Source organism: Pyrgilauda ruficollis, unplaced genomic scaffold, assembly GCF_017590135.1.
Source record: "Pyrgilauda ruficollis isolate IOZ18807 unplaced genomic scaffold, ASM1759013v1 scaffold29, whole genome shotgun sequence".
Lineage (NCBI taxonomy): Eukaryota > Metazoa > Chordata > Aves > Passeriformes > Passeridae > Pyrgilauda > Pyrgilauda ruficollis.
Genome location: NW_024524266.1, coordinates 6,768,354 through 7,345,069, shown reverse-complemented (window position 1 = coordinate 7,345,069; position 576,716 = coordinate 6,768,354). Strand labels below are relative to the sequence as shown.

Below are 576,716 nucleotides of genomic sequence, written 5' to 3'. Positions count from 1 at the left end.
CATTGTGGTTACTAATTATGCCTTATACAGAACAGATGTGAAATTGGGGATGGCAACAAACGTTCCAAAGCGAGCACATCTCAAGTCACAGCCTCGTGGTATTCGGACGATTGTCTCCCTTACTTTTAATTTAAGTTTTATTTCACAGCAGTGGTCTCCGTGAAACGCACATTCTGGGGTAAGAAAGAGAAGCGTCCCTGTAGACTGAAGCAGATGTGAGTTGGCTGTCTCTGCCCACAAATGACGTGTTTGCGTGCAGACCCCGAGCTGCCCGAGCAGCGTTTGTCCACTCCTGACGAGCTGCTGCCACCAGTGGGCTGTGGTTTGTATCGACACACGCTGTTAATGTTACACGGCCGCAATGCTTGTCATAATAGCCGAAATATTCCAAGAATCCAGGTCTAAAATCAAGCCATGCCTGAACAGGACAGCTGGAGGGAGACGTGTACTAGATGGAAGGTTTAATTTCTCTCTCAGCAATACACACTCAGCATAGATGTTAATTTAGACACACCCTCAAGTTCCTTAAGGGATCACTTTCCCACAATAAACTTTTCACTGCGTCTGCTACTGTTAGTCCTGCCATTGCTTAGTCCTAACGTTGGCTGTTTGGAGGGAATGCAATTATATATGTATAAACTGTAGAGTTCAAATTTTACTGGGGATTGCTGTGGGTTTGCACATAAGATTGAACATCAGTATTCAAGAAAACACAGACTTTAGACACTGAAGGTCAGCTTAAGCAGAAATGATCCATACGTGTCCTGGAGCAGGCACATAAGCTGCTTTGAGAACCCAGTGCTTTGCTCTTGACTAAGTTTATCCAAGATCTAGAAATTACATCACTCCAGAATTCCTTAGTGTTTGACCAGACCATGACTAACTTACACCAGAGCTCTGACTCCTCAAAAATACGTTTGTTTCTACCATTTCTGTGAGAATGTGGCCAGAGATTGTGGAAATAATAATCCTTATATATATATATCTACATATATGTCCTTATATATATGTACCTACAGCATGTATATGTGTGTGTGTGTGTGTGTGTATAGGTATCATATATGTATAGTACAAAATACAATATATCATACATATTATATATATATATATATATACTGTAATACAAAACATAGAATATGGAATAAGTAATACATATACAACATAAAATGCAGCATAATATAGAGTACATTTAAAATAAAATATGATAATGTAGTATACCTACAATATTATATTACATTATGCTATATTGACTCAATGTTTTAGTTATATTTCTTAGCCTGAGGGCCATTCACATTAACATTTTTACCTTGCTGGAAAGGTTTACCCTACCCAGGCAGTAAGGGTTAATGTTGCACGTCCAGTTCACACACCACAAAACAAAGCAGCAAAGGTAATGGAGAATCCTTCCTATTTGGATGTGTTACTGGCATGGGCAAAATTATTTAAGAGGAAATAATTCAGGGTCCTCAGCCAAAATGGATTTGCTGAAAAGCTTCATCATCGTGGAGCATCCCACTTCTCCTTACTGCACTGGGGGTAGCAGTATGCACGGCACAGCCCACAGTTTGCTCAGCTCTCCCATCTGGATCCCAGGAGCATCCACTGAGGCACACATTTTCACCCATTAAAAGAAGATACTGAATTGAAACACAGCCCTGCAGTGGGTTCATGCACAAAATTGTTGTTCACATGCAGCTTACAGCTATCACCATCTTTGCTATGAAGTTGAAAGATCTCAAATTTGCTTCAAATTCTTCAAAGGAATGAGGGACTAGGACTCTGTAAGTGTGGGCTGATTTCATTACTCAGTGAGTAATGAATTGCAGTGGTCTAATGAGACTGTCTCCTGCTGATCCTGGGGCAGAGTTACAGCAAGAATTTCATTTATCACTTGTTGGTGAGCAAAACAACAGTTCCAGTTCTGCAGTGAGTCTAAACCTATATTTTTGTCCTGTGTTTGCAAGTCCAACACACTGCCATGAGGAAGGCTCTGACCATTAAGGGAATACTAATAATTAGGTAGTATGCTTTTTTTTTTCTGAAATTCATTAATATGAGGAATATACTAAAATTATATCTCCTCTCTCAGAGAAGTATGAGGTAAATACTATATTAGAATATTGAAAAATACTATATTAGAATATTAGTATATTAGAAAAATGGGAATGCCACTCTTTGATAGCAGGAGGTACTTAGTTGTCTATCTCAATTAATTCATAGAATACTTCAACAAGAAATGAAAGTCTGTTGGCTTTTTTTCAAACACCTTTCTTGAGCCCATACCACTGGGCACAATTGCTTCAGCATCCCCATCCATCTACAGCATATGGGATTCCAACTCCATGGTTATGTGCTCCATAAATAACCTGCTTTGGATTTGCTGACTTTGCCAATAGCTGCTGCTTACACTGTATTTGAAAAATAAGACAATTTATTTTGAAGATGAAACAAAGATTTTGAAGACTTGTTTTGTCCATTTTTAAAAGCTAAAATCAACAGAGGCAAAGATGAAACCCTACAATTTATGGTGTTTTTCCTTCATTAGGGAAGAGAGGAAGAGCAAGAAGTATGAAGGGAGTTAGTCAAGAGGAAGTGCTGAGGATTTTTAGTTTCCTGTTCTTGGTAAGAATGAGGGACCTAGTGATGAACAACCTGCAGTCAGAGAGATGAGCACTCACTTGTTTTTAATTTAATTTTCAATACTCTAAGTCAGTAAGTCACCCCAAAAGCTTTGAAGAAGCAGAACTGATAGGAATCCACATAATCTCATTACAGTCAGCTGCTGAGCAAGTACTTTGGTGGGTAGACTGCATTGCATATGTTTTATCTAATTGGACATTTGTATGGCTTTCATTAGCTGAAGTGTAATTGGAGTTCTAACATATGCTCAGAAAATATTCTATTATGTGTTAAAATTGCTTCTGGCAAATATTAAGATGATGCTCCCTAACACATTAGAATGCAAGGCCTAGTAGAACAGAGATTAAACAAGAATAGGTAGCTGCTTTATTAAAAAAAAAAAAAAAAAAACCAAAACAAACAAACAAACAAACAAACAAACAAACAAACAAACAAACAAACAAACAAACAAACAAAAACAACAAAACACAAAACAACTTATGGGAAACATGTTTTATGGGGACTCTGAACTCAGATAGTGAGGAAAAAATAGTGCCATAGATTAGAAACAGCAGGAAAAAGAGGCTGGAGGTAAATATGGAGGTCTGAGTACAGTAAGTGATCAATATGGCAGAGTTGCAAGGCCCCATGCAAAGACTGAGATATGGATGCTTCTGCATTATTGATGTGAGAAGCCCACTGTGAATTGGAGTGAGGCATGAGGCTTTATACTCCTTCAGAAGAACAGACCACAACTGGGCTATTTGTTTCATAGCACTTTTCATGAGCTTTACCAAACTCTTCTCCTTGATACCTAGCAGGAATTCACTTAGTTAATTTTTAGTTGTATGAGAAATCTTTTTACCAACAGCAGATGCATGTTCCACTCTCACTGGAGATCTGCTTTTGATACAAGGGCACATGATAAACAGCTATCTCCAGTTTAGATTCTCTATGTGTCATTCATTACCTTTATTAAATTTCGTCAGGATGCTTTTTGTTGTCTTCTTTTGAGAGTAACCAGTGCAGCCCATCCAGGTTCCATTGAGATGGATATTTGTCATGGCTTTTGAGACTGCCTCTCTGTTTTCCAGGCAGAGAACAGAGCAAAGCATGGTGACCAGGGTTCCATCACACCAACGGTGCCACCTTGCTTGTCTAGCCAGAGTGATATTATTGCTATTATTACTACTGAATGCAAGTTGTCCCAGATGAGAGCAAACTGGTTATTCATTTGATGGCTTGATGAAGTTTTTCAGACTTATTGATTACTTTTGTATTACTCATTGGCTCCCGTGTATTGTTTCCCTTTCTAGAGCTTCTGAATGAGATGGAAAATGGCAGCAAGTGGTCTTTATTGCATTTCAAACCAGTCCTCCTTCCTTCTGAGCATCTGCATCTGCTTTTCACCAGCTCTACAATCATGCTTTTAATAGTAATGCCTAGGAAACAAAACACTATTAGGGAGAAAATAAATAATACCATGAAACAGAGAGTTGGTGTTTTGCTGAGGTAAGGCCAAGTGGAGCTGGGCATGAGTTATATTAATAAACTTATTAATGGATTGCTCAAAATGAGCTATCCTATGTCATTACGCTTTGGGCAATTTTTTGGAGCTCAGCGGTTAGATTTTCTTTTGCTTTTAATAATTGAAACTAGACACAGACAAAGAAGTTACATATGGGACTGATCTTTTTATTTCAGCCATTGTATCTTTCGAATATTCAAAGTCTCTTTTCATTCAGGGAAGATAACACAGAAAGTCAGCCAGCATAAAAAGTCATATATGCTTATTAATCTGGGTATTTGCCTATCTGCCCCCAGCATCCACAGTAACTCACCTTGAATTTAAAACCTTAAAAGAGTCAATTATTTTTTTTGCATCAGCTAAGATATGCTATGGATATTATCTAAATTAGTATGCCATTAGCATTTGTCTTTGTCCTGTGGTTTGGTGCCAAAATAGGTCAATTTGGTGGCCATGTCCTAAAATCCCCAGACTATAAGGAGGGCTGAGGGTGTGCAATATCAGCTGAGATGGGGACATCAGAGGTTTACTTTTGATGCTTCTAGTCAAAACTGTCCAGGGAGAGAAACTACTGTTTTCAATTAATGGGCAAAGGAAAAGAATGAAAGATTAAGGAGTGATTTGGTAATGAAGAAAGAATGAAGTAAAGAGTGAGACTGATCAGTCTACCTCAGAGAACTGATTAATTATTTTCTAACACAAAGTCTTGACCTGTCGAGGACTCTCCGTGTGTGGAGACACGAGGCTTGACTCCATTTCAGAAGGCTGATTTATTATGTTAAATATTATATTAAAATACTATATTAAAACTATACTAAAAGAACAGAGAGAACAGAGAGATCAGAAGGCTCAACAAGAATAGAACAGAATAGAATAACAAAATCCTGTGACTGCTCACAGCCTTGGCACAGGTGGCTGTGATTGGTCATCAATGGAAAACAATCCACATGGACCAATCACAGATGCACCTGTTGCATTCCACAGCAGCAGATAGTTATTGTTTACATTTCTCTCCTGAAGCTCCTCAGCTTCTCAGGAGAGGAAAAATCCCAGCAGAGGATTTTTCGTAATATCATTGCTACATTGACCTAAGCTTTTTTTTTTGGGCAAGATTTCAAGAGATTTCAAGAGATTTCAAGAGACAAAAGTGATTTTGTGTATATAAATGGGTATTTGGGATAATTTTTCTTTCAGCATCTTAAATACTTTAGATAAATCTGCCACTTTTCACATGATGTATTAAAGTACTTGTGTGGTTGCATAATATCAGTGCTCCTCTGAGATTTTACAAATACATCATCAGCATCAGATGGATGAAATCCAGCCTGCCATAATCCAGATGCCAGACATAGGCAATGCTTCACTGAACATTTCAGTATGCAGCCTGGGGAGCAGGGAGAGAGCCAAATTTGCCTTAATGTTGCTACCATACTTGTCCTGAGGTCTAAAATGGGAGCTCAGGAAGCTGCAGGGGAAGATGCAGTCTGCTTGTACTTGTGTTTCCTGAATTAGACTAGGAAGGGACCAGAGGCATCTCCCACAGGTGGTGCCTTCCATGGGTACTCAGGGGGACACCAAACCCCTCTGTCCTCTTGTGATGTCACCTGGCCCTTTGCAGAGCAGAAGTGCAGCACGTGCTAGTGCCTGCTCTTTGTCCTCTGGCACCCAAGATGGAGCAATCTCCAGGTAGATGGAGCTACTCAGACCCTATGGGGTTAAAATTTCAACATATTAGGAGAGCCTCTTGAACCTCGTCTCTCTTTCAGACCATGATGGGCTGAAAACATTGCACAAGCATGAGTGCAAGGGGCATGGCTTGAAACCACTTGGCATGGGACAAGGAACAAGAAAGGGCATGGCTTGAAATCACAGATCTTCCATTCCCCAGACAATTGCTGTACCTCCTAGGAATTGTCTCAGAAGGTCTTATTTCCTACCACTTCCTCATCTAGTTGGTGATGTCCATCTGCCTTAATATGGGGTGAGACATAAATGGTAATAAGTAAGTGGATACTAAGTATCCACAATCATGAAATAAAAATTTCTGAGCAAATGAGTGGCTAAAACTTAAACCTCCCTATGAAATTTTAAGGAAAATGAGAAAACATCTTATGCCTTTGGGTGCCAAAAGTTAAACTCTGTGAGGACTTAATCACACTAGTTTAGACAGATGAACACAGGAGTGGCATTCAAGCTAAGGGAAGACTAAGTTAGGCAGTGAGGTTGAGATAAATGTATTCAAGCCGAATCATTCTGATGAAATTTGACAAGATATTTATGGAGAAAATAAAAGTAATAACTTAGTGCGTTCTTCAAAGAATGTAGAAGAGACAAGAGAGATCTCTGAAAAGCTGTAAGGTCAAAGGCCACACTCATTTTTAAATGGTGGGATACAGAAACAAAGCACCATAATATACTTAACAGTCTAACTTCAAGACTCAGAAAAAAGATTAAATACCCAGAAGATAACATCATTATAAAGAACTGCCAACAAGGATCAAGCCAATCCCATTTCTTTCTTTGGATAATGGGAAAGCAATAAGTGTAAAATATCCTGATTCCCTTAGGGCCCATGAGACCATTCCTGTTCTTGTAACCAAACTGAGGAAATACAGCCAGGATGGGAAACCCCTACAAAACGTGTTCACTAAAAGTAAGAATCAGCAACCAGTCCTCTATCAAGGTAAGAGGTGTTTTGTGAAGGGGGACTTTTATTAGCAGCCTGGGAGACAGACTTTTTCAAAAAAATGGAAGTGACTCGGAAAAATTAGTCTCACTTACAGAAAAAATGGACACTCCCTGATTCCCCCTGAAAGCATCGCAGAGGATGCGAGTCATCCCACCTAAAGTCTGTCTGCAGCTGTAGCCCAGACTCTTCCCACAACCAGGGCAACAGTCTTAGGTGATTCAGCCAATCCAAGGATAGAGGTTGAGGAAATTAATCACTCTTGACTCTTGACCTTAATTTAAAGAAACCTTGGATAAAAGTGCTTCTCTATGTTTTATACTTGGCCATTTGCAGACATTCTGGAGGGATAGTGGCTTCCAAAATATTGTAATTCTGCTATTGAAGAATTATAAGGATGATTCTCCTTTTGGCATGATAAAAGGTGGATGAACAGCAGAACATTATGCATTGAGAGCCGGGAGAGACACCTCTGCTACCCCACAAGGTTTTCCATGCAGCCTTCCAATGCTATGTTACATTTTGAAAGTCTTCTTAAAAAAAAAAAAAAAGAAAAAATCTGTCACATCTCATCTCTGAGCTCAATGAAGCCTAAACCCACATCACACACAGAAGTGGAGTCTGGGTTGCTGATGTTTGGAATTAATCAAGCCTTTTGGCCTTTCACTACTAGACATTGAGGTACCAAAGCATGTCCAGAGAAGGGCAACAGAGCTGGTGAAGGGTTTGGAGCACAGGTCTTATGAAGAGCAGCTGAGGGAGCTGGTCTTGTCTAGCCTGGAGAAAAAGGTAGCAGAGGAGGTACCTTATCACCCTCTACAACCACCTGAAAGGAGGTAGCAGCCACATGGGAGTTGGTTTCTTCTCCCAAGTCACACACAACAAGTCATGCCATAGGAGGTTTAGATTGTATAATAAGAAAAAATTTCTTACCAAATGGGTGAGGAAATCAAGCATTGTAATGGGCTGCCCAGGGAAGTGGTTGTGTCATCATTCCTGGAGATAATGAAAGGATGTGGAGATGTGGCCCTTAAGGAATATGGTTTAGTGGTGGGATTGGCTGCACTGGGTTAATGGTTGGACTGGATGATCCTAGAAATTTTCTGCAGTGTGAATCTTTGACTTCACGATTCCTGCTGGTTGGCAGCACATCTGAGCCCAGTGCACAGCCATGCCCACCCCCCGCTCTGTGAGCCCTTACAGCTTCCTGACCACAGCCCCTGGTGGCTTCTCACTCCACTCACAGCAGCAGTTGCACCAAGGTGCTTGTGTCCCACTGCACCATCACCCTGACACCACCAAGATCTTCAGTGAAAGCAGAGGACAAGTCAGTGCTGGTGCAATGACCATGATTTTAGGCACAAGCAGCTTTCTGAATTGGATTAAAGGACTGGCTTCTCCTCTCTGTTTGGTTGGAGACTGAAATCGCAGCATGGGCAAGGATCACTGAGACCAGGAGTGACATTGCACACCTGAGGTCCAAAGGTCATCCCTCTGAGGTCCCTTGGTCATCCCCAAGTTCCATCCCTCTTTTTATGAGGGAAGGCTTTTTGTGGTGTCTGTCCTGGCTCAAAATGCTCCAGTACGTAAACCTGTTTGCTTCACAATATAATTATCACATAATTTTCATACAGTTAAAGGAATGAGCAGAAACTTACGTCTTATTAACAGATGCCAATAATTAATCAAGGAAGATGCTTACGTGTTTTATTCCCTAATCCACATTTTAAAGCTTTGTCACAGCCTCTCATAGGACAATGCACTTTCTCCTGTGTATTTGGCAGCAGTCTTTGAAACAATGAGGAAATGTGTTGTTCCATTACAAAATACCTAAACCCTATGTCCTGATAGAATATGAAAGCAAATGTCTAAACATATTCCTGTATTTTTTTCAATCCAGCTGTAAGGGGAAATTGCTCTCAGAGAGAGAGAGCTCCTTGAAAGGCTCCACATCCTGAGGAAAGTTGCATTTAAAATTAGCACACCTGCCTCATGTGTCATCCAGGCAGATCCTGTTGCAGGAAAAAAATTAGATTAATAGGCTGGAAAACAGTAGTTAAATCTTTAATTTTGTCTTGACAGAAGGTGATTCCCGGGGCAGGATATGGAGTGTATAATTTTGACACAGTCCACTCACACCAGTTTGAATATTGGCTGATGCTTTATAAGGTGCTGTGAACTTTAGAAGTCTTTATTTTTTTTTCTAAAGCATGTTGCTTTGTTCTTTAACATTTTGTATAAATATTGCAGGATCAATGGATATCTACTTCTATTGAAAGGAGTTTCTTTATATCTTGCAGTTCCATGAGGAAAAAAAAAAAAAAAAAAGAAAAGCCAAAAGTTTCAATACAATAAACCACTGTCATACCATGCAGTTTTATGAATGGATATATGCACATTCATGTGCATACACTTGTGTGTTTTAGTGCAAAATAGCACAAAACAAAGCACAGCTTATCTTTTCTCATGGATGCCACTCTTTGCTTGATTCCTGTTCTTCTCCAAGTCTTCTCACACATTCCTAACTGTTCTGTTTTCTTTTTCTTTGCATACCTGCCAGATTCTTCCTCTGCCCACAGAAAAATTTCTAGCATGTCTGTCACTGTTTATATAGTTTCCAGCACAACTGTTCTTGCTTGCTTAGTTTTCTAACAATAATAATAGATCAGATTTGAAAGTACAGTGATGCTTAAAAATAATGATAAACTAAAAAATACCAAGGTATGACATACAAAGCACATATACTTTTATTTTTTTCCATTTCTGTGCAAAAATTCTTGCTTCTCTTTATTTTCCCTGCTTGCATGACCCTTCAGAATTGCAGCAGCCAGCAGTACTCTGCTGAATTCATTGTACATTCATTTGCCACCTCTGCATGACCTTGTCACACTTTGAGCTTTGAGCCACGCTGGCTGAGCTGATATTTAATGGCTCCCCGTATCCGTTTTGAGAAAGAAACTGAAAGGGAAGTAGAGAGTGCAAAAGACCATTTTTTTCTTTCTTTCTCTTCTCTCCTTGGCCTCCCCTCCTTTCCTGCCCCTTCCCCTTTTAGGAATGTAATGCATACTAAGTCACGTAGTTCCTGGCGGGGATGGGGGAGGTGGGGAGAAGTGCCCTTAAAGATATGGTTGAGGTTTATTTTCTTAAGCCAGCTGTTTAAATAGTTAGTCATCCAAAGTTAGTCACTCCAGGCTCTCTCTGCAGCCACAGGGGGAAATGTGCACCTCCAAAGGCCAAAGACCCTAAGACTAAGGTAAGCGTCTACAGCACTCAGATAAATCCTCAGTGGAAGTATCTGTTTCTCATTGTTGGCTGTAACCTGAGCCAAATTTACTCATTTAAATGAGGAGAAGTGCACCCCCCACTCAATACACCAGGGAGAAATGCAGTCCTGCTCTGAAATGAGTGAGGGGCTGCCAGAAATAAGATGGTTGATCCTTTGGTGGGTGCAGCTGATATTATTCATGTCTTAACATGGGGTGGTTCTATTTGCTTTAGCAAGGTGCAAAAGTAGACATTTGGTCCAAGCAGTATTCTTACAAAGTTACAGCATGACAGGTTAAGTGGATGTGGAATGCATTGCCATAGCTAAGGACAACTGTGGTTTTCTTCCATTTCCTTGACTGTATTTACTCATTCCACTTGCCTGAAGGATTGCTCCAGAGGTTTTGGCAGCATATTTGAACTATATATTATGTTTGTTGGACAGACATTGTAATTAATGGGTAATATATGTTTTCAAAAGAAAATCTTATATATTTTCCTTCCTCTAATGTTTCTTTAAAAAAGGAAAAGGATTAATATTGACACAATTTTTCTGGAAAAGCTAGAGTGGCAATATGATGATGCTCTGGATAAACAAGGGGAAACAAACTCCTCCAGGGAAGTAGGTATGTGTTTCAAAATAGTTAGAATTTAAAAAAAAAAATTAAAAAGGGAAGTCAACCTGGCAGTAATTTGCATATTAAGTATGATGTGATCTACAAAAGAACTTAGTAATTTACTCGACTTTAAACACATGGTTAGTCTCACTGTCTATTCAGATGTTAAATGTAATACTTATGCACTTCATTAAACATAGACTTGCTGCCAGAAATTGTCACTGGAATTAGATTGTTACAGCTGTGCATATCTGAATCTTACAGCACAATTTCCCTGATTAGCATAATAATTATTAAGGGCACCTTCTTTCAGTAAATGCAACTGTTTTTTTCAAGTTTTTTTTTTAGTAAAAAACAGCTTTTGCACAGTCTGGGAGAGTACCTTTTACGATGTTGAGAAGTCATGCTGCCATATTTTTAGGGAAACACCGCACTCTGCTGGTGAAAACTCTTCTCTCTTGCGGCACTCTGGAAAGGCCTTGGGAAAGAAACAGATTTTGGTGGGCTGTTAATACTCTTTAACCAAGGATGTGCATTGTCTGCAGCATCCTTATTAGTGGATAAATGGGAACAGATCTTTTTTCCCTCTTACTTCTTACTCTCTAAAGAATAGCCAAAAGTATATAGATATTCTGCAATATTTCCTGCAGTAAAGAACATGTGACTATATTATAAGCACAGCTTGGCTGTCCAAGCTATTTGCAGGCCTCAATAGAAAGTTCAGTGTCAGAGCTAAACACCTTTTGCCATTCCCTGATGTGAATCCCACAGATTGTATTTCTGGTTAGAAATAGGAGCAGTCAGTAGGGCTCAGCCCTAAACCTCCACTCCTAAAGTGAGTCCCTTCCCAAGCTCTTCATTACTCGTATCATCTCTCCCTCATCTCTGTTTTCTGACTCCTGGCCATTAGATGGCGAGCGTGACTATCATCTGCTTCCCGCGTTCATGTCCTCTGGCGGCCAAACTGCTTGTGTGCCCTCGCTCCTAAGAACCCTTTTCTTGTCCCTCTCTGCCTTTCTCATCTATAGCAGCAGTACTTTTGCAGGGTCTGGTTGTTAAGCCTGGCAGTGGTTTACAGGGAAGAAGGGAATTGTTTGTGTTTAGAGGGACATCGTTGTCTTGGCACAGGAAATGTGCCCTCCAGCTGGAAGCAGCAGCATTCCATTGACACTACTAGGAGCTCTCCTCTGTACAGTTTTCTTTCCATTTTCCCACAATTGCTCCAAGTGTCAGGGCTCTGGCTGGCATTTTAGAGGCACTGGGTTCAGCTTTGTGACTGTGAGCATAAAGTCGCAGGTAAATCTATTTATAGCCAAGATTCCAGTTAAAGCTGATATATGATGCAAAGTCTTTTAGTTGAGAATCTCTGTCACCACTCTCCCTTTTGGCAGGGATTTGAAGTTTGTCAGATGAATTACTCTGAGGCCAGTTGTTGACTTTCTCCATATTATAGTCCTTAAAGAAGTGTCCTGATCCAGCAGAGATGGGTTTGTCCTTAGCCACAGCCTTTTCTGCCCCTTCCTGGCTGCAGAGCTGCCATGAGACCACAGAGGTTCTCAGGAGGTGTCCAGCAGCATCGCCACCGAGATGTGGTCACACCTGGTCAGCTGCAGGAGCCCATGCCCACAAACATCCTGCTCAGGATCAGTAACTGGGTGCAAAGCTGCAGGCTTTGAGCAGCTCCTGGATCCACGCTGGAGGCGTTTGTGCTTACCTGCCTCTCCAAAACGTGCCTTTTCTCCTTCTCATGAAAGAAGGCCAGAGCTGCAGACCTGCCCACCAAAAGGACGAGAGATGCAGGTCAGGTGAGGCTGGAGGTGAGAAAGGACCCTGCACCCAGGGGATGTGCTGGAGTTTGGTGAAAGCGGTGGTTGAGCCTGGGAGGTGAGGAAGGGGAACATCACCCTGTGGCTCAGAAGAGAAGCTGCCTGATACAATGAGAAAAAACGGAAACTGTAAAGCCATTTCTAATTTTGGCATTTTCAAAATCTTGAAAATGGCTGAACCTCCACCTTGTAATTTGGTTCCCTTATACTATCTCTGTTTGTACTTCTATGTCCACGCTGTGAGGAAATTAGTCAGCTGTTATGCCATTTTTAGGGGGAATTTCCCCTGACTGACTTTATGATTTGTTCTGATGGGTGTTTGCCACATTAACACATAAGTAATGCTATCAGCTGCTAATATATTTAAGAGAAATTATTTTTATAAGGTTTTGATTTATTTTACACACTTTTGCCATTGATGAAGGGTTTATGTTGTGATCTTAAACCCTGGAAGTCTATGCAGTTGTGGAGTATTTCTGGTCTTTGATGCCCTTAAATATAACACCTTCTTGTTCTTCTGAGTGGCTGAGGGAGTGATAAGGAATTCACAAAGCAGATAGGTAATGAAAATAATCTTTCAGATAGGGTGAAACTCTGCTTCTGGGGCAAGTAAAACACAAGGAAGGCAAGTCAGAAGTAGTTATATTTGCTAAATTGGTACTCTGAGGGTTTTTTACATGTGAAAATTATAAGTTGTCTGGGCCAAAAATAACGTCCTTGTAAATCTCACTCTCTTTAATAGTATGGTAATTGCAACACAGGAAGAGGGCCTTTACTCGAAAATAGAAATATATTATCACTGTGGATCAGAAATCACAAACACACAGTTCTGTACATGAAAACACCTTCTGCAGGTTTAAAATCTTAACTTTTCCCAAGCTGCTGTTCATAAAAAGGCTGTTAAAAAGAAAATGCAAAAGACTTTTTGGCTTTTTAGCAGAAAAGGTTGTAAGAAAACTGCAAGTTATGGCAGGGTACCAGTAGAATATGCAGCTCAGTTCTGGTTTTTGAGGCTGACATGACAGTATAGGTGTGTCCAGAAAATGGCTTTATCTGCCTAGATCTTTCTATTACCTGTGTCATTTCTTGGTAGCTATCAGCCATGGTTATAGAAATAGATTTTACATTTTTTAGTGCCACAAGATGACATTAGGTAACATGCATTATTGAACTGCCCTATAACCATAATTAAAAATAAGAAATGAGAAGAATCAATCACGAAAAGAACTTTCTGTCAATCACAGGAGCATGGATTTTGCAAAAACTCTTGCTCCAGAAAATCTGTCAAAAGGACAACATCCCCACTGGAAAAGGGACAAAATACTTTGAGAGAAACATATTAGTGATGGCTAACCAAATGACATCATGGAACAAATCCCGTTCAAGGACCCCCAATCCAGTCCACTTTGATTAACAGATACACAATCATGTTAGTTTCAACTCACTTTACCCTAAACATCAACACTGACAAAAACTGAACATGAGATTTCTTTGCAGATTGCAAATGCACCTGTAACTGCTGGGGAATTTTCTCTTTCTCCCAGCTGCCAGTAGTGACACCTCCCAGCAAACATTAGTCAGAAAGTTTCTGATTTCTCAGAATCATTTCATTGAGTGTCGCCAGAATTAAATATAGAAAGAGTATGCAAATAGTAATACTTGGCCTATTTTTGCCACCTCTTTACTAGCAAGGAAATGAAAATAAAATATGAAACTACTTGTAGAAACTTCCCAAATCTGGAAGAGTTAATTTCTTTCTTGAAATAGGCTTTTTGTTAAAATTTAAATGGACAGTGAAAATAGATAGTGAAAATGCTGCAGTTTTTATAAGTCCTTTTACTGGCAATATTTATAAAAGAACCTTGATGTTGTATATGTGATACATCCGAAATTTTCAAAACTAGATCATTTCACATTCTGGTATTAAACAGAAAATTTATTTAAAAATCATTCATCTTTTTTTTTTTTTTTTTTTTTTTTTTACGAGAAGGTTTGTAAAATCTGTATTTAAATTAAGTTAGTTACTTTTTTATATCAGATTCAGGATTTTACAGTTCTCCATTTTTGGGGGAATAATTATTTAATATTTCAGTTTTCTTGGTTTTTGCAAGGTAGAAGGCTGATTCTGCACTGCTTAAACTACAAGAAACAAAATAGCAGGGAAAACACTTTATTATTCTCTAAATATTTTTTAAGGGTTTTATAAATTCTTCAGTTCCAATTGCTTTCTACATATGTGAAAAATATTGAAAAAGTGGAATTAGTGCCTTATTTAATCACTTAGAGATCATTCAAAATTCCTTTCCCATCTTAATTTAATTTTTTTCTGTGTGGGCTGGTTTCTTTATGCCTAGTTTGGGAATGAACCACGGATGATGGAGACGAAAGGACAACACCACAGAAAATTCAAGGATCTGAAGGAGGCAGTGAGGTGGCAGCAGGAATATTCACTCCTTGGTTTTAAAGCAAGGGTAGCTGGCCAGATTCTCAGGCTCCCCTTATACTCAGTGGAGATGGTCACGCTCCCTAACAAGGTTTGGGGCTTTTAGAAAACTTCTCTCTGACTGCAGAGGAGCCAACATAGCCAACATAAGCCTTTAGAATACCACAAGAGAACATTTTCTGCTTCTGAAAAAGAGATTGATGAGCTAATTATTCTAATTAGCACAAAACTAAAGCCCTCCTGGAAGTTTAGCAGTTTAGTAGCAGCTTATGTTGTATGCATTATTTAATTTAAATCGTCTCCAAAAGCACATACCCATAAATGTGTCCCAGCTAATCTACTTCTGCAATTGCAATTGCAGGCAGATTTTCCACTAGGTTCAAGGAAAAAAAGCACAAAAAAGCTGATTTCAGATGCAAAATATTTTTTTATTTCTTAAATTAGTCTTTGAAGTCCATAAGACTCCCATTAAGAAAGGGGAAAAAAAAAAAGAGAAAGATTATTTTTATGAATACTAATATCTTTGGGGAAGACAGAATGTCTCCCTTATGAGAAAATTTGTATTTCTCTAACACAATTAATATTCTATTGAGCAAACCCATATCTGTTGAGGAAGCCCCTAAGTGCCTCCTTGTGTGCTTCCTTTCTTTTCTATTATTAAATAGCTAAATTTCAATCACTTTAAATAAATTATATTTAGCTGGTGATATGAGCCATGAAAACTCTGGACTTCCACCACTGCTTTTCTGCCTTTGGGGAATTAAATAAGAGAAAGTATAAATCCAGTTTCCATAAGACAGGAGTATGTACTGAAAGATGAGCAGGTGGTTGAGTGCTTTGGGGGACAATGAATGATTTGAACTGTAAATTATTTTAAAATGAACAATGAAAGAGTAAGAATAAATTAATTGAAAGCTAGCAAAGACAGAAAGCACTTAGCAATTCCCCTGGCAAGTGAGATCATAACTATTTAAGTTGTTTAAATCCATAACGGTTTTTTTTTTTTTCCAAAAAATCATCAGTATAACATTTATGAATGGAAACTCCAAGTTATATAATACTATCCCACTTCTCATAAAATCAGGCCAAAGCTTTATAGACTCTGACTCTTCCAAACTTCTGTAGTCTTTGCAGAACAATTTTCCAGGGAAATTACAGCCACCTTCACTATTCAGGTGATTTCTCCACTCTGATAAAACAGTTTCTAAGGCAAAGGTGATTTTTCTGTCCCATCATTCAGTGAAGTCCATATAAAATCTGTATAAAATCTCTACTAGCTTTGGTTTTCTGTACACTCTGCTGTTTTTAGACTGCCAGAGAAGACCTTTAGCCTTTCCCACTTCCTAGGTTCTTCCTTCCAGGCATAGCTGGACCCACTTTCCCCCAGGCCAAATTGAAGCTTGGTGCTTTCCCAGTAAATCAGTCTTGGCTCTTGGATGTCCTACACAATCTGTGTCTTGTAGGGAGAGGGTTTTATGGCCATGGATGCAGAGCCAGAGAATTTGTCAGGCAGGGATATTGCAGCAGTCAACATAATAAAAAAGAAGAACAAACAAAGTGCTGAAACCTCATTTGGGCACACAGGTCTGTGTTCAATGTGTTCTAAGCTGCCTAATGTTCTGGAATTGCATAGATGAGATTAGTTTCCAGACACGGGATGTTTACATTAACATTTTCATACATCCCTACAGAGAACTCAGGAATTACACAGTAACAAGGATTCCCTTTATAGCCCAGTTGCATTAAGCAATTTTACCTATTAGACAGCAAGGTTGTTTGCTTTATGTGATGAAAGTGGTTGCAAAAACAGAAATTAGTCATGCCTCACAAAAAAAGTCTATCAGAAAGCTGGGATAACTTCTCACATTGACGTAAAAATACCTGAAAGATAGAAACGCTGTTGTCAAGATGGTTACACATATTTTAGTAGCAGAAATGATGTATACTATCATTATATGACATTTGTTTTTTATTGTACCAAAAATTTTGCTTTTCATCTTAGATGGCTTATTTGGGGGTTTAAAGTCTGTGTTTTTCAATCAAAAAGCACAGTAGTTTATTTTTTATAAATAGTTTGGATAAATGCTGTGGACAATCAAGAAATTTCTGGTGGGTAATATTATGAAGTTATTTGTGGCATATATCAAAATACACCAAAATGCAAAGATCTCTTAATTGCTCTACACAACTTTCATCTCCACTTTTCCATAAATAGCTGAGGTGGTTTCCATCAAACTCCGGCTTTTGTAGGGAGCTGTTGACTATAATAGTCTCTGTGAGTGTAAAATACCAGGGAATCTGATGAGTAGCTGAAGCTGAAAGGAACCACTGAGGTCATAGAGTAAATCCCCTTTGCTCAAAACAGTATCAGTTAAGGCAGGTTGCTCAGGATTGTGTCCAGTTAGGTTTTGAATATCTCCAAGGATGCAGACTCTTGGCAAACCATTTCACCCTTGGATTTTTTCTTTTGAAGACAAGGCTTGCAGCCCTGCTTTTTGCAGGATACTCCACACAGGATCCTGATCTTCACATCTCATGGTCAAGGAAACCAAGGCTGCCCCTGATCTTCATATCCTTGAGCAGTTCTTCCTTTTTTGTAGGTGCCAGGGACATTACTGTATAGCACTTCAGAGACATCCACTCTTGATTTCTAAGAAGAGTGTGAGAGCTTCCACCATCATTTTGGCCTTTTGGCACCTCCTTATTCATGTGCATACAGTTGAGGCAGACCTTCCTAAATCTTAAATTCTGTTTTGTTTTTTCCAAGGTCTTAAATAAAGAGAGATATAGAAAACTCAACTTATGTATCTCCCTGTCACAATAAAGTCCTGCTTTTTTTTTCACTAAGATCAAATTCCCCTAAAGTAGGTGATTCATGAAAAACATAATGAAACTAAGTCCACTATATGACTGTAGAAATAGTTCAGATTAGGTTGGAAGATAAAACTGATATTATTCAGAGCCTAGTTAAAGCTATCAAAGACAAATTCAAACACAATATCCTTTAAACACCTTCAAATCTCTGTCAGTGAAAAAAAAAAAAAAGCGCCCTGTTTGAAGGGTTTATCAAAGATGTTGCAGTAAATTTTTAGCAAATATATATCATTGCTTGATTTATCTTCTGGCAAGGGCATATTATTTACTCCAGGCCTGTGCCAGGTTTTGACTGATTCCCTACTCATAGGATTGTTGTCACTACTCTGTAATAAAGGTGATATTCTGCTGCCAGACAAAGAAATTGTGCTTAATTTAGTGAAAGACTGAGATTAACTTGTGTGATAAATAAGACTCCAAAACTGCAGTTAGGAAGATTTTTCAGATTTCTGAAAGGCTTAAGGTGTTCATCATAAAGTCCTTGAACATCAAACCTCTTCGCTACAGTTCCTGAAGGGAAGCAGGTTGCAGGATGAGTTACACATGTTTATGCTCCCGAGTGTGCATTTCTCTTCTGTGATTAAAAGATGAGTCAAGAAGCTATAAATAAGACAGAAGCTCACCCCAGGCCATTATCTTTTACTGAGTAGCTGAATTCCAGAACAGCAGGTTTTAGACATAAAGGTAGGTATAGTTAAAAGGAGGTTTCCATGTCAGCTGTGTCCTGGCTATCAGCAAGGTTTGGGCAGCAGCATCCTCACCCCAACCCCCACACCAAGCCCTGCACTGCCAGGGGGTGGCTGGTCCTGTGGCTGTAAGGTGTGCAAGGAGCAATGCTTGGGGACATTGAAATATTTGGTTCCTTTTCTTCAGGGATTATTGTAAAGCTGATTCTCCTTCAAATGCTTCTGCCATTGTGTACGTACTGAAAGAAATGTTGCTGATGGAAAATGTGCAATTATTTCTCAAATACAAAGTAGTTGAAGGAAATGGAAGCCCATCTGGTACTTTACATAAATTGTTTTCATCAGCCAGCAATTTCCTAGGATTTGCAAAGCTAGCAAAAGATTCATCTTCGGTTTCCACCATTTTCTTGCATAAATCATGAGGCATTTCAATTGCTTTTGTTTACTGATTCCTGTGTAGATTCATTTTCATCAGCTTGCTCAGGCCCTGAAAACTATCTTCTGTTCTTGCAGTCTTCTGAGAGTTTCAGTTCAATTGCCTCTCCATGTGTTCTCCTTTCAGGTGATGTATACTACAGCCAAGAATTGTTCATTACAATGGTAAGTGGCAGCATTTGGATACTTGGATTCAGTTGGAATTTTGGAAATATCAAAGTGCAATTAATAAAAGCTTGTGACTGAGGCATTCAGGTTTTCTAGAAGAACAATGATTTTCCAGTCAGCACCTGTGAGATTGATTCCAATGACACATACACAAAGCTATCCTGAATAGTAATCTGAGTTAAGAAAGAGCAAACTCAGCCTCTAATTTCTGAAATCCTTGGCAGCATTTTTGTGTATTTAAATGAAAATACTCACTCTCTTTACCTCTCTGACATAAAAAATAATCTGTGTATAGTAATGGCAAAACTGAAAGCTGTCATCTACTGATAAACTCACACAGGGGGACCAGTGTGTAAATAGGAGTGATCTGTGTTTTTCTAGCATCCTCTCTGGACTAACTGGAAGTCACAATGATTTTAATAATTTCTATACTTATCTGGGGTAGGAATATAAGTTCTAATGACAAAAGATGACCAAGAGGGACACAGCCACACAATGAGTTGTTGTGCCAGAACAGATCACAAAGCTGGTGACCTATTCAGGAGGAAAAGTAAAAAGGAGAGGAAATTATCTGAGCATGGTGCCCACACAACTCCATGCTTTCTGCATAGTAGCTTAAATATTTATGTACATATATTTGGCACAATAAACTCCAGTCCCAAGCTTTTATCATGTATGGGAACTTTTATGTCTATGGCTGTCATAGGTCTTAAAAATAGAGTTCACAATGGACAACTCTAGAAACTTCACTGATGGTTTAAAGTATTATTCTCTATGGCAATGCTGACAATAAAATAATAAATAAGATACGCATGACTTTGAAATAAATAAATTTTATTTATTTTATGTACAATTGTTATAGATTTGTTAATAATTACTGCTGCATAATTTATTCCTTCTAGCCTCAGAGAGGCTTACCAGCTCCTTTTCTTTCTCTTCCCCTGGACAAGCCATTTAGAGAAAGAAAGTACTCAGATGCTTAGATAGCTGAAATTTGTTCCAGTTTCAATTTTGGTAGCATTTGGGAAATTATATTGCTTATGATGGTGTTAGATGTTATGTCATAGCACTCACTCTGAGAATGGCTGTATCATTAGTGAGTCCAACAGCGAGGATGCATCTCACTGATGTTTGTAAAACATCTTTTAAAAGATACGGAGATACAACTGTCCAGCCTCCAGATGTTTAAATATCTCACATCCAAAAACTGTAAGAAATACACTGGGACCACCCTGACAGTAGGGCGTGTGCAAGGTTTTTCTGCTGTGCATGTTTGTTTCCTTCCCTCCCTGATAATCAGAGCAATAATTTGTTCCTCTGTGAGGAAAGCTGCACTTAGATTTCGGCCTGAATTTGAATAAAAACTCTGAGTGTCTATTCCACTCTGCTAGACACAACTGGTAACTTAAGGACACATCTACAAGTCATAGGATTTGCAACAGGTTCATAGTAGAGAGACCAAGAACTAAATACGGAAAACAAAAAAAAAAAAAAAAAAAAATCCCAAAAAAATCCAAAACCCAAACCAACAAAAAACCAAACCTCTGAAGTGACTAACTGCAATTCAATAACCACAATCCAACCCTCTAATCAGAAAAGAAGAAAAAGAAAATTTTCATTGCTTTTTGCCAGTGACATTTAGGAGAAGGATCAATCCTGTCATATTCAGCTCAGTGGACATAAACACCCCAACCTCTACTCGGATTAGATGCATTAATGGCAGGAGGTGGACAGGATTGCAGCTTGCCTGTCTCACAAGCTACATCTCCTACTGCTTGGCATGAGGATGCCTCCTCTCAGTGTGCTGCCTGAGTTGAACTCCACCTTAAGTTGCCATTCTCTGTCCTATGCCCAGTAAGAGAAACCTGGATGAAGACTGTGTTATCTCCCATAGGTAGATATTTATGTAAATGTACGTATTTACAAAATAAGGCTGTAGCCTTAGAGATCATTGTATTTTGGGGCTTAAATGCCCAGGTGCCTTGGAGGATTCCCCTCAGGTGGGATGGAAGTAATTATCTACTTTTGTGCCTGGGTATCAGTAAGCCAACATCTATGACAGTTTCACTAGGGGAAGAGAGACAAACAAAAACTGATCTGGCTGAATACCAAAGACTGCAGGGAGAGAAAATCTGGGAAAATGTTCCCAATAATTGCTTGCAGACACTGTGAGAAAGCTGTAATCACCTGAAATGTTCAATAGCAATACCTCACTTGCTTGAATATCAGCTGGGCACTGTTCTGGGAGATCCTGACAGATCTCCTCTTTGCAAGATGAGGCTCCCTGTGTCTTTCATCTCATTATCTCAAAGCACTTTACAGATGCAAAATGATTTGCAAAGCAATTTGCATTATCTACATTGCCCAAATGATTAAGGCAAAGCAGAGAGAGACCTCACACGTACTCCTGGGTCACTTGGAATGAGCCAAAAAATGTCCTGCACATAAGCAGTAAACACTCTTAAAAGCAGAAATCTCTTTGAAGCTTAAGGGTATGCCCTTCTCTGCATATCTTGTATGCAGCATCTGTCTGTGCTGTCCCAAACATGCAGGCAAGGATTGTTTTAATTTTGCCTGGACATGCTGTACCCACAGCTGCCGTCCAGGACGTGGGCCTCAGGACCTTCCCTCTGGGCACAGCAGGACTCACTTCTCCCCCTGCCCTCCTGGCCACAAAAAATCCCAAAAAAAAAAAAAAAAAAAAAATCCCAAAAAAACCCAAAACCCAAACCAACAAAAAACCAAACCTCTGAAGTGACTAACTGCAATTCAATAACCACAATCCAACCCTCTAATCAGAAAAGAAGAAAAAGAAAATTTTCATTGCTTTTTGCCAGTGACATTTAGGAGAAGGATCAATCCTGTCATATTCAGCTCAGTGGACATAAACACCCCAACCTCTACTCGGATTAGATGCATTAATGGCAGGAGGTGGACAGGATTGCAGCTTGCCTGTCTCACAAGCTACATCTCCTACTGCTTGGCATGAGGATGCCTCCTCTCAGTGTGCTGCCTGAGTTGAACTCCACCTTAAGTTGCCATTCTCTGTCCTATGCCCAGTAAGAGAAACCTGGATGAAGACTGTGTTATCTCCCATAGGTAGATATTTATGTAAATGTACGTATTTACAAAATAAGGCTGTAGCCTTAGAGATCATTGTATTTTGGGGCTTAAATGCCCAGGTGCCTTGGAGGATTCCCCTCAGGTGGGATGGAAGTAATTATCTACTTTTGTGCCTGGGTATCAGTAAGCCAACATCTATGACAGTTTCACTAGGGGAAGAGAGACAAACAAAAACTGATCTGGCTGAATACCAAAGACTGCAGGGAGAGAAAATCTGGGAAAATGTTCCCAATAATTGCTTGCAGACACTGTGAGAAAGCTGTAATCACCTGAAATGTTCAATAGCAATACCTCACTTGCTTGAATATCAGCTGGGCACTGTTCTGGGAGATCCTGACAGATCTCCTCTTTGCAAGATGAGGCTCCCTGTGTCTTTCATCTCATTATCTCAAAGCACTTTACAGATGCAAAATGATTTGCAAAGCAATTTGCATTATCTACATTGCCCAAATGATTAAGGCAAAGCAGAGAGAGACCTCACACGTACTCCTGGGTCACTTGGAATGAGCCAAAAAATGTCCTGCACATAAGCAGTAAACACTCTTAAAAGCAGAAATCTCTTTGAAGCTTAAGGGTATGCCCTTCTCTGCATATCTTGTATGCAGCATCTGTCTGTGCTGTCCCAAACATGCAGGCAAGGATTGTTTTAATTTTGCCTGGACATGCTGTACCCACAGCTGCCGTCCAGGACGTGGGCCTCAGGACCTTCCCTCTGGGCACAGCAGGACTCACTTCTCCCCCTGCCCTCCTGGCCAGATTGCACATGGCTGAAGCTTGGTGCCTTCTGGTCAGTCAGTGCTGCCTCTGGGGTGTCCTGCACAATACTTGTGTCATCAGGAATATTTTCTGTGGCCATGGCCACAGACATACACACAGCCAGGCCCTTTGCTGGGCAGGAGCAGTAGATATAGAGGGCATCCCAGAAAATGGTTTGTGATTTCTGTCAAAATAATGCTAATAATAGTAAGTAGGAAATCCTATGAATCTGTGTAGACCAGATCAGATAGTTTCTGTTTGGTATCAGGAGCTGCTGGTTGTTTTTTGATCCTAGAAAGAAAGGCAAAAGTGCTATTAGGAAAGTTAACCACGTTATTAATATCACACAAAAGAAATAGCAATTTATCTTATCTTATGCTCCCTCTGATGCTGGGAACCCCCAATGATGCAATGTAAGATAGACCTCTGGCCGTGCCATAGCACCCTACTCCTCAGACTTCCCATCTGTGGTGAGCTCCACCAGCAGTCATTCATGCTCAGAATTTTTATAGGATTTTCTTAGAAGCAAAGCAACTCTATTTGTCATATTTACCATGGGGGGAAAAAAAAAAAAAAAAAGAAGGAAAAAAAAAAGGAAAAAAAATAAAGAAAAAGAGAATGTTTGTAGAAAACATGCTGCTTCACTTCAAGATAAAGTCAGGCGCATTATTTCAGCATCATGGCTGGTAACCAGCAGGTGATTCCTATAGACTCTTTGGTTTGACAAAGAGTCAATTGGCTGCATTTATTGTATGGAAAGCATGAGGCACAGCCCCAAAGCCAAGTCATGTGTAGTACAGCAGGGCTCAGCACAGGCCTGCACTGCTCTGCTCAACTGCACGTGGATCGTGTTCTGCAAGTGCAAGAGCCTGCCCTGTAGGACCCCCAGGGCTGTTGTTCAGGTGGTTGTTGTTGCCTGTGGTATAAAGGGGGTAGCAGGCTGTGTACATCTGATGAAGTCATCATTTTGTCCATGTGCCTTTCCACTACATGTTTCTTCAAGCCTGCAGGCTGACTGGCTCTCTTAGCATGCCGAAATTCAGCTCAAGGTACAATGGACATCTTATTTCAACAGCACATCCTGCATCAGACTGTGAAATCCTGCCAAGCCTTATCTGTGAACTGAGTCAAGAATCTCCAGAAGCATTAGCAGCCATGATAAGGCCAAAATTCTGCTCATTTGGCTTCACACAAGTTAGTGCACTGAAGGGTGTTAAGGCAAATGCTTTCACTTGGTTGGTGCTCACACCTAGCATAATAAGTATGCTTCACTGGGGGATTGTTACGTGTTTAATGTGGGATATACCAAGATGTGTTGGGTTGTGAATATTCTTTAAAAATGCATGTATTTCCCATATTTATCTGTTGACCCATAAAACTTTAAAGAAGTTTCCTTAGAACACTGATACCTTGGGAGGGTTATTGCTTAGATGGTTGTCTCCAAATGTACAAAATGCATTCCAACACAAGCTAGAAATCTTCAAGAAAGGGATCTTTTCAGTAAATGGCAACTGAGATGTGAGTTCTCCTTATTGTAACTCACTTGAGTAGTTGTAGATTTTAAATTTTTTTGTACTGCAAAACTAAAAGTAAAATCCAATATACTGTTTGATAGACAGATTTAAATATTTGAAATCACACAGATGGAATTTGTTGCCATTCACAACCTGACTGCTGTAATTCATAGATAAATTCAATCAGGTATTTTCCCCAAAGCTTATTAATTGATCTGAGTTAATGAATGTGAGCTTTTGAAGTGTTTTTCTAGGTCAGGGTCTGAGTGCACTTAAAATAAATAGTTCATTATTTGTCCTAGCTGAAAGGGTACCTGAAGGGGTACCTGAAAGGATCAAAAGTCATGTTTTTGCCAAGGTAGTCTAACAGACCAGTCTTATCTTGTCCTCAAGGTGACACCTTGCAAATTAATTTCTGTGAGATTATTAACATTTTGAAAAATAATGAAGTTAAGGTTGTTTTATAAAATTTATGCCAGGGAAAAAAAAAAAAAAAAAAAGCTGACGATTTTAGGGAAACAGCTTATGAGAGATTTTCAGATAGGTCTTCAAACATACCACGGGAGACTTAGTAATTTTGAAATCCCAGAAAAGAAAAAGACTGTGTGAGGTTTAGATACCATCAGCCTAATTTTTTTACTCAAAATTTAAAGATAACTTTATGCAGAAAGGTCAAACTCTGCAAGAATTTTTCAAAAGCCATTTCTTTCCTGAAATAATTAAATGTAAATTTTAAAACAGGTCACTGGGGCAAGCTGTGAATCCAGATTGCAGAAACAAGAGTTTGGGAAGGGCTGGTAAAATTCAAGTGTTTAATTTGTTAAAGCTTTTGCAAATCTACCAAATGGTTGTATGGAGGTGTTACCCATACAGGGCTCACATACAAAATGAGCATTATACCACCTCAGATAATGCCTGCTTGAAGGAAGAGATTCCATATTAAAAAGTATATTCAAATGCCATCTATGACTGGCCTTTATACAGTTAAGCAAAAGTAGCATTCGGTTCCTGAGGAGAGCAGGTGGAGAGATGCTCTGGTAAAGCTGCTGAAGAAGAAAGAGTGGTTCAGTCAGTGAGACCTGAAAAAGCCCCATCTCCTGAATCAAATTTCTTTCCATAAGGGTTGCTTTAGTAGCAGTTCTTGCTCATACAGTTCTGTAAGAGCAATAAATAGAATATAAATGTTCTGTAAATAGAATTGTCAGAGCAAATTCCTGGTCGTGGGAACAGCACTGTTAACATTTAGTCCTAGTGCTGCAATGAAAGATGAAAACCCCTGATACTCTGTGGAGCTTGTTATTGAGATATAATTTCCCTAATCCTGTTAAGATGAAGAAAAAAAACCACAAATGAATGAGATAGGAATGACTTGAATCATTATATTCTTCAGGATTTGTGAACTTCTGAAGATGTCATCAGAAACTGCTTTGGTATGAATATAGGCAAACATCAAAGTGACTGCATTATCATTTATTTCCACGTATTGTTAAAACCTTCAAGCTTCATTGAAAGACTATGACAAAACTGATGATTTCTGCTTCTGAAGTACATGATAGTTTTCTTGGGCAATAAAAGATTTCTGGCCCATAAGGATCATGAAGGGCAAGCAGAACAGATAGGCTTGGATGCAGACATTTTATTTCAAGGGAAAAACAGATTTTTTCAAGAGAGAACAGCTGGATGAATGGTCCATTAATAAAACCTGTAATATGATAATTTTGTTCTATAGGGCTAATAATCACATTCTAGATAATTTTTAATTATACAAAGCATGCATTTATGAAAAGGTCACAAGAAAAATGTAGATACTTTATAAATATCATGGATTCTAGTTGTTTATGGGTTTAATAAGTTTTTCTCTCCCAAAGTTCAAGACATGGCATTAAAGGAACAAATATTATTCTGGGCCGGTTTTGAGAGCTGTATTTAACATTGCTTATACTGACTGATCAGTGACATTGGCACAGTCTGATACAAGAAAAATTATGTGCTTTTCAGAGTAATTTACTTTAGAGAGATGTCACAGTCTGGTCCTTAGATTAAATGAATGGGCATTAGCTGTGCTTCTGCATATTGTCTTCCAGCTTTGTTTCAGCTAAGAGGAAACCAGAGGATGTGTTTAAGACCACTCCACATGACGAACCAAAGCACAGCCAGTCAGAGGAGGGGGAGAGTTGCTTTCAATTTTAGTTGCTCTATATCTAAAGAAATATGCTGTTGCAGATATAACCCGTGACAAGAAATAGGTTAGGGGCTTTTTGCTCTAAAAATGTTCAGGTGCACATAGCATGACAAATCTGAGGAATGATGTCTATCTGCTGGACATAAATTGCTGAAGCAGAGCAGCAATTAAGGTATTGTCTCTGGTGGAATATTTTAAGCTTTACCTTATTCCTTTGTTTTCAAGGACATGGCATTTTATTTAGCTGAGCTGGACATCAGTCACTAATAGCTTGTTAGGACTTGCTCCAAATGTTTAAGAAAGTGCAAAGCCTTCTGGAACTGTAGCTACCAAGGGACTTCCACATCATGTTACCTGCTTTGATGAAAACAGAGTGAAATTATTCTGTGATAGTTGTTCACACCATGATTAGAAACACCTGAAATGCTGGCATACATTCTGAGTCCTTGGGTTTGTCCAGATTGAAACTAGAAGTTTAAAAAGTCTGAGTGATTGACTCCATCAGATCACACCCCATATTCAATATAATAAACATAAAAAATTCAAATATTTAAATTTTGTTAAAGAGATGGAGAATGCAACCTTGTGTAGAAAGTTTTGTAACATAAAGTGTAGCTCTCTCTATTGCCAGATAGAAGTGAGTAGTATTTCAAATAATATTAATATTTCTAATCTTTTGGTAGATCAGAGGAACCTGAGACGATTTAAAGGATCACTCTTTGGACTTGAATACTTGCAACTATTTTCAAGGTATGTAAATTTACTTTTCAGAGGGAGCACCATAATGGGTGAGTATTTATACTGCAGGTGTAATGTTAGCACCAAATTCAGCAAAGAGATCCAAAATAATCTCTCCCCACTCTGAAATGCACCTCTGGCATCTCAGATTTTGAAGGAAAGACATCTTGTGCAGGGATACACATTTCCTCAGCTGACAGACCATCTCTGTGATGAACTCCTCTTCAATCTGGGAGCAAGAATCTCTGTAGTGTCATGTTTTTGTCTCTTTACTTCTATGCACTTGCTGCACTTTGACTGCATTTTAGAAAAGCAGTGTGGTGGTTTTCTTTTCTTTTCTTTTCTTTTCTTTTCTTTTCTTTTCTTTTCTTTTCTTTTCTTTTCTTTTCTTTTCTTTTCTTTTCTTTTCTTTTCTTTTCTTTTCTTTTCTTTTCTTTTCTTTTCTTTTCTTTTCTTTTCTTTTCTTTTCTTTTCTTTTCTTTTCTTTTCTTTTCTTTTCTTTTCTTTTCTTTTCTTTTCTTTTCTTTTCTTTTCTTTTCTTTTCTTTTCTTTTCTTTTCTTTTCTTTTCTTTTCTTTTCTTTTCTTTTCTTTTCTTTTCTTTTCTTTTCTTTTCTTTTCTTTTCTTTTCTTTTCTTTTCTTTTCTTTTCTTTTCTTTTCTTTTCTTTTCTTTTCTTTTCTTTTCTTTTCTTTTCTTTTCTTTTCTTTTCTTTTCTTTTCTTTTCTTTTCTTTTCTTTTCTTTTCTTTTCTTTTCTTTTCTTTTCTTTTCTTTTCTTTTCTTTTCTTTTCTTTTCTTTTCTTTTCTTTTCTTTTCTTTTCTTTTCTTTTCTTTTCTTTTCTTTTCTTTTCTTTTCTTTTCTTTTCTTTTCTTTTCTTTTCTTTTCTTTTCTTTTCTTTTCTTTTCTTTTCTTTTCTTTTCTTTTCTTTTCTTTTCTTTTCTTTTCTTTTCTTTTCTTTTCTTTTCTTTTCTTTTCTTTTCTTTTCTTTTCTTTTCTTTTCTTTTCTTTTCTTTTCTTTTCTTTTCTTTTCTTTTCTTTTCTTTTCTTTTCTTTTCTTTTCTTTTCTTTTCTTTTCTTTTCTTTTCTTTTCTTTTCTTTTCTTTTCTTTTCTTTTCTTTTCTTTTCTTTTCTTTTCTTTTCTTTTCTTTTCTTTTCTTTTCTTTTCTTTTCTTTTCTTTTCTTTTCTTTTCTTTTCTTTTCTTTTCTTTTCTTTTCTTTTCTTTTCTTTTCTTTTCTTTTCTTTTCTTTTCTTTTCTTTTCTTTTCTTTTCTTTTCTTTTCTTTTCTTTTCTTTTCTTTTCTTTTCTTTTCTTTTCTTTTCTTTTCTTTTCTTTTCTTTTCTTTTCTTTTCTTTTCTTTTCTTTTCTTTTCTTTTCTTTTCTTTTCTTTTCTTTTCTTTTCTTTTCTTTTCTTTTCTTTTCTTTTCTTTTCTTTTCTTTTCTTTTCTTTTCTTTTCTTTTCTTTTCTTTTCTTTTCTTTTCTTTTCTTTTCTTTTCTTTTCTTTTCTTTTCTTTTCTTTTCTTTTCTTTTCTTTTCTTTTCTTTTCTTTTCTTTTCTTTTCTTTTCTTTTCTTTTCTTTTCTTTTCTTTTCTTTTCTTTTCTTTTCTTTTCTTTTCTTTTCTTTTCTTTTCTTTTCTTTTCTTTTCTTTTCTTTTCTTTTCTTTTCTTTTCTTTTCTTTTCTTTTCTTTTCTTTTCTTTTCTTTTCTTTTCTTTTCTTTTCTTTTCTTTTCTTTTCTTTTCTCCCTGGCTACAGCATCCTTCCCATCTGACAGTCACAGAGCTGTCTTAAGGAGGAAGAATTGTTCTGTGGAAATCCCTCCTGGGTGCTTTGTCACACTCGGTGACTCAAGCTCTGTGTGGATCGCGAAGAGGGAGTTGTGCTGTTCTTTGTGGGATGGTACACTCTTATTTTTCCTAAAAGAATTACAGCTGCCTAAAAGAAATCATTAACGTACATGAAGTTATTCAAATTTTCATGTAGAAGGGCAGACTTAACTATTTGAGCAGTTGGGTTTTTTTCACCAAAAAAAACCTGATTCAAACTTGTTACTTAACAGAGGTAGGAAAAGATGCCCTTCCCCTTATTTCAGTCCAGGCTGAGCATTTGAAGTCAGTAGCAGAGCTGATGAGATAGTTGAGTTGTGGGGACAGGAATGTAGTTCCCGCCTCTGCACATGGTTATGACAACACTCAGCTCTCAGAAGCCAAGGGTACAGAATATTCTGAATTTTTCCTGAGCAGCTACTTCTTCTTCCCTTTGTACTGAGTAATTTAATATGACATATTTACTGGCTCAGTAACAGCAGTGGGAGTTGTTTACTTTCCCATTCCGTACAAACATTTTCAAGATGAAAAATTAAAATGTTTAATTTCAAAATTGCCACAACAAAATGTTTCCACTCATTCAAATTTTTATCTTCAACATCTTTTAGCTTACTGAACAAGGTTCATTAACCTGATATGCTGTTAAAAATTCTGAATACTTTACCAAATACTCGGCTGCTACAGTAACCAGGCTCACTCCCATACATTTTCAGTTCAGAACACATTAGGGAAGTCACACTGAAACAGAATCTGAAAGCAGTTCCACTGTATTTGCACTCTGAGGGAGGAGTCTTTGTGCTTATCTGTTTTCCATGTGCACAGGACAGTATTTTCATGCTATTAAAAATATTATGTATTGCTGATGTAATCAGACAGGTTTGAACATGACCTACAGTTGGATGAAAATGGGTTTAAGAATTGCTTTGTGTGAGGGGCAGGTTTATGGCAACAGGAGTGTCACAGCAGAATTGCTTTAAGCAGAAAATAAAAAGGAATGTAGGAGATTTTTATCTTGAGCTGACTTCTGCATTTTTTTCTGGGTTTGAGGTTAGTATTGCAAATTCTGCTACAAAATAAGATGTCATGAAGTAATATTTCTGAGCTTGTCTTCTCTTCCCTATTTTGATAAGTACTCATCATTTGGATTGGGAACAGTATATGCCAGGCTAAAGCAGGAAGTGCCTCATGTGACCCATACATCTGCAATTTACAGGTGATCCTGGGTTTCATGGACATGAGCTATGAGATGAAACTAGAAATGATAGCCCAGACAGTGCAGACATTGCATGCCCTTAAATGTGACAGGTTTTAAATAAAGAAAAAATCTGACAGCAGATTTAAAACCCAGAAATTGTGGAGCTTAGTTCAATTAGAGGCAGATTTCAAACAGTATTTAGAGCCTTAAATTTATCTGGGCTTATGGAAGCATTTGACAGATGCCAGTGCAATTCACTTTGGAACATCTTGAAGGTCTATTGCATGCCAGCAAAAATCATGAACCTCATCAAAGTTTTATGCCAAGGTTCTGCTTGAACAGTTAAAGTAAATGGGAACTTGCATAAATGGGCTAATGAAACTCTCCTGTCAACCATACACTCATGCAAAATCCCACTGTAAGAAACTGACTTTATTACAATAAAAAAGAGCAGTTAATATTATATTAAACAAGTATGGAAAACCAGAAAACACTGTACCAGAATACTAAAAGGATACTGTCAGCTCTAGCCTTCCAAATTACTAGACAAAAGCTTTGAGGACTGTCCCTCCCTACAAAAAAAAAGACAAAGATACCGCCAATATAATATCCTCCAAAAATGGACCTACTGAGCAACTGCTCCCGCTGTATCACAGTAGGAGATAATGACATCCAGACAATGGCATCTCACTAACTCACAGGAGGATGCCAAGCAAGGGCAGACACCTGAAGCAAAGAATGTCATCAAGTACCAACGCAGTACCTGGCCTTCAGCATCTTAAACAAATTTTCATCACCAATAGCCTAGACCTTAAGTGTCCTAGGTTGTCCCTACATCCAGGAAGAGTGTGCTTCATAATGTATCATGTACTTTTCTCTCCCATCTCTGGGGACCTGCTGGAGGGCACCAATCATCCCTATCTGTTGGCAGTTCCAGAGTTCCTCACAGTGGGAACTCAGCGGTGTGCAGATGTAGTGGCACCCAAATCTTTACTCCTCCAAATGCATTCAGGATATGACCATGGAGTTGCCATGAAGAGAAGACCATACTACAGACCAAAGTGTGGCTCTCAGAACATGCCTCCAAGTCCTCTGTTCAAATGCAGGTGTTGGGAACACACTGATGGCAGAAGCACGTGTCTAAATGACCTTGAAAGCAAATGCTTCAGTAAAGATCTAGGAACTGGACAGATTAACTGTACAAAGAACACCGAGACTAAAAGGAAATAGCAATAAGTGACTCAGAAAAAAAGTAAAGAAGTGTACTGTAACTGTATCACAGATAAAGACACAGCAGCTGCTAGAAAAGGAATGGATGGGACAAATAGACACTACATTGGCACACAGCATGCAATTCTTAATCCAAACAGCCAGCCAGAGACTAAAGTTTTGTAGATTACTCCAGATAACTGGAGAACCTAAGGTTTGTGTCCAGCATTTTTCTTGCTCTGATTGTTCTGCAAGCTTTAGTTCATAAGAATGGACAAGTTATTCTTTTCTTGTCCACACCAAAGGTTGTCTCAGCCACAGTAAATATTTTTATTTTCTCAGTACAAGGAGAAAAGGAGTTCCTGGCCAAGGAGTTCTCTTGGCCAGAAGCTGCAAAGACTCTTGCTGACTCTTTTTCCCATCCAACAATGCTGCCCTTGCATTGTTGCATTGCCCTACAAGTTTTCTCAAACCACCCAGCTCTCCCTCCCCCCACCATCTCCCACTCACACGCAGAGACACCTGCCTGTGTAGGACCATGCTCAGCAAAATTTGTATCTCCAAGTGCTTTGAAATTCCTGACTTGCCTTTGCCTTTCATGCAAAAATAGTGATTGGTGGTTAAAGAGTACTATTTGCCTTCTGACTTTCACGGAAGAATTTAATGGCTTCTCATAATCACTTTATATAAAGTAGTGGTGCCCAACAGCTTCAGAAAGTTGTAACACAGACTGCAATAGCAGATAGAGTTGACCTTGTCTGAGATGTAAGGATATCTGATAGTGCAGAATTTCACTACTATTCATCTGTCTAAACATGCAGATAGGTATCAGGTGGGATCTACAAAAATGCTGGCACCTATATTACTTTACAAAGCTACCCCTGAGGACCTGATTCAAAGCCATTGTAGTCACAGAGAAAGTACTATTGACTTTATTAGGATTCAGTTGAGATTAATGTTGCACACTTCTTTGCTGCCCTTTGCCGTCTCCGTTCCTGTGATTTGAATTGTTCCCTCAAGGCATTGCAAAAAAAGGGATGGAAATGTTAACAGCAATGCATGGGAAGTTGAATACTTGTCCTTCTCCTTTTGACAGTATCTGTTTAATACAAAAAGAAAAATACTGTTTTAAAACTTAGAATTGTTCTATTCATACCATTTAAGTGCTGTTACATCTTTTAAAAATATCTAAACCAATAGTGAAATATTTCAACTTGTTGGAAAAGGAATAAACATGTATACCGCTTACTTGCAACCTCAATAACTGGAGTGGGGTGACTGAAAATCTTTCCCATGTTCCTGCAGCAAACATCATGTCCGTGGAAATCATGTGCAAGTATTTGATTTCCTCAACACTGCAGAATATATAAAACCTGCCTTCAGTAATTATTTCCCAATATATCAAAATGCCTGATGTCAAGAAGTTTATGTCAAAATCTCCTTTTCTAGCTGTCCTAGGCACCAAACCAAATACATTAATTAAAACCTAACTGTTTTAATTAATTCCCCCTGAATAAATAAGGGGACAAGTTTTTTGTTGGGTTGGCTTTTGGTTTTGTGTTGTAGTGTGCTTTTATACTTTGTAATAGTTTTGATTTTGTATCCCCTTATTCTCCTCAGATGATGTACCCCCTTTTTGTACCCCCTTCCTCTACCTGTGTAACCATTCTCCTGTGTTGAGATCATCCCCCAAATCCCCGCCCTGGCTCTCTGTCAGTCACTCAGCATCCCATCCCCTCTATCTAGAGCTTTTGGTCAAAGCCGTCGAGTGATTTGCCCGAAGCCAGGGGTCAGCCCCCCAAGGATGATGTTATACGCTATCCCATATTCTGGCCGGGGTTCACTGGGAGGCACCCAGAGAGACGGAGACAGCTTTGCTTTGTAATTTTTTTTAATTGATTTTTTGATTGGATTTTTTTAAGGGTATGTGACTGGAAAATGTCTGAATTGGGCAGAGAAAAAAAGATTAAAAGGAAGACAGTATGAAAAACTAAGAAACAGGAGCCAGTTACTTTATAATTTTGTAGTGTTGGAGAGAGAAGGATGATAAATTGAAAGCAAGTGTAGAGGCGCATGACTGGTCTGCAAAGGAGAAGACATGATGTTGGACTTAAAAAGCTTAAACGGGTTGGTTAAAGAGGAATACTGTGTACAGAACTGCTCGGTATCAGACATAATGTCTGCCCCAAGCTCATTGCTATGAAATCTTACCCACAATGTCACTAATGTGATTGAAGACTTATTTCCAGCATCATCTCTGCAGAAACTCTAATCAGAACATGCTAGTGATGTTGTGATACTTGGTTTTCTACTTTCAGCTGGAAAGGTAATCTGCCTTTTCCTCATATATTTAAGAAAAAAATAGAGTTTCCATTGTGGAAATATCTAATTTTCTTTCAGTGATAGATCTACGAGGTTATTAAATTACTCAAAAATAGATATGTCAGCTTTTCTAAAGCTTTCACCATTATCAAGATCATTTAGCAGTCACCCCTAAGAGTGAATAGAAGTTTTTACATTTTTTGGTTTGCTCTTTGACATATGTTATGACAAAATGATGACTTCCTCTATATACAATGATTGTAGGGATTTTAAGTGTTGAGAATGGTTTCAATACCATGACTGGATTTGCCTCTGGTAATTGAAAAATAAATCCTGCTCTTCCAGAGCAGATGAACTCTGTACAACCTCTCCAGAAGCTATGATCTGCCTGAGGAAATCAGATGCAGAAGGGATTCACTCACAGCTCTGGCAGTTTTGGAAAGCATACAGCAGGTATTCTGTGGAGTCAGAATTAAAGTCTTCTTTTTTAAGGAAGTATTTGAACACAAGATTTTCCAGAGCAAAGTTCAAGTGGAGAAGTGCAATTGAGGCACTCAGATCAAGGTGCTGCAGAGATACAGGTAGGGAGGCTCACACCCAGGCCAGGTTACTGGGAGACAGAAACAACATGGTCAGGCTGGTGAGAGCAGGACAGCCCTAAGTTCTGCAGGAAGGTATTTTCCATAGAGTTCACTAAAGTCCCAGTTCTAACCCCCACTAATTTCCTTCAAGGCTGAGAAGGTGTTGTAAAGGAAAAGATGCTGACGGGCATGAGACCTAATCAGGCAGTAGGTGGAGGGCCTCTAGGTACTGTCTCCATTAGGATGTAAATCCTTCAACTTTTTTAAATGTGAGAAAATTGCATTTAATCAATACATAGGCTGAAGACCTTTCCTGGTGACATTCTTTGCACTTAATGTGCCAATTTCAGTCCAGTATCAAAATCTAAAGTTTCTCAAAACTGCTAAAATCCTCTTTAAAAGTCATGATTTTAGGATCATTCTTTCTTTAGCTGTCCCATGGCCTGACTTGAAGTCAAAGTTTGTTGATTCTACTTTTTACATACTAAAATAAGGTATTAATCCTGTAGTACAGATCAAGCAGTGTGCTCATAGTCTGTATTAAAGTGACCAAGGTGAAATTTGATTGCACTCTGATCATTTACTTCAGGGCAAACACCTTCACGTGAATAGAACATGTAGAAAGTGTTGGCATTAGCTGTTAAAAACCTTCAAATCCTCTCCAGTAGGTTAAAAATTGGCCTGAAGGAGAAGCTTAAATGATGAAAATGTTTTGAATTTCTCTACACTGATAATTCAATATTTATTCACACTAACAGCTGGATCACATGCAGCAACAGATCTGAAACATAATGCAATTCTCTAGCACAGGTATTCCACTGTGACACATAACCATGAAAATGAAAAATTACTCAAACCACTTATATAATTAAGAAAAAAATTGTAAATATGAATTTGTGCTGAAGGAGATAACTGTTTATTTGTTGAAATGAGAAAGAAATGCTGGCAGCTAATACAGTGATTTTATTTGAGTTAGATGAAGAAATGTGTCTGGATATGCAATACAGGTGTGTGTCATCACCCTCACTGTAGACTGACATGAAGTGTTTCCTGGATGTGCTTTTATTTAATGCATATTCACACAAAATATCTCATACTGGATAGCTAGCACGAGTTATTTTGTCATCTAATAATGAGAATATTGACATTTGAGATCAATGTTGAGTCAGCTTGTTTGCTCTGCAGTTCCCTCATAATATACAAAGTGAAAGTGAAATAAGGGAGGAGAAAAACAAAATGTGTTATGAAAAATAACAAGTAAAATCGTTATGTCCAAGTGATGGGTGGGCAGGTATGTGGTGATGGGCAGACCAGAATGTGAGGATTCAGGAAGAACTAACTGTCTCAAAAATACTCTTCCTCAAGAATTTAATACATCAATCTCAGATTCCAATCTTCCGAACATAGAATAGAATGGCTTATGTTGGAAGAAGCCTTGTAGATAAAATAGCTCCAACCCCTGCCATGGACAGGGACACCTTCCACTAGACCAAGTTCCTCAGGGTCTCATCCAATCTGGCCTTGAACACTTCCAGGGATGAGGCAACCACAACTTCTCTGGGCAGCCTGTTCCCATGTCTCAGCACCCTCACAGAAAGGATTTCTTCCTATCATCTAACCTAAACCTACCCTCTTTCACTTTGAAGACACTGTCCCTTGTCCTCCTTGAAGAGGAACTTGTAAGAAGTTTCTCTTCATCTTTCTTGTAGGCTCCCTTCAGGGCCTCAAAGGTCACAATTAGGTCATCCCAAAGCCTTCTCTTCTCCAGGCTGAAAAATACCAGTTATTTCAGCATTTCCTCATAGGAGAGGCACTCCATCCCTCTGATTGTCTTGGTGGCCTCCTCTGGACTTGCTCTAACAGGTCCACATCCTTACTGTGCTGGGGATCCCAGAGCTGGATGCAGTGCTCTGGGTGGGGTCTCACCAGAGTGGAGCAGAGGGGCAGAATCCCTGCCCTCACCCTGCTGGCCACGCTGCTTTGGATACAGCACAGGGGGTGTTTGGTTTTCTGGGCTGAAAGTCTGTAACATCAGCATGGGGGGTAGTGGGTTAGAGAGAGAGACCACTCACCCCAGTGTTCACGTGGCAACAGGGAGAGTTTATCCTCAAGCCCTTCCTTAAAAAGGGCATTGGAAAAGCCTGGTCTGGATATTTCCATTGGTCTGATATCTATGCCCCTTCAGGTTCTGGCCAGTGAAATATCCGCAGCCTTGGGAGAGATGTGATTGGGCAAAGCCCCTGTCAGTCAGCCCAGGGGCTGGTTAGTTTGCCAAGTGATGTGTGACAACACGAGTCTGCATGGCCAGGTCATGTCAAGGCTGGCTCATCCACCAGCACCCCCAAGTCCTTCTTGGCAGGGCTGCTCTTCATCTGTTTATTCCCCATCCTGTGTTGGTACTGGGAGTTGCCCTGACCCAGGTGCAGCATCTTGCACTTGGTCTTACTAAACACAAGATATTTCCATGGGCCCATTTCTTGAGCCTGCCCAGGTCCTTCTGGATGAATTGTGTTTTCAGGAGCATCAACTGCACTACTCAACTGCTGCTGACATCTGAAAATTTGCCAAGGGTGCACCCAATCCCTTCATCTCATTCTCCAGTTTGTAGTGTTTCATTCAGCCAACATGCATTTGCCGTTCATTTACACTACAAGAAAGTTTCATATTCTGAAAAACAGTTGCATTGTACTACAGTGCAACAGCTACTGTGCTCTGCTGTAGGAATGACAACTTATTGCCATGGAGAAACAAGACACAGAGGGAGAGGGAGAGAAGGAGAGAGAAGTTATAAATTATTTTAGTTATCAGGAATTTATTATCAGGAATTTATAAATTAATACAATTTTAGACTAATTTTCCCCTGAACAATATTCAGTATATAACAAATCACAAAAGATCAGAGTTAAGAATACTTAGAGGAAGACTCAGAAATTAGAGGGAAAAAACCCTAAAAATTCACAAGGCAATGAGGTATTAAGTTCTCTTTGTGTGCTATCCTGATTAGTTTATCTTTCATTTGAGTGGTCTTTGCTTCTGGAGAATTTCCCTTGTCCTTCAGTCACTGTCTTTGGTCATCCTTCTCAAGCTTACACTTAGTGAAATGTCAACTCTACCTCCAGACCAAGAGGACTAGTTAGGAGGATTGCCAATGAGGCTTAGGCTCTCTTATGCCAAGTTTGCCTTTAAAGTCCTGTCTGAGCCCTCTGCCCTGTAGCAGAATCAGAAAAAAAAATGTGTAAGTAGGTATGAGAACATGACTGAGCTTTTATTTTTCTTTTTGAAAAGAAGAACTGCCCTATCCAAGAGAATGAAACATTTTTTCATTATACATTGGTAATCACTCATTGTGTGTAAAATTACTAATGCAAAAATTTTTAAGAACATTGCCAGACTGGAATTGTCAATTAATTCTTTTTGTTCCTAACAATGGAATACAGCTTTGAGAAATTATGTTTATTTTGTGCTCTTAGGTTCCTCTTTCTTTGGATCTAATTGCCAACCTTTACAAAACTTTGAGTTATCCTTCAAAGTTCAGTGTGTCCCTCTCCCAGAGATCACTGGGCTGAGTCAACATGCAAAATACCAAATCTAGCCATGGCCTGTTACAATTTCTTTAAGGAAGTAGCAATTGATGCAGAACATTCTTTTGTCATCACAATGGGTGTTTTTACTACATCAGATGCTTTGATGTCCATGTGACATGGTTATTTAAGACCAACTTGTTGCACATGTAATCCTGGAGCAGCAGTCACCTTGCCTTACTGAAAGTATTCTCAATGCAAACACCTACAGAGTTAATGGAGAAAAATCCTAAATTTGGATTGCAATTAAAATAATTGCACCTTGCATCCCTCTTAAACTCCTGCATTAAGGTGAGATATTCATAAAATGTCTCGGTGATCTCACCTCTGAAGGGAGAATGACACATAGACTTGTTAATGCAGCTGTAGAAGTCCACTTTTAAATTGGCCAAAAATCCATAGTTCCTCCTCCTAACTGCCCTCACACCAGATCACAAGCTATACCATCACAAAACCCTGATATACAGAAACCTCAGAACTCTTCAGTAGTTTGTAATTTGGACACAGCTATACCAACCAGGTAAGCAAGATCCAAGCTCTGCCAGAGAGAAGTGCCCAAGTGAGGGGGCACAGCTGTGGCAGCTGACCTGAACTGCCCATAGTGATATCTTGTGCCATAGAATTTCAAGCCTAGTATATAAACTGGTGGCATAACACAGAAGATGGGTTGTGCATCAGTAAGCAGGTGGTGAGCTATTAATTGTGCTTCACTTGTCATTCATGGGTTTTCTTTCTCCCCCTCTGTCTCTCTCTTCCTTTTTTCTTACTATTTTTTGTTGTTGCAATATTGTATTTTACTTCATTTCAACTACTGAACTGTCCTTATCTCAACCAGAAAGTGCTAGATTTCTTTTCTGATTCATCTTCCCCATCCCACCAGGGTGGAGGGAAAAGTGGGTGAGTGATTGTGTGGTGCTTAGTTGCCAGTTGGGGTTAAACCACAACATCCTCCCAAGTCACCCAGCCTTGCTTTCACTGGCCATACTCTTTCTTTTATCTGCTTTAGCTCCAGAGAAAAATCCCTGGTCAGCCAAGCCAGCCTTCTGCCTCACCAGTTTGACTTCCAGCATTTTGGAATTATGGAATTATTTGGAATGCTCCCCTGCTCTGAGAAGGGGGTGTCTAAATTTTGACCACAATGGTAGATCCCAGCATCTTCAAAACCATTTTCTCAAGGGGCCTTACAAACTACTTCCCTAAGCAGTCTGAAGTCTACTCTTCTCACATTCAGAATTTTCCTGGCTATTTTTCTCCTGTAACTAGGTATTTTAAATTCAACTGCTTCATGATCCGAAATGTCCACCAATCACCAATTCACACATGAGACCTTCTTGTTAGCAAGCAACAAATCAAGGAGGATACCTTTCCCAGTCACCTCCCTTAATTTTTACTTATTGCTACTCATCTCATATCCATCCTCTGCATGCTTCTCAATGGAAGAGGAAAAAATACCTCTCCTCTCAACTTCAGAAAGGCTAAGTGACCTGGAGTTCCTGGCCTTGTCAGTCAGGCTGAGAAAGAGGATCTGCTCCAAATAGATGTTTTGTGGGGAAGCAGGGGGAGATGGTGTGGGAGTAACTGTGGGATAGAGGTTCCTGTTTCAAGTATTACCTTATGGACAGAGACACATTACAGTTCATGTTATATTTAGACATACAGATTGTTTTGGCTTACAAACAAAACCACCAGAAATACACATTATTAAAATATAACTCTAAAACTCTATAATAAAACTCTAAAATAAAACTCTAAAACTCCCTTTTTAACGAGGCCCACATCTTTTTCCTACTTTTGTATTTAATCAATAAAAATGTTGTGAAAAATTGAGAAAAACCCTTCTTATCTGTTATATTATTAAATAAAGTTTCTTTTCTTGTGTTTCTTTGTTTTTCTGTCTTGTTGCCAAAAGAAAAGATCAGCCAGAACACTTAGGTAAGGAAATGGAAGTGGCATCTGAAATAAAGAAGTTTAAAGCACTTAACAATGACAACATCAGCCAGAGATGTCAACGAGACTAGTTGCCAGAAAAGAACTTTGATCAAGAGGGGAGAAGCTGCCCAGACTGCTGCAGACAGAAGCACTCAGCAAGGTGAAAATGTGCTGCTTCTCGAAAAACAGACATAATCACATCAAGCAGAGAACCTGCCTGTGTCATACTCAGAGGTTTAGGCTGCCATTACAAAAGGTTTCACTTGAAATACTCTCATGTGTTCAATGAGTCTGTACTGTGAAACAGAGTGGGGAACAAGCACAAGTGTTTATTTTTCTTCACTTCTTCAGGATGTCCCTAAAGCCAGACCCATTCCTATCTCAAGTGTTTAGTAGTGTCCCATCAGCTGCTGTGGAAGAGGGACCTGCCTGGGGAACAAGGAGATGAAGAAGAGCTTAAGGCTTCTCTGGAGAACCACAGTTAAAGAAACAGTGGGAATAATGCTTTCCTTGCGTGACTTCATCTTACATGCTTTTCACTTGCAAATTCTGTTTAGATTTTCTTCTGGGGACAAGTGGTATTCTTCAGGCTCCAGGCCTGGCTAGAGCAGCTAACACCCAAGATACAGAAAGGGTGGTCACTCCAGGATTGGGTGGAAAAGGTCCTCAAACTGATACTACAACATTAGAGAGGAGCCCTAAAGTCTTCAGGGAGGAGCCAGCTCAGCCAAAAGCCCAGGAGGCAGATGAAAGGCAAAGTGAGAAATCTATTTGGAGATTAGCAGTAAATGCATCTGAACCGGCTATGCATTAGTGTAGCCACATTTTCCTCTTTTCTTAGCACCTTTTCCAATTTCTCTCTTTTTCTTTTCCCTTCCTTTCTTTGTATAGTCTCTGGATTTTCCCCATCTGCCTTGTGCCTATTCCTCTGCCTCTCTGCTGCCCTGCTCCCCCTCCTTGCTTTCACAAAGCAGCCTGCAAGCTCTACAGAACCTGATCTCACATACCTTCCCATTTTAGAACCTGCCCTTCCAGTGCAGAGATCAGTGCAAAGCAAAGTACATGACAACTAAATATTTGTTCTGGCAACATTTTCTATTCAATTTTGTATTACTGGATTTCAAAGTAATAGTGCCTTTCATCTTGGGGTATATACGTCAAAGAGGTATAACTTCCAGGCTTTGACAGTTTCTGCAGATGAAGTTCAGGATCTTTTATTTGGGGTCATTTGATCTTGTGCTTCATAACAATATTGACAGGGAGAGTAGAGCTAAACAGTTTCTTGGAGAAGCTTGTTGTAAGCCAGAGAATTGCTCGTAGCTATGGCATTTTTCAGGCACTGCCAGAAGTAGGGCTGAGACTGAGGATTAGTTGGCCATTCCAGGACTGAACTTCTGCACAGCCTCTTCCTCAGACGGACATAGCGGGACTTCTGCAAAACCTTCTCAAGAAATATCAAGATAATGACATCCATTTTTTCATCCAGAAGCCGCTGATGAGCCATATAAAATGTTGTCTTGAAGCGGCCACTTTTAATGTACCTGTTGGTCAGCACAAATATGGTCTTTTTGCTCAGCTGAATGCTCTGGGAAAGGTTGTCAAAGACTGGCTGTCCTGGGAGCCAGTCCCTTCCTTCCAGGCATAAATTGAACTGCCTGGCTTTTTGGTTTTCCAGCCTTTCAACCAGCTCTTGCAGCACCCACTCGTTCACAGCTGGGTCTTCACTGTCGTAGGCAATAAAGGCATCGTAGCAAGCAGCAGGCGAAGGCAAGCGCCGATAGCCCTTCAGCCGGGCAGTGCAGTAATGGTAGCTGTACCACACATCCCAGAAGTAGAGGTGGCTCATCACTGTGAACACCATTAAGGCAAGGATGGCTGAAGATGACAGAGCATACAGAATAAAATATGATGTGTTCAGCTCACAGGTGTAGAGATCCAAGAAAACCACGCTCCTTCCCTTATGTGCCCCTGGGCCAGCACAGGTGACATCAGTGGCCAGAAGAGGAATGGTCACCTGCGTCTGATTGATCCACCAGACAAACCACACAGCCTCACAGTTACACTTAAAAGGATTGCCATGCAAAAGCAGCATCTTCAGGTTGTTAATGACATTTTCAGGGAAGCTAGATTTCTTAATTATCTCAATCTTGTTTGAGCTGAGGTCCAAGTATCTCAGTTTAAAAGCACCTCTGAGAAAATATTTAGTCAACCTATGAATGCGATTGTTTCGGAGGATCAGTTCTTGGAGAGATGAAGTGCAATTGGACAGTTCTCGGGGAACATTAGTCAGAAGGTTATTGCTCAGGTCCAGAGTCACTAGGTTCTTCAGAGAGGGGAGGTTTCCCCAGATAAAACTCTTCAGTCGATTATTGGTTAAGTTGAGGATCTTGAGACTGGGAGGCATTTCTTCAAAAACATCAGGAGGCAAAAAAGTGAGTGAGTTGAAGGAAATATCCAGTTCTTCCAGGCTGGTCAGATTCTTGAAGAAGGACAAGTATCTAGCATTGCCATCCATCCATAAAGCATCTAAACGATTTCCTCTGAATTCTAAAATTCGAAGAGATTGACTTTCCATTCCCGTATCAATAGTGGTAGAAATGTCATTGTCATTCATCATCAGCTTCCTCAAATGGACTAGGTTTTTCAGAAAACTAAGCACATGAGTAACACCTTCTGCCAGAAAATAATGCTGGTTATTGCTCAGATCTAGAATTTCTAAAAGTTTTAGTTCTTTGAAAGCAGTTTGGTATAGCAAATCAACCCTGTTGTTAGAAAAATCCAGATATTTCAATTCAGACAAGTAAGAGAATTCACTTCCATTTAAAGTTTGACTTATTGCATTATCTGACAAGTTGAGACATTTGAGGGAGCGAAGTCCTTGGAAGTCTGAGGGGTTAACAAAAAATACATTGTTTCTGCTTAAATCCAGAGTTTTTCCGTAGGCCAACTTTACAGCTAAATTCTGTTTTTTGTCTCACACTGACCAAGAATGGATGTGCAGGTAGGATTAGAAGTTTGAAGAGGCATACACTGGTATTTCCTTTCTTTTTTGTTTCCCCCTGAGGACACAGCATTTTATGCATGTAAAGAACGTCATGAGACTAATGAGTGTCTAGCCTAGCCAAATGGCCCATGATATCCCAGCATTTTCCTGTGTCCATCTTTTATTCCAAAGCAATGTACCCCAGGGTCAAGAACATTAACCAAGGCAAGTGCCCATGGAGCATAGCAGAGATCTGATAGGGAAGCCATAGAGACTCCTTGCAGTGCAAGACATTTTGCTCCATCACATGGGTACCCTTTACTGTACATCTGACGATACACACCACCATAGACCATGAAGTGCTGGTGGTCACCAGCCATGGACACAGAACCTGCAGTCAGAGAGGGCAAGTCAGAGAGGGCAGCCACTGCACACCAAAGTCCACCTTTAAAACAAGGAAGTTGTAGGAATGAGGCCTACAGTCATGAGATATGCTGTTATATATGTGGTAAAGGGATTTCCATGAGATCTGAGGGTGAGGGATTACACTGGGCATGATGGTGTGCTGAAGTGTGATATGTTATCAGGCAGAAATGGGTAACCCTTTTACCCTCAGTGAGCCAGGTAGAAGAGGAAGTGATGCTAAAGTTTCACAATTCTGTACTTTCCTTGTGGAAGACCTAAAGTCTTTGCAATTGCTTTGTTGCTCTTGATATCCCTCATTTACATATAAGTGGCTTCTCTCTGTCCCCCATTAAAGACGGCAGTAACAGAACATTTGATCACAGTCTTGCTTCCGCTTCTCCCAAAAGTATAAACTGGCATTTGAAATCTTTATTGGCAGAGTTTGAGAATACAGCCATTTCACGGACTAGTCAATGGAGTTATTTCTCTCTCTTCACAAAACTTAAGGGATGCTTATTTTGGTAAGATTTACACTGGGAGCACTTACATAGCACTGTACATTTGTATGTTGCAAGTCTAGTGTATTTATCAATTATCCAATAAATTGCATTGTTGGTGAATCTGTGTTCTTGGAAGTTCTTATTGAACTAAACCAGACTTGCAGTGACAAATCAGTAATACTCACAAAACTGGTGAGTCTGTTCAGGAATGAGATGAGGCTTGTAGTGTAAATCAGACTATTGCATCTGGCAACCTGACCAGACTTAGTAGTACTTAGTTGGCTCAAATCAGAAATTAAGCCCAAACACACCCAGCCCCTCTGATTTCTGTGGACTAGCTGGAAGGCAATGGAGGTTATTTTATGCCAAATTGCTGCATACTTAATGCAACAGGAGGAAAAGCTAATTAGATTCAACCTTTAAAGTTGTGATAAACCAAAATAAACACTGTCCAAGCATTAGAGGATGACATGGGCAAGGCATGATTGCAGTCTAGATTGAAGACACAAACTTTCTACATGAACTTGAATGCAGCCATCGCACGCAGACCCTTAATTTTAGGTGCTTACCCAAGTTTCTCACTTTATTGTCATTCACCTAGGCTGCTTGGCACTGAAGATGGAGAGAGCTCTGGCTTACTACACACCAATCAGAGAGTAACACTGCACATTTAGGTGCCTGGAACCAGGTGCAAAGAATCTGGGGTTTGAAAGTCTTCATGAATATGTTTGTATGTTTCTCATGTAGTTCAGGTTTTTTTAGGGACCTAAGTGTGGTTGCAGAGCCAACCTAGCTCTTTGTGCTTCACTTCTTTGTATATTCTTCCCTTTCCTGATTATCTTTTTAATGCATTTGCTATTTGAACTGTAAAGAGTTACATTCTGGTGCTGTATCTGGCTATTTACATGTGTGAAACCTCACATCCATTATAGCACCAGAACAAACAAAAAGTCTTCTAAATAAGAGGAAAAAGCAATGCTGTCTTGTGCAATGTCTTTGCAATGAGAGGCTTGCTTAATAGTACAGCTAGAGCATGGGAGCTGTTCTTTTCTCTGTGATCTATGCTTGGCTGTATAAGAAGTTGGAAAAGAACTAATATACTGGTCTTAACTGGCATGTGCATAAACTCATAATGATTTAGGGTGTTCTTCAAATATTCAGCAACAGTACAGCTATATGTTTCTGAAGGAAGGTTTTCTGCTGGGGTTCCATATATTTGTTCATGGGGGAAAGGCTAGAGGAACACCTCAGAAGTTACAGCAAGTAGAAAATATATTACACTCATTCTGAAGTACAGGAATACAGATAAATCCTTTACTTTCATAATTTTCTGCAGCTTCTAACCATAACAGTAAACTGAACCATTTGGAAAACAGAGAAGAAGAATATTTTCTTGAAAATCTTCCACAACAGTTCCAGTCAAAAAGGTCTAAGAGCAAATTTAAAATAAAAGTTTAAACATACCATATTCTTTGCGCTTCCAGGTGTGACTGATTAGATTCTGGAAGAAATCACAAACTGGAGCAGAAGAGAACAGCATCAAAGTGGTTTCCAGTGGTTCAGCTGAGGTGTAGGGGAGAATGTAACATGACATAACCCACTCAAGACAACATTAATCTACACTGTATCTTCTTTCTTTTCATCTGAGCACCAAAGGAACACAACTTCAAAATCCTCAATGAGAGAGTATGAGATTAATCAGCTAGAAGACAAAGGCATTAGGAAAGGGTAATACTCATGTGATCAACAAAGATTGCAGAAGCTCAAGTTCCTTTTTTTTTTTTTCCTTTTTCAAATGTAAGCTGCATGAAGGGAGACAAAAATTGTTAATTGACAAGGAAGTTTAGTAATTTTTATAATTATTGTTAATATAATTAATTATTATATTTATTTCTGCAGTTACTAGCTTCAAGGATTCAGATATTTCTAAGAATCACTTGTGCGCTAATATGAGCAGACAAATCTCTTAAGCGGAAAACTTCATGTAGAAGTCTGGAAAAAATGTCTGTTAAGTGAAGGGAACTTGGGGAAGGGAACCAAAACCAAGACAAAAAGGATAAGAGCATAGGTAACTGAACACAAAGAAGTGAGAACTGTGTGGAAGAGTGTGCACAAGTTGGATTGTGAATTATTTCTTCGAGTAACCGGGCACATACCTGGTACATGTCACTGGAATAGGAGATGCTTAGTGTCCACTTTGCTTGCATGAAGGTTTTCTAAAACACAACGTCCAGGCCCCCAACCCTGTAATTTTTGACAGGTGCTCCCTCACAGTCTATAACTACAAACTGTGGAAATTTTAATAGATCTACCAACACTTAGCAGTTTCTTTTGCTCTCAGGTTGATATTTTTGTTCGTTTGTTTTAATATTAGGAACTTGTTGTCAGCCAGCTAAGAGCTCAAGGAGTTTCCATTCTATGTATAATGAAACTGCAGCTTTAGCTGAGTACTAGTAAAATGCAGACCTCTTCTTATCTTTATTTAGTTTTTACCTATGAAATGTGGAAAGAAAAATACAGCAGTAATTCACTTCAGAGATCAAGGCAGGGTAAAGGGAGGGGAGCTTTCAGAAATCCAGGACTTCTGAACTGTAACTTGAGTTTTAGAGGCACAGGGAGTTACTAGTTTACTGATTTTAAAAGTTCCGTTTCCCTCAGAAGTTGCACAAAATCCCTTGCCTCCTCTGAAAGACAAAGTAACTGAAAGAAAAGTGCTTCCTACAACATCACGTGTTGGGAGGGCCTACTGGTAACAGCAGATATATATATTATCGCTGCTGTGAGTGAGGAAAATAATTTAAAATAAAGCAGGAGTCCTTAATTGTTTTAATCCTACATCTATAAATTTGGTTGACAGTGGACTTGTAATTAGATTTCCTTTTTTTTTTTTCCTTTTCTCTACAGGAGTTTGCTTTATCACATTTATTAAAATCAAGATTCCACTGTGTTTATTTTAAATCTTGATAAGCTTACTTACAGGCCTAAAGTCTTGCTGCAATGTCTTCTCTCTAAAATGCTGAGCCTGATTTCAAGAATTCTACAACTCCATCTATTCATAGCTAATATGCTATGAATAGCGTTCAGTTACATGGCATAATTTGCCCACAAAATTATTCAAGAAAGCCAGTTATCTTGCTCAGTTTTTGAAATACATAAGTTGAATTTTCAAATGGAAGTTGCTGATAGGTGTTGCAGAAATGTGTTTGTGGTCACTAAAAATAACCAAAAAAATAAATAGAAGACAGCATGGGAGGAGACTGGCCAACAAGAAGGGCAGAGGAAGCACTTAGGGAAGGCCTGGTGAGGGAGGACACACTGACAGATCTGCATTAAGAGCCTACCCCAACTGCCCAGGGTGCTGAGATATGGCCTAATACCACAGAAACAGACACTGCCTTTTCTGAAAACTCAGGCTGCCCCAGTCTACCTCAGTACCAGGACTGACTGGTTTACAACAGGTTAAAATTGTTTGCTCAAAGCAAAGGTGCCCAGCACTCTTGTTTTTGAAAGTGAGTTACCTTCAAGGGAGACAGAAAGCATCCTGAAATGGCTGAAATAAGATGGAGCTATTTTCCAAGTTCTCCAGGGTCAGCACTGCAACTGTGTCCCTTCTGCTTGCCCCTTCCTCATGGGCAGATAAGACAGAGTAACCACAGACATTATTCCTTCTGTTCTCTGAGGGATGATGAGGAGAAGTGCCAAGGCAGTAATGCTGGAAGTGATGGAGCACAGCAATGGAGAAAGTGGTGGCAAATCATAAAACTGGGAGGTTCAGAAGAAGTTTGGCACCTGTAAGTGGTATATCCTCAAATCCTGCTTCTTGGTGATGACATTGCCAGCCTTTTTTCATATTTCATGTAGGCAATCCTGCCATGGTTTATGAAGTCCTCTTCAGGCAAGAGCACTGAGGGAGCACTGGAACAGCCCCTGCAGGACAACACGAAACTCTGACACTGCTGGACCCAAACAAATCACATAGCAGGAAATCAGCTCCATATGAAATAAAGGCTAAAGATTATGGCAGGCAAGCTACTGTAACATAGCTCACATTAGAAATGCATGCATGTCAATTTATGGAGTTTTAAAGACCATAAGACATATTTTTTCATTTATTTTGGACCTTGATACTGCCTTTTTGACAACTGTGCATGACATATCTATCTGTGAGGGCTACTATTCAATAGAAATTATTTTGATTCTAATGTCATGAACTGCACTTGAAAAGGATTGATTTCTTGTCTCCCTCTATGTATGTATATTTATACATGCAAAACACCTATATGCAATAGGAATGTATTTTGTATAGTGTATATATATTGTATATTGTCTATATAGTTGCAGACACATCATAGCACAAATGTTTTTACTTGTTTAACCAAGTCCAGAGCCCTGCCATTTACAGTGGTGCAGGCTTCCACTCCCAGCCTTGTGACCTTTCTCCCTGGTTGATCTGGAGCCTGTCCTGGAGCCAGATTTTCCCTTTGCTTTCACACCACTGTTCTCTGAACCTTACTCCTGCAAGCCTTGGTGGGATCAGGGGTCTCTTCAGAGCTGAGCAACACTGGCACATGCCTCATTCTTGCCTTCCCTGAAAAGTCACTCTAGAAGTGAAGTGTTGATGTGTGCCACTGCCACCAGTACACCCTGTTTCAACACCTGCTCATGGATTTCGTTAATGCCAGTTCATGAGGCAAGCAGCCATCACCTGTCATTGAGTGGATCACATCTTCATTACCCATCACCTTGTTCTCAGGCCCTAAAGGTTGTGTGAACCCAGAAGAAAACCCAGACAAACCATTTTTTCTCCTCCCTCCCATCCTCAAGGTTCCTGGGCACAAGGTGACTGCTCCCCTCCTTACTGTCCTGGAGGGTCCCAGGCCCCTGGCCCACCAGGCCCCCATGGAAGAGGGAGGTGAAGTGCAGAAGCCCACGGTCTAGAGATCCAACCAGTTATGAGGCATAAGGGGGGGACCTGAACCAGAGCTGCTGCTGGACAGACAGTGAAACCCATCAACTTCCAGCAGCAGGGATGCTCCACCATTGTTTGCATCCTCTGAGGATGGAGGGAGTGACTTATTCTTTTATATGTTTTGAGAGTCTAATTATAGTTGCTATATTGATAGAGCAAAGCATGGACTAAGATTTGACTTGACATCTACACAGGGTTCAAGTCACTAAATTTATTACAAATTCTGTATTACACTACTTACAGCTTGCACAATGTTAATTTGTTTTGTAGAAATCCTGTGACATTTTAATAATAATAATTGATGTGCTATACTAATCATAATATCCTACCAAAAATACTTTCATTGTAACCCCAATATAGCACCAGCATCATTTTGCCAAAGACTAGCTCTGATGAAAGCTATCCACTATGAATCCTGCTAATAAGAGTAGATATTTATGTGTATGCACATGCATGGGGGCACAACACCTAATCTGAGCAGGGAATTCAGCAAGTCACTATGATTTGTCCATTCTGTACAATTTATTTTAATTTTTGTCCTCTTTTACATTTTCTTACAAGTATAGCTCAACACAGGCCTGGAAAAGTCAGACATGAGTATCCACAATCACACTTCATTTGTCACCACAACCATACGGTCTGGGTCTGGCTGGGATGGGCCCTGTTTTTCCACAGCAGCCCTGTGGTACCCTGGTACAGATTGGTGACCAAAGCAGTATGGATTACACACCAGCATGATGCCTGTGGGGGAACTTGCAGAGCCTCGAGGCCTTCTCCACTCCTCACACTGGTGAGCAGGCTGTGGGTCTGCCAGAGTCTGGGAGGGGGCACAGCCACAATTATGGAGCTCAGCTGACTAAAGGCATAACTCATGTCATTAAAGTTCTATGCGTGGCAATAAAACTGGGGAGGAGTGGCGGGATGTGGATTTAGTTAAAGCAGCCATCACTCAGAGGCTAGCTGGGCACTGGTCTGCTGCCAGGAGGTGGTGAGTGATCACTTCTGCATCATTTGCCTTTTTCTTTTTCCCTTAACTTATTAACCTGGCTTTATCTCTGCCCAGGAGCTTTATCTGCAACCAAGAGCTGCTCTGAACCTGCCTTCTCGATCCTCCCCCCAGCCCGGATGGGTGGGCCTTGGCTGCCAGACAGGAACAGCCGCCACTCAGCACAGGAGAGACCACAGAGCACCAGCACTGACAACAGACACCTGACAAAGGACTGCGAGAGGGACCTCTACAGTGAAACACACTCAGGTTTCACTCCCCATAGTCACTGCCTCAGAAACAGCCTCTGAATGTTTGACATTTAAAACCCCTGGGAGTCTATGACAAAAGCTTCCAGCAAAGCTGCAAACATCAAATACTCTTACAAAAAAATCCAAAAATGTGTACTTGCACTAGGGCAGTGGAATGATTAAAATAAGGCTTACAGACTAAATGAGCTAAATCTTCCAATTTCTGCAAAGCAATGGGGTATATTTTCAGTTATCTCAAAAGAATGCTGCAGAGACAGGAATGTTTCCCACCAGGCTGAACTGACAGATCTTCAGACAAGAATCCAGGTATGGACCAGGGAGCATAGAGAATTAAACACCAAAGCCCTCACCATTTTCTGTTCCCATGGCTTTAAATTCTGTCAAAATGGAGGCAATTTTCACAGAGCTGTTGGAAGTCACCTGTAACTCTTCATTAGCATTTTGGTTACACATACAGTAAGATTAGTTCTGCAATTTTACTTCTGCTCTTTCCCCTATCTCATCAAATGCAGTTGAGTGGGTTTGCTTCCAACAATCTGAGAAGTGCCAATTTCAACTGCTCATGAAACGTAACTCAGACTCCCAAGGAAATTTAAACATTGTGTCCCTTCTGTCAGACCACAAAAAAAAGAGAAGGATGATCTTATTATGAAGATGTTTACCAATCTGGTGTGATTAACAGTTCATCCTTATGTTCAAGACAGCTGGAGCATGATTTACAAACAAGGTTTGTATGACAGTCAGTGTTCTATTTGACTTGTTTTGATATTTCTCTATTTGACTTGTGCAGGCCACAATCTGCATAAGAAGAGTTTCAAAAGAATAGAAGCCCAAGCAACCTCTTGGCACAAGTAATTTTGAAGTTTTATTTACAGTACTTGTGCACAGGGAAGGCAAATAATTCAGCACTTTATTTGAAACAAAGATCTGATATATAAAGCAACTGAACTGATACAGTGTATTAAATGCCTTTAGTGTAGTGCTCATGTGTAAACTTTGGCATAATTATGTGGCCACAGACTTCAGGGTTATTAACAACTTAACTGCAAAGTAATGTGGGTTAAATCTTGCTTTTAAGAAATATCTTTACCAAATAAAACAATACTGTTGATTCATTGTGTTATTGTGTTATAACATAGTTATAGGCTCATCAGGAAGAATAGGCAGTGCAGGGAAGTCAGGGGATGGCTCTTTATATGAGGGAGGGGTTGGTGATGTTGTGGTTGAGAGTCTCTGGAAAGGATGAAGATGTGTGTTGTTGTGGGAGTATGCTATCAACCACCCATCTGGGACCATGACACTAAGGATTTATTCCAAAAGGAATTAAGAAAATATCTCTAGGTCAGCTGTCCTTGTCCTTATGGGTGATCTTAACTTCCTACACCTCAATTAAGAACATTATACAATGGACACAAGCAGTCTTGTACCATGTTGAAGGTGATTTCTTGGTGGAGATTTTAAGGGAACTGACTAGGGAATGTGCCCACCTAGATTTGTTGTTTGGAAGCAGAGAGGGATTCATGGGCAAAGTGGTGACTGGTGGCTGTCTCAGTCACAATGAGCACAAAGTAGTTGAACTTCAAATCATTGGTTTAAAAACACAACCATAAGAAATCACAGCATCATAAAATAATTAAGGTTGGAAAGACTTCAAGATTGTCAAGTCTAATCATCAACCAAGCACCATGACCATATTCAACATTAAAACATATCAAGTGCCATATCCATATGTTTTTTAAACAGTTGTGGGGATGTTGACTTTACCACTTCCCTGGATAGTCTGTTCCATTGCTTGACAACCCTTTCCATGATTTTTTTTTCCTAATATCTAATGTAAACCTCCTCTGGTGCAACTCCAATCCATTTCCTTTCATCCTGTCACTTTCTACATGAGAGAGAAGACTGAATCTCTACTGAGTACAGCCTCCTTTCAGATGGTGGTAGAGAGTGATAAGGTGTCCCTGAGCTGCCTTTTCTCCTGGCTAAACAATGCTATGGAGAATTATGTAAAAGGCTTCACTAAACTCTAGATAGACAACATTCACAGCCTTTCCCTCATCCACAAAGCAGGTCATTTTGTCACAGAAGGAGACCAGGCAGATCAAGGAACACCTGCCTTTCATAAACCCATGCCAGGTGGACTTTATACCTTGGTTTTCCTGTACTTCTTATGTGATGGCATTCAAGATGATCGGCTCCATGACCTTCACTGGCACTGATGTCAGGCTGACAAGCCTTCAGTTCCCCAGATGTTCCTATATTAAAATAAAATCAAAACATCCACTCTTCTAAACAGGCCCTGATCTTTCTCCTGCTTCTGTTGTAAATCAATAACACCACTATGATAATTTGGAGGAAAAAAATCCTTATTGCCTGTAATATTATATGAGCATTTGTTTTCTTGTTTGTTTTTGTGTTCTTGTCTGCCTGTCTACCAAACTAAATCAAAAAGGGACTATTTAAAGAAAGGACCAGACGAAGACCTAGGCAAGGAACTGCCAGAGGCAGCTGAGATCACAGAATCATAGAATGGTGTGGGTTGGAAGGGATCTGGAATATATCTAGTTCTTTGTCTCTTTGGTTTAACTGAATTTCTCCATCTGCCTTGTGCCTCTCCCTCTACTGCTCATCTACTGTCCTCTCCTTCTTGTACCCATGCACAAGGAATCCCTTTATCTTATAACTCCTTTTCACCTACAGCCTACAAGATCTTCTGAACTCATATCTCCATTTCAGTCCACACAGATACTTCCAAGTCTCTTCAGATTTGTGAACTTTTTGACTGCGCAACAATGGGAGAGAGTTCCTGTACCAGACCCAAGCCCTGACATTAGTCCCACAGAATTTGCTTTCCCCAGTTTCCCCACTCAGACAGAAGTGGTAGACTCAGAAGCTATAAGCCTAAGACGAAAAGATAACAAATCTTTTATTTTCCCAACTCCTAAGATCAAAGAATGACCTTTACTAAAGCTATTTCTGGACACAAATGCGTCAGTGATTTATTTTCTTGATTTTCATAAATACAGCATATAAACTATACATTTTTATTAAAATTCCATTTATTCCAACAGTGTCTGAACAGCAGCAACCTTAGGCATGGTACAACAACTCCATCACTCTGCGTACTTAGCATGTTGACCAAGTGTCTAACTCACACTTGACCCAACCATAGGAGATGCTGGAGGCCTATAGTGAACTAAAAGCTGGAAGTGGTGATTTCCTGTAACAGTGACTTCCAGGGCGTAGTGCATCATTTCTTGCTGCACACTAAAAAGTGCCAAGCAAGGTGCATGTGTATCATAACAATATTTAAGGAAAAGGGTAGAACTAAACAGTTTCTTGGAGAAGCTTGTTGTAAGCCAGAGAATTGCTCATAGCTATGGCATTTTTCAGGCACTGCCAGAAGTAGGGCTGAGACTGAGGATTAGTTGGCCATTCCAGGACTGAACTTCTGCACAGCCTCTTCCTCAGACGGACATAGCGGGACTTCTGCAAAACCTTCTCAAGAAATATCAAGATAATGACATCCATTTTTTCATCCAGAAGCCGCTGATGAGCCATATAAAATGTTGTCTTGAAGCGGCCACTTTTAATGTACCTGTTGGTCAGCACAAATATGGTCTTTTTGCTCAGCTGAATGCTCTGGGAAAGGTTGTCAAAGACTGGCTGTCCTGGGAGCCAGTCCCTTCCTTCCAGGCATAAATTGAACTGCCTGGCTTTTTGGTTTTCCAGCCTTTCAACCAGCTCTTGCAGCACCCACTCGTTCACAGCTGGGTCTTCACTGTCGTAGGCAATAAAGGCATCGTAGCAAGCAGCAGGCGAAGGCAAGCGCCGATAGCCCTTCAGCCGGGCAGTGCAGTAATGGTAGCTGTACCACACATCCCAGAAGTAGAGGTGGCTCATCACTGTGAACACCATTAAGGCAAGGATGGCTGAAGATGACAGAGCATACAGAATAAAATATGATGTGTTCAGCTCACAGGTGTAGAGATCCAAGAAAACCACGCTCCTTCCCTTATGTGCCCCTGGGCCAGCACAGGTGACATCAGTGGCCAGAAGAGGAATGGTCACCTGCGTCTGATTGATCCACCAGACAAACCACACAGCCTCACAGTTACACTTAAAAGGATTGCCATGCAAAAGCAGCATCTTCAGGTTGTTAATGACATTTTCAGGGAAGCTAGATCTCTTAATTATTTGAATCTTGTTTGAGCTGAGGTCCAAGTATCTCAGTTTAAAAGCACCTCTGAGAAAATATTTAGTCAACCTATGAATGCGATTGTTTCGGAGGATCAGTTCTTGGAGAGATGAAGTGCAATTGGACAGTTCTTGGGGAACATTAGTCAGAAGGTTATTGCTCAGGTCCAGAGTCACTAGGTTCTTCAGAGAGGGGAGGTTTCCCCAGATAAAACTCTTCAGTCGATTATTGGTTAAGTTGAGGATCTTGAGACTGGGAGGCATTTCTTCAAAAACATCAGGAGGCAAAAAAGTGAGTGAGTTGAAGGAAATATCCAGTTCTTCCAGGCTGGTCAGATTCTTGAAGAAGGACAAGTATCTAGCATTGCCATCCATCCATAAAGCATCTAAACGATTTCCTCTGAATTCTAAAATTCGAAGAGATTGACTTTCCATTCCCGTATCAATAGTGGTAGAAATGTCATTGTCATTCATCATCAGCTTCCTCAAATGGACTAGGTTTTTCAGAAAACTAAGCACATGAGTAACACCTTCTGCCAGAAAATAATGCTGGTTATTGCTCAGATCTAGAATTTCTAAAAGTTTTAGTTCTTTGAAAGCAGTTTGGTATAGCAAATCAACCCTGTTGTTAGAAAAATCCAGATATTTCAATTCAGACAAGTAAGAGAATTCACTTCCATTTAAAGTTTGACTTATTGCATTATCTGACAAGTTGAGACATTTGAGGGAGCGAAGTCCTTGGAAGTCTGAGGGGTTAACAAAAAATACATTGTTTCTGCTTAAATCCAGAGTTTTTCCGTAGTTAAGGCAATCTTCCTTAACTAAAGATTGGTAGGAAGAAGCCTCTATGTCTTTTGAACGACAACTTCTCTCATACTCATCATACCTGAAATAATGCATTTCTTGTTGTACTTGCCTGCTGTACTGCTCGACTGAAATACCAGCATTAGAGCAAAATCCACAGAAGTTGCTTTCCCCTGAAGAAGGAGAAATTTTATTCACAGAGAGGTCAATGAACTTAAGAGCTGGGAATTCTTCAAACACTGTCATGTCTGCAACTTTAATAAAATTAGTCCCGAGGTCCAACATGGTTAGATTCCGAAGACTGAGCAGTGGATGTAGATCTTGTGCCCTCAGTTCTTTAAAGACATACCCCTTGAGCCTCAGGGTTTCCAGGTTAGAGAGGCAAGAAAATGTCGTAGAAAGATGCAAGAAAGGAGAATACACCTTCAGCTCAAAGTTAAAGGACAGATCAAGCTGCACAAGGCTGGGGAGAAATGTCAAGAACTGAGCATCTCCAATCTCTCTCACAAGGAAATTTTGGGAGAGGTCAAGTTCTTTGAGATTCTTGATGTTTTTAAACCAGCTGCTGGGTATGCTCTGAAGAGAGTTACTGTGAAGCCGCAAAATCCTTAAATTTTCCAAGGAGTCAAAAGCCTTTGAATGTATGTGAATCGAGCTCTTGGGACAGGGAATGCAAGGATATGGGGCATTATAGCAACGTGGACAATTGCCACTTAGGTCGAGAATTTCTAGGTTGGGAAGGCCACTTAAATCCTGTTCTTGAATCTCTTGAATCCTGTTGTTGTAAATATACAATTCCTTTAAAGTAGATGACAAATTGGGTGGGACTTGTGTTAAGTTGTTGGACTTCAGGGATAGTATTGTTAACTTTTTCAGTCCCAGGAAGGCTGTTTCCTCAATTTCAAATGAAACATTACATGGGTTGCGGTAGTAACAGTTCTGTCCAAGATACAATACCTCTATGTTTCCTAGCTCTGAGAAGCTGGCTTTTTGGATAGAAAAGATATGGTTTGCTTCAAGGCTCAGCAAGGTTAAAGTAGCAGGAAGACCTTGAGGTATTCCTGCCAGCTGGTTTGCATCCAAATACAATGACTTCAATCTTGTCAGGGCCGCAAAACTGCCATTCTCAATTTTCAGTGGGCTGGCGCACACATGATTTTTGGGCCCCAGTTTCACAGGCACACAGTTGCACCTGAAGTCAATCTCCTGGAGGTTTTCAAGATGATCAAAGGATGTTGGGTAGATGTGGGGAATATGGTTAATGCTCAGGGTAAGGTTGGTAGCGTTTCCCGGGATCCCTCTGGGGATTTCTGTAAGGCGCCGGTCGGTGCAGTCCACTGTCACAGTATCTTCTGAAGGTTTGACATCACAGGGTAAAGTTTTGGGAAACCAAGCCCCTGACAGCAGCATTGGGAATATGAAGAGCAAGATAAATGGCAATGCCTTTGACATCTTTGCACAAGGTACCTAAAACCAAGGAGAAATGGAGGTATTAGTTTCATGCAATCAGAATATTTCATCTATACACTGGGTCAGGCCAACTTTACAGCTAAATTCTGTTTTTTGTCTCACACTGACCAAGAATTAAAACTAAGCACATGAGTAACACCTTCCGCAAGAAAATAATATTTGTTATTGCTCAGATCTAGAATTTCTAAAAGTTTTAGTTCTTTGAAAGCAGTTTGGTATAGCAAATCAACCCTGTTGTTAGAAAAATCCAGATATTTCAATTCAGACAAGTAAGAGAATTCACTTCCATTTAAAGTTTGACTTATTGCATTACCTGACAAGTTGAGACATTTGAGGGAGCGAAGTCCTTGGAAGTCTGAGGGGTTAACAAAAAATACATTGTTTCTGCTTAAATCCAGAGTTTTTCCGTAGTTAAGGCAATCTTCCTTAACTAAAGACTGGTAGGAAGAAACCTCTACGTCTTTGGAACGGCAACTTCGCCCATACACATCATACCTGAAATAATGCATTTCTTGTTGTACTTGCCTGCTGTACTGCTCGACTGAAATACCAGCATTAGAGCAAAATCCACAGAAGTTGCTTTCCCCTGAAGAAGGAGAAATTTTATTCACAGAGAGGTCAATGAACTTAAGAGCTGGGAATTCTTCAAACACTGTCATGTCTGCAACTTTAATAAAATTAGTCCCGAGGTCCAACATGGTTAGATTCCGAAGACTGAGCAGTGGATGTAGATCTTGTGCCCTCAGTTCTTTAAAGACATACCCCTTGAGCCTCAGGGTTTCCAGGTTAGAGAGGCAAGAAAATGTCGTAGAAAGATGCAAGAAAGGAGAATACACCTTCAGCTCAAAGTTAAAGGACAGATCAAGCTGCACGAGGCTGGGGAGAAATGTCAAGAACTGAGCATCTCCAATCTCTCTCACAAGGAAATTTTGGGAGAGGTCAAGTTCTTTGAGATTCTTGATGTTTTTAAACCAGCTGCTGGGTATGCTCTGAAGAGAGTTACTGTGAAGCCGCAAAATCCTTAAATTTTCCAAGGAGTCAAAAGCCTTTGAATGTATGTGAATCGAGCTCTTGGGACAGGGAATGCAAGGATATGGGGCATTATAGCAACGTGGACAATTGCCACTTAGGTCGAGAATTTCTAGGTTGGGAAGGCCACTTAAATCCTGTTCTTGAATCTCTTGAATCCTGTTGTTGTAAATATACAATTCCTTTAAAGTAGATGACAAATTGGGTGGGACTTGTGTTAAGTTGTTGGACTTCAGGGATAGTATTGTTAACTTTTTCAGTCCCAGGAAGGCTGTTTCCTCAATTTCAAATGAAACATTACATGGGTTGCGGTAGTAACAGTTCTGTCCAAGATACAATACCTCTATGTTTCCTAGCTCTGAGAAGCTGGCTTTTTGGATAGAAAAGATATGGTTTGCTTCAAGGCTCAGCAAGGTTAAAGTAGCAGGAAGACCTTGAGGTATTCCTGCCAGCTGGTTTGCATCCAAATACAATGACTTCAATCTTGTCAGGGCCGCAAAACTGCCATTCTCAATTTTCAGTGGGCTGGCGCACACATGATCTTTGGGCCCCATTTTGACAGGCACACAGTTGCACCTGAAGTCAATCTCCTGGAGGTTTTCAAGATGATCAAAGGATGTTGGGTAGATGTGGGGAATATGGTTAATGCTCAGGGTAAGGTTGGTAGCGTTTCCCGGGATCCCTCTGGGGATTTCTGTAAGGCGCCGGTCGGTGCAGTCCACTGTCACAGTATCTTCTGAAGGTTTGACATCACAGGGTAAAGTTTTGGGAAACCAAGCCCCTGACAGCAGCATTGGGAATATGAAGAGCAAGATAAATGGCAATGCCTTTGACATCTTTGCACAAGGTACCTAAAACCAAGGAGAAATGGAGGTATTAGTTTCATGCAATCAGAATATTTCATCTATACACTGGGTCAGGCCAACTTTACAGCTAAATTCTGTTTTTTGTCTCACACTGACCAAGAATAGATGTGCAAGTAGGATTATAAGTTTCCGAAGGCATATGTTGGTTTTTCTGCTCAAATGCTTTTTTATTATCTCCAAGAATTCTTGTATTAATTTAAATACCACTCTCTAAAAAATGAGTTATTAAAAAAATATCTCCTGAAAAAGTGAAAAGGGGTGAATAAAGTCTATATCTCTGTGAACATTGTCTTTTACAGGAAAATAAGAGGTATTAAACATCCTGCAGATTGCCATTGTATAATAGCAGAGATGAGCACAGGTACATTTTCAAATCATATGCAAGATAGATAAAATATATATTCACTTAAAAGCTTGTGTAAACTTTCAAAACTTCACTAACAATTGACTGAGTTCCTAATTCAAATTTAACATTATCATAAGTACTCTTCCTCTAGTAAGTGTCAGAATGGATGTAGAGTTGACTTAAGCCAGTCAATGTCTTTATTTCCATAAAGTTTAATACCAGTTTGCATTTTCACTGCCCAATAAGGGAAGAAGGATAGAAAAACCATGTATCCGTGTGAGGTGGGCACATGAAAATCAAAGGCAAGTTTAACAGTGGGCCTGTTCCATAAAAGACAAATAATCAGACTTCATAACCAGAGCCAAAATCCCACAGGCATGTTAAGAATCTTCTCTGTTTGTCAAGTCTTTGCTGACTTTATAGATTTGTGTGTATTATGGAAAAAGTTTTTAATATTTCACAACTTACTAGTTACTTCCTCAGCAGCAATCAGTGTCAAGGAAACTCTGGCTGGCAGGTTGCCAGTCTTGGCTTGTGTGGCACAGGCAGAGGGGCCCGGACCAATCTTGCTGCCTTGCCGAGCATCTTAACTGCTTGTGTCTAGTACTGGTCAAGAGTTTTGAAGACAAGACACCCCAAGAAAATCAACAGCCTCATTTCTCCCTTGAAAACTCAGTGGTGGAGGCTTGCATGGCACATCGAGGGCTCTTAAACAATGAGGATTGGTTACATGTGGCATAATATTGATTAAATGTCAAAACCTAGTTAAGCAGTGAAAATTAGATGATTAGGTAAAATGTTCAAGATACATGGAAATGTTTTTAATTCTTTAGCTGGGACACAAGAACATACAGAGACCTGCCAAGCACTCTGTGTGAACCCTGTTGAGTGCTGCCAAAGCTGTACCTTGCAGGTGATGCAAACTTGGAGGTGAAGTGAGGCTTCCTGTTGTTCACCCTGTTTACTTTAAGCACTCTGTCCCCTGTACAAATTTGTGGTTTTTTGTTACCTTAGAGGACTACGCTGATCTACCTCTGCATCTGTGTATCTGTCTGGAAGAGCACTCTGGTTACTTGCAGGGCAGCAAATGTGAGAGAAGTTAGATCAGGTCTCACACAGCACTGCACTTCTGCTACCTTGACTCAACATCCAAATGGCATCACTTTGGTAATTCCTTCAGTCATCTTTGGAATTACAGAGCTCCAGTATAGAAGGAAAAATGTAAAAAGTCCACTGCAGACCTTGACTTCAGTGTAACCTGATATAGTGACACTGCTACAGTGCTACCAGTTTCTTTGCCCATTCCCTGGCAGTGCTGCAGTGCTTTCTTCTTTTCCACAGATCCTCTGGGAAAAGACAAGGTAGCTAAATACCATGGCTGGCAGCCACGGCTGTCATTTATACAACTATTCAGGGAAGGCTCATATGGACTAACCGGGCCATGCCTGTGTATTCATATTTTATTATCTCCAACTCTTGTGTTTTCATTTGCTAGGTATCAAATCAACCATCATTTGGCTTATTGGAGTTCACTTGGGAAACCCACCCAGAGTTCACTGGGTAAGAAAGTTCACCAGTGTTTTCAGTACAGTCTAGCCAATCCGTTTTAGAGCAGGATTAAGTTTTTTGATCACCTGATGTAGAAAAGCACTTGGATAAAAATGATAAATGAGACTAATCAGAGTAAGTGGGAAATGAATTTGGAAAAGATAAAAGGCATTAATTTCCTCTCACCACCCAAGCTTTTCAGTAGAATCATTTTTTCTCCAGTAATGTGGTCAGGGATGTGGGAAGGAGAAGGAAGGACTCTGCCACTGTTATTAAATCACATGGAAAATTGAAGGTCTTTCTTAGAGTGACAAGAGACACTGCCAAAGAAAAATCTGGATATATTATTGAAAAAAATTGCCTTCCTTAATTCTTTCCCAGGGGACACAACATATTATACATGTAAAGGATGTTAGGAGACTAATGGAATACCAAAGAATGCCTATGCTACCATGGTCTGTAATGTCAGTGCAGCTGCCTGCCTCCATTTCCTGCATTAGCAGACTGATGAACCCCAGAATTAGTCTGGTTACCCAAGGCAAGTGCCCATGGAGCACAGCACCACTAAAATTGGAGTGGGAGAGAGAGAGAGGCCTCTGCAGGAACTGCTGGGTTTGAAGATTGAGGGAGAGCTGCCTGAGTACACATCAAGCAGAGATTAATGCTGCACATTTAGGTGCCTGAAATTAGGTGCTCTGAATCTGGGGTTTGAAAGTCTTCATTGAATATTTTTTTGAATATACTTCTTAAGAAAAGATTCTTGAGTCTTTTAAAATGCTCAGGTTTTCAACTCTCACATATTTCAGTATTTTTAGGAGCCTAAGAGTTGTTGCAGAGCCAGCCTAGCTACTACCATCTTTGTGCTTCATTTCTTTATATGTTCTTCCCTTTACTTTTTAATCTTTTTAAAGCATTAGCTATTTGAACTGTAAAGAGTTACATTCTGGTGCAGTGTCTGGCTATTTGCGTGTGTGAAACTTCACGCCCATTATAGCACCAGAACAAACAAAAAGTCTTCTAAATAAGAGGAAAAAGCAATGCTGTCTTGTGCAATGTCTTTGCAATGAGAGGCCTGCTTAAAAGTATGGGAGCTGTTCTTTTCTTTGCGATCTACGCTTGGCTTTATAAGAAGTTTGAAATGAATTAATCTACTGGTCTTAACTGGCATGTGCATAAACTCTTAATGATTTAGGGTATTCTTCAAATATTGAGCAAAAGTACAGCTATATGTTTCTGAAGGAAGGTTTTCTGTAGATGTTCCACACACATTTTATGGTATGACAGGAGGAAAGGGTAAAGAAAAATAAACACCAAAGAACTTAGAGCATTTCGATAAGACATTAATTGCTCATTCTGTAGCACTGCTGTACAATGAGTTTTAATGCAAATTAATACTTTCCTTTCTGGTCATGATGCATTGCAATTTCTAACCATAACAGTAAACCATACCATTTACAAAACAGAAAAGCAGAATACGTTCATAAAAGTCTTCTACAACAGTTCCAGTCAAAGATACCTAAGAGCAATTTAAAATGAAAGTTTAACATACCATTGTCTGTGTGCTTCCAGGTCTAGCAGATTTGGTGCTGGAAGAAACTATAAAACAGAGAAGAAAACAGCATCAAAGTGGTTTCCAGTGGTTCAGCTGAGGTGCAGAAGAGAATGCAACGTGACATAACTCACTCACGACAACAGCAGAAATCACTACTCTATCACTATTTTTCACCTTAATTGCAGCTTGAGAAATAATTGAATGTGAAACAACTGCTGCAACCTACTTCCTCAAACATTTGTACTTTAAACAACAGCACCTCATCTGCTGCTCCACCCCCACAGAAATAACTGAGTACTCTTATTTTCCCCCTTTTAAACAAATTCTTACATTACTCATACATCCATGTGCTTTTATTCTCATATCCTGCAATTTGCATAGAAGACTATGCTACTTTTGAACAGAGTTTTAATTTCAAACTGTGTTTTACCTAGAAACAGTGCCACACCATAAAAAACTGTAAAAAGTTTAACATCCAAGCTATGGGGAATTCCAAAAGACAACTGTGAAATATTTGGCCATGAAGTTTAAGATCAATCAGCAAGGAGAAAAATGTGTTACATAACCATAAGTCAGTCACTTCAGGCTAAACTAAGATTTGAAGAAGCTCAAGTTCCTCCTTTCCCCCTCCCCCTCTTTTTAGCGTAAGCTGCATGAAAAGAGAGACAGAAGTTGGTTATTGATGTTAACAATAATTCAGTTTTAAAAGTTTAGTCATTCTTATTATTATTTGGCGTCCACTACTGACGAAAATAGTTTCAAGAACAGGGAAGGTTCTAAGTTGAATACGGAAGAAATGCCTATTAAGTGAATGGGACTGTGGGGAAGGAAACAAACCCAATAAGGATAAAAAAGATAGCGGCAAGGGCACAGGAGATGGCATAGAACAAGGTCAAAACTGTGTGGGAGAGTGCAGAAGGGCCAAAGCTTAAAACTACATGCATAGACACATGCTGATGACAATCCAGCATTTCACATGACATGGTTTCTTTCAGACAGTTTCATACTTACAAGCCTCCATGCTCACCAGAACAGACTGCTTTGATTTTTAGGATATTAGCAGGAATTTGTGGGGTTTTTTCATGCCTTCCTTCTCCACATATTTTTCTTTACATTTGCAATTGCAATTTATAATTTTTCTGACTATGGTGGAGCTGAGAAATTAATTTCAGGTAATAGGAACTTGAAGAATAAAGAGGGAAAGAATTTGTAACCATACTTTCAAATTACCTGTGTTTAGTGATTGAGTCATATAGACATAAACAGGGAAGTTGTACAGCATCATTGCCATTTCAATCAAGGCCTAGAAAAGGACGTATTAATCCCCAAATATACTAATTCAGGACTATATTTCTCACCTTTGTGCCTGAATATTAGAAGTAATGCAATGCAAAATGATTCTTCTTCTCTTTACTGATAACTGGATTTTGCTTTTCAAAAAACACTGAAGTTTTCATTGGGTACTCCATAACTAATGCAAAAATCTTACTAAAATCCTGCTGTGTGTTGAAAGACCATTCAAGACATTTCTGGTAGGAGGAAAACCTTGGCTCTACGCTAGCAAACACTACACTAGCTATTCTGCTCTGGATATTTCACTGTGTATGTCACAACAAAGGAAAGTTAGCTTCCACTCATATTATTGACCCTATGGCAAAGATAATGTGCTTAGCTAATTATGAAAGAAGAGAGTAATTTGACACAAGCTGGACTGTGTTGATTTCTCCAGGTACCCAGCCATATCCCTGCTATGCGACAACAGAACATGAGATGCTTAATATCTACTTGTTTTGGTTGCAGGTGGGTTTCTTAATCCATGTCCAATGACCCAAACCAGTAATTTTTTGCAAGTGCACAGGGTCTTTGGAAATCTTCCTTGCAGTCTAAACCCACAAACTTCAGATATTTTAATACCTAGGCAGGCACTCATCATTTTATTTTGAAATAAGGCTGATCCTTCTTTATATTAGAAACTTGCTGTTACCCATCTAAGAGCACAGGAGTTTCAATTCTGTATAGAGTGAAACTGCAGGTTTAGCTAAACATTAATAGAAGCACAGAGCGTGCTTTTGCTGCTTTTTTATCCTTAAACCTATGAAATGTGGAAAGCAAAATACAGCAACATTTCCCTTCAAAAGTGGTGAAAGCAAATGCACTGCAGTTCAGAACTCTTGAATATAGTTTGATTTTTGGAGGCACAGGGAGTTACTGGTTTACTGATTTTAAAAGTTCTGTTTCCCTCAGAAGTTGCACATAATCTCTTGCCTCCTCTGAAACACAAAGTAACCAAAAACCAAAAAAGTACTTCCTACTACATCACATGTTAGGGGAGGACCCACTGGTAAGAGGAAATGTATATTGCTGCTGCTGTGAGTGAAGAATGTAATTTAAAATAAAGCAGGAACCTGTAATTGCTTTAGTCCTTCATCTGTGAGTTTTGTCATCAGTTTGCTTGTAATCAGATTGGTGAATTCACACTTCCTTTTTTCCCCCCTTTGTCTTCTAAAAGGAAACTTAAAGCAACTTGCTTTAACTTATTTATCAAAATCAGGATTCCACTGTGTTCATCTTAAATCTGGGTAGCTTATTTGCAGCCCTAAGGTCTTGCAGCAATGCCGTCTTTCTAAAGTGCTGACCCTCATTTCAAGAATGAGTATACAACCCCATCCACTCATACAACATTCAGTGTAACATTGCGTAATTTACCCATGAAATTATTCAAGAAAAGCAGTTGTCTTGCTCAGTTTTTCAAATACATAAGTTGATTCTGCTAACTGATGTAGACAGATGTACAAAAAGAACCAAAAAGAGAAATGGGCAGCAAAATTGAGGAAATGATAACAAAATCACTTGCAGATGCCTTAAAGCTTCTGTATGTATGATCTGTGTATATAGTGTAAGACCCTTGCTGATAGCTGTTGCAAAAATGTATTTGCAGGCACTAAAACTAACCAAATCAATAAACAGAAGACAGCATTGGAGGAGACTGGCCTATAACAAGAGCAGAGGAAGCACTCAGGGCCTTGGCGAGCATGGAGAAAATGACAGGGTCTAAAGACCAAAGAGAAATTAAGCTGGCTACTACAGAAAAAGAGAACAAAGTATTCCTATAAAAGCATTAATAACCAAAGAAGGGATAAGGAGAATCTTTATCTCAGTTCAGTTTTGGACTCTTCATACAAGAAAGACATTGAGGTTTCACTCCCCACAGTCCAATCCCTCAGCACCAGACTCTTAGCATTTGACATTTAAAACCCCTGGGAGTCTATGACAAGAGCTTCCAGCAAAGCTGCAAACATCAGATACACTTACCAAGAAATCAAAAAATGTGTATGTGCACTAGGGCAGTGGAACAAGTCAATATAAAGTTTATGTACAAATATGAGCTAAATCCTCCAACTTCTGCAATGCGGTAATTTTTTTGTTATCTAAAAAGAATGCTGCAGGGACAGGAATGTTTCCCACCAGGCTGAACTGACAGATCTTCAGACAAGAATCCAGGTATGGACCAGGGAGCATAGAGAATTAAACACCAAAGCCCTCACCATTTTCTGTTCCCATGGCTTTAAATTCTGTCAAAATGGAGGCAATTTTCACAGAGCTGTTGGAAGTCACCTGTAACTCTTCAGAAGTATTTTGGGTGCACAAGCTGCAGCACATACAGTAAGATTAGTTCTGCAATTTTACTTCTGCTCTTTCCCCCATCTCATCGTGTTAAATGTAGTTGAGTGGGTTTGCTTCCAACAATCTGCTGCATAAAGCAAGTGAATTGATACAGTGCATTAATTGTATTGCATGCCTTTTGTGTAGTATTTGGGTGTAAACTTGGTATAATTACATAGCCCCAGACTTGGGGTCTAACAACATAATTGCAAAATAATGTGATTATCTGATATTACATTTAATAAATTTCTTTACCAAATATTGTAAATTCATTTCCACTGTTGTAACATAATTCTGAAAATTCAACTCTAATGAGGAACTTCTCTGAGAATAAGCAGCTGAACTGAATTCTCGCCACAAGAGTTTATATAATCTATTTTTGTATTCATCACTGAAAGCACTACAGGTGAAATTCTACTTTATAGAATTGCTTCACAGAAGCAATACAAAGTTACTGGGTAAAAAAAAAAAATAAAGACCAATTAGATTTATTCTCAGAGGAAAAAAAAATTCCTTTCTGAAGACTGTCTTAACTGGAATGAAAAAAAATCACTTTATAATACATCATTGTATTATTATAAATATATCCCCAAATAAGCAAGATTGGATGAAATAAGGGGTTTTTTATGCAGCACTACAGCAAGGAAGCACCTCTCAAGTATGACAATGCTTTTGTAATTAAAAACTGCAATTTCAGGTAAGAGATTTGAGTTCCTGTGATCTAGGTTCAGGGATAGCATTTTAATACACATTACTCTTGTAATAGAAAGACTGAAACCAGTTCATAATAGGATTCAAAGACAATTACAAAATTATAATTTTGAGTCCTGACCCCCCCACCCTAATACATTACTGACTGCATTACCCATATTTAACCATAAACTGACCCATATTACAACAGCAAAAATTGTTTTCATAACGATTTTAATTTTTTAATGTTAAAAGAAATGTTTCTCATGTTTTCTAATGTAAATTCAAGATTAGTTACTGTACCCCAGTTCACTCACTGCACAGTCAAGTAATGTGGTATTTTGTAACAGAAATTTGGAGAAGATCCATTGACTGTGCAGTTTGAAAAAACCCTGTATTTTCAGATACTTTTCAACCATGGTACAGACCAATCTGTGTGTTTAATTTTCTGTTCGGACTTGGCACAATAAATCTTTACAACATTAACAGGAAAGCTTTTATAAAATTTTTCCTATCATCACAATCAGGGAATATATAAAACTACAGAGAAAAAAAAGAAATTTACACCAAACTGCTCATGATTAAAGCTTAGTCATTGTTTAGACAAGTGATATTAATAATACTGGGAATACTGAAACATCAATCTTACCAGACAGCAACTTTACAGAATAGATGTTAAGCAAACAATTTAATATTAAGAGAGTTTTACAAAAGAAAACAGCAGCCCCAAATATCTTGTGGGGAAAAAAGTGAACACTAAGTGTATCAAACAGGTCATGCTATGTGTATGTCAACAGTTCCTCAAAATTAACATGACCTTTACATATGGTTAGGGCTTACAAAATACTGTTCATGGTACTTAAACAAAAAACCCCAGTTGTTTGCCCAACAGATTAATAGATACAAGAAACTCAGGTCTGTAGCATTTAGCTTAACACAGAGAATGACCTTACACTTATACATCCTGTTAACTTTTGTGAACAGTTTGTAGTTCTGTATAGAAAAATGGATCTGACACAGCAGTCAGCCAAATGTGAGAACAGGCACATAGAAAAACTTGCACAACACACAAGACTTCCAGACTCTCAAGAGAATTCTTAGGGTTTCTGCAAGATGGAGATTTATTGCCCATTTACAAAGAACAAATGGTAATTACAAGACAAATATGATAATTAAACATACAAGCTCTCGAATTGTACAAAGATAATAATTTCTCATGGTTGATGTGCATAGTTAAAAACAGTGCTAGCTTAAGAGACCTTTGCAAAGATGCAGTGTAATCCCCTGCAGTTACAAGGGGACGTGACTGAACAGGTAAGACACTGATTCACCATTGTGTGTTCTTCGAATTGCCTCTGCCAGAATCATGGAAATGTCAATAAACTGAAAGAAAAATTAAGAAGAAAAATGTGATGGCATGCCAAGAGCAATAAACTACACAGTTTAGAACCATATAAACATTCCATCTACCTTGGTAGCTTTTATTTCTAGAAAGTAATAAAACACTAAAGCTTAGACATTTAATATACACATAAGAACTGCAATAATACCAAATCAAAATTCAAAAATGGAGTAAGAAAGCATTGACTAGGATCACTGAACAGTCATATTCTTGAGTACTTCTGACAAGGCATGTTGTCAAAAAGCCCCACTATTCTTGCCATCAGATGGCAGTGTCTGCTTGACATAAATACAATTTAAAGGAAGCACATCTTTTTAAGTGCTTGCCCTGTTTCAATAAATACCAAATGTTAAGCTTTTTAAAAATCCAGTAACGCATTTAAAACCTCAATCTTTTATGCTTTGCTCCACTGTGTACTAAGGAAAACCTCCAAAAGGGACACATGACTTTTCAGAACAATTCCATTTGTGTTTTTCAAGAAAAAATAATGTCACCCAAGATTTTTGTGACCTCCTCAACAGAATAACTAAGGTCCTACATGCAAATATTGTATGAATAATATTGAAAAGATAATATTAAAAAAAAAGAAAAACCCAGTCAATTTTACATTTGTCACTCTTTCACAATCAAGCATACTCAAGGTGTGGTAAATACCAAATATTTTGAAGTGCCCTATTATATTACCAGAATACCCTTAAAGCAGTTCTTCTGCATGTTTGCAAAACATTTTGCTAAGACAATGTATTTAAGAGTATTAATTTTGTCTCAAGGCACAAATTCTAGCACCAGTGAGCAGGAAAATACAAACACTGAGATTAAAGGAATGACATAAAAACACCACTGTACCTGTATTTTTGGGCAATGTTTCATTTTCTCCTCTTGGGGGATTGTGTTGGTTACCACAACAGCCTCAAATGATGCATTATTAATCCGAGAGAGGGCAGGACCAGAAAAGATGCCATGAGTCAGAATGGCATAAACTTTAGTAGCTCCAGCAGACATTAACCTGTAGAACACACAAAAATAGCATGCTATCATGCATGTATACATGCATGGCTATAGATGAAGCTGGATACAAATCTCTAAAATACATTTTACTTACAAAGTCCCACATATAAAATATCTACAAAATAATTCCGATATTTGTATAACCTGAAGAAGTTTGAATTGACTCAGAAAAATTCCCAACAAAAATTATAATTAAATTAAAAAGTTCTTATTTGCAGCAGTGATACTAATCTACAATGCTGCACTTTTGACCATACCAGCACAACATAAAAATGAACTCCAGTACAAGCTTTCTATCTTAACCAGGCAAAAAATTAAGTCGGTTGGATTGTAGAATTCACAACTCTGTTGTGCCTCCATTATAGTCCACGTTTATTTTCATTTGCAATTCAAACAGTTCTGCTTGGAAGGAGTTTCTGAGGAAGAAGAAATGTTAATGATTAAAAGCCTAGCTTACTACAAGGTTGTGGGAAAACATGCTGCTGATCCAAGCACTCAGTGAAGTGATGCATGAGGAGGAAAAAAAGTATAAATCAAAGAACTAGAACACCTTGTGAATGAGTCAAAATATCCTAATTTAGTTTCTAATGGCCTCAATGCCTCTAGATGCTCAGCTATGTCCTACCTGCTTCTCTAGCCTTAGAAACAGAGGCCCTGAGGGATGGCATTTTATCAGATCATCACAAAGGCACAAGAGGAAGCATAAAAGAGAAAAAAAAAAAGACAAAACCACAGAAACATCATCTCATTTTGAATGATTTAATAGAATTTAAGTTTTCTGGTCATTTTCAGCACTACATTTAGTACCTGCAGCCTACAAGGTGTATCCATTACAACAGGGTGAGTGTGTATCAAGTGTGTGTACTTGAGTTTGTACTTAAGTAAGCTGATTTGTTGTATCTGAAAATATGTTCCTTAGTTCATTTCCTTGATATGCATCTAGGTTACTGAGACAAAAATACTTCTAGGGAGTATTTTGATGCACGAATCTTATTATACACAAAGTACATCCCACCTGGATTTGACATAAATGAAAAGCACTTGTTCATGCCAAGAACACGACACAAGGCAGCATCACTGAAGCAAAAGTATCTTAGTGAACGCTGCAGATACATTGAAGGTGATTGACAATTTTAGAATTTGGTTTATTTCGTCTCTAGAAATGTACTGCAGGCAAATGAAGAGTGCTTCTTTCAAAACAGGAAAAAAAATCAATGTTTTTGACAGGAAATAACTTCCTCTATGCACAAGAGTACTAAAAAAATGTTAGCTAGGCAATTTCTGATTTTGATCTGCAAGGGGCACAGCCTAAAGAATACTTTGAGGTATGATGCAGATAGCAAACAACTACACAACATCTCTGCAAAATTTCATCAAATTTCCATGAAAATTGTAAGAAACACAAGGCTATATGTCAGTTTTGACATCCTTTATGTAGGTGCAAGCAGCAAGTCTGCAACTAAAGACTGTAAACTTGTGAGATTAACTTTACTTCAAACCACCGAGAACAATGTCTAACTCACTTGTTGCTTTCATACCATTTCCCACAGCAGTCCCCTGTGGAAATTTGCATCACGTAGCTTGTACAGGTATACTTTTCACTGGGTAAAAAACAGGTTGGATGGCTGGACCCAGAAAGTGGTAGTGAATGGAGTTATATCCAGCTGGCAGCCAGTCACTAGTGGGGTTCCCCTTGGGCCAAACCCATTTGACATCTTCACCAGGGATCTGGACAAGCAGACTGGGGGCTCCCTCAGTTAGGTTTGCAGGTGACACCAAGCTGGGTGGGAGTGTCAATCTGCCTGAGGGCAGGAAGGCTCTGCAGAGGGATCTGGACAGGCTGGATCAATGGGCTGAGGCCGTTTGTATGAGGTTCAATAAGGCCAAGTCCTAGGTCCTGCACTTTGGTCACAACAACCTCATGAAGTGCTACAGGCTCAGGGAAGAGAAGCTGAAAAGTTGTCTGGTAGAAAAGGACCTGGGGGTGCTGGTTGAGAACCAGATGAACACTAGCCAGCCTTACTACCAACCTGAAAAGAACAGGCATAAAGGCACCTGGAAAACCATAAATAATCCTTTCTACTTAGCACCGCTAGAGCCTTAGTTAGGATAGTGGGTCTACATTCACAAGCTCCTCTTCAAGAAGTAGAACAGCTGGAAGGAATCCAGAAGGCATCACAATTGAGCAGAAGTCTACAAACCTTGTGGAAAGACTGAACAAACTGAAGTTACTCAAGTCAAGAGGGAAATGAGTTCAACCAGCTTTCAGACAGACGACAGGAAAACTTATGCTCACCTCCCCAGATGAAAAGGACAAGCTGTTTTATGCTTGAGATGTACAGTGAAAAGTAATATTACATTTGCATTGGACACTATGGTGAAAATACTTTACAGTGTTAAATCCAGTAAAGCTTTGTTAAAGATTGCCTAAGGAGAGTGGAAAGGCTCCATGATGAGGTTCAAGAAGGGAATGATTTTTGAGCTGTTGCTTCTGCCTTGGAACTGTAAAGTGCACTAGATGGCCCAAGCCCTTTTCCAGTTATGACATTTTATTTATTCTGTGCTCTTCCTAGGTACAGATCATATATTTCTGTAAATATTTTCTCAATTTCATGTTCTCAAGAAGGACACAGCTGAATCACAGAACTGTGACCTGTCAATTCAAGGGTCAGAATGACTTCATACTACAGAGGTCAGGTTGGGTTATAGGCTTTGAGGACAACTGTATTCATCAGCTGTGCAGTGAGTGAGAACACTACAGTGAGACAGATCATAATAACACTTACTTGTCTGCTGCATGACATATTGTGCCACACGTGTCAGCCATATCATCGACAAGAATTGCTACTCTGTCTTTCACATCACCAACCAAGACCATTCTGTCCACTTCATTTGCCTTCTTTCTTTCCTTATGAATGAGAGCAAATTCCACATTCAGTCTGTCAGCAATTGAAGTAACCCTAAGTTACAGGAAGAAATACACCATGTTTAGAGAACCATTTTAAAAGGAAAAACAGTCATATAAATGCTTTTGTCACAAAACACAGTTTTTGTCTTCTGGCTTTCAAATCACCACAGCAAAAACTTTTGCAAGGAATGAGACAGGTAGAAGCAATCTTAATTCATTGCTAATTATGAACCAGAATGTCTTAAGCTATACCCCAAAAATTGTTTTTTTAATTGAGTTGACTTTGTTTTTTTGTCATTAAATGCCTGGCTTTGAAAACATTTCAGCTATTCACAAGCTTTTATTAAGCTGCTACAATACCAGTCACACTAGGTAATTTAAAGTAGGGGGAAGTCAATTCTAAGCCTACGGGAATGTGCACTTTTACACTCTAACTGGAAAATACTATTGCAGGGTTTGAAACCAAGCCAAAGGGAGAAAAAACCCAAACAAGTTAACAGTGATTAATAATTCTTTTCACAGTACTTGACTAGTAATCAAGTAGCTTACTTCATTAATAATTCCCTTAGCATACATCTGCTTAACAAAGAACTTTTAAAACTCTTCAGGGTGACCTCTGGTGGCCAAACTTCTAATAATAAACTTGTTACAGACTTCTGATTGCTTTCTCCCAGTTTGTTTAAAATAGTAGAGCTCTTAGGTATAAAGAGACAGGAAAAAACAATTCCATGTTTTTTTCTAAATGCTAATGCAACCTTTTAGCCTGCCTTTTTAGACTATGTCTAGAATGTTGTTTACAAGATTATTAGCATGCATGGTTAATAGAGAATACAGTTTTGTTTCTTTACCACTTAAATATGGAAGTTTTAGTTACTGTATTTCAACAAATGGATGATAAACAAATCCAAAATTTTTGGCATATTTTATGGATAGTGTAATTTCATAGCAAGTCTCAATACTTCAGAGGCATTAAGATATCAATAGAATTTCCATGCCTTATTTCAGTTGCAACATCTAATAAGCTAGGGAAAAACCAAGTGAGTGGTAAGAAACAAAAGAGAATTCAAGTTTTTTAAATGAGTACAAGAAAATGGATTTATTTTAAATTAATACTTAACAGATTTAAATTTTAAGACCATTCATGTTCAATTTTCACGTTCCATTAATTTTTTATTAGGTTTCATTTTGAAGTTCTACACAGAACTTCATTTTAAATGGAAAGGCCAAACAATATTATTTACATTTTATTACTGGAGGTGAAGGAGAAGCTATGCATTTATTGAGAACAACTTCTACCTCTACTTCACTAGAAACTGGTTGGTTGCACTACAACAGAATGATACTAAAGATAGACTGTACTATCTATATTAAATAAAGTAAGAGTGATCTTTGAAAAATAAACTTGTATGATTCATTTGATAATGCAAAAATATTTGGTAGGGGAAAAATGCTGTCTTCTGAATTGAATTCTAAGCAAAGATTGTATTTTGTGTTAAAAACAAAACCAACAAAAAAAATCAAATGCAAAAATAAAAGTATTCTGATAGGAACAAACAAAGAAATTTAATTGACTAAGTGATTTTTTAGAATGGTTTCTATGTTCTTCACATCCTTAACTTGATTAATTAAAAAAAAAATCCAAACAACTAGGAGTTCCACTCAATCTTATTTCCCTAAAAATCATTACAACATGAACACTCACAACAGACTCAAGGACTTCAATTGAAATCAAATTATGGCAGTCTTTCACACTTCTCCCCATACTACATTTCAGACATTTAAATTGCTGTGGGCTTATAGGAGCCTTACTTCATTTGTCTTTGTTCCCTCTGCAGCAGCAGGATGAGCAATAAAACCTGAGAATAAGCATTTTGCCTCAATGGCATGCTTTATGACCTCACCAGCCAGTCTGCTTCTGAGCTTTGGCATTGGTTTATGCTCAATCAATACCAAATAAAACAGAGTCTGCTAAATGAATAACACATGCTGTGAATGAAGAAAGCCTCCAATGAACTAAGTTTTCTATTTGTACCCTTTGCCACTCAAACTTTCATTCCCTTTTTCTAGTATTTATAGAGCAAAACTTGGGGTCAGCAGGTTTACATCTGGAACACAATAATGTAGAGAAAAAAGAAATGAGTCCAGCAAGCTCTTACCTAAATGCCAGCAGGTACAGTGGGAATAGGCCATATGCTTTGACAGAGAAGGGAAGCTTAGGCAATTCCAGAGCGAAGCAGGAAGAGGTGCAGCAACTTGACTAAAGAAGCAAGCAGCAGGAAAAATCTCTTCCCTCTGGTGGAGGGATTCAGCTAATGAGGCCATATCCAGGGAGAGAGAAAAACAGCTTCTTTAGAGTATAGAAAGCTCCTGAATGTTTTCAAGCATGAACAGCATTGGAAGAACTAGTTGTTCTCTTTTTACAATACAGTTGGATCCATCAGTGATGTTCCCTATATCTTGCACAATTCATAGAGGAATATAGAAGACTAGACAAATTAGATCATTAACAACTAACTACATGTACTTCTAATTGGTTTAGGCTTGTATAGTACCTTTTTGCACCACCTGCATCAGGTGAGACTATGATACAGTTTCTCCACTCTGGAATGTTCTCTTTAATCCACTGCAGGACTGCAGGTTCTGCATACAGGTTATCTACTGGAATGTCAAAGAAACCCTAGTCCAAAAGAGAAAGAGTTTCATGAATATGTGTTTGTATCTTACCTGGAACGAAGACAAAGGGAAAGAATCAAGCCTTTGCCTTTCATGAATGGCAGAGCTTCATTAGTATTTTACACTGGTCTAATTCTGCTTTTGATACTGCTGTAAAATGTTGCTGAAGTCAAATAAACATTAAGGTCTTGAAAAATATCACCCAAGAATAGTGAAAAAGGAAACAGGTGTTCTCAATTGATGTAAAAATCAGAAAAGATGATCACCTTCAGGCACTCAAGTAAATTCATGCTAGTGAGAAGCTCTCAAAACATCCAGGGAATAATACTCAACTTCCATAAATTTCAACTGCTTGACATTAACAGCAATATTTCAACATGGGGAGGACTCAAACTAAAATGGAATCCTTGTACAAGTTGTAAAACCAAGCAATCTGGTTCAGACCTTTTTATTTATGTGACAGCCATCTAGCATAATAAGAAATTCTGATTAAATGGAGCGCCAGAACTGAAAGATATGGCATTTTCTGTAAAAAATAAGTTCTCTTAAAACAAGGTACACATGAGAATGACAAATTATGTCTGCCTCTGTGTCTGAGGCAAAGGTTTTGTGATTTGTTGGATTCAGCAGTAAGCCAGATAAGGGTTGCCAGGCTCCATCTCCACTTGTTTTAAGAAAATATTACACCCTTGGCTGTAACAACAAAACTCTACCTAGGGCAGCACTGCAATCTCTGACAAGGCTAAGATTAAGAGAACTTGCCCCAAGCCAGTATATTTTATATTCTGGAAGCTCTTACATTAGACTTGGCAAATTCTACCAAAGACTCCAATGCACAAATATTTGAAGTAACTGCAAAATCACCCCATAAAATCGAGACTGATCTCTTTCTAAAATTGAGTTTCATTAGAAACTGGTAGCAAGACTTTCTCTGAACCCTCACAGTTCTGTACATAGCCTTTCAAAATTATGACCAAAGCCACAGAGAATTACTATCAGCTTATCACATTAATTCAGTAGAGCTTCTAGGACAGCAGGCAAGAACCAACAGTTACCTGGATCTGAGAAGCATGCAAGTCCATGGTGATGATGTGGTCAGCCCCTGCAACTGACAGCATGTTGGCAACAAGTTTTGCAGAGATTGGTGCACGGCTCTGAGAAATAAAGCACAAACATTTACATTTAAAAAATATTTTGACAGATGCAAAGAATCAGAAGATTAGCTATTTTTTCTTGGTTTTTTCCTTCACAATATTTGGAATCTAGACATGAAAATCTTCAGAATTTCAGTCAAACTCGCCTGTCAATCTTGTTACTGGGGTTTTGAAACTCAGTAAAGCATTTAGAAAGATCTAAATCAGTTTGCACAGTCTGCCTAATAATGCTTTATATTAAAGAGATAAAATTTGGGATATAGTTTTTCAATACTTCTACTTAAAAGTTTGAGCTAACTTCACTTCTCTACTCCACAGAAACACTCAATTCTATCTTGTTCTAAGAAACATTGCAAAACCCAAAGATCAAAGGCAAAATGAACCCAACTTTTGAGAACACTGCTTTAAAACAATGTTAGTATCAAGCATTTCTTCATAACACAGTAAAGCCTGTAGCAGATCCTTGTTGGCAGGGGTCTTTTACCCTGACCTTTTTTATTTAGAATCTATGTTTAATTCCTGGATGCAATTAGGAGTCTAGAACTCCCAAAAGGTACAGGGGAGGATGAAGAAACCTAAGTAGAAAGAGTGAAATAAAAATCTTATTAGCAAAGTTAATGCCAATGTCAAGAGGTTTTTAAAAGCATCAAGGATGCAGAACAAACAAGCAAAAAAAAGGAAACTATAACTGAAGGATACCTCACTTTTTTTTTAGTTACTCCAAAACTTTTCATTTTTTTAAGCTCTGTAAAAACCTGTGTTTCCCTAGACAGCTTTCTCTACACTAGACAAAAGCTCCTGCTTTCTTTTGCTAATCTTTAAATAAGGCTAATAGCTGGCAATAACATTAGCATGAAGACAGAACTGCAAGTCAGAGTTTCCATCTCAATATCAGACTGCTTTCTGCTGGCACAATATTCTCTCCTGCTACGTCTCTTTATCAAACAGCCTCATTTCATCTCCCAGGTACTTCCTCTCCTTCCAGCCCATACACACAATTACAGAGTACCTCTGCTTTCCTTCCATTGGTGCTCAAGGGCATAAGTGACAATGAGCTGAATCACTGACAATTTAGCCTGGATGCTTTTCCATCTGTGTCCTATCAAGAAGCCAATATTTCCATCAAAACTCTTCCTAGTCTAGGTGGACACTGGGCATTTCTCTGTTTTAACCTGCAGATTGATAACACAATTCCAGAATAGAAACTGAGATACTGCAGCCTCATTTTATGGCCAGATCAAGTTTATCACCATCATTACTGAAATTCTTCATTTTGGAAGCCATCCCTTTTGGGTGCTGTGTTTCAGAGAACATCACCACCATTTTGTCTGTGTAAGACACACAGAAAGCAGATGCAACAGCCAGCACTTCCCTAGATCTCTGCAATTCAGATTCATGTTGCTTCCAGAAGAGTTCATCATCATTACTGCTTCAGCACATTTGACTTTCCACTTACTGAGAACAACACTGCTCTTCATTTAAGTTCTGTTCTGCAAGTTGTCCTTTCTGGATATGTCTATTATTAGTGGCAAATTTTTGTTCATGGCATTTGAATTCCTCTTCAGCTCATTTTAGCATCTGACAATTTTAAGCTAGAATTCAAAGTACTCTCAAATCTCTGTCAACATCTAACAAAAAAAAATATTAGTATCTACTCTTTTCATTCTGTGGCAGTGTTCTCTTACCAGCTCTTTGCAAAGCTCTAGTTTAAAGCTGGACTAACAGGGAAATCTGAAATGAGAGGTTTGCTCTCCTGTTTGTGCTATCCTATCTTTCCAGGCTGGACACATCCCTTCATGGGAACCTCATTTAACCTGACCTCATTATTCAGAAACTTGGATTGCAAAGGTAAATGAGAACTCGTGATTTTCCTCATAATGTCGTTTGTAAGGTTCCCTTCTGAAGAGAGAGGTAAGAGCGCAGATTCACAGTATTCATTGTTCAATTCCTTGACGCCATTTTAGATTATTTTCAGAATTATTAGTGTGAAATGCAGCATTAGATTATGTATAGAAACTAAATTGTTAAAAAAAATCACTTGAATTACCAGTGGCAGGGGGAACCCACAAAGCTAATATAAACAACATCACAAGAGTAACTGTGCGAAGGACACATAGCTGAAAGTAAAAGTTGTCCATTAAGATCAAAGCTCTGTTGCCTTAAAGCATCTTAGTATATTGTCTTGCTCAATATTCATCACATGCACACTGAACAGAAAAAAAAAAAAAAGAAAAGAAAAGAAAAAGAAAGGAAATCAAAGAAAGCCCAAAGATTTATAACTGGAACTTTCACTTCCAAGAAAGCCAGTTGTGAAGTGTATGGATACTGAATGCTCACTAATGTATTACCCAAATTTATAATTTCAAAAATGAGATTTGCTTTGAAGCCTCAGAAATTGACAGCCATTATCTTGAATATCCAAATAATTTTTAAACTAGAATCTAGGGGTTTTCTTGTAGCAATTATTCCACAGGATTACTGTCATGGCCTAGGTGAAACACAACTGAAATCAAGAAGTGAAACTGAAAATGTTCCTAGTTATACATAATGTAACCCAGGAAGTTTCACCCTCTAAGGCCATATTAATGGAAATGCGTAGTGTTAGATTAAAAAAAAAAAAAAGATACCTACCCAACGCTCCACGGACCCCTTCTACAAATCAAAAAAACAAAGTTACATGAGCTGTAGAACACCAAACTCATCTGTCACTGTACTTCTAACTTATCTCTGCAGGACCCTACATAAATGTTTCCTGCCCACAGCTTGGAAGGTTGGCATAATTAGAGGATGCAAAAGTGCAGTTATAGTCAAAGCACAGAAACATCAGAGCTATTTTTAAGTTTAGCTAGCTTGTGCATCAGAAATATTCTACTTTAGGGCAGCACTTGACTGAATCTCAATTAATTTACTGACTTTTTTTATCATTCGCAGTAAGCTTTTGTTGTCTTTTTTTTTTAAATCTGTTTCACATTTAAAGATAGTCTAGGTTTAGTGCTAAAATTTTTAGCGCTAAAATTTTCAGAGTAGATTAGATTGTTCAGACAGATTTTTACTACAAGGCCCTTTCCTTACATGACTAAATGAAGAGCACTTTCATTGTTCACAGAAATCATAACTGCACCAGAAGTATGACAAATACATGGTTATTTTAAGTAGCAAGGACTCAGTCTATTTATCTCATAATGAATTAAAGTCACTAACTTAAATTCAAACTAGAAAACAACATCCATGTACTGAAGATTATACTGCTTCAGTTCATAGTCAAGCAAACTACAGCAACGTCTTCCACCACAGAAGAAAATCTGTGTGTGATCATGGGAAGAAAATGGCTGGCACTTTACTGACACTTCAGGCAGCACACAAAGCTTGTGCACTCATGATGGGTCAAAGACCAAGTGATCTGATGCAAGCAGGAGGGAAGATGTCCCTGTCAATAAGCTGCCCAATGTTGACAGCTGTATTATAGCTTATTTTGCAACGTGGAGGTCAACTACCAAGGTTAATTTCCAAAGATGGCAAACATTTTCTCAATTGCAAAACAGAGGGGGAAAAAAACCCCACAAACAACAGCAACAAAAAATATATGCCTACAACTGTGGAACTCAGTGACAAACAGAGAAGAGTCTCGAAAAAAAAATCTCAAAATCTCCATTAATCAAAATCTCTATTAATCAAAATCGCTTTCCTAGGCTATTCATTTTCAGATGGCATTTCTGAAATACAAAATGCTCCTGCATGGCATGCACTATGCTACCACACTGGGGGGTTAAAATGTCTCTGGAAGTCTGCCACATGAAATTTGGGTACCCTTGACAAGACAATTTAGATGCGTGGAAATTTCAGAATATACTCATCCTTTTCCCACACCAAGAACTTAGAGGATGGTACAGCAGAACTTCCCAACATGAAGCAGGAAATCAAAACACAGTGAGATGCTTTCCCTTCCTATCAACAAAATGCTTATTGGTACCCTTTCAAAGTCTTTTGATATAAAGTATTTCAGCCCTTCTGATCAAGGGAAAGCATCATCCACTACAAAACACAGTAAAAGTTAAGTACCAAGAGACATAGGCAAAGAATAGGGTCTTACTTTTTAATTCCTGAATTCCATTTTTGGAAGTATAACAAGTAGACTTTCATTGTAGTATTATGGTATTACAGAGCCTGCACTTAAAGAACTAATATACCAGAAAATACGGTTTTATTTTCTTATTAGATATCATAGGCTGACTATTATATATTTTGTAATAACTGCTATTATTTTTAGCTTCTCCATTACTTCATTCCTGTTAGGTTTTTTATTTGAAAGAATATAAAGACCAACAGAAGGCTTGCAGAATGGTTTGCTTGATGCCCAAAGTGAAAGGGCAGTCCATTTACAAGAAGTAGAGAGACAATTTTCCAAAAATACAACCATTGCAATCCAGTCTTTAAAACCAAATTCACATTTCTTATTACTTCTTTTCAAATGAGCTTAGGTAAAAGTACCATCCCTATAACCTCTCAATGGGTTTTTTTTTTTTGTTTTTTTGGGTTTTTTTTTGGTATATATAGTAAAGTCCAGTTTTCTCTTTTTTAAAATCAGTCTCATTTCTCACAGAGAGTTTGTTACTGTGTTACCAACTTGGTTGAACAGATATATTCATCAGTTATGACAGATAAAACTCAGGAAAAGGGCAATAATATCAGTAGAGCATTTATGGGGTTTCCATACAATTTCTTGTCTTCATAAATCAAAATAATTACTACAGATAGAATTTTTTTTTAATCTGGCTGGCAGCATAAAATAATGTTTTTGTTAATTTTTGTTCTGTATTGTGGATTTTATCAGTTCCTTCCATTTTGCTCTGTTTAATCATCTAGGATAAAACCTACCTACATAATTGTTACAGCATTTTGAATTTAGTATTTAATTCCTTGCAATTAAAATGTTTAAAAAGGTGTTCTCTCCACATGAATAGGGATTTAAAAACCAAAAAAACTTTGAAAAAGCAAGATAAACAATCCCATAAAATGCAGTTTGCTAGCAAAGTACTCTGCAATAGACCACACACATAGAATATATCTACTCTTGCAAAATGAAGGCATGTCATTTATCAAAACACATGCAAAAAAATAACTTCTTGTCTCACTTCATTCCTAGAGGATAAAATAATTGAACATTTTAGCAAGAGAAAAGGATGGGGGGTGGATAAAATCTTTTAAATCACTTAATTGTTTATGAAAATTGTTAATCTCCAAAAATTTAAGTGAGCAAGCTGAACAGAAGCCTTCCAAAATGACACAATTCTTACCTACCTTGTCTTTCTTATCTTGCCTGGCATATGGAAAACATGGAATTACAGCAGTCACTCTGGAGGATGATGCAATCTTGCAAGCATTGATCATGATGAGCAGTTCCATTAAGTTGTCATTTATTTCTCCACAGCCACTCTGGATAATATACACATCTTCCCCTCTCACACTTTCACCAATCTCTACACTGAAAGAGCAGGAGATGATAATTTCAACACTTAAATTACTGGAAAGGCATTACTAATTTTTTTTTTTAAAATCCCGTTGTGTTTTAACAAACTACCACGGGTCTTCTGTAAATTTCCCATTTAGAGTAGGATTATTTTTACAGTGATTTCTCTAACAGCCTCCTTGACAATTTTAATATAAGTCAGTATGGTCTTCTTCAGGTCAGCACCAACCAACAGCTATAAAATCTACACCATGATGTCCAAGTAAAGTGTTTTTAAAAGACAAAAATCTTGCAGAAAAGCTAAGAAGGCTGCTAATCAACAGCTTACCATGGCTCAACTCTCATGTTGTGTCAGTTGTTCTATTTCCTCTGATTGAGCTTACATGCTTTGGTTCCTTATGTCAGTATCTAAGTTTTTTTGTTCTTCCACAGATTTCAAGACAAATTTTGAGTTCAATCACTGCTCACACCACAGAATTCAAAAATTAAATTGAACTTAAAAACAAACAGAAAAAATAAATCTGCTGAATGCATAGTTCTTTCTCAATTCTAGATCTAAGCAAAAGACATCTACTGCTGAACTGCACTAAATTTTCACACCTGTTACTCCAAAAATGGCATAATATAACAGAAAACCTTAGTTTTGCCCTAAATTCATGTACAATGTACACAAAACATACAGACTTCCTAAATAATTAAGTGCTCAGACCTTACAAATCCATGCTCTACTATGCTAGTCTCAGTTATTAAATGCTAGAACATATTGAACCCTTATTTAAAAGGTTGTATCTTTACCCAAGACACAAATAAGCAGAAGTTTGACTGGAAACCACCCAAATAGCCCAAATGTGGGTAGAATAATTTCTCTAATTCAATGCCTTCAATGCTTTGGCTTGCTCTAGTCAAACACAGTCCTAACAAGTTTTGTTTATCAGCTCTCAGGGTGCTATGCAAGACTCATGAGCTTTCTACAGAAAGGAATTTACTGCTTTTGAACATCTTAATGATAAGCACACATTTGATTAATCACTATCAAGATAGTTGAGTACATGCTCTCAGCTGCCCTATTTGAGTTCTCTGCAGCCCCAAACAAACTATATAAAGATCCTGTATTAATTTTTCTCCTGAAATGAATAAATTTTTTTGCCTAAGTACGCTACTAGCAGGATTTCTTAAAGTCAAAAGAAAGCAAATCATCAAACATCAGGTCTCTGGAAGGACAGAGGTGGTCAGGGACAGCATCATCTGCAGATATGTCAGGAAACCTTTGGGACGCTTTCATCATTCCACAAAGACACAATTTTTTAGTCACAGAATTGTTATTTCCCTCTCTAAGTTTTTGATCAATGAAATAAAACTATTCAGAGAATTCTGTTTTGATTGAAATATTTTCTTAGTTTGTTTCCCTCTTTGAAGCTGGACAAGTTTTGGTCAACATAACATTTTTTCAGCAAGATACTAAGTGGGGTACATGATTGGAAAAAATTAGCCAGGCTTAAGTAGGAGCCCTCCTGAACACAAACCCAGCTCCATGTGAAGAATCTACTCACAAGCTTACAGATGTGGCTGCAATCATTATTACAGCTTTGTGGTTATCGTGAGGGCTTAAAAAAAAATTCTAATTGCACTCTGACTCAGCAGTTACACAGACCTGCTTTATAATGAGTGTTGTCTCACACCACACCTTTGGAATATGCCCAAAGAAAAATTATTTTATTACTTAGGGGGAAAAAAAAAAAGGAACAGCTAATTTAAACATTACATACTAGGAAAAAAATTGGCTGAGTGACAAAAGTATATGATCTTAATGTTCACTATATACTGAAAGAACACTTGGAGTTGTTTTACTCTTTTAAAAAACTGTCTCTTCTATGCACATCATTAAAAAAATAACAGTTTTCACAGGGTCAAGGAATATACTTTCAGATAAATATAGGTCTGGTTAACACTGTGTACCTGAAGCGATGATTTTTCCATTGTCATTAATTATATTTTTTTCTTATGATCTTGGGCTACCAATCAACTTGTAAACAACTTAGAAATCAAACATGTTACTTCTTTCTCTCTTAGTGCATTTGAAAAAGAAGCGTAGCTATGTTTTTAAGGCTAGAATGACATACTTACTTGTCACACAGAAATGTGAGCAGTCACATTTCCCAGTCAACAAGACAAAGCTGTGCAACAGATCAGTATCTCTTACTATCTACCTTCCCAAAGACTGGTGTTGAGGTATTGTGTGAACTCAACCAACAGATACACACAGAGATGCCTATTTCTCCTTCTCCAAGCCCGAGAGTGAAAGATAACCAGTCATTGTGTTGCAAGTGTTCCATCAGATACAGCCTGGACTAACCACACTGGTGGGCTGGTGGGGGTTTGGGTGGGTCATGGCTTTTTTTTTTTTTTTTTTCCTGGAGGGAGGATGGGGAATTGTCAGTTAGGGTTTGTTTTGTTTGTGTTTTTTTGCCCCATCCCTTTCTCCTTTTTTTCATATTCAGGCAACCAATAAAAGACTATACACTATAGAATCAGGTATTTGAATGTTGTATTTCAAATATCTATTAGACAACACTAAGCTAACTGCAGTCACACTCTGTGACAGTTATCTTATTAACATTGCTACTAAATTCCCCCATTTATATCATGACCTTATTAACTGTTTACAAGGTTATTTAAACAATTTTACATAGTCAGGACACAGAGGAAGGACACAAAAACAAGCTCTTGCCTCAAGATTACAAGCTCTGTTTGTTTTATGCAATTTAATCAAATTCAGCTATTTGGTAACAGTTTAAATAAATTTCTGCTCAAGAAGAGTCAACAGAACCTGTACATTAAAAGCCCTGACACCACATAATTTTGTTTAAAAGGGAAATTTACAAAAATCAATACCAAACAAAAGTAATTAACTCTGAGCCAGTTGCTTGGCATCCAGAAGCACAAGGCTCTAGCTGGGAAAGATACACATAAGACAGGACATGATGAATACCAAGTTTAAGTGTTGGTATCTGCCTTCAACTTGCACAGGCTGATTTGAGTGTTCCAATTAATAAGTAGAAACTTGGACAGACTAACAACCATGAATTAAGGATACAGCATAAAACCCACTTAGGTTACAAACATATTTCAGTGGCTGAAGCATCCATTAAGAAAAAATCAGAATCAGGAGTAATAGCAGATTGAGATCTTTTTGAGCTAGATTTATAGTGCAGTCCCAGCTGAACTTAGTGATGGGAATTACGAATTTGTATGTCCTAACTAAAAAACAAGCAGCTGTGGGGAAACAGGGAATTAAGTATGTAGAGCCAGACTACAAAGGTAAATAGTAAATAATGTAAGTACATAACTAGGATGTACAAATTATACACTTAAAAGGGCTCAATGTATTTTTAAAAATAATTACAGCAGTTTAAATTTCTAGCCATGCTTATAAAAAGTAAGGTCCCTCAAGCAAATTAGATGCAAATAAAGTAGATATGTACTTCAGGCCAGTCCAACACCCAGAGAAGAGGCCAAAAATGAAGGTCTAGAGTCCTCATACAGTGTGCAAATGAATCGATAACTCAAAAGTGATCAAACAAATCCACATGCTGAGTTTGCAACTCATTGAAACTCAGCCAATGGCAAGCACTGAGCAGCAGGGTGTGTTTGACCTCTTACCTTTGGGAACACATTTCCCAGAGTAAAGTCTTTCAACCCAAGAGTTTCAACTTACTGGGCAAATATTTCAGCTGATGTGATGTAACATAATAAAGTGGGTACCAGCAAAGCCCAAAGCAACAAAAAAAAACACTAAAAATGCCAGAGTTGGTTTTAAGGCTACAGGGATCCCATATCTCCTGGCACCCATGGTGTCCCCTCAGCTCTAGGCTTTTCCACTCTGACTAATAGTTCCAAGACAACCCCCCACAATATCTCCATTGACAATTGCCCAGCTCTAATGCAGAACACTGGTATGACAAACAGCAGAAGATAGGAAATATCTTGTTACCCTCCACCCTGGCACACAGCCTGCCACAGCAAGAGGAAAACACCTTTTCTTGAGCAAGTTTGGGTTCAACAACATGTCACCCAAAAACCACCCCCAAAAAATTGGAAACAAATGTCTAACAAGCCTGAACATGTGCAAAAACTCTTCAAAGGCTGAGTACCAAACTCTGCACCTCAGGACACCTGGGACTGTCAGCCATTATCTACATGTATCACGGGTTTTGTTTGGCTTGCCTTTTTTTTTCTTTGGAGGAGGGGTTGGTGGTGTTGTGGTTTTTATGGTTTTGTTTGAGTTTTTTGAGGGTGGGGGCTGTTTTTTAATTTCAAGTATTTATCATCTACACAAAGATAAAAGTGCACCTTATATGGGAAGGTCAAATAAGTGGAAGTCTCAAACCAAAAGCTTTAAAGGATTTGGGTCCTTTTCCAATTCAGAGAAATGAACAGTGCAATACATGGCCATATTTGCTGTGTCTTCAATTTCCTATACAAACAAAACACTGTTGTGGCTTTAACACACAGTATGCAGTCCAAAAACAATTTTCACCTTCTCCAGCCAAGCTGGTAAAATCTGTTTCTCCAACCACCTCTAGCTCATGACAGTGTAAGCAAGCTGGGAGAGAGGGAAACTGCTGCACCCCCTGAGAGGCAGACCACAACCAGCCCAGCTGGGAATCACCTGCTCAGCAGTATGAAGAAACACTTCACATCATCGTGTGTCCCTGGTCCCTACTGTCTTCAGCTGCTCTAACACCAGTTTGTGACCTGAGCTTGCTCATTCCATGGTTAGGGATCTGCAAACAGCAAAACATCTACTCAGTGAGGGTGATACAGCTCATGGCTCCACACCAGCTGAACCCAAAGGAGCCAGGTTACATGAGATGCAGTGGAATTATGTCCCATCTGAGACAACTGCAGTACAAGGATGCTGATGGGGAGGTAAGAAGGAAGTCTTAAAGCCAGGTACAAATTGTAAATCCCCAAGGACATAAATTTCCAGGTTTGCTCTTCATTTTTTCAGTTACTTTCTTCATGGAACAAACTGGGTTCATTTTGCCACTTTTTGTGAAATACAGACTCAAACCCATCCTGGATTCTCCAGGGAAACATCAGATACTTTTTCCTAACTTCCAAGATCAAATATCAGCCAGTTTAATTTACTCAGAAAAAAAGTGGCTCTCATATCAACAGCACAGCTTTTCCCATACAGCCGACAATGTCCCTTTGTAGTCATTCCATATTTCCTTCTGCAAAAGCTAAATGACATTCACTTTAATTTGATGCTTCTGAAACAGTCCAACTTCAGCAGTTGAATAAGGCTGTGGGGGTAGGAAGCTTCAAACTCACATGTGCCAGGCAGGACTTCAATTCCTTTCCTCTTGCTTTAAGAAAATCTTCAAGACTCACTTCAGCCAGTGAATCTGACAGCAAGAAGCCAGGAACCTCACAGGAATGGGTGGCAGCACTAATCATCTTTCACTAGGAAAAATGTGTGCAAAAGAATCCCATCTATGAGTAGTTTCTCCATTTTGAGAATAACAAGTATATCAAGGGCAGAGTTAAAATAAATAGTCTTTAGAGAAGGAAGAATACCCTATCTTGTAAGAAAATAAAATTATTTACAAAGTGAAAATTTTAATAATATCTTTCAATTGACTCACCAAAAATATCTGCACTGGGGTTTAATTGTACAGCAACTCTAATTAAATGCCACCTCAGTGTATTTGAAGACAATTTTGCAAAAAGCTTCAGAGTGTTTAATATCTGTATGCATCATGTTGACTGACATACCAGTCAGTTTCATGATGCTGAGGCTACAACAGCCATTCCTGTTCAAGGACTTCCATTCCTTTCTTTTTCTTTCAGCCTCAAAACTGCTAATGACAGTTGGTTTGTGGGGTTTGAAGAAGATAAACTGACTAGGTCCCCACTGCAGTCCTTATCCTTTTGCCAGATAAGTAAGTTGGTGCCACCCAAGCTCCTACCATGCCACTGTGGCTGGCACTTAACTGACACACAGGCTATGCACACTAACAGAGTTATCATCCACAACCAGAGTTTATTGAGGAGCTCTGGTGCTGCATTTGGTAGGGTTGCCTGACTTTAGTAGCCAGTTGAAGGAAAGCATTTCCATACAGTTTAAAGGGAAGGAGGGAAAAAATGGAGCAGTGATTGAGTCTGGCAGCAATTTCCCCCACTTTCTCAGCACCGGCTTTACATTACCAGCTACAGAACCTGAAAGAATATTGATTGCCTAAATCAGAAGAGGACTGTGAAACTGTTGCTAGATACACCAGTCTCTCTACAGATAAAAATGAGAACATTTTAACTGTTCTGGAGCTGTAAACATACAGGCACTGGCTGTTTAGCCACAGCACTTGTCAGTGGTGGTCCTATCCATGGCTAACCTCAGCATCAGTTTCTCAAACCCACTTACAATTGCTGAGAACTGGGAATGAAACCTAAAGGCTGTTTGACTTGAAATATAATGCAAAATATTTAATAACTCTTCCCTCCACTCTATTCTGCAAGCCAGACTAATTACAACTCTCAAGTGAAAGTCTTCCAGCTAGGACTTTTTGCAGGGATTTAAGCCCAGGGCTGCACACAGTTGTCAATTTACCCATCATTTATATTTAAGAGAATGCAGAAAATAGCAAAACAGAGTTTTGAACAAAAGGTAAATCTTCTCTGCAACTTGCTAACTTAACAGATCTGACAAAACAAGAGTTTGACCCTCAGGCCCAGGCTTATCTGTTTGCATGAGGGGATTGCTGGAGTGCCACTGGAAGGTTTAAGGTTCTTTGAGCTTTTTAGCTATCAGGTTTTAGTATTCTGCAATACTGCAAGTGTATTTCATAATGCCAATACACTTGTTTATAAATTTAAAAATGGAAGAAAAAATTTTATAAAGCACTGTGCTGGAGTCACTGCATATAGGAAGAAGTCATTTTTTGCTTACATACACACACAATTTAAGAGTATAGAAAGACTGAAAATCCAGATCCTCAAGAAAAAAACCCTCTGCATAAGTATCAACTTTACTGGTAGATTAATTTCCAAAATATTGTTGAGGAATTCTCTTAATATGCTTGCTGGGGATTTCTTTATTAAGAACATTAGTCTAGAAAACTGCAAAGTCAACATCCTTAAGTAAGTTGCTAATAATATTGAAAAAATGACTTGAAATATTATATAGTGGATACAACTTGCTGAAGGGGAAACAAGGAATTCAGATTAGACTCTCAAAAGAAGGAAGTTGTAAAACAAAACAAAACAAAACAAAAAAAAAAACAAATAAAATCCAAACACTTAAAAGTTTAAAATATTAAGCCATATTAGTTCAGGGAATAAAATAAAAAAGATAATGTCAGCCTTGCCATGTTGCAACAGAAGCAACCAGAAATAATGTTTCTAATAAATACGTTTTGCATATGTGTACATCGCTACGTGCCTAAAAAAATAAACTGGCACTACTAGATTAGCCAAACCACTGATATACTCAGTCACCACTGCTTTCTTTTTAATGGTAGAGTGAATATCCCATACCTGGAAAAATAGGTGCATCCTGAGGCCCAGAATTTAATTAACTTATAAAACAAATATGCAAATTGTGGAGATAAATTTCTACCTTGAACAAAATCTAAATCAATTTAGTTCTGCTGTTTGCTGTGTTTCAAGCACAGATTAAGATAAGTGTCTCTGGAGAAGAAACATTAAAAAAAATTAAACAAGTTAGCAAGGAAGTCATGCAACCAAATACACAAGTTAAGTTTTATCATGCAGAAAGGAGATCAAAGAGCAATAAAGTGAGTATGGGGCTGGAAAGAATTGAGAGAAGATTTGATCAGGAATGAATAGAAGAGTTAGAGTGTGCAAACATTAGATTGCATAAACACCAATGGAAGAGGGTTTATAGTAATGCCAGTGAGCATAACTAGAACAAGAGCAACCGCACTGAGAATGCAAAAATGTAGACAGAAAAGGACAAGCTTTGTGGGAGCAATTTTAGAACACATCATGTTAATCTTTCAAAGGAAGCAAAGAAAACATGCTTTTTCAGGAGATTCAGAAAAAGAACAGATAAAAATAAACACACAAGAACCTCAGAGACTAGCCAGCTATTTAACAGCAGGAACTTGTGTTTCAGAATCAGTTGGCAGCCTAGACTCACATACCTATACAGAGAAGAAGTTGCAGTCTTACCATCTCATGGGGTGAACATACCACTGTCACCTCAATTTAAAATTCTTCATTAAAACTGAACAAATTAAATAGGTGGGTCAGAAAGCTAAGATGACACGCTAGTAAAGAGAGGCAATATTGCTAGAAAAAGCACTGGCAAGCACATTCCCAGACTCCAGGTGAGCACGCTGTCCTCATGGTTTCACACAGGATTTTTTGCACTGTACCAGTTACTTTCAGTGTTTGGCTGGCTAGGAATCTGGTATGACTGCACTTTCAGGAGCAAGCCAAGGCCATCGCAACAACCTGTATCACACTCATGCATGACCATCAGTCTTGGACTAGGGAGTGGAGCCCTACAGGAGCTGCAACAGGTCCACCACACACACACACCTGGCTGCTAATGCAAAATAAAGGCCAGTTGCAACAAATTCTGCAAGTGTAATTTGACTTAGATGCTTTTTTAAATCTAATTCAGCATCCTGTTTTTATATCTGCCCGTATGCAGACCTACTTACAAAACTGCATGGCATACTGTAGTTTATAAGACTATTTTTTTATCTTTAGGTAGATAAAGCTGATCAGCTGTGCAGTTACTTATCTGCGAGCGGCGGGATGCACCTGACGCCGCACACACTGGGCTGCCTGTGCAAACACCATTCCCACTGCACAGGAGGGAGGATGCTCTTCACCTGGCCAGGGCCGTGCCAGCCTTCCTCCGGCCAAGGAGCTCCCGAGCTGGGCGGGCACAAGCCAGCCGGGACACCTGCGGTGCGGTGCCCGTGCTCCGCAGGTAGGGGAAGGGAGGGGGCACAACCAGGAACGAGTGCCGGGCAGGACACACCGCGCCAGGCGGGGCTCCCGCGGCTGCATCTGCACCGAGCCATCCCTTCGCGGGTCGCTCGGGATGCGAGCCGCCCTGGCAGGACCCGCCGCCAGCCCGGGCGACAGCGGGGCGGGTGACACCAGAGCGGGACCCGCCGCCAGCCCCGGGTGACACCGGAGCGGGACCGGCCGCCAGCCCGGGTGACAGCGGAGCGGGACCGGCCGCCAGCCCCGGGTGACACCGGAGCGGCCCGCCGCTGCAGCCGCCGGGCGCGGGGGTGTGTCCGGGGTGCGCCCGTGACGCCAGCGGGGCGTGGGAACGGGACAGGCGGCGAGGGCCGGGGCAGAGGCACGCACCTGGTCTCCTGGTTGCTGAACTTCTTGGTGACCACCTTGCCCAGCTCCAGCCCGAGCCGGTCCGCCACCCGCTGGGACAGGTCGTGGTGGGAGCTGCCGCTGAACAGCACAATGTTCGGCATGGCGGGGGCGAGCGCGGCGGGCGGGCGGGCGAGGTCGGGGCTGCGGTGAGAGCGGCAGAGGAGCGCGGGGAGCGCGGTGCGCGGTCAAATAGCGCGGAGCGGGCCCGCCCCGCCGCCGGGAGCGGGAGGGACCGGGGCGGGGCCAGCCGGGGGCGCCGCGGGGCACAGGTGGGGCCGGGCGCCCTTCTCGGCCACGGGGGGGTGGCTGCCACCGCCTCCTCCTCCTCCGCCTCTGCCTTCTCCTCCCCGTGCCGAGCCCGGCGCGGCCCGTGCCGCCGAGCCCGGCGCGGCCCGTGCCCCCCAGCCGCCTCTGGAGCAGCGCTCGGGCCGCTCCTCAGGCGGGCAGGGCTCCCGCACCTGGAGAGAGGCACGAACGGGAGATCCTCACGGGGGCTCGGCTGCCTATGGGATATGTGGTTCAGGTGACACCGGCACTTAAAAAAAGCCGAATACAGCGAGGTTGATGTGGGGTTAGAGATCTTACTAGTTTTACTTGGCAAAGCTGTCCTTAAATAACCCGCCACCGATTCTGTGTAAACTCTACACATTTTCCATTAGCTTGGTTTTGTCGATTGTTGCTTAGAAATATGCTCATAAGCAAAGTGCTATCTGAAAACCGATTAAGATAAAAAGGTCTTAGCTTTCAGGTAGAGCTGTTTTAACTTGTATGTATACAAATAAATAGATTGCACTGGATAGGTGACTTCAGAACCACCTCAGTTCTCCTGTCTTAAGCATTTCTTCAAAGAGCAGGGTCTTGAACACATGGTTATTTGTGTTCTGTCCATAGGATAATTCATGACTAAATAAACTCCATTGTTGATTAGAAATTTTTCAACTGAACCTGAAGTCTGGTAAGGAACTTCCTCAAAAAAACCCCAAACAAACAAACCAAACTAAATTGAATGTTTTAGTCAACAACTCAGTAATAAATGTTTTGGGTTGGAGAGTGGGGGTTAATAGGTTGGGTTGCTGTCATTCTCATTCTTTTGTGATCCAGATGCTTGCACAAATTATAGACGCTTCTTGCTAAGTATCTCATCATTGTAGAGGGAATATAAATAAGGGGTTCACCTTATGGACAAGAATGGAAAATATAAGTATTTTGACTTACCACAGCATAACTCTAGAATCTGTTCCAGTATTTGATGCATTGCCAATACCTCAGCATACAAAGACTGTTTTTTGGCCCACTCACCCACTTGCCCTCTTTGTATTTTCTTTTTATACAATGAAAAATAAATATGTTTAACTGTCAGCACCATAGGCTCATAAAGCATCTCAAAGTCAAATTTGTCATTCTTCCAGTTCATTCATCTTCTTTAAAGACTAATTTTGTAGGATACATTTTATTCTGAGTTTCTTTGAATTCCAATTTTTGCCCACTGTCCTGATTTTGTTGTGATTTTTAGTACTGATTAGTCTAAAATCTTTAGACTCTGTGACAGGACATCACAGCTGCCAATAAGACTGCAAGTTTCAAATCTGTGAAAAAGGAAATTTGTTAATATGACCTCAGGTTTATCAGAACTAAAAACATTGCTAGACAGAAAAAGGCAATTTAACTTCAAAATAACATAATAAAGGAAAACCATACTTCATTGTCCACTCAGCAACACCAGAACTTTTAAAATGGTCTGCAGGACCAGAAAAAAGACAAAAACCCAACTTGGACTGCCCACAGTTTTTTAAATATATATTTGCCAGTACTGAACCTTACAATGAAATTGGTGATTGTCTTGATCCACTCTTTTTTCCCTAATGCATCCAGTTAAAACTCTTGTCCTCATAATAATTATATATTCTTTTATTTGCTGGCTTAGCAGGATATCCAGACATTTCTTTTTGGCCCATTAAGACTTTTGTGCCCAAGAGCTAATTAGTGTTTATCCAGTAGCTACATATAGAAACTGCATATTAAAAGTAGTCATGGAGGCCGTCATGCAAAAGAAATAATGGTGACTGACATGCTAAGTGTGATTGTCTTTCCCTTGGTGGTCATAGACTATAGCAGACCAGAACTGAAAAGTTGAGTGCCATCCCCACTTGTACTTTGCTAAAGAAAATAAAAAAAACCACTCTTTCGATAAATGAAAATAATAAGGGAGGTACCTGCCAAACAAGAGAAATTAAAACTTTCAGCCAGAAATTGCTTTCTTCCTTTTATCATCTCATTGTCATTAGAAACAGTTTTGCCTGTTGTGTAGGCTGTAATAATCAGCCAAGAACAAGAAGATGCTCTTTTCTGGTAACTAGTTGTATCAAAGTGTTGGTCAGTTTAGCCAGGAAAAAGACTGAAACAGCTACGAATCAGCTGGACCTGAGGAAACATATGTGAATCAGCTTCTGCAACAGGAAGCACTTCCAGCAAAGGTGTGAGAGACAAGGAACAATAAGAGACTTCTAAATATCAGAAGCAGAAATCAGAAATTCTCTGATTTACATACAACTGAAAAATTTTTGCCCATCTTGATTTCTTTGCACTGCAGTTGTGCAAATCTTAGCATACAGCTCGCTTTATGATTCTCCTTGCAGTTCCCATTCTAAAAAATGTTACACCATGAAAAAAGTCAAAGTAACTCAGGGCTTTAGTAGTTTTTGTATCACAATGCCTTCTGACATTTTTGGGGTTTTTGTTTGTTTGATTTTTTCCCTTCCAATTATAAAATATCTATGTGGGAAAACATCTGTTTGGAAAAAATCAAACCACAGACTTAAAAGAACTGACAAAAATCCCTGTTGGATCTCTAGAAATACAATCTGAATATCAAGATATTTAGTTTCTTCATTTTACTGTCATAATTTGCAAGAGTCCATTGACCAATTTCTGCCCTCAGTTACATCATTTAGTTATCAAATGTTAGCAAATCATGGTTCTGGTCTTGAAACAGTCGTGAAAAATCTGAGATTTTAAAAAAAATAGTTGCTGGCTATTTTTGTTGTGTGTATTTTTAACTGTTAGTGTATTTTTTTGTCATGATTTCAAGATCTCTGAATCTCCCTTAAAAATCAAAAAAGCAGCTAATACTTGCTTCTAATCACTTGTCTTCACAGGGTTTGGCTTGAAGAATAAAAAGCAAATATTAAAGGCCTTGATATGGAATAGCAGCAGCTGACAACATTACAGTCACATCTGTCCAAACCTATTATATCTGCATTTTGAGACCTGTGATTCTATTGTTTTCAAATGCTGATCTGGTTCTTCCAAAGCTTATTCTATCCTGCAAGTATAAAAACATAAAAAATTGTTAAATTAATTACCCTACTGAGAAAGCATAAACTTTTGTCATAAAACCCCTTGAGTTGTTCCTACTACTCCATAGCTTAGGATTTTTTTCATAATCTTGGCCACCCACAGCTTCCAAATTCCCCTCAATGTTCCTAATTTCCACATAGTTCCAGTAATCTCATTCCCAGCTTCCAAATTCCCAATGCTTCCCGGCTCTGCTCTATGGCTTCCCATGACCATTTCTAATGTTACCTCTGGGTATTTTCTGAATATTTCAGTTGCTGCTTCTATTTCAGATCCACAGCTCTGTGATGTCCTATTCAGCTGCTATTGAAAGCTCTTTGATCACTTAGCTCCACTCTTTTGTCAGCAGATACGACTCCTACTGTGTCACCGATTTTATTCTGGAAAGCAGCTCATTGCCCTTCGTACATTTATTCTGAAGGAAGATGCTAAGCCAAACTCTCTTCATAAATTTCTCCTAATGTGCATCATAACACATCTTTCTTGACTCTAATCCTCATCTAACAAGTGCATCTTGTATAATGGAGTGCATCACGATCAATGGAGAGAAAAAAAAAAACCATTTTCAAACTGCAGGTTGCATAAATTTAACTGCTCACTTCATGCTTTGCTATCTGGACATTTTCACATCAATGTTCCAGACTGTTCTTAGCCCCCTACCTATCTACACAGGGATGCTTTCTGCTTCTCTACCCAATTTTCTGTTCACCTGCCTTTATTTGAGCAACAGAAAATTGTCTTTTGGTGATGAGAAACCCAGAAAACTCATCATTATTTTTCCAGTCTGATCTTTGGTGGGTGTGTTTCAACTGCAGGAAGCAATCACTCATTATTCTTGTAGCTAGGACAAGTTACAAAACTTATGCATATATGTCACCTCATAATGCTGCAGTTTTCCTAGACAGCATACAATGTACATTTCAGGCTTCTTATATCTAAAGAAATACTATCTGGAATCTGTAGTTTGTCCTGAGAAAAACTTCTTTGCCAAAAAACCATAACTAAAATGGTCAGCTGTAGGTGGTGTGGGTATTGTTATTGTTTTGTCCTAGCAGTTTAGACCAGGATCCTTCCATTAGGGTTTCCTGGTGAATCATGAAACATTTTAATTTTTTCAGATTTAGTTCCTACTACTAGATCATTTCTCAACTTTTTCTATGCTGGGTTTTTTTTTTCCCCAAGAGTTTACTTCCAGTTTCTGTAATACCTCTTTCTTAGATCCCTTTTCACTGGGATTTTTTTGTTTTCCTTTCTTCCATGATTTTGCCTGCTGAAACTACAAAGTAGCTCATAATCTTCATCCTTGAATGACGCATCTCTAACCTAGCATCAGGATTTTTACCTCTGTTTGCCCCAGTGAGTCAACCACCAGTCTTCAACATCTTTGTTACCACATGCCTGAGTAAATAAAGGCAAGACAGCAGACTGATCTTGGAATTAAACATTTCTTTGTAAGTCTGTATATAAACAGATTGGAGTTGATTTGTAGAACACAAGCTCTAGGGATCTGTTACTGGAGAAGGTATCATCTCAGTGCCAAGGTAAGGTGGAAGGATGGAGAAAATTGTAAATATCATCCATTCAGGTATCAGAGGCAAAAGACCAAGACTCTTCAGAAGACTTTTCTGCCCCTTAAAAATTAGCCTTGTTCAAGATAAAGGATCAAAGATTTCAATTTATTTTATAAGGCTGAATCTTGTGCATTCTGCTTCAGGCTAATTTAGAAAATTTTAGCATGTCTTTTATGCATCTTGATTCTATGTCTAGACAGCCATAGGACTCCAGCTCAGCCTGCAAGCCTGTTTTTTGCTTTCTCTTTAATCTTCTACTAAATGAACACATCACCATGCTGTGTCTCTGTGCTGTCAAATCACATTTTCCAAAGGAAAACCATTCTGCAGGGACATTTTTGACTGGAAAAAGATAAGGAAAGAAAAGCAAACAAGAGAAGCAAGGAGATCACAATCTGAGACTGCACTCTTTCAAATCATTCTTGCACAACCACAAGCACCTGTTTTTGACTCCAGTCAGAAGTGGAATGTCAGGTATCTCTCTCAGATATATTCTGAGCTGGTGTGGCCTTTCTGATGTTTTATACCTGTGTTCTAACAGCATAAAGCGCCAAGCCAAAATAAGAAAAGTCTCCATGAAAGTAGACAGCCCTTAGTCTATTTTTTAAGTCACAAGGTAAACTTCTGTGATGTCTGTGATGCTCATTCTCCAGTTTTGAGCAAAACTTGCCTTGCAAAGTTTGTAGGAATTGTCTTGTGGTTTCTTTGGCTGTGGTTGTGCAGTGAGACCCAAGAAGTCTTCCTTGCTTCCACATCTGAGAGAATATCCCAGAGGATATTCAGGATACTCAGTCAGGATAAGATATGCAAGTGGTCAATTATTTACCAACTACCTCTTGATTACAAAAACCAAGCACACTGAAAGGAAGAGATCTGAAGTACCACTATAGAAACAAAATAGAACTGAAAAAGAGCCCATGTATTACTGAGTCAAAACTTCCCTTCCCCTTCATGTTCCTATACTAAAATTCCCATTAAGTCCTGCTAGTTCCTTTAGAAATTGGCATAGAACCTTCATTTAACAATAGACAAAAATACATGAACAAAATAAATACATTAACAATGTAAAACTGAATTTCCTGAATCTGAAATTAGGTATCCCTACAACATTGCGACAAACACAAAGATAATAGATACACCAAACTCAAAAGAAGCAAATTCTTTGATATTTATAAAAGTCCTCCATTGAAGATTCTTTAAAACTCTAAAAACTATTTATGGTGAAAGAACACCCCAGAAAATACTTTTTGTTTATATATGTCTATTTTTCTAATTGATAAGTATTTGGAGTTATTTTTTAATTGAACAAAGGATTTGGCAAAGAGTGGAGAAATATTTTCCCATAAATATTCTGAAGAAGGTTTAATCAACTCCACTGTAGTGTTATTATATGAGACAGCTTTATAAGTTGTGTGTTTTATTCAAATCTGGTATGAGAAATATTTTCTTCACTAAAAAGAATGCAAATCAAATTTCACTAACACCAGCATAACAAATACCAAGACATAAAAATTTGATGAATATAACATGAAATATAACAAGACTCGATACCTCTAGTTCATCATAAGTCACTCCATCTTCAAAATGCTTCTTCATATTTGCTGCCTTTGTATATAAATCAGACCAAATGCCTTACAGACAAAAGCAATTCTCAATCACCAAGGTCATGCAAAGATTTTAGATAATTTAGCATATTAAAAAATCGGCACCTTTACCAGAAAAAAAAGAAAAAAAAAGAAGAAAATAAAGGTAACAAATGGGTGAAAAAAGTATGTGTGCACAAGCCTGCTTCAAACTAGCCACATATTAATGTTCACTTCTATTATGAAGCTAAGAAGAGAGGAATAAATATTAAAGAAATATAATAAGACAGTGACTTCTTCCTTCTGAAATAGTTTTAAAATAGTCCTCAGTAATTTTGTTTCAACATAATAGTATAATAATAAGAGACCCTAAAAATATTACATGGGTTTGATTTCTGATCTTATCTTGTATCCTGACTTTAAATTACTCAAGAAGTTTTGCCCTAATATTGTGTGTAGCATATCAGTGACTAAAATTACTCATAAAAAAATACATAATAATGCATCCATTGAGGAACTTAATGATTTGGATGAAGATATCTTTGTATGTGTGTATACTTGTTCCCTTGAGGTCAAGAACCATTTTCATCAAATAATTCTCCAGGATCCTTGTATTATTTATATCAAAGCAGGACTCTGCATTTTAAAATCTTCTCTGAAATATTTAAATCCTTAAAAATCTTTATATATTTTAATTTTTCCTTCTTCAAGTCCTATAAGCTTTTTCCTGTTTTCTGCTCATTTTTCTGGAGCTATCTTACAAAGGAAAAGGAAAATAAGGTGCATATGTTTTTAAAAAGAAACATATGAAAAACCTCAAGCCAATTCTTGCCTTTGAGACAATCACAATGAAAAAAATCTCACTTGCTGTGAAAGACACTGGGAGTCAGCTCTCCACTAATGGTTATGGCTAAAAGGTCCTTTTGCCTGGGAAAAACGTAGATGCATCCTATTGACTAAGCAGCAAAAATGCTAGTCAGTGGAAATAGTGTTAAGGTTCATGCCAAGAAGGTATATAGTCTTTGTGAAGCTCAAGAGATGAGATCCAGGCTTGTTTAGCCACAAAAATCTGTGAAGTATTAACCAGGAGGAGGAGGGGTTTTTTTCTTTCAGATTGACAGCTGAAGCCTACAAAAGACAGAATCTAATGATAGACAGAGTAATCAAATTTTTTGGAAAAGCAAATGTACACAGTACAGCAATCTTACATACCATTAAATAAAACATGTTTAAGAATTTTTCTTTGCACTGAGGCAAAGTAGTATATTGTTAGATAAAATCTCTTAGCTCCAAATCAGTGTCTGTGTGCAAGCTACCTACTGGCAATGACCCCCAGAATGATGATGAGCTGAACTGCCCCCAAGAAGTATTTGGGGAAAGCTCTAGCTAGGAAGGGCCAAGCTCACACCAGGGCACAGTTTAATGGTTTGTTAGCATAAAGGATTATCCTCTAAAGGTCAGCAGTACCCTCAGACATGCTGAAATCTCCTAGTAAAGGCACAGTTATTCCAGGAAATTTTTCTGGTAATGATTTCTCCCTTGCCCTATCCCCCTTCCAACCCTCTGTTTTCCCAGCCATGCAAATTAGTTGCTGGTGAAGTGGCTGTTCTCAGTTTGATTGGCACTAGAACATGTCTGCAAACATAAAGGTGGGAAGCAAGCCTGGTGAAATTGAATGAGAAGAATTCATTATCATAAGGAGAGGAAGGAGTCAAGGGATTAGAAGAAATAACAAACTGTAACACACTCAAGGACCTGGCAGATGGAGTCTTCTGGAAACTTAATTTAAATGACAGAAGACTGCCAGGAAGATAGCATTAACTGAAGAGGTTTATAAATGGAGAGAGAACAGCAAACATCTCTGATGTTAGACAGAAAGCAAAGACAAGAAATTACTGTGGCTGTATCAAGAGTTTTAAAACAATGTGAGAATTAAGGAAAAATCAGGCAAGGAACAATGACATCTCTCCGTATGTATGAAGAAAACAATACTAGAGATTAGCAAGGGGATAAAAATAAAAGAGCTAACAGACATAACAGGGATTTAAATTAAATAATTTCTTACCAGCAAATAATTCTTGGAGTTAATTCTGCTCTTGGCAAACTGATTTACCTCTGGAAGTGCCTATATCCACTAACACACAAGGAAACCAAAGGCAAAAAGGCATATATGTTCAATGTCAGGGCTGATAGTTCATTTTCATGGTTAAAACCTATTGCTCTACACAGAAAGAGTAGACTAGAGTGTAAAGTAGGAAATTCAAATAAACATTCCTAGAAAGTGAAATGCTTTTGACAGTCTGCTACAGTATCCTATAACCAAGATGTGCTACAGAGGTGGATGATAAGGTGAGTGAAATATTGGCTTGCTTATCAGACTCAAAGGGTTGTGATCAACTGTACAAAGTTCAGCTGGCAGCTGATTACCTGCTGCATGCCTGAGGCTTGATACTGGAGCTAATACTGTTTATTTTATTTATTAACAACCTCAGCAATGGGGCAGAGGTGCACACTCAGGAAGTTTGAACTGGGGAGAGTAGTTTGTAGGCTGGAGGACAGGGGTGGTATTCAGACAAACTTCAACAGGCTGTGTAAATGCCATCAGGAACCTCATGAAAACCTCTACAGAGGTAAATGGACGGGACTGAGAGAGCAAAAAGCCCAGGAACTGGAACGTGCTGGAGGCAGACCAGCTACAGCACAGCTTTACAGAAGAGGACCTGGGCTCCTGGTGAACAACACATTGAGCATAAACCAGGAATGTGCCTGTGGCAAAGGCAGCCTGGGGCAACCTGGGCTAAGCAAGCTAAGACAAGGGTTTCCCTTTTGCTCTGCTCACCTGTTCTGGGGTGCCATGCAGAGCTTTGAGCTCCACTGTACAAGAAAGACACTGGTGGGCTGGAGTCCTGCTGGAGTGATCCACCAGGATGGTCTGAGGGACAGCATCATGAAGGAAGAGGAGGGGCAAGAGAACTGGGCTGGCTCAGCCTGAAGAGAAGAGAGGGATATTGCTGCTGTCTCCAAACACCTCTCAGGGGTTATAGAGATAGTGGAGCCAGACTCTTTTCAAAGGGACACAGTGGTAGGAGAAGAAGCAATGGATGCAGGCAGGTACAAGGGAATTCTGATTAGAAACAGAAAATCCTATTTATCCTGGGGTGGTCTGACACTGAAACAGGTTGCCCAGAGAGGCTATGAAATATTCATCCCTGGAGACATTCAAAACTCAACAAGGCCCTGCTGAAAACTGTTGAAACTCAGTCTAATTCAATCTACTTTGAAAAGTCTTTAAAAGTCCCTTAAAGTGTCCCTTAAAATGTGTATGATTCCATAATTACAAAAAGGTGCTGATTGATTTTGAAGGCAATCAAGAGTTGGAACTGCTACATATCTGAAAGGAGCCATCCCTTTCCTTCCTCAGAAAATGTTTCCTCACACAACTATTAACTTGCCTGCAGTAGAAAACTGTATTTTTTCCCCAGGTTTGAAATAGATGTCACATCAAATCATAACACAAAAATAGATGCTTCAAGTTAGTAAAATCTTGATATTCCTGTCCTGACTCTTCCATACCTGTCAAAACATAATGGAAACAAGAGTGAAGCCGTGAAAAGCCTAACATGTCAAAGGAGGCAAAATGCTTTTCCAGCAGCCTGAAAATTAGAGGTCTTCACTGTGACCACTTGACATAAATCTTAGTCTAAAACCAACCAGAGGAGTTTCTCTGCTTAAAAGAGAAACCTTTGTGCTGCTGTTTTACCCTTCATTAGAAACCTTTTACCCATTTCCAATAGCTCCAATCACCTATACAATATGGAAAGGTCTCTGTGCTTAGAATTGGACAATTAATTTAGATTTTCTACTTAAAGAATTAATGTTCTGCATATAAGTACTTTGTCAGTGACTGGTGCCTCAGAATTACATTATTAAGGGCAGAACAAAACTGCTCCTGTTTTCTGTGAGTAAAAAAATTCTGAATTTCACCCAATGTTCACAATCTCACAGTAAAGCTATAGATAAAACGACTTTTTTCTCTCTTGATCTCAGTATAAATATTTGTGTGCAACAGAATTTCAACTTTTGCTATCAGGTCTTACACAGTTTCCAAACATAGTTCTAAGTTGTCATTCTTTGTCTTGTTTTTAATGATCAGAACAAAAATAAACTATATGTGGTTTTCTTCAGTGTAATCTTTATGATTTTCAGCCCTAGTACTCTTATTGTTTGGCTCAAGCATTCCTGTAAAAGAGAAAACTTGACCTCTACATGGAATTTAAGAGAAAGCATATTGTTATTCTATGAACACCCCTGAGTAGGTTGGAAATAGGCAAAAGTAAAACTGAGCAACAGCAGACTCAGGCTTTCATTACCTTAGAAAGGTGGAGACATTCTAATGGTTGCCCTAAAGGTTTTACATGTCCTTATATTCCCAAATATATTTCACTTTCACACTCTGTGTGGATTTTCCTCCATTTTTTTTATTTCTCCTTCACGTGCTCTTTATTCTCCTCTAGGTCTGATCTCAGCTGCATGCATATCCCATTTTGGTACCACTCCATAAGAGTGACAGACAAGCAAGGCAATATGTAATATGTGATATTTTTTCTATTAAATAAATTACCACCTCATGCACTGGTAACATGCCATTTTTCACTGTTTCAGAGCTAAATTTTTGACTGCAAGTCCTATGGGGAGAAGCTACTGTTTCCCCTTTATTTATAATGCACAAGTTTTATATTATGGACATATAAGACACAGCTATCATGACCTGAATGTCATTATTCTCTTCTAGAGCAGCTATGGGCTTTCATACAAAAGGTTATCATAGTTGGGCTTCTCATAGTCCCCATTCTCCTGGAAAGAAAAATCACATGGATTTTTCTTTGTGGAAGTGAAAAAACACTTCCACAAATGGATATGGACAGAATAATGATCTCATTGGGGAGAGGCCACTGTGTTCTCAGGAGGAGGAAACATGCCTGTTTTCTTAGAGTGTTTCATCTGAGCTTGGTATGTGCCTTGCCTCTCCATAGGAAGAATTGGCCCCAGCTTTTTGTACATCCTGAAGGAGTGGAAGATGACTACTATTACTTAGCTTTGTACACCTGCTAGCTTTTATTTAATTTTATTTCCTTGAAATAGGTAGAATAATCCTTAGGGTGCTGAAGCAGAATAAAATACTACATTGCTTTTCCAAGTCACCTTAAAAGAAGGGGAAGATGATGCATCCCTTCCCTCCCTACTTCTGTACAACCTGATGATTTTGCCTGCAGTCACCAGACCCACTCAGCAAAAGGGCACTGGGCAAAAAGTTTGTAGAGATATTGCCACTTGTCTCACTTTGTAGAAATGAAGCATACAGAGGACTGTGAGATGTGAGAGAGAATCTATCAAAAAAGGAAGATAACTTATACTTTTACCCTTTGCAAAACATGTTCTAGTATTAATAAATGAATTAGGCATTCAAAATCCTCTGGAAGACATAAAAAATACTATTTTTTTAATTTTTATTTTGCAGGTAGGCCTTGTACTTGAAAGATTAAGATATAAAAATATCAATCAAATTTTATTGCAGGAAGTAGCTTAATCTAATTTGTTGTGGACATGGAGAAGTTCCTCAGCGGTTTTCCAAAGGCAGTTTCAGGTGCTGTATTGTTTCACCTATATGTTAGTCTATGCTAATATTTTTATTTATATAATTATATTGCAGCCAGATTAGAATGGCCCATTGTCATTCTAGGATGGTCTGGCACTGTAGTTTGTGATACTATAAAATAAGCAGTATTTAGGATTCAGAAGACAAAATTCTGGATCATCACCAAGAGAATCCTTTAAGGCCCATTTCAAACCTACTGACTTGTTATTCCTCAAAGGTCATTTCAGATTCAAGTAGTACCCAGTTCATCACATTTAACAAAATAAAAGAAATATTCAAGTAAATCTGTTAGCCATGAAAACTGGTGCAGAGGCTGAGAAAGGACTGAAAAGAAAAAGGAAAGGAGAAGACACTCTTAAAATATATGAAGAGAAAAAGGGAAGAAAAAACAGAAAGAGAAATGCTGCTGAAACCTCCATGCCTAGGTATCAAGAAAAAAAGGTTGTCTATAATTCTCAAAAATGACTTGCAGACCACTTTCTTGGATCACAGTATAGCAGAATGACTACATAAATAAGCCTTTCAAACTTGCCTGTATAATTTATCTTCTCCAGTCACTGAGAACCTAAAAGTTTCTGAGAGCTTAAAGGGATCTTTAAAAGCAAAATTAGTCAGCAAGCATATTTATTGTAGCGAGTTAAAAATTAGCTACTTCAGGGCTCAAACTGCAAGATAAGCAGGAAAAAAGGAATGCAAATTTTACCTGTCATCCCTAATTTTTGAATGGATTCAGGGAGGCACCAATGGACAATGCCCAGTGCTCTGCTGTGGGACCCAGGTTTCTCCTTGGAGGTAACTACGTGCTGATAAAAGTCTAGCTTGCTTCTCTCACGGGTTTGCACGTTTATTAATTTCATATCCAGCCACTTGCAACCAAGCTCTGAAAACTAAGTTAGGTTATCCCCATATCTGTAATACTGCTTCTGAAGCCCTCATTGTGCCCTTAGCTACACCCAAAATGCTTTCAGATGATTGAATGAACTGTATGAACCCTGGTAAAGGGAGAGTACAGATATTCCAGAGTGCTAATTATTTAGCATATTTTGCCCCAGGGACATACCCTGTGGGACAGAATGGGCGAATATTATATACAAACAGAACAAATTTATTTTGTAAATGAAAGTATTACATGTGATTGAAGGTGATAAAATAGCTCATCCTTTATCCTAGCAATATCCAGTGTTAAATAAGTATCAGTGTTAAATAACTACTGTGACAAGACTACTGGTGGGACACATATTGTGGTTATACCCAAAGTGGGTTCAAAATCATCAAAACCACAGGGAACAATGAATCTGAATTCCACTTCATGATGTCTCTGACCACCGAATTACAAAATCCAAAGAAAAGTCTGTTTACTTCACAGTCAGTGCTGCTTGGTTGTTGCTAAACCTGAACAGTTTTCTTAGTAAAATTATTTAGAGAATTTGACCCTTATTTACAAATGGTTTTAAGATGGTGCTGGCAATTTACTACTTTTTGCAAATACTGAGTGTTATACATACTGATGCATGCTTTTGCTTGTTTTTGCTGCTGAAGCCAAAAAAAAGGGCAATGTACACTTGTTGGATTTTCAAAATAAGGAAACAAACCTTCACATCTCCATTGAGAAATGTAATTCTGATTTCCTTTAAGGAAAAATGTATGAGGACTGGGGATGGATGGGGGGAAGATGTGCCTATTTTTTTCTTTCTGTGCTGTGGTTTGGTGGGGGAGTTTTTTGGTTGGTTGGTTGGTTGGATTTTTCATGTGTTGTTTTTTGGTTTTGGTTTTTTTGTTTGGTTTTTTTTTTGTTTGTTTGTTTGTTTTTGTTTTTTTTTTTTTGGGTGTTTATATTTTTTTTTAAATGTAATTATGGTCATAAATACAGCAAAGGAAAAAAAACGAAAAAGACCAGAATCTCACAAAGGAGAGGATGTGTACTTTCAAAGGTCAGAATTAAACAATTTCCACAACATCTTATTTTTAAGAGTGACATTTTAGCAGCAAAAAAATTCATTATAAGGAACTGCCAGCTCTAAAAGATGAACCAGGGAATAACATGGATATGCTCCTATGTACCTTGCCCAGCTGTGGGGCCAGTTACTGAATTGTCTGCACTTCCCAGACTCAGATCACAGCACAGTCACTCAGGGAATGCATGCTAAGATGGTTTTACAGCATAATTCCCTATCTTAGATGCTCTTCTGGTGTATTAAATGATCACCCACTGCTTTTATGCTGTACAGATTTTGCAGTAGATTGAGAACTTGCAGGAAAAAAAACCCCAAAAACATGAATCACACAAAGCAATTTCAAACTAATTTTCCTCTAAGTTACAGGCAGCAATTCTTAGTGATCTCTATTAAAAAAAATATTACATTAACAGCATTAATAAAATATTAGTCATTGATGTTTTCCCATAATTCTGCAGAGAATAACTAGCAATTCACCAATGCTACAGGCTTTTGTGATTTGACTCAGTCTTGCAAGCTTAATGGATGTTATTAAATTATTTTATGCAGAGTAAACATTTGCAGTGCTTCTCTTCTTGCTCCTGTCCCAACCTAAGCAAATAAACTCACTGCCAGCATCAGTCTCATGCTTCTCATGTGAAACCTATTGTGAACTTTCAAAGCCCAGTACTGTAAGAGAGAACCTGATGTACTTCTAAATAAATTCACAGATTAATTTGCTTAACAATTTTGAACAAGTAAAGTTATGGCCCCTATCATTTGTCTACAAAGTATTCTGTGGGAAATTAAATGCAGTTAGGGAAGAAAATAATTGTTCCCTATTTTCTGTTGCTTAAAATGTCTCTCCAGAATAAAATATTTCCCCCATATCCATCCTTCCCTACACAAATAGTTTTTATTTCTCTGAATTTGAAAAGAATGCACAGGAAATAAAATTAAATCATATAGGTTGTACTTCTGTAATAAAAAGTTGACTTCCTAGAACAAGGAAATCATCTAGTAAAACTGAATGTGGATTAGTTGCTTTCTTTCACATGCATCTCCTCTAGCATTGCTAAATCCCTGCTGAGGCTTCTGTTTGGATGTGCATGCACTGACTGAAAATTTCCTTCAAAGGATTATTTAAAGCATTTACCTATCAATCCTTAAAATCCTTAAATCCTTAAAAGCCTTCTGATTTGTTTACATGAGTTATTCAAGATCATACAATCTGCCAGTGAAAAAATCAGGACTGGACACCAATAGAATTCAAGGGTTTGGCCTCCTCTCCCAATAATATCCCAGTTTTCTCTTGCCATGTGCACACTTGCTCTCATCCCTTGTATCCCATTGCACTGCTTTAAAATAATTAATATTTGACCTGTTTGGAGAAAGATGGACTTCACATTGTTAAAAAACCCATTCCAAAATGCCTCTAGGTTGTAAGAGATGCACTTTTAGAGTTTGGTATCTGCTCACATCTAATTTTTACAGAGAATATTTTGAAAAAATCTTATTAACTGCTTTCAGGTCAGGTGGTGGTAAAAGACACACTTTCCCTGTAACAAAATATATGCACTTCCTCAGAGTTCTCAAGCAAAAATGTTTACATTTTGTACCTCGAAATTTGTCACACAATTATTGCCACACAACGCACTGCGGAATAACACATTTTTTTCTAAATCAGTTACTCAATTGATATTTGAATTTTAAATGAGTCTATGAAAACAACATATCCAGATCCTCTGCAGCTTTTCAAACCTTGGCTATGACACAGCACACTCATTGCTTAAAAGCAGAGTTAGGTTAAAGACGAAGTCCTGCACTTCTGCAGCCAATAACAGAGTTTTGAAAGGACCTGGGTGATGCTGTAAAAATAACATTGGTGAGGTGGCAGTAACTTCCCGGGAGCTGCAGTGGAAGGATACACTGGGAGTCAAATTTTTTCTTGTTGAACGTTTCCAGAAGACAGTTCTTTCTTACTCTCAGATCAAAGACCTTATGAGAGAAAAGAGAAGGCTGGAGCCTGGTGCTAATGATCCCTGCTCAGAACCTCATTTCTTACAGTGACTTCCTGTACATGGTCTCTTCTATTAGGATTTGAAAAAACTAAGATAGACCTGTCTTGTCTACTCAGGCTAACAACCAGAGGATATGAGAAGAATAAGATCTTCCTTTCAGCAGGGTTATTCGTTTGAGGATTTGGGTTTTTTCTTGTTAATTCAGTTCCCACTTGGTGACCTTCGGTGCTTACGAAATAGAGATGGGAGCAAAAGCAGCCAGGATAATTGCTTCTGCCAGCCAGGGGTTTCAACACTTCTGTGTACAAACAGTCTCTAGACTGTTCTCATTCCAGGTAGCCCTCAAAATCATGGGTCAAGAGAGCTGAAGCAAATTGTGGGGTTCTCCTAATTAGGGGAGAACCAGGATGCCTTTGTTTTCCTTGGCTGACTGGTAGTTTACAAACATAATTTAGGATGCTGCTCTTGACCTAGAAAAGCATTTAGAGACAGTTTTTATGAACACCTTTTACAATGCTAGTCAATATTAGGAAAAGGTGTTTATCTTCTGCATGTTAAAAAAGTTTCTCTCTCTGGAATTCACTCCCAAATGTCATTTTAAAATGGCTACTCTCAATTATTTTGAATTTTAAGACATACCTAAAGATGTTTCTCTGTGCTTTTATTTAGGTGGGAATTCATTAAATTCTTTAGTTGATTAGGGTTTTTTGCTTTCCTTGGGGATAAGAACATACTACCACTTTTATTCTTGGCTGGGTTCCCAATTTTCCCACCTGTCAGAGAGTACAGATCGGGGCAGAATAGAGTACAGCACAGGGCTCTGAATAGTAGCCCCAGAATGGAGGGGATGGAAATATTTTTCAGTGTTAGATGCATCTAAAGAATTTAATTAACCAGAGCAGCAAGGCTCCTCCACTTGAAAAGTCTGGGCTTAGACAAACATCCTCCACCTCAGTGAGACAATGCAGCTGAAGAGGAACATTCCGGAAATATTCAGGGAAAGCAAGTGTGGCAGAGCTGGGCTTGGTGGAGGCAAATGGTTGCGTCATGAAGCTGATGGTGTTTCCACTGAATCAGGTTTAGTGAGCAAGTAATTACCAAGGCTGAGAAGAAATGTTTCCATGAGCACACCAGCAGTGAGTGGCGCAAGACAATGTCAGACTCTGTCTCAGAGAGAAGAAAACTTTTGGTAGGGAATTGCTGGGAAGTCAAGGGGGTTTTTTGGTTGGTTTTCTGGTTGTTGTTGTTGTTGTTGTTGTTGTTGTTGTTGTTGTTGTTGTTGTTGTTTTGGTCACAGCTTTCACTTACAAAGACCTGTGAAGAAGTGTTTAGCACAGCTAATGAGAAATGCCACTTCTGACTAAAACACTCAAGAATGGATTGTAGAGTACTCAGTTATTTTCTACTGAATTTGGCCTCATGTACTTATGCCTGGGCACATAAAAATAGAAACTGAAATAAAGCTAGAAAAATGAACACTGCAAGACATAAGGCACTGAAATCAGAGGATTACATTGAGTTCTTGAAATCAGTAGAAGTATTCAAGGATTGTGTCTAACTATATTTAAATCTGCACAGCTTCAGGAATTAACCTCAGATGTGTAATAGATGCCTGAAACAGGGAGTGACATCTGTATAATGGCCTATAACAATATAAAAAAAAAAATTTACACATGAACCCTGCTTTTCTGTTTTCCTTTGTTTTTTATGTTTTCTCACATTTTAAAGGCTTTCAGTTTCTGCTGTTACCTGTAAGATTTTTTTTCCTGGCCTCCTTGATCTGAAAACTCTGTAAAAGGTGAGCTGCAGCCAAAGATTTCAAAATCTGTCCATTCAAATAAAACTGGGCTATAATGCAGTGTAATTCCTAGAAATGAGAAGCAAACTCTGTTACTGGCAGGATTCATCCCATCAATATCTACACCTTTACAGACTAGACTTCCATAATTTCACTGGCATTCCAGTCTCCCTACACAGTTCCCATTGAGAGGGGGTGGAGAAAAAATCCCAGCATTTCTTGAGCACAAATAAACTGCCTTCTTTACGATATTTTCTGTAAGATGAGAGAAATTCTGTTGCAGAATTGCTCATTGTTTATCTGTTGCCTATAAAGTGAAGGTGGAATGATTAGTATTTGGTCTGAGAAAGGCCACACTGAGTGTTAACAGAAAAAAAAACCTTAGTTGGAGTTCTCTTTAAAAATAAACAGATACAGCAACCAAATTTCCTTGCCTTGCACTGTGACAAGATGCATCCATAAATTTAGAATGAAGCTTTTTTGGTCCATAAGTGGCAGTAGAATAAGTGGCAAAATGAATAAGCAAAGTCAGTTTATCCCACATTTTTACAGGTATATTCATTTAAATTATCTGTAGCAAATGTTTATATTTTATTGTGAGATTCAGACAGTCATATTAAATATTTGCTTTTCACTTCATCTTCATTTAGGCTGATACAAAACAGATGCTAAAATCTGTTTGTGAACAGATTAAGAGTTTTGAATCTTCAAAGTTAGGAGCTTTGGAAATCTTCACATCTTCCCATCACTCCCACAAGTTGCATGCACTTTATTATTTCTGGGATTTTCATTAGGTGATTTATGTGTTTTTTCTCTTCATTGTTCTTGCTCTTGGAACAAAAATAAATATGCCCCCTCTGATTTGCTTGTTTAACCTAACAAGGAACTAAGATTAATTTTTTTTTCATTCACTTGCTAATAAGGAGACATTAGCAATCAGAAGATAGTTTCATTAAGGATTTGATTCACACTGTCTGGGGATGTAGCAGAATTTCTCTAGCAGCATCGGCCTTGTTCAACAGATGTTAATGAAGGATTGATTTTTATGCCATCTTTAATGAAGACATGAACTAAAAGATTAGGTCTTTCAGTCAAGCTTATCTGAGATTCTGAAAATAATTGAAAAGCTTAAAGTGACAGACTGGGACAAGACTACTCTAATGTAAACAAACCACTAAAAAAAAAAAAACAGGCTATCAAATATTCATTGAGTGCTTGAACAGAAAAAACAAAGAGAATATTAATTTAAAAATTCATTAGGATATATTCCAGAATGATTAATTGTTCTCACCCCACACTTTGTATATAATCAGGAGATGCCAATAAAGTCACCAAATACATTCAACAAGACATGATAAACTGTTTAAACTGGAGCAGCATCTACTTTTCCTGGGTAGCTTTAGATAATGTGGAATGAGAAAAGATAATTGAAAGTGGCACCACAATTTAACTTTAGATTTTCGTATCTTTTAAGAAGCTAATATCTATTTTGTAATCTTCTTTCACCAGAGATTTATTTTTTACATAACTAGACCCAAAATAATTTAAAAAAATTCTTACTTCCTGTGTGCTTTTTGTTAAAATCATGTAATGATTTAAGTATCAAATCTAAATATGTCAAAGTATCAAATGTTAAAATAATGTAATGATTTAAGTATCAAATCTAAATATGTCAGAGATAAGATGCATTTGCTACTTTGAGTGAATTTTTCCTGTTAAAAAAAAAAGTCTTGACAAAACTAAATTTGCAAATTTTGTTATCTATAATTATTTCTTTGTCTTGCACTATGACTTATAAAGTCCTTCTCCAGACCTGATGGAGTTCTATCTTTTGAGGGGAGTGATATTGCAGCAATCCATTAGTGTGAGCTGTATACTCAGAAAATAACAACAGAGCTTAAGTATTTTCCCTTGTTGTGAACCAGGTAGGTCAAACTTCAGATGGCAGCAGTGAAACAAATATTTAAGTAAAGAATAAACTTTAATTTTTACTTCCCTATTGAAGTGTTTGATGGATCTTATGGACCTACACAATTTATGAAACTGTAGAGTAGCACACCTTTGAAATCAGTGTCTTGGAAAAACTTATTTTTAGCTAGAGGCATAAACATGCACTTTGGAAATCCATAGAAATATCTATTCACTTTTACAACAAAGAGCATAGAATATTTCAAGGTGGATACACGACATCTTTTTCTTACTTACATCTTTCATCTCTTTCTTTTTCTGTTAGTCATTTTATACTTTGTATAATCTTTCATTCTTTGTTTCCATTTCCATTTAATTTCTTCTCATAATCTAAATAAAGGCCAGAAAAGAGTCTGTACTCAAATATTTGATTTCATTTTGATGTTGGAAGACCTGGAATGACATTAGAAATATTTCTAAACAACTGCACTGTTTCTTTTTTCTCCCCCCAACTGAAATTTAAAGATAGTAGACTAACTGTAATAAGAAGCTGTCTGGCTTTAATATTACCTGATTTAGCAGACAGCAAAACCCCGTATTTTTCATTTAATGCTTCAACATACCTTGATTAAATGCATGACTGTTAAAAGAATTTTATTTTTCTTCTGAAGAATTGTCCACACAGTCTCTTTCCAATTCTGCTTGCAGGATATGTATCTATAACAGAACTAAAACTGAGAGTTTGGCTAGGCAAATGAAATAAAAGTCTCAATATTGCTGTAAAATACCATGTTATCTTCTGGTGACCTTTTAATGAAAAAAAAAATGGAAATAGCTCTCTTCAAAGCTTTTTTTTTTTTTTTTTTTTGCGAGTCATCATCCAGTTGAAGTACCCTAGACCTTTCTATCTGAACACAGTGGCTGTCCCTGCCTCAACCTACACTCTAGTCTTAGTTCACACTTTTCAATGAAAAGAGGCATGTGGTTTTATACAACACTGGAATAATTTCTAGTAACTTTCTTTCTCATCCTGCTTGGAAAATTTGGATATTCTACTTGGATGGGCCACATAATTCAATGATGTAAAGAGATTCCAATGGTACTGAGTTCCCACCCCCATGTCTGAAATTCTCATCCCACTTCTTAGTTTTGTCTGCTTTTCCCACCTTCAAGGTTTGCCAGTGCTTCATCTGCTTGAAAAAAATCTCCAGCTTTGTATTCAATACTTTTGCTTTGCTGGGACTGGCAAGGCTCCTGGTCTGTGCTGGTTTTAAGGACAAGAAGTAACAACTTGCCTTGCTACTACGATGCTTGTGTTCTTTTTCTGTTTCCTCTGGGTACTCTCTCTTTGGGATTTCAGGAATCTTCTCATCTGTGTTACCATTCCTCCCCATCTCTGCTTGCTTGACTGGGCTTTGACACGTTGTAGGGAAAGTCCAATTCTTTGAGAAGTGTCTAAACTCTAGAACTCTGTTTTCCTTTGAAACACTGAAATAGCTTGAAAGCTATTCCTGTGTCTGATGGGTTTTTGGTTTATGGGCTTCATTTTTCTGTTTCTTTGCCATTTGTGAAGCATAAATGCCCCAGCTTAAAAGCACAATCCATGTTATTCTCATGACAAGTTTCATCTATGGCTAAGTGACTTTCTCACTTGGCCTAGCACAGCTGTTTGGCATTCCTGATGTTTGGTCTCAAGTATAAGTAAACTCGAACTCAGTTGTAACATGGAATTATAACTCTTCTAAACTATTCATTAAAAGAAATTTTCACTGTTCACTTCTTTACTCTAAGTGAACTTCTCATTTCATAACATTTTTACAGCACTGTTATTCTGTCAGTGTTTTTTATGTTGTTTTGTTTGGTTTGGTGAGGATAATATTTAGGAAGAACCAGATACCCTTCAGGACTATAAGTGATAGCCATGGGATAAATGTGTAGTGTCAACAGGTAATGGTAACAACCTCAACCACTGGCAGTAATCAGGGCCAGAATGATCAAGAGCTACTGATGTACTGAAAAATGTACATGTGATGGTAGTATGTACATATGAGGTACTGTCAGTAGAGACAGATGATTATCAAAGGCCTGATTAAGCAGATTCTAAAGAATCTCCTGGATTAAAATGGTAGAAGAGTTTGCTGATTAGCTAAAGAAAACCAGAGGGAATGTGAAGTGGTAAGATGCTATCATAGATTGAAAGAGAACTGTTTAAAAGGCCCAAAGTTTGCAACAAAGATTAATGTTGTTTTCACCTGGAAATAAAGAAGAAATTTCTAGCTCTGCAAGGAATGAGGTTGCAGAACATCTCTCCAGGAGAAACAGGTACAAAACCTGTGTGAATATCATTGTAGCATGCAAAGAGATTTGTTTGGGGTTTCTAACTCCAGAAAATTGCTTAAAAATATCAGGGAAGGTCATAAGTCAAACACTCAAAAGTTGTGACATTTCAAAATTAAACTTTCTTACCTCTGCAAAATTTATGTTGCTGTTTCCCATATGCATGATTTCTACAGCACTCCTACTCAAAGGGCAGGCACTAGGATGTCAGTGGTATGTGAAACAGGAATGTGGAAAGCTAAGATATGTGAAGAAGGCAGTACCCAGATATGGCTGTACAGAATGGGATTCTACTCTTTGTCAGAGAAGCTTGACATGCTGTGGTTTCTAGGATGGCTCACAGCATTCTCTATAGACTCTGCCTGAAGAGCACAAGAGCAAAAAGTCTCTGTTTTTACCTGATGTAAAACAAATCTCAGCGTCAACACTTTTCACTAAGTCAAATGAGTAAATGGGGATATCTGAAGAGGCAAGTGCTGGCTATTGTTTTAAATGAAAGGAACAATTATCCACACACAAAGCCTTAATAATTTAAGAATATTGAAATAATTTTGATTTTTCAATGTTTATTCCATGCAGGCTTTTTCTAACCTTGAAAAGAGTAATAGGAAGAACTAAGGTTTGGGTGATTTTTGGTCTGTTTTACTTTCTGATCTTCATATAAGAGCCACTATTATGCTCTGATTGTTTATTTTCAGGACAGCTCATAAAACAAATTCAATTTAATTTAATTTTAGGTTTGCAGCCTTTTTTTCTGTTTTCAAAGGTATATTCAAGAGGACACTGTTACTCTTAAGTTGCCAACCAAACCTGAACTCATGCTGGGTCAAGAAGTGTTTGCAGGAGCAAGTATTACAATAACTCGTGTATCCTAATGATCAGGATGGGGCAAGATTGATGGGGTCCAGTCCTAGGAATGTCATCATAGCTTGGGAGAATTTGACAACATTTCATGATAAATTATTAATAAAGAACCAAACAAACAAATGTTTGCTCTTCAGGTTGCTCCTACAACATTTTGTGCTTTTATTCTGCAGCACCATGAGAAGGGACATAAGTTAATTAACAACTGTTTTACTAGAGCTCCACTGACATCACTGATGATGCACATTCAAAGCAAAGAGTGAAGAAGCTGGATTGCTTTTGATGTAGTTCTTTTCTGAAGTGTTGGCAGAATATTTTAAAATCATCAAAATGTACTTTGCTCTGTCAATAAATTCACTGCTTTTAAACCAGTTTAACCTTCAGAGAAGGACCATACTTGGCCAATTGGAACTGAGTAAGGGATATAATGAAAGCTGTGGATGTGTAATGTGAGTAGTCTCATGGAAATTGACGTGCATCCTAAACAATAAATGTAAACAAACAGCTGCTACAATCCCCTAAAATGGCCCATCTGAGATGGTGAGATTCATTTGTAGAAAACCTTGGCCTTTTGAATTGAAATGTAAGAACTACACAAGGATTTTGTGCACCTCTGAGGAAATAACAACATATGCTCAAAGTAAAAACATGGCATTTTCCTAAGAAAAGAGAAACAGTCTTTTGACTTTAAATTCATAACTATGGCATTATTCCTGAAATTGTTTCACATTCTCCATCTGCCTTTTTTCTGCTGTTTATTATACTGACCTGCAATTTACTTGAAATGGGATTTAGAAATAAAGGAAAAGTATAGTTGGGAATTCTGCCCCCTCTGATCTTGAAAAATACAATTTATGTAATTTCTATACCAATACTAATAAGTACTCAGAAAGATCTGTTGTTAAACTGTGAACAATTACAAAGGGCTGTTAATCATTCCTTTTAAAGTTTGATGCAAAATAAAATATTAAGATTTATATAGAACATAGACACTCCTTTTCAGGCTGTCAAAGCTCATTGCTTTATCTCCAGCACTGGTGGTCCAAAGGGCTTAGGGAGGCCAGTGCATGTGTTCAAGGAGCTCTGGCAGACAGTGCTGGTCCCTGAGCACTCAGAGAGACTGGGAAGGCTGGTACATCCCAAACCAAACAAGTACAGACATGGTGGTGCCAAAATCAACACCAGGTTGTGTAGTATTATCAAAGTTATTCTTCCATGTTGCCCTCTGCTGGCTTAAATATGCTTTTCAAAAGGGCTAACAGGATAGCATGACATAAAAGTAGGAAGAGAAAATGCTATAATAGTAAATGTAAACAAATGAACAAAACACCACACCGAAACAAAAAACCCCACAACAAATAAAGGAAAATGCAGAAAGCTTCATAGACCTTCTGAACTGATGAAATTCAATACCCTTATAATTTCTCAGCTGGGTTCTTTCATTTGCTGGCTTTAAAAGCAAAGAACTTGAAGCATCTACAAGGTAAGCATGAACATTTGAGCTGGTCAGCTTAGACTTCCTTAATAATTTATCACAGAGAAATGGGCATTTCCTAGATGTGAATTCACTTACCTATTTTTGATCTTTACTTCCCAATGATATGAGTAGCATCTAGTAGTGCCTATTTCTCTCCAGTTCAAAGGGAGCCCAACATGACTAGCTCACATTTGAAGACTTCTGATAAATACATCTCCAGTCATTTAAATTAATCCCATTTTTTTGTTTTTCAGTAGCCATATTCTGCTAATGAACCAGTAAAAGAAATGTTGATTCAAGAACTTGAAATGCATTTAAGCACCAGAATTCAGCTCTAGCAACTCAAAGAAAATCTTTAACATTACTAGTTCTGGAACTGTTTCTTACTGTTCACTGCTAAAGTGAGCTGTAGCTTCAGTTTTAAGCACCTTTGGTGGAATTAATACACTGTTCTAAATCAGCAGGATGATCAAAAAAAAAGAAACCAGTTTCATATTAACTTTGCATGAAAAATTTGATAAGTAATCACACAAATGTCTCCAGTAGTTTTGCAGAAACCTTCTCCTAAATTTTCACAGTGCATTAAAACTTTGCAAGCAAAAATTTAAAAATGCAAGTATGACTAGGGCAAACAAGGAAAAAGGTCTGAAAAGCTGGGAGATGTGTTCTAACTGCCTAAACAATATCTTCAAAGATACTGGAAAAAGCTGCACATCCCTTGATTTAAATGCATTTTTTTGTGGAGTGCTTTGTACCTTTCAAAGCACTTTGTTGACTCAAAGATAGGATTCATCATCAATTCAGTGATGATCAGATGTCACTCGAAGAAGTGAAGAGTAGATGACCTTGACAAATGCTAATTGATGTGAGTTAAAATTTAAAACAGTGTGAAGAGAAAGGAAGGGTGGAGGGGGGCAGAAATCTTTGTCTCCCTATTTTCAACACTGAGACAAGCTGCTTGTCTAGGCTCTCTACATTGCCAATGGAAAGAGAATAAAAAAACACATCCAGGAGGTGATTTATCCCAGACATCTTTGAATGTGCCTCTGGAGATGTCTCTTCCACTCCATGCATTTACTGCAGAGAGTGTTTATGTGATTTATACCCAATACCCAGCATTTAGACAACTAGAGTCAAGCAAGATGAATTCTGCCCTGGGGAAAGAAAAAAAGTCCATGGTAACTTAGGAGTTCATCAGTTTTAATTGATTAAGGAGAAGGAACTGAGCATACCAGTAATTCACAGAATGACTCTAAGCCACCAGTGTGCTTCAGGCATGAAGGGTAAAAGGCATCCTGCGGTAAGCCAGACAAGAAATTTTCCACAGACAGAGAAGAAATATTACCATTATATAAAAATGGGTCAGATCTCATCTGGAATTTGATGCACAAGCACCAGTAACAGAAGAGGACTATTTAAATAAAAAATGTATTAGAACTAGTTTTTATTCAAGGCTTTGGAAAGAAAGTGATGCAGTGATGTCCTGGAACAGCTGTCTACAAAGAAAGACCCAAGACCCAAAGAAAACCCCAAGTGCTTTTAAGATGGGTCTTGAGCCTGCCTCTCTGCACTGAGAAAACACAAATAGACTCAGCTAGAAGAAGGTACCTCTCAATGCAAAGGTCCTATTGACATAAGAGATATAAACAGTGCACATTTTTCTGCAAGGAAAAAGACTCCCAATCTATTAATGTGTAACTTGTGAAGTGCAAATAAGGACATTCAGGAAGACTAACGCAATTTTAAATTAGATTCCTTTTCAAGCTTTCCAAAGAAAACTGCATTTTCCTGAATTTTGGAATAAGTAGGGAAGGAAAAATAAAGCTTAAAAAGCAGGAATTAAAAAAAGCTAGACTCCAGTATCTTCCAATGTAATTTAAATAAGTTGCCAGTGGGTAACTCAGTTACACAAAATGAAATTTATTTTAAAAAATTTTACTGACATTACTGCAATTACAGCAATACTGCAATTGTTGTAGAAGACCTTAAATCTATACTGACTGTACTGATTATTTTTTTATTTGATAAATTTTTTTTGCAACACAAGCCTTTGTGTAGAATCAGGGTTTTTTTCATAACCTAGTGATTAATTTACTCATTTATGTGGTCTTTCATACAGCAAGAGAAGAGAGAAAAAACATTGAAAACTATTTTTTTAAATCAGTAAGACTGGCAAGAGAAATCCAGTCAGAAAAAGGAACAGGAGCTTTGAAACTGACTTTATAAAAAGTGAAAAAAGAATTTAAATTGCAATCTTACCTTCATGACATAAGCAGAGCCATGTGAGCTGAACAGGCTGCCTCCACAGAGACACAAGCGTTGTCCAAGGATCTTCACGACATTCTTCCAGTTTTAGTGCAGGATCTTGAACCTTTCTGCCAGATGCATCTTTGTCTTTTTATGGAGGACATGCTGGCAGGAAGCTCCACAAAAGCATCTCCAAGGCAAAGGTTCTCTGCTTGTTTTTGTTTTTTTTTTCCCTGGACATAATATTTTACCCTATCAGTGTACAAATGAAGCAGTTGAAAGGCACGTCCTCACTTGTTCTGGTGAATACTTACCCTTCCTGACTCCTCAAGCAATGTACTGCTGCCTTGCTCTCATAGTTCTTCCATATAGTTGAAGAAGATAGTTTTTAATATTCTGTTTCATTGATTTAAAGAGAAGATGCGGCAGTAAATATTTTTCTCTTTAGAAGGTAGGAACTGCTTTTAAAAGTAAAACACCTAACAAGAAGAAAAAATCATTCTTAATGAGAAACATGCTTAATGCATTGTTTCTTGAGACCTGGTTTTCGAGTGCAAAATATAAGTATCTGAAATGTATGAAGGAAAACTGAGATCACTGTTACAAAAAGCCAAATTTCAGTATGATAAATAGCTTGTATTGAAGTGTCTGATCCAAGTAGTGTCATGCATAGGTAGTAATGTTTCAGAGGCATTCCACTTGTTGAAACTTGACCAAGTTAGAAGGTACATCTGCCTGCTTTAGGCAGGAGTAGCTCAGCTGTACAATTAGCTGTACTGCATTTGTGCCCATTATTTGCTCATAGAAATGACCTGAATAGAAGCCCTAAAAAACGTATTCAGTGAGGCTGGAAAACATTAAAAATTTCCACCAAAACATGCTGACTTTGGACTAGAACTAAGAGAGGGAGCACAAGCAGTTTTCTCCTCTTACTGCAGAAAGCAGTTGAAGATAAGCTGGAGAAATAAGCTTGGGTTTGTGCCCTTGGAGAAGTTTTATCTTGGGGTTCTGTTTTCTCAAGGTTGTCAGTTCTTTGAGCAATTCATGAAGATTTCATATCAGAAATTGTGGTGAGGATGACAGGATGCTCCATTTCAGCAAAATGACAGATTGGGAAATTCTTCAGGCATCCACAGCGTCTGCATGGCCTGCCCAGGGACAAACTAGATCCTCAGCTGCATCTGCGGCCATTTCATTGGCAATAAAGGTTTAAAGTAAAACTGGATCCTAGCCATTATGAAAATGGGATTCTCATAAAGTGCTAAGAACACCTCCTTGCATGGATACTGAAAGACTTACTTATATTAAGGAACTCAGCACTTCTACTGAAACCAAACCCTGGAACACAGACTAAAGCCTTCAGGTTGTTACCAATAATACTTAGATACACCATTTTCAAACCTGCCCTATATACAATCTTGGAGTTTAGCACATGAAAAAGAAGACTTACAAGGATAAAGCTGTTGACGACATTTACTGTCACCCCATGCTGTCATTTGAAAGGCATGAGCAACATGGGAGAATCTTGCAATGCACTGACAAAAATGGATTTAAAAAACATATCTTCTCTCTGAACAGCAACTCAAAAAACATTGTAAAAACAATTACAACTGTGTAACATCTCAGTGTTGCCCATTATCAAATAATTACATAAAAATGGGAGGGTAGCGCTTGTTGTTAGTATTTATAGGCACATCTGTGTTAGAGACAACTATCTTATTTTGATCTTCTGTTTATGGTATGAAACAACAGCAATCTGTTTTATTTTCATAAGTAAAATTTCATCTTTGTTGATACAGACTGCTGCCCCATTATCCTTTATGGCAATCCATGGGTAGAATAGAGGATAGAGATTGGTCTTCAAGAAAGAAACATCTTTAGGATGCACAGACTACAAATAAAGCTGTTCTGAGGGTACACCTACACCTTATCCCTCCAGACTGCAGAGATTTTTCCTTTGCAGTAACCATGGATGATGTATTCACACTCTTGTCATCACCTTGGACACAACAGCATAAAACTCCCCATATCATGCCATAAATTGTTTAAATGATCAGCCACACAGACATGGTCTAAAACATTGAAGCAAGCCCTGATAATAGAGCTCATAGAGCTAATAAAACTTCTTTCCTTTTCAACTTTCAAATTAATATCCACATTTGCTCACACTGTGAGACTTCATAAAATTAACTGACACAAATTATCTCCCAGAGGTTCTTGACTTTACCAAGTCAAGTGCTGTGGCAGTTCTCAAGGCAGCTCACCAGAGATGGCACAGTGCCTGGGGAAAGAGTGGTGGATATACTGCAGGTCAGTAACTCAGCAGTCACACAGAAGCTGCACACTCAGTTGGAAGTATCGATTCTTAAGTTTTATAGCAAATACTGAGACACCTACCATCCATCTAGATAACTGCTGGATCTGTCAGAGCTATACACAGTCTGTATATTCTGAGATAGCCTGGACTACAAATATAAAGGGAGCTTTTTTGCTATTAAAGGTACAAAATAAAGCATGTTTCTCAAAAGCCCAAGGGAAGGTGAAGGAAAGCATAAACAAATAAGTGATGTTAAAGACACTACCTTCAGCAAAAACGATGGCAGCATCTTAAGAGCTGGCCTATCTTTGAAGGGTAAGGTCAAAAAAGGAATCAGAGGGGTATGGATTTCTCTGGTTTTTCTAACAGAGAAGATAACAACAAAGAATGCCACTTTTTTTTTTTTTTTTTTTTTTTTTGAGGAGGAGGAGGAGGAGAATCCATGAGAACATGAAACACCAAATTTAAATTCCTGCAAGTGACTTGCCTGGCAGAGGGAAAAATCTTGATAAGCACAGCTCAAGGTTGTGACAGATGGTAAACAGTCTTCATTAAGGGTAAGAAACATGCAACAAAAGACCAGACTGCTTCAGTTTGAGCAGGTAACTTGGAACAGACTGGTCTGATGGGAATGCCAACAAAAACATCAACCCAAAAATCTAATCTGGTTAATAATTTGTATTCCATTCCATTACTTAAAAGGCACAAGAGAAATAGGAGTGCTGAAAGAGTGAGCCTTTCTCCATCAGCAGAATGGAGAAAAGCATTTCTAGACTCAGATGAATCAAATAGCCCACATTCCACAGGTAGCCCACATACCTAACAGGTAGATGAGTAGCAGCAGAAGTCTCTTTGAGAAAGGGAGAAAGTGTTGATATTAAAATTCTCCATCCTTCATCCCACCTTACCCTCAACTGGGGAAACTGAAACTGGGGACACAGGGCCTGGAGGATATGTTTCATCTGCATTACCAGGGGACTGTCCAACAAACAGCCTGATAGTTCAACCACTCTCATGAAAATGTTGAAAACACATGAATGAACATTCAAAATAGAGGAAAACTTGCATTGTGGGACACAAACTGATACATCAATCTGCTTGTGATAGATTCACTGGTAGAGCTCAGACTTTTCTGGGGAGGACCTGGTAGATAAAATACTAATAAATTAATATAGTTCTCTATGACATTCTGCCAAGGCCTAATTAAATACTGGAAGAGAGAAAGGAAACCTACTCACACCCTTTCCAGGTTATCAAGTTTAAAAATGGGTAGTTTAGTGGTGAACATTTGAGTAAACAACTTTAGATATGATAGAAAGCCATTCCTGCAGTTCAGATAATGTGGAACTCCATGATACAGATGTGAAGCTTCCAGTCCTTTGGTCAGTCCCTGTTTAATCCTGTTGCCCAAATGGACAGTCAAACTGCAGGGAACACATCTAATGCCACTTCCTAGAAAGGTGCAAAAATGTAGGCATGATCCCGCAGTGGAAACTTGATGCTGCCACCACAAGAGAAAGTTCTCCCACTTCAAGGAACAGCAATGATGATGTAGGGACTTTGTCTATGCTGTAATCCCTGCCACTTGGATTGAAAAATCCTGCTTCATTTTAGCATAATGGAAAGGGGGAAGCATCACCTGGAGGATAAGTCTTAGGACAACCATTTCTGGCTGTGTCAAAATGGAAGCCATTCCCTATGAGAAGGTGACAAGCATTTCAGCTTGGCCAATATTCCCAATATATTTTTTGTGTCTGTGAGGCAGTTTTGGCCTCACAGATGAGAAGAAGCTTCTTAGGCTACTAGATAAATTCTCAGATGCCCTCTCATTTCACTTTTAAAAGTATGGTGAAAGGATCACATAGGTGTCTTATTTTGATGCAGTAGAGGCACCTCTTAAACAGGTGGCAAGATATAATTCAAATCTCTCTGATCAAAAAGGTAATCCTGAAAGAAGGCATGGTTGAAGAACAAATGACAGTAACTTAGTTGGCCATTAGAAAAACTGAAATAGTTCAAGGTAACATCTGTCAAATGTTTTAAGAGAAGACTGTTGTAAGTGCAGGTATCATAAGGAGTAAACACCCCAGAAATCTGAGCAATAAGGTCCACATAAACCCAGTGCAGCAGGACAACCACTTGAAAAAAGGAATTCAGAATATTTTCCTAGAGGACCAGGAGACATAATGGATTCCTTTTGCTCTCTCTGAGCTTTGCAGGCTCAGAGTAAATTGCTTTTTTTTCAGAATGACAAAATGAGCTTTAAAATGCAATTAAGTATATCCTATTGCATAAAAATGTGCCACAGTCTGTCTTCGTAAAAGAAATGTACCCCAAAATCAATACTGAAATATTTATATTTGCTATAGTACAACAGGGTGTTAGGCTAGTTTGCCTTCCCTCCCACCCTTATGAAATCAAAGATTTTCTCCCAGATCTCATGGGCCAGAATTTTCTTTCCCCAGAATCCATTAATTTACAGGCACTAAAGGAAGAGTTTTGATTGAGTCTCATGAATTTCCATCCATCAGCATCTTCCAAATTCCATCAGTACTGACAGAAAATTTCAGATTTTACCTTGTGAACACCTATAGGAAAACGTATTTAGTATTTTATTTTAACTTATTTATTTTAGTTTAGACTTTAATGATTTGTGCCTCAAGCTTTCTACGGCTTTGGCTATATCTAGGTCTGAAAACATATTAGGGCTGTTCCATGGATAGTACAGTGGATTGTGATCACCTTCTTTTTGTGCAGAACAGCTACTGCTTAATTTTGAGTGGCAAATTAAAAATACTGGTTAATGTTAGTGCCACATGTTCATCACTAAACTATTTGTGACATGAACCAAGTTTTCAATTTGTAACAGTTTAGTGCTTAGTGCAAAGAGGCTCTGGCCTCACCATAGTGAGGAAAATTAATCCCTGATAAAATACTACTAAATTTAACTGGATTTCAGTGCAGTAATCAGGTCTCTCTTTGATATAAATTGTGTTGAAACAAAGTTACTCAGGAATTAATTTCTCAGCTTTGAGTAATGTGCTAGTGTGATTATTTCACATGCCTGGTGAGCAGTGAGGACATCAGGAAGCATTCTGGATTTTCCAGTGATCATGAATTGAAGGAGTTTTAATGAAATAGAAGGAAAAAATTGTAGGTGTGCAGCTTTGTTTCTTAATGTCAAAATGGCAAACTTTGCCCAATTATTTTTTAAAACAGCCTGAACTCAAGGACTCAGACATGAAGATGCCTGTCATTTTGCCAAGTTAAAAATCACTGAACATATAGTGTATACACAAAAGTTTACAAAAATATTGTATTATATTGTATACAGATGACATGATATCACATAGCATTTCTTTAGTGCCTTAGTTCAAGTAAGTCATACTGATGACATTCCCTCATGTCATGAAGTTAAAATGTGCAATTAATGCAGGAATCAATTAGGATGCCACACAGGAAGACAAGGTTGCCTTAATGCTTAAAATTAATAGAAATGGGCTATAATTCAGCAGCAATTGTGCAATTGATATGCCCCAGAATAAATAAAAGTTATGTCTATTATCATTCAATACTCTCAACTGGACAGGACAAGCTCAATCATACAACCTTAGAATCACAGCACAGTTTAGGTTGGACAGGACCTTTCAAGGTCATCCTGTCCAACCCCCTGTGATGGGCAGGGATATCTTCAAATAGATGAGGTTGCTCAGAGCCCCATCCAGCCTGACCTTGAATGTTTCCAGGAATGGGACACTTACCTCCACACTGAGCAATCTGTTCCATGTCTCACCACTCTCAATAAAAAAAATTCTTTCTGTAGTTCCAACCCATTATCTCTTTTTGTACTGCAACAGACCCTGCTAAAAGGCTTGGCCTCATCCTTCTTATAAGGCCTTCTTTCAGTATTGAAAGTTGCAATAAGGACTCCCAAAAGCCCAGTAGAAATATGAGAATACTTTCTGACAAAGGATGATTGTGAGACACTAACCTAATATGCCTGTGAATACATGTGATTCTAGGAGACTGCAGACAAATCATTTCCAGCAGCTGTGCCATTGTACAAAGCTCTCACAAGGCAGCATTTAAAAGCCTGAATATAAATCTGTATGGAAACATTATGAAAAAGACATTCACATGGTACCACATGGGGATATCTAAAGTCCTGGGGGAAGAAGAAACTGCCTTCTAAGAGATGCCTCAGAGAGCTTGGCTAGATGATCCTATTTATCAAAACTGACACAAGAGCATGGTGGTGGTTTATGAAATCACACCATGGAGCCCAGTCAAGGGTGACCATGCTGTTCAGGGGCTGCAGCACATGATATATGAGGAAAGACTGAGGAAACTGGTTTTACTCAGTCTGGAGGAAGAAAGGCTTAGGGGAGACTTTATTTCAGCCTACAGCTGCCTGATGAAAGCATAGAGAGAGGACAGAGCCTGACTCTTCTAAAGGATGCACAGCGATATGATCAAAGACAATGGATATTGTTGGAACATGGAAAATTCTGATTAGACCTAAAGAATTTTGCAATTTTTAGCCATAAATACTGTCAAATATTGGAACTGGTGCCCAGAGAAATTGTGGGACATCTGTCCTTGGAGGGTGTCCAATAGACCCTTTAAACAGCCCTGAGCAACCCGATCAGATTAGACCTGAGCAGGGGTTGAACTAGGTGAACTACAGAAAACCACTCAGATTTACAACCCAAATTATTCTATGATTCTATGAAAATGCATTAAAAAGCAGAAGATACACCACTTTCCCCACCCCCCACCACCACTTGTTAAACACAAAAAAAAACCCCAAACCCAAAACCAAACAAACAGGAAAAAACCAAACCAAACCAAACCAAACCAAACCAAAAAAAAAAAAAAAAAAAAAAAAAGAAAAAGAAAAAGAAAAAGAAAAAGAAAAAGAAAAAGAAAAAGAAAAAGAAAAAGAAAAAGAAAAAGAAAAAATAAGAGAGAGAGACCAGATACCACAGTTAACATAAAGGAGCAAAATTAACATGTTTACAATCAGAAAAGTTCTTGAACAGTAAGAAGAACAAAAATCTACTTACCTTTGAAATACAATTAGGTCAATTGAAAAGAAGTGAAAAGAAAAGAATTGGACTAAAAGTGCTTAAAGTGACACATTCTTATCTATGTCAATGCTTAGTTGCAACAACCTAAATTTATTTTTGAAACTTAGCATTTCTAAATCACTGTTGACATTTTTATAAACTCAGAAAACCATCAAGGAATGGATACCAACGCAACAGTTCAGCTTGGTTTTTTCCCTCAGTATGAAATGCTCAAATCCCATAGTATTTGCAGCACAAGAGCAGCACTCACAGCCCCATTCTCTGGCTGCCAGAACGAGAGCACCAAGTGTGAGCATCACGAGGACAAGCTGTTGTCACCCTCCAACAGTGTAAGTCAGCCTGCAGCCTACCTCTGAGCTGCCCTCCAAAGGGGGTCCATACACTAAGTGAATTGGGCTCAGAAATCAGATTTTTCTACTACAGACAACAGATTAAGCTTCTGGTACTGTGTTTCTGAAGATGTTTCTCTGCAGTCAGAGGGAAAGGCATGTCTTTGTTTTATGAAGTGAAGTGCAAGAAAGTTTTTGTTGGTTTAGTCATTCTAGTTCAGCGCAGAAAGCTTCACGTGTGCTTCAAGTGAAAGGCTAAGTTTTCAAAACAAGAGCAGTAATACCCTTTGCATATGGTGTTACGAGATACAGGTGAAAATTACCTACATCAGTTTGGAGAATGGAGGCTGCTGCTCCTTGGTCACTGACAGGTTCAGCAGATGCTCTTGTGAAAGCCTATTTGCCAGCCAGAACTGAGAGCTGTTGCTTTGGCTGCCTCTCAAACACAAGGCTACAAAATGCTTTCCAGAAAGGTTCAGATGGAAGAGATTATTCACAAATTGCCTTTGTCATCACTCAAGAGAAGAACTGTCTAGCTGGAAATATTTCAGAGATATTTATTGTATTCTGAAAATTTCATTTTATTTCTAACTTATTTACAGTTAAACATTCAGAATCATAAAATATGAAGTATAAAATATTTAACAAAATAGATGCAGTCCATGTTGTTCAGGTGCACCATAAATATATGATGAAACAGTAAACAGCATAGGAATTTTCTGATGGTCCTCTCTGTCATTTACCAGGAAAAAGGGTATGTAGACCTGCCTCATACATTCTGGTCTGACCATTATGGCATCAATCTTTAATTTCAGAGAGAACACCACTACCACTCTGGTTTCTGTGTCCTCAGTCCTCCAGAGTTACCTTCACTAAAGGTCTAAAAGGCCAACACTATAAGTTCAATACATCAAATCCCCTCTGAAGTTGGTATAGTCATATATTCAATACATTTTTTTTAAATACAGAATGTCCTAGAAAAGAAGAATCAGGTAATTCAGTCCATATGAACAAAAGAGTCATTTATTATATATATATTCTCTAGTAAGTTATAATAGTCTCTTGGATTTTAAATGTCTTTTTGCTATTTTCAATGCTTAAAAATTATAATTTTAAAACATTAAATATTGTGTTATATACATTATGATTTAATTAATCCTTCTAAACATGGAGCATTCTCCAAGTGAAAACTTGGATGAAACAGAAAACAATTTCATTGACATAACAGGCTTTAGAAGTTCACTTCATACAACCATAAATTTGACTATATGAAAAATAGCCAAACATCAATTTGCTCCTATATGGGACTTTTTTCTGTTTGTTTTTCTGATCTTGGGGAAAGGGTTTTTTGGCTGTTGTTTTTGTATAAACTGAAGGACAAATCTAGTCATTACTTTTGTCAATGTTCAGTATTTTAACTTTTTTTAATCTCATACCTATTTTATATAAAATAACAAAATATACAGAGAAAGCTGAGTTTGTTACATTAGTTCATACACATACAGTAAATAAAATTTTTTAATGTATGGCTTTGCAAAGGTAGATTATGAAGTGACGTTTGTATTTTATTTGTTTAAAAGCATTTTAAGAGAACGTGTTAGTGTGCTTACAATAGCGGCCATGGTATTCGGATGTCGAGCCAAGAGTTTAATGCTAGGATCACCAGAGGTCTTGCCTGACACTGCTTCTGCAGCCCTCAGAAGACAAATGTAGTTTATTACAACCTCGTCCACCTTAGCTATAATTTCCTGCTGCTGTGTTTCAGAGTTCATGACTTTAACTAAACGCATGCAGGCTTCTGTTAAGCAACAGAGTACTTGAAAGCTGGAAGTCATAGCTAAAAGCATTTCCTCAGGGCTTTTATCAGCCATGGCCATTTTCCTGCAGGCACTTCCCAACTGTCTTGATTCCAAAGATAACAGTTGTTTGTACTTAGAAAGTTTAAGGTCATATGTTTCTGGATGTAAATCTTCTCTCTTGCCCATACTTGCTCGGACCAGTGAGAGTAGCTCATTGGCATCCTTTTGTGCTGCAATAAATCCATCAGGCATTGCATATGTCTTCTCTTTCATCACATTTATTCGTGTGATTCGTGCATCGAAGGCTACATCGTTGAGATTCACATCAATTTGGCCACCTTGGGTGTCAGCACTGCTCTTCTCATGCTCTTTGACTGCATCACATGGGGGCTCAGCAACTTTCGGGGACTCCAAGACTTTCTGCACATTGTCACCGGATGACTGAACAACTGGTTCTGTGAGCTCACACAGGGTCTGTGGTTCAAAGAGGTGTGAGAGCTGATGGCTGTCTCGGTCATCTTCCTCCTCATTGTCATCATTTCCTCTGCTGAGGAAGCAATAGCTAAAGGGGCCCCGGCACCTCCAGGTGCTGCTGGTCAGCTTTAGCAAGGGCAGTGTTCGACACTGCTTGGAGTCCTTCTGACTGGTGCCTGTGCCTGAACACTTCTTACTGTCCTTCCTATCAGTGCTGACATACACACAACTCTGAGAGTAACTTTTTGACAGCTTTTTGCCCAGGGAAAATTCCACCCTTCTCTCCGATTTGGATTCATCCTTTTGGGTGGTGTCCAGGCATTTCAAGCTGGCCGCGGCTGCCTTCTTCTCAAACAGCATCTCAGTGCCTGCAGATTCTCCAATGCTGCTGCTGCTGCTGCTGCGTCTCAGCATTTTCTTGCTCTGCGGCATCCTGAGGCTTCCTCCTATCATGTCATATGGCCATAAACTAACTGTTGCCCCACAAGCCTGATTTTCTTTGGGAATGTCACAAGAGTCTTCATTTTGACTTGGCACCTTTGATTCTGATAGCATGGATGATAGCATGATGGAGTCAGCTAGAGGCTGTCTAGGAAAAGCTGTAGGCATGCCTCCTTGTCTTCCCTTTTCAGGCTCTGTGAAAGCTACACTAGGGGTAGTAGAAGAGCAGACAGAATAATTAAGCATCACTGATAATATTCATAGGCTGAACTTTTAAATATCTTTTAACAGTCAGTACAAATGGTTTCCTGGTATTTCCCAATCGTCCCCATTCCTCAAAATATTCCATCAAAAATTCATTACAAGTCTTTCGTATTTCACTAAAATGCCTTTTACAGCCAGTGAACAAATTGTAATTTATGAACAAGTAATTGTTCATTTCACTACAGCAGACTTACTCAAGAAAAGGAATTGCAAATTATATACAAAACATCCCAAATCTCCCCTAATATATGGATTGCAAGTTTTCTATTAACTAATTAGATGAATAATTTCAGATTAAAATGCCTTCTTTAACTACACCTGAAAGAGCGTGGAAAGATGTGCTCATGGTAATTTTGGTTTGGTTTTGTGGCAGTTTTTGGCAGAGAAAGATTATTTCTCATTCTAAATCTTAGTCTGTGCCACTTTTGGATTTTCATACATTCACACACTACTGCTACATGTGGGCTGCAATCCAAGAAGAGGGAAACATTTAAAATCCAACTGAAAGAATTTCAATGCTGCCTCTGAAAACTGCATTTTTTATAACTTTAAAGAAACGCCTACTGTCAGATTGTGAAGTAAATTCATGCTTAATAAGGTAGTGACATTTTCTTATTCTTAATATCTAGAGCTTTTTATTCATATTGGCATGTTTTTGACAACCTGCTAAAATAGCATATAAGATACCTAAGAAATGAATCAAAGGTTTTGCTACCCTACATTAATATAACTTCTGAAGTAATTATACAATCTAACAAATACCTGCTACTCAAGTGACTATGGATTTTGGAGACGCTTCCAAAGAGAGACCTCTCCATCAGTGTCCCTCCAAATATTATAACTGCAATGAGAGGTTTTTTTAAAAAGCTGATCTTTGTATGCAGCTCATCAGAATATCTCAACAAATAAAATGAACAAATAAACTAAAGGTGTAATCTTACTGTCTGCTACAGCTTGATGATGTAGTTCCAGATAAAGATAATAGAAATGTCTTACCTAGACCTCAACATGAACTTGTAGCTTTAAGAATAAACAGAAGAAACACTCTATTACTGCTGTACCTGTAGTTTCTTTTATCTTGGGGATCCGATGACATCCTTCCCTCAAAGTGCCAAAAAGTGGTTCAGCATTGATTGCTGAATGCACAACAGGCACCGTCATTCTGTGACACACGGCTTCAGGCTGCTGGTGCAGGTCCTTGAATGTCGTTCCATGGTTTGGAAGAATGGCAGCTCTTTCATCTGCTGGAACATAGGCAATGCCCTTCATTGATGGATCAGAGATGATGTGTTTACCATCAGAGGTACAAAGAGGGGATTCAACGGGGGTAGCACATGTGCTGCTGCCTGTGCTGCATCCTGCATCCACTGAAGAGCACTGAGAGCTCTGCAGCGAGAAATGGCCTTCACTTTGCAGAGACGACATGCGCTTAGCCAAGTGATACTCACAAAGTCTAGCCACACTCTGCTCAGCTTCTGGAAGCTTTGAAGGATGATCATCTGCAGATAAATCAGTATCTTCTGCATCGTTTAGGTCTTTGGCTGAAGACACGGGAGTCATATCAGACAGGAAGTTTTCACCATGGCTAAGCCCTGAGGTGTCATCCTGATCCACCTCAGGATCCACTTCATCCTTACAGTCAGTTTCTGTTTTACCAAGGACAGGAACTCTTGGAAAAGTCTTCCCATTAACTGTTTCTGGGCTTGGCTTATCTGCTGCCCCATCATCAGCAGCATACCATCTTTGGCGAAAGGCAGTTCTCTCCACATTAAAAGTGCTTAGGCGCTGGCTGTCTCTTGCTGAAAGAGTTCCAAATTTAGCTTTTAGATCTTCATCAGACTCTGCTTTTTTATTTCCCTGTTGCTTTTTCACAGTAGCATTGCCATCAGAGGATGCTTTTACTTCGCTATCTGTCATCTTATTTTTCCTTTTACTAGTGCAAGAATATACCAAGGATCCCATGTGCAATTTGCTAAAATAATCAGTGACAGATTTTGTTTCCATGGTCTCTGGCTCCATTTCCATGTTATCAGAATGAAGAATCTGCTTTGAAGGCACAACTTTTGACTGTAGCTCTGCAGCCTGACCACCAGCCAAAGGCTGTGAGGGCTTCATACCTGGCCCTCCAGCCTGATTCTTAGCAATGGTAAACTCAGTCTGCTCTTCCACAAGCGGTTGGTAGCCTTCACTTGTGGTCAAAAACATACGTGCAGTGTTTTCCGACTGTTTCTGTGCTGTGGCTAGTTCAGAGCTTTCAGTCATTTCAGAGGAATTTGTTTCATTGCCAGAATCTGAAGATGACTCAGGGCTATATGCTCGCAGGATAGCTACACCTGCAAGCCACAAAAAATAAGAGTCAATTAAATGACAGCAGCTGAGGCACCTGGATAAGTGACAAGCAAAAGGGGGTGTATTAGAGACAAAAATATTCTTTGTAAGAATACTCTGACTTTATTGCACAGTTCCCGAGACAGGTAGTTTAATAACAGTGGTGGCTCCATTAAATATGAAATAGGATGTATGCAAAATGATGGCAAAAAAAGAAAAGGAAAACTAAAAAAAACACAAACCAACCCTCATGAAATGGAGTATTTCCAAAGCTAAATGGATGAGATGAAATGATTCTCAATGAATAAATGTAACTATGGTGAAAGAACCTGAATTGTCATTCGTCTGCTGTTCCTCTGAAGCAGCCAAAGCTTCTAGTGCTTGAAGAGTAGAGACTACAGCATCATCTAGCCCCTTCTCACACTTCCCCTCTGTATTAGTAGGGACAGCATCGATAAGCGACACTGGAATGTCATCATTGCCTAGATTACTGTCTTGCTCCTTGTTGTCTCTAGGCTGTGTCGCTTGATTCTGAGAGTCTTCCTCATCAGAACTGTCCCTGAAACCAGGTGGAGGAGCAGCAATGGCCATGTTTAAGGTATGCAAAAGGAAATCATCTTCATTGTCATCACCTTCTGGAGGTGGAAGTGAAGTCAAATCAATAATGTCATCACTAGAACCAGAAAGGCTGAGAAGAGCAGGCCTATTGATTTCTCCTACCATAATATCTTCTTCACAGCTTACTTCATCTTCATCTTCAGCATCATCTGTGTTTTCTGCATAACAGATATCATGCAGCAAAGGCTCTTCTATCCCTTCTGCAGCTCCAAATATTTTACCATCGCTTATAGTTGCGTAAACAGAATTTGTAGCAAACTGAATGCTTTCTGCATCTGGTGACAACTCCAGGCCTTTAATATCATTGGCATTACTAAGATAAATGGCTCTTTGTTTTTCTAATACTTCTGGACTTTCATCCAAAAGCCTTTCATAGCCAAGAGTCTGGGGACTGATACCATCCAAGTTGGGATCTCCAAATATAAAGGAAACTTTTGCTCCTCTGGGAGATTCCTGTGCTTTCTTGCTAGATTCCAAACCTGAGAGTGACAACAGTGAAGGCTGGTTAAAATTTCTGCTTTCTTCTGTTTCAGCAGGGTCACTTTGCTTGGCCAGATGTTGATCAAATCCACCTGAATTATAAGTATTTTCTATGTACAGATGTCTGTGTTCTTTTTGACATAACAGACTTTCAGAAACATCTATAGTCTTCTGCTTTGGATCAGCAAAGGACATTTGAGCCTCCTGATCTCCTTCGGCCAGGAAAGTAGTAGTTTTTGGTAAACAATTCCACTCAGAAGCAAGGATATTATGCTTCCCTCTACTTTCAGGTCCTATAGCATGGCAAAATAAAATCAACATTGTAAAATCAAAGAACAAAGTCAAGTAATTTGTAAACAATAATTTGTTGATGCTAAGTACTAAACACAGTGAATAGGATAGCTCAGCCATCAAATACTTCAGAAACGTATTTTCAAATTCACCTCTGTTCTAAGTTAAATACCTGTTGACCTAATGACCTAAATTTTAACTGGTACTTCTGTACTCTAAAACAAATCTAAACCTCAGCTAGGTACAAATGCTATTCCAGGCATAGTAACACAAAAGCAACTGGTTTCTACAACACCATATGTATTCTGACAAAAGATATATGCATATAAAATAATAACACTCACAGGAAGCATGCATCTGTCTACTAGACTATGAAGGAAATTCGACACATGGTTTATTTTACCATGGAGATGCTATCATAGGCTGGGTATTGGAACACTATAAAGCTGCAGTGCTCGGTCTGAGTCGGCAATCAGATGTCATTTGACACAGCCTTCTATTTATCTGGAGGTGCTCTGGCTTAAGTGGACTTCTGCTTTACACACTGGACCATGGGTAACATACTGTGAGATAAATACCTGCTTCTCGGCTCCCTGCATTTTTCTTGTTGGCCATGTTAAATATTGAACGCCTTGAGTCAACCAGCAGTCTGTAGTATCCAGCTGTTAGGCAAGCAAGATTCATTGCATCTGATGACTCCATCAGAAGAGTAATGGGCTAAGAAGAATAGAATCAAGTTAAGGCTGTTCCTCCTCAATTTGTTTGTCTGTTGACAATACTACTACATCGGACGAAAAGTAATTACATCACAAACACCACATTGGAAAATACACATGAGAATTTATTTTCCTCACTACCAATACCAAACAATATAAAATGTTTAGTCAAGATTGGAGTTGCAGTAAGATAGAAGTCCAACATCTTAGTCCAGTCCATCTTAACAACTGATTGCTCTTTCTGAAAAAAGCTATTGTAACACTGTTGCTTCATCTTTTTCTTGCATAAATATCTTAGTGTGGCAAAACCACTATTTAATATTACTCTGAATCTGGCAGAGGTGAAGAACCTGGTACTCCAGGTGCTGGAGTCTTGCAGTTGTGTGGGAATCTGCTGCTTCCCAGAAAATGTGGTGCACTAAGTATATGCAAACAAGCATGACAGGGGAAGCAACAGACAGGGAAAGTTGAGGTATATAAAATATAGCAGTCAGGTTAAAGCTATCATTGCACTGCAAGACAGGGACAGGTTAAAAGATTTCAGTGTTTGTGGCCTGGTGTTACTGAAAAGACAAGTGGTGAAAAATTAAGCAGATAAGCAGAGACAAAGAAATTGGGGAAAGATCAATAGAAGTGTGATCAGCAAAGAAAACAAACATAAAACACCAAAAAAAATAGGACAGTCCTAACAAAAAGTGAGACTTCAGAGCTTTGAAAAACTGTGGCTGCCAGGATAGCAAGCATCAAACCCAAGTCATCCATGTGAAACTTACTTTAATTCATTTTTCTCTAATTCATTTTCTTTTAATTCAATTTTAATTTTCTTTCACTTTTCTTTATGTAAACATTTTCCTGCCTAAACATTTTTTTCATCTCTATAGCTTTTAATACTAAAAGCTGTTCTCCTCAAATGTAATTTATTAAAGTGGTTAGCCTCTACAACTCCTAGACAGGAAATAAAAATGAAGCCCTTACCATGATGCATAGAAAGAGATTAGACCACAGACAACCCATCTTATCACTCACAGTTTGTAGTGACTCATAGTACGTGGACATTTGTGACAATTTATCATAATTTAGCATGCAGAGCCCACTGTCACAAGACAGATGCAAGGATCTATGTCATTCATTCCAGGAGGAATGTCACATGCAACAAGAATGGTTCTCCAACCTACTCAACCCCTTACTAGTAAAAACACAACTGATTCTGATGGAAGCTGTGGCCAAAACATAACTGATCACAGCTTACTACCAAACCCACAATAGGTCCAATGAGTTTTTAAGTCTGTGCTATAGCATCTCAGGCCACAATGTTCTAGGTACCCTGAATGTTGTACAAACTGTTTTCCACAACTTGGAAAAATATATGAAGATTTTTTTTTAACCTATTTTTGCTACAGCCTGAGCTTCTGTTCAATACATGCTTCTTTCAAGGTATTCAACTATAGCTATTGTAGTTACTATAAATTATTAAACCTAGAGTGGATTAATTAATCTCTTCTTTTGAGCAACTACTAAAAACTGACATTTGAAATGCTACATTCATCTCAAATTTTCTGCAGTGATTGGCAGAAATTGATGAACACTGCAGAACTCTCAGATTGCTGAAAACAATTCTGTGAAGTACTGCTAATCTGCTGAAAAGTCCTGTGACAGCTAAACTTTTATTGCCTGCTTCTGCCAAGTGAAACGTGCTTGAGAACATATTAAAAGAAACAAAAATAAAACAAAAATCTGCACTGTTTGTTAAGAAAATAATATCATATATATTGATACATTCAGAAGCTGCATACATGAATCTGCTGTTTGAGGGTAAGTGAAAGGATGAAAACATCATTGAGAATACCTACCAGTGTGTGCCTGCATCTCCTTCACAGGACATGATCACAAACCCTAATTGTGCCCCACAGAGAGGCAACTTTTTGTCAAATTCCACCCAGAGCCTCATAGATTTTTATTTTTTAGTCAGTCTCTCTGGGTTTAAGATCACATGTGTTGAAGTGCAAGGAGATGGGGATATGCACAATTTGCAATAAGACAGTAACTGTATTATAACAACATAATACCATGGTAATACATAATACTATGGCTGCATATTACATATGGGCAGATGGGAAGGATTTAATTTCTATATTACTTTCCCCATCTGTAGAAAGGTGATAATAGCTTTCTTACAAGAGAGCTACAAGTTTAGCACAGTAATGCAGGCAAAGAAGCCTGATATCCTCAGATGTTACCCAGTAAGGTGAAAGAGATCCTGTGTTCACCAACCTGTAAATTTCTCTTAAATTGCTGTCAAAGAGCATCTAGATTACTTTACAACAATGTAATATTTCCATTACCTTAGATACAGAGAAACTGTTCCAGGTCAGTACATCTAAAGCATTCATAGCAAAAGCCTAGTAAAATATTTCTCATGTGTGTTCTTTGTATAGCCAAATAGAAACCACACTAAAAACAATCAGGATAGTATAACATACAAAACTCCACTCATTTTGCCCCTAGATGACACACAGATGCAGAGTGCTAAGTGATACTTAAAAGAAGTTAAATGATTATAGGTAGATGATACGCATCTGTGAATCCTGAAGTGTAATTATAAAGGTTAAAAAAAACCCCCATTCATTCTTACAGTTTTTTCAATTGACAATTGCTATGTGGTTACTTGCAGTAAACTTTGTGGGTATAACACTGGATTACAGCGGACACTGGTCCAGTGCAGCTGGCGACTCTTTACTGGTAATGACACTGTATATTACGCTAGAAGGAACCTCAAGAGAAGATCAGTTTTATCATCACCTCTTCTTACCATGGAAATCCATGAAGACAATAACAAAGCAAGTTCCTGGGGGTCAGCTGAGACAAAAATCAAAGTAGAATGTAGGTGCTGGAAAACACCAGCCTAGTCACTATAGGCCCAACCTCTAGTACAAATGTACCATGACCAAAAAAAGAGCTGAAAATGTACTGTCAGACCATAGTTTAATCTAATACTCAAAGAGAAAAGCATTATTAAAAGATGCTATATCAACACAAATCAATAACAAACTTACTTTTACATCTAAGACATGCAGCTCAACTCTAACAGTGCTTTCATCTTCTGTAAACATCTCAATTCTGTTCACGTGGCTGAAGTCTGCCAGGAGAGCCACAAGATTTGTTTTGGTGTTTATCACATGGCTGATTCCGTACCGTGGCCCTACTAACAGAGTCACTTCTGAATGTTTTTCTCCCTGCTTTAGCAGAAGAAGAAAGAAAACACAAGTAAAAAAACTGATAGCTACTGCATAGTGACAGAAATCATCACTCCCTTCTTTCAGTTACACAGTTACATTGCATGGCATTTCTACATTAAAGATTACTATGTTTTTACTAGATAGATATGATACACAAGAGCATACTTGATTCATAATTTTAAAAAAAGTAAAGGAATTTCTTGCTGTATGTTGATTGCACTCTAGATTTTAGGTGGATAGTTAGATGGACAGACGATGGATGGACTCTGCTTCTGTTAAAAGAAAAACTTGGTCATTAAGATTTTTCCAGATTAACAATTTTAGCATTCAATAGATAATTGGATGGTGCTATTTGCTAAGAAAGTGCTATCTATCTCCAAATTCCCAATACAATTTTTATTATGACAGATATGTTATTTTCAAGATTAAAAGAAACAAAAAGTGATTTCGTTCAATTAAAAATTCTTTTTAAGCATATTAATAGAACCTAAACTTCTAAAGAAAATGATATGAAAAAAAGGCATTAGCTTAAAAAAAAAAATCAAGAGAAGAAACTATTTTAAAGAGAAATGTTACCACTAGTGTTGCCTTGAAGACACGCCCTCCATATAATCGTAAATCACTGAGGAACTTTAGATAATGCACCTTGGCTTGCAGAGCAGAGAGCTGCGAAAGGAGAAACAGGGGTAAGAGGTAGTTGTGGAAATCATCACATTATAAAATTCCAAAAGAAAATGTATTTGTGTAATATAAAGAGAATGGTCTGCAATAACAGGTCTTTGGAGCCTGAAACTAAATCTTGAGATGCCTGAGCTTCAGATGAGGTGAAACAGTTTCATTCCTAAAATTAATATCTTGCTTGTTTAGTTAAAATGCACTGAGGACTTGGGAATGGGCAGATCAGAGCACTTCAAGAACATCCTAACTGTTTTAATGAAGGGAAAATGTTAAAGTACTCAGATTAAACATCTGTTCACTGAGGGATTTCAAGGCTAAGACAGCAGCTTTCCATTCATAAACTCCATCAGTTCTTAAACGTTTATGTACCTATACAGAGAAAGAGAACAGAGAATTTGCATTTGTCAGCTACATATTTTACATTTTGCTAGGTACTTGTGGTGTTGGGCATATTATTCCACCTGGTTATTGCATTTCCTACTTTCTAAAGTAACACTCTTCCACTATATTTAGTAGCTAATAAATCAGAAAGCTAAATACAGCACATGAATACATATGATCATGTTATATAATAGATGTTAGAAATTGTCTCCTCTTTTTTTCCTCTGAGCTTAAACTACTTACTTAAAAAAGAAAACTTGGAAATATTTTATGAGACAGAAGGGAAACACGAAACAGTTCATTTCAGCAGTCTGAATCCAAACCTTACACTTCCCTCGTGTAAATCCTTGCATCTGGATGTTTAGAAGATAATATAAAACATTCTCATATTATTTGCTAGTTTCATTCCAGTCACTGGATTTCAATTTCTAATTCAAAATCTTATTTAATCTTGAACAGCATTTTAAGGGCCCCTATCCTAAATTTTTCCTAGACAACAAGGAGGGTATGGATCCAAAGCAGAGCAAGTAGTGGTAATGCTTTGCCCTTTGCTGCACTAGGTGTTCACTTGGTGCAGAAATACACAAGGATTGCAAAAATCCAGGAGAATCCTGAGAAGGAAAAGCTTCCCTTCATGTGAAGGAAGAGAAGACCCCCAGAAAGAAATCAATTAGTTCCTCTGGTGGCACCTACAAGTGAGACAGGAGGTGCTGAAGAGCTTTCTTTCTCAGACCTATCTACTAAGAAAAACAGGTTGGCAAACACGCACTTCCAAAGCTCAAATCAAAAAGAATTAAGCAAACGCAACAAAGTCTGCTTGCTGCAGGAGGGGACTGTTGGAAGACCTCTTCTAACCAAGAACTGATACTGGTATGCCACTGTAAGGCATATCTCACACCAGTAAGGCCTGCAGCAGTGACGGCTTCCAAAATAAATCCAAATTTATACTACCAAGATAAATAATAAGCAATGGCATAATTTAGCTTTAGTTTCAGAAGTATAGGAGACATGCACTGCTTCAGCCCTTCTTCCTGAGGTCAGACACACAGAGCTATGTTCACACTCAGATGTGTTCTGAAACCTCCAAGCAGGATTTCTGCTGATGACAAATAAGCCTTAGCTCAGGCACCAGCTGTTTTGAGGTTTTTTGGTTCAGAAGCAAAGTGTCATGAAGCAAGATTCAGCTCATTTTATGTCTCAACTAGTCACTCTCAGGGTCTTTTTATAGTCCATGAAGAAACATAAGCATTTCTAGGACACAAGCAACCTGACCTATTTCTGGTCCCGAATGTGGGATGGGATGTATTGCTTCCCTGGAAGTGCCTATTTCTCTCCATTGACTATGCATGAGAAGATGACCTGCACTAAGAAACCACATTATGGCGTCTAAAAGCAGTCTCAGCTCCATCCATGTAATAAAGGCATTTCTCAGAGACATTGTCTTATCTGTGTTTTTTCCAGCTGAAGTGAAAGCTTAGTGCTAAGAAAAGTATTTTACAACAGCAATGAGGGGTAATTTACTGCAAGGACCATCCAGTTAGATCTTGGCCAGCGAAAAGTCTTTCTCTACAGTGTAACAGAAAACAATCTGAAAAACAGCATTGATGTCAGATGAGAGCATCAGAGAGAGAACAAAAACTTTCCTAGCAAATCTGCCATTCATAGAAAGTGCAAAGTTAATTTAAAATTTATATATATATGGTTATCATACATGAGGTATTAATGTTCTCTGTCATTCTCAAGATAAGAAGATAGTTTAGCTGAGACATAATTAATTATTTTTAATAGTTCTTGGCTATGTTGCACCAGCACCAAAAGTTAAATCTGAAAATAAAGTGGCTAGGTGTTTCTCCAAAAGATTAGCTTTAAATGTGTCCCATGCATACCATACTTTTGTTCTTTAAAACATGTTTTACATTAAGATGCAAATGTAATACCTTTTTGCCTGGAGGAACTAGGTTTTGATTTGCTTTGACAAGGTGGGAAAGTGCTTTCTTTATGTTCTTTTCTTTCATGCTTTGCAGCACAGCAGATGGAAGAAAAGTCTCTAATCCCCATTCTTTTCTGCAATAAAAGGCATATATTTAATTTCACATTCCTGTGATGATTATTTATCTAAAGACTGGTGACTACGATGCCAAGTGAATGATTACCTGAAAACAGAAGGAGAGTTGATCAAGTCCAGCATTTTGCAATAACATGTTATTTCTTAAATTTAAACATTTTATTTCTGATGAGAAAAGTATTTTAAATGATAAATAATCTCTCTTCTACCCCTTCCATCTCTTCATTCATGCCATTCAGCAAAGAATATTTAAGTTTGATATCAAAAGTCTATGTTAGACACCACTTAATTACAATGACAAGTATGATTACAGAATTAAAGTAGCAGATAATTTAACAAAGCAATGTCAGATTTAATTTTATTTTATTGGTTTCTTTTAGAACATGGAAACAGAGTCATTTTCTTGTCACCTTTATGTTTGGGGGGTTGGGGGGTGAGGGCTGGTTCCCCCTCAAATGCAACCAGTTTGCCTCCATTTACCAAATTCTTTTTCTTTTTGAAGCACCCCTTTTGATAGAAGACTTACTCTTCACTTGTCACTATTTTTCCAGATTCATTAATAGGATAGAATATAACATTGCCTTCAATATGATGGATAAACTCTTTAAGACTGAGTGTGTAACAGTTATTATTTCCATTCTGCAAGCAAACTAAGCAACAGCAACAAAAGTTTTAGGGCTTGGGGTTTTTATTTTGTTTTGGGTTTTTGGTTATTTTTTTCAATCCAAACTGACATGCACACATTTGCACTTTCCAATGTTTATTTTTCATTGTTGTTATATATATGTATATATGTATATGTACTACACAGTTTTATATATATATATATATATATATATATATGGTGTCTAACATAAGACAGGTGCCTACTGGAATACATCTGCATTTAACAAAATATTACAAACCCAATCTATGACCTACTGTCCTCTGAATTAACCAATAATCTGAATCTTACTATAATAATCTTCACTAAAACTGTAGGATTCAGACCATATAAATTTAGATCTTAAATGACTGAAAGCAAATGAGCTAATCATATTTACATTTATAGTCTATTTCACATGCCCAAACAGATGATCAAAAGGTAAACAGACCAAAAGGACAAAATGTACCACTCCTAACACACCTGAATTAATTTCCGTGACAAAGATTAAACCTAAACTGGTGCACGCATACAGACATACTAAAGAAACAACCTTAAGTAATCTGCAAGCTACTCCTAACATTTAACTTTTAAAGAACACACAGCATTCTCAACTTACTCTATGTACTTGAGGGAGATTTTCTGAGTTTGCTTGGTGGTCACAGTTGCAATATACATTTGTAATGCAGCCAGCCGCAAGGCAATGTCATATTTCAGTTCTGGTCCAAATCTTTCCTGGACCACATCGTTACAGCTCTGCCAAAGAACCAGTAGAGGGAGCATCACGTTAAAAAATCTTGCACTAAAAATAAATTACTATTATTTTCTTTTATTTCACCCTCCCTTTTAAAATTTTTTTATTTTTTCTAATTAACACTTCATGAAAAGTAACCCCTAATTCAGAAGCAGGACTCTGTTTTTGCTTTCAGAGGTGTCAGATATTCAGGATATGGACACTAATGAAGAAACCCAGTACTTCTGTCAAAGAGCAAAAGGCATGATTACTTTCACCTAAGCTCTCTTCCTGGAGAGAAGACTAATCCTCCATCACAAAGAGTGCTTGGAGGGTATCAGTATATCTGGATTCAGGATAGCAGGATTCCACCTGGTGAGATACTCAGGAGAACCACCTTGCTTGTACATCAGTTTTCCCATCCCCTTTACTGGAAGCACCTTTTCAGACATCATTTCTGTCTGATATTACAGTACCATAAATAAGTCTTAACATTTAATTCAGCTTCACTCTTCTCTAAAGCCAAATATATTTTGGAAAGATATCAAAGCATTAATACTTGGAGAGACTTATGAAGAAAGAAGACTTTGCAGATGATAGAGATTTGCACATTCCCCAAGTGCATTCATTGGCTTTATGCAGCGGTAATAAAAGCCAGAATTCACTGCAACCCTGCTTTTCTATGTGAAGATATAAATTTATATATAGAGTAAGTGTATTTTTTTTTTATTCTCCTTTACACTAGCCGTGCTTTCACTTACCTGTACATAGAGATATTCAAAAGCAACTGGATCTCTTCTTAAAAGATCAATGGGATCCTTTGGGACAAAGCTAATCCTGAAAAGACATCTCATCTTATGCGAGCTTGGCCTTTGGGTCACCTAGAACAGTGCAATAATAGTATTAGAGCTTGGCAACCCTGGTAGAGCAACAGAGTCTATAGCCTTGGGCAATGTCACCCTGCTCCAGAGCCCTGTGGTAGCAGGAAAAATAATTCTGCCCAAAAAAGAGCTTTGCCATGGGCTACTTATTAAGTTCTTCACCAAAGAACATCGTATATATAATCTTGTGGAAGGACTCTTAGACTCATACAGGCATGACTGCCTGATACAACTCATCCTCAAAGCAACAGAATTCACTCAAAACCAGGGTGAAATGAGATAAAACAGATCTTAACAAAAACCATCCAAGTGAAATACAAATTGAATTGAGCTTCAGCAGGACTCAAATACATAAAAGAGAAGAGTTAGGTGTTTGGGGAAAGGTCACATTTTATTTCTTAGGCTGTCTGAGAACACAAATGAGGCCCAACTTGGCAGCAATTACTCTCACTTTCTCTTGTTTGTTTTACTCCTTTAGGCAAATTGAGAGAAATTAGGTTTTTTTCCTGGATTGTTCTGGATTGAGAGACCTACTCCATAACTTCTGACTGAGATGCAATACATTAAGAAATTAAAACGTCTGCTTTGTGTGTTGATCAGCAAAACTTTTTTAAGCCTCTAACTCTGTAAGCTGGGTATATTCAAAGGAGACCACTGGCTAGCAAAGGAGTAATTGGATAACAATCCAAATCCAACACTGTAAGTCATGGTCAGCAGCAACATTATAATGGCAAATTAAAATATTGCTGATTTTACAGGAACTTCAAAGAAGACACCCTCAGAATTAATGTAGTCAGAATTAATGCTGTTTATGTAATTAATTCATTAGGCTAATGCAGTTAGAGAGTTAGGGTACTTTAAAATCAATGCATTTACTTGATAAAACTGTGCTTTTAAAAATCTCCAATAGAAGTCTGTCTTGCTCAAACAATTTTCAAAAGTTCTATTTATTGCACATTGTCTCACCTCTTTCCTAAGTATATAGACATACTCTGTACATATTAACAAAAGCTCCAGATGGGATTTTTGAAAGCTCACTAACTTGGTTTATTCTGATCTTTCTGATTTCAGTCAGAATTTTACCAATAACTTCAAGGAGATGGCTGGGCTAGGAGGACAGGTATTGAGTATTTCTGGATATTGTTCAATCACTGGGTAGCTTATACCCACAAGAAAAGAATGTTAACATGGCAAAAGCAAGTGCTTAAAGGTTAGAAAATGCTAGAAAGACTGCTATCTGGTAAGCCAAGCTCCTTCACACCATTACATAGACTCTAGCTATTATTACAGGAATTCTGTAATTTAAATTAAGTATTTTTCCACATCTCAGAATCCATTTCTCCTTTTTCCTTCTTTTTCCAATTTAAATGACATTTAAAAAAAATAGTAATGTTCTCCTGAAACACAGAAATATAATAGAAAATTTCAGGCTAAACAATTTGGCAAAATTATAAGCAGATAAAATCAGGGTACCCTGCTGGTAACTGTGAAGAAGCTTTAACTTTAGTCACACTTCCCTGATCTAAGGAAGAAAGTCACACCAACATTTTCTGTGTCACATTTCATCATCAATGAAGTGACATAATGTACCCCTGTGTAAACAAGCCAAACTTGACCTCATCAGAAATAGGACTATTCCCTGTCACACAGATACAGATCTGTATAATCAAATCGGAACAAAATATCAAAATAAGGCTTTTAAAGAAATTTGGGCAGACGGTGCTTCTCAGAATTGTTGCCATGAATTTGCCAGCTGTTGAGTGTGTTTAGTAGCTGGGCCTCATGTGATATGAAAAGGTTAGGTAAGTATTTTTCAGATTTCAGTCTGATTTTTTAATTCTTTATATTTTTGAAAGGCCCAATAAAGCAATGAAATATGTTTTTATATATTTATAACAGAAAATTCCTGTTTTTATAACAGAAAATTCCTGTAAGAACCTTATTCTTACAATCACATCTAAATATCCTAGCTATTTGAGAGTATCAAACTAAAAAGCTTGCAGCTAACTCATCTGAGTAATGAAAAAGATGGAAAATTTACCGATTAAGGCATCTCATTAAGATCTGTTTTCATATACCATTACACAAACCTGAGTTAGAGTCTCTTGTTCATGTAGCAAAAGGAGTTTCGTTCCAGATCCTTCAACTCTCTGCTCCAGCATTAGGGAAAAGTGTTCAATACACTTGATGGAAAGCTTTTCTTGGAGTGTTAAGATGACATCCTAATTAACAAAGGATTTATAAAAAGTGCTTAAATTAATGAAATGCTTGGGACCCAGTTCTTCACTGCCACACACCCTGCATGTACCCAGCACAGGGCAGAAGCCCAGGCTTTGTTCCTGTTTTGCACAAGTTTCCAGGACACCACAACTATTCCTCAAACATCCCCAAGATGGTTACAGATATTAATGTGTGAAATACATAAATGGGATTGCCAGGAATGGACAACATTCTGTTGTGATTTAACACATAAATCATATTGGTGTGGCCCTTAAATCATATCTGTCACCCTGGAAATAAAACCCATCAGCAAAGGAGAGATGGTCTTATCACTATTCTCTTCTCTTTGTTGGGGCCATGCCATCAAGCAGGCAAACCAAATTTATAAGTTCAACAAAAAATTAGATGAATGGCCTTTATTTGTTCTTATGGCAAAGGGTTTTTTTTAAAGTTCACTTCTTGAGTCTTAAATGCTGACAGAAAAGTCAATGATGACAATACCTGTGCAAAACAATAGCTCTAAACTGATGGACCGTATCAGGTTTTAGAGACTCCTGATTAGCTTTTTCACACTGAATTATGACTAAGGATTGTTAATTTGGTAATGACTGTATCTTAAATAACAGCTAAACAAACCTCTTCACAAAACTACCCAACTAATCCCTACCTTACTTTCATATAATGCTTTGTAAATGTATGCAGATTATTAATATCATTTGTCAAGGTATCTTTTACTTTAGTGAATACTGTAGAAAAAAGAAATACATAATAACCTATCATTTAGAAATAGTTTCACAGTATGTTGGTGACAAGATTAAAACATTTCCTTCTATCTGAAAGATTTTCAGACATACATAAGTATCCAGATGGATAGGAATTACTAAGGAGATCATGACGAATCATAATCCAAGTGTTTTAACATAATTTAGGAAGATTAATTGATCAATTACAGGGTGTTTATGGAAAATCAAGACCAAACTGGTAGAAGGATGAAAAAAATGTACGTGGGAAGATGGGGACAGCTGTCTACAATGTAGAGAATATAAGATAGCATTAATGAATTGCTAGCTATCACTCTAAATAATGAAGGCTAATGTTATACTATTCTGACCAATGGGGAATTTATTAGTTACATATTAAATCTACTTTTATTTATACTTCTAAACTATGCTAAAATACTATGGGCATAATAATAACATGAAGCAGCATAATATTAAATATAAGCTTTTAAGAGAGGGTAGTAATGGCACTGCTTTTCACCACTAGCTCTTCCGGGCCTTTGAACATATGAGGCACACAGACTCTGAATTACTGCACCAAAGTTTTTGTTTTTCCTCTCATCTGATAATTTCAGAGTCAGCCCAGGTGCCATGATCCAACAATATGGAAAGTGAGGACTGCAAGTTCGGTGCTGCTTGTATCCTCCTTTTTAAGTGGTGAAATACTGGACTGCTAGAGGTGAAAAATCCTGTATTTACCTTAACTCACCTGGGTCATGTCACCCCCGTTAAGCAAAGAAGTGACAATCCACACCCACCCATCCACACTGAGAATTATACACGCACATGCAAGAACGTGTCATTTATAGCTGTGAAGGCCTCAGAATATATAGTTGCCTGAATTAGATGCAAAGGAAATTATTCCCTACCAATAGTCAAAATTACTAAGTTCAAAGCAGGCTTAAAACATCAATCCAGCTAGGTGACTGAGTCCACATGGGTATCTGTACCAACGACTTCAGATTTGACATTTGGTCTGATAGTACCTGACACATCCATGACAGAACTACTGAAAACTAATGTAATGTGATGGCCAAAGACTGGTCTTCAGCAGCAAAACATCCTGGAATAGGTTGGTTGTTTATATGCTCATAATAAAAAATACTAGAAAGTGGACTTGTGCACATTAGAAGGGTACGGAGACCTCACTAGCTACATGAGTAATGTATTTCTTCACCAGCCAAATTTTCAAATTAACTCAAGGAATTCAGTATCCCATGGATGGAATACTTGCATCCATACCTGCATTCAACTTATGCCAAAGGCATATATGCTACATTTATTAACAAATGTTGCATGCCATTTTTAAGTGTGACTCTAGCAGCTGTTTTGCCATCAGACTGGAGTAAATTTCTTGTCTACCTTAGTAAATAACTCTCTTTGCTGCTCTAACTGATTGAGCATGCTGCTGTATCGCAGTGAGCACAAAGGCAGCCTTTCTTCAAACATGCCTGCTTTCACAATCCCTTAAAACGAGCTAAAGCTGGCATTCCCAACCTTCATCGATCATCCCACCCATGCCCCTCTCATGTCTTGGTGTAGATTTGATAACCAAACTTTAGATTTGGTAACCAGTCTGTGTTGAAACAAGCTTCCCCAAACAGCAATGCTAGCCCTGCTGCTTATCATGCTAGTCCAAGGCTCTCACAGACACTGATGATGCCTCTGATTTAGGAACCCACATGGAACAGTGTCACAGACATTCCCTGGCACACTCAGTTTTGTGCCAGGGCTTTACCTTTTCATTTCTGCATATGAAATGTGCTATGGAAAGTATAAAGGGCACTGCACTGAGGCAAGTAATTTATCACCTACATAATCCTACAATATTCCATTCTAAATTCACTGAATGATAAGCTGGATGATATTCAATCAGTAACCAACATCTTAATCTTCTTAGCTCCTGACTTTTGCTGACAAATCATGCTAGTGTTTGGCAGCATATCAAAATGATACAAGCACACAATTTTGATTGTGCTCCAAGCACATTAAAGTCATTGCTTCTTCTTCACTGTCAATAAAATACATTTTTAGGAGCAGAAAAATGGACCAAATCCTCATTATTTGTGAACTAAGAGTCCAACTCAAACTGAACACACCAGTAATTTTGTTTTCAAAGCATTCCAAGTAAATGATAATTATCAAAGGTCTCACACCAAGGAATAGCTAGCTTACCTTTATTGAAGTGCTGCAGTCAAAGCGGAAAGATTTGGTTTGTCCATTTTCAAGATACACCTTTAGAACATTTGGCATGAAAAGAAGCGAGTTGTCCTTAACTGTTTCCTGTTAAGCAAATTAGTCAGATTACAACATGCAACAAGAGAAATATAAACATTGTTCTATTAAGAAGTACATCATTCTGATAGAAAAGCAAAAACGGAGAAGGAAGGTGTTGGCCCAAAGTGAAAGCAGAAATATCTGTGCCCTGCAAGGGTCTAGCCAGGCTCATTACAGCTGTCCTCTATAGGTTTCTGTCCTCGAAAAATAAAACCGTTCATATACATTTTTTGTCTGGCTTGGAGTACACTCTTTCCCTAAATACTATCTGTCTGACAATAAATATTGCCTCTGAAGTTGAAACATTTTCACTAAAATAGCAAAATGGATTACTGTTTCTCTGAATATAGTGAGCTATTTCAGTGCTATCAATCTAAAAAATTGAAACTACAGTTTTTTAGCAAGGATTACAATCAAGGTAATTAACATGTTCTTTACAGGGGGATATTAAATGCTGCTATTTCTTTAATCATTTAAGAGAAACAACATATAACATTGCTACCTAATTTGATGATTCATAAGCAGTATAGAAAAATAAAGAGGGAGAAGGAAAGGAAACAAATCTTTGGAGATTTTGTTTGTTTCTTTTTATTTTAAAAAGCAGAAATTGCTTTAGAAAAAAATGCAGTATCAATTTAGGTTTGGAATAGAATTGGCTAAAGACATTAGTGTGGAATGATGCTTTGGAAAATTATGAAAATGAGCTGGGAGCTCAGTGCCTCTCAAAGGGAGGCTGACGTTGCCTGAGGTCTGGAAACAATAAGTTCAAGGAGATAAAACAAATTTTGAAGTGGTCTGTGAGGTTAATCAGTTTTTAAATTAAAATCTTAATCAGTTTTTCTGACATGGTACCTCTCTTGAGCTTATGGGTTTTATGAAAACAAAGTTGATCCAAAGAAACCAACAGACAAACACTATCAAGTCTGTAAAGACAAACATGTTATCACCACAAAATTCATTCATTAGCATCTTAATTTTATTTTAAGTGACAATTTTTTCATAAAATTATGGGCCTGATGGACTTGAAAAAAGATCTTTGGAAAACTGCAGAAACAGAAAAACCCCTCTCTTTGCAAGCCTGTCACTGCTTTTCTTGCCATGTAATTACCTCCCTTTCCAGGTTTGAGCTGTACCTTTAGATGAAATGCACAATCCTTTCTGAGGTTAAATAACTGAATACTCACCGACACCTGCCCATTGATAATTACTTCCTCAGAGAAACGCACTTTGACAGGATTGGACTTCAATCTTGCCTTTTTTGCAGCACTAATAAAAGCTGATTTAGGAGACTGGAAGAAAAGATGATGACAAGATATATCACATAACTTAAAATTAAAACCTTTATTTTCTTTTTTCAGATATTCCCCCTGTTTCTTATATACTGGGAACTCCATGCACACAGCAACATTTTGCATACAGAAGAATGGAAATATAGTCAAACCATTATGCATCCTAAGGTAATCTCTATGTACATACATATAAGGAAACACCAGTACATACTGAACATACTGGAAATTATCCCACTGTTAGACTGGATTGATGAGAAGGGCTTTCAGTGCACACACAAATTCCCGTAGTGTTCCCACAATGACTACTGTCCCCAGCCTTGTCTGCATGAAGGGACACTGACCAGAGACCTACCAGTGACACTTTCTTTACAGATTGAATGGAAAATCTTTGCATAATCTGTGATCTACTGGACAGACATACAAGCAACTTTTGCAATAAAAGTGTCTGTGAGGTCTCCAAATGCAGTGGCATCTCATTGCATTTGTCCACTTCCGAACACGGGTGAAAACCACCAAGAGGCACCTGCAGGCCATCAGGCTTCCCCTGAAGGCATCCCCTAAACACACTTGTGCAGGGCACACCATCAATACTGACATGTTGTAGGGCTTCATGGATTAGAAGTGTAGAAGCATTCCAAACTTTCTTCTAGGACCTACTTGAATTTTACCTACTACATGATGCTATGGGTTCACCTGTTTTCAGCCCCAGGAAAAAAAAAATCTCCTCACTTGAGAAATTTGGCTAATAGCTACTTTTTAGTAAGAACTTAAATGTTCACAGTCAATGGGATTTCCATTTGCAGCAGCAGAAGTGAGGTTGGTTTATTCTCAGGTCAGTTACAAACACAGTGCTTCTGGCATTGCCTTACTTCATGACTGTGATAATGGGCAATGGAAGACTTTCTCACTTTCGCTGAAAGTCACTGAGCTGTTTTGGGCCAGGTTTTGATCCATTTATTTCATGAAAATATGAATTTAGACTTTCAGAATCTTACTCTAAGTCCTGAGAAGTGACCTTACTAGTTTTGAATAAAGACTTATGTCATGTTGGTTTTCCTGTGAGAAATAAGTGGAGGCACAAGTGGTAGTGATCAATGTGGCATGAGAGCTGTCCTTGTAAATTTGGGAAGTCTTGTTACTATTACTCAAATTCTGACTGAACTAACAATCTGCAGGAGTAATGGAGTAGTCCAAGGCAGAAACAACGTGTTCCTCTGTGTCTGTCTCTGATCTCTGCTGAAACTGCTTAAAAATTTATTTTCTTATGATGCAGAAGCCTTGTTTCTAGTAACTAGCAGGAAGAAGTCTAGTTTACTTCTGCATGCCTCAAATCTATCATCACATTGAAAACATGGTAACTATTACCATAGGTTCAGTATCAACCAGGGAACAAAGAATGAACACTGCCACATTCTCCCAGGAAATATCAGAGACATCCAGTAATTCCTGAGACACAAAATAGAATCAAGAAATAAAAATAAATGCTTCTTTGCTTTCACAGTTCATTCTTTCTTACCTCTCTAGCACATATGACTACACAATAATCAACAACTGTAAATAACAGAAAATTCAACCGCATGAACAAACCAAGCCCAGCATCCAGAGTCAGCGCTGAAAAAAATGGAAGGTCCCCAGAAGTTTTGAAACAACCACCAAAAAAAAAGGAATAGTGCAAAAAAAAAGAAAAAAAACCAAGGCACCTTAGGGTGGGGGACCTTGTTGACTTCTTCAGCAAGAGGGGACAACATGGAAATGCTGAAGCAGTTTAAATACTGCTTGGAGATTAACTCCTAGAAAGACCCAGTATAAAACAGTACCATGATTAATATAACAACTCTAGAAATGCCTTCTCTAATTTCCTTCTTCTCCATGTAGTCCCCCTCTGCAATGTGTAAGGGGAATAGTCTATTTGGCACCCAAGTAATAGACTGCAAACTGTTGATTCCACTGCTACAGGGCAGCACAGCAGCAGGATTAGGCTACTGGCTTTCCCTTGCAAGAACATGGGGAAAACAGTGGCTTTCTCTTACTATTCTTGCTGAAAAAAAAAATCTCTGTGCTGTTGCTTCCTCTTATTATGAGATGAGTCACTAGTCTGGCCTCTCTTAACAGGCAGACTGCCAAATTTTTTCTGGATTCTGGCAAGGTTATTCCCATACAGCACATCTGGAAAACCACTATGTGTCCCTATTGCTCTCTACAACTTCTTTCTTTTTCTCTCTATAGCCTCAAAAGTCACTTGCAGGAGGCATAAACACTTATATTTTTGCAAAAATGCAATTGGACAACTAAAGGTTTGAACATACATGGGCTCCCAAGAACCCCTCTGGGATGTGGGGTTTAATGTACCCATTGCACAGCCAGGGGAGCACACCATGGTCTACCATAAAACGTGGTGCTTCCTTTCATTTCCACTTTTGCTGTGGCGACATGGGAAGGACTCTGGCCCTTTGCCAGACACTCTGGGTGAGCCTGGAGCAGACTGTTTTCCAAAAAGCTCCAAACTATAAACTAGGGGTGTAAGAAAATGAAACAGCTGTGCCAGGCATTTGGGAGAACACTTTCTGCTGGTTAAAGGTTTGAGTAATAGCACAGCTTTTGCATTTAATTGCACAATGTCATTGTTTCTACCTCTGCATCAACTTGACACTTGACATTTTCTCATTGGGAATAGAACTGTTTCCAAAGGATGTGCAAATACCTGCAAAACCAGTTGGGTTTGATTACTGGAACTTGCCCATCTAACAAAGCCTCAGCAAGATGATGTGCAGCTCTATTGTATTTTAATGTCTTTAGGTTTGTAGAAGAATGCTATCACTTAATGATTCTCATAGTGCCAGATAATAATACATTTATTTCTGATGCTCTGTGTTTTAGCCAAATGGATGCCATTATTCTCAGTTAATGACCTTAAGCAAGAGGTGTTTACACTAATGCAGGGCATCTATCACTGCAAGTAAAGTATTTGCACTGTCACAGATAAAAACAGCTTAATTAGAGTGACTTTTGCAAAATGAGGGCACACATTTTAACAAGGAGTCAAAATAACTCAAACACCCCCAAACTTTACTCTGTGTGACCTAAGCCCTGTTTCCTATTAAAAGTTCAAATTTATCAGGATTTTAAATAATTTTTACTTGTTTACATATAATTCAAAGGAAAATATCAGCTGATCATTTCAACACTACCTAGAGAAACTGCTAACAAGAAAAATGAAGCATTGCGCAGAGATATACTTGGAGGAAATAATAGCAAAGATCTAGACCATACTTTGAACCCTGCTTATAGTGGCTGCAATCAAAGGGCTTCCCATCAGCAAGGTCAAAACACAAAAGACTGCAGACCAGACTTTCAGGAAAAGGTTACTTTCTCATTTTCTAGACTTCTCAAAATTAGATCCTATATTTGTCAGCAGCATTAAAGCGGGTCATTTATTGATAGATTTTAGAAGCAATAGCCTATATTATGAGGGAAACTTTTTTGATGAAAGTATAAATGCCTAGTGCTTCAGGCACTTTTGCAGGTAAACTATAATTTGGGGGAGATTGTGAAGGAAGTGGGTTTTATTTGCTGAAAAAGCCCCTTTGAGTGCTCTTGCCAGTAGAGGTGCTGCAACAGCAAAACTTTTACTCATGCTCAAGAAAAAAAAAGGATTTAGTAGCTAGAAGAGCACAGTGTAATAATGAGATATCATAAAGAAATAGAATGACAGCAGTATAGGACAATGACAAGGTGAAAAGAAAACTTGCTCTGTGACAGTAAGCGTCAAAATTAGAAATAGTACAGAAATACTATAGTTTTTAAATAGACACAGAGTGTATATATGCAATACATTTTAAGCTTGTTATTTAAAAACAGTAATTCGTTTAATATAAAATGTTAAGTTTCCTAGAAAATAAGGAAAAAATTGCATAAGTGCAAAAAATGTGTTGACTTTTTGGTTCACCGCTAACAGCAATTACAAGCACCAGTATTTAACAAGCAAATAAAAGGTGAGTAAGAGGAAGAATTACATTTATTAAGTGGAACAGGACATAATGCCCAAAGGCAAACTAAATATGGTAATTCATAGCTCTGAACAAGGCTGAAAAGACTACACTGGCTCACAAGAGCATTGTAGAAGAGCAAGTAGGGACATGGAAGAAATAATGTGGAGAAGTTTTACCACACAGTAATTTGTGATAACCACATGACACTGACAGAGGATCATCAGGATTATTTCTTTGTTAAACTCTTGGCACAAATTTAATTGCTGGAACAGTAGTCACAGCTGGGCTCTCTCTTAAAAAGTTAGCAATTTATCATAGACATTGTATTTAATTATTTGCATTATTTATATTTTACCAGTTTTAGATGGTAGTCACAGTCTGATCATTAGTCCCACAAACTCTCAGTAAGATTTTTGCCTCGACCATTATCATCAATAAATGTAATTTATTGCAGTTTTTCTGCAACTGTTGTGTCTCAGAAGTATAACCATGTTAAAACAAGAAGCATCTCTTTCAAAACAGAAGATCCTATCTTTTTCCCACTGCAAAACTTAATGCACAGCAAAATTGCCATAGATCTCAGTCAGGCCTGGACTTCATCCAAGGAGCTTAAGAGATTAATCATGAAAGCAACCTATCAAATGATCTCTGCACATAAAATCTGAAAGGGTATCAAACAGGCAAGCTATTTGATTTAAGTAATGCTTAAAACTTAATAAGGCAACAATCAGAGTGACAGTTCATTTACAGAATAAAACAGTCAGAAATTATAATCAAATGCCATATTTCCAGAAATCAAAACTCTGAACTGCTTTAACTGCTTGAGCTGCTCAGTGACCTCCTTAGGAGCACTGGTGATAAGAACCTAACAGAGATTTGTAGATTGATGGAAAGAAAAAGATAGCCTAATGCTTTGGCTTGATCATAATTAAAATGAAATTTTAATGTGTTTTAATGTGTTTAAGCATTAAACAAAACTGAATGCATTTAAGCAAAAATTATCTGCAAAAGCTTTCAAAGAATACTAAGTGAACTACAGAGTACTATAAATCTAGATTACATCTACTTTCACCTGCAATCATAAAGGATGGTTACTTAAATGCAAAATCAAACCACACTCTAAATAGCAAAAATAAAACCAATTAAGAAATAGCACTTTTGTAATCCATCTTGGCAGATATTTTTCATGCAATGTAGAAAGAAAATCACCATCAAGAAGAGAGATCGATTAAATGTTTGTAGAGATGTATTTCTGTCAAGAACAGGGAAGAAATTCAGTCTTTATTTAAAAGCTCTTATTTTCATTTGTCTGGTTTCTACTTCATCATCCCAGTTTTATTAGCAAAATAGTAAAAGGAAACATGGAGGAGGCAAAATTAAACAAAGGGTGAATATACATGTGCATCATAATTTTTGAAGGTATAAATATTATTTCCAAACCATAAGGCAAATCGTATTTGTCAGAGGATCCCCTGCACAGAAGACCAGGATAAGTACACATCTGGAGACAGGTTCAGGCAACAGGTTCAGGCACTACTGACAGCAATGGTGTGGCAGTACGAGGGCCAGCATGGACCTGGTGTTCAAAGTGACTCAGGAGTACCCAGGTGACCTTGCAGTCCAAGGTTTGAATAAACTGAGGGGTCTTGCACTGCTTCAGGGCCAAAACTTGGCTGCACAAACTGGCATCATGCCAACTGCTCCACATCCCTACATACACCCTTGCTTTCACTGCAGAAAAAATTGAAGCTGAAAGCAGTAAGGGGAGGATGCTGTGTGCCCATTTTGTACATGAATTTGCATTGCCCCACTCTGGTATGTCTGTCAGAGTCCTGTGGTATTCAGACATACCAGAGTGGGGCGATGCAAATTCATGTTAAAAATGGGCACATAAGTCCAAATGGCTGACAGAAAAGTGTTTCAGTCGCGTCCTTAGCTCAGTGACATCTAGAGGTATTTCAGCTATTGATTAGATTTTTCTGCTGCTTAATGAGAGGAGCAGATTCTGCCCTGTCAGGCCTCACAAAGAGCTTGAACAAATAGCTGTGAATCACATACTGACAAAATTAAAGAATGGAAGGTACCTCAAAGATCATCTAGTTCCAAGCCCGCTGCTACGGACAGGGATACCTTTTAATAGACAAGGGTGCTCAGAGCTCCATCTAACATGGCCTTGAACACTTACTTCCAGGGACTGGGCATCTGCAACTTCTCTGGGCACCTTGTTCCAGTGCCTCAGCACCTTCAGAGTAAAGAATTTCCTCCTAATGTCTAGTCTAAACCTACTCTCTTTCAGTTCAAAGCTACTACCCCTTGTCCTGTCACTATATGCAACACCTCACACTTGGTCATGTTAAACCTCAGGAGATTCCCATGGGCTCATTTCTTGAGCCTGTCCAAGTCCCTCTGGTCCTTCAGGTGTGTCAACCATCCCACTTGACTTGATGTCACTTACCAATCTGCTGAGGAGGCACCTAATCCCTTTGTCTATGTCATTGACAAAGATATTAAATAACACTGGTCCCATTACAGACCCTGAGGGACACCATTTGTCACTGATGTTCAGCTGATGATGGGGATTCTGAGATGTTGACCACAACCCTCTGGATGTGAGCATCCAACAAATTCTTCATCCACCTAACAGTACCCCTAGCAAATCCATCTCTCTCCAATTTAGAGAGCAGGATGTTGTGGAGGACTGTGTCAAAGGCTTTACAGAAGACCTGATAAAAAGTATCTGTAGCTCATCCCTTGTCCACTGATGCAGTCACTCCATAGAAAGCCACTACATTGGTCAGGCAAGACTTGCCCTTGGTAAAGATACCAGGTCATGACTTTCCTTCTTTTCGAGGTTAAAGGCTGGAGAAGCACCTGTGCTGTAAGGTCTCCCATTGAACATGGAGTGCAGAATTTATTTGGGTTTCAGCTTCCCTTACATTCAGTACATACAGAGCTTGCTCTCAGACCAGCAGCATAATGATAAGAGGCTACAGCACCTCACAGACGTAGTACTACACTTTGCTGTCCACTTTCAAGGACTATACATAGGTGCACTAAAGTACATGCTTTTTCTTCACCTGACATTTATAGACAAGAATTAAGTCTGTCAATGGATGAAACCTGCATAAAAAAGTGAGTGAGGATTTCTTTTCCTCCGTTAAATATATTCACTGTGACCATAACCATTGGCTGTAAACCAGCAAGCTTTAAAGGCAGATAGGTTCTTTATTTAGTTAGATCAGGCCTCATTTTCATTTAAGGCGACTGATATTGGCCTGCTCCCAGATCACCTTCCTGACAGAGGTCTTACTGCAGGGTGGCAGCCCTTGCCCATTTTTGCTGTGGAATGCATGCTTTTCCCCCACAGATTAGGGCAGTGCAGGCTGGCTTCTAGAAAGGTGCAGGACAAGTAAAGTGCATGGCCACCTGAAAATTAACCAGAAAGGCTAATGACCAGTACAAAGACACACAGTTGCATTTTCAAGATGTACATTTTGGCAGCTTCATCAGATAAACTTGTTTTCAAGTCTTTGTGTCAAATCCACCTCATCTCTTATTCTTGCATGAAAAGGATACAATTATCCCTTGTTAATGAAAACCACTAGGTATCAGGCTAAAAATCAGGGAGTCAAATGGACCTGCTGACTCAGAATTACTCCTGATGCACAGCTGAGGCCCCTCAGCAGCCTGCAATGTCCGCATGGCTGTGCACGGACAGATGAGTTTCCTCCCCTGACTTGGCTTCTCCCCTTTTTTCATGGGAGATGGGTTTGAGCTGACAGATCATGAACCCACTCCCATAAACCACTGAGTGAGTTGCAAAGGCACATCACATCAACCAGCTTTGAATGGGCTGCAGTTTCTCCCAGTCCATTCAAGGCAGCCTCACATGGTTGCCTGTCTGTCTCTGCTCTCCCTTCACCTCCACGAGCTTGAGATACAGACAAAGCCCTCCTTTAGATGAGTTACAGCTGCTTTGCTGCAGCAGTGTAACTTTGTGGGAGCAGGGAAGAATCAAGAAAAACCCAGGAGCCGCAACAAACAAGAAATTGAAGCAGAACTCACAATTCTGATCTATCACTGTGAGTTTAAAGACTGTTATTTTTAAATGTAATAATGTAGCCTTTGAGTACAGGACACAGTAATGCCATCTTAACCACCACCTTTAATTGACACAGCCCTTGTTGCACTTACTCCTTTTATTGCACAGATAATGTAGGCACAGAAGCAGAATATGGGCAGAAAATGAAGCTGCTATGTTGCTAGGAAACTAATTCAGAAAACATTGACAATACTTACAGGGTAAGGTTGAACAACAGTAAGGAGGATCGATTCTTTGCAGCTTCTATAAAAAGAAAAAACAAAGTAAAATCAAGTAAAGAGTCATATTTTTATTCACTATTGATAACCAGCTTTCCTTTTTAATGGAGAAAATTTCAGTAATATGGAAGAATGCTTATTACAATGCCATAGGAGAGAAGTACAGAGATTAACAATATGCCAAAATAATGATAGGTATTAAGAAATAAGTTTTTTTCCAATCTAATAAATTGAATTGGCCTAACTTTGCACTTTGTGCTAGAAACTTTTTGCTTCATCAGAGAAAACCTGCATGCTGCAATAATGGTTATCTCAAGCAAGACTGAAATAACCTTTGATTAATTGTATTAGTTCAGCACCTGTAGTCCATTAATTTCTTTTACCTACTTTACAAATGCAAGTCACTTTTATACCATCTAGCTCGTATACACTCCAAGCCAAATCTGTTTGAAACAGCAGCATTCTTTTTCAAAACAAAAATGAGGACAAAATATAATCCCCATTCCTTCTCTAGCTCACCTTTTTAAATGGGTGGGAAAAGATTAATATTTGGTGAATTCTCCCATTAGAATTTATAAGTTTTTACAGGATTATTAAGGAAAGGTTTTTCTTTCAATTTAAATAAGTCTTCTTTACGATGAAACTAGTAAATGCAAACATATGAAAATCTCTAAAAATCCACAACTGATTTATAGGATAAAGAGAAGAAATTATTACGAATCTTGATTTGACCAAGTGGCCTAGACAAATAATATATATATTTTAACACTTGGTGGGTAGGTGGGGGTGGTGGATAACTGTGGAAAAGTAAAGTCGAAGAAGAAGGAAGACAAGACAATCACAGTCGATATCTCTTGTATTACCTTTTGATCAGGCGGTTACAGTGGGTGATATTAGTTAAGAAAAGGTCAGTTGCCATTTTGTTGAAATAGGATTATATTTCTCTTGGTTTTTCTACTTTCAAACATAAATTGTTTATTTATGTGGCTTACCACCTGGCTAAATTGAAATGGAATTGTTTTTGCACACCTGACGTCTTGAGCAGAACTAACTAAAAACATCATACTGTACTGGTTGTATATAGGGTCACCTTATAGGCAAAATAACACCTCTGATATGCAACTTAAAAAGCCAAAAGGCAAAAAAAAAAGGAGGAGAGAATGAAGGCCTAGTCAGAAAACTGTTCTGGAAAGCCAATCTATACTTGATGAAGCAAACACATTACCAAATGCCAGCAGGGATAACAAATTCTACTTTTGCCAAAGCCATCAGTCATGTAAGGAGCAAAGTCTAATCTAATATCATGTAACTAAAAAAAAATTAGTTAGAGCTTCAATTTTTTACTTCTTTTATTAGATATTTGTATCATTACCACATTTTTTTTTTTGAATCAACAAATTCATGTTAAGAAAGGCAATTTATTTCAAGAATCTCATCATCTCAGTGCTATCCACATCTATGCAATTATGATTGCTATATTAACCTAGGCAGGTAAGTAGACTGGAAGGCTCACAGTTGTTAGTTTGGGATAAACTGCAGCCCTGGGATAACTGCACCATGACCAACTGATCTTTTCAATTACTTTGAACTCACTACTTTATGTTTCTCATGCTGTGTATGATTACCCCACCACCATTGCCTCCTGCAGTCCAGCTACATTAGAGAATTGTCTTTAAAAATTAAAATCAGCTTCTCCTGACAATGTTTTTCAGCTAATCATTATTCTTGGATTAAACCTGTCCAGGTGTCAGGCTACACAAGATTCATCCTAGATTAGCAAGTGTTTTTTTTTTTTTTTTTAACTAAAAGATCAAAAGATATATTTGGTGGACAAGACTTTCTTGCAGGATAAACACTTGCATTGGAAGGATGCTAGACTCTGCGCCATACATTCAGCACTTGAGGCTATAATAAGACCCTTTGGAGTATCTGGACACAATTATGTCACACATTCAAAAAGTTGGTGTCAAGCACTACACACACAAATCCCTCATCACCAGAGTAAACATTTCCAATAAAACTTGTGCTACACACAAAACACAGCACAGTTACAAAGAAGTAAGTATTTAATCATCAGCTTTTTTGATCAGCAGTACTCAGTCATGACTCCATTGCTCATTTGAAAACTCCCTCAACTAATGATGACAAAACTCTGCAGGACAGCTCATCTTTTTCACTTCTGGTATGGCTAGCATATCCTATGGATCTACATGATAAACCGTGCACAGGACTGAGACTGCCAATTGTACCATCTACTGTATGTGTCACAAGAATGAGAAACAATGGAATCACTGACTGTGACATCTCTGCGTTTTGTAGCTTAAATGTATGTGGACAAACGTCCCAGTGTGAGATAGAACATACAGGGAGTTAAGTTTACAGAAACAAGGTACATCATCACACTGAAATGTGAGCTATGTCTTTTAAACAACACCTGAAACACAGTGGCAAATGCTAAAAAAACCCCAATTGCAGTCTTAATTTCGTCCTGAAATGTATTTCCTCATTTAAAATGTGCCTCAATTAAAAAAAAAAAGCCTATATTACAGTTGTTTTATTACCTTTCATACTCACTTAACAACTACGTAATTATTTCTGTGCTCTTTTAGAGTCACTCAAGACCAAACATCTGCAATACCAGCTAAGAAAACAAGCTGCTGTCTTTTTGAGTGCTCTGCCACCTGACTGGTTAACACCAACATCACAACAAAATATCTTCATGTTTCTTTCATTTCCTGACATTAGACTCAAATAGTGATAACAAGGCTAAAATCTGAAAACTCTGATGGGAATTTGTGATTCATCTCTGTCCTTTTCCGTGTCCTGTGTGGTGATTATATTTGTCCCTTCTCACTACTCCTCACAGCTACTTAGGCTGCAACAAGGAGAGAATATAGATGGTTTGAGAATCAAATTATGTTTATTATAAAGGTTAAAGTTGCATTACTAAGTATCAGGCATCTCGAGCTGCATGAGGCATTAACATTCAGCTACAATGCCAGCCTCTGTGAACTTGAGGCTGGAAATCACTGCCTCTCTTCTGCTTCCTGCTAGCTGGAAGGGAGGAAGGGACAAGGTAGGTGAGGCACATGGGGGAATCCCAGTATCTGAGCCAAACAGAGTAAGTTGGTCTGTTACTTGGATGCATCCTACAGCAAATATAGCATATAAATAGAAAATATATATATATTGCTCTTAAGAAGGAAGAATGAAAAATTGCTTATGCTAATTTTAAAGCTTTTAGCAGTTTTACATACTAGAGGAATACTTGGTTTCTTTCACACTGAGGATGAACAAATAATTAATTAAAGCTATAATAAATAACATAATTTTCAGGGAGTACAATTCAGAAAAATCTTCTAACCATAACTTAGCTGTTTTATTCAAAATGAATAGTAAATTCTGAAACTCTTGTTCTGAAACACTTTGTCTCTGCTATTTTAAAACCATTTGTTTAAATTTGGGTCTCACTATTGATGAGAATGGTCTGAATTCCACAACTGTGGATTTTGATGCCATGATCTGCAGCATGTTTACACTGCATTTTTGAAGTAAGGAAATGGAAATCAATGGGTCAAAAGCTAACTAAAAAAATGTATTAGGTTACCTCAAATGCCCTATTCAAAGCTAAGGAAAGTGGAAATTATCTTTCAATATTATGAATATTAACACAGTATTAATGGACAACGAGTTTGCAAAGTCACTCTATTGTGGTATATTTTAAATTATTTCATAGAATGAATCACAGGGTTGGAAGGGACATTAAAATAATTTAGTTACAACTAAGGATCATTTTTATTTAAGCCATATATACATTTTTAGATAAAACCTCTTTTACAGTATTTATATTCACCTAGGGAAATGACAAATTTCACTTCCCCAGGTTTTCCCCAGCAACAGCTCCTGTGGAAGAGTTTTCCCCAGAGATCCAGGGATCTTTACTTCCAGGGATAGAGACATCTTCTGGAAGGACCTTGGTGGGACAGAGTAGACCCTATCTAAGGCCGTTTCCTCATTCTGTTTTTATTACACAGTACAGACAGACAGAGTGAGCCTTGAGGTCCTCTGATGATGCCAATCTGCCTGAGCTGACCTGGGGCATCTTGATAAACTATCAGACAAGCTCAGTATTCATGGACACATGTGAAACAACGTGGAGGGATCCAGGGAGAAAGGCTTTAAGAAGGGTGTGCTGGGATGTTTTTGTCACAGGAGAAGCAGCACTGTGACAACAAAAACACCCAAGCTAAAAGCCCTCGGCACCAGACAATCCTCCAGCAAGGGCCATGGCATGTAGGGCTCTTCCCTTTCCATTTCCAAAGGAGCCCCACAGAACACAAACTACAGGCAATATTTCCATGACTCTAATTGACAAGTACAACAGATTACACCAAGCTGGAAGCCATGCTACTGTGGGCAGATACCTTTTGGTCTTGTAATTACATCTACCCATAGATAATCACTATTTTAGCAGCAGGTGAAGAATTAGACTCTCCAAGCCTAGGAAGATGTTTCCCAGAATTTTTTTTAGGTGAACACAGAAAATTATACTTTCTCTAGAGGTTGCCAATACCTGGCAGAACCAACTGCTGGAAAAGTGGTAATGGGATTTCAGTCTCTGCCTGTTCAGCTGACCCCTGGGAGCTCTCTCTGAAGATCCTGTACACAATGAAAGATGGGCATTCCTGCCATCACACCATGCAGGCAAGGCAGGGTACACCACACATGGCATTACATCCCCAACTCCATTTCAGAAGACAGCTGCAGGAAGCACAGCAGGAGGCTCATGATATAAGGTACCTCACCACAGAGGTGAGGTCTGGGGTCCCAATTTAGGGAGGACAGGTAATACTGTATGAAATACAGTCACAGAAGAAGTCATATGAGACAGTCACAGAGAAATCACATGAGAAGTCTCATTTGAAGCCAAGGTTCAGACACAGAGAGGAGCATCAGCTTGGATACTGTTTTCTGGAGATGAGAGAGCACAGAACACAAAGATCATAGTGTCCAGGTCTTATTTTTGGAGATCAGAATGGTGCATTGTAATCCCTGGTATCAGAAGGCAGAGACATCACAATCACATTTGGAAAGCTGTGGCTGCCCTGTCTGCTGATGTTAATGATATTATCTGTCCTTAGCTTTGCTGTCAATGGAGTGAAATACTCCTGACATCCAAGCAACTTCAACTTGTGAACTCCTGAACCCTACAGTTTAATTTGCATAGCCTGCTGCTTCACAAAGTCATTAAAATTTAAGTGTGCCATCAAATATCTGAGGGCTTGCAACAGCAGAAGTAATCTGAACAAGAACTTGGGAATTTTGCAAGAATCCTGTTTGAATGCCTGAGCCCTAAAAACTATGTAATGGATGCTTGAAACAACCACTGACACATGAAGTATAAAACACATAAGGATGGGATTATTACAACACTGCAGGATCAAACAGCAGCAGAAACACAGCTGAGTGAAAAGATGCTCTGATTCAAACATAAATAACTTCAATAATAGCATACTGAAAATTACTGTCAAAGCAAATTGTGTTCTGTATAAATGTTCTTTATTTTAAAGGCCTGGCATGGTGTGAAAGTCAATCTTTAAAATTGTCACAGTCTGCTGCTGGCACTAATTGGAACCCTTGTTGGCAATCTCTGTAAGGGGTCAAGGAGTGAATGTGTCTGCAGGCTGAATTACCCTGGCTTCCTCTGACAGAAGTGGTCCCTTCAGATCAGGACTGTGGCACACTGGTGGGCTTTCATACAGCAGATGCCATCTCAGATACCTCTGCAATAAAGGTTTTGAGAATAAAGAAGCCTCCTCTTCTTTAAAGCTGTTCATCTGTCAAGCTTTCACATGTACCAAATTCACACTGTTTCCTTCTGTACTGTGGCACTGTGGCAAGGTAAGCCCTATAAAGTTGTTGAATTTTAGTGCTGTGTGACAACTATATTTACCTCTTGTCAAAATAGACCTTCCTCTCACAAATACTCAAAGTTTTCCATTTGTTCATATTTTCAACTTTAAGGCTGTTAAAACTTTGTAACCGAGTTACCAACATGTCGGTCCAACAGTAAATACCTGTGTATGCTGTAAATAAATACCTGTGTATGCTGTAAATACCTGCGTATGCTGTAGAGGAGTGCTTTGGCCAGGCTGCTTGAACACCAGCAGCACTGTTACACTGCTGTCTGACTCCTAAGCAATGTTACCTGCTTCTTACTACAGTGGCCATCAACTAATTCTTGAGTGCACCTCTAAGTACTGGCAATAGGCAGAAAACTTGACATTGACTGAGGTGCCTTCCTTAGACAATCACTTTCCTACTTACACAGATTTATGATGGCCTCCCTCAACCCCTGAGAGCACTTCAAGGGGTTAAACTTCAAGATGGAACCGACAACATATTAGGAGTTACCACAGTGGAGTTCTCTGATCCAATAGAAGCAGTATGTCCTTATTTTGGTCAGTGTATCAAAAAACAACCAAGAGCCAGACGAGCATGTGTGTGTATCTGATGGACTGAGACTGTCACCAAGTCCAGCTGTTGGCATACCACTGCCAACACCATCACCACGTCAATTAATTCATGCTGCATGAAGATGCAATACAGCCAAGGAGAAAAATGCAGTGCTTATTCCCCTATTAATTAATTGTTCAGCTGTCCTCTTCTAATTAGACTTTCTACACATTAGTTTTAAAGGATCAGAGGCAGACAAAATGAGATAATATTGGTCTCTCAGGTCACTCATCCAGGCCAACATTCCAGTGCTAGTTTTTCTATCATTAACTGCCAAAGTCTCAAAAGCTCTGAGGAAGTGTTAATTTTCGAAGTGTAATGAAGAAAATGAATATGAGGCAGCCCCAAGATGTCTATTGATGACGTATCTTGAGAAATAGTTCTATGGAGCTTTAATATAATACTAGCAAAGTAAAATATTTACAGAAGAGGTTGGTCTCACCGTGGAAAGGTCAGTTCTAGTCTCCTGAAAATTTCTCATCTTTATTTGTCAGACTCTGCTGTTTCCAACAGTCTGCAATTACTTTTAAATGGCATTTCTGTGAGCATTTTGTGGAGGGCCTTTCAGACAGTTTCTAAGTCAGCTAAGTGCAATTCTGCTTTCCCATTCAGCAGCTGTCCATGCACGGATCCAGCAGACACACAACACCTGCCCACTGCTCACAATGTTCAGGGATGTCAAACCCATGCAGTCAGTTTGGGTTCACTCATCCTTTGCACTGGCATTCTCATTGAGGATGTCCAGGAACTTGGGATGTAACAAAACACCAAAGCTGCTGAATAAAATGCACAACATGGTAAATTCTAACCATTCCAGAAAATCCACCCCAATGCTGATATGACAGACTAGGCTTTGAAAGAGTGGTATGAACAATTCACCTGAGGAAGCCACCAGAGACTTTGATAACCAGCAATGGTTATTAAACACATTCCAATTACTTCGTCATTTCTTATGTTCAGCTTTCAAAAATGGAGCCATCGTCATATTTCTATAGTAGCATACATTTTCACATAAAGTTTAATTTAAAAAATACTAAATGTAATAACAACATCCTTCTGTTTTATAAAATAACTTCTAAATATCTGTAAATATATATATGGATGGTCAAACTGAGTTCAGAGTTCACTTACTTGGGAGAGAGAAAGAAAAGAAATACAACATCTTGAGAACACCTCTGTAGAGGTCTCTTATGTTCCTCTACATTATCTGAATTAAAATAAAAGAAACTTTCTTATGCTCTCCTGAATTTCCAGCACTTGTTTAGACACCTTGATGCAGTCACATAGTCTCTTGAATTCTTATTTCATTTTTGTTTCAATAGTGGAAACAGATAAAATAATGAAGGTTAAAGCTGAAGGGTATTATAAGACAACTTTTCAAACCATGGAAATTGGTGTTACTCCATTCACTTATCTCAGATATAACAGAGATTATCAATATGATCTAGCAATTGAAAAGGATGCTTCAGGGAGTAAACATAATTCTAACATTCACATAATGAAGACTTGTTGATTTCCTCTTCTTTCTTTCAAAGAGATGCTATGTAAATTTTCATTTAGAAAAGAATTTCTGTCTTCTGATGGCATATTTTTAATGCCTGTTTTTGCTGACACTATGTTAGAAGGCAACAATCATCACTTTACTCAATCATTTTTTTTCTCTAGTCTGGATGCAGCAGATATCTCATGCTCCATGAGAAGGGAAAGTTTTGAGATAATTTGCGCTGGGCTATTTCTCTTCACTTTAGGTGGTAAAGCAGCTTAAACTTAGCCTAGAAGTCAACAAAAACTTCATGGCACAGCTAGTGACTATTTTTGCAGAAATGTAACTCTGTGCCCAGGTTAAAACTACACTGATTCAACAAGCAACGTGCAGCTCTGCTGTCACAAACCATCAATCCAAAGCTGGACTGAAGAGTGACTGCCTATGGATCGGAAGGAAAGTCCCCTTGCTGGGATGGCCACAGCATCTTCTGGAGCAGGAAAAGCAATGTTGCTGTCTTCCACAATGAACACTGCCTCTAGCAGAGCTCGTTTGCCTGCCTGATCTTCACAAAACTTAAGCAATTGATATACTGATACTAATGTAATGCAAATATTGCTTCAGTAGCACTTGTATTCTCCCAACAGTTTCTCCCCTACTCTGATTTTTGGCATAGATGGACATACTTTGGACAGAGAAGATCTACCATATATGCTGCTGTAGTATTTTGTATAGTTTTGTAGATATACTAGATACTATGGATGTTAAGAGATCAATAAAAGCAATTATTTAATAAAATGCATTATCTAATGCCAAACACCTTGAATAAATAATTACATCAATGAATTAAAATAAACACTAGTATGACTTTTTGTTCGTTGCTGAGAAACAAGGAAATCACACACTTTAGAATTATACTTTAAATTGGAAATAAGAAACTAAAAGAAAAGATAGTTGAAGATGTCAGAAACTGTAGAGGAGCAATGCTGGTATCTGTACAATTGCAAAAGAGATTTATGGGAGTTACATGTTAAAGACGACGAAAGATCACTAAAGATGAGAAAATCTTACAGATATTTTTACTATGTGACAAATTAACCATAATCTTTTACGATCAGAGCTTCATTTTCATTTGTACTGAAGCATTAGAAACCATTACAGCTGCTATTCATAATCTGTGCGGCACTGGCATTTTCATTTTCACATTTGGGCGTTGTGTATGTAGTAATGAAAGGTCAGGCATTCACACACATCCTTCATCCCCGCAGCTATTAAATTTTTTCTTTCTTTTAATGCTTTTCAAAAAGCAGAACATGAGATAAATTTTGCTGATTAAATGTTAAATGCTTTAGGATCATCTTGTTTTAGAGAATTATCTGAGTTTTTATAATAATGCATAACATTCAGTTAGGGCTATTTTGTGTCGGAATTTCTTCATAGCATTATCTTAGCTCAAAGTAATTCAGCCAATAAAGAAAAAGAAATTAGGAAGAGGAAGATGCAATTGGAAATGAGATAAACCTCTTGAATTCTGAAGAATAATGTATTTTCAAGCACTATATTATATACTGTTCTCAGTTCAATATTATTGGCTTTATCATTGTTTCTTAAAAAAAAAACCCCATATTCATTCAAAGAGTGATGATATTTTTCTTTCAGATGTCTGAACACTGTTACTTTTGCTTTTCAATCTTATCTGCTTTTTTGGGACCAAATCATCTGATCCAATCTAAGAGCATCTCAATCCTTTGTTATGGAACACAATGCTAGAATAATGTTTTAAATAATTACAGATTGCTAGAAATGGTTTTAAGAAGTAAATGTTCGAACGAAACAAGATCATTCAATTCCTCATTAAGAAAAGTTCCAGCAGTGTCCTGAGCATTGTGGGTTTTATTATTAGTATTACTGTAATTATCATTATATCTGCAAGGTTAGACAGTTGATGGATACTGAGCTGCAGAGACTAATGCAGAATGATTTTTGCTTACTGCGTCTGGAATAGAAAATTGATTGGTCAGATGCCAAAGACATATCCATGTGCCACTGGAACAGCACAAGTGATATCAAACCTGATTTTATAATGATTTGGAGGAGCAGCCAAAGGGGCTACCTTCTCAAGCTACCATTCACACAGCACAGTAATTCAGACAGCAGTCTCAAAGTGCAAACTCTTTGGTTATATTTATACCCTACACATTATTTAATCTATTTAAGAAGTAGACTGAAAGGAGAAGAAACTGAGACACAAATTCTGCCAGACAATTAACCACCTGTTCCTGTTAAATTGCATTAGTTATTAAAAAGCCCTGCCATGAATATAAACCATATATCTGGAATGTTTCAAATTCAAAGGTTCATCCTCTTTTTTAAAAATTTATTTAAAGGAAAAATTTATTTACTGTGCTAAAATCAATTAGATGTCACTTTAAAAATATATCCTCTTTAAAGCTTTGTCCAATCTTTCAAAATCATATTATTATTTGTAATTTAATAAATCTTATTATTTATGCTGGTTAACCTAAAAATGCATTTATGCTGCTACATGCTTTATTTTTTTCCCCTTTTTATGTATCACTAGAACAATATATACATTTTTTTTACATTTTTCTTGGGACAAAGTATCACTAGGATGAGTCTCTCTGAAAACTTTCAAAGCAAATGTATGCTGCTTATAAATGCAGTCCTTAAGATAAAACTTAAATTATACTTAAGCAGAAATTCTTCCCTGATAAATGCAAATATATTGTAAATTATAGAGGGAGAACGAAAGTTTGAAAAGGGGAGAAGAAAATTGCCCTGCAGACTCAAACCAAGCATAAAATGCTGAATGGTAGCATTCTTCTATCCACATAGAAAGTGAAGACATAATTGCAGTGCAGTCGGACACAGAGATGTGAGCTCTAGTCTAGATGGGTAACACCAGCAGAAAAAATACGATGCCAGTCTCTTCAGTATCGGTTCTAAACCCGCCCACGCTTGCCGAGCCAAGCCGATGTTTCGGTACCCGCAGCCGGGGATTAAAGTTCGCTCGGGGACACGATGCACACAGGGGCCGGCCCGGCCCGGCCCAGCCCACCGCCTTCGCTGCGCCGCCACGCTCTGCGCCGCAGCGACAAAAAAAAAAAAAAAAAAAAAAAAAAAAAAAAAAAAAAAAAAAAAGGTGAAAATTAACCAGTTTCTCCCTGTCCTCTCCCGCCTCTTAGGAGCTGCGGGTAACAATCAGGCCTGAAGAGAAGGACAGGAAAACAGCTCTGCTCTTCAGGAAAACAGGGGGAGGAGGGAAGCTGTTCACGGGGGAGGTGAATACATAATTCACCACATAGCTGCAGCCAGAAGGTGGTAGGAGGGAAGCTGCGTACTGGTGTAGGGGAAAAAGAAGAAGGGACAGACTCGATGTGACTTGCTAAATTGATTTCATAGGTATTTCGTACATAATTTATTTGGCACTAGTATTTGCTCAGCGTGCGGCTGACAGGGCGCTGCTGCTGCGGCCCGCAGGAGTGCCCGAGCCGCCGCCCTGCTACGGGCGCTGAGAGCGGCGGCGCTGGGACAGAGCCTGTCCTGGCACAGCCCCTGCTCCCGGCACGGCTGCTCTGCCGGGGCAAGCAATTACTCAACACAAAACAGTGAAACGAGTCGTCTTATGCAAACCCCCTCTAAGCAGAAGCCATGGTAGCGAAGGGGCGCGGGCCATCGCCGCTGCTGCCTCTGGCTGGCGCTCTGAAGCAGCCTGTCCATGACCATGGCCCTGGGCACAGGCCGGCACTCGCTGTGCCAGGTCTCTGGGATGGAGCACGCACTCACTGGGAGCTGCAGCTGAGCCGAGGGGAGAGATGGCAACAGAAGGGCGCTGCTGGTCCAGCCAGCACGACCAGCCACCCCCCCGCCCATCCAAACAGGAGAATCACCTCGAGCTGTGTCAGGGCATCAGGTACCACAGCTCAAAGCACTTCTCTAGGTGCTTTCTGAAACCAGAGAAACAGTTGCAAATAGCTTCTCAATCCTCAGCAAGGTTATAGGCAGCTAGTTTGGGCCAAAGGCCTGGTTTTAAAAAGTTTGAGCTCATAGAGATGAATTTTCAATCAGGTGTGAGAGAAGTTTTATTCAGAAATTACCCTGGCCTGTCAGACACAAACAGAACAGGCTCTGTGGGCTGCACGCAGGGTTTTAGGCACCTTGAGTCAGCTACCTGGCCTTTGGATTCTGCAGGGCTTGCTCTTGTAGTCTGAGCCAGCTCATGGTATGCTGCATAAAAATGTATCCTGTATCAGCCATGTAAACAACTTCACCAAGTTTGAGTTTATGAAGGTGCCCTTCCTACAGAATAACTCCTATGAAGAACAATCTTTGGGGTCTGCAGATTTCTTCTCTTGGATGAACATCCCATTTTCCTTTTGAACAGCTTGTACTTCTGTTTCATTCATAGTATGTTGAGGACTTTCATTTAAAGCTAGTTCATGAACTTAGGGCCTCACTTCAGCTGCAATCACGAGATAAGCACAACAAAAACGCTTCAAAAATCTGCTTCACTTATACACAATGACAACAATCTATCTGTGCAAGAATAAATTCCTTGTTCCAAGGACGCGCATTAAAATTCAGTTCTCAAAGGGGACATAGCAGTGGATTTAGCATGGAAGGATATATGTTTGTTAAGGGCTATAGGTCAAAACTCAAGATTAAAAATAGACTTGTCAAAATGGAGTCTGACAGAAATCACTGTATCTATGTTTCAATGAACATAATATTCTTCATTATGTAGTCACAAAGTAATTTTTTTGGAGTCTAATTAGACTGCAAATGTGATTTTTAAAAAGCAAATTGAATCATTATTTCAAAATTACATTTACTGCTAATGCCACAGTGCCAAATTATGAGTGTTGGCTGGCAGATTCTTTACATCTACAAATCAGTAGTTTTTTGCACACATGTAAGTGAGGAAAACAGTTATGAGTCCATTTTCAGGCATGATTTTGGCCTTTAAGTCAGCAAAAAGAGGATGAAATCAAGATCTAAACAGAGAGGTCACAGGAAATTGATGATGCTTTTTTATCACCTGCAGCCCTGACTAGACACCAAACTGCCCACATGCATGTCACTAATTCCTTGTGGCACACATGGCAAGAGAATACAAATAATGAAAAATAGTTCAGACTTACTAATCTGTTATTCTACAAAAAATAATCCAAGTACTAGAAATCTTTTAAACCTTGCAAATCCTTTTTTAATTTTTTTGTTTGGTTATCTTTTTTTTTATTTTCAATATACTTTTCATTCCCTATCTCTGTCCTGTCCTAACTAAAAGATAACCTCAGGGCAAAAGCTCTTTATCTAAAGGATCAACAGCCACAAAGGCATATAAGGAAAAGAGGCAGGGGAGAGAAGCATGTTTATAGAATCACACTCTCAAAGCTAATCATTAAAACAAAAAGTGGAGGAGGGAGATCAGAGAGGTTTGAGAGGGTTTATTTTGTTTATTTTTCTCCCTCTACCCTCTCCCCAGCTGCAGCTTCCCAAGAATTGTACAAAGGTCATACCTTCCCCATGGCTTTTCTAAAGATCTCAACTCCAAAAGGAAAGTTTCAGGAAGGTCACCTGTGAAAGGGATCTTTGCTCTTCAAAATCTGTAAATTCACCATTTGAATGACATACTATTCACATTTTTAAAGGCAATTATAAACAATCCACAATCCACTCTCCTAGTTCTTTGATTCATCCATTCATTGAGACCAAATATTCAACTTTTGCTGTTTTGCATGCTGCTGCTGCCAGTATCATTAACCTATTCAGTCAACCTGACACACCTCAGAGTTCTGGAACATGTCGTGGTGACTTTGTACTTCCCTCACAGTGCTGCTGCTGCCACCTTATACATCAGAGCAGTGCCTTCCATGAGCAGAGGCCTAAAGACCTCTTTCTGTTCTGTCCACAGGCAAAGAATTCCAGGTGTCCCAAAGGCTCTATGCATTGCAAAAGTCTGCACAACAAAGTCGTTGGTTACTCAAAGCCAGCCACTGGAGATGCTTATGCATCCCTGCAGTTGTGTGACACGACCTTAGACCTGCCACTCCTTTTATCTTGCTCCCAAAGGGCTGGCTCTTGGAGAGGCAGTGAGAGCAAAGTCACCCTCCCTGAGCTCGCTATGGGGAGCACGGGAAGAAGGAATGACTCCTCTCCAAGCTGCAGCCTTTTCTTCCTGTGTCCTAGGCTGAAAAAGACTCCAGCTGCTTCCGATGCCATTTACTGCCTGTCCATGTACCCATTATTAAGAAGTAATTTGGAAAATTATACTACTCTGGAAATGTAAGAGTCCTTTCCCTTTGCAGAGTAAGGGTGAGATCCACACAGAGTCATTCCCGTTCCAAGGGAAATGGAAAGACAATGATCACTCTATACTTTCCACTTGAAAATCCACATTATATATAGTCATTAAGGAGGTCTTTCATTATGTGTGCAGCCAGTGGTGATTGAAGGGAAGAGCCTACAGAACCTCTAGGTTCTTATTGTGCTGCTTTTTAAGGAAAATTTCAGGACTGTTACAGAAACTGCAGTAAGGGAGGGAAAAAAAGTTTTTATGTTTTTTCTAATTAAATGGGTTGTAGAAACAGATCTTCCCCAAGAAAGAATATTCCATACACAAGTCATTGTGTGGTCTTTCTGACCTTTCTCTGAAACAACTGGAGCCAGGTCTATCAAATACAACATGTAGCAATAAAGGAACTCGGATCTGTTTTGGCTTGGTGATTCCTAAATGGTTGTTTTCCTCTTCCAAGTGATTAACTTTTTCATAAAGCTTGTGATAATGATCACATTCAGAGGTTACCCAGTACAGACAGTATTGACATTTTTTGTTGACATTTGCTACTCATCAAAGTTCTCCTGATCTTCAGCAGTCATCACAAATGTATTTGTTATATGGAATTATATAACTGTAAGTTCTGAATAGAATTAACTTTCTCTGCACAAAATGCTTAGATCAGGAAAGAAAATTAGTTCACTGCAAACCACATGACAATATGTGCTGTAAAGAAGGGTATTATCAATTAACAACATACTTTGTTTTACTTATTGAAGTTTTAATTTAATAGGTCAGAATTTGAAACTGAGGCATTTCTGATGCAGCCTGCTTTGTATTTTCATCTTTAGCACTGTATTGATACCTGGAAAATTAAACCAACTAACTTAAGGAAAGTAAAAGCAGAAACATGAAAAGCAATGAAATTTGATTGCAAAAACTTTCCCATTATTACAGAGAAGGTAGTAGTGATAATGCAGATAAAGGTACTTATTACAATCCATCAGATAAATGGTCAAACTGCACATAATATTTGTGAGAAAGAGGATCAAGACAAAATTAGGAGGGATGTGGCAAAGGTACAGTCACCCTTTTCTCCCCCTCTAACCTCTTTTCATAGTAAAACAGCCTCAGGGAAAAGAAGATGCACTGATTTGTATCAGACTCTTTATCTCAGTGCTGTCAAACTCATGCATTGAATAATGGTGTATCAAAGCCTACTGTGACTTCAAAGCCATGATGCAAACTATGATAAACTTCTATCTTCTGTTTTTGCATTCTTGGTCTTTCTAAGCTCATGATTTTATGCTTTCTGCGGTCAAGAGGACCATGGTCTTCCACTGAAGTAACACTGGGAATTTCGTCCATTCACCTGAATACCATAACTCATTACGAAGTACCTAAGAGTTTAATTTAGACTCATGAAAGAAACAGAGTAAGGACTTCAAAATGCCTGCTATTTTTCAGCTCCTACATTAAAAATTCTACTATTTCTTTTTCTTTTGTAGCTAGCAAGTGATGTTGAAGGATGTTATTGCAAACTATGCAGCCCATTAGCCCCTGCACCCTGCCCCAGAGATGCTGATGTGAAATTGCTTCAAACACAAAGTGATGCAGTGAAAAAATGGTAGGAAAGTCAGTACACAGACCATTGTACTGAGGCACAGAACAAACTCAAACATTTTAAACCTCTGTGTGTTTTTATTTACAGGTTAGGGAATGAACAGATCAAGGGCAGCCCTGCTGAGAAGGACTTGGAGGGGCTGTAGATGAGAGGCTGGATTTGATCTGGTAACACAGACTTGTAGCCCAGAAAGCCAAATGTGTCCTGGGCTGCATCAAAAGCAGCATGGCCAGCAGGGTGAGCGAGGGGATTCTGCCCCTCTGTTCTCATGGACAGCTGCATCCAGCTCTGGGATCCCAAGCACTGAAAGGACATGGACCCGTTAAAGCAAGTCCAGAGGAGGCCACCAAGATGATCAGAGGGATGGAGCACCTCTCCTGTGGGGAAAGGCTGAAAGAATTGGGATTGTCCAGGCTGGAGGAGAGAAGGCTTTGGGGTGACCTGATTATGGCCTTCCAAGACCTGAAGGGAGCCTACAAAAAAGATGGAGAGAGGCATGTAGTGCCAGGACAAGGGGCAGTGGCTTTGAACTGAAAGAGAGCAGGTTTAGACTAGATATTAGGAAGAAATTCTTTACCCTGAGTTGGTGAGGTACTGAATGGGTTGCACAGGAAAGCTGTAGATGTCCCATCCCTGGAAGTGTTCAAGGCCAGGTTGGAAAGATGTGCCTGTCCGTGGCAGCAGGGCTGGAACTGGATGATCTTTGAGGTCCCTTCCAAGCCAGGCCATTCTACAATTCTGTGATTTATTTACAATTTGTTGTCATTTCTACTGTCATAAAACCTCATGCTCTAAAAACTCTTCCAGGGTCTCTCTCCTCTATGGTTTTGTTTTGCAACATATAGCATTACCTCAAGAATGGGTCTGGTCTACTTGAAATATCTAATTTTCATGTGTTTTCTAAAAAAAAAAACAACCCACAAACAGTGCCTTACTAAGCACAGAGTTTCAGAGAAGGGATACATACAAAATTACTATAATTATTCTAAAGCAGCAGCTGAAAGAAAAAATCTCATGGAGATATTGGCAATCTGTCATGAGGAGAGTACTATGAAGACAGCAGACAATTAAAAATCCAAATATTACTTTCTTGAAATAATTTAACTGTTCAAAAGCATCTATCAAATACTTACACAAGGAAATATTAGAATATTTTCCTCAAGTTTAGTATTTAGTCAATAGACTATAATTTCTGTGGAATATATTGAAGAGTAAGATAGGAAAATATTTTTAAAATGTACAGTACAGTACTATTCAAAGAAGTTAAAATAAGTTTTAGATCAGTAAATCCTATCAGATTAAGGCAGTCATGCCATATTCTTGACCACAATAAAACCAAACCAAATTATCACTTTTTCCTACTGTTTCTGACATTCAGAGGTATAATTGCCAAAACAGAATTTCAGTGCAGAAAAAAGAAATAGTACTGAAATACACTGTAAACTGTGTATGTTCAGTATTGTGTACCAGAAAAGTAACTCCGTATCATCCTGTATTTGACTTCCACTGAAAAACCAGGTCATGAGCCCCAGTGAAATAAGATACACCTCAAAAAACCAAAAACCAAACAAAACACCAATCAAATAAAAGAAAGAAGGTGAAAAATAATTTTAAAAAACCCCAAAAAACATCATGGCCTGCGTAGCATCAGTATCTGGTGAGGCTGCAAGTCAGAAGACATCCAGCTGTGGAGAAGCCTTTGAAAGACTATGCAGCACTAAGTGCAGATAGACAGAACACAGGCAGGGTGACAGTGAACAAGAGCCCAAGAGCAGAAATTCACTGCTGTAAGAGAGAGCTACTCATTTTTCCTCCTTCCTGGAAAACTCACATCTTGCCAGAAAGGGCTGATAGTCCCAAAGGAGTAAGTACAGCTTATTCAACCCTTCAAAGTCCAGATTTAGGTATGAGATAGAGCAGTTTTACTATTCTCATGCACTCACAGATCCAAGACCAACACACAACTTATATCTGACTTCGTCCAAACTTCCTGGCTAAGCATTGTTGGTAGATGTTTTGTAAAGGCTTTATGTTATGCTTGAGCTATAGCACATCTTTCCAAACAGATACCAGTTTATAATTTCTCTGTCTCTTATCTCTCACAGTGTTATTAGCTGTGGTTTCTTAGGACTACACTGGACTTTTTTATCAAGCTGAAAAATACCTGCTGTCCCAGTTTGTCCTTGTTCAGGTAAACCTGTCTTGATCTGTCCTGCAGCAACCTAACTAGGCTGAATTTCTTATGAATCTCATAAAAGGGGAAACCTGTGGTTAATTTTTGCTGCTCTTCCCAATCTACATCCAATTACCAGCACACTTTCAGGAATGGACAGCACTGCAGACCTTCTAGGGTTATATATAAAATTTATATTGCCTTCCTACTCCCACTTGATATTCTTATTCTTTTTATATCCATTTTATATTCATTCTATTAGCTACAATGTACTGCTCTTAAAGGTCAGATTCAATGAATTATTTAATGCCATGGCAAGCTGAGGCACGAACTGCTGTATCTTAACAGTCTCTGGTTGTTTCACCCTAGGCTGAGCTTCATTATGTGAGCCAAGGGGATCTAGAGAGGAATGGTCTCGATAGCAGCTTTAATCCACTTGCTCTGAGCAACAGGCACAGTCACTGTGCACTTCACCTTGGCCAGCCTTCTTCTGAAACAAAGTTTTTGCCACCAGAGGCCATATTCAACACACTACACTGGGAAACAGCACCTCCCTTGTAATGCCGGCACACAACTTTCAAAGCTCCTTCCCTAAATTTCTGAACTTCTGGAATTTCACCAGCTATTGCCATATGACAGTGGTTCCATCAGATAGAGCTGCAAAGGCCCAGGTCCAGAGAGAGTCGCAAAAATGATCAGAGTGCTGAAGCACCTCTACTATTAAGACAGAATGAGAGAATTGGGATTCTTCAGCATGGAAAAGAGAAGGGTCTTGGAAGACCCTATATCACCTTCCAGGAAATTAAAGAAGGCCTCTGAGAAAGATGGGGACAAACTATTTAGCTGGGCCTGCTGCAATAGGGCAAGAGATTTTAAACTAAGACAAGTATGTTTAGAATATAAGGAAGAGATTCTTTACTTCAGGGTGGTAAGGCACTAGAACAAGTTGCCCAGAGAAGCTATGGATGCCCCATCCCTGCCAGTGTTCAAGTTTAGATTGGAAGGGGCTCTGAGCAACCTGATCTAGTGGAAGATGTCCCTGGCCATTGCAGAGAGGTTGGAACTAGATGATCTTTAAGGTCCCTTCCAATACAAACTGCTCTATGACGTGCTTATTTTGTCATCCTTAAGTACCAGCTTTGCCATGACCTCCAGCTCTGCCCTCTTGAACTCCTCAGCATCCCACAGGAAATGGAGTTCCAGTTGCTGCCTTACTTACAAAAGCCTCATGATAAGAGCCTCTTCTGTAGGTGAGACAATCTCCAAAGGAATCAAATTAAGTATATTGTGTATCTTTGGCAAAATGTACTCTCTCTCTCTCTTTCCCCCCACAAGTAACCTGTATATCATATGAACCCCATAAAACTAGTAATACTCATAAAATTATAGTTGTTATAAAAATCCCCTCTGTCCACATCTTTCCCCATTTTAACATGTATTTTTCTTGTAAAAAAGAAATGAAACATGATTTTATTTCTACTAGAGAGAATCACAATGGCATGGTAGAATTTGCACCTTTTATTTATCACTTTTAGGTTGAGATAAAGGAAATGTTTCAAAGAAATATTTAAAACTGTCTAAGCAACGCTCCTTATAACAGCTTGGCTGTACAAACCATGTAAAATGGTCATGACAAACCATGTGAAATGTCAAGACAAGATTTTGGGTAACATGAGCTGCAGAACCTCATGATCTTGTTTCTAAGTGACTCATAAATCCCAAATCCATTATAACAGAGCTTTATGAATCATATTCCTCTCTCTCCACACATACATACAAACATGTGCAAATGCCTGCATACAAATGTAGAATATATACTGAATGCTTATGGCATGTTATTTGTCCAATAAAAAATGCTAAGTCTTACATTACTAAACTGCATCCTCAGTCTATATATCTGGGGGCATAAATTATGCAATTTCCTCTTTGTCCAAAAAACCATGGTTGCTAAAGTATGTGCTGAATTTTCTTCCTGTCTCATATGTCAATGTGGTACAGTTCCTTCCTTATAGCCATGGCAGTTTGAATGAATTATTGATGAACTCAAGCCATCTGCTGGACACTGCAACATGACTGTAATTGGTGTAGAACACTAAGAAATTGATTCAATACTTTTTAAGGGGAAAAAGAAGCAGTATCTTTACTAATGCAGTTGTCCTAATATTTAATTAAAGACTTTGAACACAAATAGAATGTCAGATGAAATGCAGAACAAAAGGGTATTTCTGGTCACAAAAGTATAATTTCCATGTAAAATTGAGCAGTAAGGAGAATGACACAAGATAAAAAAATTTAAAAGAATATGGATTACAAATTCAATCCATTGTTTTAATTTTTTGCTCTCTTCCATCATGGAGAGTTTTTGCTATTTCTCTTGATAAACTCAGGCAGATGATATTTTCCTTTTAAGTCTCTGGCACACTTTAATGACACACAGAAAATAACACTGAGCAGAAAAGATGAAGTATGGAATGAAGATTTCAGTGGAATGACTAAACCTCATGTTTCCTATGTTTTTTTATGTAATACAGATGACCTAAAGGATTTTCGACGGCTGCAGCAACCAATTTCTTCTACAAAAGAACTGCCTTTTTCTCATAGTGCTTTCTGAGTAACAGTTCTGCTGAAAAGCTGAAGTGATCATAAAATGGGTAAGTTCGATGATACAAGATGACAAGACCTTTGCCTCTCCAAGAGTCTTGTTTGATTCATAAGCTGAACAAGTGTGGTTTGAACTAAACCTCCAATCAAACTGAATCACTTTATTTAACAATATAGACAGTGGACTTCAGGGATTTTCCCTTGTGCAGTAAGTAAAATATATGAACCTTTAGTCTGCATGAGGAGGAATAGGAGCTAAAAGAACAATTAACATTTCAGCACATAATATGTAAGAAATATGCCTTTGGGGAAACGTAGGCTGATGACAATCTGGTTTTATCTCTGCAATCTCTCCTTTGGTATTTGCAGTCTCTAGTTCAATATTCTGTCTTCTTGGTTTCTCAGAACCAGCTTCTTTGTTTCTCAAACAAAGCCAAAGCAAGACTAATACCAACATAATTTGGAAGTCACCTGCTTTGAAATACACCATTTCTCTTTCCTCTCTTTCTGTTGCTGCTTTTAGGATGTTTTTGAAGACTTGGTTGTTAAAAGTCAAGCAAAAAGTCAAACAGAAAATTATGTCTATGGGAAAAAAAAAAAAGACTAAAAAAGCTAAAGTAGTAGCTAAAATACTTTTCTTACACTTCTTGTCCTGTGTTGCCTGTGATAAATTACAGATGATCAACTGTCACACCAGAAATCAAGGAAAAGCTGACTAATAAATCCCAGAGAAATCTATCACATTAAGCTGCCTTTTGAAGCATTCAGTGTTTTTAAAATCAATTTATTTTTAGCTATATTTATTTTTTACTAGCTTCTACTGGTTTTTGTCTCAGATTAATGAGAAACTTTTTCTCCTTTGACATCCCACTGTGACCCAGTCATCCCAATCAGTGGTAATATTTAACTGAAGTTTCTCACTTTGGGGACTAATGAGTCAGAATATGTAAGACTGTTCTCTTCCCCTTTTAACTAACCTCCTTATTGGGCATATCAGGTAGAGTTAGAAGTAGATACTCAATCTCTTGGCAATTTTGGCAGTCCTTGTTGGCTGCATTACTGTTAAAATAAAAATATGATCTAAATCTTTGTTCAAACTTTTGTAGTCCATCAACCAAGACAGAAGTCCCCACAACATTTCTATTCCAACTACATTAATCCATCAACAACTAAGAGAGACTGTGAATCACAAAATTATTCTTATTGGAGGGAAACGGGAAAGAGACAGGACTCGCTGGTGACAGTCTTAAGTCTTTTGATCAGATTTTTTAAAAAGCTTCAAAGAACCCCAAAAATCAGGCCTTGCAAACACACAAAAAAAAAGAGAAGTCAGAAAAAAAAATCAAGTCAATTGCACTGAGAGCGAGATCCAATTATTTTACAAAACAATTAAATCTAGACATCTCTCAATCAAAAAGAAGTCACAGAGAGTTTTACCAGACTAGGATTCAGAGAACCATTTAAACGTAGAATTGCCTGAGTTGGAAGTGATCCACAAGGACCACTGAAGTCCAGCTCCTGGCCCCGCACAGGGCCACCTCAAGAATCAGACCACGTGCTTGAAAGCGTACCTGAACTCTGTCAGGGTCAGTGCTGTGGCCCTTTCCCTGGGGAGCCTGTTCCAGTGCCCAGACACTATTTGGGTGAAGAACTTTATTCTTATATTGAATCTCCACCTCCCCCAGCACAATGTCAAACCTGTTTTTGCCTCTTTACCCCTTCCAATCTAGTTTAACTAGTAAGTATTCACTTAGAACTTTCTCATTTCTACTATTTTTGTGCTTTTCCAACTCCTTACACAAACTACAGGTTATAGTTTTCAAGAACTGACATCCCTAAGATGTTTTTGGCAGACTGAAAGGTAACATTGCCATGAGAGAAAGAATATGAAATGGAAGTGTAGAGGTATCCACTGAAAGTGGACCCTCATGTTCTGAGGGACAGCCACTTTGCAGATACACACAGTTCAGGAAGCACCATTCTTCATTTTATTTTCCTTTATAGACTAAATGTCATCTGGAAAATAAATAGAATTGTGAAAGTAAAAACTAACTCTGAGAATCAGGAAGACACAGAAAAATCTTGTCATCTTCAGGGACTCCTGAGTCAGCTTCCATTATGCAATTCATTAGAATTACACTGTTACAGCAGTGGATCATGGAGTACCAACACCTCTCCATGACATTTTTCTCTGAGTAGGGTTTTACTCATTTACACTCACTCTCCTTATGTCCTTCCCACCCCAGGGAGTGCCGCTTCCACCTTGACAGGGGAAAAAGCCTGAAAACTAAAGACACTTCACATTAGTGGAAATATACAAGACATTGCAAATTGGTCACAGTCCTTTCACCTTTCTCTCTCAGCAGTTTAAATTGCCTTTTACCTCCTATGAACACTGCTGCATGTGAAACTGCCACCTTCAAAACAGCATTCCTTTTAAGGAGGCAATGCAAATATCTTTCCCTATGCACCTGTAGCTGACAGAAGTCTCCAAGGGTCAACTTACAAAACCGTAAAAATACCATGTTTGCCTTTCAGCTCTTGACATCACCTTTGCCATCATTCTGTCAAAATACAGCATTTTGGTATAATTCAGAGAAACTACAAGACACTTTATTGACAATGCAATATACATTTCAGTGTTTTAAAGAACTACTTCTCTGCCATCCTGAAGTTATTTAGGGAGCAGATAAAAGCCCGTTAATTCCTGTGATTCGTACAGCCAGCACTGGCTCAGGATAAAAGGGAATGCTGATGCCACCACTGGGAAAAGTCACACTGTGAAAGCCTTCCCAAAGAATCACAGGTCCACAACCATCATGTCTTCTCAGAAATGGCTGTTTTGCCCTTAAATAGCTTCATTAGCTGATGTGTATATGCTGAATTAGTCAGCAACTGACTGGCAGGATAATGGAGCTGTAAACTTCCTGGTGAGGGCAGACAGACACTTCTGGAAGGACAGAGTTACTTTGTGAGTTCTGTGCATGCAGTGGTGAAGGCATCTCTGTCATCTTCCTACTTTACAGCCACGCCATGCTGGCAGCCCCTGGGGCATGGCACAATCCTCTCCTGTCAGCCTATACTGCTTCCCCAGTCCAGAAACTGTTCTGCAGAGTCTGGCGTTTCCCAAACTGCTCCTGAAACTGTCTCTGGCTTGTGTTTCTCCCTGACTTCTACTTTCTGCAGATTAAATTTCATAGTGAATACACCTGTGTAAGTGTAGCTGTCCTGTTGTAATGTCTTCAAGGCATCCACAGAACATTCAAATACAAACAGCACAATGTAAAGGGCTGGCTTGCCCAACATTGTCTTTGAGGATTTGGAAATGTCACTTCAAAAGAGACATATAGTGCAGCTGGGAAGGAGAAACCTTGCAATTGCAGTAGTTTGACACCTAGTCTCCAACCCTCCCTACCACAAACACAGGACAGGAGATTCTTAGCTACCTCCTGCTACATATTCCAACCAGATGTAATCCTTTGATGCATGAGGCTTCCACAAACAGTACAAAGAAGGATAAACATCTATTGCAGAGCATGCAATATAAAGGTAATTCATCACATGGAGGCATTAATTCATAATAAACTCAAATCTGGGTGTTCATTTGAATGGCTTTACATGGAAACAATTACTCTGAAACATTCACATCAGTGCATCTGGCTTTAGAGCAAATCTTCCCTTTGGACAAGCCAACGCTTTTGTTTAGTTGGATGAGAAGCAGTAAGCTTGTCAGAACAAGCTAATGAGAGCAACATTTGCTGGTTCACATCTGAAGAACCAATCAGTACAGTTACTTGTGTTTTGGGCACAGCTGTTCCACATCTCCATTCATACCCTCGCATTCCATAAAGCAACTTGTTAAGGAACAGCTGACCTGAAATTCCTCACGGCTGACTCCTTTTTCTAGAGAACAGAGTGAGATGATGACACAACATTTCAAACAGATGACACATCAAGCCTTGAAATTTCAAAAAAGGGCCTACCCTTGCTGACTCTGAGAGCCATTCAGCATGGTTAACACAAAAAGAAAATTAAGTTTACACAACAAATAAGGATCTCAGCACTCAGAACATTTGAATTATCAAGGTCAAACCTTTCTAAACCATGTCAGTCAACTTTCTGCTAAGAATAAGCAAGGATATGACACTGCAAGCTTTGAGAGATATGATGGATTTAAAAGAGAACAACGCCCATAGTTGGCATTGATTTTAACAATAGCAAGTAATATCTCTGTACAGCTTTCAGCTCTTACAGGCCTTTGAAAAGGTGGGCAGGCATTTCTGAAATGTTATTGAAGATTGGTTATTAAAATCTGGAGAAACGTGAATTAGCCTTCAATATATTAGCTCAAGAACAGGAAGCTCCACAACAGCCCAGAAAAGAAGATAAATGAGATAATACTAAATGTGTGCTCTCACAGATTTAGAGCTAATTTGAAGTATGATCCAGTTATCTCTGTACTACATTGCAGAAACACCTCAAAAGATAGAAGATACATATCTAACAACACCCCTCAAGACAGAGAGGAACTGACTCCTAATATCCTTACTTTGAGCTCCCTGCATGGGCTAGCTGACCAAGTGTAGCTAATTAAATGCCCTGGCAGGAAGCTTATCTCCAGTGATGGCATTTGTAAAACTCTTACAGATCACTTGGTCCAACATTTTGTCCCTTTGTTCACCATATTAGTATTTAAAACCTAGAACAGTAGCAATTCATCAATCAGGGCCTGACACAAAGTGGGTACAGCCTCTGGATTCATATACTGAACTGGGAGTGTAATGGAGTACCTTCAAATTAAAATGTCTGCATGACTGGTTTTTTAAAAAAAGCAGTTTTCAAGGTTCATGGTTGCTAAGCAGTATCATAGTTAATAGCTTAATATGCTTGATTTTTTCTCTCTGATGCTGATGAAGAAAGAATAATAGTAAGTCCACCAAAATCACTTTATCCAGTATAATAAACAGTCTAAACTACATCCAGAAACATTTGAAAAGCAGCATTTTCAGCTGCTGTGAGATGATGATGATGACAGGCACTGTCACTGAGCTCCCTTTTACACTTGCATTTAGCTCTGAGGATGCAGAGTAGGAAAAGTGGTTCCCTGACATACACAGAGTCAAATGGGAGTGACAGAATCCTCATTCATTTCGCAGTGATGGTGAGGAGGGTCAATATTGATTAAATTCATGTTAGCACTTAAAATGCAACATGCTGCCTAAAATCCTGGAGGGTTCCTTCTCTCCAGTCTTATGGTAATACACAATTAAACCATAAATTCTACTGCAGAATTGAAAGAATCCTCTAGATCCTCTTGATGAAAACTTGCTGTGACATTAACTTGCCAGAGCTATTTCAGAAATGTTTTTGAGTAATTTCTCTTAAATAGAAAATAGAGCCAACAAGAAATAAAAGCCCTTAATGAATGTCACCTTTCTCATTTCTCACTTTGCAATTTAAGTATTTTAGTGGAATTCCAGAGGTTATAAAATACTGATTTACTGCTGTTACAGTTGCAAGGAATGGACTAATCTAGCCTAATTTAGCAACGTAGAAGTCAGGTTTCTACTTAAAAATACTCTTCTGTTCTTCTTCTTTAGTCAATAAAGCTTTCTGCAACAGGCTAGTTTTTCCAAAACAAGTGTTTCAGATGGATTACCCTCTTCAGATGCCAGTTTCTCCTGGATGGCTGCCTGGATAACTATTTTAATTAAAGTGTGAACAAAGTACCACTACCATGCCACTACTCACTTTTTGATTTATGGAGTAAGCAGTACACTTGTGTGTCACTTAAAATTTCAGTAAAATACCTTGCTAAATAAAAAGACAGTTTACTTAAGTTGGGATCCTTGTAGACTAATGCCTACTCGGTGCAATCTAAGAAAAGCAAGTCATAATTCATGTCATAATTGCCTATGAACATCTAATAAGGCAAATTACTTGTTAGATGTTTTTCTTAGTTTCAAAAAAAGGGTTGGTTAAGCTGATTCTTAAACAGATGAAGATGTAACGTTAACCGATGATAACGAGATACATGAACTTCTGAGCAACCAATTAGTTATACCTTACATTAATATACCTTCTAATACGTCAGTGTTGCATTGCTGCTCACCTTCATATAAGGAAAAAAATTGTTCCATTGTGCCATGACTTTAATTTTATCTCAAAATACTTATTGTTAAGTATGTGTGAAAAGCTATAATTCACAGAATCTGTATCAGCAGCAAAATAAACCCAACATAAATAGCTCCTGATAAATTTTGAACTGACTGCACTTCAAATACATCCTTTGTATTCTGTTCGCTTGCTACTTGCCTTGACTTGAAGCTTACATTTAGAAAAGCGATCGTGTTTCTTCCTCTTTTTTGAAGTTCTGTAACTGTCTGTCTTGAATGGAATTCATTTTGACCACAGCTTCAAGTGACTTTCATAAAACTGACCACTCTTTGCAAGGGAAACCATAAACATGACTTCTGAGTTTGTGCTGGAAATAGCTCAGGAGAACAAAATATAGTGCAAAAGCCATTGAACAGCAACCAGAAATAATGAATCCAAATGGATTTTGTCTGCAAACCACACTTGATTCATATTTCTGCAATGCTGGCTTTCAAAGGACAACCTGAACACTAATTAAGTGTTGCTGGTAAAGCAGAGCCGAAAGAATTCAATGGATCAGACTGACCTACAGAGGATATTTATAATGAATATCCCTGATAATCCCCAGACCTAAGACTTCCTAGGATACAAGAGTGTCCCTCATTTTTAAAAAACAAACCAAAATCTCTCACCAGGTTCCTGCTCAGTATCCCCTGGAGTCAGCTGTAGGAGTTTTCTATTTAAGGAAGATTATTTTCAGTAATGAATGTTTAAAAAGCCCACACATAATTAAAATATTACAATGTATTAAAAAGCCAATAGGAAAATTTCTGTATTATGCATTTAACTTATTGAATTTTCCTGTAGTAAAACCATTATTAAAAAGGGACTTTCTTGAAAAACCAGTCTATCTGTTTCTTATCCTGTAGGAGTAACAGTTAGACAATAAATTTGGAGCTGATAGGAAAAGGGCTGAAGAAAAAAAATTATTTAAAAGAAATTACTCTGATTTATTTTGTGGGAAATTTAGAAATAAAGCTAATTTATTGGTTAGGGATATGCTTTTTCCTAACCAAAAAAAAAAATATTTAATTGACATTTTTCAATTACCCTTTTTGGTGGATGTTTGATTTTTTTTAAAGATACATAGACTTTTTTTTTAAGAAAGAAGAAATTGCCTCATCCATTTTCTTTTCCTTCAAGCTCATAACTCTTTTCATAAGTTAATTTTCTGACAATGTTTTATTGGAAAACAATTAAATATTGTGTTTCATTAAAAACTGTTTAACATTCAAGGCTGACTTAACATCTAACATTTATGTGCATTTTGCTTGGCAGTTTTGGGCTTCCCTATTCCTGGTGAAGTTTGATGCTCATCTGGTTGTGAAATCTGACTTTTTCTTTTCTTACGCAATTTAGTTTTTTTCTATTTGACATGCTATGATCTTTATATCAGTATTTTAAAAGTAGATTAATTTTTCCCACACTCTCTACAGTTATAATGACAAATTGTTTGTTGACTTTACAAAAAGCTTTGAGGGAAAGTTGCATAAAACAGCCACTGAATTTCACATGAATATAAAATATACCTTGTTATACCCAATCAGCAAAAGACCATGGGAAAAAAAATAGTGTTGGAATATCAATTTCTCATTAATGTGCTGCAGTGACCACAAGATAGTACAGTTTAAGATCCTGAAGAAAAAGAGGAAGAGGAGTCCAGTCTAAAATCAGGGTGCAGCTTGTGCAGCCAGGGCACTGGCAAGCAGGGCCCTTTGGGATGCAGCTCTGAAAGGCCAGAGCCCAGCAGAGCTGGGTGATTTCACAGAGAGCCTCCTCCAGGTGCCAGAATGGTCTATTCCAACCTGCAAGGAAGCAGGCAGGCAGAGCAGGACCCCAGCATGGCTCCACAACCTGAACAAGACCCAGTGCAAAATCGAAAGAGATCAGAGATGGAAATGGAGACAGGTTACCCAGGAGAAACCGAGAAGCTGTTCCTGGCCAGGCAGGGATGGGGTTTGCAAAGGTCAGTTGGCACTGAAACTTATCCAGGATGGAAGAAGGATAACAAGAAGGGTCTCTACAACCACAATAGCAGTGAAAGCCAAGGGAAATACAAACTTACTGCTAAATTGAGTGGGTAATCTGATGAAGGATACTGAACAAACTCAGATGCTTGATGCTTTCTTGGCTTTGGCCTTTAGTGGCAAGGTCTGCCACTCTGATCCCTGAGCTCAGTGACAGAATTTAGGGAACGGAGGCAGACAAAGGCTGAATTAGGGATTGCTAAGGTAAGAGTGACACACACAAGTCATGGGCCTAGATGGGATGCATCTAAAGCTCATAAAGAAGTTGGCTCATGTCTTTTTGAAAGGCCACTGCTTAAGAACTGAAACACCTACCCAGTGTGGTTCTGAAATCGCTGTATTTGGAGATATTAAAGACTTGATTAGGCAAGTGCTGAGCTGCCACATCTAACTTTGACACTACATGGCCTGGAGCAAGAGGTTAGACTGGATGACCTCCAGAAGTCTCCTCTCAGTTCTTCTATGCTTCTATGCTTTTGTGATTATGCCCATTGTGTAACCCATGCATTTGAAACACCCTCACTGCTGACCACTGAGATGCTGCTACCTGCAGGAAAACAAGATTTCAAAACTTCTCCCATGTACATTGAAAAATGCAGATGCATTGAAAAGTTGCAGATGTGTCTAATCCATATGAAACCCTTCAATTATACAGAAGAGATTCACTATTTCATTGATGTAAAGAATTGCTTATGCTGTGGTGTCAGGTGACATTTTCTAGTCATTCCAGGCATGCCCACTGGCATGAAAAGAAAGCTCTTCTTTTCAAATGCTGTAACATACAGCCTTAATATATTTCACTCCAAATTTCATCAAAGAATGAGTCTCTGTCAAAATCCCAACAGCAGACAGGTTTTGAGAGCAGAGGTAGAATTACAGTGTAAGAAAAGCATCACCTAAAGCTTTCTCTGGAATGAAACAACACTTAATTTGACATTACTTATGTAGTCAATGTAATTTGGAAGGGTGACATTCTAATTGAGTTTCTCATTTGAAGGCAAACAGAGAATCAACTATACAATAAATTCAGTTTGTCTCAGGTCTAATCAGTCTATTTTCCTTGCGGTTATTACTACATATTGCTAGAAGCAGAAAATGAGATAGAGAACTTAACTTTGTTTAATATCAAAGAGTCAGGGAAAGAATGAAGAAGACAATATTACTGCTTTATTGAGAAACAAAGACCTCAGAAATAAGACCCATTTTTTGAGACTTATACCAGTAGTCAACACAGAGCACAAGACAGAACTTTATTAGGAGTAGGACAGTTCTTTCAGTTTAAGGAATCTACTCATCACAAGAAGCTCTTATCAAGTTTTGTTTTTTAGTTGCCTTGCAGGTTGACCTTTTTTAAGAAAATCTCAAAATATATTTTGTTTAATCCCACCTAACACAGATGAAGGCCATCACCATTGTTGGCATTTTTATACCATTTCTGCACCAACTTTCTGCAGGAAGTTTTCTTTCAGCTAAATCCCCAGCAAATCACCAGCCATTTGCAGGAGGAGTACAACTGCTGTGGCACTTCCTGGCCAAATTTCTGTAAATAAATGTGACTTCTCAAAATTACACAGGTAACAGTGAAAACACTGATAGCTCTAAGTTTTGAGGAGAGGTACCTGTACCATTGAAACCTGAGCACCTCTCAGGAATCAACAAGACCCACCAATTCAGAGTTTACATCAATGGGAAGGAGAATACAGAAACAAAACTGGTGTACAGCAACCAGGCTGCTAGAATTTAAATTACTAATCTTAAGTTTATTTTTTTAATTACTTGCCATTTTTCTGTGCAATGCACTAACATTTCTTGTTACTCCAAAAGCAAAATTTATTATATGAATCGCAATACATCTTTTTCTATATCCTTAGCATTTGTCAGTCATTGTTCTTTCTTTCCTTCTCTATCCCACTATAAATAGACATTTCTCCTTTCCTGTACTATCCCCAGCCACTTTTTTTATCTAGTTTTCTGACTTCTTCTGTCTTTCCTTCCTGCTTCTTTCACAAAAACTTACCTACCTGCATTCACCAAAACACTTTTTGAGTTTCTCTACATATTTTCATGCATTCATTTACTCTCAAAAATCACTCCATCACATTTTATTTATTCTTCACATAAGACAAACCTGACTTAACTTTCTTCATATGAAAAATGAACAGTAATGCAACAGTGAGTGGAGCTTCCATGCTTCAGGAATCATCTTTTCAACAATCCATACCAAAAATAAATATCAGGAGAATACAATTTCTCTTTTGATACCCAAGTACTTGGGAGCTGTTCCTGGAGGTTTTTATACTTTTTTAGCTACCCAGATGATATTTTAAGAGGACACTTCATTTCAATACTAAGATAATTCATCATTCTTCATAACTAAATTCATCATTCTTTATAACTAAAGCAAAATTATTTTCTCTTTTCTCAGCCATGAGAAGGCAAGACTTGCTGTACTACTGAATGACTGCACAGGGCAATAAGTCACTGGGTTTGTAGTTTAAGTGACAGGACATCAACTACCTGACAAGGTCGATGACTCTCTCCCTTGGAGCAGTGCTGACTGGCTCATCATTAATCATTATGATCTGATCCCCCGGTATAAGCTTTCCTTCAGAGGGGCCGCCTGCAGACAAATAAAAAAATAAAAAAAATAAATTAAAAAAAAAAAATAAAAAAAAAAAGCACAGGTTAACACTACATTGTAAACACACAGACACACTGTCGCTCATACACTACAAGTGTGTTTTTTCTTCAGCTAATGCCATTTTTACACTAACACTATTTCTGACATTACCAGTACTCCCTCACCAGGAAGATCTTGCAAGCTAGTGGTTTAGTTGCTTCTGCTGAAGTTCCTCAAGTTCTAAACCTGTATCTAACCACCTAAAGTAAGGGCTCAGTTTTCTGAAGGGCCAAAAGGACCCATAAGCTGTGGACTAACACCCTACGGTGTGAACAACTGTATTTCAATCATCCTTGATCAATGTTTGTCTGATATTTCGTAAGACCACCCTGAGAAGGATTTCTTTTCTTGTGAACAAATGATCCTATTTATCTGCTGTTAAGAACAGGAAGTATTTTCCCATGGTAAATATACCAGATCTTCCTGGTTGCAACACATTGTTTCCTGTCCCAGGCAAAGTAACACCAGAGAACAAGTTATTCCTCTTTCCTATGAAACATCACTTGCATATTTGAATGTTATTCACAGGTCTCTCCTATGCTTTTCTGTTCTAGGGAAAACAAACCTGTTTTCTTCAATTGGAGACAGAAAGTTTTTATACCCCAGCTGCTTGAATCTCTTTTCTGCTGGATTCCTACCACTTGATGGAACATGAGTACATCCAAAAGCATTGTCACTTTCAGTTAGACGTGAATATTTAGCATCAGTCTGAATAGGCAATCAGTCATGTATATGTCTATGTGGTTTGGATTCTGGCACTGCTGAAATGCACATTGAGTGCATTGTATTTTATAAAATGCACATATTACTTTGTTTCTCAGCACAATTACATGCCCAAAAGACGATGTGACATCACAGCTCCTAGTGTAAAGATGTATCTTCTGTAGTCTTTGTCTTTACACTCTGCAATGATGATACATAAAAAACCTAGTAATATTACCACTATGAAGATCAAGTCTTAAAAGAAAATGTTTCAGCATCAAAACCAATTCATTCAACAAGTGAGCTAATGCTGATCCTTTCCTCTGTTTGCTTTGAAAACTTTACTTCACTTCCATATCCTGGATAAATGGATACAAATCCATGTAGGAGAATGTTTTCCTGAGCTCCTATTTCTTCCTAGTCACTTGAAACAGAACATGGTAAACACATTTTACAAATTTTAACATAAAACTACATTAATAATGCCAAGTTGAGAGAAATGAGCTGTCTGGATCTGGTTCAAATATTAGTTACACTGCTCAATTCATGTGAAAGCAATACAAATGTAATCAATGCACACACGTTGGTAAATTACATCAGAACTTCACAGAGTCGATTTTGCCTCTCCTCTGCTCTCTGTGGGGGTTCTGGAGAACATATCGAACAGGAGCAAAGTCAAATCCCTGCCCTTGGCTGCAGTTTTACGTAACAACTGAACTTTTAAGCATAGAGAGCAGGAGCCTGCTGTTTGGGAAATGGGTTATCCCAGGTCTGCTCACTTATAACTTCAAAAAGATCACAAACCTCACTAATTTTCACTACAGGTAAGATGTTTAGGGATATCTTTTGACCCAGCTTTTAACCATATAGTTGTACAGATGCGTTCATTAAAGAAAACAAAAGCCAGCAATAGCATCCAGAAGGTGATGGTGAGAATGAAAAATATGCAAGTTTTAATCTCAGAACTCAACGTACCTCTTGAAAATGCTGATTCAATGGTAATGAAGGTGACAGCAAACCAATATAAGGATACCAGGGAGAAGACCTTTCCTTGAATGAAATGGGTTAACTTTCAGGCAAACAATAGTAATGGCTCTGAGCAATAACTCCAAACTAGCTTTTTGCCAATACATTTATGTAATGTTCAAAAATGACTGTGAGGAAGGAAACCACAAGGCTAAAAATCATGTCTAGTATTTGTGATTACTTTGCCTGCCTGAATATTTCAACAGTTCTCCAATTTGTAGCTGCATTTCGTCTTAGTAGGCTAAATCAAAGTTTTCTTCTGGGGTCAGGTGGGGAAAACATACCTGGTGTTACTGAGCGTACAACAACTGGCTTTTCACTACCAGCCACAAACCCAAATCCTAGCACAGGATCCCTCCTCATTTCCACTTTCCGAGGGGTTGGAGGGGTTATTTGGCAGCTCTCTATTCGAGGGTCTTCAAATGTGGCTGATTGTGTCATGTGACTGTGAAAACAAAATAAAAGATGGAAAAAGGAAAAAAATCATTAAAACATGATTTTGTGGTATCTACTTGAGCCAAGCAATTTGTGCAACGATATGAGATGAATAACTGAAACGTTCTCACTGGAGGAACTAAAGCACCAACTTAATAATTTTCCATTAGATTTTCTTATGCATTAAGTAATAATGCTGCTGGCAGGTCTCAAATAGTAATCAATAGTATCAGGCTTTAAAGAGGCCTCTTTTTGACAGCACACATTTAATCATATCCCATATATGAAAGAAAAACAACATGATAATAAAGCCTTTGTCATCTGTGTTTGAATTCTTCTTCATTCAGTTTTTGGAAGGGAAAATAATAGTAGTGACCTACTCATAATATAAAACACAAAAATTAGAGTCTGTCAGCCTTTTTAAAAAGAGAACACACATTTTAATTTAGGGATCTAACATGTTAAGCAAGTTTCTGAGCTGAATCCTCTCCCTTCCTAAGACCCCCATAACAACTCAAAATTTGCTTTTTGGATAAATTATCTGAAATCACTTCAAAACGTTCCAGGGCACAAACAAACAAAAAAGATATCAAAAAATATATTTATGTGGAATTACTAAAATACTTTTCTTTCTTCTACATGTTATGACAAAGCCTATTTATTGTACCTAGAAGAAAAAATTCTCATGGCTGGAGGGAAAGATCTTGAGTTTTTAAAGAAAAAAACAGAAAGGATGAAAGTTATCCAACTTCACATATCCATGAAATATGTAAGAGTTTAAAAGCATAAAAATTTTAAATTAACATTAATAAACACTGAAACATGTCTGATGCTGTACACAGTCAGAGCCAAAACATACTTTGCATTTTCCACCCAATGCTTGGAGTCCACATTGAATCACAGCTACCAATTCCCAGTGCCAATCAGACAGAGAAACAGACCATTCCAGTGTCATACCCCAAACACCATCCACTGAGCTCATGTGCTTCAGGAAAACAAACTACCACTGCAGGCAACAAGCAATATCTGGTCAGCACAGTACAAAGACAGATTTCAGCTCATGGCATGGACTTATTGCAGTCCTGAGAGACCTCAGATAATATTTGTTTTAAGTTGCCTGACCAAGAGTTAACTCTTTTTTTACTTTCAAGACACTTTAAGTCTGTAAGTGCTGAACTGACTCTAGCTCATGTTAAATAAATGCAGTAGACAAATGGAGGAAACCAAGTTGTAACCCCACCCGCAGAGAGGGCACAGGCTCTGAGAAAGGTAACAACCTGAGCCCAGCCTGAGAACTCTGAAATGCACATCAGAGAGGCAGATATCCCTACAACACTAGGCAGTATCATCCATTGGTGTCCTCATAAGTAATTAACAATATGAAAGTCAAGTATTTGATAATTTTACATGTAACATGTGGTAACATGAGGGTTAAGGGACATACTGTGCAACCAACATTGTTGCTCTCACCACCTGTCCTTTTCCATCTGCGACTACAACTCCCTGAAGAACTCCAAACTGACAGTCCATAAGGAGAAAGGTGTCATTCAGAGATCTATTTTCATCATCAATGACACGCAAAAACTTCTCTGATCTTTCCCCAATACATACACCTTGAGCATGACATCAGTTCACTTTCCATGGTCTCCTTCATTACTGATACACAGAAGAGCAGCAAAATCTCAGTAAACTCTCAGTGGGAGTCTATTTCTGTTACAGGATTTTTCTAGGGCTTTTCTTCAAAGAAGCTTTCTATCCCTATGACTAGATTCAGACTGCCTAAGAGTAACATGCTGTCTTTTTATGTTTATGATCAGAGGCAGCAGAAGCCACTTCCTTACAAAAATAAGGGAGCAAGAGAATACCTCTGTGCTCTCTTAATATATACATAAGGTGAGGTCAGCGAAGAAAGTACTTGTCTTTTACTAGCTAGAGCATCACATCTGATACTTCATTCTCTTCCTCCTCCTCCTGTTCCTCCAGCTTTTGTCAGTTTATTTTAGATAACTTTCTATTTTGTTTTTCCAATGAACTGTTAGAAAACCCAGATAATTATATGCAGAACCTTTAAGAAATCTGTCTTCAAGAACTCCCAGGCACCTCCTCTCCATAAATTCCTATTTATGGTTTGTGCTTCTAGATATTCAAACATTTTTCTTTCTAATGAGACAATTTCTGAGGTGTCACTGGTATCTGAAAAACTATCTATTTCAACTTGAGAATTTTTTTTTGTAGAGAAGACAAAACTTTGTACTGTGCTGACCAGAGGCATTTTTCATCTCTTAGATGACAGCCCCAAAAGGTTAACTTTCCACAAAGTTAAGATAATATATTTAATAATTTCCTAATAGCTGATTTTTTTTTGTAACTGAGGCACTACAAGCCCAAACAGAAAGCACCTTTTGTCCCAAAGAGAAAATACCATATTTATAAGCAATGTGAATATACTGCTTGAGCCTTTGAAAACTACTTTCCTGTCATTGTACTTACTCTGTCTTCTAGCATTTTTGTGTTTAGAATGTTTTAAAAAGGAAAAACCTCAAAACAGCCCCCAAAACCCGCAACAAACAGCAGCACTTCACATAATAAATTCTAAGAGCAGACAGAGATTTGCTTAAAAGAGCAGCCCTGCTCCTGGATGCTCCAGCCCTTGCCTTGGCTGGTGCTGAGGATCTGCAGCAGCACAGCATCAGTTACTCAAAGCCTAAGCAAGAGGATCAGCAAGGAGCAGTCCGTCATGATTCTGAGTGGCGCAGCAGACGCTATTGATTTTTAAGGTTATCCACCTTGAAATACATCAACTAAAAAGACTTTAGCTCACGCTTCCACAGCTTGCTGCATCGGATATTCTTGTGCCATTCAGTATGTTGAGGGTGTATTTCAAGAGAGTAGCAGGATGTATAAATATGATCCCAGAAGAGATCAGATGAATGCTCAAAGCTTTCTGTGATGGTACATTGACAAACCCGCTTCCTCCTGTGGTTAGTTCATTATTGAGATGCCAGTTGTGATACCACAGTTCAAGACTAATTTGAATTTTGCATTAATTGGAGGTATTTGATCTCCATCTCAGCTATGAAAAATATTAACTTCTGCAGAATAACTATGCTATGAGTTCTAAACCAGAATCTAATAAGCTTGGACTCAAAAAAAGCCACTTTGGGGAACATCCCTTACACTCTGCAAGATATTCGAAGAAAAACTGCAACACTACAAACTTGCTATTTGCTTCAAACACCCTAAAAAAGTATGTAGACACGTTTAGATGCAGTTCTTACATCATACCTAAAGATTTACTTCTCAAGGAAAAATGGGGGAAAAAGAAAAAGCCTGAGATTTTAAATATTAACTGTTCTTTCCATGCACACAAACTCAAGCTGCCCTTAGATTGCCTTTTCAAAGAAAGACACTTATTTCCTCCCATTTTCAACAGCTGAGATTAGTCCCTGCTTTACAAAAGTTCATCTTCTCTGATGCACTCATGTTGTCAGCAGTGGGAGACTGCTGCCATATGAAGGAGAATGATTCTTAGAGAATTTCTTGAACAGAGATTTTATATACCAGACTCTTCTGAGAGATAAACTACCAGCTATGGAAAATCATAGCAGAAGTGCAATCACAAGCACTTAGTCTCAAAAACTCTCTGTGGCAACTGCTCTAGTCAATATAGAAGGTAACAGGAGAAATGCGAGAGAAGGCATCTGAGCGTACATGCACCATCACACAGAGCAGAATACAGACACTGCAGGGTGCCATAACATTCAAGTGCACACTTACCAACAAAAGGGCCTACAGTGAGCAAAGGAGGAAGAAAATTAGGAAAGAAAAATACTCTGGGGAGCACTGATCAGCTGCATCACAGCAGCTAGCACCTGCAAACAGCAAACACAAGGCAGAAGCCCAGGACATTATGAGGAGCCTAACTTAACATTTGCATATCCAAATTCATGCTTGGCTTAGTCAGAGGTGTGGTTTAAGACTGACACTTTAAATCTTCAATTATTAACTTGGTAATTTTTTCCATGGAAACCTTCCTAGCATTGCCCTTGTTTAAATGAGAGGCTGAATAACCCAAGAAATACATAAAAAAAGACTGCAATCAAGAGCTTGATTTAATAATGCTTCATAGTAATTAAAAGCAAAGTATCTGAGTACAATGCTTTTTTAGCCTTTGCATTTTGATATATCATTCCCTGACACATCAGTAGTTTTTTTTGACAAAAAAATTGAGTTTTCGGTTTCACAGAAAAATGATTAGAGCTTTAAGTCTTCTAAGAAACTGAAAACTGTGTATGAACCCAGCAATCCTTGTATGATAAACATTATTTTAGAAATAAGTAACAAAGTCACCGGAACAACTTTAGCTCCATTCTGCAAAAACTTCAAAAAAAAGCAGAAAAAGTGATACCTCAATTTGAGTTGAATACAGCTGCACACCCACAAACTCTAAAACTACTGTAATCAATCAGCTGTTGCATCATATTTGGACAGGGTGGAGACATGCTGCTTTCGGGTGTCTCATTTCATATTCCCATATTACAGTTTGTTTCAATTACTTCACAGGTTAACACTAGCTTGCAATTTCGGGGTGTTTAATCCTTCACTTTTAAACAGCTACAGTATTTCTGCTATACAGATTGATTTACCTACAAAATAGGCTCTTTTTCACTTGAGACACAGCAGGTGTAAACTTGGTCGATAACAGAGAAGAGTCTGTGGAAATGTCAAATCACTCACAGACTGATGAGTGGAAGTGGGCAAGGAGGATGGAGATAAGGACGTTTTACCAAAGGTTTAATTCAGAAATAACAAAACCACTTCAAATTGTTGAGCACTGTTAAAATCCTGTCTCATTAATTTGGAGGAGGTGGAGGATCTGCTTTGTTGATTGCAGTTGTGATTTTTCAACAAGATCTGTGCAAGTTAAGGACACTGAACAAACTTTCATTTACAATTAGCTGAGTCCCTGCCATGAGTCTCTGCCCATCCTGCCCCAAAAAAACCTCTTCATATTCTATGAACTATATGATATTCAGAGTCTTGGGCTCTGCACTCAAAATTTCCTGGGATTGGGAAAAGCTATTGTAGCAACACAAGGAAGTAGATTTAAGTCTCATTCAATCACTATTCTTCAGGAATTAGCACTAAGTAAAATGGCTTGAGAATTGAGACAGATTTATGGAAACTGATAACAACATAAGGATATTCTATATTTTCCTGCTTGATAATCTGGAAAGACTATCAAAATAACAATGACAGTTAAAAGAGAACTGTCATAGAGATGAAGAAATATGCAAACCCTCCAGAAAATGAAAAACTTATATTCGTTAATTTAGCTTAACTAGTAGCTAAATGTGAAAAATAATTTCCTTCCTTCCTTTCTTCCTGGAACCTCTCAGTATATCCCAAGTTAATTTATGTTCTCTAAGAAATCCCCCAAGAATTATTAAGAACTAGGACACAAGAGTCAAAACTATGCATCAACTGCCTTTTACTTGAAAATTATATTTCAAGAAGAAAATGGACAAGTAGTGATTACATTTCTCAGTAAAACTGCTGCTCCTACAGAGAATCTGGTGCCTTGACAAACTCTTTTTTGCTCCATTTTGCAGGAAACCAGAGAATCGCTCAAAGCTCTAGAATTTTTTTAGACATATTCAACAGACAAAAATTTTATTTTCAGTGGTTAAAAAGGAGTCAAATTTCAACACTTCAAGAAAACATTCCCCATATTTTCACTGGGTTTTGTGCAGGTTTATATACCGAGAATTCAGTAGCACAGCCACAAAATGCAACAGGGGCTATTTACCAGATGCTTTTGTTTCTTTCTTTCTAGGACTACTTTTTTTTTTGCCCCCCCCCCCAAATTTTTTTTTTAAAGCTTCTTCAACAGTTAAATCCTCCAAAGTCAGGTCATTTTATAACACCCCAGAAAATGTTTGGCATATGCCATCTGGATGAACATATGGTAAAAATGTAATTAGAAAGAAAAAGGTTTGCTGGTTTCAGAAGAAGCTGGTGACAGCTTTTTTGATAAAATTGGATACAGGGAAATCTGACACGTAAAAAAATTTCAAAATCCACTCTTTCACTGTTGGGCATGATCTGCAATCTAGAGCAAGGCAAAGCAAACCACAATTGTACTGAATAAAACTGACATGAATACAAATTCAGAGGGCTAAAAAGATTTATGCTCAACTTTAGTCAGGCACTGGGAAAACACACACAAAATATAATTCATAATGACAATTAGGACTCATATTATTACACGTGTAAAATGCGAATACTTCTGCATTCTGCCTTATTCTATATAGGAATGTCATATATTGGAGAAGAAAAAAAATAAACTTCTACAGCTGAATCCCACAAAGACATGGAAATAAGCCTCAAGCCCCAACTGCCAACTAGCAGTTGCTTGCTTTGAGTATTGTATCTACAGATTGCTAGAGAAATTCTCTTTTAAATTAATTCTTCTTTCAGAATAGCCACAAACATTTCAAAAGCTCTGTTCATGATGAACATTGGATTTCCTGCCTTTTGTATTGGGACGGGACTTGACAGGCACGTGCCAATAGCAGAAATTGCACAGAAACATCTCAGTGAAAATTGGTGGAGAAAGGGCCACCTGAATGCTGGAATTGCCTCCCCTGGAAGTTGAGCATGATGCCAGCCTTTGTCTGACTCACTGCCCAAAATGCACAGCCAACATGGGTGTGCCAATGACAAGTCTGAATTGCAGCCATGCACATGTGGCATGTAATGCACATGGGCAGCCCAGCCCCCCAACTCACAGTTATGCTCCTACACACGAGTAAGTCTGAATTGTAGCCATGCACATGTGGCATGTAATTCACATGGGCAGCCCAGCCCCCCAACTCACAGTTATGCTCCTACACACTGCTGAATGGCACTTCTGCACTCAGTTTCTGTCCCAGCAAACTTTTCCCCCTGGGTGACACCAGGTTCAGCAGAAATACTCCTGGTTTCAAAGCCTGTCATTGAATGGAGATTCAGGGGCCCATTCTTGAGCAGGTATTCACAGCTAAAGGAAGCTCACAAAATACTCATATATACAAGACTGCATGGATGAAACTATGGATGACCTGCCTCCCACAAGAAATTCCAGGGCAAGCCCTGGGCTGGAGCTGTACAGACAGAGGGTAATCCAAAATGTGGGAGAGAGCAAGCCAGCAGAAATGGCAAATGGCTAACATTGGCTGGTTTGACCACCAATTGGTCCTTGCCTTTTCCTGGAAAAGAGATTAATGATGCCACAAAGTCACTGGTATTTCCTTCCTAAAAGGAACCTTTTCACAGATCAGCTCTTTCATATGCAGCATGGGCAGGTAGTACAGCACAGGGAGGCAGGGTGTTTGGCCACCTGCATGGCCCAGCTCATTCAAGATGAAAACTGTGCAAGATGCTTCTGCTAGAAATCAGAATTACTGGCTTTCCTCCACAGCAGGAATTTCTTACAAAGTTAGGATTTGAAGTACACCTAGGTTTTATCGCAACATAAAGAATTTTTCTTAAAGTGATCTGAGGTACTCTGTTTAGGACAGTGAACTACTTTAAGGCCTTTAAGGATGATCTGAAATGTAGCTTTTCATTATCCTCTGCACATGCATCAATAAACCCTGTTGCAACTAAAAACATAGAAAAGAGAAAAAAAACCCCAACCTGCAAATACACAAAAAATCCATTTGGGCTGAAAGAGTCCCCTGGAAAACAGAACAAACAACTCCTATTCATCCTGCTCTAGAGATTTCACACTAACCCCATCAAGAGCAATCTGTCAGCCCTGGCCCAAGTCTGCAACAAACAGGACAGACCTGTGCTAAGGGCTGCCAGCATTCCCCATTCAGCAAGTAAAAGGAGCTGCCATCTCCAACTCAACATGGACAGTTTGGCCAGCTGAAATGTTATAAAGAGAACAAGGGAGGAGAAGCAGCATGGAAATTGCTTTTAAGGTGCTGATTAGATTGGGAAAGCTACTAATTAAAAAAATATCCTCTGGTGCAATGCTGGAAGCTTGCTCCAACAATCACATGTCACTCAGTGTAAACACTAAGTATGGGTAACCTGAAGACAGGGTAAGACGACAGAATGCAGATTTAATGTGCCCACTGTAACCCCCTGGTAGAGCTGGGCTTGGCATGAATAGCTGAAACACTGAAGCCCCTGCTTTAACAGTTCTGTACCTGCCTAACTCTTGGGAACTCAGTGTTGTTATGAGCATATGGAGATAAGCAATTACAGCAGAAGCAAAACCCATTTGTTAATCCTTTGAACTTAATCTTCCTCATTCCTTCAGCAACTGAATGGATGAGCAGGTCACAGAAAGGGCTCCAAATTATCTACTCATTTCCTTCCTTTCCAGCTACACTGGAGGTCTCCTGAACCAAAACTAGCCCTTCTGATGGCACCATATCAACCCAGCATTCCACCAACTGCCTCTCGGGCAAAGTGCAACTTTTTCTCAGGGGAAACTGGACATCAGCTGGCAGTGTGAAAACAGGTGAAATACCAGCATATGGGTTAGTTGATAAACAGTAGGTACTCAATACTGCATCTGCTTAGTTTATCTAAAACCAAGTATTTAAATACTCAGGGATCTAAACCCTGAGTTTGTATCACTCTGGCCAGTACAGCTCTCTGCACTCAGAAGCAGACTGTACCTGCTTGTGTATGTTCGCTTCAGGAAAGGGCAACACAACAACCCAGTTAGAAACGTTGAGGTTGTCCAAGTTCAGGGTAACACAGAGGAGCAGTCAGTACATCAGTACAGCAAGCCGTCTCCAGTTTCCCATGCTGGGTATGAATTCTCTTCACTGGAAATTCCAGCACAGGAAAGATTAGAAAGCTGTTTTTATAAAGACGTCCAACTCCAGAACTGATACAATGACTGCAAGGAAAACCTTTAATTCTCCAGCTACCAGACAGAAAGGGATCTGCAAGCAACCAAGGGGAATAGAATGAATTTAAAAGATTTTCATAATAACTCACAAAAGTCCCAAAATCAAGCCTTCATGATCTATAACAAAGTGTTCACAGTTAGTCTTCAAAGCAAATCTTCTAGTTCTGTAATTCTGTGGAAGGCCTTCAGGACAGAGAGGAAACAAAGAAACCATCTCTTCCTTTCTTTCTATTTTAACAAATACACATGGAGAGGATTACTCTTGACTGCTGATTTGGGAGCACGCCATTATGACTCTTCAGCAAATGCAAAATGAAAAAGAGAACTTAATTGAAATAAGCTAGAATGACAGATTGCACTGATGGGATATGAGGCTGCCAGATAGAGCTGTCATGCAAAAATTAAGCATAGGATATTGAAAGGAGAAAAAAATCAGATGTGTTTGATCTCTGGTTTTTTCCTGATACATTATTCTCTATACTTCAGCACAAATGGCTGAATTATTTTTCTGGGCTTACTTTTTCATTCCAAAGTAAGCAGCTAACCTCTCTAAATGAGAGCACTTCTAGTAACCACAGGATACTTTCTATATCTTAGAAATAGGGCTGCTGCAGATCATATTGCAGCTTCATTATATCAAAGAAGCTTTTGCTAAAGCCTGCAGGTAATTTCTATTTACCTACTTACCTATGTGAGAAGCTGCCCAATTGCCAATCATTGTGTTTGACAGTATCTATATAAATATTATTAAAGACACTATGCATGGTAATAACGTACAAGAATCATTACCTCCTTCAATTTGCAACTGCCAGCAAGCTTCCTCAAGAGGTGAAGGAGAAAAAAGGTAATATATAACATTTCAAAACAGATACTTTGGAGTTAAACTGGAGTGACAGCTGCTCTAGGGAAGCCTATTCAGATAGAAACCCTCTACTTACAGGTGAAAAAAAAGGTCAAGCAGAAGTGTCATGTACAGAGGCCTTAACACAAAAAAATAAATGATGATGGAAGTTGCAGCCAGGCTGATCAGCACATCAAATCGCCCTGTTTATCTCAAGAAGTCCCAATTTTCTGTAAACAGTGAAAGCTCTTAGTAAGGCAAGCAGTTAATCCCAAAGTATGACAATCCTCACTTTGGAGTTCAGAACAATTCTACAGATGGTTTGCTTTCTGTTTAAGCCACAGGCATGTCACTCTCTTCTGAAATCTAAAGCTGATAAATTCTGCAAAGCCCCATCTCATGAAAAACATAATTAAAGGCCTTCAAGGTTGCATAACTGAAAAAAGTACATAAAGCATTGTGGAATGTTGATTCTTTTTAAAGGAAAAACAACACTAGTGCAATTCTGACATTAAATACAATGACTTTAAAGACCTAGACTTTCAAAAAAACCAAATACAACTAAGCAAAATCTTGATCACTGATGCTGCACACCCGTAGTACACATTTTCAGCCTGGAAACTGTCATGTCTCTTTTTGTGCATAGACAGGTCAGACTGACAGAACAGGCCAAACTTGAAGAAAATAAGCTATAACTAATATTCTGAAATACATTAATTTCTTACCTATCTTCTGAAACTTCTAGAACAAGGATGGATCTGAGCCACTGGCAGTAAATGTAAATTACTTTATCTTGTAAGTGTAGGTCTGCTTAGGATCAGGCTGATCTGGGGTTCAGGACTACATGGAAAGAGTGATAGTTGGCAGCCATACAAAACCAAGGTTTTTGGGTTTTTTTTTTTTTTTTGACACTTATTTAAACATTATTCTTGACATCATCTGATTATCTAACTGTAGCTAAATTTAGACCAATACTATCTCCCATTAAGCTGTAGTCCATACCATGAGGATAAATCAATTTCATAGAAACATTCCAGTGATGAAGTTCCCAATTTACTACATAAGTTACTTTCACTACGTAGGACATTCTATAAAAGAGTGTTTTTCTAGTTAGATAACACTTCCTGGCCCAAAGCCCCTTAATTTTCACAGAGCATCACTGGACCATAGTGGCCTGTAAAACACAGCATAGAATTTAAGCTGCATGGCACATCACATGGGAAGAAAAAAAAAAAAAAGGGAAACATCTGCTTAATTATACCAGTAAAACATCAACTCTTCAGAAAATATACTGTGGCCTCATTTTAGTGTCCATACAAAGCATACTGAACTTTAGTTTTAAATATCTGCCATAAAAGTAAAGAGCATTTCCACCAAGGAATGTGAAGCCAAGCCAAATCCAACTTAGAGAAGGTTAGTGGAGCTCATCAAGGGTGTGAAGTACAAGCCTTATGAGGAGTGGCTGAGTGACCTGAGGGTGTTTAGTCTAGAGAAGACTCAGAGGAGACCTTGTCACTCCCTACAACCACCTGGGAGGAGGTTTTAGTGACTTGGGGAAAGCAATAGAACAAGAGGAAACAGCATCAAGGTGTGTCAGAGGAAGTTCAGATTGGATATTTGAAAAATTTCTTAAACCAAAGGTTTGTCAAGGATTGGAACAGACTGCCCAGGGAACCAACTCCGCAGGTATTTTAAAGATGTGTAAAAACACATGGGGACATGGTTTAGTGGTGAGCTTGGCAGTGCTGGGCTAATGGTTGGACTTGATCTTAGAGATCTTTTCCAAACTTAATGATTCTATGATTCTCTTCTACAAACAATATCTTTGCTGACAGATCCAGAAATTATGCACAACTTGGTCATGTCACAGCCTACAAGTGAAACTAGGAAATAAATTTCTGGACATTTAGTAGACCAATTTTTAATAGAATAAGAAGCCAGTCTATGTAGGAAACACTAATTACTCAAAAGCAAAACAACCCTTCTGATCATTAATTACTCTACAGACCAACATTTATATTTTCAAATCACAGAGAGTCTAGTCTATAAATGGAACACATTTTCATAATGTAATAATATAGCATTTTTATTTTAAAACATATGCAAATCAAATTGTTATTTCACAAATCAAGAATTCAGAAAGATTATTTAGAGAAGTTTTACTCATTTATGACAAGCAGTTTAACTTCAAAAACTACACAATTCATAATTCAGATTCTGGGACAAAAAAATCTGTCATATCAGGAAATTAAATTACACTGAATTCTGTTTTGAAACCTGAGTCATACATTCTCACAATTGATATAAAACAACTGGAATGAAAACAAAGCAAAGCTCTACTATTTTCTAAAATTAATTAAAACATCTGGCAAAAGAAAACAGCAAGTCTTCTTCAGCCATGGATAATTAACCTACTCACTGTTCTGTCAAACTCAGCTACTCTACTACATATGTTCATAAACATAAGGAATAGATTTGGAAAAGTTTTAACATTTTAAATCAAATTCATATCCTTGTAGAATACAGTTACTTATTTTCTTTGTGTAAAGAATGAGATCAACTAAAGCATGAGCAATTCAGGGGATCTTATGTCTGTCCATTATAGTTTTGCTACAAATGAAATAGTAGGAAAAAAATAATATGTTTAGAAGTCTCATTTAAGCTTCTGCATCCATATTCTGTAGAATTATGGAAATTGCTCTTTTTTGCCAGTTGTAGGTCCTGTATTTCTACCTCCCAGTTATGGCCTGATACAAGTACAAAAAGCTTTTTTAAAAAAAAACAAACCCCAAAACAAACCAGAAAAAAACCAAAAGATACAGAACAAATAGAAAATGTTTTGCAATAAATCTTTCTGTTACACCACTTCAGTGAAACTTCTCTTCTGTTCTCCTAAGACAACAGAATAGGAAAATTAAACTTTTAAAATAAACCTGAAGGTTTTTTTCTTTAGAAAATAGATAGATGCATGGCAACAATTTAGAATACCCAAGTATAAAAAAGAATCCCATCTTCACTAGCATCATCTTGGGGGAAAAAAAACCCAGCAGCCAAAATCCAGCTAAATGCCAGGCCACATATACATGCTTTAAAGAGTGAAGATGGGAGAGGAAAAAAAGCCCAAGGAACATGAGCGCACCAAGTCCAGGGTGACTTGTTTCATAGTTAAACTGTGAAACAGAAGGAGAAATGGGAAGGAGGGTTGGTAGGGATGACATCAGAGGAGAAGCCACTCATCGGCAACTTCTCTATTCCTCTTAATTGTATGTAGTGTGGGAAAAGAGTCACTACGGCAAACACAAAATTCACAGTCAAACTTCTGGACTGCTGGGAACACTCGATATTATACCTGTGACATTATCAGTGCAGGAAAAATTACAAGAAAAACTGTCTAGAAACCTCCATAACTTCCATATCTTACTTCCAGCTTCCTCCCAGAGACTGAAAAAGAAGTCCAAATTGTTTTTTTCCTACGAGAATGCTTTCTTACAGATTAGCTCAAACATCAATCAGTATTTCATTACTTCCTGAATCCACAGGCAGCCTGACTTATACTAACATCCAGGTAAAACTCAGCCCAGACAAAAGCAGTCTTTATGGGAAATAGAAAAACATTGGAAAGCCTTGGCAACATTATCATCTCACCATCCGTCAAACTCTGCACTGCCATCCTCAGTCTACTCCATCAGCCTGCATTCCCTGTTCTTCTGGCCATACTGAAAGGACATTTCCCTGAAAATCTACGTGAGGCACTGTTAATTCACAGTAATGAGACTAAAGCAACTTCTACTTTAAAGAGGTATAATTACTCCAGCACACACAAGCCCAGTTAAAGCCACTTTGTAGGGATCACAGGGTATGGCCACCAGTATCTTCTTTTCTCACAGCTTCAGTGACTGTGCTGCTTGGGAAATCTTCTATAGTGGAGCTTAGCTCCTTGGAGAAAAAGCCATCACTGATCCAACCCTGAAGCTGTGTACATATTGCCAGATGAAATAAAACATGAGCATGAACTGAATGTTTTCTACCTGTCTCTTCCTCTTAGATCTCCTTGTAGCTGTAACTAAGGGCAAACAGAAGACTGGATTTTCATCTGAGTTTTGCATAGCTCTTGTAAACTTGAGGCTGCAATGCAGCTTCCATATCAAACAGCTGGGAATAAACCTGCATTTATGTGCTGTTAGGGTCGAATCAATCCCTTAGACTGAAACAATATGGCACAATCTGGCTGGAAAAAAATCTCCGGAAAATATCCAGATCCTCTGCTGTAGTGTGTCTTCTTTTGCCTTTATATGTGCTTTCCTTTATGGATCTTCAGTCAAGACTACACTTGCAGTGTAATCCTTAGGAGAAATTTAAATCAGTCATACTGGAAGTATTTAATTTGCTCTCTAAATAATGATTCAGATTCTCTTTCAGTGAAAGTTGCAGGGGCAGGGAGAGGAAAAAAAAAAACAAAAGAAGCTTGGAATAATTATTCCCTTCCACCAGTTGGAAGACTGCTACAATAGTTTGACCAAGCTCCTGGAGTTATAAAATATGGAGCATTTGGGATTCAAAGCAGACAACTCTCTGCAGCAAAATTAGCTATTCATCTCCATTCTTCTGTATATAAATGAGCAAACAAGTTACAGCCAAAGTGTCTGCCTGCATAGTCTGCTTAGTAATTCTGAATGCAGGACTTTCCATTGCACAGACACCCGGAATTAATGTTGAAAATACCCTGGCAGTCAGTTATTACTACTGATAAATATTAAATTGGATGGGAGACTGTACTATAAAAACTGAAACTAGAGAAATGAAATGGCTGTGGTTTTAGCCAGAAAGACATGTCATCTAAAAGATAAAAAAGAGAATTCTTCAGTAGGTATATATATGCTAATGATTGATCAGAAGAAACTTCAAAGCAGATGAGCCTACAAAGCAGGGAGATCTATCATATAATCTTAATTCATTAATAAAGCTTATCTTGTATAATTGTGTCCAATGAATGATGCTGCTGGCACAAAGCAACATGGACATTGTTTACTAAATATGGCAAAGTGCTGTCCTACATTCAATAGAACTCTTTAAAAAAAGTAGTATTTGGGGGGTTTTGCATGCTAATACTCTTCTGTAAGTACATTATGTGCTTGGGTCAGAAGGCAACGAGGCTGGATGCAGTACTTTGTCCTTCCTAATTTTGGACTAGCCTCTGAAAGCTCAGCTTTGGTACAAGTATGCTAAGCAGTGCAGTATATGTTTCTGTGCCAAAAAAGTGAAATCATGAACAAATGACCTGATTTCAGGAAAGAAAATTACCTCCATCCCAAGCTATTTATAGAGAGGACTTACTTCATGCTATCAACAAAGGCCATAAACAGCAAATAAAGACCCAACATGCTGCTCTCATCATCACCTGCTCCATTCAAACTTTCACACCCCTCCCTTGTGCCATGATCAGAGGGACAGTGGTGCTGCAGGAAGGAATGAAGTCATGCTGATGAGCTCAGAGCACCACTCCAGTGTTTGAATTCAGCTGTGCAGGGGATGACGAGGCAGGCAGCTGCCTTTACCAGTCTGAAGGACTAGGTAAGGCACCCATTGTATTCAGACTCAAGTCTCAGTTCACATTGCACAATGTTTTCCAAACCTGAGCAGCAAGTCTTATATGCCAGAGATTTGGTGTCCTTAGCTCTAGCAGCAAGCTCTAAGAGTCTTTTCAAATTGGGGCTGAGATCTTACTGACTGGGAGCTAGGAACCCAAGTTGTGGGGAGGCACATACACTAAGGAGACACTGTAAGTCAAGCATTTTTGATTAGCCCGTGTCTTCTACTAGTGGAAACTTCTGGAATTATTTCTGTGTCTATCTGGATATAGTCCAGCAAATTAGGTTCCTAGTCCAGCCAGCTGCAGAAGCAAAGCTCAGCTCAGCATCAATGGTAACACCAGAAACACACTCCCCAGCATGTGCCTGACCCCTGAGCAGCTACATGGGAAACCAGACCCCAGGTCCAACAGCAGCTGCCTGGGGAACATTTCGGGGGAGGGCTCAGATCCTTATGATCTTAACAGGTGCTGTATGAAGGATGATATAACAGGTTCATACATACTGGAATGCATGCTGCTTTTCAGCAAGGCTGGATGGGTAATGCCTATTTAATTAGGCAGCAATTGTATTTTTGTAAGAACGGCAGTAAAGGAAAGCTTATAGAAATAAAAAAATAACTTTGAGTCCCAGTTTGCCTAATAGCAAGTTATTAGAGCAGCTTATGTAGCTAAGGAAACGAGTAAGCTTTTAACCAGAAGATCTTGTTGCCCAAAAGCATGGGTTTGGTTTTTATTGGTTTGTTTTTTTTCCCCAAACTATCTTTGTCATATCAGTAGAAGGTACTATCTCTGCTAACAAGCACTGCCTCAGTTCTATTTGTAGATCTATCACACTTACAAAAACACTACCAGCACAAATTTATTCACTGTTCTCAGGGAGGGTTTTTCTGACTCTGTTTTTAATGTACTTCACTGTGGATAATATACTGGGTATAGGCTTATTTACTGTACCTTATCTTAGATCAGATTAAATTCAACCATATATATCAGAAAATATCAGTTTGAAAATACTGTTTAGCTGCTCTACTCAGTAAGTCAGCTACAGATCACGATAAATCACACATGGAAAGTAGATGAAGTTTCCCTCTGAAGCTTCCTGACAGATGAAGTTTCTGCACCTTTTTGCTTTGCAGCCTGGGGTGCTATCAATGCTTTGGTGACTTCATGTATAAAAAGCCTAAAATTGCTCAAGGTTGCTTGCAACCTTGCTTACAACAATCAGAACCAGACAGACACATTTTGGATCTCCTTAAAAAAACTGAGAAGTAACCAGAAAGCATTTTCTGCTTCAATGACAAGGATTAACTTCCATGGAAAAGTCCTGCTATTTTGCTTGTTTATCAAAAATATGGTATAACTAACTAATAGTGAGGCTAAATGCAAGTCAACATGTGCTTGCATATCTCAAAGGAATTTCTAGGAGCTTCCATAAAGGAATAATTCATTATAACAATAAGGTGCCAAATAAGATACAGTGGCACATAAATCAAGCTTGGGAACAAACCCATCCGCTGACTCTCTCTGGCAGTCAGATGATCAGTCTCTCCTTAAAGCATACCTGCTCCTGTCAGCACTGCAGCTCTTACCTGCCAAAGCTGCCATTGACTGGCATTGCCTTTGCTGATGGCCACAGTGGCTGCCGTGAAATTTTTAACCACTGCAAAGCCTAAGGCTGCTTGGTAATAATATAACAATACATTTGTAAGATTCAATGACAACATAGTGCACCTTTTCAAGTTTACACAGCATGCCTTTAAAGTATCTTTTACCAAGCCTCAAAGAGAAATAATTCCTTTAACAGTGGTTCTCTAGGAAAAAGAAATACTCCTTTGGCAAAAAAATAACTTCTGCCAGCTGGATAACTGACAAAAATGGATATTCATGTACAGTGAAAAATAAACATGGAGCTTTTCTAAGATAGAAGTGTTCTCCAAGCACATCCTCATTTATCATTTCCCAGGTACTTCTCAACAGATAACTGATTTTGTTCTGCAAATGGACTAGAAGAGTCCCAGCATCCCCAACCTCCCTATTATGTATTTCCCAGTAATATGCAAGCACTATTGGCCTAGAACATTTCTATCTTCCTAGTAGTACCAATAAATTAATTATGCCAGGAGCTGTTCACTGGCTCTGAGAGCAAATGGCACAGAGCAGCCTGTGCCAACACTATTACTGCACTGTACTTCTCACTATAGTTATTCTCTTAAACTGCAGAACAGAAGGTATGATGTCCAAAAAGTCTTGTGGGGATTACAAGACCCCTACAGCCTATGCTAAATCCCAACCTATCATCACAGTTTATTTCAGTGTTTTCAGTGTTTTATTTCAGTGTTTCTTTCAGTTTTCAATGTTTTCAGTGTTTTATTTCAGTGTTTTCAGTGGCACATGCATAAGCATGTCAGGAACGATTGTAATAATTCAGCTGATGGCCCCATCAAATTCTTGTCCCTGAAAAAAAATCATACAGTACTGCTTAATTTACAAAGGCTTCTATCTCAATGATGCCTAAAACAATATGATCTTTCTGAGAAAGTCTCTAGCTGCTTTAGTGGAAATTAAATGATAACAGCAATAAAAGCTGTGATAATAGAAGTTTTGGGGTGTTAATTGTATCAGTGTCTTGTGTCTCATTCTACTCACATTAATAGAAGTATCATGTCTAGAAAGATTCATAAACATGGCCCTTTAAATACACCTAACAACAATCAACCAGCTTCTAGTCAAAAGGCAGACATTCTTTAAGCACAACTTCTGCAGGGGAAGCACCAAGAATCTACTAACAGATTGCTGAAAGATGAGAAGGTGTATCAGGGGAGCTATGGAGTCACAGAGCAATTGAAGCCAGAAATGACCTTTTAAGATTGTCTGGTCCAGACCCTTCTCAAGCAGGGACACTTAGAGATGATGGATTTTGAGCACCTCTGACAATTAAGGCTCCACAGCCTCTCTGGGGAACTGGATTCCAGATGCAGCCACACCAGTGCTGAGCAGGGTAGAAAATCACCTTCCCTGACCTGCTAGCAATGGACTTCCTAATGTAGCCCAGAAAGCTGTTGGCTGCCACTGTCCCAAGAGTGCATTCCTAGTTTATGGTCAGCTTGGAGTACAGCAGAAACAATCTTCTGCTAAGCAGTTCTCCAGCTGGTCAGGCCCAAGCCTGTACTCATGCATGGTGTTCCTCCACCAATGCAGGACCTTGCATCTCCCCCTCTTGAACTTCATCAGGCCTGCCCATTTCTCCAGCCTGTCAGGGTCTCTCTAAATGGTGTCACACCCAGTCAGTATAATAACATTCCTCCCAGGTTTTTTGACCACCTGCAGCCTTGCTGAGAGTGCACCCTATCTCATCCTTCAGGTCTTTAATGCAGATGTTACTCAGTACTGAGCTCAGTATCAACCTCTGACTTCCAACTGGACTTTGCACCACTGATCCCTGTTGAGGACTCTCCGCGTGTGGCGACACAGGGCTTGACTCCATTTCAGAAGGCTGATTTATTATGTTAAATATTATATTAAAATACTACATTAAAACTATACTAAAGAACAGAGAGAACAGAGAGATCAGAAGGCTCAACAAGAACAGAACAGAATAGAATAACAAAATCCTGTGACTGCTCACAGCCTTGGCACAGGTGGCCGTGATTGGTCATCAATGGAAAACAATCCACATGGACCAATCATGGATGCATCTGTTGCATTCCACAGCAGCAGATAGTAATTGTCTACATTTCTCTCCTGAGGCTCCTCAGCTTCTCAGGAGAGGAAAAATCCCAGCAAAGGATTTTTCATAATATCATGGCTACAGATCACATCCCTTTTGACTCAGCCATTCAGCCACTTTTTCATCCACCTCACTTGTTTCACCCTTATTTCATCTGCTTGTCTTTGAGGATCTTACGGGAGATTGTTGAACATCACTAAAGGCAAAGCTATCATCATCCACTCTTTTCCCTCCAAATCAGTCACATCATTTTAGAAGACTGTCAGATTTCATAAGCATGATTTACTCTTTCTAAATCCACGATGAGTATTCTGGATCCCCTTCTTGTCCTTCCTGTGTATGAAAATCCTTTCTAGGATAAGTTGCTCCACCATCTTCCCAGGGATCAAGGTGAGGCTGACCAGCCTGGAGTTCCCCAAATCCCACTCCTTGCCCTTCTGGAAGAGAGACATGGTATTTTTTTTTTTCCCCACTCTCAGGAACCTTCCAAAGATAGCTGAATTGCCTCACAGTGAAATAAACCAGTTCCCTCAACACTCGTGTGCAATCTATCAGGCCTTAAGGACTTGTTTACATCCCTTTTAAGCGTTCCTTAATCCGATCACCCTCCACAAAGACAGATAAGTCTTTGCTCCAGATTCATAAAGGCAAGGAAAGACTGAAGCAAAGAAAGCACTGAGTACCTCAGCATTTCTTTGTCTGCTATCAGCAGTATCCCTGAACCATTCAGCAGTGGCCTCACACTTTCTCTAGTCTTTCTTTTGCTTCTGATATACTTCTAAAATCCTTTCTTGTTGCCCTTCACATCTCTTGCAAGATTCAAGCCACATGAGCTTTGCCTTTCCTGATACCACTCCTGTACGACTGGACAGTATCTCTATTCCTCCTGGGCCACCTGTCCCTGCTTCCATGCTGACTGCTTGTTGGGATGGACCAAATTAAATCCTGCAGAAGATCACAGCATCATAGAATAGCCTGAGTCTGAAGGGACTCACAAGGATCATCAAAATTCAGCTCCTGGCCTGTACTGGACAGCCCCAAGACTCACATGATGTGCACGAGAGCATTGCCCAAATGCCTTCTGAACTCTGTCAGGCTTGGTGCTGTGAACACTTCCCAGGGGAGCCTGTTCCAGGGCTCAGCCATCCTTTGGGTGAAGAACCTTTTCCTGACATCTAACCCTATTCTTCCCAACACAGCTTCTCTCATTCCCTTGGGTCCTGTCCCTGGTCACCAGAGAGAAGTCATCAGTGCCTGCTCCTTTGTGTCCCCTCACAAGGAAGCTACAGACTTCTATGAGGTCTTCTCTCAGTCTCCTTTTCTCCAGGCTGAATGACCTAGTAATCCCATCCAGTCCTCCTATGGCTTCCCCTCTAGATCCTTCACCATCTTTGTAACTTTGAGATTCTCTAATAGTTTTATATCTTTCTTATTGTGGTGCCCAAAACTGCAAAAACTGCACACAGGACTTGACATGAGAGTGCCCCAGCACAGAGTGGAGCAGGACAGTGAACTCCATCAACCAGCTCAAGCTGCTTCTTGAAGATCAATCTTGATCTCTTCTTTTCAGGGCCACAGGATACCATAAGATACTATGTGATTCTTCCAAGCAGATACTGAAACAGGCCAAAGCCTGCTTTCCTGAAGTCTAAGGCTGCGGTCCTGTTTTTTGTCCTGCTCCCTCTTCTTATGCTCCTGAACTCCACCATACCATGGCCATTACAGCCAAGGTTCCTCCCAACCTTCATCTCCCCAGCTGGCCTTTGCTTTTAGGTATGACATCCAGCAAAGCATCTCCTCTCGTTGGCCCCTCCGTCACCTATGCGACAAAGCTGTTGATTTGTGTTGCACACCAGCAAGTTATGAGGCTGGTTGACATCACCCCTGATGACCTTTGTGTGTAAATGTGAGGCTACTTCCCTTTGTCCTATGGTCTCATCTACTTCTTCCTGATCAGGTGGCTGTGCTGGTTTCAGCTGGAGTAGAGATAATTTCCTTCACAGTGGCTGGTATGGGGCTATGTTTTGGATTTATGCTGAGCACAGAGTTGATAATATTGAAATGTTTTTGTATTGCGGAGCAGGACTTACACAGAACCAATGCCTTTTCTCCCTTTTTTACTGTGATGCTGTGGAGGAAATTGGGGTACAAGGGAGATTGGGAGGACAAACAGATGGGATAGGTGACCCCAAATGACCAAGGGATGTTCCAGACCATGTGACACCATGCTCAGTACATAAAATGGGGGGAAGAAAGAGAAAGGGGGGGACATTTGGAGTGATGGTGTTTGTCTTCCTAAGTCACTGTTATACATGCTATGGCCCTGCTCTCCTGGAGATGGCTGAACACCTGCCTGCCCACAGGAAGCACTGAATTAATTCCTTGTTTTACTTTGCTTGTGTGTGTTGCTTTTGCTTTCCCTATTAAACTGTGTTGATCTCAACTCACAAGTCTTCTATCTTTTACCCTTCCAATTCTCTCCCTGATCCTGATGCTGGGGCAGCAAGCAAGCGTTTGCCTGGGTCTTGGCTGCTGGCTGGGGTTAAACCACAACAGTGGCCTAGAGCAGACTTCCTACAGCATCACCCATGTTGGTTTACCTGCCAGTCCTCACCTGTACACACTGATCTGGTCATCTCCCATCCCCACAGCAGAGTTTTTGCTTCCCAGCTGCTGTTTCACATAAAAGATGATGCCTCTTCCATGCCTTCCAGCATGGGCTTCCCAAAGAGCCAGTAACCCGCAATTTCTAAATACAACCTTTCTGCAAATGCAAAACGTTATAGTATCTAATAACATTTTCATTTCTAATCTTAGATAAACATTTTGAAAATCGCTTCCATTACTCTGTAATCACCAAATAACGCAGGCAAAAGTAGTTTTACAAAATAAACCAAACTGAATGGAACAAATTACATAGTACAGGTAAAATACACAGCAGTGTAAGCGTAAAGCACTACTGCTTGTTATAGACCAAACAAGGAATTGTAGCAAATTAATTTTATAGTTAACTACCTCAAAGAAAGGCTATGCTTTCTGTATACATACCAGTATGTCTATGAACATAAATTACAGAGGGGATGTATGACTTATTTCCCAAACATTACATCTCCTAAGGAAAGACACGATAATGACAACCAAAAGTAATGATGTGTGTTAGCCATTAGCTATATAAATAAAAATAAAAACAAAGCAAAACAAAGCAAAACAAAAACAAACAAAAAACCAACCAAACAAAAAACCAACAACTATTACTACTATTCATGTTCACAATTTAAGCTATGCTTGACCCTAGATCAAGATTTTTCAAAGTCTAGGAATGAATGCTTCTTTTCTAAGGATAAATGCTATACACTTCACATTTTCACAGCCTCTGAACCACCTTTCTAAGGCTTACAGCACACATGCAAAATTAGTGTCTACTTTAAAAAAAATACTTTTTCAAATGTGGAAAAGAAAGAAATAATAGAGTGGGGTAAAAAAGAATCCTATTACATTAATTTTGAAAAAAATGTTTTGAGAATATATGTAGAATAAATCATGAAATTTTAAGCAATTTTGCAAAATCAATTAAAAATGAAATATTTTAATGTAACTTAGTTGAAGGTTTATTAAAATAAAGTAAGATCTGTTGCAAGGCAGTTAATTTTTCCAACTTTGTTAGCTATTTCAGACTCCTTTCTTTCCTTAAGTCTGTGGAGGTGGGGTGAATGTGGGAGGTTGTTCCACTCCGCTGAATGCAAAAAGAATTATTTTAATCTCCAAAGGCAGCTTTCAAAGAAATATGTTGAAGATCATCTGATTATTTTGTAGCAGAGCAGGTTTCTGTAGAGGTTAGAACAGATCACATGAGCTACATATGCACAACACCAATTTTTCCCGATTTGTTAGTATCCATAAAGCTGCACAGCTGCTCTCTGCCTTCTAACATTCCCAGTGAGACACTATAAAAGAGAGGGCAACTGGGATGCAATCCCTCAGATCCCCCATAAAGCCAAAGTCCTGGAAAGCAGTGAGCCAGTCCTGCTTTAACTACTGTATGGTTCGGTACAGTTTTTTTTCCTTGTTGAAGTAAAAATCTCAAAATCATCAGAGGAGTGAAGTATCTGGGACTCAAACTGGGCTCACTCCTTCTTGGGAGAAGCAGTCTCTGGGACTGGAAAAAACTCCAGCTTTGTTCCTCAGTTTCCCAGGGTCTGGGCATCAAGCAAGCTCCCACGGCACTGGAGAATGACTGTTACCCACCCAGCATAAGGCTGCATTGTAAAGTCCATCAGTTAAATCTCATCAAAACATTACCCACAGGCAAGCTGAAGCAAGGCCAAATGAGTCATCTGACAAGTGTCATACTTGGTCCCTGCTCTGCTTCAGTGAGCATTTAATTCACATTTATGCAACATGAAGCTGTACCATTGTGGCCAGGAATGCTGACTGCTGGATAATCTTGTGCAGGGAACAGGAATCGTCAGCTTATCTCATGGTAGATGACAAAACTGATGAACGCAAAGTCATGAATCATTTTGAAAAGCAAATGTAGTTTCTAATATTCAGGCAGTTTTGTGAATCTAGCTAATAATGGGACTTTTTTTGTAGAAAAACTGTATTATGTATTACTGAAGAAGTGGAATACTTTTTGTTCTAGTCAGAGAACAACCCGGAAGACGAGAAACAGTCACACACATTACATTTGATCTAATCTGAAATAGCAACCAAGCTGAATAAACCAATTATTCACAGAATAAAGCTGCAAGTTCTCATAGAATCACAAAATCATTTAGGTTGGAAAAGGCCTTTAAAATCACTGAGCCAAATCATTAACAAAGTATTGCCAAGTCCAACACTAAACCATGTCCCTAAGTGCCACATCTACATGTCTTTTGAATACTTCCGGACTTGGTTATGAAATCACTTCCCTGGGCAGCCTGTTTCAGATCTTGACAATGTTTTCCATGAAGGAAGTTTTCCTAAAAGGCAATCTAAGCTTTCCCTGGCACAACTTTGAGGCTGCTTCCTCCCACCCTGTCACCTGGCAGAAGTGACTGACCCCCACCTGGGGTCAGCCTCCTTTCAGGTGGTTGTAAAGGGCAATAAGGTCCCACCTCAGCCTCCTCTTTTCCAGGCTAAACAACCCCAGCTCCCTCAGCTGGTCTTCATGAGGTTTGTGTTCTAGACCTTTCAGCACCTCCATTGCCCTTCTCTGGACTTGCTTTGGCACCTCAAAGTCTTTCTTCTAGGGAAGGACCCATCTGAGCACAAGATTCAAGTTGTGGCCTCACCAGTGCCGAGTACAATGGGATGATCGCTGCCCTATCCTGCTGGCCATGCTATTACTGATACAAACCAGGAGTGCAAGACAGAGGCTGCTAACTGCAACAAAATATAAGAGATTCTCCCATTCAGAAAAGACTACTACATCCCTAGAGTATTTCCATTAGAAGATAAGTCAGGCTGAAAATCCAAGTCCATCACTAAGGACAACTATCTATAAAAGTAAATTCTTGAGTAGTGAGCTGTGAGAAGTCTGAAATCTACACAGCTTTCAGCCAGAGTGCTTGGGTGCCGTGGGAAGCCCAGCTGCTGCACTGCAGAGCGCAGCACAAGTTTAACCTGCTCCACTTCACACCAGGCAACACTTGAGGCTGCCGTAGCAAGAGCTGCACTGGCACCCGTGCCAGCGCAGTTAGGGCTGACTGGGGCGCACCGATCACAGGAGGCACAGCAACTATCACTGTGACTGCAGTGCAGGGAGAACCCTGGGTTTTCACCAGGCCTGCTTTCTTCCTCAGTCACAACTGAGACCCTGATCCAGAAAAATGACCCCATAATGCACTTATCTAAGAGAAATGCATCAAGGTCCCCATAATGAACTCAGTAGGCCTAATTAAACTCAATCATTTGCAATTTGGGTCTACTATGGGGCTGACAGGACATCCATTCACATCCATAAACATTTATGCGTGGATGATGATTGCAGAGCAACGCCAGAAAAGCTACAGGCAGCCAGCTTCCCGTTCACAAAAGCCCAAAGCACACTTTGACTAATATCTCTAATGAAAAAGTAAAAATTGAAATGCCTCCATGACAGCTATGTACAATTATCACAATACTAAACCTTTTTCTACACTTCTCTACACTTATTCAAACTAGGTAAGGATATTTTTGAGCTCAACTGGCTGAAAAAACAATGAAAACACAGAGAGAAAAAGATGGGGAAAAAAAGAAAAAGAGCTGTTATTCTAGGACTCATGAAACACTGCAATAGAGCAACTCATGGAAGAAGCAGTAAAATATAAAAAGTGCTTTTGTGTCATTTCTGTTGGTGTAAATCAGTGGGGCTCTGCTGACATTAATGAAGCCAACCTGACTTATGGTAGAGACTGTCTCTTTATTTCCTGTGATGACAACTAATGTCTAAATTCAACAGCAGATTTTGTAGAAATGTATTATTAAAGATCTACAATAACACAGAACACAAATGTAGTCTGTGCAGGAGAGCCATATTGTATTCATCTTGTGGTCTCCTACTGACAGTGGCAATGATACACATAATTAAAATACTAATAACACCTCTGTGAAAGGCAGCACCACAGCATGAAATGAATACTTCAGAACTACTAGCAGTCACATATCAGGACAACTAAATATTATAATTTTGTAAGACAAATTTTGATTCAGTTAGCAAGAACTGCAATACTTAATTCATGCCACTCCTAAGCGCTAAAATGTTTTAACACTTAACTCATGTCACTCCTGAACTCTAAAAATGTTTTAATAATGTAAATGTGAATATAACACATGGCTAAGTGTTTTGGGCATTTGACAAAACAAAATATTGACATTCATGTTGCAGACTTAATGCTCCTATCCATTTGACAGGCACAAATACAGAGAATTCATATGCAAAAAATTTATAATAAAACAGGCAGAGCAATAGCAAAGCGTATTACAGGTCATAACCAGATCATGAGTCAGTGCCACTGTGTTGCAAAAAAATTACAGATGTCATTTTTTACTTCCCCTGTCCTTCATCTTTCCTGCTCCCATCTCCTTCAGAGAACAATTCTTCTCCACCTAATCCTTCTCCTCTCATGGTTCCTAATGACTATCCTATTAAACTCAGCTAAACCAAGTCCTGCAACTCACAGTAGTTCCTCCTCGAATTGTGCTGTCCATATTTTTACCTAACTTCCCCCTCAGCTCTCCCTTCTGATGCCCAGCAGTCACTATCAGCATACTTCTTTTTAGCTGTGTGATTTTTGGACACATTGCAGGGGCGCTACTGCTCCTCTATGTTTCTGGCAATTTCCAAAATTTTAAGAAGGCTCTTAAAATGGGAGAGCTTCACAGTAACAACAGAAAGTACATCCCTGGTTGCAAGGGGATGCATGGGTCATGTTTCAAACATGTCTCAAACACTGGGAACGAAGCTTTGCAATGCACTTTGGCAAAACATTTTCTGCTTCTCCAGGAAAGGGAAGATATTTTTCAAAATACCAATTAGGTCTCAGAAAAGAGATGGGAACAAAACTTTTCGCCTAAGTCAAGGAAAGCATATAAGGTTACAAATAGCTGGAAAGGGTCTGCTGATGAAAGGTATTCAGCAGCCCTTGTAAAAAAATGAGATCATGAAGAACTTGATAACTTCATTCAAGTTTTCCAAGATTTTGTAACACCCATAGAGCAGTATAGCTTTTCATAAATCTACAATATCTGGCTTAGACAACCATCCTCATTTACTGAAGAGAAAGCACATAGAAATAAAAATGTTAAGTTCCTGAAGTACTATTAGAAAGAATTAAAATACAATAGTTGTAATGCTAAATTAGAATCCAAACATCACTGAAAAATGGAGAGTGAAACCTTGTTCTAACTTGTGATATATTGTGCCTCCTTTTCATTCCCAGAGATTGACTGACAGAATTTGGAATTGACCACTCTTGGCACTATGTAGTGAACACACACATTATTCTGTTTTCATAAAGGATCTTTTTTTTTTTTTTTTTTAATACATACAGAGATTGAGGTGCAGCTGATCAACCAAGAAAAACTAGGAAGCACATTGAGAGAAACAGCTGGCTGTAACACACAGCAGAGTGAGGAGTGCCACAAGTGACAGGGAGGGCTGGCTGGGTGTCATGGGCAGGTGAGGGGGAACCATGTGGAAGATCACCACGTTTGACAGGACCCCAACCAATCCTTGGGGAGCTGAACTTCCAAGGCCAACAGTGCCAAGGGGACTGTATTGGTCTTGCATTAGCCTTAGTGCAAGGCTAATGGCATCTAGGTGATGATTCACAAACACCAAGTTTAGGTGCAAATGTTATGGAAGTGAAACCAATGAGGAAAAGTAATCTGGAGCATGGCAATGGATGTCTGCTGTGGGGAAGACCACAGGTGTGGATCAGCGACTGGTGACACAAATTCTGAATTCTGCACAAATATGGGGAGGTTGTGTGTGCATGGATATACGTGACCCAACAGCAAGCACCCGATATGCAAGATCCAATTGCTGATGGGTAAGAGCAGGATCAGGCTGTTTGTACTGGTCTTGTTCATGGGTGGGATGTTTGTGCTGATGTGGTGGCTGCAGAGGCACTGGTTGCCTGTATGCATGATCTGGTGGTCATCTGTGCCAGTCAGTCTGGAGTGTGTTTGCATGCAGTCATGGGGACCGCATGCTCAGCCTAATGGGGAGCTGGACCACGAGACAGGGGAATGCAGCAGCCTGGGGCCATCAGACCAGCATGGGAGGAATCCCTTCTGATCTAGATGGTCACCAATCTGTCCTCTCTTAAAACATTTTCCACATTTGACTAGCATTACTTTAGTTGTTCTGCTTTAATTGAAACATATATGTACGTCTGAGAACTCATAAGGAGCATTACATTCTATACATTAGGATAAGAAGGGAAAGAGACATTGGGCCAGTCAGAAAGGAGGTCTGATGAAGCATGTGAAATATCCACCAGAACATTCTGGACATATGTAGCCAGTTGCTTTGCTCCAGTGCCAACACTTGTTTGACACTATTTTGTATCTGTATTTCCTTGTTTTGGGTAGTTACTGTAGGGTGTAGTGGTAGGTGCTGTAGGTTCTGTGCTGCAACACTGCAAATTGTTGATAATCTGTTCAAGGAAACTGTTGTCTCTACATGCTGGGAAAAGTGTGCTATTGATAGTGAACAGTGAAAATAAAAGCCAGTCTAGAATAAACTAATAAAACCATCAAAGCCCAAAACTAACACCCTGTGTGAAGGTAACTTGCAGCATTAGACTAAGGAAGCTGATTATTACACAGGTTGCCTGAACTATGGAGGCTTTGGCAACTTGTATCATATGCATGCCAAATGAATTAAAATTGTTGGGTTTTGTTTCTCTGAAGAGCTGTCTAACCAGCACACTTCTAAAGCACCACCACTGGCAGCAGAAGTCTTCTCATTCAAAAATACCACATATATTACCACAATTATGCAGAAGTTCACATAAGCAAAAGTTCACAAAAGCAAAAACAACATTCCCTACATGTTGTTTCAAAAAATTATATCAGATACTAGCAATTGCTTTTTTAGATAGGTGTGCAAAAGAGGACAACCAGCATATCCTGATGAAATTAATAACTGATCCTGCTTTTTATCAGAAAAGAGTATAAAAATCAAAACTTCCGGAAAGAAATAGTGTTTTAACTTGTCATTTTATTTGCAGACTATTTCTATGTTTTATCCTTTAATAAGATTGATGATAATGTCCATTTTCCAGAGAAAGGAAAACATTTTGCTGATACTACATATAAACAGTTCAGGAAGAAAATATTTCCTCTCCTATCTTTCAACGAAAGCATTTTTTAAAATAGGCTTATTCATCATTCTCTGACAGCATTTAGAAAAGAGCATTTATCCAGTTTTCCAAAAGCCTGGTCAAATGATATCATCGCCTTGAATATCATCCCATTTAAATATTTTTATTACCCATATAGTAACGAAAACCACCAATTTTATTCCACTTTTATATGGCAATCTAAATTGCCTCAAGTAATCTGTCTAACAGAGATAATTAGATATGTTTCATTAATATTTGCAAAAGGTTCTAAGGGCGTATAGTGGATTAAGTCTGTTTTGCAAATGTCTTGCTTAGACTTCATGTTCTACATGCTAAACAAAGAGGTAATATGTAACTCGACTTACAGAAAAACAGGAATGGGAATGATCTGGTTTGCCACCATCTCCAATCCCTTGCTGTTCTACATTCTGTCATATAAACTGTGTCTGATATCCTCCTTTAAATATTTAGCAATAATCATTCTTGTAAATACATTTTGGATTACTCAATCCAGTGCTCTGGCTGCAAACTTGGAAATTAACTCCATTTCTCTAATCTTTAAGGGTCTTCTCTCTTGCAATTTGAATGTATAGTGCCTTTAGGTTTTTTGCCAAACTATTGTTTTAAATATTTCTTGCTTCTTCCTGGTGTTTATTCCCTCTTTATCTTACTTTTGCTGTATTAGACCAATCTATGTGTTCTTGTCGCCCCTAATTTTTTCCCTCTCCAAAACCATTCTAACAGTGGTTTCTGCATTTGTTACAGTTTGAATCCCCCTTCTCAAACATGTCTAGCTGCAATGAATAATACTTTCCTATCTCTACAACAGCATTTTCCAGTGACATACTCAAATGATGATATTTGGATTTCTCTCAGCAAATCAGCTAATAAATCAAGATTCTTCTCCTCAGTTGTTTGAACATTTACTTTTAGTTCATTGGGAAGATTTTGTTATTAAACCTTAATCATGTCTTTGTGTAAAGAACACAGACAAACACAGTAAAATTCAGAGGTCTCCCATTCCTTTTTTTGTATGGATAAAGAGCCACTATAAGAATTAATTCATGCTACACTTCTGCAAACCTCACTACAGCCCTCTAGTTTCTGCTTTTTATGAAGTTCTCAATGTTGGTCAGTCCTTTTAACTTTTCCTTACACATCTGTTGCTTTTTTTGCAATGTATTTACAGAAGTGATTATTCAGCTAATTATGCCTATCTTATAACAGTTTTCAGGTGCATGCATATCACTGAAAGATTTGAGACTTAATAAACTAGACTATAAATTCAGATGATTAAAAATGTCTTCCTTAAATATGTATTTTTACAATTCTTAGCATCAGCACTGTACAAGTGCAGGAGATGTATCTATGTGTGTATATACACACATACATGTCTCTCATTCTCACACACTACTCTATGCCATCATGCTGAATCTTGAAACTGGAACTGGAATAAACCACTCCTGGCTTCTGCTGCCTCTCTCTCCTCTACCTTCAAGTTTTTACCCTGAGAATCCCACTAATTCTCATATATATCCACATTTAGCTCTCCAGTAAAAACAGTGCTTTTCAGGTTTATTGAAAGCAGTAGTCTTTCCATAAAGCAGTGAATAGACCACTTGCAAATACTGTCTTGCAAAGCTATCCCAAAATAATTTTAGAGTAGCAAAGTCAGGTGCCAGTAGCAGCTTAGCTGCTGTAGCAGAAAGATCAGGCTGAGCTTTGGGAAGCCAATTAAAATCTGCTTGGGAAGCCAATTAAATTTTCAGATAGTCCCTGCTAACCTTTATGGTAGCCTAGGAATGGCAGACAATCCAAGGAACTTAAAAGCTCATTAGGGAATAAGACACTGATTGGTTACTGCAAACACGTTTTACTCTTCCATGTAGCAGAGTCATTCAGCATTTGTGCTGTATTCTATGAAAATTTAGCCAAACACTTGACATAAAATCACTTTTCTATCATTAATATTTACATTAAAACATCATTATGACTTAAAAATATGGCACAATACTTAGTCTGGCAACATGTGGATAACTTAGCTTTTTAATCTGTCACTGAATGGTACTTATGAAAAAATTCACATTCAGTCCTTAAGCTTTAACAGAGATTTGAGGAGGAGTGGGTGACAGTAAATCCCTCCTTAAAAAATTCACTTAATCTTTTCATGCTTTAGATTTGCAACCCATAATGAGAATAAAGTCAATGTCTGTCTAGCATCTGCTAATTAAAATGTAACCACTTGGTACATGAGGATCCCAATTTTATGTGGCAGACTTCCCATGCTCCTGTAGTATAAACAAACAAACAAAAAAACCCACAAAACCAAACCAAACCAACCAAATAAAAAACCCCAAAACAAAACAAAAACAAACAAACAAAAATCAGAAACCCCTATCAAACAAACAAACAAAAAAAACCCCAACAAAACATAACAAAAAAAAGAACTCCAGTGACCAAAACCCACAATTTGTTGAGCAAATTTCTCTGGAGGTTCTGCTGATCAATTCTTTAAATGTGAGTTCAATGTCAAACAACAGCACCATTAAGCTAACTGCTACCTGGCTGTTTCACATTGACAAATCTCGAGCATGGGCAGTCATGACATCCTTTTTTTCTAAGGCTGGCTGGGATATGCCAGCTCACTCTGAGTACAGCATGCTGGAAAAGAAGCTTATGGAAAAAAATCAAGCCATCCAACCAAACTTCCCCCTCCAAGCAGCTCTGCATGAATCCCTGTCCTGTCACTCTCCCTAACAGCGCCCAGGCTTTCAGCACAGGGCTCAATTGCCTATGCAAGTCACAGAGGCAAGGCTGGGAAACCAGCTGTGCATCTATTACACATTATGTTCAGGTGATAGGGTTCCTCCTTCAGGAACAGTGTTCCTGAAGGCTCATGCCATGAAAGCAGCTGTTTCTATGATCTGCCCATTAGCTTGCACTTGCATTAATTAATTCTAGTCAGGGAAACTAACAGGACTGTCTCAAATGGAGCTTGAGTGTACTGAAGTTGGGATTTCTTTTACCAGTCACTGTTCAAAGCCTTTTGGAAACTTCTGGCTAGTCATAGTGTGACATTCTGGGGAACCAAATATTTTTCAAGACATAGCCACAATTTTTGCCTGTGTTTGAAGGCATTGAAACCCTTATTTTTTATATGTATATTTTAACTAAAAAGGTTCCTGATTGGAAAGTTAGAGCTTCTCAGTGTGCAACACCATTGGTATGCTCTTACAGTTTCCTTCTCAGAGTTAGATCATTAGCTCATATGTCCATAGGACACTGCTAAAAGGGTGGAACTGCATCTTCATTGGATGCTGGCAACAGGAATCATGCAACAACACCTCTCAATGTCATTACTATGAGCTGCCAAAATCAGCACCTTGTGGTTCAACCCAAAATGCCTTTTATCAGTATGGCTTTTTTGCCAAGTCTCTTCTGTCCAGCTCAAGGCACTGACTGGGTTAAACTAAATCAATAAACACAGCAGCAAGAAGAAAACACTGCACAAAAGGGATAATAAGCAGGAACAGAAATATGAAGCATCTTTTTAGACCCCAAGTAAAACTGTTGTTCCCACCTGGTCGAGCCCAGGAACTGCATTATCTAAAACAGTACTCCTCCAAAAATCTATCTTTATCTTTGAAGTTGTTTCTTAAGACACCTCCTCCATATACCCCTGACTTTCTGGTTTACCTTAAGTTTCGTCAATGTTTCAGTACTTCTTCCTTCTACATTTGCTGGATGTTTATGCCAGGAGCTAACTTTAACATGGGCTTCTGCTTTTTTTGAATGGTTAAAGAGTGCAGCCGTAAACAGACACGCTACACTTATTCTTACCAAATGTGCTTGGTATTCATCTCTTCCTTTAGGAATGTACCAGTTACAATGACTTTTAGACATATCTGCCATATTTATTATGAATTTTTAACAAACGTTTTTCATCCCAAGATGCAAAGAAAAAAAATTGCATCTCTATATGCAAGGAAAGACATTCTAACATAAAGCTGAGTGTCAGACAACTAGGACAATTGAAGCAATGTCTTTTTATAAGAGCACAGCTAAAAATCCTGTCTCTTTATGCATAGAGACCTAAGCTTAAGCTTGAAATGAACAGGGAGCCGACGACATCCAAGACTGTATTGACTCCCATAATCAAAAGCAGACAACAAAATGTAGACTGACAAAGTAGGTAAATTCTAATTCCAGCTGAAGAGGGTCAGTTGTGGGTCCATCTACAATTTCAAACCTCAAACTAGTAAGCACTAGTGGTGGGAAGCATACACCTTTCATCTCAACACATCAACACGTGAGCTCAAAATACTGAAAGGACATTTGGAATGCAGAAGCACTGAAGAGTTTACATGTGTCTAATACAGGATGAAGAGCTACAGCGCACTTCCGCTTCCCACAGTTTGGCAGAAAAGCAACTCTCCTATCAAGACAGGCTGGGAGAAATGGGATTGTTCAGTCTGGAGAAGAAAAGGCTCCAGGGAGAGTTTAGAGCAGCCTTCCAGTACCTTAAGGGGCCCTACAGGAGAGCTGCAGAAAGACGTTTTACAAGGGCTTTCAATGACAGGACAAGGAGCAATGGTTTTAATATGAAAGAGGCTAGATTTAGATTAGATACTAGGAAGAAATTCTTTACTCTTAGGGTGGTGAGGAACTGGAAGACACATACAAAGAAGCTTTGGATGCTCCATTGCTGGAAGTTTTCAAGGCCAGGCTGGAGGCAGCATTGAGCAATATGGTCTAGTGAAAAGCGTTCCTCTGCACAGTAGGTGGTTGGAACTTTAAGGTCCCTTCCAAGTCTTTCTATATCCCTAGGAACCAAACCAAAAGCCAATCTGAGAAAAGAAAAACAAACTAGTCCTAAGCCACATAACTGAAAGTTGAAAATGCCACATGCCAGTAGATGTACATTTCCAGTAGTTTTAATAAATACACATGAAAAAGCTAGGAATAGAGTCAGAGAGAATCAGAAAGATGTTAGGATTGATTGAAGCATCACCCTATGTCTTCACTGAATATGAGTATGTCTATCTGCACTATAACTTTAGAAGTACATTTCTCATTAAAAATATTACCTGATAACAGAGCTGCAAATAACCTTCTCTCCTAAGTGAACCTAAGATCACTTAAAAATTAAAATTAAAATGGTGTTATTATGATGGTAATTTTTTTTAATTATGGCAAGATTTCTCCATGCCATTTGTATCCTAAATAATAAGCCTATCCAGGTTTTAATGATGAAGAGCTAAATAAATCCCATGAGCAAATGCTTATTTGTATCTGTCTACTAAGTTCCTTCTTGTAATTCCAGCTAATTACTTCCCCTGTCAAGAAAATACTGTCTGAAGTCCCAAGATGTCACAGAAGTAGCTCAATCGCTTTCATTTTATGTCTCTCAATGTTTGATACAGAAAATGTAAATTCATTTGTCTACTGCTGGAAAAGCCAGAAATTTGAAATAATCTCTGCACTGTCAGCAGGTCTTTACCTTATGTGCTTAATCCCTGTTACCATGGAGATATTTAATTGCTCAGCAACACAGTTTGATTGGTTTATTTTAAACTGAAGTTCTTCTGTGGAATGGTCCAGGATTCCAACGAACTTGAGATAAACAGCTTTCAAAATACTGCAGTGAGTCATAATGTTGTCAGTGACTAGATTAATTTGAGTTCAGTTGAACCACTTCTTTACCTGAGTCTTATACATATATGACAACATACAAAATATGAGGATTCTTAGCATTATATTTGGGAGCTGAGAAATTTGAGTATAATTAGGCAGTGTTTTATTATAAGAAGGGCAATTTAAAACCAAATCAGAAGTAAAATTCAGTAAACTTTTGGTAGTATCATCTTGTCTTTCTAAAACAAATTATCTTCCTGTTCTACAATATCAGTCCAGTCAAGAACTTTTCACAGGAGGTTTATACTTGATTTTCTTTACAGAAAATTGTAAATATATTAATATCAGAGAAATTAATCCAACAGAACTAAAGCCACGTTTAGTACATGACTAGCCATTCATGTACTAAAGAACTTCATGGTGATGTATATGAAAGCCACTTTCTGGCTTTCATATACATCAGCATGAAGTTCTTTAGTACATGAATGTCTGCTGGAAATATAGTATTTCCTGGTACGGCATAACACACTAGGTAACTCATTTTAAATTCTGTACATACACAATGATGAACTGGTAAACTTCAACTGTGCTATTTAAACAGCAGCAATAGAGTGTGCTAACTCTCATACCTTTTTTTTTTTTTCAGCCCTATCACCCAGCTCCAGCACATTTTTCTCTCAATGTTGTAACTGCAGCTCTAGGGAAAATTTTCACCTAGCCTTTGCTGTGAAAGGTCTCAGTTCCATCATCAAGTATCAGACAGTTTTGCTTTATTTAATTTTTCAAGCTCATGGCCACTAAGGCCCCATGTGCAAGCTGCAGAAAACACCTTTTAGGTGTTTCTAGGGCTGTATTCCCCTCTTTATTTTTACATAGCCTGGTTTTCTTTCATATGCAGAGTCTCTGTGTTTGCATCAATTGGGATACCAGCATGTGACCCAAAATAAGACTTAGCTTCTTACAAACCTCTACCACTCTTCCAATCACTTCCATGGCTTGCAGAACCAGAACTTGACACCTTTAATCTCAGATCTGCAGGGACCACACTGTTTTAGGAGAGAGATGCTTGAGAAAACAGACTCCAGTGGGGACTATCATTCTCACACAAACTGTTTACAATAATTAATTTGCTTTACACTCCCAGGAAGGGTATCTTGGTGTACCAAAACAATGCTTCTACAAAAGCATTTACATGCTGCAATTCACAGGTGTGCTATTGTTATTACATATGAAACACCTACCTAAAACACTGTGTACTCCAACAATACTGAGGATTTAATCTTTGCACCTCTGTGTTAATGTACTCTCTGATCCTGGATTAGGGTACTCTGATTTTATTTTTTTTTTTTTTTAATACAGGTTCTGCTTCAGAAGTGTTATTCCTTCCTAATCCACCTTCAAACACACAAGAGTAACAGTGCTCAGGATGCAATACTTCTCTGATTTTCATGGTGTCCCCATCCAGTTTGTGTTTGGAGAAAACACAGAGGACTAGCCCAGAAACATTGAATTTGCCGTAGCAGAGGCCCATAGTATGATTCCCTGTACTCCACTTAGGTATAATTACATCCAGGCAACCCAAGGCAAATGACTGAGCAAAAGCTTCTTCTATTCTGAGGAGTCTCACTTGCATTCACACCTTCTTGTATAACCCCCCTCACCTTTCTAGTGTGAGAAATACTCTTGGTTCAGTCAGTGAGGGTTCTATGTGTGTGCAGAGGGGACTCAAAAACTGCAAGCCAGTAGAGAGGGAGGGAGCCACACTGCTGTGACTAGCTCCTGAGTTACAGCACACTAACCAGGTTAGGTACAGCTGCCTTACAATGAAATGAACTCTCCATTTTTCCATGCTCTAGTTAAAATAAAACAACCCCACAAATCGTCATCTCCTTGCTATCATACCCTCCATTATAACAACGATTTATCCCAGACAGTATTAACATCACTTTGTCTGTCATATTTATGACTGCTGTATTTACAGCTAGAGCAACATCTCTTTGTGAAGGAAGGACAATTGTTAAATCATCCTCTCTTTTCAGGAGGTTGAGCTGATTTAACAATACTTTCTTTTTCACCATACCCAAGTAGTCTCTAGGCAAACCACTGACATAAACAAGTTGCTATACAATTTTCCTTCTTCTCCTTTCTAATTATTCAGGTTTGCTGTAAACAGTCCCTTCCATTTGTTTATCCCTGCTGCTGCTCATCTCTTCTAGACCCACTCCCCCTTTCACCATATGATCCTGTCCTTGAGTAGGTCAAATCCTTAGCAACAGAAAGCAAATTTGTATTCAGTCTGAAAGAAGCAGAGTATCACTCTTTCTCTAATAGCACACTATTCATATCAACCATCCGTATTAGTGACAAGGGAATTAAAAAAAAACCCAACATAATAGAGATAGAAAAAACCAAGAATCACCATACCAATCAGACCTGTTGTCCGCCTGGTCCAGTATTCTTTCTCTGACAGCACTCAGTACCCGCTTCAGAGGAAGGTGCAAGAAACCTTGTAATTATAGAATAACCTGATTAATACAGGAAGTTTCGTCCTAGCCCTAGGCAGTCAGCAGCTGACTCACCCGCTTGTCTGAAACATAAGATTTTATATCTGCTCTAATTTTTTTAATCCTATGTAATTTAATAGTGAAAGTCTTATTACAAATGTACTTTGCAAATGTACATTTCAATCCTATGAAGCATTTTAGGCTTTACTGTAACCTGTAGCTGAGAGTTCGATTTGCTAATTATATAGGTTGTACTATTTTTATCACTGTTAAACTGCCTGCCATACAATCTCATTGGATGTCCCTTTTAGGGACTCGGGAATAAGTGGGCCAGAATGTGATTCCACTGCCTTTTTTCCCCTTGGCATCTCACCTGGGAGTGGAGATGCCCGAAGAGGCGCACGGCAGTCAGCCTTTGGCTGGAGGCGCCCAGGCTGCCTCTGCTCACAGCCCTCACCCCAAGGAAAGGTGCCCTGCACAAGTGATGAGTGCCCTCATGAACCAAGCAGCAGCAGCTGTGCTGCTCATATTTTTGTGAATATCACATAAATCCCCGGTGAGTCCAGTCAACATTGTTTCTGTACTTAGAGATGAAAGAATGCAATGTGCTCAATTAAGTGCTATGTAATATCATACCTACAGGGCAGAAGGTGGCTCCTGTGACTTCAAACTTTCATTATAGCCTTATGTACTATGGTAGTTTTAAGGTAAAATAACAACAGCCTTTTCTAAACCCAGGAAGATGAACAACACAGTAACAACAATCAAGGCCTTCACTATATTTTACTTATATCCACTGATGGTTTTCAGAACTATCCAACAATGAAAACACCTACAGAACACATGTATAAGAAGGTAGCCTAGACATAAAAAAAGAAAATAATAATTTTTAAAAATTGCTGAATGGTCTGATCATCTTCTGTGCTTATTTATTTTGAAGTAAACTGATTTGCAGGCTGTGAGCCTCAGTTTTGCATCTGGTATAAATTAGTGGTCCTTAATAAGCAGGATGCTTGATTGATAGGCCATTAATATCATCAATGATTATGTTGTGTCATTCCACATTGCTGGCCAGCTATGAGAACTGGGTGTACAAGCAGGAGCACACAGGCCAGACAGGATATGTCAACAGGCACAGAGGTGAACTTTCAGAAAACACAACTGAGTTCCTCTTCTAAGCACAGCATGCACTAAAAGAATAATATGAAGACAACTAAAGAAAATTTAGGTAAGTATTTGAGTATAGAAGAATATAATAACATTGTTTTATTGCAAAGAAATATAGTACCTTGTATGCTTTGAGAATTTAGGATGTTGTGAGCTACAACAGTTATCAAAGAACACAAACATGTTACCTCTATTTTCTGTGCAGGGCAAAAGCTGACATTTCAGAATTTCATCTTTCAGGAATAGCACAGCTACTATGCCAAACAAGGACAACCTAAATGTAATGATTTCACAAGCTGAATATCACAGAGATTAAATATGCAGGATAACATACCTTAGAGAAAAGAATTAAGCTTGCCAGATGCACCTGGAACAAGTCTAGAATTATTTTTTGATCCTAAATACAAAAACACTGGTGAACAACAAGGCACCGAGGATATCAAAATATGATGTGCACACAGAATCATTTTGTTTGGAAAAGACCTCCAAGCCCAACCTTTGACCAATTATCACCTTGTCAACTAGACCATAGCACTAAGTGCCACATAGAGTCATTTCTTGAACACCTCCAGGGATGGTGACTCCATCTGGGCAGTCTGTTCCGATATTTAACAACCCTTCCCATGAAGAAATTCTTCCTGATGTCCAAGCTGAACCTCCCCTAGTGCAGCTGAACCTCCCCTAGTTCAGCTTGAGGCTATGTCCTCTCTTTCTGTCAGTTGCTCAGGAGAAGAGGCTGACCCTGATCTTGCTGTAACTTTTTTTCAGGCAGTTGAGAAGGGCAGTAAGTCTCCCCACAGCCTCCTTTTCTCCAGGCTAAACACCCCAGCTCCCTCAGCAGCTGCTCATGTGATTCAGTTCTCTAGACCCTTCACCAGCTCTGTTGTCCTTCTCTGCACATGCTCCAGCACCTCAATGTCTTTCTTGAAGTGAGGAGCCCAGAACTGACCACAGGATTTGAGGTGTGGCCTCACCAGTGGCCAGTAAAGGGGAACAATTACTTCCCCAGCCCTGTTGGTCCCACTATTTTTGATGCAATCCAGGATGCTGTTGGCCGGCTCAGCCATCTGGGGACACACCATCTCATGTTCAGCCTGCTGTCAACCAACACCCTCAGGTCCTTTTCCACTGGCCTGCTTTCCAACCACTCTCCCTAAGCTTGAGTGCTGCAGGGAGTGTTGTGACTGAAGTGTAGGAGCCAGCAAATTGGACTTGTTCAATTGTTCCTGTCTGACCATCCAGGAGTCACTCTATCACATTCACACCACCTAAGCTGGCACCAAGGCCCCTTGACAGCTACACACACCACACTCATCATCAGACCAGGTTTCCTTACCAGCACGACCCCAAGTTTCCCACAGCAGAATCTTACAGGTCTTGATGGTTAGAATAATTTAATCACGGTGTAAAAACAAAATAACAGCTTGAGCTGAATGCCTCTGAGGAGGGACTCTGAAAAAAGGAAGCCTGGGCTTTTATATCCTTACAGTTTTAACACAGGGAAGTCTGGGATCCTTGGCTCCTGCTGTGTCTCTGAGTGTCAGGTCACCTGGCTGGGCCATAGGGCCCCGTGCCCTTTGTTATCCAAAAAGTTGGCAGTTCCCAGCCTGTAGTGCCAGCTCCCACCCCACAGAGCTCAACCTGTAGCTCCCATTGCAGCTGCACACCGAGCTACCTGCACTGAGTGTATTACTCAAAAGAACCTCACACCACGTGTAGGGCCTCACCCATTGATCCAGCCTGTCCAGATCTCTCTGCAGAGTCTTCCAGCCCTCCAGGAGATCAACACTCCCATCCCACTTAGTGTTGTCTGTGAACATACTGAGGGTGCCCTTGGTCCCCTCATCCCGATCATCAATCAAGGTATAAAAGGACTGGTCCAGTACTGAGCTCTGAGGAACCCCCGCAGTGACTGGCCCCCAGCTGGATGTGATACCATTCACTTCTATTCTCTGGGCTCAGCCATACAGCCAGTTTTTAGTCCAGTCAAGAGAGCACCTGTCCAAGATGTGGGCTGCCAGCTTTTCTATGAGAATGCCATGGGAGACAATATCAAAGACTCTGCTGAAGTCCAAGTAGCCCACATCCTCAGAGTTTCCCTCATCTGCTAGGTGGGTCACTTAGTCATTTCAACTGCCCTAGCAACCACGCCATATTAACATAAATAAAATTCAGAAAGACTTTTGACAGGTAGTACTCTCCCAGTTCTGCTGTGCACTCGGGAGACTGACCCATGGATTCAAACCAAGCAGTAATAATGCTGCAGGCTTTGACCTCTGGGTGTGCTTCCTTTAATTTCTTGTCTGGGATCCCAGCTTGCTCAGTTTTTTCCAGACTGGAGTACAGAAGCAAGCTAATATGCACAAAGTGCAGATAGTCAGGATCCTTGGAGTCAAATAGGGAGCAAACCAAAGTGGAAACACAGACAGACCCCATCATCCTCTCCCAAGCAATAGCAATCAATAAAAATAATAAAGCAAAATAAACACAACCAATAGCACCTCTTGCAAACAAGGATATGGCAATAAACTGACCTAATAGACCCCTCTATCTTGAGAATCTAGTAACTAACTACACCTTAGTGGAACCTGTGTTACTTTAAGTTCACATGAGAAGGGCTACACTTCCTTTCAGCTAAGTTTATTTCACATTCTCCGGTCTTTATTTGAATGACAGAAACCAGATCCATCAAATACCAAAGTATCTCATTCCTTGGGAATTAAACAGCAATAGGAATCAAAAATGTATGACTTCTGAAGGTGGTGAATGTTGCTTCAACTTGCACCTTAAAGTGCAGGTGCAGAGCAGCTTAAGACAATACAACTCTGTTGCAACCCTGTTCTCAAACCATTCAGATATTTCATGTGGCAGCAATGCTCATCACCTGGTAATATCCATGGTCCGAGCAGGAGGCTGGACAGGCTGACCTTCAGAGGATTCTTCCTTGCTAAACCATTCTACAGCTTCATCAGACCATGGAAAGGACTGGCTTAGAGCAAAACTGACATAAAATTTATTGCTTTCTCCATAAGATTGACTTTTTATTAGCTTTTGCCTGTTTACTTCCCTCTATCAACTTCCCTCTAGATCTGACAAGCAGCAAAAGGGAAAGGACAAAGATATACAGGTCCAAAAATCAGTAAGATCACAGCAGTGGCAAAAATAAGGACCTAAACTTGCCATGAGTCTTAACCTTTTGTATACAAAATCAGCCAAAACCTTCTGCTCCTTCTGCTCTCTGGAATACTATATTCACACAAAACCATTTTTAATAAGTGTCATGCTTTTATTCACATTAACATTACAGAATTTCTCATAATCATATACTACACTGCATATATAATAGATGCAAATACAACCCTTAGGACTTTAAAGTGGTTAAATATACCATATTCAAATTATTTCATATTAACAGTTTAATTCTGCTGTGGAGTACAGAAATATGCTGGGAGAATACTAGATGATTGCCATCCTCCCATACTGAAATGCATTACTTATATCAAACACTATTTCAAGTAGAAGGGGCAAGTTAAAAGGGAATGGGTGAAGTTCTGAAACTTTTATGTACTATGGCCTAAACTTAAGAAAAAATATTTTTGAGGTTTGCAAAATGACCCTGGTTGTGCCATCTGTACAGAAGAGATAATGAATTGATAGCAATATCTGAAAATATTTTGATAAAAGATTCTTCTCACACTTTTACAAAAGCACTGCCTGGTGATGGAAGCTGCCCCTGATTAGCTCATGTCATAAGGGTTTTCAGAGATTTGAAAGAAATCAAATTTGCCTCAGCAGAAAGAATAAACATCTCTTCCCATTCATGCTTTAAAGCATTTGCACCAACACTATATAATTACATTTCATTTCACCAGAAGATTCTCCTGGATTCTCTATTCCTCCCACAATTTCAAAATTACAATATGTCTGCTTACAGTTGAATGGATATGTACATATGGCACAAAGTAAATTATTTAATTAAAAAGCAGTTAATGTCGCTATGAATGATGTTACTTCCTTTTACAGAACTCACACATACATTTTGTTGTGATGATACCTGGTTTATAGATCTTTGATCAAAACCAAGCAAAGTATTTGAATTGCTTTTTCTCCTTCAGTGTGATGCAATTTGTTAATCTGCATGGTTATAAAAAGCCTTAGAGACGATAAAAATGCTATCTCGCTGATCTCTCTGTCTTTATTGGCATAACAGTCAACAATCATCTCACTATATCGTTCCCAAAATCTAGGTGTGAAAATGAAGGAAAGAAAATTAAATTCTGTTTTAATTTATATAGTCTCATGTAGTATTTGCAAAAAATAGTTGTTTTGAAAGCCAGAGAGAGGTTCTCTGCCAAATAACAGTCGCTGTAAGGACAAATACTATGTACACCTCCACAGAGGAATCACTGGCAAGTCACTGGCTCTACTTAGTCTTTAGTCATTCTTCTAAAACCAAGATATATCTAATGGAACTACCCAGTCACATTGTAGTAGCCACCTGGGCTAATGTTCCCTAGTAGTGGTGGATGGCTGGTGCCTCGCTGCAGCAGTACATGGCTCCAGATGGTTTCCTGATCTCATTCTGCTTCCAAAAGTACTGGCTTTTAATGCATTCCTTACATCATTTCATGTACGATGCATTACTACTCTGGAAGCACATCTGTGCACATGCTACAGACAATGCTGTTGCTGTAAAACATTTAATGCTGTATGAATATGTACTGTAGGAATATGTACTGTAAACCATGCAATGTGCAGGTAGGTATGTAGCAGTGTTCACCTTGCACCTGAAACTGCTCAGAGATTCTGGTGGGTTGGAAAGTCTGGCACAAAACATCAAAGGCTTCCACAGATCAGTTTCTACAGCGGCCTCATGCCCTTTACCTCTCAGAGCAGACTATTTTTCTCCACGTAGTCTGCTGTCCACACGCAGAGGAAAATGGAAGGAAGACCAGAGTCCAAAAGAGAATGAAAAACAAGCACCTTGTAAGAGCGTGAGAAAAAAACCTGAAACAATGACCCCAACTACAAAACAACCACAGGCCTTATATTACTTAAGGCAGTCCCTGTTACGGATTTTTTTCCTAGATGCAGTTTTCTCAATTTAAGAGAGGGATGTGGCAATTTAAGGTACTAAAAGCCATTAAAAAAAATAAACAAAATAATCATTTGCTACAGAAGATTAGTAAACATTCCCAAATTACAAAATTAATGAGTACTAAGGCATTGCTTTTTGTAAGCTAAAGCTGTTGACAGCTGCACAACAAGTGCAGCATCCCATTATGTGACCAGTGAGAAAAGAGGAGCAATCAAATGTAGCACGTCTCCTCATAATCAGGATATTAATGCTTCAAATGAATCTCATTACACAGACAAAAGCATGCCAACAGTCTGCAGAAAGTAAGAATGAGATGTGCAGGTATCTTCAGCAGCTTGAGTAACAGAAACAACAGTCTCACATCTGCACAGTACTTTGGAGGCTCACCTATACTTCTTGCAAAGCCTAATTAACTTAGGAAGAAAACCTGTGCTAATACAGTTATATTGTGCCTGGCATTCAGCTTCATGCTGCCCATCTTTCAGACATCCAAAGCATGACAAATACTTGTTGAAGCAAGAAAACAACATTTCAAAGTCAGCTTCTGAGCCCTCATTAACCCAGAAAATTTGTTCCAATTTGGACAGGTCTGAAATTGCTCTAAATCTTGAAAGCCTTCAGGTCACCAGGCTGCTACAAATCTTGCTTTGGCTCCGAAAGCAAATGCCTCCTAGGAAGCCAAGGCATACCCTGTGGGCAGAAGGGCTAGGGAAGCGAAGCACAGTTACAGGGATCTTCAGCCTTATGCTTTACAATTATTTTTTGCAGTTGAAGGATCTTGAGAGAATTAAAGACTTTTAACAGTCAATTAAAAATATGTTTGATCCTTCTCCTCTGTGTTAAAAGAATTCTAATTCTCGTCCACGACTTTTTCAAGTATCTGCAAGTTTCTAAATAGGTTGATAAAAGACAAAAATTAAAAATATTAAATTGTTATTAAATTGTTATTAAAAATAACAATTTAAAAATCCAGAACTTCACAAGAACAGAATCAAAATGCTAACCTTAAAAATTAAATGTAAGCTAAAGAAAATAATACCAAGCAGCCAATGGTTCTGCTAACCCTAGTATCACCCCTTTTTAGTGAAGAAGTTCTAAAGTCACCTAAGAGTACATTTGCTAGAACAGCAAAATGTGTTTTATCCAAGGCAACTCAGTGATTAAAAAAAAAAAATTATGCACAGCTTACAATGGGAAAAGAAAAGCCAATTATGTTAACAATTATATCATACACACTGATACTTATTTTTTTAACCAGCGCTAAAAACTATGGGAAAGCTAAGAATTAGTATATTTACTATACAGGATCCAAACACACACTTTCTTATTACCAGTATAATGAATATATTAGACAAACCAAAAGACCTCATATTGATGCCTTGGAGTGGCTACCTAAAACAGAGGCTAGACAAAATTAGGAGTATAAAAGTGGTCTTCATTAAAGGCCTTCAACAGGTGCACCTTGGGCAGTCAAAAGCCTCCGGGGGGCTTTACCTGAGATGGACAATGGTCATAAGTTAAAAGTTTGGTCTGTTTCCATATAAGGGGTTAATCCTCCAATTACAGTTTCAGGTAATGAAGTCATTTACTCCAAGTTTGCCACCCCTCTTCACTGTTGTTTACATCTCTCTGGACCCGAGACAATAAGGCGTCCTTGAGTTTCAGGCCTAGAGAGGAATTGCTTTGTCTGGATAAAACAGGTGAACAGTAGCTGACAGGCTGTGGAGTTTTAGAGCTATTCACTAAAGCAGTGCAGGATCTGAAAAATATAAAAGCTAAATCCTAAGGCATCAACGTGGAGGAGAGTTGGAAGTCTCAGTCAGAACTGACCTTCTGTCTCATTCTTTAAACATGTCATTTTTATTTTTTATTCATCTTTTGTTAATGACCTTACTTGTAATTCTCAAAGAATTACAGGTCCTTATATTATCAACATTCTCTTGAGCAAATGAAGCAACCAAGTACCAAAACAAAGAGCAGAAAGCACAGCCTGAGTGATTCCTGTGCCATAAATCAAAGCAGTGAACATTAACTGTGTCGGGCTGAAGCAGGAATTAGGATTCCAAGGGGATACAGTCAAGAGCAGGGCTGCAGTGCTGTGCCCCACACTGCACAGCTCATGCTGCCCTCTTACCTGATGAAGTAGTCTCTTCCATCTCTGTTTGCCGTCATCTCCCATCCATAAGGTGTCCCCTGGTTCAAGCTCCAGGTCCCTGAAGGGTGAGGCCAGCCTGAAGACTTATTCCTGTGGCTGCAATTTTGGAAAATGTGGAGGGGAAAAGACAGGGAAAAAAAAAAAAAGAAGTTATTTCTCTCTTGTACTTCATATGATTCACTTGACATCTGAGTACTTTTACAGTTGTGAAATACAGAGTCAAAACCCAGGCAAGGGAGCAGAGGTTAGCAGATCTATTTACATTTATGCTATTCTTTCAGTCAGTAGAAAGATACGCTGTCATTTCTAACAGTTTGAGTTCAACCCTTTGGTTAGTGAATTTGTCGTTCTCCATCATTCCCACACACACAGTGCTAATTTTCAGTAGTTTTTAATAAACGGAACAGGAAGCATTTTCATTCATCATCATTCCTGGTTCAAATGCCAGTTCTCAGCACAGTTTTAGGGAAAAATAAAACAAAATCAAATCAAACCACCCACTACATCACTGCAGATCACACACACAGTGCAACACCTGGCACAAGAAGGAGCATCAACCTTCCCTCTGTAAGGAAACCAATTTTTTTCTTCTTGTGCTGGAATGAAGGAAGGAAATGACACTGATGCATAACACGCTAAATTGGCTGAATATGTGAATCTTGTTGCACTTGATCATTATCCATTAAGCCCTCCCACCAAATAACCTTTAAAAGGCTGCAGCATCTCTGAGCCCACACACTGTTATATCCCACTGCTCCAGCACTCTCTGCTAGTATTCCCACTCCCAAAGAAGGGCCCAGCAGCACTTCCAGGTGTCAGTAATCTGAAATATTACTGTTTTCCCAGTAATCTGAAATATTTTGTGAGGTACTGACTCCACACAAAAAAAAGATTCAGCTAGCAAGGATCCACCACAGTTTCCCACAGGAATACTCAACCTTTGCACACATGCTTTTCCCCTCACTTGCAGGGATTAAGCTAGATATTACTGCACATTCCCACTTTGTCCTGTAGGACTAAGAGGTTCAGAATACAACAAACAAATCTTTTAGCAAAACTAGTCAAGCCATTAATATCTGTGTACAATCTGAGAAGGGGAAAGAGCAGGAAGAAGAGGCAGAGCAACCAAAAAAACTACAGGCCTCCTAAGGGCATGTGACAGACAAGCAAATAGGAATGAGCATCCAACACTGAACACAAGCTGAAATTTTGACATGAAAACCAAAACTACACAAAATAAGAGCATGTTTTGAATAAGTTGTCTTCCTCTTTTCAGTCTTTTCTCCGCCCATCAAATATACTACAGCCTAGTTTTATGTGCTAGATTTATTAAAGTTCAAATCATAGCAAGGAATTTACTACCTCTTGCCACAGATAGAGACAAAAGAACTTGTTTTCTTTAGAGAAACAGAGCACAATGTAACCTGACAAACTCTCCTGAAGGAACAGAATTGGTCTCCATGGACAACTCAACAACTGATTGTAAATTGCTAAATTCAATGAAGTTGTGCATAGTTAATCTTTCCCAAAGGAGGAATGTATCATTAAAAACAAACTAGCTGCTCAACCCTCCCCCTTCATTTCAAGGATTAATCACAATTGAGAAAAAATATGGTGCTTCAAAATACAATTTACATGTAAAGTAGAGCATTACAATGGAATGCTAGGTATCATTTGGTTTATCAACTACATTAAGTACCCTGTCTTCAAGGAGTAGAAAAACATTTCTGTTACCATATTCAAACACTGGTATTTGCCATAAGGCATGGCATAAATCTAATATTGAAAATGCTAGAATTCTTTTAAAAATTACTTCTTCAAGGCTAACCAAACACATAAATGTCAGATATGCTACACTACCCCAGATAAATACAACTAATCCATTTCTGATCCAAGGAATTTATTAGAAAACAGTCATACAAGGAACAAATCCAAAATACTTTCAACAACACTCTCTCATGCAGTTTCTTGTTAAGCTGAGCATAAACATTTCTTTTTCTCCATATGCTTGAGAGACAAAGACAGGATCCCTTCTTTTAGACAGGAGCCATTCTACAATGTGAGAATGTCAGTTTAACTACATGTACAGGCTTCAAATAACACTTTAGAGTATTTGGAATCCTAACCACTGCAGTTAACTAAATACACTAGAATGTAACCTTTTTTAGCAAGACTGTATAAATGGATACTCATCCATTTAACAGTTTTCCTTTTAATTAGATGTGTTTCACAAACCCTGTGCTATAGTTTCACCATCTGTTAAATGGATACAGTGACATTTAAATTCCCAAGTAAAGTACATCAGACTATCAGATAATTTGTAGGAGCATAGGCCAGTGGTGATGATCAGTATTGTAACTCTCTACATACAAATTAAGGGTTCATCTTTGTATGGATTATAGCATTAGTGGATTTTAAGGTAAATCTAATTCCATTGAAAGCTTTCTTTGAGCCCTTAAAACATTAATGGTGTCAGAACCATATCATATATGACAGGTAATAACTGTCCTACTTAACTATAAATATGTCTACATCTGATCTACTCCTCCAGACTTTCTTACAATCAGTGGGATACAAATTAGCACTTGAGATACTGTACGCACCTACATTAGATGTGTGCAAATTCACAGTGGCTCCACAAGGAAAAAAGACATAATTTTTCCTATAGCTATGGTAGAATTCAATAATAAACACTCAAGTCATAACAATAAAGCAAGGTCTTTACTCTCAGAGGTGACTAGGATTCCTAGCTGCCTGTACAGTCTGAAAAAAGGAGGAAGTGAACTGCATTTTTTTCTACACCTCCCTTCACTTGTTGAATATAATTCTGCTTGTCTGCAAGAATTCTCTTCAGTGGCCACTATGAAGGGCAAAAGATGGCAAAGAGGCAATAAATGCCAGAAATGATAAGCAAGTCAGGCATTTCACTTGGGGGAAGAACAAAGATTACATCTTGGTAATCTTTAAGTCAAGAGGATGCCTTAGTGGAGAGGAAGATCATCAGGCCCTGGGAGATCCCTGTCCAAATCCTACCTCCATGCTGGTGATCCTGGATAAATCCTTCAGCTCACTGATCACCATTTGCCATTTCCTTCCTGCACAGGCAAAGGTGGAGCACACCAAGAGTGCCTAGATTTATGGCACTTACAAAGACCAAAAATTCAAAGAAAATGCACCTTCTACTTCAGCAAGCCTGGCTGCAGAGGCAGCGCTGGCACTGCTGTTGCTTACTGCCTGCTGTCCACCACCCTCCCTGCAGAATCACGGCAATGGGAGAGCCTGGCTGCTGGAGAGCCTTTAGGAGCACAGCTCTTGGCTGTCAAACTTCACTGTGAGAGCTAGGCCAGCACCATGCCAGCAGAGGTCTGAAAACAAGGCAGATTAGCTAAAATATCCCCTCAACCTGCTTTTGCCATTCCTGCTGCAGAAATATAAAACCTGATCCCTCCGAATTGCTTGACATTAAACAATCAGTTCATTAAATCACCAAAGTGGTGATTACTGAAGGGGTGTGTAAGGAATCAGTGTGTCCTGTGGAGGGACATTCTGATTGATAATGCAATAGCTCTGCCACAGCAAACATCCCAGGTCAGCCTTTTTTCTGTCCTGTGCTTGAGTAATGACCTGAAACATGAGATCATATGTAAAGTCTCCTGCACTGTATCAGTAATATGCTCTTTATGTCATATGCAGAACATACTCAGCATAAACCATGCCTTAAGAAGAAGTGCAAATCTGTAGCATTACCCACTTTTTAAAGATCAAAACTAGAACAGTTTGAATTTTTAAAGCGTACTATTAATGCCTAATGTCCAGAGCAGTACAGATAGTGTTAATAATGAACACAGAAAGCAACACCATTTCTTCTTTCAAATGTGGGGGGGAAAAAATGGTCTAAATAGGTTAAAAAATTCAATTTAAAAAATAGTATCTACAGACAATAAGTATGCAATAGTGCCCCAAACTGCTGGTTGTTGTTTTGTTTGTTTTTTTTTTTTTAAACCAACAATTGGAAATTCCTCTCAATAGGTCTTTGCTACAAAAATATTGACAGACTTTTTAACTGTGCCACCTCTATAGCCCAAGACTGTAAATTCTGTTATAAATGTAGTTCTTCTCTGAACTAGTGGAAATTAAGCTCTCAGACTGTAATTTTAAAACAGCATAAACTGGCACTGATACAAAAGTATTCCCATTTTCCCAGCATCTCCTGCTTCACATCACAGTTGCTCCCATGCCAATAAAAGTAAACTGGTTCACCTGAAAATTAGCAGCTATTTTTTTCCATTCAGATTCATCTCTGTTTACTTCATGGCCTCACAGATGGTCATATGGCAGCAAAAATGAATGGTAAAACTGCATTCTTCAGAGAGTTCTTAGGTAAAGCACTCAGTTAAATGGAATATCCCAATTGTATTTATCATATTTAATGTGTAATGGGGCACAACACTCAGTACACAGTTGGGCCATGTCTTCCAAAATGTTCCCATCAAAGCAGCTCCCCTTGAAAACTCTCACTCAACACAACTACAAAAAAAACACCCTTAGCTTTTTTTTTCCTCTGCCTTATTTTCTCCCAGTGTTGCTTTTAGTTAATATGTGTTAGTGCACAGCACACGCTATCAAAGCTGAAATTATCCAAAGAGTTTCTGACAAAAATCTTCATAATACAGAGTTTAAAATCTCTGTATGTGGAACCATATAGAGCCCTATGATTTTCCTAAGTATAAATACTTTGAAATATTAATATTCTATGCATACTTTCTCTTTAGGTATTAGTAATTTTTTAAGCATCTACCTTGGATTTCCTCAGTTGGATTAAAATAGTGGAAGGATTATATTCTAATGTTGTTTTATAGCAAGCCCTTGAACTGCTGCAACTGTGGTGGATGGCTGAAATTACAGAATGTTTATTATGGGGATTCACCTTATAATGTCGTGTTTACCATTTGGATATTCAATGTCCTGGAATCATCTTGTTCATCGTACTTCCTCATATACAGGCATTATTTTTTTCCTGAAAGCACTGTCTGCAGAGGCAACAGTGACTCACACGAGGCTGACCATGTAACACAATAAACTCAGCGTTGGGAATGGAGTAACAGAGTCAATAACAGTAACAGTTGCTTCCTTTACATATATTAATATTTACATGAAGAAAAAACCTTCCAAGTTTCAAGTCTTGCCATGTAGCCTGACTTCATTTCAACTCTCCATTGGTATAAAAGCCAATTTTCTCTTTTCAAGCAGCTCTCTGCATCCCACATGCCAATACATAGGTCCCTCTCCCACCCATCGTAAAAGAAAGAATCCTGAACAAAAGCCACATTGCACTCCCAGAGCTGCTTGTTCAGGACACACAGCTCCACAGCACAGAGGCAATTCTAGCCACAATAATCCCAAGGAGGTTCCAAGAGGAACACCAGAGATAAAACATTTTGTATTATTTGTTTTTAAAAGTAAGAACACCACACCTGAAGTATCTGCAGGGCATGTCTATCTGCAAATAGGAAACATTATTGTGACACAAGTGGAGTTCAGTAACCGTCTCTCTATGATATTTAATCTTCCACTGCCTCAGGAATGAAACCCTTCTTTCTCAATCCAGTGCTCATCCTCTCCTGTCCCAGAAGACTACTGCAATACTTTTACCTCCATCGTTACCACTTTAACTTGAAAAAATGAGAAATGAAAGTTTTAAAGAATCTGTAGGGATACTATCAAAATCAATCACCATACCCTGCTATTGAAACTCTCCTGAGGGGCACAAAGACATGATGGACAATAGTTTCTGGATACAGGATCAAGGACACTGAAAGACTTCTTGTCTTTGTAGAGATGAGTCCTATAAACCCCCAGAGAAGCAGTCCTGCCAGAAACTCAAAAGAAGAAAATTAACTGCCCCAGACACCTTCTGCTGTAGTAAAAAACTTAATTCATACTGAGTCTCTTATTACTAAATCATTTCAGTACAGAAGGGAACCCTAATGACTTCAGATATACTTCATCTTCTACAACCCACATGCTTTCAAATCTTTTGATGGGTAAGAAAGCAGAAGGGTTTTAGTCCTCATCTAAATGTGTTCTATTTTTGAAGCTGTGTGTGTCAGTTAACAGAAATTTGATGAGTATCATCCCACAAATGAGTTTAGAGTTTCAAGCTTGTAATTAACCAATCACCAAACGTAGAATGGTTGTCCAAGACTGCTTTTCTTATTTGATCATAAGAACAAAATGCTAGAAAAATATTTTTGCCATTTGACACCTGTCATTCTCAATAATTTTGCAATACAGCCATGCTCTGGTCAAAGGTAGAATAAGGCTACTGTATTCTTCACGCTTTCCTGAAATTTTCTCCCTGCATCATGCATCATCAGGAAAAATGCAAATGCTATTCAGAAAATAAAGGCATTCACCATTCTTCTACCTTGTGTTAGTTTTTTCTATTTTCCTAGTAAGGTCTATGAATAAAGCCAGGTTGCCTTGCACCAGTTGATCAGAAATTGTCTCCAGCTCAAAGTTGTTCTTTCTTATGCGTTAACTACTCCTTAAACTCTGGCTGAAGCCACAAAATCCCAATCTTCCTTTTCTCCTGTCCCTATTTTCCACCACAGATGCTCTGAATTATTCACAGTTTCACCAAGTACCACTCATTCTTACTCCAAACAGACAACAATGCTAAGGGCTTCACTCGACCTTTAAATCCTTTGGGGGACCAGAGAAAACCTCAAGTACAACTCAAAAATTCATACTGAACTCCTCTATGGCAATTCACAATTGTAGAGAAGCTACATTTCTAGAAAACCCTATCCGACTATTTTGTCATAGATTTCATTATTAGCTTCCATCTCCTCAGTGCCTAAAACTGATTTTTTCTAAATGCAGCCTATGCCTGGATTGAGAACAGAAGACACTCCAATGAATTATGAATTCCTCCTCCAGAAGTCACTGCTCCTGCTGCCAGTCATGAGACAACAAGGACCCATGCTGTGTAGCTGATCTGAAAGGTAAGGGATCCCTTTTACCAGGGATTCCATGGCTGCCATGGGGAATGCTCCATGTCAGCTATCCTGCCACACAAGCAGGAAGTATAACAGCAGGTTCCCATCACTTCATCAGGGAAAAAAGAGGACAGTTCCACGTGGCCAGAAAAGTCTATTTGTGGACTCTGTGAGCCACTCATGGGCTCCAAAAACTTCAGCATCAATTTCAGACTCCTGTCTGTTTCACAGGCAGTACAGAACGACGAAGAACAAAACCAGTGGCTTTTCAAAATGTGCACTGTACCCATTACACACCTCATTGTACAAGGAATGGTTCCTCTCAGTCTGAAACAACGTGATGTTACCTCCAAACAAACTTTGTTCTAAGGATCTACATGTAGAACATTTTTCACCATGTATCTTCCAAAATTTCATTTTTGTTTTCCTCTCTCTTCTGTAACTGATGTGTGCAAAGACAAAAGTAGCCAAACAGCACAGTGAAGTACCGACGGAACGTGTTTGTTTCAGTTACATAGAAAGCTCCTCAGAACTGAGTGTTGGCAGCTCAAAGAGCCACTGTTGTCCTCTGTGGACCCATAACTGTCAAAGCTACAGGCAGGACACTGGGACAAGGTATGAAACAAACCTTGTGAGGCAATGCTGGACTGTTCCAGGCACTAACAATCTCCACATGCCTTGGAAAAGGGACAAGGCAAAGGTCTTGTCATTCCTTGAGGTACGTTGCCTGCCACAGAATGCTTCCTTTCTAGTCTCTGATTCCACAAAAAGTTATAAACTCTTTATCACTGACATAGCTGTTTCTTGCACTGTCCTGTTCCCTGCAAGCCAAGTCTTCCCTTTTAGCAAAAAATGTGCACTTACTCTGATTCCCTACAGTCATTGCTGCCCAGTTAATGCACTTATGAAAGTCCATTGTTTGTTTTGTTCTGGGGTTGATTTCTGGGGTTGGTTTCATGGGCTTTTTAAAATATCTGATACAGGTCACATTTTTCTTTTGCCTGTCTCTTCTCACTCTATGTTTTACATACATTATTATTAAAGATGTGCCCCCATTTCATAGAAAACAAAAGTCTCCATCATATTTTCTTTTAAACTGCCAGGACTTTTCATTTAAAGCGCACTGACCCCATTGGAGATCCAAGTCCTGAAGGAATTCCTTTCACCTCCAGAATTTTGTATTGCTAAAGCCAGAAATTACCCAAAGCAGCAAGTAGTGGTTGGGACTTGGATGCCTGTGAAAGGCTCTTTGACGTTCTGTTCTGCAGGATGCTTTAGCTTCATGCTGATGTGCACTAGAAAGTGAAAGTCTCTAAAAGCTGATGTGTGAGAGATGTTTTTCTCTGTTTTAATGGGGATTTTGACCTTAGGCTTTCTCAGGCCTACTTAGTATTTCAGGAGAAAAAAAAATTCAACAAAACAAACTAATGAAAACATATGAAGCATATTTGTCTCTTTCTCATTTAGTAAATGGAGCATTGATATTTATTTCTAAATCTTCTGAAAACCATTTTTTATTTTTTTCTCTCCCAACCTAGTACATGCAGGAAATCTTACCATATGATATGCAGCATACCCCTAGACCAGGCACCAAATTAATTTTTCATAAAATGTGATCCCTGACAAAATCACAATTATTATCAGATACTGAATTTTATCTCACATATGACTTTTAGGGGTTTCTTTCTTGCCTTAAAGTGTTGTTACTTCTGGTCTCAATGAACATTTGTCCTCTCACCAGTTTTGCAGCCATGACTCACCGCTGTGTTTCAGGTAGAAGTGCAGGAATTTTGCCATTTCTGCCTTATGAAAAAAATTTCTCATAAAGCCTCTGATAGAAATGCAGTCTAGCTCATTGACTGCATTGCAACTAATAATGAGAGTTTATGGTAGTAGAGAGTAAAGCACTGCAAACACAATGCTGTAAAGTGGCATCATATTTTAAATAAAAATAACAGTATAGCATATAATTTCTTACCACCTCTTACACAACTGTCCATTTTATGTCATAAAAATTTGAGTTGTATGTAGTTATTAAAATTCAATTATGCACACAACATTTGGAAAAGCTAAAGGAAATCTCATTTTTCTGCATAGTAAATTTTGAATTTTTTTCAATACCTTTATACCTAATACAATCTGCCTGCTGTGAGCAAAATGGAAAATCATACACTAGAAAAAGCAGCTCAGAAAAATTTTAAGCACTTCTTGGTAAATTATTTCTTATATTCTGTAAAGATGTCTCTCATGTTTCAGGCCTGTGGTCATCTGGAAATTCTTCATGGCATGCTGTTGCCGGAAGGTGACATTTTAGTCTGTAGGAGAGTGACCTTGCATTAGAAGGATGAAGTGAATTGCCAAAAAGGAAACAAAATTGCTTTTGTAAACCTGGATTAAAGCCTAACTTCCTACTGCTTGGTTTTGGTAGGAGCTCTTTCTACATCTCAAGATGATCTCCATCAGCAAAACAGTAGAACAAAAGATCTGGCTGGACCTTAATTAAGAGAAGAGTACTGCAGAGAAAAGAGAAGAGTGAGAACACACTCATATTTACCAATTCTTCAGCTCTCTTCTATGATTTAATCCCCCATTCAATTTCTTGGGAAATAAAATGAAATGGCCAACAAATTACACAAAGGAAGCCTATCTTAAACATCTTTTGTAAATGAAATGAAACCAATACTATCCTCTTCGTTTTGGAGGTGAAAGAAAAGTATGTTTTAAATATTTTCCCTACACAGAAATCCAGCATCACTGAGCAGTGAAGCCTCACTGCACAGTGATTACAGAAGCTCTGAGAGCTAAAGGGTCATCTCCTTACAAAACATATTTCATGACCTTGAAATGAAATGCAGCCACTTACCACTGGCTGAGTTTGCTTTCCATAAGCAGAATTTCCCATTCAAAAATCTTAATTACAAAACTAATCAGTCTGCTAGGCTTATATCTAATTTCAAATACTATATACGAGAACATGGTTGTAGTTCAAGGTATTTTTTTCTAATTTGTAGATTAAAAATAACCCAAAAGCTCAATATTCCACTTCCCTTTATGCCAAAATTCTCAAAACTGGGAATATATGATAAAATAGTCATCCTGCTATTAAAAGGGTACACTATGCATTTTTCTATACTTCACTCGCCAGCAAAAGTTACAAAGAACTTCAGAAAAGTACCAGATAAAACGTGTGCTGAGCAATCTGCTCACATTCTCAAAATATATGCAGAAAAGCCTGTGTTTCTACTGCTATCATGCTAAAGGTTGGGATTTTTTATTCTTTTCTTTGAGTTCCTTTGTATTTTTCCATGGAGAAAATTATGGTTTATATGGCAACATACTGAGAAATATTGTAAGTAAAGGACATGTTATGTAGTAGTCAGACGTTTTCACCAGTGGTAAGAAGCCTGCATCCAGACAGGAGGTTATTTAAAGCACTCTAAACAACATAAAAATCTGAAGCAATTTCATTCTTAGGAAATTACCAACACTTGGCACGTTCTGCTGCAGAATTATGTCACAAACCAAGGCATGTGTAAAATCTTAACAAATGAGAAAGAATAATTCAGGAGTGGGGTGTTAAAACTTTTTCCTTAGCTTTAGTGACTTCATGAAGTGTGAGCCAATAAAGTGGAACCAAAGTCTCACGTTTCAAATTTATTTTAGAGCTTACATACTTGAGGCCAAGTGCACTACTTAACTATATGCATCAACAGAATATGAGGTGCCTTGAATTGAAGATCTGAACAGAAGCTGTGCAGATCCAATACAAAACTAGAGACAAATTATCTCAGAGCATTCGTCGCTTCAACACATCCCAGGCCAAACCACAGGCAAGTTTAGAACAAGGTGGGCAAAACATCCATCCCTAAGTGACAGAGCCAGATTCCCATGACAACTGATCTAGACATTTGCTCAGGAATTATTTTCAAAATCTTTTTTCCTGCATTCTCTACTGGTTAACATACATATCTTCCTGAAATTCTAAGGAAATTACTGCTTTCCACACAAGAAGATACAAATGTGTAAAGCTGCAAAAGGACAGGAGACAAAGGAAAAAATATCTTGGTTGCAAATGAATAAAAAGAAAACCAGAACCAAGGCAAACTTAAATCTCCGACAAGAGCCCCCTCTAGAAAACCACAATAAGGAGCACCAGTAACACTTTTCTGTCAACTTAGAATCACATTTTGCCCATTACTCAGTTTACAATACACTTGGTGAAGTCAATGACTGCACCGTTGCCTTTTGTCTGCCTTTAAGATTAGCAGCAAGGCTTAGAGTTTGCCTTGAATGATGTTTCTAGTACCAGCTGCCCCAAACCATGCAGCTGTCTGCCATTTTCATGTTACACAAAAAGCAGCAAAAGCTCTTGCTGAGCTCTGAGGCAGCAGTGTTCATGCTCCAACAGCAGCCTACCAACTTACACATGTCACAGAACCATAGGACAGCTCCGTTTGGGAGGGACCTCACAAGGCCAGCTCCTCCAGTTTCCCACTCAAAAAACTTCAGCATAAAAAAACATGAAAAATAGGTATTACACCAAAAACTAAGTTGCCTGGAGTTATATACTTTAACTCTATATGCCTGTCCTGTTAATCATTAAGCAAAAGACAGAAAAGCAAAATTTGCTGATTCTATTCTTTCCTGTTTTTTAGTCTATAGCCTGTTCTTTCCCCATCACTGTTTTCTAACCCAGTGATTTTTAAACATAAAGTCTGGAAACAAAAACCTGCACACAAAATGCATGTTTTTTCTTTAATTTGATTTATGACCTGAAAAACATTCTGAAGGCAGCATTACTTTTACAACCAAAAGAGAAAATATGATTGTGAAGTACTGCTGCATAAAAAGCTCCTGAAATACCAAGGCTCCAGCTATCTAAATCCCTAATAACTTATGATGTTAAGCCATCTAGGTAAACGGACTTATAAATTTCTTCTAATAGCAGGCTCTTAGAAATGAAATTACACATACACAGAGGAAAAAAAAAAACCACAAAAAACAAAAACAAAACAAACCCAAAACCATAACCTAAATCTTTCCTTCTCCAATTTTCACCAGTCCTTGGTTGTATGCCGTGGTAGGAGTTTGGGTACATATGCTTGCAAATATTCTGGCAAGCTACAACTGCATTGCTACTGTGACAGCTACTAGAAAGTCCCAAAAAATCTCTCTCAGCTCTCTGCAAGTGATAGATAAGGAAAATTATACAGACAGAGGTACAGCTAGATGAGCTAACCTAGTTACAGCCACTGACAAGCAGCTTCCTTAAAGATCTTGCAGGAGAAAATGGAATTTTCCCTGCAGAAAGAAAACTAGAGGGACTTTACAGCTTACACAGGTTTAAGAAGCACTACAAGGCTGTAGTGCTTCTGGCTGTTTTCCTACAGTAATGTAGATGAATCTGTTTGCAGGTTGTAGCTGCATGTTACTCCAATCAAGGACTGCACCTACACACACATTTAGATGGAGTCCAGCTCTTTGATACTATGCACTCTCTAAATTTGCAGTTCTGTTCCCAGAGCTTGCTATTAATTGCATTGCTAAGAGGAATTAAATCAGGCACAGTATCAATGCAGGAAAATCTGAGTGAGAGGATAGAGAAACAGTAAAGTTTAGCAGCTGATGCAATTCTGAAATGAACTTCTGTATTTTCAGTGCAGAAACTGCTTGGAGTCACCCAGCCACATGTGGGTTTAATCCATTTAAGGGGTGATATATGCATTGTTCCACCTACTATTGCTTCCCAATAACTTCACTACATAGTCCATAAATTAGGTCCCCTCATACAAACAGGGAATGAAAGAGATATGTTCAATTGAACTGGCCCCAACATCAGCACAGCTGTATCATGTCAGGCTTTCATGAGGTAGTCTCAGCACAACAGATATTCTGGAACTAGTGAGCTAAAGGTTTAAAAATTATTCAATGAGTATATGTAATTTTCACAATAAAAAAATGTGTCATCTTCCTGAGTTGCAAGAAAGAAGACAAAAAAAGAAGAAAAAATGGTAATTTGTGCATTTCCCTTCATTTTAAGGAATATGATGAATACAAAATGTGAGAAGATTTGGGAAGAGGGAGTAAACAAAATTGCTCTTCTCTTGCTGCCCTGTATGATACAGCAAAAGGTGAAGCCCTGACAGAAGAAGGATCAGAAGACCTATGTCAAGCTATAAGAAGCGTTGAGTGCCCATGGGAGGTTGCAGGAGTCCATTTTATCCAGGGAAGACAGAAAAACAATATTAAAAATAGACACTGATGGTCAGACCCAAAATGGCTTGAGCCCATCTTCCTTGTCACATCCCTTACAGCAGGAAGCAGCAGAATTCAGGGAAGAAGTAACTAGCATTTAAAGTGAATTCTTTCCCCAGCTGTGATTATTAAATTACTTAATCCCTTCTTTTACAAAAGTCTTCAGATAACAGATGATTCTTGTAATCCGTGCAATTTTCCCTTGCACAAACATATCTTACTTGAGACAGTGACTGCAGACAGGAGTTACTGAGAAAACTCTTACCAAGTTTGGTTTGAGAGTCACACATCAACTTTCACCCTTTTGCACCCCCTTCTCCAGCACTGCAAATTCATTTAGAAATAGTTTCTTTCCTTGACAGGATAAAGTAAACCAATTCTAAAGTCTTGGCTGTGGTAAGATTAATGTAAAGGGACCTAGCATATGCTGAGCTCTCTGCTGCTTTAGCCACGGGAAAGCACTACCAGCACAGTAGCCAGCCTCCAGGTTTCCAGTCATCCAGCCACTTGCAGAGTTTCACACCCCAAGAAACAGTCTTGGAGGATGCCAGAGCCTATTTGGAATGAGTACTGAGTGCTGCTGTGTCACTGCCTTTGCTAGCAAGCTTTACCCCAAGCAACAGGTCAGCAGGCTGATTTTATCACCCACCACTCCATTATACTTCACAGGGCTATTTTTATTTCCTAAATGTATTAACCCTCCCACCATTTTCTGAAGCACAGAGCCAGAACTTGACAGCTTAATTTCTGTAAAGACATTCGGAAATGCTACATGTGTTCATAAGAGCCTAGTTATTTATAAAACTGGCAAAAAAAAAAGAAAGTGACCAGTAACAGGACTTATTTACTGTGACATTTTCTGTGATTCTACTGAAGCCCACCTGAACCTTTAGATGCTTCAATATCCTTGAAAACCAGACTGCAATGACTTACAAAGATAAAATAAGTTCAACCTAGGTTCAGGTTTTATAAACATGTTATCAAGTTTAAGTTAACTTGAGACTGTCTTAGGCATTATTGAAATAAAGTAGTATGTCAACAAATACAGTATTGGTGAAATTAGTTTAATTTATTTTAAAACTAAAATTAATATCTTAACACATTTTAATCTTCTATTTATCACCAACAAAAGAATAAATTTAAATATGCCTAGGTTTTTAACATTAAAGTTTTTATTCTCATTTTTAATTTAAATAAGAGGATTATACTTTGTTCCCAAACAACAATATGCTGGGTTTAAAAATTCACTTTGGAAGACAGTACTTACACAGAAATCCTAATCCTACTTAAGGTGCTGGAACTCTTACTTCTAACTTTAGTAGGGTCAGGTTTTCATTTCTGCAGTATGATCAACAGCAAACACTACTACGTAACTCTGGGGCTGCTGAACTCCACAGCACATCTGGTGGGCTTGTTTTCCCCAGCAGGCAGGTTCCTGCAGCTCCGGACAGCTGTGTGCTCAGACAGCAGGCACTGGAGTGCAGCACATGCCAGAAACCTTCCTGTCCACATCAGCATCTCACCAACTCACAATTAGCTCCACAGAACTGACAGCACAAAGAAACACAGGGTGGTTTGGATGGTAAATATTTACTGAATGTCATCTTAGATTCTAGCAGCCTTAACTCTGCTGCTGGGTTAAATGCAGTTGATTCAGAGTCCTGAAGACATATATCTGCGAAGATACACTTTTGTACCCCCCCATACTGTTCCCTAGGAGTAAACATTTAGGAGAGAGTTCAGAAAATAAACTTGTTTTCTTAAGTCACAACAAGGCATTCTTTCCTTTCACCAGCTCTGTCAGAGCAGGCAGACATGTAGGCATATTTAAAATCCAAGTAGGCAGCAAACAATGTTTTTTAAACTGGTCTTTGTGATCTACTGTGTCATTAATACAGACATTTTGAAGACTACAAGTTTACAGGACTTATCCTGACAAAATATGTAAACATGATTTATTTACCTATTTTTCTACCAAATGGTACATTTGCAAAATTATTTTAAATTCTTTACTCATTTTATGATCAAATGAGGAACAGCATATCTGCCTGTAAGTAAAAAGGAGTACACAAATATGTATACATATATACACACACACACATGTAATGTATGCATGAAGTATTATAAATACACATCATACAAAGTAATTTTGTTTCCCACCAAGCTTCATTTTACCTGTGTGCTTGTAGCATTTCTCCCCGCANGAGCTAGGACCTCTGATTTCATTACAAGTTTTATTATTTTGTCTTCTAATTAAGCATCCTGGAATGTTGCTATTTTATGGTAACTTCCATTCAGATATAAAAAGAAGTTTTCTGGACTCAAAGTGGAGAAAGAAAACTTTTACCTATGAAATGTTGAGGCAGAAGAGGAATTGCATAAAAGCTTTTATATAGGTCCTGCTGTCCTAGATTTGTCCGGGAAAGAGTTAATTTTATTCTTAGATACCTGTTCCTGAGAGATCTGACAGATACTTGTCTTTTCATATTTATTCTTAATCACATTTTTTAAAAAATCTACTTCTACTGCCCCAAATCACAAACTTAAAAACAAAAAGTCCTACATTTTGTTTATAGAGGGACAGCAAATGAAAGATGCTGCTGCTTTTCCTAAAATCTGTAAGAGGTCTAGCATAAATCTTACAGAAGACATACAATTTCAAGTATACAATAGGAAGGCATCAGGCTGTAGTTAGACCTAGCATGGCCTGTTACAGCTTGTGCATGGGAACTGCCCTAAATCAATCACAAAAATGTCACCAGCAAAAAGATCAAACTTTAATATTGCTTTTTACAGCACATTCCCTTTCATCTGTTAAGAAGAGGATGCTGCTCAGTTCCCTTCAGCCTCGTCTCCCAGTTCTTCAGGAGTTATGATTTTCTTTTGTTGTTGCTGCCATTGCATTTTCCTCCAACTTCCTCCCACCAAAAACCTCTGGGAAGGCAGCCATCAAACTCTTCCAGAGCTTGCTTTTTATAACTGCTCTACTTCCTCTTGTATTTTCTTCTGTGTGCGCATCACCTGTATCTTCATTAATATTTACTGTCTTTTAAGGAGGAAAGTGCTCCTCAATTTACTGGCATATTTACTGCATGTGCCTTGCTGCATGCAGAGTCATAAAACATAAAACATTATCTCCATTTGAACAAAGCAAACTCAGTCTGACACCAAATCTCCCTTGTCACCCCTCTACGTCTTTCGTTACTCGCTCAGTGCACAAGACAATTTGCAGTTGCACAGATGCGTAACACAATGATCCTTGAATACATTTTTTGCCTCTTGAATCCATCCACTTTTCTTCTCCCTTCTTCACCCTGCAGCTTGACTACCATGTGCTCTGAAGAGCTGGCGAGCTCAGGGCTCCTTCCCTTTCCTTCCTGCCAGCCAGCTTTGGAAGCTGGGAAGTGGTGAGCAGAAGAATCAAGCCAGGGAGCAAAGTCTGCACCATTCCTCTCTCTGTGGGGAAGCACAGCCCCTTCCCTCACGATGCAAAGGGTCACAAGCAGGGAAGAAACAGATTAGTTCCAAGGCACAACTTTTCCCCTAGCACTGCCCAAGGCACTGGAGCTAAACAGTTCCACTAAATACAAGCACACGCCTGGAGGCACAGTCTTGCTCTGTTTATATGCCTTATGAAGCTTGTTTTCCCCTACTGCAATCTTGGCTTCTTTCATAATGTTCTCAGTTGGTTTTATCTAAACCAATTTCTCCCTTTTTGCCACACTAATCATATTTGACTCAATCTCTCCTACTGACTCCTCACACAGCTATAACCATTCTCATATAGCAGGAACCAGGCCTGCATTCATTTCATAATGCTCTGCTTCCTTGGGGAGTATCCCATGGATACCTTTCATCATCGTTCTCCACCACTCCGCCACACTCCTCTCACCTCTCAGGTCATGTTCAGCTGGAAAAGGCTACTGCTTGTTTAGTCCCACTGCTTGTCTAGGAAGCACAAATAGGACACCAGTTTAATCTGTATTTGACAAACAAGCAAACCAGGGGAAAAATGATTGCAAGGTAGGCAGATAACAAGGATAATTGTCCTCATTTTTTATTATAACATATAGAGTAGCTTTTCTTTACCTTATAAGTAAACGTATGAGATGCATAAGCAAAGAAAATGCCAGGAATGGAAATATACTGCTTTGGGAACATAACAACCAGCTTGACTGCTAAAATGGTCAGTGGAGTGAAATCCCCATGCCCATTCTAAGTATGCCATTGGTTGTATCACTGGGCTACATTTCACCCCATATAAGAAAGAAATTTAATATTACCAGCTGTTGAGATACCTGGCAGAACACATATTGCTCCTACGAAGGCTAACCCAGTTAAAATGTTTTTAACTCATTTACCTGGAAGCACTGGGCAGAGGAGAGAAATTAAATCCCCTATGAGCATACAAAAAAGCAGGGAAACAGCTTCTGCCAGAAAAATATCCAATTTGTACCTTCACTGAATCCAACACATTAGAAACTTATTCCTGCTTCCTAGCACCAACTTGGATGATCTAATTAGTTTAAAATCATTGGACCAAAGTTAATTAGAAGAAAGAAAGAGGTTGGGGAATACACAAGTGTATCATATATTCCTCAATTTGTATAGGAAGGGATGTAAAGCAAAACCCAATTAAACTATTCCAAAATCTGGAAAACCCAAGGTCAGTAAGAGGCCCTGTTATGAAAATGCATGTTAGTAGCTTGCATTCTCATGACTATGAGACACCCAGATTCATTTTTCACTACATTATCATAAGGGTTATAATTTCACTTCCAAACACGACAAAATCCTGGGACCAGGGGCTGATTGACCAAGTCAACTGAGCTGTCAGTTGAGAACCTGACCAGTGAAGCAATCTCCTGACATGAGGTACCACTGACCATCTCTGGAGCATGGAGGCAGGCAAACCCCATGCCATGGGATCAAGAGTCACTGCTTGGGTCAGAAAATGTTCAAGAAAATGCCCAAAACTACTGATTTTAAAAGTATCAGGAAGGATTATTTTATAATTTATTTCCATTGTTACTAAGTGCCATTCTTTCAGGGTTAATATTCTTAATACCCTGAATTTATGTACTCTGTTAGAAAAAATTAATTAAACCGTTTTTAATCTGCTTGGCAATAAAATATGCATCAGGATCATGGAATCCAACTTGTGGCCTGCTGCGGCCCCAGATTCACACAATGTGCCTGAGAATGTTATCCAAATGCTTCTTGAACTCAATCATATTTTTGAGATTTCTACTCATGTGGTTTTAAAAGGATTCTGAAGAACACACTTTTTTTCCATTTAGCAAGAAAGGCTTTTTTCCATTTAGCATGAAAGGCTTTTTTCCATTTAGCAAGAAAGGTGGTCTCATGGTGGTCTCTGGCAAGCCATGAGAGGTGTAGGGATCACAGCAGGGATGGGGCATGGCCTGGACAAGAACTGTCTAAGGGTGGAAGGAAAATAACTGGCTGTCAAGTTTTGATGCTGCATTAAAACAAAGGTGAGCACATGTACAAATAAAACAAAAGCACCCCAAACCCTTCCCAGGGAGCACAGACCTGTTCTTCCCTGACTGCCCACAGAGATGTTTCCACAAATATAAGGGCACTGAAGTACAGTGTTGCATTTGTAATTTTCTCTCAGATAGTCCGCCTTAAGATAAGGATTATTTGTGTCATACTGGATGAAACATTGTTACTCTTAGATATGTCATTTGATGTTTTCATCCTTCAGTTTGCTGGGTAGAAGATCAGAAGTCCACTTTCAACAGTACCTCACCATATCAAATACAGTAACATCATTGTATTGCTTTCAAAAAAGATACACAACTGAAACCCTTGAGTCAATTCTCTTTTGATTACGTAGAAAAGGCAGGCTGCTTTAATATAAAAGCACTTTGAAGGATCTTTATTTTTCTGTAAACAGATACATATTTTTCTAATTGAGATTTTTAAAACCTTCTCTTCCAAAGCTCTTCTTTCATCTGAAAATTATACCTAAAGCACACCTGAATTACATCAACCCCCCTGCCACCAGTCTGCAGCCCCATATGTAGCTGCTGCCCTGAGCTGCATGAGCTCATGCAGAGGTGCTGCGCAGCAAAAAAAAACAAAACAAAAAAAACCCCAAAAAAAGCAGTGCAAGCATGAAAATGAAATGCCATCAACAAATTTTTCATTCCTAAGTTAAGGGAAACAGTTGAATGATGCACCAGAAGAGATATTAATCTTGGGCATTCTGTAATCTTCTCTGTCCTCAGAGTAGTAGTAAAGCAAGGAGACATTTTTCCTTGGAAAGGAATGACAAGCTGAAATATTCCTTCAGGCACCACATTCCTCATTTCACTTTTTATCAGACAGCAGGATTTATTTGGTTTAGGGCCTAAACTTGTTATAGTGGCATCAGTGTTAGAAATGAGAGGTGGACAGTGAAAGAGAAATTACAAACCCCCTCCACATTATAATGTAATTTGATTTAAAATGAATCCCCAACACCCTCCATAGGAGTTTAGGGTGGCAGGTGTTGTGACCTTCAGCAGATAGATGCATCTCTGATAAAATAAATAAATTATAATTAAATAATCACTTACAAGAACTGCAAAAGTTCTAAAGCACCTAATTATTTTGGATCTGACCAGATACCTTCTCATGTTTAAAATGAAGACCCAAAGGAGATAGATTTAAGCAGGGATAAAGAAGAACCAGGGCCCATATCTTCCCCCGCACCCCTTCTTTTTTAACTTAAAGTAAAAATGCATTCCTGAAGAAACATCTTATGTCAGATCAGTATCTGCTGAGAAAACAGTGCAATGAGGGTCAATGGCTGGATGGGATCCCTAGATGAATTAAAATGAAAAATGAGGGACACATTTAATCATTATAAAACAGGTAATTAGGGAATCAATTCGAGACATAAAATCAAACCTGGAGGTCATTAAAAAAACACATAGGTAAAACAGAAAATACAGGCCCAGTGAAGAAATCAATGAGTGCAATTTTTTAAACTGGATAAGATGTCAAATTAAAAGATCGAAGTAGCTCACAAACTTTACCAGGTGATTCATGACAGCTTAAACAAAAAGAAGATAAGATGATTTAGGACATTCTTAAGGTAGGTCAGCATGGATCTATGGAAAATAGGCCAGTCTTTGTTAGATGTAATCTGAGTAAAAATTTAACAACTGCACATCTGAAAAATTGTGCAGCTCCCAGAATTAGTAGTTGGCTCGAGGGGAAGTTTAAAAAAACAGTGAATAGTAGGAAGAACGATTACTTCCCAATTGGAATATGGACCAGTCAAAAGGGAATAAAGGAGAAAAATGGAAGAAAAATTGAAGTTCCGCTATGCTGCCAAAAAGAAATAGGCTTGACTAATCTTTGCTAAGCAAAACCCTTAGACAGGGAACATATAGAGAGGATATGATGGCAGAAGAGGAAGAAAATCCTCATTCAGTGAACTTTCAAATCTCAAACTTATATATCATGAATCTTGATAAGCAATGCTGCAACATTTCTGTACAGATTCTTCCTCTTTCTAGGCACAGAGTTATAGAATGGCTTCAAATATAAGCACCATACTCATGGAATATGGATTTTTATCTCCATAAAACCAAATAATAAAGTTTTAGAGGCTGCATGGAAGAATCCCAGGATTGCTTGTTCCCACATTGCCAAACTTCATCCAAGGGCTACCAACAGTCTGCTTTTTTGAAGGACAGAACAGACCTTGCCCATGCCCTTCTCTTGCCACCAGAAAATTATCATCCAAAACATTCATGTCAGACTTCTTCCAAACTCTTAAGATCTGCCATGCAAGCCCAATTTTTTCTAAATTACTTTCTGCCTAGAAATCAGACAAACCCAGAGGATTAAACTCTACTCTGTATAAAGCAGAACAGTTGGAAGCCAAGTGACTTTGAATTTTATTATACAGCATAATGAAGCCCTTAATATCAACACACAAATACTGCCCATTACACAGAAATACATAGCTTGTGGATCCACAAGCTTGTGAATTTCCAGTCACTTTTTATAATGTTTTATATTCTAAGCACAGTAAATATTTTCAAGGATGATATTGACAACACAAGCACATCTGGATAAAAAGCGTAAGTTTATTCTTATAATTTTGCAAAAGCATCATTTGTCAGCTCATTGGAAAGCTTTCATAATGTTCTTGCACTAGTTATTTCTTCCTGCTCTAAAATTACAGTTAAAATTCAGATTATCATGTAATAGACCTTATGCCTCATTCTGCACTTATTCTTCACTACTTTTCACTAAATTTGAACAAAGCAATATAATGGCCATGAAAATAAACCAAGCAATGTGTCAAGACAATGCAACATTCTTTAGCTGAGTCTCAAGCATTTTTACACTTTTTCTTAATCAAAAATATTCCTTGTTCAAATATGCCCTACATTATCTTTTGCCCTGAAATCGGTCAAAAAAAATTCCAAGCAAAATAATACAATTTCATGCTAAATATTTTAACTTAAAAAAAGAAAAATGAAATACAAAGCCCAAATAAAAGAGCAGTCTCATGTCTCAAGACTGCCTATTGAATGAACCATTGCACCGATCAAGAGCAGCACAGACAAACCCACCATGCTTCATTTTCATCTTTGACTCTGACATCAGAAGAAAAACAACAGCAAGATCCCCAAACATCAAGACATGTGGCATCTCTGAGTTTGAAAGCTGGCACATTGAATGAAATTTGGGTACTTATTGCTAGGCATTTATTCCTGACGTATTTGGTAATTATGCAGATGAAGAATAACTTGTTCATTATCCAGTTCAGAGCAGCAGAGAGGAGACAGGTCAGGTACACACTACACAAGACCCACAGCTTAGTCCCCAGTTGAAGTAACAGCCTAAATTGTAACTCGTTAGATTTTGTGGAAAGGGAAAAAATAAAATACTTTTTCAGCTTCTGTCCACCATCTTACAAAAATATTAAAATTAAGTTCTTACAGAGAACACTTTTTTCACAATATTGTATTCAGTTCTCCATTGTCTGTAGGACAAAAAAATTGAGATAATGGGATTACAGTGAGACAAGAGAAAAATATCAGCCCGAAACCAACTGACCTATACAGTGCAAGTTCATATGTCTCTTCATCAATGGCATTCACAATCCAGAAGAAACTTACTCATGCAAATTAATAAACTTCTCCACTATATACACATCACTATTTTAATGATAAAATATAAAAAAATCCAATCTTGTCAACTGTTTAACAAGGATTTTGATTACATTTCTATACTGTCAATTAACTCATCATGGCAAGACTATTTCAAGAAGTTCAGGCCTTTCAAACACCTACAATTAAAAGAATATGAGTGAAAGTATTTTTCCCTAGGAAGCTTTCACTTCACATACTTGTTTCTTGTCTTGTATGATATTGTTGTCTTGTATCAAAAAGATCTAATTTATTTTGGGACAGCTTAACTTTTTTCTGGTTCTAATGTAAGTTCTAGTAAAGGCAACAACTTCCTAATTTCTAGAGTTATGAAACTTTCTTTATGATTTCCAGGTGCATTGCCACTGAGGAATGCAATTATGCCAAATTAATGCAATGTGCCATTACATACTCTTTTCTTATTAAAGAAATGCTATATAAAACTCCCTTGTAATACACAGAAATCTCAGTTTCTTTTTCGCTTCAGGTGCAGAACCTGGAATACACTGGCAATGATACAGGATTTTAAATAGGACAGCAACTTAAGGAAATAATAATAATATGGAAAATACAGCTCTGGGCTGCAAAGACACTGCTTTTTTATAAAAAAATAAACCAACAGTAATTATCAAAATGGTATGGTGAAAAGCCAACAGTATTCATTGTTTAATATGTCTACATGAATAATTCAACTCATCTTAAAATATCATACTGATTTTTTCTTTCTAATAAAGAGCAAGAAGGCATCACAAATTTTTCCAGTACAGATTCCCACATTCTTCTGGTAATACACTAGCTTTGACTATAAATTCCTCAGGTGACAACTGTTTAATCTATTACAAAGATATTTTAGAGAACCAAAAAAAAATTACCACTTTTATTTTTGCTTTTGATGAATCCTATTCCACAGTGATAACTGTAGTTTAATCTTATCTGAAGCCTGTGTAAGAAAAGGAGGCTGGCTGTTCATGTCTTATATTTTTCTAAGTTGCAGTAATGTGGCTGTTTAATACAAGCAATTTCTTTTGAATGAAGTATGTTGCATTTACAATACAAAAATCAACATGCAGGTACACATTCAGCCTACTGATTTGGCATTGACCTATTAAAAGTATCCTCTTACATCTGTTTTAACTATTAAGAAATTCTTTGGGAAACTAGCCTTAAAAAAGCAGCCTTAGGACCGTAATCTTATGAGATTTCCTCTACTCTCAATGAACAGGCTGAAGTTTCTTCCAGGGGCAACTCAGCAGAGGAAGTTGGAACATTTTTGGTTTTGCTAGAGGAGCTGCCACACCCTCTCTACTCCTTATAGAGGGCCTCTACAAAGACCACACTCCCAGGGTTAAAATTTATCACACTTATGTGGGTCTTTGCTTTGTTTTGCATTAGCAACTCTCGAACCTTGTAGGTCAAATATGAAAGTTAGTGCTACCTCATACAAAGCAAACAGGAATCAAAACTATTGCTGAGAGTTTTCAGACAAAGTGCCCTTAAACCTTCCTGCTCAGAAAGCAGAATAAAGTATATTCATGAAGAGAAGCTCACCAGTGCGATGAACTGAGGCTGCAGAGTGCTATTTTTGTGGTCTGAAATTAAAGAGCAGCAAATTCTGCAGGTCTCATCTGAAAATATATTCAGTTTTGACTGAATACAAGAATGTAGAAGGGAATAATACACCAGCATCTGCAATTAGTATTACCTTCTCAGAATGACAAAGAAGGTTTTTTCTCTAGGCCAAATAAAGTCAAGTCTTGTCAATGTCATAAGAAAACAGTCCTCTATATTATTTTCGTCATAGAGGCAGAAAGAGGATTACACTGAAAGCTGAAGTAACAAAAGAAAAGAACATCCTCCAGGAATACTTCTCTTGCAATAAAGCAATTATGAGCACATTATCTAAGATCCTTATCTGGTTAGGAAAACAGTTAAAATTCAAAGAAGGTCTTGAGTCATTAGACAGTTTTGAAGGATCATGTGCATTGAGCTTTCAGCTAAATGAATTATTAGTTTTTTTTCACGGATAATGTGAATCCATTTTCAAGCAATTAGTCTGCAAGCATTATCAGCTCTCCCTATATGCTGATAGTTACCTGTGTACTCTGCAAAATTGTTGTTAAATATGTAGCAGGGCTATACAAATCTCCTTTATGCTTCAAAAGGATGCCATTGTGAGAATGAAAGCCTTAACATTTACACTCGAACTGACATGTTTTGAAAAGGAAAGCCATAGGAGTTGAATGGGACAAGAACCTTTTGACACAGACATTTTTCAAACCTCTGGAAGTTTTCAGGCATTGACTCTGATCCACACTTGAATAGTCTTTCTCGTCAAACACTGCCACCCCAGCACCTTGGGGAATGCGTATAACTCACCAAATGCACACTGCTTTCTTACAGCCCCTTTCTTGAAAAACAGGAATGAATGTGCTCCCAAACCACAAGACAGAGTGTTCACAGAAGCTGGATGCTTCACAAGTTTCAGCTGTGTCACTCAACCAAAGCAATCCTATCTTCAATTGTAGTAGCTTCGCTGGACTTGAAAAAACTGTTTCATGATGTTTAATTAGCTTTGGGAATTAATCTGCAACACAGAGATGGGCCCTCTCCACAGAGGTTGAGATGCAAAACTAACACTGATGTTCTGACTGTGATCACCATGAAGCATTGCTACAGTAAAAGCTCTGTCAGAGGAAAAAACAACCCTAAAACCCTCCTACAGGTACAGCATCTCTTTCATCTGCAGGGAATACATGGGAGAGGGCAACAAGCAATAGCCCTGAGAGGCTACAATACTTGAGAATACTCTACTCAAGTAATGTATGATAGAAATGACAGAACTAATTCAAAGAGAGCTGGTAGCAGTCAGAGGCTATAAAATCCAGACAGCTTTTTGTACAATCACATAATAATAATGATGGAGAAATAGCAAATGCATTTGTCTAGCACTAAGATATAATGTGCAAATATTCAGAAGAGCAGAGGCTGTTTTAAGCTCGTCTGCAGTGAGAGACTAACATTTATTTTCTTGACATGTGCACCACCTAATTTCTACTTGGAACTATCCATTTAGTGTTTAAATTATATAATCATATAGCATTCAATACTACCCCTACTCAATAAGCAATCAGTAAAACCTCACTGACTCCTGGCATTTTCCTTCTCTTTTGCAGATATAGCCATCTGTATGAAAATTCCTGTTAAGCAGTACCATAAAATGACATCTCCAGTAATATCATCAGATAGAGATTCTGTGCACAGCAGCCAGTTCTTGCAGGTTCTACACATTTTTTCCCCATGAATATTGACATGCTGATATCAATAACACCTTGCTTCTCATTCTTGCACAGACAGAAAAGAATATATATGGTAGCCTGCATCTGACTGCTATCCTTACTAGCAACTTGTACCAGAAATTTGTATTTACTCATGTTGCAACTGAAAAAAAAAAACAAACAACAATCTGTTAATGAACCCCTGAAAGCTGCTACATTCCTCTGAGACAGCACAACCAGCTTTCCTCCAGCATTGAAAAAGAAGCAGGGCACACACTGCGGCTTAGAAGCTGACTGAAAAACAATGACCATGCACAGAGCACCAGAGGATAGTTCCTCATGCTCTGCTGCATAGCTTTTTTTTTTCCATCTGAAATGAAATTGGAGACTTAATCACCTGTCTCAATCAGGCTAATCTTATATATTGATACTCAAATTAAAAGCTCAGTGGGAAATTTCATATTGCCAGGAAAAGATGGCTCCTTAGCTTCTACTGGAATAATTTTGCAAAAAAATTCACTTTGTAAAAATGGCAATAATTTTATTCTTTGCACTTTCTTTATTAATTTACTCAGCATATTTTATTTTCTACTGTAGCCAACCCCATCAAAACATTCAGTCAATAAACACCTTCTTATCACTGAGGCAATATATGATTAATAATTTGGTGCTTACCACTCAAAGAATCCTCAAAAAAGCCAAACTTCTCATAGGGGAAATAATTTTAATATGCATGACTAGTAAATCTGTATTTTTATTTTATTTTAAAATTAATTCATATGAATATGAGAGAATAAACACCTCACACTAGAATTTTTACTCAATTTCATCTTGCTGTATTCTAGGCATTGATACATTGATACATGATACATTTTCATCATGTTCTGAGGTACTAGTTATTTTCCTGTAAAGGAATGTAAATCATGCAAAGATATTCTTTGGTAAAAATATTACTTTTTAACATCAATTTTGTAAATGTTCGTATTTTTAAAGAGGTAATTACAAATGTGGCAATATTTTGCCGTTACTTCATACTAATTCAGTTAATCACAGTTTGGCTTAATAACCTGCTTAGCTTTCTGTCATCTTTTATTTCCTAATGACATGTCGGCTTTGAAGTTTCCTTAGCTTAGAACTAAGTTGTCTTGAAAAATGAAGTGGCCATATTATAATTATTTATTTGCCCTTTATACTATAATTTCACTTTGAGTATCCCAAAAAAGCTGAGCAACCTCAAGACATTCAACCTCACAAAACACTTGCTAATGCAAATGTGTCTACACCTGCTTCACAGGTGGGAGATTGCAGCATGGAGAAATTAGGTGGCAATATGCCCCAAAAGTTTCCTGCCAGTCAGGAGCAGCATCTTGTGACAGCTCCTCATCTCTCCACTTCAAGAAGACAAAACAACCCTGTGTACCACACCAAGGCATCTTCATCTGCATTTTCTCCTGAGGGCCTTAAGCTAAGTAAACTCAAGTAATTCTCCAACTTCTCTCTATGGCCTAAGACCACAAACCTGGCAAGGATGAGGAGAGAAAGGAAGAGAAAGGAAGAATTTACTTTGGAAGCTTTCCAAGTCTGTGGCCTGTATTCTCAGCAGTCAACACAAAGAGGAGCTACCAGTGGTGTGGAACCCTGTGGGTAAGAGCAGAGCTATTCAAGGGCTGTCCCAAGCCCATGTCTAGCTCCTGGAATGGCATCCATGGGCCACATCTACATAGGTCAGGGATGGACACTGACCTTTGACAGGAAACTTCCTGAGAGAGGGGTCTAGGGACAGGAGTAGAATAATACAGTCCCAGAGATGGGGACAGAGCTGCATGTCCTTTACACTGCTTATTCACCTCCCTCACAGCCTCCCCCACAGTCTGTCATCATTTCCCACCCAACAAACCTCCTGACACAGCCACAAAACACAGTTCAGCAGCTTCTGCTCAGTCAGTCTTCATGTCTTCTATGTACAACATATCATGGCAGCCTTACAACAGACCAAATTTGGGATTTACTGCAAATATCAAAGAAAACATTTACTGCAGGATGCAGTAAATGATGATGCATTAGATGCACCCCAAGTACTTCATTAATACTGAAATACACTAAAAGGCCAAATTAGATTTCATTCACATGGAGATATGATGGAGTCTGCATCTTTGGAGATACTCAAAACCCAACTGGACACAGTCCTGGGCCATCAGTTCCAGGTGTCCCTGCCTGAGAAATTGATTAGACAAGGTGACCTCCAGAGGTCCCTTCCAGCCTCAATCGTTCCTGTGATTCTGAAGTTCAATCCTATGAAATATAAATAACAGATAGGTGTTTGGTACATGTTTAGAGTAGACATCTTGGGTACAAAAGTAGTATTAGACAAATTTGTGCCTGTGTATGAAACTACTCTATGATACAGTTGCAATTCAGGGACTCACAGAAAGTGCATTGAAGACAGAAGCAGAAGAGGAATTACTACCAAACAGGACAAGAGGGAAGATGCATCTCCTGAGAGCCCCTCAAAAGGAAGGAAGCCTTGATGAGAGAAAGCAAGATTGCAAATCTCTTATACTATCATAGTATAATTCAGTTTTTGGAGGTAACACTAATTTCCCACTTGGCTCCAATAGCTTCCAAGCTTCAAAGAGGCTCCACTCTCCAAAAGCATTCCAGAAGCACATGGCTGAGGAAGCTCCTTACTTTAATCAATGTTGAGAAGCATCTCAAGAGAACCTCTAATAAGAAAGTCAGGAGACTGGTCACAGTATTTTTATGTGCATGAGAGTTTTTAATTTTTTAACAAGTGTCTGTATTTTGTCATGTTAGAACCAAAAAAAAGCTGAAAGAGTGAAAATGTTCTACAAGCAAACATGGTAACAGCAGGGCACACATCTCCAGCAGAAACAACGCAGCCAAGTAAATTGGTGTTAGCAGAAATCCTTTCTTAAATCAGGAGTTGATGCAGTTTCCAGTCAAGTGCAAGAATAGTTTTCAGGCCTGGTATTATCTAATGTCATTCAGCATGTATCATCTAGTAAGTTTTTCACAGGAGGCATAGTTGAGAGGGGCCACACAACTTGCAAAATTCACGCTGTGATTTTGTAAAAACATAAACATCTGAAACACAGTGCAGGACTAAGCAAGTGAAAGGAACCTTACTGTAATGGCTTTTTGAAACAAACAAATTTGTGCCCTTTGCATTAGTCATATGCTTCACATACCTCTGAACTGCAGGACTAAACTTCCATCAGCAGTGGAAAATGAATGGCACAAGGCCACAAACCATCCCCTAGCACATCCTAGTCCTTGCTGTCTCTTTTATTTGCAATCTTTGGCTTCTGGCCCTGTATGTGTGTGTATTTCACGGTCCATGCCTCAGATGCCGCAGAAGTGGAGCAAACTTCTATCAGACACAGCTCTTCCTGCTGCTCCTCTGGACCACCTCAGCTGGCAGAGACCTAACAGCATCTCCTCAAAGGCAATGGGAGCAAAGCACTCCTTCTCAAAGAACTCCCAGCAGGGAACTACTGGTAAAGTAACTCCTCTGCTACCAGCTGCGTAAATTCTCATTGAAATTCATCTGAATGCAAAGACTAACTATCTAAATAACCCCACCTATACTTTATTTAAGATACTTTTTGAAGTACCTTATCTGACGTGACATTAAATACCTAGGTTTTCCTGCATCTGTAGGAAACAATATAATGTTCATGGGAAGTTACAATATTTATCTGTTTTCAAATGACAAGAACCTAAAGCATTTTCTTTCATTTAACTCTTTGTTTGGTCTGTTCACTCTTTTTTCAGGTTTCAGTGCTCCCCTGGGAAACGTTTTTCACAGCTGAAAGTGTGCTGTGTCATCTGTTATTCCTCATTTCAAAATCTTAGACTCTAGTGCAGGAGCAGACATTAATCATTTATACTGTAAAAAGACATGAAAAATTAATAGCCCAGCTAGGATTCCAAGGCATCTATTTAATGAGCTAGGACTCAAACCTAGGAGCATTATGTCATTACCCTTACCTGTGTATAAACAGTTCTCAGAAAACTTCATCAAATCAGACCTATTACTACAAATTCAGCACATTAGACCTCTGAATTAAGCATTCAAAAACCAAATCAAGCATTAGCTTTCTGGAACAGGGGAAAAATAATCTTTCTTCTTCACTACAAACCTGTTGCAGAATACTGCAAATTCAACCTTTGGTATTGAAAGAGAAAAATTAAAAAAGAAAAAAAAGGCATGAGATATTTAGTAAACTTGCTCTAAGTTTTACTTAGTTTAAAAATAAAACTCAGTGACTGTAAAGGAGAGAATGCTTGGCAATTTTCAAAATATTTGGATACACTTTGAGAACATCAATTAAAGCCATGCTTACTGCTGCAAGAACAATTAATGTGACAAATCCAAACAACACAAACACAAAAAACCTGAAGAAATAATAAAAAGCAAGCATTGAATGATGTAATTATTTTGTTCCAGTGCTGTGAATTGTGATTCCCCTTCATAGTCAGAAGTATATATAATTGCATTTACACAGGCTAAATAGGGCAATACAACCATGCCTATTTCCATGACAACTGCCTATTTCCTATGGTATCTGCTTTAGCTTGACCAGAAAGTCTATGCCAATGCCAACTGTACCTGAATGCACTTTGAAGCACCTACAGGAAGGCCACAAAGTAGTTCCTTCTTGGAATCCATAATTCTCCTTCTTATGAACAGTAATTTAAAAGTTTTTTTTTTTTTTTTTTTAATGCTATACCACGTCCCATCAGGAAAAATGGAAAAGCTCGAAATTAATAACAAAAGCAGGCAGGCTGATTGCCTTTGAAAAGGGGAGGGCAGACAGGCAAGAAGAAACTGGTGGAGGATGAAGTATCATCAAGCCACTAGGCAAGACAACTGTTATAAAAAAATTTGCTACAAAGCAATAATGTCTAGAGAAAGAATTAACATATTTTCAGAAAAAAAGCTAAGTTGTAAGATGTGGAGTTGGAATATATCAATAATCAAACAAACTGTAATTCTCCCTCTTGAAATGTTTTTAAAATGAAGTTCCTTATTACTTAGAGAATAATGAGCCATTTGTATCTATATTGTGCAAGAACACCTGATGATCAGGAGCAAGCTCTTCTGTGACCTGCAAATGCCTTACAATTATGGGTTATGTTTCTATATTTCCTTAAGCCAGAATGATAGTTCTAATCGATTCAAAACTCATTTGTATTTTCCTCAGAGCAATTCACAATTCACATAGCTACCAAAAGAGAAAAAAAAAAAATTAAAAATGTGAACCAGCTGCTGGCAGTCTTTTAACTAAAAAAAAACACAGTGTAAGCTTTTACACAGTTCAAAGGAAATGTGTCTGCCCATAAGCCAAACGAAACTCTACATCCTAGTAAAAATCAAAAGTGCAGCATGAAGATGTCACCATGACCTTAACCAGATTGCAAAGATCTGATTCCCCATTTTGAAATGCTTCACATTACGGGAAAGATAAAATCTCTCAGGTTAAATCTCAGTTTAAAGTACTCTGGTGTTGTGAGAGCACATGCATTTGCAAACCTATGTATTTCACTAGTCACTGCCTGCACATTCAGCCCCCTGCCAAAAAAAATGTGCTGCTGGTCAGCTGTGACCTGCCAAACCACAGTCTGTCCTGCCCTCCTTGCCTTAGAAAATGTCAGTCTTGTCACGGGTCAGATCCCAGCACTGCTCAGTTCAGGGGGTATTTAAAAATCAGTGGGGCAAAAATGTTGCTTGCAAAGAGTTAGAATGAGAACACAGACTGATAGCAATGCAAACAGTGCAACCCTAATTCAGTCCAAAGCTTTCAGTAAACTGTCCTCACCAAAGGAGGGTTAACTCTGGGTCCTAATTATGGAATTCCCCAAACTCATATTTTTCCACCACTCTGACTCTTCCTATATATAAACCTCCAGCTCTGCAAGATAAAAAACAATTGTTTCAAGGATACAAATTTTAAAAACATGAAAGTACAGGATCCTTCCCTCAAATCAAGACAGAAGTACCATAATTCACTAATCATGTGCACTAATTGGGTATGTTCTGCTTCATATCTTAGAGGCGTATAATTTTGGGATAAAATTATCAGGTATCACTGATGCAAAAGAATATTTCCTTTCAGAATATGAACCAAAACACGTATCAAAACAAAACAGTTATAAAGAAGTGGCTCACAGTATGAAAATCTGATGCAAACAAAAAAAGCTGAGGCCTGTCTCATGGCAGTGGAAGAATATATTAACAATAGCAATAATGACAAAAGATCCATGATAACTTTACAATGAAAGTCCTGAGAATTACAAATTTCACAGACAATGATGGTATCTAGGGTTTGTTTTGTCTTTTCAACAAATTCTTTGTTTTGAATGATGATTAACTTAGCTAAATAACTTGCTACCATCACATCTCTAGACGCTGGGAAACGTAACAAAAGGGGGGAAATTATGCTGAAAGACTGGCAGGAGCAAGGGAGCACAAAGCTGTACTTAAAATTAACAATGAAGGAAGCCTGGGAAAGTGAAAATGTAGCCCATGACATGGTTAATATGAAGTAAGAGATGCACTGTGTGTAAAATCCATGAAACAAAAGCATACAGAATGAATTCTAAACTTACAACTGATACCACCTGAGAATCAAACAAACTGCTGCAGCATTCAACATTAAATTATCTCTTGTAATAATGACTAATGGTTTTGCTATAGATGAAAAAAAAAAAAAAAAAAACAACAAAAAACTATGGAGCAACTGGTCTTTTCAAAAGGCATAAACTGCAGAATTCACCCAGGCCAAATGGCCATGCAATTTAAAGCCAGGCCCCCATGAATCTTGCATAAAGACCCTTATTTTAGAGAGTAATTCAGGTTTTAAGGGATATATGGATGTCTTTAGTTCAACCTGCTGGCCAAGGTAAGGTCAAACCAGGTTTCCCCTCAGGGCTTTATTGCATTTAGTCTTGAACACATCAAAGGATGGAAACTGCACAGACTCTGGGCAACCTGCTTCACTGCTTAATTATCCTTATGATAAAGCTTTCTTTCCTCATATCCAGTCTGAACCTCCCATTTTTCAATTTATTACTATAATCTGTCATTCTTCAGGTAAATGCCTCTGTAAAAGGCTCAGTTCTGCCTTTTTCATAATTTGCTGGCAGGCTGCTGGTTGGTCCTCCTGAACTGAGCAGTACGTCTATCCTTATAGCTAATGTGTTGACAAAATAATTTAACCTTGTATAAATCTAACCCTTATTCAACATTTACCATGGTGCAAAATTTAGGCTTTCTTTCTCTTGGTTTTCATAATAAAATTTTTCTGACTTCTACAGTTGAGCAAATTATTGCCATTTCTTCTTGTAATGGAACCAGACTGTTTTTATATTCAGTCATTTCCGTAAGAAATGAGCAAAATCATTAAATGAGACCACTTATATTTTTTTAATACCAATGCAACAACCATAACAGGTATTAAAGAGAGAAACAGGACCAAATCCATCCTTTCCTCACCTATTCTAAGGCAGTGTATCAGTAGCATGCAGATCATACTGCAGTCTGTACTCAGTGAAAACAGAAATTACAGCATTTCTCTCAAGCTGATGGGTAAGTTCATTTTATCTTAGATCCTTTCATGGCTTCCTCCATCTCCTCAGCACAAAACAGAGGTATCCAACAGCAGATAACCAAAGAAAAGGAAAGCCAAGTACCAATTCAGTAAAGCCTCTCCTGCTTGAAAGAACACACTGTGGAGACAAAAGCTGTTAAACTTCATTATAGCTCCAGAAGTTCAACTGTGCAATGCAGGATCTTAGTTACCTGTCCTCCCAGAAAGAACCTAATTATCCTACTTACTCTATGGCAACTAATGATTCATGTTTTGAGGAAGACAAACATGGGAGCCCCAGTACAGAAAACCCTCTTGAGTAAATCTTAGGTTACTGTGTCACTCCCCTCTGTCTTGCAATGTACAGGGTCTTTTTTTTTCTTTTTTTTTTTTTTGTGGAAAGAGAAAAGGGGGTGAGGGAGGAAAAGCAGCACGATTTTAATTGCTATTAACAATTTACACAGTATTCAGAGAGATGGCCAAGAAAGAGAAAAGACTGGAACTCAACTAGACCAGACAGGTAAGATGCTGGTTGTACACCCAGGCTGAGTGAGCTGTAGCCCACTCAGAGACCAGCACCAAGTGGAGGGAGAACTGCAGGGGTTTGTCCTGAGACCTCTAACATCCTTATCAATGACCTGGAATCCCAATGGTGTGCACTGTGCCTTGGTTACTAAGGCACCCTGCAGCCCCTGGGATGTACAAACAGGGGCACAGCCCAGAGATCAAGCTAAAGGATTGTCCCCCTCTGCATAGCACACATCAGACCACATTCCAGCAGGTCAAGGAATCTGTTTCCCGGTGATGATAGCGAGGCAGCTGAGCGAGTAACCCCAAGAGGCTGTGCCATCTCCATTCCTGAATTTTCAACTTCCAACTGGTCCAAACCCTGAGAAGCCTGGTCCAGAGCCAGTGCTGCTTTGGGGGGAGATAAGCCCACTTCCCATTCCACCAGGGAGGGACATTAGGGAGATGAGAGAAATTAAGAAGCTGTGCTGGCCAAACTGTCACTGCTTGGACAGGGTAACATGAATCAAGCTCCTGCCTCTCTCTTGGTTTTGGAGAAAAAACTTCTCATGTGTCAGATGCCAAGAGATGCAAGTGAAGAGAGAAAGTACTGAACAGTGAACTGAAAAGCTTTAAGTGACAAAATGCATATTTTCTATATACTCTACAAGTTCTGGAAGAAAAAAAAATACAAACAAAACCAAAATAAAGACTCACTAACAATTATTTTAAGCCAGAAAAGACAAAGCAGTAAGACTCAAAATATAAATGTATTTTACAGAGAAATACTTACAAGGAATTAAAATTTTCACCTATGGAAAAGGAAATGAAGACACAGAATAGACAAATACATGAGTTGAGACACTTAAGTGCACTTAAGAGAACACTGACCAGGTAAGTATGATTTTAATACCCAGGAGTAACTGGAAATAACCACTTTTTTTGAATAAAGCCAAATTACTAAGGTCTGTGAAATTTATTTTATTAGACATTATGTAATTAACATACTGATAACTCTGTAATTTATATTAGTATAATGAACACTGCAGTTTGGTATATGTAGTCTTATATACATTCATCAAGCTGACATTTTGATTGGTGAAAATTAAATTTTACTTCCTTTGGGAAGTGACAATATTCTAGCTAGATTTTTGTCATTGATTTTCTGTAAATATATAGTAGCAGTTTGGTGCTGCTCATATATAAAAAGCCTACTCTTCTTTACACAGCAGAACAATTAATTAGAGTGTTGTTGACATTTTCTACATAGAGAAACATGGAAGTATTTAAAAGAAATATAGAAAACTAAAAATATACCGTGTTGAACCAATAAAAAAAGAATAGACTCATCTATTTTTAATTGTATTGTTCCCATTATATAAGCCTGGAAATAGTTTTCATTTTCACAAGCCTTCCAGACAAAATGTTGAGTTGTTTTGGAAAACCCTAATTTATATGATAACAAGGTTTTTTTGTTTACCAAAAAATTAAAATGTCAAAACTTTGAAAATTCTGTCTAAAAATTACCATTGGAATCTGTACAAAACTTTAATTGTGCATGTGTAGGTGTGTGCATATAAGAAGAAAATTAAATTTTAGGAGAAAAATAACCAGTTCTTTACCAAAGGTAGTGATCTCCAGATTGGTTTCACTTAAGAATTCACTATAAAAAATAAAGCCAAATCAATCACTGAACTCTTGTCTCTCTCCCTTAGCATTGAATGGGATCAATAGAAATAAAACAATAAAATAACATTTTAAATTCCTGGTTTATATCAAAACATGTTTCAAGCACAGGTACCTTGCAGGTCTAAGAGTACAAAGGTCTGATGCAAATTTTGGATGAGAAAGCAAATGGATGAAGTAGTTAAAAAGAGAAGGTCAAGGCAGAAGAAATGCAGCTATTTTGGCCATTTAAAGCAAGCTTTTCATACGATCATAGAATAACAGAATGGTCTGGGTTGGAAGGGAACCTACAGATCACCTAGTTCCAACCCCCCTGCCATGGGCAGGGACACCTTCCACTAGACCAGATTGTTGAAAGCCCCATCCAACCTGGCCTCAAACACTTTCAGGGATAGGGAGTCCCCAGGTTCTCTGAACAGCCTGTTCAGTGCCTCACCACACTCATTGTAAAGAATTCCTTCCTTTTATCTACTCTAAATCTATCCACAAATAGTTTCAGCTCAAAACCATTCCCCCTTGTCCTGTCACTACAGCTCTTTTGTAGGTCCCTTCAGGAACGGGAAGGCTGCTGTCAACTTAGTGCCTTCCCTTCCCTAGGCTGAACAACCCCAACCCTCTCAAACTGTTCTCCTGAGGGAGGTGCTCCAGCCCTCTGATCATCTTTGTGGTCCTTCTATGGACTTGCTCCAACAGATCCATGTCTTTCCTGTGCTGAGGATGGCAGAGCTGGACACACAGCTCCAGGTGAGGTCTCATGAGAGCAGAGTAGAGGGGCAGAATCACTTTCCTCACCCTGCTGGCTACAGCTGTTAAACAGTTGGCTGAAATCTTAAATTAAGTACACAAGATAATACATCTGGGGATGGTGAATTAAAGTCTGACACACACAAGAGAGCATTGGAAAAAGACCTTCTGTGGGCAACAGCAGCACAGGAGCTCCACATGAACCTCCCCACAAAACAAGCTCATGAGTATGACTGCAAGGCTCAGGTGTACCTATAGGGAAGAGTGACCCACAGTTAGAGAAGGAAGAGCTGACATCAGTGCCGAAATGCGGCGTCTAGCTTGAGTCTCCATATTCCAAGAGATACAGCAGAGAGCCATAAACTGTATCCAGAAAAGAGAGAAGCAGCTGTCTGTGGGACTCTGACACTGTGACTGGATTCACAAACAAAGGGCAGAAGCATGTGACTCAAATGCAAAGTAACAGCAGGTCTGGAAAAGGCACTTCAATCTCACAGTGCAAGAGAACAAGAGACAAAAGTTGACACTGAAGTCAGACAAATTCGTATAAAAGGAGAGAAGGTGTTCACATTCATCTATAATACAAGAGTGAAAGCAGTACAAGAGCCATGGCACCTCTCAAGAATGCAAAGAACAAACACGCTTCTGAAACAGGCAGGTCTCAGTTACACATTAGGGGACACAGTCAGGGAACAGCCTATTTAAACAGCCCACAGCAAGAGATAAAAGTACAAGGTCTAGAGGTCCCTTTGGGCTTCATAAAATGAAATACAGCCTTCAGGGGAGCAAGGAAGAGTGCTCAACATGCTTCATTCCAAAACAGGGGTAATTGTGCCTGCTGTGCACGTCACTGCAATCAGAGTGCTGGGACACCACGGCTACCCAGGTACAACAGACTGCACAGACGGCACGAGGATGGCTTGGCACATCTGGGACTTCCCATGTTCTGCCACACCAGGGCTAGCAAGCTCCCTCAGACAAGTCCACCCAGCAGTGTACTTCTTGCGACACACCACTTGCCTCCCTCCAACACTGTTTTTTTTTTTGTTGTTGTTATTATTTTGAAAATTACTAGTTAGCCAGTTTTCAGTTCATTGTGTTCCACACTGTTAATGGAATTATTTCAAACAGTGGTAGTTCAAAGTAAAGGTTTTACAGAAAGAATTTAATAAATGGAGTCAAATTAGTACTTACAAATATAATTGTTCTTAAGGTGCAGAAAACTAAAATACAAAAAAATTGTAAGTTTTTTGTATTTCCACTATTAATAATCAGGTTTTACAGAACAGCCTAAACAGCCTCAAAATTTCTCCAGTCAAATTTAAAAATAATTTACTATTTTATTATTGCATTACTTAAGTGATTTTAAAACAAGCAATCTGTAATCCACATAGTGCAATACAGTGTTATTATCTTACTGACAATATGGAACAATTTTCTCAAAACAGTCAAATACCTGAATACCTTGTCCTCAGGCTGTTTGTTATTACACAGCTTTGAATATTTATTGCAAGCAGCAAGTCCCGCCAGGCTGTGATTCCTACCTTAGCTATTGCAGATTAACACAGTGCTCTTCTTGCAGCTGCTGTACTTATTTTCTTCCACAGTTTAGAGACATCAAGAGAAAAATTATTTTCAATTAAAACATTTTATTTTCCTAAAAGTGATCATATTTCACCATCAGGTAACTCATGCATTAGCTCGCAGTAGTACAGACTACTAAATTATCTTTGCTGAGTTGTTGCAATATGGAGCAGTGGCATAGTAAGGCAACATTTCAAAGTTCCAGCCCCACTGATGGTCCTCACCAGTCAACGCCAAACACTGTATATTGCCACAGGGATCAGGACATCACACAGTAACTTCACAGAAGTCTCCCCACCTAGGCTGGGCTCCTGCACCATGTTGAGTTCCCCACTCATGGACTCCGGAGTTTTTCCTGGTTCCTTCCACAGTTGGCTCCAGCTTCTTTAGCTCTTTGCAGAAAAAGGCTCCCATGTTCAACACAAGAAAACCATAAAACCTACTTTTTGAGGGGTAAAGATTTCTTCTAAAAACTTCATTTTGCAGCCACGTCTTTTTCAATTAATCTCTCCACATACATGTTTGCATGAAAGCACTTCAGACAGACTGCACATGTACTTGCAACTGTGACCCTTCATACTGGAGAGAATCAGATGCATACAGGTGCACTTAAAAAAGCCAAAACAACAGATCATTCACACAGTCCAGCCTTCCCTCTTTTCAAATGAGTCATGTTTGAATGTGACTAAGTTACATCTAAATTGGGGATTAACCCACAGAGCTGCAGCAGTTTCCCACTCTCCACTCCATATTTAACCCCCCAACACCACACTTCCCTTCAATCCCAAATAAACAAAAAAACACCAAAATTACTTTTTAAAGTATCAGTCACTTTCTATCAAAAATGAGAGCAAATCAAGGGTCCAAACAACGTAAATTAACCTTAAAAACTCTCCAATATGTAAGCTGCACACAACCTGCATGTAAGAAATCCTGGTGCTAACAAGGCTGTGCCAAAGCAAATAGTCCTTACTTTCTTACAGCTTTTGCAGGACTCTGTCTGCCTACAGATGGAACAGAAGAGGCATCATTTCTGTAGCTCACAGCATTCTGCTCAACATTAATCATCATTACCCACTTAGATATTGCAATATGCAAGACTGATTACTGCTCCACAACTGCTCCCCAGCTCTCTCAAGCATGCCAGTGCTCAATGCTACTCCTCTCCACTTTCTCACAGAGACGTTAAAGGAAAACAATGAATTTTCATGCCCCAAAAGGAAAGACAATTTAAATGTCAAAAAGAAAGATTAGTGGCACAAAATTTTAGAATTATCACTGCTCCCCAGAAATTGAGACAACAGGTCATTTTGGGATTCCTTATTATGTTTCTTGCATTTGTTCTTTAACCTAAATCTATTTCAAAAACTCAACTAATTGGAAAAGCACTATTCATTTATACTCTATAGGGGATCTTGCATTCTGTTAGGTTTCTACTTAGGACTTTCTTCTTGTTCTTTACATTTTTGTCTTCTTTTTAAGATAAAAAACTGCTTTTCCAATGATACGGGAGAATTTTTTATTTGATTGTTTGCTATTAGCTTGCAATACCAAAAACTTCTAGCAGGAAGTTTTGAAAGTAGGAAAACCTTTAAGACAATCTCGAATACAAGCTCTTTACCTTTTTTTTTTATACTCGCATGCATATTGAACATCACTAAACAAAAACAGCAATCAAGCATGTCTAAATGTGTTAACTTTTCCTTGTTTACACCTACAGCAGCACCTCTTAAGCAGGAAGTGACAGGGTTCATGAGATAGTGCAATGAGATAGTTCATGAGATATCATGCAATGTCCAGCATTTCTTCTTCAATTAATCAGTTTTGAAAAATGACACTAAAAAGTACTAATTGCAAATGGAGCACTCTTAATACTGCAGTCTGTTGATGAAAGAAAACGTGGTTTTACTTTTTATGTAGTTTAGTAATAACATGTTGTTTCACTGCTTTCATTTAAAACTAAAAATCTCAGTATTTATGTTTAATACATATTCAATAAGATGTGGGAATCTACAGCCCATGCCTGCACTACTATGGGTATACAATACACATCTGCACACGGGGTATCTGCACTAATATGCAAGTTAATGATGGAACTTGGTTTAGTGGTGGACTTGGTAGTGTTGAGTTTGTTGTTCTACTAAATGATTCCATGATTCCATAGTATGATCATGTGAACTTACATACTCTTAGTACCAAGGGGTGGCTTCATTGTGGTCGTCAACATCCTCACAAGGACGGGGAGGGGCAGGTACTGATCCCTTCACTCTTGTGTCAGGACTTGAGGAAATGGCATGAAGCTGACACAGGAGAGGTTTAGGTTGGCTATTGGGAAAAGGTTTTTGACTCCGAGAGTGAAACAGGTTCCCCAAGAAAGAGGTCACAGCACCAATCCTGACAGAGTTCAAGGAACATTTGGACAATGTTCTCAGGCACATGGTGGGGATTCTTGTGTTGTCTTGTACAGGGTTAGGAGCTGGACTTGATCATCCTGATAGGTTCCTTCCAACTTCCAATTCTGTGATTCTATCTTTAACAGAATATCTGAAGTCCTGTTGGGCCCTCAGTTAGGGGCTGGGGAACATTTTTCTACGAAATGTAAAAACAGAGGATAAATGCATGGAAAATAAAATCTTGTTCATCTTACATAATTTCTAGTTCCACATGAATATGAACATATTTGCTTTCTTTACATACTGCTTTATTCTAATCTGAATACTTTCATGATGGATTCAGATTAGAAAAAATAGAATCTTTTATCTGCATCTGTGAACTTGTCTTGTTTTATTCCCTAGCCCCAGAGAGTTTAAAAATATCTCAGTGGGTGTTTCTTAAGATGTTTCTTGAGTTTGCAGTCAGCAATTCTGCTAAATACTTGGGTATGGGTGACAGCAGGAACATTTTTCAGAAGAGACCAAGAAAGAACTCAAACATTAATCTCATGTGCACTTTTTCACTGCTCTCTCCCTCTTCAAAGAAAATACCTTCCTGAAGCTTTCCCTGAACCCTTTCCCAAGAAGCTGAAGCTTACATTAGAGGGAAGGGGCATTCTTCAGCCACTTTGCTGACAGTTATGGCTGTGTTCAAAATCCTTTCTTCAACAAAGAAACCAACCTCCTCAGGCAACTCTCCTGTGGCAGAGCAGACATCTTGGTCATCATTGAGAGCCCTACTAAAAATGGACATTAATGCATACCACAGAAATCTGCAATAAAATGGAGATCTGCAATAAAAGGGGCTAGCAGCTGATTGGTGAAGCAGCAACTACTCCATTGAGCAGTGCATGTACAAGGCTCCCCACCACCACACAGGCTGGGCTGCAGGCTGACAACTGCCCTCTAAAGCAGCTCCTGAGCTACCTGCAGCCGTGGAGAGGCAGCAAATTTCTAACACAAGAGCAATGTCAAAGGTGATACATGCCATTAAAAAACCAGAAAGACCTAGTCCAAACTGAACTGTTAACCACTCAAAAGGAGTTCATTCTTAATGAAGGCATGGGAAAAGAATAAATGCAGTTTTGATAACACACAATTTAGGTGTTAATAGGCAACTGTAGTATCTTATTTCTCAAAAAAAATTGAAACTACAAAATTTGTAGAACATAAGTATGGCTAAAATGAAAAAACAGATGTTTTTTGATAATTCCACTACTCCATTAAGTTTTTTTCTATACTGACATACCCTGACTCCTTAATAAAGGTATTTGGTTAAATAATTCTTCTGCATACATTCAAAACATGGGAACAGACTAATAAGTAATACAGACACTTGAGTATTTAGATGTTAAGATTAATGACACTCGTTGACAGCTAGTAAGAAAACTTTCTTTAAATTAGTATTAATAAAATTATTTTGCTATATTAATATACCTATTGCAATAACCTTGGTAGTTGAATATTTGAATAGAAGCAATAGAGTAGGCTTATCGGTCAAGTACAGTGAAGAGATTTCTTAATTTTTGATTTCTTAATTTTTGTTTATCAGTGGTAAAATGTACCTTCATGGTGGCATTGGGAACACTCTCTCTATCGATATGACTTGCATACAGGAAGTTATCCTCCCAAAAATATTACTAACTCAGAAAAGTTCATCTGTTCTTTGGGGTTTTTTTAGAAGGGACTTAACTGAAGCAAACAGAAAAACTTCTTAGTAATATAAAACCTACAAATGCATAATCAAAAATTTAGATGAAGGCACAAAATCTCAGGCTGGAAGATTCTCTTTCAATCTTCTGTCTCATTCTATCATCCTAATTTTTTGGAAGTTTTAGGAAAAAGGTAGATCCTACACACACAACTTTCAGAAACACTTCTAGCTAACCACTGAATAGTTGAAAGCTGTATTTTTCCTTTGGTCACATTAAGCAAAGAAAGGTTTCCCTCTTTTTCTGCTCCACAATTTTCCTGGCTTTTTCTCTGTTTTTGGGCCACAGATGCCAAAAACTTAGAATATCGGTAAAATGAAAAACACAAAAAAAAAAAAAAAAAAGGAAAAGAAAGTTAATCGTGTTCCCATTCCCATTTTATTTTCAGGATAGAGGGAACACAAACAAAGAGCAAAAACAATTTTCAGAAAAATGTTTCTCTCCAAGCAGTATTTTGCAAAACTGCTCATGAAGCATAGAGAAAAAACTGTTTCTTCCTTAGCATTTAAAGAGCATGGTAATACAGTGCATTTAACCAATCTATCAGGGTTGCAGATTTTTTAAATTACCAATTTTTTAATACAAATCTATAGGCATCTGAAGAGAGCTATTCTTATCTCCCTTCCTGCCCTCAGATCTCTGCGTCTGAAATGCACACAATCAATTTCAGCATTTCTTCTCATGACACCTTCAGAACATGGATATCAAAGAAGTTCATAAATTCATTCATCAAAAGTCCTATGGTGTTGATGGCACTTTGGGTGCTGAGCTAGTGCTGAGCATGAAAGGTCCAAACCAGCTCCACCTGCACCTGCTGAACGTGGATCAGCAATTCTCAGCACCTTGTCAAAGCACACCCTTAGGCCATTTCAGGCACAGAATAAAACAAGTTCTTATTCCCACTGTGTAAACTATAACATGCTATCCAAAGTGTAATAACACAAAATTAAATCAGAAGCAAAGGATCGGGAGAGTGTTATAAAAATGCATGGGGAAGGTTGCACTCATTCTTGCTCTCATTTCTTCCCTAGCCCTTTCCTAGCTTGTACTTCTTACTGGAATGGGAGAAAAGATTAGGCTTTTTTTTTTTCCCCTTATTCAAAATAAAATCTTGCAGAACTCAGTTCTTGATAGATGTGAATGTTTATTTTATGATTGTACTTGGAGAGATGTGGAGAGAGCAACATACTTGATGGCTGAAAAGCATCTACCTTTGAGTGTCTCATTTAGTCCCTTTCTAGCTGTAGAATCACTTATATTAACAGTATACTTAAGTAATAGATTTAAATAGATACAGGGTGAATAGCCAGCAAGTATGCTCACCTCCTCCTGTAGGCCAGAAGTGTGGGCTTCAGATACTGACCTAAAATTTTCGAAGTGACAAGATCAAGGATATCACACCATCTGAAAGTCAGATGCTGTATCAGACATACCTCGTAACCAAAATTCTCTGACCTGCATTGCTGCTTCCAGTCCTTTCATTTAGGGGTTAAAAGATGATGGAACCAATCCCTGACAGCCTTTGCAGCCCTTTGTTCCTCAAGGTCTGCTTCAAGGCACTAAACTGCTTTGGAGGTTCCATCACCCAGCAAAAGGGACTCTGGGATCATTGTCCTTACTGACTCTAGCCTCACACTGAGAGCTCAAAGGGACCAGCCAATGTTCCTAAAGCTGTCCCAAATGTAGCCCTACTTGTGAAAGTTAGGACATCTTTCAGTCCAGCCAGGACTTGCCTTGAACCCATTAAATGTCGAGCAGAAGCTGTAACTGGGAGACAAAGAGGCAACTGCCTCTTACAGCTTAAAGTCTTAAAGTCATCCTGCAGCAACCCAGCTCCTCTTGCGTGCTTAAAACCCACTGGTTTTGTCTCTGCATTCTTACCCTCCAGATCTTGTTTGTATTGTTTTCAGACTGTTACTTCTTACAGGTTTGCTCTTCATTCAGCAAAAATTGGGAAAATAAAGGCACAAGGCACCCAAATGACTATCCCAGGATAACAATCGGCCTATTCTCAGTAAAATTAGACAAAGTCCAGTTTCAAACACAGGAAAGTCTTAAAGCAAGACATTGCATTGCAGTTGGTAATCCTCTTGTTAAGTGGGCAAAATGGATGTCATCATTACCTGGTTATATCTATTTCCTTTGGGACACATTTGTTTAGTCAAAATTATACAGGTTCTAAATGTGTGTGCTCACTGAGTAGGAAGGGTGTCGTACCACACGGACAAATGCAATTCCCTTTCTGTAATCTATTTGGAAAATATTTAACTTCATTTCAACATACAATTAGATTAGGTTCTTATTGGACTACTAAAATCTTCAGAATAATCATCCATCTAAAGCTATTCCACAGTCTGAATTACTGGTGTTTTCTATTTTTATAAAATGTATTTGATAAGAACCCAAATAGCTTTTAATTTTTTTATGTAACTGCCAAATCATAATACAGTAGGTCAGAAAGTGCCTGAAGCAAAATATAATCCATGATATATATGCTCTTTTTTTTTCCCCTTTTCTCTTGCAGGCCTGAGTAATAGAAGGGCACAAGCAGTTTCACATGCTGTTCTGCATAGCAGGATTTAGTCAGAATTAGCTCACTGAAATAATTAGTTTTTTTCCATACTCATAAGAATTAATGAAGGAAAGAAAGGTAAAATATCTAAATAAGACTGGCAAAGACAAAAGAAGAAAGGTTTTTTTACGCTTTTTGTAGAATGAAAAAAAAACCTATTTTCCAAATGGTTTAAAATGTGCTTTAATATTTTACAGACTTTCAAGCTATATCAACATATGAATTCCTGCATACATGACTCAGTATTATGTCTGTAAATTAGGGGGCATTAGTAACAACTGCTAGCTCAGGCAAAGCTGCTGTGTGTAACCCAAGGAAGAGACAGGGGAGTATGAACACATGTTTTTCTATTGCTGTCTTGGAGAAGTCATCATGCAGCAACCCAGCTCCTCTTGTGTGCTTAACACCCACTGGTTTTGTCTCTGCATTCTTACCCTCCAGATCTTGTTTGTATTGTTTTCAAAGACTGTTACCTCTTACAGCTTTGCTCTTCATTCAGCAAAAATTGAGAAAATAAAGCCACAAGGCACCCAAGTGACTACCTCAGGATAACAATCGACCTCTACTCAGTAAAATTAGACAAAGTCCAGTTTCAAACACAGGAACACATATGAAAAAGGACATGAACTGAAGAAAATAACAGAATCATAAAATGGTTTGGGTTGGAAGGGACCTTAAAAAACTTTTAGTTTCAAACCCTTGCTGTGGGCAGGAATAAAATCAGAAAGCAACTCTCTATTTGCTGAAATTCATTATTCCTTTTGTAGACAACAGGCGGGTCTACTCCACTGTTTAGGACAGAAATGCCTGAACTTCACAAATTTTATTGCATGCAGTGATGATCTTCTATACAGGTATCCTATTTCCAAATTTTAAATGACAAAAATATTAACCAAAATAAAAAAGTCATTGTAGGAGTCAGAAGAGGTTCAAATTCAGTTGCTTCTATGCACTTCCCTACAGCTGATTTTCCTGGGCAAGCACTTAGGTACAATGCCAGGCAGACAACAAGCACAAGTGAAAACAAAATGATACTCTGTGCACTCCAGCTGTACAGTGCTGCCAATCCTCTGAACTTTCTGAGACTTGCAACAAAACATGAGGATCATAAACCAGGATAACTGTAAAAGATGATGTTATACATAACAATCTTACCAAGTAAAGATTTAATTATTAATACTATGTAGCTTTAATCCATGTTCATAAGATGTTAACATCAAATAACTACCCAAGAAAAGTGCTGAAACTGGTGCATCACTTCAAAAACACAAAATACAACCCAGAAGATGAAACCAAGATGGACTACATCATTCCAGATTATTCAGCTGAAAATTTGGATGTTTGAAACCCTTAACTCAAATTCAGAGTAATTCCATTATTTTAATTTTTGAATATTGAAACCAGCCACATACATTTGAAGTTAAAGCATTGAGCCTAAGTTCATAGAAATAACACAAATTTGTTACACAACTAAAATCATTATACTCTAACAGACAAACACCTTAATGTAGCAGAAAATCACACATTAAATTTCTTTCGAACTCTTAAGATCTTTAGTAATTTAGACATTTACAACATTACCAAGTCTTATTTATGGTTTAAAATAGGATGCTTAAATTGAAAAGGAAAAGCAGGAAACCAACCTGTCTCTCAGAAGCATTTGTACATGAAAACCTAAGCTTAAAATCAAGTTACATCTTTCTTTCCTCAATATAGATAGTCATCAAGCATACTGTGCCTTGCAACTTCCTTGCAAGTTGTCGTAGCAACCACTGCTATGTGTGGACCAGTTTTACTAATAGTTCATGCAACTGTATTCAACAGATAATTGTTAAGATAGTGAATGTTGGTTTGGTACTGGAACACATAATATTTTAGTTTTGATTTACATCTAAAATATGAGCAACTGAAAAAGAAAACCACCTTTTCAGAAAGGGCTTCTACAGAAGATTGATAACCCTAATTTTCAATCTTGACAATTCTCTCCTTCAGCTTCCCACACAAACAAGCACAACAATTAAAAATAAAGCCATTACAAATCAGAACCACTGTTATCTGACAATTTTAAGCTTTGCAAAATAAGTTGATTCATAAAGACATTACAGCAAAATTAAACAAATCATCACTGAAATAGGTATGAGCTGTCATCCTTCTCAGTTGCAGAAGCAGAGTAATTAAGAATATTAGCAACATGCAGTCTGAGCTGCCATGTCAGCATTACAAATTCTTCCATTATGCATACAGCTCAAAAAATAAACAGAGATAATTTAAAACATCAAATTTTGCAGCTGTTTGGGACCTCAGACATCATGCACTAATAATACATCTAAACACATACATTTATAGTTTCCAGTTACATTTCAGGTCAGATCCTGAGTCTATTTCAGGACTTTCAATACTGCTTTCAGAAGGGTAATTATGCTTCATGCAGATACACCCAAGATAGAAACACTTCCCAGACAGGCACAGCTTTGGTCTCATGGTGCAAGGATGAATGGTGCAGCAAAACCAACCGTGAATGGGGTATGCCTGCATTTCACATTTCTCTTCAGCATTCCAGCAGCAAAGACCAAGAGAAAAAACTTTCCCCAAGTCCCCAGGTTCATTATGGAGATACACAGTGCATCTGGTCAGTGCATGCACATCACACCTCCCAGAGCAGGTCACAAACTGCATGTGCAGAGCTCATAAAACCTGCACACCACATGCTGCACATTCGGCTTCTTGCTACAGCACCTGAGTATTCCTTGAGGCTCATTCCTTGAGTAATGCCATTCCTGTAACAATAACCACAGGAATGGTGGCAGCATATGATTTTTGAACCAACTGTCTTATTACTGTCAATCAGGCTAACTATTTCAGTGGTATTTCAAAAGGTGTGACTACAGTTTAGGCATACCTTAAAATGAGTATTTCAGATATTCCTCAGCATCAAAAAATCCAAGCAATATAACTTCCTAGCTAAGAAGATCTTGATTATTACTGATGGGATTTAACAAAAAATTTGCATAACCTCTAATAAAAGCTACCACAGTAAACAGATCGTGATTAGATTAAACAAGAAGTCTGATAAACTGATAGGAAGTTCTGCAGTTTGCTTAATCTTTTAAAGGGAAAATCTCTATTTACTGGGCTCATGCTTTACTGGCATACACCCAACCATTTCTTGTGCACAAAGAATGCTTTTCATTAAGGTATGAAGAGTTAGAAAGAAAAATAAGCAGGGCAGTAAAAATTTGATTACAAGCGTGCAACCCCACAGAGACAGCACTCAGTGCAGACTGATGCAAAACATGAACAAGGACAAAAAGACAGCAATACATTTACTTTCATACTACCTCCTCAGTCTCCCAAATACAAAGTATATAAAAATACTAATATTGACCATCGTTCAGTTGAACCCAAAAGCTCTCTTTGCAGCAGACTATGAGACTAAGAAGTTGCACAGTGAGGCAGTCAACCTTGGAATTACATACGCTTCCATTAGGTTCCCTGAATCCAGAGAGTACTCACCAAATGGGGCACTTTCAGGACATTAGACCCTTATCTGATCTATGTTGACAGAAAAGCTGAACTCAGAATACATGAGGAACACTCAGTCTTTCAAACTACCTGTGTTAAAAGAATCCATGTCTCCAATGAAAAAGTGAATGTAAACTTTTCAAATTAAAGCTCAGATGTAAAAATACTATGCTGCTTTAATTAAGTTTAAGTGGTAACAGTGACTAGAGATGCACTCTGTATGGTGTGTATATTGGTACTGGAGTAATTATCCTTTTGTACATAATCTTACAGCATTTTAAGAAACCCAGAGTGAAGTTCTTTTTCCAGTGCTCTGTGAAATCTGGGATGATGGCACCACACAAAATACCCCAACAAACCACCAACTGGTCCATCAAAGCATCCTGCTGAAAGAAATTGGTTTCTTACGTCTTTATGAACCATACTTGAACCAAACTATCTCCACATCCTCTGTGTCTCAGATTTCACAGAATCAAAGAAATGCTGGCTGGGAAGTCTTCTGTCCAAGTGGAAACCATTGCTAACAGCAGATGAAGTCAGTCACAGTTTTGTCCAAAGGAGTTACAAATTCCTCTGAAGACAGAGATTAAACCACTTCCATGTGCAACCTTTTCCAGGGCTGCTTTGTCCCTGCAGATAAAACTTTCTCCCTACTGTTCAAACCCAAATTACAATTTGTGCCATTACATCTGTCTTTTTGCAATCTGTCACTACTGAACAGAAATCAGCTTTAAGACCTTTGTAAATGCCCTTCAAGAAGTTTTAGGATGCTACTGGACTGTTCTTCAGATTCCTCTTTTCTAGACTATGCAAGCTCAACTCTGTCAGCCCCTCTCTCACACCCACAACCTCTCACCATTTGCTAGCCCTCCAAATGGTCCTTCTTCCACTTTTTTGTCTACATCTTGAAGTGCAGTGCCTCCAAAACTGAATGGAATATTCCAGACAGCCTTATAGACCCTAAATACAGGAGATAAAAACAGTCCGTGAGGTACTGTTTTACTGGTAGTGCAGCCCAGTGCCTTTTGTACCCTATTTGAGACGATGGCACGTTTAAGGCTCTTGTTCAATTCAGTATAATACACGGGTTAATTTGCACCAAGTGCTCTATCTGGATTGAAGATCTACCAATGTGATTGACTAAATCTGAAAATATGCACAAAGTGCCTCTTGCTTCATGACCCAGGATGTTGATGAAAACCCTAACATTGTCAGCCTCTGCAGCATTCCCTGGAGTACTCTGCTTGTCAAGGACCAGTCGTAAAGCACCATTAACCTTTCAGCAGCTAGTCTTCAACCCATCTAAAATTCCACTTGCCTAGACCACAACACTTCAGCTTCCAAATGAAACCTCTGTGGGAAACAGTGACAAAAGCACTAGTGAATTCAAGAAATCTACTGCTTGCCCTCACCCCTGCAACAAGTCATTAAAGCCAAAGCAGCAATAAGGCAAGCCAAGCACAATTTGCCCTTGCTAAATCCATGCAGGCAAATTTCCGGTTATCTTCTTGTTCTTTATGTGTTTGGAAATAAGAGTATACTCCACGATCATGCCAGTCAAAGAGATGAAGCTATGCAGCCTACAGTTACCTAGATGCTCCTCTTGTCTTTCTTAAAGAAGGATAACACATCAGGCTTTTCTCTTTCACTGAGGACCTTCCCCAGGTGCACCCCTTTCGTAGTGGTCTCACACCTTCAACCTCTTTCAGAACTCTCAGCAGCTCCCATCTGATCCCACTTTTCTGGATATATCCAGCTCCTTTAAGTGCCCACTAACTTGTTGCTTTCCAGATACTGGCTGTTCAAAAAAATGCTGGCAAATACCCAGGCAAGGGAACAGGCTTTTCCCTGAGGCAAATAAAGCATTTAGTGCTTCTGTACCATTATATACTAGCTGGTTTCTTCTAGTCAGTGAACTTACACCTTTCCCAAACTTCCTTTTGCTATCGATCGACTTTAAGAATCCCTCCTTTTTACTTTATCTGGTTTTGATTCCCCTTTTTGCATTATGCCTTTATGAATTTTAGTTCCCAAAGCAGTTTCTTGTCAAGGGGGTCTTATTTTAAGGACCCTAATCTTCTTGCACAAGAGGATTATTTTTTTCTGAGCTCTCAGCACTTTTTCATATCTTACATGGGAGCACTGAGGAGCCTGCACTCAGACACTTGTCCTTCTTCCCTCTGCCCCCAGAGCCCTGCAGTCGCCTTCAAACTGCTGCAAGCTTTTCCTGGCCACTTCACTGATGAGCTTCACTAGATGAGCTGCCAAGGAAGCAGTCAGAAAGCCAGGTAAGCTGTGACAGCCTCTGTAACACCATGGATCCAGGCTCCAGGCAAGCAGCAACCCTCCCCAGATGACTGATCTGCCTGGCAAGCACCTTGCCCTGTCCCACAGTGGCTGAAGTCACAAACCACTAGCACTTGTCATGGCATCTTCATAGGATGGATGGATCTGAATCAGTGAGGAGGGGTGTCCAGCCTGCTGTCCTCCCAGCAGCAGAGATATCCACGCTCCTCTGCCTATGAAGCCCAGGCAAACAGCCACGAACAGCGCTGGAGCCTTCTGTGTGCATCTGCCAGCCTCCCCCCAGTCCAATTCTTAGAAACTGGTAGGGGTCACCTACCAAGGTTAATTTGATCTGATAACTGGGGGAGAGAGAGAGAGAGAGTGTGATCACTGCAACCTGGGGCTAATCCAGCCCCGCATGGGCACCAGCTGCTCAGCCACATGGCAGCTGCCTGGGGCCACAGGCAAGTGCCTTCTTCCCCTCTGATTCCCGAGCGGGTCAGAGACAAGTGCTGGGGAAGGGATCATAGGTCCTCCTGGCTAAAGGCTGTGCTAGACTATTTTAGGACCACTTAGATCACCACCCATCTGGCCAGCTTGAAAGACATTCAACAATGAGTTAAAATGTGTGACAGGCACAGAAACAGGAAGCAAAGTTATATAAGCTTTTTTTTTTCCCTTTTGAAACCAGGCTAAGTCACCCCTACATATGCATACGTTCTCCATATCAGCAAACTAGTTTAACAAAATCTCAGTTTCCAGTCCATGAATTTATTTCATTCCCCAACATGAATATCATCCTGAATTCCTTCTCTATTACTGCTGGGCACTATTGAGACCATATAGTCAAAACATGCTCTTTTTGTTTCCACGTGATGGAGGAAAGATACCAGGTATCACAGCACAATATTTACTCTAACCCCCTTCTTCCAAAATGCTGCTATAAAAAGAATCAGAATTTGTTTCATGCCTAAAAACAGATGATGAAGCAGGTGCTAAAATTCTTAGCCTTTCTGTTGGGACAGTTTTATCTAAGTTCCATCAAGAGATAATATAAATCACTTAGCAGCATTAAAAAGTTAGCAGATCTGCTATGATAAAGTTGAAAATGTAGCCTTGCAGAATGTAGCGTACTTTCCCCACATTAGAAATATGACAAAAATTCATTTAATACAACTCACTACCAAGCCTAAATGGTTTGACAGCCCATTGTTTGGAAAATTAACACCTGCCACATCAGTTAAAATGGATTTAATCCAAGATATAACTTAAAGTAAAATGAAGAACAAAAATTAAAAAGAAAAAAACTATATTCAAATCTACTGATTTACATTTTAGCTATAATGTAATAGAAACAAATCTAATACAGACATTAGTGGGATTTAGTCATCTGATGCAATACAAGCAAATTATATTGATTTTCCCCCCCTCCATCAGCTGTGATTGAGATAATGTAAAGAAAACACCAAAAAATATTAATAGAAACAAAAATGAAAGACTGCAGGTTGAAGTCAGGTTGCTCCATGCAGTCCTTCTCATAAATAAAATTCAAGAACTCCTAATTACTTTTTCCTTCAGTACTCATTATCACGTCATATTTGCTGAAGTCCTAGCTGAAGGTTCAGAGTCATAATTTCTGACATGTTGGTTATTGCGAGTCAATGACTGAAACTCAGTTTTAATAGATATCACAAAGCTAACTAACTTCAATCAGGTACTTCTTTACAAGCCACCACAAAAGGCCTTTCTTGTTGCTGAATCCAGAAAATAATCTCATGAGGGATGGAAGGCGATAGTACAGCTTTATTTAATGCACTATGGGGTAAGGGGGGAGAACACAAACCAACCTGTTATTTCCTGAGAACTGGACATAAAACATGCTATCCTTGACAAGTCCAATTGTCAAACTGCAGCTCAACATTCAGTTTCAGAAAATGTCAAATTGCCTGTCCTAAAGCATTGGTAACTAACTTGAAGCTGCAAGTCCAGCACCAGCTCACTCAAGCCATAGTTGAGATGTAAGCATTAAACTTCATTGTCCGGAATGCAGAAGACAGGCATTTAAAGAAGGGATGGGCAAATCTATCTTTCAGGCCCACTTTACTGGAGTGGAGGTTAGCTAAAATTGAAACTACTGTAAAAATAATGAAATAAATGATTGCTGTCTTCTTTAAAAAGGGAATTGACTTCTACAGATTAATAGGCAGAAATTTACTAAACAATCAGGCTTTATCACTAACATTCCCCCTAACTGCTAGAGAAGAAAGCCTCCAACCGGAACATTTTTGGCAGGTGAACTGAAGCAAATTAGGCTATATTCTTTCCAACTCTATCCTAAAACACAAAAAAAAAAAAAAAAAAACAAAAAAACCCAAACAAACATAAAACTAAAACACAAAACAAAATTTCAAAAAACACCAAAAAAACCCCACACAAACCAACAGATGCAAACTCCATAAGGAAACATGAAAAATGTTATGCCTTTATTCTGGAAGTACACAAGCAGTTTTGGAAGTCAAGATAACCACGACTGCTTGTTGTGAGACAGGACCTGTGGAAGTATTTCTTCAAACTACAACTCAATCTAAGGAATATTGCAGTGATTATGCAGAAATTCAGTCCTTTCCCATCAAGAAGAATGTCCTCCTTCTATCTTTCTCAGACTACTCCCACAGAGATGTAATTTGGAGAAAAGCGAGCAGCACTGGAGTCTTAGTGATTGCATACCTGGATCTGTAACATCACAACACACCAACAGAAAATACTGCAAATAATAATTTAAAAAAATGAAACCCTTTGCTCTTTAAAGGTGCTTTAAAGTTGCACTGCTGACACTACTAAACTCACACTGGCTGCCATCTAATATTTTAGTATTACACTAAGAACAGGTGATCCAAACTCTTCCATCCTCCAGCACTTCAGGTTTTCACCACCAGCCATAGAAATGCAATAACACTCTGTCCCTGTGGATGCCCTAAGGACTCCTCCACTCACTGGCATTTCGGATTTCCACATAACGAGAACTACTAATGTGAATATAAAGGAATAACTAAATACTTTACACAAAGAGTGCTGCCTCAGTATGAATGTTGGAGACCGGCTTACAGGAAGAGTGCCACTCCTTGTATTTTAAGCAATGGTGATGTATTTTAAGCATCACCATTCCTATTTCATTAATCATTGTATTGCTTCTATTCTACTATAAGTTCACAGTAGAATGAATCTTATAATCCAAAAGTGGTTGCTAGGATTCTTAAGACTGCTTTTTGTCACAAGGTCTTTAGAAGATTTTTAGAGATGAGGAGATGTCAAGACTTTTTTCCCCCAGATAACAGAAATATTAATTAAATCAATTTTACAGGAAAAGGAAATAACTGCCACTTTGCTATGTAAATATCACTGTGTTCAAATTCCACTGTTCCCTTGAATAAGGATAAAGGTTTTATGGAAAAAGTAAAAAAAAAAAAAAAAAAACAAAAAAAACCAAACAAAAAAACCAACCAGAACTGGTTCTAAAGTTTAGATTTCTAAGACTTATTTATTTTACAAAATGTATTAATTTTTGTAACTGTTATATTTTTTTTCCACTTCTGGAGTTTGCTTTTATAACATTAATTTCTATAGCATAAAAGTTCTTTTATAATCAATTCTTGTCTATCATTTAAGATGCGAACCACAGACTCCAGGTTTGTAAAGTCCTCTCCATGTGCAACACTATGGTCATGATAGACTCCAAGCTGCTTTCCCTCACTAAGCTTCAAAGCTTTAGACATGAAGTAACCATGGTAAAATCTGCCTGGCAAGGAGCCAGAGAAGATGGAGATGACAGCAGCAAACATCTGAACAGCAAAGGTATATTAAGGTACTAAAGGATGAGGATATCCAGCTTTAAACAATCCAACGAGCAAGAGACAATCAGACTTTCAACACCATTTATGGAACCATTTTGGTTTTGCACAGTACAGTAGTTTAGAATTTGACCTTCTGAAATATTGAGGATTTTGATTCCTCTGTGCTCTTTGCTAGAACCCAGGCTAAACTGAAGGGAAATAAAACAATGGTTATCTAGACTTTTTCATTTGTTATTCCTCCCAAATTCCTTTATGCCCTGCAGATGCCTTCCCTTTCCCCAGAACTTTCCTCTTTAGGATTCTTCTACTCAAGCTTCATTCTGCATCAACTTTTGGTGCGTCTCCAGCCCCCAGAGATGACAGAAACAGCAAACCCTGAGCTCCCTTCCTCCCACACACAAAGACCTAAGGCATCACATGAATCCTGTGGCTTGTCCCTCCTAGCTATTTTTTCCTCTGCCAGTGTCACAGCTGTGGCTCCAACACCTGGTTTGTGTGCGTGTCTCACCACAGGCAGCTAAGCCGGCACCGAAAGATGCCATTTCACCAGGAGAAAGGAGCAGGCAGAGACTCCAAGGCTGCAACTAACTCCATCGCACACTCCTCCCTGAAAGCCTCCCACTCGCACCCAAAACCTGGCGCTCTGCTGACCTGTTTCCCCATCTGAGGGGGCTGCTTTTACAACCAAACCACAACAACACTGCCCACAATGTGCAGAGAACAAACACCACATGGGCCTACGTGTGTCTCTAGTAAGCTCCTCCTAGGCTGCTGAGAGCTAGCAAGTAGAACTCTGAGTCATGCTTTTTGGGTCAGAGCTCAATAAGTTTTGGCTGTTTGACACAACAGGGCTACAATGTACTGCTGGGAGTCCCTGCAAAAACAAGGCACAGGTGTGCTCACTGCTGCTCTGCACTACAACTCCTCTGGGGCAGAGCCAGCACAGCAAAGGATAGTTCTTGATCTGAAGCCAGTGACAGGCCTGCTTTAGATACAGCAAAAAGTCCTCCATGTTAAAGAAACCTCAAACAAGCAAAGCAACAACGAAGCCCAAAGCAATTCAAGCTCCTCAAAAAACTCTCCATTCAACAATCAAAAAAAAACTCAAACCTCTTAATGTTTCCAAAACAATGATACTGAACATCATCTTCTTAAAGAGGAATCCAATTAGTGAACTGGAGCATAAAGTCAAAATGTAAGCCAATGTTTGCAGCATTGAAGAATGAGAAATACATAATTAGTGGCTATCCTCACAGTCTGAAGCCAAAGATCTGTTATTCTGAAATGGCTCCACTGTCAGTAGTTTCCAACGAAACAGGCAGAGCTGCAACAGCAGCCTTCAAACTGAGTAGATCTGACTGCAGATTCAGGGTATGCACTCAGAAAGGTGATGCAATCTAGACTTGCACGTCGACATCTCTGAACGCTCGGAGCAAGACGTGCTGTACAAATACAGAAATGTAGCTGTGGATGTAAACGTTAAGACAGACATTCCTAGGCAAAGTTAAATTAAGCCCCACAAAGAATACAAAGCATACACCCATAGAACCGAAGCCCTATTAGGCTAAACATTTCATCAGATATTTGTTTTTGAACTACATTTATGACAAGAAATAAATGACAAAGTATGTAAATTACTTCAGCCACCTGGCAGGCAGGGAAATTTGCTGCAGGGAACAAATAGGGAGTAAATAAATAAATTAAGAATATGTTACCAGGCTTTGAGAGGAAGGGCTACAAGGAAATGGACTCTTTTCCCTCCAGCAGAGGTCACAGCAGTCAGTAGGAATTATTAGCATCATTCTCATAACACACGAACAAGCCAAGCTGCCAAATAGCTACACTGCAATAGTATTGCAAATCCTGAAGAAAATTTCTCTTCAGAAAAGGAAATTGAGCTCCTTCAAGAAAATACACTAGTCATTTCATCTCTCATTATATCTTTTCCTTGTTGGCACATCTAGTCTCAAAAGACTTCTGACAACTCTGCAGTTTGATGCAGGGCTTTTCATTGTAGTGAAAGACACCAGCATAACAAAATAGCTTCCTAGAAATTGTAGCTCTTTTTTTTTTCCTTCTGGCAAATTGAAATTCTGTAATCATGGCAAATTCATTAATAGAGAAGTTACAAATGGAGTGCACAGATGCCTGAAGGTTTAACATCTGTGAGTATCTTTTCCAACTGATCAAATGCCTGAGCTCACAACTCACGAAGAGACTGCTGGTTCCTGCTCTCATTTCTGACCACAGAAATTCCCACAAAGTAAAATAAGGCACATTTTTCTTTTGTTTATCCATATAAAAAAGACTTACACTGATGAATTGTGTCATTATAATCTGTTTTAAAATGGATGGTAGTTGAAAAAACTGATCTTTGAAGGGTATGCTGTGCATGCAAAATGCTGATTTACTAAGGAGAAACTTCTGTGTCTGTTACTCTCAAACAGCTTTATTCAATCTATGAAACACTACAATTTACTATGGAGAACACCTATCCCCAGACACCTCGTTTAAGTTGTTCATGTGTTTTTTGACAAAGAAAAAGAAACCAACCCAACTAAATCCACCAGGTAAACCAGATTATACAAAACCTGGTTTCCTCCTCTTGCTGGAGGAACTATTTGCACACCTGAATGTGGAACACACTAAATATCTGCCTGCTTCAGCTAGGAAACACTACAGAGCATAACCCCCAAATAAACAGGTGAGCTAAATGGTCCCCCCACTATGTATTTCATATCTATTGTTTCAACATATTTAGTTGTAGCACCAAGGTTTTTCAGAAGGCAAATTTAGGATATACATTTTGGGAGGAAGTGGGAAGAAACAGCACCTAGTCACTCGCATTGGCATAGGTTGTAAATCTGGCACTGGATAGCATGTGATGGAAGAAAAATACATCTGAAACACTGAAATACTACTGCTGATATGAAGGCTGCAGAAAAGGAACAGCTCCTTGGACTGGAACGATGACAAACATAAATTCTTCTAAGTATAATTTCCTCATGCATACACCTTGTAGTGACAGAGAAGTAACATCTATCAGCAATATCAAAATTTTATTTTACTTTTCCTTTGTTTTCCAGGTTTTGTTTTTTTTTAGTTTTTTTTTTTTTTTTGGTTTTTACAGCAAGAAGGCCATTTGGTCCATTAATATATTTGGACTTGTAGACTATAATATTTCTCTTTCCTAAGCATCTATGTGATCAGCTAGTTTCTGCTTTCCAGTTTTCCAATTTCTGCTGAGAAATTATTAAATAAGCAGGTTACTTCATCTGTCCTCACCACCAAAGGCATCATGGCCACCCAAATGCATCAGCTGCAAAGTAGCACAAGAGTTTGCATCAAAGACCATCTCCATCTATTCTTTTGTCCAGGAGACATTCAGTGACATACCTGTTCAGGTCACACCCTGCACATTACCTTCACCTCTGAATATCTCCCCTGTCAAGGCACCAGCTGGCAGAGGCTTGTGAGCAAACTGGTAATTAAAAGGACAGTCCAGATGTCAGAGGGAGCAACTGCTTAGTGACAGCACCACTGTGGCTGCAAGAGCCATTTCACAGAAATCTAAATTTCAACAACACATGGCCTGAGCTCCAGGCATGTTGCATGAAGCGGGGAATAAAATCTCTAGCTATGCTGAAAGATCAAGAGGTAGAGGGCTATGTACTATGTGACAGTACACCTACTTTTCTCTTTTAATAGTATTTGGGATGTTTCTCCCTTCAAGTCTGGATGTTCACAGTTCTGGCAGCACAGGAAGCACATCCCAGTGTGTAGCATCTTCCCCACAGTCTGTTCTCCCCCCAGGAACCAGGGATCTCATCTTTGCCTTCACACCTGGCTCTCCATGTCCCTGGGGACCAAGGGGCAACACTTCTCACCTTCCTTGCCCTCTACTTACTCTGCAGGTCCCACTGACAGCTGTAGCTGCCAAATCCATGTCAAACGGTGCTTAAAGGGTTGACATTTGATTTTTGGCCAGGAGGTTCACTGCTTAAGCAGCTGTTCCCATCTTTTGGGAAAACGCAGGCACTGGATAGAAACCATTTGCATTTCTGATTCTGATGTACAATCAGACAGGACACACTGGTAAGGCACAGAGCAGTTTCAAGAACATGCTCAATGCTCTGTAACTGAAGAGAATTATAAAACAGAAAAAAATAGCTGTGTCATAAAAATGTTTCACAAGATATGAGTTATCACTAAAGAACAGATTGCAGAGATGTTATATTCTTAGGAAATCCAGTGTGATTCTCAAGGGCTTCATTGTTTTGGAACCTCTTTGAAACTGAAAACCAAATCAATTTATACAAAAACATTACCCAATTACACTTGCTGCTGCTGTCTCCAACTATTTGGGAAATGTGAACACATGTAAGTGTGAAGTGATCTAGTCTCAGAAAGAAAACTATGGAAACTTATTTATTTGAACTAAGAGGGCCACAAAGATGCACCTCATTTACTGAAGAGGCAACCAATGATCACAAGCAAAGTTAAGAAGTTTATGTGAAAACAGAGGGAACAAAGTCATCCTGAAGCTATGATCCAGCCCAGTTAATGCACCACCACCCCTTGCTATACCATTTCTCTTAGCAAACGCCCTCTAAACCAACCACAAATCACCTCAGCTGAGGTTCCTCTTCAGAAGCCTGACACAGATATGACCTTTCTGCAGCCTACTTCCAGCATCCACATACATTCACCACTCCCTCTCTTTCCTTCCCTATGCTTGTGCTGTTAAACAGACAATGAATTTTAAACTGCTTAAGGATTTTTTTTTTAAATAACCCAGGTTTTCAGTGCTGTCAAACACTCTCATACACATTGGCAATATGGAAAATAATGTTACAGACAGCCTCAGAAAAAAAGGAATAAATTTTTTTATGCCATTTTTTCCCCACTTGATCTCGTATCTGCACACTTCCACTGCACTGTTTCCTATATCTTCTGAAGTCCATGCAAACCCAAAGAGAGCAGACAGCTCTTAGAAATCTGAAATGCTTCTTAATATTTCACTTGAACGTTGCCCTCAGAGGCCTTGTGGGAGGTATTCAGAAAAGCAATCTTCGGTTTAGTGATGCTTGTCCCCTTTAGCTTGATCTATTGCTGACACAGAGAAAGCGACTCTTCCAAGGAGTGGGATGCAGAAACTGGAATCTCTCTTGGGCAGTGAACTCCCTTTTGGAAGAGCCATTTTCTCTCCCCTGATCGTGAGAAGAGCAGGGAGAATGTTCTCTGGAGGATTTTATGTGCATCATCATCACTCAAGACCCTTCTTAGCTGCTGCTACAAATGACTTCTCACTTAAATTTCCAGCCATATTCTCCTACACCTCCCTACCTAAATCCATCACTCAGCTGTTGCTCTCTAAATATAGCATGCTAACAACTATGAAAGGTGTCTCTAAATATATTTCGTTTACCTAAATGATACTTACTCATCAGTGCCACGTGCAAGTCTGCTATTACTGGATAGCTTGCTACTAACAGAAAAATAAGGAACTTTTTCATAATGCAGTTAAGTTACAGAGGAAACAGGTATACATAAATATAATTAAGATTACTTTGTGACTGCATCTGTCACTGAGCAAGTTAAATGGAGACTCTTCACTGGAGCTTAGCAGCTCTTGTAAGCAAGATGCCCACGTTGCAGAGTACTACAGAGTGCTTTTAAAATTATATAATGAACTCACTAGCCTGTAAGAGAAAGTATATCTAAATCTACTATCAAAATCTATTCTGTCTATTAAGTCATTAGCACCCTTTCCCATAGTGCAGAGTTTCACTACAGAAATTACTCCAAAAGAAGTCCAGGTTCATAGAACACGGCGGCATCGGGTCTAAGCCCCTGGACAAAGTGGATGAATTCCCACTGTATTCATTCCCTGTAGAATAACACATTTTCAAGCTGGATCTGAGAGCTCTTTCACAGTCATGTGTCAGTGCCAGAAAGAAGCACATTAAAGGACTGTAAAGCTAAAAATAAAAGTCCTTTAAATAAGACAGAGCTAATGAATTGCTGCAAGTGTCATAAACGAGAAAGCCCAGTCAGCCACTGATTTACATGAGAGCACCACAAGGACTGAGAGCAGTAAGAACACAGCATGCAGACCTGAAAAAGAAGTGCTGTTTAGAAGATTCTTCATTTAGCTGTATTATACACTTTGAAAACTATGACAAACCCCACTTATAAACAGGAAGACCTGTATGTTCTGACACTGCCTTTCTCACACATCACTCAGAAAAAAGTTCCTTTACTACCCTTGATGTAAAGGTGAAATTTCATTGCTGAAAACAGCATAAGGTGGAAGTTTACTGAGTGCTTTGAGAAAAACAATGAAATGCATCACTTATTCTTATCTTTCTTCTGAAATATCCTAAGAAGTCTGTGGATCCTCTCTCTTCCTCCTCCATTGACAACCTTCCCATGAGAACTACTCACCAGAAATGGGGTTTTTACAATCGCTGTGCAGACACCCATAGTTTAGATTAAAACAGCCAACTATAGGAAGAAAACCCTATAGAATTTGTAGAAACATGAATGGCTTACTAGTTGTTACCATGTAACAAGCAGGTCCTAAAACAAATTGAAAAAGATGAGAAAGAAATTCTTCTATTTTTTGAGATTCTTAGTTGACTTTTGACAGAACTTCATTCACCAAAAAAAAAAAAAAATACAAACAAAACAAACAAACAAACAACAACCAAAAAAAATTAAGACAAAAAATGGTTTCTCATCTACTTCTCACAGGCAGGAAGGCATCTCTTTTTGTTTGCAAGCACAAACAAAAACAGAAGAGAAAACCAAAACACTCTTCTGGAAATCAGAAAGCTTAGTAAAGGAATTCAGTGCTCAGATTTCAATCACCAATTAAAAAAAACTGCACATCATAGAAGACAACTGCTCCTTCCAAACCACAGATATGGTGCTCTCCTGTACTTCTCACCCAAATTCTTGTCACATATCCCATGCTCTGCACTTTGAAAATGTAACAGGCATGAGTCCAAGTTGAGACTTGTTCAGAGCTGAGTTGCCTTCCAATGCACTTTCATGTAGTCTCAGTTAAGAAAAAGTTCCAGGATACAGTACTAAAATTGTTATTCAAATTAAAGTTCTGGAAATTGCTGTGGAAATTTTTTTTTTCTCCTCTCACATTCCATAATATTTTGCAATATTTCTTCTTCAACAATAATTACAACAAACAGATTAATAATTATAACAGACAAATTATTATAACAAATTATAATAATTCTCTCAAAGTTTAAAAACAAAACTCACATAAACTGTGAAACCAAGCTGGAAAGTTGTAAAACCAGCTTTAGTGTCTTCATACACATTTTTTGAGTGTTTCAAGCAAGCTGACTACTCAGTCTGCTTCAGCCATCTATGTTTTCTGCAAGTTCTCCCTTTCAGTTTTCATGTTTCAGTACAAAATACCTAAGAATAGATGCAAAATGTTTACAGAAAGAGGTTATAACCAGCATAAATATCACTACAGTTCTAAACTTTCAATCAAAAATAATGAAAAAAACCATAATGGAAAGGTGTTATCCTACTCACAGGCAAAGCTATAGACGAGCAAGCTTCACTCCCATATTTCATCAAGTTTTTTTGGTGGCACTGTGGAAAAGGGACCCCTGGGACACTCCAGCTGCTGACAGGAATTTTTTTTATTCTTTTCTAAAAAGACATTAATGTGCATGGGTGGACAAGAACAAGCCATGTCAGACTCTGTACACTGAAAGACAATCTAGTTAAAAAAGCTGGAAGCAATGTTTTGCCATATTACACACTATGGCCTTATTTTCACTTCACAAATGGATTCTGCCCTTCTTCAGAGGATACAACAGTAACAGAAAAATGCATTTTTCTTTCTCTCACTTCCATCAAATTCTCCCCATCTAAAAAGATCTTTTGCCTTGTGTTTTTAAGTACCACTCACCATTATTAATGGCCCAGAGCTAACCAAAGAGATGCATCAGCAAATATTGCTGTTCCCTCTACTGGGAAAGTCCATCCTCCATCACATTCTGCGGAGTCTATCAAAAAATCACTTTTCCATCAGCAAGTAGTTTATAAAAGAAAAAAATTACAATTATAATTCTCCTGTCATGTCAAAGGAATTGACCTTCAGCCCTACATCACTGCTGCTGCAAAGGACCCTACTTCCTTACAATACCGGACAGCTGCTTTCTCACATCTCTCAGTGAAGCCTCCAGAGGCTAATTATCTCAACTACATGTTTGTCAATACAGCTTTTAAAACTCTACACAACGCATCAGGTTCCCAGAAGGAGAACTGTAACTGTTGGTGGTCACTGCAGAGCACAGCAGAAGCCTGTTGAGGCTTTAATACACTCAGCCTTTTTTCTAGGAAAAGTTCATGCTCCTGAATTTGAGAGCTGGAACCCTACTCTGTGTAGTCTGGAAACCATCCAGCAGTGGGATAGGAATAGAGATGATGAATTTTATTTTTTTTTTCTTCTCAGCACTTTGTTAAATGAACTCTATTCCAGTTTGTAAAATTACTGTGCTCAGTCTTTATAAAGAAATGTTCTGTATTGTAGATTTGTTATGGTTCAGCACTTTGGCTCAGATCTGAAATAAAATAAAAGCACAGTAAACAACTGCACTTTAGCTCTGCCAGACAGTTATGAGCTATAGCTAATCGCTACAAAATAAAATAAAATTTAAAAAACAAAAATAAAAAAAAACCAAAAAAACTACAAAAAAACAAACAAAAAAACCAAAAAACAAAATAAAAACCCCAACAAAACAAAAAAAAACCCTGCCCAGCTCTAGAGAAGACTTTTGTTCACAGATTAAGTATTTAAAACTTGAGGGATAAAAATAATTCCCAGACCCAACAATAACATACATCTGTGTTTGTGCATATGCACATAAATATATAAAAGCAATCCTGAGATACTTATTCATCTCTGAAAAACCTGTGTTTTCCTCCCAAGAACCCACGTAAAAGTTAGAACCTATTTCTTCATCTGAAGTAGAAATGCACCAGAAGTCAGACAAAACACAACTTACAAACAATACACAAGTTTCAATCACAAATGCATATTGGCTTCCTCTGGTAATGCCACCAGCCTTTGCAGAGAAACCGTTCTTTGGATTCATTATTTTTTTTTCTCATTTAGCATTTTCTGTCTCTACATCTCTCTGCTTTAATAGATTAAGAAGCTCCCTAACTCATTTTCCTTGAATCCATTATCCTTCTCACATGCAATTTTATTTCACATGAAGTCCATGGAAAATAGGAGCAGAACAGCTGGCTGTTGTTTCTACATCAAAGTCAACACCGTGGCTTTAGTCCATCCCTTGAAGGAGGCAATAAGCACCAACCTCACCTTGTATATAGCAGCTGCCCAGATGAAAGAAAAGCTTAAGAGAGTAATTCAGAAATCAGCTGGAAATCTGTAACCTTGTACAAACTCCTAGTAGTTTTGCAGATGTCCTCTGCAAACCTCAAATAAGTAGTTTCAATAAATTTTCAGGAAAAAAAGAAAACACCTTGAAGATTTCACAAATTCAGCTTTGTGGAACTGTGATTTCTTTGGCGTAATAGCTACTTACTTCGAACAGGAATGGCTACAGGACTAAGAAATGTCAGTTTCCACTTCATCATTTTCATGTATTGCCTATTACTGCTTTCTAGTATCCCAGTAAAGGGGTTTCAGTCCAAAACATTGATATATGTACTCTACAAGGCTCAGAAGCATATCAGTAATGATATACACACTAGTATGGTGCCATTTTACATCAAAACAGAATTATGTACAGCATTTGTTTTCTGAGCACAGCATCCACTCAGCATTAATTTCTCAGTTACCAAGATGGAGGGAAAAAAAACAAAACAAACAAACAAGCCCACCACTATGTCATCCTCAGACTACAATTATATAATTTTTTTTTCTCTAATTATTAAATTAGGAGCAAGGTAACAACTTCCACGTACTACTATCAAACTATGAAACCACTGAAAGAGCCTCCACCAGGAAACAACAGATGATAAAGGTCTGAAAAAAACATGAGATGTCTGATAACAAAGATATGTCAAATTTTCACTCCTTAGCCTCATATTATACATTTGAAATATAGCTAATCTACTGTGCATCATATACAAAACACTTTGCAAAACCTTGTGGATTATCAACCCACAACAACCTAGAGCATTTTGTTTGACAAAGCACTTTCACATGAACTGTTTCCCCACGTCACCTCTGCATTGCCCACACCTTCATCAAGTTGGAAATACCATCTCCAAGTGGCACCAAGCCACTGAAGCCCAGTGAGAGGCTCTAGTGACCACACAGAGCTGTAAGTTTTACAGCTCAAATCACTGCAGACAAGGGACTGGAGAAGGTGATGCAAGATGATTTTACTGACACTCCACCATGGCTGGACCCTCTCTGCACCCACCTCAGTGGAAGTGCCAGCAGCTCCCATTATCTGTGTGGATGTCCCCATTGCCCCAGTCAGAAGGGGATTCTCTGCTTCTGGCCAGATGCTAACCACTGGCTTTTGAAGCAGAAGGGCTACACAGCATTGCTGTCCACCAGTGCCACAGAGGCAGAGATTACAGAGCTCTCGTGCCGTTCACAGCCCCAAGATCACTTGTTAGCATTCCTGAAACAATTTAACTGTAATAGGCACTTGAAGAAGTTTTTATTTTTAATTAATAGAAAAAAAAATGCTAAAAACTCTTGGAAACCTTTCTAAAATGGAAGATGGGTCTTAATTATCATGCACCAAAGATTATATTATTATATTAACCTTCAGATTCATATTATCGAATCACAGAATAATAAATCCAGTATTGCTGAGACCACCATTAAAAAAAGATTCCTAAGCACCACACCTACAGGTCTTTGAAATACCTCCAGGAGTGGTGACAGACATTTTTCATTATATAGTTTCATTAAAGCTGAGAAATCAAACTTGTCTGGCACCATAAACACACACAATTTTTTCATGAAATGTAGTTTCTTTTCCAATAAACAATTTTTTAAAATCTCTTTCTTTTAATTAAGTACTTGATATCAGGTGTTAAAATTATTTCTTTCTATTTAGGGTATATGGCATCTCCTTTTTGTTTCTGAAACAATGCAGACAGCTCCTGAAATTCAGAAACAGTTTTCTCAGCTAACTGAGAACTAGAGAATCCTACAGACTGCAGCTAAGACGGTCAACAGGCAGAAGTTTATCCAGATCATCTTTAGAAACCAAAGATTTATTTTTCTACAAAGAGATTTTTAAAAGTATGTGCATAAACACACATGAGAAATGCACTGATTTATTTATGACCTTCCAATTAACTTTATGCCTTTTCCTCCAAGCCCAAAGCTAATCCTTAATATGGAAGTGACATTTACATTTTCTGCATCTTAAATTTTGAGTGGGCAAAAGGCTAGCAAAAAACCTCACAAAAAAAAAAAATTACTGCAAAAGGATTTTCAAAGACTATGAAAAATTTGATTGAGACCACTTGATCTGCAGCAAGGACTTTATTGTCCTGTTGCTACTTTCTGCAATGCCTATAGCCTCATCATCCCTTTTCATATCCATAAAACATTAACTTCAATGAACTGTTTTCATTGGCAAATGACTATTCAGTTTCTAAGAAACTCTATGCAAAAAATACTGAGTCATAATTACCCTTTAATTTCACTCACAGCATTTTCCCCAACAGCTGCAGCTTCCCCTTCAATGAAATCTGACTGATATTTGTTGCATATACTCAACCAAACACAAAATCCAGTAGTTTAGTACAACTGCATTCATTCAAGGACCTTATACTTTCTTCACAGACTAATAGCAACACTCTAAATCCAAAGGATTTATAATTCAAATTTTTTTCTTCAGTATCTGAAAGGAAGAATTTTTCACCAAACACCAAAGTTCTTGCACAGAAGTAGCTGTCTGCAGACATTAAGCTACCTCTGTTTCCCTAAAAAATCCTGGAGAGTGACTGTATCTATGTGAACACCTGTGCAGAAAGGTAGATCATGTCCACTTTCAAGCTGACCAGTCACCAGGAAGGGCAGAGCTCAGTTCTTTTAGAGCAGGAGCACAACTTTGAGTCTTTTCCCTCTCTGTAGCTCTTAGATGGGTGTGAAAATGGCCAAAACCTTCCTAAATTACTACAGCTTGAACTTTAAAAGTAGCTTAAAATACAAAATCTATTAATAATTGCAATTTTTAATAGCTACCTTCTTGAACCAAATTTTAACTACGAAAAAAGTGTACATCAGTAATATTCTGTAAGTTGCCATTTCTTTTTATTTTCCAGAGATATTTGCATTTTTCCTGAACTAGAGCTTCTGAAAAACCTCCGAGTTGCTAGGTATCCTCAACATCCCAGTAAGATTTTTCCCCAGCTGCAAAATGAGTAGGCAACTAACTAAATTTAGCAGAAGAGTACTTTTTATCTCAAAGTCTGCCTTTGCATCATTCAGTGGACATCCATCAGAAGCAGACACAACACTTGTATTTACAATGTAAACGTAACAAAGACCAACACTTTCACTTCCTCAGAAAGCACAATAATACAAAATGGACAGTTTCCTAGGCATCAGCAGGGAAGTTACACTTTCGCAGAAAATGTTAGCTCCGATTTTCTTTTCACCTCTTCTAATGTACCAGTTTGCATCTTCCCTGGAACAGTTCAGCCATATCCGCCAAGAAACGGCTCATTCTTCTACTGCCATCCTGAAACAAAACAGGGATAACCACACAGCCCCTTTGGTATTTCTCTACCATCGAGTGAAAGGCTGCACTCACTATCAGGTGTAGATGTAGACTATAACACACCAGAGAGATTCTTTATGTTCTCTGACAAATATGAATACTATAATTATTAATTGAGAACTGCCTGACAGCTCTCCTATAAACAAATGCTTAAAATGTTTAGAAGTGAAAGATGGACATGCAGAGCTGCCAAATGACTGGTCAGTTTTGTAGAACTAGAACCCTCTGAGCTTATCAGCAGAATCAACTATGTAATGATATTGAAACCATCCTACTTACACACAGGAAAATGTCATCACCTTCATCTTTTTTATAGGTAATCAGAAAAAAAGGATTAACACTAACTTACTTCCCAGAGCAGTTATGGACTCACCACTGCTGGAGGTGTTCAAGGCCAGGCTGTGTGGAGCTCTGAGTAAGCTGCTCTAGTGCAAGTTTTCTCTACCCATGGCAGGGGGGTTGGAAATACATGATCATTAAGACCTCTTCCAACACAAACCATTATATGATCCTGTAAAACTTGATGTTAAGACTTTATTGCAAAATATTGCTCTAAGGTTAATTAAAATTTTAAATTCCATTCACTATTTGGATTCTGGACAAGCAGCTAAGGCAGTTCTGCAAGAAAAATAAAACATTTGCCCATGCAAAGCCAAGAACAACAATTTTAGAAAAGGAGCAGGGCTTCAGTGGTGACATGACAACGTATCACTTAGAAGTAAACAAAAGCATTAATCATCAGTTTCAGAAAAGCAAGAAACTATGTTCTGGTACTGGAAGTTAATTAACATTTAAGATAGCATTGGGATTTAACTCCACTTTTCAAAAAAAGAGTTCAAAATTAGTTAATTTAAAAATAAAATAATTTTTTAAAAAATTGCAACACACAATTCCCAAACACTGACACAATAGCATAACATTCGGTGCAATCAAAACTGGCCATGTATATGGGATAGGAAGAGGCTGTTGTAATGATTTTACCCTGGCTGGGTGCCAGACACCCACCAAAGCCGCCCTATCGCTCCTCTCCGCAGCAGGACAGGGGAGAAAAAACATAACAAAGGGTTCATGGATTGAGATAAGGACAGAGAGACATCATTCACCAAATGCCATCACAGGCAAAACAGACTCCAATTGCAAATAACTGCATTTGTTACTAACAAACCAGAACAGGATAATGAGAAGTAAAATAAATCTTAAAAAAAACACCTTACCCCCACCCTTCCCTCCTTCCCAGCTTTACCTTTGCCTCCCGCCATGGTGCAGGGAGAAATGGAATGGGGGTTATGGTCAGTTCATCACAAGTTGTTCCTGATGCTACTCAGGGAAAAGAGTTCTTCCCCTTCTCCAGCGTGAGGTTCCTCCCACAGGAAACAGTTCTCCATTAACTGCTCCAGTGTGGGTAACACTTCCATACCGTGAAGTCCTTCAGACACAACCTGCTGCAGCATGGGTCCCCCATGGACTCAAAAGTCCTGCCAGGAAACCTGCTCCAGTGTGGGTTCCTCTCTCCATGGGTCCCCTACAGGGTCCCTCTTAGGCATCCACCTGCTCCAGTGTGGGTCTCCTCCACAGGCTGCAGGTGGATCTCTGCATCCCTATGGTCCTCCATGGGCTGCCAGGGCACAGTTGCTTCACCACAGTCTTCACATTGGGCTACAGGGGAATTTCAGTTTTGGTGCCTGGAGCAGCTCCTGCCCCTCCTTCACTGGCTATAATTGTTCCTCTCACATATTCTCACTCTTTTCTGGCCACAATTACATCCATGCAATAACTTTTTTTTTCCTTTTGAATATGTTAACACAGAGGCATTACTATCATTCCTGACTAGCTCATCCTTGGCCAGCGTTGTGTCCGTCTTGGAGCCGCCAGGAATTGGCTCTGCCAGACACGGGGAAGCTTCTGGCAGCTTCTCACAGACTCCACCCATGTATCTCCCCTGCTACCAAGACCTGGCCACCCAAAGTGAATGCAGCTGTCCCAGCCAGGAAGGATTAGTGTCTTTCAGCCTTTTAACCAGTATTGAAGGTGGTGCAAGTCTTAACATGCGTCACTTTTTTTCCTCTCTCAAATACCAGCACATGACATAGCTGCCTGTCATTTCACAATGTACCAAGCAATAAATACAGTCAAATCCAGAGAATCTGACAACCATGGGGGCAGCAAAGCAATGCCATGGACCACAATAATTCTCTAGGCTTCATGTCATGCCTTTTTCCTTCATAGGCCCTTTCACTCAAAATTGATCACATCCACAGTTTCAAAAATTAGCTACTGTAAAAGAGATGGTAGGGGTGAGTATTTAAACAAATCCTTGTGGAACTGAGCTATGTTCTGCTCACATAATACTTTCATTCAAACACAAAATCAAACCATGTCATCTGGAAACCTATTAACAGATACATGGGAAACTCACAGGAAGCATTTACCTGGCTCTGGAGCACACCTTACAGTCTTAGGACTCCAGATTTACTCTGATTTCAAGTGTCACTGCAGTAAATACGTACACAGAGCCCACTGCAAGATTGTTTGTCCTAGTACAAAAAACAACAACAACAAATCTAAAACCCTAAAGCCAACCAACCAAAGCCAACCAACCAAACAAAAACCAACCTCAACAAAAGCAATACAAACAAACAAAATAAAAGGAAAACACATTCCAGTACTGAAATGCTTTAGAGGCTTATTGACCTTGCTTACTCCCAGTAATGACAGCAGGGCCACCTGGTTTCTACCATTCACCTGAGACCACTAATGCAATCAAATTGTCCAAGGAAGTATGTACAGAGCATGTGACTGCTTACAGCCTCTCTACCCTAAATCATCCCAACAGAGCCAGTCAACCCCAAGATGAGCTGCATGTAAGTTTGTGTTATTCTTTTAAGAACCTTCAATCCAGAATGACCATGGAAGAATGTCTAAGCAATCTGAAGGCAGTGCCACTAATACAAACACCATACATTTCTGTTTTGCATAGACAATTCAATACCAGCTCTAGACACATATAGCATATATTTATATACATAAATGACATGCATACACACACACATTTTTAAAGCAAAACACTGCTATGTTGAGTATTTTCCTAGTGCAGCTCTCCTGAGGAAATATTGATGACTATTTTCACTATGTAAGCAAGACCTCACAACCAGGAACACAAACATTCATTGTAGCAGCTAATTTACAAGACTTTTTATCCTATCTCTGAGAAAGACAGGAAAAAGTAAATAAATTAAATAATAAAAAACAATAAATCACCATAAAAGTCCTGGAAATAGTGCCTTCAAAATAAAAAAAAATTGTAAACAGAGAGCATGTGCACGCAGAGGAAGAGAAGCAAATAACAGCTCAAATGCATTTTTTAACACAAGACTTCCCCTAATGTTTCAGGCACCACTAAAGAAGAGCCCTGCTGAAACAGTGAATGAATTTATTTCTGACATTCAGCTATATAGAGAGGTGGTGCCTGTATGTGTATCTATTGCAAGGTCGGAGAGTTAAACCAGTGTAAAATTAGAATACCTCAAAAATTCCTTGGTTCTTCTAAATCTGCTAACTTTCTGGCTATTTAAACTATTTTGGCTTCTAAAAAGATTAAGGGCTTGAATTTTCAAATGTGCCTAAAGGTAAGTATTTTATGAACTAGCTCTGGAGTCCTCAGAGAAAAACCTGGCAGTTCAATTAAAGTACAAACAAGTTTTTAATTAAAAATGGTTATTTTTTCTGTTGTATCAGAGATCCATATGACAAAAATGTATAATGTCGCAACTTGTCAAAAAAATGAGTTAAAATCTGTATTAAAAAAGGCCCCAAACAAACAAGGAAAAAAAACCAAACAAAACTACAAGACCACAACAAACTCCCTAGACCCTGCAAATCTTTAAAGAACTAGTGTAACTGAAATTTTTTCTTAAAGAAATAAGACTTATGAGAAGAATGGCTTTTACCAAGATCTGTGAATATCTTGGGCTGTGACAGCTAGATTTAACCAGCTTTGATAAATAATAGATGAGCCTGGCAAACATTCAGTTTTTCTAGTCCTCCACCTACATCGTTCTACAGTTCCTGATGATACATTATTTATATTTCAGGAGCATTCTCCACGAGGTAATCTCCTTCTACACCAGTAGGAAAGAAGCCTCTGTTGCAAAGATCATTCATTCCAAGACAGCAAGGAAGTAAAAAGTTATCATTTTTAAAATTCAGTTTCCTACTCATAATAAAAATGCATGTTACAAGTAATGGGACAGAGAAGCTGCCATTCTAAGTGAAAATTTCTTCGAAATATTAAGTCCGAGAAAAGTGCTATCTGTGGCAATACTTTCACTATTGTCTTTGATAAAACAATAAAAGCTCAATAAAATGAGGTCTTAAAAATATAACATCTTGATGGGTCCTGTATCTTCCTTGCTTTTCCCATTTCTTTGTTTTTCTTTATTCTTTTCACTGTATAGTTATTATGCACTACTATTAACGCCATATTTCTCATTCAATCCCTATGCCTTTACTAAAATACTGTCTCTTTTACACCATGTATGCTGCAGGATCAATCCCTGGAATTTTTTGGAGTGTCTGACTGTTTGGTTAGGGGTGGGGATCACATATCCCCACTCACTGCCCTGGACTGACCACCCCCATTGCTCAGCCCTGCAAAGAAGGGTAGAAGTTTCAGAAAGGTCTTGCACTGCTGGAAATTAGATTTTCTTAATAGCTGCAATACAACAGGGCATGTTGTGGTGAGTTATTACAAAAGTCATCAGGGGCATTATAGGATCATATGCCCAACTGAGAGTACCCACAGTATGATAAAATTATTCTGTTTAAATTCTTGATGGTCCTTAAAGTTTATCAAGCAAGACTGTTGGTAATTTCAAAAGAGTAGAAAGACACTCAGCTCAAACCAAATTTGTTTTAGAAAACATCCAGCAGTAAAGTAAGATGATAAAAAGAAAATATTATGGAAGATTTTTTTAGTCTTCCTATTCTATCTACTATTGTTGAAGCCATGCCACTATCTACTTATCCTTTTAGTAGATAAAAGAAGATGACATAATGGAAAAAGAGCAATCTACCTTTTTTGGAATAAAGACAAGGAACTTCATATCTCTCTGGTTAATGCTCAATGCAATGTGCAGAGGAAAAAAAAGACATGGGAACTGCATTACAGAAAAATTATAAATTTGAGAACATAATTTTGATAACTTAAGGCATGGAAAATTAATGCTCTCCCAAGAATTATATTAATTGTAAGTTACAGACAAAAATATTACAATTCCAAATTGAGAGACAGAGTAATAACCTATCAGTTATTCTTGCGTGAATCAAGATTTAATTTTTCTACCTTTTGGCTTCATCCTGAGTTTTTAAGCAATACATGCTGATGTTGGCAAAGGCTGATATTAGGTTAATTAGTTATACCTAATATGCATAAGTGTTTCCTGAACCTGTCCAGCACTTTCACTGGTATCCTTTTTCCTCCCCTGTATTACTGATTGCAGTTGCAGACTCATAGTGAAGAATGAAAATACTTTCCTTCTGTATAGGCAGAGTTTCTGATTCCATGTGCACTGTACCTTCATACTGAAGGAAATACTCACTTGGTGGGGAAACAGAGCATTGAAGGCTTTCTAGGTAGCACAGAGATTCCAATTTTTGGTCATTCAACATTTAATCACTTCTTAGTGATTTCCAGTATAGCCAGGTCCACATTTTTTTTCCTATTCAAAACAGAGGTAATTATTACCTCTTCAAATATGCAGGAAGTTGTAGTGGTTTTGTTATGAAGGTTGGGTGAAAGCTTAAGGCATCCATTTATCAAACATTCTGCCCCTCCAAATCAGCAGGAGAAGGAAAACAAAAGCAAACCAACCCACCTCCCACAAAAAATAAATTAAAAAAAAAAAGAAAAAAAAAAAAAGAAAAAAAACAACTCAGAGAATAAAAATATCCCCTTCTTTCCTATGTGAAATAGAAGGCAGGCAGACTGAAGAACTTACATTCCACCTGGTGGCAATTAGATATGCTGAAACCTACTGACTGCAATACAACTTAATTAACATTATAGATATAACATGTGTAAGAGGGGAAAAATCTAAGAGCTGAAAGAATGTCAACTCCCTGGTAGTTCAATATTTGATTTGTTCATTTTTATTCTCAGCTAAGAATTGACCCTCTTTCTAGTATGTCCCTCACTGAATAATTCCAGGAGAAGCAAGAGGTGTTTTGTATTCAGATCAAGACTTTTCTGTTTTACATGCTGAGGAAACTCATAATTTCAATTGCTTTACCTTTAGTCACAACCAACACAGATGTGCAATAGGGAGGCAATGTTCAGAGACAGGGAACTGGAAGCACCACTCATATGCACAATCCAAGAGTTGCTCTCTTATGCCAAGTTACATTTGCCCCATTTCAACCAACTGAGTTAAATCCTCAAGTCCTGTTTTCTTCTATTAGCTCTCAATTGTAAGTAAAACAATAAGGACTGTCAAGCTGTGTCAAACCAGCTGTGCTGGTCCTTTGTAGAAGGCCCCAGCCATGTCCCAGTTTAATTTCAGGTCACATACCAGCCTATGCAACAAGAAGTGAATAACCTTTATGTTGTTATTTGTACCACCCAATTATTCCACCCAACACAGCAGTTTCTGCATGTTTGTCTGCAGAAACTCAGAAGATCATGCTGACTGCCAAGAATCGTCATCCAGTTAAAAAGAAAACAAACTCAAAGAATAAATGTACTGATGATTGATGAGAAAACTTGACAACATATATAGCTTGCAGTGGAGTGGAGGAAAATTCAAGCAATTTTCACACTGCAGAGTAATACCCCAAAATATCCATTTACACAGAGCTTTGTAACTAGAAGATCACCAAATCACTGCTTAACTGAGTGAGTGCTCTGTCACATGTAAACAGTTCTTTAAAGAGGTGATCTTGGAAAACACTTCATATAAAGTAAAAAGTAGCAGAGAAAACTAAATTCACAACTTTGTTAATGTAAATTAATCTGGTTAATTCTAATACAGCAAATAGAAGTTCTCTATCTGGGGACATGCCGCTTTTTAGCTCTGATTTAGGATGGGGTGACTGCTTGAAAACATGAAGAAGAGACTGGGTGACAGCACAAACCAATGCAAAATGAAAAATTGGAAGGGGACATTTACAGTTCCGTTTGTGAGTTTAAGGACCAGAAATTAAAAAGCTAACTCAGTCACTAAAATATCACTGGATTTTAGCAGGACCAAGACATCTTACTCTGAAACACCACAGAGTTTAAGCTCCACCCATATTTTCCTGTCAATAAATAGAACTACTCAGAAAGTCACTCTACTACTGTCCTTCTAATCAAACCACACAAGTCTTTGGAAGCATTGTCATTCCACAAGACAATAACTCTATTACTTCACTTTACACAAGGCAAGAGTTCAATAGAGATGAGAAGCTGGGTGTTAAGCAGTTATAAATCAGCTGAAAAGCAAGAGAGATAACAGCCTTGTTTCCTATAGTCCTGATTCATAAAGCTGCCAGCAGTGGAGCTACAATAACTCACATACACCAGGATTTTCCACTTTGACATTGAGTATCCTGAAACTTGACTCGTCTTCCTCCGGTCAGTTGTTGAGGGAGAGAGGGCTGTGATCTGGGTGGATTTTCTTTTTTTATCTTGTTTTGTTTTTTTGGGGTTTTTGTTTGGTTGGTTGGTTTGGTTTGATTTCGTTTTTTAAATTGCATACATACATAACAAAATGTAACCTTTTTTATTTCTAACTCAAGTTTTTCTGGTCTCATATCTCTTTGGGGAAAAAAAGCCTAAAAATTTCAGATTTTGAAGTCTGACAAAACATAATAACAGCCAAAATTTCATAAACAAAAATTGTGGGGAAGTCCCACTTAGGAGTGCTGAGGGTATGAAGAATCCCCAAAAGGGATTTATGCATAGATCTTTTTTTAACTTCCATCTAATGTTAGAGGTTCATTACCTCCCTAGATCACCAGCTTGCCTGCACTTTAGTAGTAACATAGAATCAAAGAGAGGATTTCCATCCTTAACTTGTCAGACTACTGTCCCCCACCTTTCTTTGAAAAGGAAGGGCCAGTAAGACATACCTGAGCCTGTGGCTTACGTAAAGCATTCCAAGTAAATCCATCTACCAATACACATATTAGAAATCTAATCAGTAGTGGGGTTTGCATGTTTGCACAGCTGTTATACACAGACACTCTTTTCACTGCTATTTTATCTGTATTTTTTAATAAAGTATGTGACTGTTAAATTATTGCCTTCTTCCTCCTCTTTCAATCTGTTTCTCTGATTTTCACTTATTTGCATAATTTCTCTTCACCTTTAATTTTCTTCATTATTTTACAACTTTCTCCACCACTTTGCCAGATTTTCCAGTCTCTCCTTTTGCTACATGATTTCTTCTTTTCTACCTTACTTTGTGGTTTCCTTATACTTCACTGTTTGCCAACTTGACTTTTTTCTCGTTCCCTACTGTCTGTAAGGTCAGATTTGTAGACTATCTCAATTTGAAAGGCACCCGTAATGATCAAGTGCAACTCCCCTGTTCCTTGCAGAACTACTTAATTCTTTGGACAATGCTCTCAGGCACATGGTGTGATTCTTGTGGTGTCCTGTGCAGGGCTAGGAGCTGGACTTGATGATCCTGATGGGTCCCTTCCAACTCAGCATATTCTGTGATTTTTTAATTCTAGGCTGACAGTGAATGTTCTGATCACAAATACATTAATAGCTGAAACACAGTAGCATAAAATTTCTTCTTGTGGAAAATTAAATTTCCTCTTATTAAGGAAGAGCCTAAGGATTTGTACCATGACTGCAACGGCACTGTGCACTATCTCAATGCTGAACACACAACTTCCTATTAGCAATGCTTCTTCCTATAATTGACATGCAAGTATTTCCTCTTGTGAATCAACCCACTCCAGCCCCATCCCCAGCAGGGTTACAGTGCAGCAGCTCCCCAGGAGGAGGTCAGTGGATGGTTACTGTTCACTTTGAGGTACAAAAGACTAGTCTCCATCACTTTTAGTAGGGTATTAATGATGCTATTCTTGGACCCAAAAAATGTAGGACTGATATGAACATTACTGGCTTTTTTTGAGAGCCCATTTCATTGATTAACTGTACTCACAGCTGTGAAGCTCTTTTCAATATTCAGTTTAATTATGTCTTTGCTGATGCCTAAAGACTATTACTTCTTCAAATGCTTATCATGGTCAGCCATCTAAATGTGTTTATTTTGCAGAACGTGAATAAGTGATGCATCTAAGCACAATGCAAGTGTTACGCGGCTTCACAACATTTTTGTTGTCTGGCAGAATGAGCAAGCCCAGAATAGACACTTGTCTGTTGGCACTGTCACCCTGTTATAGAGTTTCCATTCATTTAATAGCTCTGGGCTAGCAGCTAAAGCAATTGTGAATGGCCAGAAAGCATCCATCGACCAAAGCCACAGTCCTTCATTCAAGCTTAGACAATTTAAAGTACACTCCAGCTCTCCTGCTAAAAAGATTTGCGGTTTAAAGATTAAGATTTGTAGAGAAACTGAACATCTGAAAACTAAAATCAGAAGAAATAGAGACTCCCACAGTTGGCCAGTCATTAGCAACAGGCCAATGAGAAAAGCACTGATGGCAGACGAGCACACAGTTACTTTCCACACAGCATGTAAAACCATCCCTGCTGCTAAGGAAAGAATTTTGCCCTTATATTTGAAAGTGCCACAACTAAGCATGAACTCCTTTTCTTTCCTGATGCCAAAATGCTATTAATTTAAATTAGCAAAAATATCTTCTCTCCAGAAAGGAAAAGAGCGCTTTTTCAGATGGGGTATATTCTGAAATACTCCATGGTCCATACTAACCGAACAGTGGGCAACTAGGTTTGTTCCCTTCTAAGCACAAAACCTAGTGAAGTATTTCCCCAGTATCTCCCTGGGAAGATGGCTTGCTCTCTGGCTGTTTGAGCTGTGAAAAGCTTCCTCCACTTAGGATGAAACCCCCCAGTGGCCATCCTTTAATTTTCTACTTATCATTCAAAAACCTAAGAAAAGTGTGTACATAGTCTATGCAAGTGGCTGAAGGAAAATCAACTTCTTTTCTTGCCTCCTGGTGAGACACAGCACTGTTAGAGATGTTAAAAAAAAATAAATTCTTTTATTTAATCTGTATTTTCTCCACATTTTTCTCGAGGCTATGGATCCTTTGGAAGTCTCTGAGCAATATCAGTTCTCCTGCCCCAGATGCTACAGTACTGTACAGTAACATGGAATTTTCCTAGTCTTCCTTAAAATAGGTGAAACTGCCAACTCACAGAAAATCAACAGCCTTTGGTACCTACAGTGAACTCAGGCAAAACAAAGTGGGAGCTCAAAGCACTACTGAAATATATGGACTGTGGGGGGAATATACCAAAAACTAGGCAACAGGAGACAAATACAAACATTTATGTTACTGTGAAGGGCACGTAATTAAAAATGCAATTAAGCAGGAAGTCACTTAAGAAGAGAATAATTCAGAAGAACATATTTGAGTATAAAATGCAATTAATTCAGGCAGAAAATAAAAATTAAAAAGTAATTATTATGTTTTGCAAAGGGAGAATAACTGAATAACTGTGATTCAGTGTAACTGAATCACACCGTTCAGTGCCTTGTGGCTTGAGGTTTTTTTTGGTTTAGTTTTTTTTTTCTTTCTGTTACTGTTTTTTATTTTAAAGTTTGACTATTGGATCCTCATACCTCCCCCTGCCCCCCCCCCGCCCCAGCATGCCCTCCCAGATCAATGAAAATTAGTAATTAAAAAAGTTCCACTTCAGCATCCCAATATGCCTTAGGGTAACACCACAGATAACGTCATGGAAATAGCAGGAAGAAAGCCAGCTATCAAATAATTGACTACTGCTCAAAGCGCTTGTGCTTAGGACCTGGGTCCTGGTTTCCTACAGGACAGAGACTTTCAGTAGAAGCCATTGTGCCATAAACATAATCACACCAATTGATTTTAAAGACTGGTTAAAAGCTATTGCCTGTGACAGACCAGGTAAAGCAAACGATCTGTGCTCAGGGACCAAACAAACTAAATTTGCACTTGAAATATTTTGACCTCCATCCCACAAGTGCTCCCAGCTGAGCTCCAGCAATGAATACTGAAGCCCTATTTCTCCAGCCTCTACTCGAGACTGCACATCAGCTCCCACACGTGCCTCCCTCTTTTACACTCAGGCAGGGAAAAAGATCTCCCCAGCCCTCAGCAACAGCCTCCAAGGTGTCTGCTATGAGGGCAGGAGAAAAACAACACAACATCTTTTCCAAAAGAAGCACATTTGGTAGCCTTCAAGAAGCAGATGGGGTAGTAGTGAATAGTAGTGCTATTTTAAATAGCATGCAGATGTCAGAAGATGACAAAAAGAAAAATATGCCAAAAAAAAAAAAAAAAAAAAAAAAAAAAAAAAAAAAAAAAAAAAAAGCTTAAAATGTCAAGTGCCTTCATGCAAACCAGATTATACAGGGCAGCAGCACATGAGCCTAAAATGCAGCAGCAGCTGCTCATGAAGAGAAGGAGCAGTCATGTTCACCAACTCCATACATACCTCAGGATTACCCCTTCAGATCTCTGCAACATTTCCAGCGCAAGTCTCATTCCAGCGCAGTCCAGTCTCACTGACAGGGACCCTGGGTTTCCTTTTCACCGCAGTATACTAAACCAGAACGTGCCATACTTTTTGGTTTGGTTTTAAATTGTGTCAAAAAATACTAAACCTGCAGACCGTCTTCTAAAGAGAGCTGCTTCAGCACCACCAGTTCAGTAAAAACAGCTGGACCTACAAGCACTTACAAATCTTGGAAATAATTTTATCACATGTTACTTTACACTAGATGTGCATAGTAAGCCAATTTTCTTCAAGTAATGTTTTTGGAGATAGTTCCCTCTTCTTCCAAAAGCCCTAATAATCTTTCAAAAGAGAATAATGACTTGGATCTGACCAGATATAGTATAAAGTATTTCTGCCGTTCACCACATTTTAAATTCACTTTGATGTCTGAGCCACTGTAGATTCACTTTCATGATCATTTTCACAATTAGGTTTACAGAGAACACACATGCTAACCTTTTGCAGAAACTGAATTTAAAAATTAATTACCAATATGCTTTCCCACCAAAACCTTTAACATAAAATAGTTCTCAGCTGAATCAGGGAAATTAACAGATAATGTACTTGTCCAAAACAGAGCAAAGGAGTTAGCATGCTGGGTAGCAAAGTTGAAGCAGTAAGGCCCAAAATTCAGAGTAATTATGAAGAACAGAACATTTGGAGAGGGCTGGTGCTCAGTCAGTCACATTATGAACAGAGAAAGACAAAATTCATTAAATAAATTATTCATTAGTATTTAACAACTTGGCACTGGATACAGTATTTGTCTTTTGGCAAAAGTACAGTGCTATGAATCCATCCACTTGTAACTCCACTGCTGAAAAAGTTAATGCCATTTATTGACAGGTTAATTTATAATATCACCTTAATTAAAATGAGATTATCTTATCACTTTCTGCCTGAAATGAAACTGCAGCTGATTAGGCACACTGTACCTACAGGCTAATGAATGATTTCAAGCAGTTCAGTGTCAAATTAATACCAGCATCTGGTTTGGAGATTGGAGATTTTTTTCTCTGTCAAAGCATTAGCCCTATATTAATTACACTTTTACTTAGTAGTAACAGAAAGTTTCAATCTTGATGTTATCATTCAAGCAAAAATACAGATAAAATGGTCAGGAGCTGGAATTCATGTAACCAGAGCAAACTTCATATCACTTGTACAAAACAAGGTACAAAACTTTTCCTAGCCTGATTTCAAGAGTTATCCCAGCAGAATAATAACTGGAGAAATGGATGAGTCCCTTATGCCCAAAACACTGGAAGAGTGACCCATCTACTTCTACCTGGATCACCCTGTCCTGTCTGAAGCCGGGTGCATGACGGACCAAACTCCTTTTGAGCAAAAAGGCAACTGCTTGGTGCCTTCTTCAAGAAGGCAGCTTTTGATCTGATCTTTGCCTTGAAAAAAGCAATTGAATAATTCACTGAATTTCAAGATTTGGTGCAGCTGTAGGATTTGGGACAGGGAGACTTGGTGTGTGTGTGTGTATCCTTTGACTCATTACAGTCTCAGAACGTAAGACGAATGGACCAACATTTACCTCCTGCCTGCCTTATTAACACTGGATTTAGAGTAATCAAGCATGATTTCTGAAATAAGGTTTTTTTCCCAGAAAATGTTCATCTCTAACCGTACCTAGCAGTACAATACCATAATGATACAATTAATATTAACAAAAATAAAAAATAAAAAGAGAGGATGTATAAAGTCCAGACCTGGCTTAGTGGTTTAACACCGTGAACATGGAGGACTTAGGAGTATCTTATCCACATGTTGTAGGCAAGCTTGGTTATTCCTTAGGAAAGGGATAGTGCCATTTCCTTAAGGCATTCTTACAAAGACACCATGGAAGAGATGGTAATTTCATCTAGCACATGGTCACTTGAGAATGCAACATGTACTCATTTCTGAGAGTGATTGATTCAGCAGCTGGGTTAAGCTCTGGAGTTGCCAATGTTTTCTTCACTGTTTCTGAGCTCAATATGCACTGAACAAATTAATAAAGAAATTAGGAAAACAAAAAAGAAACAAACAAAGAAAAAAGACAAAAAGACAAGTACTACCTTTACTGCATAACTGTGATACTATGTTGTATCTTTTCCGTTAAGTTTGAGTGGCATTACCAGCACCAATTTGAATCAAAATACTAGAAAGTTTCACAAAAATGCTTCAATGACTTTACATATGCTCCTACCTGAAAATCCATAGAAAAAAAAAAGGCAATAAAATCATACTTTTGCTTCTCATGAATGCTCAATTTTAATTAAATGTCATTACTCCAACTAGATCACACTTCATCTTTTTTTCAGAAACCAGACAGAAAATCTATGATTCTGCCTCCTTTTAAGAGAGTTTAACCATGTTTCTAGGTTCGCACATTCCTTTTACTTACAAGACTTCCTATGCTTCCCTATAAACTGAAGCAATTTCATCCCACCCATGTAGCAGCTCTATGCAACTGTTGCCAAGCCAATAAATTAACCGGCTCTTGAGCTGATCATACAAGGTAATTCTTTTTTGATTGTTTCTGAAATCGACAGACAACAGTCCCCTCTCATACCTGAAGCTCAAGCCCAGCTTTGGATCCATATTATTGTACCTACCAAACAGTTTTGATACAAAGAAACAGTATAAAAAGCTTTCTAACACTTGGGTCCCCAAGATGATCAAAATTTATTCTTTTCCTCCACTGTAGCGGGTCTGCACTGCAGATTTAAAGGTTCAGGATTCACATTTTGCCAACAGTGCACCTAGAAGAAACTCAGAGTTCCAAACCACTTTTCAGAAGGAAGAAAATAAGAGAGGGTGGGTTGTTTTTCAAGTTAGTGTTTCGAGAGTGAATCCAATTCTCTGTCAAAAAGGACCTTTAAGATACATGGGTAAAAGCCAAACTCTATGCATCATGAGCAGATGCATTCAACCTTCTGCTTCTCCTAACCCCAAAGGAGCTCCCAATCCAACATACTTTCACTGTCTCACACCTCTCTCTTCCTGCCATAATTATCTCCCTCTGCCCCATGGGCCACATTTGGGTGCTCTTTCCCAAGTTGTGCAGGTTCTATTCTTTCCCTCCCACTTCTGTTTCCAATACCCTTCTCTCCTGCACTCCTGTTCCTACATCTTCTAGCAAAGCATGAATTAACTGAAAAAAACAAATAAATGCAATGTAACATTTGCCTCATTCTACTGTAACTAAAGAAAGGAAATCTTTACTGCAGGCATATGAGCTAATGTCCTAATAGGGACAGCTGCAAACGCTGAATGTTGTCAGAAAGCTGGTGATTGCCAAAACAAAATATCAGCATAAACCAACTGCTATGCCAGCTATTCCTAGCCTTGAATATGTAACTCCTTTCCTAGAGACGGAGATCACTTTTCCAATACCATAATGTGCATTGGATAAATTAAGCAGCTGCCTGAAGGCCACTAGAAATGCTCAGTCTTGAGACAGCAATGAAAATGATGACATATCTTGACTTATTTATTAAAGCTGTAATAAAAATATTTTGGAAAGTAATGGCCACACTTGATAAACTAGTAATGACTACACAAAACTAGAGTTGCCTGAGATAAATCTCACTTAATTTTCAACTAAGCACTTTGAAAAAGTAGAAATATATTACATGAACTCAATAGAGTTGCTCTGATATGTCTTGGAGAGCAAATCCCTCTGGGTTTGCTCATATTCCAGATCCTGAGATAAGGTTTTCAGTTGAACTCACAGCATGGCTCCTCCCTTGGTTTGTCAGAAGACATGCACTGAAGTCGACCATGGAACACAAAGTATTAAAATGTTTTTTCTGTTCAAAATTACCATCTCCTATTCCTCCTACTTACAAAGAGAGGAAGGGTATCCTTTATAAAGGTTTCCTAGGACAAACAATTAATTTCACACTATTTTTTCCTTCTAAAGGTTATGGCTTTTCTGGCTATTTTCTTCTTTGAAAGCTCCATTTCACAATTTCCATCATGTACATCACTAAGATTCACCAACAGCAATTCTAAAAAATTTCATTATAATGGTCATTAGCATACTGGTGTTCTGTCCCTTGAAAAGACTGACCAAAAACAACTAACCTTTTTTTTTTTCCCCAGCAAAGAAGACTCTTGATGTAACAGCTAAGTCGTTTTTCCAGAAAAAACTTTCGGAATTCTGGGGGTTTGGTTTCTGTCAGGTTTTTTGGTTTGGTTTGGGTTGGGTTTCTTTTAAATAACAGAGATTTTAATCTTGGCTGCTCATAGTCTGGTCTTTGCCGTGAGCAAGCCAGCATCCAAACATCACCTGTCAGGCAGTTTCACCATCCACATCATCAAAAGGCAGGGTGGGAAGCATCTCTGACAGTATCTCAGGCTGGACAGCCAAATACAAAACTCAGAGAGGAACAGAAGGGTAAAAAGAGACTAAGGCCTGTCATCTAATAGCGAATCAGACTTGCTTAGGCTTTCCTGAGTGTCCTGAGATTTTCCATTTTCATTGCTGCACTTCGTGAATCCAGCACAAGCATGCATGTCATCTAGGAGAGCTGAATGAGAGCCCTCATTCCTCCCTCACACTTGTACTGCCCCCAGCACAGCCCCCTCGTGGAGGTCACACATTCCCAACTGCCTGGGCACAGTCAGCCCCAGCTGCAGGAATGCTTTTCCTCCTATTCCCTGCCTCCTCTGAAATCCCAGTTGCCTTGCTTCCACGCCACCATTACTTGCCACTGCTGCCTCTGTGTGTTGCCTTCCTTCATAGTTTACATTGGTTGTCGTGGGAGATTGACAGGTTTGTCTTGTAAAGATACAGAGATGCTGGTAGAATTAGCAAGAGCCATGATCTGTGCCTCTTGCTCCTCTTGCACCTGGGCTTGAGCTGGGCTTAGCAGCTGAAAGAGGTCTGGGGTGGACTGAAGGCCTCATAGCCTGATGTTATCTCAGTGAAGCACAGGACAGCACCCATACCTCTGTGCCAGCCATTGCCCTCACTCCCCTCCTCCATTCGTAACAAACATTGTAATAAATCTGGTCCTTCAAGGAGATGAACAATACGAGTAAAATTCTGGCAGATGTCAGAGGAACTTCACTGCCACTTCCCCTGGGGGGGAAGAGGATGCTGAGGTGTTATGGTTCAATGATGTCTTTGTTTCACCCATTAGCTACAAAACTCAGTTTGACTGAAGGGAACGAAAAACTCATTACTCATCATTTAATTTATATATTAAAAAAGCCCACATCAACCAATATGAAAATGAGAAAACATCTTCCCCCCACCATCTCTGATGGCAGCAACAGGTAAGCAATTATTCTTGACCACAGTCACAGTTCCATTTTCTAAAAAAGTAAAAGATTGATACTTGAAATCTCCCATTAGGGAGGATCAGAATACAAACTTCACAGAAAATGTTCTCTTGACAGGCTCGCTCCTTGCTCTGCCCTCCAAAGCAGGGACAGCTCTTGGGTAAGATTTGTACTTTTAACCACATCAAAGCACACACAAGGACACTTGTACAGAGCACTACACACTCATATTTTCAGGCTGAGTGAATTTATCACCAGCAATCTAACAATAATCTATAACCTGTTGCTTCAAGAAACTGCACTTTGTCAATCTTTGATGGTGAAAGTTCTGATTCAATGTAACCAGACCTATAGTGTTGAATTGGTTATAAATCAGAAATTAAGGCCAGCTGCACCCCGCCCCTCTGATGTCTGAGGACAAATTGGAACACAAGGGGGGTTATTTTTTGCAAAATTTCATACTCTTATCACAACAGTTATATAAGGTGCAAGTTATACCTTATATAAGGTGAAAATATGCTGCTTATTTTGACAGTTCAAGAACAAATAAACAAAAAAACCCTGGCAACCAAAAAACCACCACACACCCCCTCAAAAAAAGGAACAGCAAAAACAAAAGTGCATGTATCAATGGAGAGAAACCAGGAATCATGTTTCACAGACAGCAGAAGATGGGAATCCTATTTTAAACAAGAACTCAGGAGCCAGAAGTACCTCACATTAAACATGGGAATTGAAAACAAAACCCATTAGAAGCAATCCAGCCTTCACTGAAACATATACACATCATCATTACCAATAATAATTTGGCTCTTCATGTGTAATCACTGCATGCTAGCCTCACTTTGTATTCATAAGGGCCATTAACGTCAAGAGGAATTGTGCACATGGGCACCACGTTGCCCCCGTGCTGCTCCTCAGTCTGCTGTGCAGAGAAAACCACCTCTGCTGGCCACTTCTTCCCTCTCATCCAGCTCAGGAATGGAAACAAGGAAAATGCTATTGCCTTTTTTTTTTTTTAATACTCCAATAATTTTGTACTATTAAGAGCACCAGAAAGCTAAGTTGCAACAACCATCTGTTCACATAATGCTGAATTCAAAACAGCACATACTGGAGGCACTGCAAGCAGAGAATCCATCACAATCCCTGCTTCAGATTCTGACGATTGATTTCAGAGGTTATCATCATCAAAAAACAGCCACAAAGATTAGGGATTCAGAAATTAAATTTAAAAACAATCACAACCTGCTCCCCCACCCTGAAAAAAACTCACAAAAAAAGCAAAAAACCAAAAAAAACCAACAAACATACACACACAAAAAAGCCCCAAAAACAAACCAGCCAAAAAAAAAAAACCCAAATCAAAACAAAACCAGAAGAAATTAAAAAACCCACCCAAGCATTAATCCACCATACTTCATTTAGGAAGTCTCCCCTTCTACTTTCCCCCAACAGATACAAGACCAGGGGAAGCAGCATAATCTGCCTCCCCAGCATTTTGACAATACCCTCACAGGATGAAATTTTCACAAAGAAAGGACAACAGTCAATTGCTGTAGTGTTGTAGGAAAGGTTCAGACAGAGCACATAGCATTTAGTCACTCTCATGAACACACCAGTTTCAAAGTCCATCAGCTACATGGGCATTATAACCCTCAGCTGTCTGAGACACAGAAATAGGGAAGTCTGACTGAAGTCTACTACACACAAGGTTGAAACAAATGTTGAAATACAAGCTTGTTACATTGCCCTTAGTAGACCAGGTGAGCCACAAAACTATAGTATCCTTCATATAAAAGCTAAGCCACCAGGGAGTTTCCAAGAACATAACAGAAACACTGAAGGAATTCATTTTACAAAACTGTCTGCAATAAAGAGAAAATAAATTATTCAATTGTATTATTTTCAAGTATACCTTATCTTCTTTTCTGAGTAGAGCATATCAAGTCAGTCACAATCAAGTCACAAAGGTACAATATTTTCTTATCAGAATAATACAGGCAGAGATATTTCTTGAGGTGGACTTATTTCACCCTTTTGCTTCATCCTAAAACTATGTCAAACCCAAATCTATCACTTCAGCTACCAAATCTAAAGTGAGAGCTCACACAGGAACCTACAGAATTGTAAATTCCAAATGGTTTTGCTTTAAATAAAAGATCAGTAGAAAATGCTTGCATATCTAATCTTTATTTCTCAGGTTTATTTAAAAACTTGCATTGAGCAATTCTTGCATACATTTATAACATGTTTTCAGTCCCTCATGCACTTCCTACGTTCCTCTTACAGAACCCCAGCTTGGTATCCACATAATCTCAAGACTTATTTATGTTTTCCATTCCACAGTAATTTCTGATTTTGCTATCTTCCTTGCAATGATTTAAACAACATGCTTTTAGATAAGGACAGAAACCTTGCTTGTCAATGCCCATTGTTTTACTATCATTATATAGCTAAGTAATATTATATTACTTTATCATATATTTTATTACTACATCAAGTATTATGTGGGATAAATAAAAATGCTGTATCTTGCAGGACGACAGCTTAGTCTTCTATTACATTACATTTTATTTTCATAACATACTTTAATTAGGGTCATTTAGTTAGGTCATGAGGATTCAGCAGGAAGTCACCAAGCACTTCCATCTTGTTAAACAGGATTCCATCCCCAACTGGAGAGAAAAGGGAAGGGCACAAGCAGCTAGAGGGAACGAGTCTTCCACATGCATGAGAACGACTTCTTTTCACCGCAAGCAAAGATCGGTTCCTGGTTTGACATCTGTCCCCAAACCTTTGCAAAATTTCCACATCACTGAACATATTTAACTTGTCTGTAGTTTCCGTCTCATTTTACTGGGAAAGAAAAACATACTGCCTGCAAAAATGAAAGAACGGGGAGAAAACAGGTGTACAGAAAGGTACCACCAGCACCACCCAGCCTCTATGGGACAGACAAATCCCAACGAACTGCAGTGGCCTGAGCATCTGCATTCTGAACACACCACACTAGCCCACCCTCCAGCACAGCACCCTGGGCTCAGAGGTCTGGAATTTAAATACATCTGAGAGCATCTTTGTTACTGTAAGTTTCAAGCTCCTGCGTCTTGAAAGGTTACTGAATGATATACAAGATTGACTGAATAATAATCAAGATATAATTGGATTTGGAAAAATCCATAAGTTAAAGCCCTTAGAGCTTTAGCAGTGCATAGCCCCTCTCCCCTGAAAAAAAAAAAAAAAGAAAAAAAAAAAAATCTGTCCCACTTATACCAAAAAGTATACCACAATTGCAAGTTAAATGCTGTATTTTGATTTTTAATTTGGTTTAAAAGGAATTCCCCATCACTAAGCAAAATTATTAGGTATTACAGCAAAAAAAAAAGCAAAACACAGTTTTAAGAATTAAAAATTATCTTTTGATCAGTTATTTCAGCAGACTAAATTATTCTTCACTTCCTGTAGAAATGAGACAGCCTTTACAATTTTCAGCTGCTTCTTCACATCAGCATGTGGGTTACTATAGAACACCACACACCATCATGGACAGATCTCACACTGTCACCCAGCACCAGTGAAACTGTCTCTACTTTAGTGATAAGTCATGTCTGAAACCATTTTTAAAATATAAGAAGGAAGAGCTCTGAAAACTGTTACAGTTTTAATGCAGCTTGCACAAAGACAGATCACCACTCATCCTTTGCTGGCATAATTGTGACCTCAGAAAATACTTTTTAAAAAAAGCAATTTTTAAGTAATATTTTTAGGAAGCTAATTTTTTAACTCCCTTTGTGATACAGTCTTTAACACAGAAAAATCACTAAAGCAATCTATAGAAATACATCTCTAAAAACACTCAGTGTTACAGATTAGGTAAAATTGTAAAAGGCTACCACAAAGATATTTCATAAAAATACCATCTCTAGAAATAATCCATGAAAATATATTATGAAGCACTGATATTTATGACAGTATTTCTAATAAAAGTGTTATTTTTATTTTATAGCAAAATATTATTTATTAAGTTATTCTCTTTGAGTCCAGAATTTAACATCCTTAGTTTACCTTTCTATGGAACAATAAAATTGTGATGGATACATGTTTCCACATTGAAAACATTTTGACAGTTTTGACATTTTGACAGTTTCAGACTACTACTTTCTCTTCTCAATAACCCATTAAGTGTTTGTTTTCTAATCACTTTTTTTGTAACCTACTCCTTATTCAAAATAATGTGATAAACACTAACTCACACCTCAGATTAGATCACTGAAGAAAATGTAATAGCTATGTATTGCAATTGCTGCTCTTTGAAAAGGAAAATGAGGATTAAACACATTAAATGGAATCTCACACTTCAGAGAAGAGTCACTGCCCCAGAAGGTGAGAGATTCATGAGCAGGATGAAATTTTGAAAGCATTAGGATTTTGCAAGCATTACAGAAATCAGTTGTCTAGATACTGATACCCTTCCACTTACTTGTAAGAATCACAATTAACACAGGAATAGGCAGGAACTGAGCACTAATCCCTGAGGGCCGATTCCTTTGCAACTTTCCTCAAACATCAACATATTAAATAAACAACCATACCCAAATCTCTAAGAAAATGGCATCATCTCTGCTTAGTTCCCTGTCCTGGCCCAGCCCCAGCACCACAGGGGATGATAAACACCCTCCTGCAGGGCTACCGCCCTCCCTGCCCAGACCAGCCCTTGGGAGACACCTGCCAATCCTGCTGTGTTCTGCCTGTGCTTTAGGGATGGCAAGCTGCCTTCCAGATAAAAATACTCACAAAAGTGCGAACAGATAGAGACTCGACTTTTGAGCAACCTGGTCTAGTGGGAGGTGGCCCTGGCCCTGGCCGGGGGTGGCTGGAACTGGATAATCTTTAAGGTTCTTTCCACCCCAAACTACTCAGAGATTCAAGTCAGAAAAAGTCTGCCCATCACATCTTCCTCTTGGTTCAGCTATATGGCTAGAAGCCATTTCTATTTCAGAATTGCAAAGCAACTGGTTTGGTATACGAAAAGAGGATCTGGATGGTAAGAAAATAATACATCTGAAATGTTGACCTTGTTAGTATTCCCATAAAACAAAGCCACAATTCTTTTAAAGACTAATTAAGGGGAAATGAAAGGATGAAAATAAATACTTGTTTAGGAGAGTTTAAAAGGGTTAGCAGTGAAACAAGGTTTCTGCCTGAAAGAAACAGTGAGGGATAACTTCAAAAACCAAACCCTTTAGTGACCCTATGACTTCATTTTCAAGGAAACCTGTAAGTATTGTGCTCACATAAATAACAGCACAGTTTAAGCTAGAAATTCAAGCACCACAATCACTCAGTGACTCAGCTAACCTCATTCAATTCAACAATAATGACAGTAAACCCATTATGAAGCATGCTAATAGCAAATTGCAGTGTGGATTAGGAGAAAAGCACAATATTTTACCCTTGTCATCTCTATTCAGGTCTCTGAAAGAAAGCTAGTGAATCTACAAAAATAACAGTACTTATGTAATCTGTAAGTATTTCTGTTTCAGGTTTACTGAGGACAGGTGGCTTTTAGAACTGAGCTTCAGAATTTTTTGCAGGGATCCTCAGTTTTATTAAGTAAAAGTTTGAAACAGTCTCTTAGTAATACATATAGCCTTCAAGTGAAGCAGCATAGTTTATATAACTTAGCACTTTTTATAGCTTTAAGGGTGTGTGTTACATTAACTAATAATGTAAATGTGATCTATTAAACACAAACCAACTCATTAAATGTTTAGCTGACCAAGCAGCTTTTTTTTTGGTGCATTGTACGGAGCATACCAAAATGAGGCTCCTTGCCCAGGATAGAGTCACTGCACAAATGAGAAGTTAGTACTGTGCAGCAATCAAAAGAAATTACAAAATGATTAAGCAATTGTCACCCTCATATATAAGCCTGTAAGGTGAGAGAGGATGCTGTTATTTCAGAATGTATGTTACTTGGAAATGCAGCAGCTCATCCAAGTTACACAGCCATGTAATAAATTGTGAAAGCAGAAAATTTAATCAAAATTCTGACTAAAAGAAGTAGATACTGCATTATGTTTCTCACAGCAGTAGTAAAACAGAGATGGCAGATACCTTCATCTATGTCCCAGAAAGCTAGTTATGCATGATATAATCTATCATATCCAAATACAGCAGTGCTTTTTAGACACCTGTTTTATTTTAGTATGATGTTGTAAAAGACAATAAAAAAAATCTATTTGCAAAGCGATGCAGGTGTATGCATATCTACATCCACTCAGTGTGGGTATATCTCAGAATTAACCCAGATTTTATCCTAAAGTACCTGTGCAGAACCTTGTCTACTTGTTTCTTGAAACATCTTTGTCTCCCACCAGAAAAAAAACTCATAATAATTCAGCTTCTGAAAGCATGGACACACACTCAAGCCCCCATAAAAATAAAAAAACCCAACCAAACAAAAAACCCTCAAGCACAAAAAAAAAAAAAAAAAACCAACAAAACCAAACCAAATAAACAAAAAACCCAACAAAATCACACCAAATCAGCCAACCAATATTTTGTGATCAGGTAAAAGGAGTGTTGAGAATTTCTTTCCCAGTAACCAGGTTGCAATGTCCTTTCCTAATCTGGGCTTCAGTTTAAACATTTAGTTCTCTCAGTTGGATTCATCTGTCTAATCCTTATGCTTCTGGGCACAGCTGATGGGCACTAACCTGCTTGACAGGGGAGACCATGTCCTCTCACTCTATGCTTACAACACAAATATTTATGCATACCTTTGCTCTGGCATGAAGGTCATAAGCAACCTAAACTTTGACCTAAATCTAAGCCCAAAAATACCGTCTTAATAGGAACTGTCCTTGCGCTGACCACCTTTATCGTTGCCACGGATATTCTCCTACAACTTATTTTTTTGTTGGTTATTTTTAATTAAAGAGGTTGGGTTTTTCATGAGGCTCTAGCAAACAGGAAGAGCTATCTCTTATTCTTTCTTTATTCAGAGAAACAATATCTCTTGCCCCAATCCCTAGTAAAAAGTTGCCATCTCCATTAGGCTCAAATGGAAATCTCAAGACCCTCAGAGGTACACCACCACGGATTGCCTGTTTTAGAGATGACACCTGCACCAGATGTTTCTGTAAATAATTACTACTTAGTTTTTCTTCTACAAATACACATGATAGATGTTAACACGGTTTCTGGAAATGAAAAATACAAAAATGAGGCAAAATGATATTTTCCAGATGTTTTCCTCCCAAGGATGATTCTTCCACCCCAGCATGTTCAGCTGCTCTCCAAAGTACAAAGGAACAGAAACAAAGGTACTGGAACATTTTTATGTTATATGGCATTTTTACTGGTTTTTCTCACTTCTGCAGCATTATGTGACAGACCAAACCAATTATTTGTCACCAAGAACCAGAGCTAAGATCGTTTGTGAAACTGGCACTTAAAGGAGAAGGGGAAGGGCTAAAGCAGCTTTCAAACCTTTATCTTATTTTTTAATGGTTGAACAAACAAAAAAACCTGCTACTGAATCATAGTCCACCTCTCAGATAACCTGGAAGTTTAATGGTTACCCTTCAAGAAATTCCTACATGACTATATGCATTTCCTACCTTCTTTTGTTACCAAACTATTTCAGTTTCTTCTTATCTAGAGCCACCTCATTCCATTTGGGAGCTCTGCACCCTTGAAGTTCTTTTCTCTATTTTCCACTCCTCTTTCTCTCATCCTCTGCCTCTTCTATCCTCTGCTCACCAGAGCCAAAAAGGAACGCAGGCATCACACCAGGGGCACCCACATTCCCCCACACGTGTAGGTGCCACCAGTGCAGCTCTCAGAAGCTGTTTCTGAGCACAAGAAGCTGGTGCAGGAGGCAGGTGAGCTCTGTGAAGCCACACAGCCCCTCAGGGGTTGAAGGGGCCCCTGGAAGGCAGCAGGTCCCAGCTCCTGCTCACTGTCAGGTCACTGATGACTCTCCTGGCTGTGTAAGATGAGGCCTCATAGACCAGCTAGAAGAGCCATTCTGTATCTTACAGGATGACTAATTAAAGTAGTGGCCATTTTCAGTTAAGCATATAACTGAGTAATTTTTCATTTTAGTTAAAATGGGGATTTTCACTGTGTCTTCCATGTTTAGCTGTATTTCACCACACTTAAAAAGTATTATTGTGGATGTCAGAGTGCAGGAGGACAGGGAAATAGGCACACCTTCTATCAGCTTTTGATTAAGAAATACAGTAGAATGGATCTTCATTAATTCAGATCATACTAGTAAGAACAACACTGAATTATTAAATTATGGTGAACAAGTTCCAGAACAAACAGGATTCTTGACTTCCAAGTGTATTTTGCTCATTTATGCTGACAGCTGTAACACAACTATAATTACTTACTACACCCAGTAAATTACAACCTTTTTAAAAAACCCTTCATCATAGTATCAATCATTGAACTTCTGCTGAGTAATGCTGAAACCTGTTTTTCCATTGTTTTTCTTCATTTTCTCACTTCTAAGTGAGAAAATTAACAGAGATGTTCTGGCATATATATATATATATGTAGCAATGGCGTAGTGGAAAAAAATAATTCCTACCAATTTTCTCAGAAGAAATTTTCCTTCTAAAAATACAAGGCTCCTTATACTATGCTTTTTCCATAAGATGGCATGGTTTAGAGGAGAAGAGGAGATGCACTGGGATGCTAAGAAGATTGTTGTTAGCACGAGTATAAAATTTATGCCTATTTATCCCTTGGGGCATTTCAGTGAATTCTCAGACAAGAAAAGAGCATGGAGTTGTACTCTGGAATAAGTAACCCTTCACTAGTATTTCAAGGTATGTTTTGTTTTGGTTTTCTATTTGATGCCAATACTTCACTCGGGGAAAAAAAAAAAAAAAAAGAAAAAAAAAAAAAGAAAAAAAAGAAAAAAAGTAAAAATAACTAAATAACTTGAATTATTTCCACATTTTCAATATAACAGTAAATAAATATATAAGCCTACATCTGGCCTGGATCAAGACAGCACATTTGAAAGAACGGTTCCAAGCTGGTGGAAAACCACTAACCTAATCTATTTAGAGCTAGAGAAAGGTCATCTTCCTCTTTGTAATCCAGGCTGAAATGAGCCAATGGAATCAGTAAAACACAACCATGCACCTTATGAAGAGTAACAGTTGTATGCTTGCATGTATTTTGGGATAAATGGTTAGTTAAGGAATGGAACTTGTAGACCAAACCCATTTTAATGAATTGTCATTGCTCTTCTCATGCAATGATGACCAAAATATCTGTAGAATTGAAGAAATTCAGATTATATATACAGATTATATATACAGATCACTTTTCAGGCATTTTGAAAGACAATGTTCAGGAGCTTAATGGGGATTTTTATGACCTTTTGAGAAGCCAGAATTGATTCTGCTGGAGTAGAAAGACACGCAGTTGAAACACTGTGTTTCTTCTTCAAGTGGTGCTAGAAAATAGGCCTATGCAAGCCTTAACATGCTCAAATGACAATTACAACTACCCTGTTTAATTATATTTCTCTATTACCCTCTAGCCCAGACCACAACCATGTAATTTTTATGATTTTTTTTGTAATTTTTTTATGTGTATGAAACACAGTGCTCTAGCAGAGCAAACCCATACTACACCAGGTTATATAAAACTATTGCAACTTCAGCATTAGAATGCACAGATTAGAGAGGAGGCCTTCCAAAAGCAGTGCTGCACTTTGGATGGAGGAGAAGGACCAAACTAAATCACTTCTAGTGAAGTTACAAGGGACCCAGATTAGTGTAACAATGCTGCCTTCTGCTTAAAAGTAAAAATGTAAGAAACAGATGTTTCCTAGTCCCTGGAAATTTTGGCATATAAAAAACCAAAAAAAAAAAAAAAAAAAAAAAAAAAAAAAAAAAAAAAAAAAAAAAAAAAAAAAAAAAAAAAAAAAGAAAAAAAGAAAAAAACCTCAAAAAAATTTAAAAAAAGAATAAAATAAAGCCCTTCTCCCCCTCTTAAAGCTGCCAGTCAGAGAGCTGGCAGGTGCCAGGAAGTAATGGTGAAATGAGATGGAATTGGAAAAAGTTCCTGCATGCATCTATTTCCTCAAGACAGGATCAGCTCTGTTCTGACAGTTGTCTAACATGCTCTTAAGGAGGAAATGTCACCTGGAAATGTAACAGAGTACATGTACTCCATCACTCAGCTCGCACAAAGAAATGCAGGGCAACATCAGACTTATCAGAACTCTGCAAATCTTAAAAACTCACAAGTAAATGGGTGACAGCTAGAAGGAAGTTTCCTAGCTACACTCTGCTTTGTGTCACCTAAACTAGCTTTCCTTGCCATATTCATTACATGATAGCAAGTATCATACTGGGATTTTAAGAGAGGAAAATATCCAATGCATCAAATTTTCTTCTGAAGCACAGTGACAGACTGACTTGGTTTAGTGTGATTTGCTCTTGATCAAACTGTTTTCTTCCACAAATCTTCGAATAGTGTAACTATTTTCCACCAATGTTTTTGTTAAAGAAAGTCAAGTCTTTAGCTTGTATTCTTCCTGAAAGGATGAAAACATAAACCAAACAAACAAACAAACAAACAAAAAAAAACAAAAAAAAAACAAAAAAAAAAAAAAGGAAGAAGCAGAATGATATTCATTCCTTTGCGCACTTTCCTTGGCCTTTACCAGTCTTCTGGGACTTAGTAAAATGAAAAATTCCAAAAAAGCTGTATTATCTCCAAAAGTAAATCCTTCTCCTACACAAGCAGCCACCACACATGCACCATCATGAGAACCTCTGTCTCAGCTGTCAGCCACTGCATACAATTTGGTATTTGAAGTTACCTACAGCTCTTAAGGCAAGTATAGCTAGCAGTGACCTGACAAATACTTCTTGAGTTTATTTTCTCCACAGGTGAGCTGACTGATTTTGTGTCACCTTCTGTAAACTACCTCCTTTGCTTCCTTTCATGATCTATGTCCTTATATACTTCTGTACCTTCCTTTGTCATACATCCCAAAATGATCCATTACAGAGGCATTTCACATGCAGTGCTCCTTTTCTCACATCCATTCTGCTTCCTCTTTTTCTGAGTACAAAAGCTGTGCTTGTACCACTTTCTGATGGGTTTTTAATTTTATGCATTTTAAGAAGCTTTAAAAGGAAGCCATGATACTGCCAGAAGCAGTAATGACTTTTTCACTTCCACAGAGTACTCTATCTTACTCAACACCCACTGGAATATTTGAAGGTTTTGGGAGACGAGGACTCAGGCATCATGGTACTAATGTAAATCATTTGTCTTTGTGAAGGTCAGCAATTCTTTTCACATTAACAAAAAATACCGCAGACAGTACGTAATCAAAAGCTTTGTTACACAGCATTTCCCAATAGCTGTAATATTCTATTGTCTGCTCCAAGATGACTAAGAAAAACGAATGTCCCCATCTCCTATAGATACATTAAAAAAGAGGTTTTAGTCAGCATATACAACTGCTCATCTTTGTGTTCTGAAGTCCACTGAAAGACTGTACCATGTGCAGTGCTTTTACAGCTTAAAGTTTGGAGAAGAAAAATGAATTGCTGTTCACAAGATTCCTGAAAAAACCCAGAACCAGCACCCTTCCATCTTTTTCCAATGAAAATACACCAAGTGTGGCATTTTTATTTCCATGCTGGCAAAAGTATTAAACATTGAGATTTCAATTCTTGCTTTGGGGGATTTCTCTAGGCTTAGTGCAGCAAAAACTTAAGACTCATTTTTCCCACTCTTTTCTTTAATTTTCAGTAATCGCTGCTCCAGCTTTGGGTCATTCAAAACAGCAATGTGTTTCTGAGCAAGAGCCCACATTATTTATTTTTGTTTATTACAGCTAAAAAGTAATTAAGAGATATCCACCACATTACTGCATATTGATTAAGTGCAATTTAATGAATAATTGCTTGAGAGAAGAAAACCTTGTATTTCTGAAATACAACAGAAAGTAGTCCTTCATTTCCATTGTTAAGGACTACAGAAAGAGATTCAGAAGGAAATAAAGTGATGTTTAGAATTCATATGTATTCCGGAAGCATCTATAATAAATATTTTAGAATTACCTGAAATAACAAAAGATCCAACTCCTCTGAAATGTTTTCCACAGAAGTCAGTAGACAGACACACACTGTAATGCCTGCAGAATTTTTTCCTCAAGAGGTTATATTCCATTGTCATCATTACCAGATCTTTCTTCTACACAGATTCTGGGATCAAAAACCCCCGGTGCATTTCCAGATACAAAGTAAATTTTCTTTCTGAAGCATCTTTCTCTCTGCCTGGCTCTCAAACTTAAGTTCACTACTATAATTCACTCCTGAAACTTATAGTTGTAAGAAAAATACCACTACCCCCAGAGAAACCTGGTAAACACCATAAGGGCATTCTCCTCAAGCCAGTGCTGGCCACCAGAGCTGACTGCAATGAAAAATGCAAAACAATCCTAAAAAACTGAAACTGTTTTCTTAAATGTGAAATTTTAATCCAATATCCAAAAAAAAAAAAAAAAAAAAATTAAAAGCAACATATCCAGGCAAATGTATAAGCAATAGAGATCCTAATTTCAGTAACAGGCACATATAAGAAAAATAGAATGGGATTTGATAAAAATGGGGTTGGTTTTGGGGTTTTTTTTCAATGGCACTGACAGTGCCTTTTCTTCTCCAAACACAATTTATCATTTACTTTCTCAGAAGAATTTCAGTGTGCTAAGTTAAAAAGTCACTGCACTCTAGAACAGATCAGTACTAATCCGGAAGACTTGTCATATATAAGATAATGAATAAACCATCCTATGACACGGCAGAAACAGTAATTACCTGCACCTGAGACTAAAGACTTCTCAGGATCAATGTATGCAGCATTTCACTTTTCCCTACCACTCTCAGAGATGCTGCAAAATGATTAATGTTGCATGTATCAGACAGAGGAAAAAAAAAGTAAACAGAAATTTTTAAACAGGGAATGAAGTGACACCATCATATGATACTTCCAGTGCTTTCAAGCTATGTAAAGTCAGTCTCACCATTAGTTCAGGTAAAATGAGAGTTATATTTTACTATGATTTTCATTCAGCACATAGTCATTCAGTGGCACTTCCAGACACAGTTTAATACGACGCTTCAAAACTGTGCTAATATAGGTTAAAGTGATAATAAGCCATTGTGTCCACCTCAAATTACAACTGAGATGTATCTCAGTCTAAGAATATTCAAGAAAAAAAAAAAAGGTTTAGACTCAGAATTTATATTGAATGAAGTAAGAGCACTATACCTTCTTTCTGGAACTGCAGTCAAAGACACTGAGTTCTGTCACACAAAGGACTTCCTGTGTAGGACCAACAGTTCCCCAGCTCAAGTTGATTTCTGCATAGCCTGTGATTACTTGCGAAATCTTGCACAAATCTGCACACAGCCTGAGAGGACAATGTTTTCAAAAGGCTATATGGTTTCCAGGACAGATTTCAGCAAGTGGTTTTCTAACATTTACAATTGAAGTAGCTCCACACTGCTAGGCTCACAACAAAAATAAGAGTAATCATCACTTTGAGTTTTGAGAAGGGGACTACAGTTTGTGTTCTACTTTCTAAATTAAGCAATGCTTCAAGAAATTTAATAGCATTAAAGGATAGGTCTATCCCATACTGCTAAGCAGGCAGTCTATTCAAGGCAGTTATTCCTTCAAAGCTGAATTTTTGTAAAGAGTTCAAGTCAACAGTACACTGCAGCCTTCTCATTTCTCCCTCATGAAAGAAATAAGCTGCAAAAAACAGTTCTGGACTGCTCTGAAATAGCAACCTAATAAAGGAATTCCAAATATTAAAACTCACATGAATCACAGTAAGAAAGAGACACAAAAAATCCTGTTATTAACAAAGGCACCAAATATTAGGTATAACTAAAAAGTAAAGACTATGAATGCCAAGAATAGCAGAAAGTCATATGGAAATGGTAAAAATGAGGAGGAAAAAGAAAACTTGGCAATGTAGATATTTTTTGACAACTTGTTTTTATCAGCTGACCTGCCAATCAAAACTAGATATATGAACACTTCCACAAAACAGAAACATAACAGTAACATTGGAACTACAAGAAACATGGCTAGTAGTGAAAAGTCACTATTTACACACCAAGGTTCTCCAATCTTTCTAAAAAAAACCCCAAAACAACAACAAAAACCAGCCCAAAACAAACCAATCAAACAAAAAAAACCTACTGCCAAAACCCCTCTGAAAAAGCAATTGCTCACTCTTCGAGGTAAAGCAAATCAAGAACCAGATGCAATGGTCTGACAATTGCTCATAATAATTTTTTTTTTTTGGGGGGGGGGGTGGTATTTTTTAAATTTGAAAATATGTGAAAGAAAGTGTTTTCTCAACCACTAGCATATGAGGCATATTTTTTAGGAATCTTTATAAACATATGGATTTGTTCTCTTATTATTTATACAGTCAGACCATAGAAACATTTTCTTTGTTAAAGCAGACTGACACTTTATGTTGCACAACACACTTTCTCTTGAAGCAGCACTTGTTCAGACAGCTCCCAGTCAGGAACCAGCCTGGTGCATTGTGCTCCATATCAATCAGCATCTTCTGCACATCTGTCAGACACTGTTCCAAGAGCTCACACTCTTGGAAGGTCAATTCCCTTCCTACCACACTCACTCAGCACAGCAATGACAAAAATGAAAACTTCCCCATCGCCTTCTCCAACCTTCAGACAAATCTTGAGCCAAAAAGCTTTCAGGTGGACTTTATTGGTACATTTCACCTTTTTGGGATAGATCCTCCTCTGTAATAGTACCAGAGGACTAAGATATAGACCTGGATAAAGTAGTGTTCCATATAAGATCTAAAAAGCACAAGAAAACAATTTCTAACATACACTAATTCTTATAGCTGAGCAAAGAATCATAGAATGGGTTGGGTTGGAAGGGAACTTGAAGATCATCTAGTTCCAATCACCCTGCTATGGGCAGGGAAACCTTCCACTAGACCAGGTTCCTCAGAGCTTCATCCAGCTGGCTTTCAACACTACCAGGGGCAGGGCATCCACAACTTCTCTGAACAACCTGTTCCAGTGTGCCACCAGCACCACAGCAAAGAACTTCCTCCTAGCACGTAGTTTAAACCTTTTCTCTTTCAGTATGAAGCCACTCCCCTTCGTCTTGTCATTATACGCTCCTGAAAACAGTCCCTCTCCAGCTTTCTTGCAGGCTCCCCTCAGGTTCTAGAAGGCTGAAACTAGACCACTCCAAAGCCTTCTCTTTCCCAGGCTGAACAAAGCCTGGTCACACTGCTTTTGATGTAGCACAGGACACGTTTGGCTTTCTGGGCTGCAAGTGTACGTGGCCAGGTCATGGCCAGGCTCTCATCCTCCAGCACCCCCAAGTCCTTCTCAGCAGGGCTGTTCCCCATCACACCACACCCATTGATATGAGGGGTTGCCCCAGCACAGGTGCAGCAACTTGCACTTGGTCTTATTAAGGTATATAAGATTCCTGTGGGCCCATTTCTCAAGCCTATCCAGGTGCCTCTGGATGGATCCCATCCTTCAGGAGCACCAACTACACCACTCAGCCTGGTATCACCTGCAAATTAGCCAAAGGTGCAATCAATTCTCTTGTCTTTGTCATTAATGAAGGTATTAAATGACACTGGTCCCATTAAGGGCCCCTCCCTCCCCGAGGACACCACTTGTCACCGATGTCCAACAAAACTGAGCCTGACCACAGCCCTGGATGCAAGTGTCTAACAACTTACACACCCAACAGTCCACTCATCAAATCTATCTCTCTCCAGCTTTGAGAGAAGAATGTTGTAGGGGACTGTGTCAAAGGCTTTACAGAAGTTCAGATAAATTACATCTATAGCCCTTCCCTTGCCCACTGAAATAGTCAGTGTCATTGTCAAGCGTGAATGTTGGAGCACTAATTTCTTTAATTAAATACAAAATAATTTTGAAGCCAAATTACATGCTTTTGAGAATTTGTATTGTAGCAAGAAAGTCCCAAAGAGCTGGATCTGCAGTTATGATGCTGAAGGGCACAGGATGAAGCTGTAGGGAGAAACAACAAATGAGAATAGGTACCAGATGGCAACCATAAACTAAGGACACAGCCATCTATCCCCTCTAGCATATTTTACATGCTGACAAGTACAGACACTTACAACATTGCCAATACAATCTGTCCATCTACACTTACCTCTAAAATGAGCTGAGGTCAAATTTTTATCATCATACGCATTTCTATTAAATTTCATGTGGGTTACTTTTTGTCATGTGGGGCTGTTTTATTTTAATGACTGATTTGACACAATTCATCTTATGTACCTGACAAAAATCTTGAAATCAAGCAGAAAAATAAAGAATTACACAGGAAAAATCCTAAATTAAGGATTAATACAGTAAAATATTCAACACTGAAAAAAAGACGCTACAATGCAGTTGAGAATCATATTCACAAGTAACGTCAAATCCATAATGCAATCAAAGTTTATAAAAGCTGTATGCTGTTTCTGGGTAGATCACACCTTTCTTTCAAGGTGCATTAGATACACACGACAACGACAAAGCCACCTTTTTTTTTTTAGCAAAAGTTAGAATAGTCTGTACCTGAAAATTCTGAAATTCTCCTAAAAACTTGTGAAAAAACTTTTAGAAGCCTTTCAGCACCATTTAAGAACAAAAGGCAGGACTGTCCTATTTCCTTAAAAGAGCAGGACTGAAGAGTTTTAATGTGTAATTAGTCATTAGAGAAAAAGGTATTTCAGGTATCACTATCCATCACAGAAGAAACTAGAGAGCTTTCAACGCCAAATGAATCCCTGAGGACTTCAAAAAATTTCTATCATCTCCCCATGTTGGAAATTACCTGGAATAAACAGACATTTTGGATTTCATACAGTTAAAAGAAAATCTGCACAGAATATAGAATCAGTCTAATCTGTCACCACTCAAATTACTTAATTCAAACTGTGACAACTTACATGAGCTGGGGATCCAGCCTATGACGCATTTTTAGCCTTTTAGGACCTGATCTGAAGCAGAAGTTCTTCCTGACTGCTCTAAAACAAATAAATATTACTTTTGTTTTTTGGAGCAGAACAAATAGTTTTAAAAACAGAATTGAGAAGAAATATATTAACAAAAGCATATAGAGTCTGGTTTTTTTTCCTTGCAAGTGAGTATGATTGAGCTTAACCACTGAAAGGGTGGTTAAGCATTGGAAAAGATCTCTAGGGCCTTTTAGAGTTAGAGTCGCTCTCTTGAAGTGTTTGAAAAATAAACAGGTGTGGCACTTTGTGATACGCTTTAGTGGGCATGGTGGTATTTGGTCAACTGATGATCCTGGAGGTCTTCCCCAATCATAATGATTCTACAGTAAAAAACAATTTTTCTCAGTTTCAAAAGTGCAAAGAGTTATGTGGAAAATCTTCGTAGCTCCCTTATGAAACACTCTCCAAAAGCAGCAGGTGACAATGAAGAAGGTACAGCACCAAAGCCACCCAGACAATCCAGCACTGCTAAGAAGTCCTAATGATCTGCAAATGCACTCAAAGTATTGGCATGCAAATTAGACATCATGAACAATCTTCTTTGCTTCCAAATTTGGCATATTTATTACAACCTGAAAAAAATCTTTAGAAAGTAGGCCAGGTTTTTACTCAGCTAAACTTGGACACAACACATACACAATCTGTCAGGGATCAGTGGCAGCATCACAAAGAAAGTCTCTTTTGTGTAAAGCTGGGTAGTCTTGAAGCCTGCAAAAAGAACAAGGTATCGGGCTTTAAAAATAGCCAAAACAAGGAGCTGCACAACAATCGAAGTTACTTGAGCATAAATGCCCCAACAGACTGATGCCAAATTTGAGAGCACAGATAAGAGAAGGAAAGTATGTTTCTTCAGCTTACACTATAACAGCTTGAATAACATAACCAAAAGTTTATCAATGGGGGCAATAAAGAAGGGATACAGGCTGTAAACTCTTACCTGCAGAAGAAATCCTGCTCTGATTTAGATAGCAACAAGGAATTTGAGATCCATTCCTTTCTCTCCTTCTTTTAATTTCCTCTCTTACAAGGTCATTTCACAGGCCAACTTGCTTAATTTCTTGAATCAGAGTGCTCCAAGTGGGAAACCTGTCAGTATTTGCTCTCATACCCAGGAAGATTTTACACTGGGCTAAGTACTCTCAAAATATTTCCTGTCAAAGTTTTACAATTAAAACTCCTGATAACAGAGCATTTATTTTATTATAAGAGTATACTGTAATTAGTTTAGATACAGAAATTACATAAAAGCTTCATGCCAGCATATGATGTGCTGGATTACCTGAATTCCTAAAAAATTCACAGATGGTAAGCAGGGAGATAACTATCCTAGATGCCACACAAAACTTTCCATCTCAAACTGTCCACTTGAGGTTCTGGGCTTAACCCCCTATTACCCTGTCATGCAGCATCTGTAAACTCATCATCTCAATGACTTTCCTGACAATAAATGCACCCAAACTTCTGAAGCAGCATTTCCAGTCATCTAAAGGAAAGAGATGCAAAAAAAAAAATAGTTTTTCAATCAGTGTTCATGCGATTTCCCTGGCATCATCTAAACTGAATTTTAGAACATGGCAAGTAGCATCCTTTCTTTTTCTTGCCTTTTTATCTTCGAAAGAGCCATCAGATAATGACTCATGAGTCACCTCAAGACATCTATAATACATTTCTCCAGAGCCATTTGCTGACATTGCTTATGTTTTAAAAATGCATTACAGGAAAATGTTTATTCCCACCCTCAATTCAACTGACCTTTCAGATGACTAGATTTCTTTGGAACATGAGCTTCATTGTGCCTCTTCTTCGCTGTCTGTCAGTCACCTGTCAGAATTCAAAGCTCTCTTACTTCTAAAGAGGTTCCTTAGGAAGATCAAAAAGCCAAGTCTCTCTGTAGCAAAGATTAATTCAGAACTAAAATCTTATTTCAACCTGAAGACATAGTCACTTCACCAAACATTTTTTGCTAAAAATACCAGAGATATGAACTGGCTTCAGACTATCTGGTTCTACTACTGTTCCTGTGAAACACTGGAAATATTGCCCCATGTCCTGACAAGATTCATTTAAGGGGACTGACGTGAACTCATTAAAAAAAAAAAAAAGCACAAAACCACACCAAAAACCACAACAAAAGTTGAGATTTCTAGAGGCAAAGTGTTTGCAATTGAAAATCTACCCCACAACAGAATTGTTTACACGATCTTCCTTAACTGCCTCTAATGCTAAAAGTGAGGTATCAAATCAGCACATCCAGCTTTTTTAAAATGTTACATTTTCTCAGGAGCGTGGCACCTGTCCCCTCTGCACTCCTCACCAGCTCAGCGACACCACTGTTACAAAAAAATTGGGAAATTAGTAGAATCCACAAAAAATTAGTCCCCAGAAAAGATTAATTTCCACGAACTTTTCTCCACACAAGGAAAAACAATTAAGTACAATAGCAAAGTGTGTTCCATGCCTCAAAAATCAACAAAGCTACTGAACACAACAAATTCACAATCTTAAATAAAACCAACAGTCTGACTATTCACGAGTTTATAATTAAGCTTTTTCTTAAGTGCTTCATCAAATCAGTTCCTTGATGAATATGCAATTAAAATTTCAGGAAAAATCATAGCTTATGTTGCTAGAAAACCATACATCTATTACATTAAAGATTTACTCACATTTAAGAGACAGTTCCCAAACTTCTAGTTATATTCTGGCCTATTTCATTTAATCTGAAGTTTAAAAAAATATTCTTAACAGAAAGAAGGCTTTGATTTCTGCCAAATCTGTTCCAGTAGTTTAATATTTCAACATTCCCTGTGCACTGCTGACAGCCTAGGAAAGTCTTTTAGCAGATGGAAGTATTAAGCAATTAGTCAGCCCAGAGAGGCTGTGGAGTCTCTTGAGATTATCAACACCTGCCTGGACACTGTCCTGCACAACCTGCTGGGAGTGAACCTGCTGTAGCAGGGAGGTTGGAATAGGTATCTCCAGAGATCCCTTCCAACCCCCACCGTTCTGTGATTCTGAAATTGTTCTTTTCACACAACACGAGTGCAGATTGAAAGGGTGTAAACACACCCAAAATTAGACACAGAACACAGATGTTGAATCTGTAAAAATTAATCTAACCAGCACACATACCTAATATATTGTAGATGACAAGAACATCCAAAAAGTAGCCTTATTTATTATTTCTAACACTAACTTACAGTTTCCTCACTTAGAAGATACCTTTCTTCCCTAATACATGAAAAACAGCAACATTTATCACTGTAAATACAAATTTTAACAGAGTTCATTCAATACTTATGCAGGTTTCAATCTCCTTTGCTCATGAAAATGGCTGTTTCTAAAGATAAAATCCAAATCAGTTTATCTGAACTGCTTCAGCTGATGAGACCAATTCAGTTCATGCTATCCACAGACTTCTGTCCTGCAGCTTTTCCACATACATGAACTTGTCTGTATGAGAAAGTCAAAAGAGATTTCAGCTGTGCAATATTTAGTAGCTCCACAGAACTGACTTCTAAATTGCCACATTTTGCTTTTCACTTGTTCTGAATTCCAGTAAATAGATGCCATGGACCATCATGGTCTGCCTGCTAAACCTTTCAACTTTTAAAGGTAGCAATTAAAAAAAAGCTCCAAGGTACCAAACATTTTAAGTCCCCTGATGACTAATGGTGGTTTCAAAATAATATATATTCCCTCTCTCCTCCAAAAACATTATGTCCTGCTTTTCCACAAGAAGAAAAAACCTAACTCATGCAAACAACAACAGACAAATTGGCTGAATACAAAAGGACAGGATGGCTATATCCAAAGTGCTGCAAAAGCAGAATATAAATGAACAAAGACAGAAGCATTATCTTCATCCAATTTTGTGCTATTACAGTCATTTTAAGCATTGTCTGTTACAAGGGTAAGCTTGAAATTTGGAAGCAGATGCATGCTAGTTGTCAGTCAACACTCTCCACTTAATTCTTTATTATTGGGTCCATCATTTTTCTTAAATGAGTTTGAACTTTTCCAACTACATAATTTATTAGTGAGTTATTTTTATTTCCCTAAGTGCTACTACTTCTCTAGTGTTTAGACACAGCTCTGTGTGCACCCAGGCTAAAAACAGTGAAATGCAAAATGAGACTGCATTTCAGATAAAATTACTTTTCATTTTTCCTTAAAACAAAACTACAACACATAAGTTACTTGTAGTAGACAGTGCCCTGCATTTGTATGGCGGGAAAAAAATCATCATTAATAGCTGACAGCAGTCAGCACACTGGAGACTGAGAGCACAGAGAGGGAATCAAAGAACCCACACGATACTCTGCCTCATGCACCTGAAGAATTTCCCATGTGAGGGAGTGAGCTTTCAAAACAAGTGAACAGTCATGTCAGTTCATCTGGAAACCCACAGGATTCCACAAGAAGAAACAGCCTCAAGTTGCACCAGGGGAGGTTTAGATTGGATATCAGGAAAAATTTCTTCCCCAAAAGGTTTGTCAAGCATGGTAGCAGGTTGCCCAGCAAGGTTCAGTAACCACCCCTGGGCGTGTTTAAAATGCATGCAGATAGGCCACTTGGGTACATGCTCTAGTGGTGGACTTGGCGATGCTGAGTTAATGCTATTCAATGATTTTAAAGGTCTTTTCCAACCTAAATGATCCTGTGATTCTATGACTGAGCATTTCAGTTAATTCGTAATTATTTTAAGGATGGTTCTTTCAGTTTTATACACCTTGTCTGTATACTTCAGTACACAATCCAGTCACAGAAAAATAAGACACAGGATAGAAACGTCAGTCAAAACATCTCACAGACTCAAAAGAAAATGGACTGGAATTCTTTCAACCCCAAATGGCAACAAACCCCAGGAAAACAACAGTGTCAGTCATTTAAAACATTCACACACAAATACAGAGCTCTTGTACTAATTTAAGTAAGAGATAAAAAGGATCATATGAAATCTGTAAGGAATTGTATGGCCAGGAAGATTTTCTCCAGATATAACAATAAAATTTATACTGGAAATAGATGGATTTTTTTTTCCCCCCAGGTTTGATGGGGAAAAAAGAAAAAAAAGTTATACATTTCTTTTTACACCCATTTCCAAAAGATCAGATGAATTTTTATATAAGGTACATTATCTACTATTATTCATATATAATTTACACTGCCTGTTCTTTTTAATTAATCCTTCACTCAGCCGTAAGAAAAGTCAGCTGAACTGCAGAACAGCTGTTGAAAGACCAACCAGGAGAAAGAACAGCAGTGTTATCACTACAGGACGATGCGACTGTTTCACTCCAAGTAGCTTTTGAACTGAATGGGAAACTTTTCACACAACATCAGAAAGGAAGGCATAAGAAAGACCTTGGACACTGCCTTCACTTTGCCTCTCTGTACTGAGCAGCTGCTTATTGAACTCCCACAAACTGCACCCTTCAGGTGCTTCTTGTCCTGTGGTGTAGGCAGCCTGCACAGTGCAATTAGTCAAGGCATAAAGAGACAATCCAGTGCGATTTGGACAGTATTGTGTTGACAGTATTTTGTGTTGACCTGCTTTCCTCTCTAATCAAACCAAAAAAACCCAATCAAATAAAAACCCCCCAAACCTAAACCTCAACAGGAAAGAGTAAACTTATTATTTAAATGGGCATCAGAAGTGTGTTAAAGACTTGAGTTAAAGAGGAGACTTTTTCTTACTCTGGGTGCCTTGTGCAAAGCAGGTCAATTAGTAATTTCAAAAGGTAGAAGAGGATTTGTGGCCTGCAGAGGAAAATAGGTATTAGGCCTAAATACTAACTACTGAAATATAAAGAAAATTTCACTTCATAACTAGCAAAACCAGACAGAACTGCAGAACACTGAAGTGAGTTTCATCTAACCAAACTCACACCTACATCCAGCAAGAAAGCTACTTCAGCAGGGACCATGGGTCCTGTCCATTGTCCAGGAATACTCAGTGCTTCCCACTGTAATGGCCCTCTGCATTTGCTCAGCTCTGACTAGACAAGACTAGAAAGTACTACAAAAAACAGCCCTTCACCCAGCTTGAGTATTCCAGAGACCTTGATGAAAAATAATTCCCTTTCAGAAACCAAGGCTGGGGAGAACATGGTATTTTTCTCACAAAATTATTGACAGGTAGCTTTTCCAAAACACTACATCTCCTGACAGGAGGACACTCTAACTACTTGAAATCTTTATTAGCTCTTTTACCTATAAGCTACATACATTAGTTTTAATCAGTTACAAAACAATGCTAAAACAATGCTAAAAGTTGCTAAGTGACTTCCACATCATTCATGAAGTGTCTTCTAAACTTTCCCTTGCTCTTTGCTCTTAATTCTGCTCACAAAATATCCATTCAATAAATATTTCTCTTCCAGCATTTGTTGTTTGAGCAATGTTGGTATATTTTTTCTCTTAAAGAGAGAAGTCAGATAAACAGAAATACTTAATTACTAATGATTGCTACAAAACCTGGTTTTTGTAGTTTCCCTTCCCCAAACCATTTTACCCACCTCAAAATACTGCATTTTAAAGGAGAATTGAGAGCAGTTCTAGGTAATCTGACTGAACAATACTAAAGCACAAATTAAAGTAGAGGACATATATTTTAATAGTCCTGCCAACAGGAGGACTAATTACCTCCTCCAATCTGAGAAAGTAGGAAATAAAGTATAAACAATTCTGTGAGAGAATGTGTACACAAGTTCCTGAACTGCCCTGATTTGACTTCAGTAGGAGCAAACTCCATAATCACTCATACTCTCACCAGCCAGCAGACATTAATTTCCAGTTGTCAGATCCCTCATAACATTCCAGTCTCCTTGTCTAGGTAGCTCTGTTCCTTCCTCTTTGCTCCTTCTATGAGAAGCATTGCATTTGTCACTTTCTCTCTCACCTTCCCTTTTATATAACTTCCAACCAGTACATCAAGACTTTTATGTTACTTCTACTATACTCCAATTTTCCCCATTTTTGAAAATCAGGATCTTTCCTTAGTCCTCCATCCTGCTATCCTGTATCTTGTGCCACCTTCTTTCCCACACCTGCTCTATTCCTGCATGCGAGTTATCCACCTCCACATTCTCTGTCCAGCCATATGGCTGCTTGTGCTCCCTCACAGCAATTCACTGAGCTGAGGCTCAAAACCAGGATCTGTCAGGACAGGTACAGCTGTCCACTTCAAATAACCAAAGATCCTATTTTCCCTCCTGCTCCATGATCCACATAGCAAACAACTGGCCAGGGAGAGCTGCTGGCTGCACTGAGGACAGGTGAGGTTGAAAGGCCAGCAGTGCGCACCACAGGAAGGCCCCTGTAGACCCATGACCTCAAAGAAGGCAGAAGCCCAAAGTCTCTGCCCATTACCATGCAAGAGGTCCCATTTCCCTGAAAATCTTCCCTTTCCTGTCCACATTGCAGCAGGGGAAGTTCTCAGTAACAAGCATCTTTGAACTATAGAGCCGTTGAAGACTTTTTTATGCTAGCCACATTGAATTGGATGTTCACAAGAAACACTAAATACACACTCATCATGCAATGCCATTTTTATATAGTTGAGAATTTAAGTTCCTCCTTGGTCTTCCCCTCTCAAGGGTTAATAACACTAATCTCCTAATATGACCTCCAATATAAGGCAACATTTCGCAGATTCCAGCTTGATTTTCTTGTTTCCTTCTGGATTGAAATCGGTCCGCATCGTTTCTACAATATCTTACCAAAGCTGAACAGAGCAAAATAAATAGTGTTCATGTCATACATAAAGCTCTGCTTACACTTCATGTGCTTACACTTTGTTGTTACAAGGCATCCTTTCAAAGTGCCTGATTTCCATACTTACTTTTCCCCTGACCAACTACATTGAATACAGATCCTCACAGAATCCCAAGTCCCTTCCCACTGCTCCCTCCTAATCAGCTCCCAAAGAATGACATGAATAGGATACACTGCAGGCACACAGTGTGACTTTTCTGTGACATCAGCTTCATGTTACATCTGGTCCCAGATACAGTAAATACAGAGTTTTTTATGTAAATAAGACATTCCACTTAATTTGGGGTCTTTGATGCTGACTTTATATTTTTACTGCAATCACAAAGAACCATTCCCACCAATATTAAAAAAAAGTGCTCTGTTTATTCCAAAACTTAATAAATCATTTAAGACACAGTTAATATTCAAAGACCTTATAATCACAGCAGGCAAATGTTCCTAACAGTTCAGAGAGAATGAAATTTGATAGGAGAAAAAAAAAAAAAAGCCATAATAAATATTATATGGCCAAGGGGGTGTTTGGTTGAAGAGTATTCCCAAACCATGCACAAGCAGTCTCTCAGGACTTCATTATGTTTTTTATCCTGGCCTCTTCGGTCTTCTTCCTCATTTTCATTATCACAATAAAAGTGACAAAGCTCCTAATAATAAACATGATACATAACTTAGATTCACATCCCTGACATCACTGTCAATCCAGGTAGATTAATGAAGTGAGCATCTCCTTTTAAACAGCAGAAATCATTATTTAAATACAACAAAGTGAATTATAGCTCAGTATATTACCTGCAGTGTCAATCACACCATTCAATTCTTCAAAACAGACTTCAAATTAAGCTGTAACATCACCAGCATCATCCCTTCGTGATTGTGATTGTCCCTGTTTAAAAGATTCTTCAAAAAGCAAATCTAGAAGAATACATTTGTATTTTTTAATTTTAATTAAAAGTTTTTCTGGATCAATTTGCGGATCTATTATCAAGTACAAAAGGATCATGACTACACTTAGCCAGATCTATTGTAGTTCCAACTTAATTCCAAGATGGTTGCAGACAATCTGACTGAAGAGGATTTCTAAAGTATACAATCTTGACAGTAATTACTGAGATTATGTCAGTATCAAAACATTTATATAACATCAACTCATTACATGATGCGGATGGTGACCTCACAAACAGGGACAAAGACAAGGCAGAGGTGTTTATGACATTCTTTGCCTCTGTCGTCTACATGGATGATGGACCAAGGGGGTCTCAGTACCCTGAGCTGGAGCACCATGACTGCAAGAATGATCAAATCCCAGTTGACCCTGAAATTGTGCACAATCTGCTGCTCCAGCTGGATCTCTGCAAGTCTATGGGGCCTGACGGGATTCATCCAAGAACTCTCAAAGAGATGGCTGATGCCATCACAAAGCCTCTCTTGATGATTTTTGAGCCACATTGGGAATCTGGGGATGTCCCATTTGGAAGCTGGCGAACATTGTCCCAATTTTCAAGAAAGGCAAGGAGAACCCTGGAAACTAAAGGCCTGTCAGTCTTCAGTGTCTGGTAAAACCATGGAAAAGATTATTCTGGGAGGTACTGAAAAGCAATGCAGTCATTGGTCACAGCCGCTATGGCTTCCTGAGAGGAAAGTCCTGCTTGTTAAACTCATTTTGCTTTTATGATAAGGTAACCCATGTAGGTGATCAAGGGAAGTCAGTTGATGCAATCTTTTTTGGATTTCAGTAAAGGTTTCAAAACTGTCTTCTCCCAAGATCCTTCTGAACCAAATGTCCAGTTCAAGCTGGATAAACATCATGTGATGGGTGAGCAGTTGGCTCTTGCATTGGGCATAAAAGGTTATAGTGAATGGAGCAACATCAGTCTGGTGATCTGTCACTAGTGGGGTTCTGCAGGGCTCCATCCTTGGCCCTGTGCTCTTCAACATCTCCATAAATAACATGGATGCAGGACTGGAAGGGACACTAAGCATGTTCTCATATACAAAACTGGGAGGAGCTGTTGACTCCCTCAAGGATATGGAGGCCCTGCAGAGAGACCTGAACAAATCGGAGGGCTGGGCAATCCCCAACTGTTTGAAGTTTAGCAAAGGTAAGTGCTGGATTCTGCACATGGATGGCACTTTGCACAGACAGAATAGGGAATTACAGTCTGGAAAACAGTGCCATGAAAAGGAACCTGGGGATCCTGATCAATGGCAACTGGAACATGAATCAGAGTGCCCTGGCAGCCAGGAGGGTCAGCCCTGTCCTGGGGGGCATCAGGCACAGCACGGCCAGCTGGGCAAGGGAGGGGATTGTCTGCTCTGCTCCTCATTGGGGTGGCCTCACCTCTTTCTTTCACAAGATAAGAAAGACATTAAACTATTAGAGAGTGTCCAAAGGCATGCTATGAAGATGGTGAAGGGCCTTGAGGGGAACCCTTGTGAGGAGTGGCTGAGGTCACTTGGTCTATTCAGCCTGGAGGAGACTGAGGAGAGACCTCATTGCAGTTACAACCTCCTCGTGAGGGGAAGAGGAAGGGCAGGCACTGACCTCTGCTCTGTGGTGAGCAGTGACAGTTGTCCCATGGGAATGGCCTGAAGTTGTATCAGGGGAGGCTTAGGTTGGATATCAGGAAAAGGATCTTCCCCCAGAGGGTGGTTGGGCACTGGAAGAGGCCCCAGGGAAGTGGTCACAACACCAAACCTGACAGAGCTCAAGAGGCATTTGGACAATGCTCTCAAGCACATGGAGTGGCTCTTGGAGATGAGCCTATGCAGGGTCAGGAGTTGGACTCGATGATCCTTGTGGGTCCCTTTTCATTTTCAGTGATTTGATGGTATTTTTAGGACTGAATGTTCATCTACACCTTCGACTGCTTTTTGGTCTTGTTGGATTCACACTGCTTGGCTAAAAATTCAGGTTTAGCTGAACTCATCATGACTAACAACTGACATCTGAGTACTCAAAATCTAACAATATAGAAGATTTATTTACCTCTTGTCAAATAGCCTACATGCCACTTGCTATGAAAGGGCTCTTCACCAAATTAGACAATGTGGCTGAACAGAAAACCCGTGGGCTGTTTTCTCCCTTGCCCAACAGCTTGCAGAGTGACCTTCAGCAAACCACCTCCTGTTTGAAGTGGCGGTGGAACGGAGGTACCATACGTGCTGACTTCATGGGCTATATACAGCTAAGCTACCATGATGATACACACTGCTCAGAGGTGACACACTCAGTATAAAACTCACAGCTACCTCAGAGAGACAGAAGTTTACTCTCTGAGGATTCAGAAAGTATTTATTTGTTACTGAAATTCCCAGAAGGCACATTTGATACCTGATGATTAAAAGAATGAAAACAGATTTTTAATGTGGCAAAATAGCATAGGAATGGCAACCAAATTCAGCCAGTCCGTACATTCAGTACATTCTTGCTGAACATCATTAATGCAAAATGAAATTAAAGCCAAAAGGTCAGGACATCAAAAGGAAAACATTAACCTAAAGAACATTCAATAGATTTTTTTATTCTACTCCCTTCCCTGTAAACTAGATAACAAGTGACACTATTTACATTAAGAAAAGATTAATTTTTTACATGCCGGTGGATGGAATCAGTTGTCTCCAAAAAACACATCTAGAATCCTTTAGGCTTTCTTAAGAAGACATCCATGTTCTTCAGCTGACTGACTCACAGGGAGAAAGAGGCAGCAGATGCCCTCAAGACACAAAGGCAAGTAATGCCTCACCAAGTAAGCCAGACCCTAGCTCCAGCTGGAGAGCTGACAATGTGCTAACCAAAGAATCAACCCAAACTGCCATTTCTGAAATTTAATTCTTCCCTAGGACCACTTTTTTTTTTTTTAACCTAGCTAAAACCCAAGGATGTGCAAGGTAAGTCCACCTCTCAGTGTCCATCTTTCTGGATTCTAACTGCACAGCTCCACCACCTGTCGCACAGCAAATTCAAAACACTCCTGAATGGACTGTGTTACTATGAAATACATTTTGTCCTCTTTGAGATGCATTTCCTAGAGTAAGCCAAAGGAGGAAGGCAAAAAGTATAGGCTACTGCAAGGAAAACAATTGCATTCTCTCAACACGAGCACAGTTATGCTTACCAAAAAGGGATAATAGCATTAAAGGCATACACATGACTTGAGAAGGAGAATTGTTTTGGTTTTTTTTTTTTAATAAAAGCCTATACTGAGGGGCTGCATAATACAAAAGTAGGACTAGAATTGGCTATTTTTTAGTACAATTTTTAAAAGAAGGTTCATGTGAAGTCAAAGGGGAAAGCCTAATTACAAAGGATCAGCTGTGTACAAGACATAGGAAGCTGTCAAATTATCTCTGGTTTTTCCCTTGTAATTAACATGTCTGAAACAAATTACCCACACTGCTTACAAAGTAGAAATTCAGTGTATCTCATGGTTATTGCAAACAACAAAAACTACACAAAACAACAGTGCAGTTTAATCATTATTCTTCCTAAACATTATGGCACCTCTGGATACTGAATGAAGGAGGACCTAAGGAAAATTATTTCTATTCTAAAGCCCCTAAAGGCTATTTTTAAAGAGGAAAACAAACAAACAAAAAAAAATTAAAAAGCTGATTCATCAACTATAGCATTAAAAAATAAAAGCAAAAGGTATTAAAAAAGATTTTTACTAGAGTTGAACAAGGAAAATAAAAGGTGTTCTTCATCCTTTGAAAACAACCAATTTTACTAAACTTAAAATTATGTGCTCAGTCAAGCATGACATCCATAAATAGATTCTTCATCAACATGCCCTTCTGTTACCTACAAAATTTGAAGTTACAATGTATTCAAGAGAACAGAAAAGAAACCTGCTGCTAGGGAGGCTACAAACATGGCAAGTGGCTTTTACAAAAAGCAACATTATAATGCAGATTCACTAATAAGCAATGGAGCTATAATAGTAACACTGTTGCCTTTTGCTGAGCCTGGAAATGAAACTTGAGATAATTTTAGTAAGGAGATAATGTAAGAGTGGATGTTTATTTGAAGGTTTTCAGGAGCAGTTATGGAAAGATGTCTACAAAAGCCTACTTCCTCCAGGGATGAGTACATTTTTATCGGTTTTAGGAAATTAGCATAACTGATAAAAAGCACCAATTAGGAGGATAAGTGGTGATGCAATTTTTTCTTAGGTCAAACCTTTTCTTTGGAGCCCTTCCTTCAGCACTAGCTGTACTTTGTCCATGGGAATGTACCTCAAGGAGTTGTTCTCGGCCTTGGCTCCAGGAAGAACCAAGACAGCACTGGAGCCTTGTACGCCCGGGGCTTGGAGCTCTGGAATTTTTGTCTTTCTGCTTAGGGAAAGGCCATGGTAAAGTACTGGGAAAATTAGCTACTAATACAATAGGTGACAGAGTTACAAATATATGTTTGAAGAATACAGAGAACATATAAAAGAAAAAAAAAGACACAACCCACATGGCATCCACACAGAAAATACAAATCTCATAGTAGTAGTTTTCTACATTTAGGTGTCTTTTTTTTTAACTTTGAAAACATAGCATTAATATCATAAAATGAGTAGATAAAGCAACTAGTATGAAGGAGTTTTAGCTTTCCAAGGAGAATATAGCTAAAACAGTATGGATTTAAGGTGAAACTTTATGTCAAGCCAATTTAAAATAATTTTTTGCAAGATTAGAAATATGGTTCATAATAGGTCTCCAGCGGTGATTACCAACACAACACCTTTGACTGACTATATTGACAACATGCTATGTTCTACAATATTTTCATTGAATTACTTGAAAAAATTGAATTACTTGATGGTGCAAAATCAGATAATAAATAATTAAGCCAAGAAAATCAGTGATACAGTTCACTGAAGACAGTAATTTGACTTCCACAAACAACAAGGTTCAAGTAAAGAACCAGAGATCTACTAGAAATTTAAAAAATAAAAATTAGCAAGGCTGCATTTAAGTATGAATTTCAATCTAAAAAAGCTATGAACAAGACTTAGGGACCATTAAATGCTAACAAACAGAACAAATTTCCTAGGAAACATTCAAGAAAACTAAAAAAGTTAAATTTGAATCTGTAAACTTAGAATTTCATATAATCTGAAATAATAAAGAGCCTGTATGACAATTGTTGTTGTGGCAGCTTCCCCAAGACAGCATCAGAGAATAATATCCAATTTGAGTGCCACATATTGAAAAGGGTACAGAAGAACATGACAAGAATGACTGAAGCAACCTAAAAGTATAGTTTGCAATAGCAAACCACGACATATAACCTCATTTTACCTCAGAAAAAAAGTCTCAGGAGAGTTAATACAGATTGAGAAGAAAGGGTTCTCCAAATCAAGAGTTGTAGCCATGCTATTTCAGACTAGAAAAGATAAAGGTATCATTAAGAAGAAAAAAAAAAAAAAAAAGCTTGAAACTTGCTACACTTTGGAAATACTCAGAGGAAAACCAAAGAAGTTAAAAGGCAGCATTGTTTTGCAAGAGAAAATGAAACAGCAAAAGGAATGGAAAGAGCACTAACAGGGATTTCTCTCTCTGCCTGCCCTGCATGCCCTGTGCTATCCCTAGCTGACCAAAAGTATGAGGGTGAGAGCTCAATCAAACAGAAAAAAAGCTTTGTTAGAAGAAGATGCCTTAGTTAACCCAAAGGAGTTATCAAAAGAAAAAATGAAGCTGTCAGCAATCACACAGTATAAATAAAGATGATATTCAAATATACTGATGACAGCAACATTTGAACAGTACTTACACAAGTGGTTGCATACTAAGGCCTTTTTAAAAAAAAAGAAATCAGCTAAAAGATGAATGTACAGAAACCAATGGCAATACACTTCTTTCCTGAAGGCACTAGGCCAGCTGTTATTCTCTACACAAGCCTTTGAGATGCATATTTAAATTAATTCTTTTTATCCTCTGGAAATTATATTTAGAGAAACAAAACACAGCAGATGTTACTATGTTTCCAGATGTAGGTTTCTGTCCCAAACCAGCTCTCGACACTGAAGGTGCCCTGGCTCACTCTGCTCCTTGCCAGGCAGCAGCAAACCACAGTCCACAAGCTGAGCCAGGTGTTGGCACCTACATCAGTTGTACAGATTTTGGGAGATTTTTCTAGGACACTTATATCTCAAAATCTTTGTAAATACAGACTTCACATGCCTAAAGAAAAAATTTTTACTTCAGAGCTGTACAGACATGAACATTTATTTTGTGAGACTTCTCTGTAACATGGTGTCAGCAATGATCTTGCAATTTAGAGCATCAACTGCCTCTTAGTCCTACACAGTTGGAGCTATAGGAGTTGCATATGCTCTTCTGCTATCACTGTGGACTGCCTGTCTGCCACTGCCAACATCACGAGTGTGCCATGGCACTATTCATTATAGCCACTCACACCAAAAAAAAAAAAAAAAAAAAGAGAATTATAAGGGTGGTGAAGCACTGAGGTGTAAATTGGAGGAGCAGAGTCTAGAGCATCTCAAATTCAGTACCAATCCTGCTTTCAGAAAGAGGTTGAACTAGAGTCCTTCTCAGCTCCTCTCCACCCTCAATGACCTCATTTCAGTCAGCACCAGCCTGTGCTGACAGGGTAACAGCACACACTATTTGATATATAAACTGACTGCAGAAGGCCCAGGTAGCTCGGCAAGTTTCTCTTCCTCAGGAATCAACTTCAACAGCTCACTCTAAAAACATACTGCCACTTCCAGTGGCACATGACGTAGTTATCCTCTTTTAGAACTTCTGCTGGAGAGCAGTTCCACTTGTCACCCAAGTGAAAAGCATCAACTACACCTTTCTACTTCTGTACCGAGCTGTCACCCAACCCCATGGCCCCAGACTGCCAAACAGCTGCTCTGCCAGCTACCATGGCTACAGGCAGCAAAACCCTGAACAGCAGCCACCTGTAATTGTTTTCTTGAGATCCATGCTACTTCATCAGGTATCCCCTCAGCTCTCCTCCCCTTGCACATTCCCCATGTTGCTCCCCTTGTATATAAATCTAGTTCTTTTCATACTCTATGTCAGCAGGTTACCAGAAAATCCCAAGCTAAGAATAATATTGCTTCTGTTTTCCCTTTACAAGTATTCAACACTCAGATCCAATACATAGATGCCATCTTTCAGATTATTAAGGATCTTATATACACAAGATAAACAAAAGATGTAAAAACAACAAGCAATAACAAAAACTACAGTCCCAGCTACATGACATGATTTCAGTCTTAAAAACACCCACATAAGAAACAGGATCCAGGAACAGTTTTGTTAGCACAAAGACAGTAAAGAATGAATGCACACAGAATGGGTGAACCCAATTAATTTAAGTAAGAGTTGTATCATGCTTCTTTGAGACAAAAAACATTTTTTTGCAAATCACTGAAAGGACCTGTCCCCTTGTCCTACAACATTTCTATTTTATGGCTCTGTCTGCATCTGTATTTCTCTAACACCGCTGAAGGTAAGGATTGACTGCCTTGAAAGGTGCCTAAAGGAGTACAGAAACATGAACAAAGGGGCTGGGATTCACTTTGCTGATCCAAACTTCCTGCACTCCTTTTTACATTAAAGGAAGAGACAGGTATGGGCAATAGACATAGAAAATGAAACAAATCATCCTTTGCTAACAGCTCATTCAACCCATTACTATGCAGAACTAGACAAACTACCTCAAAGTAGGTGCTGAAACACCTGAGCTCTAGGTTAGGATGTGCTTTGGCATAAGAAGAGCCTGAACAGCTGGGCATGGGTGAGAAAAGCCTTCTTGACTGCCTGCCCTGTAAGGTCCTTATGTTTGCAGATGGGCAACAGAGACCAAGAGGTGTAGGAAACAGGAGAGCTGGAGCTCTCCCAAAGGCAAGGAAATTCAGAACCTTGGTGCAGTCACAAGGCACTCCTGTGTGTGAAGCACTCAGAAGAAAGTGCTGCTCTGCCACTCCTGGGCATGGGTGTTGCAGTGCTATGAGTTACTACACAAGAGCAGTAGCTGGCTTCAGAGTTTATTAGTCTGATAATTAAGTTCTCATAAGTACCCTTGAGTTAATTTGGAAGAGCACATGAACATGATGAGAGACAGAGAACTATTTAGGAGAGTAAATACAGGAGTACCATTAAAAAGCTAAAGCACTCCACAATCACAAGTAGTAATCTTACAGTAATATCAGGTATTTTCTAAAAATGCAAAATCAGTGCTTCAGGACTTTGGCATACAGCAAAATACTGTGCAATAAGTAATAATCCATTATAATGTATGTGATTTATAGCATCAAAAGAGAACCTGCCACAACAGGAACTATGGAGAACGAAATTCAATGTAAATGCAAAATCACTTTTCATGTTCAAGCAGGGGCAAAGCTCAACAAAAATCTAACTAACAGAGTTCCTCATCATTGCAATAAACAGAATCACTAAATCTCTGTAGCATACAACATCTCATCTTTCCAAGGAACCAGCCAGTTCCTTGGAAAGGAAATTGGAAAGCCAAGGAACCAATATCATCAACAGAACATCAAGCTTTCCAAGTTTGGTAGCACTAACCACACCAAAGGAATATATTAACTAAATATCTGTTTTGTGGAACAAAGCAAAAAGGAGAACTAAAATGTGATCCCATGTATCATCTTAGTTCACATTATTTTGCATCTTTTTGAAGTTGCAGGACCTTATTAATTAAGTTGCAACCATTATTAATTCTGTCCCAGAAAGAGCCACTGCACACCTTTTCAGAATTTTGCAGGGAAGACAAGGATCATTCATTTTAAACTCTAGAAAATACACAATTTCTAACAAGCTTATTTTCTTCCTGTTTTTATAACTATGATATTAGTCATACAACATAAAACATTACAACTGAAAATGAAGCAATACATGAAGTAAATAGATTTTCCCTAATGTTACCAAGAAGATTTTCAATGCAATCTTTCAAGACACTTGTTCTGCCCTGGATATCCTACCCATCACTTCCAGGAAAAGAGGTACTTACAAAAACTTCTTGACAATCGTTAGAAGATTAGTTATTCTTTCTGGTGGAAGTCTACAGGGAAGCAGCACCACTATTTCCTCTCCTACATGCCTTTCACAGCTCCTCAATTTTTTCAGGAACAACTCTTCAGCAGATTTCTAAAACCATGACATCTCGGGAAATAGAGCACAGGATTCAAATTAACTCATTCTGGGATTTCTTTCCAAGTCCCAGTTGCTTCACTTACAAGTCTAGGTTCTCACTAGAGAAAGACTCTGGGAAGCAGAGCAGCAGAATACTAAATATTTTGCCCATTCAATTTCCAAAGGTTGATAAAAAACCAAATAATTTCTCTAGCTCTCCTAAATTAAATAAGGACAAGGCTGAGAAAAATTTGCAAAAGACATTCTGAATGGGGGTAAAAAAATCCAAAATGTTATTAGCGTCACGTTTTCAACTAGGCATTCATATTTGTTATTAGTGGTATCTCTATCAACACCCTCATGAAAATAAATAAAAAATTCCAGTGGAAGTGGAAGATAAAACCAAAAATAGCTGCAGACAGAACTGACTCCCTCCCCAAAAAACACAACAGGGTCCTATGACACCAGACCAATTTTCAACAAACCCAGCTGTATAAAATCCATAACCATGTACCTCAGACACGCACAGCTGTTCACTTTGGAAGTTAAAGAAAACTACTCAACTTCTCAAGCACGTCTGATATTTGGAAAAGGGCTTTGCAGTTTTCCTTTGCCTGAAAAGCACACTTCTCTGCACAAGACTTTTATTCAAAAGCTCCTGATTATCCTACAAGAACTAGATCTCAATTGAATGGAAAACAATGAGGCTTGTTTCACTCCCTTATGGAATCTTGTCAAGTCTGCCAAGAAAACAAGCATACTCAAAAAAAAAGAGAACAATAATTTGTGTTCATTTAGTCCCTTATTTAGCCAATAAAAAGTATTCTTGCTACCACTCTGGGACAGAATAAAGAACAAAACCAAGAGATAGCACGACTAATGAACAAATGTACTTTTCCCTGTATTCATACAAAAGCCCAGTGACTGTTAAAAGGATTTCATTTGTGCAAGATGAAAACACATAAGAAGATCATCTGTCCGCTATGGACAGTTAATTTGGTTCACACTTTCATCTTTCAAGTAGCCTCTCTTTGCCTTAAAAGGTTTTTTTTTAAAATCTGATATTTCTTATGCAGGTGATTCTCCTAAAAGTCCTCAGATTTGAATGCTAAATTACCTTGTGTAATTAGGTACAGACAACTGCTTTTTAGAATAAATATGATTTTTTTGCTATTACTTTGATATTTTTTAAAATATCATCAAGTCCTTTTTTTACTGATCACATTTAATATATTCTGCTTTTAACATCTAGATATTTTTTCCCTATGATATATTGAGACTTCATTGCTTTCTGCTCAGTAGGTGCCACACAGCATTACTCCATGGTTAGCCAGTCTATTTTATGTATCAAGCGCACTCTGCAAAGCTTCTTTTATGTTTATAAAGGAGCTTTAAAAAAGAAAAAGAAGAACTGTAGGGAAGGTTTAAGAGCCTTACTAACGCTGAATCATTTTAACTTTCACAGCTTAATTTCCAACGTAACTTTTCCCAATCCCCTTTACTGTAAACATTATGCAACTTGAGGGCTTTCAGCTTGGTCACAAAACAAGTAGATGTAATGAACCTAATGAAGCAAGTGTTTGGGAAAAGCTACCATCATTTACTGAGGGCAAACCACACCAACGAACCTGATCAACTTCTACAGCAAAATAATCTCTTCTGTCAACACAGGAAGAAGAACAGGATGTTGTTCACCTGGACTTCAGAAAAGCATTCAGTGCTGTTTCCCACAGCCTTCTCCTGGACAAACTGGCAAGATACAGATGGGATGAGCTGTCTGCAGGATGGGTCGGAAGCAGACCCATGGTCAGGCTCAGAGGGTGGTGACCATGGGTTTTTACCCAGGCTGGCAGCCTGGCACAAATCATCCCTCAGGGATAAATATTGTTCAACACCTTCATAAATCATGGAGATGACAGGATTGAAAATGCCCTCACCAAATCTGCTCGTGACACATCAGAAGGGAGACTTATCCTACAGACTGGAAAAGTGGAGTAGCAAGAACAGTATGACATTTAACAGACAAGTGCCACGTCCTGCACTTGGAGCAATATAACCAAATCCTGTCCAACCAGGACAGGATTTCTATGGCTGGGGTGCTGCTGTGTTCAAAGGGATCTGGGATTCTTGGTGGACAACAAGCTGACCACGAGTCAGCAGTGTGTCACTACAGCAAGGGACTGAATCCTGGGCTGAATCCTCAGGGACATTACTAGCAGAGGTAGGGATGTGATCATCCCACTCTGCTCAGCATTTCTCAGGCCACATCTGCAGTACCATACCCAGTTCTCATTCCCACAATTCAAGAAAGATGCAGACAGACCAGAGAGAGTCCAAAGAAAGGCCATTAAAATGACCAAAGTGTTATAAAACATGCCTTTTGATGAAAGACAGAAGGAATTAAACCTTTTCCCCCTGGAGAAAAGAAGGCTGAGGAAGAATCTCACAACAGTATTCCAGTATAAGGGTAGCTACAAAGAGGATCGAGGCTCTCTCTTCAAAGAAGCCACATGGAGAAGGCAAGGGGGAAAGGGTACAAGCTACACCAAGAGTGGTTTCACCTCAGCATATAATACACTTAGTGAGAATGATCATTCCCTGCAACAGCCCCTCTCCAGGGATGTGGTAGACATGCCATCACTGGAGGTTTCCAAGATGAGATTAAAGAGAGTGGTAGATAATTTCATCTAGGTTCCCATTCCCAAGAAAGTTTGGACCAGATCATCTTTCAAGGTCCCTTCCAGCCTGGGCTGGTTTACAATTTCATGACTGCAATTTTTGAAAGAAAATACAAAATTTTTTGTAGCTAGTCTACCTTTATTAAACCTTTTTCCCCCCCAAAAAAAGGAAGCTGAAATCAGTGGGACTGTTCTTTCTTAGGCTTTGGTTTAAGGTTAAGACTATTGTTACATGCCACCACCTCCTTCCACCTTCATTTTACTTCTTAAAAGAGTCAAAAACAACATTCCACATCACAGGCCATTTTAGTTCAAAGCAAGCTTTCCCATGGGAGATACAGGCGTTATGGTAACCGAGTTTCCAAGGCTCTGCAAGCCTCGTGGCAGTCTACCTTCAGAGATGCAATGATCTCATGTTTCCTAAATTTCTCTGCCTGAAGGAACTGAGACTAAAAACAAATCTATGAAACAAACCAATGTGACTGAAATAGAGCAGAATGACATACTTTATCTAGGCTATTTTTAGAGAAATGTATTAAAACTCTCGGTTCTTGTTAAACATATTTTTCTTTCACATTTTTTCATTTTTCTTTAGCAATTGCAGCTTGTTGCTATCCTCCTTCTTCCAAAACAATTTACATCCAAGTGAATTAAATAAATAACATGTTATTCCTCCCAAGCATTCTCATCCTAGAAGAAACACAAACACAATGCAGAACTACTTCTCTATGAAAGCAGTTCACATTGTTCCTAGATGATGCATCACCACACAAAGCTTACATAACTGCTTCATTTACTGAATTAGACATACACCTAGCATGGCAAACAATACAGCCTTAATAAAAAGGTGTTAACAAAAGAAGGCTGGCCAAGTGAGATGTGCATTATCTTTGATCCCTGAAGCAGAAGAAATCTGAGAACAGCCAGCGTGCCTCACCAGGTAACCAGCACAGTCTTCTGAGTCTCATTTGCCAAACTTTACCTAGCAGCCTGGCCATTTAAAAAAAAATAAAATAAAAATTAAAGGGGGTTTTCCTACATCAATGCAGGTGTTGCCTGGCACTGGAACTCCAGCCCAGATTCTTTCCATACTGTTTATCAACAGTCCCTAAAAAATGGGACCACGTGGATCAGCTCACGGCTCGCGACATCCACCACTGGTATGCTCCTCCTCCTCCTCTGCCACACTGATGGCACGATGGCTGTGTGAGCCCCAGGGTGGCAGCGGGACAGACAGGGAGACATCGCCAAGACAGTCTGTGCAGAGCACAAGAAAACATCACCTCAGCTGCACCCTGCTAAGGCCAAACAGAGTAACAGAATGAACCACGCAACCTCTACCAGATCAGCTTTCTCCAAGTGTTCATATGAACAAAGCCCTGAGGTCAGGAAAAACCTAGGGCTGTCTCCTGTCAATTAAGGCAAAGCTCAAACTATAGAAGGTTTTCAGCTGTCACCAAAAGGTACCTACAATTTACAATTCACATAAAACTTACACATTGAGGAAACAAATGATTGGGCATTCTGCTTATCTGTAGAAAAGACAAAGCAAATTCAATTCTTATTTTATACGATGATATTACTGAATTGCACTTTTATAATATGCATCCCTCAACACTCGTGCCTGTTCCTGTCCAGGAAAATCTTTACTAGGGGGCAAAAGATTTATACAATTTGATAAGAAACCAGAGTATGCCTGGAAGCGTTAAAAAGATGTGTGGATGTACCATTCAGGGATATGTTTGGACTCAATGATTTTAGAGACTCTTCCCAACCTTAATGATTCCATGATTCCATTATATATTACCCTTACATACTATTCATACCAGTTATATGTTGGTTCTTCTGAACTTTTAACTGCAAAAACCCAAAAAAGCCTACTCATAGGGAAAATATAGTCTTAAACTCTGCAGGTTTTTTACACATATTTTACGTACTTATCCTATTTAGAGAAGGCAAGATTCTCCTTGAATCTTGGATAGAAAAGGTACGTCCAAAAATATAAATCATAATTTCTTAAAATGTACTGCTTATAAATAGATATATTCTTTTTTACCTTTTTTTTTTTTTTTTTTTTTTGGTTAAAAGTTTTGTCACAGCCACAACACTCTTGTACTACTCAGTAAATGAGGTTTAAAATTTGAGAAAATCACCAGCACACAGCTTTAATGTAAACCCTGCTATGGAAGTATAAAATGATATTCAATAAATCACAGATCTTTAATCATTGTTAAAAACAGATTCTTCTTAAAATGCACATTTTGTTATAGACATCCTGCAACCCCCCTGGACAAAGCATTAAAAAAAAGTTTTAGGCATTTTATAATAAAACCAAAATATGACTTATAAAGAACAGAATAAATGCAATTAAATACATTAGCAAAACTTGTTTGGTTTTCATCTACATACACCTGATTTTTATTTTTAACATGTATAGCTTGTCTTTCATCCTGAAATACGAAAATGTACAAAACTTCATGAACTACTTTTTTTCCTAGCTTTTTATGTGGAAACAAAATCTAGGGGAGCTTCAACAAAAGTCTAGAAAGCAATTATGAAAATGCAAATTTGCAAAACTAAAATTCACTTTTTATTTTTATTTTCTTGCAATAAATAAATCAAGTAAGTCAGACACAAGATTTCTTATGTCTGACAACAAATCTCTTACCAGTTTGTGGCGTTTTTGGTTTGGTTTTGTTTTAAAACAAGGGAGCATCTCGTTTTTAATTACTACAGAACACGTTAAACAGTGGTCCCCAAGCAATAGTTGCCTGAGTGTCTCTAATCCAGTCAAGGAAGAACCCTTCCTTAAATCTTAAGAGCAGAAGAAAACTGCAAAAATAACAAACTAGCAATTTTTTAATACAGTGTTACATAAACTTCTACATAATTCACTACACTGCTGAGTAGAAAACGTTATATGAAAGGAATCATCACTTTCAAATCACTTCCAACAGATTTTGATCAGCCATTCCACACAACAAACCATCCTAACAGAGTCGTCCTGAAAAACATGGTTCAGATATCATTAAGTCTGAACCAGAAAACAGATGCTTAAAAATAACTTTTGCACTTCTAACCTTTTAGACTGCACCATTCAATTATGCATGTTTTTCTGAATATCAGTCTGGAAATAAAATAGAGCTCCAAGTATTACCCAGAAGAAAAAAAAAAAAAAAAAAAAAAAAAAAAAAAAAAAGGAAGGAAGAGAATGACACATCCTGCAGGCACAAAGAGGATGTGGCTCCTATAAGGCTGGAGCCCAGGCCGCCTGGCAGCACAGCAGGAGGAGAGCACATCCATTGGAAAAGAGTTGCATGATGGGCAATAGTATTGCAAGAGTTAAATGTTACAAAACTACTTTTTCCAGTCATCCTCAGACAAAGGAAACACATCAAGAGGGAAATGGAGAACAAATAGGACACTGCTAATGGAATTTCAGCTGTCTTTATTTCTAGTTTTTAAAATAAACAACCACAGAAGAGAGCAATCTGCAAAACAGTGAGCAGCTGGAAGACAAGCAGAAAGCTATGATTGATCAAAACCTCCCCAAAACATATTTACTAAGGTAACAGGAACAGAATTCAAAAACCAAATTTCAGGTGTGCATTGTTAGGACTTGAGGGAGGAATTAAGCCAGTTGGGCACACTCCCACTAAGAAGAAAGAGGCAAACCTTCAGCATACAATCCTACCATCATGCATTTTCTGTCTCAGTTCACAAGGCCAGGCTGCATATAGACAGAAGCTACTGAAAACAGTTGGGGAAACCTACAGAACTGCTACCTCCAGAAATGAGAACATTTTCAGTCACACAAGAGTGCCTTCTAGAAAAATTGGATCAAAGAGATACATCCCAAGGGTGCAACTACTTAAACCAGTGTTTATAACCCTAAATTCCTATGTTAGAGAATCTCTTTTTGGAACCTTAAAGAGTGAGGAGTCACTACACTATCAACTACCTGATTGTAGGGGTTGGGGAGGTTTTAGCCAGCAGACATCACACTGAAAGATAAGGTGGCCTCCATATTTGTATCTTACTCATAATTACTTGAGTTACAGAAATCTCTGTACATGTCCCACATGGAAATAGTCTGTCTGCTCAACCTACAATGGAAGTTTAAGTTTTGTACATGTCAGAGTTTTCTACTGATGATGCTCAAATTCTTGGGTTCAGAATAAAAAGTACAGAAAAAAAATACCAGAGATGCACAGATGTACAGAGGTGTAAAGAAAAAAAGAATATGAGAGTATCACCCCATATAGGACACGCCTGCCTCAAAAAAGAAAACAAAAACCTCAAAAAAAAGACAAAAAGTCTGCATACCAAAACATGAAAACATTATCCTTAAACAACCAGTACCTTCAGTCTTGTCTACACCAAGAGTTTCTGCTATGCAAGGAGGTAAACACTCAAACTTGATTGGTGCACACAGGTTAATGGCATTTCTAAGCACGTCTCTACACAGGAATGCAAAAAACACCAACACAAGAAGAAAAAACATGCAGTCCATGTCTCACCACTTAAAGTTGTGAATCTTTGTTCCGGTTTCTGAGTGGTTTTACGTTGGAGGTTTTTTTGTGTTTTTAGGGGGAATTTTTGTTTTGTTTTGTTGTTCTTGTTGGCTTTTTCCCCTGGTTTGACTTCACTGGGAATAGGCAATGCCAGGATATTTTCAACTAATTTGAAATGATGGGGAGTCTGTATGGAAGGCCTATCAAAAGGGCTTATGTAATACAGCAAAACTTCCTGAATGCCCACATTCATTGTTTGAATTCGGAAGCAAAAGGGATACTGTCATCCTCTCCTGCCAAAGGCTCAAAATTACACATTCAGATTCCAGCAGAAGACTTCCAAGAGTTTAACAGAAGTAATAATAGCCTATCCATCAAATGGCTGCCTGGTACAAAGGCTTTATGTACCTTTTACTCCCACTGTCTGAATGATGCTTTTAGAAAGAAAAAAAAAGTAATTTGCTTCATATGGACTTTACAGTCCCCAGGCTTTTCTTTTTATTCTCCCATTCTCTTCCCTTCAAGAAAAAGAAACTGCCTCAAAGGAAAAGGTTTCTCAGTTCTAGAGTTACAGGTCAGATTCTCCTGTGCATTGGTGGAATTTACCACTGTAGTAACTGCCTTTTATCAGCATCACACATGATTTGGTATTACTTCTAACTTGATACATTTTAGTGGTTTTGGTCTGTCATATGAAGTGACAGTAATGCTTCTGCAGAGCAGTTTTGTTTGGATTTTTTTAATTTAATCCTTGCACTTTTCAACAGATAGCTTTCAAAATTATAAAAAAAATGTATTAAGTAAATCTTGAATTTGCTTACATAAGCAAAAAAAGCTGTAAGTAAAGATTTGGTTTTCTTCTAACTTGCTACCTGAAAAACAGTTACCTGAATAACCTCACAAAGTGCTTCCCAGAAAACACTTTCAACATGTAGGCAAAAAATGCAGTCTCTTTCTCAACATAATCTCTCTTGACTATTTACAGCTCTTATGGTTGCTCTCTTACATGTTGTATTAAATTCAGACTAACAGCTTAGGCATCTCAACAAATCTATTCAAATCACACTATGGCTTGCTGCAGCTGTTAAATGCCTTAAAAAAAATCACACATAAAAGTTAATAAAAGTATGAAGATCAGCAAAAAAGCCAAACTCTTAGGAAAAAAAACCCCAAACTATAAATAACAGGTGACTGGATAGTAAAGTAGATAACACACAATTATCACCATGACAGCCTCTGTACTCCTGTTTCAAGAGAAACTGTCATCTGCATTGCAGTGGCCTTGAAAGTAATTTTTCTCTTAATATATCTTATTCCACTATTTTGCTCAGGTTTAATTCTTTTGCAGTTGTGTGCTGGATAATTAACAGCCAAGCAATACGATTTTGCTGCACAATCCAAACCTGTAAGACAGACATTTCAGACGTGTTTTCAGCTGTCTTAGTATGGAGACATAACTGGTGAGTGCCAAGCTCAACTAGACATATTCACTTTTTGAAATGCAAATATGGTGAACAACTACCATATAAACGTTCTTAGAGGGGATCATGAGCTGCTGAAAGCTGCCCCAAGCCTGCAGTGCAGATGGCAAATATAGATGCAACAGGGGATTCCTACATCAGGGAGCACGGAAGAGCTGCTGCAAGGGATAGAGCATGATGTGTCCTTGGGAAGTCAGCTCCTTCCCAGGTGACCAGCTGCAGGAGATCCTGGCACAGACATAGTCTTTGCAGGAGTCCCAGCTCCTGAGCTTCTTAGTAAGTGATGGCACAATGTTGTATGAAGATTGTATTTTTGTATGCAAAGATTGGTCACACCTGAATCATTACATATCTATTAACATTTCTTATTGGGAGAAGCAAAAATAATAGCATTGAATTCTGAGGATTAATTTTGCCACTAACAAAACAAGGAACAAACAACAAAAAGTCTGCATTCAGAAAACAAAGGAGGGATAGCTAATTCAGCTTTCCTCAATAGGAGATGTGGCAGATACTATGTCATCTAGGCACCAGAACCTGCATTTATGAAGTTGAACACTTGACTAGACAGCCATTATCTTTATTGAATTCCTTATTTGTGAGACCAGTTTCGAGTAAGGACAATGAAACAGAGATAAATCTGGACGGAGTTTCAAATACCACTGGAGATCAATCTCCAATATAACAGAAAGCAGTACCTCATTCTTAGGTGTTTCCTACACTCACACACACATTTTAACTTCAAAACCTAATTATTTTACAAAGACCCAGCACAGCTTGGAGACAGACTTGCCACAAAATACAGAAAACTGCAAAAACTTGCAGGAAACAAACTCAGTGATAGAGTTGAACAAGGCAACAGCATCCCATCACACAATTTGGAGACACACACTTTGGAAACCCCTCTGTGTTTTTGTTACTAAATAGGCTTAAAGAACAAAGGTTACAGCACCAGCTGCACCAGGCTCCCAAAAAGTTGGTTTAGCCTTGGTCCCAGAGGCTTATGATCTTAAGTTTCATAATAGCATTCAGGGCTCAAAAAACAATTTGTCATTAGTTAGAAATGGCTGGTTCCTTCAACATAAAAAATGATACTGAAATTTAAATTCAACATTTCTAGTAAGGACCTCACCTTGGTGTTGCTATTCCCTTCCTAGATCTTCTTCTTAGAAGCTGAAGAAAAAGCTTCCTGTCTTAGTTACTGTTACTTGCAGCTATATAGAAAGAAGAGGAAGAAACTGAGAACCTCTCTTTCTAGAGCAGGTGAATGCTTCTTCCTCTGCAAAGAGGAGCTAATAAATTACACTGATATTCATGCTTCTGGTTTCTTTGGAGCGTAGGGAAATTACACACTGCAGCTGTGCCATAACTAAAAAAAAAAAAAAAAAAAACCCAAAAAAACAGACGAAACAAAAAAAAAACCAAAACCCAACCAAGCCAACAAAAAAAAACCTCCAAGAAAAAAAAGGAAACTGCCAAGCAATCAGTAAGACTCTAATGCTGCATAAAAAACAAAGCAGAATTCAAAGGAAAGGATCTCAAACCCTTTTCACCCTGAACTGGCATATAAAACCTCCGGGGAACTCCAGATTTACTTCCAGGCAGATTCAAAGTCTGAGCAGTGGGCCTGATCTCTGGCAGAAAAAGAAGCACCACTGACTAGGTTTTAAACACTGCTTTAACTCTTCACTGGTGTCTTTATGGATAACTTCTACGCAGATGTATAAGTATATAATATAAACTAAATATTTTTGTTATTACTAATGTATTTTTTCTAAGAATAAAGGACCACAAAACAAGCATCAGGTATTTGCAGGAGGATCATGTAAATGTATTCTCCAAATACTGCTGTCATCACATGAACATACTTGCTAGCTTTTGGAGATCCCAAGAGTTTTGCTTAACAAAGCAAGTCAAGGAAAGAAAAAGGATGATTCCTCACCCTTAAAACGTGAGTCTTTTTGCTGAGAGTGCACACATGAAAGACAATAACTAGCTGACACTAAGCAAACTGCCAAGGTTTCCTGCAGTACGTTACCAATATGTTCAAAATGTTCCCATTAAGACACACATCTTTTTCTCTTCAACATTTTTTCATTTTACTAGCAATCAATCTAACATCTTCAGTTATTTTCTCTTTCATAGAAAGGAAGAGCACGCTCAAATGGCTGAGCATCTCAGCAATCACAAAATAAATTGGTATTTAACATGAATTCAGATCTCTTGATGCCTCACCCTATACTTTATGAAGTTTACACTCTGTGGAAAACACAGCTAGAATTAAAATATTTCATAGAAGATGTAATTCATTCCAATAACCTGAGGAAGTTATACTACAGTCTTAAACACAGTGCAAATATACTCTTATTATAACTCACCCCAGTTTCAGCCTTCTCATATAAACCCCTGCAGTAACACAGTGTAAAACAGGCACTCTCACCACAACAGGTCTATTTCATTCCTATTCTTGTCTTTTATTAAGGACTGCTGACCATGCTGCAAGTAGTTTACCAAACAAAACTGCAAACAAGCCTAGCCTGCTATTATTAAAATATAATCTTCATTTTATTTTCTAATTACTGTCCTTCCCATGTTTTGCAGAGCCCTGACTGCTCACTTGAAGCTTGGCAGTTCCCAAACCATTGGAATGTTTTAGACCAAAGCCTGCTACCACTTATGATCAAGTATTTCTGCACAAACACTTCATTGAAAATATTTAACAGTTTCATTTCTCACAAATACTGAGAAATAACATACTATGCAAGAGGCAGAGCTGCAAATCTCTTACAATTTCTTCTGTAGTTACATTAACTTTTTTTTTTTCACACAATCATAGCATTGATGAGGTTGGAAAAGACCTCCAAGATGATCAAGTCTGACCTATGACCCAACACCACCCTGTCAACCAGATGAGTGCTGAGCCCATTCTTTCCTTAAGCACCTCCAGGGACAATGACTCCACCACTGGACAATCCATTCCAGCATCTAATCACCGTTTCTGTGAAGAAATACTTCATAGATTTCCTTCAACCCAAACCTCCCCTGGCATAGCTTAAAACTATGTCCTCTTGTCCTGTCACTGGTTGCCTGGGAGAAGAGGCCACTGCCCACGTGGCTACAGCCTCCTTTCAGGTACCTGTAGGAGTGGTAAGGTCTCCCCTGAGTCTCCTCTTCTCCAGGCTAAACAACCCCAGCTCCTTCAGCTGGCCCTCATAGGATTTATGCTCCAGACCATCTTCCAGTTTTACTGCCTTTTTCTGGAATCTCTCCAGCCCCTCAGTGTCCTCCCTGAACTGAGGGGCCCAGAACTGGGCACAGGACTTGGGGTGCAGTACAGGCAAAGAATCACTTTCCTAGTCATGCTCACCACACTATTTCTGATCCAGGCCATGATGTCTTTGGCATTCTTGGCCACCTGGGCACACTGCTGGCTCTTGTTCAGCAGCTGTTGATCAGCACCTTCATGTCCCTCTCTGCTGGGCAACTTTCCAGCCTCTCTGATCCAGCCTGCAGGACTCCAGGGGGTTGCTTCGGCCAGAGGGTAGGACCCAGCACTTGGTCTTGTTGAGCCCCACACCGTTGGTCTTGGCCTATCTATCCAGCTTGTCCAGGTTCCTCTGCAGAGCCTTCCTGCCCTCCAGGAGACTGACATCTGATCCAATTTGGTATCATCCATGAATTTGCTAATAGTAGACACGACCCTCTCATCCAGATCATCAGACAAGACATAAAGCAGGAATGGGCCCAACACAGATCCCTGTGGGACAGCACATGTGACCACATGCCAACTGGATTCACCACAACTCTCTGGGCCCAGCCATCCAGCCAGTTCTTAACCCAACAAAAAGTGCACCAAGTGTCCAAGCCAGGGGCTGCCAGCTTTCCCAGGAGTATGCTGGAGTACTGCTGAGGATGAAGGCATAAATCAAAGCAGTGCTACAAATATCTATAAAACAATCATTTTGATACACCTCCCTGTTACCAGGATGTTTGCTTTTACTAAACATAAACAATATTCTAATTTATCACTCTGTTATGGAATACCCCTTGTCCTTCCTCTGCCGATGTAAACCAATAATGAGCAAGGTGGGAATGAACAAGATGTTAATGGCATGAGGGGCAGTCAGAAGAAGAAGAAAAGAGTCCAATCTACAGCATAGGAGTATGGGCAAGAGGAGCAGATTTATAAATACAGGCTAGATGGTAGCATTGGAAGTAAAAGTAAAAAAGCCAAGGACCAACAACAGAAAATGAATTGACTACCTGGGAAGCACTGCAGTTAGCTACATTATTTGTATTTACTTGCAGATTGCAAGAGGTAATCAAGATGATTAATCTAGGCAAGCAAGTAGAAAGGAAGACTGAAAAATAAAGCTTCCAAATACTTTTAACAGTAAAAAATGAACACTCTTTCTTTGCTTGACGTTCTTTGTTAAGCAAACATGCTCATGTCATGGGAACATTATTTGGGTAATATATTTGCATTCCAAAATGCCAGCAGCCTTCTGCTCTGCCCTTTTACCACACCTGACTGGTGTCCCATCATTTGAGATTTGCTATGCTTCAGAAGACAGCAAAACTTGAACCTAACATTTCATATCCCACAAGACCCCAACTCAGATAAATGTTCTAACAGCAGCTGATTTTGTATATATATTTAAACTTTTAATAAATTATTGCTTTACTTGAGGTCCTCCATTTCATATAAGGAACTTCTAATCAGTGTTTTTCTTTGAATGCCTCTGAAATTTACTCCTTTTTTTAAACTTTGCTTTTATACTGTTATTTTCCAGTCTCACACTATTTAAGAAGCTTTCTTTGAAATCCTTCAAGCTTTGAAAAGATGCCTTTCATCACATGCACATCTCTTAAAAATTTCACAGACTTCTCCGGCTTTATAAAATAAACTTACAGGTTTAAAATCATTGCCCTGTGAAAATAATTTTCTTTTTTTGTGTTTTTCTTAACAATCCTTCATGCAACATCAAAATACAGTAAAACGTGCAATCCAGCACATTAAATATGACAAAGCAGCAAGACTTTATCAATGTAAGTAAGTATCTGAAGGCGGGCATGCGAAGAGGATGGAGCCAGGCTCTTCTTGATGGTGCCAAGCAATAGGACAAGAGACAATGGGAAGAAACTGGAACACAGGAAACTCCACATGAATATGAGGAAGAACTTCTTTACTCTGTAACCTACAGTTACCTACAGTAATGGTCTTAATATGAACAAAGAATAGGTGACATACTCAAAAGGATTAGTATAATAATGTGAAATAAAAGACTGCACAAACTGATTTTAAAACAGTCATCTAAAGGGTAAATTTCCAGAGGAAACAGGTATTATATTAATGTAACAGGAAACTAGACTAGAAGGCTAAATCTCCATAATTACTGAAGGAAGGAACTAACAAATTTCTGTTCCTATGTTTCTATATAAGAGTATTCATTAACAGTAGATTAAAATGCATTCCTGCAGAGGATTATTTGCTATACAACCTACTTTCATGAGGGAAGACTGTTGATTGTAAGGAGTAACTCAGAGAAATTTTTCTAACATGCCTGCTTAAATTTTTTTAACTTTTTTTTTTTTTTTTTTTTGGAGGCGGTGGAGGGAGGTCTGTAAAATATACCTTAGAAGAAGAATCCAGGAAAAAAACATTGTTTGATGATTCTTTGAATCCATTATGCCCACCAAACTGCCCCAGAAACTACAAACTGAAGAAAATAAATACTCAGGATTACAACAGTCATTTGTATTTTAGTAGTGACAACCAGTGACTTGAAATTGGAACAGTTAGGATGATATCTGCTATACAGAAGGAATAGCTCACAATGGTGACAGAAAATTAGATTTGGCATTTTGAGTAACAGTTTTTGATGAAGGGACTTGGCATTGGCTGGAGTAAATTATTTAATTTTTTTTTTTCCCTTCTTACCAAAAAGACTTCCAGCTGGTCCATTCTTCCAGGGAAATAGCTGCTGGCTGACATTGGAATCTAGCAAGCATCCATTAAAAAAACACCAAGAAAATCAGAGAGACAAAAATATTGATTAAATTAACAGCCTTAACATGAAGCAATTATTTAGTACCCCAGGTATAATAGTATGCATTTTATTCTTAGTACATTTAAGTAAGGTCTGCAGGACATCTGGCAAGCTTTACATAAAGGAATAAAAGTGAAATGTGGTTTTTAGGTTGTTTTTCTGGGATTAGGGTTTTTTTTAACTTAAGAGACAGTTTATGTTTTTAAACTTCAGCTTAGGTGTTTTTCCTATGATTCTAGAAAATGATTCAGCAGTTGAGCTGATTTACTAATGAACCAAATGAATACTATAGGGATGCACCAAATGAAAAGAAGAAAATAGGAGTAATTAATTTTGTAATGCAATAAAGCCTTGGTGGAAAGAACAGCAGAAATTAGGAATCAAAAGTATTTTAATTTCAGAGTTATTGCAGCATTATTATAGATCTGCTGATAATTTGGCATTTATCTTTCAAGCCTAAGATCCTGGATTACAAAAAAGGATATCATGGCCACTTATTTTTCTTCTTTTTGTTTCCCAAGTCTTTTAACTGGGAAAAAGTACTGAATTTATTTCATGTCTGAGATGGGAGCAAATTCATGAAAAGACAGTTATTTCCCATTTCTGAAACACATGGGAATCACACCTGATTATGCAGCTCATATGATAAAACTTTTGTTTTCCTATCCAGAAGTAACTCTTCTATTAAACAAAAGGAAGTCTTAAATTTCTTGAGAAGATGTCACAACTGGAGATTAGGAAATTGTAGGAAATATCAGAACATTTTTCTCCCCATTCTATAGAGACCTTACAAAAAATCAATGTTTGTACATAACAAGCTCTGCCATTCAGCTAATAGCTTAAGATAGATTTCAGCTGGTTTCATTGCATTTATGAAAGATAATTTTAGTCATGATACCATGATTTGCAGACCAATCTCGACTGACAACTTGACTGCCAGATTTCACAACTAAATATTCAGAGAGTTTCTGCATTTTCAGTGACACACACAAAGACTATGAGAAATGGAAAGAAGGGGGGATAACTGATGGTTCTTGGACAAAAATGCCCCAGAAAAAAAAAAAAAAAACTAAACAAAAAGACTGCAACAAACAAAAACCAAGACAAAACCAAACAATTAAAGAAAACAGAATTACTCTTGTCAGAACTGCCCTGACAGCTCATCACGTGGGGCTGGTCTTGGTTCCTCAGTACAGCTCCTCTATTGTGGCTATGCCAGGCTCGTGAACTACAGCTCTGGCAACAACACTTGCATCACTGATTTTCACCTTCCAGTGTCACAGGATCAAGATCTTCCTTGTCTTGCCAGTAACCAACTGTAAACCAAATGCAAGGCTGTACTCAAAGCAAAAAGTTTTGTTCTTGCAGATCTGCAAATCACCCTCTTAATAGCAGTGGAAGACTGCCAGTCCTGAGCTGCATAAATAATGGAACTAGACCTCGCCAAGCTGAGAAATGAGAAATAATAAGGCTGGCTGTACAACTGAAGGTGGGATAAGGAAGACAATATGAGGACTTTGACAATAAGAATGACTTTGTAAGCCTAGGCTTACTCGATTTCTTTCTTAAGAAATTAGAATATTCTCAAGACAACTTGCACTTTCAGAGATACAAACCTACAAATGTCCTTAAAAGGACCGCCCACACACTGTCTCCCTTAAAAGGGACAGCACAGCAAGTTTCAGGTAGAAAATAAAACACTACATTTACTAGAAATAAACTTAAAGACAGTGAACCTCACATAATGAAAAAGTAAGACAGCTTGAACATAAATCTTCAATACAAACTCCTAAGGGAGCGTTTAGAAACCTCAGGGGAATCCCTAAAGTTCACTTCATTTTATGTACTATCACAAAAAAGGTCCAAAACCTACAATAACTGCTTCTGTGTGCAAAAACACAACTTATGTGCCCAGCAGAGCAGAGCAAAGCCATCCCAAAGTACACAGCCATTTTGAACAAAAAGCATGAGCACCAGCTGACCTCACCAACAGCTTCTCTGCTCATCATCTGAGCTCCCTCATCATTTCCTCAGTCTCATTCTCTTCAGACTGCTTTTGCTACAAGTGCACAAAGGAATTCTACATAATCCATGTACATTTTGTTCACACTTTGTTAATGCAGCCTTGTACATCTGCCCAGACCTTCAGAAGGGAATATTCTAAACAAATTAATGTAACATGGAAAATATAACCAGCCTCATTGCCTGCCTTGTGCTTTTCTTTCAAAATCAGCACATTACCAACAGTTTACATCTCAGCAGCTGGGCCAGACACAAAGCAAGTTCAACAGAGGTAACGGTTCAACAAGGTAAAGGAAAAATAAAAAACCTCCTCTGTGCTGCTCCTGCTTGTTCACAAGGCTGTTGTTCTCTCCAAAGAACCTTGGCTGGCAGCACTCCAGCTCCTGCTCCCTCGCCGTGTGACGAACACCCCAGCGCAGGGCACAGGGCTGAGCCAGCCCTGCCAGTTCCAGGGCCACATGCCAGCTCTGGCTCAGCCATTCAAATCCTTCCTCTCATGAGAGGCCCTCTCGCTTTTTCAGTGTCTGAGATTATCTCGCCCTGAAGAGCACAACTGTTTCAGGTTTGGAAGGTGTTCGTGGTGGTTTTGCAAAGCTAAAACCACATTTTAAGTGCTTGGAAAGAAAACAACCAGAGCAACAATTAAAAAACCTCCCAATGTCTACAGGCACTTTGTGGTTCAGAAGGATTTCTTTGATTAGGCACCTCTAGAGCAATTTGCAGTAGTACTCCAGGACTTACTCTTGGGGCCAGCAATAAAAATCTACAGGTTTTTAGATCTATAGTGGATGGCTATGTCCCCTCATGTTAAAAGTCTATTGCTGCTTCTACTGACCTCATGCCTTAGGTACAGAAGCTATTGTGAAAGGAGTACACTGCAGGTCACTTCTATCAGTACATGAACAATTTTCCAATTTCAATGTCAAGACTTTCCCTCTCCCTGCCACTAAATGCTCAGTCTTTCTCTAGTGCACTAATGATCAAGTTGAAAAGTGGCACAAACTAGCAATTTCAGCTGCTTAGAAGGTTTCTTGCCCCCTCTGCACTATAACTTAAAAAAAACCCAACAAACAAAAAAACAGACAAATGAAAAACCCACAAACAAACCAATGAAACAATAAAACCCCTCCCTTTTTCTTCTTGGAAAACAGGCCAAAAAATCTGGTTTTGCAGGCTGGTTTTGTTTTTTTAATTCATTCCAATAGGAGCACAAAAGAATAGCTCCTGTCTCCTCTCACTAACACCAAATTTTGAAAGCAGAAAGGACATGTTCAGCTTCTTCATGTTGAGATTCACCCTGAGTTTAAATCATTAGCAATGGCTCAGAGGATCACCAGCACCCAAAACACAAATGCCTGAAAGTTCTACAACTTGTGGATAATGGCCTTTGGCCCTGTGGAGATCCTTAAAGGGTGAGCATGGGGGGGAATGTTTTTTATGGAAGTAATGAAGAAATGAGATGATTAATAAGTTTTTCCCCAATTTTTAATACAGGAAATGTACAGAGAAATACACAATCTAAAAACAAATTGAGGTTTTGGATGCAGTTAGAAAATGCCCCATGAACACCTGAACTTTTCACAATCATTTTTTACGTTCAGTCACAAGCAGTAACGTGATTAGCTCTTACCTAAACTCTGAAACAAAATAAACACTATGCCCACTGTCTGGCTATTAAAAAAACCTGTTCTCTGACATCTGAACACCTCCTCCTATGGATAAAATGAAGCTGATTTGGATTCACTGTGAAGAGTGCCTCCTCCCATGGCCATACCCAGCGGAGAGCCTCCCGCCGCAGAGCGCGCAAGGCCCGCGGCTGCTGGGAGCCTTCAGCAAGCAAACATCACGTCACAAGCCCTTGCTTCAACAGCAACACAGCTCCCCAGCTCCCTGCTGCTTACAACCAACCCTCTGATCATGTTTCATAACAGGTTATCCCTTTCATAAGAACCTCTGCATTATGGTAAATGTGCAAGTCTTTAAAATTTCCTCTTCTTCCAGTTCAGTAGGTGCGCAGCATGCACACATAGCATATAAAACTTCTGATGCAGTAGTGTATTCATTCCATAAATAATTATGTATAAACAAAAATATGAATGAAATGTCTATATAAGTAAAATACACAGGTGTTAAAATGATTGCTTGCAGATTAAGCAGAGAGAACATGCCGAGTAATTTTGGTATTCTCCAGCCTATTCTCAGAGGGTAAAGTGTTATCAGGTACCTTGGGAACACAGTTATTTTTAATGATAGAAAGGTCATTTAAGTATTTGACAATATTTTGAAAGAAATGTGTACTTTCAGTAACTCTAAAAACTTTAATGAGAATCCAGATCAAGTTGTCCAAATATTTTCATCCAATTATTCACCCCTTCTCCCAAAACGTGATTCAAAACCAAACCAAACAAAGAAAAAAAATCCACCCCACTCATCTGTAAAAATCCACTCAATAACTGTTTACCATATTTCTACTTTAGAACATGTTAAGGAAACAAATGTGAATTTAGAACTCCTTAGTGAGTGTCTGGGCCACTGTGCCATACCGTGCATGGTGCAAGACCATTGTTTCCACAGCATGAAATGTATGCAATATTCATAGACAGGAGGAAAAAAATATTCTAGCTTTAAACTGTAGAAAATCAGATTTTTCAGTTCACCTACTAAAAGAATTTTTGCACAGTTATTACTACAGGAAAAAAAAAAAAAAGATAACTAAAATAGTGGTGTATGCTAATCTAGTTCAATGTTTTATTTCCTTCAGTTTTCAGTGGTGAATAATACAAATTATTTATTAAAAAAACAGATCAAAAATGCATTCACTTTTTATTAACTACTTCACATAATATTACAATATTCTGCTTGTATCACCACACAGTTATTACTGCTACTTATGAGAGGCCAGCTACAGATATAGAGGCAATCCATGAAGATTTTGAAATGAAATAAAACACATATCAGACTACAAGAGAAGACAAAGAGAAGGAGAGAAAGACTAAATTGAGTATTCACTGCAGTGAATCATAGGCAACTGACTTTTCCCTATGAATAAGCAAATAACCTGAAAGTTCTTTAAATGTTTGGTTTTGTAAAAAACTGGAGGAGTGAAGGCTCTAATAATCTTTGCAGAATGATAAGTCACTTAAAATCCAAGTTTGAAGTGGAAGCTTCTATTTAAAAGAGCTATCCATAGATCCCATTACTTTTGGTAAGCCTGCAGTGATCTCTCTACAGTACTTATAGTCAATGCTATAATGAACTAGATTATGTCCATGCACTATGTACAAAATCCCATCACAATATCTTTGTCTCATTCTCCAAAAACCCTCTCTCCTGACATTGCTTTGTACAAATTTACAGAGCTTCATGCACTAGCAGCGAGTTTGTCAAACAGCTTTTGTCCCCTCCAAAGAACAAGATCCCACCTTCTGACAGATGTCTGACAACCATAAAAAGGTTCAACCATCATTAAGACTGCAGAGAGCAGACAACTCATCTCTATACTCAAAAAAATCCATGTAAGTAATTATATTCCTTTCTTACTGTATTACCTAGATAGCCAGGAATAGTGCCTGGCTATAAATGAAGGCAGGTCACAAAATTATGTCCAAAGAGTTGCTAAAAGTCATAGCTCTTTTACATCATAGAAAAGTAAAACATCTGATGCAACATCGTATCAATAAATGTTGCATAATATTAATAGAAAAATATGCTAGCAAAATTTTATAATACAGTGTGACTATGCACTTGTAAACACAATATTACAAGCTGCATGCAGCAAGACTTACTTTTGACCATTATTTATTTCTGAATTCCCCAAGTCAGTTTTACAGCAGTCCTTTTCCTTAGCAAAAGAATAACTATTTGCAGAATCATATTAAATACTTTCTCAGCATAGTAAAACCTAATAAACACACAAACAGGAAAGAACAAGCAGTGGGAGGAACTAACCCCACATTGTAAGGTAACAAGAGTGAAAAAGCTTAGCCAGGAGCCAGGTACCAAACCTGCTCTCAGTCCCAAAACGAAAGCATAAAAAACTCCCTGCTTACCAGATGCAACTCACCTTCAGAGGGGAACAGCCTGAAAGAAATACCATTTTGATCAAGCAACAGTTCTTTCAAAATAAACACAACACAACGGAACCTGCGTGGACATACAGAAAAACACAAACAACTTCAACCACAGCTGGGCACAAGCAGGCTTTCTTCCTGCTCCTTTCCATGTTCATTCCCTCCCTCCTAAAAAACACCTAAAGAAAGAACAGGAAGAGTTAATGGAGAAAGAAGTGCATTTTTTATCACAGAAATCTATCACAGAAAAACAAGGTATCAAGTATAGCTTCACAGCATGTAAAGATGCACCAATGGAAAATAATTTGCAAATCACAAGAACTACATTTCTCAATATAGCAGGTTAATAACTCAAGTTTTCAGCACAAGTTTTACTCACCTCCTGTTGGAAAAAGTCACTTTTTAAAAGGAAGTATTTGGTTATACATCCCTTTGACTGTTTCGGCTTAACTTTCCAGGCAAGTTAAGAGGGTTCAAGTAGAAATCATGCATGAAAGATTGAGCTTGTGCATAAAAGCTGCTTCACTGCAGACGGTAATAATTTACCACATACTCAGTTTTTCCAACATGAAATAGATGGGAAAACACACTGGGATTCTACACTGGGCACTTTATTTTTCTGAACTGAAGCAAACACGCAGCCCTTGGAAGTCATGAGGTTTCTTTTGCTCCCTGGAAGAGCTTAAGGACTACTCAGCTCTGAGGCATAGAGGGGGAGAACAGCTCTTTGCTCCATCTAATGGTGAAAGGGAATAAGCATTTCCATAAGCTTTCACTTCATGCCAGGTAAAGTCAATCCAGGGCAACTCGTACACAGTTTTTTATGTCATGATGGAGCTTGTTTGTTCTGTGTGGCGATAAGGCATGACATGGGTACACAGAGCTGTAGAGGAGGCAGAGGCAGACACGTTCCTGGACAAGGCAGGCAACCACTACTGATGTCAGATCCCAAAGCAGGAGCTATGGCTTTTTCCATGCCTGTCTCTGCTTCTTCCCCAAGTCTCCGGACCCTGTGCTGGAGCTGGCTGCATGTGTCAGACTGCCTGCCATAGGATGGTGATGTGAAGGCAGGCAATCTGGGGCAGGGCCAACCGGACCAACTTCACACAAAGCACTGGGCAAACAGCTGAGCACCTCCTGCTGCCAAGCCAGGTATGATCCGGCAACACAGCACTCTCCCCAAGCCAGCCTGTCCTAGGGAGCCCAGCATCTGTGTGAACCCACCACGGACGGAGGGAGACCAGCCTGTATGGCTGGCCTCCACCCACAATTCAATGTTTGGCTATGCAGACATCCTTATCCTGACCAAAGATCTGTGCTGCTTTTCCACTGAAGGACTATCAATGATCTCTTACTCTCCAGGTCTTCCAAGAGCCCTTAAGAGGGAAAAGAAAGAATCAGGACAATTTCTACAAAACCTAAGACCACAATGTTTCCAGGGAACTTCTGAAGTGTAGGAGTCCCTAAACTGTCCCAGGCTCTTTCTTACAGTTCTAGCAAGAGGCTGGAACTCTACGGTTCTCTCCTAATGGTTCTGGCAAGAGGCTCCGCCAGTACCATCTTCTGGAACCAGGAGGCACCCATAGGTTTAGACAAACTAAATGCTGTGTGGTTTATTCTCACACAGCAGGTGCTACGCTGAACACAAGGGCAACACAACAAGGTGGTTCTGCTCTTCCCAGGCATTCAGACCAGAGAGCAGAGGGCACTGACCCCCCACATTCACACCTAGAGCACAAGCAAGTAAATGTTCACACACCAAACACCACCCACTGCTTACTGTATGATGTTCACATTTACCTTCATAATTAATCAGCTCCTGAGCAGACAGTAAAAATACTTCATTTGTCCTTTTAGGAAATTAATTAATTTGGAAGCACTAAATCTTGGTGTGGAGGTGTTTTGAGACTTTTATACATCAATGTTCAAGAGAAAAAGACTTTAAAAAAAGTAATTCCAAGTATGCACAGCACTTTAAACAAGCTCAATTTTCAGAAAGTAAGGAGGAAGATTTCATTAGATGTGAATTGGTAGGAAAAAAAGGAAAGCCAAATAGAAGCAGAATTATCTTCTAACCTGAAACAAGACAAGGTCCTGACTTGTACCCAACATAACCTCCTTTCAAGTCCAGTAATGCAGCACAAGTTAATTCAAATATCTCCCAAAGGTAATTGCATCTGTATGTCAAGACCGTTGGAGTGCTCTGCAGGTACAGAAGTCTTATTTTATTCTAATTCTGTATGCCATCTAGAAATGTTATGATCTGGTCATCTGGCAATTAATACCTAAATTATATCCAGTTTTGTAAGACACTTAATAGTTGTATTATTTTAAAAAATTGAAACCTTAGCTCATCAATTTTTTGTACTTTGATTTCTACTAAAATATGCATATATTTGTATATAAAATAATGTTTACTGCCCTATTCCTGCTATACATTCCAAATTCCACAAACACTGAAGACAATGCCTGTAAATAGTAACTTGATAAAAGTAAATGCAATAACTTACATGAAAATGTTTTCTTCTGCTGTATCTTACTCAAGTTTATAGGAGGAAAACAAAATAATACTTCGCTTCTGCGTTTAGGAAAAGGTATGATGTAAACAATGCAAAAACTGTCACATGAGAGCCCTGTGTTACTTTCAATAAAAACATCTGTAACCTGCCATTTATATAGCTCATGTCTTGCTGTGAATGTAAGGAATGCATCCTCTTTGTAGGGAAGATCTCATCCCCTTATTCTTCTATCTTGGAACATAACACTAAATACTTAACATGAAAAAGTGTGGGGTCTTATTTATTTTATGCACACATGTCATAGAAGAGAAAAATTCACAGTCATTTCTCTTAACTTTCAAAAAAAAAAAGATGCCTTAGAAATTCAGCTCTGGGAATGGAGTTAGGCCCCACATTGATGAGCATTTTCCTTGTCCTAATATGCACTGGTGCTTGTTGGGAGTTTGGCTAACATAAGGAATATTTATTGCCATCATACCCTTACACTATTAAAATATGTAACTTTTCAGAAAAAAACATAACCAAAGGTGAACGGTCATCTTACAATTATCAGTGTTGACTAACTTTATATTAGCTTTCTTTTCCCCCAGAACTGTAGAAACATCTTTTTGTAAATTCTGTATGTTCACTCTCCATCTAGAAACATGGCAGCAAACAAACATACACACAAGGCCCAGTTATGTGAGAATGTTTTGAATTATGTCTCCATCACTACAAAATAAATACCACTCAGAAGTATCAGATATATATAGTCAGTACCTTGGCATCAGTTTGAATAGCTAAATACAAATTAAATAAGTACAAATATCCATTATGAAATGGGAGTCAAGACAGAAAGCTCCTTACGCACAAGAATAAAGATCTTTCACTGCCACACCACAGTATAAATACCAGGAAAAAAGTCCACATTCAGAAACCAAACATTTCAGGACTCATCTACAAATAGCTGAACTAAATTCCTTCTGACAATAATTAATCACTACGTCTTACAGTTCCTATAACATACTGGTCAAAAGAAGAGCAATTCTATCTGTCTAGAGGTGCAGCAATGAGAAAATTAAACTGGTTATTTTTTATCAAAATTTCTGATGTTCTTCACATAAAAAAGAATTAATGTAGTCAGAAGTGAGGTCACGCAACTCCTCAGAGAAATTTGCCACATGGCATTTCATAATTTAACAGGCATCCACTTGGCAGGGAAACATTGCAGAATTCACAACTTTACACAGGTGCACATACAAGAAACATGTAACACACCCTGACCACATATAGATAGGTAGGGCATTCCTAGACTTCAAAAAGAGGAGACCTAATTTGCTAAAGCCAAGCTTTAAAGGTCTCAAATATATTATTTACCATATAATTCAATTGTAGGAGGTAGAGCTAAAATGCACAAAATTTAGGATATTAGAATAGAAAGCAGTTAACAGTTAAAACATCCTACTTGCAGTAAAATGTTCAAATTAATAATAGAGGCAAGAGAGGTGGGAAGTTTTTGATCTAAAGACAAAGGAAAAATTACAATAATTTTTTTTAATCCTGCCAGTTTTGCAACAGTAGTTTGAGCTGAAGATTCAATCCCATCAGCAAAGAGGCAAAGGTGTCTTCTCTGTTTTATACAATCCTTGTGTTGAGATGAGATGTGCCTGGTTAAATCTGGACATTCTCCAGCTCATCTTTAATGTCCTTGTTCAAGTTCTCCTGCACTACTGCCTCTAGTAGCAAAGGCTTCCTCTAGCATACAAACTCTCCAGGGCTACCTTTCCTTTGGAACACTCCCAGCATTAGATATAACAGAAATAACATTAGTGTAGTTACTCCTCATTTCTTTAGCCCCTCCTGTCTTGCCTTCCCTCAGGTACACAACTGCTCTTACCTCCCAGCACTTCTATTCTTGGCTTCAAACATTTCCTTAGGAGTTCCAATGTACAACAAAAATTATATCCCTTTTTTTCCATTCATCCTAGAAACACAGATTGGTTTGGGTTGGGCAGGACCATAAAGATCATTTTGTTCCAATCCCCCTGCCATGGGCAGGGATGCCATTGAATTAGATCAGGTTTCTCAAAGCCACATTCAGCCCAGCCCTGTGGCCAGGTAGGATGCCAGGTTTATATTTCTCCACACTTCATATATTCACTATATTCTCATCCACATTTACAAAACATGTTACCTTTTATTATCACATTTATTCACTTATTCTTAATATTTAAACTACACTTAAGAGATTTGTATTAAATAAAAATTCAGTTACACAGCATGTTTATGAATTTTACTTTTCTCATTAAAAGACTTTTAGCTGATTGATTTTGGGTTTTCATTTTGATCTCATTTTCTCCTGCTTGCTCTTTTAAAACATATGACTAAAAGGAATATAAGCCTATGAGCCTTCACTCTTAGCTGTGATGCATGCACATGCACCTTTTTAAATAAGTCAAATGTTTTTAAATTAATAGAAGTAAAACTTGATGTTTTGCATCTCAGTAAAGAATAGGTAAAAGTAGCAAGGAAGGAAGCATACCATGCAAATCACTGCATTACACATCATCAAAGCAAATGTCTTCTTAATATATGAGATATAAATCCTATTTAAATCCTGAAATAAAGTATAACTGCTTATCCAATTTATCAGCTAAAATCAGTGTGTCATAAAAATCTGTCTTATTAGATGACATTGTCTAGAAAGGGTAGTTCCTTACTCAGCTCTTGGGTAAGCAGCTAACTTAAGACAATGCTTTGCAAAAACAAGTTAACATTTTACTCCATTGTTTCAGTTATAATACAGATGGGTTTAAAATAGATTTCTGTCTATTTCTCCCACTTTCCATTTCCCAAAGCACATTTCTTTCAATTGTGTTCATCATTCTCTATTTTGTTTACAAGGAGGAAGGGGAAATGAGAAAGAAAAGAACTTATACAAAGAGAAAAATATGTAACTATGAAGATCAACACTTGGCTTTGGTGAGATTAAAATGATGGCTCAGTAATTTCAAACCATATTCCAAAGAGCATATTGTGATAGACTGTTCCTCATCCTCACCATGTGCCATTCAGAGGAAGGAACTGTGAACCACAGCTTGAGATGAACCTGCTACCAACTTCCTATAGTTTGGGAGGACTACAGATGGGCCAGCTGGTGACATTTACCTTCTCCTAGAGGCAAGTCTGCCCAGACTGAAGTCACAGTCCTCTAGGGGCACACAAACTGCCAGGAGCCAGTTTATCACAGCACTTGGGTTGTTCGCCTCTGGTTCAAGAGAACTCATCTGCAGCATTTGTGGTGGTTTAGCCCCAGCCAGCAGCCAAGCCCCAAGGCAGGCACTCGCTCACTGCCCCACCAGCAGGATCAGGGAGAGAGATGGAAGGGTAAAAGAGAATTCGTGGGTTGAGATAAAGAGGGTTTAATAGGGAAAGTGAAAGCCATGCACACAAGATAGCAAAACCAAGAAGTAATTCACTGCTTCCCATCATCAGGCATCTCCCAGAGAGCAGGGCTCCATCACATGTAATGGTGACTTGGGAAAACAAACATCATTGCCCCAAACAACGTTCTGCCCCCTCCTTCCCCCCACTCTATATGCTGACCATGAGGTCAAATGGTGTGGAGTATCCCTTTGCAATTTGTAAAATGTCAGAAAAGGCCTTGGCTCCTTTCTGCAAGGTATTGCACTCCTCAGCAATACCAAGAACTCCTCCATATTATCAACCCTGTGTTCAGCACAAATCCAAAACACAGCCCCCTACCAACACTGTATAGCAAATTAACTCCACCCTGCCAAAACCAGCAAGCACCATAGCAGGTTAGATAAGCAGAGACACACTCATAGGAGTCATAGCCTTCTGGCTAATGGGTGGTAGCTGCTGAAAAAGCACTGAGCCAAGGGAGTTTAAATAATCTACTGTCACCAATTTTTAATCAATCTTATAAAAATAAAAAATCAAGACAAAAAAAATCAAGCAGTGATTTAAAGATGCTTTCCTTTACATTAATGAAAGTAAATCAACTCCTACTCAGCAGAGAATTGGTATCCTGCACCTCTGTCAGACCTCTACAAAGCTGGTTTGTGCCTTCCTTTCTAAACAGGACAGAACACCTTAGCACCCAGACTGCTGACACCATATGAGATACACCTCTTCTGGAAAACCATGTTTAGAAGATTTACAAAAACATCTGCTGCAAATAATGTTTTGTTTCCTCTAAAAATCTCCTCCCACAAACACATAAGTCACCCAAAAGTCAACCTGGGTCTCCTTCTGTATCACCACTCAAACACAGCCAGCACCTGTACAACCCTGCAAGCCTTCCTGGCACCATGGCAGTGTAACAAATTTAATCAGCTGAACACCGGAGTAATTTGAAAATTGGAAAAAAAAAAAAAATACATACATGCCTCCTGATGCCCAGAAAAGACACATAGGATTTTAGATATACAGAGTCCACCAGAGCCTGAAGAGAGGTCACCACACCTGTGACCAGACTGCCTACCTTGACATACCACTTAAAACTGCCCTAGAGTCACATTTCCTGATTTATCTTTTGCTGCTACATATCAATTTTAAACCTCTGTATTCCCTAACTCTTCCTTGCCGGATGTGATTTCTAAAATGGCTCCAATTAATTCTCCTTCAAACATAATTGGAACATGTACAATTAGCAGGAAACAAGTTTGTCAGATTTTAAAGAACTGCCAGAGATGACCTATCAGCCCAAAATTAGCAATTTCTCCACATGGCTTTTACTAACAAACTCTGAATCACTACAAATCTCAGTCTATACTTACTCTCCTCCCCTAAACACTCCTCCCAAACTCCCACAGGCTCTAAGATTAAAATGTTCCCTCATCATTCAACCAGTGAAATAATTTAGACAGCCTTCACTACATTTACTTGGCACCTTTCTTCTCCCTCTGGGCCTACAAACATAATAAATATTATGCTCTGGTATTTTGTGCATACTATGCAGAAAGCCTGAGCTTTGGAAGTATGTTTGGTATCATAATTACCTGAGAAATAAGATTTAAACACAATTCTAATGTCAGTTTACAAACAACTGGCTAACATAATTTTCTGTGAAAGTTTATGAATGGCATCTCATTGCATGACTCAGACTTTTTACTGCCAGCTGGAAAAGGGTATTTTTTTTTTTTATCCTCCAGATATTACAAATAATGAGGTCACAAAATTTTTTAAATAAGTAAAAAATAATTTTTAAAATCCAACCCCACAACCAAAAAGCCCCAAAAGAAACCTATACCACAACAAATCATTCCAGGGTAACTCATCATAGGTTACAAGGAGAAACACAGAGTAAAAGTTACTCTGAGACAGTAGGGAAGATTTCTCATTCCTGGGGCTTTTCCAGTATATATTAAGAATGAACCTGGCATTTAGTGAGCTGCAGCTGAATCCTGAGGCTAACAGTCTTTCACATAAATCAAATGCTAAACTGAGGAACCCATTTCAATACACTTAATGGTGGGGCCAATGAAAAGTGATAACACAAAAAATAGCAAGCCAAATGTTTCTGGTGGCTTTCATTTTACACTGACTTTATTCATTTTATACTTGTGCTTACAAATTCTTAATATTCATGCGCTGCTCTATGTTACGAGCACACTACTTATGTCCAAATGTTAGGAAGAGCACAAAATACAGAGTGTGCAAGCTGAGCTGTGGGTGCAAATGGAACCAATGTCATCCCAAGGACAAGCATGGCCAAAATTGCAACACCAAGGAAAGAAATGAGGTTTGAGGCTTTTTTTCCCTATTCTACCTGTTTTCTGCAGGCAAAAGCATTAAGGGAGAGTGGCATAACTTAAATGTCTACTTTCTGTACAAGGAACTCGCAGCAGCAATCAACATCAATCCAAAAAGAAAAGCACAGAAGTGACTCCCACTCCACTTCCTTCACCTCCCATGAAGGGCAGGCAGCATCCCTGGTGTGATCCATCCTTCCAACAACTCCACCGGGAACACCAAACTGCCCTCTGCAAGAACTGAGCCCCAGTGCCAGTACAGGCACAGCTTTGCCTAGAATCAACCTGTCAAGCCCCGCTTTTCAGGGACTGTAGAACCCAACTACACTGACAGTAAGTTTCACACCCACTGAGAATGCCCTTCTATTGGCCACTGCTAACTCAACCCAATTGCTCTTGTTCACAGCTACACACATTTGTTCTCGTACCGCGGGAGGACGACAAGGCAGCTTTCAACACAGAAAGGAAAGACAAACATTTTTCCAAAGTTTCCCCATTTCAGATATCACATTCAAATACTTAACTAAGTAAAATATTTCTTAAGACACAATTAGTTGGCTAGCATGACAGGCAAAAGTCTACTATTTTTCTAGGTAGTTGAATAAGCTGTTCAATAAATTAAATTCTTAAGTTGAAACAAAACTGGATATAGATGCTCTTTAAAGTCTCCAGATATACAGGCTTCACATACGTAAACCCAGGTATGTATGTACAGTATGGACCTCACAGGAATGAAAGGAAGCATTGCTCTGAGCATCACTGAAACTAAGGATTTCTTTATTAAACTTAGTTTTGAGAAAATACTTTCAGAAATTAAGTTACTACATTCTTAAGTATTTACATTAATATATCCAATCCAAATATATCCATTATATCCAATATGTCTGCCAGCGTTAAAAATTAATGTATATACACAAAAACTCACAGAATCACGGAATGATTTGGGTCTGAAGGAAGGACCTTAAAAATCACCTTTGGTCTGGGACACCTTTCACTACAGCAGGTAACTCAGAGCCCCATCCAGCCTGGTCTTTAACACTTCCAGGGCTGAGGAGTCCACAATCTCTCTGAGCAATCTTACCACCCTCACAGTACAGAATTTCTTTATAATATTTAATCTAAACCTGCCCTGATTCAGCTTAAGGCCATTCCCCCATGTCCTATCACTTCAGGCCCTCATGAAAAGTCCCTCTCCAGACCCCCCCACCTTAGATACTGGAAGGTGCTGTAATGTCTTGATGGACCCTTCTCTTCTCCAGACTGAACAGCCCCAACTCTCTCATCCCATCTTCATATGAGAGGTGCTCCAGCCCTCTCCTCATCTTAGTGGCTCTGCTACAGTCCACAGCTAAAGAAGTTGACAGCTAAAAAATGATTAATGCAATACTAAATGTGAAAGGAGTGCTAACAGAATGTATCTGGCATTTTCAAACACAGATTATTTATCCATTCATTATTTTGATTTTAAAATCAAGTAATTTGCAAACATAATAACATTAAATTTTAAAAATACATTATTTAACATAAATTTGTAACTAAGTAGGACCCACCAAGAGCAGTTTTTGGCACTTTGGTATCTAACAGTTCACTAATGATCCAGAAGACAATGGGTTGCTGTTAATACAAGCTACTGCTGGCAGAGGGACCAGGGAAATAATCTAAAATTTATAGCTGGGCAAAAAATATTCTAACCTGTTCTGTAGAACTCTATACATGTTTTGAAGAGTAACATCTACAAAAAATTCCTAGTGAGCTAGTAGGTGAATCTGACCTCCTAGGATGCTGACACAGAAATGAAAAATACAGAGCAATCTTTGGATAAATCAACAGGAAAACAAGTATTAATTTTAGTATGTTGCATTGCACTGGCCAGGTGGATGTTAACAGTGCTTGGGCAGTTCTCTTTTAAACCTTTTAATAAAAATACAACTAAAACAATTCATATTGATACAGTAACAACAAAGGACTAGAGAAAATGCCTTACAACAAGAGTTAAAGAGATGTCTGATTAGTTTAGTACAAGAGCATTGAAAGGTGACTTCATTAGAGAGTATAAACATCTCACTAAAAATAAAGCATTGGAGCTCTGAAGAAGAAACCAGAGGCAATGCCTGGAAACTGAAGCCAGACAAATTCATATTAGAAATAGAGCTTAATTACATTTTTCAGCAGTGAGGACCATGATGAAGTTAGAGTGCAATGCATCTTCCACATCTGCAAATGAAGACCAAACACTTCTAGAAGCTGCACTCCATGATAAGTACCAGCCTAACAGAAAGGTAGCTGCATAGATTCAGAAAAAGCCTATATGATACAGAGTTTAACCCATACGATGTAATGGTCCTGCATGACCTTAAAATTGCTAGGGCATATGAATCGGTGCCAAGCAAATTAGTAGCTATAAATCACACAGAGGCACACAGCAACATTAGAAAGAGATTCTCTATTTTTTTTAAGTCACCCAACCCTTCTACACAGAAAAAAGGCATCTTCATCTGGTAAAAACAACACATTTCCCCCATATGATCTCATTTCATATAATAAAAAGGTTTTTTATTTCATGCGTATTGTAAAAAAAAGTTAACCTTTTTATACTACTTAGCAGCTGGGATAAATGTCACCTAGATATTAACACAGCATTACTGAAAATTATATCAATACTAACAAAATCCAATGAATACTAATTACTCTAATACTTCAACACTTTACCACTAGCTGGCAAAGCTCATTTAGGTTTGAAATAACTATTTTGATAAAAAGAGAAACATTGATTACATAATTTGCACTCATTTTGTCACTTCTGTCCTTTTTATCATTTTCTTTTCTGCCGCATAGTTGCTTGACACTGCTGACTCACAGGCGGCAAGTATATTCCCTGACTGAGTGTAAATGCATCTCATGGCCCTAAATTGTCATTTTCCAGATATTCATCTCCTTCTTAACACCACCTGTACTCTAAGGGTGTATCTGAAAAGAGATTAAGCAAAGAAGCAGAACTGGCCTCTGAAACAAAATTGTTTCTTGATTGCTTTGTAGGAAACCATTTCATTTGGCATTCAGCTACTCCTCCAGCATACACAAGCAGGAACTGTAAAAAATTACCTTAATTTGAAGATCATAAATACCAAAATACACACATCCATTGAACAGCAGAGGTTAGTGGCCTGCAAAATATTATTGTAAATAAAAATGGGAACTTCAGACTACCATATATTCATATTATAAGGTACAGATCCTTAAGGAAAGCAAATCCTTACCTAAAAACAACAAACACAACAACAACGACAACATAATCACCAATGGGAAGAAAAAGGGCACAGAAGAGGACCTAGAGAGGTCAGATAACCCAAGTCCCATTCCAGCATAATCCAGATGGAGAGCTTTCCAATCTGTTCCTCAGAGTCTCCAAGTAATCTGTTCCCCAGGTCACGATTCTTGCTGCTAAAAAGTATTCTGCCCGTTCTTTATCTGTCACCTGTTTGTCTTTCTTTTTTTTATCAGTATCTAACCTACATTCCTTTAGCTGTACATTGAAAATCTTGCCGTATCCATTATGAATAGAAAGCTTATTGTTGCTTCTCCCCTGGCATCAGTCTTCTACATACATGAAAATTTGTTTCTCCCATCAGTAAATAAAGCATGATTCGTTCAGACTTCTGAAAAGGTCACTTTTCTTAGACATCTTATTATCTGGTTCCGTCCCTTAAACTAAGATCTTTTAGAATCCCAGTGCCTTTCCCACATCAGTGCATGGGCCCAAAACTCTACACTGTTTTCACAGTCTGCATTTAGCTCAACGACATCCTCACACAATCTGCACAAAAACAGAGGTTGAGAAAACAGCAAGAGAAAAAAAAAGAACATGCTATGAGGGATCAGAGACACAAAGATTCTAGGCAAAAAGGAATGTTGTTACCAAGTACACTCGGGTTTTTTATCAATACTTTAGTCTACTGAATTTACTTTGACCTCATTATAGATATGAATTTATTTGTGCAGCATGATAAAAAAGGGCTGTGATTCTACCTGAAGCTTCTAGAATAACAAATTATACCAATGAGGAAAACTCTATAAATAAGGGGAAGGATATATTCATATGCATACCTGTACAGCAAATAATTTGCCTAATTTCAATAGTTCTTACACTATACATTTTTATTACATTTTAACAAAGAATAAACCATTTTGCCTCTTGGAAGAGTTTAATGCAAAATCTTAATTAAACTCTGGACTACACGTAGAAATAATTCAGCATAAACTAATTTGTTGTTGTTCTATGTGATGTCTTCTACCTGATCTATCTTGCTGTCTTTCCTTCCTGACCTAGACAGCTATATACCAGCAATACTGGCTTCAAAAATGCTAGACAAATGTTTCACAAACTCAGGACAAAATTATCAACTCTTTTTGCCACTTGTGTTACAGGGAGAGACAGCAGAGTGTGCAACCTTAAGCACAAAGCAGTTTTAAAACAGCTAGTAATGTAATAATGGAAATAAATCTGTCTCACATGGAATTTTTTAGCTGAACTGCTTTTACACCACTACTGAAGATCTGAAAGTACAATTTAGACCCACTTTTTTTGTCATTTGCCTTGACTTCATATGTGCAAGCCCTAGTTATGCTGACGTCAGTGGGGTTTTTGTCATTCAGTTCTCTGGTCCATAATTAGATCTCATATCAGAAACAGTTATTTATTCCACCATTTGAAAAGAATTTTCATCTGCCCCAAGCAACTTGCTTTCCATTCCTTTAAGCTTCCTTACACACACAAGAAAATTGAATAAATCAGATTTATTTAATCTCTATCAATTTGTCAGCGTTTTATATGGTTGGATCTGAAAGCCTCAGATTAACAAACTGAGGGAACATATACATGAAGAAGGCACCACATCTCACCCAGCCCTAACAGGCTAAAGCACATTTAAAAAATTAAGTATCTATTCTTATACATAACATCTGAGTGTCTGCAAGGTCTTAACATATATTTAATAAATAAATAATAAAATATGATTCATAAGCAAATACTGATACAGATGACTCATTTTTTTTCTACAAAACCTTTAATACATCAATCAGAACATGGATTACACAAACACACACACACAAAAGATAGATTGCTACAGAAGGGGCAATTTGGCTGTTTCTCAGCAAACACAGATTAAAGCACACAAGCTCTAGTGCATACAAGAAAGAAGATAAATAATCCCAAAAGGTCACAGCACATACTCTGTGATCTGTGGGTACTTATGGAATAAAAGATAAAACTTGCTTCTGTGAATAAAACTGAGTGATTGCAGCATTCATTTTCAATACACTTTTAAACATGTATGAAAACATAGCAATCACTCTATGTGCTGCAATATCCTTCTAGTAACAGGTACATTTTTCTAATCCAGTAGAGGAAATATAGTTATGGCTAAATTAAGTACCATGGCCACCTAACTTAAAGCCAAATGCCTTCACTAAATTTTGCTCTATAAAGGATACTACTGCTGATTTTGGTATTCAATTCATATTCCCAAATAATTTGGAAGTGTGCTTTTGCATTTTATTTCTTTATACTGCAAAAACATCAGAGACAATAAATCACCACAGTCTTACTTCTAGTAATATGATATTAAAAGAAATTCTCAGGAAGGATTCCTTTACTGAAAGGATGAAGAAAGCATTGAAGTGGACTGCCCAAGGAAGTGGTAGAGGCAGCATTCCTGTAAGTGTTCAAGAAACAACTGGACATAGCACTTAGTAGTACATGGTCTAGCTGACAAGGTGGTATTCTGTCAAAGGTTGTATTTAGTGATCTTAGGGGCCTTTTCCCACATTAATAACTCAGTATTCTAAAGCTACAAATGCAGATTCCTTAAAAAACAAGGAATCAGCTGACAAAATCAACAGGAAATTTCTGTTATAGTTATTCATTGACTGGGAAATTCTAATTCTACATTATCCCTCTTACTGAATCTGAGATATTAGTGGAAACAGAAAACAAAAGATGAACCAAAAGTGCGCAGAATCATCTTATTTCTTTTGTCAGTCATATCACTATGGTTAGTCCAGTTATTGCCATGCCCTATTAATATTCAAATATTTGCTTCTCAGAAAGCAGGGGTGAGGAAACAAAAAAGGGGTGAGGACAAGCAAAGAGGGTCCATGCAGCTTTTTGTTTAATGTTTAACAGAGTCTGTATTTAACTGCATATTTCCATTATATATACATCAAAACACAACAGGCTCCTCACCTCCTTACTTTATCTCTGCTTCCAAGGTTGATTTTTGAAAGCTAGGAATATTTTCATGCTTTTCCATATTCTTCCCCCTTCCCAGCAAGTACTACAGCCTTTCACTGCACACAGCTTAGTATACAGACTTTTAATTCTATCTAAGCTAAATAAAGTTTTGTTAAGTTAACCATTTGTTAACCACTTTCCTTGGTCTGAACCAAGGAAAGTGTCTACTATTTTCCTGAATATGTAGCCAGGTTAGCTTAAAACAAAAAAAAAGAGATTTGTCAGGGAAAGATCTTACTGACAGGCATCCTTCTGGGGAGGCCTGCAGCAGTGTCTTTTCTCCTGACTGCAAATGAAGGCAGATCTCATACCCCCTCTTTTTGTGCTGGTCATGCATCCATCCAAGGAAGCCTGCACTGGTCTCAGAGGGCCATGGGGGGTGTTCCACCTGCAATTTGATTTCACTTATGGTCGTCCACCCCCTTGAGCAGGAGCTGTTACAGAGGATGGCACAAGAGCTGAGCCCGCAGAGCTGCAGCAGCGGCTCGCTGGCACACGGATGAGCTGAGATGGCAGCCAGCACAAGTGGGATGAGGAAAAAGGAGCAGGGAAGCGCCAGGGAAACAGAAACCTGCTGAGGGGCAAGGATGGGACAGAAGAATTCTAGCTGTGATAGAAGCTGGAAATAAAATAAACCTGAGAGAAGCCTGGAGTCAGAAGATGCAACTGGGAATAGCTGTGAAGTCCACTGGACACCTTCATTTTCTATCTCATACATACAGAAGGTACCAGCCAACTGCTGAAATTCTGGATATTAAGATTCAATATATGACACATGAAAAGATTACTGCTATTCCAGGTACTAGATGATGTCTTTAATAACATAAAGAAACCAACCATCTAGATAAAAGAAATATATGTAAATACATGAAAAACATATTTAGATATAGATACATATATATATGTATCTATATCTAAATACACACAGTAACCATACAGACACAGGAGCACAAAACGCCAGCCTTTCCCAGGCTGGACAGGTTTAAATGGACAGGTTTAAAAAGAAGAAAAAATATCTAGATCTATAGAATAAGCCAGGTCTTCCAAATCACTTAAGCCAGTGTCTACAAACTACAGTTGTAGGGCTTATTTTTAGCAGAGGCTGAATTAGGCCTTTTTCTTGCAAAAGTACTAAGCAGAAAAGATATCTACACTAACAAAGTCATTTATGGCAGAAAGGATTCTGTCATTAGCAAAAATGGAAAACAAGTATTTATCTGAATTAATATGTTTTTAAAAATATTTTTAAGTAAGTTTCAGACCAGAATTAAATTTTAAAAATTAAAATTAAAAACAAAACAAAACAAACAATAACAACCAAAAAACCCACACACACAAAACCTGCCCCCAACAATTTTGTTCTCATTGTTCAGAGAGGGCTAAAAAAATAAACAGCCCATGAAAAATCAGATCTATGTGTCCCATATCACAAGTGAAGACCCAGACATTTGTTTAGCTTTAATCATTTCATATATCAATTCCTCTTCCACAAACAGATATGAAAAGATTGATGAATCTTACAGCAGCAGAGCAAAATGAATTCAGTATAGTTTTAAGAATGCAGATACAGTGATAAGTGAGCCACAGAGCAGCTTTGGGAAACAAGCAGTTCTGCACATGCTGCAGAATAGGGATGCAGGGACTCTGAAACAGAGGAGGCATGGCCAAAGAGAAATATTAAGCAGCTGATCTTTCTTAGAGCACTATCCCACCTCACACATAGAAATATAGGCATGACATGAAGAAAAAAAAGAAAAAAAGACTGTTCAAATATGACAAAGTTGCTCTGTCAGCATTTTGCCCTACATTTCTACTTGCCAATTTTGACATAACATATGCAGAAATTGCTCAATCCTCATTCAGATTAATTCTAGTTTTCACTGCAGAAAATGTTCTAATAGGAAAAAAATTTACATCCTTATCACACAGCACTTACAAGTTTCCCTACCAAGTCTATGCTTTCTGTATTGGAAATGAGGGATTCTTAAAGTCATTAAAAATTAATATTTTAAATATAAGGAGTCTAAAATTGAAGATGTAAGAACATGACATAATAAAATTAACTTAAGCAAAGTGCTAGATATTTCATACTGTGGACTTCAAAACCTTTTCCAAATGTTTCCTGCGTTTGGATAAAAGAAGAGTCTTCATTATGGATCAGAATGAGATCTTCTCTTTTGTATCACTTTGAGTTCCTTGTGTCAGATACAAATGTTGCTAATATATCAGACAATCTTTTTGCAGAAATGGGTTATCATACCCCATTCCTAATGCATTTGTGCTCATTTCTACCACAACATGGCTAATGCAGCCCAAACTGGGCTCTTCTGCATGATCCTCAACAAGGCTATCAGCTCTCACATCACTTTCACAAGTTTTCGGTCGAGATTTTTTACATTAAGATGACACCTTAATTTTAATGGGGATTGTTTTTACAGTTAAGAGTCTGATAAAATTTACAAGAACCTCAACTATGGCAAAAGAAAATATTCCTATTTTATTAACTCATTTCAACTGTGAGCCAGAGAAAAAATATTAAAACTGATTAAGTCAGACTGTTGAAATTGTTTGTAGGATGAAGCTTAAGTGTCACAGGCTTTCTTCTGCAATTCCTTCTCATTTCTTACGTTGCCAATACTAGCATAAGAGAAGCACAAAGGCAGACTGCAACAGGAAAAGTACAGTCTATGTTTATCAAAATGTACATATCTCAATAAACTGTTTCCTTAAATTTCCAGCAAAATATATTGTATTTCCTAAATATCATCCTTTGAAAGATAGTATCATTCAGAAGTTAATGAGCTGATATTTTACAAGCTTAGTAGTTCCTATAGAATTTATACAGTTTTTTTTTTTAATCCACCTCTAGCTTCCAATATTAATCTCATATTTCTTTCCCTGATTGAAATTAGCAGTATCACAGTGTAAGCATTTGCCAACTGTGAAACACACAGACCTTTCAGTAAACCAAGAAGGGGGATGAAGAAGCATTTCTCTCTTCCAGATGTAAACCAAAATGTTTTGGACAAATTTCTTACCCAATTTCCAATCCTAAGTAAACCTGAGTGGTAACTTCTGTAAATCCATCAACTATTTAAATACACTCCCAGTGAAGATGGGAGTTAAGAGTGAACACATACCAGCTATGAATTCCAAAAAAAAAAAGGAAAGTAGAAGCCTATAGCAAATATACTACAAGTTAATGGAGCAGTCTGGCCCAGAGGGACACTCACTGGATGTGTCTTTGGATGCAAGCCTCAACACTGCATAAATCACAAATGAATAGGCATTATTCAAGCCTTTTCCAAGTACTCTGAAACAAGTAAAAAATATTCTCATAGACAGAACAGCGAAAACGGTTCAAAATAAGTCCACAAGCCATTAGAATTTTAACATGGCAAAGTCAGGCAAGCCCTTCCCTCCACAGCACTGTCGCCTGTGCCTCACCTCCCCCAGATCCCCGTCTTCCTTCCACTTCACACCCTCCAGACCCTTTTTCCAAAGACAAGATCCAAGTGCTGCCATTTTCCTGTAGGCAGCTGAGCATACCAAGAAGCTGCAGCCACAAGTTACTGCCCTCCCTCAGCTACTTGAGGAGTCAACATGAGAGCAGCATGGGAAATAAACCCAAGGGAAACCAGCACCTCACAGACCCACAGCTGATAGCACAACAAATCTGAGTTGAAAGCTCTCAAGTGCCTCATAAAATACTTCAGCTTACAGAACTGACTACATTCAAGCTAAATTGGGAAGAGTGACCCCAGCAGGTTGAGGGAGACCATCATGTCCCCAGTGAGGTACACGTGGAGTGCTGGGTCCAGCTCTTGGCTCCCTAGTGCAAAAGAGATATGGACACGCTGAAGAAAGTCCAACGATGATTAAGGGCATCAGACAAACAAACAGAGCTCAGACTGGAAAGGAGAAGGCTTATCAACATTTATAAATACCTGCCAGGGAGAACAAAGAAGACAAAACCAGGCTTTCCTCAGTGTTTCCCGGTGACAGGACAAGGAGAAATGGGCACAAATTTAAATACTTTTCATTAAGGACATTTCATTTGACTAAATAAAATATTTTCTTGCCAGGAGGATAGCTAAACACTGGCTTAGGTTGCCCATGGAGTTGTGGACTCTCTACCCTTGGAGATATTCTAAACCCAACCAGATATTTCCTGAGAAGGGCGTTGGACCAGATGGCAACCAGAGGTACCTTCCAGCCTCAACCATTCAGTCATTCTGTATACACTAAAATTAAATTACCATCCTCGATGCTTGATGCCAAATAAGAATGGAAATACAGCATATATACAAACATCAGCAAACACAATGATTAATTAAGTCTCCAACTTAAAGCTGCATTGAATGAGCAGAACTAAAATAGCTCGGGCTTCTGCTTATAATTTGTTGGCCCTGACCTTCTTCTCTCTTAAGGACCCTCTGCTGTTTGATGAGGTGACATTTTGTAAAGGCAATTTCTAGATTCAAAAGAACAATTTAATGAGTCAAGGGGGTGCCAACTTGGCCGCAAAACTGAGGAACGGGTTGATTTTTCTCTCATTCTCTTTAAACACTCATTCTGTCCTGCTATTTCTTTCCCAAACACACATTCATTTCTCTCATTTCTTCTGCATGCTATTTAATCTTTTGCATCTATCAAGAATAAACCTTTCCCTGTCATCACTGTTTCCTGAATCACCAGCAAGTGACATTCTTGAAGTAATAATTTAAGAGTCATTTTAACAATACAGTCCCTGCTTCTTGCTTCACACTAACATCTATTTTTTGCTCCAAAAACAAAAGGCAATGTCATCCACAACCATATTAAGACCCTCACTGCAAAGCTGTAATTAGTCTTCTTTCAGGCCTTGCCAACATTACTTCTTAAAGCGGTAGCAAACGTGTACAAACAAGCACATCTCACCAGTACACTGCCTAGGAATGCTTCCAAGGCAAGATCTCACAAGGAAGGTTTGTAAAAGCTGGAACAATTTTTCATAACCTTCGCAGTTCAGGTGATTTATAGCAGTTGGTTTCAGAAGTTGCCATCAGTAAGTACAAGTGAGACAAGAACAGGTGTACTCTTTCCAAGGATAAGTGATTTCATTTTTCTTCCCATTGCCCATTTTCCTCTATCTCCTCATCATTTCCACTTGCTTTGCTATTTCCTTCTCAGCTCTCATCCTAATTCAGTTCTTAAGTCCAATTTCTACCTGCTTATAGCAAATGTTGCTACTAGATATATTTAGGAAGAAAAAAAAAGAAAAACACAAAACCTAACAAAAACCCAAGCACTGCAAGTTGTGCTTTGAATACTGATCCATATAAACCACATGATTTTCTGCATGCACTTAATTCATGCCTTTTTCTATTGTCCTCAGTACTCTTTCCTTTTCACTCTTTCAGCAAGATCTCCAGTGGACTCCTGGCCTTTTTCATAACATCAAGCTATTTTCCCAGGCAAGTTCTGAATTATTTTCAACTAAGTGCTATTAATTGTAAAAAATAAGATTGAGAAACAAAGAATAGACCCTTAAGGCACATATTCACCTTTCAACTCTGGAGCTGGAGAAAACACAGAATTTAAATTTAGAGCACATAAGCTTGGCTGTTCTTCTGTGAAGATGAGAATAAGAAATAATTCTCAGGAAAATAGTTTAAATAAAATACTAGTGCTGCTTTACATGCTGCAAGCAGGACTACAGATAAAAGCTCTTCCTCAGCTTCATCTGAACCAGCTGAAGAGAACAATAATACAACTCCTTCCTTTCCCACAAGAGCTTACCAGAGCTGTCTCTACAAAGGAGATCTACATGAGATTACAAAATCTTACCACATCTTTCTGTATCCTCTTTCTCTAGAAAATCCCTCCAAGTCTGCTGGTTTCACTGTAGTAATTAAGTAAGAAAATAATCCTTTTTCAAATGGCATAGAATTACCCAAATTATTTTGACTGGTGGTCAAAGTAAAAGGGCACACAATTGTTAATTCTGGCACTGATTATAAAGGCCCAACAATCTCAAGCAATCTGGGGCCATAAAGGCACCAGTGACTTCTTCAGCTGCAGCTGAAAGACAACACCCAGCAACTATTAAAAAACTTATTGTTAACTTGTCCCAAGAACATGTCATTCTGAAAGAACTGTTTTATCAACATATAGCATAGAATAAAAGGCGTGACTCTAGAGCAGCTGAATTTACCTATGGATCTTAGAATCCATGTTTAAAAAAACAGGTGATCAACAGAGGCCGTCAAAACCAACAGGTACAAGGTTGCTGGTGGACAAATGGCGTAAATCAAGACAGGAAAGAGCGTGAACAGAGTGCCCAAATATAATACTTTTCTCACATTTTCCCTGTTCGGGTAGTACATTCCTAGTTTATAGTTTAGACAGCAGGTTTTTTTGGCTTTCAGAACCCTTTCAGTTCAGCATATATTCAAGCAGAGACAGCAAAAGTTCACAGGATTTGCTCCTATACCCAGAGCTGAACAAACAGCTGCATCATCCACATGACCTACTACTTCTGAGAGAATCTTTGCTTGGATGCCTTAAGACCAAGATGAATGGACAACTCTTTTCTCTCAGAAAATACTGGAAAGAAAAGGGGGAAGGAATCTGCTGTCCCTATCATGCATCATTCTTATATTTTGGCTTGAGAAACACCAGGGTTTTCCTTTAAAATCCCTCAAGAAGCATTTGCAGCTGCAAGTCTGTTGTGACCTGATGGGAGCCAAAGCTCACTCTAAAACTGGAAGCCCATCAATTATCCCTTCTAATCCAATGAACCTTGACAGTTATAAATTCTGATAAACAAAACATATTATTACATCGCTGAAGATACGTGTAAGACAGTACTTTGAAGGTACCATCATGCTGCACAAACTTGAAAGCTGTCTTCTGGATCTTCTAAGACAAAATCCAAGGACATTCATTGTCAGGTTGGACACAGCCCTGAGGAATTTGTTCTAGTTAAAGATGCCCCTGCTCATTGCAGGGGGGGTTGGCCTAGATGATTTTTAATAGTCCCTTCCAAAACTAGGGCAGAGAGGCCCTGCAGACAGACCTCAACAAACTGGCCACCACCAACCAATATGAAAGGCAATGATGGACATATGATCATATCACGGGCAATCACCAACCACATTAAACATGAAGTTTAACAAGGAAAACTGCTGAATTCCACACCTGGGATGGGGAAATCCTGGTTGTGTGTATAGACTAGGAAATGAGAGACTGGAGGGCAGTGCCAGGAAAGGGACCTGGGGTCCTGGTCGATGGCAAGTTGAACATGAGCAGCATGAACATGAGGCAAGCCAGGGGGACCAACCCTGTCCTGGGGGCATCAGGCACAGCATGGCCAGCTGGGCAAGGGAGGGGATTGTCCTGCTCTACTCTGCAAAGGGGTGGGCTCACCTCCAGTGCTAGAGGCAGTTTTGGCCATCACAATATTTAAAAAAAACCCCAAGCTATTGGAGAGTGTCGAAAGAAGTACCACAAGGATGGTGAAGGGCCTTGAGGAGAAGCTGTATGAGGAGCAGCTGAGGACACTCAGTCTGTTCAGCCGGGAGAAGCAGAGGCTGAGGGGAGACCTCATTGTGGTCATCAACATCCTCTCGAGGGGAAGCAGAGGGGCAGGTACCAATCTCTTCACTCTTGTAACCAATGACAGGCTTTCAGGGAACAGCATGAAGCTGAGTTGGGGGAGGTTTAGGTTGGATGTCAGAAAAAGGATTTTCACCCAAGTATGGTTGAGTGATGAAACAGGTTTTAAAGCCTGACAGAGTTCAAGAAGCCTTCAAACAACGCTCTCAAGTGCATGGTGTGACTGTGCAGGGCCAGAAGTTGGACTTGATTATTCTAATAGGTCTCTTCTAAGTCAGCACATTCTATGATTCTATGATAATTCCATTATTATAAAAAGTGATGTATAGCACAAGCACAGCCAGTGTGACAATAATGTGATTTATCATGCATTTAATTTGCTTGCTAAAGAATGTGAAATTAACCTGTGTCACCAGCATTTGCTGTCATTCGTTCAGCACTTTCTTGCCATAGGGATGATCAAATGCTTCCTGACATGTGAACTTCAAAGAGCTTATACAACAAGGACCTTGGGTAAAGGAATCCTGAGGGAGGAGTGGCAGCTCACCACAGATATGTCATAGATTCAGTGTTCTTCAAGGGGAAATGAGAAAACAAACAAACAGAAATGGCTTCAATCACCTCCTCCTTAATCTCTGACAGAGCAATCCAAGTAGACAGGAAGAGGAGATGACCACACTGTGGGAACAGAGCTTTTATAAGACACGGCACATATAAATATCCACAGTCGTGGAAGCCTCTGTGAGTGACAGTAAACAAGCTGTATCAAGAGAGAGGATGTATAATAGCACTCCTTTGTGGTGCCTTTCTTACCATGCAATGTTGCCATGGACTACAGTTCTAATGGGTCGTCTTTCCTCACTTAAGCATTAAAATACTTTCAGCAATTCAGTTTTATACAATTTAAGAAACAATTGTCTCAAAAAAAGGGGTATCCTGGAGTCATCCCAAGTCTGCCTTCAGACTAGTGTAGTCCCTATATATGAATCATGTCCACTTGGGGTCTAATCCCTAGGGGATTTTGAAGAGGCAACATTTCTGTAACAGCTCATCTAGGGACCACTAAAAGCATAACACAACACGTCAATACATCTTCTCTAAGAATTAAAAAGGGAACAAAAATAGTCTTGGCACTTTCTACGCTGATTTCAAAGAGACTTCAGCTAAGTAGCTTCAAAATGACAGTTCTGCTTTAGTCTCCCAGATTAGCTTGTTAAGTCTACGAGCATAACACTGGAAATAGCACATCTGAAGTAATAAAGCAAATAGATGCAGACATGAAATTTGGAGTTCTATCCCAACAATAAACTGAAAAACAAAACAAACAAAAAAAAATGCAAGAGGCTAATAAGATTGCAGCAATTTTTTTAATTATTCTTTTCAAAATATAATATATGACACTCCTCAAGATAATGCAGTCAAACTTAAGCCTCAGAAATCACTTAGGAGAAGACTATACTCTTGAAAAGTCTTCTAATTTGAGTGGGAAGCAGTTTCACATCTGTCAACAAGCCTTTGCAACCAAAATAGCTATTGCCATCAAGGAGATCAATTTGCAAAATTTAATCAACACCTCAGTCTCCTTACATAGATCCCATTAGTGATTAGTTTCAATGCTACCTTTGCTCATCACACAATGTTTGCAATTATCATTAAAAATACATAATTTGTAAAAGTACATATAAATTTATACATATTTGCAAACTAGCAATCCTACAAATCAGCATGCCTATAAAAAACCAAGAAAGACCATAGGAACATGCTATATGACCCACAATAAGACACAACAGCTGTTCTTAATGTTTTTTATAAAACATTTGGAAAAGCTGTAGAAAGCCTGAGTCTCAACTATCCAACATACCCAGTCTGCACAGCAGCATGCAATATTCTCCTTGATTCATGAAATGCACTGCTGGTCTTACAAACCAAATACACTGGTTAGCTTTAAACAGCAAAACACAATTTGGTTTTGCATTAAAAGTCCTCATGCCAAGCACAGGTTTTTCTAGTCTTTTCAAGTCTTCCACTTCTTTCCTCCCTTTTGGAGCCCACAACAAGCTGAAATTTCCCATTCTTTATTCACATGCAGTCTAACAGAGTAAGGCACTCTGAATTAACTCGTGTGACCTCAGCATTTCCATGGCTTGGGATCTGTCTCATGGAGCTCAGCCACATCTTAGAAACAAGGTCTTCATTTGTGCTCCCTCTTCTGGCATTTCAAGCATACAGCACAGACACATGGAGACCACCCGGACACAGCCACAGCTATCTGCAGCCCCTCCTCCCCAAAAAACAACGCAGAGCCACAAAGAAAGCATTCACAACCTGCGCGCTACTGCCTGCTGTGGTGGGACATGCTACCAAAATAACCCAGATCAGAACTCATGGGAGTGATTTATATTATTTCACTGCTCAACATAAAACAGCAAGGACGCAACTTCCAAAGATGGAACAAAAATAGCTTCCAGCTAATTTTTTAAGCCTATCCTAATGTTAATTTTAGCTTTGGAAAACTATCACGTGTAACAGAACACAGAGTCCAGCACCTTCCACAAGGAAAAAAACCCAGTGCCATTAAAGGCTCATATTTAGATATGTCTGGCATAAGAAGCTTTAATTTTCAAGCTTAGAATGCATTTTAATCATTTATATATTTATTTTCATAACAAAAATCAGGAATTATGTTATCTAGCTGCACTGTCTTTGGCATCAATGAAGTCCAGGAAAAGGAAGTGAGGGAAAAAAGCCAACTGCACCATTGCTGACTGTTCCAGCATAATGTTGCACTGCAGTGGAGGTCTATTTTGAGAAAACTATAGTTGCCAGCAGCATAGCCCTCTTAAGTCATTTTGGTAGAAGTTGTCAAAATAACATGTTCTTTGGAGTCTTGCTAGATTTGGAATACTTTATCTGACCTTATTTTACAACAAAATGAAAATTTTCTACTACCCTCTAATAAAAGTATTTGAAGAAATGTTAAGTCTGGATGAAAATAGAGTAAGTAAAATAATCTACAGTTTTCTCAGGACATGGAGGATAACAAAGTGGGACTAAACAGAGGAAAAGTTGAGTAAGGAAGGAAGGAACATAGTCTTGGTATCTTTATACATAAGAACAACTTGGGAATGGCTAATGGAATGAGATGGAGAGAAGCTGCCAAAGCTGTTCGATGTCGGGACCCCTAAGTCTCATCTCTTCTCTGCATGCCTGTGTTGGAATGAGAGAATAAAAGTTCTGGATAAAGCCAGGAAAAGTGACTGGAATCTAAGGATCCCTTTCCTAGGCAGATAATTACAACTACTTAACAGTCAGACATTATATTCTTCACTACTCCATTTTCATTCTTGTGTTTGTGACAGAATTATTTCTTCCTGGAATATCATAATGCTTGGTAGTCAGGAGCAACAGATGTTGGCTCAGATCTCCAGCCTTCAGAGGGGATATGAAATGCACAACATCCAAAGAAGGGCAGAAATTCTGCAACACCATTGTGCCTAATGATATTTTCTACTAGTTACTGCCAAATGGTTTTCCAGATCTGCTCATCAGGGACATCTGGTATTCTGTATTAGCCAACATGAACTGGTCTGGAACGCTCAATAACCTCAGGAATGTGGTATAAATTTTCATACCTAAGGATGCTTCTTTTTGTGGTAACTAAATTACATGGTCTCTTCTGTAGCTTTTGGAGGTCACCAAAATTTTAGGTTACATCACAACATTGTAAATGGGCTCTATAATTCACCTACACACTTGCTTCAGCAGCTATGAAATCTTATTTGGCATCCAGCCTTTTTAGTTTCTGGAATGATGCGTCCGGTGATTCTGCATGGTCTGTAGACAGCTCCAGAAATGGTGCTTGTAAACTCTCACAGAAGTTAATGTACGTGAAACCAGGTAACAGCAGCTCAGTTTTGCATACCAACTAGAAAATGTAGGGACACTCAAGAGTAGGTAGATTATCTCTTGCACTCCACTTTGATATTTATTCTACAGTTCCTGTAGAAGTGAAGATTTAAACTACTGAAGAAAAAAAAACAAACACAAAAAAACTGGAGAAATCTAAACATAAATCATCATACTTTAATTTACCAACAAATACTCATCAGCTGACCAACAGCATGTCTTCCAGATTCTCATCACTTTATTTACTGTTTATCCTCTCCAAGTGGAAAAATGGTGATAGAATTCAATTTTGTTTTACCAACATATACAGACTGCTACATTCAGAATATCCTTCTAAATTACAGTTAAGTGCTATGCTGTGCAGCCCATGGAAGATGGATGAGAAGACACTTTTCCCAGTGAAGCATAGGAAAGCTTAAGGCTTGTGTTTTCTTTGTGGTAGCAATATGTTATGCCAGTAAACACAATAGAACACTTTCCAAAGTGCTATTCCTCATGACAACTCCTCCATACTAAGGCTAAATACACCTGAAATCTGTAGCAAACTGACCTTTGACCCTTTTTGCTGATTCCATCAGCTAGAAGTCAAATTACATGCCACAAAAATGCAGATGCTAACAGATTTTACACTAAATCAGACTATAGAGTCCCAGAAAAATACAACCCTTGATGTTATTAAAGGCTCGCAAAGAGCACAACTACTGAACAGGTGTTCATTTTGGATGCACACATTGTTTCATAAAACTTCTCCCTCTTAAGTCTGTTATGTCTTTTCTTCCTTTTTTTTTTTTTTTTAACTGCTATGGAGGTCCAAAGTTTTTGATGAAATAATGGTAAATATCAAACCTCACCTGAAAATTTCATTTTTTATCTCTAAGAAAAATTTCATTTTTTATCTCTTTTTGCATCAGTTTCTAAATATTCACCAGCATGTGGAAGTTCTTCCTGTCCTCCAGCACTGTTTTTTAAAACAGTATCTGAAACTACGTGCAATGTTCCAGGTAAGCATGGATTGTCTCACCAGATCTTTAAATCCCCAATACAGTGGAAACTAAGCAATTCTTTAAAAAGCACTGCCAAGTCCATCCCTTGGATGAACAGTACACTTTGGCTTTAGAGCCTACCATTGAATGCTGATGGATTTTCTACAAGAAAATCAGGAAAATAGAAGGGTTTCTTTTGCAAATGGTTAAGTTAGAACCCAGTAACACAAATGCAAAGCTACTTCCAATCTAGTGACAGACATGTCATTCTAAATGTTCTCAGCAAAAGCGTTTCTCCTGATTTTCTGAACTGTGAAAGTAAAAATAAGGAGGAGGGGAAAAAAAAAGAAAGAAAGTAAGCAGGAAAAAGAAAAAAGCCTACCAGTAATGGTTTTGGAGTTCCCATTCAAGGGAGCAGACTCCTGGCTAAATCCAGAAGAAAGTAATCTTGACTGCAGGTGGTGCACTCTTCTGTCACCACCAAGTGCCACTGCAATCAATCAGAATCACTAAAGGAACATGGGGCAGAGGAAAGCAGACAGTTTTAAAATTGAAATGTAAAAGGTGCATTTTTAATTTGAGTGTGGGTATTTTTAATTAAGCACTAGAAAGGCATATTTTTAGGACAATTCCACACGGAAATAGCATGTCCTTTAGAAAACTCTTAATGTCCAATATCTACCTGGCATAATGAAATGCCAAAGGTGGCCTTCAATTTCAAAAATCAGCTTGAATTTATTGCATCTTCATGTGGAAGTCCAGTATTCATTAGCTTATAGAGTACCAGATATCAAACTCCTAGTTCTTTCTAAGAGGAAAAAATAAATAGTAAAAAATTGGTTTTAATTGTTGGGGTTTTGTCCTACCCCACAATCATGAAATAAAAAGAAAAGCACAACAAACCAGACAAGTAGAACTGCTGTTTTTTTCTGGAACAAAAGTCTCTCCCATTTTTTACCAGCTGACAGTTTAATTCTGTGATCTGATCTTTACGTTGAGCCCAGTGTCTGGTCATTACACAGTTAAGTTTTCCTTCCAGCTGACCACCATACTTATCACTAAGTATTTGTATGTGTTGACAAATATCAAAAAATACTAAGCAAGTCACCAGGTACTAAACTGCAGAAGTACTTTCTCAGAGGTGAAATAGTACTTTTTTTTTTTGTACTATGAAACAGCCACAACTTTCAATACAATAGGCCTAAGTTATGAAAGTCTAACTTGAGAATGGAAAGCCATGATCTTTGCCTCCAAAATGACTGTTCATTTATATAGCAAAGACTCTCAACAGATATTTTCTAGGAGCTGTATGGTAAGCTGAGCAGGCATGTGTACACAATGATGCATCCACAGACCTCTAAATCACCAAACAGGCAACTCCTTTGCCATTATTACTGCTGAGCTTTCAGCAAATTATTCAAAACGGTTGCAGGACTAGGTTTGCCATTTGAAGAACAGATCATGCCATCTTTCAGTGTAACACAAATTGTACATGCCTGCTGAAGAGTCTGCAAAGGCTGGGAACCATCACATTCAGAAGCAGCACAGGGAAGCAGACCCAGGGTGTGTGGCAGGCTCCTTCCCAGCCTGACAGCAGCAGAGGCTGCAGCTCTGTGTGAGGGTGCTTCATTTACTGTGCTCAGGTGCACGGGGCAGCTGTGGCTGGTCAGACACACTGAACTGGCACCTGGGGCAGGCAGGTCCTACCAGATGAAATCAGAGTTACTGTTAAGCCTGCAAAGAAAGTTTTGGCCGTGATTCAAGTTGCACTGTTATTTACTGAGCAAAGAGATGCTGTACACAGGGTTATTTGGCCTATGCAGGGTACACAGTCTGGCTGGAAGGAGAAAAATCCACCACGTTTTAGTTATAAGTTCTGTGCCACTCGGCTCAGAAATTAAACAATGACAAAGACAGAATAAAACAATTGCTTGTATGTGAGAAACAAAGTAGCCATGCTGTATTTACTTACTCAACTTCTGCAAAGACTGCACAAAAATGAGAGCAAAGTTTCCTTATGGTTTCACATAACACTAAACAAACTTTACAGCTTCCCGCCACTGTTCACTAAAGGCAGAATCACAATGGACTTCTAATGCTCAGAACTGTTCTCTCCTGAACGTAAGTATAAATGAAAGCCTAAACCACATATTCCTCCAACACCTTTAAAAGCCAGAATACTGAACTAATTTATAAAAAAGAGATCTGGATCAAGAAGGTGTCTGTTGTGGTCAGAGTGCTCACACACACGCCTGTGCCCCTGCCAACCATGCCAAGCAGTCCAATCACAGCAAGTGGTGAGTCAGCATTAAGTACTCACTGTGAAAGGGGAGAACTGCTTGAGTTGGAAACTGATTGGAAGGGGGATAGGGGAAAGGAACTAAAACAGCAAACCATCCCACAGAATGGAGAGACAAACTGTTTTCTGCTTACCATCACATTTGCAGAAGAAAAAAAATAATATTTTGAACACTGAGTAGATTAAATGTCAGTTCTTATAATTACAGCCTGGTAACAAATATATCCAAATAGTAGAGACAACATTTTATGCAGCTAAAATCAATTTCAGCCATTTTGGAATAACACCCAGTAGAACAGGTATTGTGTCCTCTAGTTGGAAAGCTGTTCATTGCAGCACTGAACTGCGAACCGTTTGGGGGAAAAAAAATTGAAACTAAGGCTGCTTTACCTTCTACTATGAAAGAAACATTTTAAACATTTAACATGAAAACAGAATTTTTCCTTTTCAGAACCAGCATGTAACAGGAGAAAATGGGATGAACTCTGACATTAATGGCTAAAGAACACTAATGTAAGGGAAACACTTCCAAAAACATACATTTGCTGGATCATTACAAGGCTAAAGAACACTATGAGGTTTGGACAAGCTTAGAAAACACAACAAAAAGCAAACCAACATTCTGCTATTAAAGAAACACAAAGTACTTTTGCTGAGATGAAGGAGAACGCTTGCACTGACATCTGGAAGAGTGAAATTCATCCTTTACCCTTTACAGGGCAAGCTACTATTAAAATCTATTAAACAGTCAGGGCACCAAGTAGCACACCCAGATACCATGGACAGCTTGAATCCAACAGGACAACTACATGTGGCATGGGCAAAGAATCTGCCAGCTTTCCACACTGCCATTTCAGAGCATCCCTGTCTCAACAAGACCTTCACAGGACCTTAATGCCTATTAAAGCCAACAAAAGAGAAGAAGAATAATAATCAAAGTTTTGCTTTGAAAGGACACACCTTTGTATCAGTAAACAAATATGCAACATATTCAGCATCAAAAAATAAAGATATTGGAAGGGGTTTTTTATCCAAACATGTCAACTAAAGAAAACAGACTTGTATTCCACTGTTTATATTCCAAGGACATTACTTATAAAGTGGTCTTCTGTAAGGCATGCTAACTATAAGTCATGCAGATGCATGATGTTAGCCACCTAGGGAAAAAAAAAAAAAAAAGTAAAAGCTACAGTATTTTTAATTGTGCATCCTGAGAGTACTTTTGATATACTATATAATTTTTTAAAATTTTTTTTACAATGAAACACCCAAACTAAAAGAGCTTTAGTAGTTCTAAATTAATTTTTTCCTATGGAATTATTTGTTGTGAGGCTTTTTAGAGTTTTCCTTTAGATGTATCCTTCAAGATCCCCATAACCACCACTGTTTTTAGACCACATATTCAATGATGTGATAGAGTTGATGGATAAACATTGCAAAGCATGAAAGTGATCAGCATGGAAGGGGGCTGATGAAGTGCCATATATGTATAAGGAATGACAGAAGATACAGAAGGAAGAGAAAAATTGCTGTATGGAAACTCCTCAAAGTTTACTACTGCTGTTGCTAAAAAAGAGAAAGCCATGTGGTTCAAAGCTTAATTAAAAATTCAGACTACTTATGCACCTATAAAACTCCCATTTCCAGTTTCAAAATGAAGAGCATTTGAAAAGCAAGCCATTAATACTCTCCAGTTATTTTTCTGTAGTCTCAGAAGTAGCAGAGACTTTCTATACTTGCTTCTCTAAGATGTTCTTTCCAAGTTCAGAAATAGAGCATTTGAAAGAAACCTTTTATCTCTTCAGACAGCTTACAGAACCTGGAAAACACATCCATGGAAAGGATATAACTGCAAACTTGCTGCTAGGAATGAACACATGTTCATTATTGAAAAGATAACAAAAAAAAATTAAATAACCTTTGAATTATCCTGGACCATTCACCTTCTACAAGTAATGTAAGAAAATTAATCCCTTGGACAACCACACTCCTCTGATGCCTAATAAAGCAAAAATATGATTAGAAATCTGCTTTTGAAAACAACAGCAAGCGAGTTTCTTTAGACTGCATGGCATGGTAGCAAGGGTGCAATACCTTCATACATCAGGATGTGCAAGATACACAAAGCTGCATTTAGCACACAGAACCTGTACTTGGTTTCCCAAATGCCAAGCAAAGCCAAGTCAATTGAAGGCAGCAGAACTGGCTTCAAAGACAGGAAATGACAAGGAAGCAAGAGGAACTAGGAAAGATGTGAGGCATTTCAGAGGGGCTGAAGCAGCCTCTCCTCACTGCGAGCCATCTTTTGCAGAAACTCCCCTCTTCCCGGATTTGCTCATGTGTGGGGCTCTCACGTAGCCTCCCCACACTTCTCAGTTCCCAGGTACCTGGAGAAAGGTTTCATCCCCGTGCACCACCCACCACTACATGGGGTGCCATGTAACAGAGCTCAGCATAGGCCAGAAGCTCCATTTCCCCTTCTCCCCTTCCACCTCGCTGCCCAAGACAATGTGCTTCAATCACTTCTGCCAAGCCAGTTTAGATATTTACACCAGCAGAAATGAAACAAACCAAAACCAGTTTTCTAGTGGTTTTAGTCCCTGAAGTAGCTCACCGTGGTGTGAGACATAAAGGGCTGCAGGGGACAAAATGGGGAAACTGAAAAGCAAAAGAAAATGGAAATCAGACCTCACAGCCTCATTAGGTCTTCTGCCAGTAGACATTACATGAGGCTGATCATATTACAGAAGTGCCCCCTCAAAATGCCTCAGAGTACCTTAGTTCTAATTCTTCCCCATGCCAATTAAAAAAAAATTTAAAAAAAGAAAGAAAAGCCAAATTCTTTCTGATTTTTGGACTTTTTAAAAGACAAAATGAAACATAAACACATTCCCTAACAACTACAGACTTTGCAGCCAAGTTATCTGCGTTCAAAGAGGGGGAAGTCACTGGGCTCACCAGTGAACCAATGCAGGGGTTGACTTCACCCTATGAAAAGGCACCATCCTGATTGCAGGGTCTCTGGGACAGAAAATACACAGGGATTCAAGGACCACCTTGTTATTTCATGTGTTGAGTGAGATCAAGCTTAGCCACCAGAAACCCTAGAAAAATAAAGACTTTCAAGAAGAAATTCAAGACCTTAGAGAGCAAAAAAGTTGTTTCTGTTCCAATGCTGGAGAGAATTCCTCCCTTTTTTAAAACAGCAGTCACACAGATTACAGCACATCTCACCAATTAATTCAACCAGTCTTATGAAGCAACTAAACTCCTACCCAGGCAACGATGCAAGTTCACCTTCACATAAAGATCAGCTAGTCTTGAACAATTAGTTCAATTAACTCAAGGCAAATTAGCCCCCACCCAATACAATATGCATTAAATTCCTTTCTCCATTTTCTCTCTTCCTTCCTTTGCCTTTCCTCCCCTACTACACACTGCAGCCCATACTCACCTTGCCTTCAAAGCAGAATAGTCAAGTACAGATAATTCCCCACGAGCATTTTTTCTCTGTCCCCCTTCACTGTGTGCCCTGACAGAGGAGAAGGCACTCCTTGTAAACATGACAGGTAACACACAATACCTTATGCAAAGCAAAGACCTAGGCAGACAGCCAACTTCATGAGAAAACTATCTGCCACCCCCACTGGGAAAAAAAATCTCTTCAAAGATAAAAATTAAAAATTCAGTTAACATCATCTGAGGTTTGCAACAAGACAAAACTTAAAAAAAAAAAAAAACAGATGCCTTTAAATAGCAACTTTCATATGACCCAAAACCTAATGCCAGTAAAAAACCTGTTAAATTTGATAATTTCTACCTGAACACATGTACTACATTTTGACTTATCAGCCACATTGTACAGTCAAAACAAAACTTGTCTTTTCTGATAAGGTGCACAACCTGTTACACACTTCAGCGTTAAACAGACAGCCCACCCCTTTCTAGAATGGGTAAGGCCTTGACAAAACTGCCATACATAACCTTCAAATATTTTTTCTTTGTTTTTTGTGGGATAAAGGTCTAACATCACAAGCAAAGAAAAATCATAGGATTATAGAATGGTTTGGGTTGGAAAGGACCTTGAAGCTCAGGTCCAACCCCAAAGTCTGAACTTCAGCCCTGCTGGAGCAGGTTCTTCTGTGCAATTGCCATCTCTGCTGTCTCAAGGCTCCTGCCATAGATGCCTCAAGGCTTGTCACAGCCTCATTTACAGTAAGTCAAAGTCAGTGCCATCATTCAGGCATTCAGGTAATGAAGCATCCTGCCTCTACAAATCTGCTTAAATATGGAATATTTCCAGATTTCTTATCCAGTTCTCTCCTGCTCTATTTCAGTCAAACACAGAGCACAAGCGAAATAAGGCAGCTCAGACTTGTAACACATGCCTGGCTTGTTTTACATGGCTGGTGCAACTGCTAGTACTCCTGGTAGCATTTACTGCCATAGAATAGTGGGCATTTTGCTTTCCAAACATATGAGTACTGCCAAATCCAGAGGAATATAATCACAAATTCAAGATTAAGAACAAACAGTGAAACTGCAAAATCTATAAGCAAAACCTTGCGGGCTGCATAATTCTGGAAAAGTATTTTAAACAAATATGTAAGCACTTTCATGAGAAAGGTTGACAGTTTATCTGAACAATTAAAACTCAATCATGCACAAACATTAATGAAAACCTTCACTTTAAATAGGGTACCATCAGTACTGCAAAGTTTTACAAATAGTGATTTTAGATTTTCTTCTTAAACAACATTAGTTTCAAAAATTATGTCTTTTCTCTCCCATTCCCCAAAAACAAACAGAAAGGACATATGCAGAAATAAATTCTGAACAACAGAAGGGAGACTTTTTTGATCCTTTTGATTAATGCAAATCACTAAGTAGTGTTCATCAATCCACACATACACACCTTTTTGTTTTGATTATCTATAGATTAAAAAAAAAAGTCATAATACCTTACAATATCCTAAGTCTCTTTCCCTTAAAGTTTCAAAAATTTCAGAAAATTCCAAAAATAAACTCTATGAAGAACCAGATCATAAGAAGATTCATTCTCAGCATTTGACTCTAACATACCAATATTCCTTCTTAGTCTTCACTGCCTTCTTTCTAGTCTCTGTATAATTATTTTTTTTACCGGCAGTTCTCAAAATCTTGCAAGACATCCATCTATTCTGCAGAGCCTTAACTCCCCACACTCCCACAGCTAAAACTGATACCTGACAAGTCTACTCCCTAACTTTATTATAATTTTAAAAGTTGGTGTTTAAAACTAATGAAAAGGAATTTCTTAGTTTGTAGCCAATAACCAACCTCTTAAAGGGAGTTTCTGTATGCTCTGAACCAAAGGAATACTGGTAGAAACTTCTCCAACACCTAATTTAGGCCAGAGAGACTTTTGAGTCCTGGAATACTTTGCATCTCTAGCTCCAATGTACTTTCACAGGTTTAGATTTTAAGCAGCGTGGATTTCACTAGGATTTGAAATGCAATTACTTACTGAAATTTGTACTACTCCACTGTTATTTGCTTCATTTCCAGTCAATGGAATAATCATGAGAAACAGAGTCTCACTGATTATTTTAAAGGTCTTCAATAAATGTGCAGCCTTTCCACATCAGATTTCTTCAAGTTACATCACAAAACTATTCATTTTATTCCTGATTATAAAAAGCAGCTTTAAATAGAGTTTGGTATTATCAGAAGTCAATTCCTGTTCAAGCATGTCCCTATAGTATTTAAACACTGATACTTTATCAGCACCAAAAGTTTCCATAACGTGGATCCAAATAGATTATACGCACACAGTCATGAAAATGAGTAATTCATGTACCTGGAAGGTCTTCCCTGATTTAATAGAGCTATTTGTGCATGACACAGTAGGACTGGAATCCAAATTTACCTTCCCTTTCCTCACATTTGAGATTTTGCATTATTTGTCTACAGCAGTTAGAGATCCTTCCCAGATGATGGCTCATTTTATAAGAGGTGGTGGCTCCTACATGACTTCAGTCAATTCTTTACCCCATCAGTCACATACTAAGCTGTGATAGATCTGATATAACTGTTTAGAAATGCTTTCAAGAGCAGTGAAATACACATTCCGTGCCACATTATGAGTGGAGCTGAGACCATGTATTATCCTCTCATTATTTCAGGTCATGGTTTGTATTCCCTATGAACAGCTTGGTACACTTCCATAATGATCTAGAATGCTGCAAAATATGGAAACATATCCTAATTTTTTATTACTGCTATGGTGAGATTTTTTTTTTCTATTTACCTGAAATTTCCCACATCAGTCTGTCAGGCTAAAAAGCAGGCTTCTCAAAAACAAGTAAACCAACCAAATCACATCATGAACATGCAGACTTTCTCCTCCCTCAAAAAACTAAACACAAACTGTAAAACACCTCAGGATTGTCCTGGTACCAGCGAAATAGAGGCAAAAACCCACAAAAAACCCTCTCTTCTGTCTTCTCACACCATGTAAAAATTATAACAGAGTGACTTAAACATGCACACACAAGAACAATGGTTCAGGATACAATTATAAGAGAAACTGTCCCAAGAGTCTTAATTTGGCCGTGTCACCAACAATTTTACATTACAGATTGAAGTCCTCCAAAATAAACCAAAAGCAAACAAAAAAGACATCTTCCTACAAATAAAAGCATTATATTTAACCTGCACGTTTTGATTTTTCTTAAATCAATGCATCAATTCTCAAAGTTCTCATTCCATCTTCTTCAGTAACTAGTAGAAGAGGAGAAAGAAAGCAATATTTGGAGTTCATTCTCTTTTTTTTTTTTTTTTGCTTTCTCAAAAATTCCTGCAGACAATGTTGTTTCTGGTATACAGAACTTACATATTTAGCAGAGTTGCATCATCATTCACTGGCCACTTGACAAGTTTACAGCAGTTCATAATGTAAGGAGTGGTTTTAATAAATCTCTAAACTGTTGAAGCCACTATGACATACTAGCATTACTAACATCACAAACATTAAAGCATATGTCTCTATTATGTGTGTCAGCTAACAAAACAAAACAGACAAATAATAAAATATACGGTAAAGTTCCTATATTAATGTGACTAGGCAAATGTGCCACTAAATGTAATGCAGTCCTCAAGGAAAAAGGCTGAAATGAATTATTGGTTATTTGAATTATCATCCAGTATAATAAAATCCTTTTTGGAATTAAATTACCTCCTTTGAACATGAAAAGGATAATCATAGGCTTTCTTACTGAATCTTTTGTAAATACTGAAAATAACTTACAAGCTACGATATTGTCATTTCAAAGAGTACTCATAAAAATTGTTGCAAAAATCATATGCAAAACAGCATCAGTAAGTTAATCACACTTTCAGTTGTCTCTCCATTAACGCTGAGGTTTTTTAAACTTCACAGGAAAATAAAGACTTGGCAAGGAAAATCACAGATAAAAAAAGGTGCTATTCTGATAAAGACAAAGAAACGTCCCAAAATCTTCTTCAATTAGTTAAAAACTTAAAATTAAAAAACAATATTTTTAAAAACCCCAAAACAAAAAACACAAACAACAGGGAAAAAAACCAAACAAACAAACAGAAAACCAAAACAAACAAAAACACAACAGATCTTAGAAGATACAGGCACAGCTTCTAGTCTGTTACATTTTAAGGCAGATCTAGGAGAGAACCTTTCCAGTCTGGCAGGACTTCTAAAGACAGTATCTGCAGAGAACAAATCTGAGCACAGGGCTACAAAGGCTGGAAAGGGAGAGAACAAATGCAAGGCTTCACATCAGTTTAGGCTTCTTTCACTTTTATCAGCACCAAGAACCCAAAAGTTCAAACATCTGTGCAGGTACCAAGTCAGCCTGCTGGACTAGAGATGGCCAGCTATGGAAAGATGAACACAAAAGATAAAAATGTGAGATTTATCCACCCCAATGAAAAAGGACTTGGTAAGAAGTTCCTTCGCAGTTAGAAACCCAGCCTCAGGATTAGCATAATCACAGCAAAAAAACATATTTGACTGTTCTGTGAAAAGAAGAGCTTGTAGGGTTAAGGGATTTTTTTTTTTTTTTGTCATTGTTTTAAAGCCAATTCCAAGGGCCTGGATAACAAGGACATGGCTATTCACGTCCCATTTTAATGGAATAGATTTAAACTCAAGGATAATGGATGGCAATGCTAAACTTGAGGAGAAAGGTAAAGATCTAGGTAAGACAATTTTACCTACCCCAAGCAGGTCCAAACCTTCCTTGTATCCTCCTGGTTGTTACATGGGTTTAATTCTCCATTAGTTATACTTTTAACGGCTACAATGAGTTGATTTCTACTTTTTTACCCCATACTGCAGGCCTACTTGGAGATTTTCTTTCTGGTGACAAATCACTCCATAAGCTCAGAACTTCTCCCACAAATGTAACTGTGTGACAGAGATGTCCACCCTACCCTAAGCAGAATTGCCACAGCTTAGAACCTGACAGCCACTCCTGCAGACGGTCATGTCATTTTCTCCCTAGTGTTATCTGGCAAAGCTACAAAAGGGGCACAGGAGCTTTGGACCCCAACTTTGGAGGGTCACTGCCTCACTCAGTCACATTCAGGTGATATCCAGACTTCCAGATATCTTTCCATATCAATAATTTCTGCTGTGAAAGCTCTGAAATAGAACTGACCTCAACAGACATCACAAAAACAGTCATTCCCAATATTAAAAAATTTCCAACTAAAAATATATTCTATGAATACAGGCTTAAATTCTTGATAACTTCCATTCACTCTTCTGACCTATTGCTTCACAGTTCATCTGTCCAGTACTGACTAGGAACTTGACACTGCGCCCTTTTCTCAGATTTACCTTGATCCGAAATCAGTTCCATGTTCAGAACAGCAGAACCATCCTTCCTCCACTGCCTATACCTATGCTCAGGAATCACCACTCCTACTGTTTCTCCAAACAGCTGCTAAGAGCAACTGGGAGAGAATACAGACTTCTGAACTGGGAGAGAAGACAGACTTCTGAACCAGCCTCAAGTGTCAGCTGCGCACCTCACCTATGGCACTAATCCTCCATCCCAAATTACAGATGCTACCACACCATACATGCTTATGCTGCCCACACTACAGAAATATTCACCTGCCTTGTACAGCTCCACATCAGAGCACTGATCCATTGAACAAGACTTGTCAATCATTCTCTACACTTGGAAATTCATCACAATAAAAGATAGTTGTTTGTTTGTGGCCTTTTCCTCCAGAGAATGACACTATAAGATTTATACCAAAACATTTAATCCAGACCATTACCAGATTGGTGAATTTCCAAAACGGGACTGGGGAAGAGGCTATGTCAGGGAATGTGTGATCACTACTTTTGCGTGGTATTTTTGGTTTCAGTGTCTGATGGGTATCTCCAAACTTTCAACAGAAACTTTATCACGAAGCATCTGTATGTTTATGCATAGTACACAATGTGACAGACCTACAAAGTCAAGGAAAGGACAAGATTACCTGAGATCATATTTGTCATAAAACCAGTTTGGCATTCTCTCTCATTTCTGCACATAATCCTTTTCCAGATTATGCCCGTATTTTCTACTTACCTAGCAAGTATGGACAATTGTTGAAGCCATTGTAGAAGCAGAGTCTCTAAAAGACCCTAAACACAAAGGTATCACATAAAAAACCCCACATAGATAATCAAAATGTAAAAAATTGTGTATGCTATGTAAAATTTTATATCTAGTAGCCACCTTCTAGGACTTTAAACCTCATCTTAAGCTCATTCCAGATAAAAAATTTTATATGTTAATTCATAGAGACAAAATTTAAATTCTTACCAGATCCATTAAAATCATATCATGACTTTAGGAAGTATCCCTTCCAGTAGTCATGTATAACAGAGCTTAGCTATGCCACTACCTGCAAAATCAAGGCTGCAGACTAAAACTGTAATAAAAGACTTGCAACTTAAAGTGAGGAGATCTGAATGCATATCAAAATAAAATTTAAAGGAAGTTCAGCACCAGCCATGTTCAAAACTTTCTGTAGGTAATCTGCCTGTAAGATCACACTCTCAGTTAAATATTTTCTTCAGAAAGGCCTTCTTCCAGCAGCAAACAATTGGTATTTTTGGGCAAACTAGTTTTCCAACCCAAATGCACAAAGGGACTAAAACAGGGGTTTCCACTGGAACCTGTCTTCTTCATGAAGCTCTCATAAAACTGGAATAGATACCTGGCTGTAACCTAGGTAACAGCAAGTAAAGTCAAGTCCTGTGTAAACTATTATGTCTTTTAACAACCGGAAAATTAGAAATAAAAAGTGTCACTCAGTACAGAAATCATGTACTGCAATCTACAAGATAAACAGTCCGTAAGTATTTCACATCCTTAAATGAAGCAGAGGCAGATACAAGCTTTAGAACTTGCAAATTCATTTCAGAAGGAACCTTCAGGTTCTTCTGAAGAATTTCTATGATCTGTCTTTACTAAAACGCAAATCTTAGCTCTGTCTTCAACTATGCAGAAAGCTACAGATTTCGCACACACCAAGAAAGACCCAAGCTTACAATATATATATCTAAAAATTGCCATGACCTGACATATAAAAATTTTTGAATGACACATCCCTTTCTCTGCCTTTGATTCCAGACCAATGTGATGTGAAGACCTGGGAGTTTTTCTAAAACATCATTTCCAAAAAAAAATTGAGAAGGTCACATAATGCCTGGAAATAAATACCATTCTACATGACCTATTCCTTATCTATGTAGGCATATTTTCCCTCTCCTCAAAGTTTCTGCTGTAGTTCCTGCTGCTGCAGCTCTAGCGGTGTCAGCCAGTAACACCACCCAAGGCAGGCCGAGGGGGCTGCTTGTATTGTCACTGTCACATGGTGTAAAATTGCTGTGAGCAGGATGAGACAATGATGTTCGTGAATGACAGCAGCTGTTCTGTGCTGGCATGCCACGAGCAGAGCTGTAATCACAGCCAGGTGCAATGGTGGGAATTTTGGGGGATAAAGGCAGTGCCTGCACCTGTGGCACTTGGTAACTTCTAGCCATGCAATATTTGTTCTTTACAGACCATCTATCATTTTGACAAGCTCCCTACCTGACCATCACTGGAGCAGCCACCTTTTTTATTTCCTTACCAAGGCCTTTCTCCCTTTTGTACACCATCCAATTTCTGCCTCATGCGTGCCTCATAAACAGAAAAGGATATGGTAACTATGGTGTAGGAACCAGTGAATCATAAGAATTTGAAACACTCCTAGTTACAGTGATCAAAGCTAAATCCTTTAGGAAGATTATCCACACCAGAACCCTGAAAAAGAAATGTGACTCAAGTACTTTCATACTGCATCTTCGAGATAAAGCACAATCCCCTGTGTAACTGCGAAGGGCTACCTCCAGTTACGCTTAACTACGGTGGGAACACTGTAACAGGGGCTGCTGTGCCTCTTGATCTATCGATGCAGTTCCAGGCCTGGCAACCGGCTGCGAACGCAACAGTCCTCAGGCTGAGACCACAACTCTGAGGCCATTCAAGAGAAGGTTTATTCGGAAGACAAAGAAATAGAGAAAAATAATACAAATCAACCGCACATTTAAACAACGAGGCGTACGAGCCTTACAAGCAAGGGATGAGACTCCAAATCCACTCGCGCCCCTGCACCCACCGCCGTGTGAAACGGCGGAGGGGCAGCGCTCGCAAACGATGCGAGTGGCGACGATTTCACCACTTCTCCAAAAATACGGCTCCTGGGGGAGCCGGTGTGCCCGAGGTACGGCGGGAGCGGAGCGGAGGGGCAGGGCGAGACCCTTCCCGGCGGCGCGGCCCGGCCAGGCGCTGCTGGCTCCTCGGAACTTCGTCCCCAGCCCCGGCAGATGAGCGAGACCCGCACCGCGGCCACCACCCCCCGAACACCAACACACCCCTCAGCCTCCGCCACCGCGCCCGGTTCCGGCTCCTGTAGCCGCTTTTGCATTTTCAGAAGCACTCTGGCCGCCCATTCTGGCCGGCGTCTCAAGGAGGGCACCGCTCTCGCCCAACAGCGGTTGCAGTTCATTGTCCCTTCACAAGGGAGAGGGGGATGACCCATCCCGCGCAGGGACATCGGCACGGCCCGGGCAGATACCACGGACAGCGAGCCCCCACCGCCCCACCCCGACACCGAGCCCCGAGCCCCGAGGGCAGAGAAGTTGGGAGCGGCGCGGGCGCTCCCCGCGCCGGGCAGCCCCCATCCCTCCCTGCCCCCGCAGGACGCGGGCAGCGCCCGCAGCCGCGGGACGCCCGCGGTTCGCGGAGCAGCAGCAGTGGCGGCAAACACCTACCCGGAGAGCTTCCCAATCTTCACAAAGCTAAACACATCCATCCATGCGGCCGGCTAGCTCTGCCCGTCACACTCACTCACTCCAGCAGCAGCAGCGGCGGCGGCGACGGCAGCAGCTCCATGTCGGGAGAAGGTTGCGTCCAGCGGCAGCAACAGCCCTTGCGAAAAAGCAGGAGCCGGCGGAGACAGCGGCTGCTACCCCCCTCCGGCGGGGAGCTGGGCGTGCAGCATCTCGCAGGACCGGCGCTCATCTGCGCGCAGCCCTCCCCCTCCGCTCCCCCCCGCCCCGCTCCCCGCCTGCCGAGCGCTCTCCCGGGGTAAGTCCGGAGCGGAGCGGAGCGGGCGCCGGTGTGCCCGGCAGGAGCGCTGCCCGCAGCCGGCGCTCCGCGAGCCGGGGGAGGCGGCAGCGCCCCGCCGCCCCTCTGCAGTACCCAGAGGAGGGAGGCGGCGGGGGTGCCGAGGAGAGCGCAGGGTGTACGGGGTGCCTTCTCCTCTGGCCGGCCGTGTGCCGCTCCGGTGGGCGAGCGGAGGGCCAGCGCCGATCGCCCGCTCCAGCCCGAGGCGGCGCTGCGGCCGCCGGGCCGAGCCCAGGGCTCCCGACAGGGCCTCCCGGAGCCGCGGTGCCGGGGAAGGAAGGCGAGGGGTCGGGGTGTGAGGGGCACGGCTGCGGTTCCCCGGGGCAGGGACCGGAACGCTGAGCGAGAGGGGAAGGGGAGCTCTGGTGAGTAGGAAGCGACCCCTCTCCAGCCCGGGAGCAGCACCTTGGGCCTTGCAAAGCAAAAACTTGGGAAAGCAGAGAGCCGTCTTTGCTTCGACGATCACACAGCTCCATGCAGTCCCCGAGGGTGAGGAAAGGCCTTTCGGCTTTCAGCCCTCGCACTGAGTGCTCGTCAGTGGTGGACCGAGGACAGGCACCGGGCTGAAATCCACCGCCTGGCTTCTGGCACTGTCCTGTGATCTCTCTATACATGCCAGGAAAGAGACCTGAACGGACGGCGTCCTCATTGTGGCAGGAACATGACTAGGCTGGTTTGTGGCAACATAATTAAAGTCAAGCATTCTTCATACCACATCTTGTGGAAAAATTATAAATCTAGGGCTCCTGACACAAGAACAAGAACAGATGCATTATACTTACACTATACCTTATACTTATGTCTTGCGTCAGGCTTTAAATGAGGTACTGGAGTTTAGGTCTCCATAAGTGTCCTCTGAGTGAGCAGAACAGGAAGGCAGGTGAAATTCAGATTCATCTCCACACAAACTGCACTGTAATATAATAATTCTCAGTATGGGAATGGATTTTCTCCACTTAAGTGTTTTTATTTGTGTGTTTGTTCTCTGAATAGATTGATATGTGCTTAACTTCGCACCTTCAGAGACTTTCAGTCTCTTCTGCAGGCTTCACCTGCACCCTCCCACCAACCAAGAACTTAGACAATTACAGTAGAGCTCAACACATATACTCCTGCAGCCAGATGAAAACAATGCACTTTTTTAATATTAAAACTTGTATTGGTAAAAGAACAAAAAGAACAGGCCGTACTAACACAGTGTGAATTGGGTTTCAAACTATTCTTTAAAACAATAGCAACAAAGAATGATTGATCATCTATTTATGTTGGGAGAACATTGAACTGCCAGCTAAAAAGCACTTGCTGGCCTAGCATAGATGTAAATGGCTTGGGCGTATTCTGAAACACCTTATGAAACATTTTATGCTAGTGCATCAAAATATTTATGTGGTACTTACATGTACTCTATTTATTGTTATACTAGATTTTTCTAAAACTGCAGAACCTCTGCCTGTCATTCACGCTGCTCTATTGATTGGTAAAAGCTACAAAGATAACACAGTTTCAGCTGGTTAGAAACTGATTTATTTATAAATCTGTCATTATTTATTTATAGACTGAGGAGATAGGCCAAGATCCTACAAAGCTAACTGAAGCTGATGAAATGATACACCATATATAAGATTAAGCACATATGTTCCATATCAAACAAGGTTCTCGTCTTGAGCACTTCATGCTCCAAGGCTTGTCACATAAAGGTGCCTTAGAGCATAGTGGTGAGTGCCAAAAAAATGAAGAAATTCTAAGGGGTCGCTGGAATTTCTGTGGTTTCAGGGTCTTTCAGTGAAAAGGCAAATGTGATCCTAGGATATACTGGCTGAAATATTTCTAGTAGAGATATGTAGAAAAACAGAAAGCATAAGATCAGATCAGAAATGCCATACTCAGCTTATTCAAAAAGTACATTTATGAAAAATGAGAGCAGGTGCAGGAGTGTTAAAGGTAATGAAGAGTCAGTCTTATGACATGAAAGAGTTTTGTCTAGCAAAACAATGACTAAGAGATAAAAAAGATTTTTGTTTATAAACATCACTATTGTAAACACAGGGTGTGTACCCAAAATGATAGACCTTTATGAATGTCATTAAAATTTGAAATGAAGCTGAAATTATCTCCTCTTTCTTTGGCTTTTCCAAATAGAAATACATGCCATATTGCTGTGTTTATAGTTACTTTTATATTTTTGTTTTCCTAGGCAGAAGGTATTGCGACATTGCAAATTTTCCAGAATGCCCGTGGAGATACTCTTGGACCAGCCAACATGCTTGAGGTCCATTAATAGCAGTATCACAAGAGTCTTACTCCCAGATGTGAGACATGAAAAGAGAACCTGGGCAAGTGTCCTTCCTACTGTGCTAAATGCTGATAGCCTTTTGGAGCTGTGCAATGTGAGAATCACACATGGGGAAGGAGGCTGGGGTATGAGAGTGAACTTTGGTTCATGGTTCTTTGGCTTCTGCTGTCATAGCAACTGGATACAAAACTGTCAGTCTCATAGTAAAAGATTAAAATTTGCCTACCCAAAGAAGCAAAGTGGTGGGCGTTGTTCTGTTTCAAGAGTGAGTGTTCATATGTGTAGTTTGGACTGGCTTTGAAACCATCAACTGTACACTGAAATAATATTTTCATATTGTATCTTCATTTGCAGAAATATCAATTAGACTGTGTCATGACTGCACACTTGCACATACATTTATACCTTTCAGTTACTACAGTGGGATTCTTCTCAATAACTACCAGAATTTTAGGATCCAGCCTCAGCTAGTCATACCTTACCTCTGTGGTGCACAGGTACTTATCACTCCAAACCATCTCTTTCTAGGAAAAGTGACATAAATTGCCTTTTGCAGGTGCTTTATTTTCTTTGTTAACTCCAGTGAAAGGAAGCACAGATGCCTACCTTTGACTGCAGGACTGTCTTCCAGATGACTGAAGTCAGGTGAAGTGAAACCCATTTGAATGTGACAAAGGTAGATGTAAACGCTGAATGAGAACAGGCAGCCAGAGACAGCAAACCAACATGTACTCAGTATCTCAGTAACAAATAATAATTGAACATGAACAATTCTGATCTGAAAGTAAGAATCTGACATCAGTTCCTGGCTTACCTGGCTTTTTACTTTTTTTTTAGAATAGCATAGTAAATATAGCTTTTTGAGGATGCTTTGTTACCATGTACTATTGTCTTTTTATTATGCCTGGCCAGAGTAATCAAATTAGGACGCTTAATACTAATGCTTTGTGTAATCATAGATATCCTTGTGTAGACTGTGGGCCAGTAAAAGCCTTAAATTCATATAGTATGGCAATTTCATAGGCATTTTTAGAGAAGGAAACCTGTGTCATTTTCTGATGCTCCCTGTTCTAAAAGAAATGGCAGACATATGTAATGCAGACAGGAGTGCTATACTATCTAAATTTTATAACAAAATAATCTGTAAAACCAGTCCCTGTAAAGACTTAATTTTTTGAAAACCCTGTTGTTTTGGTCCTAGAGAATCTGCTATAAAGATGCATTGTATATATCTTTACAACTGACATGAAGAAACCCTTTTCTTTTTTTTTTTTTTTTTTTTTTTTTTTTGGTGTTCCTGAGTCCTAAGGTTTTGGGGTTTTTTTTCTGAGGCACTAAATAATCCCCAGAAGAAGATGCTTTGAGATTTCCTGGATAGGAAGCAGCACAAACATTTAGCCCTGCAGCTGGACCAATAGTATCTCTTTATATCATTTATAAGATGCATCAAATTTGATCCCAGATAATTTAAATGAAGACAGGTAGAATCCTAAACCAAACACATAATATTTAAATACTTCTGTAGGTCTCACAAGTTTTTCTCTCAGTGAATTAAAAACTCATCACTATAATTTTTTTAAGACTAGTCAAGTAGGGTTTTTAATGATTTGGAATCTTTTAAAAGATATTTTAAAGTGCTGTGTCTCATCTTCAAAATGGTTTAAAATTCATCAAGTTGGAATGGTTTTTTTTAGATAAGAGCTGAAGGTTCTATGATTTTTCTGCAGTGCTTGATATTACTCATATCCAAATGGCAACAGTGTGTAAAGAAATGTGATAATAAAATCCATTGAGTAAGGCGGTGTTAATACATAGCTGGTGATGCAAAGTTTTAAGGGAAGATATTTTATCATTGTGATCTCCTACTTACCGATTGTTATTTCTAAAGATAGTTGGTTATGATTCTGTCATGTAGTAAGTCCTGTAATACTCTGGGTACTTGTACTTTAAACTGTTACATTCTTTTTTTCAGCCTTGAGCCTTTGAAACAGGCATTTTTTAGAATACATTTCTATATCCTGGTGCTTACCAACACTATGCAATTCTATATAAAAACATTGTAATCATTACAGATTTTTTTGTCCATGTCTCTATTTACAGCATTATCAAGAAGTCCTTCTGCTTACATTGAATCTGTGCACCAGCTTCTACCTGTCATTTTTGGCACCTGTGTCAAATAGAGCTTTTTTCAGGCCTGTTTTATAATTGACACATACAGAGTGCCTGTATGTTTTCAATTTTGCTGAAATTTAGTGTGGTGGGCATGGTATATCAAAGTCCAAAATTAGATCATAGATAAAAAATTTAAATAGCAGATAAGATTTTCTTTCTTGCCAATTAAGAAACAAATCTAGAAGCCAAAAGGATACTGAATTGCATACAACAATATAAGCAAGAATATTGTAACTGATGCAACAATTCTACTGAAGCCACACATATGTAGTCAAACCTGTATTTATCAAGGCAGTTAACAAAAACTACTGGTTGCTATTATGAACTGAAAACTTTTGTAGTATATTGAGCCTGTAGCATTAGAAAAACACCATTAAATAGAATATTTGTCTATGCTGCAGTACGCAGATGAGATCAAGATAAGGGAGAGGACTTTAGACAACATTTTCTACTTCGATGAATAAGACAATGCTAATGCATTAGCTATTTTTAAATGAAATTATCTTTATTAAAAAGGATTCACTTTTCTGGAATGGTTATGTATTAAATATTCAAATCAGAATATGGAAAGGACTGTTATCTACAGTTGTTCTTTTACTGACAAATGGACACAATTCAAGAAAATGTTAGACATGAGTATAATCAGCCCTATTCATGGCTTCACTTAATCTAAAATATAACTTGAAACAATCACAAATTTAAGCACGTGTTTAAGTGTTGGTTGAATAAATATGACTTCACAAATCATAAGAAAATATATATAGATGAATCAGAAGAAAAGAAATTTGCAATGCTAATGTGCAAGTACTTGTGCTTAAAATTTATTTACAATAAAAGGAAAATTGAGGAAAAGTAAAACTTCTCAAAGGCAATCCTGATTCTGCCATGAGGGCTTGTTTCATACTTTAACCAAAACCAACTGCAGAATGAAAATTTTGTGACAACTTCAGAGAAAATGATCAAAGTATGAATTTCTAAATTAATAAAATGTTAAAAAGCAAGACTGAAGTCCTTCTACTACTATCTGTGATTAAAATTATCAAATGTGTGTTGAATTTTAAAAATCAGAGGCATATTCAATTTTCTTTTAAGATATCAAAACCAAGGATAAGATTGTTATGGTAGAATTGTATTGGGGTAGGAAGCCTTTGTTTTTGTTTGTAGTCTGGAGTTTAAAATATTTATTTTATTATTATTCCCAGTAGCAGATTATTACTTTAGTTATGGATTAAGAATTTGCCAGCTTGTCTGTATTTGTTTTTCTTCTGTGTTAGAATGGGACATTATGGTGAAACTCAAGAAGTACTGTAAACTTTTGTTCTGTGTGCATTTTCCTGGGAAGTATATGTAAACATGGGCACAAAGAGGGGGAAAAAAGCAATGTCACAGATGCAAAATAGCTTACAGTCAGAGGAGAGAGGGAAGAAAAAAAAGCAACAAAAAAGAGATTTTCCCAATGAACAGAAAATTCACAGACACAGCATTTGTATCTGGGTGCCAAAACCTAGTTTTCTCAGTCCATATTTAGGCACTTGCACATAGGTGGCCTACTTGTCAGTAATACTAAACATTCACAAATGAAAAAGAGATTGCTAGGTACTTTTAAAAACCAAGCAGCTTATTGCCTGAGTATCTGAAGAGACAAACTTCAACATGTAGTCTTAAAATTTCCAGCCTGTAGTTTGCAAGATCTCACACCCCATATTTTATCCACTACAATGTGTTCCTTTGATCTTAATTGCAGGTTTAATACATCTAGGCCTGTGAATTATATGTGAGGTCTCAGGCAGAGGAATTACTCTTAGCTAAAGTAAGTTACAGCACACTGCAGCTGCTCTTCCTGACCATAGCATCAGCACAACAGCCAGTCTGTACATCAGGGGTTGTTCTCAGTGTAAATCTGTTTTTGCAAGGTGTGTACAGGCAACTGTTTCATGTGGCTTGCATTAAGAATGTTGTTTTTTCCAGGCAGAAGACTGCCAATCTGTAGTCAAATGTACAGTAAGGTAGTTACTTGCTCAGCATACTGAGTAACATGATAAGGAGTCTTGCGTGCTCAAGACACTTCTGTTTATTCAAGTGACCATTGGTGAGTGTCACTAAGGATTTTGATTTCTGTTCAGGCTCTCTAGTGCTTCTAGAACAGAAAATGAATCCCTAATATGTCTTAACAGTAAGTACTGGAGAGTAACTATCTTGGGAATATGGTATGTGGAAAGACCAGCAGGGACTGCAAAGCTGAAAGGGACAAAAACATGCCATAAAGTTCACATAAGTTTCTTAAGAAAGTGTGTGCAATATTTAGAAATGTACTGTAGTTGATGAAAGTTATTCTGTAAATGCAGTGCATTTAGAAAACTATTTACTACAATGTACAAGCCTAATGCTTTCAGTTAGGAGGAAATAGAAAACCAGCCTTCCAGTCCCCATCAGCAAGTGGCCTTTCACGTGCCTGAGTAACCTGTGAAGGTGACGTGTGTTCTTGTGCCATGTTTTCTGCTAACAGAAATCTGTTTGCCCAGATCATCAAGAAACATTTACAGAGAGCTTCACACCTGTACTCACTTCTTTGGCTACCATTTCTAGTCTGGGTAAAATTTATGACCTGTTTTATCTCCATACTCATTACCTCAAACATGTTTTACCCTTCCCCCTCTGCAGCATGCTGCACCCTGAGGTTGAAATCAAAGAGATGGACTGCAGAGCATTCCCCAGGGCAGGCTGTTCAGCCTAGATCGTGCATCTTGATCACACAAATGGACATGCACACCTTCTGGAGTAAAAAAGGAGTCAAAGAGCCAACACACAGCATAAGAACCATCAGTCTGTGCAGATCAGCTTACAGGGTAGAGACATTTTAGAGCACAATGCAAGATCACTTTCTTTGTGCTCCCTAGTAGAAACAGTCTTTAGAATTCACTGACATTTAATCATGTGCCTCATATCACTTCTTTTCAGAGCAGCTATTTTGGTGCTATGTGGGGGTTGTCACAGAAATGGTTGCCTAATTCTGATCTAAATTTTGTAATGTGCACCCAGATCTTCTACAGATATGCATTTTACATCCAAATGCAATAATAAGAAAGGAATTAAAAGTGATTCCATTTAATGAAAGAGCAGTAACATACTTAGCAGATATTCCTAGCTCTTGCAAAAAAGAAACATAGCACAATTTCCACAAAGCCCATGGGAAAATTGTTCCCACTGCCCAGCCTATTGCTTTAGTTTCTGTAGCTGCAGGTGAATGGAATTTTAGTCAAATTAAAAAAATCAGGACTTGTTCCATGTAAACATTTGGGGGTGGTATTTTCAAATCACAGCAGGCCTCATAAAATGCCTGGAGTTCAGAACTATGTTGGAGCTTAGCAGCCAGAATAATATCAGTGAAACTGTCAGGAAGCTTGCTGGCTTCATGCAGCAAGGAACACAGAGCTATATGAGATTTTTCCTTTTACTTGCAGTGGAGCAATAAGAAAGAGGTGAGGAAAGGGGCTGCTCGCTTTATGTTCCATGAAATACTTTTGTGACTGTAGATTTAAATCAGTCCAGTGAGTACCTTATGAGTGGTTTTAAGATGATATAAATGTCCTGTTAAAATCTTCTTGTATTTCTCTGCTGAGATTAGTACAATTATTTGTTTACAATATGCCAAAGCACTTTTTTCCCCTGGATGATTCTTTCAAAGTTAGGTTATTGCATATCTGCATTACATTACTCAGAAATAAAAGTTTCATCTGAATGAAAACTGAAATCTAAAATCTTGGCTTTTCAAAAATGAGACAAAGAAGACATAAAGAGAAATTGAATTCTCTACAGAGTTGTTACAAATCCGATGTGTTTTGAAGGGTAGTCCATGATTTACAGATTTCTGATTGGATGGAAATTCTGCTTTGTCTGCTGTAGTCCTCTAGAAATTCCTCCCTTTACCTCCAAAGCCTGCTGGCCTGCTCTGTCATCTTTGTTTTTGTCTTCTAAACCAAACCATGCATGATGTCCAGACCCCCTTCTATAACTTACCTTTTCTGTGCATCCTGCAGTCTCCTGAACCTTCTCTCTTTGAGCATACTCAGTGCCCCTTGGGGAAAGAAAAACCTCCCCTTCCTCCAACAGGTCCCTCTTAAAAAAAGCACAAAGTACACTTAGGGGAAATAAATCAGATGCCCTTGAAATTCCAAGCCAAGTCAGCCCCACTCATGAGAACCCAGTCTTTTCAGACTGCCTCAAGAAACACATCTAGGAGAGAGATGCACAACATCTGGTGTAACAATTCCTCAAGACTCTATTGGCTTAACACAGTTTGAAAACATGTCAGGATATTGGAAGTTTTGAAACACATAAAATTAAAAATACATATTTAGTTGTATCAGACCATCCACTTGAATAATTATTCTGGTTATCCATCAGGCCAACTCCATAATGCTGGCTGTCCTCCAGGGCCCATTTCTCCTATGTCTCTGCCAGATGAATGGCCAAATTGTCAAAAAGCCATTGAAGTAGGAAGATTAATAGAACCACAGTGTAGGGGTCATGACTACACCCACCAACTTCGTGCTTAAGACGTTTGCATTTGAGAGGAACAAACTCTGCTTACCTGAAAGTCACCTTACAACTTCTGAGCAGTTCTCCCTGTGAAGTCACTGGAGACTGACTGCAAGCATTTTCTGAGGGCAGTTCTGTCCGTCTAAGGTCTGACTGGTTGTTCAGCTTGTGTTTTGGTTTTTTAGGGGGAGGAGTGGGAGAATTTAGAGGTGGGGTTTCATCTCTGCACCACTGCTTGTGCTCCTGAATTGGATATCTCAGGTAGTGTCTGTGTCAAGGTAAGCTTGCACCATTCACCAGAGTGAAGAGAAAGGAACGGAGATCTGTGGTCCTCTCAGCTGTGTTGAAAGAAGTAGTTATACTAAATCACAAAATATGCTGGGTTGGAAGGGACCCACAAAGATCATCAAGTCCAACTCCTGGCCCTGTGCAGAACTACCTTCAAGAGTCATGTGTCCAACAGTATTGGCCGAATGTTTCTTGAACTCTATCAGGCTTGATGCTGTGACCACTTCTCTGGGGAGCCCTTTCTGGTGCCCAACCACCCTCTGGGGGAAGAACATTTTCCTGATATCCAACCTAAAACTCCCCTGACACAACTTCAGGCCATTCCCTTGGGTCCTGTCACTGGTCACCAGAGAGAAGAGATCAGTGTCTGCCCTTCCTCTTCCCACCATGAGGAGATTGTAACTGCAGTGAGGTCTGCCCTCAGTCTCTTCTCCAGGCTGAACAGACCAAGTGCCCTCAGCTGCTCCTCATACAGCTTCCCCTCAGGGCCCCTCATCATCTTTGTTGGCCTCCTTTGGACACTCTCTAATTGCTTTATATCTTTCTTATATTGTGGCACACAATCCCATCCCTGTGCCCAAATGAGGATGTGTATGAACTCTGAAGCACAAAGCTAAATATCCACCACAAATTATGTATTGTATTTCAGTGTAATTTGGTATAATATTGATTCTCTTGTAATTAAGAGTCATGTCACCAGGGTTTAAGTGACTGTCCACATTAAAGGATTTTTTAATGTCAAAAATAACACTTTGAATTTAATCTAGGGACAGGCTTTTTGCATAAGGGTGCACAGTGCAGAGTTGAAGTCACACTCATCCCAAGACCATCTATCAAAATAAGTGGACAGCCATACTCCTCAGTGAAGGCTTCTTGGTCTTAGCTGTGAGAGTTCCAATACAAGGAAGAGACAGGAATGCCAGAGGTAACTGTAATATTACATTCATACCATGATGATTCCACACATCCAGGTTCATCCCACTCTGCTCTTTCCGCTAGAGACTGCAAAACCCTGCTGTCCTCTGCTGCTGATTAATCCTCTGCAATTTTTGGTTGACTGCTTCATAATGAAATTCATAATGTAGAGGAACAGATGCAAATTCTGTTATTAGAAGCCTGACAGTATCTTTATCTTTTGCAATAAATATGGTACAGAAATTCCCACTTAAATCTCAATTTTGTCCCACTTTGAGTGGGAAAACTCAAAGCCCTTAGTACTGCTTAGATGAGAAATCACCAATTTAAGAGTTGTGATGCTCACTGGTGCCAAGAGAGCTTAAAACAGTCATGACCTTGTAGATGAAAAGGAGTAATGGCCAAGCTGAGCACCACAGAGTCCTACACAAAAGAATCATTGGGACAGAGGAGCAATTGATCATATTTTTGGTTTGGATCCACTCCCACAGAGTGGAAAAAGGAATGACTGGTAGTTGCTAACAAGGAATGAAGGCAGAAATAAGCTCTGAAGATCACCCACAGTATAGGTAAATATAATCATTAAAGGCAATAAAGTGCAAAGGCACAAACCCATGATTTGTCTGTTTTTGCAGCATTACAGAAAAATTTAGAGAACAATGTGGACAAATAACTATATCATTTTTAGAGAATTAAAAATATTATACTATAATGCTGTATAGCGTGGTTGCCTAGTTACAAAGCATAGTCCTTAGAATGAAAGGGAAAATAATATTCATACAAGTGTAAAGCCCTCCAAAATACAAAAATATTTTGTCTCTCCATCAGAGCAATGCAGGCATATAGCCATTGTATCTTACCTGTCGCCAGAACTAGACACAAACATTTTACAGAATTTTACACCTATTTGAAGTACAATGTCTGTTTCTAGTTCTAAGTTATTCATATGAAATCATAAGTGATCACCATGCAGGGTTTGGAATCTGTCAGTCAGAAATTGTAGGTCACTGAGGTGGACAGAAACTCAGCAGATTGAGGAAGCAATATGAAACAGATTTTTCAAATTTGTTTTATCATGATGGCTTTGAGGTTCTAAGGGTGTTGGTATCAGTCTTAAATGGAAAGGGTGACAGTAGGCCATAAGTTTTTTAAAAGGAAAAGAAAATATGCTATTATTCTATAATTGATTTTGTGACTTCACTCATTTAGTCTGCAGCTGAGTTTGTATGCATTAATTGCTATCTGGTGTTTAAAAGGTTCACCAAAAAGGGCATATGCTGCTATAGTCCTATGCAAACATTCTTAGCATCTACCTGAAAACCTTCCAATTTACAATTAACTTCAAAACACGCTGGACTAAGAGCACCAGACTAACACACTGCAGTAAGAACAGTAAAAGCTTTCAGGAAAATGAGATTTCACTGCTTTTATCACCCTGCTTACTTTGAATTGTTCTGCAACTTGCAGGAATAAATATAAGACTTTTGAGGTGAAGAATCCAAGTCAGTTTCCCTCCTGAAATACCCAGGCTGAATTTCAAACATTACGGGTAATCTTCTGGAGCTTATTTGTTCCAGAAGCAGTGGACTGGTAACTGCATGCCAATTTAAGGCTAGAAATAGCATTTATTAAAGTTATATGCTGATACAACAGAGAAAAAAAAAATCTATATTCTGTATTAATTGATTAAGAGTTTCTCCATTCACTTCATAATTTATATTTTGTTGCTAGCATAATTTATATGAAAGATGTTTTGTTTTGACATTGTAATAAGATCTCTGTAGACTCTGACTGTTATTTTCCATGGCTGATATTTTTCACACCATCCTACTATGAATAAAATAAAAATTTACTGAACAATGCACATTTTCAGGAGTTGGTTTTGATAGTCAATTGCCTCAGTAAGAACACAAAAATTTCCAAAATCCCATTAAAGCCAGCTTTATGTATAGTTTCATTATTTTTCTTCAAATTGTAGGATAGTTTGTAAGAAAAGCAGTTGGAGTCACTGGGATTATTTTTATTTTTTCTCTCTGTAACTGTAAGAAGATTATTAGACAGATGTCTCATTGCAAATTTGTTTTAGACCAATGTGATTTAAAAACACTAAAAATATAATATCCTTTAAATTTAAACTTAGTATTGTAACATTGTGAATTTTTGTTATATTTTAGTGTATCAAAAAGCTTTCTATAAATTAATTAAAATAATGTAAAAAGTGAAATTTTAAATTCACCAGATAAAGACAGACATCAGAGGAGAGTAATATTGTGAGTAATATTGCAAGAGAATACTTTATGAGTACTTTCAGCCCCTTATCCCTCTTCATATTTACTGTCAAATAACTCAAACAAATGCCACCTAAAGGAAGACTGTATTAAACTGCTGTAACAGGGATATGAGCATACTCACTGCACAGTAGTTCTCTATTATTCTAGGATTGTGCTGCTTAGCCAGGGTTTGGATTATTCTTACTGTAAAGACAGCAATTCCAATTAGTTCCTTCGTTGGTCTAAAGTTTGATAAATTCTGGCATTAGTCTGTATCACATGTAGAACTATAAAGACTTAATTTAATGGCAGTGTCTGATAAATCAGAGTGGTTGAAAGGTGTGAGGCTTTATGTGAATTTGCTGCTAAAAAAAAAACATAAGAGCATTGAGCACATTAGATGTACACTGCAGACCTCAGTTTATTAGTTTTGGGAAGTCTAAATATCTGTAGCTGAGAGGAATTTATCTACTAGTTCTGGACACACTAAGTCTGAAAGTAAGGAATACAGTGGATGGAAGTGTGATTTGCAGCATGGTGAATGTTGCTGCTAATAAAAGTTTTGAAGTCTGGAAGCTCTTAAGTCTGTTTTGAAAGGTACATTTCTGCGGTTTCTGATTCTACTTGACCTTAAAAAATATACTGTGAATGTGGGCAGCAAAGCTATTTTACTCTTTTCACGTACTCAAGGATGGGTAAGACTGATCCTTCTTGATAATCCCCAAGAGTCATCTGAGGCCTTGAGAGTCCCAGAACTCTTTCCAAGAGCTTTGCAATGTTCCTTTTGCAATGTTTTGACCTTTCATTAGTGTTATTTTTAATACATTTTTTGAATCATCTGGCTAATATTATCACTCCTGGGTTTTTTTCCAGCAACATCAAAAACCCATTAGCACATAACTATGTCTTTGTGGTGCATTGATCACTGCTTCTTACTGTAATACTGCCTAACTATATCACCTTCATAAATCATTGCGTATGTGTATTTATAGGTATATATATTTATATGAAACAGAAGTGGTTATCTCTTCAAGGAACATATAAACAATCCTCTTTTTAAAGTGTTATAGTCCGAGAAATTCTTCTGCACCATCTTTTAAACTGAAGCCCATAAATTTTCCTTGCAGATCAGGGAAGTGCTAAAATATATGTATTTTTTATTGACTCTGTTTGCTATTTTTCACTATGTCTGGTCAGAAATTTTGCAAAATGAAGATAGGTTTTTCTATTTTGAGTACCAGATTCTCTCCATAGATTGCTGGCCCCAGGCATCAGTGAAGTAGTAGACATTAAGTTCTATATTAAAAGAAAAGTGGGGGGAAAAAAATGAACACTTTGAGAATGCAGACTTAGTAATGCAAATTTTTTAAACTTTTTTAGATGCTGTTTACCATTATTCCGTCACCTCTGCCCTCACACCGCTTTTGATTTGTGTTTGTGCACAGCCAACTTATTTACCACCTGGCTCATGGACTCCTTCCAGCTGAATATCAGGCAGACAGAATTTGGAATAGGCACACCATTGGCTGGAGTGATGGATGACCCACTCTTGCCCATTTAAAGGTTCCTGTGTCTTTCTACAATGTTCAATATATTCACTGTGCTGAGTAGTCATTTTACCTTGAGAAGTTAATGGTTAAGCACTGAGCTGGAAAATATCCACTGTATGAAATGCAATCAGAGGGCTGATGGCCTGCTTTGTCTTACTTGCCAAAGATATGAAGACCCTCCAGTTCTACATCAATCACTCTTTCCTTTCAATATCTTTATAAAGGTACTGGGAAAATTATGAGGCATCATCCAAAATACCAGCAACACAAATCATTTTTTGTCCCAATGGATGATAAGTCTCTCATTCTGTAAAAGTTACTCTCTGTCAGATAGGTCCCAAGTTAGAATTAAACCTGCTTAGATCAGTAGGTAATACCATATGAAATGCATAGACTGCATTGTTTTTTCTGCTCTCTGTAACTATAATTCCTTGTCCTGTCCCCTACCAAGTTTTCTTTAGGAAACTGAGACTGTTGATGTTTGATGAGTTTTCTCATAAATGTCATTGAAATCCCTGCTTCCCCCTCCTATATATTTCCTTTTAATGTCTAAGTTGAGTCAGGAGCTCCTTGTTTATCCATGCAGGCCTCCTACTGCTTCTGCTTGATTTCCTGCTCATTAGTATGGACCACCCCTGAGGATGGAGAAAGTGATCCTTGATAATGAACCAGCTCTCCCTGACCACTCTTTTCTCCAGGGACATATTGCATGGCATTCTTCCAAGCAGATCTATGAAAAAGGCTAAAATCTCCTCTGCTATAGTCCAGGTTCATAATCCTAATTTTGCCTTGTTCCCTCCACTCCATTTTCTGAGCTCCAGTCATCATAATCACTGCAGCCAAGGGTGCTCACAGCCTCAGATCCCCAAATGGCCCTTCTTTGTTTGTAAGAATGACATGAGCAAAGCAGCTCCATCATTATTTACACAGTCAAAGCACACTAGGAGATACCACCATGATTCTAATTCCCCATGAGGAGCAGGGCCAGTGAACATGAGGCTTTTTCCAGTTCTCTGAAGACTTTATCCACTTCTTTCTGACCAGGCAGTTTGTAGCAGACACCCACAACATCACCTGTGCCAGTTTGTCCCTTATCCTGACACACAGGCTCTCAGCCCTTTTGCCACCTATCCCACAGCAGAGATCCATCCATCTCTGCTGCTCCCTCACATACAGCATAATTGACCCTTTTTGCCACCCTTTCCAAAAAGTCTGTCTCCATCCATCATAATTCTCCAGTTGTGTGAAGAATCCTACCACATATTTCTGTGATTCCAGTGAGATCATAGCCCGAATTCCTCCTCTTTGTTCCCCATGCTGTGGGCATTAATGTACAGGCTCTCTAGGGAGGCACCCAGATGTGCTTATTTCCCAGCACGGGTATGAGAGCTTCTCTCATAGTACTGCAGGGTACATAACAAGGATGGGGAGAGAGAAATATTAAGAACATGTCGTATCACAGCTCTTCTTTGCTGCCAGGGAACTCCCCTTGCAGCACTAAGTAAATAATGTTGTGAGCTGGGACTTTTCCTGTATGGTTCATAAATTCTGCACACAAGCAGATAAAAATGCTCATTTATTTCTGAATAGCAGAAAGGCTGAATTGCTACTCTAGGGATAGCAAACATGGTTACAGTGGGCTGAGGCTACATGATCTTTAGATTGGCTCATCATAAATTCAGGTTTTCTGGCAATTTAGTTTTCCTGGGGAGAAAGCAGTAATTTAAAAAAGAGCTCACCACAAGTAAAAAATGCAGGAGCCATTTTGGAGAGACAACTGGCGGCATCTCTTGTCATGTTGAGTCCCGTCTGATTCCTCTCATATTATCAGATTAATTCCCAATAGTTTTTCTCATGCCATAATCTATATACAGATCACTGTCAAGAGCCAAAACTTATTTCAGTAAAAGACCAATAGTTCCCTCAATATTTCTATACTGTGCTACAGCAATTCAATTTTCAGAAGCAAATTAAACTTTTGAAAATTCTACGTGCTAAAACTACTCTATTCCTTGCTTGCTGGCCAAAAAGGAAAGAGTCCCCTTTAGTCAAATGGTGCAAAAGTTCCACCCACTAATATTATTTAGAAGATATTTTCCTTCTCTTAGCTCCAATCTTGCATACACTTGTCAAAAGGCAACAGGGATGGAGATTAGGAAATGCTTTGACAACATCACAGGCAGGCATGGGATAAGTGGTTTCCTGCTGTTTCATGAGGCTTTTAAGTTTGCAACACCTGCTTTAGGTCTACTGTGAGAGGCAGAAGAAAGACGGCATCAAGACCCAGTGCAGCAAATGCATATGGCAAATAAAAATCACTCAGCCTACCTCACGTACTTCTCATCTGCGTGAGTTTATATTATTCTACAAAAGTAGCAATAAACTTATGTTTAGGATAAACTTACCAGGTTCATTGGGAGCTTTAAGTCCCAAATCTACTGATACTTTCTTGTTCAACATAGGTTCAGCAGGATGCTACTTGTAGGTGAACTGATATTTATCACAGTTTTGATATCTCTGTGTGTATTATGTGAAAAATTGCTTTAGAATGCTTGCAGTTTCAAACTTCGGGAAAGTTGACGTATTTAAATTTATTCAAGAAAGGATAAAATTTATATGTTGAAGTAGATTTAAGAGTGAGATAAAATAGCTCTTCCTTTTCTTCTTTGCTCCCTCCCCAGCAAGACATGGATATTAAGCAGTAGTTAGCAACATTATATCACTGTAATAAATATATGTTTCTTAGGTATATAGGCAGGGTCTCAATGGGTGATGCACAATCAAAGCTACCACTATCTTTCCAAAAGGGCACAGAAATTAGGGGGGAAAGAATTTTGTAATCACTCGGAACTCATTCCACTGTGATTGCTTTAATTTCCATGTTAAACACTCCTGCAAATCAACCCTGCCAAGCCATACATGTCTTGTTTTTGCCAGATCATTAAGGTTCTTATTTAATGGATGAGATAGGAGCCAGTATCTTCAGCAGGTGCCTGCCTTGAGCCCCCATCTTAGCAGGAGATAAATTACTCCCTGGAAGCTTCTGTCTGAAGACTGTAGAGAATGTAAATGGTCAGTTTGCAATGACTTAAATTACTAGAAACTTAGTTTACAGAGGTGTAAAGTTGAATTTTATTTGTAAATACCATCCATGTTAAAATCTTATTCTTTTTTAAGGTGAGAATAGTGCAGCATTTGTCCCGTAGTGTAGCTTGAAGGGAAGAAGTCAGGACTGCCTGGGATAGCAGAAACATGAGAAAATCAATGCCTTGTGCAGAGAATAAACATGCAGGGGAAAAACTTGGACAAAACCCCTCATAAAAGGTGTCAATTAGCTGGTTAATAAGAAAAGAGAGTAGATATAGGCTTTCATGGAAAAATGTAGTAATAACTGTTCCTTGAAAGAAGGTAAACATATCTTTGAGTAATGGTTGGCTGGAAAAACAGTGGATGGACTGAGGGCACATTCTAAATGTGTTTGTTTTGAGGGGACTAACAAACAGTGATGCAGTCTTCCGATTTTGATTTTTTTTCTTCTGAATGTGTTTTGTTAAACTGAGGGGAGAAAACTTAAACCCCTGGTAAACCCAGATGAGAGTTGTTCCTTGAACAAGAATAGCATACACACGAATGTCTAGCTCCATTTTAGACTCCTAAATTTTAGACTTCTCAGAAATGGTTAAACACATGGTTAAAAAAAAAAAAAATTATTATCCTGGCTCTACAGTAGGTTTAGAATTAATCTGTTTTATTTCTGGAAACAATGTGGCCTTGTTGTGGTCATGTTAGAAAGAGGAGTGAGCTGTTATGCAAACAGGCTACAGGGAGCTGCAGCCATTCCCGGGGGGGCTCGGTGCATCCCGGTGTCCAGCTCAGCTGGGTGGAGATAAAGCAAAGGCAGGCTTGAAAGAGGAGCATTATGCAGTTAATCTCATGCTGGCTCTAAAACTAACATCTCTGACAGAAAGGGTCACAACAAAGGAATGATACAGAGAAAAGGGTGAGGAGCATGAAATGAGTGAGGTGTCACCGTTCAGTGAGCAATTTGAACTGACACATGCAATTGTTAGGGGTGGACAGTATCTGACTCTGGCAAACTGCATAGGATGGGTATGTCCTCTGCAAGGAGCAGAGTATAGCTCCTAGTATGAATAATGGAAAATGTCTCCCACATTCCTTGTTCATCTTCCTGCTAGCTCATAGCTTTGCATCATTGTAAATTCAGTAAGTGCCATTTTTACTACTGTTATTCTCAGTATTTTATTGCTAGTGGAATAATTGGGGCTTTCTTTATGGAACATTATCTTCAATGACAGGTGAATCTCAAGTATCTGGAATTTCATTTATTTTGGACAGGCATCCTAATATTTAGATGATCCTTTGAATCATACATGAACTGGAAGTCTCTGAACCTGAGCTGAAAATGTGACAGGTACAACATTTTTCATGAGTTTTCAAACACTTTTGGTTTGAGTTGCACCTAGAAATACAGAGAGAGCAATGTCCCTATAGTATGCTGGCATTTCAAGTGGGGGAAAAAGGAAAGGCTTGAAAGTTTGTCTAGAGTGCAGAAGAATAAAGTCCATCTTACTATATGCAGGATTTTAAAATTAGTAAGGGTGTAGTGTATTTTTCTAGTTTAAAAAGTTGAGATTTTATATCTTACGAGGAAAAAAAGTTGTCTAAAAGTACCTTGATGAGTGAAAATCATCTTGTCTAATTACAGACTTCTAAAAGTTGGATATCTGAGTCTGCTCTCCCTTTATAGTTAATAGAATCATCTTCAGAACACCATTTGCTGACCTGTCTTAGATGCCTATCTTAGGATGAGATGAATGGCTCTCTGGAGACCTCTGTCTATTGAAAAGAACTGAGGATAACAACATTTTCAAAACACTAAGGCTGTGAAAAATAATTTCAAAAAACTTTTAATCAGACCATGTAGAAGACAATTAGAGTGATTCCTGTATTTGCAGGGATCAAGGGCAGGAGCTGTGGAAAGCAGTGCTCTACTTCACTTCAGTTTTGTATTTATTTATGCATTTATTATTGGTATGACTGAAAAGAACACAGGTAGCAATTTGTTCCACATCAGTTTCAAAATAACTTAGGGAAAAAATATTGTATTCCAGTCCAAATATTTGTTCCTTTTTTATTTTATCCCGTTATTTCTGGACTTCTAGCTGTCTGAATATAAGAATTCAGTGATGATACCCAGATAATGAAGTGCAAATAGATCATGGTGATAGATTTGATTTTTTTTTTTCTTTTTTTTGCCCTTGACCATTTCAGAATTACTTTGCTGACTGCTTGGTCTCAATTTTTTCTAACTTCTAAAATCATAAAATCTTAGAATACTATGAGCTGGAAGTGACTCACAAGGATCATTGAAGTCTCACTCCTGATCCAGCACAGGACAGCCCCAAGAATCACACCACATGCCTAAAATAGTTGTATAGCTTTGAAGAGATGTTATTTTAAATATTTTTCCCCAACAATGTAGACATAAAGGTCTCCTTTTTTCCTCTCTAATACAGACTGACCTTGAGCTCTGAATCAGCACTATGTATATATATTCAGAAGCCAGTGACAGCTTTATTTATTATGCAAAATCCAGGATGAGAACAAAATTGGGGCTATATTGCACTGGCAAATGCAAAACCCCAGTTTTTTAACTGGATCCACAGTGTAAGTTGTAATGCAGTTGGAGAGACCAAACCATCTTACAGTTACTGAAAGAATGTTTTAGGTAATTTAGAGACCTCAGGGCATTTACCATTCACCCGTTTCACTTCCCATGCTGTAGGTACAGAGCTACAATATTCAGTTATCTAGTTGGGCAGTCAGGAGACAAACAATGCTTCATTTCTGTGACTGTGGATACTGAGTAGTTATGTATGTCAATGCAAATTGTGTATGCTGTTCTACCTTCATGGCTTGTGTCAGAAACGGTGTGGCCAGCAGGACTGGGACAGTGATCATCTCACTGCTCTCAGCTCTGGTGAGGCCACACCTCGGAGCCAGTACTGAGTTTTGGGCCCCTCACTATAAGAAAGATGCTTATATGCTGGAGCATGTCCAAAGTAGGGCAAAGGAGCTGGTGACAGGTCTAGAGCACAAGTCCTATCAGGAGTGCTGAGGAGGCTTAGCCTGGAGAAAAGGATCCTCAGGGGGACCTCCACAACTACCTGAAAGGAGGTTGTAGTGAGGCAGGGGTCAATCTCTTCTCCCAGATAACAAGTGACAGGATGAGAGGAAATGGCCTCAGGCTGCAGAAGGGGACGTTCAGGTTGGGTATTAGGAAAATTTTCTTCACAGAAATGGTAGCCAGGCATTGGAATAGCCTACCCAGGGAAGTGGTTGGGTCACCACCCCTGGAGGTATTAGAAAGATGTGTACATGTGGCACTGAGGGACGTGATTTAGGGGTGGACATGGCAGTGCTGGGTTAAGGGTTGGACTCAGTGATTGTACAGGTCTTTTCCAACTTAGATATTTATGTGATTCTGTTTGACTTTCAGTCCAGCCTGCAGGGGGCAGGAATGTTAGCATGCTCAGAGCATGGTAAACTTCAAACATTCTAAAAGATCTCTGGAAAACACTAAGGGTCTTAACTGTAAGAGGTAGTCAGTCCTGAAGTGGTTGAGTGGAATGGTGAGCAGGTTTTATGTGTAAATGTTTAGAATATTCCCCAAAATTCCTGATTGACAATGCTTCTCAAGTAATGAGGTTACCCATTTGCCTCATGTTAACTTTAGCCACATGCTCTCATTGATGGAATTCTGAGGCAAGCTGAAGGGCACACTGTCACAGTGGGCATGAAGAGAATGAAAGCCATGCATGAACAGAGCTCCCATCCACCAGCCCTGTCCGTAAAGCAAGACCACCACGCTCACAGGAGGCCGCAGAGGGAACATCAGCTGCCAGATGAGGGAGTAAACCTGAGTGGCACCTGTCCAGGATAAAGGAGGTATTGAACGATATTTTCCAACAGCTTGAAGGGATTTTTAATGACCACATGTAGCCAGAACTTCAGTTTGACATTGTTTCCAAAAGCTGATAGGATATTCATAGCTTTGTTCTGAGTTTTTACATGCTATCATGGTCTTGGCTCAGAGGCAGAGTGGCACATCTTTAATTGCTGCTGAACTCTGCAGCACCTGGGAGCTGCTGGAAGTTTGCCATCTCCCTGCCAATAAGACCTGGCTCAGCCACTTTTGTAAGCTCTGACAAGATCTCAAACTGGTATGATGTTGCTGCAAATGTTGATGATGTTGATAATGTGACACGTTTATCAAAAGCATAAGGAAAATTTATAATTTGGGGATTTTGGGGGGTTTTTTTTGGTCTTTATTGACCAAGCTGCTCAGTGGATGAGACTGACAAAAATGTGCAAAGAACACATACCACAGCGTACATGGATGCCTGATTGTGTTCATGGATGTCTGATCATGTGAATTTCATTTTGAAGAGCTGACAGTATGCTTGGACAAATCATTCTTTGTTGCTCTAAGTATGTGAAAGTGTCCCTGTGCTGTTTTCCTGTATTTTTTCTAAGGCCACTTGCTCTTCAGTTGCAATTCATGTTATATATATATATATATTTTATTATTTTTCTTATAAAGAAAACTACTAATATCAGTCTGTAAACATATCAAACAAATACAAATGCTTGCTGTTTGAAGGGAGAAGGTCCTCCATTGCATGTTCTGCTAGAACAGGATGTATCAATGGTGAGAAGTTAAAATCACTTCACCTCCAAATGGCTGTTCTAATTGTTATTTGAATTAACTGCTGTCATTTACTCAAGGTCTGAAAGGCATAAGTGATCATTTGAGAAAATAAGCTGAACACTCCCTCCAGCATTTTTGTGTAGGTTAGTAGGAACTGAATTTCTGAATGGTATTCTTCTGGTTTTACATAACATTCACCTGCTTCTCCAAATAACATTTTTATTTCAGTTATGTCTGAATCAATTGGGCTAGGACAGTAAAAGTGCATTAAATGAGCCCTCAATAGACATAACACAGCAAGAGTAATACATTTTTATACTTTGAAATCAAATATTGTGAGTGTCTGGGGGAAGAGGTTTTATTGCATGCTAAATGCAGGGCTTGGAACGGGCAAGTCTTCTTCCATCTTGGTCACTGACCTAGCTAAGAAATCTGGTGTTTGCTGTGTATGTGGTTACAGTGGCAATCTACATTTATACAACTCTGAAATGACACAGCCCTTCATAATTCAAGCTACAACCAGCCCAGATCAGCTGGGGAAGCTGTGTGAGCAGTAGGTACCACCTGCATCAATGGTGGCTGGAGCTGGGCTCAGAAAGGCTCTGGTGAAAGATATCTCTCAGCCAGGTTCCAACTGCCCAGAAAAAACATCTTCACAGCTTTCAATGAGTGACCACCTGTGAATGACTCTGTCTGTCCTCTTCTCCTGCCTGTGCAAACTGGTGCTAGACTTTGCAATTCTCAAGATTTTTTCTATTAAGTCGGTTTGTGTGCTTCTTGAGCAAGCATTGGTTTTCTTTTTTTTTCCTAAGTGAATAAATTCAAATCCATCTAAAGTCAAGGATGTGGAGAGAGAGAAAAAAAGGAAGGAAAATCCCACCTTAGCTATGAGGGACAACTTATCTCACTTTACAGGCAAGAAATCCAATAGAATCACTTGCCTGAGGACCAAGAGTGACTGTGGCAATACTCTATCTCCTGAATGCCCAAGCTGCAAAATTATCTTTCACCGAGGCCAGCTGTCATTTAGCATAGAGAGCTGCCTTATTTTTAAAGATACATAAGTAATTAATGCGAAAAGGAATTAACTTCAGTGGAGAAAATACTTCTTTCCAAATGGTTGAAAGCATGTTTGCAATATGCAAAACTATCTTTGCATCTGGAAAGACTGTTTTCCTGTCATTAATTTCTTTGTATAAATTAAAATCATCCTGTGCTATGACAATGTTTTTAGTATCATATCTCTATTATAGCTAGTCAAGAAAAATATTCATATTCTACCAACTGTTTCCAATTACAAACTAAAATTCTGTTGAAACTTTTCCAATACAGTAGGGGTCAAATCTTTGGAGAGGGTGAGCAGCTGGGACTCCTATGGCTCAACTGATTAGCACCATCTTACTTTGGAGGCCTGAATTTTACGCAGTAAATGATCTTATCACCTACCCGGGTTTAGAACTATTGCAAGTTAATAACAGCACTGCAGCCATAGCTGCAAAATATTACACAATAAAACAAAATACATGGAAATAATCTCTCCTGAGTGCCAATAATTTAGATTTACAGAGTAATCCATATGTATTCCAGCTCCTAACAGATTGCCAAAATACTGTTTGGAGACTTCTATTTCAAATCTAGTACATTTTATTATCATTTCAGAGGTTACAAAATTGAGGAATAAATTAAAAAGCTAAAATGGGGAAAACAAACATTTGCAGATTGGATTTAGGCATTCAGACGTGTGAAGCAAAGCTCCCTCTTTTGAAAGGACTTCATTAATGTTTAATTAGCTGAGTTGCAAACGAGAGCTCACTCCCCAGCGTCCCCTTACCCAGGCACAGCACGAATTTCTCTCCCTCACAAGGGGGGAGGCTGACTTTGTGGGGTTATTTAGCAGCATCTCAGGGATGGCATTTTTCAGCAGCTGGTCTCAGGGCACTTCACAATGTCATGATAATTGTCACCAGTGAAGTCAGGGGATGCATAGGGTTACCAAGCAAAACAAGGCAGGGATCTGTGTGGTGACAAGATACAGGTCTTTGTTTTGTGAATTTATGGAGGTGAAGCCTGGCTTTTTGAATACCAGTTCATTTTGCTCATTGCCTGCTTGGTGCCAGAAATGAGAGCCCACTGTCATGGACGCAATGCTCATGGAGTTCTATACCAATATTGTATTTTTCTAGGTATAGACAATTACAGTAGTATCTCAGGTGTTCAGGGATAGGTAATTTTTTACCAATTCACTGAAGCATAGCAATTTCAACAAACGCTTCACAAACAATAATTCAAAAAACTTCAAGAAGTAATTTTCACATCATTTTAGAAATATTGTCCAAACTTACTCAAATGCTGTAATACAGAAAGTCTATTGCTGAAAGATAAGGTTCATAATAACTCCAACCATGACACAAGTCAAATACAGAGATTTCACACTGGGCAGGACAGAGTGTCTCTGAGCTTCACCAAAAAAGACCAGAATACATTAACAAACATTAACCTTCTTGCATCTTTCCAGCTAGAGTCACTATGTTAATGGGAATGCCCACTGAAATCATTGCAGTTGTGCTACTTTCCCTTTGCAAAGTCTCCAGTTCAGTGTCCTTGGACTTGTTCCTTTTTCTTGTGTATTGCAGTGTCTGTTATGCTATGCATGAAATAGGCTTAACCAGAAGACAAAACAAAATATGACCATGGAAATCAATTTGGCCACTGAGTTGAACTTGCCCCATGTCTGCTGTACTTGGCTGCACAGCCAGTGTGTTTCCAAGCCTCAGTCATGGGGAGCAAAGCCATTGCTCCAGGGCTCCAGCAGATCAGAGCAGCAGCACCCCTGCTCAGTTCCAGCTCTCTGCTCACTGAGGGTCACCAAGCCAAACATGGCCTTCAGCACTTCACTGGCTAGCCATGATTTTTAAGAAAATTGTTAGATGATAACACACTTCGTAAATCTGAGGTTCTGCTTTGTACTCATATGTGCCTAAATAAATCAGAATGTTTCTCCCTGGCCAGAAGTATCTGGCCAGTATTTACTGTAATAAATGCAACTTTCACAAGATGGCTTGGAAAGCAAAGTTCTTTTCAGAGCGTTATGAATATGATACATTCTAGTAAATTGACTTCTGTTCATGCCAACATTTGAACAATAGCTTTCCAAATAAACCCCAAGTCATCTGAAAACTAAAATTTTGTTAATAATCTTTTCCCAAAGAAAGACTACAGTCTTCCTCAAACAGTGTATTTTTTGTCGGAGAAAGTCAATTTTGGAAGCCTTTAAATCCCCTAGGTTAAAATACTCATCTTGTAGCAGACCTTAAGCAAACAATCATTGACAAATTCAGGGCTTTTTCTGAGATGAAATCTGAAGATAATATGCAGTGCAGTGGACAGTACAAAGTGATAGCAGCTCCAGCAAAGGTAAGGGAGGTAAAGGAAAACATTAGAAAGCAGTGTAAATATGATGGAGCTTTCAGAAACAAATCTTGCTTTCCCTTTGGTTACAATTACTGTCAGAAATAGTCTGAGAAAGAAAAGTCATTTCATTCTAGTATGGCACATTGAATTAATATCAAAGTACACAGTTTTAGATCCAACAGGAAAGGTTAAAAAAATATATGATTAAAGAGAATCATCAAAGGAAGAAAGCCATAAAGGTCAGATATTTCCAGTTACTGACTGATTGGCTTGGTCAATGACAGTGATCATTAACTGCCAAGAAGTGCCCTTCCTGTCAGCCTCTCTTACATAAACAGTGAAATGCACAACAACATGGATCAGAAGCTATTAGATGATCACATGTGGAAGCTGGTCTCTCCAAAATGCCATGGCATTTACCATGCTAAATGTGATACTGGTGTTCTTGCTCTTTCCTTCTCTCTAGTTCACCCTCTTTTTTCCCTCATGCAGTCACACACATACATTGGCTGCACAAAAACCCTGAGAGCATGCCACCAAATGGCTGGTGGCTGTCACTGTGCCAGATGAGAAAAAAAACCCTGAGATTGATCAAGTGATTAATCTTGTGTTAATATATAACTAAGGAGACATGAAGATTTTATAAGCAAGGACAAAAAGGTATAATTGGATATGGCAACTTTCGTGTTCAACAGAAGAACTGCTGGGAAGAGGAAAAACAAGTAATTATAAAAACAGAAAAGGATTAAGGAGATTTTTTTTTTTCCTGCTGGGTACAAGCACCTGGATGGCAGAGAGCCTAGAACTGGATTACCTTTGAATTTTCTAAATTGTTTTCATGAGAGGAACTTTTTTGACCCATATGAATCAGGGAGAAAGCTTCTTAGAGTTGAGGTATACTGATTTATAAGAAACCTTTCCTCCTATCCTCCTACAGAGATGGTCAGGAATACACTGACTGCTCAATACTGCTTACTTTTTTTTTTATTTCTCTTCCTGACTACCTCAATATGTTGCACAGAAAAAAAAATATTCATAACCTTCAGCATAGAATAAAATTGCAAGTCCTGGAAAGAATGCATTTCTTCCTTATGTTTTAAGGTATCCTGTCAAAGCAACCATAACTATTTAGAAATAAGTAAATAGCAAATTTCAAAATTAAAAAAGCATGAGTTTTTTCTCTCTGCCTTTGCTTATGATTTTACAGAAAAGGATACAGTTGTCCTAGTGCCACATGCATTTTTTTCAATTCTTTGTTGTATTTGGCTGTTGAAATTTTTTTTCTATGTGAGTAAAATATTTTGTTATAAAAATCAGTTAAACTGATAAGTAGTCACAACAAACCACAGCAATTTTTTCCTCTTGTAGGAGTCTGAAGGATTGACAGCTGGAGAGATATTTTCCTGTGTCAGTATGTGCAGGGATGTTGAGCAATTTCTCTGGAGAGGACTGATGCTACTTACTTGTATCCCACAAGCAACCTCCCCTGATACCTGGTGCAGCTGGCCAAGGCTGGAGCTAGGCAAGCACTCATATATCTTTTCCATTTGTTTAAACCTCATTAGCATCCATTGAGCTGCGCTGTTCCAGCTTCAATATATCAACCTTTACAAAACATTAATGGTGTACTGTTGAGGTAAAAGAAAACTAAGTCTCATTTGAAATACAAACAAGTAATGAAATGCAGCCTTTTGCCCCCCCTTCAGATCCCAGGGACTGATGACAGGATCTCGGTAAAACCCCAGGCATGCTGTGAAACTCTGACATCTTTGCTAACCTGTATCTGTGGAACCACAGGTATTTAGAAGCAGCTGTACCTCCTGCAAAAGGTTCTTGCTGTAGCACCACAAAAGAACTGTGGAAGCCTTTAATCTGGAAGCTGCTACCCTGGGAAGCTGAGTTAGTGAGGGACAGCTGTTGTACAGCCCCTCCAGCAGCGCTGAAAGGCATGGCTGAGGGTGGGTAAGAACAGACAAACCCACGCAGGCTGGGATGCCTTTGCCTGGGCAGCCCCGGCCCAGGAGCTCAGAGCCTCCTTCACCCCATCCTCCCCAGGCAGAGCGTGGTGGTCCCTCAGCAGCTACCACCCCATGAGGGTCTGCAGCAGGAAGGCTCTGGGGCGCCAGCAGGGCCTTTGGCCTCCCCTGGGAAGGAAGGACCGGCTGGAAAGGCCGTAAGTTCATTCCTGATGCTGCTGTGGGCTGTCACTCACAGAGCACAGAATTTGCCAGTAAGGCCACAGTGGGACCAAGCAGATGTGGAAGAAAAAGATTCCTGAATAGCCTGGGCTGCAATTGAAGGCAGAAAGCATGCAGGGATAACTTGCCTTCACATTACAGAACTCTAACCCCAAAGCCCTGGGATAAAAATGATGTTATTTAAATGAAGGAGCAGCATATAGCATGCATTGATTTTGGAGGGAAGTTATTTATTCAGCATTTCAGCATGCTGGGAATGTTGGTTCAGCAGGGAGAGGCTTCTGAAATGCTCCCCAGCCTTTACGTGGAGGGTCACCTCAAGAATAATTAGCTCCTGTGCCTGTTCATCTGGAAAGGCAAGGGGTCCATACGGACACTGCAGGTGTAGGTAGAGGGGAGCCTCTGTGTTAAAGAAAGCATAAGCAGACTGACTGATGGAAAAGACATGACTAGTCTTTGTGTTGATAAATGTAAAGTGCTCCCTATTATAAGAGTTTTGTGGGTTTGATCTAGGCTTGTTTTGTTTGGATTGTTTTTTCACATAAAATAAAAGCACATATAGGAAATGTTTAAATATTTAAATGAATTTTTTTCTCCATAATTGCTCTCTGTCAACAGCAATTAAATGTCCTGGCAGGAATACAAGTGATAAATATGAATTGCATTTTGTGTGGTATTTATAGAAAAATAATTTCAACATTTGTATTCACAGAATTAAAGGTTCTTTTAATAGTCAGTTATGTCCCCTCAGAAAGAAGAGACTACAGCTCGTGACTCTTATAATTTGATTTTTGGAAAGTGTTTGAGAAGCATAGGCAGCAAGTGAACAGCAGATAAAAAATTAGTGCTGAGATCCTACTAATGACTATACTAACTATTTTGATTTTTCTTCATAATCAGAAGGGAAAAATAATCAAGAACATTTATTATTAAATGTTTTATGGCAATATTTTGCTGTTGATGGAAAGCTCATTCTAAGATATGTGCATGTGTGCATTAGTTAACCATACATACCTCCTATGGGATAACTCATAAGATAAAACCTGAATGTTTGTCATGCAAATAATTAACTATTTCCGTGTCACATGAACAGGGTATACATGACATGCAGCATACCAATAGCAAGAAATATTGCAGATGATTTACTGCAAGGGGACAAAAGGGCTGTAACATGAACCAATAATTTCTTCACTTAATCCAGGAATAAAGATAAAAGGAGAAGAGAAAAATACAGTTTACTCTTCCCCAGGGTGTTTGAATGAGGAAAGTGCTGAAATGTGAATCAGAATTGAATAGACAGAAACATTAACTCCTTTCAAAAGGATGTTTGCCTTACAGAGATCAGATATTGTAATAGCACAGATCTGGCTCCTTGCCTATGCTTTGCAGCATGCAAATGAATATTTTCCTTTCTCAGCAGCTCTGCAGTAAAACCCACCATGAAATCACAGAAATATACTGAAGAACTCTCTGCAATGACCACCAATTCTGCTGTCAAACACTAGAAACTGATGCTTGATTAGCGAGGCTGCAGGTAAGGGCCCTCTGTTCCAGACTCACTGTCAGTGGAAGCACAAGCAATGAATACCTCTGAAAACAGTGCTCAAAAAGGCACATTATCAAAGGTGACTCATGATGCAGGCAGGTGCCAGACAACCATTTAAAAAACGGTTTCTACCTGTTATTGAATTGAGGTGCACAAGAACATGTTTTCATGGTGGATTGCAGAGGAGAGTTACCCCAAGTTCTGAGGGAGCTCTAGTTTGTCATGCTGAACACCAGGATGTCTCAGCCCACAATAAGCTCTGCTCTGCCACATGCAGACCCTTGCAAGCCTGAGATATTGTGATACTGAGATTTTATTGCAAACTGAAACTGAACAACCTGGGGATGCTCTTCTGCAGCTGCACCAGCTAGGAATATTTAAATCATCGGAGCAGCTGAAAGCTGTGTTTCAGTTGGGTCCCCCAGTTTGAAAGACCAACAAAAAGCTGGCCAATCTCAGGACACAACAAAAAATGCTTTTCAGTTTATTAACTTTGTCAAGGCTGAAGTCACCACTACAAAGTGTGCCACTGGCAAGTTTGGGTATTAAGGTAGAAGGAAGGACATCAAAGAGGAGGGAGACAAATGTGTTATTGCCAATTTAACCATGTATCTGATTCCCTAATACAATCTTTCACGCTTGTGCTGTAATTGCCTGCAGCTCCCTTGATTTCATCAACATCAATATTTTGCTTATGTTTAAGGTCTGTGACTTCTGAGAGTCACATTAAATTATTTTTCATAAGCTACTTCTAGCATATTTCCTCTCCACTGTCCTGTTAACATATCACAGAGTTATTCAGAGTGGAAGGGACTTCTGGAAGTCTCTCTTCCAACCTTCTGCTCAAAGCAGAGCCAACACCGAACACATTGCCAGGCCACATTGCCATTCTGCCAAGGCTGTCAGTCCCTGGCCTTTTTCAAGAGAGTACCATTTGTCATAACAATTTACTTTCAGCTATGGGTCACCATCTCAAAGACCACCACTGTTTTCCTGTCCAACAAGAGCTCAGTGCCCCATGTCAGAGGGCGCCCATCCTTCCACAAAAACAGGACAATGGTGTGTGAGATGATAGCCATAATCATTTACACTACTCTTAGCTCAACTGGAACAGCTGACTGAACCAAAGGATTCCATAATCACAATACCCCACCCTTTAAAATTAATGTAAGCTTTACAGTAGATTCAAACACAGCATAACTATGATTAACACTGTTAATTGACACTTGTCATTCCCATCTGTACCTTCCCAGTAAAGTATCACTTACAGACTTGATCACAGAATAATTTTATGCATTTGACTTTTTGGAGACCACAGAATGCAAATATTTCAAGGACAGAAATGGCTTCAATGTTTATTCAACAAGAACATGTAGGAAAAGAGAAAATAGCAGGCATGAGATATTTAGGGCACCCACTGTGAATTCACTGTAGGTCTGGGAAGACTGTCAATACTGAGGGCTTGTGGCAAAATGCTGTGAAAGTACAGGAACAAAATCAATTTTAGCCAGATTTTTTCCCTCCCAGTACACATGACAAAATTATTTACAAGTGGCTTATTTAAATCTAGCCAGAAGTCAGCTATTTCAGTGGCCTATTGAGCAGAAAAGATCCCCCTGTGAGTCAAGGAAGGTCACAGATCCAGCTATATCATCCAGATGATCTCTCTGACAGAATATTTGTAACACTTGCTCTACCTTGCCATTGTTTCAAAGTGGATGGCTTGTGACAGTGGGTTTTACTGCCGTTTTTGTTGGCATTGGCTAGAACTTGCTGTATCCTGACACAACCTTTCACGTAATGATGATGAGCATAGTGTGAAAAGAAAACAAATCAAGAGAAAACAACACATCTTATCTAGAAGCAAAAAAGTCACTGAGACCACCCTTTCAGACACCCTCATCCAACCTAAAGCTAAAAGCTGCTTTAAACACCACCCACACTGCAGTCATAGATTTCCTGCTCGGCACCTCTTCATAATCTCAGTGCAAACTGCTGCAAAAGCCAGCAAGCTAATAGCTGATCTGGCTCAGTGCCAGGCTGATTTTGACTGTCCCCTTTAGAAGTCTAGGGTATCTCTGCATTGACAAGTAGCACAGTGTGATTGGAGTGGATCTGTAGAGTGAAATGGTGGGTACACAGCAGCTGAGGGCCAGCCTGTACACATTTTAGGGATATTACTTCGGACTACCTCTGGTTTGTACCCTACACAGAATACTGAGTGAATCCCACCCACTTGGTTCAGCGAAGGGACATGCAGTTTGTGTGCTCCAAGACCACTTCATTCACACTGAGAATGCAACTACAGTAAACAGGACAGAATATTGGCTTCCTGGGTACATTCCTGATGTGTACTAAACTCTGATACAAACACATCTTGGGATCACTTAGGAGCAGTCGTGGTCCAGGGAAATCCTTTGTGTAGGAAGAGATTCTGACTGTGGAGATAATAAGCGTCATTAGCTGCTTACATTGTCTGTACATGGTTAAACACAAAACTAGTAAGTTTGATGAACTACTGAGAGCTAGTAAATTATTTTTCCCTCTCTATTGGAAAGGTAGGACTTACATGTTACAAAGAAAAAGAGATTAAATCAGGAAATAGCTGTCTTTTTTGTAATTTGAAAAGTTAACAATGAGAAGTACATATCACTGGTTTTGGAATCCTTTACATTATTAGCCTATTCTGTCAAGTTTTGATATGAATTGGCTCCAAAAGTGTATTTGTTTGTCTCAGGCCTTCACTGCCAGATGTTGTCATCTTCCAGGCATGTCCGTGGTGGGACACCTGGTCTTATGATGCTTTGTGAGTCAGGAGTGCTCTGGGGACAGCACTGTGCAGCTAGCTGCACAGGGGAGATGTTTACTGCTGCCAAGTCACAGAAACCACAAATACTGTATTCCAGTAAGCAGATTCCTCTGGTTAAACTCCAGCAAGTCCATTTCATAGTGAGCTTGATGGGCATGCAGAAACAGAATCAGGAGAACACCCCGACATACAGGCATAACCCTCACTGCCCAGCTGTTGTGAGATATATTGCTTTCTTGGGAGTTTTTTTGTTGGGGTTTTTTTTTGGTTTTAGTTCAGTGTGATGTGATTTTTCTTGCTTCTCTCCATTCTGAATGCAATGAAGCACAGTTGTTTATAGAGATAAATGGCTTTCACAGAGATGAAGACTCAGCCATATATACCAAGGAGCATATGTCTGATCAAGCTTTGTGGTATACCACAGCAGATAGGGAGCTGTGTTACTGTATTACTGACTTTGGGGGATAGCTCAGTACTCTGGGGAAAAAAACCAGCCTACATCAGACTGTATTCTGCAGCAGATAACACAGAGGCTTGATGACTATACAAGAATCCTTATTTAATTCACTCTGTATCCCTGGCAGTCCTCATCCAGATAGTCAAAGAACAGAGACTGTAATGGCTGTGTCTGAATATTTCCTTTCTTTTTAAGCTTTCAAATTCCTTATGTTTGTTCAGGACATGCCAGCTTTCTTCATGTTTTAAGGGGAATGTGCATAATAGAGGGTTCTGCCTCTTTCTCATGGCTCTGTGGTAGAGCCTGCACAAGCTCTGCCCACTCGTTCCAAACATCTTTTGTTCTAATGTAGTATGTTCAAAGATTTCCACTTGAAAAAAAAGTTAATTATCAGTTCTAAGCCTACTGAGCATAACTTCAGTACATACAAACTAAAAACAGCAGCCATTGTACAGTCTTTAGGTCCAAATTTGCAAACACTCTTCCTGAAGCCCCCCTGAAATGTGAAGGAGTGTATGGAAAGATGAACCTATCTTTCCATCAATTTATTCAGCAAATAACTCCTGCAGGAGCTCAGTTGCCATGCCCCATTAAACTGGCAGTGGTTGCCTTGCTTTACATAGCAGCCCAGCAGTCCTTAAAGGCAAAGTATCCAGAGGCTCTGGAAGACCAGGAGCAGCAGCATTGCCCCGAGCAGTTCCCGTGTGTGTGGAGCTGAAGCTGCCATCCCTCTGCTGCTCCCAAGACCGTGTCGGTTTGTATTCCATCTGCATTGCCTGTTCCAGGCTTGGTGTTTGTTTTCTTGTCTTTGGAGTAGGGAAGGTGGGGAAAGGGAAATATTTGTGAATGTGGCTCTTTATTTGCATTCCTTTTTGTGTCTCTGTTCTTTCTTTTTGAGGTCTGCCCAGTTCCTGCATTCAGCTGCTGCATCCAGAACAAGGGAGCAAGCTGGCCCCGTAGCAGTTGCCCATCTGCCTTGGAGTTCATGGTGGAAAGGAAGGGCAGAGTTTTGTTCATAAAGAAAGTATTCAGAATTCTTGAATTTATTTTAATATGCTCCAGAACATACTAGCTTTTTCACTGGTGACCTAAAAAGACAAGGTCCCTATTCAAAAAATTTCTAGCATAGATTTAAAACCTTAAAAAGAGTAATAAAAAGCAAACAATGCAGAAGGAATAGATACAAAAATCTGACAATCATATTGTTAACGAAAATTTACAGATGTCTTTGGGCTTATTTTATTTTGTTGCATTTGTGGAAAATTAAGTGGAGGCAAAACAAGTTAAATAATTCAGAAACAACCTACATTACTGAAAGATCCAGAGAAAATTGTTTCAGCTGCGGTCCAGCTCAACGGGAAGAGACAATTCTATTCAAGTAGAATGGGACCAGATGAGTCCAAACCTCTACAATTCTTGAAGATCTGAATTATGCAAAACTTAACTCTCCTGACACACTCTTATTTACTAAATTCTAGTTTTATATCCAAAAATATGAAAAAATACCAAAGATTCAAAAAGAGAAAATAAACAATAACAACAACAACATCAGAAAACCAAAACTAAACCAACCGAGCAAAAAAACCTCCAACCCTAGTTGGAGCTGAAGAATTGTCCTTGGTGGAACTGGGAGCAGAATCCAGGCACACCACCTCCAAGCCCTCCTAAGTATTGGACAACCTCTTTTAGCAAATAAATGCAGAGAGGCACTCTTTAAACAAACACCATATCCTATGCTATGACCCAGTATACATACAATACAGTGAAATCTTGAATAATTCATCTACAGTATGAGTTCATTATTCAAAGACAAGCATACCATGCAGTTTAATGGGAACTTGCTTCATTACTTTCAGGATCTTTCAAATCCATTTGTGACATAAATGCATGCTTACTAAAACATTCTTAAAACTTCTGAGAGAGTCAGCATTCTTTGCAGAAAGAAAATGCCTGATTCCTTTCTTCACTTTCTGAAGTTCACTACAGTTCTATGGCATTTTCAATAAATTATCTAGAATGTCTGTGTTACTGCTTGTTGAAATGCTACTTAGATTAGTTTAATTCAAAGGTCAAACTATTTTCGGTGTTTAACTAAGTAATTTCAAAACATGCCTTACCATTAAGGGCATAGAGGTGTGAGTATTCAAAACCATATTGCCCTTGTGAAGTATGCATATATTTAAATATTTATATTCCCATTAGCTGAAAATGGCAAGAACAGATGTGTTAGCTTACTCACTGAATCACGGTGAAGATTCCCAGTGGATTATCATAAACGTCCATTGTGTTTGAAGCTGATGGAAGCGGGTGGCCAAGTCCTGGGTCACGGCAGTCTGGGCTGGTGAGTCTGTGCCTCCTTTGCAGCACCCTCCACACACACACCCACACACAGCCCTCCTCTGTGAGTGCTGCCCAGCCTCGCCCCTTCCACGGCCTCTCCCAGGCTGCCTATGGAGCCATGGACACTGCTGCTGGCTCAGAGCTACCAGAGGCACTGGGGGACACGGGGGGGTTCTATGGCAGTGACGCTCCCACACGCCAATCCATGTCGATGCTGCTGACACGGGAGGATCAATGGGAAAATTGCAGTCCCGTGGTCGGGGCTGTAATGATTTCATGACAATTTTTAAAACTGTTGGGTAGCTTCACCTTGAAACAAGCCTTGAGATTAGCCTTAACAAATATAGAATTGGATGTTGATGCAGACTGGATCATGTGTGATTCCAGCCTAATGTTAATAATGTGTCAGTGTCTGCCGGTGTAAGGAGGGATAGGCATAGTTGTGCTTTGGGGGTTTTTTTGCTTTGGCTGGGATTCTTAGAATATAACTTAGGGGGTTGTAATGAAATAAAGCTTTCTCCTGCTTATGCAAAGAAAAATGTGACAGCAAGAGAAAGACTATCAGTTAAATATCACAGGACAAACAGTACAAAGCAGTCCACTAAAACCAATGAGTGTGTGTCTGCTTTCCTCTGTTGAGCTGAAAACCTCTGATTTTCAAAGGAGAATGCCACTAGTTTTTGAAAACAATGTCTTTAACAGGATCCTACAGCTCCAGAACTTAAGCATCTTACAAAACACCTGTGAGAAACACAATTTCTTCAAGTAAAGAGAAAATATTTCCTTACCAATCTACACTGCAATTTAAACACAATGGTGCTGAGACAGTTGCTGAAGGATTAAAAACCTATTCCCCGATGATACTGCATGAAAAAATCCTTCAGCTGTGAAAGTTAGATGACAGCTGAGCACTTCCAAGGGGGCACTCCCTCTCTTCAGACAGCCAGTGCCCTCACTCCAGGAGTGCAGCACTGGACACAGCCTCATTCAGGGAAGGAGAAAGGACAGATTGTACAGTGAGGCTGGGGTGACAGGCACGTGGCAAGCTGTGGGAAAGTGCACAAGCTGTGAGAAAGTGTAGGAAAGTGGAAAAGCCCTTACCCCCAGACTACAATGGGTGACAGGAACTGCTGTGTCCAAGTAGATGAAGAGAAGCAAAACAAGAGGGAAAAGTGGTGGCTCTGGTCATTAAGCTGCATACCAGATGTGTGAGTATTTACCATCAAAGTCAGCCACCATGGAAATGGATGTGCTGAAAGCAGTTAGTTAAATGGCATCTCCATTTCCAACAAGGCAGACCCACGTGCTCTCACACAGCTCTCACCCTGGCTGACAAAACTACAAAGAAATGCAATCTCTCCTAGTGAGGTGAAAAACTCCAGAACAGAAGTGCAGGCAGCTGTATCACAAACACTGCTGGCATTGCTGCAGTGATGATTACAGAATCACTGTAAGGCTGGAAGGGACCACAGTTTAACAGAGATCATTTCAGCTAAAGTCTAATGACCCAGGCCCCAAGAAGAGCAAGGCAAGAGAAGACAGAGTCGCTTCTGTGCAGTGGCTGCAGTGGATTGAGAAACACTTGGGAAATCCACACCAGGGCTCCAGAGCCTCACTGTAAAAGCAAAACTGACAACCTGGTGAGTTTTTACTGTACTGTGCTTCTCATATTTTCACACAGTGGAGAAGTGAAATGGAGACCATTATGTATCTTTCCATTAAAAAAGTGCCAATGGAAGGTCCTTAATTCTCAGGCTGAGCACATTCCACCACCAGCCTTTTTGAAATGCTGATGTCTACAGGGTCTATTACATGACAGCTGGACACCTTGCTCTATTAGCAAACTTGTGGTTGGGCCCTTCTTTTGGGATCACAAGATGAGGTAAACATCTCCACTTGTGCAAAAAGCAGACAGGATTTTTTCCTGAGGTAAGTTTTGATTCCAGCTAAGCAGGCTTATAACAAGTGTAATTGCTGTTTTCTCAAGCGTGGTTTGAACACATGATCTAAGGGTTAAAAAACCAGGGCACTGAAAAACTCCAAGTGCAGTGGTATAAATATGGGGTTAGGCAACATTTCTGAATTCAGATCCTAGCTCTGAAACTAATTTTATTTCTGGCAGTGTGCAAATTGTTAGCAGACAACTTGCAGAGACATTTGTTCAAACAGAGCTACTGATATTCAGTATTTAGCCTCAGACATGTGGGGCTGTATTTTCAAAGTGAGTGTCATCCTGAAGGGTTAGCCACAGATGATCAATTTCTTTAAACTCATCTAGATACAAGATGCCACTTCTTTGACTTCTGTAATCAGAAGCCACTTTTTAAAAAGCAAGTTTCCATCTCAAGCCTTGCAAGTGTTTTTGGAGATATCCCACTAATTCAACAGGCTTCACAGCTACTCAGACTGCATTCGTTTCCAAATGTCCAAAAGAGAAGTAAAGGTTTACATATCTAAAAGATTATTCTGGCAATATTTGTGTAATAGTTTGAGGGATGATGTGGGTAGTTTACCCCATATGACTTCCTCACGTGCACTTGAATGGATAATCTCATCACTTTTTTTTAACTTTCACTCTCATGTTTTCTCTCAGTTGCATGTGATTTATCTGGATCTTTAATTACTCATTTTTCAGATTCTCTAATATTTTGTAGAGAAATCTTGGTATCTGCCCACACTATGAAAGATATGGCAGAAGTTATTCTTGTACCATTAGGCACTGAGGCCAAACTCATTACTCAGAAGAAATTAATGATATCATTTTAGTGATAACATGATACAAAATGAGATAGGTCCCAGAAGCCAACCTTCAGCACCAGCAGTTTGCCCTTCCTGGACTTCTCTGTTTTGAAATTACAGCAAGAGGGGCACTGAAAGAAGTAGAGAAGGGAAAAATGACATAGTTTATTTGCTTTTCTCAGAGCATCTCTTGTGAACAAACCAGTGATGAAATAAACTAGCCTTTAACATGATCCTTTCCTCTCACTATACTCTTAAAAGCATCTTGAGAATCATGTACTGAACATTTGGGGCCAGATGCTCATCTGGCATGATTTGATGCACACACATTGAAACCAGTAGAGCAGTGACAATATATATACACTAGAAGCTACACTGGGCCTTAATAAAAGGTTTCATAAGTTATGTAACTGGTAATTCCGGTACAGGATTTGCTTTTAATGCGATTGACTTTGTTGAGATGAACATGACTATAACCTTAGAAGAGATGTAATGCTACTAAAAAAAAAAAAAAAAAAAAAGGGACAAAAACCAACTAAACCCACAATAACAGTGCTCCTAGAAATCACAACAAAATTAATTCTTCCCTCACTGTTATGTCCAACATTTTTCCATTTAAACTGGAAGAATGGGACCTACCTTACGAAGTGCAGTCTTTTAATCCCCTCACCCAAGGCTCCAAAATCACTAAAGAATAAGGCACCTGCAGATGTAGTGCATCTTATTATAGAAATATGTTTGAGTCCAATGAATTGCATCATAAGAGAAGGAATAGCCACTAAACTGAGGCAAGGTGAAGCCTCATCCTGATTTCCATGGCTGCTCTAGGTTACAGTGGGGCCAGCATTTATTTTCACTCTACTTCAGTTTCATTCCACTGGGTGCAACATGGTTTCTAAGCATAAGGTGTTAATACCATTTTGTAAAGCCAAAGGCGGGCTTTGCTAAATAAATGAATACACAGAACAGTGCTGATAAGTTGCCAATTTGACTGTGCTGCTAGACAGGAGATTAACTACTGCTTCACAGGAATTACTAAAAAATTAAAACTTCGCCTATCATGTCAGTGCCTCAGGTCTGATGGCATTTCAATACAGAGAAGTCTCTAAGTGATCAGGAGGTCAAGTATGGTGGCAGTACCATAGGGCAATTATTAAATAGCATGTTAGTCAAACTCAGCTTGGAAAAAATTAAAAACATTATGAACCCCATTTAAGGGCATGAAAAGGGTGATTTTTTTCTATAAAACAGCTAATCTAGACGTGCTCTAACTTCATTTGGTCTTGGCAACAATCCTCATAAACAGGACTCGCATCGTCTGACACCAGAGGCCCATGGTGCAGTTGGCTGTCTCTGCTGGTCACCCACTGCTTGCTGCCACAGCGGCTTCTAGGATGTGATTCATCTGACCTAATTCAGCTGGCTGCTTTACAGTTAAGATGAATAATGCCTAGAAGTGGCTGCTTTTCAGTTAAGATGAATAATGCCTAGAAGTGTCTGTTTCTTTCCATTTACTGTCTATCTGAGTTGTTTGGTGTGCGGTACTGCAGACTGGCAATAGTTTTTGTACAAGAAGAATAGAATCTAGAGCAGAAACTCTGAACTTAAGACTTCAAGTAAGGGTCTGTGTCCCAGAGCCTCCCTTGAGGGTCTACATTACAGAGACATAAAAGAAAGATATAGACTGGGCTTTGGTGTTACACTGGTCTACCAAGCTGCCAGTCTACTGCTACTGCTCCTCTGATGCAGTATTCCACAAAATTATATTTGCTGGTGTGACTGAATCTGGCCTTCAAGAAGTTTGGAAGGAAGTTTCTTGAAGAAAACCTTTTACATGTCAGAAAGGATAGGCTTTCCAGCAATCATGTGAAAAACATGTTCTGGCAGTGTTCTGTCTCTTTTCTTAAAACCCCAACACTCCCCCATCCTCCCAAACCCCAACACATTAAGATCTACAGTCTGGTTTTGGGCATAATTCAGGTAGACCATGATGTTGAATGTATTCAGCAAGAGTCCTCTTCCCATTGTTTGTCATAATTACACCCCCTGTCGGAACTTTCCATACAGTGTTTCGCAGTTGCAAAGTGGGCTCCTCTTCTCCTTCCAAGCTCATCTCCAGTGCTGGCCATTAGTGAAAGCAACCGAGGTGTGGAAAAAACAGGAATGAGTAACTGGGGGCAGTGCTGGAGCTTTGAGCATGTCCCAGGCTCACTGAAAAGAGTGGGCAGAGCTGGAGGAGAGAAGTGGTAGTGCTAATCTTGTATCTATGATCCATTTGGAATTGCAATGTGTTTGTTTAACATTCAGCTTATGTTTGACTTGTAAGTATTGATGTTTGCATTAAATTGAGTAATTTTTCTGCACTCACGTTATATCAACAAAGCTATATAAAGCATTTGACATCCTTAGGAGAATTCTTCATATGCTATTATTTATCATCTTAAAATCAGTAAACAGATTGGTAAAACAAACAAACTGATTTTCAGGTGTGTTACAGAGCTGCAATAAGTGCTGTTGCTGTACATGTTCCTTAGTTACTAGAAAATATAAAATCAGGATAAAAATTTAAATTGCATTTTTCCAATCTTGCACCTACCAGATAAGATCCTATGAGGTAATCCTACATGCAGAATTAGCTACAACTCATGGTGAATATGCATGGTGGAATCAATCCAGGACACGTAAGAGAAAAAGAGAGGAGTCTCAATGCTGCCAGAAGTGTTTAACAATATTTTTCTGTTTTAGAAACTTGGATATACAGAAGTCCCAGGTAATAATTAACTTAGACACATTCCTAACTGCCTTGAGCAAACAGAAACTGACACCCTACTGTAAGCAAGCTGGGACTGTGACCCAAGAAGTCATGTACCACCAGAAGATTTATATCCACCCCAACATATTTTGGCACATAGTTGCCTCAGAAACTGGAAGAAACAAATTATGATCAAGGTTAAGCGGCTCACAGATGGTTTTCCAATGACTGACAGGCCAGGTCTGTTCAAAATAAGTTGTGAGCAGTCACAGTTTGTCTTTTCAGTGGTTTCTGGCTGTTTCCAATGACTGAGCTGCTGGGGGACCCAAAACAGGTATCCAGATCCGTGTCACAGAGGTTCACACCTTTTTCAATTGCTGTGCATGGAGCCTGAGAATGGTCACATTACATCAGCAGCATTCCTCTTTTGAAAATGGCTAATGAACAACCCAGACAAACTAAAACCACACAAGAAGCAATCAGGCTAAAGGTGGCACACACAGAAATTATACTTTGTAATTTCAACAAATTAAAGATCTTAATAATTAAAGATCACTTGATCCAGACATAGCAATACTCCAGGCTTATTTATTTATTATTGTACCTAATTTCTGTCAAGGATTTCTGATGAGCCATGCATCATTTTTGTTTAGATGTTGATATAATGCCTCCTGTGGAAGTTATAAAGCATTAAAAATTATTTTCAAAACTCATGCATATTTAGAGTGATGCAGCTCAGCAGTACCCTCCTGTCTTCCAGGAAAAAGCATATTTCTATTTTGTAAATAAGATAAAGCTTATAGCAACTAAGTTATCCACACAAATGGTATCCTTCCAGCAGGATGGCAGATTCCACAATCAACATTAAGAAACAATAGGAAAACCATATGTGAAAAAGGTGAAAAAGAGGAAAGGATGTGATGAGTAAAACTATTGCATTAATTAAATTACTTGTAAGGGGTTTTTGAAGAGTTTCTTGGCCACTTCACTTGCAACCAAAAAAAATGAGTAATGGGAAAGAGAAACTTCACTTCCAAGTCAGTCTCCACTCCAAGGAAGGCAGATTTCAGTAACAGATTTGTTAATGGAGATATTTACTGTGTTGGAGGGCTGTGTAGGATATTTTGGCAGTCAGCTTGACAGGTCAATCTACAAACCAGAATATAATTCGAAGTCAGATTGAAATCATCATTAGCAAAACATATCTTAGACAGGTATTTAACTTCTCTCTATATGCCTTTTAATGGAGTAGCTAATTTCTCAAGTCCTTAATTTTAAAGCCATTTTTAGATCCTATGCCTTTTTTTGTGTAAAGACAGTGTTGGAATTGCCAAGCAATTTTCATGAGGGAGGTGGTCCTAAGTAGGAGTGATGGGCTCACTGGCCATCCCCACAACCATCTACAAGGTGACGGAGAGAGCAACAAACACTCCATCAAGGCACTCCTGGTGGTGCAGAGGACACACACTGGCTGGTTTTAACTGGTCAGTGCTTCTTCTTCCACATGGCCTTTTGGTCACTGCCTCAGTCTCAAAGGGTGCTCCAAATTTGAGGATGCTTCATAGTAACAAAACATGGTGGAGGATAAGAAATGTGTTTCTCACTTTATCTCCTTCATCTCTTTCACATCCCACAGTGACCAAGAGACAATGTCAGCATTTTCTGTCATGCATCTGTGTGTGGCAGCTCCTTCTGTGGAGGAAGAAGGGGACCTTTCTTAGCACATTTGTCTTCCTTAATGCTCTAACCCTTCAGTAGAGAATTTCATATTAGCTCAGTTGGGTTGTCTACTATTTTTGGTAACCACACAAGCGGGCACACAGTTGCTTTGCCACCTCCCACCAGCATTAAAAGCCCACTGCTGCACACCTCCTTCTCCCACTCATTCCTGCACTTGCCTGGGAAGCTATTCGGGCAAAGCAGCAGCTGAAACATAATCTTTTTTAATTACTAGCAACTGCTTGTGCCAGTAAAGATATATGACTGTAAACCTACGTGAGCACTGACCTCAATGCTCTTTAGCCTAAGTAGAGCTCTCTTGCAGATCTCATGTGTATAAATACTGGTTTTATCTTCCCCCAAGCACAACAATGTTTTAGTTCTTTTTAACTGGAGATTCATGACCTTACAAGGGCTTATCTGAATCACTGCCAATCATTCTGTTAAACCCCAAAGTATGTCCCTCTGTTTTCTGCTGTTACAGATGATTTTTCGAAAGCAATTAGCATTTTGAGGAGCTTTAACGTAGGATGCAGGAAGGAAATCTCCTTTACAAAATATTTGCAATGGTTTCAACCAAAAATCAATCCCCCTAAAATGGCTGGCTGTGAGAATCTTAGATGTGAGAAGTTTGGAATTACAGACTTTGCCAAGTATATAAACTTTCTCTCTTTATTATTGTGAGAAAAAAATATTAATTATTGTGGGGAGAAACTAATCTGAGAATATAGGTCTCCAGTCAAAATTGTATCCATACTTGATCTCAGTGTGTTCTTTTATTCCCTATATATTCAGTTTATGTGCAACCTAGTTTTCTCCACTGAAGGTTGTGAATAACAGATGTAACCTCATTGTCCTTACTGACTTCACTGAGCTATAATTGAACACTGCTTTTCGAATGCTCTCAACAGTGTTGCTTGTATACTGCAAGTCACGTAAGTACTAATATTGAATTTATTCCATCAAAAACTAGCCCCTAGGGGCAAAAGCAAACCAGAAATAATTAAATTCATCTGGTAAACCACAGACTCATTTGAATAGCATTGCCTTCTCTTGATGCTATGTGTACATACAGCAAGCATAGGTCATTGCAGCCTGGCATCTGCTTGAACACCTGTGAAACCAAGATTCTCCATTTTGGCTTCACAAGCAATGAGTGCTTTGAGCAGGAGAGAAAAGAAATCCAAGTTTCTGTATGTTTTTCCCCAAGCAGTAATGCTGTGTACACTATTGTCAGGTTTTTCCATGCAACACTTTCTGTTTGAACTCCTTGTGGATTGCACTAGTACCTTTTTATTACTTCTAATCTGTCAGAGTGAAATGACAGTAGCCTTGTGTCAAACCAGTTATACATCTGATTGAAATCCGTTCACATTTCATCTGCAACTCATTATTTTCTCATTTCTATGTTGTTTTCAGGATGAACCGGTTCACAGTTCACACTTTCCCTTGGAACATATTTATCTATTACATGTCTCAGATGTTCAAGGGCTGACCAACAATCTATGGGACTCCGCTTAATATTTCTATTACACAGCTTCTTGTATGGATCTGGCCCATACAGTAAGGTAGGCAGAAACCTGCAATCAAATTGCATTTTTCAAAGGCCTAGTGGAAGTTTGGATCTGTATATAAAGCTCAGTGATGAATGCCTCCTCTTCTATCTTCCTTCAGCTCTTGATATAGAAAAGTTTTTGCAGTCAGATAAGGAAAAATCAGCATGTACTTGAATGTTGCAAAGTGGGATGTTTTTATTTTTAAAATTTCTCTTTTTCAGCTGTGCTACTTTGTATTTTGCATACGAATAGAAATCACGAAGAATTACATATCACAGCTTAAATATCAAAAATGACTGTCAAATAATTCAAACAGAAGGCTCTTTATTAAAGTCACTTTACTGAACAATTTTGCATTGGAAATCAAACAAGATGAAGGAGAATACTGAATCAAAGCAAAGAGTCTTGCTCTTCAGTTGCACATCTGCACAAGTGCTTCAATGCACAGCTGGATAACTAACTCCCAACTTTGGTGAATTTGAATTTGTTTCTCCACAAAATGGAAACATACTCATCTGCCATATCTCACAAAGGTAGAACATATAAAGATTTCTTCCAAGGAATTTCATCAAAAGACAAGTGTAAGATCACTTACACATCAAGTAAGTGATCAGCACCATTATTTTTATCCTGCTTTAAATTCTCTATATCAAAACAAGACAATGCAACTTTTCACTTACATGTCATTCAGCTTATTTTACATTGTCCATTAGGTTTTGTGTGCTTTCAATAGAGTGTGACTACTGCCTTGGTAATAAACTTCTTTGTTTCTCTGGGAGGTGATGGGAGTGCTACATACAACTACATGCTGCTGCTTCTAGTTGCAAGAAGTTTAACAGGAAGAAGAATGACAGCCACTCTTTACTGGAGACCTGAAAGCATTTTTTGTGACACTTGTCTTGCATAAAAACACAATTAACAAATGTCACCAGCAATAATAAAGCTTTGCTAAGGATGTGGATATTCACCACTTTATCACAAATCAAAGAACAATCATCAAAGGAGTGATGCGCATTCTTATACATAACAGCAGTCTTATTTTATGGCACATCATTTGTATAGCTATTTCTTTTTAACAGCTGGAACAAATGACTTTACTATAATGTTAAATTTCTTTCACTAGCTGTATATATTTTTCCACAGAGTTCTAATCCAAAGTCAAATCAAAGTCAGTCAGCATCAGTATACAAATTAGTATTCCTTTCTATAATAATACAAGTTTTGACTGACCATGCTCCTGCTGATGCCAGTGGCAAACCTGGGGTCTCATTTGGTTGTAAAGTGAGCCAAAACTATTAGATGGCTAGAAATTTAGCAGAAGCTGAAATCCCAGAGCAGAGAACACTTCAGAAGTTAGAGCTACATTCATATTTTTTAAAAAGTATCCACATGCAATATGATGTCTCCAGTATGCAAAACACATCAGAGGAACACGAGCTGCTTTTGTGGTGTGAAATACATGTTGGATGGAAGAACAAAAATACTCTCTAGTTTCCTAATGACAATTTTACAACTCACATTGAAATCTTTTCTTGAGTCTTGTTTGCTAGAGCAAACTATATAAATTACTAGTGTATTATTCTAATGACATAGAATTGCTTAAAAACTGACAGAAAATTACTTATAAAACTTTAACATCATCAGTTATCTTAAAACTTCAAACTGTTAAACTGTATTAGAAATATTTTCAGATAATCCAACCTACTTCTCCTTAGCTTTCCACAGATGATTCAGAAATGAAGTGTGCCCAAATCCAGCTCTGTATCTGCCCAGCACTGTCACGATCCAGGTTTCTCCCCAAGGCAGGGTCCTCATCATGGCAGCAGCTGAAAAAGAATGTGTTTGAACTCTCCTCTTTAATCTTCTGCTTGTTGCAGGTCTACTGTGTCAGGAAAGTAGTTTCCAATACAGAATAGCTCTAAATTAACTTGTACACATCCTATGTATCTTCTTTGCCTAACCATAGTTCCATCTCCACTGCAAGCCAGCACATGGTCCTTCTGTATTCCTCATTTCTTATTAACACCTGTTTTCTTTTTCTGGTACCCTCTATGTATTTTGGTGTCATTGTATCTGAATTTTATTTCTCTTCCTTCCATAAGTAGCTGATATATGTGTTAGCCCTCCCAAGATTCTGTGTGAGAACACAGTATCTCCTAATTTGCAGAGCCAGGTGCATCCATGCCGCTGTAGAACTGTTTGGCCAGCAAGCCTCTCAGCCTGCCCTCCAGCATGGTCAGATGCACATACTTCAGGATGCTGTGTGTTTGAATGCAATAAGACAATTACCATGTTCCCAAGGGTGTCCAGACAGGATGTCTGCAGGCAATCTGCAATCTGCCGAGCTCATAAGATATGGGCTGGAAGCAGAACATGCTATGTTGCCTGCTTTTCATGAGATCATTCTTCCATACAGAGGGATATGTCTTTCTTTACAAAAGATACTATCATCATCATCTCTTCTGTTCCTTTTCTTCAAATCTGCAGGTTGTTAAGAGGTTCTGTGAGGAGATATAAATCTTCCTCTAAGCATTGGTGCCAAGATCTGTAGTTGTGTGAGGAACTCTTCTACTTGCTTCATGCTTGTCTAGTGTGGAGATTAAGTGGAGACGAGCCCACAGGAAATGCTTACACTAAAACTTATGCTCATTAAAGTTGATGACAAAAATCTTATTAGTCATACTGAAATGCCAAGGGAGAAATTGTGAATTTTATGGGAAATATTCAAGGCTCCTTATCCTTCCTACAGGAAAACCTTGCTACCTGAGACAGGATGAATGTGCAGAGACAACTGACTAGTGGCAGTAGCACCTTAAAAGACAGCCAGACACATAGACAATAAACAAGAATGAGCTGTTGGACTTCACTTTGCCTGTTTCTTGTAGGCTTTACTTTCTTCTGGATAAGTAGCGAGCCATACAACATCATCTCCAATACAAATGCTGCCTCCTCACAAGATCATCCCAGTGTCCAAAGTGGCAACTCCTTGTTAGAGCTCTTCCTTGTGACACTGGCCAATTCTGCTTCTCAGCTTCTGATTCTTCTTCCCATTCCTCATGCTATTCAGCTAAGGATTACTTACTGGTAACTAATGCCAAAGCTCATAACAGCCAAAAATTTCCTTTTAATAGCTTTGATAGCTTGCATTGCTTTGTTGGCTGTACGTAGAGCTGATACGTGATAAGCTTGGTAAAATTTTCTACAGAAACCACCTTCTGACAAAAATTGTATTTGTCCCTGAGCAGAAACTGAGGGCCAAAAGCACTTGCTTTCATTACCAAAATAAAAAAATGGGGGATGCGTCTTCTTTTTATTTAAAATCTACACACTAGAACTGAACATTATTGATTTTAGGCTAAAAACCAAAATATTTTGGACAAAGGCCAGAACATTTCAGCTGAGAACTAGCTAATGCTTCATCACTGTGGTTAGCAGATGTGACTGGATCCACACAGAGAATGAATTTGTTCCGCAAAACTTGACATTTTTTCACAGTCACATTTCAAGCGGAAAAGGAACCCTTTAAAAATGTGATAATAGATTAAAAGAAAATCATCCCTTCTTTGCAGAGGAAAGGCAGGTATGCACACATGGAATGGAACTGGCAATACAGCTCTCATGGGTTTTCCCTGCTCATTCTCCTCCCTGCTGCATGCAGTCTGTCAGTCTCACTGCAGGAGAGAGGGCTCAGACCTCTCAGATAATGGGCATGTGAAAAGCTGTCACTTCAAATCTTTCTTAAAAGTGTGTTAGCCTTTATAAACTGCACCCCAACCTGACTGAGGAATACATTTGGTAAAGGTCCAAAACTCTGCAAAATATAGTCATTCCATGTGCTCAAGACACTTGCTTATTTAAAGGTTTACTGTGTGTGGCAATCTATAAAGAGATCAGAAATGCTTTCCACTTAACATGACCTTCAAGATAGGAGACAGAGGAGTTTTTAAAAATTCAGGAGGTACTTAAATTTGCAATCATTCAGTATGCCTTATGCTGCTCTCCTCCTTGCACAGACTGAAATAAAAACTGATGTGCTTGTTTTCACCTCTGTCCCAGACTTTTTAAGCTGTGTGCATGCAATTCATTGGGGTTAATTTGCTAGCAACACGTCAGTTAGGGAGACTTTCCTACAAAATCTCCTGGCTTCATGCCTTAGAAAGTTCCAAACCTGCCCATGCCCTGTCCCCTTGCTATGCAAGGGGAATCTGTCCCTGTGGCCCAGAAGCTCGTGCTGCAGCCTGCTCACTGTTTGGCTAACAGAGAACTACCACGGCATGGAGTGGCACAGCACAGGCACAGCAAGGAAATCCAGCTGCAGCCCCATCCGAATGGCACTACTCTAGCAACATGCATCTGTTATCATTTATTTTACCTTACTGCTTGGCAGTAATTTTTTTACCCCTCTCTTCATCCTTTATTCTTCACCTCTCCACATGGCAAACAGTAGCTTTTCTTTTAGCTGTAGTTTCACTCAGAAACAGTATGGAATTCCTGTTCCTGCGAGTCTGGGGGTGCGGATATGGCTTGAGCTCTACATTGCCAGGCTGGAAGAGCTCCATCACGGAAGGGCCAAAGCTCTAACCATAGCTGGCTTGCCATTTGGTATTGCCAGTGACCAAAATGCACATTATAGGTAGAAGTGAAGCCACGTGGCTCACCAGAGGCTGATGTTCTTGAATGGCCCACACCCAGCAGCTGCCTGGCAATGACATGTAGCTGTTGCAAGTGCTCCAGTTTGAGAGACCATCAACCTGCCTGTTTTACCTGTGCCTGTTTAGCAACTAGCAACTCTGCTGGTGCCAACAACTGCGTAAGGGTAGAAATTTGGTAAATTTTCTATAAAAAAAAAATTGGTTTGTACCTGGGCACAGGAATCAACTGGAGTACCTATGGGCTTTGTTATATTAGATCCCTAAATCTCTCTCCTGCTGCAAGTTGCAGCACCAGTGGGGTGTCAGGGGAGCTGCTGGACTCACTCTGGGGTGTGTCATCCCTCAGGAACATTGCCCGCTGCCATGCGCTTGAGTGATGAACGGGTCCCATCAAAGCTGTTATCAGAGCTTGTTTGGGGTTTGACAAGTTTCTCTATCATCAAGAACCATACACAATGCTGCCCAACAGAGCTTTCTTCATTATCTCTCTCAAAAGCATTTCAAAGCCTATACTCACAGCTGCAAGGTACTCACAAGTGAATCCCTCAGGTGTCTCAACCCTAGCAGATCCCCATGGGATGGACTGATGCTGCTCCGCAGAGGTGGCAGAGGTTGTGATTACAGCACAGTTGAGGCAGAGGAGCCAGCCTTGATAATTGGAGGGGCTGCAATCCCAATCCCAACAGTTTAGAAAAGCTGTTGAAAGATCCAGTTTATCACTTGACAAAACATCCAGTGTTCGCCAAGCAACAAAATTCACACAATCCAGACTGATGCTCACCAAGGTTTGACAGACTTAAAGCACAACCATCTTGGAAACACAGTTTTAAACCTTCTCATTTATTTTTATTTCACTCTGGGAAATGGATTTAGGATAAGCCAGATCCCTCTCAAGTACTCAAAGTGCTGCTCTGTTAGTGGTGCAACTCAATGGCCAGCGAGGAGCCCCCTCCATCCCAGTGTGCTGTGAGGACAGCTGCATTACAGCTCACCCTGTCAGCTCTACCACCCGTGATTTATGGATTTCTGTCACTACCAGGATTAGCTGCTTTGTTTGCCCTCTTTAGACATTAAAAACTCATGCAGTTTTCTAATTTTATCATTTGAGTTTTAAACTTTCCACCACTATTTTAAAACTGCAGTCTTTTCCAACGTCTAAAACTACATCAAAGAAATATGTTTGCAGCTTCTTTCAAAGATTTTTGAATATTGATCATTTTTAATGAGATTCATTGTAAAGCAGCCTTGTGACTCTTATCAAGGACACTGTAAATGCATGTCTGTGATGATGTTAACCCAGCAAAAATGTTTTCAGTACTTTGAAACCTGTAGTTCTGGCATGCTCTAGAAAAATAGGCAGGGTTTTTTTACAAACACTCTCTCTCTCATACAACATGCTGTAGTAGTAGTCTTCACCTGTTTTAATTTTTTTACTAAAGTCACAAGCTGGACCTGGAAGAGAAGGTTTTGGAGTGTTTGAAATTTTTTGTGTTGAAGATCTGGTATTTGGTTTGGGGTTTGGGAGGGGGCACATTTTGTGTAGGACTTCAGTCTTTTTGGTAACGGGCCAACATAGTGCAATGTGCAATAATAGTTCTGGCATATTTTCAGTGATCATGGCAGAATTTATTTCACCTCTCAGTATGTAGGAATATATTCCAGTGGGTAAGGAGTGTGCATTATTTTAGGTTTGACTCAGTGCAAATATATATATTTAAAAAAGGAATATAACTAGATCAGCCCACACAAAACCATGAAGCCAGATGTCTTTTTTTTGCCTCAAATTCAAGTAGATCCTTTATAAACTGATGTGGAGAAAAAGCTGAAAGGGAAGATTTAATTATATGCTACAATCAAGAAGGCATTTTACATCCCAATTGGCAGAGCTCTTGCTGTGTATTTTAAGCAAGATGAAGATGACAGAAGAAAGCAGAGAAAAAAACCCAGTTTCTATACTAGCTCTCTAGTGCAAGGAACAGCTTGATCTTATTTATTGCATAGTTTTTGCAAGTTTTGATATTTAGAGCCTGTCCTGTAACATCCAGGAACACTAAGGAATTTAAACTATATTTGCATGAATTATAAATTCATTTCCTGGAGCCATAGCCATGGCTCCTAGAGGGATATTAACATATATGCCATTTCTTTTGGCACTTAATGAAGTCTCTGGTAGATTTTTCATAATTAATCTTCAGAAAAAATTAATAAGGTTTAGAAGGGAGGGGAAATTCTTTCAGCATTCTCTTTATAACTTCACGCATCTTTACCAGAAACAGGTAGAATATTATAATTTTCTTTCTTAATTAATTTTCTTTGAGATCTGCCAGATTTATCTAACAGCTTTTTTCATATATCAGAACTGCAAAGTGTCAGGATCCAGAATTAATTATCAACTCTCATAAAAATTGTATTTTGTAGGTATAAACCTTTTGACTTCCCTTCTAAACAGAAGACTGAACCTAATAATCAGTACATTTACACTATAAATTGAATATCCTGTTCTTGGTTAGAAAACCGGACTCAGTAACAAGCCTTTAAGTAGAGCTGCCCACAGGCAGTAGGTTTCACAGACTTGAACAGTAGGTTTCTCACAAAGGCATTCTCTCCTCATTTCTTTAAGCTTTTCTGAATGCAGATTGAGCAATAAACATAATCATAACTATTAGTTTTGTGTATAAACAGTTTGCAATATTGAGTTCTAAAAAATACTGGAGTATTTGCTTGCCACATCTAATAACTGGTAATGTAAATACAAAACATTAAAATTGAGATTTCTTGGTTTGGTAAGAGCCTAGAGTAAAAAGGGTAATAGTGCTTTTGGGGATAGGAATAATCTCTGAAGAGGAACTGTGAAAGTTTCCCAGCCTGAACTAGTAAATAGAACTGCACATCTATTGAATGTGATTAATGAAGTGTAATGATTGCATAGTTACACACCGGAAGAGCATTCACAATTACCACTGTTAACTTTAGCAGAGTATCACTCCTGCAGTACCAAGTACCAGATATTTGTTAACTTCTGGCAGGCATTTGAACTGATTTAAAAGGGCAAAGACAAACTGAGCCATTGGAATCCAAATTTTCAGCCAGGATTCCTAATTCTCTATAACTGCTAAATACCTAAGACTTTGCTTTATATAATTTACATGGCAATCATAAATATTTCTCTAAATATAGTTGCTAAAATGCAGAGTGACATTTTACTTGTCTTCCTATGAGAGTTAAGCAGGTGAATAATATTTCTCTAAACATAAATATTTCTCTGCTAAAATGCAGAGTGACATTTTACTTGTCTTCCTATGAGAGTTAAGCAGGTGGACCTTCAGGCACAAGACCTTGCTCTTCCTTGGGCTTCCCACTCCCTGGCCCAGCCTCAACATGCTGTTGGGGGATGCCAGACCTTGTAGTACAGCTGACTAGAGTTCCACTGCTAAATATTGCTAAGAGCTGATGTCCTCCTCAGAAATCTACATCATGGATACAGTCATCTATTATACTGATTTACAGTTTAAGAAACATTTTGATATGTAAGGAAAACAGGGTGGGGTTTTCTTGTAAGAGAAACAGCTAAACAAGGAACATTTCTGTCACATCCAAAACAAGATTTAGAAAACTAGACAAAAGCAAAGCAATGTAAATGGAAAAACCCTTTCTTTAATATTTGCTAAAATCAGAAATACTCTTGGACAAATGACTCCTAAGGCTATCATAACAGCCTTGCTATTCCTGTTGGAATCCACTGGTGGCCAGACGGTGTCTTCTTTTCACATGAAGTGGTATGCTTTCTTTCACAAACCTGAACTAGTCACTAATAAAACTCGTTTTTTTCCCAGAGAGTAATATTATTTTGCTGCTATACATTTTCCTGAATGAGTTTCTAAATCTGAAGGATTCTGTAATGTTCAACTGGCAAAAAACGTCACAGCCAACCATATGTCTAGAAAACATTACCCAAATAGTTGAGGACTCTGTGGATTGGAAAACACTCTTGGGTTTCCAATTAAGAATATTTTTCATTAATCTGTCATGTGTTGGAAGATTTGCATATCTGTGTGCAAAAAAGCTGACAATTTTTTCTGTCTGCAACATAGCTGTCCCCAGGTAGGTGTTGCTTTTCTAAGGTCAAAATAAATGCAATGGAGATGATGTTCACATGGTCAGTGATGGCTGAATAACTGTTTTTCTTACCCAAAATTCACTGGATCACTCTCTAAAACTCCACTGTTGCTAATGGGACCTGAGACATCTGTGTAAGTCATGGCACACCTAGATACTGGAAGTATAAAACATGCTGGGAGATATGGATGAGCTGAAGGCTCAAACAGCAAACTCAGCCCAAATGTTCTTCAGCTCTGACACTTTGTAACTCTCCCTCACCAAATATCAGCAAGCAGTTCCCTTCAGAACTGTAAGGTTTGGAACACTTACTAAGGAGCTGCAACACTTCACTTCAAAGGCCAAATATCCAGTTAGCTGTGAGTCACATCCCATGTATTGATCTCATGCCATCTGGAAGCACAAGCTCAAATAACCATCACCATCACCCACTGTGTAACTTCAATAAAGTCAAACTGTCAAGGTATTTCAAGGCTCTCAAAGTGTTACCGGGAAGAATATTTGCTGGCCACAGGTGGGAGGGGTACAGAAAAAAATAAGAAATTGTTATGCCATTGGACAAAATAGAACCAGGGCAGAATAAGCCCCCTTAAGATAATAGATGATAAAAGTAAAGGGAAAAGGGGTCAAGAACAGTCAATAGCTGGAACAGAGGATTGGGCACATAGCCTTTCTGGTGGATTTGGGCCAGATATAGCCTGAGGCTGTACTTAAGCAGCTCTGAGTTGGAATGTTTAGATGTTAGTTTGAATGGCTATAAAAGTTTAATTAATGTCTGAGGGGCTTGGGGAGACAGATGAGCAGAGAATTAACATCCAAAAATTGCTTCCCATAATGAAACCCTATCAGTTTCTCATAAAACTTACAAATGCAAAAAGAAATATCTGAAAATGTTTGGGATTTTTCTTTTGTTACTATAGAATCTTTGAAGAATTCTATCATAAGGCTAAGAATTGTTCCTACATTTGTAATTATTTCCTTTCTAAACTAAGAGGTTTATTTGTGAATATCTTCCGTTTCAAAATACTGTGACCAGAAAGAAAAACAAATCCATAGATTTGTGTCTTTATCGCACAGAAGACTGAAGGTGCATTTCCCTGACACCACGTACCTTGGCGTGCCAATCTCAGTAGCAAAAAATTGAAGAATGTGAGGATGTATTTTGCAGCTGCACAAAACCTCATCACTCTTGGTGCCTTTGACATGTATTGATCATGCTCTGTGACGAGGCAGAGTTTTCCCCCGCAGTGTGGAGTTGCATACTTAACTCTGCATGGCATTTCTGCCTTCCTGCTGCAGCGTTCAGCACTAATTAGTTCCAGACACATTAGATTGTACCCTTAGATCATTGACACATTTTGGTAAGCTAAACATTTAATTTGCATTGTTATGTATGGTATTACGGATACATTCAGTACACTATATAATGCCTGAGGTCCTACTCACATATGCAAAAAGTGAATTAAAAATGCAACCCATTGCTTGTGTACATCCTCTTCTTGGGTCCTGAAGCAGATGTCTGCTAAACACCCTTGGTTCTGCTACTGGCGTTTTTTTCCACAGCTCAGTGAATCCACACATCCCCCACCTTTGATCTGTTAGCATCATCAGCCAGGCTCTCTTTTTCCTTCCAAAGCAGAAAGTCCTCTTTGCCACCCAAAATAACACTGTCCACTTAACTTGGCAAAATAATCAGGCCAGGGAATATTCCATGTTGTATCATAATGAGTTTATAAGACTGACTGTGCTTTTTGCCCTTCATGTTGGCTGGAAGCAGGAGTGCTGTGCTACTGAAAAGTGAAGATTTACTGTTTTCCCAGAGTATTCACAGGTATTTATTTTTCCTTCATCTGTCCCCCAGGACTCCCTGTAGGTAGCTGGCTGGCCAGCTTAGTTCCTGTTGAAGTGATTATTTAATGTAGTGAGAATGTGTTTATTGTGTGGTTAATGATAGCAAAAATGTAGAGCCTTGGATGGATGCCTCTTTTTTGTTCCCTAAATCTAAACAAATACGTGAAAATCAACCTATTTTTCTTCCTTATTTTTCTCAGTTGCTAAAAGCAACTGGAGCCCAGGGAATTTAATTGGACTTCCATATTTAAAGGCATATTTTTTCACCTTTGCTAAACCTTTATGCATTTCTTTCTGGTACAGAACTGCAGACTCAGCTTAGATAGGTTCACTTGGAAACCATGTTTGAAAAATCAAACTCTGTTTTTTTTCTCAAAAACGCTTACAAAGAGACACATTTAAATGACATTTTTGAACAAGCATGCTTAGATATTAAATAGTTAGGTTATTTTTAAAACATCTGAATGAGGTGTTCTGATTTTCATGAATGTTAGTTACTTACCATATTCAGAGGAATTCACTGAGGTTGTGCATTTTTCTGCAGTTCAGAGAATTAGTTCTTTCCGCACAAGCGGCCAGTATTTAGGCTTGAAAATGTGGAAGATATCAGGAATATGGACATGCAATTCTAAGATCATCTGTTTTGAGACTTGTAATGAAGGAGGAAGCCAAGAGAGCATTACTGGACTGCTGTGGCAATGGGTGTGTTACACTGGGGTAGCACAACACCAGTTCATAATTTCTGTAAAATAAGCTTATATGCAAACACCTCCACATCAGCACTTATGTAAAGTATCTTGGGCTTCCTATTAATCTGGAAAACAAAGTTCATAAGAGTGGCTGGAAATAATCCTTCCCCATCTGTAACTGGAGCATTCCTTGAGCTGTGCAAACGTAAAACAAAGTTTCTGTCATCTCTGGGTATGAACAGGAAGCTCCAGCCCTCTGAACTTCCTGAGGCTTGAGCTTTTCAACCATAGCTCATTTGCAAGAGAATACATGATGAATCAGGTTTGGGTGCTGCTCACAGAATATGTATGAGAATCAAAATGGTAATTTTTACTTTTTCCCATCTAATTGTTTTGTGGTCTTCTCTATTCCTCATTAGAAAACTGTACACAAATGAAGACATCTACAGATTTTTGGGTGTGATTCGAAAGAACATAGTGTATAAAACAAGAAAACTAAGGTATGAAAAATCATGACTCTAAAAAACAATGCATTAAGGATATTCATTTCCCAAAAGGGAACTGCCACACTGGTGGCAGTGTGGCATTTTTTTAATCCCTTTCCCAGTGTAGAGCAGTGGAGTCTACAAGGCAATGGAAGTGTTGAAATTATCTGCTTGGTGCCAGCTCCAGCCTCTTCAGCAAAAAAATACTTTTGGTCACCAAAAATTTTTAATGCTGTTTCTTTTGATGATCTCTTCATCATTTACCTACTCCTTAGCTTTGCAGGGATGATTTTCAGGAGGATGCAGTGTCTGCAAGGATATCTGAAGATCCTTCAGCTGTTTCTTCTGTGGCACAAGTGATCAATTTTCAGGACCTTTGCTTTAACTGTACCTGGAGGCATCACAGCTATTAAATTGTTTTTCCCGGGCCAGTTCTTATAAGCCCTCGAAAAACACTTAATACACCCAAGGATAGCTCAGCTATTACTTTGGGGGCATAAAATAAGCAGGATGGCTTCTGCTGCGGTGTTAGGAACAAAAAAGTTTTAATAAAAGGCAAAATAACAAACAGAAAAACTCGAGCCAGGTACAGAGGTTTGCTCCTGGTAGAAACACTTCACAAAAGCCCCTCTTCTCTTTTGTTCTGTTCTTTTCAACTTGATTGATCAGGCGGGACTCTTTGGCTTCTATCCAATTAGATGTTCTCTAGTGTTTGGTGAAGTCCCTGAGGCCTTATGAGGTGGCTTTTCACCTAATAGTTGAGAGAAACTTCTGGGCTTCTTTCCTTTTTTGGGGGACAAAGGTTAGTTTTGCCACTCTGTCATTAGGGGGCACATTCCTACACACAGCTATAAACCACTGCCTCCTTATCTCTGCACAAGACAGGCCTACATTGTCCATTATAAATTCTGCCAACATTGTTAGAGAGCATACTGGGGTTATTTCCCCAGTATGTTCTCTAACAATGTTGGCAGAATTCATAATGGGCAATATAAGAGTTATTTTCCTTTGAACTTGCTTCTGAGGCAAAAAAGTAATATCTGCTCATTTATAGTGTCTTCTGGTATCCTTGCAATGAACCAATTCATTATTAATGATATTATATTTATAGCAAATTCAATAGAAATCAATTCATTAGGCTGAAAAGTTCTTCGGCATGGCCATCCCTGAAGCCTTATCCTATTCATTAATTAAAGTCAGGTTTTGTCACTAATTACACTAGGAGCAGGCCCTAAGGAGAATTATGTATAAGCCTGGCCATTACAGACTATAGATTAAACACAGATTAAAAGAAGAATGAAAAACCTCCAGAGCTACCGAAGTTCTATTTAAGTTCAAGTTTCATCTGTACCAACTCCAAGGAACTTTTTGTCTGTTCCCTGTATACCAGTAGCTGCAGAAGTGGTAAAAATGCCTTTTAGTCTGAAGAAACCCAAAAAGCTTTAAAATCAGAAATCACTTGAACACGTCCTGAAGTGCAGCCTACTTTGTGTTGAGAGGGAGCAGCTGCTCAGCTGTGCACTTCAACGGCAGCGCACAGCAATATCAATTCTGACTGACTGAAACCACAAGGACGAATTTAGGCAAAATAATGTGGTTGCCCAGAGGTCTGTTTCCCATTGAAACTCTCACAAAGACCTGCCAACAAAAAACTGATCACTACTTTTCTTCTTTTTTCCTATCCTTTCCTCCAAAGTAGAAGTGGGCTGCAGCTGCATTGTGTTGCAGCATGGATCCCCTCTCTGCTTCATGTTTTGATTAAAATGAAGATGTGCAAATTTCATAAAGTATAAACAGTAAAGTTTTCACATGTGCAGAGTAGCCACTACTGGAAGTTGTTAACAGAGCTCTACAAAGAACTCAAACATCAGTAACTTACACATTTATTCCATGCTTATATATTTGTGCTTTCTCCCAGTTGAAGCACATTTTCCAGTAAGCCTGTCTCTCCTCAGGTAGAGGATGCATTAGCGGCTTGCAACTTGTCTTTGTTGATTTTACAGCAAGATTGCAGACCAACATAACCCTCTCTGCTTGCCTTAGATCAAACCATTCTAGGTATCCTCAAGGACGGGAAAGATCTTTGTGACTCAAAGAGTCATACATGCTTGATTGAAACACAAGAAGTATCTGTTGTAAAGATTCATGGACATGATTATTTTTGTGTACAGTTTTTTAAGACATAATCTGCATTAGTTTTAGAACTCCAATTCAAGTGTAACTCATTTGCTCATATGCCATTATTCACTCTCTCAGTGATTTACTCTTTATGAGCACCCCAGAGGCACTGATAGCACAACTGCTAAAGAATGTCCCTGTGCTGTGCAGACAGGTATCTGGTGCACTTTCAGCATAAAGGACTGAACTGTCATCATCAAAATACAGTGTCGTATTCCATTTTGTTTAAATGGTATGCTCTGTCTCACCCCTCCAAAATGTATGGTATGTTCTAAGCCTGTGGTCCTGCCCTGAACCATCCTGTATCTGTCATCCCACTGGCCCAAGTGTGATTCCGCGCCCACTTCAATTCCCCTCTTAAGCTGTGCTAGCGAAATCAGTCATCCTCTTAGCCCTTCCGCTCTCTTAGCCTTTCCCCTCTCTTCCTTCCCCTAGGCTCCCCCTCCTTCCCCCTGCCCCCCTTTTCCCTCAGTAGCCATGCTGTTCCCGGGGATGGGACCCCCAATAAACCTTCATCTGATCAGCACCCTCAGAAGCCGTGTGGAGTCTCCTTGCCTGCCCACTGCTGCCAGCCAACTCACAGCCTAGGGGACCCTCCGGGGACACCCCAGGGAGCCCCCACCCCAAAACGAACCGCATCAATACAGGAGTTGTGTTTGGTTCTTGTGAGCTCCATCAAGCTGTGAAGCATAGGTGTAACAGATTGCCATGCTCTTACACAACAGCAAGAAACAGTCAAAGCTCACTGAAATTAAACATGTTTGAGTCTGTCCGTACGGCAAAAGAAACTTATTCCACCTCATTACATCTGGAAGAATAAATCTTAATTATGTTGTTGGCATGAAGTTACAAAGTAATGCATAGTTGAGAAAGAATTCCCAAGTTTTGAAAAAGTAATTTCTTCTTTTGGCATAACAACACTTTTTAAAATATCAGTAATAATTCATTTATTTATGATTATGAACATACGTTTTAAACTGTTAAGTCTTTAGCTGTGTTGCTTACTTTAACCTATGTTGACATTCAATATTCATGGAAATAAAAGGGGTTTATGTCTTTCAGATAATTTTTATTGCTGTACAGCAGTCCCAGAATGCTTTTTAATTCAGCTACCTTGATCCTAAAATGATACCTACTCCTTAGTGATAGGTACAAACACATGTGGAAAGTCTAGAGTCATAGAAACAGAGAAAAGTTTGGGTTGGAAAGGATGTTTAAAAATCATTTAGTCCATTCTATTTCCATGGGTACAGACTTTTTTTTACAAGATTGCTCTAAGCTGCATTCTCCCTGGCCTGTAACATTTGTGGATGTGATAAAACATCCACAGTTTTTCTGGACACAAGTTTTCTAAATCTACCCTCTTCCAGTTTAAAACCTTTGTCCTGATAATACAGGCCTTGATAAAAAGTCCCTACATTCTTATAACCTCTCTTTATATATTAGTATACTGCAAAAAATCTCCCCAGATCTTCTCTTTTCCAGGTAACCCCAACTCTCTCAGCACTTCTGTACAGAGAAGAGACATCTTCATGGTCTTCCTCTGGACCTGCTCCCACAGACTGATGTCGTTCCTGTGCTGGGCACCCCAGAGCTGGACACACAGCTCCAGGTGGGGTCTCAAAAGAGCAGAGCAGAGGGACACAGCCCCTCCCTCAGCCTGCTGGCCATGCAGCCCAGGGTGTGGTTGGCTTTCTGGGCTGCAAGCACACATTGCCAGCTCATGTCCAATTTTTCTTTTGCTACTACCCCTAAGTCCTTCTCTGGGGGGCCTTTATCAATTCTTTATCCCTTAGCCTGTATGGATACAGGGTTTTCCCCAACTTAGTTGTAGGATCTTGCACTTGACCTTGTTGAACTTCATGAAGGTCCCATGGGCCCACCCCTTAAGCCTGCTGAGGTCCCACAGGATGGTATCCCACCCTTCAGGCTGCAAGCCCACCGAGGGTGCACTCAGCCCGAGTACAGGACTAAGTGGATGATTACTCTGTTGGAAAGCAAGCACCTACTCTGAACTGAAATGTCACAGGTCAAGCAGGTCTTCCAGATTCCAAAAACATCAAATGCCTTGTTAAAAAATGTAATTGAATTGGTACCAGAAACTGCTCTGCAAAATGTCAGGGGGTGTATAGAATATTCTGGTGGCATATTTGGTGTGAAAAAGAGAAAAAACAATCTGGAATATTGCATTGATGTGTAGCGCTCATTGCAATGGATCTGCAAACTGAAAATGGTAACAGTTGCTGATTGATTATGGTTTTAATTGCCATACTTGGTATGTCAACTGACCTTTATTAGTTTTATATTGTAGCTTTTATTTCCATTAGAAACCACTAATAGAACATAATATCATCTTTTTGTAATTTGCAATTTGATTAGTGTCTATTTAATAATAGATTGGTCAAGAACATTAGGAAGTTGATTGTAAAATTTCCTGCAGGAGAGGGAGGTCAAAAGGTCTAAAGAAGAGATGAAAAAAAAGGCACTATGTGAGAATAATTGGGTATCACAGACTTCTTGCAATCATTTTGAGAAATGTGGGAGTGAAGAATGGCAATTTCTTGCAGAGTTCTCATATTGGTGTAACTGGGAGGAAGAATGCCTGAAAGATGGCATCCCTCAGTCTACAGCATTATACACAGTTTACCGGGAACACCTGCAAATTTTCTGGGCATAGCTGACGGCTTCCAGAAGAAAGTCTGGATTGTTTTATTCCCTAAAACTCAGTAAAGCTGTACTGACTCCAGCCAAGCAAAGAGAATAAAGCTGGTCTGACAGGTTGGGTGAAGTTCAGTCTTTGCATTAAGGTGGCAAAAAGAGATGGCAGCATTTGGTGAACGCTGGTATTTGCTGAACACTCACTCTGCCCTCAAGACTGTTTTCAGATTATTCTGACTCAACTGAAACAAGTGTAAGCAATGTGTAAACTTTGTATAAACAATGAAGTAAAGTGCAATTAATTTAGGTCTTTACAAATTCTAAACCAGAGGTAGAGATAAAACAGAGGTAAACATATGCAGAAGGTAATTCCACTGCTTTTTTAAATTGTTCTACTCTTATTTCAGAGGCAGAATCTCTTCCTGGCAGATTCATATTTCATCATCCACATTTGTGCCCATGTAGATGAAAATTCCCCATCTTAGTCTGTTCTTGCCAAAAATTATCATGGCAGTTTCAATTTTTGTCTGTTCTCCATAGATACTGACTATAATTTTTATCCTTAGCCAAGTTTAATGCTATCTATGCAAGGACTTTCTACAAGAGAGACCCTTGCACCTGTTCTGTCTGAATCTGAATTGATGCGGAACTTGCAGAGTGTGCATCTTAGGGTTTGATGTTCCTTCAACATTCAACACTTCCAGGAATGGGGCATCTACTGTCCCTGTGGGCAACCTATTCCACTGTTTGACCATTCTCCTTTTCTTCCTTATCCCTAATCTAAATTGACCAATTTTGGGAAGTGTCAAGGATGAGAGTAAAAAGGTTGCTTTCTCCAAAGGTGTTTCATGCATGTGTTTTACTGCTGTGCTATGCCTTACATTGGCTGACTATACTGACAATCCACTGGAATGTCTTCTTCTTTATTAATGTAACACACAAATAGTTGCCTATTTAAATCTGAATACATTCAAATGCCTAAATATTTCACAGGTCTCAGCTATGTCGCTCTTTCTCAACCACAAACATATGTTGTGTATGTTTCGTTGCTTTCTTAAAAAAGGACCTTAATTTTCTTCAGGTTAAAGGAATTATCTGTTTCCCTGTTTCCAGCATTATGCCCAGTCAAGGAGAGAAAGCTGTTCTAGAACTGGTGTTGTAATTGCCTCAAAACACACCATGCTGCGCAAGTTACAAGGAGAAGGACTACAAAAACCAAGGATACAAAGTAGTAGACAAGAGAAACCCTGTATTATTTTCAGTCAGCACTTCTGAAACATCACTGTTTCTTTCTACAGACTGAAAAAAAAAAAAAAAAAAAAAAAAAAAAAAAAGGCAGCAATCATCTCAGCCAATTATGGTTTCTTGTAAAAGAGTTTAAAAAAATATGAAGCCTAAAGTAGTCATTTCATTGTGTCAGTTTACATTGTAGTCCAGCAGATTTTAACAAGTGCAGCATAACTCCATCTTCACCTTAATTTAGCATAACTTTTTAATCTGTGAGAATAAATAGAAGATCTAACAGTGATTTAATGGGGGCTGGTGTGGAGACAGGTTAAGAAAACCTGAAATAGTCATTTTAAGGGTTCAAAAAAAAAAAAGTATCAAAACTTTTGCTCAGTAAAGGAACTCCTTTAAAGTGCTTGGCTTTTACCTACCTGAAATCACAGAAATATGTAAACTTCATGTAAACTAGTAAAAAATAATGGGAAATTAATTGTTCCTTCTTATGACCAACCTCGAACCATGTTAACTCCTATTGTATGACAACAGCATTTAAATTATCTTGTCATTTATTAATGATTATTTATTAAGAGAAAGGGTGAATGTCATGTCATTTCATTGTACTTAACCTATCATGTCACTTATCTTCATTAGAAAGAATTCCTCCAAATCCAACCAACACATACCTGCTTCCCCCTCACTCACCCCTAGCAGGGTATTGGGAAATAACTGCTCTGAAAATGGTGTTCTAGAGTTCACTCCTTCACCCCTTTATGTACTTACAGAGCAATATGATCTACTGATCTGTTTGGGATTAAATCATTTGTGGTAAAACATACACACACACACCTTCATAGCTCACCCTCATCCTGCCCCTTTACCTCAAAACTGAAATTGTTCCACAAGCTTTTCTTTAAAAAGGCACATTTATTATAAATTCTGAGTGCAATTATAAAAATCCTGGTACTAGCTCTTTTCATGCTTACCCATCTACAATAGATTTCTATATTTCTAATATAGATTCATAGGGAATGTAAAGGAGACACACCCCTGATTTAATGGCTTAATGATGCTCTTCCGAGGACTGACATCCATTTTCCACTGCATCTACTACATCATTAGCCATGACTGACAAGTTATAAGAGATAATAAACTAAAGGAGTTTACAGGAGTACAGGGAATGCATTGCAGTTGCTTAAGACTTTCCAAAGGAGACACAACAGATCCATGGTGGGAGATGACACCAAGGTCCAGGCTTCCTCATTTGCAAAGCAGGCATTCAGAGCTAGTCCTGGTGGAATCCCACACCTCAATGAAGCCATGAAATGATGGCATGGATTTAAGAGCATTCAGTGAACAGCAGACTGCTTGCTATTTGGAAAAGGGGTGATGGTTTCATTGCCCTTAGTGGACATCCTTAACTTGCTCTTATTTAGACAACAGATAATTTAATCAACATTTGGATAAACACATTGATGCCCCAAGGGAAGAAAAAAATAAAGACAGTTTTTAGCTGGATGGAAGCCCTGTTTTTCTTCTAATACATGCATAATCCATACTGGTCAGACCAGTATACAATTTGTAGCTGTTGACTTGTCAAAAGATGCAGCCAGCCAGCATCCTCTGTCCCCTAAAGTAAGGGGACAGTTCTCCACCTGCTGGCAGAGAAAATGAGAAAATGGCCATCATTCCCTACTGGTGGCTATTTTGCCCTTGCCCTTGTCTTTGGAGCTCCCCTGGTACAAGTCTCTGTCATGTACTGTCCTGAGACTGTACTCCTGTGTAATGTGTAACTCTGTGTTTCATGCAGTGCTGCAAGAATTAATGTGGTTACCCCAGGAACATCATATCTTATCTTCCAATTTCTGTGTTGGCTTCCCAGGAAAAAAAAGGCTCAGGTTGCAAGATATCTGTCTTTACCTACAAGGCTTGAATTGAAAATATCTCTAACATTCCTAATATTATATGATAAGGAATATACCTATATGTCTGGCCCTCAAATCCAGGTAAATTACCCACTGCAAAGATAAAGATCTGAGAAGTTTCTCAGAAGACAGGAAAAGATGAATCCAAAGTGTCAAACACACACCCACAGATAACCACAAACTGCTTTTATAACTAAATCATTCTTGACTTTGCCTTCATTGACAAAGTTGTATCAAATATAAAACTCCACTAAATATGTGGCTGGGAAGCAAGAGAAGAGGGGGAAAAAAAAAGCCCTTATATGAGAAGTTGCATTAAACCATTTTAAATATTGAATTAGTGAACCTCACCATTGAAGCTACAGTTTGCAAGAAGGGAGGTAATTATATAATAATTAATCTATCTATATTAAACTAGATAATATTTAATAATTATAAATAAATAATATTATCCATCATATACCATTTATATAAAATTATAAATAATTCTAAAATAATCATCCTTCTAGAAAGCATTTAATCTATCTTTTTTTTACAATACATAAAAAATTACTGCTAATACACCACAAACTGTGAAATAAGCAGTTAACCTTATAACTTTGATTAAAACAAAATTTAGTTTTGCTTAAAGGCTAATCAAAGTTGTCTGATAAGGATCATATATTTAAATATCAAAAGTTATGGTAACAATTAAGCAGGTTGTTACTGCCTTTTGTAAAATTCATTTTCATTCAATTAACTCACATCAGCTCCTTTCTGATTTCTGCTTGTCAGTTTAAAAAAGAAAAAAACCACAAAAATTGTAAGATCTCTCAATTGTTCTAATTAATTACTTTATACAGTGTTACAATATTGTACTATAAATATGGCTGTTTTCCTCACACCTTTTCAAATATCTTCTTCTATGGTGGAGAGCAAGTGAACTCAGTAATTTGTGTCTGATTTTATATCCTCATGCATACACATTCACATACAAATTGCATTTCATTGGAATCTGAATTAAACAGCATCAGTCCTACTGAAGGGACTGCTGGAAGGTGCCAGAGACTGGGCAGATTTGCCTGTCTAGCCAGCAGAGCTGGTTTGCAGGTAGACTGTTGATCTGATGAGGAGCATCTCTCTGATGGTGAGTAGCAGGTGGCAGTACAAAGAAATGTAAAAGCCTGTCATGGAGAGCTACTTATCTGTCAGGTCACTTGGGCTCCCTGCTTTTGCCCTCAGCTGCCTCTGCTTCCATCCACATTCCAGCAAGGATCCCAAATACCCTACATTCCTTGATACTTTCTAAATCTTACTTCAAACAGCAAATCCCAGTCTTAGGTTTCCACTTTTCACTGTTGCACAGCTGCCTTCACAGATTTTTTTATGGGTAAAGTCCATCCCCCCCAAACAGGTAAGGGGTCTCTGAATTTGAGAATTAACAAACCCATCACAGAGTTCTCAATCCTTCTTTAGACTGCAATTATTCACAAGGAATATATATATATATGTATAATGTGTAGGTTAGATGGCTACAGGAAATAATCCTGCATTAAGCTCTTGGTGGAGTTTTCTCCTTTTCTCTACTGCAGTTTAAAATAAAAATAAAGTCCCTGCCTGTTTGATTGAATTTCTGCTGAAGTTTTTGAAAACAAATATGAGGATGCACCCAGGAGGTCAGTGAAACTGAACTCTGCCATTCCTGATGTTCATGTCCCCGTGAGGCTGACATGCCCTGAGGAGTTACTGCTGCACTGCCCTGCCAGGCTGTGCTAGAGTGGTCAGAAGTGAATCGTTTCCCCGGGAGAGATGGTGGGAACGTGAGGCTGGCAAAGAAACACAGGTGCAGTGATTACATCCCACTCTCTCTCTTTCATGGGCACATCCTTGAATGCTCAGCACTGGCCCACACGTGAGATGAAAGGTTTGTGATGTTCCTTTCCCTTCTCCTGCCAGAAAAGTGCAGTCAAATGGGTGCACATGAGCAATCTCTTTGGAAGAGCATCCCGTTGGCACACTGAGAAACTGTCCTTAAGACAACTCTCATATCTGCCCCCACTCTCAGCACGCTGCAAACCAGCTTGAAACATGGATGGGTTCAAAATGCAAATTCATGTACAAACACTTGACTGTAGGCTCAAAAGATAGGAACGCCTGATTTCTAGCTTTCACAGCTTTATGGTGATTTCAGATGGAGCAGAGCTAAATATCCTTAATAGAGATGCAAAAGTTTTATGTGATTAATATTGCTGGATCCATAATATGGATAAGAAAACAACAGAAAGGCAATTTGTAAAAGTACTTTCCTACATCAAAAGCCTGGGCTACAATGCACTTAGCTTGTTTCAAAGGAATTATTTTTTTGTTTCCACCTAAAATAACCAGGCAGCATTTTTAAATGTTCCTCCTAAATAAATGAAAAATAAATTAAATAAAAATCAGAAATGGGACTCTAAACTGGGACACCCAAATTCCAGTCCCTTTCTGAAAGTCCTGTCATGTGACTGTTAAGAGATCATCCAGAAGATCAGTGGCTAAACTGTGACTAGATTCCTCATTCTTGCTGTAACCCCACTCACCTATTAAAACCAACTTTTTAAATAAATCCAAGGAATTATATGTAAGCCACTTGCAATGGCTTTAAAATCCCCATCTAAAAGAAAACATACATGTCCTCATTTTGCCCCAGGAAACGGCAGCTCACTGGTCTCCTGGCGGTTTTCTGTGCCAAGCCTCTGCAGCTCACTCTGAGTGGAAGTTGTGATTCAGAGTAAACAGGGCACATGTGGGAGAGAGGAGACCTCTGCTGAGAGTTTCACAGATCAACCCCAATGGTATTTTACAGAAGAAGGTAACACCTGCAGAGTTACCTTAATAGTTTTTTTCTGGAAGTGAGAATGTCCCGTGTAATCCACATCAGGTGAGAAAAAAAATTGTAGAAAAATGTATGTAGCAGAATGACAGCATGGAGGAAAGATATCTAGGAATTCCAGATGTGTTCATGTGACAGCTCACATTCAGGTTCTTAGAAGGCAGAATAGGGCTTGCTAGCATTTCCAATTTATCAGTGGCATACAGAGAATGCACTTGCTGGTGGTTATTATCAAATAAATTTTTATAACAACCTAATTTTTTTCAGTATTTTACATCTGTCTACAGTTGTTCTCAAACATTTAACAAAAAGATAAGGACTGGTTGAGATTTTGGATAATAATTAAGAAAGAAACAGATTCAAAAAGATTTGTATCTGATACTTCAAGCAGTAAAATAATCTTAATGACAGTCTTACACTCTCAACAGCTCTAACAGAATAAATTAAGCAACATAAAACAACATTTAAATAATTTAGAATCTGTAAACTTTAAGATGCACCATAACTAAAGAGACTACTGTGATTTATACCAGGGATATTAATCCTCCTTAAAATGTAACAGTAAAAATGCATTTTAGAGAGGCTAATAAAATAATATAATGCAGCTGAATTTTAGAAGATTAGCTAAATATACCTGATTTGTGTTCTGAAAAAAATGAAATCAAAGTACCCAAGGGGTTCTTTGCAGATAACTACTGCAACTGTTTTGAAAGGGAATGGTATTCATGAAAACAATCTTAGCCTGTCTCTTGAAGATGTCTGAATCTGCAGAACCGCATGTGCAATTTCCATTTGCCTAAATTTGTAGCTATTCAAAATAACAATTTCTCTGTCTCCCTGAAATGAAACTGTAGCTCCACTGATTGAAAATTACATTGAGATAAACACTGTTCTAGGTATCCTATCTGGTTGTGTTCCCTTTTGTTTACACAGTTTTCACTCAGGTGTGTTCAGAAAAGACTGTAAGTCTATATTAAAAAAAATCCGTGATACTCTCAGACTTGGTTCAGCTCAATCAGCTTACAGGTTTTTTCCAACCTAAATAATTCTATTAATTAGGGGGTCCCCCCCCAAAAAAAAAAAAAAATTGAAGCACATAAAAGAGTCAAAATATGGACAGTTTTTGAGATGCTGAGGAAATTAAAACTGCACACAAATAATTATATTGAGTACCATTATCAAAAGGGTGCTGATTTCTAATCAGACAGGCAGCACCTTTCCCTAGCTCAGTTCTCTGCCCAGATCCTCTGCTCCAGGGCTGTGTCCCGCTGGGAGAGAGTGCCCCTGTGCACCATGACATGGAGAAAAAGGCTTTTAGCGTGGTTGTAATGGAGGGCAAGATCCTAGTTGGATTTATGACCCTTAAAGGCCCCTTCCAACCCCAGCTGTTCTGTGAGTCTGTGATTCCATGAATCTACAATGACCTGGGCTGTGCAAACCTCAGCTTTGTCAAGGTAACACCTTCTAACACCTTCTTACTCGTATGTTGTGTAGACTGCGCTCTGAGGCCTAAAAGACAAAATATTTTGCACTAGGAAAGAAACAAAATAACCACCATTTTCCTAGCTGGGTTTTCATCAGCGATGGATCAGCGTGCTCTGGATTCTTCTAGTGAAGCCCATTAGCTCTTTTATGTGAACTTTGCACAGTGCAGCTTTCGGTGTCTCATTGCTGAAAGCTTCTCAGGATAGTATTTCCCTTGACTGCACATTATGTGCCAATCATGTGCTTTATATCTCTGAAATTCTTCAATTAGTTAACAAGGCATGTCTACTATGCTTTTAAAAGCTAGTAGCAAATTTGCTTGTATTATTTAACTTATGCTTAACTATTTAGTCCAGGAAGAGTGAAGATTTTGTATCAGGAAATAGGAACTTTATTATGAAAACATCATTGTTAATTAACCTTCAAGAAAAAAACAACCATGGGAAGAAATCTCAGCCTGAAAAGCAGTCAATGTTAAATACAGCTTATTTCAGCATCTGAAGGGCTGGCCTGAAAGGCACTCACACTACCTACCTCCTTAGCACTGCTTTTACTTTGAGCTCTCAGCCACTGAAACCACCATCTTCTTTTTACACCAGGGGAGGAAGCAGAAACCCTCTCACCCATTTTGATTTCATTTTTATTCAGGTCACATTTCAGATACAACTTCATGACACTGTATAGTATCAAAAAGAAGTGCAGTCATTCCTTCTAAAATTCAGATTTGCCTGTTTTTTTCATGAAGGAGCTCATCAGGAGAGCCCTTTTCAGCTTAGTTAACATCAAAATATTACAGTCTAAATACAGTTTATGTAGATGGATCTTCCCAAATGACCCCAGATCCAGGAATAAAAGGATGCTAAATGTGAGTAAGAGCACTCTCCATGTCCTGATACAAGTGCACCAGCCTTACATGAATGCTTTCAGCTCTTACATAACATTAATGATTTCACGCTGCACGGAAGTGCCTCTGCTCGTCATTTACATCATTCCCCAGATCAGATTATTTACTCAGAAATCACTCTGTTTCTCTTATCCTTTTACAAGCTGTCCCTCTTTATTAGAAGGATCACACTCAGTGCCTCTATACCCCTAAATAAAACAAGGTCAAGCTCGATTATTGATTGCCCACACAGCATAATTGTTCTCTAAGCCCTTGGTTCCAGTATGGATTTCTCCAAACAGCTGCCTGCAAGACAGCCATGATCTGCAAGAGGCTACAGTTTCACAGCATACACACAAACCCTCTCTCTGTCACTTGGACTTGGTTTGAAACCATGTCATCTTTTATTTGGCAGGGTAGATATAGCTCTGAAACGCAATGCAAGAACTCCAGAAACACTTTGTTTGTGTAAAAACCACACCTCACGTCATTCCTGAGGGCTGCTCTTTATGAATGCTGGTGTTTCACAGAGCCTTGGTACATGCTACTATGTTTGCTTCATTTTTTTGTATGCGTACCTTTCTTTGCTAAAGATTGACCTACATATTCATCTTCTTCCTATAGTGGGCAGGACGTGGCAGTCTGGCACTTCTTTTCCCATACTATGAAAACTCCATTATGGGAAATGACTACTGTATTTTGTTGTAGTCCAACATGTATCCTTGATGACTCTCTGAACTGGAGAGTGGAAAAGATATATTTAAAAAAAAACAAAACCAAAACTATTCTGTAGGAATCAAAGCACCTAGAGGAAATATAAATGCAAAATTTAAACTGCTTTTCTGGTGAAATCGCCTACCCATAATAAAGAAAAGAATGTGACACCTGGACAGTTTTGGGGCATCAAGAAAGATTCAGCATGGACTATGTGAGGGAATTCCTGCCTCACAAACTCCTGAACAAGACAGAAAGCACCCGAATAGCACTCACTAGGCTTTTAACTGGACATCTTCAGGCACTGACAGTTCTTAGGGAAACTATGCAGCTACTGGATAAATCTCCATATGGACTGGGAAACAACAAAACAAACCAACCAGCCAAACAAACAACCCCCACCAAACTCATGAAACTGGTCAAAAGTATTAGAGCAAAAGCACATTTTTCACAATAAACTGTGGAGGTCATTCTGATATGGGTGACAGTGATGCCTGGTACAGTTGGGTACATTATGAAGAAACACCCGCTGAGTGCATCTGAAACAGGGTCACCAATTCTGAGCTTGGTTTCAGAGCTGTAAGTTGTCAGAGGCTAAGAGACCACACTGGGAAGGTAGCACAATTTCCTTGAACTACTCCTGTATTTCACTTTTACTTTTCTTCTTGTGGTCATTGCTGGGGGGCATTTAGCAACACTCAGTACCTCTATTCTTGTAGTCTTGCATTAAGCTGACAAAGGTGAAAAGGAAATGTATGCAGACAAAAATAGAACTCTACCAAAACTATAGTCAAACAAGAGAGAATGATGTGTTGATTGAAGCTTCAGGGAATTCTGGCATCACCTACATATTCAAATTGCATGCTTAAAACAAGGAATATGAAAATATTCCCTCATGAGCATCCACTGAGGCCATTGGGATGCTTTCTATTGGACCTCAGTTTGTTGTTCATCAAGCAAAGTAATCTATGCAGGAGCATCTTTTTTACTATGTCTGTATCCCAATCAGTGGAAATCTCTCTCTCTTATGCATAAAGACAGCAGAGATAATATTTGTTTTACAATTTCAAACACATAATTTTAGCAAATCTTCCTTCCCAGGCCCCAGGTTTTTATATTTCAAACATTACAGACGTGATACCACTCTTTTGTAGGCTTACCTTCATAATTTGGTGTCTAATTTAGTGAAACTCGTAGGAAAAGTTCCATTTATAAACAATACATTTAAAGGAGGTGTTAGTAGAGGAGCCTCTGAACTACCTCTCAACCACAATTTTTTTTTTACCTTGCTGCATTATTCATGATTGCCAGCTTTTTCAGAATTCATTCCTGTCAGTTACTGCATGCACTTTTTTGGATTATTCTGTACATCTGGGTGAATTGACAGGCAGAAGTATTTAGCATCTCTTCCTACACTGAGTATCAATTAATGCAGCCTAACTATCTGATCTAAGCTCCTGGGGAAAAGCTATACTGGATCAAAAGTTACTTTTTAAAATTACTCCTTATTTTGCATATTATGATTTGAAACCTATTACCCGATGAATTTTCCTAGAAGAAAAATACTCCTTTGCCCAAAAGAAACTGTACCTCATCTTACGGCAACAATAAAAACCTCTGTATGCAGCTATGGAAAAATAGGTTTATATTAAAGAAGCAAACATAAGTGATGGCCTTGTAAAAGTCCGGAGCAGGTTGCTGTTCCCAAAGATCCCAGCCTCCTTTGAAATAAAGCAAGGTGAAGCTTCCACTTGGTTCAGTTTGCCGCTGGCTCAGAGGGCCCTCCCTACCTCTCCTCTCACTACTATACTGATTCGTGCAGTCATTTCTTTCAATATCTTCTCAGTGGTAATACTGAAGGAGAGGAACTGCCCATGGGTATGGGCTTTTAAATTAGTTTTATATTAATACAGTTTCCCTTATTAGAAGTAATTTATTTATTTCCATTCAGGCTGATCTCCTACCAAGTGGTAAACCTAGATCCAGACAGTAGGGTAAGTCACAGTGATAATTTTGTACCCTGCAGAACTCTTTACAATGCTCACACAGGGTTAATATATACACGTTAATGAGCATTCAAATTTGTTCCCATAATTTATCAGAGGGAAGTGGCTACATTTACTCGGCATGCTCATCAGTGCATAACAACCACTTAATGTAACACAGGATACTCCCAGGAAAATTAGATGACCATAAAAATATCATTGTCTTTAGTCTCAAAAAATTTCAGGATCACTGCTTTGCCTTCCAGCTGTTCCCAACCCTCTATGAATTACAAATTGCCCTGAGAGAAGAAGAGTAAATAATATTTATGGCAGCATACATTAGTAATTAGCACTCATAGAAAGAAAGGGCAGAGTGGCAAGAAGGGAACAAATTGCCCAGTGCTTTTCACAGACCTAAATGAGCTAAAATGTATTTTCGCCCTTTGGTGAACATCTCTGTCACCCCTGCTTCCCACACTGACACCAGAGGGGAGCAACCCCAACGATCAACCCCAGCAGAGCTGACAACCACTGAAGGAGAAATCAATGTCCCCAGATCTGCAGATTCTAGGCAACCCTTGTTTTATTTGTCTGTAAGCACACTTCTGAAAGAAAGGTCAAACGCTCTGGACAGCTCTCCATGGTCACACAAGCCAGGCTGCCAGAAAGCCACTCTCTCTTAGGAATGGATTCTGATCCAAGAGTAAGGAGAAGAACAATCTCTCCTGCTGCTTACCCAGCTTGCTCAACTCAGAGGCTGCTAAAGCCTCTCTGAGGCTCGCACAACAGATATTAACATTTTGGAGCGTTTTCCTGAAACTGAGTATTTACTCATAAGAAGGGGGGGAAATCTGAATATCTACATGACACAGAACACCTGTCTCACCCTCCAAATAATATTTTCAGTGATAGGCTGTGATTAATAACTGCAGTGTACACAGTGTGTTATTTTGATGGTGAAAAAGAAGGTCTGTTTTAAAAAGCTTACTGCTGCTGGGAGGAAACAAAAAAAAAAAGGTAAAAGTCTATTTTACAATAATGGAGGGAGTTATAACTCACTTTCAGCCTGTAAATATAGATATCTGCTGCTGATTCACAATGAAAATAGGAACCAAAATGGCAAATAGCATACCAGTTAGCCCGCTTTTAGAATTAGGAACAAAACTCTAAGGCAATATTAAGATATATACTCAAATGTAGAAAAATAAAAGAACACAATGTTAAGGATCCCTTAGTGAATATGAAGTAGTCCTCAAACAAGTACAAAGAAAATTAACATGGTTCTCCCTTCAGTGCCCTCATGCACCTGTAGAGAGCAGCCATTTAATTTACTGATTTAATTTACCTGGCAAAAGGTTTTACAGGCATGTTTTTGAAGTCCTTGGATCTTATTTCTACAGCCCAGAATATCTAATATGAAAAGAACAAGGATAAATTAGTGTGCTGTTTCCTATGTACCACACTGGCTGAGCTCACCCTGCTCCTTCTCTGGGGCAATCTCCGGTGATTGCAGCAAAGCTGTAACACACAGGGAAACAATTCAGGAACAACTTGAACCTTTTACAATGAAACACTGCACTATGCAAAAGTAGCTTTGGTTCAGTTAAGAAAGAAAATTAAGCATTGTGTGTATAAACAGCATGGTTGTTATGAGGATCTGATCACTTCCAGTTCTTGAAATCAGAAGCTGTTCTCAGGAACAGCCCTGCTTGTTGTGCCCAGGAGGAAATGGATGGGAATGGGGATCTCCTGCCTCCAGCCTTGTGTATGCTGACACTTGTGCTTGTAAGAACTTTCCTCATGGAAACTCCTCATGGAATGATTTGATTGTTTGATCATTTTGGATTTTTCTGAATTAATATTGGATTTTCAGGATGCAAAGGTATTAGTGCTACTTTTGGAAAGGGACCCTGAGCAGAGATGTAGGGAGGAGGTGAACATGCTACTGAACGGGAAAAAATATGCCCAACATACTTCAAAGCTTCTCTTCTGGTTGGTTCTGGTTCTTCTCTCGTCTTGGCAGCAGCCTGTGCTATGGCTGGGGCAATTGGAATGGGGCAGTAGGAGGGAGGCAAGGATTTTGGTAGAGAGAATGCCCCTGACATCAATTATTTCACTCCAGATGAGAAAAAAACAACCTACCAAGGGATTAGGTACAGAGAAAGCAAAGTTCTGCCTTCTTTTCTGAGCAATTTATGCAAAATACTTTGGAGTAGAATCAGATAAAGCTGCTCTTAGCCTCTTTTATTCAAACCAGGGAGGGAAAGGGAAAGGGAAAGGGAAAAGTGCTATGAGAAGTGAGCAAATGCAGGCTGTTTTCTTGTTTGTCTGTGAAGTGTAGCTGTTTGACTTCAGTGTCTAAACTTGAGCTCCAATTTTAGTTTTCCCTGAGAGGATTGCCTATTTTCTACTGAAACTGAAATAACACCCAAACCAGAAACACCAGGCTTTTGGTTATATGAAGATACTTGCAAGCTATTTGTCCTCTATTAGGCCACTAATTTTCACCATCTCTGTTTCTCATTTCTTTAGACAGCTACAGGCAAAATTGCCCAGCAAGTTCAAGAGTGGAAGAGGGAAGAAAAGCCAACAATCCCACCACACATACCACTGGATCAAAGCCACCAGCCCTCTCCCAAGCATTTCTCTCCTCCTAATGAAAGCTGTCACTGCCAGGCTTACCTGGTCCTAAGAACTGTTCACACAGGACACAGCAGGCACTGTCAGTCTCCATACTGCCCAGGCAGAGGAACATCAAGTTACTTAATCAGACATGCTGAAAAGAGGTAACCACCCCTAAATCAGCCAGTCTGGATTACAGTTTTAACACACAAAATGAGAAAAAAAATTAATTACTTAGAAAGGCCTGTCTGGCCAGAGGACTTTCCTCCATTTTTGCTGCTTGCAGTTACTGAGTGTGTTGGACACCTCAAGAGATTTTATTTATTTCATACCCAAGGGTTACAAATAAGTGAAGAGAATTTGTTTGTGAATGCCCAGTTTCAACATTTTAGCATTTGCAAATTTAGTAACAATTGTAGTAAAAACTAGTATGACAAAAGACTATAGAGACACACAAGAGACATTATTTTTCTTTTTATCAAGGGTGGGGGGGGAATTTTCTAAGGAAAAATCCTGTTCCTGGTATAGCATTATAGCAAATACTTAAATGGCCTTCATAGATTTGTGCCTCAGTTTAAAATTCTATACATAACAAATCACTTCACTGTGATTTTATTTGAATATTAAAATTGAGCTAAAATATAGATGAGCTAAAAAAAAAAAAAAAAAACAAAAACCCTGCATTAAAAGAAATCATATAACTCAACACGTTTCAGGAATCAGGAAAAAATGGATATTCACTTGTCTTTGGTCAGATTGAATGATTTTCAATTTTAGGGCAACAGAAAGAGCACTTGGGATTCCTACTTATCCTGAATTAACTCCATCATTGCTAACTGTTAGCAATCTTGCAGGACACAATCTCACATTGAGCTCAGCTTCTACTTTAAGGCACCAAAAAAAGCTATAATTCTTAATGGAAAAGTAGGTTTTGTGGTTTACTGGAGGCTAAAAGATCACTCTTTGGGACATAACATGAGCTATTGCTATCAAAGAGCAATGGAAATGCAGTCATCAAAGTTACTGAGATCACCTTAAGTTACAGGAATGCAACAAACTGGGATCTGTGGCTTTGCCTTACTAAATCACAGCTACCCATCAATCCAATGCTTACTTGTATTTTCAGGTGCCTCAAATCACTCCAAAAACTGTAGAAAGCCTGGTTGCTACAGGGTTTATAATTTTAAGCTTCGTTGTCTCCATTAATTTCTTTTTTACTTGATGGTTCAATATTTTTGTCATTGATACGCCTCACTGCCAGAGAATCTTGGGCTCAGTGGTTATCATATGGCAGTTGGTTCCACATATGATAGTAAATTTACTCTGCCAGTGATAAATATAAGAGTACCTTTGTATGATTTGTTTTGTTTTGTTTTGTTTTTTTCTTGTTTTGTTGTTTCAGTTTTGGGGGTTTTTTTTGTATTTTAGGTGCATCAAGCATCTCCTTAAACAAATCACCTGACTGCCTTTCTCTGTACCCTGATTTCACATCTTTCATACACTTCTTCAACTTCTCTGTGAAACAAGGTGTCCCTGCCTATTCAGTTTATACTCCTATGAAAAACTTTCATTACTTCTAATCATTTCTGTAAGGAGTCCATAATGGAAAAATGTTATAAAAAACAGTGAAACAGGGGAGAATATTTTTATACGTATATCAAAAATTTGCATGTACATGTTTCTGTGAGCATATGTGTACAGACAGAATAGCTGAAGCATTGGCACTTCAGGGGAATGACACCCCAAGACTGCACAGAACATCTGAATCATAGGATTATTGTATTAAATATTATTGCTTCTAAAAATTCAGCTCTGTAGATAGGTGAATATTTTATGTCAGTGCATATATGTACTTCTGCACTCCCACCCATGCACCCACACATTATGCTTCAAGAAACCTTACGCATGTGTAATACAGTATGCCCCATCTACAATGTAGAATTAATTTTATTATTGCTTATATTCTCATTTAGACATCCAGGCACACTTTGACCATTGCTGCAGATAAAGAGGACTTCAGTGAATTTTTTGAAGGCCATTTCCATCCCTTAGGGGTGTTTCCTTAGGTATTCCATTCTTAGGGATACATTAAGAATGCATTAGGGATGCATTTCTTTTGCATTTTTAAACTAGCAATATTGTCCATGATACACTTTTGTTGACATATTCCATCTATCATTCCACTGCCAGTTTACCTAGTATTGTGAGGTCTCTTTTTCAAGTGTTTTTCACACTCTATTGCACTTCAGGTGAGCTTTACCATAATTTGAAATGTATTTGGCAGCATTCATAGTGCAGCTCTGCAGTCATCACTTGACTGGCCTTTTGTCAGCATGGTACCTTGGTATTTACCTCTAATCCTTGCTTTTCTATGGCTTGTTATTCCCTAATCATAATTCCCTCATCTCATGATACCTAATTTCAGTAACAGGCCCCACTTCAGGAATTTTGACAAAAAATTTTAGTTTTTTAAGACAAATAAATTGTTTCAGGTTATTTTACTTTAGATATGGCTATGCTAGCACTTACAATAAAGCGTCACTAGATTGAAAACACCAGTTTCTCTTACAGCATCAATGTTGATCTGTGAGTATTGCAGCTCTTCCTTTTCCTATTGCTTTCTAACAACTTCCTTTAATTACTGTTTCATTGTCTTACTCAATAGTGACACTAGACAAAATTGTTTATCATTTCCACAGTTGTCACAGAGTCTTTGTTAGACATAGGGCTGAAGTTTGCTATGCTAAGGTCTCTTCTAAAATAACACTGCATTTGCTAACAACAAAACCATTTTGTTCTTGTGTTTCCACAGAATACTTGGTGAAACTGCAGCCAAGTTTTCTTTTACATAAGCTGCTGCTTAATTGCACCAGCTTGTTCTAACATCTCTTCTTTTGACACCTTAGTCTCACAAGGTTTCAGCTTTATTAGCTGGAAAACTGATATTAACAGTATTTTCCGTATTCAAAAGGAACACAAGAAAATTTTATTTGAAGACTTCATCTACCTCCTTTATGATGTTCAAGGAACGTAGGTATGTCTGGGAGAGAGGGAAAAGATAAATCTAGATTCAAATTCCTGATCTGTGCCCTTGATTCAAGGACTAGATGGTCCCAAAATATGCAAATCAGTGTCTTTGGATTTTGGCAATACCAAGAAACAAAATGACCACAATTTAATTATCGTCATCGAAGAACACTGTTTGTAGGCAAACCCTTTCTAATTTTCCCATGTTCTATATATTTTACATTTTTCTATACACTAACCCAAAACATAGGTTGACCAAGTTTTTACTAATAATATGTAACAGTTAAGCCAGAGGTTTTCAGGACAACAACTGTGAATCAAGGAGTCTAGATTTCATCAAAATACCCACTTTAACTGAAACCTCCACATCTCCAATTGTCATGCTTCTCACTGGAATCTGGAGTACCTGAGGAAGCAAACAAAGCCACAAGGAAGAGTTGGTGCCACCACTGCTTCTGAGTGCCTGATTTTTTCTTGGACACTTCCACGAAAGGAGAACACCTGCTTGCTGTTTTGAGAACAAGCTGTCCTGGCTTCTCTGAAAGCTTACTGCAGGAGGGGGCTCACAAGTGTGAAGGCATCTCCAGTCAGCCTAAAATAACACTGCCTGGAGGGAAGCAGATCTAGAGCTCCTTAAGTCTCTCTTGCTACCTAGACAGCTCTTGTTTTCGCCTTTACAGGGTCTGCTCTAGGGTGCTAATTTTCCTCACACATTGTAGAAAGAGCAGATCCACCTCCTTAATGAAAGTCTCACTGGGTGAAAGAACACCTTGTAAATCCTCCTTATGACTGCAGGCTGAACTATTTATTACTGTGTAAGCATATAGATTTCATCCAACTGTATCTTTAGCTCTCTCCCCTCGCTCCTGCAAAGTCCTGGCAAGATCCCACAGTAAACCTGCCAATGATTTTCTTAAGGCAATAACACTTTTGCTAACTTGGAATTTGATGTCTATTTCCCCCCCTTTCTTCACCTTACAGCATTAGCACTGTTGCTAACTTGGGAGACTGTGTGTATAATAAAGTTTTGTAAACTTCCAGTGCGGCTGCCAACTAGAGATCTGCTTCATGTCTGCAGGTGAGCAGCTGCAATGATGAAGGATTTAAGCATGAGGAGGAAGGGTCAGCCCAAAGCACAAAGGAGGATTTCTGCAGTCAGTGGAGAAGAGAAAGCTGGTGATCTGGATGGAGAAGGACCAGCAGGAGTTTCTTTAGAGGTAGCACAGCAAGGGATGAAACCCTTTGGCCCAGGACTAGCCTAGAAATGAGTAAAGAAAAGTTTTATCTGGGTGGACTGCACCGATTGTTAGAAGATTGAAAATTCCAAGAAACATGAAATCTCTTACTTAGCCCTTCTCCTGTGGGAAGCAGGACTCAAAAAAGACTAGGAAATACAATGCTCAATCCTGCCTTTCTATTGAACTCTTTGTTCCTATTGACCATTGTTTTGATTTTCAGGGAATGGCAATTTGGTCAGTTGCTCTTCTGTGCCCTCTTTCTTTGGAACTTCAAACAAAAATGAACAAAAATTCATTTAAAAAGTTGTTAAAGCAAGGCAGAGGTATAGCTCCATTAAACTGTGCAAGACTTAGGACAGGCATGTTTGCATGAATTTTCGTAGCAATCTCTCCTGCCACCTCAGTCTGATAATCCCTGTTTATTCAAAAGCAAAGTTATAAACCACTAGATAAACTAATCAAAGGATTTGCTCTACGAATTTGTCTTATATTGTTCATGAAGTTGGGCATTTATGCTATTCCTTTGAGTCATTTCATACCAAAATGGAGCTCTAGCCTAGCATTTCATTAGATTCATAAGCAATATAGGCTGAAATAAATGAATAAAGGCAGAAAAGTATTGAATTTTTTGCAGGCAACTTTCCAATCGGAATGTTTTTCATTTCTGTTCAGAATTCAAATGTTGCTTGTGTTTTACCAAAGTGAAATGTGAATCTACACATATTTCAATTCATTTCATGGAGCAGTGACTCTAGAAAGTTGCCTAGATACAGAAGATGACTTAAGGTAATAGAAGGAAAGTGTCATAGTCATTCCTAATTTCACAGAGCAACTACAGCAGCAGGAATTTCAGTTACCAGCAAATAACATAGTGGCCTGAAGGTGAACATATGGTATTTGTCATACTGCTCAGCTGTGAAACTTGCCAGTATGGCCATAGGAGGGAAAAAACCCCAAACCAAAACAAAAGAAACCATGTCAGTGGGGTGTATTACTAATTGGATGTAAGTAAACCATGTTATCAAAGACTGGAAGCTAAATTAAAATATGAGTGTAAAAAATTCTGAAATACTTAAAATGCAAACAATATCTCCTTTTATTGCAGGAGGCCATGTGATTGCTCATGGTAAGAAATTGAAATAATTGAAATTTAGAAAGTTTAATTATACCCCAGTGCAGCAAATAAGAATCTTTATCTCATTGTGCTCATATGAAGGATGGTGTGGGCGAGCATATGGATCTTAGAGATGATTAAATTAGTGACTAATTTACTGCAAAAAGAGAAGAAAACAGATATATAAATAAAAGCTGGAAACAAAAAATGCTTTTTCTTTTACAGATATGACTAAAAATAGTACATACACAAAATATTGCATTTTAGATAAACATAGTAAGGCTCATATTTAATATGAATTCTTTTATATTTTAGCAGAACTTGTACCTGATTGGATAAGGATGGTGGATCTTGCTTCTCTGCTAATGAAATCTATGACTAACAGATGGGTGGTTGTGCTTGAAATATCAATTTTCACTCACTATGAGACTTTTGCTGGTCAGCCACTCTCTGATCTTGGGAGGATGATAACACAGGTGTGATGGTTGGGCACTGGAACAGGCTCCCCAGAAAGGTGATCTCAGCACCAGCCTGGCAGAGTTCAAAACGTGCTTGGATAATGCTTTCAGAGACAAGTGTGACTCTTGGCATTGTCCTGTGGTGGGCAAGGACTTAGATAGTCTTTGTGGGTCCCTTCCAACTCAGCATACTCTGTGACTGTGGTAATAATGCTCCTTTCTTGTAAGAATAGAATTTACCTTTTCAGAACACATAGAAGCTACTGTGGTAGAGACACTTTAGGAGGTGTGCCAAAAATTAGGGTCCAAAAGTCTTATGTGGGCTGGTAAACAAAGGAAGAAGTTTTCCAAAGTGCTCAGTTGGCAATAATTTCCCTTCAAGAGACAGCTGATGAGAGCTCAGCACTGTCAAAAAGAGGTTACTTACTTAGACGTGTATGTTGGAAAGTTTCCCTCAAGTGCAGGGGATTGCAAAAATGAAAATGTCTTGTTTCCTTAAATCAAAGTCAGGGTGAAAATAACACTGACTGAAATGATGGTTAACTGATTCATCTATATAATTTATATAATTTACTTCCACAAGACCTTATTGAGATTAAGGCCAAGTATAATGTGCTGTACATGCAAAGTTGTCTTGGTTTAAAAACACATATTGGTTATCATAGGATGAGGGTATAATTCAGGCTGGGAGCTACCTTGGGAGGTGTCCTCCAGGGCCAGTGCTGGAGCCAGAGCAGGCTGCTCATGGCCTGGACCAGCTGGGGCATGAAACCCTCTGAGGATGGAGATGGCACAGATACGCAGGGTGATCTTCTCCACTGCCTCCCTCATAGGACGACAGTTTCTGGTTTTCCACAGCCTGAAACTCCCATTTCAACTTATACCTGATGCCACTTGTCCTCCTACCCTGCACTGCACTGCAGCGGGGAGCCTGACTCCATCTCCTGCTTGTAGGTGCTGTGAGGTGTCTCTCAGGGGCCCACAAGGCCCTCCTCAGTTCTTGAAGTGGGGCCTGTGGTGGTAAAAGCCAAATCCCCTGCTGACAACAGTATGCAGACAGCTAAAGCCCCTTCCCCAAAGTGGCAGGATCCAGGAGAAAAGCACCAGGACCTCTTCTGGCCTTGGCAGAGGTGCCGGTGCAGAGCAGCGGTCCCAGGATCTGCCCAAGCCCCCATCAGCAGGCCAGGCCAGGAGTCACGGGCCTCTGTCCCTGTGGAAGGGGGATCTCCCTCTGCCATGCCTCTGTGCCTCCTCCTGGTGCTGCCATGAGTCTGGGATGCCTCCCCCGGCACAGCTTTCTGTCCCCACCTGCCATGGGGCACTGACACTTCTTGCAGGCCTCTGGATGGAGGCACAGCCCCTGCCTTTTCCAGGAGTTGGAAACCTCCATTTTCCCTGCCATGGGAGACCCGACGTGCCCCACAGCACCCACCTGGACCCTCCTCTTGGGGCTTGGGAAGGGCCTCTCAACATCTCCTTATGAGATCTTACACAAAGCCTCCAGTTCAGCATTTGAAAGAGCATAAACCAGACTTCATTCTGCATGGCATCATTTTATATTACCTTATATTCTGGAAATTGTAAAATCAGTCATTGTTAGATGTTGATCTCTCTCCCTTCTCCAATGTGGGCTGGATCCTGAAAGCAGAGTTACTAAGGTTTGGGCAGTAAAAACTGCCTGAAATAGGCCAAGAGATAGAACTTTTGTCTGCTGATCTTATGTTAGTCTTTGGGCAAGGGGAATAACATCTTAGCTCTGTGCTGGGACAAGTTCCCAGTTGGTGCTGACTGGCAGGACTCCAGTAAGAGTCCCTGTCCCTGAAGGTATTTAAAAGGCAAGTGGATGTGGCTTTTAAGGACATGGTTTAGTGTTGAAATTGGCAGTGCTGGGTTAGCAATTGGACTCAACGACCATAGAGATCTTCTCCAACCTAAACGTTTGTATGATTCTATTTCTTCAACTCCTCCTGGGGTCAGACCTCCTGCTCTCCTCCTCTTCCGAGGGACAGGCACAGCCATCACCCATGTCACCTCTACCCCTGGGGATGTGTCAGAGGCAATGAGCATCTTGGCTGTGGCCAGAGCATCCTCTGTCCTTCAGCATGGCCCTCCTCCCTGGCAGCCTTGCAGCAAGACTTGCTCAGCCAGCGCCAGCCCTGCTGCTAAGTTTTAAACAGGTTTGGCTAAACCCCGATAATTTTGGGTATGAACTCCAGTAAACTGCTTTAAATTCAGCCTGCAGTGACTCAGCTGGCATTCATAAACACTAGTGTAACAAAAAACTAATTTTAAATCAGTCATTGTGTGTACAGTTGCATCAGTTTCATTGGAGCTGCTTCCAGGCAGAGTTAAGCTAAACTGGCTCTGCTTGGTTGCAGCAGAGCCTAGGTCTGGAAAAGCTGATGAGCAGATGCAAGACCATCAGTTACAATTATAAAGTACTTCAGCTCAGGTATCTTTGTGCTGCAGAGTATAAATTAAGCACCCATTGCCACGCCTTTCTTCATGTGCTTTTGGGGGAGCTAATGAATGCTTCCCTCCCAAACACCTGCTGCCACCCAGGCTTGGGTCCTGCTGTCCTCTTGGGAAGACTTGTGAGCTGGACAGAACACTACTCACTTCCATAAAATAATTACAATTCTCAAGAAAAAACACAGTGATGTTATCATTAAATTGGGACCAAGTCCAAGGTAATGGAGAGCACGGAACAAGCGGTCCCCTTCCACCGGATCAGATGCCTTTCTTGGCATTAATTGGGAGTGCGTCAGCAGGGGAGGTAACTCTGTTAGCTAAATGAATAACATTACTGAAGTTCCTCAGGTTGTCTGTGCCAAATCTGTGTTTAATCGGCCTAACTTGGAAAGGCTATAAAGGATCATTTTACTAATCTCGAAGGTCAGTATTTTAGCAAGGATTTTGAATTATTAAAGAAACTGGCTGATAATTGGGACAGGAGGTAGAGTCACGCTCACCTTTGAAATCACAGGATCAGCAAAACTTTCTTGAGACCTATTACTGGATTCAAAGGGACTGAGACATGCATTTAGACAGGAGAATTGCATTTTCTGTTGAATGATTTAAAATATAGCAGTAAAATCCATGTGGATCCAGCATGTTTTAGCATTTGCTGAACTCAGTTGTCCATGCTGATTTCATTGCTTAAGAGACACAGGTACAGCACTGTAACCAGACATTTAACGTTTCCTGACTTTCATTAAATGGAAATCATTAAACATGAAGCCGTACCAACTTGAACAATTGTACTGGGCTATAAAACACGACTTTGAGAGTTTGGCCTCAGAACACCTCAGGGATGCAGGCAGAGAAGAGAGAGTGGATCACCTGTCCTGTTGAGACTACCTCTTGGCGGTGTGAGTGACCTCCTTTTTGCACTGCCACAAGATTCCTTCTCCTCATGAGGATGAGCTGTCCATCCCGTATATGGGTCCTCTGACAGGAGGCAACCTGCAAGACTTCTTAACCTTTTTTCACTAGCTGCCAGTCCCCTTTCTTAGTGTCCCTTTTGTAGGCTGCGTAATTAACAAGTTTACTCTAGGCAGTGTCCATCCTGAAAAATGTAAACATTATGGGCTTCATTCCCTTTCCGTTTGTCTAAGGATCTAAACTCCAAACAGGTGGGAAGATGTGGATAGTACACCACAGATGCAACAGAATTATAAAAGGAAGCAACATTCACTGAAGATCTGGTCTAGTCCTCAGGCCAGTTGGGATAAAATTTCCATGGTTTAAAGCAAATTTTAGTGACACATTATTGTTGTGACCTCATTTCTACAGCATGGAGATAATAGTTGTTCTAGTTCACCTTATTAATGGGGAGTGAAATTCACTGCAGCTCTGCTCAGAGCAACAATGCAGCTATGGCTGACAGGAATTCTCACAGCATAACAAACCAGGCATTTAACTAAAACATTGTAACACCAATCACCTATTGTCATTAAAATCCAGGATCCTTTGAGTAGTTCAAAGTGATAATGTCTGAAGTATTGTAAGATTTCTTTCCTTCCCGTGTCTCCACATGCCTGTAGCAGAAATTGCAATCCAACTGTTATGAAAGGGGAAAAAATTATATTCCTATAGTGCTTGCTGACCTAATACCAGTGTTATCATATTGGATGTGAAACCATGCATCCAGACTTCATTTTCTTTTAATAAGAGTGAAACACTTGCTATGTACTTTCTTCTACTCAAGAATTAAATTGTACAGAAGGGATATATATCTCCTAATAAACTCTTTTTTTCATTTTTCCACTGCCTCTACTTTCTCAGTATCAGCCTTTGAAAAACACTTTAATATTTCTCTGAATGAGAATGTTCTTTTTTTTTTTCCCCACTGCCTGAGCTCTTTTCTTCATATAAATCAAGATGTTTGTAAAGGCAATATCCTTTCAGATTATTAGAAAATAGTTACATTATTGTTTTTGAAAAGGCCAGCAGCCACAAGATGTTATTAAATGCTTTTCTGAATATATTTAATATTCAATTAAAAGGCAGAAGACATGGTTCAAATCAAATGTAAGGATGGGTAGACTCCTTTCGGAAATGCCATCTCCCAAGACATTTAGCCATAAGGGCACTAAGCCATTGGAATATGATTCCAAAGGACATAAACAGCATTCTATTGTCTGGAGACTCTAAATCTAGATTGGAAACAAAATCCTAGCCACTCACTTTGTCAGGGATAGAATTTTACTCTGAATATTTTCTGAACACAGTATTGAACGAAAGTGCTTGGACTTGCCATGATTTTCATGAAAGGACTGGGGGTATTTTAGGGATTGCTTTGTGTAGGTTGGAGTTGATGTTCCAAGTGGATGAAACAGCATTTTTATAACCTCTGAATTCCACAAGTATTAAATTTAATCTTCTAAAATATGTGTATTTTCTATCTGGGAGTACATGGTGCTTTTCAGCTATTGATAAACTAAGTTTTAGCAGTCCTTGGAGATGAGTAACCATGTGCTTCCTACAGATGTAAAAATTGAGGCACACAACACAAAACTAATTTTCCAAGAGCCACAGAAAAAAAAATAAAAATATCGTTTTCCTGTCATTCCTCTGAACCACTTCCAGCCTTTGGTAAGCACTTTGAGGATGGAAGTTTTTAAGGCTAATTAAGTGACCAGACACTTGACTGTCAGCAGTGATACCTACTTTTCAGTCTACTGGCGAGATATATGAGATACATCCCTGTGACACACAAAAAGAAAATTAAGTTACAACAGGATGTGGGGAAAGGGATGCCATGCTTTGGCCAACCTGTGTTCCTCTGCCCACTGTTCTCCAGGTTACTAGGCCAGATAATGGAAAAAGAGATAAAATCACACTAGAAAAAACAATTACTTTGAAAAGTAGAGGCTAAGTGAGAACAGACTAGAAAAGAAAATGCTTGACAATAGTTTGAAACAAGATTTCCTACTTCTAGTAAGGCAATAATGTAATTATGTGAGAAAGAATGACATTATGTCATTTTTGATCCCACAGACATGAGACAAAAACAGAGATAGAAGGCACCTTGATGAGAAGTTCATAGAAATTAGTTTGATTTGTCTCTGATGATTTCTGGTCACTAATATTTTAAAACAGCAAAAGCAAAAATACATGTTTAGATTTATACAGGTACAATTGTTTATAGTTGATTTTGATTTTCATTCATCAGCATTATACTTCTTAGCAATACACTTGACCTGAAGTTCAATGTCCATAAACAGGGTTTACTCTGCAGTTGACCTGTATCATCTCCTTGCTAACAAATTATGGGCTGGAATAATAGTCTGAGCTGTTCATTTTTACAATGTCCCTGACCATGGCTCTGAAAGGTTTTAAAAATTCATTTACAACTCAGGAATGAGTCACTGCAGCCCTTCATTATATATGGAGAAAAAAAACGTCTAATGACTTCCACTGGGATAATACTGCGTTCCAGTAGAAGGACTGTAAAATCTATTTCTGCTTATGGCACTTATGTTTTTTAACTCCTTCTTCTGACTCTCTTGCCTCAAAGAACATTACAAATTCCTAAGAGGAACTTAAGCATTTTTTATATCCTTAGCAGCCAACGGAAACCCATTTTAAATGCTCTCCTAAAAGACATTTTGGGAAAAGAAATTTTCAAGCTTTGGAGGAAAAAACCCACCTAAAATATCCTACAAAAGAAAGCCAGTTTATTTATTAAAACAAAAGATCACCAAGAAAACATTTCTGCTGAACTCATATAATAAACATCCACAAATCTTAAATTTCTTGTTTGCAAGTGCACATGGGTATGGCAATATTAAACTGATCACCACATACAGCTGCAAATTCAGCAGTACTGGAGAAGACTCACTGATGATACCTATTTCTTATAGATCAGTAGTTACTTTAACCTTTTATTTTAAGAGTGATGTAAATTATTGTTGGATATATATACTAGTTAATTATAAATATATCAAAAGATACCCATGGTAACTGTCAGTAACTATGAACTCAGTTATCTGTATTTGATTCAACATCCTGGTACTTTTACTTACATCATTTCAAAAATGCAAGTGTGTATTTTCAATGGTCCTATCATTTTCTTTTAGTTACCTTGCCTACACACTCATGCTTAACATGAATAAATGGCTGCTTTGAAAAAGGAAGAAAAGGAATAAGGTATGTATTTCTTGTTCAGGATAATTGCTTTCATTTCAGCTTGTATTCAGTTATAATTTAATATGTATTTAATCATGCAACAAATCTGGCTTCACCGCTCAGATTTCCTCCATGACTGTTTCTCTGCCACAGTTCTCTGTCCTGCTCTCAGGTTTGTACATGGTAAGCACTTTGAGGATGGAAGTTTTTAAGGCTAATTAAGTGATTGCTGGTGTTTTGATGACCTGTAAGGGCTCATTTGGTAAAGAAACTAAAAATCTGGTATAATGCTCTTGTGAACCTGCCAATTGCTGCAGTAAAGGGCACTGGTCACTCACAACAACTTGGACATGAAAAACAATTATTAAAACTTGTCCATGGACATATTCCAGGCTAAAACTTACGCAGGTATTTCCAGTTACTCCCCTTGTGACAGGAATGAAGGAAATTCCAATCCATTTTTTAGGTGAGGAAGCACAATGCATTATCTGGAAAGTGGTTCTTGTTAATTAATAATTACATAGGTGACTATGTGCACAAAAGACTAAAAGAGGAGACAGTTCTTTTATTTCAAATTTTGGCATTGGAAGAAAAGTACTGTGTTTGAAAGACTGGATGAACAGATTGCTCACAAACTGGGAGCGTGCTTCCAGGGAGTAGAATCACACATGTGCTTAAAACAACAGGCAATAAGGCTATTATCTCTACATCTCTTTTTGTCCTTTGTGTAGGGCAGAACAGTGAACACTTGGACCAAACACATCTAACTTATAACTAATTCCCAAAGAAAAAAGTCTGATGTTCAGGCAATCACAAAGAGAGGGAATAGCCTGATCTACTTAATAATAGTGGCTGTAGAAAACATGTATTTTTTTTTCTACATTTAGCAAGGGGAGGAATAAATTAAATCAACTCAAAAAGGAATTAGACAGTATTTTGTATGAATAATTCAAGCAAATTGCCTAAGCCTTGTTATGTGTTAATGCAGCTTTACGTTTGTGGACATCTAATACTAGTCAGACAATGCAGGAAAGCTAACCAGAGAGATAAAACCTTGTTTGAGCTGTATGCCTCCATAGGTGACACATAGCACTCCTAGAAACAAGGGAGGATGATGCAGTATGAGGGTGCTGGTGTGGGTGGAAACAAAATAATAAATGTGCCTGTTCCCCTAGAGAGCCATGAAGGGATAATGGCACTATTGTTACTGACTGTGTGTCCTCGATGCTGCTGTCATTCCTTTTAAAGCAAGGGGAAATCTATGAAACAATTGTGTTCATTTCACTAGAAGGAGAGGTCTAATTCTGAACCTCTGATAGTTGTCTCAGAAGACCCTTTGATTTATTCTGGGACAAACTAAGGAACTTCACTTGGCTTCTATCCAGCTTCACTTCTGCTTATCCTTGAATATTTGTTACTAGTAAGTGCATCAAGCTCCAGCTGTGTCAAATAAGAACCTTCAACTACCTACGACCACAACAGCTATATCTGTTTGTGCCATGGTACAGACAAGAATGGGGACAGAGCAATTTCAGCTGAAGGATTTGGCTATTTAACAACCTCACAGAACAGGCAAATTACTGAAATGCTGTAACAGCTTGCCCTTTCAGGGAGCCTTTCTGCCACAGGTAACCTTCACAACTGCACATTTCATTCACTTCCACATGATCTCACTAACTTTTGGTTCCTTTTCTTCTCTTCCCTCTCTCCAAAAACAAAGCAAAACAAATAAGCTAGAAAAAAGCCTTTAAGCCTTGAAAAGGACACTAAACTAAAGTTGCTTGAAGGTTGCTATGTATATAGCTGCTGATGGCATATGGAAGGTTCAAAGATACTACATAGAGAACTGCTGGCGCTAAGACTGACTTCTTTAAATATATCATACCATTATTATTACCTGTGGTACAGCAAAAAGCTGCAATCTGTCTAAATCAGGTAGGGCTCTCCATTTTCCTGTGTATTAGTCCAGCAAATTAAGGATCTGCTCTCTCATTTCCTAGGCCTGCAGTCTAAGCTCAGTACTCTGAGCTGGCAGCCTGGTGATACTAAAGGTAAAGCACAGCTACAACGTGCAGTGAGGCATTTATATCAAATTATATGGACTGATCTAATAAGGCTTCAAAGGCTCCCTTTGGGGCTTCCCTCCAACCACAGCCTCCTGCACACTATCACCATAGCTAGCTAGTATTTATTTTTTATTTCAAGAAAAAAAGTCAAAGTCCAGTTGGCCAGGGTTTCCTTCCCAGACCGTCTCCTTCTCTTACACCATCCCAGGTGTCTCTCACATGGCAAAACTGGGAAGCTTAAGGACTGAGTGTTGCTCGATGTACAGAGAAGGACTTCTTGTGAGGAACAGCAGTTTGACACCTGTAAGAGGTGAATGAGCTAGAATAGGGAAGGGGAAAACTGTGCTAGTGAGTGTTATTTGACAGGGAAAAAATAAAACTGGCCCGTGCATCCCCCTGTATGCTCCCATCTGCCCTCCCTCACCTCTGGCCAGTGGTTCCTCATGCACAGCTAAGCACAGCCAACTCTTCCAGTCACTCCTCTCTCCCATTCCAATCCCAATACAAATGTCCCTGCCACTGTGAGAAGCAGCCTCCCCACACCTCAGACAAGGACAGGAAAGGGATTTTGGTTCTCTTCTTCAAGCACAGAAATTTATTTTGATTCTTTTGTGGTTATGCTTTGAGCTGGCTCAGAGTTAAGTCATGGCTCGACAGCATGCACTGCATCTGTGCTGGGGGTGGAAGAGTGATCAGCAAAGGGAGAGGTCACCACACAATTATATTTTACACAATCAACTGAGATTATGTCATCTTGGTGATCAGAGCAAGGAAAATTAGATCTGGATTCCTTAGTTCTTTTCCTGTTTTTTTCCTGGTTTGCTGCTTGGGTTTCCTTGTTATAGACAGGTCTGATAATCCCCAAATAAGCAGCCTTACATCATCCTTTACAAGAATGTGCTTTCTCATGTTGGAGCTGGGTTTCCATTTGCACTGGCTCACTGCTGTCTTTCTAGGCAGCTGAACCCAGCTGTGTGAAGGACACCTTTAAGGGGCTCCATGGTGCAGTGTTGCCCAGTGTCGTGGACACAGGCACTAGGATGGGAAGCAGGGATCTTTGACTGTATTTATCATATTTTGGCAACTATCATCTTGTCTCAGGGCACCATGTGCAAAGGAAGCAAGATGCATTTGATCCTGGAGCCCAGGAATGGTTATGATTAGAATTAATAGTGAAGAGTGTGAAGACCCTGGGAGAAAGAGGGGTAGAGGTGCCAAGATGAGAGGAGGGGTGGCTGATACTAGGTCAGAAACTGGGGCAGCAGAATGGGAGAAGGCAAGGCACAAAGTGGTGTGGGAGACAACTGGGAGCAAAGGTATGAGTGAACTGGGACAGGGGCACTGGGGATGGGGAGGGATGCATCCCAGATGGGTGCAGAGACTACAACCAGAGCACAGTGCCAGGAGCTAGTGGTGATGGTTGGGAATTAGGAAAAGGACACAGGAGGGACACAAATGCAGAAGGGGGAATTTTCTCTGCACTGAAAATATTTTCAAACTATATATGTAGTGAAGAAAAAAAAATCAGTGATCTTAGAAGTTTTCTATGTTTTGACCAAATTTTTAGATTCTACTCAGCTGAAAGTCAAGGCCTGAGCATTCCATTTCCATTGTGTGTTGCTCTTTTCCACTGCTCCAGACGTAGCACAGAGGTGACACTTCTGTCTACAGGGGAAGGTAAGGGCTCACAAAATCCTGCCTCTGGCTGCCTGCCTACAACACATCTGTGCTGGAAGGAGCACCTCCTTTGCTTTGTCCTCAGACTGCCTGTGTACCTATCCTGGGCTGTACGAAGAAGATGCCACAACAGATAACATTCACTGATCTTTGAGATTCATGGATAGACAGTGCCCAAAATATCTGATCTTAAGGTGTGTGCAAGTGCAGTTTTATTGAAGGAAAGAATGCCTTCTGAATGCAGGATAAATATTGATAAAAATCAAATAAAACAGGATGTTTAAAAGTCTTTAATAGGCAGGAGATGGAACAGTAGAAAGACACATAGGGTTTCTTGACAGGTGTTCTTTTTACTGATAAGAGTCCAAGCCAGATTCCCTTTCAATGCCACACATATCTATTGAAGACCAAGCAACAGACTTAATTGCAGCAGGAAATTGCTGTTTAAAAAGCACGTATGTAAAGAATGGGGGAATGCATATGGAACATATGTGCCTCGACAGTTTTGCTAAATAAACCATGAATTTTGACAAGTGTGTATCTGTAAGTTTGCCATGGAAATAGGATTGTATAACATCACAGCTGAAACAAAAGTTCAGCCTCTAAAAACTGTGGGGGCGTGCTGCTAAAATGTTTGTTCGAATGTTAGCTGACTAGTTTCATAACTCCCGTGCAATGCTCTTTTAGACAATACATGGAAAGGATGGATGTCAGAGCTGCTTAATAAAAGCATTAAAATTGTTATAGATAAGAGTCAGATCTCAATTTCGTGTTTTAAAAAATGATAAAGGCTTCTTGTATTAAAAAAATTAAGAGATGAACCTTCTCAGCTTGTTTATACAGGATTCTATAAAGCGGAGGTCTGGAAAAATATTTGGTTCTCTGTTTAATGAGGAAATTACACACTAGGGGATATTAATTTCATTTGTAGAATCTGGTTAGTTTGACAAACCAGTAAGGAATGGACTATAGAGGCTTTTTCTTTCAGGTTGTTGATATAGAGCCATTGCCCTGATGCCAAAAGCAGGAATTACAGTGAAGAGGAGTTGTTACTATTAGTGAACCCATGATTCAGCTCAGGAGTCTCATCCAGAACCGAGTGAATATGTTCTCACTCAGTATACCACTGGCATGTTTGGCAATGCATCAGCTGTCCCCTCAACCAATACCAAGAATTAAGTAGGTGTAAAAGCACATCTCCAAGAGGCTTCTAAAAGTGGTTGTTCTGGCATAGGTTTGATATGCTACTTCTTCAAATTGCCATCAGCCATAAGTAAGCATGGACATCTTTATCTAAAAGATAAGCAGCAGAGTGAGGGTTCAGAGCACCTTTTGTTGCACTGAGCACTAAAACCACCCACAGTGACTTTGCAAATCAGTCATTCCCAGTCAACTGATCTTGACCCGCATTCGGGGGATGCAAAACCAAAATTAAAAAAACAAACTTTTCCAAATTTGACCTTAATTTAAAAATCATTGGAATCATTCTCAGTCTTCCCTGAAGGTCTGTTTCGTAATTCACACAAATTGGCTCATCCCATTTTCTGATGGTATTAGCATGACCACAGCACCTTTTCCAGGTGGGTTTGGTTGCCCCTGGCTGTAGAGGGCTTTCGTAACCTGTTCAAGTTCAGCTCATGGGAAAAGCAAAGTGAGCCTGCCCCAGGGATATATACCAGGAATGACCACTCCACCATACTGCAGTTTCCTCTGTCCCAAAAAGAGGACTGGCTGGGGGAGGGGGAATGGTCATGGGAATGTGTGCACACACCCGTGCATGCAGGCATGTGCCCCCACACACGTGTGTGTTGGAAGACAGGCTCTTTAAGCTGCAGCCCTGGACAAGACTATTGCTGAAGGAGCCAAAATGTCTATTGGTCTGATTCAGTAGCCACAAAATGCCCCAGGAACTGTATAAGACCAGCCTTACCGAGTGTTTTCAGGATAGCAGTATTTCTCCAGGGAAAATGATCTAGCAATTCCTGTGCCACCTTTAATTGTTTATAAGCAAATTGTTCATTAGGACTCTATTAATGATAGTGGTCCTTATTACAAGAAGCAAGAAATATGTAAGACACAGTCTATATCTCAATTCAGTCCCTCTAGACTGTTCCAAAATGCTGTGCTGGAATTGTTTGGTTTATACTGAGCTGGTGACCTGATTGTGCTTTTATTTTGTGCCAGATTTTGTCTGGCATACACATATGTCACAATTCCAAACGAACACACTACATGTGACTGAAGTCAGGCACACAAATGACCAAGATGTGCGCCAAAGCATTTTTGCACAGAGACACAGACCACTGTGTCTTGGCTTTTACAGGTGTCACATGAAACATCTGCTGGGCTATCAAACCACGAGCGACTCCTGAGGAAGGGGAGAGAATGATGTATCTGACTCCATCATCAGAAGGCTAAATAATTACTTTATTATGCTATATTAGATACATTATATCTAAAGTGAATCTGCCTTGCACTCACCCTTGCTCACAGAACTGCACTCATTTCTGATTCTCTCATGACTGTCTCGTGACAGTCTGACACACACACACTTGGCCTTGATAGGCCAACATCCCCACTTTGGGTAAACAATCTCCATATTGCATTCTACTTTGGCACAGCAAGCAAGATAAGAATTGTGGTTTCCTTCTTCTCTGCTTGTCTCACAATTTCTCTCTGTTCAGAGGGCATGTGAATACCACATTGGGCCACATGCAGTAAACAGCTGCCAGGGATGGACATGCCACAGCAGGCTGAAGTATGGGTACCACCTTTTTACTTTCAACTCCTGTGGATTGGCTGAAGATAAAACTAAACAGGAGCCTCACTATCACAAAGCTTTGACAAACCCTTGAAGTTCATCTCTGGTTACATTCCTTACATTGCTATAACTCTACAGCAGGGTGATGTGGTTTGCAAGATGTGGGCAGCAGAGTCATACAGCAAATACAGAGCCTCTTGGTAGGATATTTGAAATCACCAAATGGCAGAGATGCTGTTACAACAGTTTGTCTCTCCCAAAGCCATGACACTTGATCTATTAAATCATGGAAATCACAAACGCTGCAGTTTCAGTGCACTGGGAGGATTGTATTAAACTCAGTCAGCAATTATTGGTAATATGGGATAAAAATCTTTACTCTGAAAGTAAGCTTTAAAAGGTCATAATGTAATCGCTGCCACTGATGGTCTCTGCAGTGGCTGTTAGTCTGATTGCAAAGCAGCAGAGAATAAATGCAGATGCATAAATTGAATGCAAACCCTAAACCGCTATTTCTGTCACAGTGTTATTGGCAAAATTATAGATGCAGCACACATCATCTTTCTCCTCGCTTGCTAGATTTAATAAATTTACCTTTATTCTTCACCAAATTTCCTCTTTATTGTTGTTCTGTGAATGCTCATTATGAGAAAGCGCAGAAATGCCAAATGAGACAGGAAAAGTAGGAATTGTATGAAGGAGACAGTGGGAGATTCAGACAATATTTCTGGGCCCTTTGTGCTGCTCACAGAAAATGTAATGCATGAGTTAAAGCCGCACTGCCAGATTAGACCTGGAGCTGGACAAGGTGGCACCTTTCTCTGCAATGAGATGCAGAAAGCAGCCTGATTTGGGTGGTGTTGCGGTTTGCACCCTGACAGGTGTTATGAGCTGCCACCTTGCACCAGTGCTGGCAGTCTCTGGCTCCCTCACACCAAGTTCAACAGCAGAGGCACTTTTAATGTCATTTCTTCATGCCGTTTCTTCATCCAGGGGGCATTCCCTGCTCAGTCACATCTTCAGTTCCCTTCCCAGGGGAGACTTGAATCCCCTGCACCTCACCACTTCCCTAAGACAACTAGCAGAACAGATTTCAGCTTTCCTTGGCTGCTTCCAGAATCCCGCTCCCATTCCATAACCTGCTTATGGACAGCAGCCAGCACAGTTAATCCTAGCCCATTTTTAAGGCAGTGCAGGTAAACTATAAATATAAACTATAAACTACAATATAAACTATAACTATAAACTATAAATGAGGGCATCCTGCAGATGCCCTCATTTATACTTTTAAAAGTCTCTGAATAATTTAGTGCTTAGACTACAAGCTTTGAGGTAACATGTTATTGCATGCCAGCTCCCACATAAGCATCTGCGTGTGCTCCCTGCCCTAGTGCCACTCTGGCTTGAATGACTTCATTTTTGCTATATATTAAGAACCATTGACAATTACTGCAGATCCCTCATACATAATAATTTGCAACCTAATAGCTTCTACTGCACCACTTAGTTTCTATCACTTTGAAAATAATTTCTGCTTAATTGAGTTAAGGTCAACTCTTATTGAGAATGCTGGTGCAGTGACTAAATGCAGTTCAGCTTATTTACTCTTAACTCATATTTTAACATTTCTGAGTGTTAACATACAAGAAGCAGATTTTTCATACAGGAAACAAACAATTAAGAACATCCTGATCAGTGCAGCTGCTTATCTTCACTGCTTATCTTCATTTTTTCTGATGTGATGTTACACCTCTGAGTATGCCTGGTCCCACTGAAACATAAATGGTCTCTTCTTCCTGGAAAATTGACTTCTTACAGTAAAATCATCAGTAAGTTACTTCTAATAGTGGATTTACAAATTTCTCATGTGCTTCTTGAATGGCTCTAATTTGTTTAATAAATGAAAAATTTTAGTTCATCAAAAGCTTCTCAGTGAATTCTGAATTAACAGTAGAGGTAAAAGTAATTAGAATTTTTCTCCAGCTAAAAGAGCAAAATAATCTCTTGCTCGTACACATTCAGCATAGAGGCTACCAGGAGCACCCCAGGCCTTTATTTTCTGAAAAGCTAATAATATCTGACTTAGAGAAACATAGTAAGTCATGAACACCAGGGCTTGTGTAGAGCTGTCTATGCTATTAAGGTGATTTTAAACAATAAAAGTTTGCAGCCTTAGAGCTACTCCTCCTTCCATGTTTCATTTTAGTCTTAAACACCATAGTAACCCTACCTGACCATAGGGAAGGATGTCAGGTCCTGTTTCTACCATCTTGTAACTGCACCCTGCCTACCTCAATAAACTCACAAGCAGTTCTTTAAAAAGAAAATACTATTGCCTGGAATTGAAGAGGGCATCAGCACACTAACTGTGACAGCAGAACCCGAAATGCCACAAGTTCTGAGTAACCCTCATTCCTGCAGCTTCCAAACCAGGCTCAATATCTCTGCGGCACAAGCTGGGCTTGCAGCAAAATGCAGCCTCTCAGACAAAACCCCAGCTGGTTAATGTAACCATCAATGCTCTGCGGAAAGATGAGACAATTCCTGTATTGACCCAAATCCAAAGCACTCTTGAGTCTAAGGTGACCTTCAGCTTTAGATGAGCAGAACTTGCAGAGCAACATACTGCACATCAAAACATTAAATGCTCCTTGCTGCCTCTCAGCCTCCTTCCCTCCAGTCCCAAGCACAACTGAGCCAAAATGTCTCTCTTTCCTCCAAGAGCTGCTGCCTGAGCCCCAGCCACCCCTTCTGCCAGCACAGAAACAGCCCCACAGCCCCTTGTGTGGGCACAGACCCTTTCACCACAAGCCCCCGTCTCTCCCACCTTCTTTCCTGACCTCCTGGTGTCCATCAGCCAAGGTTGGGCACCTGACCCCAAACTCGAGGGCCCTACACAATTGCACAAGAAACTCTGCTTCAAGCTAGCTGTGCAGCAGCTAATTACTGCTGATAGGTGAGGGACTATTACTGGAAGGGTTCAGGAATGCACATTCTACCTCCTCAAATACAATGGTGCTCATCCGGCAGCTGTGATCACAAGTCTGTCATACTTGTGACAGAATATTGCAAGGTGAAGCTCTTTCTGCTCTAGGCATTTTATAGCATCTGCCCCAAAATGAGAAAGAAATTGGTTGAATAAGCTCAAGAAATTCTTGCTATGCAAGTCTGCACAGCATTTAAAATACAGCTGGGATCACTACAGTTCTGAGGTGCAGAATCAAGTGGAGTTGCTGGTTTTTTCTCCCTCAGATAAATTTATCATATTATAATATTATTAGCTATTAGAGTACCTGCCTCAATTCTGGAGAAAGTCAGAACCAGATGCAAACCTCTGATCAGAGCCTGAAAGCTTATGTGGAATTTAATAGGAATTGAAGGTACATAGCACTTCTTAGGGCTTGGCCTGGACACAACATATTCTTCCCCTCCAATGTAAAATGCTGAAACTGAAAGTTACCTGTTTTAGAGATATATGTACAGACCTACTGTATTCTACTATGTTTACCTGATATTGCTATCTATGTGTCTACCTGCCATTCTTAATAGTTTATGAAGCTGCTGGGCAATTTCAAGGTTATTTGACAGAGTAGCAGGAGAATCAAGGGAGTTTAGTTTGAACAGGATTAATGGAAAGAGGAAGTGAGGTAGAGAAATGACAGCCACCCAGGCTGAACCAGTGTATGCAAGGTGGCTCAGCCTCAAGACATAAATCTTCAGGGAATCAAAGCATAAGACTGGTCCCACTGTTCACTGAACTGCTTATCCACCACCCTGAAATCCATCAAAAAACATCTGCTGGAAGCTTTCACTGCAAGTGGAGCAAGGTTCTCAGTGAATCAAAGGCTTCACAGACAGCTAACAAATCATACACCTCCTAATGTGAAGGTCAGGCAGCTGCTGTGTTTCTATTCACATGTTAAATGAATAACACTTATCCTAGAACTGACAGAACAAGCCATGTCACTGTCAAAGTTCATCCTACCTAGCAGTGACCTCAATGAGGGTTAGACTGATTAGTACAAAAATACTTATCTCCAGCTTGAAAAAAAATATGAAACTGAATGATGTGGAAGATTAAAGTCACTTCAGCATCTTAATATGTTTTATCCTGAAAGGTGTAGGCACTGCAGAACAGGAGTCAAAAGTAACTCTATCTCATGTTACTTCAGTATGTGATATAAATGACGGTAAGGAAAGCTATAGAAAGAGTTTGCAAAGTTTACTGGATCCCCTATACCTTCACTCCCCGTGTTTGTTTCACAAAGTGGAGATGACCTCAGGTTCGGTATCTACATGATTGCAAGAGAAAATGGCATTTGTACAATGGTTTATTATGTACTTCATTAGGGCCAACTATTTTCAACCATTAGTAGCCATCCAATGGCTACTAATGCTTGAAAATGGTTGAATGGCTATTCCATCTAAATGGAGACTGAATGTTGTGTTATGGAGGGAGGGTGGAAGCCACATATAGAAGTATAAATGATACTTCAAGATTTCTTTTGGCTGAGACTAAAGTGAAAACAATAATAAAGAGACAATATTATGGTAAGAAATGGACACTGTTCACAGTCCTAAAGACTTGTATCCACACTCCCTTAATTTGTTGTCTTCCTTTATATGGTGCCCTTTACAGGTTTTATTTTGCCCTTTACAACAGCAGGAGAAGTGTAATTATTCTTGCTGGAAGCTGATGTGGTTTGTGCTATCTTATTCCTTTTCCCATTGATTCTTAACGCAAATGAAAGAACAGGCTGTCTGGTAGTAATTTTTTTTTTTCTCTCAAAAATGCAGCTTTTTCTTTTTTGTGCACCAGCAAAGCACTAAGCTTAGATGAGGGGGATGGCAGCAACCATGGCAGCTCTCACTTGTGCCCATGGGAAAGCTTAAGCCCTGGCACCAGGGGGAGTGTGGGATAGCTCCCAAGACTCCTGTTCCCACAAGCCTTGACAGAGGGGCTGATTAATGGGGTAATTTATCCCAGATCTAAGTTGGCATACATTCTTATATGTGTGTGTGTATATATATATATATAAAATAGATAATAAATTTTATATATTTATGTATATAAATATATAAAATAGATAATAAATTTTATATATTTATGTATATATATATATATATCTGTCCTGCAGTACAGTGTGATAAGAAAGGAAGTTGTGACCAGTGCCCTTGCAGTGTCTGGGCTACATGCTCATAATTAGCCCCTAAGAAAATAATAATATGCTGGTATAGTTTACAGTTCTTTACTTACTCCTGGGAGACAAAGATACACTCCACGTTCCCCAAACCAGGAAAGCATAGGATGCCTTACAAACAAAGAGACAGGGGCACATGTCCAAGTGCATCTGCCAAAACTGAGTACATGATCTTGGCTCAGAGGAATAACTTGGATGAGAAAATAGTATTTAATTCTCCCCATTCCCTTGAAAGAAAGAAAGAAACAGAAACATTGTAGAGCAGTTAATACAGCCACAGCTGAAAGACCAAGACCATGGCTGATTGTACAGCAGCACATCAGCCAACACACAGCCTTCCAAAAGAAGTCCTTCCCCCTCCTTCTTCCTAAACCCAGAACTTCCTCCCCATTAAATCCTTTTTAATCTACAAAGATCAAGGAATCAAGGAGCAGGTGGATCCGTACTGTACCCTAGCTCTCATTAGGAATGAGGTCAGGCAGATGGGAATTAGTGGTCTGTAAGTGTTGTGAGATTCAGGTTTTCACCTGACAGCTTTTGTACCAGAAAAACATCCTTTCCAATTAAAAAATCTGGTTGTTTATATGTCCATATTACTGATTCTGAAGGATATCTGAATATCTTTGTACATTGTTAAGTAGTTCTAAAGATTGTGCTGAAGTCTGGTGTGTGTATGATGATCAAAAGGGACACCCTCAATTAGCACTGAAATTCAGCCAGGATTGTTCATCTTATCAAAGATTAAAACTGAAGCAAATTTTGGCACTGTCACTATGCTAGCCTAAAATCCAGTCAACATATATTTTTCTATGCCAATCCTTCTCTCACCTCTCCAAACCCATCCCCTTTCCTGCAGTTTTGGCATCTGCGTATCTAGATCTTCAACAGCAAAAGACACAGTATATAGGTAGAAACAAATATTCTTTTGCCCTCTTATTCTGGACAGGACTTATAACCTCTTAAGAGAAGAAAGAAACAGATTCTCCCACTGGCATTTTAAAAATTACATGCATTAGCATGTCAGCTAGCCTGGAGTTGTCTTCTCTTTCAGAAATTCACCCAGGTCAAATTTTTTTCTTCTTTCAATTGCTCCCAAAAATTCATAGCCCCCTGTGACACCTCTCACACACAAGGGGTGCCCACCCTGTAGCTGTCCTCTGCCCAGGTCACCCTCTGAGGCACTGGGGGGCAGCTGCTGCAGGCACCCCTGCCATGCTGAGGGACACACGGACCTCAGTCTGTCCCCAGGTAATGCAGCAGCAGCTCTCAGCACCATGGATCAACCCTCTGCCAGCACGGAAAGCCGCTACCAAATTAAGTGTTGTTACTCACGGGCAAAACTGCTCCTCTTCCACTCCATCCATGACTTCACTGATGTCCCAGGGAATGCAAGGGGTTTTCTTTTTCCCACTGCCAAAGTCTCTCTCCATGATGGAGGCAGGAATCTATCACCAACCCTGCCCTTGGCGGGAGCAAGGAGCACATGAAGCCACCCTGCACCTGCTGCCCCTCAGCTGGAAAAGGCTGGTGCAAGCTGGGCTTACTCTGCCAGAGCAACTCAGGGGAAGGAAAATCACACAGATGAGAAAAGGGGGAGAGTGGTGGTGAGTGCATGGAGCCCAATCACTTTACATCATTTTGCAAGTTGGAAACAAGATACGGCTAAGAGGTCATGTGCCCTGAGTGATTTACAAACACAGCATCTGCACAAGAAGCCGCATGAGGTTTTCTTTTCAACAGAAGCAGTGGCTTTTATTGGTAATTTGTCCAACATCCAGGCTTAGAGATTGCCCATCACATATAAGGGAAAGTGTTAAAGCACTTAAAAATATATTAAATCACTGTTGAAACCCACACAGTTGGGGGATGGTGCTTCCTCCAACCAGCTAGCAGAAGTGTAGGATTTAGCACTTTCAGTAGCAGACTGAAAGCCTCTCCAAGGCAGCAAGCAGAGCCTTGGATCCTAGCACTCATATTCGATAAGGAAAAATAGCCTCTTTTTCTGAGCCAGCCCAATTTACTACAGGGATAAGGAAGATGACACTGTGAACATGGCTCTCTGTGTATCCACATTCCCCTTTCAAGTGAAAAATGAGGGGCACAGCAGCAGTCCTCCACTCAGTGTTGAGTCAAGCCAGGATGCTGGCAGGAGAGTCTTACACAACACAGTGAATAAAGCACATACCTTTCCTCGTGTATCTTTGCCTGGATGGTATAACCATATAATGCTTGTAAAAACTGGAAGAGGGTCTTACAGAAGAATATTATGAACTCAAATTTCAAGTGTTTAAAGTCCACCTAAAAGGAACTTAAAATGCAGCATGATCAGAGAGGAAGTGAAAGCTGTCAGGTACTTAGCCAGCAAGGAAAGGAAAGAAAGAAAGATGCTGAGCACATCAGGCATCAGGCAGCAGGCTGAATATCTCTGGAAGTCTTACCTCCAATTATGGAATACAGAGGATGATTTAAAGGGATAGTGTAAATTCAAATTCAGTGTTTTAAATAATTTATAGTTAGAACTTCAGTCCCTTGAACAGTCTATCCCTACATTGGTTTAGCTTCTCTCATCTGCCTAATATGTTTCACACCTCTCTTTTAAGCACACACTGAATTTAAAGAGGCTAGAGATTTTTCTTAGAGAAAACAAGTTCAAATTTGGTAAAAAATGCAGGAAACCTTTGGCACAAAAAAAAAGGACTTTTTTGTCAGAGCAAGGTCTTTTAAAAATCTGCAGTGGCCTCAGTACCTCCTGGGGCTGAATACCGCTCCATGGCTCTTAGATGTGTTCTGGTCCTAATGGGGAAAATGTGCAGAATCCTTTCACACCAGCCACACCACACAGGCAAAAAAAAAAAAAAAAAGCTAGACAAGACCTTTATGCTGCAACAAGATCTTGTGCTTGAGCCACCACAAGTAATTCAAGTACACTGTGCTTAATGAGGGAGGGCTACATTGCACACTCGATAGAAAACGCAGAGTGAGGGGGACAGTGTGGATGGGAGGGAGGCAAAGATCCCAGGAGAGGAAGAGCACCCACCTCTTGGTCACAGCCTTGGGAGAACCAAGGTCTGAGAAAAGGGGTTCATCCATGCCCTGCTTGCTGCTTGTGCAAGGCAACTATATCTTTCACATCTACTGTGAGCAAGCTGAGCTGGAAATCACTGTCAGCCTTCTCAGGGTAAACCAGCTCACTGAGTCTTCACACAATCTTCTTCTCACAGCCTTCACAAGTAGATGCCCAGGAGCAAGAGCTTCCCACTGCACTCAAACTGTGGCAGAAATTATGGTGCTAGTCCAGCTGGGCATTGCCCACTTCTGCCTCTCCACCTCCTCCTGACTGTCTCTTGGTGTATATAAAAACAGCAAGCCTGGAAATAGAACTCTCTATTTTAGTTTCACCACCATTTGGTACTGTGAGTCTATGACACACAGCCAAGGCTCCTAGGTAAAACCATGGTGCAAACAGCATTTAAAAGGATGAGAAGACTTTGGGCTGGGGTACTGCTGCCCTGCACCAGAGGTGTTGCAGAGGCTCAGGGAGGATGGGAGTGCTATATGACACAGCAACTCCAGGACTGCTACCAGGTATCTTGGAAGTAGTTCTTATTCTGAGCCACAAAAAACAGGTATGAATTAATGATATAGTTACTTATCCCCTCTGTCTGGGCCTCCTTTCCTTAGTTACCTTAGGGAGGTGCCTAAGGTATTTCTGACAATACACATCTCAGACAGCACTGTTTTAATCTGACAGCATTTCTATTTCCCTCTTTAGCTGGACTGTGCTTAGTGTTCTCTCTTCCTACCACATCTAAAATAAGGATACTGCAGCCATTTTGACAATTCTCATATTGAAATTCCAAATGGCTGTGAGTGCAATGCAGGAAACACTTTAAGGGGCTGTGGCTCTTCAGTTATTTATGACAATATTATACATCCAGTTTTGTTTTAACACAAATAGCATCAAATGGCAGCAGAAAGAGAATAAAACATTTGAGCCTATTTTTGAGACACCTAACATGCCATGGAGCTCCACACCCACCCTCTGAGATCTGTTTGCTCCACTCGCTGCTGCAGCAGAGGGTGCATTGGTAATCCTGCCAGGGAAGAGAGAAAACCTTCCCTGGAGCAGACAGTATAGTCTGCAGGGTACTTTGCAATTATTACTGAAAATATCCAACTCCTCTGTTTCTTTTAATGATGGCTCTAGAAGCATTTTACTTCATGTTTGATTTTAGTCTGAAAATCCTGGCATGGCTGGCACCGATGCAAATGACACAGATAAATTTGTAGGTGATCAGTGGGAGACCAGATGGCTTCCCTGAGCCCTGAGTGTGCAGGACCCACACTCCCAGTTAAGATACTCTACCAGACTTGTTGCTGCTGCTTCATTTTTCATGTATCCAAATCAACAGTCAGTGGAGATTTAGGAGCACTTCATCAAATAAAATTCTCACTTCAGGAGTATTTGGAGTCTTTACCAGATGACTGGTGAATCTCAGGGTCAAGACAATATATCTGCTCTTGCCTGCATGTATTAAAAGTTAGGAAATGCAAGACACTCCTGTCTCCCTGAGAAATGCTTGTCACCACTCACTCCCAGGGGCTCTGTGCCTTTAAGCAACTTACTGCAGGTAAGACTGCAGCAGTAGGGGAGAAAACACCACAATGGTTTCTCTCCTTTGAAACCTATTTTCTAAAGTAAATATGAATTCAGAAGTATTATGATGGCTTTATTCCAGAAAGTTTACACTGACCACTGAATTTAGAGGAAACACCTTACCTGTACAGGCCCCTTTCTGGGATGCTTTGGCCCAATTCAGGCACAGCTGCAGTCCCCCACTAACTCACTCACCAGAGCTGGCTGTTCCCCTCACTATCCCTGCCCAGAAATGCAAGTGATCTCCTTCAGACTCTTTAGGAGAAGATATTCAGAAGGGAAAGGAAGAAAATTGACCTTATTTTGTCTTATACATGAGAAAATATCCCCTTGCAGTATACCCCAACAGAGTATATGACTGTGTTGGAGTAACTTTCATAACTTGGTCATAACAATTAAGGAAAGTGAAACACAGCTCAGGGAGATGCCTTCGTATACTTAATTTGACTTCCAAGAGCGATTCCATGGAAACACATGGAACTGCTCATATAAACAGAGTTACAGGATATGCAAGCTCTCATGGCAATGGCTTGCTCTACATCCCATGACTTTTACAGACCTGAATGTTTGCTGACCTGTGATCTTTCTTTGGAAACCCCTTCTGCAGCTGGGTTTGCAAGCAGGAGCGTGGTGTACAGTGCAGTCACACAGGCAGGCTCTGTGTGTTAATGAGTCCCATGCTGCACAGCCATTCACCAAGCATTTTCTACACAACCTCATTATCTCAAACTCAGTTAGATAGTTAAAAGATAGTTTTAAAAAATGAAAGAATGGTTAAACAAAGGAAGGAAAAGACAAACAGGCCAAACAAACAGCTTGGCTGTTATAAGCCTTTAGAAATATTCAAATTAATTTTTTCTTTTCCATTTTAAAAAGAAAAACACCCGATCCAAAGGCATTTTAAATAGCTTCACCAGCCCTGATCATTCTCTGTTACCTACTCCCTGTCCTAGAACCTGGTAAAATAAAGTGCCCTAGAGAATATCTAATAGCAGAGTCTCTGCTGCTCAACCACGCTCCTACCAGAGAGCATCTCTGATTGCAAACCCACCTATGCAGTCCAGGTAGGAGAATTACTGAGGAAAATTATGTTTCCATCCTTCATGTAGCCCAGTCCTACCTTCCTAAACCCCATCAGGGAGCTGACAGGGTTTAGCACTGCTTGGAGCTGCCTGGCATTGGCTCTGCCATTCATGGAGGAAACTTCTGGCAGCTTCTCACCAAAGACATTCCTGTAGCCTCCCTGTTATCTTTTGGGGAGTAAATAAGTTTGTATATTAAAAAGGAAAAGAAAAATTGTTGTGTATCAGGCATATCAAAATAACTTGGTTAATTTTCACTGTGTGAAAAGGATGATCAAAAACAAGGGAGTTTTTTTCTTTTGAAACCTTATCTCTCTTCGCAGATAAAGAAGAAAAGGAAATCTCTTTGTAATTAGTCAAATTGGTTTTGCACTTTTCCTTTCTAGAACATATATCAAATGAGGAATATTTCTAAAGAAATTACCATCATCTACTGCAAGGCTTTTTAGAGCTGCAAGGCTCTTCAGTATCTAGAAGGTCACAGCAAATTTAATGATATTTTCATTCACAGGTAGCCTTCAAAAATACATTTAATTGACATTAGGAACTTTAAGAACTTGTATTGAGTCTGACTTTTTGAGGAAGGCACGTCACAATAACTTTTTTGTTCTCATTACATTAAATGGAAAAGTATTTTGGAGATGGCACATACTAGTTAGTGCTCAGCATCAGTCTCTGGTGATCATTCAGGCACCAGCAAAGGTGCAACCCATAATTTGGAAGAAGAACGCAGGCCCTGTCAGGGGATGAAAGTGCCTGGGTGCTATGTCTGCAGGGATTCTTGGACACAGAGTGCCTCCTGAAGGTACTGACAGGCTCCACTGGATGTCACCTTTAGATGGGGACCCTACTGTCCATGGGCAAGTGTTTTTAACCAGGAAGTGTCACCAGCGCAATAGCAAACCATAATTCGATTCAGAGAGCTCCCTTGGAGCTTCTACAGCTTTTCAGTTCTAGCCATTTTAACCCAGTTGGTGTCAGAGAGCAGAAAATTGGTCACTGCTTACTCAATTTTCTTTCTTTTAGAGTTTGAAGCACAATGCTGGAATTGAGACTGCCCTATGCTGGGCACTATACAACAGTAAGAGTTAGTCAATAACCACAAAAGACTGCAATATAGATAGATGGGAGGTGGAAACAGAAACAAGACTGAAAGAGACACAATTTGCCTGAAGCCACACAACAGCAAAGAGCCAGTCAATATCCTATAGACAGAATTGGATTTTACCTTTTAATCAAAAACATACCTCAATTTTTTATCATTTATAACATTTTACTTCCAACATCAAACGATAGCTCCATAAAAGCAAAGCAGTTCTCTGACTTGAAACACTTTCTGGGTTCCTCATTATCTCTGATAAAAGAAATCTAATAGAGAAAAGCCAGGAATAAAGGAGTAAATCATTGGTATTGTTGATTATATTATTATCATAGCTGCACTTGAGCTTCTCACAAATTTTACATACAGCTGAAGTGAAGCTGAGCTTTTATTTCTTTCATTGATCTATACGGGCAAAATTACATCAAGTCTCATTACTGCTTTTTAATCCTTCCCCTATTTTGAGTCTTGTTAGCTGGAAAGGAAAAAAGAGAAAATGCAGCTGACTTTTATCATTAAAACTCAACAACTGTGATTAAAAGAACAACAGCACACCAGGCATAGCTTGTTTGTGTCACACGCAAACTCAGCCTCGGTGCTGCCAGCATGTGTGTGCTGTGCACCAAAGCTGACAGTGAGATGGTGGCCTGTGGACATCGGCAGCTCTGGGGACAGCCAGCACCCTCCTGTGCTTCTGGGCCACTGGCTCTCCCAAGTCCTGTGTGGGCTGTCTCTTACAGGTTCCAGGCTGGGGGAAAGAGCAGCACCAAAAATGTTGCTTTGCCCTTCCTTTCAAAGCAGATTTATCCTCCACATGGTCACTGTCTGTACCCATAATGTGGCCATGCTGGGGGAGAGGAGGGTCTGTTCAGAAAAATCCCATCTTTTTTCAAGACCAAAAGAGAGAAAACCACACAGACACTGTGGTGTGACTCTGACTCCCCTGTAAAGTTGATGGAAAGAGAATAAATGGAAATGCAGGCCCTGCAGCAGGACAGTGTCTGTGCCCTCCCACCAGCCCAGTACCTGGTCTGGGAGAGCTCCACTTTGTCCATGGGTTGTGGTGGGACAGGGAACAAGAGTGAACCTCAAGCCAGGCCTCTCAGAAGTGCCCTACTCATTCTACCTCTGAAGAATTGCTAGAAAACATGATTCTGCATATTTTGTAAACCCATATTCTCTTGCATATTCTATTCATTATTATTCATATTCTATTCATTATCTCATTCAATTGGCTTCTTTTATACCTCTGAAAGACAGAGAGAGCCCTTTGAGCTTCCTGGATGGTGATGACACAGCAACTGGCCCTTTATACACTGAATTTTATGTACCTTCTTGTGCCTCATAAATGTGACACTTTCCTTGTGACTAGGTAGCTGTTTCAGTGTTTACCAAGTACTTCTGCCACAATATTCTATTTTGCTCCTGAGACTATAGTTCTGTCATATATACAAAGCTGATTTAAAGTGAGAGAACAGGAGATGAATTCCTAAACAACAGCATTATTGTATTCAGAAAATTATCCCGATGAAGGACAGATTTGGCTACTTTTGTTGATTTAATCTTTTGCTCTTTTCACTGGATGGGTGAGTCAAGCTACAGGAATGGGGACAAAATTTGGCATGCAGAAAACAGTTCTCTTATCTAAGCCTTCCCCTCTTCCAAGTCAAAAAGAAGCATCTGGAGTTGGAGTTCTAAACAAAGTTTTAGAAAAATGGTTTTATCAGGCATCACAGGTTCTTTTAAGAACTTCATCAGTTCATGATGAAATGAGCTCAAAGATGAGATGAATGGATCAAGTCAGCCTGATAACAGAAAATGAGAAGATACGAAAAAGAAGGTAATAAACACATTTCAGCTTGTAATTAGTCTATCAAAAGCTCTGCTTTCTCTATAGTCTAAAATAAGAGAAAGATTAATAAGATTTTTTCAAAGACTAGTTGTATGATCATTAGACTCTTCCTTTTATTCGCATTGATTTTTAACCTTCTCTTAGAACATTTTTAAAAAAAACTTTATGTAAGGAACATTATTAAGCATCTTTTTCCCTTTTTGTAACATCTACATGTGTGAACAGCAGACAAATTATTATTAAAGCTTTGAAAGAGCCTCAAAACATATTGCCTCTGATACTGCTAACAATCAACAGAAGAAGGGGACAATGTTTTAACCCACCATCTCCCAAACTGTTTCTCTCATCCTCTATGCACCTGTCTTTCCTGGACCACAGCAAGGAATATTAAAAGCATGTTTTACTCTGAATAAATTATACAAAGAAATTAATTTAGAAAGTAGACTCGCCCAGACATGGTAGTTCTTCCATCCCAGCACTCACCACCTCAGGGCAAAAGAAGGAGCTCTAGTACAGACTGTTCACACTTCTGTTCCCTCTGCACGTGTGATGTTTTGTTCTTGTGAGCAGGCAAGATTGCAGCTGCAGCCTGGATAGGATTGCTAAATGTTTTGACAGTTTGAGAAGAACCAATAATGCAGCTTGTTCTCATATTGTAAATGTAACGGTTTGCATAAAAATTCCCAGAGACGCTGCTGGGAACTCTGTTTAATTGGATTGTAAGATCTCCTTGCATCATTGAAAGTGCACAACCAACAAGCCCTACCTACAGTTGCCTAAAAATTGAAGCCATTTAGAAACAATAACAGCTGATAAAACTAATCTAAACCACTACAGTGCTAAAGGCCTTGTTACTACTTTACATCCTGCATCATAAACCTGCAGGCATTGGGTGGACTTGCTATTTTTTGGCTCAACTCTGTCAAAGCCAGTGAAAATGGGAACCACACATAATGCAGAGGGGTCCAAACCTGAGCATTATACATGAAACATAAGGATTTAAAATCATGTAACTCTGTTTTCCAAACTTAACAACAGTTGCTGTCGGCTGCATGAAGAGTACAAATCTGAAATCTGCTGCCAAATCAAACTTGAGCATTAATGTCAAAGCCCAGATTTTATAAAAAGGGTAGATGTTATTAAAAAGACAGCTAATCAATCAATTACCGACACTCAGCTTCTCACCAAATCTGGTGCCATTTGTAACACGTACTGAGATCCTTGACTGGAATGAGATGCAGTAGAAAGGCAAAGAATGATTGTGGGCACTCACAGCCTGGTGATGAAGTGCCAAGGAAATGTCAATAGCAGTCAAACAGTAATTTTCCTGATTACAACTTGTAATCTAGGCTCCTCTTTCCTTGGGGCTGATGCAGAGTTTTAGATCAACAGCTTCAGACAACTGAATTACAAACTCTGGCTGAGTGAAAAAAGCACATTGAATTCTAAATGTACACCTCAGTAACATTATCTTCAGTGGAACATAAGCACATCCTTAGTTTTATAAATGTGTTTAAGTGCCATCCTGATGGGAATATGTTGTTAATGAGGCTTATTACAGTAATTTGTATTGGAGTCATTTACAGGCCTGAGACCCAGTGTGTTTGGCATAGCATAAGAATTGGAGCATCAGTTTCTCTGCTCTCTGAATTACACAGTCAAAGTATGGGTGAGTGAAACAAATGATTGGCATAGAGAGAGATGGGAAGTGGATGGGAAGTGGAGAACAAGCAGCAGGTATGTACACAGCAGTGGGGCATTAGAAAATAATGAGGTAAGCAAGGGTCACTGCACACAGAAAATTGCTTTCCTCCCTTTCACCCAAGTTCAGATTTTACAAAATCTGTAAATGTATGAATTTGAGTTGGTTGCCCAATACCATCGTCATCCTATGCATTTATCTGAATCACCAACTTATGATGAAGATAAATCATACTTTAACACATATCTTCCTCTCCTGGTGCTGCAATGGTGCCCCAAATGAATAACTCAGATGTAGACATTGTAAAGAGTCACCTCACCACCCATAAAAAGTAATAAAAGAGAAAGCATTACTTTTAATCCTAATAATAATAATAGTGCCTCCCACAGTAACTTTAGCTGAAGGGTGGACATTCACAGTGTGTGAAGCTTCTGTATTTATCCAATTGCATTGCAAGTCAGGCAGGAGCTCCTGGAAAACCCTGGAGCTTGGTCAGAGAAGGCTTGTCCCCACACAACCCATGACACTGGAACAGGCAGCCTTGTGCTTGGTGCTCAGAGAGAGCCCTTTGCCCAAGCCCTGTGCCACAGGTACAACAGCCTTGCAGCACTAACACATGGGTGAAGCCTGGCCAGGCAGAAGGTCCCTCCACAAAGATTTTGCCCTTTCCTGCAGCAGGTTGATGTGTAAAACTGGTGGGGATCTGCCATCCACATGACACTGCGTGAAAGCCTGCAGGCCTTGCAGCTGGACAGTGCTTCCTGCCTCAGTGGCACTCACCCCTGAGCTTACGTGACCTCACTACAGGCTAGGGCTGGCTTTGCTGCAGTCATCTTCTTATTCTAGGTGACTGATTTGACCTGCAGTATGTGGCACTCCTGAACACATGCTCACAACATCTTCATGTCTGTAGTGCCACTGAAGTTAGCACGTAAGCGTGCCTGTCACAGCCAAATGGGACATTTCATTTTATATTTAATCAGTCATGTGGTATGCCTATCTCCTAAGCTTCTCTTCTCTCTCAAAAGGGTAAACCTTCTTACTTCCTGGCACACTCTTGGCTGGATGAGGGTCCCAGCTTGATTACCAGTATCTTTCTCTCTTCTCTCTCAAATGGGTAAACCTTCTTACTTCCTCTTGGCTTACTTACTCTTGGCTGGATGAGGGTCCCAGCTTGATTACCAGTATCTTTTGAAAACACTCAATATTAAGATCTCCAGAAGCAGAAGAGATGTCTGAGGTTTAATTGATCCTAGAGCAAAGCTGACAGACAACAGCAGTCTTGGGGTGGATACAAGAAATGCAGAGCCAGAAGCACGCCCCCTTTTGCTTGTTCTCTGGGCTGTACTCCATCAAGAAGGTGTGTGAACCACAGTCTGTTCTGCAAGGTACTGCAAAAAGGAAAATCATAAAAATGGCCCTTAGATTTGAAATATCTGATAATGCAAATAGACACAAAGACCAAATGCCACCACTGTGACAATCTCAGATCATCATCATGCTTGTTTCATAATTTTCTTTGTACCTTTGTCTACCAATGTCTATAAAGATATTTATGAAGAAGGCATTAGCTTTGCTGTAAAGAATTCCTCCGGAAAGCACATTGCAAATTATATCATGCACATTTTAAAAAATTTACAATATTCACTATACTATACTATAAATATTTCTAAAACTTTAACAATTTCTAAATAATTGCCAACTGCAGCTGTGTAAGTGAAATGCTACAGTAAACAACTATGTTCTGTTGTTCTCTAGATGCATGCACTGTTTTGAATAATTTTTACAGTGCTGCAAAAGAGGTTTTGTATTAATTACCTGGCTTTTGTTCATTGAAAGCAGTTGATTTACTAAATATCTTGCTTATTAGTGTGGAGGCATAGAACAGAAGGCAACACTTCATAATAGCATTTTAATAGACAACCTTGAATACTTGACTTTTAATAAGTAGCTGACAGGAGTTGGAGTACCAGTTTTTCTTTGTGAAAAGATTCAGCTGAGGGAATCTGGTGTTTCCTTTAAGTTGATGGTATCCTTTCCTGTCATGTTGTGTCACACAGTTCTGCCAGCTATTCAGGCACCCCCAGCCTCCTCACTGGTGGGGGTGAGGAGCAGAAGAGGCCTCAGCTCTGTTTTAAGTGCTGTTCAGCAATAATTGAGATGTTGGTGTTTTACCAACACCTCTCTCACCAGCACAAATCCAAAACATAACCCATACCAGCTCATATGAAGAAAGCTGCCTCCATCCCAAATAAAACCAGTACAGATTCATTGTGTGCAAGAATGGAATTTGGAAGAAGTGAAAAGTGGATAAGTATCACCTTCTGCCATGGGTCAATGGCTGGGACAGGAATCAGCTCTAGAGTTAACATATCCACCTATTTCAAGTCCTGACCAGTGTGAGAATCAACATCCTTGGATATGTTTAATGAATCTCACCTCACTTGGAAGCTTTGAAAAAATCTTTATAAAAAAAGAGGTATTATTTATGAAAAAAATAGAACTAATTTAGTTTGAAGAAATCAAATATATCAAAGTGATAAGCAGACCATTTAGCTTATCCTCTGGATAACTAGTTATTCTTCATTCAAAAACATAAATTAATCAAATTACCAGTTGTGGTTTTGGTTTTTTTTTTCTTCTTACTATAAACCCTACCTGTACTGGAGATATATAAATATAGATATATATGACACATGTATATGTTATTCCATCCTGACCTTAATGGCCCTGCTGGATTTAGCATGCTCATGATTTTGCCCCAGGATGTGTTTCTACATCTGTGTATGTGGCAGAAGGCATAGGGAGGAGATTATTTTCCAGTCTTTGACAGCATGAAGGATTTCAGCACCAATGTTAGGCACACTGAATCTCCTCACCAAAGTGAAACTAAATCTGCTTTCAAGAAGTAGTGGCATGGCAGAGATACATCACTAAAGTCAAGCAATTAAAGGTGCCAAACAAAAAGGAAGTCTCTCTGATTAGTCTAACTACAGATCAGGGAAACTTGGTTACGTTCAACCTGAGACTTTAATCACTACCCTTTTAGTGATTAAAGGGAAAACCCCTTAGTGATTTAGTGAAAACCCCTGTGTTTTCCACATATAAAAAATTAAATGACATGAGAAACATGGCTTATTTGCAGTTCTTGTCATTATGATTATTAAGCAGGCAGTGGGGCTTAGGGGACAATGAGACATGAGAAAGATGAAATAGGATTTGAACATGCAAGAATGTTTTCTGCATGCAGCCAGGCTAATCCAGATCTCCAGCAAGTCCCTAATTCACAGACCACTGGGATGACAGAAGGACTGGACTGATTTCACAGGCTTTGCAGTTCACAGTATAAATGCCCAAATTACATTCAGTGTTTTCTGAAATCGGAATCAGTTCAATCTAGAAAATGTTACACCACAGTAAGCACTATCAATTCCTTTTTGGCCACACTTACTATTTGTTACAATATGCTTCATTTAATTTTAAATTCAGGCTATTTTTTTTTATGGGAAAAGGTTGCTGAGATTTCAACCCTCTCAGGATTTTGCAATGCCAAGCATTCCTGGGTTATGCCACTCTTGTTCTACTTTGGTAGCCATTACCTTAGTAGATGTGGAATAGGAAATTAAAATGAGTAGGTTTTCCTCGTTCAATCTGGACAAAGCATTAGTAAATATCCTTCAGACAAAGAAAATGTAACAGGTGTTATTCATAATTTTTATACTTTCCCTAGAAAAAAGTAATCATAGTTTTTCAATAAGGTTTTAATCTGGAACTGGCTATATGGTCTATTTGCAGGCATAAACAAATAAAAGACACACACAATCACACACACACACCCCTGATCAGACAATATGGTCACCCACCCTGTGCTACCTGCAGACATCCCCAGATAGGCCTGCATGGCTTTTGGGGGAGTCCACAGTGTAAATGGTAACTGGGCCAAGAAACTGTCTTGGCAACCCTAATCCTGTCTCCAGAGAAAATCAATTGCTAGCTGAACTGTAGCAATCCAAGGGTATCCATTCTGCCCAGATTGTTATGCACCAGGCAAGCAGCCCACCCAAAAATTTCACTCCCTGATAGCCAGAACACGTTCCAGGGATCTTTCCAAAGGATGGAACATGAAAGCTGTGTGAGAAATCTCAATAGCATCTACTGCTGGGGAAGCCATTGGTCCAGAATAATCCACAGCAAGCCTTGGCACACGGACTGGTGCCAACTCCATGGCAGTTCTCCTTCACAGCGCTCCTCCAAATGGGTGCTTGCAAATTTTGAGGAACACGCTGTTCTTTCCTCCATAACTCTGCATGCTCCCAGCCTATTTCTGTGCTTTTGTAGTTCGTGTTGCATTCTGAAGGCTATCATTATTAAATGCTGGTGTTTGCTGCTCTTTTTTTCCATTGAGAAAAATGTGTGAGAAACAGAAATTATTTTGCTACATTGACACAGAATCAGGAGAAGGAAGTTACAATGAGTTCCCCAAAGACAGATGATTCATACATTTAATAAAAATTGTACCATATTCATTAGCTATCATTGTCAGATAACATTATTGTTGCAAGCACTGTTGCATATAAGTACTTCATTTATCTAAATCGAGACTTTACACTTCTGCACACTCTGCAGGTCCCAGCCCTGCCATGAGGGAGTTACTAGCATGATGTAGCAATGTATTATAGTGTCAGATCAATTCACATTTCACATTTTTAACTAAAGAAAATCAAAATAACAAAATGCAGCCATAGAAGGAACCACTGCTCTCATCTGCAGCTACTCCTACTTAAGAGTTATTAAATAATAGCAATAAAAATGAGAGAATATGTTGGTATTGACAACCTGTATAGACTGGAATAAAAGATTTATCTTTTATTGATGCAATTATTTATTTCTACTAGATGAAACATCATTAATTTTTTCCTCTACTACTTTTTTGGTCCTCAATACTCATTATCTGCCTAAGCCCAGAATATGTCTCCATTTGGTCTTCAGGGGTTGGGGTTTGTCTTACCCTCTTATTTTGGTTACTCCATCCTGCCACTCAGCCACCTTACTCATGAATAAGGTTGGCTTGTCTTCCATTCTAACAGGTTCCTGCCTACATTAAGAGAAGTGGGAATGTTGTCAGCACTAGTGGGAACTTTACTTTCCAAACCCCTAGTCCCTTCAGTCTGCCCAAATAAGACTTGTGAAAATGGTACTTACCATGTGATAGATGGGAGCTGCAATGCCCACCTGCTTCAGCCACATCATACTCAAACACAAAAAAAAGGAGCAGGAATGTGAGGTCACTCTTCTCACAGTTTTGATGCCAGGCAGGCAAACTAAGACTAGATCCAAGAATATGGAAATAAACATAATTGTAGTACACAACACTGGGCTCCAAGCTACCTGGCAACTGTAAGAAGTCATTTACTCACTATTCACTCATTCTGTGAACAGGAGGGAATCTTCTGGGACACTGACATGATGCAAGTCATAAAAGGATCGTTGTCACAAACCTGAGTTGACTCTGCTGGCAGCCTTTCACATTTCATGTTTCCAGCTGTAATTAATGAGCCATTTTCCAGAATGCAAATATAAGATTTTTAAAGCTTTTCTTTAAAGCTTTTTAGCTTCATTTTCCATTTTTGTCTTCTCTGAGATACAGGAAATGTATAAATATAAGGTGGAATGACAACAAGATGCAAAAGGCATTAAAATTATGTAAATATGTCTAACACAAAGAATTTCACTTGCCTTGAGACATGTCAGAGTGCATATATTAACTTAATTTCAATTACAAATAAAACTGCCTTTCTTGCAGCTAAGTTAGATTTGAGCCAATGCTTCACTTCACTTTGCATAAAGGCAAGGATGTCAAGACAATATTCCAGGCATAAAAATGTATAAGCCCAGATATCTCAAGACAGGAATATTGCTTAGCCATCTCCATGCAGTACCAAAAAAAACACCAAAAAAACACCCCAAGTTAACAACAAAAAAACAAAGCCCAAAACCCCAAATTTGTACAGCACCAAGCACTGTTGTAGTGGGAGGAAGGGTGCCCCAAACCCTTTTGTTAAGAAAAGGGACAGAGGGCACTGAATGGCTGCTCTCTCTTTCTCTATGAGCTGTAGTTTTCAGTTTTCCAAGACTTTTTACTGAATGGGTAAATCAATTCCCATTTTTCAAATCAATATTTTCTTGTCTTGAATGTCTTGTGCTGATAAAGCACTTTCAAGCACAATATGAGTTTCTCTTTTTGTTCTGCATTTAATATTATTACTGGAAATTAGAACTCTTCAATTGTAATTATGGCAAAATTTTTGCTACAGCATCCTCTGGAATAAAATCTAAATTTATTGTAAAGATAAAGATTCAGCAATGATGACCCTTTATGATGGCCCTCTAGATTCAGCAGTAATTTGAAAAACAAAAATTTAAAGATCAAGCCTACCAGTGCCAGTCTACTGTTTTTTCTGGCCAGTTTTTCACAACTCACCCTAAGAAGATATTTGATATTTGCATGCAGCTGCAGTGTCCCAGCTGGAGTGTCACTGACAAAGCACAGACAGAGATTTCTGTTAATTTTAAATTTATGCTGAAGTCTGACTATTTATTCTTTGTAATTTTTAAACTTGTCTTATGTTAAGCTAACCAAACTAATCCCTCAAAATATCCAGCACATAAAATTGGTTTTATGTCGTTATTTTAGGAATCTTTCTGAGGTGGCTCTGCCTTGCTCAGCTGAGTTGCTCAATATATTTATGGCACTGAGCAAGCATTACAAGTCAGAAATCACAGAATGGGTCGGGTTAGAAGGGACCACAGTGGGTCATCACGTCCAACCTCTCTGCTCAAGCAGGATCATCCCAGAGCACAGAATGCATCCGGACAGTTCTGGGATATCTCTAGTGATGGAGACTCCACAACCTCTCTGGGCAACCTGTTCCAGTGCTTGGACACATGCACAGTAAAGAAGTGTGATATAGATATATATAAAATACAGCACTTGTTACTCAAAGCTTGAAAAATACTTCAACTTTGAAAGAAACACAAAAAACCTCTTCATTTCCAAAGGTGAAATTACTTCTCTTTCATTATCTGATACTTCTTGGAGACCTCATCTTTAGAGTTCAAAACCAGAAATATCCAACTACCTTATGTTCAGGATGTTTCAGCAGGGCTGGAGATCATGTAGCAGATAAAACCAAGACATTGTCTGAGATTTCTAGACCAATGAGAAATACTTTTGTGAACCTGAACTTTCAGACACTGACATAGCATGAAACGTTTTGAAAATCTCTCACTCCTGAGCACATCACCCACTGGGAGGGCAAAGACATCATCATTTGATGGAGTTTCTGCTGACTCTGTGTTCACTCTTTGCAAGAGGTTCTGGCAAAATATTCAGAAAAGGAGACAATTTTTCTGAAACAAGCAGAGTATATCCTTCTATGTCAGGGTGCTTATAGCTGTAACTCTAAAAATATGGACAGCTTTTATATGGAGATCAACAAAAAGAGTGATGCACTTAGACTGAGAGTCAGTGACTTCAGAAAACACAGAAAGCCCTAGAAAAACATGATCCAGTAGCTCTGGTGAGATTATAGCGTTTCCATGAATGCATCATTTAAAAATAATGCAGTACATCTCTGAAGAATATAGTTCAACTCAGATTTAATATGGGTTCACTGCTCTCTAGTCCCAACTGCTATTTTAGAAGAAGAAACAATATATTGAGAAAACATTTTAGAAAGCATGAAATACATTTCAAGTTCCAGTAAAACAATTGGAACCTTCTAGGATTTGTTTAATTATGCAAAATAGTTAGTCCTTAGTTAGTGATTTAAAACTTAGGCTAAATATATGAGAAAAGTCAGTCATTTCACTTAAAATAAATAAGATTTTTTTTCACAACATTTGCAATTTTTATATTTGAAAACTCCCATATTTTATGATTATGTTGCCCTGCCAAGCTATTTTAATTAAATTGAAACCAGCTAGATTTGCTATAATTACCAGTGAAAAACAAAATGCGAAAAATTAATCTGCAATAAAAAAAAAATCTTCCTTGAGACATTTTATCAAAATGGTGATTTTGAAATCTATTAACAGCTGTAGGCCAAAAAAGCACATGAAATCACTCAGGCTGGCAGATCCAGAGGTCCTTTATCACTAAAGGTGAAACTATAATTTCAACAACAGTTCAGCCATTAAAGCTGTATTCAAATAGCTAGCTAGTGGTCAAACTCCTTCTATAACATATTATAAATATGTTATAGAATAACATATAAATAAAATAATAAATAAATATTATAGAATTATAATAAAATTATAAATTATAATAAAGTTATAAAATAAATAGAATTATAGTCATAAAATTATAGAATTATAGTCATTAAAAAATTAATTACATTTCAAAACCAACAACCAAACATTTATTGAGGTTTGCAGAAATGAGGTTCATCGTGCAGGAGCTCATGCTGTGCAGAAGCAAGAGTACACCAAGTCTATGCTCTGACCTGCTACTGCTGTGATGAACTGGGAATCTCACAGCAGCCATTTCCAGAAAACACACGAAAGGCGTGTGTTTTCATAACCTCTGCTTCAAAAATGCAGGGACTGAGCACAAGGTTTGTTGGGCCACATCCACCCTACCAGCCCCACTCCTCTGGGGAGGAGCAGCCTACATTCCTTCCCCCCCAGCAGGAGGGAGATGAGCATGGACATCTCACAGCCAGATCTGCATGGTGCACAGATCACCCAGAAGACATGGAACAAGAGAAGAGGTTTGAGGAGGAAAACAACAAAAATTTGCATTGGAAAAAGTGCCATCCTGGAAATGGGGAAAATTTCCATCCCACTGTACAGATGTCCCCTTGTGAAGAATGAAAAGCAAGTAAAATGCAATTGTAGAGAGGTGTGCCATGCTCACCTTCCTTCTGCTACTGCATTGCCTGAGTAACTTGTTGGTTTTTAGCATCCCTCCTACATTGTTATCTGCACTGCAATCGGAGAGCCGTGGGTTAGATGCATTAAGGGATTCAGGTTTTGTGGCAGCAGCCATTGCAGTGTCTGCCTTCCTGGTGCCTGGCTGCTGAGTGCCACCTCCATTGGATTTGTAACAGGCAGAGCTGGGAGCAAGGATGCTCCAGGGCTTGCTGAGAGACACCTCAGAGAGGTACCCACCTGAGAGCCCACTGCTCGTGTGGCCACACCTGAATCACAGTTAAATTAGCTTCAAGTCATGCCAGGGGATGTTTAGATTGGATATTAGAAAAAATTGCTTCACTAAAAGGTTTGTCAAGCCCCAGAACAGTCTGCCCAGGGAAGTAGTTGAGTCACCAGCCCTGAAGATATTGGAAAAAACGTGTAGATGTGGCACTCAGGGACAGGGTTTATGGTGGACTTGGCAGTGCTAGGCTTACGGCTTGCTTTGATCTTAAAGGTCTTTTCTAACCTTGAGGATTTTGTGATTAGCATCAGGTTGGAACTTCTAGCCTGGAGTCCTCTCCTGCACTGCAGCTGTACATTGTACTCAGGCCTGTGTAACACAGGGAAAAGTCATTGCCTGTGTGACAGGGAAGCAGGAGACTTCCACTTTAGCCAAATTACTAAATTGTGTACAGGTCTCACTTGCTATCCCAACCATCCTGCTGCAGGTTTTATGCTCAGGATGTTCCTCTCCCTTCCTGTTGCAGTCATATTCCTGGGCAGAAAGTGATTAAAAAAATCAGTGGACTAGAGAGAAGCTGCCTGATCTTTTAACCAGTGACTGGGAAATTTGATCAGAAGTATAGAGGCTTGGTTTCTAACCACTGCTCTAACAGCTATTTGTGTGCACAGAAATAAAATATTTAATATTTGGTGAACAGAAGTATGAAAACCTGTGTGTATAAAGAGATAGCTTAAGGAGTGGCAAGTAAGGATCAAAATTTAGGGCTTAATATGTAAAACTACTCAGTCCCATTTAGGGATCCTCAAACCTTTATGAATTTGGACTAATAATGGCAGACTTGAACCACGGGCCCTTCAGACTGTTACCAGTCTTGCCCTGAGATAACCATGTTAAATGCAAAGGTGTATTCATTCCTGTAGCAACAGTGCTTTGACTATTTGTCAAACTATAAAAAACGATAATAAAAATGAATAATTATAGTAATACTACTACTACTAATACTATTACTATAACAACTAATAATAATAATAACCCTGTATTTTATTTCCTATATAACTACTCAACATGGCCACTGCAGTGGCTGCCCACAGCCTTAGACATTGTCATGTAATAATGTGCACACCCTTACCTGGGAGGATAACAATAATCTTAGACCATGAGCAGCTTCACTTCACAGTCTGATTTCCTCCATATTCCCACTAAAATACTTCTCAAGTTTCTGATACATGCAACTACCTTTACAGATTTGTTTATTGTTTCATTTTTCAGGGATCCACAGAAATAGAAGCACATAAAATTTTGCCAACTTTTGTCTAAAAAGAAAAAAATCACATTATTCAGTCAGTGCATGAGACAAAGTCATACAGAAAACCAAATTTAAAAAATAGCAACATCTGAATCACTGCCTCAGTTTTTCCATCACTTTTTTTGATATGTTTGGTGGTCACGGAAACTCTAGGGTTTTGCTGAAGCCCCATCTCTTCTGGTCCCTGCAGCCAAGTTACATCTGTCTTTCTCTGGTAATCAAAGAAAGGCTGCTTGTAAAATTATCTCTTTCCTTTTATAAGTGCTAGTGCCCTTTTACAGACAATGCCCATTGCTACCCAGAATTCAGTCTGGTCATCTATTTCTTGGCTACTTGCTCATCTGGCAGAGGATTATTTGCTTGTCCTTTATCCAAGGATAACAAACTCATACAGTTTTACAGCCCAGCGCTAAATACCAGAGCTTTTCCAATCCCTATGTGTGCCAAATCAAAACAAGGAGGTTACACTGCAGATATGGAAGCAAACATTAGACATAGTCGACAAAGATACATTTAGCTACACACAGACCCACCACACCAAACGTGCATGCAAAGTCAACAAGTTTCACTGGCAAGTTGATTTTGTTCAGCCTTTTGGTAAAGGATGAGTCTCCAACCAATGTCAAAACATAACATCAGCCAAACCTCATCCTTTTAAAATACAAGTACTGACAAAACTAGGAACAAGAGATGCAAAAAGTTTTGCTCTCTTGATCCAGCAGCATCTGAAAACAAAATCCTGCAGCTCCTCTGCAGACCTCAGGCACAAGAGCTCGTAACACCAAAAACTGCTGTGAAAGAGAATTTAAACTAATTGCCCCTGGTCACAGGATGTGAGGTGCAGTTACATAAAACTGTCCCTGTCTCCTGATGAAATCAGTGTCCGTGTTCTTCTGTGAATACATTTGCATTTTTAGCCTTCTCTTAAGCCACAAAAGAACTTTACATGTTTCAAAGTTGCATCCTGTCCTTGAATGCTCTTTTTTTCTCTAAACTCTCTAGTTTATTTGGTGGCTTATCTGTCTCTGCTTTCTTTGAAGCCTCTAGATACCATCTGTGAATTTGATTGATGTGTAAGTTTTCTTCTCTTATTATTTTAGGTCATTTATACAGAAGTAAGTATTAGGCTCAACACTAACCCCCAGTGAGCTCCACTTTGCTATTTTACCCCTCATAGTTGCTTTGGTTTCTGGTTTTTCACTCATTTTTAAATTAAAACTGCAATTAGTACTGGGGTCTTTATAAAGAAATTGTTTAGATTGGATTTCCTTTGTTGAAAGTCTCAGATTTTTGCAGAAAGTTCTTTATCAGAGACAAAGATGCTGACTTCACTTTGCTCTGTATCATTTCAGCTGAAGCACAATAAATGCTATGACTGGAAAAATACCTAACACATCCTGCATTCAAGGAAATGGTGTCATCAAAACTAGGAGAGTTTTTTTTTTTAATATTTTGACTGATTTGCCTCCTGTGCTTTCAGGTCTGCCACTCATAACTCCACGAGGCTTGTCAAACTCACTTTTCCAAGAGAAAGATGTGAATTTTCTTCTTGTTCTGCTCTGAGACAAAATCAAAGAAAATAGAGGTGACTTCTGTAATCTTTCAATACACTAAATTTTTCTCCCTCTGCAGTTGAACAGCATAATTAAGAAGTCCTCATTTAGAGTTTGAAACTTTAATCATGGTTGTCCTAATAAAATCCTCACTGGTTTGATGGACTTTATATTACTTCTCCTCGAGTGAACCCCAAACTGATTACTTGACAGGGAGTATTATCTAATTAATTATTTAGAGGAACAACTACCAAATTACACACAGAGATTGAGCAGCATATGGTGATCCAGTTTTAATCTTCTAATCCAGAGTTCAAATCCCAGGTGGGGACTACAATCTTCTGAATATTAATCTCATTGCACCTCTGCTGTCCCAGAAAATGAGTTTCTTGTGCTTATGAATTTCTCATTATTTCATCTGTAGTGAGAGAGAAGCCTACATCCATCACAGTTTGGAAAGCATGTACTACATGTCCACAAACTCCACTTGTTCACCCTGTTTCTCTGCACTTCTATACCTCCTTGGCCCATAACACTGACTTCCATCATCAGCCCTACAATGAAACCCTCGGCACTTGTTTGCCAAGGCATTGAGTGCTCTACTCTGGACAAGCAAGTCTTCATCAAATTTCTTCAATGTAGGAAGCCCAGTTTGTTACCATTTCCTTTCATCTATGCTCAGTACACAGGTGACCCATATGGACTTAAGGAAGCATACTTGGGATTTTGAGATTTGTTAGCTCTGATGACTACTCACAAGTCTATTTCTTAAAGTAACCAAACACTTGAACAACTAAGTTATGGTTCAACTGATTCCAAATGTAAGTGCTGCTGCATCTTTTTCATTTTTTTAACATAGCCTTAGGATAAATTGACTTTAAAATTGTTTGCATACTTTTTAAAAAGCACATAACAGGGAGAATCAAAACACTGCTTGAAAACGTAGTGTTATGTTTTTCACCCAAATGTCTGTGCATATGACAAACACAGTGTCAAACAGGCTAAAATTTGCATGGCCTTAAGCTTAAGGACAGAAATAAAGTATTTAGCAAAATGTATATTCAGAAAGAGCTCCTTTCAATGCCCTGCAGTCTTTTCATCAGAGCTTCATAAATGGCTCACAAACCAACCTACTGCTAATCCTAAGGAAAGCCACATAAAACCCCATGCTGCATCCAGTCCTTAATTCCACATGATGGCCCACAGTTTACCTGCACTCAATCCCGTATGGACCACACACCCACCTCATTCACCAGCTATTCTCCCAAATCTAAACACTGCCTTACAGTATGTCTCTTCTAGCCACCACCCCAGGGGCAATTTGCCTCCAAGCCAGGTGTAGGTAGGCAAGGGCAGTCTCACAACAAGGCAGTCTGTGTGTTGCTACCTATCCTTAAGGTGTCATTGACTACTTAAATCCATGAAGTACAAAAAGCACGGCTGCTCTCACACTGATGCAACAGACTAGGCAAGGAAAATGGCAAAACTGAACCCAGGTTGCACACTCCACTGGTTTTGCATCACAGGCTCCTGAGCAGAAAAGCAATGATTGATGTGAGCAATTAAAATTTGTGATTGGTATGGGACTGAAGAATGCAGTCCTACCACAAGAAGGATGTTTGAGCTGGGGTTTATTTCTCCCTCAGCAGCACTATCTTACAGAGTGCTTTAACAAGAACTGCTGTGGGGTGTTCTGCATAGGGTCTCTGCTGCAGGATCTGAGAAAGCCCAGGTTTCACTGACTGCCTGCACCTGCCAACATGACCCCAGCAACCATGGGCTAAATGTTGCAGCAGAGGCAGGTAAAACCATGGTATTGATCCTACCTACTCTGTGCTTGTTGTTTGCCTGCTTTCAACTGCACATTGCACACATATCAGCCAGTTATTTGCCAGCTCTCTTCCTCCACAACAAACAATTATTCTTCATGTGTTCTGTGTTTTATTTTTTCCAAGTTTCTATCTTGCCTCTCATGCCACAAGTCTCTGAATGCTCTTGTAATAACTAGATAGAATAACAGCCAACCTCTCCTGGGATTGGAGTGAATGTGATTTACATTCACAAAAACACCCTAAACAAAGGAGAGTAAAACCAAGAAGTAAAAGCTCTAAAATGCTCCAATCAGTTTAAATTTATAATTAATAGTACATGGAGGGACCCTCTCATATAAATGTATGTCTAAGCACCTGTGCCAAGCTCTTGACTCTAGATTCTTTAAGCAGAGTAGGTGGTGTGGCTCAAGATCCTGTGCTCCACATCCACTTCAGGGCAAGATCAGCCACACCGTGAAATACTACTTCTTTCCAAGGACTGTGGAAGTTGTTCAGACAAGATTCATCATCCCTATTTGCTGGGCTGAATCCACCCCTACATGCTTGAGCAGCAACAGAAAAAACAAGTTTGGAGGGACAGGTAGGTTGGGGGCTTTTTCTGGCTCTTTACCAGAAGAACCCAGATTTCAGATTTGCACTGGGACTTTGGCCCACTCCAAACGCCCACAACTTGGGCCTGATATTTCTCAGATAAATTACTTCAGCATCTCCTAGCAGGCTGGTGGCAAGGCTGTCCTCAAGGTGTGCAAAAAATAAAAAGGAAACCAAGTGCTGTATGGGGAAATCAGAACACGCAAGTGGAAGTATCACTCTCTAGCTCAAGGAGAAAGAAAATCCTTCCTTCCTGTAGCTCTCAGGGCCCTTTCTGTAAAGTGACATTGTTAGGAGCAATCTAAAAGCACATAGCCAAACTTCTGAGGTGGAGTACCAAACCCAGATCTCCCATTGTCTAATCCACCTTTAAACCACTGCATCTAAAGGACTTGCCACAGCATTTCCAGCCTGCTCCTCCTGCCACAGCAGTTGCTCTTGCTGTAACATGGGTTGCACTGCCATTGGCAAAAGGCACATGTCCTCCAGCAGATCCAAGTGCAAAACTGGTGCTCAATCTGTACATCCCACATGGCCTTGCAAGCCTGCCAGGGGTGCTAAAAGCCCAGTTTGTCTTTTTAACATCTAAATAACTTTACTGCAGAAAACCTAGGCAACTACAGCCATACAGACTGCTGTGCTAGATTTAGAAAAAGAAAGGATTTGTGGATTGCTCTCTTTAGCTCATCTGATCTCAGCCTATATTTTTCTTTAGATACCTTCTACCCTTGCCAGAACTGGGCCTAAGGTAACAGCAACAACTTTTTCTCTTGTCACAGCAAGAGACGGACAATTAATTCAATGAGTGGGTTTAAGAGCATAAACAACATAAGAAGTTTGCACATACCACATAGAAACAGCACATTTAACTTCTTATTTTCTTCTCATGCATGATTTCATCAACTTCATCATCATGCACAGCATAATTCTGTTACTATGGTAAAAAATTTGTATCTCTCATTTTATTAATAGTAATTCCAAACAATTAAAAAATTGAATCTACAAATTTAGGTTTATGCCTTTGGCAAAGGCAGCCTGTTTTGTAGATCAGCAGATTTAACTTTCCTACCCAGAAAACCTCACTATCCAAGGCTTGTGTTATGTTCACACAGATGTTCACAAACAAATTCAGTCTACAATTATTTTCAGATTAATGGCATCCTGCTCTATTAGAGCATTGCCAAATCATCCTTTTATTGCCAATCTTGCAAGGTTTTTTGTTTGGTTTTTTTTTTTTTTTTTCCTAAAGCTCCAACCCTAAAAGACACATGATTAGTCGAAACCCTCAGTTTTCCTTCCTAAAGACTCAAGCCAGCCTTGTCGCAAGCTTGACTCATGTTACCCTAGGGGCCCAAAGAACAGAAGATAATTGTCACATTTTCTTAACCACTTCCAAGAGTTTTAAGGGTCTGACTCATGATTTCTAATGCCTACAGTTGGCAATACTGCATATACATTATATGTGTCATATCATCCATATGCCAGTAAACAAAATCTTTAGGAAATGTCCAATTAGTTATTACTCACCTTGTTTATAATAAATGATTTTTTAAAATAATATTTAAATCTCTGGTGCCAAAGAAGTTATATCACTGCAGTAGTCACTAACAGCAACAGAAAATAAATTCCTCATTAATCTGATTAAAAACAATTAGTAAAATCTACCTCCTACTCAAATATGCATGTGAAACCTAAACAGAACTACTTTTGATTTCTTAACTCAGCAGCCTACAAAACAGAAGGTAAGCCATGAAAACTCTTACTAAATATCAACTACGCAAGCATTTGCTGTACTGCTGTCATTGAAATATAAACACAAGAGACAACTTGTGAATGTTCCATCTAAAGACTCTGTGTGCTGACCAGTGCCCCCAGCCCACCAGTGGAAGAACCCTGCAAGGGCTGGAGGACTTTGGGGAGAGCTGCAGGTTACCTTAGTCCTGCTGCTGAGAACAAACTGAACAACCTTCACCAGGCCAGCCACCTGGCAGCAGATTGGTCATATATTCCCTTTCTAAGAAGTTTCTGCAAAAAGAAGGGCAGAATATTTGTTTATAACATGAGATAGTAGCATTTATATGTTTGAATTCAAATTTATGGCAAAATTTGATGTTTTGATTACTCATGCTAACATTTAATCAGTTTTACACTTTAGAGAAAGACCCTCATTTATAATGCTTGGCACCAAGTAACCAGAATCTGAAAGCCACACACACACAACAAAAAGACCCCACCACATAAATACATACAGTGGGACTAATTTCAGGCATATTTAAGTTGTCCATTAACTCAATTAGATATTTACACCATTCAGTTCAACTGTTTAATTTTGGCTCTACTTTCAAGCCTACAAATTAAAACCTAGTATATGTTGTACAGATATAATGATTATACCTCAGAATGAATCAGAACCATATAAATGCAATTAAGCAATATATGTGCTCAGACTTGCTTAGTCTGAGTCAGAACTGTTCTTCTCTCCATGAGCCTCATAAGCATATTTTCTACAACTTTCTAGACTAATAGAAAAAAGTATAAGCAAGAAAAGAAGGGAGTAAAGAAAATACTTGGGAGATATTTTTGTTTCAAGGACTTTAAAGATTATTAACTTAATTATCAGATTAGCAATTATTAATAGCTTGTAATTAAAGACTAAAAAATGTTTAAAATTCTACATCTACTTGACATTATCTATTAGAAGCCCAACCTGCACACTACCACTGTAATGGAAGTGCTGTTGCTCATTTTGCCAGGAACTAAACACATTTATCTCTACATTTCTTGCTACGTACAAATATACTTTGTTTTCTGGCATCACACTGAAATATCCCTAAGAACACATTTCTATGATTCAATGCTTTAATACCCGGGTTGCCTTCCCCAGAATTATATCCAATACCTTGTATTGGTTAAGAAAGTAATTTTTAATAATAACTTCCCACCATTTCTAGAAACAGAATGGCAGAGAAATTACTCTGTTCCATGGAATGCATTATTAAAGGTCAGTATTTGTGATGGGATTTATCAGTTTTCATCTGAGCTTTGTTCATTCTCTTCACACTGTTGCCCAGCTCACATGATCTAAGCAACCACTCCCAACTGACAGACAGCAGGAACAATGTGCACTTCATTTTCCCCCTAATTCTCTTTTTTAAGACAGACTTCTTTTCATCTTTGAGCACAAGTTTATACTTCACTGATTTTATTCAGCTTACTATAATCTTTACCCTTAATGCAAAAAAGTCATCTGCTATGTGAGTTAAATGGGGAGAATACATTATGCATGCAACAGAGAGAATGCACTGAGTTAGATCTTAGTAAGCATCTACATCTGCCACTCAGTCATTGCTGATAGCATTTTCTTGAAGCCATATATATTCCAAACTTTGGTTTAGGAGCTGGGGGGAGGGGGTGCTGTCACTGAAGTTAAAACCACCAAAAACTGAGACAGAAATACTGTAGTGTTTCTACCTCTAGCAGTGTAGTACCTGTATTCACTAATTTCATACAGAAAAAGCATGCAGCTATACAAAAAGCAGAAAATCCTTCCAAATTCATTGTTTCATAACCAAGTGAAAAAGCTGACTATGTAAACACATCAAGGTTGTACTGACTATGGTCAAAGGAACAACAAATGTAACATACCATCTAGAACTGTTGTTCCTGGGAACCTTGAGACACTGAGATGTATTAATGTATAAAACGGAACAGATATCTTGACTTGTTAATGTGATTAAGTGCTATCACAAAGATTCTACAATACACAGGACAAAAACATAACACATTTAGCCAAAGCATGCTTGTGCTGTGGCCCTTTGGCATTTGATCCTTGAATTTAGACTAGCCTTTGTGTGCTCTGAAGTGCAATCTTGCTTTACCCCTCTGTGATTGGTCAAGAAGCTGAAAGTGATCAAACATGCAACAGCACAATAAAGGCTTGACTTGAGACTTGGTGAAGGATAATAAATATTCCTTCCTTCCCCCTGCCTTGAGCAGCTTATTTCCACCCTAGTATACATATTTTTGGAAGATGTGCTAAAGATGCCAGTGGAGAAAATGTGTAATTTTTACAAAATGAAGGATTTAATATGCACATATACATTTTAACTCCAATAACAATCACCCCGGCATTCCTCCCAAATGTGTTGATAACATTTTTGATGATATAAACATGAAAAGCAGTAACAGCTTTTTACTTCCAACCAGCTTTTTATTTCCTCCTTGACTGCAGACATTTCTCTCAGCATAATCCCAAGCAAGGTTATCCTACACTAGTGTTTGACAAGTTCCTATCAAACATTCCTGACGTAAGGGGTGACGACACATTTGCTGTTAGCCCACACCAAGTGCCAAGGGAAACCCTAACATGTGCATAAGCTTTCAGAATGGGACATGGAACATTCTTAATTAGTACTTGGTCACATTTACATTCGTCATCTCAGTTGAAAAGGATCCCCATGAAAGCCTGAGCTTTAAAATAGGAGCTTGAAAAATACAATAGCAAAATGAAAGGCAACATGGCAATTTCTAGACAGTGCACTTGAAAGAACAGTATTGATTTTCTTATTTTTTTCCTGAAGGATGATAGGTACAGAATCAAGCTTAAAATCAGGCATAAAACAGAAGAATATTAAAGTTATATTTTGTTTATTCTTCTTTGGTAAACTTTACTGTCTATGTAAAGCACTTAACATAAGGTCATTTTCATAGTCCTGTGGCACCATGTAAAGTTCCTCAGGCACCTTCCTGTGCCAAGTCAGAGCAGGTACTGAAATGAGTCCTACGAGTGCAGCCCAAGCACCTTGGGCACGCAGGGGGCAGCTCTCTTCATCAGCTGCACCACCTGCTTCTGAACCTAGGCTGCAATTGTTCTCCTCCGCCTTTTCCCAAGAACAGTCACATCCAAAACCCAACATCACACCCACTATGGGAGCACCCCACCCCCAAAGGGAAGTGCAGGACTCACCTCCAGCATAGAGACTTACCAGTGTAAGTATGCACTGTAATTACAGTGGGATAATTTCCTGACATACACAAACAAAATTGCCTTCCCTTGGAAACAGAGCACATGTGACTTGCACAAACAGGTATGTTGGTATGAACTATCACTGCCCATTAACCTGCCTCCTCTGCTCAGCTCCTCTGCTGCAGGGGACTGTCTCTGAAGTCTGCTGGTAGACTTGCTCCTCTGAAGGCTCCTGTAGCCTGCTTCAGTCAGGCTTTCATATTCCTCCAGCTAGTCCACGCCATTTTGACTCAATCAGGTTAGAAAACACAGTATGAGTAACTCTACAGAGAGCAACTAAATAATGACAAATAGTTAAGCGCATCTTTCATCACCTCAGATGGATGTGGATCCCATCAAGCACCTGATCAGCCAAGGATATTCAAAAAGTTCCTTCAGATTCACACTGGCTGTATAACTACATGAGCCAAGAAGCTCATTAAGCTTCAAGTATTTGCAAGTGTCTCCCACTGCTGCAGCTTAAAAAAAAAAAAATTAAAAATCAGGTATTAAAATTTTGAATGTCATAAATGAAGAGTGACAGTAAAGAGGGATGTCAAAGTTGCATATTACTGTAATTGAATTTATAAACCTAAACTTTTAAAATTCAAATATATATTCAAATATGAAAGTTATAGCAATTAGAAGTGTCAAGGAGCACAAAGAGGTACAACTTTGGAGAAAAGCTTCTGGGTTTTATGAGAGTAAGATATTTTGTAATACTATATCCAACAGCAGCCTCAAGAGAATTTTATGAAAAACTCTGTTCACAAAGACTACACTATAACTGGACCATCAGAATTTTTTTTCCCCTCACATCTTTTGAGCATCTCCACAAGGCAACACCACCAGTACTCCTGACCCCTTGATGTAGAAATTTTCATTTCAACAGTTAAATACAGTCACACAACAAGACTCAGTTCGTAACGTGTCTTATACTCACAGGTGCAAAAAATGGAACAAAACCAGATCTATCCTATTATACATAAGCACTCTTCAAAGAGAAAGGATTAATTTTGAAGTTTCAGGCAGCATTCCTAGACTAATCTCGTGTTAGACAGTTTGTTTGTATTTTGCTGAATTGTCTTTTAGAGAAACAGCATCTAAACCTAGAATGAAACGTGTTGCAAAATTTTGATGTACATGGATTCTGCTAGAGATTCAAAACTTCCGTCATTTGAGAATGCTGAAAGCTTACAAATATGGGGTTTTCTTGGTACAAGAGAAACCTGTTTAAAAAAGAGTAGTGCTGCTAAATGGCAATTTTTAGAATTAACAATCACCAAATCTGCATGCATCCATGCCACTGGTTTAACAACAACTGAGTTCAGCAGACTCTTAATCAAAGTTTTTCTAAAAAGGAGAACCTAAACTACTAAAACCCAAGTAATCCTAATCTTTTGAGTTCATAAGCTTGAGCACACTTCAGAACTCTGAAAAGTGGCAATGAATATCAACAGCAGATTTTACATTTCTTTTGGCCTCTTAGCCTAAGCTTGCCATTTATGTTTGAAAGATGATGCCTTCAAATTACTAGTTTCTACAAATGTGAGGAAACTTGAGCTCTACATTATAGGTGGAAGTTTTCTGAACCAAGAGTGATTAATGCAGTCTGTAAACCAGAGTCCTGTTTTCTCTCAGTGCTTTTAAAATCTGTGTCTGTCTTGATACAGCCAAGGATTTTGAAGGCCAGTGTTCTAAGTCTTGCATGCAGTTTCCATAACAAGAATTATGTTTCAATTAATTTCTACTGAATGTGTTGTCACATTTGTAGGAACTCAGTTCTCACTGAACTGCTATTTCCAGAGCCAAAGTGTCTAAAAAAGTCTAAAGAGACATCCTTCAAGTCTGCAGAAGAACATCCAATGACACAGAAAGGGCTCCTCTCCATATGTTGTCAGTGCTCCCACCTCTCATTATACACACACTTAGCACCCTCAAAAATACTAATTGAGCACAAACAAGATGTTTTAGACAGTCAAAATCACACATCCACACAGCAGCCACTGTGAACTTTATTAAGAAAATAAGTGTTTGCCAATTAAACTGCAATGACTTCACTGACTTTCCCATTTACTTGTAGAAAATCAGTTCTTTCATAACGGCTCTGGAAATCATTTATTGCCAGGTAAATGCCGAATCCCTGGCTGTGTATGGTCTGCTCAGAACCCTGTCAGCTTTACCACGAAAGGTCTATATACACCTTTGCAAAATGCAAAGTCAGCAACACATCTTTCATTCAAGCAACAAAGTCATTTTTGAGGCAGATGTCACACTAGCCAAAGAGCAAAGCCACCTTTACATTAAGCAATCCTTTCTATCATGACAGTTCCACAGATGAAATGTAATTTTTGAGGAAAACAATCCATAAGGTACCAGTCACAAATTCTCTTCATGTAACTATTTAGTCAAGTCTTATTTCTCAGGCAGGAGAGGCTGAGCTACAATGAAACACAGCATGGTGATTTATCTTCATGAGAATGTCCTGTTGCCAATGCATCTGCTTTTGCCTCCTTTGCTTTTTATTACTCCAAGTAGTCCTGTGCAGTAAAGTCAGAACAAAGCTTCTTCATTCATCTGGAGTCAGATTTATATCCAGCCCTCTAAGTGACTCACACCACTGTCTGTACACGTCTCTGAAAAGCAGTTCTCAATTCCTAAGTAATCCAACCATCATAAAGATATTTTCCAATGTCTTCAACTCCAGAAGTTGTTTTATTTTCTTTCTCATCTTGTAGCCATGTAGCAGAATAGCATTGTCATGGGCTATGTATAGTAGGATTTAATCCTTATTAATAGCTTCAGTAGATGGCCCGAGGATTTTTAGTACTGTAGTAGGCTTCACATGCAGCTACATAAGCAGATTCTGGGAAGAAATCATCATGGTATTCTGCTAAAAACCTGAGAAGAAAGCACACCATAAAAAAGAACAGAATATGAAACATTTAAGAGAAAAGATTTTTTCAAATTGATTTTTAAGCTCAGCAAAAACACAGCATGGGAATTAAGAATTATTACTCTTTGAAATTTGGCATACAAAGAATTTGCCCTATTTTTTACAAGTTTCATATAGTGAGAAACAGCCTTCCTCTAGCATTCCGAAATCCAACAAACACTAAAAAAAAAACCCCTCAAGCTCAATAACAAAAAAAAAAAAAAACCTGAAAGTTAAACCTATACTTGGAAAAAGAATTCAAAGAACTAGCACAGAAGGAAAAAGTTAAGATATCTTTCTGCAACTTCTCTAAGTTACCTGTTCAACACACTCCTTTCATTTATGCCCAAACCAGTATTTTCAGGTATCACTTTGTCGGTATCTTATACAAATAGCCAGGAGCCATTAAGTCAAACTGTATCTTTTAAGGCAAGTAAAGCTATGATTTTTCATATGTTTCATGTGCCTTTAGGGTCTCCATCTTCCAGGAGTACCTGATATAAATATGGGTTTCAATGACAAAACACATCCTTTGCAAATTCAGTTTCTTTATTTCCTATTTCTGCAAAATGGTCTGCAAATACTATTCAAACCACCAAGCACACAATATTTTATAATGCTTTCCTGCTCTGCTAACACACAACAGTTTCTTTGATTTAGGACTGAAAATGAAAATAAACAGTGCTGCTATGAACACCAGTAACAAACACCTAAAATGACTATAAGCTCTCTGCTCCTTCCTTTGATTTCAAAGACACTGAGTATATAAATGGAGGCAAAAGGGCAAAATGGTTATTAAACTCAAGATTACATTTAAGCTGTACTTCAGAAGAAAACACAGACCTTCAAAAATACCTGGATATTAAAGATCAGCATCAATAAACACGGCAAAGTTCTAGCTACATATTTTAATAGTAGGAAACAAAAGAAACAACAGAAAACAGTATCATTTACAGAATCTGTGTTATCTCAAGAAACAGTGGCTGGGGTGACGATTTCACTATTGGAAGCTGAAAATATCAGTTTTGCGTAGCCAACACTTTGGACACAGAAAGTCCAAATTAAAAAAAATTTTCATGTGAATGGCATAAAAACTACAGGCCTTTTCCAACACACTCACTGTTGCACTGCCTGAACTAGGCATGTCCTTTGATCTCCAGAGAGCCAAAGCATCAAAGAACACTGGCAAGATCCTCTAAATGAAGCACTTTAAATTTAGTAAGAAATATATTAATTGCTCAGAGCTCATAGAAAACGGAGACAGTACAAAATTGCAGATAAATGAAAAGGGGTTGATTTTCGCTCAATCCTTGCACTTGAACACAGGTATCAATTACTAAACTGGAGGAATAACTAGTTACATTCTACTAATTCTAGAAAAAGCAGTGAGAAATAGAAACTCTTAGAAGAAATCAATCCTTCATAGTGTCACCGTTAATTTTAGAAGAAATCAATCAGCTTCTTCCATACTTCCTTATTTCACAGCAGCTCTGCAATTAACATATATAGAGTATATGAGGGTCCTAAATGGTTTCTGGTTACATTCTGTAAAATATTTCAAATTATAACAATTTAGAAGCTAATAAAATACCCAAATCACCAACTGCTATGACCTCTGATTTCATTTAGCTACAAATCACTTTCTAGGATGAGGAGTTGATATGAAGCAAGTGTGGAAAAGTCTCAAACTTAACAGCAGTGAACCTAACTTTGAATGCATTTAGATTGTATACAGTTAAGACGAGTCACAAGTGGTATTTAATTAATAATTCTTCATTAACACACATTAGTGACTCCAAGACATTAAAAAATTACAGGGGCTGATGAAAATCTTAGCATCTTTGCATAACATTCAGTAAAACACAGTACTAAGAGCTAGATCATACAAGGGAATATGTTTTAAAAGAACTTTCAGAGGGCATTTGGGTAGCTGACAGTTCCAAGAATTTTAATGGCAAGTAATGGGAAACAGGTTCACTTTCTCTTACAAATTTCCTGACTTTTGCTGAAATCATCAGTCATACATGCCAGTTTGGTGCATGTTAAAGTGACAGCTGGTACAGATGAGAAATTTAGCTGAGATGGTGTACCACAGCTACAACTCAAAAAAAGGGCAGAATGCACACAGTCAAACATACATCTCCCTGTTCTTTATGTAACAGTTGTGAAAAGCAAAATACCCCAGAGCTAGCAAACAGAAATTATTTTCTGCAGAGAAGTAGGAGAAAACTACTGAAGGAACACAGTCAGCCTCTTTCCCAATCCCTTCTATACCTGCATACAAAGAGCAGGGGCCTTCTGAAGCTGCTATTCAAAAGATATCACAGTGCAGAACACTGGCACAGAAATATTAGGAGTCTCCTAAGACTTTTGTCTACCAGATATTTTACTATTGCTTTGCTCTTGGACAAGCTAAAACAGCACCAAGATCAATTACACTGTTACCTGAAAGTCATGAGCAAGATTTAAAGACACAGGGAGCTGTAATTAGCAGACAGAGAATGTTCAGCAACAGATAGAAAGCATATTGCTATCAAGCTATTCAGAAATTTTTTCATTATTTTTAACTTACAAATCTGATCCATTCAGTCACCTGTTGCATTATTGCCTTTTTCATTTTTATACTTTTTACAGAGTTCATACGCATACATCTACACAGTGAGACTGCTGATGAGCAGCCAAGTTCTGGGATGCACAGTCCACACTGATTTGAGACAGCACGCATTTTCCATCATGAATGTGCGCAAAAACAAACCCATGTTTTATACTCATGCTTAGAGAACAGAGGTAACATGGCACAACGCAGTTATTTTCCTCCCTACCACAGGTTCCTAGAAGGGCAACACTTCAGAAAGGTCTAGAAGCGATGGAGACAAGGGAAAAAGATGTAGGCAACTTAGGAATTCTTCAAGTTACGTTCTGATCTTCAAGTGTGGGTGTTTTTAAGCAAGCAATAGCCTCACAAATACACTACCATCTGAGTGACTTATACAGGCAGATTTACCAAAAAGAACAACTGAATTATCACTGTTCACATTAGAAGGCCATTTGACACACGTCATGAACATATCTCAACAAGAGTCAATGAATTAGTATGAGTTTTTTTTAAGAGCATACTCTGGTGGGCCTTGCCTTGACACCCCCAACAAAATTTATTACTGCAAGTCTCTGAATGAAGAAAAAGAATTCTTTTAAATGTCAGCTACCATCACATGAATAAACTTAGGGACAGCCCAGAAAGTGTGAAAATTACAAAGAAAAGAAAACCTTAGTTTTTCGAAAGACATCCTCAGCCATTAATGTACAAGAAGACAGTGTCCAAAGGAAAAGTTTCCAGGAAGGTGACCTTACACACTTCTGCTACAGAATTTTAAAAGGTAAGCAGATGCTTTGATGAGATCGGTGACCTGTTTGAAAGGCTACTGTAATGATCTATCTATTTGCTAGAAAACCATTATGATTCCGAACTCTATGAGTCACCTCATCAAAAGAAATGTCACTTGCAGATTAAGAAGTTACCTCATCTCTGACACTACTACTCAAATGCAGTATTTGAAAACTAAAAGGCTTCAGGTTCACAAAAAAACATATGCAACCATCTGACCCTCACCCCTTCCCAATTTATAGGCTCCATAATTATAGACATAATTTATGTCTCCATCTGGAAAGCTGTTCAGGGCAAAAGATGACAAAGGCCATCATAACCCCACTGCAGTCAACAGAAGAAGTGAATTCAGGTTTTAGATGTTTGTTCTACTACCCAATGGTTTTCCCAAAGACCTTGTGGGAAAACAGTCCTACAAGAGCTCAATACCGGAGTCCTTGGTTTGTCTTGAGGATGAAAACCCTGTGACCAGGCCAGCACAGATCCCTAGAGCTGCCTTGTAAAAAAGCTACCATGACACATTTAAAGTACTTGGGGCAACCTCTACATGTAGATACATGATCCAAACCTCAGCTATTGACTAGCAATATGCTCATTTAAATTCCAAGGCACCTGGTGATTTGGAAAGCAGAAGGAAGAGAAGCAATCCACATGGAGAGTTTCAGGAACAGTTTCTGGCAATGCAACAAAACCTTAGTCAAGGACAATAAGCCCCAATGAGCACATTCTGCAGACCAAGCAGCCAACAAAGCCCACTGAAAGCAAGGACCTGCACAATACCAGGTATTCACTAGGTATTCACTAAACATTCTACCTAAAGGTGCCAAAAGAGAGGGCCCAAAATGACAATTACCTTTCTACCCAACTGCGCAAAGATAATTCCTTCAGTTCAAAGTATTTCAAAACTTGGAAAAAAATGTTGCTTTACATGTTTGTGCACTCTAAACCCACATCTTCATTTACACTCAGAAACTTGATTTTCTCACATTTAGGTTCCAATTCCATTAAGTTTTCTAGTGTGTTACCACCAAGTAACTGGTTAATCCAAAAAATTGAGAGAAAAAAACCCAGTATAATTCAACAATATTAATCAGTTAATAATACAATGTAAGAAACACTGGCACAACTGCATTCTTTTCCATCTTTCAGAATGTGACTTTTAATTACTTGCCCTTTTGCAACTGAAGCCACAATGACTCACAATGAACAGGAACTCTATCACAAAGCAACTTTGCCTAACTAAAGATGTCTTCTAATCCATTCACCATTTGCACTGCCTAATTTTTTCATTCTCAGACACAAATAACCTCTCATAATTGTACATTAGCACAGACTAGTGGTGATAATTCACCACTGCAGTTATATATAATAAAAATACTACACTAAAAAAATGCTGTCAGCACCAGAGATCTATTTCTTAAGGTTACTCGAAACAACTTGTCATCTTTGTATATACACATTTTGTTATTACAGTCCTCTGATTTGGCTTCCTTCGCAGAAAAACTCAACAGTATCAAAATATTTTTCTACCCATGGAGCAAAGTGGCACAACAGATACAAGCGGATTTCAGAGCATCAGGGGAAAAAAAAAAGAGATCTAAGCTTAAAGGAAATACTGAGTTTGAAATACCTGTGGGTGTTTAACAAAACTAAAATATTTGACTATTAGCTCTCCATAATCTGAACTAGTACACTGGCCTCATCTAAAAAGAGATTTATTAGAAATTTTAGAAGCAATATTTTAGAAGTATTTCGTCACTTATTTATTTCTTTGTATTTCATCAAAGTCAAAATATCTGTCTATGCCTTTTTGTACCACTTCATTTTGCCTTTTTTCCCAAAATGCAAATGACATTCTCTGAAATTACCTCAGTGAAGATGGGTCTTGCTCTTGTAAAAACAGACATACAGTATCCTCCTCCTAACTCTCAAGAAGCTTTTATTAGTTAATGGACTTGGGAGGGGGCCTGTGATTCCAAAACAGTTTTCCAAGCCAAGGCCGTGTGCAAATTAATGGAAACAGCAAAACAGAAACAGGCACCTTCCTGCCAGTCATTTCTCACCACTGAGGCAACCTTTGGAGGCTTGTTGACACCTTACAATGCCAGGAAATTGTAAAATAGAGCATATGCAGCATTATATTTCAAAAGTGGCTGAAATAATGGAATTAGTTTAAAGCTAATACTTCCTCTTACTCTAAAGCTGTTAACAGGCAAGAAGATTTAATCAGGGGTCTTTCACTAGTCCAATTACCAGTTAGCACCAGCTAAAGCATTAGCTCCCACTGCTTGGTCCTAAAGACTAAATGTGCACTAAGTGAAATTCAGTGAAACCAACTGGTATGTGTATTTTAGACTGCAAGTACTATGAATCATTTCAGAATTAAATAACTGAAGATTCAGAGTTTTATACTTAATTTGAGAATCTGATTTTCTTCTGCAAATTCTATTATTGAGAAATAAACTTTCCTGTTCTCCATGAAGAAATTTTCATTTTGCACACTTGTAGAAAGCTGGACTAAGCACAGAGAGTAGAGTTTCTACTTAACAAGAAAGTCAAAAAGATGCATGTCATACATTCCTTAAAAATATATGTTGTCTGGGAAATTGAGAAAAATCTTGTCTAGCAGCAGTCTGAGGGCATGACTGGAAAATATTATCCATGTAGCATCTCAAAGCTAATTTAACGCATCTATCATGAACTAAGTAAACTCAAGACAACAAGCTCCCAGAAAAAGTATTACATTACATAAATCTCAGTTTCTCAGCCCACAGGAGATTAATAGTATAAACAGTAAACTATAAATTTTAGCCACAATATAATAATTCAAAATTATATCAGTATCTGTGCAAGAACTAAATCAGTTGTGTACTGCAGGAAAGTTTTATTTAAGAATACATAAACTACTAATGCTTGGACTACTCTACTAGACATCAAAGAAGATTCAGGAGTAGTTTAATTAATGCAAGCAGACCCATCAATCCTTTGTCTGCTATTAGAGCAATAAAGAAAAGGAGAGTACTTCAACTTCTCACTCAAGTGCAGTTCACTAAAAAAAAAAAAAAAACCAAAAAAAAAAAATTAAGCAGTCCTAAGTAAACTGGCTGCTAGTACCTAATTCATACTGATGTTGTAGGGAAGATCTTACTGTTCAAAAGTTAAGCCAGAACAGAACTGATATAAAATATTTATAATAATCATCCATTAATCCTTTAATTCCCAAAAAGGAAAAGACAGAATGTGAAAATTTAAGAACTAGTACTGATGCCTAAAGATTTTTAGCTTTTTGTATCTTTCATGTATTTGTAACTTTGTAGATTGCTAAAGCATGGCTGTTATTTCTAGTAATTTTCCTACCTTTCTTCCCTACATTTAGAAACTATAAGCCAACCTTATAGTGTTTAGTCTTACTCCAAGAAAAGAACCAATTACACAGACATTCTGTTTTCCAACCAGAATCTAGACCAGACATAAAAAAAGTGGGGCAAAAGAAACCTCTGCCTTCAGTGGGGCAGGACCCCAGGGATTATTACCTAACCAACTAACCTTTTAATTGAACAGTATATGGTAAGTATACTAATTAACTGACTTCATAAAAATTGTGGAATTACTATATCACGTGCAATTTTCACCATATTGTGTACCTGAAAGCTTTCAAGTAGAGGTTTGCTTTTATATTCACTCTAACATTGTTGGGAACATCTATTCTATTTTCCAGACCTCGGTAAAAGATGTCACCTCAAACTCAAGTTGTCTTGTGATTAGAAACAGATAATGCAGAACTATTTCTGTGATAAAAATCATGCACAAACAATTGTCTAGAAAATAATTGTTTGATGACTTTCAATGACAAGCGGCATGAAGAAATAAATACCAAAATGAAAATCTTTCCAAAGCACCATGTGGATACATTTTGAGAAAAAAGTATCTAATAATTTGCACTGGTTTCTGTTGCCCAGTAGCATAGCTGACAAGGAAAGTAAACTAAGTATTTATTACAAAGCTACCTAAGATCAAATGCTTCCTCCACAGCAGTAACTGTAACTTTGAAGCTTTCTTGACACTGTCAAAAAAGAAACTGCTTGAAAAAACACAGCCTTCAAATATTTTGCTGTAACAGATACATGATAGCCACATTATGCTTGCCTTGTGGGGCTCATTTTGGTTTTGTTGTAGCCTGGCCTCAAGGACTGAAGCACATCTCTGGTTAAGTGTTTTCTGAAAGGAATGCAGGTTGTGTATTTGGAGGACTCTCCACCATGACACAAAGTATGGAAAGGGGGAACTACTGAGAGATTTGCTTCAAAAGCACAGTTCTATCTCCCCTAAAAATGCTGACGTGGAAACATTATTTATTTTATTTCTATTTATAGATGACTACACATTTTAATGAAATGCTCAGAAGGAAAAGTACAACACATACAGATACTATCACTAGAAATTTCAGTTCCCTTTAACAACCCTTTGCCAATAAGCAACCTTTATTTTATGAGATGCAGGGGGCATGTTTCTCCTTTCATCTATTCTAATCCATTAAAGCTTATCCATAGAATAGATATAAAAACACGGTATTAAAGACACTAAAGAACAGAGATCTGCTCTGATCAACACAGAAGAATTTGAACAGGCAAAAGTCTGATAAAAACTGATCTGATCCACGGTGAGTTAAGCTCCCTAAAAAATATTCACTTCAAGCAAAAACAATCTTCCAACATTGAGCTCTAATTCTGTCCTGTTTAATTTAAAGGTATTTTGAATGCCAACAAGGATCTGACAAAAGAGATGCAAAATGGAATCAGTAAAACTTGACAACTAACTGCTCCCATAGAAAAACTGTGTATTGTAGAAACTTTGACATTGGAAATATCTTTTATTTTCAATAAGCAATTAACGTAAAAGCATTTTAAAGCTTTCATCTCCCTGATATCTAATGCAAGTTTTTTTTTTATGCTGGTGTTGTGTTACCTTTCCCTAAGTGGCTACTGAAGTCCCTGACCAAATCTAAGTTACAACTTCCATATCTGTTCCATTACCATCTACAACACCTTCTCCTGAAAGTTTTCCTTGATAATTTTGTTTTCCAGTGTACTGATGGGGCACAACACAGTGCCAACACAAGATATCTAACCACATCCTCAATGTCATGCAGAAATACTAATGACAGTACCTGACAGACCAATGGTGCAGGTATGACCTCACTGACTCCAGTGGTGGAGCCAGCGTGGTCACAGAGTGGTGTATCCCTACAAACCACTGCACTGCGTCAGAGAAACCTTTCTGTTCAAAGCTCAGTTAAGACAGACATTTAAGAAATCACTATAATTAAAAACACATTTTAAAGCACAAATTTCTCCCCCTGCTAATATTGATAAAAAATACCAATGCAGACTCTGCATTTCTTCATTAAACATGCTACTTAACCAAGTCAGACTGAACATTCTATACATATCAAAAAACTTTCATACTTCAGGTCTGTATCAACGTGTTATCAAAATTCAAAGTAGAAAATTGTGATTCCCTTCAAATGGAATTAAAAAATAAAAAATCTTATATTCATCTTTACTCAAATTGCTATTGTTTAAATGGCATACTAATTTTATCATAATGTTGTGGTTATAGAAAATTAGTATCTTATTTTAAACCCTCTTTGCCATTCCAGGTTATTTAGATCTATGTAACAATAGAAATACTGCTGTGGTACATTGTGTCACATTACCTCAGAAACATCTCGAAGTGTTTTACTAAAGCCTTTAGGTTTTTGTCAGGAAAGCACATCTTCCCCAGTATTTCTGGTAGTTTTACTGTGAATAAAAGAAATAATGTTTATACCTCTTCTTGTACATGCAACTTCAAATTACTTTTATCCACTACACAGAAAAGAATATAAAAACTTCTCACCACAAACCCCACTTTTCCTTGCAAGCTACTTTTGATCTTTCAAAGCCTTACTAAATAGAAACGCTGAGAAGGTGAATGCTGCTGGGTTTAATGATGCTTGACAGTGCACTGGAAGTAACATTGCTTTGCCTTTCTTAAATGAAGGTTTACAGAGCCAATAAAAGATAACTGAACTTATGAATAGCCTAAAAGTTCTAAACAGATTAAAATGTACATTCCTCCAAGAATAAAAATAAATTTAATAAAGCAAACAGAAAAATCACACTGATATCAGGACTGGAAAAAAAATATAAAGCAACTTTGATTGAGCAGAGAATTTTGCATTAGTTTACCAAACATCCTCAGCAAATGTTGAGATCCATAGATATATGAGGGAGGTGGGGGTTGATCACTTGGTGGATAATTCTCTGGCATCAATTTCCAGGACAAAACCTACAGATAAAATACAAAAATACTGGTTATGAAAACTTCATGACATCATAAATAATTTAGACTATACAGAACTTCAAATTCAAAGATGAAATAAGTAATGCCAACAAAATCTTTTCTTACATAGCCCTACTCTGAGGTCCACAAAACTTTTAATCCTTGAATCTAGGACAGTAACATCCAAATCTGTTACCTCATTCAATTCGTTGTTTCTTCTTCCTTCAAAGCCAGTAAACACCGTGCTCCCTTCTTTGCTAGGAGTCAAAGTTATCGGTGAAGATGACCCGCTATGGACAGGGGTTTCTGCAAAACAAAAGGAAAAACAAAAGAAAAGAAATAAGGAAAATTTTACTACTTGTAAACTACTACTTGGAACTATAAGCCATTAAATGCATCTAAGGCCTGCTGCTAAAATGTTTGAAGTCTTAAACACTGAAATTCAATAAAAGTTATCCTAAAATAGACTTTAAGAAAAGCAGCTTCTTGCATTCTGTGGAAAAATATACCAAAGTACAGACAATATGGCTTTGTATTTCTCTCTTTGGTAATAAGGCCTCAGAGTTAAAGAATTGATACAAAAATTTAATGACTTCCATTTCTTTCACTGAGTTTACAGCCCATTCAGCACTAAAAGAACAGAACTTTCTGCCTTGTTTAGACCCACAATGTAAAAAGAAAAACCTACTTTTTTCCAGGTGCAAGAAGAGCTTTGGCATAGAAGCGGGGGTCTCGAGGTGCCGCCGTTTGGGCTGCGGGGACGCGCTGCTCTCTGACAACCTGTCACAGTTGGAGCTGTGGCGCGTCGAACGCCTCAGCGACTGCAGGATTTCGGGTTCGGCTTTTCGCCTCTTCGGCGTGGCTGGCTCCCCTGTGGTGGGCTGGCTGTCAGTCGACTGAGGCGTGGGTGGATTCAGCAGAGGAGGGCTTGGGGAAAGTTCCTCCTGATTTCTAGGAAATTAGGGCAGGTTTACAGAATTGAAGAGGTTAGGGCTCTAGCCACAAAAGAAATTCTTCTAGTTTCACAGGTCTTATTGAAACACTTAATCAGACAAGACAGTCTCCTCCCAATAACTATTAAAGTTAAGAGCTCTTCTATTAAATTCTATTTTCCAGAAGAATACCTCTCTTCAAATTAAAGTTAAAAACCATAAATACCACATTCTCCTACCTTCTGAGATAAGGAGTATTAAACTTCTTATATCTAACCTACCTGTTAGTATTTGTTGAGTTTTCTTTGATAGGAAGAAAGAATTTTGATGAAGTCACCTTCTTAAATTGAGCTTGTTCATAAGGATACAGCAAAATTAAAGGAAGTGTGAAGTCAAAGGTTATTCTCAGCCCATCCACCATCTCTTTACATAGCTCGACACTAGAGGGGAAAAAAATTATGAATTTCTAAGTTGCATGCCACTATTTTTCAGCATAGTTGCACAAAATTGCTCTTTAATACAATCCATTAACATCATAACTAAATACGATGATTCAATCACTAAATAATGATAAGTGATTAAAAACACACTTAAAAAGATGGTGATTGCTCTTGTTAACTTCAGAAATACAAGTCTTTTTAAAAGGTCTGCTTTATAACCTCAAACAAAATCACACAACTGTTGTATTACACTATTCACTAAACTAATAAAATCTACTGTAGAGTAAATAAAGTTAGTTAGATGTTTTTCATATAAACATTATTTTGGTTTTTCAAGTTCACTACACTGAAAAAAGAGGCACCTGCCAGAAAAATAAGTACTGAACACACTGAATCTCTGTCTAAAAGGCATAAGCAGAATTTGACCTATAGCCATTAAGCTGCAGTTAAGAGATATCCATCTTGTGCTCAAGAGATATCCAGTGAACCAACAAAACCAGATACATTTGCATGGGAGAGCAGTTTCCAATGGTCTGCTCTGGTAATCAGAGCACTACACTTGGAGGCTACCAGGAATTCCAGTTTCAGGTCTGTGTGAAAGACTTACAAGGTTAGGTGATGAGTACAAGAGCTATTACAAGAACCAAGAACACAGAGTGCAGCACACCTGCAACATCTCTCACCTTTGTGAAGGTCTTCCCCTCTCATTATTTCAAGTGCATATATGTGTATGGTAACAGAATTTGATTCTGCCAAAATGATCTATGTTTGAAATTCCAAACTTCCAATATTTCATATCGTCTACTAAAACTACTACACATGAATTGGGTCAGGAGACCATCATGTGTAGAAATTCTATAAATCCAAGAAGGTCAATAACCTTCAGTGTTAGAGCATTAAGGCAAATACAATGAAGATGTCAACTGAATCTCTCCTACTTAATGATCACTGAAACTATACCTATTTTTTTACTAAAGCACTGTTTTTATTGAGGAAGTGACTTGAGCATAAACCTGTAAAAATCATAATGTGTGTAAAACCTTCTGTTCATATTTCTGATATTTTATCTAAGCTTTTGTTTGGGAGATTATACTACAAAGAAGGAAAAGTGTCAATCTGTCAAGGAATGAATGACACCAACATAAAAGAAGACACTCAGGCTAAAATATTGCAAGGAATAGCACAACTATTCAAAATAGAACAACTCATCAAAATAGAACACTGACACAAGTCAGGATTTCTCAATAAAATAACAAGATTTCGCCCCATTTTACTTAGATAGAAGCAGTCTCATCTAATATCAAAAATCTTTAACATAAGGGGGAAAATTGCCAAAACAATCAAAAACCACCACACTGCAAACATGCATGGTCAATGCATTTGTAACGTGGTAGAAGAACATACAGGTCAGCTGAGAAAACAGACTACAACACGAATTTCCACAAATCAGGATTTGTGTTACCACGGTTTCTCTACATACTAACTCTAGGATTTAAGATCATATATCCATTTAAAACAAATAAACAACTTGCACTTGGAATTCTTTTTAAGTGTTTGTATTTTTATCCTTTTTAAAACGTGAACCTGTTCAAGTTTATCTAAGCAGGGTATTCTTATATCAGATATGAAATTCTCCACACTGACAACAGCAAAACATTCTTCCAAACGGATCTCAATATTTGTAAGAACTTATATGATAGAACAGGATATTGATACTTTTGCATAATGACTTTCTAGTGTATAGGGACTCTCTCACTGATAAACAAATTATCAGTGTTACTCTGCTGTAGTTAGCTGTCAAATACTTTGAGCCCTGTAAATAGATATTCATTATGGTATAAGCTCACAGAAGTGAACAACCATAAAACAACACAGAATGTAAGGTCATTCTTCTTGTGACAACAGCAGTAGACTAAAGATTACTCACTTCTTCTCTGGTGGCACATAATGAAGATTCATATTAGCATGTGGAGTCATCTGATGGTGCCGAGACCTTTCATTGGCTGAAAAAGCAGCATTAATTGCGAAGTGTTTTACATATGACTCCAAGATGGTTATTATATTTGTCTGGCAAGGAAGCTTCACTAGCTGAAAAAGAAACAACAAATTAATGTCTTATAAAAACAGTAAGTTGTAATTAATTTAATTATTAGTTATTAGTTGTAACTTATTTAGTAAATATCTACTGCATAAAGCAAATTCAGGACTGCATAATTTCAACCTTAAACTGCATTTTTTATCAACATCAGGAGAAACAAGAAACATGGTCAGATTAACAAGTCTGCTGCATTTTCAGCTGTCAAAAGCAAACTGTATTCTAAAGCACAGTCAGGAACCGCAACAGTACACTGCTAAATATGACAAGCCACTGCTACAGCTATAGAGAACTCTACTCCCTACCTCTCTGTATTCTTCCTTGACCTGTCTGAGCTCAACATGAAGCTAAAAAGGTGAAGTTAAAAACCTCCAGGAGTTGTATAAACAAAAACTACTTTTGACACCCTCCTCACACCCCCATGCACATTAGAGCACCAACTTTTATTTTATACCCTTTTTCTTCTATTAATATAGTAGCAGTCTTCCTCAAGCTTCTTTTTCAAGACTTCAGGAATTTCTATGCTTATTGCTCTTTCTTCCATGTCCCTTTTTGTATGAGTATCTTGTTCTTCTTTCTACAACAGATCAGTGAAAGAAAACAACATATGGGTTGTGAAAAAAGAACTTCAATAGTAAAGATACAAGTGGATAACAGCCTTAAACTATTTAACAATACTGCTCTTGAAAACATCTGCAAATTCATTTTTTTTAACTTTTTTTTTTTTTTAATTTAGTGTTCTCTTAAGTATTTAACTAAAAAAAACCCCAGAAATTTGTTAGGGGTTGCTCATTCAGATAACCCACACTGTAGTAGTTAAAGTTTACACATCTTCAGATCAACTGTTTATTGTAGAAAAATAAATGTTTTTTTTTCTTGAAAACAATCCTCTCTACGTTTTAACTTAAGACCAGGGTTGACGTGCCTGTCTCACAGTAAAATACAAGACAAACATCCTGCTGCTATTAGGGTTTGTCTAACCTGCATAGACAAGCAAATTTTTACACCACCCACAAAAGTGGAAAATCTATTCTGCTACATTTTCTCCACTTAAGCCTTTTGTGTCAAATGAGAGGAAAAGAAACAAATGTGTATTTTTAGCATTATATCATACAGTTCTATAAGAAAATTACATTGTATAATTTTCAAAATCACAATCACAGTAAACACCAAAAATAAGAAAATTATGCTTTTAATTCCAGCTAAATTACCAGTTGTGGCCTACATTTCATCTACTTCAATTTTTCCAGAGTTTCAAGTGCAGATGTTTAAATTATATTAACTTAAGGAACACACAAAAATACCATTTCTGTCCTCTCATCTATGTCACTTTCTTCACTTTTTATTTCTTCATCTGTTCCTTCATCACTGTCATCAGAAGAAGAACTACTTATAGCTGCATAAAAGAGATTTCACATATTTATTATTACATTACAGAGCTTATGACCAATTGGTTTGAGGCCTCAACACAAAAAACCAAAAACCAAAAAACCCAACCCACTAAAAAAACGTAATTATCTTGTTATATTTAATGAGGATGAGTAATTCTAATTGAATTAAACATACATTATTTACAGCCCACTACAAATATTTTAAACACATAAAATGAGTTAATAGGAAGTATTCTTGCCTCTTCTCTAATTGAAAAACACTCACTTTTAAAAGCTCTCTACATTCCTGTGCACCCACATTTTCATTGGACTTTAGTTCTGCACAGGGGATTAACATATTAATCATTCCATCAAAAGGCACGAATCTGTGCAGCAGCAGTTCCCAGAACATCAGTTAAGTGCCAGCCAATGTTCCTGCTGGCTTTCTAGACACAAAGGAAAATGCAGGAAATTAAAAATCTGGCTTGAAAGCGAAATCAGCCAGTCAGCTGACAAGAAACAGACCTTTGTGTGAGGTAGACTGGGGAAAAAAATAATCTTATTGCCCTCAAACACACACAAACACTAGCAGGCAAATGTTGTGTTTCCTAACATCAAACAAAGAAATGTGAGGGCTTCTCACACCTATTAATACTACACTAAAGATAACAGCATTAAGCTCTGAAATTGCTGATTAGAACAGTTGAGTAGAAGAAATTCAAGGAGAAGCATCTGGATTACAGGAAGAAAATAGATATTTAGAGATGCTTAGCATAAAAGTAGTTCTCACTCTTCATAAGACGGCCTTTGTATATTTCAGGTAGCTCCATTACACTCCCATGGCAAGTGACACCACACACTTATCCCCAGGTCAAGGCATTCCACCAGTTACCAAAGGATGACAACAAACTCACAGTTTTCGCTACTCTCATCATTTTCTTCAGCAGGAAGGCTTTTTAACACAGAGTCAACACCAGGCAACCTGCAGCGTCTCTTCTTTCTTCCCTTTCTTCTCCTACAGAACATAAAATGGTTCACTGACATTTGGGTAATACTATTTCATTCGTTTATCCTAACTAATTTGATTATGTGTAAATGCACAGGAAAACTATGTTTGCGTTATTTTCATTTATTAAAGTTGAAAACATTCAGACGATGCTTATTCGAGAGTGGATTCCCCAACCTCTGTACACTACCTCGCATTCATGTACTCAAGCAGATCCTCTAGCCATGGCTAACCAATATTAGATTATTGCCTTTGGCTCAAAAATACTTCAGGTTTTCCTTAAGTATTTTGCAAGTACATTTCTTTGGGAAGATGCAGATCCAATACACAGGCATTTCACAGCAATAGTTAAGAATAACATAGCTATTGAGCTGTTAGTCTTTTAGACTGTTAATAACAATCCACAGGTCTCTAGCTTAGAGTAGCTCTCTAGAATGCACTGACTGTGTTATACATATATCTATCACCTACAGCACGAGCTCAGACGCCAAGCTCAAATGTAGACACCTGGATGTATTTATCTGAATCTGAAAATGAATCTCATTTATTTTGAAGCCAAAAGGATTTCTTACATGCGAGCCACAGCCTTCCGTGCCAATTTACGCTGTAATCTGCGGTTTTCGTCTGTATCCCGAAGAACATGATCTTCAGCTGCCCATCTATCCCAGCTAATGACAGGTCAAAAGAAAGTAAAAAATTACTATGAATATATGCCACTCATGATTACCAATGAATTAACATACTTTAAGTCTACAAAGGACTTGTGTAGTGTCATTCAGAACATCTGCATCACAAGGTCTGGCCTCTTCTCTGTTCCCATGGCTTCAGCTCTCACGTTGCCATCTAAAATCTCTCAAGCCTTGACTTAACCCAAAACAGCATTTCTAGCACTGACACATACTATCAATCACAGTCAACACACTACACTCATGTACTGACCCTGATAATCAAACAATCCAGAGCTAGATTTAACAAAGCATAAACCTTTTATTAATGGAAACTTAGGTGTCATAAGTATATGCCACAGACAGATATCCCATAAGGTTTAAACTCATCTCTATCAAACTGATTCACTGAAATTTATGGATACAGACCAATGTCAACATGAGCAAGTACGTTAAAGGCATTCACAAGAACAAAAATACTCCTGCAAACATTGGTCCTCTGATATTCTATGCAGAGCCTGACCTTGCAGAATAAAACAGAAGAAATGAAAGAACAGAAACCACACATATAGGTTCTTACCTTCTGTTCCAACCGTTAAAATGGATCAGATATTCTGGAATCTTTCTGCCTTTCTCATCTTTTCCAACAACAATATCAACAATCTGAAACAAATATTGAATGCTACATATTAAAAAGCTTGAGAGAAAGTAAGCCTTTGGGTATTTAGAAAGTTTATGCACAAAGAAAGAAAGAAACGAAAATTAAATAGACTTGCTATTTTGCCAGTTAATATTGACATGAACAGAAGATAAGGATTATATGATTAGAAAACCTAGTTTTCTTGTTAGCTACTCCTAACATTGCAGACTGCTCACTCTCTTTGTCCTATCCTCAAAGGTCTCATGCCTTCAAGACAAAGGGAGACATCAAACAGATATGCAGATTTGGGCTGCTTACACTTTCTCCCCTGTGCTGTCTGCTCAAGCCCCCTAAGCAGGAAACACAGTTCTCTATACATAAACCTCAGAAATACTGCTCTGTTGAACACCACAGACTCTCAGCCACAAAAAACTAAAAGGCTTTGGGAATATCTCAACCCTTTTTTTTTTCCATTTTCACAAACGTGCAATGGCCAGTCTGAAAGGGCCTGCACCTCAGAAGAAAAAGATATGGTGCCTGCACTTGAGAGACTTTCAGTAGATCATTATCAGTACTTAGGCTACAGTGATGTTTTAATTTGGGTGTCCAGAATTTAAGAACTATTGATGGATTCACAGACAGTTATGCTGTTTAGGGTAAAGAAGAAAAGGTACTGTGCATTTTTGTACTCAGGTTATAGGTTTATAGGGATAGCAACTACAGCTGCCAGGTTGTCAGGACATAGGAGTAAATGTACAAGCAAAAGGGCAGCCCAAAATATTATGGGACAGTGGCATTCCTAATCAAGGTTGTTTGAGAAAAGAGAAGCACAACTCACAAACATAAAGTACTAAATTCATCAAGAATCCAGTTACAACACTTCCTTTTTTTATCCCTCTCTGTAACAAAAAACCACGCAGAACTCTGTTTCTAAGTCGGACACAGATGGTTTAGGATTGAAAAATAATCTTGTGTACCAGTGATACCCTAAAACAACATTACTTACATAAAGCTCTATCATTACTCTCACTACTCTTAAGGTTAGGCCCTAATTGAAGCAGTCACCTCTTACTGCAACACCTATGGCCCACCGCGCACTGCTTACTCTCCTATTTCCGTATGCTCCCCTTCACCAGCGGTACCACTTACACCTTTCTGAAACGAGGAAGGCCGGGCAGTAGGCTTGGGAAAGCGTGGGGGGAAATAAATCCAGCTACACTACAAAACTGCAGGGGTGGCAGTAAGACTTCAGAATTACTTTGCAGGTGTTCAGCCGAGAACGGAAGGCGCGAAGCGCGGCAGACGCTTCCAGAGGCGCTCGGCGGCCCCGCAGTCTACCTGCCGCGACAGGCAGGCCCCATCGCCTCTGCTCCCCAGCGCGGGCAAGGCCCAGAGGCTCGCAAACAGCTGCGACGCGCACCCCCCACCCCGGGGCTCCCGTGGCTTGGGGAGAGAGCTGAGCGCCACCGGGGCACCGGCCTGAGCCGCCCACGGGGAGCAACAACGGAGGAAGGCCAGGCCCGGCGGGGACGGCACCGCCTCGCTTCGTCTCCCTGTCCCGTGGCGGCCCCCGCACCGCGGCCTCCCCGCCTGCTCCCCCCTCCCCGGGCCAGCACCCGTTTCCCGCAACAAGTGCAGCTGCCGGCGGAGCCGCCTTCCCGGCCGGGCCCACAGCCGCTTCCCACGCCACCTCCCGCCCAGGGACGCGCCCGGCGGGAGCGGTAACGGGAGAGCAGGAGCCGTAACGGGAGCGGGCGGGCCGCGCGCCGGCCCCGCCCCGCGCCCTCCCGCCCGGGAAGACGCGGGAGGGGGAGGCAGGAGCGCGCCCGGCCGGTCACCTTGGCATCATAGAGCACTTTGGCTTTGGTGGGGTCGGGCTCGAAGCAGAGAACTCTCTCTCCCCGGTGGAACTTAAATTTCATTCCCCGCGAGGTCATTTGTTCATCATGGCGCAAAGGAGACGAGCCCCGCCCGCTCCCGCGGGGAGGTGCCGAGGACGGCGCGGCCCCGCCCCGCCCCCGGCTCCTCCGGCGGGGGCGGGCGGCCGGGACGGAGCGGGGATACAGCGCCCGGCTTCCTCTGCCCTCGGTGGGGGAGCGGCGTTCGGTCCCGGGCGCTGCGGGGACGGGCCGCCCGCCTGTGCCTGCCCGTGCCCGCCCCGCCGGTCACGCGGGGTGCGCGGCACGGGATGCGGGAGCCGGCGGCGGGAGGGGCGGCGGCGTGGGGGACGTGTCCCGCCGGGCGGAGGGGCGGCCGCCTGCCCTGGGCCAGGGGAGTCCCTGGAGGAGCCGAGAGCTCCCGGCCGTGGCGGCGGTGCCTCAGCGCCATGGGAGCCGGGGCGTGCGCTGGGCCTGTGTCCGCCAGCGGAGCGGCGTGCGGGTCAGGGTTAAGTGCACCCCGAGAAGAACAGCTGCCCTTCTCTCTGCTGCTGCTTCCCCTAAACATCAGCAGATACTCCCATTCCTCACCCTCTTTCCCGCGTTCTCTGCTGAGCGAAGAACCGCCCCTATTCCCAAGATGGCTTTGTGTACATTGTAACCTCCCGCGAGGTTTGTTTTGCTCTCTGTCGTTCTTTCAGCCTTCCTTCAGGAAAATAAAACCAGAAATAAATAGGGTGTTTGGATTAGAAACCCAATCTGCTGTTTAATTTCAGATTCTACAAGCACACATATAGTGCAGATAATCAAAATCAATACACAGCTTTCTTGCCAGTTTATGCTGAGTGATGCCTGGAAGGGACCTCATGGGGTTCAGCCAGGGGAATGCTGCAGTTTCCCACACGATGCTATTAGATGCTCCCTCAGGCTGTTGCAGTTTTTATGCCAGTTCTAGATTTCTGATTTACACAAGACCATAATAGGGCTGGGAGGCCTGGGCTTAGCCAGCCTTGTGGAAAGACCAGTTAATTTGTGATTATTTCACGTTTCTGAAGTTGTTTTTCTGCGGAAGCTGTTCAGGAGATGGATGACTCTAAACTGTGCAACTGTGCATACACTAGTTTGGTGCTAAGGGGAAAAGGATTTTGAATCCTCATATCTTTTTTCCAGTCACTGATAGCAAAGCTGGAAGCTGTAAGGAATGCCATGGGAAAGAACGTGTAGTTCTAGTGCATTACCAGAAAGTTTCTGAAGGTAAAAAGTGATAGGGAGTACTCAGAAAACAAGATTCTGAGAAGGTGACTGCTCCTTGGGATAGGATGGACTGAGTACTCAATTTCTTTTGATTCAAAACATACATATTTTTATAGTGGAAATTGTAAGAAAAGCCTGTAAACCTTCTGCTAAGACTGGGTGGAGTGAGAAAAGCCAATTGATGGAAAAGAGTGAGAGAAATTAAGGAAGCATTCCTGAAATTGTTCAGAGCCCATTGATGCTAAAGTTGGGAAACAGGCTCCAAAAGCGCATGGATGCAATGCCAATTGCAGGAAGTGTTACTTAAGTTACTTTTTTTTTTTTTTTCCTTTGGAAGATAGAGCAAATGATGTTGGACATTTAGAGAACAAAGCTGCTTCCAAGGGACTACCATGCTTTAAAAATGGGGGGAAACAGCAACAAAAAACAAAAACAAACAAAAAAAAAAAAAAACCAACCAAAAAAACCCCAAAAAAAAAACCAAAAAAAAAAAAAACCAAAAAAAAAACAAGGAAAGGAGAATCACCAACTTCTGCTTGTGTCCCTGCCTCCAACACAGAAGAGAAGCTTCACACCACTTCTGCATAAACAGCTTATGTATTTCCACACTGCCTTCTAAATTCCTCCTTTTCCTTCCTCCTCACTGGTGTCCACTTGCAGACTCTGCTTCATGTTTGTCTCAGCTTCTCCTAGTTCACCCCAGCTCACTTTTATGGCTCCCACCCAATCTACTCCTCAAATCTTTTGATTCTAATTTCTTTCTACTTGGGTCTCCTAATACTTACATACAGCTCTCTGCCATAGCATTTGAGATCCAGTTGTTGCCCTGTCTACTCTCTCCCTGCTCCCATTCTGGGATAGATGCACATGTACATCCATCCTTATCTCCCTGAGCCACCTTGCTGTAGATAATCCTTGCCTGCAGATCTCCAGCCTTGTCAGATCTCCTACCACGGCTCCTCCTCTAGCAGGGCTTTCAAAATCCTGAATGTGAGCTGTGCTTAACTAAGATCCAGCCAAAGGGAGATGGAAGAGAAGAAATGCTGGTGTGTTTATGAAAAACCCGTGATAGTGCTACCCAGGCAATGCCTACTTCTAGATAAAATACAGAACATGGACTTTTCAAAGGTACTGGGTTTCCATAGTGAAGACTGCCAAATGGCTGCCCAAAATCAAAAATATAGAGCAACAGCCACTTGGAAAAAGGTGTTTGTGTGTGTATGTACATACTGCCCGTGTAGCACCTGCTGTGAGTTGTTCCTGCCACATACAGCACATAAACAAAAGGCCCGGTGTAGATATACGAGATTTAGCAAAGCTTGAACTACAGCTCCTCTATCATAGGCAGCAAGTCCACAGCAAGGAGAAAGCACAGGCAGCAGAGCAAGGTCAGGCAGCGTCCTCAGGAGCGCCATCACAGACACTGAGGAACAGTGAAGGGGGTGGGTGGTGGGAGAGGCCAGCGGCAGGGTTTGCTAAATATTGCTGAAGCAGGAGATGAGCTGACCCACCACGTATTTTGAGGACATTCCCAGGACACTACATCGCCACCAGGAAAGAAAAGCAGATTTACAGCTCCTCTGGGAGACAGAGCAACCCGGGAGTGGATACTCCGGCCTCTTGCCAAAGTGAACCCAACGAGATCATGAGGGCTAATTCGAGGATGTATTTCAGCTGCGCGCCTCCCCGCAGGCTCAAAGCACACTCTGAGAAAGTTTTGTTCAAGGACAGGTTTTGTTCCAACAAGGCGCTGTGTTTCAACCGCGCTACCCGCGGTATTTCTGAGGGGGAAGATGGAGGCGGCGCAAGGCTCGCTGGGAGCTGTAGTCCTGCGGCGGGCGCAGGCGGAGCCCTGGCCCCGCAGTGAAGAGGCGGCGGGGTCCCCTGAAGAAAATTCCCTGCCTCGATCCTTCCTGCGCAGCGCACTGGGAACACCGAGGCTTGGGCTGTGCGGGGAACAAGGGTGCCTGCGGCCCGCCCATGATCTGCTGTGTGCGGAGCCTCCACTGCCGCGGTTACGCTGCGTGCGAGCTCAGCTTCAGCCGCGCGTCTGCTGGTGCCGGGCTTCTCGCTGTACGTCCGCAGGCAAACACAAAGGCGATAGCAGCCTAAAGACACACCCAGATAGTCTGGCAAGAGGCAATATGCATACTGTTAGTTGCTGTTGTGTGAATCTGCCCTGCTTTTCATTGTTTCTCCTGGGATCGCCGTTCGGGCGCCAGGTGTGTATTTACCTGGCTCACGTGGATTGGTGCGGTGCTGAAGGGAAGACGCGTCAGCCGAGGGCAGTAGGGACAAGGGGTGCTTCTGTTGGGAAAATTAATCCACAAACACCAGAGGCTTATGTCCAAAAAGGAGACAGAGGTGTCCTTTTTTACTTTATTCGGATAAAGGGAGAGGCCATGGGGCATTCCCTGGGATGGCTTGAATTTTTGGAGCACGCTACCTCATTTTTATCCTAATTTCCCGGCCGCATTTCGCTTCTCTCTTTCCCCGTTGACTGAGGTACCTGAGAGGCACAGACTTCCCGATACGCCTGATACCGAAGATTTCCCGCAAATGTATAACCCTCCCTTTTAATTTTTAATCCTTATGGAATTTAGGGGTTTTTCTATTCCATTGTTTATTTCATCTTTCAATGTCTAATTTCATTTATTAGCAAACCTAAAGTTCCTTTTTTACTTTATTCGGATAAAGGGAGAGGCCATGGGGCATTCCCTGGGATGGCTTGAATTTTTGGAGCACGCTACCTCATTTTTATCCTAATTTCCCGGCCGCATTTCGCTTCTCTCTTTCCCCATTGACTGAGGTACCTGAGAGGCACAGACTTCCCGATACGCCTGATACCGAAGATTTCCCTCAAATGTATAACCCTCCCTTTTAATTTTTAATCCTTATGGAATTTAGGGGTTTTTCTATTCCATTGTTTATTTCATCTTTCAATGTCTAATTTCATTTATTAGCAAACCTAAAGTTTATTTCTAAAAGCAAATATATTTTTCCATTCATCAATCAGTGGAATGCTTTCTATTGTTTCTTTCATCTCCCAGTGCTAGTTTTATCTACCAGCAGACCCACAGCTTGTTTGTAAAGACAAATCCGCTATTCTTCTCATTTCCATGAACTCCAGCACCCACGCTGTCACTGCTTCTAGTAAATCCCGGTGAGATTTCAGTTACACCTAAGCAATCAATAATGCTTTTAGCCCCGCACTGAGTTCTTTAAAATCTCTCCTTGATTTTTTTTCAGCCTGGAAACGGCAAGCAGACACTTGTAAGCATTCTGAGAGTATTTTGGCTTTATGAGGCTCTCATCACATTAGCCACATTGGAATCTCTTAAAACTGTGTAACTTTCTCGTTTATTCAACAGCCATCACCTGCATGTTCTCTTCTATGTTTTGATTGTTAGAAAGCAAAATTATTTGTTCTGGCATTGATTAGAGCAAGATAATTTTTTTTTTTTTTTTGGCAGAGTGACATTCTTATTTTTTGCCCCCTCGTTTTTTAAAAGTAATTATAACAAGGAGTTTTAGTACTAGGATCATGGAAATTTCCCCAATAATATTACAGGACACTCAGAGGAAGCAGAGCACATCCACAATAAGCAGGAGGAGAAGGCAGTTAGAGTCAAAGCACAGCTCACAAGAAAGAGACAACAATCCTTTAAGAATATTGTATTGTATAAAAATCTTGCTGTATTGCAGTGCAGAGAATACAACTTCAGTGAGTGTCTGCACATTTAATGAAGCAATAACTCACTTGTCCTCTCCCTGAAGTTCATAAAAAATTAGCTTAACACCAACATAATGCTATCCTTCATTATTTAAGGAAATCCTCAAAAAGCTCAAATGGTGGATGTTTAATAAGGGGAACATACTTCTTCATGACCTCTAAACTATATATAGAGATATATAGAAATACTAAACTATCTGCTTAATTTTATTAAGGCAAACTCTGCTGCTTAATTATTTGCTTGATTTTATTAAGGCAAACCCTGTTGCTTTCAAATCTCCTAAAGTTAATCCCTGGTGTTTACACTCATTTTGCTGTTTACATTGGCTTCATGAACCTTCAGTGTAAACAGAGAAAAAGAAGTAAGGATTCTTCCCATGAAACATCTCAAGAAAGAAATTCTGACATCACTTAAATGAAGCATGCTTCCTGTTTCAACATAATTAAATTCTGAGATCTTAAAAATAAAAACAAAGAGAAGAAAAAAACCACCCTAATTTACTCTAAAGCTACAGACATCTCAAGGATAAAAAAGAACTACGGGTGGCAAGATTACTCTTACCTATGAAGGACATTCCTCCTGATGTTCTTATTTGGGTGTCTGTTTAAACAGAGGGGTTTCAGCCAAAGCAACTGCTGTTTCTAGGATCAAAACTAACATTTGTTCTGCACAAGAAAAAAAAAGTCTTTCCTGGTTCTAATGCCCTCAAGGGTTTCAGCAGGATCACAAAAATCACGGAATATGCTGAGTTGGAAGGGTCCCACAAGGATCACTGAATGCAGCTCCTGGCCCTTTGCAGCTCCATCCACGCTGTGCCTGACAGCATTGTCCAAATGATGGCGACCTTAGTGTCACAGGTGCCTCCTGCCATCCCTGTGAATGTAAGACCAGATTCTTGCGGCTGAACTATGTTTATAACACCAAATAAAACAAGTGAAGGCACTTGGCTGTTTGCCCAAGTACCAAGATGTGACCAGATCCATTTTACAAACCAATTGCTTCCTTTCCATGGACCTACGATACAACTGTTAGCATGTTTGTGCTTTTTTAATTGGCTCTTTCTTTTCATTAAAAAAAAAAAATTGGAGTGACATCTTCATAATATGAAGCTGACAACACGTGTCCTATGCTCTGGAGAGTCTGAAGGCAGTGAAAAAAGGTCATGCTAGGCACAGGAAGAGGGAAAAGAGGAGGAGGCTGATCTGGTGTTTGCCTGGTGCATGCTGCTTGCTGGAATGGGCTGCACACTCTCCATCTCCTGGTCTGGATTCTGTCTGGGACAGTGTAAGCTGACATGAGCCAAACCTTTTCCAGGACACATGCTTGCAGTTAAGCATAATGGGCAATTAGCAGTCCAGTGCTTAAGCTCATTTCCAGGCCCCATTTTTTCTGGTGCTGTGGTCATAACTTTAGAGTCCTTTGGGCAAAAAAACCACCCCACATTATACTGCATGTGACTGGTAGAAATTTATTTTATTTTAGAAGGTCTCAGGCCAGGATTCCTTGAAGAAGCTTAAGAAGTTTCGGCTGCTGGCTGTTTTCCCCCTCCATCACCAGCTGTCCTGGAATGCCTGTGTGTGCAATAAGGAGCCTTGTTGGAATATAGGTTGAGCAAATATAGCTATGGCAAAGTTGAGCAGAAGCTTGGGCTGAAGTACAAACAACATATAGTGACAAATATTCTTAGAAACTAATCAATATTTTAATAACTCCAGGTGGAGTAATTACAAATACACATTACATTTGACTTCAGTATTTTTCCCTTGGTTCCTCTCTTTGAAATAACAATAAAACTTCAATCTAGCAGAGAGCTAAAGCTAAAACTTTTCTATCTTTTTGGTTTAATTGGACTGTGAAGGAATCATGCAGTGTGAAATGGTGCTGGCATCAAGGCATGGGGCCTGCAGGCATCCAGGCAGCAGGCTGTACAATCTTCAGGCCTTCAGCTGTATTTCCAGTTTTATCTTCAGGTTATTGGTGGCCCAAGACCTTTAGGAGAGAATGTATTGAACACACTTATTGTGAGAGAGACTTGACCACAGTAGCAGAGTGGGGTCAATGAAGCTGCAGAAGTACTTCAGGGGAGAAAAAAAGGATAAAATAATCATAATCACAAGTAATTCAAAGGGTGAGCATTGAGGCTTTATAAATGCTCATCCCCATCTGCATAGAATAGTTACAAGGAAAATGGACAACATTTTGCTGTTTTCCTTTAAGGTCTGTCATTATTTTATGTTGCTATGGAGGGCAAAAGTTATAGGAGAAGAGGTAGAAATAAGGCATTTATACATACCACGTATCATGGAAATTCTTTCTCTGTAGTAGAAAACATGATCCGGGTGTTAGGATTGTGCATACTTTTCATGGGAAAGAAGTGGCTCTCTTGGAATGCAAACCTCCCTCATTCCTGGCCTTCGCACTGTGACATCGTAAATAATAGAGCAAGCTGCTGCCCCAAAGTCAGGAGCTTGGAAAGGAAGAAAAAGATACAGACCTTGTGTCTGCCTTGGTGACCAGAGAAGTGCTGAGCAAGGCAGGGCGTAGGAGGGCATGTGCAGTTCAAGTCAGGAGAGAACAGCTGGGGCCACTGCAGGAGGGTTAGGTGGGTGTTGTGTGGCTCACCACATACAGCAGTGCCAGAGAGAGCAGAGGGCACCCCAATGCCCCAAGACTGAGGGCAGAAGAAGCTGCTTTCTGGATTTGTGGAGCATGGCCAGGCTGTGCAGCAGCATGCATGTCCCAGCTGTCAGCCTGGATCACCGAGGCTCTCAGGAACACAGCCTTAGAAGTCAGCCTTTTCCATTCTGCAGTCCCATAGCACAGAAGTGTTTTTTTCTTTCTTCTTTTCTGTATTGTGTATTGATGCTTGTGTTGCTCTAGAGCCCCTAGAAGTTGCAGGCAGTGCCTTGATGTGGTCTGCAGAGAAATCCTCAATTCAGGCAGTTGCACAGGCTGAGGTGAAATTCTTTACTTTTGGAGGGGTCTTGGGATGCACACATGGCTCTTGTTTTCCTCTTTAGTGTAACCTCTGTAACCCCAGCAGTCCTGCTTTTTACCACCTCCATTTTCTATTTCAACACTGTTTACATTTCCCCCTTTCATTGTATCACTTGTGATCCCACCCAACCATTTGGTTTTTCTGAAGTGTTTTTCTCACCCACTTATCGTTTTTGTAGGGTGGGGAGAGATGAACTGACACTTTGTTCCATAACAAAATGGACTGCTATTTCTACCTGGCATGGAAGATCTGTGACAAAATTTGCATCTGCTTTTTCACCTAAGCACTTTTTTTCATTCCCTTTTTTTTTTTTTTTTTTTTTAAGAAAAAAAAAAAGTCTCTTGAGAGCACCTCCCTGAAGGTTTCTAGTAGTGCTCAGGAAAGAATCCCAACAAAAGAAACTTGCCCATGCCACAGCTTCTGGTCTCTCATAGCCTTCAGCTCCTCTGACTTCACACTAGCTTGGTTGGAGTGCATGTTTCCAGGAACAGTCTTTGGATGTAATGGGTTTTTTCGTGACTCAGAAAGGGAAGGGTGAGAATATGCACAAGTTCAAGATTTTTCCTCATGTGGTGTAAGAGTATAAACAGGCAATTAATGAAAATAAATGGTGGTTGATAAAAAAAAACCCAAACAACCAACCCAAAACTGACATTGTGCATTTATTCAAAGAGGCAGAAGAATTGTTGTAAAGTACAGGTAAGCAAATTACACCTTCCCTGCTTAATCTGTGAAATTACCTTTTCCAAAGAAAGGCATGTCCTCATGCTGCCAAACATACTGCATAGTTTCAACTGATGTACTGGTACAGTAAAGTCTTTCTTTTCATATGCCCATTCTTTTGCTAAGCTCTATTTTTCATGGTCACCTTATTCCAAAGTATAAAGGGGAGAGACTTTAAAAAATAAATACCTGAGATAACAAGATACAATGTGGTCTTTCATTCTGTAAAATCACTCAGTCAACACCTTCTGTTCTTCCCTTTGCTTCTTTACCTGCACATTGAACTAGTCAGCCAAAGCAATTTAAAAAGTCAAAGTACAGTGTGATATTGAAATATGATTTAGCCTTCTTGAAATGTTTAGCTGTTTCTAATACAACAGGATGTGGACTATACTTGTGGAAGATCAATGCAAAAAGTTACCAAGGTAACCTTTGGAAGACCCAAATAACAAGTTTGCTATAATGAAGATATATTTCCTTGAAGCATTCTTAACAGTTTTTCATTTGAGATGACAAGAGCACTTCTGAATTATTTCTAAATGAAATTAAAAGGAAAAATCCACATGGGAGAAATTGTTTCTCAACTTAACCTACTTTTACTTTTTTCCTTAAAGAAATAATGGTGGAGGTAGGACCAATTTTAAAGCTTTAAATGAACATTTCATGTGCTTATAATCTGCCCAGTAGTTTGATATTTTCAATACTTTATTTGGCCCCTATGCTTTTAAGTGATTTTTTTCTTTTCAGAATTCACAAAAGTTTTTTAAGCATATCTTACGTTATTTAGACCCTGAACATAAATTTCCATGAGCAAAACATTTTTTGGATGTGTATTTCCTTTTCTTCCCTGCTTGGATAGCTCCAGAATGACTTTAGCTACAAACTTGGCATGCAGTTGCTTTGGAACAGAATGTCATTTTTCTGAGCATGCAAAAAGAAAATTCCCTCTGAAACAGTGAAGCCCTCCATGCTCTTCCCCACATGACACGTATTTGCAAAAGAGTACTTTAGAGTGGCAGTCCTGGTTTCATGGGAAATAACCATGAATGGCCTTTGCTATCCTCAGAGTGAGGATCTGACTGATGGCTCTTAGAAAAATAAGTATAGAAAGGAGTGTGGCTCTGGAAGCAGTTAAGTGTCTTCCCATATTTTCTTCATCTCTTCCCAAGCTGAGATGAATTATTGTGGACAGACAATAGCCCTGTCTACAATTATAAAATGAAGGATATTTGGCATGAGGTAGAGGTCAGAGATGGGTTTACGAGTCAAGGACTAGGAGTGGTGAGCAGCAGATGGTGTGGGAAAAAATTTGAGAAGCTAAATTGATCTCTGTGAATTGTCTTTGTGGTGTGAAATCCCACCCTTTCAGTCCTTCCTTTGCTTCCAAGCTCTGAGTGACTTGGAAACCATTTCAGAAATAAAGTGTACAAGTTCTCCATCCCTCTTTCCCACCCAGTCCATCCTAATTAATTTATAAGAAAGGCTACACAAACCAGTCTGAAAATGAGAATGGAAAAAATAAAGCTTTTGTTTTCCCCACACCCTTATTGCCAGAGATTTTCTCCCATTTCTTAGAATACCACCCAACATTCAATTCGCAAAGTTGTTCACAATGAGCTTTCTTCAGGCTTCCCTTAATATTTTTTTCACTGTGTATAAATACTGCTGTGAAAAAAGACTCAATGATGGAGACTGACTGCTCAGGCCAGTGGCTGGGTCTTTCCTCCAGGAGGCAGGACCTGGACCTGCCCTTGCTCCAGGCAAGGCTTATTCACAGAGACTGAATAATGTCAAGAGTTAAAACTGTCAGTCTAGCCTAGACCAGCAGCTGGTGACCACAGCAATTCCTCAGATATGAGTAGAGGAGGATTTGAATATCTAAGGTAGAGAAACTACCATAGTCTGGTCTACCCCACCTCCAGTGAATTCTCTTCAATTAACTGAAAATAACAGCTCTTTCCCTCTGATAGTTCTGTGATT

General features: G+C 38.9%; 6 protein-coding genes across 12 annotated transcripts; all 6 read right to left on the bottom strand.

Moving 5' to 3' along the window:
• Window positions 1–39,692: 39,692 nt before the first annotated feature.
• Window positions 39,693–46,194, bottom strand: LOC121356163 (toll-like receptor 7). Its single transcript, XM_041472294.1, has 2 exons — window positions 46,144–46,194; window positions 39,693–43,061 (listed from the first exon to the last, which is right to left on the bottom strand). The coding sequence occupies exons 1-2, from the start codon at window positions 46,192–46,194 to the stop codon at window positions 41,370–41,372; spliced, it is 1,743 nt and encodes a 580-aa protein (XP_041328228.1). The 3' UTR covers window positions 39,693–41,369.
• A 7,104-nt stretch (window positions 46,195–53,298) lies between these two features.
• On the bottom strand, window positions 53,299–56,792 carry LOC121356271 (toll-like receptor 7). The gene has a single exon (XM_041472500.1). It carries the CDS (start codon window positions 56,664–56,666, stop codon window positions 53,541–53,543), a length of 3,126 nt encoding a protein of 1,041 aa, XP_041328434.1. The 5' UTR covers window positions 56,667–56,792; the 3' UTR covers window positions 53,299–53,540.
• LOC121356162 (toll-like receptor 7) lies at window positions 56,783–62,152 on the bottom strand. Its single transcript, XM_041472293.1, has 2 exons — window positions 62,023–62,152; window positions 56,783–58,564 (listed from the first exon to the last, which is right to left on the bottom strand). Exons 1-2 carry the CDS (start codon window positions 62,023–62,025, stop codon window positions 56,783–56,785), a joined length of 1,785 nt encoding a protein of 594 aa, XP_041328227.1. The 5' UTR covers window positions 62,026–62,152.
• A 5,329-nt stretch (window positions 62,153–67,481) lies between these two features.
• PRPS2 (phosphoribosyl pyrophosphate synthetase 2) lies at window positions 67,482–90,506 on the bottom strand. Of its 2 annotated transcripts, XM_041472346.1 has the most exons (8): window positions 90,348–90,506; window positions 80,822–81,005; window positions 78,155–78,175; window positions 75,425–75,523; window positions 74,249–74,373; window positions 71,575–71,748; window positions 68,627–68,786; window positions 67,482–67,761 (listed from the first exon to the last, which is right to left on the bottom strand). In XM_041472346.1, exons 1-8 carry the CDS (start codon window positions 90,467–90,469, stop codon window positions 67,669–67,671), a joined length of 978 nt encoding a protein of 325 aa, XP_041328280.1. In that variant the 5' UTR covers window positions 90,470–90,506; the 3' UTR covers window positions 67,482–67,668. The 2 variants fall into 2 exon arrangements, with proteins under 2 accessions (XP_041328280.1, XP_041328281.1); XM_041472347.1 differs by lacking the exon at window positions 78,155–78,175.
• A 35,690-nt stretch (window positions 90,507–126,196) lies between these two features.
• On the bottom strand, window positions 126,197–416,492 carry FRMPD4 (FERM and PDZ domain containing 4). Its single transcript, XM_041472374.1, has 17 exons — window positions 416,386–416,492; window positions 234,902–235,018; window positions 189,327–189,487; window positions 187,152–187,254; window positions 155,736–155,781; window positions 147,343–147,447; window positions 146,057–146,164; window positions 142,973–143,104; window positions 140,763–140,882; window positions 139,888–140,024; window positions 138,498–138,624; window positions 136,078–136,167; window positions 135,319–135,501; window positions 132,128–132,266; window positions 130,490–131,551; window positions 128,894–130,165; window positions 126,197–127,771 (listed from the first exon to the last, which is right to left on the bottom strand). Exons 1-17 carry the CDS (start codon window positions 416,424–416,426, stop codon window positions 126,420–126,422), a joined length of 5,295 nt encoding a protein of 1,764 aa, XP_041328308.1. The 5' UTR covers window positions 416,427–416,492; the 3' UTR covers window positions 126,197–126,419.
• Window positions 416,493–546,344: 129,852 nt separating this feature from the next.
• On the bottom strand, window positions 546,345–569,240 carry MSL3 (MSL complex subunit 3). Of its 6 annotated transcripts, XM_041472353.1 has the most exons (14): window positions 568,793–569,240; window positions 566,619–566,733; window positions 564,091–564,173; window positions 563,418–563,513; window positions 562,754–562,854; window positions 561,774–561,865; window positions 560,924–561,046; window positions 560,302–560,462; window positions 558,216–558,374; window positions 557,691–557,953; window positions 557,199–557,308; window positions 556,909–557,008; window positions 556,395–556,479; window positions 546,345–547,259 (listed from the first exon to the last, which is right to left on the bottom strand). In XM_041472353.1, coding segments are annotated over exons 4-14 (1,296 nt in total). In that variant the 5' UTR covers window positions 563,420–563,513; window positions 564,091–564,173; window positions 566,619–566,733; window positions 568,793–569,240; the 3' UTR covers window positions 546,345–547,159. The 6 variants fall into 6 exon arrangements, 5 of the variants coding, with proteins under 5 accessions (XP_041328287.1, XP_041328291.1, XP_041328288.1 ...); XM_041472357.1 differs by lacking the exons at window positions 566,619–566,733; window positions 568,793–569,240 and adding an exon at window positions 565,989–566,298; XM_041472354.1 differs by lacking the exons at window positions 566,619–566,733; window positions 568,793–569,240 and adding an exon at window positions 565,409–565,922.
• Window positions 569,241–576,716: the final 7,476 nt, after the last annotated feature.

Bases quoted from the DNA above. Each gene is read 5' to 3' on its own strand.
- MSL3 (XM_041472357.1), bottom strand. From the start codon at position 566,087: ATGACCTCGCGGGGAATGAAATTTAAGTTCCACCGGGGAGAGAGAGTT. The intron at 563,514-564,090 runs GTAAGAACCTAT...ACCTGTCATTAG, and splicing joins TTTAACGGTTGGAACAGAAG to CTGGGATAGATGGGCAGCTG. The intron at 558,375-560,301 runs GTGAGTAATCTT...TTTCCCCTCTAG, and splicing joins TATGTGCCACCAGAGAAGAA to TGTCGAGCTATGTAAAGAGA.
- LOC121356271 (XM_041472500.1), bottom strand. From the start codon at position 56,666: ATGTCAAAGGCATTGCCATTTATCTTGCTCTTCATATTCCCAATGCTG.
- PRPS2 (XM_041472346.1), bottom strand. From the start codon at position 90,469: ATGCCGAACATTGTGCTGTTCAGCGGCAGCTCCCACCACGACCTGTCC. The intron at 78,176-80,821 runs GTAGGTAAGAAT...TTTGATTTGTAG, and splicing joins GGCAAGATAAGAAAGACAAG to AAGGGGTCCGTGGAGCGTTG. The intron at 71,749-74,248 runs GTACTATACAAG...CCTGTAACTTAG, and splicing joins GATGCAGGTGGTGCAAAAAG to GGTTACTTCAATTGCTGACA.
- FRMPD4 (XM_041472374.1), bottom strand. From the start codon at position 416,426: ATGGATGTGTTTAGCTTTGTGAAGATTGGGAAGCTCTCCGG. The intron at 187,255-189,326 runs GTATGTTTTCCC...ATTTGTCTGCAG, and splicing joins TGTACGCTCAGTAACACCAG to GCGGCCCCTCTGAAGGAAAG. The intron at 146,165-147,342 runs GTGAGTATTCAG...TTTGCTTAACAG, and splicing joins TTATCAATGGGCAGGTGTCG to GAAACAGTTAAGGACAACTC.
- LOC121356163 (XM_041472294.1), bottom strand. From the start codon at position 46,194: ATGCAAGCAAAGTGGACACTAAGCATCTCCTATTCCAGTGACATGTAC. The intron at 43,062-46,143 runs GTATGTGCCCGG...GACAAAAAACAG, and splicing joins ATTCCAGTGACATGTACCAG to AATTTAGCTGTAAAGTTGGC.